At 39.6% G+C, this 576,716-nt stretch overlaps 1 protein-coding gene and 2 long non-coding RNA genes across 5 annotated transcripts; 1 reads left to right on the plus strand and 2 right to left on the minus strand.

Moving 5' to 3' along the window:
- Positions 1-20,861: 20,861 nt before the first annotated feature.
- On the minus strand, positions 20,862-326,877 carry ADARB2 (adenosine deaminase RNA specific B2 (inactive)). Its single transcript, XM_071428638.1, has 10 exons — positions 326,347-326,877; positions 129,366-129,452; positions 120,666-121,570; positions 79,820-79,934; positions 64,460-64,628; positions 57,441-57,592; positions 42,494-42,662; positions 31,072-31,253; positions 25,851-26,029; positions 20,862-24,225 (listed from the first exon to the last, which is right to left on the minus strand). Exons 1-10 carry the CDS (start codon positions 326,444-326,446, stop codon positions 24,049-24,051), a joined length of 2,235 nt encoding a protein of 744 aa, XP_071284739.1. The 5' UTR covers positions 326,447-326,877; the 3' UTR covers positions 20,862-24,048.
- Positions 326,878-327,140: 263 nt separating this feature from the next.
- LOC139590838 (uncharacterized) lies at positions 327,141-347,263 on the plus strand. Its single transcript, XR_011679449.1, has 3 exons — positions 327,141-327,251; positions 328,874-329,067; positions 345,442-347,263. It is a non-coding gene; the product is annotated as an uncharacterized lncRNA (long non-coding RNA).
- Positions 347,264-511,182: 163,919 nt separating this feature from the next.
- Positions 511,183-559,629, minus strand: LOC139591366 (uncharacterized). 3 transcript variants are annotated; one of them, XR_011679621.1, is made up of 5 exons: positions 559,509-559,629; positions 529,607-529,947; positions 528,007-528,091; positions 520,976-521,108; positions 511,183-511,327 (listed from the first exon to the last, which is right to left on the minus strand). It is a non-coding gene; the product is annotated as an uncharacterized lncRNA (long non-coding RNA). The 3 variants fall into 3 exon arrangements; XR_011679619.1 differs by lacking the exon at positions 559,509-559,629 and adding an exon at positions 530,094-530,263; XR_011679620.1 differs by lacking the exons at positions 511,183-511,327; positions 559,509-559,629 and adding exons at positions 514,256-514,357; positions 530,094-530,263.
- Between the last annotated feature and the right edge of the window lie 17,087 nt (positions 559,630-576,716).

A 576,716-nucleotide genomic window follows, 5' to 3' on the forward strand; every position in this document is an offset into this window, starting at 1 on the left:
GTCTCAAAGTGACTTGAGGGGGGCAGAGAAAGGTAAAGCCAAATGCACAAACAAAGATTTTTCCTCATCAGGCTTTTTCCTAAGCAGCTTCTGTGATGCCACAACCAAGCTGCTCAGTCAATAGCCTTTTTATTTGTTTTCCCATAATGAAGGCCAAAGATTAATTTATCTGGACATCCATTCCACCTTGCAACACAGCCTTGTGTTATACTTGATAACATGTAGAGCTATTTTAATACAGCTTAATTTGATTGTGATCTTTAGTTAATATCCTTTTGATTTTTTCTTCTAACCTGTGTTCCTGAAATTTACAAGTATAAAATCGTAGGAGAAATGGTATCTGACTTCTGATCCACTTTGTTAATAAGCTGATTACAAGTATTTAAAGTTATCTCCTCTTCTCCAGATGCAACAGAACAAATGACCTCTAAACACCATTAGTCTTGCCAACAAGTTTCAGAGCTCTTGCTGGAAATAAGCAATGTCAAAATGCAGATGGAGACCTTGATCCTGCAAGTTGAACGATTGTGCAATTCCAGCTGAGCTCGGTGGAGCCCTATCAAGGCAAAGATTTCCAGTCCTGTAATTCCATCAAATGTGCAAGCTTTCACTTGGAGAAACTGCCAATAATGTGGGGAATTTGCAGGAAATATCTGGTTTACAATTTTTCTGTGAGTACCATGGGTAGGTTGTTCCCCCTGCTGGGTTTAGAGGCAGCACAGCCCAGTGCTCAGCCCAAGGACAACAAAGGTGCTGCTGCTGCCCATCCTTGCCTCTTCCCTCTGTTCCCTCACACCTTTATCCTTATTTTTTATGTCCTGAGCTTTTGCACAGGACCAGCCTCATTGTGTGTTTGTGTGAGGCTGGTGAGCAGCAGCTCCCTATGCAGGCACTTTGTGGGAGCAGGGCTGTGCTTGTCTGTGCTCCCAGGCAGGGAAGAGGGGATCTCTCCTGGAGGTGACCTCCAGCAGCCAGTGCAAATGTGGGTCAGATCTGGGGATGTGGGACATGGAGACCTGGTTGGGATCCTCCTCTGAGGACCTCTGGAGTCACAGTTAGAAGATGAATGAGAATGTGGGGGAGTCCAGGGAGGGAGGAAGGGAGGGAGGGAGGGAGGGAGGGAAGGGACTTTTCCATTCATTTTTAGGTCCACAAGTTATCAGTGAATTGCCAGACTTGTAGGTGAGCTCTGGCTACCAGGGAGCTGCAGGCACTGGGACAGTGTTATGTGGTTGCTGAGTGATTGTCCCTTGGAAATGTGGTGGGAATAACTCTTGTCCAAGGGCTTTCTGCAGCAAATGTGCTCTGTGCCAAGAGTGCTGCTCCAGGCCTGCACCATTTTTCCCTGCAAGGGAGCTCACCTCTTCCCTGGGACTGATTTTATACTGATGTTCCTCTATTAACAACAACTGCTTTGCATGGGGCATCTGAGAGCACAGACAGATTCTTTTTCTTTTTGGGAAGAAAAGAAATCTTTTCTGCTCCATTAGTAATGTCTCTGCATGGACTTTCTGTTTGCGTGGTTCCAGGCCCTTTCAATGTAAAAATTCAGGAGTCAACACACACTTAAAAGACATTAAGTAAGGACATCTCTGGGACTGCCCCTAGAGCTCCATAATTCAACAAATAATGTACCAGAATGAATTCTTCATTTTTCTTATTTGTGTTCCATTTCTTTCCAATTTAACTGATTTTCAAAGTATAAATCAGCACCAAGCTCTGTAAAAACTTGTGGCGAGAATGAAAGAAATGTTCTGGCTGTTTAAGGACAGCAGGGATGTTCTGGATTTGTACCAGAACATGGTGTTTGCCAGTGGCTGCCAAACCACGGCCAAACCCGTGTCAAAGCCTTGCTGCCAACCCATTGGGTGGGCACGTTTGGGACGGGCACTTTTGGGACCACCAGCCACCCCTCCCACGCTTCCTGGAGCCTCTGTCTTAGGAGAACAATTTCAGTGTTCACAGGGCAGGTGCTCTCACCTCGCAGCTCTACACGGGTCCTGCTCTATTGCTAATGCTCCTGCCTTTATTTTCCTCTTTTTCTGTCAGAAATTTCGTATCGTGTGTGTTTACCAAAAACTGTCCCTGAGTGAGCAGAACTGCTGGCCCCAGGTATTTCCCGGGGAGGAAGGTTTGGACACACGAGGATGTGTTGTTAGGAATAAATGCCAGCAGAGGGCACACCAAGATATGCAGACAGGAAAAAAATAAAATTGGGTCTCTTGGTTTTGTCTGAGGAGTTAAGCGAAACTCTGTTGGTTCATCATTCATGTGCCTGTAGGACATTGTAAAGGAATATAATTGATCTTTTAGGGCAGTGGTGGTACTTTGCTTTGCAAAAGCAATCAGCAAAATATCTTAAAACATCTATGAATGTAACATGATTTCAGATGTGCTGATGGAAAGAAAAGAGGCTCCTTCCCCTGGCTCACCCAGTCCCCTTCCATTAACCTTTCCCCCACCACATTTAGAGGCAATAATGCAGGCACAATTTTGCTGTTTTAAAGCCTCAAAAGCGTTTTTGATTTTTAATAATTACATCTCTTTTATTTTTGCTATTATTTTAATTTCTTGCTTCTGTTGCATTTCAGGGCTAGATTTGTACTGCTTTGTGGTGGGCATTGTTTTAGAGTGCTTGTCTGGGTGGGACTGTGCTATGGAAATCTCCCAAATGTGAATCCTCCTGGGGAACAGAACATCCTCAGGCCTTTGTCCAACAGCAGATGCCAGCAGCTATCCAGCACCAATAAATGCAAAGGAAATATTGATGCCATCCATTGGAACTCTGCCTTAGGAACCCCATGGAAAGTCAGTGAGTCCAGGCTGTCCCTGCCCTCTCACTCCAGGGGCTCTAGGCTGGTGTTTGCTGGGGACACAAGGGGTGGTGATGGGAGCAGGGGCTGGTGGTGTGAGCTGCTAAGATCTCTCCATGGCCCAGATCAACCCAGGTGCAAGGCAGCTGATGAGGGTGGAGAGAGAATAAAAAGCCTGCAGCACTTCAAAAAGAAAACTGGAAGCTTATTTTCTCAAGTTTTTAAAGGTAATAAAGTATTTTAGTAAATCAGGTAAATTTAATCAAAGTCTCCTACACTTTTGTTGCTCATAAACCATAAACCCTCCATTTGGAGCCACAGAAATGTGGTTTATTTGGCAGGTGGACACAGGGAGGTTGGTTGTGACTTGCAGCAAGCTGACACCAGTCTGGAGATGCTGCATTGCCTGGGGCCATGCTGCAAACCCAGGGGAGGGTCGGGCTTGGAGCTCCCTGCTCAGTCCCTGCTCACCAGGGTGGGTCAGGGTGGCAGGGCCAGTCCTGCTGACAGCAGGGTCAGCACTCCCTGCCAGAGTGCACAGGGATTGCTGCTGCAGCTGCCCTGAGGTGCCCAAATGCAGGAAGCTGAGCCCACCAGGGGATGGGCAGGGGCAGCCCCATGCCAGCCCCCCTGTCTGGTGGGGTGGGGTTCACTGAGGGCTTTCCTAAGGGCAATCCTCTCTCCAGAGAGAACAAATCATGTAAAAAAACAAAAATTCAAATTCTCTCAAGGAGTGAGATCCCTCCACCAGAAAAGCCAGGTGTGCTCAGATGGACACCTGGAATCAGCTGGAGGCAGCTGGTCCAGCCCCAAAGCTCCTTTTGGGGGGTGGTAGCTCCAAAACTTCTCCTGGCTCTTTTTGGCTGCCATGGGCTTGAATTGAGCATTTTACTGCAGGAATAACTAGGCAAAGCAGCCTGTGTGTAGCACCCACCTAAGCATGGTGGTGATTCAAAATACACTGACTTTGGTTTTTCAGGGATTTTTTAAATTGTCAGGAGGGAGGTTACTGGCACAAGCCCATGGGTGAAAGCAGCTCAAGGTATTTGTCATTATCCATTTAGGATTTCCTTCAAGACCAGTGTAAAGTCTTTGCTGTCTTTTTAGGTAATATTTCTTTGAGAAATACTTTGCCACCCAAAACTACCTGTTGTAGTTAAGGTTGACCAACATAGTTTGCAAATACATCAAGTAATTTCTACCCTTGCAAAGTTGCACTGCTTTGAAGTGATGTGTTTTTTCAAAGTAATTAATCAGCTTTTGGTTCTTTTACCTAAGCAGCAAAAAGATTCCCAAATAAAACAAGTTTGAAGTTAACCAAAACATATTTTTCAATCCAGTCAATTTTTTTTTCCCTTTCAGAAGGGAAGTAACCTGACAGATCTATTTGGATAGTTTAAACTGCCTGTAAAAGGAATGCATAGGTGAAAGGCATCATGCACTTTATGAGATGATTTCTTCAGATACAATAATATTTCCAATACTGCCTTTGGTGTCTGATCAATCTCCCAATATTAGCCTTCTGCTGAATTACAAGAAGTACAGAAAATCCTCAAAAAGCTTGCTTTGTTTGGCCAAAACATGTATAAACTCTGCTAGAGAGCTGGTGGAGCAATAAATAAACATGTTTAACACCTAAGGCACTGGTACTCTCTGTGGACTCCAAGAGTTCATTAAACCCTGCCCTGTAAACTTATGGACCAATTTTGTCTCATGCTGTCTGCTCTGCCAAGTTTTTGCTCTGTAATTCCCTAAACAGGATAAACTCCTAAACATTCAGCCAGCAGCCAGAAGAGCAGCAGCTGAGTGTAACCAGCAGTCCCCACCACCTCCATCGCTACTGTGCCTGCAGCCTGCTTCCATCCCTGCTTTCCAGCTCCCTTCCATCCCTGCTTTCCAGCTCCCTTCCATCCCTGCTTTCCAGCCTGCTTCCATCCCTGCTTTCCAGCCTGCTTCCATCCCTGCTTTCCAGCTCCCTTCCATCCCTGCTTTCCAGCTCCCTTCCACCCCTGCTTTCCAGCTCCCTTCCATCCCTGCTTTCCATCCTGCTTCCATCCCTGCTTTCCAGCTCCCTTCCATCCCTGCTTTCCAGCTCCCTTCCATCCCTGCTTTCCAGCCTGCTTCCATCCCTGCTTTCCAGCCTGCTTCCATCCTTGCTTTCCAGCTCCCTTCCACCCCTGCTTTCCAGTTCCCTTCCATCTCTGCTTTCCAGTTCCCTTCCATCCCTGCTTTCCAGCTCCCTTCCACCCCTGCTTTCCATGATCCCTGCTGTGACCCTGTTCACAGGGGTCTTAGGTTGAGGGAGGAGATGAGGATTTGACTCCATGTTTCAGAAGGCTTGATTTATTATTTTATGATATATATTACCTTAAAACGATACTAAAAGAATAGAAGAAAGGATTTCATCAGAAGGCTAGCTAAGAATAGAAAAGGAAAGAATGATAACAAAAGCTTCTGTCTTGGACTCTCTGTCAGAGCCAGCTGGGCTGTGATTGGCCATTAATTAGAAACAATCAACATGGGCCAATCCCAGATCCACCTGTTGCATTCCACAGCAGCAGATAACCATTGGTTACATTTTGTTCCTGAGGCCTCTCAGCTTCTCAGGAGGAAAAATCCTAAGGAAAGGATTTTTCATAGAAGATGTCTGTGACATCCTGCTGTCTCTGGAGCACGGGGGGAGCAGCCTGTGCTGCTGCCTGAGCTTGCTGCCAGGCACTCCCTGTGTGCCCCAGGCCATCCCTGCTGCCAGCCTGCTCTGCCCTGGCTCTGGGCACCTGGGATCTTGCTTGGAATGAGGGGCTGTGCCTGTGCTGTGCTGACAGAAAATTCCTCTCAGCTCTCTCCCTCCAAAAAGAAGGTGTGATAGCAATAGGTGCCTACACCAAATGTGGGGCTTGTGGATGGCAAATGCCACAGGGGATAAATTCCCACTTACACTCCAGAGATATGTATGTGAAGGTTGAAGTTGGAATGTTGTTCCTAACCAGTGAGGAAGGGAGGGCTTTATGAGACATTTGCAAAATAACAAGGTTTAATTAAAAAGCCTGTTGTATTCTTATGTCTCTTTCCATTATAGCAAAAAATCCAAAAAAGTGGCAATTTTGAAGTGTAGGAGGTTGCTGTGGTTATTCCAGCATAAGAGAAAGGTTAAAGAAGCAAAATATCTACCTATAATTGTTCTCTCCCTTCTCTTTTATTTTTTTTTCATCCTTCATATACTTCTCTGTGAGCTGGATCTGTGTTTATCACAACGTAGTCCCAGACTAAGTGGAATCCACAACATGCTATTAACCTAAGATATCCCATACCTAAGATATCCCATACTCTTTACAAATTACAGATCCCTGAAAACAGACCTTAGGAAACTCGGAATACAATTATTAGTCCTATTTTATGCACCTATGGCTGTCAAATTGTGCAAGATCCTAGAAAGAGAAAAACAGAAGCTAGTTGTTCATAAGCAGACACTTGTAAATAGCTTTTCAGCCCTCAAAAGGTCACACTTTCAAGTCCCAGGGGGCTGGGCTCCCAAGGGGGAGGTATGAGGGGTTGTTCTAGAATGTAACCTGCATTCCTGCCTGCCCTGGACACCAGGTGGGTGAGGGTTTAAATGGAGACACAGCTGGTGCTAGAAAGGCCTGAGCTGAGCAGGACCCAGCCATTCCCCTTTCAGGTTTCAGGCAGAGAAGAGGGGATGGGTAATTCTTTGTGCTGAGGGTGGGCAATGATTTGATGTTTTGTTTTTACAAGGATGATGCTGTTTGAAACAGTCCAAGTTTGCTGCTGGCTGCAGGGAGGTGGGCACCACATAGTGCTGTCAGGGCCTGGGGAGGGTGGCCAGAGGCACAGGGTGTGTGTCCTTCCTTGGCTGCCCATCTCTAGATCCTTTCTGGTCATTGGTCTATGATAAAAAAGTGGCTGCACCTCTTCTGCTCCCTCTACTGTGTTTGCAAACGTGGTGCTCACTGCAGCCCTTCTGGTGGCTGTAAAAGAGGGGAGCAGCCTGGTCCTGCCACCCCTGGCTGATCAGGTTTTGTGCCAAGAGCTGGGGCTGAATCAAGGTTATTTGGGGTTTGAATGCTTCCTATTGCAACCAGCACCAGGCTCCAGGTAATGTCAGTAACAAAAGCTGCACAAAATGTAGAAATATTTGTGTTTGTCACAAGGTGGGAATGGAGCACCTGACTGTGCTCTGGATGTTGTGTGCTGTTCAGAATATCACAGTAGTTACTTTTGAGCTGACACACATTTTCAGTAAATTTCAAATAGCTGGAATAAATATATCTGCAATTCTAGTAAATGGTTAATACAAATGATATGTTCCTACAGAGAAAGAATGATAACAAGTACAATAATTATGACTGACAAACTGCATGGGCACAGTAGAATTGCAGTCATGAATTTTGCGTTTGATTGATACCAAGAACACATGGTGGTTAGAAATTAATAATAATAGCACTGAAATATGCATCATCCCAAGCAGTAATATAACTTTGTGTACTTGTGTGTCAAATTTAAGTGTCTGTCTTGAAGTATGTAATTATTAGAGAAGTATAAACTTTGGTCTGCAGAGATCAAGCATGAATATTGGGTATATTTTGAAAAAGTGTGCAGCAATCTAGTTCAAACTGGACACCTTCTATAGTTAAATTAATAAATAGAAATGAATTATTTTTTCAAATCACTTCTCCAAAGTGTTCTTTCCCCAGTTTTTGAGTTTCAAAACTTCTGGTGCAGCATTTTATACAAACAGTGATAACATGATGGCAAGGAGACCCTCTCAGAGCCCAGAGCCAGACCATGATGAAGGTCACACCATGGCTTTTCCCTGTGTGCTGTCCAGGAGCTGGTGCAGGGCCAGCACACTCTGCCCACCCATGGCCATCACCCATGGCCTGTCAGGGTGACAGGCCCTGCCTCAGCTTCCCCTGTTCTCCATCTCAAGCCAGTGGTCCCATAGAGGGAAGGTTTAGACCACTGCTCCTGAGAGCTTTCTCTGGACAGGCAGCCTGGTTTCGGTCCCTAAATATTTCTGGGTTTGTGCTTTCTCCACTCCTGCCTTGAGTGAACTGGGTGTTCCCTTCTTTTAGTCCTTCTGAGTGCAATCCCCATTTCCACAGGTGTTTTCCATCCCAGGGTCAATGGGCAGGTGGAGTGATTTGTTGGCCCAGCACATTTTGGAACTGATTTTGTACCATGTCTTTGTTTCAAGGCTATTTTGGAGAAGTTGCTGCTGCTAATTGATCTTGTGGAGGGCCAAGCTCACTCTTGTTCCTTAATGGTCAATAGCATTTGATCAATTTTGTACTGATTAGTGTTGGTCATTCCTGGCTTAAAAAGGGCAACTTCTGTCTGAATCACTAATGTGTTTGGGCTGTAAAATCTCTTTTAGCACATTAGCACTGTTTTGTAGTGTGATATTTGGTGGATGAATGTGTGTGTTGTCTATAACCTATTTTCTCCAAGCTCAGCCCAGAAAAGCAGAGTGTTCTACTCTCCCTGGGAATATTGCAGCATACCTTCATTTTCAGTCATAACCACATTTAGACATAGTGCTGCTGTTTTAAATTGGGGTAATGAAATCTTGACAAGTGGTTTGGACAAACACAACACAAGCAATAACAGAAGCTTTAATAAAATGAAAGGATTTCCAGGGAATACCTTCATTTCTTCCATCTTCCAATTTAATTCTTTTTGAGAATAGTCAGACCATAACATAAGACTAAATTCAAGAGATGAAGTTCAGCTGGAGAGGAAATAATGTCCATAAAATGTTTTCAAAGGTTGTTCATTTATTTGAAATGAGTTCTGTGAGTCGAATTGATGTGCCTTAAATACTTTATAAGCAAAAATACGTTGCATTTGATGTACATTTTCACCTGGGGATATCAGGGCATTTTACAGGAAGGGGGAAGAATAACTGATGTTACTGCCTGTTGCCAGCTAAGAGCAGATGGCTGAGTCTTTCCAGGCAGCTCCTCCAGACCTGATTCCAGTGGGGATGAATTTGGGATGTCCATCCCATGAGCTGGTGTATGCACCCGATGGACACATCTGCCTTCTGTGCCCTCCTCCCCACTGTGAGCTCTCACTGCGGCTTGGATCCATGACAAGGGAAAAGTACAAAGGTTTTGTGCTGTGTTTTAGGGCATTTGCTGGAGAATCAGAGGGGCTGTGTCAAAATAACAGCTGGGTTATTAAGGAAATCTCAGTCAGAGTGAGCTCCAGCTCAGATGATCCAAGTAACCTCCATGCAGGTCCAGAGAAACTCCAGATGTCTCCCTTCCTACACTGGGGCAGGGTGAATTGATGGCAGCTGCTCTGCATCTCCACACTGCTGTCAAACTCTGCTCTGAGGGCATGTGCTCCTCACCTGCCTTTGTCTCTGGCAGCCCTGGTGAGAGCCACAGGAGCATGTCTGTGTCACATCTATTCAGCAGAGTGGGTGTGTGTAGCCATGATATTTTGTGGAAAATCCTTTCCTTAGGATTTTTTCTCCTGAGAAGCCGAGAGGCCTCAGGAACAAAATGTAACCAATGGTTATCTGCTGCTGTGGGATGCAACAGGTGGAGCTGTGCTTGGTCTCATGTGGTTGTTTCTAATTAATGGCCAATCACAGTCAGTTGGCTCAGACTCTTTGTCTGAGCCACAAGCCTTTGTTATCATTCCTTCTTTCTCTATTCTGAGCTAGCCTTCTGATGAAATCCTTTCTTCTATTCTTTTAGTATAGTTTTAATGTAATATATATCATAAAATAATAAATCAAGCCTTCTGAAACACGGAGCCAGATCCTCATCTCTTCCCTCATCCCTGGACCCCTGTGAACAGGGTCACAGGTGTGTGGTGTGACACCAGCAAAAACCCCCAAAGATGCAGTGATAACAGCTTGGCCCATGGAGAACAAGTACAGAGAAAAGAAATCCAGCTTTCTCCTGCTGCTGGGGGATCTTGAGCATCAGTGCAACATAAGGGAGTGATGGCTGGGAGGGACTGGGGGCATTGTGCACCACCTGCTAATGTGGGAAAGAGCTGAGGATTATTCCATATTTCCTTCTGGCCATTGGCCCACAGGGTGCTGGCAGTTCTGCCTGGCTGAATGGCCAGTTTTGAGTCAGCCCCAGGGAGGACATTGCACTCCCAGGTGGGAGGTGAATCCCTCTGCTGGGTGTCTGTGTACCCCACAGTTTCTCCTGGGCACCACTTTAGGCAGAGGCTTAACAAAAGTCAGTCAGGGATGATGATTCTGTGAGCTTCATTAGCACCTTTTGTGTTTCATTGGACAGTGGGGCAATTAACACAGGGCTCATTACACAAGGATTTTGATCATTGTCTCTGCTTATTCATCATAGTATTTCCTCTGAGAATAGCAGAGACTGTGATTAAGTGCAGGAATAATTCATGTAGTTACTTCTTTGAGATTTTGATCACCTTTTTGGGGTATAATTGTTTTACAGCCTTCATTCCTGAGGTACTTATGGCAGATCTGCATAGAGCCCTGCACATAAACTGTGCTCTTCAGCTTCTGGCTGAGTTTATTTTTTGCTTCCAACACAGACCAGTAGCTCCACTTGGAGACACCTCTGAGCTACAGCCTCAAGGTCAAGCAAGGTCTAATAAAACATGAGAACCACAAATCAAATCAGAGTAAGCCCAAGGGGATACCTGCTTTTGCCCTGATCCTTAAAATTAATGTAAAAACATTATAGGATGTCTTTATTAGGCTAAGACCCATCCAATTACCCTGGTGTTTGTTACTGACAGCAGAATATGGATGCCCTTACAGAAGAGAGTAGGAAGAGGACAAGCAGGCAGTGATGTCTCTCAGCTATACCATCCCAGGCTCCAGCAGCAGGACCTTCCTGAGATGTACAACATCTTTATATTTCATAGCTTTGGGTGGAATTCTCCTACACTAATACATGCCTCATGAGAGGAGTAATGCACAGCTCTTTCTGAGGCCAGGAGAGGGATATGTAATCAATTCCACAAGGAAAAATAGGATGTTCTGCCCACAATCCCAGCCTGCAGGCTGGGAGATGTGGGCCCATTTCCATCACTGTACTGGGTGGATTGGTGTGGATCACTGCCCTGCCTGTCCTGGGGCTGCTGTTTGCCTTTGTCCCCATCTTCCTCTCCCATCAGTTTCCACTTGACTGCAAAATCCCACTCTTCAGAAGCTAGACCTACTCTGCTGGGAATTTTGGACATGGAGACATAGGTTGCCTCTGTCCAAGATGTGCCTAAGGAATGCTCTAAATTCAACAAAAGCGGACACACCCAGAAGAGAAAAGGACATTAGAAAGCTTTAATTTTTGGGCAACTAGCTCCCCTGGGCCTCTCTTTCCTGTGCCTGTAAAATCCTCTCATTTTGGTGTAGATGGATGCTGTTGCTAACCCCCTGCCAATTGTCATACACCACACAGGACTATGACTCTGCAAAGGGTGGTTTTGAAAATCTGAAGAGGGAAATTGCATAGGAAAATTGTAAATGCTTCTCTGTTGGAAAGCTGGCTTTTAAGATATAGGTACTCTGTAGGATTTTAAAATCTGAGGAAATGGAAAGACTTTTATTTCCAAATGGTAGTATAATATCAGACACAAAATATTGTGTTCATTAAAATATGGGGAAGGAAATTTTGAGAGCAGTTTTCAACAGCTTTGACCAAAAATCAGTCTTGGGCTCCTAAGTCACTTAATCTTTACCTCTATTTCAAAGTATTGACAGCTGTTATTGTGTAGCTGCAGGTCTGCACTGAAGAGATATGGGTCATTCCTGCTAAAATCCATGCAATTATTGAAGTTTTCAAACATTCAGAATAAATTAAATGAGTAACTGCTGAATATTCACACAGAGAATCCTTTATTTTTTAGGAAACTGGGAATGCATTTTGTCCACTTTTTAATGACTATGTTAACAAATCAGGTTTCCCATTATTTGATTAACATGGGCACTAATAGATTCTGCCTGTGAAGCTGATGCAAAGAGGAATGCTGAGCCCAGCCAGTTCAGCACTGGAAGAAGCAAAGATTTAATTTCCTTTTCCTGCTCAGCACCAAGCTGATAGAAAGGCCTCTCAGTGAGAAAAATAATTGTGCTTAGGGCTTGGCATATGGAGGCACAGGGTGTGGAGTGTGCAAACATCCCAGCTGGTGGGAGCTGTTAGTGCCTGGAGAGGATCCAGCTTCCAGCCTTGTCCCTGCTGAGAGCAGCCACCACCACCCTGCCTGCAGAGCTCTGCTTCACCACCCTCCTGCACCTGGCAGAACCACAGGAACAGCACCAAGGCCCCTCTCTGGCTCAGCAGGGAGGGACCAGCACTGCCCTGGGGTGGCACCATCTCCTCAGCCCCACAGGAGCAGGAGTGGGCTCCCAGGGGACACCAGAACCCCACTGTGCACGTTCAGCAGCCCAGGCAAGGCCCTACAATGATGCTCTCTGCTCTAGGGCAGACCTCTGCTTGTGTCTCCCCCTGTGAGCTCTGCCCTGGTGATATTTGCTCTCCTCAAGCCAGGTCTTATGAGCTCTTGGAGATCCATATCACACCCAAGATAGCTCAGCTGCCTTAGAAGGAATAAAATCAGCAGGATGGCTGCTGTGGTAGTGTTGGAAACAGGAAAGTTTTAATAAAAGGCAAAATAACAAAACTCTTTACAGAGAAAACCTGAGCCAGGTGCAAGAGGTTCTTGCTCCTGGTAAAACACCCCCCCAAAAAGGGATTAGTTTCTTTGTTCTCTTCTTTTTCTAGTGAATTGCTCAGGTGGGACTTCTTGGCTCTTGTCCAATTGGCTATCCTTAAATTTGAGGTGAAGTCCCCAAGGTCCTATGAGGTGTCTTTTTACCTAATTGAGGAAAGAAACTTCTGGGCTTTTTCCTTTTTAAGGAGATAAAAGATAGTTTGGTCACTCCATCGAAAGGGGGCACATTCCTACACCCTGGACCTGTGTGTGTGGTGTGGATACTCCTGGGAGTATTCAGATCCTGATGAACCAGCAGTTTCTAATTTGAAAAATATTCGTTTCAGTAAATGTTTCCTGGCTGGTGCTGCTGGAGTATTTCTGTCTGTGCTAACAGTATCATATTGCTGGGAGGGAAAGCTCATTCCACCTAATTGTACTAAGTGTGTGGTGATGGAGATGGGAACCTAATTATCTTCATCAAATTGATTTCATTTTGGTTACCACATGGCTATTAGAGGAATGACAATAAATTTTGGTCTCTTTGATCAGGACTGGAGTTTAACCAACATTTCTAAAGTCATTAATGTGTTATGCCTCCCCCAGGCTAATGATTTGATTACCATGTAAATGTACTGAAGCCAAACACTTCAGCTATACATTATGGATGATGGATAGAAAGTTTTGAGAAAATACATGTTGTACTAAATATACTGGAAACACAGAGGATGTCAGAGAGCTACTGGCAGGCAGGGAGAGACAGAGAATCTGTCTTCTATGATTCTACAATCTTCTATGATTGTAGACTCATAGAAGATCTCCAGTTGGAATGGTCCCATAAGGATCACAAAGAAGCTCCCTGCTTCTTGCAGGGCTGCCTAAAACTAAACCATATGAATGAGAACATCATCCAAAATATTGATGAAAAACTGCACAGGTGCCTCTTTGGAACTTTTCTCATGACTAAATCCTTGCACTGTAGGGCTGCTGATCCCCCTGTGAGATCAGAGCAAGCTGTCTCAGCCCCTCAGGCCACAGTGGTGCTGTTAGCAGATGTAGGAGCCAAATACAACCAGAAGCTTTATTTTAGATCAGTCCTGAGCCTACAAGTGTTGAGGAACCACTGAGAGTCAAGTCCAGCTCCCACCACCTGGGATGTTTCCCCCTGGCTTGCCTGTGTGATGGGAATGAAGTGCTGAGCTGCTACTGGGCAGAAAATGGAACGTGCCTGTCTCAGCTTTTCATCTCATGCACCTACATGTGCAGTTATATAGTGCCAAGAAACTCAGGGGGATTTTATCTTTGTGGAGTTTTAGTATCTTTTTTCTGATATGCCAAAAAATATATCATGATATGTCAATATTTGTGCCTATTATAAGATATGTGTACATATCATATGTTGATAATATGATTGCTACTAGTGTGCTGTAGCTATCACATAACATAATGCAATATGACAAATTGATAGATCTTACAGTTCAATATTCCACAATGTATTTTAATATGTTTTACCTTAAACCTTTCTGGCTTGCTGCCATCCTTTCTTTTTTTCCCAGGTCAATTTGTATTGAAAGGAAGTACTTTAGTGCTTTAGCTCAGGAAACTGAGGCCAGCAGTTCAAATGATCCAATGTGTTCTTGCCACCAGGCTGAGTCAGACATTGTGCTCCTCATAGGATTTTGTCTAAAATGCTGCAAAACCAGGATCCCTCCGCCTTCCCAGGCAATTGATTCCTCAGGGCAATTAAAGGAATGGTGGTCCTTGAGCTGACCCAGAGCATTGCTCACCATCTGTGGCTCACCAGGGCAGAGATTTTCTCCCCACCAGGTTCCACACTGGTGGTTCAGGAAGGATTATGGAGGAGGAAGGTGTTTGCCCCAAGGGTGCATGGCCTGTCAGGCACTCCTCACCTGCAGGGCTTTGCTGTGGCCACCTTGGCACTCTGTGCCTCAGTTTCCCATCAGGAAGGGACCAGCACCTGTACTGTTCACTGCTGTGGTAAGGACATTGGGTGTACTACAGCTAAAATGGGCCTGTTTGGAACAACAAACATGTGAATTATTCCAGTGTTATTTATTAGGGTTTTTCAGTTCTGTGTGTTCACAGGGAGGTTTGGTGGATGGTTTGAGTGTAGACAGAAGGGGAAGGGGACCTGTGTTGGCAGTGCCACTATCACTGCACAGAGTGGACCCTTTGCCTTCCTTCCTTTCAGCCCTCCCCACCCTGTTGTCTACTCTGAGAGCCAATCCCAGGATAAAAGAGAAGCAAAAGGGCACCAGGTGTTCAGCAGGATCAACTTTCCTGCTCTGCTTCACTGGGCACCTGCCTGGACTCCACTGCCAGGGATTTGGGGGTATACATATACATTTTCCAGAGGCAATCCTGGCTTAAATGGAAGTAAAACTACTGCTTAAACATCAGGACATGCAGTCCTGTATCCCCTTTTCTGGGCCAGCTGATGGGCCACTGAGCACCCATGTTCTAGTTCAGCACATAGAGTGAAGCACTTCAGCAAAAGGACATAAATATAGGTTTATAAATATGCACATATAAACTTACATACATGCCAAAGCTACCAGCCCATGGGCAGCAGAAGCTCCTTGGAGACAATGAGGGCTTTTCCCTTTGGAAGGCAAACCACAGGCTTGCCAAGCTGGAGGCAGCTGGTCTGTTAGCTCACTTTTCCTGGGCAGCTCCTGCCATTTCCCCAGCTCAGGCTGCTGCTGCCAATGCTTGGGGAGAAGGATGTGAAGGACTGAAGAGCTCTCCTCTGCTAATTTATATGAAGGAATATAAATTAATGCAGTTTTCTTTTCTCTGGCTTGCATTAAAGGCCACTATGACTCATAAGCACAATCTCTCCTGTCACTGGTGGCAGTAACCCTTTGATCAGCTCTGGTGGAGGCTCCCCTTGCAGGGTGAGGAGGAGCTGGCACTCAGGGCTGGGTGGAGGCAGAGGACCCTGCCCAGCTCTACAGCTGCTGCAGGCATGAGACAGCAGCATGTGGCAACCCAAGTAATTTCCAGACCCAGCACCTCTGCAGCAACCTGTGCCTGTGTGGCTTAGACCCCTCTAGCAGTAAAAAAGTCAGGTTAGGGGACAGGAAATGTCAAACTATGCAACCAGTAATAAGAGTAACAGCTGAACTATTGCCAACCTCCCTGTAAAAGGTGCAGAGAAGTGCTCTGTTTAAGGTGTATTTTTAGCTTGGTTAAATGTTTCTGCATGTGTTGTTCTACATTTATCTATATTAGCAGCAGGCACTTGGCAGTGCTAGCAGGGAACACAAAAGCACCTGACCTCAGTGGCACCATGGCTCTGAAAACAGTTGATTTGGGACATCATTGAGCCTCTTTCTGCCAGGTAAATTTGTAATGAGAGCTGGCAAGGAGAAAGACTCAGCAGCAAAAAACTGGGCATGTTTATGGAAAATTAAGTTGATTTTATGGACCTGTCCTGGGACAGAGCTGCTGCACTGCTCTGATGGGGGGGGAACCACTCTGAATTTTCCTTTCTGTCTTCCCAGGAAACTTTGTCTAATCTTACCTGCAGTGACTGAATAGAGCTTTTTTTCCCATGAAAACTGTGGGAAGAATGACAAAGGAGGGGAGAAATTAGCAGCAGGACTATAATATGGCACTCCCTGGCCAATCCCATAACCACTAAAATGCTTCACCAGTTTAATGTCATTTCACAGGGTAATCTTCAGGGCAGCCTTGTCTGGAGACACTCTCAGGCTGATTCGGTGCCCAGTGGTGCAAATCATTGAGCTGCTCTTGAAAGCACAAGGAGAGGGAGTGATGAAATATTTTCATGTACCTTTATCCTGTGACCTTAACCCCCAAGTCTCTTCATAAACTGAATACTACTCAGTTGCAGCACTCTAAGTCCTTTGAAATCCTTTGCATTTAGCTGGCAGATGAACAATCCCATAGTGTAGTGAGCCAAAATAGGTTTTTTTGCATTTCACCGATATTTTTGGGATAATCTCCACATCCCTCCTTGACTGAGAAATGGGTTATTTTCAGAATGATTCAGTCTTCACTTTGGCCACAGTTCTTCAAGAAAGACCAGCAGGTGATGAGACAAATAGATGTACAATTTAGCTACTTGTGATCTCTGCCTCACCCCTTAAGTAACTGCAAAAGAAGATAAAAGAATATTTTAGGAAAGCTGCACACAGAAAACAGAGCTGAACTTGTACAGCAAATGTTCTAAATAATGAGAAAGGTTCTTCAAATGTATTTTCCCTTGTTAGAGGGTCAAAGAGGTATTGGGTCAGATGAAAAAAATATATCTGGGAAATGCTGAGCCACCACAAGGAAACTCTGCTGCAAAGGCTCAGATGGCAGTGATGGATGGTTTTCGTTTTCCAGTGTGTACAGAAGTGTCAGGGCTAGGAATGAAGATTTGGAACAAACACAAAATTCACATGGCCTTAATACTCTTAGCTCTCAGGTAGAAACATGAATTTGGTATTTACCTATCTCTTGTTGCCAGTAAGGACCCTTTCAATGTTTTCAATGGCAGCAAAGTTATGTTAAGAATAAACTCCTTCACCAAACCTCTAAGTAGGTGCAGTATATGTTAATTTAATTTAGTCAGGCACAAAAACTTATTGCTGGAACAGCCTTTTTCCAGAATTTGAAAATGTTCACATTAACACTAAAACCAGGTCAGTCTGTTGCATATACATATATATATATATATATATATATATATATATATATATATATATATATGTGCGTGTGTGTGTGTGCGTGTGAGTGTGGCATTCACATTCTCTGAAAAAAACCCCTTCACCCAGGATTTTTCTCCTGGGAAGCTGAGAGGCCTCAGAGAAAAGGAAAACAATTCTTATTTCATTTGCTTCTCCTGTGTTGTGCCTGCCTGGAATTGTGTTTGGAGATTGTTTACCCACAGTTGATTGTTTCATTGGATTCTGGTGTGAGTTGTTTGGACCCTTTGGCCAATTGGGGCCAAGCTGTGTCAGGACTCTGGAAAGAGTCATGAGTTTTCATTATTATCTTTTTAGCATTCAGTAAGTATCCTTTCTGTATTCTTTAGTATAGTACATTGTTCTTTAATATAATATAGTATCATAAAGTAATAAATTAGCCTTCTGAGAACATGGAGTCAGATGCATCATTTCTCCCTGCCACAGGAGTCCCTGCAAATACAATATATATATCTATCTGTACTGTATACTTTGCTTAAAGCCTGGTAGTATTAATATTCAAAAGACATCTTTCTGTGACAAGGAAAGGTTTTTACAATGGAGAAGCACAAGGTCCTGTGGCTTGCAGACACTTTGGAGTCACCTGCCCATGCACAGACCTCTCAGTGCAGGAGCCTGGATTCCCTTTCACCAGTGGGGAGAGGCCAGACCCTTGAGCAGGAAAGTTCTCCACATCTCTTTGACACAGTTTTAAGTCACAAAAATCATCTTAAGGAGAGACTTTTCTCTGTGTAGGGAATTTAGGAAATGGATGCAAGCTAAACACCTATCCTCTGGGTGGATGAAGTGGTTAAGGTGAAAATGATCCTGGAACAAAGGAGGTTTTTCTTGTGCTGTGAACTCATTGCCCGGAGGGAAAATGCTCCCTCCTCTGGGGATCTTCACTTGTTCATCTCTTTCTCAAATCTGAGGGTAAAATCTAGACAAGTACCTAAGTCTGCTCTGTTCCCAGATGAGCATCCCCAAACCAAAACCAGCTATATTATCAAGTCTTTTTAGTTCTCTCTCATGCCAAAAGGTTATTAAATTATAATCACAAATCATTTAGCTTTTTCTGTATATTGTGAAATGTTATAAACATGAGACACATCCTCTGCACACAACTGGCTAATTTTCTTGCCTGTCCCTTTTGCCAGCAGCCTGAGGGGTTTATCTGTTGATAATCTCCCACTGAAACCTAAGATTTAGGAGTGAGTTCCACTGTTCTGTGTCATGGTCAGGATTTTAGGAGCCTGTGGTGTCAAAGGGATGCTGTTGTTATTCCTGAAAATACTTTCCTTTACCACTGAGACCAGGACATGAACAAGCCATTTATTTGCTTTAGAAAAAAACAATTCACTTTAGAACCCACAGTAGAAACGTGTTGTCTTATAGATCTAGAGTTAGCACTCCTAATTGAGCAAAACCCCTGAATTTGCTTGTTAAAATAAAATGGAGTAAAAGCAATAAGCAGCAAACAGTGTGCCATGGAAGGGAGGGCTGGGTGTAGTTGGGCTGGTGATGCTGGGGAGGAAGGGAACTCCACCTTCCTTCAGGGGGTGTCAAACACAGACTGTGCCAACAGCTGAGCTTGGCTTTGAGGTTGTAAGAGATGGAGGGCACCAGTCTGTCAGAAGAGCAGTCAAACCTGCATGTACCATTCTTCACATTGCTATTTCTCTTTGTGGGAGGTATTTTTTGGTAACACTGTGTGCAAAGGAAGGAGCTGTTCTCCTCTTGGCTTGGATCATTTAATGGCATTATAGGCTGTAAAGGCACCTGTTCAGGGCTGGAGGAGAATGAACAGGACCTTTCCATTTCTGTGGCAGAACAAGGCTTTAATGGTCTGGTGGAAGTAATTCTGTATTGCAAAGGAAGTTGATAAAATAGAACATAAACTTCTCTAATAGAGGATTTAATTACCAGGAAAGCCAGGTTGAATAAAGCATTTGAGCAGAACTATTTCATTGCTGAAAAGGCAATAATTGTTAATCCTCCTTTTCCAAGCCATGTCATTTATTCAGGAGGCCTTGGAGTAGTAACAAGCCATGTGTCTATATGTCTGCATTTATGTCTGCATTTGCTTGTATGTCTTTGAGTTGTTTGATTTTTCTTTTTTTTTTTTCCATCCAAGCAGACTGTCACTATCCTTTAAAAAATCTCAGACTTTATCAGATTTCCAGCTATCCACAAGATCAAGCTGAAACCAGTCAAACTAATCAGGTCTCAGGGCTGGGCAATAGGCACAATGGTAATGAATCAAAAAGCTTTAAAAACTCTTAGGGAGCTGTTTCATTCTTCAACACAGGAGCATGGCTATCAAGGTGTAACTGCAGCAGAAGGACTTATTTATTTTATTTCAGAAGAAGGCACTTCTGTGAAGCCCTCTATTAGTCAATATATCAGCTTGTTCATGTTTTATTCTGTTGTTTTTCCAATATACAGTTGAAAAAGAAATAACTGTGCCTGCTGATGCTGAGGTGTACACTGTAAAGTTTTAAATGAAGTTCAGGTATTTACCTTTAAACTTAATGAGATTAAACATGAAATCCATCCCTACAGTTTGCCCTAATGACTGCTTTGTAGTTTGTGCCATGGTTTGTGCCATGGTCAAGCAGTAGCAGCTACAGCTCAAGGCAAAATTCCACCATGGCTGTGATGGAACTGGGTCAGCTCACAGTGACTTTTTTTCCACACAGGCAACTTCACCTTGCCAATGCTTTCTTCTCCCTGCTTCCCTTTATCCTGCCCCAATACCTAATGACATAGATCCAAGCTGAGGAAATGAAACTGCAGCAAAGTCCTAGCTTGAAAATAAAGCAATGAACAGCACCTGCTGGGAAGGAAACCCATGGGGTGGTCTGTGAGGGTCTGGACTGACTTCAGCATGAGCAAGCAAAGACCTGTGGGGCCAGTGAGCTGGTGGGGCTCCATGTGAGCTGTCAGGCTCAATTTCGTCTTGGAACCACATCTTCACAGGGAGATGGACAGGGAAATCTCTTTCTTGAAAATTTTTGCTGTTGGTGTATTCATATTTTCACAGTGGCTGCTGAAAAGTTTTGGATGTTTTGGTAACAACAGTGATCTCTATAAGGGCTGGCAAAGGGAAATCACCTCAAGGTTAAATATTTGTGGGGAAGGTGTTGTTTGGGCTCAGTGTGAGTTTAGTCTGCTGTGGCTGAATACTGATTGCTGTGGCTGAATACTGATTGTTCAAAGCAAGAACAATCCAGAGCCACTCCATCAATGAAGCAGAAATCTGCAGAGATGTTGTGACCTTTTGTTCATCACTTCGGTTTTCTCAAGCAGCTTTGTGCAGCAAGTCCCATGCAATGTGGATCTGAAAAAATGTATTAAATTTTATTGAGAAAGATCTTTGAGAGTAACCTGGAAGGATCAAATTAGAGATGTATCCAGTCCACTCTTCTTCCAGGAAAATACTGTGTCCTTTATGGCTTTGCCTTCACCTGCCTATGAGCAGCCACATCCCTCTCTCAACACAAATGTGTGGTTCCTACAATGCATCACATCCAAACTGAACAAGAAGGTATCTGTAGATCTACAGTAGGTGTGAAAATACATACTAGCATTCTGGAGCACATTCCAATTTATTGCTAAGTCATAGTGAAAAATGGTCAATAAACAGTGAAAGAACAATTTTACTTGGCATTTTATTCACTTAACAGAAACATTCACTTATCAGGTATCACTGAAGTGCAATTTACAGAACTTAGCAGCAAATTCACATATGTAAATTCAGATTTATTTTCTTTTGTCATCTTTTTTGTTTCTTTTTTTTACAAATATTACAAATGTACATCCATTAGTACAGTATTGCCATTCACTCATGCATGTTATGTACAGAATCTTCACTAAAGAATTACTACTGAGCAATTTTTCCTTTGCTTCAGGAGATGCTGTGTGTAGGTCATGTGTGCTCCTGGGATGGGGTCCCATCACACTCTTGTTGCCCATAATGAGAAGAAGTAGATATTTAAGGTCATACTCAACCCTAGTGCCAGCAGGTGCAACTCCACTGAGATCAGCTGATGCCCACTTGCAGTGGGGACTCAGTTTGGTCCCCACTACTAAACTCATTTTGGCAGCTGAATCCAGAGTTGCATTTGTGTATTTCCTGCAACAAAGGATCGTTTCATCCTGCCACACTTTTTTTCTATGTCCTTAAAAATAACCAGGCATGGTGCTTTGTTGTCACAGTAGCTGCAACACCAGCCTGGTGGAATTACAATGCATTAGCTGGGTTGAAATCATGCCATGGCTGGAGGAGGATGGGTGAGGGCAGGGAGCTGTAAGGAAGAGCCATTGAGGTCTCATGTGTGCTAAACAAGGACTAACTCAGAGAGGAAAAGCAGAGGACATGCTCCCCCCTGCCCTGTGGATCTCTGCATCAGAAATCTCTTCCTCTCTGGCTGCCCTGTGGTTTCTCTTCCTCAGTGGGAGCAGCCAGAGCCTGGGGGGCCACCACTGCCACTGTGCCCTGCAGCCTCTCCCACACCTCCAGCCCTGGGCTGGCCCCTGCCCGCTGCCCCTCGAGCCCATCTGCTGCCCAAATCACACTGGAGGCCTGCAGCAACAGCTGTGTCAGAGGACAGGACCATGTGCAGGTACCTGGAAGCTCCAGAAGGTGCCAAAAGTATTCAAATGTTAATCAGAAGAGCTGTCAAAGTGGTCAAAGTATTGACAAAGTGGTTACCACAAAGTGTTTCCATTATTGAAAAGACTCAGTTTTTGGTTGCCTTTTTTTTTTTTTTAAGCTATTTCTACTCTAAGAATATTTTTTAAAATATTTTTGGTAGTTAATATGGAATGTATTATTTTGTTGAAAAGGTTTCTGGAAGGGGAGAGCTTTGTTTTACCTAATTTAAAAATTCTAGTTTATCACAATTGTTTTTATACAAGACACTATAGATACATCTTGTAGTTTATAATCTAAAAATAAAATCTCATCAAAATACTGTAGCTATTCTATTGTGGGCATCAATAAACAATGTATTTACTGTATATGGCTCTCCAAACATGATAAACCCTATACAAAGAGCATCTATCTTTATTGATAGGAACAGTTTCCCGTGTAAAGGAAATTACATGGAAAAATATGAGCCTTGTGTTGTTTGAAAAGTAACTCAGCTTGACAGTTCTGAGAAAATACCAAGACAATTATCACAAATCAGTAGCAGCATGTTATATACAGATTTAAAGACAATCACAGGAATAAAAAGAAAACAGTAGTTATATACCCGCAAATCCTGTCATCTAAAAACCCAGGAACTTAGAGAAATGTGCAGGGCATCTGAAGGTTGGTTTTGCAGTGGGACTATCAAAGCTCAGTTCTCCCATGACTGTATCTTCTGCATTCTGATGAGGTTTGGGATGGTTCAAAGATGAGATTGTATCAGACCCAGCCCAGTTATGAAGAAAATATTTAAATGTTGGGTGATACTTGTCTCCTAAGTGAAAAACCCCATCTGCTTTTCAGGCTGCAGATGAGCATGAAGAGTAATAATAACACTTGGCATTTACACAGAGCTAGAATCTGAAAGCTCATGCATTGAGTAAGACCTTACCCAAACCTGTGGTTGCCTCTGCTGTGCTTATGTCAATTGGATTGTGTGGAGAGGTAAAACTCACTGCAAGAGTGACAAAATCTTTCTTACACTGTTCCATATGACCAGAGCATTTTGATCCTGCCAAGTTCCTTAGATGAGAAGCAGTTATTGTTATCCCCATTTGACAGGTGGAGAAACTGAGGCAGGGAAGAAACTTGGCAGGGAAGAGCCAAGCAACCAATGTTTGGCTCTTGTTTGGGGATGTCTTACTTGTGGGCACCCAACCTGGTGATTGCTCATTGCATGGAGCATCCTGAGCTCACACCCACTTAATTCAGAGCTCTGGGTCATCAGGGGATTGGAGATCTGAGGCTCTGGGTCCTGCTGCAGCCTGCCTGACTTTAGGCAGCTTCCTGAAGATCCAGAGCCAGGAGCATGGGCACACTGCTCCTCCCTGGCAGCCCCTGCAGAGCTGGGCACCCCTGCAGGCAGCACAGGGGTGATTTGCCCCCTTGACAAGGATCTGCACCCTGGCTGGTCTCTGAAAGGCATGTGAGATTAACTGGGCCAGACAAGTAAAATTTGCAGCATGCAAATTGTGACTAGAGTTGAAGATTTGTTGTGAAGTGGTTTGTCCAAGGTGTCAGAGGGAATAAGTGTAAAAACCGAGGGCATCTTGATGCCTGGCTTTGTGCTGAGAGCCAGCAGTGGAAAAATCAGTTTAAAAATGCTGCATTTCTTTGATGTCCAAATTTTTTGTCACAGATTTAGACAGTTTACAGGAAGATATTTGCATAGAGGTTAGGAACCTTATTTTGTGGATGATTATGGATGCTCTGAGACCTGCTGTCATGCTGTGTGCCTGGGGTACTTCCATCTCTGCTCACTATTTTCCATTATTCAGTGATGACTTTTGCACTGATCATGTGAGGAAAACAAAGGTCTATTTTGGATCAGACAGGTGGCCCACTAACACCTCAAATCAGTAATAACCAACAGCAATAAACAATAAAAAGCAGAATCTTGGTGGGGGTGGCATTTTAATTTGGGCAGGTACATTCTTAGGAAGGGATCATGAAAAAGCAGTTTTCTAAAGTTGAGTTCAGTGCATCAGACACATTTCTACTGATGTATTTCCAATACAGGATTAAAAGCAAATATTCCCATGGAGGTTGCTATTAAAACTTAAACTGCTTCAATTCTCTCATTCATCCTGCCTCGCCTTCTCTCCAGTTGGTTTGATCCAGTCGTGTAGAAAAGGTGTGGAGTGACTCACACAGTTAGTAGGAACTGATCTTGCTCTGGGGGTTTCTTCACCCAGGTGCCCAGGCCAGCTTTCTGAAATGCTTTAAACAGCTGCTGCTTAACAGACTGGTACGTCTGAGCCACCAGCTTTGCCTCGCTGTACACTGATGGCACCTCTCCATGGCTTGGTACTCGTGTGCTCAGCTGCAGAACAAAAATCAGGGAAGGGAAAAAAAAATAGAAAACCCAACCTGTGAGCCAAAAGAAACAGGAGGCTTCAGTAGCTGTATAATCTTCCTGTCTACATTTCATAAGCAATCACTGTGCTTTGTGTGTTTGCTTTTGGTTTAACGACCAGAAAGCCAGGGAAGCAATAAATGCTGGTGACACAGTTTTGAGGCATTGTGAGCAGGAAAGGGGTGAACAGCTCTGCCTTGGAGTGGGCATAGGCAGTAGCGAGTGTTGGTCTTGGTCTGTTCTACAAAGGCAGAATGCTACTTCTCAATTAAGATGATTTTTACCAACAAAACTGAAAGAAATCCTTTCTGGAGGTCTTTAAAGCACGTACTCCTTTAAAGAAAGTTTAACCTGGGAAGTGGAGCAGCTCAGGGCTTCCATGTAATCCCCAGACACAGAAAAAGAAGGGTTGTCTTCCACACTCTCCCATTTCCCCTCTGTAGTCTGTTATTGCTGGGAATGCTCTGAAACCTGTCCAGGGCAGGGCAGAAATCAGGCATCAGGGTTTGTGCTGGTGTGGGAAAACTGTTGGAACACTGGAGCTACCCACAGCAATATCACATGTGCAGTGCCCCTGGAAGGACATGCAGGAGGGATCCCCCTTTGCTCTGCAGAAGGACTAAACAAACTCCTCTGACCTGCCCAAGTCTCTACCATGCCAAACCTGTGGGGAAAGGACCTTCAAGGCAAGCCTGATGAGCAAACAGCTCTTGTCCTTGTCTCTGTACTGGAGAGATGCTGAGAGGCAGATTAAAGGGGAAGGTGAACATGCAGCCTGCAATGAGCTGCTCCTGTCTGTGTGCCTGCACTCCATGGGGCTGTACTGGCTGGAGATGTACTGGCCCAGTCAGCAAGGGAGGGTGACATTGCCAGCCTGGGTGCCAGTGGGCCACAAGCTGGCCTGGCAGCAGTGGCTTCTCTCTGGCTGCCTCTTTGTTCCCTTTGCTCCCTAGGGGCAGAGAGTGATGACTTTATAAAATCCTTGCTTCGTCAAGGGCAAAGTGCCCTGCTCAGCCACAAGTTCCTCTCTCCTGCTCACTCCAACCTCATCTCTGGTGTGAACCAGAAGCAATCCAGCTCTCCCAGCCATAGCTCCAGCTGTGGCCCCAGTTTTGTTCCTGTGAGGACCCCTCTGTTCTGGGGGTGGCAGGAGTGCTTCTTGCCTCTCTTCCTACCTGCTGTGCAGGAGAGAGGCTGGGACTTGTGTCACCACACTGTGGCCAAGCCCTGGGCACAGAGACCAGTTGGTCCCTTCTGCTCCCCACAAGGCTCAGGGTTGCTGCTAGGACAGACCCTGCCACTGCCTGGAATGTGTTGAGTGCCACCAGGCTCCTTCCCCTGGGGTGTCCTGCAGAGCAGAACAATCCCTTTGGGCTTGTGCTCAAACCTGCCCACCCTGAAGGCTCCTTTGCCTTCTCTAATGAATTTGTTGATGGAATTGTCTCCAACTTCCCTCCCCACCATCACCCTGCCGTGTTTGTTTCCACTCGTTTCCCAACAGGAAAGAGGTTTTAGCATTTAATAAAACAATTCTTTCCTTGTCTTCATCTCTCCCTGTCCATGTGACAGGGCTCTCAGTGCCCCAGACCCACCTTGCCATGCAGCTTGGCCCAGCGAGTGAAGAACATGTGCTTGCAGAGGCGCGAGGGGCCCCCGCAGCTGCGCTTGCCCGTGGTGGCGTTGATCACCTCCAGCTCTGCGCTGCCCAGGACCCAGTTCACGCTGAATGCCGGCGACTTCCCGGGCTGCCGAGCGCCGGCGTGGCTCACCCCTGCAGGAGAGGGACACCAGTGACTCCAGTGCTCAGGAGAGCGAGTGCCCAGAGTGCCCAAGAGAGGCTCCAGTGCTCACTCGGAGGCTGCTCCGGGGTTGTGGTGGCACAGGAGACACCGCCAGTGAACCGCTGGCATCGTGCACTGCCCGTGCTCTCGTCACCCTTGGTTAAACCAGACCAAGTGCTTTGGACAGACATAACTTAGCAATTCCTATAGATTTTTTCCACCTTGCAGGCAAACCTTCCATTAGCCTAAGGAATGCCTTTGGATCAGAGTGTGAGCTGTTGACAGCAGTGTGATGGTTGCTGAGTGAAAACTCTCACAAAGGCTTTAATGGGATAACAGGTTTTTACAAGGAACTAAGCATTACAGTGCTTTGGCCATCTTTTGGCCATCTTTTGGCTATTTCTTTCAGGTGAGCTTCCCACAGTCCTGCATATTTATCTGCTATTAATCCTGGGGTCTTTGCTGTGAGGGGATGTCTAGGCCTCAGGGGATAAGAAAATGCAAAACAATGCACTTCATCATCACAGAGAGAGAGATTGTTAGATCCAAGTTAATAATGACCTTGTAGACATCACAGACCTGCACAGAACACTCTTGGTCCCAACCTTGTTTCTGCCTGCCAGATTCCAACCCTGTACTGGAGCACAAATTTCTTCAACTGCTAGGTTGTGTCCTAATGGTGATATCTGGGACATCTTTAAGTTGAATGCATCCTGTGTAATTTTAGACAGCTGCAATAATGATGTTTACAGTCACCTGGGATGACTGCATAACCTTAGAGTCATTCACATGTCCAATTTTGGACATCTGAGTCCAACACTGAGCCAATGCCTTCATGGGTGAGATCTCCTTGGCTCTGAATGCAGACCAGGGCTACAAGGTCAGGTATGGGTGTGTACATGAACTACTTTTAATCAGGTAAATTTTTGTCTCTTTTTAACTATTTAGTCCAGCTCAGCCTTTCCATGACTCCTGTTGCCTTTTCATTTCTTGTACCTGAAACCAGGGAAGGATTAGTCTTTACAAGAAATAAGAGGAATAAAGAAAGTGGTTGGCTTATTTTCCAGCACAGTACAAATGCAAACAAGTGAGCTCTGCCTTGCCCTGCTCATTAGTGCTTTTGCAGCAAAGAATCAACAGTGGGAGCTTCCAAAGCTGGAAAACTCAGAGTGACCTGAAGCACTTTGAATATTTTTGAAAACATGGACCTTGGATAATGTGTCTGGATCCAGTTGTTGTGCCCCTCTCTGCTAATTTGCTGTGTGGGCCATTAGCCTGCAGACCTGGACCACAAAAGCCACCGTGGGGAGCAGCAGGTGGGGACAGTGCTGCTGGGCAGGAGCTGCCTGGCACAGCCACCCCAGCAGAGGCCAGTGCCAGGACTGGGTCTGTGATTCCAAATGGCAGCTCCTGCCTGCAGCAGCTCCAGCAAGAGCTCATGGTTTGCACTGCTTCCATTGCTGCTGGGTGGAGGGCAGCAGAGAGAGGTCCCTGCATTTTCTGCTGAGAGGGTTTTAAAGAACTTTTGTAGAGAGTGAGAAGTGCCAATATGGGCTGTTCAGAGAGAAGAAGATTAAAGAAAAAAGATCAAAGCCCCTCCTTTCCAAAGTGCCCTTCTTGCCCAGGATCTCATTTTACAAACAGATGCACACCACGAGCATCTGCTGGTCTGAGGCAGAATGGGAGGAGATGGGAGCTGGTGGGAATGCTGCACCCACCACTGAATGTGTTGAGCTTGGAAAGCTCCTGAAAGACACCTTGGGAGAAGTGGAGGGCTGGGCAGGGTCTGTCTGGCCGGGATGCTGCCTCTGCAGGCAGCTGCTGCATCCTGCCTGGAGCCTCTCAGCATCATGAGAAGCAGTGCCACTGAGGGACATGCCCCTTCTCTCCCCTGTCCCCTCTGCCCTGGGAGGGAGCTTCTAGAGCCAAATGGAACTTAGCACACACAGAGAGAGAAAGGTGGCCTTTGAAAGGAAAAAAAAATTATATGGCAAACTCACTTTGTATCAATGACAAAGCTGGAAATGCAGAAATCATCTCAGTCACTGGGACTGAACTCGCTACCGTGTGTAGAGGAGAATTACAGCTAAGTCATAACCTCACCCAGGATTTGTAAACACATTCATGTCATATTAATACCTCTTTCAATTTTTTCCCCCCAGAGATAACAGATCAGTCTGCATCTAAAACTCCAGTTCACCTAGGCAACAGGATTTAAACTGAGAGCTTGAAAATCAGATAGCTCTGCAGCGCTGCTCGAGCATCTCTACGCAGAACAAGATGCAAACAGATCAAAATCAGCTGTTTGACACTATGCACCACTCTCTGTCAAGACAGCACCCAAAAGCTTAGAGGATTGGAGTGCCAAAAAGCATGATAGCAAACATCCTGCCATGCAAAGTTGCCACAGGACACTAAATAAATGAAAATGTTGTGAAATCCCTGACTAGAGGAGAGCAGGAAAGGCTGCACAGAGGGGAGAGCAGGTTGTGGGTGCCCTTCAGATGGGGGCTGGGAGAGCAGCCCAGGCTGGTCCCAGTGCCTGGAAACCCCTCTGGGCTCCTTTGGCTTTCATGCTTTCTCTTCCCAGCTATCATATGTAAGTAGATGAATTTAGGTAAATAGAAGATATTTTCACATCCTTTTCTGAATGCAAAAGAAGAAGTTTTAAAGAAAAAAACACGAGAGTCATAACAGACAAATATAGAGCACGGATATATTCTCTGTTGATATTTTATAATTTAAAAAAAAATTCCTCTGTATTTTTCTTTTGAGAAATAATTGGTTTGATTTATTTAGATAGTAACATGAATAATCTAGGTTACTTTCTCTCCTCTATGTAAAACATCCTTCTTAAAACCCACAAAGCAAAGAGTACAACAGAAGACAGTCAGATTTGAAAGAAAAAGTCTTTGCACAAATAATAGGAATTTGAGTACTGTGGGATGTGAACTGAAATCTGTCCTCTTTCTCCTTTCTCTCCCAGCAAAACCTCATAACCCATCAGGATACCCTTTGAAACAGCCTCACTCTTAAGAGGACAGGATATAAAAAAGGCATTTCTTCTAAAAATTACACCCAAGAGTAATCTCAGTGGAAGAGTGTAGTTCCATCTGGCTGGGACTGATAGAAAACTGAGCAGAAAACCTCACTGATTATTTTTCAGTGGAGCCAAGGAGTTAATCTCAGTATACCTCATCACACACCATGACTCTCCTCTCCATTGGAACACTTGTACTGCTATGAGCAAGTGGCAAAATAATTGACACACTTGTAATTTAAGGACTCCTGCAGTCCTGGGCTGGTCTGATGTCCAAGACAAGAAGAGTTGCCTGGGAGGTGGAGTTGCCTGGCTGAGACTGTGTAGGTCTGGTCTCTAATGCATTTGGAGAAGCTTTTTCCAGGTGCCCATCCCACTGGATATATGCTGGCAGGGTTTCCCAGGAAAAAGAATTGCAGCATAAGCCTCAGCAGTGTAAGTTTTAATCAGCATTGCCTCCCTGGGATTTGTGGGGGGAGGAAAGATTACAAATAATGGTGTGAGAGACAAAAACAATGCAGAGAGAGAGAGAGAGAGAGAGAGAGACAGATTCCTCCCACTGCTTCTCCTGGGCTGAGGAAAACTGACAAATACAGCCAAAGAGAGAAAGAAATGCTTCTCCAAACAGAAGCCTCTGGAAAAGAGGAACACAGCACAGAAACATGCAGATATTTAAAGAGACACAAGTCTCCCTCTGATGCACTTCTTATTCCCTTGAGATCTCTGGCAGTGACTCTTGGACATACATACACACACACTCTGGCCAAGTATGACCCCTTGCTTTTATTCTGCAAGGCCAACCCAGCTGTTCTGTGGTGGAAACTCTTATCAAATCCCTTTTTGTGTTTTCAGTCCTTCAACAGTTGAAGTGAGTTTCCATGTACATCCTGCTGACACTGTGACATTGTGTGTGCCTTTGATTTTAATCTATGGGTGCACTTACAGTGTGTTAGGGCTGGCACAGGATGAGATCTGCTTTCCCAGTGGGAGATGCAGTGGCTTTGGCAGATGGAGCAGTGTTGTCAAAACAACAGCCAGATTTGGGAAATGGGGCCATATCTCCTGGCCAGCTGTGAGTTCTTTCCTCCCTACCACAATGTCATGTGGGAAGGAAGAGGAGGCTGAGCCATGCCCATGTGGACCAGGGCAGGAGGGACAGGTGGGGACATAAACTGGAGGGAGAGTGTGGATCACAGCTTCCTACTCACTTGGTTGCAGTCTTTGTGCAGCTGCACTGAAGAGTTAAAAAATGGAGATAAGCTGTTCAGAAAAGGATAAGCCTTTTGACCTGTTCACCTCCCAACACATACATGCACATTACACTTGCCAGATGTACTAAACCACACAGAACCTGAGAATTTCCCCAGTGGCTAAACTATCACTTCTGCCTTGTTAAAAAATTTGTTCAGCCAAACAAATTTTGTCACAAGGACATATTGAAAAAAAAAAAAAGCCCGTGAAATAGATAAGGCACAAACCAGAACCCTCCTTACTGAGGAACCTAGAGGACTTTGAAAGATAATGGGGTACTCCACTAAAATGTCCTAACCTCCCAGCTCTGTGACACTGACGTCGTATTAATGTCTTACAGAATAATCCCAAAGAACAATTATCAAAGATTAAAATAAGGATTTAATCTGGTGCAGAACTGGTGTCTCAGCATTCACATGCCTCATGAGGACCTGAAGACAGTTAAACCTAAAATTTACTGAAAGCTTCCTTCTGTTTTTTAGAAATGTTTTACTTAGTCATACTTTTTTTTTTCCACTCTGAGTGTTCAGTGTACAGTGGTTGTTTTCCTAGTCAGCTTTTATCCATTAATGATCCTTTTTTGTGTCCTGCTAATGAAAGAGGACTTAAACACATTGGTTTCTTCATTCTACAAATTCGTATTCTTCAGGAAAAAAATGCAAACAAGAAGCACTCCTGTTGGTCAGCACATGACCAGAGAGGTGAGGGGGATTATTTGTGCTGCAGGAGGTGTTTGCTCACCACTGAGAAGCAGCTGGTTGCGGCGGTAGGAAGCTGGCAGCTGACCAATGTCCTCTATCCTGTGGCTCATCACCCGGGACAGGTGGCCAGTGTGGTACAGGCTCCCCACAACGATGCTGTGCAGGTACAGGGGTTCAATGAAGGAGCTGAGCAGAGCGCCTTGCAGCCCAAGGATGTTCCACCTGAAAAAAAAAATTCAGGAGCAATAATAAGACACATGGGTGGAGAAATGGCCCATACTGGAGCTACCCTGGGAAAATCAGCAAATGCCAGCACACGGGTTAGAGGGATGAGGGATGAAACTATTCCTGTCCCTGTCCTGTGATACAGAAAGCACTGTTGGGTTATTATATGCCAATGGGCTGATTGCTCCTCCAGGACTATTTGAGATTACTGTGGTGCTATTCACTTAAGGGATGTATTTCCATGCAAACAGAGGCTTCTTATCAAAAGGTTTTCTTTCTAAAAGCATTTTGTGTTTGAGGGATGTTCATTTAGCATGTCTCTAGCAGAATTTTATTTTTTTTCCTGCATCTATAGCATTTCACTTGCAATGGCAGAGTTACAATGAGAGTTCTTATTATTCTACCTTTATTTGCTACGTAAGTGCCATCTGCATGCCATACAGCAAAGCTAACACATGACTTAGGTGGCCAAAATTCCCCCAAAATCTGTGAATGTCTCATAGGCTGACATTTCATTGTACAAATGACCATGAAGATATGAAGACATCCATGAGAATTATATCCTGGTCCTAAATAGGAAAAATAAGAGAAGACTTGAGCTTTTAGGAAATTTATTCGTAATTTGATACAAACAGCTCAACCTTCTCTGAAGTGCCCAGAGTGAGGGATACATCTCACCCTGATGCTGCCTTAAAGGTGCAGCAGAGTGATGGTGGGAACCTTGGGACCTTCCACCTGTTGATGACTGAGACCTCTGTGCTGCTGCTGGTGGAGTAGCTGCCAGAACGGCTCTGCATTTTAATAGCTTATGAATTTTTACATCAAGCCAGGCACAAATATGACAGCCTGCTTGCCTCTAAATTCTTCAGGGGACAGCTAATTGGTTAATGAGTGGAAAAATTAAGAAGGGGAAAGAAGTCATGATGCAGTTATCGTCTTGGCAGACCTATTTAGCTCAGCTCATCTAAGAAGTTGTTTCCCACCCCACAAATGCTAACAGGCTCTCATACACTTGGATAATATTTTTACATAAGTTGAACACTGTCAGTCTGTCTGAGTAGTTTTGAGTTCAGGAGTTCAAGCTGAAAATGCTTAGAAAATGGAGTTTGGAGAGTATATTTTGGCTCATTAAAACCCAAAACACCGGCAATATTTGGAGCTCGGTAGCTGCCCAAGGAAAGGCTATGAGGTGTCTGCTATATAAGGCATCATCCAGTGGCTGCCATGCTAAATAATGTGTTTAAAGCAGAACTTCCATCAGCAGCAAGCATTATGGTGCTAATTTCTTACATCATTGTTCTTTTCATTAATTAACATTTCTCACCCGTTAGTGCAATTATTGCAGTGCCTCTGTACTGTATGTCTCTTTTCATGATTAATAAGGAGTCATTATATTTCCCTTTCCTGAAGCAGTCAATTAACATGGAATACTTTCCATTAATTACTGAATGTTTAAAACCAGCATGCTGTACCTGGAGAGCAATCTGCTCTAGGAACCTGTGACACCAATTGCTTTTAAAAGTTCTCTTTAAATTTTATTCCAAAAACACAAGCAATTTAGCTGGCTGTATTAATTTGCCTCCGAAGCAGGGCTGTGAATGAGAAACATCTTTTAATCTCATGCAAGAAAAGGCAGCCATCTGGCTGCTGAGGATTTCAGAGTCAGACTCTCCCTGTCTCCCTCTGTAAATGCAGGCCATTAAAGTAATATGTTCATCTACATAAAACTCAAATGAAATATAAAAGGTAATATTTATATACAAACAATTTAGTCCCACAATTTAAACAGTCATTGGTTTTATGACACATTTACTTTAGTCGATCAGATTTGCATAACTTCATTTGGGGAAAAAAAACGTGTGGTCATTTCTGCAAATCACATCAGTTTTAAAGGAAAGAACTAGCTGCCTCTTTAAATAAATAACTTTTCATGATGCAAAATTAATAATGCAAGCTTAAGAAACAGAGATGAATTGAGCTAACAGTATTATGCCTTCAACCAGCATCTAAGGTAAGCAGAAAATTTACACAGATATCTTTGTCCAGATGGAAACTTGTAAGATATCAGTGCTGTTTTCAGCATTTAAAATTTTCCTAAAAAAGCCTTACATATTTGATTGAAGGAGAGAAGAAAAGCAGCTAAACTGAAAACAACATATGTTCAACAATATTGGGATTTCAGCAATATGCACATCACAAGAAATCATCTGAGTTTTATTTACCAAAATAAGGGATTGTGCTCAGGTCATAAATTACAAGGTAATTTAAATTCATCACAAGGGATCTGCCTTTTCTTTAGACATATTTCTCTATAAAATTCTGGACATATTAATGTAAAAAGGGTTTTGAATTTCAATGGAATTACACTATTGGAAATCACAATATAAGCATGATCAGGTCACCCACTATGTACTGAAAGCATTCCATAAACATGAATTAATCCTTGCAGTACTCCAGTACTCCCATTTTTGCACCCTGGGGAATCAGGGCAGAAAGGGAATAAGATTTGCTGAAATCTGTAAGAGTTTCTGGCTTCTGGATGCAATAGTTGTCCCTTGAGAGAACCCTGTTTTCCCACTCCAAAAGAAAGCACACAAAGGTGTAGGGGTGCTGAAGCTTCTGTATCAGCCATGGTGGGCTTTGACCCCAGGGGGTAGGTTTGACTTCAAGACAAATTGGACAGAGAAACCAGATTAAAACCAACCAAACAAACAAACAAAAAAAAAAACCAGGGAAGAAGAAACTTATCAGAGAATACCAGCAAGTCCTGCCTGATGTGTACAATGTGGTGCACAAAGAGAGTGTCCCAGAACCAGAGAGCATCCTAATGTAAGCAAGGACTGAGAAGCCAGGAAAGGCACCAAGAAGGCAATATTTGGTGGAGAACACTTGCTGGCTGTTTTTGAGCTGGTGTCCCCCAGGTGGTGTGAAAAGGGATGAGGGTGATGGCACTGCCACCTGTACAGTGGCTCCTTCTGGCTCAGCACTGGTTGAGCAGCATCTGGTGAGAGAAATGGGAAGAAGCAAAGAAGGAGCTTTGCTTTCCAACCTAGCCCAGGTTTGTCAGAATGTTTAGGCAGTTGTTTCTCTCTGGAATGCAGTCCTGATCATGTGTGTGAGTCCCACCAACTCAGCACAAGTCCTAGGAAAAGAGGGGTTCTGAGCTGGCCAAAATCAGACCCTTGCTCTGCTGCTGTTCTTCAGAGCACAGGAAAAACACTTTAATGCTGGGGAAAATTTTCAGTTCCTCATGCTGGTGCTGCTCTGGGGATGAAAAGGCCTGCCTTGGAGGGCAGCCAGTGCAGTATTGTGTAGAAACATTAGATTTTACTGACAAATATTTGGGGAAAGTCTTTTATCCTGTGTATTTTTCATCCCTTGACCAACACACATGGCTAATGTACTGACCTGATCCTTTGATATATGAACATCTATGGAATTATTTGTAGGTAGATGGTAGGGAAAGACCTATCTGAGCAACAGTGAAACTATCAATAAGGGTGTTAATTTTGAAGGAGCTATTTCTCTGTAGCCTAATTTAGGTCCATGAAAGTAGCTGTGTTCCCATCTGTAACAAAGAGCTCTCTTCAAATGTGGCTTTTCAAAATAAAATTATTATTCAAAGCAATACAGTGTTACATTTTGGCTTCTCAATATATCAAAGTGACTTTTCTTGCTATGAGGAAATATGCTGGATCATTCTGAATTTTCCTAATTGTACAAGATTTTAAGGGCTGTTTTCAAGGACATGCATCTCTCTAATAACTCATATGCTATGTGCTCTGTAATAACCCTTCCAATAAAATGAAAATCAACCTACTGCTCCCTTAGTCACAGATCTTATTTAAAAAAATCCCCAAATCTTCAGCAGGCAGGATAAACAAAACAGAATGTCTCCCCTTTTCACTCAAATATGGGAGCTTTTGTAGCTTTAAATGGAAGGAAAGTATACCCTTCCTTTTGTTCAAACAGCAGATATTACTGCACTGTTTACAAAGACAAAATCCTGCGTCCAGTTTTCAATATAGATAATCCTTAAACAAATATATTTTTGCCTGTTTGTCAATCACAGAAATGCCAGTGACAAGCTGGGAGGCATCCCAGAGCAGGCAGCCTTTCTTTAGTGAAATGCTGTGCTGCCCCAGTCCTGGACAAGCAGAGGGCAGGGTGTGACCCCCCTGCAGAGCCCCCCCAGTTCCCAGGCTCCTGACAGCTCAGGACACAGTGAGGTGTGCAGGGAAATGTGTCCCCACATCATGACCACAGCCTCCATGTGCTGGAGCAGCACCTCAGCACATGAATTGTCTGTGGCCCCTGCCTAGGAGCAACAGAAAAAGGGATGATGAGAACTCTGAGGAAGGGGTTTGGAGGCAAACCCAAGGGGGTGCAGGGGGCTGCAGCCTTGCTCAGGTTAGTGCAAGGCTCCCTGCCCATTGCTGAGATGTGCAGGGACAACTGGAGCCCCTCTGCTGGTGTTTCCAGCATTGATTTGGACCTGGTTAGACCTGAAGGCCAACATTTGAATCCCTTTGTAACTGGGATGTGGAGAAATTCACCTGATGCATCAAAACATCTCAGGGAACTGTGTCCACCTGCCATGGATGCTCAGAGACTGAAGTGTCTCCTTGGGACCTTTGGAAACCTTGCCCCTTAAAAAGCATTGCTGAGGAATTTCAAATCTTATTTTGATAAGGCTTTTTGTAAAAGACTTTGTTTTTTTATTAAGAGCTTTAAGTCTTATCCACTCAGTGTGTTGTTAACCTCCTGTACCACAGTTTCTATTACCAATATTTCCAGCTATGCTTCACACAACATAAATTGTTATTCAGGGTGGCATGTGCTCAAAAGGACACCTGTGGTGTTCCTATTTATATGACCATTTAGCTATTATTGGTTTGGAAACTGGAACTAGTGCATTAGTTTTTGATCTGTATTTTAACAGTGGGTGGTTTATATATGTTTTCTGGAACATACCTTGTGGTGAAAGATTGAAATTGAACTCTCAGTCACACAGAAAGGGGTTAAGAGAGAGCATTACAAACCGTGTGCACAAATCATCTCTAATTGAAGATCTAGCTGTGTTAATTGATTTTCATTTGCATTAATATGTAGCCTTTGAAGTAGCTTTTCTTAAGAGTTACCTTGTCAGACTCAGCCTTCTGTTAACAATGGCTCTGGTCGACAGGCTAACACTAAAATAGATCTAAGAATGCCAATTTCCAACACTGACTTTTAGTCTTGCATTTTTATATGCTACATTTAAATACAGCTTAATGTGCTCAACTCATCCTCTAAAATGCTACTTCAGACTCCCACTGATAAATCCTGAAAAAGTGCCTTAAGGCTACACTACCTTGCAGTACTCTGATCATATTCTCAATAAAGATTTCTTCCTATTCTCTAGCTTGTGGGGCCCAAATATTCCACAAATCTTAGCCATAGGACATGGGTAGAGTGTTCATGATGTAGTGCAAAGTTTGGAAGTCCTTTGTTTCTGTTTGTGTTTTTTTTTTTTTTTTTTTTTGTAGGTGAGGTAATTTAGATACTCAAGGTCTTTTTTTACTTCTGGGCTAAATGTCACTTTTTTGGTGAAGTTTGAGGAAGTAGATGACCATTAACCTGGTGGCAAGAAAATACACAGTCTTTTAAAGGTGACCTTTTGAGAAGTGGTACTAAGAAAACAATTTTAAGGCCAGAGCTTATAAAACAAACACTGAATTCTGGCTTTTATGTGCTGTTTAAAGACAGTGTTTATGAGGATTGCTCCCTGCAAATCCAGCACAATGCAAAGTACATTCCTCAGCCTGGATCCTGCAAGGGGACTCTGAAAGAGGAAAGTGCCACTCCTCATCCATTTACAAATAAGTTTATACAATCTTTGTGTGTTTAGATGCAAATTTGCTGCAGAGAACGCTGGCATCTCTCCAAATAACTACATCAGCTCAACATCTAATGAGCCACAATGTGCTCTGCCCTGGCCAGAGTGTGAGGTCTCCAGTGCCCTGGCCAAGGGCTGTCAAGGAAGAGGGTTTGGGGAAGAGTAGTGCAGTGCAGAACTCTCTCCTGGGACACCAAGATAAGAACTAATTTTTGGAATGAACCCTAGTGTTGAATGCTTGCACCAAGAACTTAAAATGACTTGCACACATCATGGTGAGGTGGTGACCCAGGATCTGGGAATGCCTGCTCATGCCATGGGTCTGCTGAGCTCTGGGGAGCCGTGGTGTTCCCCTCCCTGTGCTCCCAGCTCCTCTGCCATGCTCTGCCAAACCAACCATGCCATGCTCTGCCAAACCATGCCATGCTCTGCCAAACCAACCATGCCATGTTCTGCCAAACCATGCCATGCTCTGCCAAACCACTGCCATGCTCTGCCATACCACTGCCATGCTCTGCCAAACCAACCATGCCATGCTCTACCAAACCATGCCATGCTCTGCCAAACCATGCCATGCTCTGCCAAACCAACCATGCCATGCTCTGTCAAACCATGCCATGCTCTGCCAAACCAAACCATGCCATACTCTGCCAAACCATGCCATGTTCTGCCATACCACTGCCATGCTCTGCCAAACCAACCATGCCATGTTCTGCCAAACCATGCCATGCTCTGCCAAACCAATCATGCCATGTTCTGCCATACCATGCCATGCTCTGCCAAACCAAACCATGCCATGCTCTGCCAAACCAACCATGCCATGCTCTGCCAAACCATGCCATGCTCTGCTAAACCATGCCATGCTCTGCCAAACCAACCATGCCATGCTCTGCCAAACCATGCCATGCTCTGCCAAACCAAACCATGCCATGCTCTGCCAAACCAACCATGCCATGCTCTGCCAAACCATGCCATGCTCTGCTAAACCATGCCATGCTCTGCCAAACCAACCATGCCATGCTCTGCCAAACCATGCCATGCTCTGCCATACCACTGCCATGCTCTGCCAAACCATGCCATGCTCTGCCAAACCATGCCATGCTCTGCCAAACCAAACCATGCCATGCTCTGCCAAACCATGCCATGCTCTGCCATACCACTGCCATGCTCTGCCAAACCACTGGCAACGGCAAGCACCAAACCTCTCTGTGCAGCTGCACAGGGCAGAGCAGCCTGCTATTTCAGAAGGGCTGGCACTGGGGGAAGTGATTTCTCTAGTTTTCTGCATGGAAGAAGAAGGAACCCAGGTGCTGGTGATGAGATAAATAAACTTGACGAGCTCAGAGCATGGAACAGGAAACTTTATACAGAAGGGAGGTGTGCATGCTGATAAATCTGAGTTATGGTGAGCCTAGAGGATGAGCCATGGTGGAAGAGACTGGCCTGAAGCTCAGGCAGGGCTTCCATGAGTCAGAGGACAAAGTGTGTCAAAGGAAGGTGGTTTCTCTCCTCTGTGACAGACTCTGAATTTCCCTCATAAGTCTGTCCAGAGGGGTGATGGACTAAAGAGAAGCACATAAATCTTTGATATTTTGCCCAGACTTTCATATTTCTTCAGCTGTAGGAATAAGAAGTAGAGACATTTGGAAATGCTGATTTTATATATGCAGCCATGTGGACTGTTACCTGCAAATCAGGCACAGACATACACACTGTGTGCTGAGGGAAGCCAGCAGGGAGGAGGTGCTCAGTGCTGGGCTGGCTTTGTGCACTTGGAGCCATGTCACTGAGGGGACACAGAGAGCCAGTGTCACTGAGGCCCTGGGGCACCAAGGGGGTGATGTCAATCCCACCCCTGCAGCTGGCACGTGTCAGCTGAGCACATGTCAGTCCTGACCATTTCTGAGGGTCAGACACAGAATGTAGTGCTGAGCCTCCCTAAGGTTTGGTTACTGTGTTTAGAGCCTCAAAGTAGAGCTGAGTTCTAGGGATACCCCTGTTTCTTTCCCTAAAAATGTGTGTTTGTGTGTGTGTGTGTATGCATGTAACAATTTTCCTTCAAACATTTGTCTGCTCCCAAACAGCCACTGCAGAGACTTCCATTAGCAGCAGCATTAACCTTGCACTGACCTTGTAATAAGCAAGGTATGAGCTAGTCCTGCATCCAGCCTTAGTGTGAGACAGGGAGATGAAAAGAGGTTTAATTTGGCCCATTGTATGAATTTTGCTGTCACAAAAAGCTGAAATTCTCTCAGGGCTGTAATGTCTCTGTCAACATAAAGGTTTTAATATAGGTTATGATTAGCATCAAGAAAACATGAAATGACATAATTTTTTCCCAAAACAGATGATTATTTTCGAAATGATTTTTCCCATGTTATTGCTGCTTTTTTGTAAATGTATAAAATGTACATTACAGAGGAGAATGAAGGTCAAAAGGTGTTAGTGTAATTAATAAACTGTGGGCTAAAAAATGTGGTTTAATCCTAAATCCTACGACACTGAGAGCCTGAAGTCACTCCAGCTGCACTGTGAGGCTCACAGGAGTCATGTGTGTAAAGCTGACACTCTCTTAGGGTGGTTTATTTGGGGATTCACAGACCCTGAACTTTAAATTCACACATATAAATGCATAGGTTTTAAAGCCAGAAGGAGCAACCAAGATCTAGGGTGACCTTCTTTATAACCAAGTTGCAGAATTTCACCTCACAATTCCCTGCCTGAGCCAAGTAAAATGACTATTCATACCATAGAGCTTGTGCTTTAATTCAGTGAGGGAACAGGTATGATACCAGGGTGTTTATCCTGAGATATCAACAAAGCCACAGAGCCCAAATAATGCATACCAAGCATCAAATTCTCTCAAACTTGTGGTGATAGTAATAAAAATGGCTAAATGTCTTTGAATAACAAATAAATCTGATTAAACCACTCTCTGCTTATAGCTTTCCTGTGAGCAAGAAAGAGCATAAATCGTTAGATACATGATTTATAGATTATTATTCGCTTTTCTCAGTAACTCTGTGCATTCTTGGGTCTTTGATATTCTGATAGCAGTGCCCTTTGCAAATAATGCAAAATGATGTATATTTTAGCAGCTACTGGCTAGATTCTCAAGAGGAAACATTCTCTAATAGCACAGTGCTCCTGAGGGACTTTTACAAGCAATAAAATCCAAAGCATACAGGCAAGATTTTTTTGTCAAATCTTGCTTATACAAACATGAATTTCAGCTTCAGAGATATCTCTTTTCTTCTTGCTGCAAGACAAGCTCAGATAATGTGGAATCAGATTCCTGCATCCTGCAGACATTTAAAGAGTCAGCTGCCTATGTGGTAGGGCAAATATTTGCAGTTTGAAATGATGTATGGGCACCACCCACTGATCTCTCCAGTGGGGCAGGGGTGGGAAAGGCCCTCATAGAGAAATCTCCTTTTCCACTGAACTCCTTTCCTGCCTCTGCTCTCTATGACCAGGGGAGAAGGCAGAAGACAGTCCTACAAGTGCTGAGACAAAGGACAGGTGAAGAAACATTTGATTTCTCCCCCTGACACATGGGGATAGTAATGATTAAAAATTCTTGTAGATGGCATTTAATTTGGTAAACTGAAATTTGGGATAAACTATAATGCAGATTTTCTCAGCCTCTTTTTTAACTGCAACATATGCTGTTGAAAGCAGGGAATGATTGCTGGTTTTTTTTAACCTATAAAAATCCCAAGCTCATTTGAATTACATTGAAAATAAATAATAAAAATAAAATAATAAAAAGTGCAGTTTTTCTTACAATATTGAAATAATACTGTCAATTATGAGACTGCAAAACCTTTTTAACTTGGAAAAACTTTGTGGTAGATTCTTCTTTTCTTCAAAGACTTCAATGCTGTTTAGATGTATGTCAACAATGAAAGGATTCACTCAAAGTTCTCAGCAGATGTGCTTGGAGAAAACCCAACTCCTGAGACTGCATTACTGTCAACATCCCCATCAACAGGAAATATAATAGTGTGTGCAAAGCTGATATTCAATTCACTGGCTAATGACATTAAAAACCACAGAGAGTGCAATATTTCTATTCTTGGACTTTAAATTGTTCAGTTTTTTGAGTCCATATGAGTCTGAATTTGGAAACCCCAAATTTACACACAGTGTAAACACTGCATTTACACGCAGTGGAGGAGATCCACCGAACACACTTTGGGTTTTCTGTTATCTCCTTATGAGTAAATGAAAACATTACAGCAGAAGTTGCTCTTTATCCTTCATGCAAGCACAACAGTTGTGATGATTACTCTTAGCAGAGGGTGGATTTTGTGAGTCTGGTAGTATTTCCATTTGCTAGTTCACTTCTACATTTTTGTGACAAAATGGCAGGCTTTGCTAATTAGACTAATTTAGCTTTGGTAGGTCATCCAGTTAAAGCTAAGAGCAGAATTTATGCATTTGGATTAAAAAAAATTTCTATGATTTTTTGGGAAAGATTATGTCTATGTTGGCCTTTAATAATTAGGCCAAATTTTGACTGATATAATTTAACTGAGTTCTTAGGTATGATGTTCTAGCAGAGAATTTGATCATAGCATTTATGATTTTATAGCTATAATGTGATTTATTTTATATGTAGAATGTATCTATATATAATGTACATTATATTTATATATATGTATAAATTATGAAGATAAATATAAATACATGTATAGATATGAACTAATAATGCAATAACCAAGCACACACATTTTGATTTTGATTGTGTTAGCCATTACTTGTTATTACTTAACACCCTAAAATGAGAATGGTGAATGTGTTTGCATTTTATTTGTCACCAGGGAATAATTATTAAATATTTATCACATGGAAATTATTCTACATAAATATATGTTGTATTTACAGGGCATAGCAGAAACCCACAGAGGGGGCTGTGACATGAGAGCTCTCCAATGACATTCAAAATAGTAGAAATATCCCTGGTGGCTTTTAGGGCTTTTTATTCAATTTGGTGCAGACGAGCTAAATTTATCTGTAAGAAAGTTGGTTTGCAAGTTTTGGGGTAAATGATCCAAGAACAACGAAGTGGATGTATTTTATTTGCACAGTGAAATTCTATTGGCAAAAAAACCTGCAAAGACAGTTTATTTTTTTGTCACACTGTAATAAGCATCTAACGACCCACAGAGAATTTGGGAAAACGTCCTGTTTACATTCCCTCCTATTTAAATGTTCTGCTTTTGCATACAAAGGAGGTCTTTGTTCCTGCAGGGCTGGTCAGCACCTGCTGGCTGCTTCCCACTGGACACCATAATCCTCTGTGGCATTGAGCTTCCACGTACAAAGGCTTTTGCCCCGTGTATCCATCACATACCTGGCGATTTTGTCAGTGCAGGACATGGTGATGAGCTGCTCTCCCAGCAGGACCCCGTCCCACGTCTGCGCCGCGTTGTGGCACCGCACGGGAATGGTCCCTTCGCCAGACTCGATCTTCGTCCGCAGGTGCCCTCGGTATTTCCTCACTATGTGCTTGCTGCTGTTCACTGGGCAAAACAAACACAAGAATGGCAGGAATTGAGTGGTTTTTGAAAGGATCTGAGAGGCTGTTTTGATGCCATAGCTTGCATTTACAGAACCACCTTTGAAGGTCCTTTAAACTGGATGCAAAATTAGGTGAGATAACAGCCCAAGAAAGCAGCTCAGTGCAGAAAGGAAGGAGCTTCTAGCATGGTTTTCTTTTTGCATCCATCAAAGCTTACACAAAGCACACACTGAGCTCATGTTCCCCTTCTATTTCCCTTCTATATTTAAAAAGAAGAGAGGTGCTCTGTCTTTTTAAGAACCAGTACAATTTTTCATTTTAGAATTGAGTTGTGATGGATGAATATTTGAAAAAGCTTGGTTCAATGAGTGTCATCAAAGACTCGGCTGCATGATGCAGACCAGTCCAATGCTTTACTGTTATATTCAGTGACATTTCCTGAATAATTTCAGAAGTGAGGTTTTGATTTGCTATCATAAAATTTCACTGAAAAATTGTGAAAAGCTAAAGGTTTGTACTCTGGATCAAAGGCAAATCAAAATTTGCTAATTTTTCATTACTGGCTGAAACTATTACAGTCTCCCTGAAGTGAGGTACTTTCCTGCCTTGTGTTGTACCCAGATCTTTTATCACTTCTGTAATATTACATACTTGAGTGCAAGGCAGCAGCCCCTGGGGTGGCACAGGGCAAGCAGCTAAAGCACTTGTCCTGGACCATGATGAACTGAGTCCTGCAGATATGCAGTAAATACAGAAGATAATGACATTTCAAAAGAACTTCACCTTCATTATTATGAAAAGAGGAAAACTGAAGTTCATTATCAAAATCACTCTTACACTCTTTACACTGCTACTTTACCCCTGGGTATTTTGGCTGTAAAAGAACAAGAAGGATCAGCAAGAAAATCCTCAGGGTCTGCTCACCCTCAGAGGGTCTCACTGGGGGTCACCTTATCCCTGAAGCAGAAGGTTCCCTGTGGAACCTTCCACAGTTTCCCTCTAGCCCAAAGGAATGTCTCAGATTCCTCTGTTCTCAAATTTTCTGGTTGTGCCAACACTGTCAGGAAAGCATTTCCATGACCATGTGTGCTGATCCCTTGCACATCTCTCTTGTCTGGGATGCTAAGTGCAGTGTCATTCAGAGGGTGCTCTTTGGACTGTACTAGCCATCTGGGAACTGGCCCATATTTTTCTGAGGACTCTGTTAGGAAACATTTTTTAAAAACATGAAACAGTGGTGAGCAGCATTTTTCATAATTAAACCACAGAGTCATGGGAAAGGTACTCTGACATTTGGACAACAAAAGTAGAAAGCGATCACTTCTACTTAGCAAACAGATCTAGCTGAACAACAGTGAGAAATGTCTACTAAAACCACTTTGCCTTTGTCTGCACATACTGAGAACTGATGGCACAGCAGAGCAAGATCTCTGCCAAGGAAGCAGTGAAGAGTGACTCAAGAGGCTATTGCTGTTTCAGCTGGTGGAAAGAGTAACTTTAAGCAAACCAGTTCTCTTTTCCTAAGCTTTCCCACAAGTATAATGAAGATAATGATGCTTCCTTCTTATGCAAATTCATTTAAAGGTACTGCTTAACAACTATTTATGAAAAACAGATGCTATTCTTCCAGGAAAGATTTGCCACAGGAGTCCACCTACTGGAAATCCCTCAAGACAAAATGTTTTTTTACTGTTTCTTTCTCCAACTTTTAAGAAAAATATTTTTTCTTGTTACACTTATTTCCCATCTCTGTAGATTCTCCTCTTTCTCAGCTCCTGCTCTGAGCCTCTCCTGTGGGTGCCTTGATCTCCTAGATTACTCTCTTATTCAATTCACTGTGTTGATACACCTCCATTTCCCATACATGCAAAGACACATGTAACTGCCAGGGAATTTTAGTGACTGCAGGATAAGATGAGCAGCCCATCATTTATGTGGCTTTGATTTCAGTACATAAATGTTACCTCAGTGAGGGGCAAAGCATCCCACAATATGCTGACAGAGATAAGGAGTGAGCTCAGGGGGAAAAAGAGCAGCAGGATTGCAAACAGCTGTTGAGCAGCTGGAGAATTTAAAATATAGCCCAAAATTTTTTGGGGAGAGGGATATGAAAGACTTCTGTGAGTTTGGGGGGTCTGTTTATTTAATTTGTCATTTGTCTATCTGATCTTCCCAGGACTAAAGGCCAAAGCACTCTACAGCTGGTTGTTCTCACAGCATCTCAACCCTGGACTGCAAGTGCCAGAGACTGAACAATAAAGTTTCTAAGAAGCACTTGAGGTGTGCAAGTGCACTGATAGTCTCAGTTTCTGAGTGCTCATATTGGCTCAGCCATGTGTCCAGCTTGTGCCCTGCCCAGGCTGCAGCTGAGCAGCCGGTGCTGGCTGATAGGATTCAGGATTTGTGGCCAGGGTACACTCACCCCAGGACACACTCTCACAGCTCTGATAAGGGGTTTTAGCTGCTCAACTGCTATTAAATTCAATGAATAGGGTGTGACTCAAACCTCGAGCTGTGCTGCCTGTCTCAGGCTGCTCACATTGCTGGGGTGGTTGGAACATGCTCCAAAGGATCATCTGTGGCATTTCTATAAAATACTAATAACCCAAAGCTCTGAATGCTTTCAGATTGCCAATGGTTAAATAAATCAAAATCTGCAACTGGAACACACTGAGTTCTTTTTTAGCATGTCATTAAGCAGCACAGGAAGATATAACCAAAGGAAGAGACGAGGATCTGTGAGTTTTGCACTGAAGCTGCAGACAGACTCCAGCACTAAGCTGCTTGTTAGCAGTAAAATACATGGTCCACTTGCTGGCACAGCCTGCTAAGGATCATTTTAATGCAGTCACAGAAATATATTTATTCATGCATCTTAAAGTCACCAACTACAGCCTACTGCTGTTCAGTATGATCAAAACACCAGTAACTATAAGCATTTCTGATCTTCCCTGTGCTGGTTCTCCAACTGCTTAATCTCAGCTAATTGCAGGGGAGAAGGCGTCTGTGGATGCCACTTCAACCAGAACAAAATGTCAATTCAAACCAGAATTGGAAAGGACAAATTAAAAAATCATTTGGAGTGGATTTATGATGTATGCTCCACTCAGATGTGGAAATTACTCCTGAGAGTTCCTAAGATAAAAAGGTGCTGGATTAATTATTGGATTAGAAATGTACACAGACAGGTGCCTCGTAGTTAAAATCACTGAAACCCTCTGATTTCAAGCCTCACCCCTTATTTCCATATTTGCTCCAGGACCAATTCTAGCTCATATAGTAATGAAAAAAGCCACTCCATATTTATTATTTAGTTAAAGAGTGAAGAGGAAATGGACGGTGATTAAACAGAATCACACGAGTAAGGATCTGTCTGAAATTTTGCATGACTGCCTCAGAGGTTCATTTTCTGTTTCCCTGCTTCAGTGGAGGCTGCTCTCTCTTCAGAAAAGAAATAGAAGAGCCTGTCTTGCATTTTTTCAGTGCTGGACTCTCCCCTCCTCAGCATGGTTTATAAAGCTTCCTTAGAGCAGTGGGAAACAAAGGGGTGGAAAGAAGAGTGTTAACATTTGACTGCCTTTGTATTTTGATGGTTATTAGAGATGCACTTTCCTCAACCAGATCCTGACTAAATGTACAACATCACTATTTCTGGAAGTGTTGAAGTGAGAATCACAGCACAGTGACCACTTTGGCTGTGCCTGCTCTGGGCACAGTGGCTGATCAGATAAATCCCTGCTGCACTGGGCTTTGGTGACCTGCACAGAGCCAGGCTGAAATGCCATGGGCCAGCTTTGGAAAACAAGAAACTTTAGGACTATTCTGAAATAAGTCTGAATTTGTGAAAAGGATGGTCTACAGAGCTACCCCTGCAGTGACTTCAGGGATGTATCATTCCCAGAAGGGAACACAAGACCCTGTCTTGTACAGGTTAAACAGGATAAAAGCATATTGAGATGAATCTAAAAGTCAAGACATGACTTTTAAATATAGACCATGAAGGACATTGCATATGAAGGCAGTCCCAGGAGAGATTTGCTTGCTCCTAGAGCCATGTAGCAGATTTCAGTTCAGAGCTATGGTCTGGACAGTATCATTAAGCCCTATATACAAATAAAAATATGAATATGTAATTTATACGGTAATGTTACAAACCTGGGACACCTGTAGTTTTTGGAACTGAGATTAACATTGGAGATTGAACTTCTTTACCTTTTCCCTTCTTCCTTCCTCTTTCTTGGCTGAAATACTGTCTTTGGACTGTAGTCCCTAATCTGACAGAATCCATGACCTGATAAATGATGCTCTCTTTTGCATATTAGTATTTCTTCTTTTCACTAACCTTCAAATAACAATTTTCACTCTTTCTACTTCCACAATTTTTCATCTGCCAATTATTTCTAGTGATATACTGACAAGGTGTGATAGCAAAGTCAGTTTGCCTATCCATAGATTATCAATATGTGGCATTTAATCTAGAAGAAGCAGTGAAGAGAAAACTTGAAGTTTGAATCCAGAAGAACAGAAAGGAAATGACTGAATTATTTTTCTTTATCTGCTTTAAGTAGCTATTAATTTATTATTCTTTGATTGAATTGTAATGTTAGAGACAGTAACTGTAGGAAGGGTGTGAGAATGGTTTTCCAGCATATTAAAGTTTATCAGTGAATGTTTTAATGAATACTTTTCATTTTGGTCCATCAAAATGCCTCCACATATGGTTACTGAGGGAAATAATTTAATATGTTCAGATAACATAGCACTTTTAAAATGAGTTTTTATTATTTTTGTAGGTTAATATGAAATGTATTGAAAGCTCATCCTAGGGAGAAGTGCCAAAATACCTTCATTGAACCTATGCTAGAGCAGAGTATGAAACTCTAACACATGAAATCCATTTTACCATCAGACTAACTTCTAAGTGAGCCTGGACTCTCAGCAGGCTTTAATACCCTGAGAGGAAAAAAATCTGAGAGAAATAGCTCAAAGCCTACAAACAAGTTTTCTCTAATGTCTCTCTTCGAGGAATGCCTGGGATCAAAATATGAGTAACTAGTTAAAATTCACTTTAAAACAATTTGCTGGCAGCAACGTCATGCACAGCTTCCTCTGAGAGTTATAAATGACTGTTCCAGGCAAGGAGGAATGAGCAGTACTGGGTCAGGTGTCAGGGAAATTCTTTGTGCCACCTACAAACCCAGGCTGTGGACTCCAGCCTGCTCTGGAGTAGGAGAGCATTAGTATGTTGAAGCCAAAAGTACAAGATTTATCAGAGGGATTGAGATTCTGTGCATGTGGCAATCAAGGAAAATACAACTCAAACACTTCAAGATTATTATTTTTAATTACTAATTGCTCCTCTTGTCTAAAATCAGACATGTCCCGCCGTGGCTTTGAAAGTGCAGCTGCTCCCACAGAGCAAAGTCTAGAGATCTGGCAGAGGAGGAACTCCTCCTCCTCTGTGGAGAGGAGAGAGAGAATGTGAACTCTCTGAGGAGGACTTCTGCCCCTGAAGCCTCCACCAAGCAGAGAGGGACACAGGAGGGTCTCCAGCAAGGCACAGCTCAGCTTTGGCAGTGGGCAGAGATGCTGCTTGTGCCCAGCCCAGCAGCTGATCAAAGCCAGTGCAGGGTGAGATCAGGGGGAAGCAGCTATTCAGCCATGTCCTAAGCTGTGCATCATTGTATCTTTCACTTTTTTGTTAATGAGAAATGTTTTCTCTTAAAGTTAGGCTTTATCTTTTAAATATACTTTATGCGAAAAATGTATCAACATCACTGGAATTGCCTATTTGGTGACAATTCTCTCTCCTGACATATTTTAATCAAGAAGTTTACACAAACATAAAGAGAATGTGTTATTCATCATAACCCTCTTTCTTTTATCAACAAAACATGCTGTTAGTCATATGGCTTTGGGATTCTGTTGCAGTTTGGAAATTGAAATCTTCAAGGATGATTTAAGGAAAATGTTGTGGGAGAAGTCAGCAAAATATGAAAACAGAAAATGAACCCCATGAGGCAGAAACAAGAACAATCTGTTGATATGGTGACAGATTTTCAACCACACTGTGGTTGGTAAAATTCTAGAGAGGCTGTGGTTCCTGATGCACCACCAGATATATTCCAATTCAGCTTCTGGAGCTCTGGAGTCCTGTGGTCTTTGGATGAAGAAATTAATTCTTGATCACCAGAAAGTTCCTGTCGGCCTTAAAAATCCATGGATTAAAGTTGTTAAATTACTCTGAATAATTTTACAGCAGTGCACAGAACATGCAATGTTTTCCATTTTAGTATTCTACTCTCAGCACTAACTACCCTTTCTCAGAGCTGTGATTGCTGGATCCCTTTTATTCCAATTTTACAAGTACAGAAACAGAAATTACCAGAGCGAGGTGATTTGCCCCAGTCTGGCTAGAGAAGGCAGCTTGCAGGACCATGGTAAGAATTTAATTGTTTGCTACTCACATAGAATTCTTCAGATTTCTCTACTGACTCTAAGAAACTCCCAGAAGTCTAAGGATGTCCAGAAGTCCCACAAAGATCTTAACTGGACCTGGAGCTGCCTGATAAGCTTTCTAAAACTCAGCTTTAGAGTCTGTAATTGCCACTCAGTGGAAGGGCAAATTAGACTAAATTAAACCTGAGTGGGTGTAGTTTTCACCCACAGAGATTTTTCCCAACTATGGTTTGATATTTTCCACTCAAAAAATCTGTGCCTCACTTAGGTGCATATGTGCAGTAGGCTATGGGGTGTTGGGGTGGAATGGGGGATGTCCAGGAGCACGTGGTCTCTTCTTCCTGCTGCAGAGGGCTTTGGAGACACCACCATTCCTTGGGCTGGACAAATCTGGGCACAAGGAGCTTTCCTTGGTGGAATTTTCTACTGCTGGTCTGAAAACTTCTCAGGCATGGTCTTTTGCTGATTAACGTAGCCTTTTTATCACATCTGAACATTGCATCCAAATGCAGTGTTTTACAAAGCAGCAAAAGCCATAACAAAGCAGAATCAATAAATACAGTGCAATGCCCTCTGGCAATTCCAGCATTCTGTTAAAATTAGAATCTGATTATAGCTGGAAACCTGTTTTCCTGAATCTTAACAAACACATTTTGCTGTACATGAAAGCTTTTCAAAGCTGTGGCCAATGCTGGCTCTGAGCAATCCATAGTTTTCAGCATATTCTGTCTCTTTTCCTGGATAGACACACACTGCACTGACACATACTTCTAAAAATCTTATTTTCTACTTTAAACTCCCCCTGAAACAACAAAACTCAAATAAGCAAAAGCAGCCAAGAATATCACAAGGAGAAGGAATTGGGACATTTTCAATGCATTGTCAAAGGCAAAGAGTTTTCTCATGATGTGTCAGTTCTGACAAAGTTTTAAAACAGAGAGTTTAAAAAGGGAGCTGTCTAGCTCAGCTGAGAGGGAATTCACTGATCCAGGACTTGAGAGACACAGATTCAAGTTTTTATTTGATTCTAGGTGGCCTTGAGTGAAAAAGCTTACCCTGAACTGAGCATGGGAGGAAATGAAATAGGGTTTTCCTACCTCTTGTTACTGATGACCAGGAGATATGAAAAGTATAAGATGTGGTCATAGTTTCACACAATTATTTTCTTTTAAGTTTTGCCTGAAAGGTTTAGATTTTTTTTTTTCCAGCCAGTCAGTTCTTTGAGACCTAAAATCTGCCCATGAATTGAAGCTGTAATTCACCAGTCAGCTTTAGCAAAACTCCACTAAGAACCTAACTACCCAGCCTGGTGGAGATTAATAATGGAATATAAAGCAACAGCAAACTTGTACAGCTTGATTAATTGTACTGAAAGCTTCAGGACTTCAGTGTAGTGAAATGAAAGCCTCTTTCCAAAGTGCATTCTTGGCTCCAGCATGAAAATACCAACAATAAAACTATGAGTGCTTTCACAGCTCTCCTAAGCCTGGACACCACTAGTTTCTCTGGCAGGTTTAGGGGCTAGAACTGACCTCTGGGATTGGCAAAAGGTTTAGCATGACAGCTCATGTAAGGCATCAGACCTCTCCTCTGGGTCACCAAAAGTGATGGGATTTCCAGAACATGTGAACCATGTATTTGCAGACCCTCTGGCACTGATGCTCTGTCTGAGCAATGGGCCCATCTGAGCATCAAGATGCAACAGCTACTGCTGCTGCTGCTTCAGCTTTTTCCTCAGGTGGCTTCAGAAGGGCTCAGGGTTCACAGCAAAGGGCTTGGGCCAGTCACTGTCTCCATTCTAATACCCCTTACAGGAGTCTTTCCACCCTTTTCCATTCTTTTCCTCCTCTGAAGCCTTGGATGAGCAGAGAGTGAGTAGGCGAGGCTGGGGGAGGAAAAGCTTCTTGCAGCACTGGAGATGGCTCCAGCCAGTGCCTGCAGGTCCTGTGTGGGTGCTGAGCATTGGAAGAGGCAGAGGGGCTTCACTCATCCTGAGAGTTTCCCCACCCCTCCCAGGCTTTATGCTGCTGTCTCTCGCCCACTTCCCCATCACAGCTGAACATCACAGACCCACTCTCTCTCAAACTTTCCCATCCTGTCCCAGGGTCCCACTGATTCCTCTCAGCCACACTTTCTTCTCCTGAAATCCCTTTGCCCACCTTCCCCAGAAGATGAAAGCTCCCCCACAGTGCCAGCATGGATTTATTTTAGATGCTGGAAAGAAATCTTTGAACTACACACAGCACCACTTCCACACCTGAAGAGCCCTGAGCTAAATCAGACCTGCAGTACTTGTGGGGACACAGGACCACCACAGCTGGGTGGGCTCTGCTGTCATCCTGCCCATCCTGACCAGGAGCACACTCCACCTCTGCTCCAGCCATGGCTGAGGTGTGTCAGTGAAGGAGAGAATTAACCAGAGGGAACTGTCCTGTGGCCATGCTGTCCCTGCCAAGCTAATTTGAGTGAAAGCAGTCACACTGAAACAGCATTTCAGCAGCCTGGGAAGCTCAAGTTAGAAAACAGGCAATTATATATAAACCTAGTGCCTGCTAACAGTTCTGAGCAGGGACACAAGCTCCTTGACAGCCCAGCTCTAGTCAGCTGTAGAAAGTTGCTGCATTTCTTCTATTTACTTTGGTAAATTGAGGCTGGGTCAGTGGCACAAGCAGGAGGGGCCATTGCTTCCATGGAATGTGACCTCAAAGGAGCCTGACAAAGGGTGCTGTGCTCACACCTGAACCCAAACCTTTTGGATAAGACCCAGTCCAGTCTTAATGAAGTGAAAGGACAATTTCCTTCCACCTTCTTTAATGCTAATTCCCTAGCCTGTAAAGTAATGCAAGAGCCTCTTGCTGTATCTGCAATTTCTGCAGCATCCTTTATATGACAAAGCAATCTGGGCTGACCACAATAATTCCTCCAGTGCTGGGATTATTTCTCCTGAGGCAGTATTCAGCACTACAGCCTACAGTGGTGTGTGCATTTTTTTAGTTTCCTGTTACTTCTGGGCATGGTTCTCTATGATAATTTTTTTCTGAGATCCCCCCAAGGTATTGTTCTGCTCAGTCATATGAAAAATAGGAAAATAATGCACCTTCATCCCAGTTCCACAGATGGGCCATTCATCAGCATAAAATCAACTTTACAACCCAGGAGGAAGCTGCTCCATGCACCAAATAGCTAGGAATTTCCAAGATGGTTTCCCAAGCTGCATCAGGCCAGCAGCTGTGACAGACAGATGTGATACCTGGGAGCATTTGTGTAATGGAAACAAAAAATAGTGCCCAAGTCCAGGGGGTGACCTATGGTTATCCTCAACTTTTGTAATGGGCAAGTTTATCACTTTGTTAGAACCTGAATTTTCTTGTAGTTCCAGATGTCTGATTTCTTTTCAGATCACTGAGTTACTTAGATGGTCCTTCTTGAAGTGTTTTCCCCTTTTACCATCTATTTACAAGAACAGAATTTGTTCATTTAACCAAACATGGGATTGGCAAAAGGAAGGCAGAGATTTCTTCCCCCCTTGCCCATCCAGAAATGTTCACCAAACCCAATGGTTTGGGGAGTGGCTCTAGCCCAGTGACTGCCATAAGCATCCTCATTGTATTTCCATCCTATAACTCCTGAAGGACACTGAATATTGACTTCTGGGACTGGGACTCTCATGACAGTTTTAGGAGATCATCAGACTCCTTAGAGGGTCTCTGTGTGAATCTGGCCTCCTCCAGCCAGCCTGCTCAGGATATGACTTTCAGGGGTCTGGTTTGGGGATGACAAAACCTGGGTCAGCCCCATCTGACCAGGGAATGCTGAGTTACTGCAGTGAGCAGGGCACCCTTCACAGCAGCCCTGGACCTGGGGGTGAACAGAGCATTTTTTTCTGAGAATGGAATGCAAAATCCAGCAGCCAGAATCACAAGCAGGGAAAGCACAGGTCTGCCCAGTGAAAGCACACTTGAGTAGAGAGCACAAATGTGTCTTCCTGGGTACTCTTCAGTTCCCCAACTCTCTGAAAACTGCAGTGCACATCTTCTCCTCATCACATCACCTACCAAGGCAATGATGTGGCTCACGTGGTCACAAACGGGTCCTGCTTAGATGAGAGTTCTGTCAAATGTGTGTGCATGAGAGCTTCAGCACAGCTGTAGGTTAATAGACAAGCAGGAGAAAAACCCCATGTGGAGCAGATGCAATGGTGTGTTTCAGACCTAAAGGAAGTGTGGGATAAAACAGGAGCTGGGCTATCAGGGAGTCAATGGCACAAGGCAATACAGCATGTTAGCAAGAGATAGAAAAGCAGCCCAGGGGAGAGGAACTGAGACAAGCCCTGGGGCAGATTCTGTTTGTCTCTTTGGTGATCCATGTAGTGAAAAACATAGAGAGCACATCTCTTGAAAAAAGATGGACAATGAAGTAAAATACTGCCAGGGAAGGAGGAGTGGGGGAAGTAGAGAATTCTTTTTAGCTCAAATTTTCAAGCAATTAATTTTGCTTTTCAAGAGATTAAAAAAAAAAAAAGCCAATGAGTCAAGAAGCACTAAATTAGCTAGGATGGTTCTGTAGCAAATCAAGGGCTTGATCATTCTGTGGTTTGCCCTACATTTAGGAGAAAGTGCAAAATCTGCAACAAATGCTACAGGGTGAGCTGCCCCCAGGGCTCCACTCATGAGCAGGAGTGTGTGTGCCATAATGGAAAGAGCAGCTGCCTTAGGCCCCTCAGGAAACCCACGGTGACTGATGCTGTGGTACTGCCATTGGGAGAGCTCAGAAATGCAGGCACACCTGGCTGAGATGCACATGAAGGGAGGAGGCACCAGAAAGGGAGAAGTCCCAGGCTCCCTGACCTGCAGCACTGAACTGAAGGAGGGGAAGAAGCTGCATATGTGAAGGAGCAATGAAAGTTGTGAGGACACCAGGAACATGCTGCCTTTTTGTCATAGAGCTGTGCTACAACCTTGAGGCTGACCTTGGAAAATGATGGAAAGGGTCTTGAGAAGGATACTGGAGAGAATGAACCAGGACAAACCCATAAAAAGCATCTGAAACCCCTGTGGCATTTCCCAGTCTCAAATTCCTGCAACACCACTGACCCTGGCTGGTCTCCTGTCCTGCTCTCAGCCTCTTCCCCTGCTCTCTCAGACTGTACCTTCTCCCAAAGCTCTGACTTCATTTCCTGTAAGCTCATCCAACCTCCTGACCTACAGGCACCAAAAAAGGGTTAGAAAACCCCTCCCTGCTCAAACCAGCCTGGTCCAACTGATTTAGTCTCTCTTTTAGAGCTGCCTGAGGATGTTATCAACAAACAAGTCAGCTTACCTCTGATTCAAGAAGGGCATTTCTTCAAATTAAAGTATGGTTTTATGTCCTTGTCCCTAACCTCACTTTCCTGCCTGAGGCTGGCATGGGTGTGTGCTGCCTGCGCCTCTCCTCTGCATTGCAGCTCTCAGACTTCCACACATGCCACAAACTTGGTACTCTGCTCTATCCACTAAGAAGTAAACTGGGTTTCAAAGCATGCCAGCTTACGTCCTCCCTTACCAGAACAAAGCTCATAAGAAGGAAATGTGAGGCCTCCCTGAGGGTGCTGGAAAGACACGGTGGATAATAGGAAATTTTTGGAAGGAGATTTGAGAAGTGGATTTTACTCACTCCCTATATTGATAAAGGCTTATCATATTCCTTCTCAAAACCAGGAACCACATGGTGAGACAACGTTTTTAAATGTTAATGCATCTTTAGAGAATAATCAGTAATGTTTGATGGCTTGTGCTAGCTCTAGGAGAGGTCTCTTTGTTGTTTAAGAAATTAAACAACATTCATCTGGAGTTTCTTGTCATTACAGGATGAAAGAAAGGTTATTTCTTTAGAAAAAAAAAAGAAGAAAGAGAAGATGTGAATGATAAACATTATAAAATACTTATCTTCCCAGATGTCTCTGGGATAATGAGAGCTGAGCAGAAATGCTTATCTCTCTGAAGGACAGCTTTTGGCAACTTGGCTTTCTACACAGTGCTAAATTATTTTAAGAGCACAGGACAAAGGTAGAGGGATCTGTTTAAAGGAGTGAATTATGAGCCGGGTGTAGCATCTCTTCAGGTCCTGCTACTGAGTCACTGTGTAACCTTGGCTAAACCACACAGACCTTTCTGCCTCAGCTCCTGCTTGGAAAAATAATTGGTGTAATAGCCAACAGGAAAATTATTTTCATGATTATCTACAAATTTACTGTCTGTGTCATGCACTGTGTGATTATATGTTTTTAAACACAGCTCCTTGTGTATCTTGTTATCTACAGAAGCATTCCCTCATTAGCTGGGAGATTTATCTGGTCTGTGAAGAAATCCATGAGCCAAGCAGGGTTCACCTCCAGGGCTGGGTTCAGCTGCATATAATCAGGCAGCATGGGCTGTCAGCTGCCCAAAGCACTGACTTCCTCATGCCAACAAGAGCAGAATCCAGCCTGGACAGCCCCTGGTTGCTCTTGACAATGGACCACATTTTAAAAATAGTTACAGATTTTGGTGCTTCCAATTGTGGTGTCAGCTAAGGGGTGCCCCAGGAAACCTGCATTCTGGAAAATATGTGTGCCTTTAACCAAACATAAAACCTTTTAAAATATCTCTTGATACAGCTATACAGTGGGAGGCCAAAGATCACTATTGTTTTCTGATATTCATAAGCACTCCCTTTTTATTTTTAATTTTGATTTAAGATGATGCTATGTCTTTTCATTTTGTTAATTCATCAGGAACTGGTTGATTTGATTTTGAGTTTTAAGCATTTACTTGCTTTTGTTCATTTTATGAACCCTGCTGACACAATGCAGAAATCACATCAGGCAAGGACCACATTTCTTTCCTGAATAGGTGCATTCTGCTTTCTTGCCCCAGCAAGCTGCTCTTTCACATGTGAAAAGAAATTCTAGTCTGGGCAGAATAATACCCAATCATTGATAAATAACTTATACAAATAAGAAATCACAAAGGAAGGCAACTACCATCTGATGGATTTGCCTGTGAGGAAGTGAGGTCGTTGTGTGACCCTGGGTGATTAATTTTACATTTCCATGTCTATGATTCCTCCTCCATCCATTCTTTTGTCTTGCCTGCCTCACATTCAAGGTAGTCAAGGCAAGGACCATTTCTCACTATGTGCACATTTGGCAGCCAGCACTATGGGCTTTGCAGCACTGTAAAACACAGGTATGAGGAGCAGTAGCTGGGCAGAGATAAGAGAGTGCCCTGTGCATTGGATCATGGGGTGACAGGCATGTGATGACAAGCCACAGATCTCTGGGGTCCCCTGTCCCTGGCTGGGGGCATTCCATGTGGCTAGGCAGGGACAAAGCTGGTGCAAGGAGAAAGCAACAAGGACATGCCCCTGCCATGGCAGGGACAGGCATGTTTGGGAGTGGTAAGGTGAGAGTGCAGGGTCATGGTGGAGTTGGGATTTGTCATCATGGACAACAAGCTCTGCAGGCCTGTTGGTGGCACACACTGGCTCAAGACCTGATTTGTTAATCTCATTTTCAGGTTCACATCTAGAGAAGAAATCCCTGGAAAATCATGTGTTTGCTTGAATGCCATAGGTATGGTTGCAGGGATTCTAAGGCTGACCTGGTGGACTCCAACAAACCCACCTGCCATGCAGTGACCATGCAGTGTATTTGATATAGGCAGGATGGCTTTGGAAGGATCTCTTACATGAGGGTCTTGCCATTATTTGCTGCAAGTGCAGGCGATATTTGGAGAGAGTCTGATGAACAATCAACACTACAGATGTGCTGTATCAAATATTGTATCATATCAGTGCTCTACTTCAGACTCAAGCTGCTGCAGCCTGTGAAAATGCAACCCCTCAATCTCTATATGTATGGGCTGTGAACCCTGAGAAGAGTCTGTGCATCTCCAGTTAGAGCCTTGATCCTCTGGTCCAGCCTCTGGCTGTGGCTTCAAGGATCTTTTTGATCATGGGGGTGCTTTCCAAAACACCATTTACTTTCAGGGTTGTTTGTATCAAGCATGAAATGCAGGGATGTATTCCCCAGCAGAGCCAGAGAACCCCAGGTGTGCAGAGCTGCCTTGTCCAGCTCTGATTTTCCCCCAGCACACAGGACCGAGCACCAGTTGCACAGACAGACAGACAGACACTCTCTAAAGCCTGTAGTGTTTTCGCTCTCAAGCGAAACACTTTCTGCCAGCAAAGAAAGAGAGCAAGAAGGATCTTTAAAAAAAAAAAAAAAAAAGAACAACAAGAAAAAAAAAGAAGACAGAAGGCACAGAAAGGAGGAAAAGGAGAGGGAAGATTGTTCTCTTACAGTCGGTTGTGATTTCGTAGGGGGAGTTAAGGCGCGCGTCTCCGCAGGGCGAAGTGCTGACGTACAGGTGGAACAGGATGTTCTCCCGCAGCCTGTAGCCTCCCTCTTTTAACCGCACGAAGATTGATTGCTCCCAGTCTTCTCGCCGTTTGCTATGATCACAAAAGAGGTTCCAGGTCATTTGTTACATGCCAAATCAGAAACATTTCTGTGCTCTCTCTCTCTCTCCTTTTCTCCCTCTGCTTGTTTGTTTGTTTTTATTAGCACCCGGCATCATATATTTTGCCTAGTGACAGCAAAAGAAAAACAGTGAGCTTCTCCAGGTGAAGAAATGTGTGAAGGAGGTCAAAGCTGCCAAAGGGCTTTTGGCTTGCTTACCTAAGATATGTTCTAATGATAAAATGTGGATTTTTGAAGGGTAACTCTCCTTCCTTACATGCACAGATGCACAAAAACGCTGATTTTAAAGTGGTTCTGGTGCGTGAAAAAATGAGTTCTCTTGGGCTCTCATGTGAACACATCAGCTCTGCTGATCACAATTCCTAGACACATGTTTGAATCCCATTAACATCAATCACCACAGCTATGTGTTCATATGCTCCACTGAAAAGGGCCTCTAACAAAGCACCCACCACTGCCAGTCGCCCCTGCTCCCCAGGTGTTGCTCTTCTCCCCCATTCAACCACAGCCACCTACAAGTGTTCCACATAGGTCAGCAGGGGCCTCTTGGTCACTTGGCACTTTTGGAAATCAGAAGCCATCTTAAGAAGGATGGACAAAAGTTGTACAGGCTTTTCTCAGCTGAGTTGAAAAAGATACTTATTGAGATGAAGCTTTTATCTTTGCAGTGGTTCAGCAGCTAGATGGGGATGCAGTGCACATATTCCATTAGCAACAGCTGCCCGGGAGGCCAAACCCTCCCAGTGCTGCCATTTGCAGCAACAGCACAGCATTAAGGCTCTGCTGCTGTGTAGCTCCTCCCAGGAGTTACATTTGGGAAGATATGGGTGATTTCTCTGACAGACAGCTGCCTCTAACACGTGTGTTTGGGCGATGGTCACGATTATAATTTTGAAGGTGAAAATGTGATTGCTGAAATTATGATGAGAGTCCTTTCCCTCTGATGGCCTGGTCCTTCCTTCAAAAACTCAAGGGTCTTTTTGGAGGAGTATCTCTGAACAGAACAGCACCTGCAGGTAATGATTTTTCCTGGGATGCTGTTTATAAGGCAGAATCCCACCCGTTTAATTCACTACAGGACAGCCCATTAACCAAGGCGATTTCTGCCTGTCTCTCTGCCTCCTGATAGTGCAAACAGGAGCGCTTTTTACTCAGCCTTTGAGCGAGTCCTTGGCTTTCATCCAAGCTGCCTCTGCCTGTTTTCTCCCAGAGCAGCCTCTGTGCTATTGAAGCTGTTTGGCTGTCACTCTTCCATGGTTTGGGTGTTTTGTCATTTCTTGATGCCAGGATGCGTTTGCTGTCAGGAGGAATTTACAGGCACATTAGCTCGCCTGTCAGGGACAGGGAGTCACACTGGCTGCCGAGCTGGGGCTGCCACATGCTGCTCCTTCATTTTCTGCTGGCTGTGGTGGAACTTCCCAACTGCACTAATTATATTATCGCCCTGATACAAGCCTCTGAAATAATAAAATCTCTGCAAGTCCTGCTGCTTGGACTTCAGAGCAATTGCAGGTAGTTCTAAATAATTCACTGCAAAATCAGCTGGGAGAATACAAAGCTGTGCAGTCCAAATGCCTGCTATTATTACATTAAATCTCACTAGAGTGTGAGGGGGGGGCAGCTTACAGTACTTGGAGACAGTTGCTATGTAGGGTTGGAGCAGTCATGCTTTGGGCTGGATTTCAGGAGTTCAGCTTCCATCCTGTTTTCACTGGTCATTGTTTTCCAATGATTAACCTTGCTCTCTTACCTCTTCATGAGCACCAACAAGGGTCTGTGGCCAGTGTGGCTGCCAGGTTGGATGATAGACAGCTGCTCTAAAAATAGTTGGCAGGGCTGGAGGGCAAGGCAGCTTGATTCTCTCCTCCAGCAGGCTGAGGTTCTTCATATCACATAGGGTCCTGACCTGCCTTTGGGATGGTTTTTTAGGAACTGAACTCAAACATGAGGTTCATTCCTGCATTGTGGCTGAACAGGATTCATAACAAAACTCAGAGAGTACTGTTGGGAAAGAGTCTGGGTTACAACATCATCTGCCATGGCTTAGTAAAGATTATTGTGCATGGGATGTTTGGTGTATCTCAAAACCCAGGGGGACCCAGGGATCTGCTAAAAGTGGTCCAGGTAAATCATGAGATGCACCTCTGCAAAGTCACCTCTACTCCAGCAGCAGTACCGTGTGCCTTGTCTCTGGGACAGGTGAACTGTGAGAGGGAAGATGACTTTGCAGCAGCAGCTCTTCTTTACAACATCCTTTGCACAGCCATACACAACCTGTACAAATCAATGGAGAGAGGAGTCCACAGTGAGCCTGCAGATCCCATTCATTCAGGGGGTGGCATTAAAGTGTCATTTCTGTGTACTGGCAGTGGCTAAAAGAGCAGAATTCATCCCTAAAACTTTGCCTGTTACACATTTCTGTGGGAGTTAGGATTTGAGTGTCATTCAAGTGGAACATTTAAGAACGTGCTAAATTCTAATCATTTGCTTAAGTTCATTATTCAGCACAACACATGCCCATGTTTTGAGCTGACTTGAAGAAGATACTTTAGCACATGCTTATGGTTTAATATATATGAAGCATTTTGGTGAAACAAAGCCTGACAAGCAGAGGAGCAGTTTTTTAGCCTGTAAATGTATTTACAGGAAATTTCTAGTACTACATACTACAAAAGAGCACCCTAGAGAAACAACCAGCAGGCTTAGTAGATGTGTTACAAGCAGCTGATTTTCCTTGAAAAAGTAACTTGACTGGACTGGATTAAGACTATTTCTTGCTTTTATGTATAAAATAAGCAGTGGTTTTCATCTGATTTCCTGAAAGAGCTTACCTTCTGGTAAAATCATCTCCCTAGCATCTGAAGGGTGCACTAAAGCAGCAAGCCTACTAAGGTGTTGATTTATTTTAAGGATACTCTATTAATTTTGTTTTTCTTTAAAAAAGAATAATTGTATTTTCTTGTCTTCCCTATTGGCCAGTTGATATAAATAATACCACTGAAAAAGATTTTCCTATCACCATTGCAAGAGAATCAGACTATCGAATTTGTGTGCTTTTTGATGGTGATTCTTAGAAAAAGCTTCTCAAAAGGTCTTTCTTGTCCTTCTTTTGTACATCAGAAAATTTTCGTCTTCCTTCTCATCTTTTTCGTGAAAGTCTGGAGAACTGGAGGATTATGGTTGTCATAAAAATGAAATCTGGGAGGGCTAAGGGTTTTAATCACACTGGTTAGAAGCTGACAGGTTTTAGTTGTGCTTTTAGCTTTTATTTAACTCAAGCTCTAGACAATGAATTGTTGAAAGAAAGTTTCCTTTTGAAGTATTTGTCACTCTTGCTTCTTAGAGAGGATAAAGTTCCATTTCTGGAACTCTTTTCCAAGAAAAGTCAGGAAAGTTGCACCTCTAACATTTAGCAAAAAGAAGAGAAGGGGAAAAGAACTAATTTCCATATTGCTGCAGCATTGGCTTGTGGATGGAATTGTCCTGCAGCTTAAATTTGTGAAGAAGTTGCTGTATTCTCTTTTTAGAGAAATGGAAAATAAATTGCCCCAGTAGGTGGCAGTTCATCTCACCCCCAAGAGACACATGAACAGGTCTGCTGAGCTCCACCTCAGAGGTGCCCATCTCTCTGCACTGGTGATCAAAGAGCCTTGGGGACCTGGGCAACATTTGACTGCCAAGAGGTAAATTCAGTTCAGTGAATCTCTGTCTCCTGGTCTTTAATTTTATATCCTGGCTCTTGCTTTCTCCAACCTGCTTGCCCTTGCTCTTAGAAGCCTTCATGCTACACTCAGCCAAGTGTGTGTTTTGCTTTCACTGAGGTCAGTGGTAGTATTTGTAAATTCTGGACAAGGGTTTCCTTTTCAAAGACAGCATCATACAGAAAAATATTTCTTGCACTGAAAGTTCCTGAAGTTTGCAATCCAGCTGCAGTGACCACACTCAGCATGTAGTCTTGGTGGGAGGAAGGTATGTGGAAAATAGGAAATACTCTCTACAGAACAAACTTGCCTCTTCCATACTGAATGATGGAAAATTTAAGTTCTTTGAGTCAAGAATGATGGTCTCAAAAGAAAACCATCTTTTTGGTTTCAGTTCATTTATTACTTTGTACAACAGTTTCCTGGCCTAGGAGAGGAGTTTAATTTGGGCTAGGTTAATGCAAATGCATGACAATAGCTTTGTGTTTCTCCCAAGCCTGAGGAGATGGTGTCCATGTATTCACAGTGGAGCTGAGTTACCATGTCAGTCCTAAAAGCTCTGTCCTTATAGTATGTGGCAGCATCATGTGTTTTCTCTGTAAAAAGATCTCTCTTTTTCTAGAGAAAAAGGAGTAAATATGATTTCAATGTGCAGAAAATGCATTTTTTATTTAATTTTGAACCCTCCAATTTTCTCACCACAGGACAAAGCTCCTGATGATGGCAGAAAACTGTGAGTAGCAATAAATATTAAAATTGGAGAATATATCACAACACACAGTTTTGCTTCTCCATGGACTTTAAGGAAGCAGAATCTGATTTGACAGTAACTCCAGCTCTGTCATTCAAAGGTGCTTAGCCTTGACAATTTTGGTTGAGATTTTTATGGTGTGTGCTGGTCAGGCAAGCGGGGGTGCCTGGTCTTGGCTGAACTGAGAGTGATTTGAAGTTACTGTGAACAGAGCTTGTGCTTCACTGAGGATTCTGTTAACAAAAGGCTGTTAACATTGATCCAAATAAAGTAATAATATGACTGAACATGTTAGGGAGGTGGATCAATACAATAGTTTAAGATACAGTGTTAGCACTTGTTTCCCAAGAGACCATAGCACAAAGCAAGTACCAGGGCTGCTACACTGCTGAAAACATAATAATTTAATGTAAACTTGAAAGCAGTTCAGAATGAAATTGAGAGAATATTGTTTTTGATTAAACCCTTCAATGCTCTTGTCCCCCTTTGTTAGCCAAACCCATGTACTCAATATACTCTCTTGTCTTCAGCTCCAGCCTGAAGTTAAAATAGCCATTATTCTGTTATTGATGCTTAGGTGCAACAGTATCACAGGTGCTTACAAGACCACACAATCCTGCTTAGATTAACCCTTGCGTCTGTGACATGATACAAAACCTTCTGAAGTCAAAGGAAGTTTTTGCACTGAGTTTAATGGCCTTCAGAAAAAGTCATATGAATATGCACTCAAGAATGGAGGGCAGAAGAATGACCTATAAAGTAAGAGGTTTTTGTTTGTTTTCCTTAATTTCTTGGTTCCTTCCATATAATAAATGTCACCTCAGCCTCACTTCTGCTTAGTTTTCACATCATAGGATAATTCAGGCTGGTAAGGACCTTAAATCTCTATCCCAACCTCCTTCTCAAAGTTGTTTGACAGATTGCTCAAGGTTCTATGCACCCAGATTTTGAAAATGTCTCAGACAGGAGAGAGACTGCACAACCCTTCTGAGTGATCTGTCCCACTGCTAGCCTATCCCCATGGGGAAAATCAGTCCTGATACTCAGACTGAGCTTCTATTGTTTCAGCATGTGCCTCTTGTCTGCCACCTTCCCTGTGCACACCTGGGTAAAGGTGTCAGCCCCACTGTGCTGCTGGCTTGCTTTGCTGGCTCTGCCATCCCACCTGCAGGCTGACCAGGTCTACATCTGTCAGCACCTCCACACAGCCCAGGTGCTCTGGCCCCTGAGACTCTGGGCAGGCGCTGCTGAATCTGTGTCAGATGATTGGTGTCCTTCCTTTGGGGCACCCAAAACTGCACATAGCACTGTAGATGGGCTGTAATGAGTGCTGATTAGTGGTGGATGCTCACATCCCTTGGCAGACTCTTCATACGTCCCAGGATCCTGCTGACCTCCCTGCTGTTAGGCACACCACTGGCTAATGTCCTGGTTCCTGTCTGTCTACAAGCCCTGTCCCTTTTCAGCAGAGCTGCTCTCCAGCCTGGATTTCTTTCGTCTTGATGGAAAGGAGGAAGTTCATTCTTTCCTCCTTGGTGTGGGACTTGGCATTTGTCCTTGCTAAGTTTTCTGTCAAACTTCCTGCTGGTCCAGCCCTCCAGCCTGCTGGGATGACAGACCAGCCCTCAAGCATAGTCACTGGTCCTTCCCACATTTTGGTGTCTTCTGCAAAGCTTATAACCAAGCACTACATAACCTCTTCCAGATTGTTGATAGACAGGATCAGAGAAAAGACAGAATTCTGAGGTGAGGTATCCCACATATTACCATCCTCCAGGCAGTGTATGACCCATTAGCCATTTAAATGGTAACAAGGTGGATTTGGCTGAAGACAAGAACAGTAATTCCACTGTAATGATTCTACATGCTATAACATTTTAAAACATCATAAAGAAGGAGTAAGTGATAAGCATCTTACACTTTGGCACAAAGTTTGCTGTGCTGTTAACACTCATTGGTTCTCTAGTGAGTCAATGAAGACATTAATGATCAATAAATCACTTCTTTGAGATCTTTCAGCAGCAGCAAGGAAGACAGGAAAATGGCTGCATTAAGCAAAACGACTCCCTTTGAGTCTCTGGTCAGTGAATGATGCTAATAAGCCTGCACGTAAAGATTTGTACCAAATCATCAGGCTTCATAAAGCCCAGCTTTATGAGTCATATCTAATCGCTGCTGAAAGAGAATCAGCTGAAGTAAAGCAGCTCATGACCCAACACTTTAGACTACCTAACTCTCAAGTTTTTGTGTGCAGTGTATTGTTCCTTCATCACCTAAACACTCAGAAAAAATGACATAAAGAAACAAATAGATCAGTTGTCTGGAAGATAGATCTGTCCCACTGAAGGCCGTATAACAGCCCCCAAAAATCAACAGAATTCAGTTACCTTAAGTGTAGCTCCAGCTGTGAGTAGAGGAAGTGAACAAATGCCCTTCTTGCCACAATTTCTGCATGGCAGTCGTTGACCGCAAGCCCTTGGTCATTTATGTATTCCCCATTTATACATTTGGTACCCGATGACAGCACAATAACCTGAGCTTGCCTGATGTCCAAACCTGTAGGAAGAAAAACAAAAGTGCTGTGAAATTGCTGGGGGTGAGTATGATACCATGATTGTTAAAGTCCTCTCAGCACACACTTTGATGTGGCAGCCAGATAGCCCTAATGGGATGCTTGTTAAGGTGATGATATGGCCTTTGGAATATGCAGGAATCTCACATCTCTGTGTTATTAGAATAATAGGGTCTACATTTCAGTCTTGCTGCTAATTCCAAGATAAAAGCTCACCATGAAGTTTACTTGTTAAATCAATAACTACATCATAGCAGAGCATATGCTGTAGGGAGGTAATAAAGATCTCCTGCAGTGCTGATAAATGGCCAGGTTTTTATGAGCTGTTGAAGAATTTTCTGGTGGGAGCACATACTCCCTGTAATGTTAGGTTTCATTGCTGTTGCATTTTAAGTAGTAAAAAAATGGAAGTGATGCTTCTGGGGCCGCTCTTTAAAAATCATGAAGAAAATACCCTGACAGATTTGACTTTTAGTTCCGTTTCCTTTTAGCTTCTCCAGGAGCAACTACATCAGTGCTCTTTTCAGTCTGGTCTCTGGGATGGAGCATTTAATCATTGAGACCAGCTTTGTTCATCTGTTGCCTCTCTACATAATGGTGATGGCAATTGAAAGATGTCCCTTACATGATCCAGATAGACACTTTCTAGGAATAAATCCTAATTTATTTGAAGACAGTTGCAAAATGCTTAGAGACTTCAGCAGGACCTGGGTTTTACTCTAAAACATAGCTCATTCAGCCCTGTGGACAATTTCAAAGTAGAATTTAGAATTAACTGAGCCCAAAATGATCTCTTGAGAAACACATCTCTGGACTCATCTCACTGAATACCAAAGAACAAGGGAGCAGCTCTTGGGAAAAAGAACTTTTTGCCTGATAGGTGCTTCCTCTAGAAGGGACAAAGTAGCCTCTGAGTGTAGGGCTGTGTTTGACACAATGGCTGTGTGTGGGCAAACACCTGCACAGGACAGCACAGCAGCTCAGAGTGCTGGTGTTGGTGTGGCTGTGCCCAGGTAGTGTCACCTGAGATGCCCTTGATGTCCTGCCTAACATCTGGCTGCAGTCTGGGAAGCCCAGGAGGTTCTGCACACTCCCCATGCATCTCACACAGAAAAAAGAGGCACAGTGAAAACACACACCCATGTTTAGGTAACTGAATCAAGACCTCAAAATGTGACAAGTCAAATGAAGACAGGTCTGAGACTGCAAATACCCATAGGAGGAATGGAAACAATCTTCCTGTGGGCTATGATAATGCTGAATCTATGGTATTACTTTAGCTTTAGGAAAGCTTTAGGAGTAGCTTTATAGAGTCAGCAAAAATATTTTTTTTTCCTCTTATGAGGTCTATTGAATAGCAGAAAAATTGAAAAACTGCAGAGATTTTATTGGCATGGCACGTTTGGGGCCCTGTTCCCTTATAAAATCTATTGGTGTTAAATGACAAAAGAGTTGAATGGAGAAGGAAATAATATTTTAAACAAAGGATTGGTGCTGCCAATGATTTCCCAGTCAGTAAATGCCATTAACAACTTTCATAATCTCCACACAGCACTGGGACTAGTAGTGGATCATATGCTGTAGCACTGTAGCTATGCTTAATGAATATAATTGCAAATGATATCAAAATTATTTCATGCCTATATCGATATAAAAGCTACATCAGTAATCCAAAAAGTTTAGTAGTAATGTGGCATTGCAGCATTGTGGCATTTGTAGGAGAGAGGTAAATATTGTGAAAATTCAGTTAATCCCATCTGAGCCCCTGGCTGTGAGAGTTTCATAGAGAAGTTGTTACAGGTACTAGTGACAAAGTACACATCACTGTATGCCTGTGCTGAGAGCTTAATCTCTATTTGTTACTGTAGATGTGGCCCTAAAAAAGTGTTTTAGAGTATTTATTAAGGAGAAAAAAAAAAGAGCTGGAAATCTTGAAAACCCAAGAAGTGAAGATGGAGACACATGGGAGAAATGGAGAGGGGAAAAAGCCTTTGTGTTTATTCCAAGTTTATTACTAGGTAAAAAGTAATAATGAGGTGGAAAAATTACTCATTCCCTACAAAGAAATGTGCTTATAGTCTGTACATTAAATCTGCTTTGCTTTAGGGTCACTGCTTTCATGAGAAAAATAATAGGTATCTTAGATTGTGACATGTCCATCTAGTTAACAGTGTCTTTCACATGGACTAACATCAAATACTTCATGGTCCACTGCCAGCCACTGAGGTGTTTGAGTCCCACTCAGCATCTCAAAAAGCAGTGTATATTTCCCTCAACAGTATGTAATATTTTCCTTGGTTGGAAGGCCCATGAAGAGAATCAGTTATTTTTCTGTTCTATTTTATTTGTTTACTACCATAGATAGTGCCTTATTTACCTCAGCACAGCAGGAGCACACCAGGAGGCAATTCCCTCCTACAGAAACCTGTGAGCCTCTCTGTCTGCCCCTGAGGACCTCTGCCAATGCTCCTTCTCAGGGCAGAGAGACCAACTGCTTCCTTCTCCTAACATTAGCAAAGCCCTGGTGTGCCTCCTCCTCTCCCCCTTCACCTCATAGCCAAAGCACCAGGCTCTGAAAATACAGAGCAGACCCCCTGGGTAAGCCCTCCTGCTCTCTGGGATCTACACCTTCCTCACCCCCCAGTCAGCCCAGTGCACAGTGTGATGTCTTTTATTTCTTCAATCATTTTATCCACAAATAAACTTAACTCTTTTTTTCCTCTCAGATGAGGATAAGCTGATGAATTCACTCAGGATTTTCTGTAAGGTCTGGATTTATTCACAAATGAAACAGAAAGGTATCCAACACCTATCAGATGCAGCAATAATGTGAATCTCTCTGATGTTTGCTATCACAATGTCCACCTGCACAGCAATAGCCAGTGTGCTTGGGGTGTTCATCTTTGGGTGAATTAACTCCATATGTTGGCTTCCAGTGGTATGGGGCCCCAGTGGGTACCATGTGTGGACACAGCCTGGGGTGTTTGCCAGTCCTGGCAAGGTGCAGGTGTTTGCAGAACATCACTTAGATGCTGCCTGGGGCTGGGAGGCAATGGCTTCCAAGAATTTGCAGAACCACTCTGAGTGTTAAACATTAAAGATCTCCATGTATTTTCCATTTGCAGTGTCAGAAAATAATCCATGCTCCTCTATGTTCAGAAATCCCCAAGAGTTATGTCTCGCTGCTGTGGCACTTGGAAACCCAGGTGTACATGACTTATGCATTAGCTCTGAAATATTTACACCTCACTGGGGAGCCAAATGGAGAAAGTGATCTGTGACCAATGTAGCACTGTTCAATGCTGCCTGTGAGGGCACCCAGCATGATGAGAAATCCTTCCAACAACCTGACAGTTGTCCGCTGTGTTCAGGAGCATACATGCTAACAGATTGTCCCCTTGCATGCCTTGTTTGGTACACACACAGAGCTGGAGGTTTATCCCCTGTGGAATGTTTGATATTATTGCCAGTGAACATGGGAGGAATTTTTCTCTGAGAACAAGACGTGATGCTTAGCTGATGAAGGCAGATTTTAGCATTGACTAATCACACTGGCATTTTAGGCAGCATTTTCAGCTCTGGAGCCTAGATACTTGCTTCAGTGATTCAGAATTAATAGGCACTTCTGTACATTTGTCTATTTTATATTAAAACCAGTAATTACTAACTCTTGTTATTTATGTTTACTTCCTATTTTATTTTGCTTGCAGAATACTTCAAGTTTCTCAAGCAATTTCTGTTTATGAAAGTCGAGCTCCCTCATAAGCATTGATTAATTTAACCTCAGACATGCAGCAGATGCAGACTGTGCACATCCTCAAGCCATGCCTGGGAAAGCTGTGGCTTTGTGAGTGGCAGAATCCTACATGAACAGTAACTGGCACCACCAGCCTTATGGCACCTACCCTGCTCAGGGTTATACAAAGATTGCTCCCCACAAGACTCATGTTCTTACTGAGGAGAGTCAATCTCAGGTGAAAGATCCAGGGATGTAATTGCATCCAGGTTATTTGACAAACAAGGAGAAATGGGCTACATTATTATGACCTTAACTCCTGACCCACTGATTGTCAGAATTCATGAGGCATTTCCTACCCTCGTTGCCTTGTGCAAAGTAATGTTTGAAGAGACATTAGGTTAAAAGTAACTAGTGAACAATTTATAACAGGCACCTGCATTAGGTTTCTATTATTTGCCTAAAGACTTCTAATAGTTTTCAATTTGAAAAGGAAATGGAGCAGGGGAAAGGAAATTGGGAAGCTGTGTCAGCATAGTGGCTGGGTCCTGGCTCATACCCTGATGTTGAGGACAGCTGAGAGAGCAGGGAGGGAATTCACTACATTTTATCTTTACAAATTCTGTCAATTAATTACTTGCATTATAAAACAAAAATGTCCACATAAATAGCACATTGCCTTTGACCACATATCCAGTCTATGATTCAGTGAGGTAACAATCCTTTCTGGAGCTCTGCTGGAAGCCTGAGCCCACCCTGGGTCTAGAGGCAGGAACTCCTCTCACAGCCAGGCAGGGGGAACCTCAAACCCCCGATGTTCATTTTTTGTCTGTCAGTGATTGTGCAGATTTTCATGTCACAGCTGAGCTGTTGAAAAGAAACTGGGTTTTATTATGAGCCATTTCCAGTTTGCTGACACCAGCAGGGAGATTCATTTCAGCTGTTCTGGATAACTAGAGTTTAGATGTCCATAGCTGAGCTAATTGCTGTAGACTCTGTAGTCAAAGGAGAGGAATTTCCTAGGAGGTGATTCATCTGGCCTAGTTTAGATATTTGCTTTTTGATGGTCTACATTACATCTCAGTATTGCCAGCTTCTCTTCATGAACTCTGGAGATCTATAGACAGCCAGAAGAACAAAGCTTTCTACACTGTGGAGAGATGCTCTCAGTGAGATTTCTCTTCCAAGCAGCAAAATACAGATCAAAACTCCCCAAATCATAAGAGGGCAAGCAGAACAAATCTTTCCTTTACATTATTTTCCCTTATGTTTAAACTTCATGAGATTTTTTCTCCCACAACAATTAAGGATAATTATATCAATGTTAGTATATTCAAGGATGCTCATTTTGCCTTGAGCTGAACTATTACACACAGAAAGAAAACAGGGCTGTCTTCCCTATGTGACCTCCCAAAACAGCAGGCCTGCAGCAACAGAGCTTGTAACAGAAATGGTTCAGAAAAATGTTGACAGAAGAGAGAGTCAGCAAACAAAAATATGAAGGTTTGCTCAGCAGACAAGCTGGATGTGGAGAACTGGCTGACATCTTATGGACTGTGGTTGTGAACTGGGTGTTTAAGTCAGTTGTGGCCATAAACAGAAAATGCCAACACCCATCTGCTTGGAGACACAGCTCTACCAATAAAACAAGTGAGTTTTGGCTAGTCTAGTCAATGCTTCCACTGATTTTAAAAGAGTTACTCTTCTAGTGGGCTATGATAATTAGGACCTTCCATAAGAATGAGTTTGTAGCCTTGCATATTTTTGTGTTGGAAAAGGAAAATGAAAATCCTGAGGAAATCACAGGAGGTGTAGACTGGTACCTGCAATCGGAAATCACACAGGCTGTGCATCAGAGAGCTGAGAAATTCAGTGAGCCCAACTCACACAGAACAGGATGGAGTTTACAACTGCTAATGCCAGGATACAACTGGGATCACACTTTGGTTTCTCAGCAGCTGGCACGACACGTAGAGAAGCACCAGTCAGTATGCAAGTGACTATTGCACTGCATGTTTTAGACCCTGCTAGTGGTAGTGAAATCCATCTTCTTTTTCAGCTTGACACTGTGAAGACAGCTCACTGCTCGAAATATATTCATTTTAAATTAGAAAAAAAAAATCAGAAAAATCAGGTTTGATTAATTAAGAAAACCCACACTTCTTTTATTGGGTGCGTGACAACTTACACAAAATGCAATGCAGTAAAAAGGAAAGCCAGAAATAATGATAGTGTAACATCAGCCCTTCTGAATAATTCATGGGATACAATTTCATGTTATTTTAAATGGTGCTGCTTCTCTCTCTGATAAGCAATAATTTTATGCTCTTTCTTTACCTTTTTTAGCAAATCAGTCAAAGGGATTGTCTATTGTTATCTGAAAAAAGTGTATTTGGAATAATTTTCAAGGTAGCTTAATTGAGCTCTGATCACAGAGGAGGGTGGGTTTTTTTTTTTTTTTAATACCCTCTACTCACAGCTGAATAAGTTCAGGTTTCCATTTCAGGTTTGTTTAGGAAAGGGAAATTTTTTGATATTACATAGCACTGACAAGTCCTGCATTATTTTCTCTTATCTTCTTCCCTGGCAGCCCTATCACATTCTTAGAATGGCTTTAATTTTGTAATAAGAGATAGTCAAGACATGAAAGGGCAGTGATGCTGGAAAAGCTGTCTGCAGGGATGTGCTGTGGGCACAGTCCTGCACCCACCCCACTGTCCCAAGGCAGATCCCTGAACCACAGAGCTCTGCTGTCCCCAGTTCTGCATGGGGAACAAAACCAAACTCATGACTAAAAAAAAATTTAAAAATGTATAGCCATAAGAGAAGAACTGTGTACAGCAGGGAGGATTAATAGTATGCATATATCAATGCACAGGATGCATTTATTTACCAGCCATAAAGACTGCTGCAGCTCATTTTTTTCTCTCCATTTTCTATTGTACCTGTGGTAGTGATTGTGATAATTCCAGTGACAAAAAGGAACCTGTGACTTCAGTGAGCACTCTGGCTGTAACCCACACAGGATATCCCAAAGAGCTGTAGCTCACACTGGATGTCCCAAAGAACACCCCTGAGGTGGATGGGAGCAGCTGATGTGAAGCTGCTGACTAAAATATGGGAAGAAAGAAGCATGTTGAGGGCTTAGGAAATGGAATAGCAGAAGTCTGAACAAAAGGCTGATACACAGCTGGCAAATAATAGGAACAAAGAAGTGGCTAGCAGTGAGGTTACAGATATTTAGGGGTATAAAGGGAACAGTCTTTGAAACACTGGAGTTACACAGGGATTTCCTTTCCTTACATCAAAATGTGGGTTATGTGTAACTGAATATATTGTATTTCTGTGGAAAGAAAGGGTGTAGAGGGGGCCTCTGTGAGCCTCATATTTTCTTCCCTTATTAATGTGTTAAGTAGTCCTCCCTCTGACTGTGCTGCCTAGGGAAAGCTATTCTTTGCAGAGCTCTTCATCTTCATCAGTGAAGGAGCAGGGACAGAGTCACAGTCCTCTCTGCCCTGATCTCTGCCCCCTCTGGGCTGGAAGCAAGAGCCAGGGTATGGTCTGACAGTGGCCATGGCTCTCCTTTCACAGTCAGCCACAGTAAATTTTGCCCAAACCCACGGGGGAGTGCACTTGTAAATAAGTTCCAAATTCGGTTCCTCTGAAACAAAAATCCCTTTCTGACACAAGCTCATTTCGTGCTGTTTGATCACACCGTGGGATGCCTGAGAAAGGATTCTTGTGCTAATCCATTTTGCAAGAAATTTTGTGCAGGCCTTTCCTTTAAAACTCATTCAAAAGGTGGATTTCCAGCGTGGAAAAGAATGGTGAGGAGGTTGCCCGAGTGGAAGGGAATCAGAAAACAAAGGCAAGGCTGCTGGGGGCTGCAGAGAAGAGTGACCCAGCAGGAGAGAGTACAAAAATTGAATATGGAAACTATGAACATTGATGTGCGTGTTTCTGAGTATCTGAAAGGTACAAACCCCAAGGAGAGAAGTGGGCACTAAATTTAGAGCAGCAGAACTGAGGTCCTGAGATGACATCAAAGAAAATAAAAGTCAGGCTGAATAACTGGGGAAAATTATTAACAATGAGATCCATTAGGCTAGAATGGTCTCCCAAGGTACTGTTGAAAGCCCCATTGTTAATTGATTAATTTAAATCTAGACTGGAAAGAGCACTTGGGAACAATCTTATGCTTGCAGGGAAATGGACTGGATGACTTAGTGGTCTCTCCCAGTTCTAATTTCTATGGTCCATTTCTTCCCTCCCCTCAGTGGACCAAAAGGATGAAATCCCATCAGCTTTGCTTCTGAGGAGTGTGGAAGGAGAGTGCTGTCTTTGTGAGCACCAGTGCCCTTTACCTTCCCTTCCTTTCCTCAACATGGGCTTTGGAAATCCTGAGAGGGATTCACCTCTTCACCTCCCTTGAGGATTTAAAAAAAAAATAAATCTAAATTTGTAGTGGCAATATCAAGGTTTTTTTGAGGGTTTTTTCCTTTCATGTGACTTTGAATACTCTCCTCAAGAAGAGAGCTTGCACATAATTCTTAATTTTAAAGCAGGACTGAATTGCACTTTCCTGCCATGTCCTGACTGCAGATATCTGTGTTTCTCTAATAAATGTTGTGCCACTGATATCTGAGCATTAAGTAAATTGACAGTTTTAGATGTAGTAAGATTCTAAATTACAGTGAGAAAGAATGAAATCCTGACTATGAATTTTGGCACTTAAACACAGGAGGAACTTAATTTTATGTAAGATTTTTTAAAAATTGTATTTATTTTAAAATTCTTTGGTGTGCTTGCATCTAAAAACATCTTCCTACGTGTTTTACTAGGTTGGTAAAGTGAAAGCAATGGTTTCCAAGCCTTTATTCACCAAAGAAATTTCTTTTTTTAGGGTGAGATGCACTCCTGGTATTGACATTGGGACAGCTTCCAGTTTGCCTTATCACAGAGCAGAATGAAAGTCTGACCTTGCCAACTCCTTGCTTGACACACTTAGGAAACAGAAGTGCCTATTTTTAATTTCCATGTTTTATGCTAATTATTACACCCATCCTTGTGCCCAATGCAATTACATGTGACACAGAGCCAAGGCCTTGTCTGCATCCAGGTTTTGAGAGGTGTTTCAATCAGAAAAGTACTTTGAACAGCAGGAATGGAAAACTAAATCCAGAGTCAGTAAATGTTCAGAGAGGTAAAAAGGCTCAGTGTCTGAGAAGAGATGGGAACCAGAGCAACCTGTGGGCACAGTGGGGAGCTGAAGCTGCCCAGAGGTCAGCAGTGCCATGTGCTGGAGACACCCACAGCTGCTTCAGCTGCTGAGAAATGAGGGACTCAGCTCCCTTCCCATTTTCCTGTGGAAGTGCCTAAAACTGCTGATATGAGAGGGGTGTTTTGTCCTGTTCCTTCTGAACCTGTGCCACCAAAGAGCTAAGAGGATGGAATTAGGTTAGACAATAACAGCAATGAGAGGCTGGGTGTGTGCATGTTGGGGTGCTCATCTCCAAAAGTGAAGCTCTGGTTCTGTACCTACTCCCAGCTGGTGCCTGCATTTCTCCCTGTTTTTCTTTTTTTTTTTTTTTTTAATGCAAAACCTATAACAACCTGGCCTGGAGAGTTGTCCCTGAAGCTGTTTTTCTCCTTCTCTATGCAAGGCTGCAGGATTGTGTCCCATTTCATATTTTCCATTTCTAAGTAATCTGTCTTCAACTACTTTCTGTTCATTAGCCCTTGTTTGACAGAAATGATGAAGAAACACTCAGAGTTGCTCTTGTAGTGGGAGTCCTCACGATGCCTAAACCCACATTTTAATAGAAGTGAGGGCTCTGGTGGGGCCAGAGTTTTAGCTACAAAACCTCAAATGTCCTTTGAGCTGGAACTTGGAAACCTAAGTCTCTTGAGCTGCAGGAATAGGAGATTATGCCCATTATAGGTGTACATTACAAAATCCAGGGATAGAGTTGCAGCTGTAGAAAAGGGATAGTTTTATGGGCTTCAAAACTATTTAGAGAGAATCTGAACATTAATGGTTTAGAGTTTATAAGCAGAGAAAACCAGATTTTTGAGAAAGAGTGACATATATGGTTCCTAACTACATATCTATTTACCTAGTTTAAATTATTTTGAGAAAAACTGTCATCTACTGGTGAAGTGTCAACCTTGGCATGTGTAAGAAGTCAATAATGTTTACAAGAGTGTCAAAGGACTTTGTGCCATGTCCTTGAGAGCATCAGACAACAGTAGGTGAAGAGACCTTCTGAGATCTACAAAGGGATGTCAGCAGTTTGTGCACTCAATTTTGATTTCAGGAGTTTCAATTCTCATGGAAAACCTTGATTCCCACTGGGACCAGGTTTTAGCATTCATCCAACTATGCAAATGGGATCTGGGAGCCCAAATTCCTCCTGTACCTCTCTTCCTGAAGGAATCTGCTCTGGACACTAACCTGTAAATCGTTCACATTTTCTCTAACTGGTTTGGCTACTCGAGTGCAGCATGGGATAGAGCAGATTGGGACTCTACACATGGCCTGGCTGTTCTACTGCATTCTACTGCTTTGCAAATTTCCTACTCATACTGAGGATTAGAAATCAATTGGACAGTAGTATTTCTCATTGTACTTAAAAGCCAGGCTTTGTGAATCTTAATGTGTCTGGAAAGATCCATGGAGACATATTGTCAACTTTACTTTTTTCTGTTATTCCACTTAGCAATGATTAAGATCCATTCCATGAGATACAGATGATAATTTCCCATCTTTTATCACAGCATGAAATTTCTATTTAGGGCTCTTTTGTCCAGTTCATCTTTATTTCACACAAGATAACTGAGAAGACCTCCTAATTTGCTTTTAACATCAAAATGATTGTCAGCCTTAAAAAAATATATGTAGAAGAGAGAAAATTGAAGCGAAGAATCAACTCATAATCTTTTTCTATGAATGTTACAGTGCCGTGAAAAGGACTGAACTTTCTTAATGCTTCATTTTTAACAGAAAGCATGACAAAAAGTTCCTATCAGTATTTAAGCTGCTAAGATTTGTCAAACACAAATGGGAAAATTGTGTTTAAATAGCAGTTTCATTTTGTCCCTAATGATTATGGCAGGGGTTTTTTTTTTGCAAAGAGGACCTCAGCAATAATAGATCATCTCTTTACTGAGTGACAGGAATCCTTTACTTTGCCTGGTGATTTCAGGTAGAGCAAAAGCCAAACTGTCTCTTTGATGCCAATAAACAGTGTGAATGCCACCAGTCTTTAGATCACAGCACTCAGTGTGAGGCTCCCACCCTGCTCTGCCCTGCCCTGGGACTTCCTCCCTCCCAGCTCTGGGGGACAGGCAGCACTGCCACACTGTCCCCTCAATGCTCTGTGTGTTGCCCTGCCTGGTGACCCATGGTGGGGCCACAGGGGCTCCTCCTGTCACCCCACAGTCTGTGACTCTGGGCATCAGGCCCAGAGGTATGTGAGAGTGCTCTGGTTTTGCATTTGTTGCCTCGTGTTAGAAAATAATAGCTTGCTTGCCCTTCATTTTTTCAAATGTATCAGCTGACATAACAACAATATTGAAAACTGCTTGTCTCTAAAAACTTTTCAATAGAAAAATACAGCAGAGCAGTGAGTCAAAATAAGATGTCCAAATTGCACCTGAGAGACAGAAGGATGGGGAGCTGGTGGGTCATCTTTCCCTGACAACCAGAAACATCAAGAAACAGCTGCTGTTGAAATGAAATATTGGTTGATCCTGGCCAAGAGCCAAACACCCACACAGCCTCTTGCTCATTCCACTCTCCTGTAGGACTGGGAAGAAACAGAAGGAAGGCAAGACTAATGCATTGATATAATGATAGTTCATGGTTGCTTGGCAAGACAAATGCCATAAAACCATTTATCTCCCCCTTCCCCTCTCCCCAGATTTTTACTGCTGAGCACAGTGTCCTATGGCAAGAAATACTCCCTCCATCAGCTGAGGACACCTGTCCTGGCTTTGCCCCCTCTCAGCCTCTTGCTCATCTCCAGTTTACTTGTTGGGGATAGGAGAGAGAGATAGTCTTGGCAATTTGCAAGCACATACCCAAAATGTCGTGTTATCAATTGTGTTTTAGCCACTAATGCCAAACATGATGAAGGAAGTTAACTTGCATCATATAATGCAAGTTCTGAGCTGATGGCTTGTGTCTGACATGGTGTGGTCCAGAATATCTTTTCCACAGGTGAGATGATGTTCTTAATTTACCATGTGTGACTTCATCATATCTTCAGAGAAATCAGCAGATCTGCTGTGGAGAGTCAATGTGCAGTAAAGCATAGGTCTTCATATAAATATTATGCTTCAGTAATAAGTATACTTATTGTTCTACTTGAAGATAGTCTTGGATTATAGCTTGCTGTATGAGGAAGATTTGAATGCACTCACTTGTTAAACAATTTTTCTTAGAATCGATCAAACAATTTTTGAGAGAACAATCTCCTCTGAGTGTGTTTCAACAAAATTAGAATATGTTAGAGGACTGGCAGATTTCAAATACATTATGAAATTATACATTATAACTATTAAATAATTGATTTAAACTCTTCAATCTTTTGTAACGTTTAGTTCAAGATCAGTTATGTGAGTTTTTTTAGTTATTATTATATTCAATTATTGTATTACAACAGATAAGATCACATCAGCTGTTATCTAGTGTGGTAAATTGCTCCTGCCTAGGCCAATACTTTTAAGATTATCTTGATGTCTGCTAAACAACTAAACTTACTTTTACAAAAAAGCATGGAGATTTTAATTGTCATCACAATTCAGAGCAAAGCATTTCTAAATGCTTTGGACTGCCTGTTTCACTGACTAGCAATTTATTACTGTAGAACATTCTCAGTCCATCAATAACATAATTTTCCACATTTTTTTTCTTTCTTACACATTGGAATTTGCCCCGGGTGCTACAGCATAAGTCAATTACAGTGGCCAAACGTAATTCTCTTTGGTTTCCCTGGGAAATTGAAATGACAGAAAAAATGTCAGAGTTCAGAAAAAGAAAACCAATCTAGCACACTTCTTTTTTTGTCTGTAGAGATCTTGCATTATCTTAACAGCAGTTATCACAGAATCCCATTGTGCTTTTTACCAGCTTTGCCTGGAAACTGTACAAGCACAGATAAATCTGCTTCTAGTCAGGATGACAGTAAATTGAAATGAAGGTAAAAACAAATCAGTTTTTGTCACTTATAGTACGGAATGCAACAAGACATTTCCAGATTTGTTTTTGTTGATGTCATTAGTAAATTGTTTACAGAGATCTAAGACAGCTTCTGCCATTTTTTTTGTTAAAAACACAGGGAATTGGTACTCATTTGAGTGCTTGATGTGGAAAATCTGCCTATGCCATCTTTGAAAAGTGTGTGCTGAGGTCCTTGCTACTTCTGGGAATGATGGTGAAGAAGAGACCACAAATCTACAACCTTAGTACAGAAAATAATGACACAAATGACAGATGATTCATCTTGCCTTGGTTGGCTGAGATTCTTGTGCTGGAAAGAACTCAAACCTTCCTGGAGAATATACTAAGATAAGGCTGTTGCTAGATTTGCATCTTTTGTGAATCACCTTATATCTGCAAGTTTCTTTTCTGAGTTCCACAAAACCAGTGAGATATTGACAAATTGGATGGCTGACAGATTGAAGAAATTCATGAGAGGGAATTCAGAATTAAAAAAGAAGCCTAGAGGGAAATAGTTTGTGAACATAAGTAAAATTCCACTTTGTCCTAATGCTGACTAAGATGAAATATGAAACACAAATTTGTAAACTCTCGCTAAGGGCATGGGACCCACCAAAAGAAACAAACAGCATTAAGGACACTTTTAGCCCTTCCCTAAAGAAGAGACACAGACAGCCCCCAACATCCCAGAAAGGCTAAGAAAGTTTGGCAGTGCCCTTTTCTTCCCCTAGCACTGCATGCACTCAGCAGCCATAACTTTGGGAATTATGACTCCTTCCAGTCACAGTTCTTCTCATATATTGTGAGTCTTTAATGTGCTTCTTTGGACATGTAGAAATAAGGCTGCAGTGGCTCAACCATGCTTTATAAAGCTGGTCTATATAAGAATGTAGGAGTAGGTCTTTATAAAGCTGGTCTATAAAGAATGTAGGAGTAGCTCCTTGTCAAAGAAGAATGGGATGAAATTCCTACAGGCATTTCTTACAATTCTTACAGTAAGTGCAAGCTCCCCTGTGCTCTCCCCCTACATGTGGTTAAAGCAACAGTTCTTGGCTCCTGTAGCTTAGTTTCTTATAAAAAGTATATATAAACATTCTCCCTTGTGCTTCTGCTTGGAAAGAGCTTATCTAAATAAACTATAGCACTTTGTTTAAATCTGATGAGAGCCACAGTCAAGAAATCTGACAATGACAAGGCAGTTGGTATGCTGTATCTAGAGTGCATCTTTCACATCCCAAAATCAATCACACTTCCTTTTTATTTTCCTTCATACTGAATATGGTTACTTATTCTCTTCACATCAGAAAGGAGATGCTCAGCACAGAAATCTTATCTGCATTTAGGCTCTGTGGCTGGAAAAGATCCATCAGAAAATCCTGTTTCCATACTGCTGTCTTGCAATATTCACAAGTGTCCCTACTGAACCTAGCTAATGTAATTGTTGAAAGGAAGGAGTGAGACAAGCCTGGATGAATTATATATGCCTTTCCCCTCCAAGCTTATCTTCTCATTTCTCTACTGGGCCCACTGCTCCATGTGTCAGAGAGAGAATGAAGTTTATGGAAGCATCTCCACTGCTGATGTCCTCATAAATACTGAGGTGCCCCACCTGAGGGGTGCTTGCAGAGAAGGACCATCCATGCAACTGCTTCATCAAAGCACTGAAAATTCCCACACAGTATGTGTCAATCAATCAAGTCTTAACAGGAGTGAATACCAAATTTTGGCCCTGCTGCTGGTAAGTGTAAGTATTTCCCATGGCTAGAGAAGAGCAGAACTAAAATTACACATACTCTGGGTTTGGTTTTTTTGACTGGAAAGCACATTTGTTTCTGTTGCCAGTCTAAAATAAAGTTTATGTTGTATAACAAGAACTTGGTGTATTCAGACCTAAGAAAGTAATTAATAAATAATACTACTTTTATTGATAACTCTCTCCCCCATCTGTAAGGAAATGAAAAATCAGAAAGGGCTGCATTTTGTCCTGTAAACAAAGAAATGTAGCAACACATTTATGAATAAATCTTCAACTCTGTTGCCAATATTTTTTGTGCGAACTTACTTGAGGTGTAAATATTTAATGCTTCTTTTCACTGCATTACTATTCATTTTTCTGTGTGGGAGTAAAGTCATCCTTCAGTATTGTGAACCAGGTAAATAATGTATTACTTAGTCATGAAAAATGTCAGAAGAAAATAAATGAGAGAATATCTTACCTTTGGTCATCACAATGCCTGCAAGAGTTTTGTGGCGTGCATGCATGGAAGTGAAATTGTCTGTCAGCTCCTGGAACTTCTGTGCAACCATTTGGTATACAGAGTCAGCAAAATCCTGAAAGAGACAGTCAGAAAGAATTGTTTCACTTCTTTGACTGAGGAACCTGGGCATTTCTGCAGATTAGTCACCCGATGTCAGCTGCTGAGAGGTACAGTTTAGAATTAAACACCACCTATCTGAGCAAAGACAAAATGAGTATCCCTCCTTCAACTTCCTACATCATCCTCAGAAATGGCAAAATTAACTGCATGAAAGCCAAGAGACCCATATTGACTAGGACCAGGGGTAAAGGGAGAAGATTTAGAGAATGAACCTTTTCCTAATCTCTTAAGACATTGGTCCAGCACCAGTTCACAGGAATTTAAAGCACTTTATTATAGTAAGCTAAAGAGGTGGACCTGTGTCCTACAGAACCACGTATTTCTGTGAGCCCACAGAAAATTTCCATTAGCCCACTGAAGACTGAGAACTGAGTTGAGGCCTGGTTTATCAGTAAAAACCACCTATTTCTGCATTCAAAATGAGTTTTTAATGACTCACAGCTATTAAGGCAAAGCAATAAGCTCAGGAATCTGCCAGAGGAGCACCATGATCTGTCCTGCTTCTGTCTTGGAAGGATGATGGGGAATCTTTGCTTGCATATCCTGCCAAAGATGTTGCTTGCAGTTCATGGGTGTGCAGTGGCCTGGGAGGGACTGGTCTGCCATGTCTCTTTCTGAGCATGGCATCTTTTTTGAAAGGTCAAATTTTCCCATAGGCTGGGCACTGAGTCCAATCACCAGGGAGAGCCTTGGGAACCTGGTTACTAAAACAGAACAGATTAAAAGGGTCTAAAAAGTGAATTCTGCAGACTCTGCATGAATGAGCATGAACATAAACCAGCTCTGGTGCTCCTGAGAACACCATGACTTGGAATGATTCCCTGCTGGAATGTTTGATATCTTTTCATTTACTTAATCTCTGAATTTTGTTTTGCACTGAGCCTCTCAAGCATACGTTAGAGATAAGTCAGTGGAACACTCCTTGTGAGCATGAGTTGTTCTTAAAGTGCTTTGCAAGTCTGAACATAAAAAAGTAACATCCAAAGGATTTTTTTAAAGATATATGACTTGTAGGGAACCAAGCTAAAACTACAAATCCTTCTTGAAGCGGTTCCTGGGAGCTGGAATTTACTTTGGGGTGCTGACAGAGACCTCCTGGCACCCTGAAATCTGGTTAGCCCCAAGTGATTGTGCCTTTGTTAGGAAAAGGGGCTCAAGGAAGAAACAATTCCATTTTTTTCTTCTGGTGTAGTGATATGCTACCTGGGGGTGATCCTGGTAAAACAGGCCCCCTTTAATCCACTTGGTTTCATTAAGTGTGTTCATGACACACATGGAGGAGACCCTGAGTCTGACACACAACTTCCCTCACCCTGAAATATCAACAGCTACGTGGAAATAAGGAAATGTGTATTTAGGAAGATCACATTCATTCTTTTCCTCCCCAAACACAACCAAAAAGGTTGGTGTTAAACAGTGTTTTAAACTGGGAGAACACACAGCTACTTCTCAGAGGAAAGCAGGTTCTAACTCACAAATATGAGTAATGCTACTGCCATTAAGTGCCTCTGCAGGCTGTACACCATATGTTTCTACAGTTTGTTGTGGGAATTCAACTTAATTTTAAAACATTATTATGGTAAGTATAAAAAAAAAAATCTAATTAAATAAAACATAACAACACTTAAGCAAACCCCTTTTCATAAAACCTGGAATATTTTTTCTGTGTACAATCCTCATAAGTTATTGCAATTTGCTCAAATACATAGAGGATAGGATTTCTTTGACACAATAATTTTTCTTTCTTTCTCTAAACCTAGCTTTCCAAGGTACTGTTCTGGGAACAAACCATTTGCCCAAAACACAGTTTAATATAACACGAATAAAATATGCTGTCTTGTTGCAGAAGAAGAAAAGAGGCATATAAAGCCTTTCTGGGAGATGCATGCAAAACTCCACACTAGAATTAGACAAAAACTAAGAAAAATTATCAAGAACAGTTTGACAGTTCCTAAATGGAATTTCACTTTCACTGCATTTATACCTCTTCTAATCTAATTGTCCACAATTACCATGTGAGCGAGGTACTGCTCATACAGTGCTTCTGAAGGATGAATTTTGGGTCAATTCTCATTTGCCAAGCATCAAGGCACCCTTGTGATATAAACGCAATTACGGCCACTTTACAGATGAATGAGTGAAAGCACTAAAAGGGTGAGGGACTGGTCCAGGGGAATAGCACAGAGCTGGGCACAGCCAGGTGTTCTGATTTCCTGATGCTCTGGTTAAGTGCTCAGTGCTGGAACACTGCCTGTCTTTCATAATATGAAAGTTTGTTTCTCAACTTGTTTTCCCTGCTGAAGAGTGACTTCATCCATAATGAAAAACTAAAGTGTATTTGCAGAACTGATATAACTGGGCCCCATATGGTGGACTGAAAATCTGATCAGCTTTATTTAGACTAGAAAGATGGGGTGGGGGGAGGGGGGATGGGGGGGGAAGAGTATCTCAATAAAAATATCTGCACCATCATTTAAAAAAGAATCAAATCATAAATGTCATCTGCTGCAGTGCTGTAGTCCAATCCATGTCTGCATTTCTACTGTACCGTCCAAATCTGCATCCCAGGGCATTTTGCGCTCATTAAGAGTTAATTAGCTCAGAGGCACATACAATTCCTAAAAGAATAATTTTAAAAATGCTAAACAGAACAAATAACTTTTAACTTTGGATTTAGAAATTCCCCATAGTCAGAGCTTTCTTTACTTCATTTGGCAGTGGGTTCCAAAGCCAGAGAGCAAAGAGACTCACTAAAGGCGAAATAACGACATGACTTCAGATAACATATAAGGGTGATAAGAAATTCAGCATTTGCTGATCTCAGGGAGTGACCTGGGACATTAAAGAACAGCAAATCCATTAAATATGAAGCCTCTTAGCTAAAATAAGTCAGGCGAACATTTTTTTGTCTTGATTCCATTGCCTAAAAGGATGCCAGTGAAACTCATGGAAGCAAAGGAATAACCAAGATGAATACATGTGGAATGCTGGAAAAACAACCAGGAAGAGTGTTTAATCTGAGAGAGGTCATTTCCAGGACATCATATTGCCCTAAATTTCCAAATGGATATTCCAAAGTAAAATGAAAAGGAAGAAAAGAAGCAGTTTATTTTTTTCAGATGGAGAAAAATAAGGAAGAAGTGCATGGCTCAGCCCCACAAGAGATTTAATACTCTGAAGATTGCTCCTCCTTGTGCAGCATTAATTTCAGACCTTTGAGTACTCTGGTCCTGTAAGTTGGCCCAGTGGCAGAGCTGGGTGTGGCACTGGGTTCCTCAGCTACACCCATCCCTGCAGCACCCTGCCTTCCCTCTAGCACACACCAGAGCAGCTATTTGGCTCGACCTCGTTCTGTGAAATGAAATCAGTGACAGCATTTCTGCCTATTTAGAACCTTAAGACTGGTTCTCAGTGCTTCTTAGGAAACTTAACTAGTTACAGACATATCTAATGCACACAGGACAGATATGGTGGAGATAAGAGTGGCTGCATTTATCCCTGCTCAGTGGAGAACCACAGATTTCATTCCAGATATTTTCTAGCTTTACTTTTAAACAATAATCCTAGACTACTAAAGGATACATATCCAGATGGTTATTCCTGAGGGGATATAAACCAGAAAAATCCAACTATTTATGGCTATTGTGAGTGTTGTTGAACTTTAAGGATCCAGGCTAGACTATATTATCTGCCATCAGAAGTAACTTATAAACCATCTGCAAAAGGAATGGTTCTTTTCTTCTATCAAAACAATCTCAGAGAAAAGTTGTGTTTGGTGATACCACAGTTCCTACTGCCAGATATGAGTGAAAATAAAAGTCTCCATCTGGAGTAAATACAAGAGCCAAATACATCTTGGCAGCTTCTGAACAGCTATCAGGTTGGTAAAAGAAAAAGGGAAAGTTTCTGAAGATGAAGGAAAAATAAGAGTAGAAACTTACCTTGTGAAAGAGAATTCAGTGCAATTAATAGAGATGCATGCAATTGCTCTGATCATGTAATGGCAGAGAATTTGCAGCTCAGGGCAGGGGGACAGGGGTGAAAAAAATAGAAAGATATGGACAGTCAGAAATTTGACTTTTTTTTCCAATATACATAGAAGAATAAATGCTGAAATGCTTCTTGAGTGCTGAACCTAGGAGGGATTTATGCCCAGAGGTTTAATCCCCTTGGAACACTGGGGTCTGGGTACAGATCACCACTGAAGCCAGTGGAAGGATTCCTGACTCTTGCATGTTCCAGACAAGGCTCAAGTGGCAGGGATGGGAGCTCAGGCATGCCCATACCCTGGCCAGGCAGGGTGAGCTCCATCACTCTGGCTTTGGGTGGATGTTGGGAGTAAAAAACAGGAGTCAGGGGAAGAATTGACCTTCAAGGTGCTGAGTTTTTTTTTTAAATCCACTGCTTTGATTTGCCTGCTATCAAAATCTTTTCATAGGTTCTCACATAAATTCTTCTGTACAAAAAATAATTGTCTCAGAGAGACAAGGTCAGTCTTGTGAATACAGTGAGTGATACAAGTAAGGCAAAGAAGACTGCTTGACCCCCATCCAAGGGCAAATCTGCCCTAGGTAGCACTCAAACCTTGAACACTGTCTAAATGCCCTCTGCCTCTGATGGAAACAAGTTTCTGGCTCAGGCTGCTGGCAGAAGAAAGAAAACATAATGCTAAATTGTTCACTGACAAATCCTACAGTACTTAATGAGCTGTATTTTAACATATACAAGGAGTCTGGAAAGATGAAAAATAGATGTCATTACTATTATAACTGCATTGTGATGTCTGAAGTATTCATCTGTCCTTGATTAGTATATCAAATTACTTCTGTTATCCACAAAAGAAAATCAAACTTTAGATCACACCATTACAGAACCAAAAACTTTTAGGGATTTCTCAGCACTAATATTTCAAATGGTATAAATAATTAAATGTGTTCAAGTTTGCAATGGGAGTCTTCAGGGTAAAACTGACATTCAGCAGGAGTAGTAAGGATATTAAAATCAATAGATTATAAAGGAGAAAGCCTTTAGTAAACATTTTCTATTGAAATCCTGTCTTAGGGTTTATAGGGTAGAAATATCAAAAAGGTTAGATTTGCATATGGATGGGAAGAAATATTCTACTATACAGATATCACTAAGGGCTCTGTTTTTGCTGTCTCCCAAGTACTTTATTTCCAGAATCTCACTGACATTTGGGGGCTAGATGTTGAACACGATGAATGGGGATGAGGTTGAATTAAGTTTACAACTCTCTTCAGATAAAAGGAGATGCACACCCAGTTCTTTTCACTGTCCAAGAGGGAAACACACACTCATTGACAGTGGGAGTTTGTATGTTTTTCCTGCAGGGAACTCTCACTGTCTAAATGGGAGGGGAGGAAAACACAGCACAGAGATCAATCCTGAAGAGCTGCTCCTGGTCAGGCTGTATAGCAAATTGCTACACATTTTTTTTTCCCAGGCTTGTAAATAAGTTTGCTGTAGTTAGTTGGAGATTCATTGATAAGTGATTGTACCCTCAAGTCAATGAATTAGTCAGGCTCTTCCCAGGTATTACATCATCTTCAAGATGCAGCCTTGAGCAGAGAAATAGCTGAGGTTCATGGCTTGCCCTCCATCATCCGTCTTCTGAAATCAATTTAGTGCCAGGGGCTCCCCCAGCACAGTGGAGAGGAAGGAAGGAAGGAAGGAAGGAAGGAAGGAAGGAAGGAAGCTGGTCACGGGCAGGGGGCTGGAGGTTGGGCTCAGTCTTTGCCCTCCTTCCTTGGCCTCAGTGAAACCACTTGCTTTGCCACGAGCCCCCTTTATCCAGAGGTAAAAGGGGACAATTTTCACCCACATTTCAGGGAAACTGGGACACAAATGGCACTGTCAGTGATGAGACTCTCCAAGCAGAGTCACACAAGGGCTTCTGCAGCCAGACTGGGGGCTGCAGTCCACAGCCTATCATAACTCAGCCTTCCTTCAGCCTGTGCAGGCATTTACAGATTATTACTCAAAGAACAAGGCTCTGCCAGGGAATTCATTGTGGCTCTTTCCTTGAGATGTACAGGAATTATTTCTCACTGATCATAACTCCTAGAGTATTGATCATTATGTCTGGCTCTGGCTTACTCCTGAGGGTCACTGTTTATGGGCTTTGTTTTATCTTAGATGGCTGTGGTTTTATTTTGTCTGGCTGTGTGTTTCATTTCAGCTGAACTGTGCTGATATATCCTGTGTACGTCCTGACTCAGAGAGGTCTTCTCAGTTGTGCTATTTAGAGGGGGATGGGGCTTGTGCTGCACAGGCTGCATGTGGCAGCAGCTGGGTACACATTTCCACATGGAGCTTTTAATGAAAACTCCAATAAAGCACTCCTGACACTAAGTATCCTCACAGTTTTCTTATCAAGATTGATGAGGAAGATCAACTGGTCCTATTGATTCAGTCAAAGAATCACTTTCACCACCCTCCCCCATCTGTTCATAGTCCTATTACAAATGTTTTAGCTGCATATGATGCTGAGCTACCTCAATGAATTCCTGATTTCTGTGATCATCAAATGTCCCAAATTTGCTCTGCATTTATGAGGGCTCCTTAGTGGCTTAGCTGACCTGGGCTGGCTTGGCCAGCTTGTGCAGACTGTAAGATAGGCTCCTGGGCTCAGAGTGATTATTTGCTGCCTACTTCCCTCTCCTCCCTCACCCTGGCTGGAGGCTGATTGCTCTGCTAATTTCCCAGGCCCCACAAAACATATTTGCCTCCACGCTGTTGCTTCTGTCATTAGTGATCATTTACTAAATATCAGCACTGTGCTGGCTGCTGTGTGAAGCAGATTTGAACATAGTCCCTGTGTGGCAGACAGAAGAATGATGAAATGCTCCAAAAGATCCAACAATGGGATTAAAAAAAAGAGAATTCCCTCTCTCACCCATTTTTATTTTGTGCCTCACAGTAAACTTAGGGCTTTATGAAAACCATAGCACTGCCTGTGCTGGAGTTGGGAGGATACAGCATACATGGAAAAATTAAGATTAGAAAAAGGTGGAATGGGAGGATTGGTTAAGGTCCCTCTTTGGCAAAACTTGGCTTTAGGTTTCCCAATGATCTCTTTAGGTTTTAGATTTGACTCTATTTTAGTGAATGGGAGGTCTGCTAAAAAACATATAACAAGATTTTGCTGAATTGTTCATACACCCAGCATATGCTCCAGCAATGCTTAAAGGCTGTGGTAGGTTTCTCACTTATTCTGTTTCTTGAGTGGCTAAATGCCATCTGAATGACCTCCACTGCAGCTGAACCTCTTTTACTAGGGACCACAAAAGTCTCCTGATAAAATTTGTTTTAAATATTTTCAGTGAAATTTTTAGTCATAACTGGCAAAGAGGAACTGTTTGGAAGTTCACAGTTTTTGTCTTAAAATATTGAATTTTTATACACAAATCTCAAGTTTAAAATGGGGGAAACACACCCCAAGTTTTACTGGGGCATTTGGGGGTAACGGGAAAGGACAAATTTAGAAACCAAAAGCTGTGATAAAATTTCTTCCATAATGAAAAAGTTTCTGAATTTGTACCTGAGTACCACTATAGGATCCTGTAAATGAGATTAATCAGTGTTAAATATCTCAAAAGAAATGTGTAGCCACAGTAGGAAGCAGAAAGATCAAAGTGAAATTTATTCTACAAGCTCAGTGAAAAAAATTGGTCTGTTTTCTCAATATATGCCTTGACTACAGGGAATCAATCAAACAATATAATGTATCTTTTTATTTGTTTCAGAAACCCCTGGAGTGACTGAAAGAAAATAGAACACATAAAATAAGCATACTATTGAAAAAGGAAATGCTGTCAAATCCAAATGCCTCAGCTCCTCCAAAAAGTAAAGTTTTCTATTTAGTAGGAAAACATTTTGCATAAAGGTTTAATTAGAATCTTTAAATTTACATTAGTGTGCTAATGTTAGGATGCTAATGTATGGGCCCCCTCTATCTGAGGTTGATTCACTGCTGTCTGCATTCATCTTGCTCTAAAGAGATGCTACCAATAGGTAGCATTTCAATGAATTTAGAGGAAACAAGCTTTTCCACTGACATGAGCAGTTGTTCCCTGAAGGAGGCCATGCTAGGTTGCCAGCTTTGCTCCTTCTGCATACAGCTCTGATAATGAAGAATGTCCACAGCAATTTTGCAGAATCATTCCTGAAGTCAATACTGCACCTGCTAACAAACACCAGAAAGGAATGGTTGGTTGTTTGCCTTTTTACTTTTCTTTTACTGATCCAAAAGCCTTCTTCCTAGAGAGGCACACATAAGGTTGCCTGCAAGTGCTGAATAATTCAAAAAATGAAGTAGTGTTCGCTTTGCAGCCTTGTTCCTGCTTTAGGACAAGCCTCAGGTGTCAAGCTGTTGTACACTACAGATATTAAATTAGCACCAATGGGTTTTCTTTAACTAGATAAAAGCTCTGTAAAGCCAGCAGTGTCTAGGAACGGCTAACTCCGTAAAAACACTTTTATGGTCTCTATAAAAAACCTACATTTTAGATTAATATTATGAATTGCCTCTCTTTAATAAAATCAATCCTTTATCTGAGAAATGTCTTTTCAGTTTTCAGTTTCCTTGCTTTATCTTGCTTAGGTGCATTAAAATGAACATCATTTGGAAACTGAGGGTGGCAAAGCCCTTGTCACATACAATTCTCCCGGCTGTTCGAGGACCACTCTCTTCCCAAAGCTTGACCAGTTAGCAGCTCCTGGGAAAGTGCTGAAAGAGGGGAGAGAACAGTGCTTGCTCAAATCCCTTGACCATCATTTTGAAAATCTATGCCTGTGTGTTTATGGTTCTCATTAATGGTCTGTGCTATTAAGCGCCTTGCCCGTCACACATGTGCTTTGTTAGATAAAGCAGGGAGCAGCCAGTGTCCAAAACAAATTTAATCTCTTCTGAACTGCTGATCCCAGCAAGGCACAGCACGACTCAACTTTCTGAACCACTGCAGAGCAAGGCATATAATACTTTGTGTGGCAATTACTATACAGACACTGGATTTCTTCCTTTCTTCTTGTTAAAGATCTTGCTGTCACTTGCTGTAATGATTCTCAAATTTGGCTGTAACCTTGCTAATAAACTTCCCCTTGGCTGAGAGGGGTGGTCAGGGAAACTGCATTTCATGTTACCTCACCCTTCTCTGGGCTTCTTCTCAAATGTGTGCTTAGCAGGGGTAGTTCTCATCATCCAGGGTGGCTTTGTGCTAGGAGAGGCAGAACCATGATTTCCCCTGAATCCCAATTGCCACTCAGGCACCCTCTGAGCCATTTGGGACTGGTGTGTGCCTGGCACCAGAGTTACAACAGCCCTTCCCTGATTTGCTGTCCCTTACTGGATAAACACAAGTAATTAACGTAACAATGCTGAAATAAAGAGTTAGCTTTTTGGTTTTTTTTAATACCTGTCAAGAGCATGCATGTGAAGCCAAAAAATCAATTTTACTTTTAGCCCATGTTCTAAAACCCAAACATTGCTGTCTCATCACTTTCCCCTCCACTCAAGAAACTCCTAACCAATGTTCACACCTAAAACCTGAGAATGCAATTTTAAAACCTTGTGACAATACTCTTGGGCAAAACCTGTTGCCTCAGCAGACTTGCCTTTAAACAAGAACTCAGGAGCACGAGGCCATGAGGCACTGTGTGGGCTGTCCTCCACAGGCTGACCTTCCCTTGTGACCATTCCTGTGAGAAAGGTGTGAATCTGCTGCAGTTAAGTGCAATGTCAGAGTTTTCAGTTAGAGCTCAGATTTCTTACAGCAAATAAAATCTTTTTGAAGAATTCCTCATCATGGGAAGGTTGTTTTAAGTGAGCAGTAAAATAAGAGCTCTTTGTGAAGAAAAAAAGGAATAAATGGATACAACCAGTAATTAAGTTAAAAATTATTATTTCTATTTATTTATGTACTTCCAGAAAAATATCAAAGCAATATACCTACAAATTGACCATACCCTGTAAAATTTATATAAGATATGTAAATATATTTATTCCCATAAATTGATTGTTAAATTGAGAGAAAATCTGCTCCAATTTTGCTTAGGTAAGTCAGTGTCAAAAAATGTACAATTCTTCTTTTACAGAGAAAAATATAAAGGCTAATACAAATATAAATATGTTTCTTTTTACCAGCACACTGTACTTGAGGAAGGACACCTCAAAGTATTTCTAAGGGGTCTGGCATTACACATCTGGTCTCCTTTTTACAGCTGTGGCGTAAGAAAAAATCTCCTGAAATTCAGACAGCAATTTTGGTGAGAAAAGAGGAATACCCAGCTCTATACCCAGCTCTCAGAATATATAAAACTGTCTCACCAATCTGTGTTTCTAAGGTAATCACTGGTTGTTAGCTCACTTGTTAAGCTGCACATAACCTAAAGGGCACTCCAATAAATTACTTTCAGCATGTTTCTCTCTCCTGCTCTGCTCACAGGGATCCTCAGCCAGGAGGAGCTGGCACACAAGCCTTGTGCTACCCTTTTCAGTCCATGAAATTGTCCTGCCAAAACCTGGGCAAGGAGGGGGGTGTAGAACACAAGGGATACACAAAATTCTTGGACTCAAGAACTGATTAATATGGACAGCAAGGTAAAACGTTCTGCTTTATTTCTGAAAATAATACAAGCAAAAAAAATGAAGGATTTCAAGGCTGTCTGCCATTGCACCTTTGTCTTCCTGTCTTTCTTCTTCCTTTCTCCTCATTTAATTGTTGTTTAACCATTTTCTTCACTTCTTCTGTTGAGTGAATCTGTACTTTGCCTCACAGAGGCATTGCATAGGTGGTCTGGAAACCCAGACAAACTATTATACAAATTGAAGGCTGTCCAGTTTCTGATAACACCAAAACTAATTTATTTTTTGTTTATACTCCACTACCTTTGACAAAGCTTCCTCTAGAGATTTATATCTCCATCCTTACTGCCTTCCAACTGTTTGTCATTTTTTTTTGCTTTGCAACTGACAAAAGAAAAAAAAAAACCCACCCTGACATCAACCTTGGAAGAGGTACTGAGTACAGAAGGTTTTTTTTTCAGATGTGATAAAATCTTGCCTGAAACCATGTCCAACCTTTTCAGTAGAAAGTCCAGATGGCTTTGCAGCCTGTACAACAGACTTTATTCACTGATGCTTCTCTAAGTGTCAGCAGGGTGTTGTCTTCCAGAACTAGTAAATGTGCAATGAAAGGCAGCTCTGAGGGGAGAAATAAACACAAACAAAAAACCCTCTCACTTAAATCCCCCTGCCTCCTCCCAAAAATCAAATTAAGCTGAGAATTTCTACACACATCTGACTGAAAGCCCCCTCTGGGTGGAGAAAGGCTTTGCAAACAAGAGGAGGTGTAAGGGATGAGGTCACAGCTCAGGCAGCTCTGGGGTGAGCAGTGATTTACACTCTCACTGCTGGCCTGCTCACCCTTGCCTGCATTGCAAGTATTTCATCTATAGGATCAGGACCCTTCCTGAGTCTGTATAGGCTTCAGACTGCAGCACCTCATAATGCTCTTTTTGCTGTGGTCAAATTAGCACAAAGAAGCATTTATGAGTGTGAATGGCAAGCAGGGAATGGGGAGGGTGAAGGCTCAAGGATGTGGGGTGAGTTTCTGCCCCTCTGCCTGAATCCTCTGCAGCCTGATGGTGCCAGGCATGCCACCAGCCCTTGCCTCAATTCCCAGTCTGTAAAATGGGAACACTCAAGAAGTCATGCATCTGACTTCTTTGACACAGGTGAGGGTCAAAGTATTGGAAAGGAGACTCAGAGGTGACTTTATCCCTCTCTACAACTTCATGAAAGGTGTTTGTGGTTAGGTGGGGGTTGGTCTTTTTCTCCAGGCAGCACTGACAGAACCAGAGGACACAGTCTCAAGCTGCACCAATGGAAGTTTAGGTTGGATATTAGGAAAAAGTTTTTTTATGGAAAGAGTGATAAAGTTCTGGAATAGTCTGCCTGAGGAGTGGTAGAGTCACCATCCCTGGATGTGTTTTAGAAAAGACTGGATGTGGCACTCAATGCCAGGGTTTAGCTGAAATGTTTGGGCTGGGTTGGACTTGATGATCTTGAAGGTCTCTTCCAACCCAGTCATTCTGTGATTCTGTGAAACTGTTTTACTTCAGTTTATGGCCCAGCTCTGTCCTGCTCACCCCTCCACTCTGCACAGCACCTAGCTTTAGATGTGGGCAGTAGAGGGTGACAAGCAGAAAAGCCACAGCCAGCACTGGCTGTGTGGCCAGTGAGAGCAGTTGGATCCTGCACCCAGGAACACGAGCAGGGAAGGTGCCTACACCAGGAGTAAAACTGCTCATTCTTGGTACCACTTCTGAGTCCTGAGAGGGAACCAGGAAGAATAAAAAGTTCCAACCACTAGTTCATGCAGCTATTGTCATTTTAACCACCACCTGTGTGATATGGTTAACACCGCAGCCATTTCACTGGTATTCCTGATTCTTTAGAATTGTGTGGCTTTGTGGTTGGCAGCAATCTTGCTCCATGCTGTGCAGAGTTTATCCCAAGGCAGGCATGTTCCAATGCACTTTGGTATGACAGCAAGGCAAAAATAAGTGTTAGTAATAGTGGGGAAATTCTCAGAAGTAAAAAGCAAAAAAAAAAAAGAAAAAACCTGGTGTACAAAAAGCCTTTCCAGCATGTCTCCAGTTTTGCTTCTCGTTGACACACTATTCTTGTTCTGAGCTGACAGCTGCAGTCCAGCCTTTGTCAGGTAATTAATCTGGGTAGTTCACTTCCACAGGTGAGTAGCAGGTTGGCACAGTCTCCTCTAGCAGTGGTTTGTGGGCTTGTTTTTTTTTTTCCTCTTTTCAGAGCAGTGTGGGTGTGAAAGCGTGCTGGTCTGTGTGTATGAATATGGCACACAACACACTGACCTGGCCAGTCATTTGCTCCTTTCTCACTGCAGAGTTGTATGCTGCAGGTCTAACTCCTGTGCTTTGCAAGGTGAATGGAAGGAAACCTCAGACAGGAATTTAAAAGCATCAGACTTGCTTTCATTGATTACAACTGACAAAACATCAAAAACCCCTGGGTTTCTCTGCAAGCTTGAGCACTGCTGGTCTGATTCACACAACAATGTCTGTGTATGTTTAGAAATGAAAGTGATTAAAAACAAGGAAAAGAGACCATGAGACACAGAGAGAAAAGTCATATCTCTTGGCAGGGAAATGGTGGGTGATCTACTGCATTTTAACATTTAGTTAATTGTGAAGTAATGCAGTAATAATAACATGTGAGCACATTTTCTTTTATGCAATCCAGACAGCGCACTGCAAGGTCACTGAGCTGGGAAATGATTCTGTGGGTCTAGTGTCAGTACCAAGATATCCTTTCACCAAAGACACACACCTTCAAGCTCTCCCTGAGCCACTTTGCTCTTTTTGATGGTTTCTCACCACTCCCACATTGTGCCCCAAAATATCTGTCTTGACAAATGGTTGGGTAATACATGGCTGGACAACACAATTGTACCTCAGTCTCTCTGTCCCCCATGGCCAACACAGGCTTTCTTTATGCCTTCTTTCCTAAATTCCTTCTCCTTTAGATTTCTTCCTCCTTGTTCTTATAATCCAGCATGTTCTTAAAACCTAACCTGCATATTAGACTGTTTTAGCTGAGTCCTAGGGTACCACACCCCTCTGTTGCTATGGGCAATCAAGAGATGGTTCAGTTCAGATTGTGCTGTGAGAGGATGCAATTTATGTCACAAATGTTTGTCTCCTTGATTAGTAATACAAACAGTGTGGTGAACTGTAACATGTCTCTGTCAAAGACAGCAAGCTTTAGTCTGGAGGGGCAGAGTGCCCAGATGGAAAAGCAGTGCTATGATCCCTAGGGAGAAGGCTGTCCTGGGACAAACTTGTTGGAAGAGGTGGATTTAGAAAACCGAGCATTCTACACCTTTTCTTGAATGTTTGGGGTTGTTATTTTGAGGTGTGCATTTATGACCTACCCTCATTTCCAGTGGTCAGTCCATAGAGTCATGCAAGACCCCTGAGTGATGGCCATATTTTGGTCATCTCTTCCCATAAGAGATTATTTTCCCCACTGACTGCAGGAAGGGTCGTGATCTACTGGTTCAGCAGCAGATTAAATTGGTTGTCTACCCCTTCAATTTGAGTGCTGCAGTAATATTGAATAGGTACCAGTAGTAAGAGATCAGAATAAAGTGATCTCCTTACACCTGGAAATGGAATAAAATTCCCTCACCTACACAGCATTTATCTCTACATTCATCACATTGCCATCTTTTGTAGTGAAATGTTCAGATCCTATTGCAATGTCCTAGATATTAATTTTCATTGCCAGTAACAGGAGTCCTGTGCACTTAACACTGTCCTTGGAACACAGTAAAAATATGTTTCAGCAGCTAATGAAATTATCACAGACCCTTTGACCTGAAAAACAAACAGCAAGGCTTACCCTTTCTGGCTAAAATGATGTGGTGCAGCTGTATTTTGTCACATACTCTATATATGTGAGTGTATATATATATATATATATATATATATATATATGCATATGTCATGCCAAATTGTAGATTGCCATTTTATATATATTAAGGTGGTTAAGGAGGCTTTTTATAGATGACATTTCCATCACATCTCAGCAAATGTTTTGCTAAAATCTATACTGTGTATCATGTATTTTATAGTTTCTTTAGCACATATAGGGTTTAACTGTTGGCAGACTAACATCAGCTTCTAACAGAGATGTAGCAGTGTTACCATTTTTCTCTAACCAAACTTTCACATCTCAGACTTTACTATTTGTTTCTTGTCCTTAATATTTTTTGTCTAGCTAGATCTGAAAAAAACCTTTAAAAAGAACTCTAATCAAAGAGGTACAGAGAAGTTTTTCAAGGCAAGGATGATGGCAGACCTCTCATGGGACAACTGGGAGACTTGAGGGAAATTATTGTCATTACAAAATATATTGCTATACCACAGAAAAGGACAAAACATGAGCTTCCCTTGTGTTTTTTAAACATCAAGCTTGCAAAGGGAGATAGTTGGAGGTCTTTGAAGAGCTCATTCTCACTGCAGGCACAAATGAGATGTAAGATTCTCCTTTTATGTTATGAGATACCAAGGATGTTAAGCATCTAATGCTTTTTGTTATAGGCATGACGAACTAGGACAGGAGCTGCAATCACTTTGTTGAAACAGCTATGGAAATTCTGTGCCTCAGTTTCTCTACCTGCATTCCTCTGCCTGCAGCTCCCCAAGGATCACCTCTCTCATGGCCTCAGTAAGTGATCTCTGGGGCAAAGCAAAGCATTGCAATTACAGTACTGGCATGACAGCAACATGGGCCAGGTCATCAAAGAGACAAAACAAACATTTATTTCCTTTGCAGGTGTAATTAAGCTATGAAACCAGAAATACATATTCAGGATCAATGGGAGATGACACCCCAAACATGTCCTTCTATCTGTGTCCTCCAGGGTTATAATAAATGGGCTATGGTGCTAATTTTGCCTTCTTGGTTGCCCTACAAGGAAAGCAGAGGCCTGCATGGGCTGTAAACACCTTACAGGAGAGGGGACAACCCCTTTTCACTATGTAGCTCCAGCAGCAGCCACTGGCTTTGTGTACTGGTGGATAGAAAATCATCATCCATGAGCTCTGCAGGGAGTTCCACAGCTGTCCTACCAGAGATACAGCAGACTTTGACCAGATGTCACTGGTCAGAGACAGGCCCTCGGCAGCAGATTTTGGGCATGGGGCTCCATCACAGCCAGCAACACCACTGCCATTGAGAACTTCTTGTTTTAAGGAGAAAATGGCTTTCTTGGCCTTAAGGAGACTGTGGGCTGGTTTGTGTTCTGGTTTAGTGCCTGACAAGAGTGTTTTTGCAGCTTGCAGCAGCTTCACAGGCGTACAAGGAAGTGTCAAAGGCCAGGTTGGATGGGGCCTGATTTGTGGGTGGCATCCCTGCTTATGACAAGGGGGTTGGAACTGGGTGAACTTTAAGGTCTCTTCCAACCCAAACTATTCTATGCTTCTATGATTCTACATTATGCAGAATACAGGAAGAGCCCTCTTTGCTGCTGATCTTGTTTTTTTCCCCTGGAAAGTCGAGGATCCAGGAACATTCATAGCACAAAGTTTTTAAACAATCTCTTAAGAGATTAGCAAAGCCAAGAAACACAACACAATCTATGCTGAGAATTTTAGTTTAGAAACCTCAAATGTAAAACCCAGCTCAAAAGGCATGGACTAGCATTATGTGAAGAAGAAATAAACTCTTATTAAGGACTGGTATGTGTTTGTGCCACATTTGGCAAAGGAACTGCAGCTGCTGACATCCTCAGTTAGTAAGAATAGTAAGAATCCATTTGCATGTAGCAAGCCCAGTTGTATGTGGCCAAGACTGCCATCCAACGTACTTCAATTTCAGTGGAGAAAGCACTTATAAAACCAACTCCTAAATCCACCACCACCAATAATTTCAGAAAGTTCTTCTTTCCCCCTCCCTCAAAGCTTTTCTGCTAGAGTGCAGTCATGTTACTAAGGAAAGAATTCAGAATCTGAGCCAAACCTTGGCTCAGAAATCTATTGAGGCTTTTACCTTTACTTAAGCAGGCTTTGGTTTAGACTTCCCGTGTCTTTAAAAATGGAACACTTCTGCTATTTTATGCGTTCAGCTTTTTATGCAAAGCTTTTAAAATTTTTTCTTGTGCATTTTATTTCATTTTACAGTGGTAGAAATTTGGAATAGCTTGTGGCTATCAGTGATGCCTACCAATACATTTTTTTCAGACCAACTAGAATTGATAAATACCTGTAGCATGTCCTTTGCTAACTAATACTATTTCTAAAAATCTCAATGACTAAAAATCAGTGACTCAGAACTTACTGCAGGGGATTGCAAATAGCAGCTCTCAATTACAGATTGCAGAGAGACTATAAACCACCATATGAAACAAGGGGTGAGGTATTGAAACAGACTCACTCAAGAAGAAAAGACTTCACAAATGTCTCTTGAAAAAAGCAAGAGGAGATGACAGCCAATAATCCTTGTCCCCTACCTTTCCTTACAGATTTTTCCCTTCTTCCTTATGCACATGCTTGTTTACAATTCTTTTTCCTCTACAGATTTTTACTACTTCTTCTGAGTAACACTGATGCTCCTTACAAAGGTTTATCTTGTTACCACACACAAACTCCTTCCCCTCTTACCCTCCAGATGAGTTTCTTTTTTTTCCTCCTTCTACCATTTCTAGTCTGCTTGGAGTAGAGGAGGATCTTGAGCATTACAGATACATGGGAAAGAGGGGAATACTGTGATGCTGGATCTGTGTGGTACAACTTGGTGCTGGACAGAGACAGAGCCTGCCACATATGGAGCCGAGTATGATGCTCAGAGCACACACTGGAGAATGTGATCATCCCTGTTATCAGGCACAAGACAGTTCCAAACAGATTGATATAATGGGTATAGCTGGTCCTCAGAGGAGGTCTGCCTGTTAGCCCTGGTTTTGGATCAGGTATTGGATGAGGAGGGACAGCATGTAACAGGAATTAAGCTCATTTCCTTCAATGACTTTTCAGCTTTACCCCAATTTCAGAGCCTGCTCACAGTTCCTCACCATCACCCATTGGTGAGCAGAAAAATAGACCAGCAGCAGGGAAGTCCTTGGCTCCCTTTTTATTATTAATTTTTTTAATGCTAGATAAAACTGGCTAGAAACCAGGAAATCACTGTAGTTGGCTCTGTAGTTTACAAAAATTGAAAAATTCTGTCCTAAATCCTCCCTATCGTGCTTTTTGTGGGACACAAGGAAAAACTTTCAATCATATTTGAAAATTAATAACAGAGAAGAGTTCCTGAAGTCCAAGATAAGTGATGTGTATGTGGGTTAGATAGATGGATGGAGACAAAGGGGCTTTGCTGAGATGTGCTGCAAAAAACCAGGTATCTAAGCCTGCACAACTTTACCAATTTTACTTTGTTTTCAGCTCCCTAAGCCCCTTCTTTTGCTTTGCCCTGAGGAGTGCTTAGCTGAGGAGCAGAAGGGGCTGCTGTACCAACTGCAGAGTGAATCAAGACGCTCAGAGTCCCAGTATGGACATTCCAATTGCACGGGCAGATGGGTGCACATGTGCAAATACCACGAGTTTGGCAGCAGCTGGGAAAAGGCCCTGCTCTGCTGCATGGATCCTCTTGGATCTACAGGCACATCCCACCCCATGGGCACTGCTCTCCTACCCCTTCCCACCTCCTGGGCACGCACCATGGCTGGCTGAGAGCCACACAGCTGGGTGTCACCTCCGCCAGGGCCAGCGTTCCCAGCGCCTCCCAGCAAGCCATACATCATCAAACATTGACACAGCTCCACTAGACTGCCACTGCTGACATTTAATGTATAGCTTTAGGTGCTCTTGCTTTAATTTTAAAGGGTCAATGAGGGATCGAAGGAAATGCATTTGTCCTGTCAATGTGCTCGAAACAGCCAGGGGGGAACGACAGGGCTGCCAAATTCCCATCAGCTCTTTCCTTGGCATTGCCCAGTTAAGAGGATGGAAGCCAGGATTTTAGTCAGCAAGTGAATACTGCTGCCTGCCCTCCAACATTTCAAATATTTATCATGTTAAATATCAACTTGGAGAATATTGCGTTCATTTAAACTTTTCACGTTCCAATGATTTTTTATTATTTCTATGGACCAAAATAAATGAAGAAAATGTTTCAGACTATACATGAAAGCATGTAAAAATCAGTAACTGGATTTTAAAAGATCTAGACTGTCTTGAATACATTCATTTTTCAAACATTTTTCTCTGATCTTTAAATAGCTTTTCTTGGAGCATAACATTTTTTTTTTGAAAAGTCAAATAGAGAGCATTAAGGGTATAATTACCATTTTAATTATAACTCAATCATCCTATCTACTTTGCATAGAAATTACAGCTTTTATGTCAGGATTTTGGGTACTCACAAACATTCAGGAGTAATTAATGCTCCTGAAAGAGATTTTCACTGTGTATGAACTTTACTTTGTAGCACATATTTCCATAGGCTTCATTCAGAATGTGTAAATATACTAAATTTTATATTCATGATTTTCAAGAAAAAATCTTTCTACATAAATATCTGTAAAGCTAAGACAAAAAAAAATTAAAAACTTGACAATCTTGAAAACCAAATGTATGTCTCCCTCTTCAAATTTGATCCATTCATGTAAATATGGCCACATGAAATTCAAGTGGCAGCAATGAAAAAATTCCCTCCAATCACTCTCTGACTAGACTCAAGGAACATTTCTGATAATTTTACAAATATTTCTGGATGGTTTTTCAAATTAAAAATTTTATTTTCAGACAGCTCTAAGATCTATTTTTCCTGTTTGAGATTTTATTAAAAAAACTTGTTTTAAAAGATTTATTTTAGAAAATGAGTTTACCTCACCAATTTGCTGGCTGTATCCTTCTGCATTTACAAGCATATGTATGGGTGTGGGTGTACATGTGAAATTGAGCAAAATCAATTACAACAAAGCTGCTTTTCATATGGTTAACACCACAATATCAGAATTAAGCTACTTCTCCCTTTCAGTGCCAAAACAGAAAGTAACATGGAAATAAAATGATCCTCCATTTACAATTGGGCACTGTTTCTTCCTTTACTGACTTTTTGTCCATTCCACATGTCACAAAAGACTATTCCATGCTTTTGTATCATCCTCCACATGTTTTTTCTGCAGTGTGCTGGAGTAGCAGATGCCTTTTTTCTTTCCTTTAAAAGCATGATAAAGCTATACAAATTTTACAGAGGAGTCTCACAGAACATGTCCTCTGTCTTTGTTTGGACATTAACGTTATCATAACTTTCTAACATTTCTGGCTCAAATATTTTAGGGGAGAAAAGACTATTCTCACAGGAACAAAGCTCTGGCTCAAGCTGCAGTGCTTCACCCCCCAGAAGTCACTGTCTGTGTAGTGCAGTGGGCTCTTCTGCACGAGGAATTGCTTTTGCCTTCAGTGAAAGCTTTGCATGAAAGCCCAGAACAAATCAAACCCGTTGTCTGGGAAGTGCTGCGGGATCTGGAGAGAAGATTCATGATGCTTATTATCAGCTGGCACTTAAGACAGATGCCTCACACTCAGTTGTGCAGCTACAAGTAGGTTACACCTGAAATTCATGTGATTAAAGCATTTATGCCAAATCACATTGGGCATTCTGCATATATATATATGTGTAAATAGCTCAAAATTTTTTGATGGATGAATGAAAAATATTTTATTATACCCGTCAATGGTATAAAGTGAAGGTGAATAGCTTTCACACTTGGGCTGTTCCGTGTTCTTTACAGTTTTGCAAACAGCCCTCTCAATCTCTCTCTCTGTCCCTAATCTTTGCCAGATAAAACTAGGATCCTGAAGTAATTTTAATGCTGGTATCTGAAAATAAAATAAAAAGAAAGGAGATGTGAAATGGGAGGCAGAAAACTGATTTTATCAGAATCATCCAGCTGGCCTGACTCGGTGTTGACCTGCACATTGTATAGTCACTTACCCCAGGGCTACAGAATTTCATACTGCCTGGCGCCAGGGAAGAATTCAGAAATGTCTAAACCCATTGATTTCCTATCAACTTGAGTCTTGTCCACACAGAAAACTTGCACCTGCTGAATTTAAATCAGCTGTTAGTTTCTGTATGAAGCTAAACTAGTGTATGCCTGTGTGTGGCTGTGTTATTGTCATGTACTTACAAACCAGTGGGGAGACAGGAGTGGGAGCTCTCTTCTCCCCTCCCCTTCTCATTTTGTAAGTAAGAGTCAATCATAATTTCCCCTTCAGGCTCTGGAAAGCAGAAATTGGGCTGACAAGGCACAGTTATCCTAGAGGATGACTCCAGTTATGCTGCTGGGCAGGTTTCTGTGTGTTTGAGCATTAGAGTGAGAGGTGAAGCAGAGCTCACTGCCCAGTGGGAGCTCTCCCAGTGCACAGGGACTGGGCAAAACTGCTTCCTGTTCCTTTCCTGTCCCTGCATACAGACACTGCTGATCCAGCACTCCATGGGCAACAGGAATGAGCTAGACTAAATCCACATGGCTTACACCATCCAGCAGAGCCTTAGCTAGGGCATTCTGCTCTGCAAGACAGAGGCACAGACTAAGCCAGGGCCCTGCCAAAGCCTTTCCAACCTGTATTCCTGTCCTGGTGGGAGAGGGCTGGGCTGGAGCCTGGTTTAGCTGGTGTTTGTGGTAGGAGCCTGCTCCTGTCTGCTGCCAGGGCCTCCACACACACTTCCATGGTGGCATTCAGCCAGGACCTGCTGGGCACAGGGACACAGAGGGGACTGCAGCCCCTCTCAGCTGCCCCAGAGCTGCTGGGCAAATGCTGGACTCTGTTGGAAATAGGCTGAAATAGGCTTAAAGCACATTTTTCCTCCCTAGAGCTGTGGTGTGGGCCATAAGATGAGCTGGAGTGATGGTCAGGCCTCCTCTACCAGAGCCAGCCATGCTGGCTGGAGATGTCCCCAGCAGCTCCCCAGCAGCGCCAGCTCTGCTGGCAGCAGGACCAGTCCCTGTCCACAGCACAGGCTGCAGTCACCTCCACTGTGGGCACTTAGTGCACTCCTGCTGTGGGTCTCAGCAGGAGCAAGATGTGCTTGCTTTTCTCCTCTTTGAGTGGTCACTGTTTTGTTAATCTATTATGTCCTACTGGGTTTAAAGTAGATAGATCTGCTCTGTGCATTACAAGTCTGCTGCTGATCTCCTAATGAAACAAAACACCATGCCGTGAGTATCTGGAGTACCAGGGGTACCTGAGTTTTTGTATTGTATTTATAAAGTTTCTGAATATTCATGGCTTATCAAAAAATAGGTCCTTTTCTAGATGTATTAAGATGTTCATCTTAATGGGTTGACTGTGATCATTCAAACATATAGTAGTTCCCCATTTAGGAACGTCCCCAATTTAGGAAAGTCTCAGCTTCAAACTGAGCTCTAGGTTCTTTGCTACAGGAATGAAAGAGCAATTCTAGAAAATGTTTGAAATAATTAATTTTTGTTTTTATGTAATTTGAAAATTTTAAAAGGTCCTTGCTAAGCCCTCAAAGTACATTAAAAAAATTTTCCCTGAAACAAGTATGGACTGCAAATGAACCCTGGTCTCAAGAGTCATGTGGAAAACAGGATTTATAGTGAAAATACTAGGTCAGCATAAACAATAATGGTACTGTAATGATGCTGAGGGCTGGATTGGTTCTTCCAGTTTGTTTCTAATAGAAAGAAAAAAAAGAAGCTTATATTCTTACCTAGAGAAAAATGACCATAGAACAAGCAATAATTCTTGCATTCTGTTTTGGTAATACCTTCAATTTAACAACTGTCTGTGAGAAGGAGTTTCTCACAATGAGTTATTTAGTCACTGTGCCATCTAGGGTATAACTGTCATTCTGAAGGGAACATCCATGCTATGATTTGCTGTCAGTCTGTTGTACACTGTAAGTCCATTCATTTTTCCCCCTAACAGGTGAAGATAATGATATGATACACAGTAAAAGATAGATGATAAAAACAATTCTTTAAGGGAAAAAAACCAGACAGAAGGGGTTTGGCAGGAAAATATAAAATGTTCCATTCTTCCTTTTAAAGTACTATAATAAAACATGTCTGAAGTGAAGTACAGATAACAAAACAGCAGAGCATGGGTCTGCAATCCCAGCATGATATCGCATAAGGAGCAATCATGAAGCATTCCCATCACAGTTGCCTGTCACACATTATTAACAAGAGTGTTTAGGACTACTGAATAACCATGCTAAAGGGACATGATCCACTTACAAAAAAGGCGCTGTATTTTTATCAGTTGCATTTGACTTGACAGTATTATGAGTAATTTCAAACCCAAAGATTTTAAAGTCAGAGAGGGCTGTTTTGATCTCCTCATCCAGCTTCCAGCATAGCACTGACCATGGAAGTCTTGTCATGTTGAAAGTAGCTCAGTAACATGCTGCTGAGAGGAAAACCAAATCAAAAATACCCTGCTCTATCCTGCTCCTGCTCATGGCAACTGAGAGAGCTTCCTGAAGACTAGAGAAGAACAAATGTCACTCCTGTCTTCAAGAAGGACAAGAAGGAACAACCTGGGAATTGCAAGCCTTGCAGTCTCACATCAACCCCCAAGAAGATGGTGGTGGACAAAATCGTCCTCCAAAGTTTCTCCAAACACGAAGGACAAGAAGGAGACTGAGGATCAGTATACATTGATTCGTGAAAGGGAAATTGAGCTTGAGAGACCCTGATAACCTTCTATTATGAAGTGACTGGCTTGGTGGATGAGGGGAGAGTAGTGGGTGTTGCTTGCCTTGGCTTAATTAAAGCCTTTGACACCATCTCTCACAGCACCATAATGGACAAGCTGACAATGTATTGGTTAGATGGTTAATGGGCAGTGAATTTGACTGAAAATTGGCTGAAAGCCTGAGACCAGAGGGGCAGGAACAGTGCCACAAAGGCCACTTGTAGGCACGTCATTAATGGTGTACCTAAGGGTCAACACAGGCCTAGTGCTATTAACATCTTCATGAGTCAGCTGGATGATGGGGCAGTGTCCCCTCAGCAAGTCTGCTGGTGATGCAACTTTGGGAGGAGTGGCTGATGCATCAGAGGGCCATGCTGCCATCCAGAGGGATGGAGGCTCAACAGGCTGGAGAACTGGGCTGACAAGGACCTCATGAATTTCTCAAAGAGCTCTGCCAAGTCCTGCATGTGTGGAACAACAGCCCCAGGTACCCAGATGGACTGGGGGCTGACCAGATGAAGAGCAGATTTGCTGAGAAGAACCTTGGGGTCCTGGTGGATAACAAGCTGCCCATGAGCCAGCAGTGTGACTTCATGACAAAGAAGGCAAACAGCCTCCTGAGCTGCATGAGAAAGAGCACTGCCAGCAGTGCAGGGAGATGATCCTTTCCTCTGCTCAGCACTGGTGAGGCACACTGGGAGTGCTGGGGCTGGTGCTGGGCCTCCCAGAAAGGAGAGAGATGGACATACTGAACTGAGTCCCCTTGACAAAGGGCCATGGTCAAGAGACTGGAGCATCTCTCATAGGAGGAGAGGCTGCAAGAGATGGATTGTCCAGTCTGGAGAAGAGAAGGCTCAGTGGGATATCATAATGTACAGAAATACCTGATGGGAGGGAATGAAGGGCCAGATTCTTCTTGGTAGTGCACAGAGAAGTTGTGGAGTCTCCATCTCCATCTCTTGTCATACTCAAAACCACAAGTGGACATGAGCCTGGACAATTGCTGTACCTGGTCCTGCTTGGGCAGGGACTGGACTAGATGATCTCCAGAGATCTCAGCTCATTTGTGATCCCATTTATCAAAACCTTTTATAACCCACTTCCCACTTTCAACAAATTCCATAATTAGTGATCATATTTCCTTTAAAAAAATAAAAATTGATTCTTCTAATGGCAATCAGGGAGAAAAGAAAGCTAAAATTAATAAAACAATCCCAGGCTGCATCACCAAGATGCAAAGTGCTATATTTAGACTTATACTAAACTCTGTGCCTAGGTTTCCTGTTGACAATATCCCTTTCAGTTAAAAAAAGCAAAACTAGCTGGTGACACAGCCAGTTACTTTTTTTGTCACCCTCTCTTTAGGCTACTCAGAGATATCTGCATTGACATTAAAAAGCCATTATAAGCAATTTAAACTCTGAATTGATCCTGACACATACATTCAGGTCTTCCTCCTATGTTCTTTCAATAGTTCTCAATTCAAACTGAGAACAAGCGTGACCCTATAAACAGAGGAGATAATTATGCTTTATTGATTAGCCCCTCAAGGTTTGAATGGAAACCAGGCAGCTTTCTAAGAACAGCCATCAATGTGGATTTTAAGTTACACTATCTCAGCATTTTCTTGTACAAATATTCCCTAAGTGTGGTTTTTAACATGGAACCTGTACCAAACAAATTTTTTCCACTAGCGTCAGTGAAAGCCAGCATGTCAATGCAGATTCATAAATGGTGACTTTATATACCTCCCACAGGTGTGTCCCTGTGCTACTGCTATGGGTTTACCCTGGCAGGCAGCTCAGTCACACACAGCTGCCTCCTTCCTCTTCCTCCCAGTTGGATATGGAAGAGAATCAGAAGGGTAAAAGTGAGAAAATTCACGGCTTGACTTGAAGACAGTTTATTTGGTCTAATATTAACGTCTTAACTCTTGAGTTTTGTCCCTTCCTCCTTCTTCCCCAGGCTGCTATTGATGAGTATGATGCTACACAGTGTGGGATACCCCTTTGGTCAGTTGGGGTCAGCTGTCCTGGCTGTGTCCCCTTCCAATTCCTTGTGCACTCCCAGAATTTTTGCTGGTAGGGTGGGGTGAGAAGCAGAGAAGCCTTATGCTATGTAAGTCCTGCCCAGCCACAGGTAAACCATTGGTGTTTTATCAACATTGTTTTGTTCACAAATTCACAACACAGCAACATAAAAGCTGCTATGAAGAAAATTAAGCCTATCCCAGCCAAAAGCAGACACTCACTCAGTTTTCTCCTAACACTGGCTCATTCATCTCATGATACATGGCTCATAACCCCATGTATCATGAGATAACCTCATAACCCCACAGATGCATTGTGGACTTCCCCCTTTCCCTAACAAACCGCAACCCCCTTCACAGCTGCCAAATGCAACAAGTACTCCTGTTTAATCCAGTGTCAACATTGATGGGCTTCAATTTTGCTAAATAAGGATTTTAACACCTGCTCCATCTATCCTATAACAAATGTACCACAGCAGATGCATCAATGGACATCTGACTAAGGATATTTCCAGTTTACAGCTGAACCTCTAATCAACCATTTCTCAACCTTTCTGCCTCTTGCTAATAAAGCCTGTCAGCAATCAAAACTAGGTATGTTACAAAAAAAGGAGAATGCAACCATTCTATGTCTGAGTTTATTTTACTGTCTGAGAAAAGGAGAAATAGCTTTGTTATGATTACTGACAGTCTTTTGAACTGGCAACATCCTGCATTGAGAAACAATGAAATTGTTCACAGCTGTTACTACAATACATTTAAACTCCGATGATCACTTTTGGGTTACCCAGACAGGTACAAATAAAAGAAGCACTGGCTTTTTTTTTCTTGCCTGCTCCCTTGGCCCCACCAAGCAAGCACTGAGATGACTGCCCTCATATTTGCACATTCAGGTTTTTTCCTGGACCAACATATGGGCTCAGCCTCTCCATCCACCAGGAACCCATCACCCTCTGTGGATCTTCAGGCTCAAATTAAATCATACCTCTAAAAAAGAGAGTGCATAGGCCCCCTGCACTAAGAAGAGAAGAAATAAGACAAAATGGAGACACCATAATGTCTCTGTATATCTTGCCACCATGCTGCCTGGCTTGCTTGCTGCTGCCTTGGGGGTGACTGCATTGTCCCCTGTGCAGGACAAGTTTGGGTTGCACTTGCTCCTTCAAAGTCCCTATTTTTAAACTGCATAGATGAAAAAATGCCTTGAGATATCTTAAGCTATCAAATATTGTTGAACAGTCTCAAGGATTGCTAAGAGCAGTAGAAAGCTGATCACAGAAAACTAATTTGGAAAGCAGCCTGAAAACATGCACTGAAATCTCTTTTTCAGAGTATTCACATCACATGAGTGGCTGCTATCATGAAGGGAGATAAAAGGATGGGCAAACTTCTCTGACTGCTTCATTGACCCTTCTAGATTCTGCACTGCAGTCACTGCAAAAAATGTATGGAAAAATGTGCAAAAATATTTAGCTGATAGCTCCATACCCTAAACAAACCTCAGAGTTCTCATGTACTTCATTAAACTCACATAAAGAAGCCTAACTTTGGACTTGCATAGCAAATGGTCCCTCTGCAATTGTTTTTAGTTGTTTTAAAAGCTTTCTGTTCATGTAATACAAGATTAAAAAAAAGAGAACATTTTGTTGTACCTAGAATTATCCCACTAACTAAATGTATGAAAAAGCTGTGATATACAGGACACATTTTCCCCAGTGATAAAATAAGAATGACCTCTGTGACTTCATTTAGGTTCCACCTCCCCTGAGTTATGAGGCACTCCTCACTTATAAGGTATATCCCATATCTCACTCAAACCCTCAGTGGACCACAAAACTCCCTTCCAGAAAAAAATTATGCTTCCCTCAGTCTGTGGAGGATTACCCATGTCAGGCAAAGTTATATTATTGTTTTTAGTGCTGCTAGGAATTACTTGCAGGATGTTTCAGCTCATTACCTCAAGTTTTCATCAGCTGTTTTCCGAGCGTGGTAACCTTTGTGATGCAGGTACTGTATATATCTACAGTATTGATTCTGCTTTCCTGCTACAGTACATGCAATACATGTAAACAGAAGAGTGTTTCACTACCAGCTGGTAAGGTGCAAAATGGTAGCTGATCTTGCAGCTACAAAACACAGATAAAACCTTGAAGTAATCAGCTGAACTGTCATGGAACTAATTCCATGATATAGTGGAAGCAATTATTTGCACTTATGTGTCTTATTGGAAAATACAATCAGTGCTAAACCAATCCTGTTAGTGTTGTCAAGGACACATTTAGCTCCAAATGCTCCCCTTTTAATCAGTAACCGGTTATTAATTAATTAGGCAGTGATCATGATGCTTTTCATACATGTGTATTATTATTGCACTTGATATTGTGCCTCTGCACCGATCGCTGTTAATTTGCAGCAAGTGCAATTGTGTTAATGTGCTCTAATGCCAGCTATTATCACAAGGATGGGGCAGCTGACATTTAACCTAAAATCACACTGAATTGTTCTCACAGCTGCCTTCTTGCAGCTCCAGCCTGCTGCTGCCTGGCTGGGGTGTGCTGGGAGAGAGGAGATCTCTCCTGATAAAGGGAGTGTCAGAAAATGGGAACCAGCAGAGCTGGGAAGGGAAATAAGGCTGAGCACTTTGGGAGACACCTGTGAGCCTGTGCCCTGGCAGGGACAGAGCTGCCCACTCCCTGCCTGCAGCCTGATTGCTGCCTGACACCAGCAGGGAGAGAGGCAGCTCTGAAGCAGAATATGCAGCAAGTGGAGGGTGTCTGACAGCTCCTGCTTGTCAGCTGTGCTTCAGGGAAAGATGAGTCCCTCTTTGGCCGCAGCTCTGCAAAATCATCAATTTTAATGGCAGGGGTGAGGCTGCCCATGGAGAGCAATTTGTTCACAGCTAATACAGAAGAAATCCTTTGTCTTCCTAGTATTAGTGGTCCTTAGTTATGCTTACTAAATAATGTATTTTTTCAGATTTTTTTTCCAATCTGAAAGCTTTAAGCAGGACCTGGTACCATCTGTGTCAAGAGAGAAACAAATACTAGTAGAAGCCAGAATTTATCTGAATTGCATTTAATAGAGGCCAGAAGCAGTAAGCTAAGGATATTCAGCTGAAGCAGTTCAGTCAGAGATAGCTCAACTTTTTAGTGTGCTTATTTAAATAGAGAGGCCTGAACTGGAGATTAGCTATTTATCAGCTGCAGGATGGAATGAGAAACAGCTGCAACATATTTCAGTATAAGTTTTATTTGCTATAAATCCACAGGTTCAAATTCTGGTCTGGTTTATGCCTGTGGGAATATGGAATAAAGGTATTATCTGCCCACATTGTTTTGTGGCTTCATGCCTATGTATTTCAGAGAAAATGTAGTTTATGTTGCTTCAGTTACTCACCATAATCTCCCAACCTCAAAAAGGACTTTTAATATTTGCTATGGTAGCAGGTATATGTGCAGAAAATAAGCTCCCAGAATACAATACATGGCATAGGTAGCAAAACACAGCTCAAATTACTGTCAAAGGATTTCCCTATGCATGCCTTTGCAAGGATTTAACTTCAAGACTGTGCTGTAACTCCAACAGTTTCCTTCCCACACTTGTGGTTTTTGCTTGATTTTCACCAAGGGGCTAAATTCCACCCCTCACTCCATAAAAACTGTTCCCAGGTCCTCAAGGGAGTAATTTCTGTATTATAAGCTTCTATTCCTGACTCCAGCAAGTGCCCTCATAGCTGCAGCTGGGAGCAGCCCTGCTCCTGCACAGTGAATAACACAGCCTGGGAGAGGCAAGCAGCCTGTGCTGATCCCCTGTTGGCATCTGGTGGTTTGAAAGGGAGGAGAAAAACCCAACTGCTGCTAACTACTACAGTAGGAGTGTTTAGTTTGTTTGGATCAATTTCTGTCAAAGGCAGCCTGGAAGATTTTCTTTTTTTCCTTCCCCCCTCCAGCTTGTCTTTGCAAAGTTTCTTTCTCTCCCCCTGCTCAGTTCAGCCTCATTGGCTGGTTTATCTGGTGACCTCTTGTTATCAAGGGCTCCCCAACAGATCCCTTGGATTTGCACAAGTTGCTCCTGGTCTGCCACAGGGCAGCTTTGCTTAGGTATCTGCCAGATTTTAGCTCTGTTACATGGCAAGGATGTTAGTCTGCCTGTAAAGACTATCTAGTTTGGCTTGCTTAATTGATTTTTGTTATATAAAGGAAAATGTTGTTTTTTAAACTTTTTTTCTTTTGGAGAGAGGAGGGCTTAAGATCTCTCTAAGTTCACGAATGTCCAAGAAGAGATGCAGGCAAAGATATAAATTTAGGCTCCTGCCTATTCATAAGGGGAAAAATTTCAAAATCTATATCAAAGACTAGCAAATTTGAAAGTCATGTTACTTTTTTTTTCATGAATCTAGGATTTAAAAGAAAAGTCTATGCACTGTAGCTTGTCAGTGTTTTGGGGAATGCTATTAATTTCTTCCCATCAGTGTTCTCCAGAGGATGGTGACAGCAGCAGCTTATCCCTCTTGTACTTTTATCTCTCTCAAAGTCAAAATATAAAATATGCAGCTGCAGCCTTTTGCCCTGCAAAAGCAGAGGGCATCTCCTATCAATAGTATTATGATTGTGACCAAAAATATCATACATTTAAATAAAGAAAAAAAAAAAAAAGGAAGGGAAAGATAATCTTTCCATGACAGTTCATATGGCAGTACTTTGTGGCTTTGCTTTTAGATTTTTTTTGGTGAATTTGAGTAAAATAGCTTATTTAGCAAAAAAATAAATTTTAAGATACCATGGTCTCTTCTCTAATTAATAGTCAGCACCAGGTGGAAGGGAAATACAGTCCACAGACTCCTCCAGACATGCTGAGATACTTGCCAGAATAAATGTTGATAGTTTAGGGTATGTCCAAACCATCAGAGAGCCATGATTTATGATCAGCAGGAATTTGCTGCAGCACTGAAGGTGCATTTTTGAAGAAGTCAAGCACAGAACAGATGGAGATATCTTTGTGTCAGCAACTCATGGCCCTGTTCTGGTAATGTCCATGTAAATCCATACAGGAAAAAGTCCTGATTGGATTTAATTGAGCACTGAAGGGAGAATATGTAGTGCCACAAAAGGCAGCAAAATATGACAGTGTTTTAATGTGTTGTCATTCCTTTCTGGAAGTAGCCAAACCCTTGGGCAGAGTTGCAAGCTCAGTAATCCATAGGATCCATAGGAATCAATGTGCCATGGCTTTTTTAGGTTTTCATTGGTAAGAGCTGATGACTGCCCTTAGCACCTGTGAAGGTGTTTTCTAGACTGGTGATCCTCATGGATAATTCCTCTTCTCTCCATGTGATTGTGTTATGAGCTGCTCTAAACATTATTATTGGACACTCTTTTCATGCTGCTTTCCAAGCAGTGCCTGCTAACTTTTGGCTCAGACAACAGTTTTAACAGCTATGTGATATGTTTCTTTTTTTGTGCAAATTGCTGATACTCAGGCACAAAAACTTCAGTGTGTCTCTGATTTGTAGCTTTAGTGTGCACCAATCAGCACATCTACCCCTCATTGCTGCCATAACCATGAGCCTTCAAAAAACTTGACTTCTGTCTCACCAACCACTGCTCCCTGCTTTTTTTCTAGCTTGCTTTTGTCTGCTCCATGTTGATGGCCACTGGCTTGGTTTGCAGAAGGTTTCTGTGTAGCTGGGTCAGGATTAAACAAGCATTTCTACTCCCCTCTTGGACACTGCTTCTCTGCAAAGAGCAGGACAACCAAGGCCTAGCAGTATCTTTGTGATGCTGTTCTGAGCTGTTCTCCATAGGATGGTACTCAAGAGTCATTAGGCACTGGGAGTTAGAATTACTTGTGTGCATTTCAAGGAGAGTAGAAGAAAAGAGGGGTCTCATTCAGGAGTAATGAGTTTATTCTCCAATATCCCTGTGAGGATTATTCCTTAAAAGTACAGGGCAGAGTTGATTTGGATAAGAACTAATTATCAAACAAGAAACTAAGGCAGTGTAGCTGTCTCCACCCTCCCCACCAGACCTTGGGGACACACATTGTTCCTTGTGTTTAACCTATTAAAGCAATGACCCACATAAGAGGGAAAGGAGTTGATTATAATTATTTCTGTGAGCATGAGTGCCCAGTTCATAGAAGATGGCCCAAAAATAGGAACTCAAAAGAAGAGTACTCAACAGGAACAGAAAACTTAGAGATTATGGGATGCTTAAATTATTTTTCTGAACAAACCAAACTGCAGTCATTTTGTTAATTGACTGTGTTTGCTCAGAGAATGTACTCTTTCCACCTTTAGTTTTTAAAGATGAACTGGATAAAAAGAGCACAAAGAGACAGCACAAAAGGAATTGCAAATTAGCATGGCTTCAGTAGCATGGGCTCATTTGGATGACATCTCATTGTAGCACTGATTTTAAGGTACCATTGTGTGAATTCAGGTCTGATTATGGGGCTGGTGTCTGCAGCAGACATGATGACAAGTAGGTTAAGAGCAATCATGCTTAGGTATTTTCATATCAATTCCTACCCTGGTTCAGAAGACAAATAGGAAATAACTGTTCACTTGGAAGTAGACTCTGACATGTCAATTAGAAAACTAGAAGGCTGAAAAAGGAACATGAACTTGTTTAGACAAAATAATATTGCAGCATGAAAGGTAGGGGAGAAAAGTTTAATGGATGCATTAATATTTTATATGTCTTAGAATACAGTCTAAGAAGCTGATGGATATCATGAGACATAGACAATGGTAACTGCTTTCACTGAATAAAATGTGATGAGTGGAGATAGATAATTTACCCACTTTTCCAGTGATTACAGATATTTATCTCCCCTTTCTATTTCTCATAAATTTGTAAAAATATTTTATCTTAACAAAAGTTCACATCATGCATCATTCATGTGCAAAAAGAAAAAAACAACACCCTTGCTCTCAAATTTTGCTCCCATTAAAAATCCAGACTCACTAGTAAGATGTTCGTATTAAGGGGGCACTATGTGAACAAAAAAGGATTTTACTACCTCAAAGAACTTCAGCCACTTCTCTCTGGTTGTATAAATGTCTAAACACATTAATCATATTTTACATCCAGTATAACAAGTCCAAAGTCTGTTCTGTCCATTATTTCTCAGCAGTCCTAAGATTAAGCCCTAAATACTTTCCCCTTACTGAATTTTATGACCTGCATACTATTTTGTGTGTGTGTGTGTGCTTAATCATTTCACATAGCACTATGTCTGGACATTTTAGCTGAGAAAAATGGGCAGGAGAAATGTTGGTTTTCTCCATGACTACGACACAAATTCACTATTTAAAGGCTAGCATTTGAGAGAAAAATAAAATGGACAAAGATGTTCCCTTTTCAGTGGTAGGGAGTGGTCCCTCTGCTACGTGTGGCACTGGGATTCTCAGCAGCATCTCTGGGGGCTTTGAGCCACAGCCCTGCCCGGGTGCACAAGCATTTTGTGTTGTTAGTTTTCCCCTCACACAACGGTGGATCTGCCTGCCTGCCACAGGGCTGGCACAAGGACCACAAGAGGGAGGTAGTCATCATAAAATAAATGCTAGGAGCTTGCCTCTGGTACTCTACATAGAAGGAAAATTCTGCTTGAATAATTAAGGCTTCCTAGATGTGAATACAGATAAAAATAGATAAAGAAGTGGTTTTGGCATGACTTTAACACTCCAGCTCAAACAGAAAAGGCTTTTCATGGAAGTCAACCAAAGAAAAATTCACTCTGGGCACTTGTATTACAGCTCTATTTAGTGGAGCAGAATGATCATGGCTGTATTTAGTAGGTAATAATGAAGCATCATAAACAAAGTCAGGATGCAAGTCCAAGATTAAGTGGCAGCTTTAACAAGTCCAGCTTGCTGGGAGCTTTTTGAAGTGTCCCTAGCTCACTTACAAAGCCAGAAAACAACAGAAGCAACTCTGACAGCTGCGAGAGTGTCTGGTTTAGAAGAAGGTTTTATGTCTGGATGACACCAGACTGGGATTCAGCTTTCATGTACTAACTAGGTCTGCTGGTTGCTGGAGCCCTAATCATTCTGCACAAACTGTCTCACCCTAATGAGCTGCACAAATAGTAATTCTTCACAAATCAGATCCACACCATCAGCTTCATGGATAGACAAGGCTGGTTTATTAAGGTAAACAGCACAAGTCAGCAGAATCCACGCTGGGTCTCACTAGACATGTTTAATATGCAATCTAGAATCTGAAGGGAAGAAATCAAATGCTGTTTCTGTGGATGCATGGGTGGTATGAAGTATTTTCAACAACTAAAAAGCTAAAGGAGCACCCAGCAGCTAAGTTAGATGGTTAAATCTGATTTACCCTACTCTGAATGCACTGTAATCACCATGGACCCTTACACTCTTTATAAGGGAAAATTAGATAATTTTGAGTTTCCTTTCTTTTAAGAGGAAGAAAAGGTTTGGATTGCTTGTAAAATTAAATTACATAGAAAAATACCTTTCAGCCTTATAGATTTTCTTCCTTGAAGATATAACAATTATTTTTTCACTTCTGTAAATTTAGATTGGCCATTCATTAACTAATTACCACAATTATTGCAGTTCTTCTAAGTATTATTAATTAGGTGAGTGGTACATTTAGAATTTAACATCTCATTTAGGAGAGTTTTGTTTAGCATACCTAATGCTCTGAAAGCCCTGAGCATGCTCTACATGACACAGGACTTAAAGATGAGTGCAGGGGAATCTTTTGGGGATTGGAGCTATCCATGGCTGGGAGTTACACAGAACAGCAACGCAGGAGCAAAAGAGAGAGGCAGGGAGTGTGGAGATGCATATACCAACTTCCTTTCTGCAGCAAAGAACTGCAGGACTATTGGAGCCCAGCTGATGCAAAGTTATGTGTTGTTTTGCAGTGATGACTGGTTTTTATGTGCAACCCCTTCATGTGTCTACATATATGTGCTGATGCTGTGAGAGCAAGCCACCAAAGTCCTTCCTACCCTGTTAATTTATTTCCTGTAAGTCCATGTAGGTAGCCATTCTGCATCTCTGTTTGATCTTGCATGGATTATATACATTAAACCAAAGTAATTTCTTCATCTGAGACTCAAGCTGTAATCTCTCTGGGCATTAAATATCTTTTATATTGCTCTTGTATGAAAGGTGAGGAGGTAGTCCTTGTTACTCAGCTGTGAGCCCAGAAGTGACTACAATCCAATTAGCAGCCAAGATAATAACAGTATCCACTAAACTAATGCTGTGCCTCTAAATTGGTTCTTTTGCCATTGTTTTGCTTAAGAAACTCTAATCCTATAAATTTCTTGATTGCCTGTAGCTCTGATTATAAAAGCGACTTTCCCCACCTACAGAGTAAGAAATAGATGGCTGAAAATCAAATGTTGTTTGCATTGCAAAGGCATCTCTCTGGTCCCCACCATTTCTCTTTCTAGCATTCTCCTGTCAGGAACTACACACACACCCCTGTCAGCTGTTTCTCTTTGCGTAAGAGGAAACAGAGAAGTTAATAAAACTATGTAGCTGCTCAGTTAACCGGACAAAGCTCTTCACAGAAACCTGTTGCAGGCTTCTCAATGCCTGCTCCATGTGCTGCTGCTCTTCACACTGGAGTCAAATATATCACTGCCAACCTCGGTCCTGGCCTAACCGTGACACGGGTGAGAGGCCACAGTAGTCAGGAAGTTGGTGAAGGAGGAAAGTGAGAGAAATAAAGTTAAGGAAGCAGGAACAACATACACTGTATGAAAATGAACCAGCTTTGCAACACAGGGAAACAGGTGTCTTGGAGGGGGGTGGGTGAGAACTGTGGGGTATGTGGCTTTCCCTGACATGGTGGTTGTTCTTCCCATGATGATGCCACCTTCTCACCAAGGTTAACTGGTGGGAATCCTTGACTTTCTCAAAGTAAAGAATCACTGCAATATGGGATTCGAGGTTGCTTTAGCCTGCAGATGAAGCTTTTGGCAAATAGGGGATTTAACTGGAACCAAAAGGTTAGCTGTATTTGCCAAAGAGAGAAATCCTGCTTCTTTTTGAGGATACACACACAAAACACAATGAGCTTTGTTAAAATAAATAGACAACCACTGCTCTGGAGAGGCTGGATGTGAACAAGCAACAGCAGTGCTAAGCCATTTCAAAGCAGAATGAATGTGATTTTCACACCTATTCTTTTCTAATTTAGGTTCATTTGAAATCCAGGCTCCCCTCTTTTACTAATTTGTTATGACAGTATTAATTAATGGTATGGCTCTGCAACAGTAAGAATGCCATTTAGACCAAGACAGGTTAGAAGGACTAAAAGATCAGAAAAAGAATTGCAAGTTGGTCAGATACAGCTGGGGGCCACCTTGATCTCCTGAACTGCGCACACCTCACTTGGAAAGCCTGGGAGTGTGTGGATGAATTTCTACCAGAGCAGACTCATTAGGGCTGGTTAGGTCAGCGCCCTCTGATGCTGCCTCCTTTATTAGAATGTGAGAACATGAGCTTCCAAAGTGGGAGAAACAATTGTCAGACTTCCATGAAAGCTTATAATTGAAGAAATTGCATTTTATTTGATGGAGAATATGAGTTCAGACCAACTATGCCAGAAAACAAGGAGTAATATTTAGTGACTAATCCAAGGTACAGTGAAGATTTGTAATTTCCATTCTCCTGATTCTCTTTATGTCTGCCATGAGTTTAGCAGATCTCCAGGCTCCTATCTTAGCTACTCCAATCAACATGGTGTGCCCAGTCTCTGACCATCAATAGTATTTATCTTGCACTTCAGTGCCTAGCACAGATCAAACATCTGGTTGAAGAACTGGCAGGTTGATGGGCAAATCTTGTGACCATTTCAGGTGGTTCTTGGGTTATCTCAGCTACCTTCTCTTCATCCTATACATGGGTAAGTGCACATGTCTCCCAGTCACTATTGTACCTGTATGAGACTTACAGAAGTGGATTGATGCACTGCTGATGGCAGTAAAGAAGGCATGATCTCAATTATCTTGGTTTTAGAGTTTGAAATTAAATGTTTTTTCTGGTGTAAATTGTAATATGCCTTTGTTTACCTTCTGTGTATAATTTTGCAGTTAGCCCAAACACATTGTGCAGCAGTCACAGGAAAGAAAGTCAGAGTCACAGAAATGTTCTTTTAAGAAAACAGTAGTATTGTAAAGTGCTCAGAATTTCATGGTGTGTTTTCAGTAAGTGTTTTCATGGTGAGAGGCAGCTGAAGAAGCAAGCTGGATTGCAGATGACCCAGGGAGTTTATCTACTTCTGGCTTTGCTATTCTTGTAGCCCTTTGTTTCATGTGAATCAGAAGAGATCAAGGTGACAGGGTTTTACATCCATGCTGTGCATTTCCTGGTGATTCAGGAAGCCTCCTGTGTAGACAGCACCTCTCAGGACAAACTGGACAATACAGAATCACAGAGTCACAGAATCATTAAGGTTGGAAAAGATTTCCAAGATCCTCAAGTCCAACCTTTGACTGACCACCACCATGCCAACAAAACCACATTACTAAGTGCCATGTCCAAGTGTTTCTGGAACACTTCCAGGGTTGGTGACTTCACCACCTCCCTCAGCAGCCCATTCCAATGCTTAACCACCCTGTCAGGGAAGGAATTCTTCCTGATGTCCAACTGGAACCACCCTGGAACAGCTTCAGACCACGTCCTCTTGTCCTGTCACTGGTTGCCTGGGGGAAGAGGCCAACCCCCACCTGGCTATGCCCTTCTTTAGGTAGTTCCTCTTATTGTGCCTCTTTGGACATTTTACATAGAATCTCCCTTAGTCAGCAGAAAAGTGTCTGTCTGTCCTCTGGCACACCCAAGGTCCAGGCTGAGGAACACCAGGTCCCCTGGGAGCCCTGAGGAGCAAGGCAGAAATGCCAATGGTTTGGATGCCCAGTTCATAAGGACATCTGATTTGTTTTGAAACTTGTACGCTGTGAAATCCAAAATTTCAGGACAACTGGACTACAGGTGTTATATGACTTCTGGCTATTTCCTGTTTCCAGTCAGGCTGTAACCACAAAAAGCCAAATGGTGGCCTTCTAATGCCACTGATAACAGCAAGGCAAACAGGAGCAGAGACACGCAAAATTGGAATACTCTCTGAAAGGATAAACACAGAGAAAAACACACTTCTGGATTTTACAAAATATTCAAAATATGCTGAAACTCTTACAGCTGATCTTGTTTGCCTCTTCTCACTACCAATGAGTTAGCTGTTTGATATTCTAACAAATAAAATGAAGCACATAAAAAGAGTGAATGGTTGCATGGGACAATAGTTGCTCCTTATTCTGTGAAGAAATTAATCCCTCCTAATATTTCAAATTCTACTCCTAAACTCTTTGGGTTTCAGGGTGCTCTCCTGCTTTTAAACACTTATAGACATAAATCAAGACTTCTAAATGGGAATAGTTTTGAAAACTTGGCTTGAAGCATGTATTTGAAAATGTGGTTCCCACAAGATCAAGGGGACAAGAAGGAGCTAAAACAACACTTGGAGCAGCCGGCTCTGACCACAGCTATTGAAAGCTGCACTCTCCCCTGTATGGTTACACCACCTCAGCTGACCAAAGACCAGATGGGCTGACTGAGGCAGTGAGCAAAGGCAGTCACTTGATGAGGTACTGCATAACACACTGAGAACAGGAAAAGATGCTTCTGGATTTAATGCTTAAGCTGAAGTCAGTGGAAATAAATCTGTCGGTTTCTGTGGAATTTGAATTATGATTTAGCGAGTAACACAAACTCAGGTTTTGTGTCACAGCTGCTGTATCTGTTGATGAGAGCAGGTTGTAAGGAGGTCAGCAGAAATCAGTGTTAAGGCTTATCTCTCAATTAATGTGCTGAATGCTGGCATTAAAAGTAATCTTTCAGTTGGACAATACATAACCACTCAAGAAATACTGATGGAGAAAGTTCAGTGACACCTTTTCACTGACATTTACACTTCCAGAACAGTGAAGAGAAGGAGATAAGGAGGGCAGCAGTCCACAGAAAGGAGAAAAGGCCATAAAAAAGGGAACATACACTGGAGAATATGTCACTTAATGAACAGTTGGAGACTGAAGTAAAATGTGATATTCAGGCAGAAGGTGACTGTGAAGCCAAGAAACCAGGGAATATTTCAGAAAGCTCAGAAACTGAGGCAATGATCCTTGTGGCATTGTTTCAGAACATGACAAACCAGAGGTCAAAAAATACATGGTATTTACCTGCTGACACACCCAGCAAAGTTCACTGGGGGCAGCAAAGCAACCACCAGAATGGGATTACTTATAGCCAGAATTCATTTGGGTAGGAAACACTAGAGGTATCTCATTTAAAGCTGTGTGTACTTTGAAGGAGCACTGGAAAGGTGAAACTGTCGTGTTGGCTAAGGTTTCCAAAATGCCTGCAAAGCACTCTGTTAGAAGATCACTGTTATTATTGAACTATGTTATTATCCCACTGGTTCATGGAGTTTGCAGTCTGGAATGAAAAGAAAAGTGGAGGATTATGGTGCATTTTAGAATTTTTCACATTTAACATGTTTTCTTTTTGGAAACATAGAAAGGAAACTTCTGGGTCACCAACTATAATTCCTGGGTCCTGCAGGCAGTCATGTTACCTAGAGGATTAATCTCCTATCAAACTCCTTGAACATATAATGACCATTTTTACTAATGTTAATGAGAATTGCTACTCATAATTTGCATTTACACACTAGTTAAGGATCTTGAAGTGTTCTTTTATATAATATGCTCATTTTTATTACAGGCATATTGAATTTAAATGACTTGCCTAGGGTCTCACAGCAAGCCAACAGCAGAATGACTCTTAGTGCTCCTAGTGCTTTGCACTAAATCCTGGACATTAACAGCTCCCTTCATAAAGGGAGCTTTGTAGCTGTAGATCACCTCCTGGTGCTGATGAATCAAACCTTTTGTGGTAGTGCAAACAAATCCATAAATTACTTGAACCCATGTAATGCTTCCCAGTGTCTGCAAATCCTGACTTCCTGAGAACTTTGAAAATTGACACAAGTCTGAGTAATGCTTAAATAGCCTTTGGTGTATGACCAACTACAAAATTTTCATGTGCTAAGTATGCACCTCAAATCTATATTTTCTATGTGAATACAGCAGTAATCTCTACATTTATTCCAGGAAAGTTTCAAAACTTTCAGTATACCTTGGGCTGTTGGAGGCATAGGTGAAAACAAAAAACAAAACAAAAACACCCAAGCCCTGAAATCAAATCAACTAAACAAAAAAATAACCCCCAACAGTAGGACTGTATTAAACAAAATTTCTTAACTTTTCCAGTGGCAGAATTTCTCTGAAACAGGCATATTCCTCATCAGTGATGTCTCCTCTGAATAGCACGGTCCTCATCAAAAATTAACTCAAAAAGGAGGAAATGGAGCATCCCTTTATATATGGGCTCCTCTCTGTTAAGAAAAACGCAGTACCACAGAATTACCTGAGTTTTCTGCATGTGTCACTATTATTGTCTCTAGCAAAGTGAAATGTTGGTGTTTCCTGTTATATTTTGCCCTCTCCTCTATGCCTCCCATGGAATGAGCTTTAAATTGTACCCAATGATTTCAGGATACTATTTCCAAGCTTTTGCCTGTGGGTCTTTGTCCTAGGTTACAATATAAAGATATATTCTATTCCCATCCTCAAGAGCTGTTGAAACCAGGAGGGGCATTGTTTTTCCTTATCTCCTGTTAATGGGCCCATCAACGTCTTGCCCCATGACTCAGAGATAGCTCCCTCCAGGAGCCATTTCTGTTTAGTGGGCAATCAAGGACCCACCACATGACTCATTAGAATGATATGAGCTCTGCCCAGGGGGGAGGAGCTGAGCATCCCACCTGGATATAATCTGGGTTTTGAGATAGAGCAGTCAGACTTTCCACTGGATTTCCAGAGGAACTGCCATCTTTTCCACTGGATCTTCAGAGGAAGACTACACCCTTTCTACAGGACCACTGCTGCAACACAACTGCATTTGCCACTCCAGGAGGACTGCAGCCACCAATCCAACTGGACTGCTACCAACACCCAGATCAGCAGGGTGTCAGGTTGTATTCTGACTTTGTCAGTTTTTTTTTTTTTTTTTTTATTATTGCATGTATTTTGGTTTTCCTTTTCCCTTTTCCTAATAAATTGTATTTCTGACTTGGAGTCTCTCACTGGTTTTGCTTTCAAACCAGACCAGTCTTTCTATGGGAAAGGGTTGTTTTGTGGCATGACACTTGCTGTAACATGAGAGGAACCATCGGGCAGACCAACAACAGCTACAGCAATACCAAAGCCACCCATCAAAAGAGTTCCTCCAACGTGGTGGCAGCACCTAGGAGCTCTCACCTGTGGCAAATGGTGACATTTACTCCTGCTGGGAATGTGGCTGGGCAGACGGATGTTAAAGAGGGCCTGCAAGGCCGCCTGCGCCGCTTGCCCCTTGGCCAGCTTCTTGCTGCGTCCTGAGCCTTCAAACGTTCTCCCGTCCACTCTCACAGCCATCACGAAGCTCTTGATGTGCTGCTTCTCCACGGTCTCCGAGAGGCAGACGTAGCGCAGGCCGGAGCGCAGCTCGTTGAGCAGCACCACCGGGTTCTTCTCGCTCTCGGCCTTGGCCGCGCGGTGCTTGCCCGGCTTGGCGGGGCCCACCAGGTCCAGCGTGTGGCACAGCAGGCGCCCGCGCCGGTAGGCGGTGGAGAGCAGCTCGTTGTTGACGGGGTTGTAGACCGAGAAGTCCTGGCTGTGTGTGGAGGGTTCGAACTCCTTGAACAGAGTGTCTGGGAAGTCGGCCTGGTCGGAAGTGAAGTCCGTGGATGGGCTGATGCAGTTTCCCATGGCAAGGTGGGCTTGGCAGGCGTTGGGGAATTGAACGAATGACTTCAGAGCTAGCTCTGCGGCGCGCATTTTGGCTTTCTTTTTTGTGGGGCCTGTGCCTTCAAATGTAAGTCCATTTACTTCCACAGCAACAGCAAAGACTGGAGCATGCACCGGACCTGTCTGGGACACCATTTTATATTGTAATCCTGGTTTGAGTTCATGTAGCTGAACCAGAGCGTTCTTTGGCGTCACTGACCATGAAACTTTCTTCCAGATAAGCTGAAGTTTGCAGAAATGGCCATTATTGCCTTCCTCTAAGGGTCTTTTCCTCTTACTGCTAGTTGTTCCCCCTCTTGCCCTATCAGTAGATGCTATTGGATGATCCTCCAGGTTGCCAATGTTTCGATTTTCCTTTACTTCTGCACTGCTGGTACCTGTCAGTAAAAAAAGGAAATGACTCGCATTACAATTGTCATCATCGTAGATGACATTACGCCTAGGGCTGTCAGAATAGCCAAAAAAGAAAAAAAAAGAAATAGTTGCTAAGCCCTTTTTAGGAGCTTTCCCTAAATATCTGTGTAATGGTTGGTTTATTATTTCTAGCACAGTTTTTTCGCATGTTCTGAATGTTTACTTGTCCCTAAAGGTCTGCTTCTATTAGTCATTAGCCTTCTGTTTTAAGAAAAGATTACATCATTCAAAGATGAAGCATAATGGATGCCATGTGACTTAAATGAACTGCTTGATAATTGCTAGTAAAATGTAAATAGTTTGCAAAATTCCCTTAGGAAGACAATTGTTCTATAATCCATGTGGGTGAATGCTTATGAACACATTATTAGAAATCAGAAATGATTCACAAACAGAAAAATGGGCCAATGCATTGAAAAATCTATTTGCAATGAATACATTGACTGTCTCTGCTCACACCATAGCCTCTTGCATTGTAAACCTAATGAATCCAGACTAGGAAATGATCTGACAGACCTTCATAGCATTTGAAACAATTATTTGGTCTGGACTCAAATCCCAGTTTAGTAAATGAGTGCCTTTCTGTCAAACTCAATTGCAGATACTCTTAGTTTCTGCATCAGCAACAACTAATATTGCAAAAGTTGTAGATAAATCCCAATGAGACCAGGAGAAGCCAGAACATCATGATGGGACCAATTACTGATGTAAAGGATGATCTGTGTCAAAGAAAAGCAATAGGAGAGAGAGAGTGACTGCCAGGAGTGCCAGGAAGGGAATGAAATGCCAGTGGGGAGCCGTGGAAGGGGGAGCACTGTTGTTGAGCCAATGAATCCCCCCTGCCCTGGCCCACGCCTGTGCAATGTGCTGCAAGGCTGTGAGTGCTCTGTGCCACAGCAGAGGCATGGCTGAGCATGGAGAGTCTTCCCACTGATGTCCTGAATGAGACACAAGATGTACTGCTGGCTAAATAACCATCCTATAAAATTTCTTTAAGTTCTGATGAGTTTGTTTAAATGTCTTGTATGTCTAACACATCCTCTAGTCCTCCTGTGCATTTCTTGGGACAGAGATAAATGGAGGAAGAAAATATGGGTATAACCAACCTACAAGGAAACCCATCCCAGGAGCGATGCACCTGATCCCTTTCCAAGCAGAGCACTGTGCAGCTGCCTGCTTTACTCCAGACAATGCTGGGCATGGTGCCTTTCCCAGGTTTTGGTTTGTTATTGCAGACACTATCATGCCACCTGCACAGGCTGTGTCAGTCCCACGCACAGAGAAGGTCCCTGTGGTCCTTAGGGGACAGAGAATGGTTCTCCCACTTTCTGTAAGGGCATGGCCACGTTCGGTTTTCTCTCTACTCTGATAATATAAGTTGGTAAGGATGTAAGGGGTGAGCTGCTGGCTAAGCTTTGAGACACTCCTGCTGGAGCACTGCGTCTGTGCTGTATCCCAGTGTTAGGCTGGGCCAACAGATGCACAGGAGCCTGTGGAGATCATGTGGAACCAGCCATCATGATTAAAAACTTCTTTTATATCCTGAAATTTTACATTTGTATTTAATATCAAAAGACTTTTTCCCATCAGAGCACTAAGTCTGCACTCATGCAAGTTGTTCCAGAGAAAGAGGGCCACTGCTTAGACAGGAGTAATGATCATGGCACAAATGCCATGTGTGGGGGCCCATTTGCAGAACTGAGTCTTTAGGCTCCTTCTCCTGAAAACCCTGCTCACACACTGAGCTTCCAGCCTGGGTCTGTGTCTCACCAGAGTTATCACCAAAGAACTCTCTTCTGCAGTGCTTTGCTGAGGCAGAACATGACAAATTAAGGTTTTAGTGGCTAGTTAATTTTTACTTTCTGAAGCTAAGGGGACAGAATGAAGACAACTGAGGAAGGAAAGTACAGCAAAAGACCTACATAATAGAAAAAAAAAAGTTTCATCATAGGGAATTCAGCTGTGTAAAATATGACATCTTTAAACCAACCTCTCTGGAAATAAGACACTTAAAATATCATGATAACTAAGGCACATAGATAATGTGCTGTTTTCTCATTGAGTTCACAACTCTATTTATAGAGACTCTGCACTGAAGAGAAAGGGAATATCAGCTTCAACTTCCTCTATCCAGTTTGGCAGTGTCTCTGGCCATTTTCTCTCATGACCCTTTCTCATGTTTTCATCCCACTCAGAAGATATCTCTTTAGTTGTGTGTATTTTGTAATGTAAAGGCAAAATATTTTGACGCAGACATATTATTTTAGCAGGAAACAGGTTTGGTTCTGCATTTCACACCTCCTCTCTCATCTTAACCTAATAGGTTTTTACAGAGCCAATTATGGTACATAATGATACTGTAGTCAAGAAGCATGAAAAGAAAGATAGCTCCTGCTTCACACAATATTCAGCTTTGAAAAGAATTTGTATTGATTATGCACCACTGAATAGGAAAACTCAAGAAGTTATTTGTGTTTATCATTCATATTGTCTTATTCCATCTGGTTTTTCTTTCATGGTCAGAGAACTGCAGATTTGTGAACATGAATATGTGACCTTAATGTCTTACCTTAACCACCCTCAATAAAACAAAGATAAACTAAAACCACAAAATAAACATTACTTCTTTGTCTTAAATTGTGTCTATAAAATTGTCTAGTACATGTTTTGGCCAACAGAGAGTTTGCCTTGATGAAGTGAAAAAAGGTGCAGAGATGCAAGTGTAAAACTTCCAGAGATCAAGCACAAAGGATGTGTGGACAAAGTTGGGCATGCATGGTGATGATATGCCTGTACTTATGATGTGTTTTAGCCTTGTCACAATGAAGAAAATCTGTGCAAGTATCCCTACAGCCAACCAGATTTTAGAGCACCCTGTCCTGAAACATCAAGAAACAGCTCAGTTCTGCCCAGATCTCAGCAGGAGCTGCAGCAGCCAAGAGTCATCATGGCCTGCAAAGCAGAGGCAGCCTAAACTCAGCGAGTGCCTCAGAAAGTCTGTGAGCCTGATGGACTTGTGTGATCCCTGGCAGCTGCCAGAAATGTGAAATTACTTTATACTTTCAGGTATCTTTGAAATAGGAAGTCTTTGAAATATGTCTTTTATGAGACCTCTGTGTAGCAGACATAAGATTACCTCTCTAATGGTGGCACATGTACTTCTATTGTGAAAATCAGACAAAGCAGGCAAATGACACCAAACTACACAAGATAAATACTGTAAGCAGCTGCAATAGAACAATCACAAGCAATTTTAGAAATGAAGAGCACTAAAAGAAAAGGGGTAAGTCAGAGGATACACACAGGGAAAATGCAAAACTGTGGATCATTTTCAGTCTTGTTATTTCTCATAATGTCTTTGTTCTTGACTCTCCCAAATACATTCTTTACATTTGGGAAAAAAAAAAAAAAAGATAATAAATTATGGCTCTCCCATGATGAAAGGTTGGAGAATAATAACATTGAAAGGGGATGGAGTTTAAAAAAAAGGAGGAAGGAAAATATAGGTTTTGGGCAATAGTTTTTAATTTATTTAGTAAGGTTTCTAAAAAAGTCCTGCAGCTTTGCTCTGTAATATCTCCCCAGGTAACTTGATTAATTGATTTTTGCAGCTTCACAGGCAACAGGAGACATTGTGATCTTGTATTTGCTTCAGTAATTGAATGGGAGAAAGGAAAGCAGTTAGTGAAATACATTTATTTATGCACTACTCCTCAATATTCTTACTGTTCTTTCATGTTTTTCTCCTTTTGGTCATTATGCACAGTAGAGTTAACCTAGAGAGTTTGCATCATCAAGAGCATTTCAGAGCTATAATGCATCACTAATAATGACACTGACTATGTCTCTGGGTCTAAAGGGCTCTGCAGAGCTAACCATCCGATCCTCCACGCTACATTTGAAGAGATAATATTGTTCCTGTTGAAGGTTATTCTGCTGCCAAGCCAACTTCTAGGGAGGATGAGAAAGGAAAGGTGGTTGATGCCATCTTCATTTCCACTGGCATCTTTACTATTGAATCACAATGAACACTACATTATTGAAAAGTTGTGATATTAAAATTAAGAATTTGCAATATCTGCGTCATAGCCAACTCCTGATTCAACTGATAGCTCTGAGACAGGCAGTTACTGTCTTTAGAAGTGTTTAGTAAATGCTGGATTGTTTATCTAGAGTACATTTTTGCTGTTCATCTATATCACATTGATGGCAGATGTTAGAAGGATTGACTTCCATAACTCCTGGAATACTTGGAAGCAAAAAATCTTGAATCAGGAGCAGTAGGTATGAACTCAGGAGCCAGAGCCAGGGTACCCCTGTCCAAGGACAGCTCTGACATCAAATGCAATGTAGGGCAGTCTCCTCTTGCAAGCAAGATGGCATTTCCATACACTTATTGATCCCCCAACCAAGAATTGGGAATGTTTCTGCTGGGATTTTTAGGTTGATGTTCTTGACTTTGGAATAATAAACTTGAAGCCAACAAGGGAAATCACTCTTTTCTCTCTCACATGAAAACACACTTATGTATTTTTAAATCTTCATGCAAAAATTCTAGGTAAGCCATGATTTCTCTATTGCTGGTGAACAGACCCTGGCAGCCCACAGGGTTCAGGTGGTTAAAACCAGTGCCATTAGATTTTGTTGGTGTGTAACACCATACTGCAGATAGAAGCATTACCAGTGAAAAAAGTACAGGACTTTGCTTAAAAGGGAAGATGAAAAGTTTGTGAAAGATGACTGCTATTGTCTTTAGCTGTTCCAGAATGAGCATACTCTACTTTGTCCCCCTATCTGAAATAACTGTGAACAGATCTTACCAATGAGGGAAATTACTCAAATGATCTAATGACCTGACTTAGATTGATACTAAAATTCTGGTTCTCTCTGCACAAGTTAGCAAAGAATGGCATGTAGCAGAAAATGTGGGCAGCCCATGGCAGAGACAGACCTAAGGACATACCTACCTGAACCAGAGCCAGAACATTTTAGGCCCTGCAGAAATCCAAATGATAGCAATAGACAGTTTTCAAAACAAAAAAAAAGGAAATAGTTTTGGTGAGGGATTGCTTGGAGCTCTGCCTCCTGAAATGAGATATTCACTTTTTTCTTAGAGACAGGGCTGTCTGTCTCACACTGTGAGGCTGTATTTCACACTGGAAACAAAAGCTCTGGGGCCTCATGCTGTCTGAAGAGGAATTTGACCAACATGCTCATAACTGAACATGCCTCAGTACATTGAATCTGAGTCTGGAACGTGTCCTTCAAGGCTGCTGCAGTGGTTGAAATCAGTGTGTTGGGGACCATCTGCAGACCCTGGGGAGGTGTGTGCTGCCCTGAGCCTGTGCCTGTGGCAGCACTCCATAATGAGATCCCCAGGAATCATGTGCTCCTGCTACAGGTACAACCTGGATTCAAAATTACCTGTGGCTGGTGATAATCTGCCTTGATCCCATGGCAAAGTGGGGATGGCACATTTAAAGATAAGGGACAGGCATTGGCTTGTAACATCATGAAAGGCAGACAGGTTTAAGCAGTGAACAGGGAATGATTATTCACTGTTTCAGGCAATCCCAGCACTAGAGACAGCAGGTTTGAAGCAATAAAAGGGTGCACTTTTTGACAGCACTCTACATCACTCCTTGTTCCTGGCTGTTGTTGAGATCAGAAGTATCAGTGGGCTCTGGAGAGGACAAGACAGTTCTGTTGATGCCTAAGAAATATGATGATTCAGGTGCAAGCTCTAGCAGAGTAAATTTTTGCTAGGGCTGGAGGATATACCAAGGGGAAGATCCCTATTTAAATGTCCTTTTTTAAAAAGCATCATTAACAAGTGCTGAAGACCATGTATAGAGCTAGGCTTCCTATTTCTAATCCTCTGTGATATTTCTTACATTCTTAGGTACAATTTCTTACATTCTTAGGCAGTGCCTTCTGGGGATGAATAGGGTGGTTCTTTCCTTGCATGTTCAAGATTAGACCTTCATCAGAGACAGATGATTACTTTACCCACAACTCCATTCCAAAGGTGCATAGTGCCTTTGATAAGTTTTTCTAGTATTAGTTCATTGATCACAAACCACAAAAATAATGTCTGTATGCTAACAATCACCCGTTGAAAATGCAGGTATATTTAAACTGCATGGCTCCCTTTGTAAAGAAGGCCTAAGGGAACGTGAAACAGGATTTGTATCCATTTCAGCTGGTGGAACTCTGCCTATTGATACAGCACAGTTGGGAAGCAGTGCTCCCACAGGATGCTCAGTGAGCAGAAAACTACAGGGATAAGCAACCCACTTTTCTACCTTGCCAGCATTCTCCTGGGCTCCTGTTAAATTGTTAACACAGGAGAAGATTTTTCCACTTGTTCAGAGCAAATCTCTGAAGCTCTTTAAAATATGGAATTACTCCAGAGGTACATGTGTGCTATAGGCTTTAGTGGGATTTAGACCACTATACTGCAAGTGAACACAGAAATATGGATGAATTTAAATTAGTTCATATTTTAAAAAAATATTTAAAGATTCGAATAGTAACACCTAAAACATTTTCTGTGTACCAAGAAATAAATAGCTGCCTTTTCACTGGAGCATATGTTTGACCAAAGGGAGAACTGGGTAGGATGACCCTGAAAACAGTGACATTTTCTGTTTCTCTTTCAGAAAACGTAGCTTACCCTGTCCATGTGAGCTGTTTTACAACCCACGTAGGCATGAAGCTGTCTTGGTGTTACAGTAGCAATAAGAAAATGGTGTTACAGTGTTTTTCTTGTACAAACTTCCTACATTACCTAAAAATAACTAAGTAGCACATTTGGGGACTATTACGCAGGAGGTGCCTGCACAAGCTCATCGTGTGCATAATATGTTTCCTCTGTGTGTGTGTATGCTTCTCACATGTCTTCCTGAAAATACAGCCTTCCTGGGAGCTATTCTGAAGGGTTTTCAGGATTTTTTTTGCCTTTGCTAAGATCTGTAATTGCCTGCCTTCACTGTGCAGCAGAATAGTGTGATGCCCATGTGATGCTCAGCAGCAGAAAATAGCAGCTGTGCTTCTTCACTCCTCCAGCAGCTCTTCCCCTTGGTGGTGCACCACAACCAAACCAAGGCAGATCAGGAACAACAAGGGAAAAACACCAAATTCCTCCCACTGAGTGGCTCTAATAGGGCAACATGGCAGCATGTGTCTGGCTGGGAAACAAACCAATCTGGTAGGTGATACTAAAACATTGCTCATTTGGTTCAGAAAGTTTCCCTCCCTTTTTTTTTCTTAAAGATTCAAGTTGTGCTACAATAAGCAGGCAGGATAACACACAGTAATTGCTCCTAGGTGACAAATGGAAGGGCTTACTGAGGGTTATTAATTCCTAACTGCCACTCTTGGGCTTCCTGGTGTTTGGAAAACTTCTCAACTCCTTCAAACCCAGCAGGACTTTCCTCCAGCTGTACAGTCATGGGCTCAGAGAGTTGGTTGAGGTGTAAGGGCCCAAGAGAATACTAATTAGCCAAGAGTGGTTAATTTTTAGGTTATAACTGGTTTATTTAAGCCTGGTTAATCAATTCTCAATTTGATGGCTCTGTGCAGGGCTAGGAATTAGACCTGATGATCCTTGTGGGTCCCTTCCAGCTCCCTTCTGTGATTTCGCATGAGGACTTGCCAATAGTTGCAAAACCACCTCCTTTCCACAATTGCTCCTCCACTGTAGATATTTTATTTTTGAACTTTATTGTTTATCTATAGAGAAAAGGGACTGCTTACTTAAATTGTCTTCATCCTCCATGGTGGTTGGGCCAGGACTCAGGTACTTGAAGGGTGCTATGAAGGTTGACAGTATGCTGAGTTTTTCTAGAAGAAAACAGAAAAAAAGATACACATAAAATAGGTGCTCAGTCAATGTATTCACATCTACTTCATACTTTTTCTCAGGGCAAAACATCTTGGTAGGTCTGTTTGGTTTTAGGACCTGAAGGAATCACCTGAAGTTGTGTCAGTGAAAGTTTAGGTTGGATATTAGAAAAAGGTTCTTCCCTCAGAGGGTATTTGGGCACTGACCCAGGGCAGTGGTCACAGCACCAGCCTGACAGAGTTCCAGAAGTGTTTGGACAGTGCTCTCTGGCACTTGATGTGACTCTTGGGGATGATGCTGTGCAGGGCTGGCGGTTGGACTCCATGATCCTTACGGATCCCTTCCAGCTCAGCACATTCTGTGATTCTGTGACTCTACAGCACCACCACAGTTTACTGAACCTCGATGCATTTTTTACAGCTGGCACATGCAAACACCAAACACACATTCCTCCTGGTTTCTGCCCCCATGTAGTGTTTATTGACTGTGCTTCCCAGCAGTGGTGCCTGAGCACTGCAGAGCAGGGGATGCTTGACCTGGTCCAGCTGGGAATGGGGTAGGCAGTCAGCCCTGAGAGAAGGGACATGAGCACTGCTCTAATGGACGAGATCATGTACTTCACTTGTTTCCTTTCCACAATGGAGACTGAACCAGAATTCTTAAGAGAAAACTCAGTGATGGATGGCACAAAAGACTACCATGGTTTGTAATTCTACCAGTTTTTGATACAATTTTTGGAAAAACCTTATGGTGTGCCCAGAAAGCTATTGTTCACTCAATAAGAGCACTCTTGAAATCCCTCTTGTGTGTTCATATTAAGTGCTTTTAACTGCAGTTTCTGTTTAGCCTGCAGATAGTGTATGGCAGAGACATTTAATTCCAATGCCACGATCAGACTCTGCATTAGAGGCCAGGGCAGCAAAATGAGAACTCATACTGACTTATACTAGGTTAATATTTGGCTCAGGACTTATCTACAGGGAAAAGCTGAAGTTAATACAAACACTAGAAACAGATATATACTTAAGTGTTTTATTTCCTTTGATAACTAGTTTGTTTAGCTGAACGTTTATTTTTTTTAAGGCTGAATTCCTTCTGACACACTATGGAGACTTTATTAAGGACCAACAATAGCAGAGTGTCTACTTGTCAGAAGAAAGAGAAACACATCTAACAAAGGTGATCCACAGCTTTAAAGAACTTTGTTGCTATTCTAAAGTCTTTCTCTGTTTAGAAAGCTCCAGCTATGGAGGAAATAGGCAGCTGAGACTCACCTATTTCCTCAGTGAAAATGCTCTGCATCCTGCACATTGTGAACAATGTTGGCCTCTCATCCTGTGGCAGAAGCATCAATGTATTCTTTCAAGTGACACAAGAAATAATATGTCCATGGGAAATTTCCTTATCATTGACAAAATATTTATCTGATTTTCCTCAAACTACCTGCCTGCTAAAGTACCACTGGTCTAGAAGGTATTCCAGCTGAAGAGCTCTTTAAACTTTTTCAGCAGTCCATCAGTTAGCTTTTTGGCCTGGTTCTTCCTACATTTGCAAACAATCCTTGTTTTTGTTAAAGACTGTTATCAGAACCCATCAAAAATGACTGCATATATTTGCCCTTGGCTGGGAAACATTACAGCTCAACTCCATTATGGGAATTCACTGTAAAAGCTGACTGCTCTTTGTTAAGTAAATACAATAAGCAGAATAAAAGATTGCCTGAAGAAAATCTTTTTCCGTCCAGAAACCTTTCAGCCCAGACTAATATATAATTAGAGCACAAATTAGCCTCCTTCAGTTGCAATTTCATTATGGGATTTCAGTGATGTCAGAACCAAAAGAATGAAGCTATTTATGAATGCTATAGCCAGAAGATTTTTCTAAGTGAATTCTTTGACACTTTTTTGCTAAGGCATCGCTCACTGAGAAATGTGGTGTCTCTGTACGACGTCTCGCTGTGTGTGAGACTTTGGGTTGTGATCCTGATAAAGGCTGGTATTCACTCCTGACTTCCTCAGCTGGTTTCTTTGATTGAAGTGAAAAGAGCGTAGGCTTTTGGGACTGAATCCAAAGGCTGCATTTGGTAAGGGAAATGCTTCAGATGATAGACACAGGATCAGGGCAGCCCTTGGCTGTAGTAGCAGCAGTGACTGTTGTGTCTGGGTACTGAGATCCTAAAGTGTGTGTACTGCACCTGTGCCTCACTGCTGACAGCCTTCAGACCTTCAGGATTAACCCTCAGGACACTGATGCCACACACAAACATAAATCTTTGCTGAGAAAATATTCTCACTTCTCATAGGGAGTTAGCCCATTAACCAAGCACTATGGAAGTGCTTTCTTGCTGCAGTGGCTAATGCTTACTCCTGCCACCAATCAAAATGCAAATCCATTTAGTTTTATACTAGGTAAAGGGATATTTTATGATTTAATTCCGTGTAATTGATAGGTGAAATTTACAACGTGGATTTAAAATTCATCAATTTAATTTTTATTTTGTCTTAAGGGATCCTTCAACCATCTTAAGTTTTTGTTGGTACTGTTTTCCACTTGTTCCCAGAGCCCATGCTGGTGACTTCACTTTTTGTGTGGCAGAGAAACAGGATGTGAAATTTGCTGCATGCTTAGAGCAGCAATGGATGGGATTGTGTCAACCAAACAAAGGCAGGTCCTAATAACAGAATATACTTCTATCAATACCAGTGATAAAGATTATAATTCAATATGTCAATCCATTGGCTAAGCAAGGGAACATTTAGTATGTGTCTAAATGGGAGGAGGAGGAGGGAAGGATTTTGAGTAAGCTCTGTAAAAAGAGAAAAGCTGCAGTATACACACTGACTGCACAGATGAATTATTGACCCAGAGAAGGAGGAAAATATAAATGACAGAATAATTATTGAAGGTATTTACAGGGAAATAGTCAGGTTAGGTTTAAAATTATTGCTATTATTGTGCACTTCCATCTTTTGCACATTATTGCCTACTGCTGTACAGACCATGAGGTCCTTCAGCTTTATTACCAATGGTGAAATTCAGGGTTAATTGTCAAGATTAGGAGACTTGTATAGTCATACTTTATGGTCCCTGGGTAGGCTAATGCCGATCATAATTAGCCTTGTTTCCAGCAATTTGATGAAATCTTATGAATAAGAATAAAGGATGAGGTTGGATTTGAAAAAATCATAGAGAAAAATTCCATGAAAGCCTCCTTCTCTCATTCTCTTTTCCTGCCATGACTTCGCTCTTTTTTTCCCCAAAAAGAAGCAATAACAGGTAGCCCAAAACTAGAGCAGCTATTTTTACTTTATAATTGTAAATGATCTCTGTATTTGTCTGAGGAAGTTGTTTTTTAAGGTTAGGAGAGAGGGTTTAAGCAGAAAAAAAAAAAGACATTTCAAAAACTCTTTTCTACAGAAACGCAGACTATATGACCCTCCATTTATTAGAAGTAATACATGAAGGTATTATTGCTGGCATTAGAATTGTACCCAAAGTCTCTGATGCCATGAAGAAGAGGTTTCATAAGGGCCTACATGGACACAAGGAAAGCTTTATTTACAATGGAAATTGAGAGACAAAGAGCAGGTATAGTAGAATTTGTCTTAGCTGCCCTGGAACACTATTGCAAGATGATAGCATCATATTTTGTAGTGCATTCACTATAAAAACAGTCTTCCAAGTGGAAATCTGCTCCAGTACTGTAAGCACAAAAATCATAATTTCTTCTGAAGAGAAGCCTGTTACAGGAAGGAAACCTCACTCTGCTGTTTTGGGGTGGAAAAGGATTTCAGTTCCCTCTTCCAAGGATATATTTTCCAGCAACAGTAAATAGTTAACATAGAATCATGAACAGTGTTTTTACAGTAGCCATAAGAATAATTAAAATAAAAAAAAAAAAACCCATGGAGCAAGATATGTATTGCATGAAATACAGAATGAAATACAGAAAATGCTTTAGTACAAATGATTCAGCAAAGCCTGGCACAAAAGGCAGGCAAGTTTCCATTAAAACCTGCTTTTTTTGTGAAGTTGCTCTTGCCCTGGGGATGCAGTCAGAAGGCTGGTCACAGGTCCTGTAAATACACTTTTATTGTGAAGACAAGAATGCACATATACAGCTATAAACACCTTTGTGCCCTTCATACCTATCAGTATTTGAAGGGCACCAGACAATACTGCTTGATCATCAACTCTAGGAAGTTCTTTCACTCTCAATCACCAGGAATAAAAGCAACAGGAACAGCAGGAGCTCAACACTTTTAAAAATCAGCCCTTATACATGTTGGACAAATTGTTTAGCTCTGAGAAGAGCAGACTGAGTGGGGTCATAACAGCAGCCTGCAAGCACATAAAGAGCTGCTGCATGGAAGAACAGGGTAAGCTGTGTTCCATGTGCATTAACAAACCAGAAGTAATGGACTTAAATTGCACCAAGGAAAATTCACTTTAGACATTAAAAAACCCTTCCTAACAGTAGGGATAGTGCAGTGCTGGAATAGCTTGTCTGGTGGGGAGGTGCTGAAGGGCTGTAGGGAGACAGCTGGACTCTGCAGGGGGTTGCACTTCCTTTATAGAAAGGGCCCGTCCTTTATACTCTCCCATCTCTACAGACTCCAGCAGAAAAACTTGCCCTGACCATGAGATCCTGCAGCAGGTTCTAGCTCAAACTTGGAAAAGTGAGCAGTGTTTGCTGGTATTTGCAGAAGTTTGTGGCATGCTCTTTTGCTTGGCAGCTAATGAGCACTATTAATAGTTGCTTTTCAAAAATGCAACTTTCAAACACAAGAAGGATTAGACAGATGGATACCAGTGGTTTGCCAGATCAGAGTTAACAATGTTTTACTGAATTAGTTTCATTCTCATATTTGAATTAATTACCATAAACTACTTTACTTTTCAGAGGTCCCTTCAGTAGTATTCTTTTAAAAACACAATGCAGACATTATAGACCAGTCCGAGCTAATTAATTTGGTTTGTATGGAGTATGAAATTACTCAGAAAGGGACAAATATGATGCAATAGTGTAAACTCAGCTGCAAAATCTCTTGGAAAAAACCTTATTTTTTATTTCTCTAAAGCAGTATTTGAAGCTACTTGAATAGTTACATTTTTAAAGTTGTGTTTCACCCTTAAGGAGGGGGAATACAGGGAAAAGAGAGCCTGCACATCAGGAGATGATTCTTTATCTTCCTTCCTATATCTTAGTCAGTTCAGGCTTGGGCTGACATTGACTGACAGGATGAAGAGGTTCTTAATGCAAAAGAAAAATATGGCAGATTTGTGGAAAAAAAAAAAAAAGTTATTAAACCACAGCACTTATAGGGAAGGCTCACAGCCTTCTAAATTATGGCTTGTATGGCCACCATGCTGTATCATTTAATTTAAGCAACTGGTTTTTAGATAGGGATTTACTTACATGGTGTCAGAATCAGCCCTTACAGCTCAGTTTGAGAACCAGCTGTTGAAGCAGAAGTTTCTGAGTGTGCAGGGCTTAGTAGCATTGCCCAAGTGTTTTTTGCTTCACAGGCAAGCAGGCGGCCTCTGTGTGATGCTTTTATATGCACACTGACAAAGCTGTCCCCATGAATTACCACCACAGTTCCACTGGGGCTGGGAGGGTCTCTGTCCATCCCCCCCAGCCATGTTCAAGTTGGAAATGTGGCTGCCCTAAACCCCTTCAGAGGGCTGATGTTTGTATGGACAGAGCAGCAGCTTTGGCTGCTGCAGGAGCTCCAGTTTGGTGCCTTGCCTGGGATAAGCTCAAGCCTGACTATATTTGCAAGGGGCTATTGGCACATACCCATTTCTGTTTGGTTTGACTTTTCCTCTCTCAGCCCTGCTCTGTGTGGTCCTAAATCAGAGCTCTGCTGACATCATGGACCCTTGAGAGCCATCAGTCAATGCAACTGGAACAGCAAACCTGGCTGAGCAGTCCATGGGGGGAAAAAGAGCCTTTGAACTGGAGAATACGAAAGGGTTAAAATATCTGTGACTGTTCCTGTCCGTAGCTGTGATGCTTGGCACCCCTGAGAGCATGACTTTTGAGGTGGGCAGTCACTAAAGGTCTGCTTTTTATAATTGGTTTTGAATCCAGAGCATTTGCTGTGATTTCCCACCCTGGCCCACGTGGGAACTGTTAAGGAAAGCTTTCCTTGGAGGTAGCAGAGAAATATGCAGAGAGAAAAACCTTCTGGTTGAATATGATTTTTGACTGGAACAATTTTCTCAAAAACAGGGACAAAAGGGACTATTCAGATTAAGGAATTTAGGTTTTTAAAAGTAAAAAAAAAAAAATTCATCATTACTTTATTTGTTCTCTGCTTCAGCAAGGACCTGAAACAAAGATGTAAAATATCAGAGCACATTGTTTTTAGTCTGATAACTAAAGGGAAGACAAAACCAGGGAGCATTTTGGTAGTCAGAATTTAGGAGAAGGTTTTCAGCTGCTCAAAGCAGGTTGTGCCTCGAGTTAGAAGTCAGAGGTGTGAACCTGGAGCCATGAAATCTTCCTCTGAAACAGGGCAGCAAGCTGTTCAGTACCATGCAGTGCCCAAGCACCTGCTTCTCTGCCTTGCCTGGAAGTGGAACAAGGCCTGCCAAGTGCAGGGGTCTTCTGTAACTAGATCTACTTGCTGCCTGTATAATTTTTTTTTAAGTAGTTCTTGGAGCAGAGAATATCTTTTTTCTCTACTCTTGTTCAGTGCTTAGCAAAATGGGTTCTGTGTCCAAGAGGAGAGCTCTGAAATGCAATTACATTAAGTAGCAAGAACAGTTTATGCTATTGTGATACTGCAGAGAACATTGAATGTGAAACATCAGTTAGCTCAGGGGCCTGGCAGCTGGACTAATCCTCTGTGCATCCTGTCCCAGCTGTCTGCTGACCCAGAACTGCTACCTTGGAATGCTATTGGGGAAGCTGTGTGAAATGTTTTACCAGGGCCAATCCAACACCTAACAGGCAGTGGCAGGCCCATGCCCTGGGCTCTGGCCCCTCTGCATCCCACCAGTGCCTCCACACAGGGCTGCACCCATTTATCTGAGGCCAAAGTAACTTCTGCCTTATCACTTAGGAAGCAGAAAGGACCAGCAAAAGCCCCGTGCATGTGATTTGCATGGATTCATTCAATATGGTCTGAGGTACACAAGGATATGTTTAATTGATCACATCATGCATTAGGACATAATTTCTTTCTACAGTGGCATGTCCTGCAGCTCTCCTGCATTTCTGGAATGGAGACAGTGGGGTTTAGCTGCAGATTTATCATGAATTCAAATGGGCACTTGTATAGACAAATCTCAGGGGCTGTACTTTGGTGTTCTGTACCAGCCCACTCCAAGCTCCTTCACTATGGAAGACTCTATGGAATGAAATGTGTTGTGTTGTGAAATATTAGTTTCTTATTACTTCCAGTAAAGAGCAAAGTAAGTAAAAACACAAGGTGGTAGATGGATTTTTAATAAGAAAGGCAATGTGTCTGTGTTTTGTTCTCTGTTAGATTCCTTGGAAATCAATTTGAAATCTAGTTCAGCCTAGTAAAATTAGATCTAAAACTATTTAATTTTGTTGCTAGAGTGTTTCTCTCTCCTGATGCCTTGCTTGAGGACACACAGAGATAAAAACTCTTGAGTTATTATCAGTTTATGTGAATCTGTCTGCCTGTGGAGTGTACTATATTATGTATTTCTAAGTGATCTGGCTGTGGCTTGGAAATTGCAGTTTAAAATCCACTTCTTAGCAAGCTCCGTATGCTATTTGAACATTCATTTTGGAAATATTTTTATTTTGCTCTCTACAAACTATGACATGCTTTTATTTCCTCTTCTTTTTTTATCCCTATTTTTTTGGGATGTCATGACTTTAGAAAACAGGAGAAACACAGAGAAAATAATAGCATGAAACCCACCTGTTCCCAATGTGGGCTGACTAGAGATGCAAGAAGACCACAAAAACAGCCAGTGGATTTATTAAGCATACAATAAATCAGTGTGATTAACTATGACTATTTGATTGTATGCCAAACAGGATTACCAAAGAGAAAAGTCTTCAGTCATATGGGTAACTAGTTTGGCCAGTACCAGGGTGAGTGGGTTAGTTTCTCATCAGCCTGTGTCTACGTTGAAATCTGCACTACTTAAGGAGACTTTGCTAAGCTGGAACAGAAAACTGTATGAAAGTCCTTGATTTGGGTTAAGGGAGGTTTGCCTATCACTAATTTAAACCTGTCAACTAAATTATGATTATGTGAAACATGAGTGGTCTAACCCAGAGTAGCACAGTTAGTAAAGGTATTTAAAAGGATGCCTGGAGCCAGTGGAGCTGAGGGCTGGGGAGAAAAGCAGCTGCCTTTGCAGGCAGGAGTACAGACTAAGGCTCAGCACTGTCCATGCACAAGGACAAGGAGGATACAAAGCTTTGTGCTGCACTACCTGATTTTGAAGGGTTTTGCCACCTTCTGAAACCAGCAGTCCACTCAGGTAGACAAATTCTAAGGTGGGTCTGAGCTGCTAACACCAAGTCTCAGTTTTCCAAACTCCGTCTCCAAGTTCAGCCATTATCTGCTGTAAGAAAGGCTGAACAACCCCAGGAGGGACTGATCTCATTGGCATGGACATGTACAAATAAATGCCAATGGGATAAATGCAATAAAGCCCTCCCAGCAGGTGCCTATTGATTTTATCTGGGACATGGATTTAGGCTAAAAGACTAACTAGTGGATGTCCAAATTCAGGAGACATGATTTCTACACTACCTTCCTGGGAAATCCTCACCTGTGTTATCACTGCCTGTGGCTGCATTACAAGGTGCAGAAGGGGATGTCCTGCTTCCCTGAGCATTGCAGCCCCTGCAAGAATGCTCTTCTATTAACAGGATTTCTTTCTTCCTTCTTCTTCTTCAAGGTATTTTCAGTCCTTGATCTGTGCATAGGTTTGGGTAATGAAATGAATGGTATGTTACTGAGAGGGGGTTAAAACTCCTTTATGGTCACAGAACTCCCACTTAAGGCACTCAAAGATCTGCAAACACCATGAGTTACTACATGGAGAAGTAAAGATATTTGTGTAGGTGCAATATGGATGGACAGCTAAGGATGTATTTTATACCCTGGAAAATGATAGCTTCACTGTAGAGTGAGTCACCCAACATGGGCATAGCAATGGGCTTCACCTCAACACAACACAGCTCTTTCAGTTCTTTTAAGGTTTCACTTGCAGTTCAGGTTTCATCTGCAGTTAAGCCCACAAATGCAGATGCAGAGCTGTCCACCTCCTTTCCAAAAGTGGCTGTGGGACTGATGTGGAACAGCCCCAGCTGAGTGTAGACACTGCCTGTGAGCACTCCTCTGTGATCTGTAACCCCCTCCCTCCCAAAATGAATATCTGCTAAACGTTGGGAAGTGAATGGCCTGCATCAGAAAGCTCCAGCTGGCAATTAGTGCTGAAAGGCTTCTTAAAATCTCTTTGTTCATCTGCTGTAAGCAGCCAAGTATGACCTCTCCCTTTTGTACTTCCATAATAATAATGCAAATTTAACCTGATTCCTGCCCAGATTTATCCTTGGTAACATGAGGCAGTGTTGTGTTAACTACTCTGTCTATGGGCAGAAAGTTAAAGGCATTACCATTACAGTTTAGGGTGATATAAGAGGGTTGAGACTTGTAGGGCTTTCTCAGGAAAGATGCTACTGAGAGAAGTCAGGTCTGCTAATTGAGCCAGTTATTTAACTATTTAGGCATTTAAATTCTCATTTGACCCCTTGGGAGCTGAGACAGCTAGAAGGGGTTAGGGGCTGTCCTGGGTCTGTCCTGGGTGCTGCTGGTATTACAGTGCCTTTCACTGAAAAGCAGCTCCTTCAGTTTCACCTGTTAAGGCATGACCCTTCAATATTTATTAAACTTTCCATCACTGCTTGTAGAGAGTCTTAACATCTCAGGTTCATCACTGATACTTTGTTAGTATTTTCTTTTTTACTTTTTCAGTCTTTATTCAATCCTAGGACAAATGGCTTCAAATCTTTTTCTCAATTAAGAGTGGTGACAAAGGAAAAGTTTGCTAGAGCTTTACAAAGAAGGCCAAGTTTTCAGAGTGATGCAAAGGGAGCTTGACACCTGACTCCCATCAACAATAATAATGGGGGTTGTGCATCTAACTCTTTCTGCATTGTGCTGACATTGTACCCTTGAATGTTAGTACAGTTCAATAATTCTCCAAAGATGAGGCAGCTTATTTTCTCTGCCATTGCTGCTTTGCTGGCATTTTTATGGCATTCCCAGAAGTACTACCTGTCAGAGTTAGTACTTCCAAGGCTGGCATTGCTTTGGGGTGATTGAGGATTGATGTAATTAAAGAGAAGGCAGTCTACTGCTTGCCCGTGGGTATTTTATATTAAACATTTCACTGCACAGCTACGATTGATGATTTAAATGATGACAAAGTTGGGCTGCTCTGTATGGGCAACAGTGATTCAAACCATGAATTCAGGGATGTGCAGCCTCTATTTTATGCTCAAAATTCTGAGAGTGCTGCAGAAACAGAGCTTTCTAGGAAAACTGCAACTTCCTCAAGAGGCATTTAGGAACAAAGGTGTGCCTGCCCATGGCAGGGAGCTTGGAACAAGGTGGCTTTTAGGGACCCTGCCCAACCCAAACCATTGTATGGATAACACCACTGAAAACTTGCAGAAACATGCCACAGGAAGGAATAGGCCCACTTACATCTAGGGTTGAGTAAGACCATTATTTGGGAACAATTTGGAAAAGAATAAGAAAAAAAAATAATATTACATCATTAAATAAATCCCCTGGTGCAGTTGTTGTTGTCTTAAGTGGGATTATCTGATTAAATCTACACATGCTTTTGTGCATATCAACATCTGGAGCAGACACTGTAGGTTTTCTTTAATAGTCAGTGAATAGTCAATATAGCCTATGACATTAAAAAGCATTGATTTTTTCCTAAGGTAAGTATGTGTTAGCTCTGCTCTGTACCTTGAACATATTAAAAACACACACAAAATATCAGACATATTATTATCTCAGTGTTTACCCCTTAACAAAATGATGAAGTGTTAAAATCCAACAGGAAGGCTGCTCTTTAACACTGCAGACAGAGTTTGTTAAGGAGAGTCTGGAAACATAAACCAGCTCTTTGTGCAGAAAGAAGAGGAATCTCTTTCCTCTCTTCCCTGCTATAATGTCCATAAACTCCAATTACATTTATAACTTTGCATTAAATTAAATATGTTATTTTACACAAGCACTTAAAAAGTCCACTAAATATCCAATAACAGTTTTCTTTATTCCCTTGTTAGCAGCTGCCATGGCAGCAGGACTCGCACAAGAATGAAAGTGATTTAGTGCATTGATTTGCAGTTGGCACGGCCCTCTGTTCTCAAACAGAACTGATTAGCTTAGCAGGAAAGTGCCATTTACTTTTATCGTGTTTCTTTCCTTCTCATCTCCCTTCAGTGGCTGCCAAGAGGAACAGAAGAGCTGTAACCTCCTGAGCAGGTTGCTTGCTTTCTTCAGCTCCAAATTCTGCAATTCTGAGGACTCATTTGACTGGATAGTGCTGTAGCATCAATACAGATGCCAGGGTTACTGCTTCGGTGTACTGAAAACTGGTCCCACTGAGCTCTTTCAGGCTCTTCCTACACAAAATTAACCCTGACTAGGAGAATCCCCTATGTGTCCAAAAGTGCCATCTAAACCAGGATTTTAGATGTTTTTTCACCATTTACTGGTAGAGCAAATTAGGACAGCAAGGGAAAATATCTAGCTGGGAAGGTTTCTCTTGAGTATCTGACTTTTGCTTCATAAACTGACTGTAGGGCTTGCCTTCTAATACATAACATTTGAAGGACTGTGTACACACTTCTGCACCTCTGATCTTCCATGTACTGAAGATGCTGGGGAAACTCTTGATTCACCAGTTAAAAGTAAAGATTTTCTGCAGTGCAGAATGGCCAACAGCTGCAATAAAACAGTGGGAGTCATTGAATTAGCAATTATTTTCCCTGGAAGACCAATTCATGACAAAAAGTTCAGTTTGCTTTGGCTAAGACTCCATCACTTCAGGGGTCAGATCCTCAGCTGGAGTGAGTTTCTGTGGCTTTATTGAACTCCATGAACATACACAGAGTCATGCCAGCTGAGGTCAGTGGAATAACACTCTTTCAAACCAGTTAAGGCTCTGATCCCATAAACTTGTCATGACTGTTCAGTCTCATTAGTCCTTTTCAGTTCTCTCTCAAACTTGTCAAAAATTCAACCATGCCTAATCTTCTTAGGGGTGTTACATATGTCCAAGTCTGTCTCTACTAAGAAATAATAAGGAAGAAAACCCAAAAGGAAAGGGTGAGAGGCTGAAAACCTGGTTCAGAGTTATTTCTGGAAACAAAGATTAAAAGATGAAGAGGGGAGAGAGAATCTCCTTCCTACTTTCTAGCTGAAATTCACTCAATAATATTAATCCTTTTGGACTCTTTACAGTTAGTGGAGATGAAGAAGCTAATCTCTGTCTCTTCTACACTGGAGGCTCCATTAGTTCTACTAAATAGCTGGTGCAGCAACAGAGAAAGGAGTACATACCATTTACCTCCCTTCTCCTTTGATCTCAGCAAGAGATTATAAAACAGCTCCCATATTCTGTTCTTTCATTTTAAAATGCAAAGCAATCTGTAACTTTCTTCCCTCTGGCACAGGAAATCCTGGTGAGGAGAAGGGCCCTTTACTAGAAAATGTATAGCTCACACTTTTCAAATGTATCTAACTCCATTAGTCATGTGAATTCAGTCTCCTTTATTCCCTTGTATGAACCATCTTTCCTCCTTCCACAACAACAAAGAAAATCCTCTCTTCTGGTAAAGCAGGAGTTATTTGAACTTCACTGATTCAAAAGACTGCAGTATCTGCCATAGCTAATGAACTCCAGGCAAACCAGGGGTGTGCTGGCAGGGCAACATGACCACAGTCCTCTCCTAAAACACCAGAAAATAAAAAAGTTACCTCTTTGCAGGGCTGAAAGTACTGCAGATGTGGGTGTACTCCCTGTCAGCAAAACCTTGCTCTCTTGGTGCTCTATACCATTTGTTTTGCCACTAGTGGCAAACTTTAATAATCATCAGTTGAATTTTAGGATAAAATGACTCATGCCTTAAACTCCATTGATTGCAAAGGGATGTGTGCCTGGCTCAGATACAGAAGTAAACGTTTGGTAAGATAAAACCAACATCATATGTCTGGTCATCCACAGCTCTCTCACAGTTACATCTGTGAAATGTTCTCCTTGGCTGTATTCTGGGTTTTCTTCCTGTGAAAACTCAGACACAAGGTGATATAAGAAGGGAAAATGGCACCAGGGTGTAGACAAAATCTGGTGTCAGAATGTGGCTGAGGGTCCTACCCACAGCTGGATGGTAGAGAAATATAGATAGAGGTACACTGTTGTGGCCTCCAAAGTGGATCCTGTAACCCTGTATCAAAGCCTAAAAGAATTAGGTTTGGAGACCATCTAGCATCAGATGCCTCAAAAAGGGACACACAGTGACAGCCTTCTTAGTGTGGTTATCATGAAAGTATTCACTTTCATGAAAGTAATAAATACTGAAGATTAGAGTGTATCCAAAGTCTATTTCCCTTCAGGGCTTGGGGAACTTTTTTGTGGATACTAGGAGGGACCCCTTCAGTTTGGTAATTTTTCCTGAGGACTGATGTCCAAGCCTGGCTTTTCAAACTGGTGGGAAATGGGAACAAGAATCAGCTACTTTAAAATGGGGTAGCTGTGGGTGACAGTGAGGGTAGACCCTTGTACCCAGGTGACACAGTCACTGCATTATCCAGAGCAGGACTTTGGACTGATGCCCTGGGAGGGCTGTGGGCAGGGTGGGGGAGCCATCCCTGCCCTCAGGGAGCACACAGTCAGCACAATGTCAGCACAGTCTGGCTACCTGCACATGCAGTTCCACTTGCATGTATGTTTTAATGCTGTTCTACACACATACTAACTTTTAAATTTGACCAGCAGGTTTTCAATATAGGAAGAAACAATAAGAGATATTTACCAGTAATCCTGCTCTTCCCTACTGCCACTGGAAGGCACTAATCTACCCAAAATACCAGTCCTTGCACCAAACACACTTAAGGACCATGCTCAACGAGGCCTTGCTTGGCTTCCAAGGCTTTTGATTAAAATATGCCAGGTTCTGATCCACAGCAGAGACTCCGGGAACTGCCACCACGTGGCTTCCCCCATGAGCACCTTGCAGCAGAGCTGGAGGCACAGGAACAGCCACCTCCATGGGCACTGGATCCCTGTCCTGAGCACAGCCCTTGGCTGATGGTGGCAGGGAATGGCCCTTGGGAACCCCCAAGGAGCTGGAACATTTCTGCTGGCAGCCAGTGCCAGAACAGGGAAGGGCTCAGGCTGCCATGGGGCTCATCTGAGAAACCCTGATGGGCCAGTCTGTGGCCTCATGTCCTGCAGGTGGCTGGTTCTTTGTTGTGCAGCTGAATGTGAATGCTAGGCCAGTGTAGCAAAACAATACTTCTAACCTCAGTCTTCACTATTGCAAATAGACTGTGCTCTGATTTCTTCAGTTTTGTAGTGTTGTTCAAATGGAACAAGTTCAAGTTGTTCAAATGTGGAATCTGGGACAGTGGGATGTACTGGGGGGTAACACCTGTAGTGCCATGGCTAAAGACCAAGATATTACAACCATATATATATGTTAACTTTTCCAAGGCATTTGATTGCCCAAGACTATTCAGAATGTCCAGGAGCATTTGTGCTAAGAAAATTGAAGCACTTTGGCCTTAGCTGAGCTTCAACAGATAGATTTGCTTCTTATTTGTTAACAAGAGTTACGACGATAGAGAGAGGGAGAAAGAAAAGGCGACAAATTTGTCTCCAGAAGAAGCCATACAGTAAATCTCCAGTGAAGAGTTTTATGGGAAAAGGTCGATTTCCACTATTCTGCTTCCAGACCTTATAGATGGTTATCAGGACAAAGGTAATTATTTAACACTGGTGATTTAAATACAAACAACGCAATCATTCATTTCCTTGGCTCTGAGTGACAAAACTTCAGAGCGCAATGTGACCTCTGCCACTTCCACAAATGACTTACTAGCAAGAAACGAACTTCTTCAATTCAAAAAGAAATGGAGAAAAACAAATCCATATCTTCCCTCCCTAAAGGGACAACAAGATCACAAAGTCATGCTCCATATGGCCCTGACACTGTCAGGTGGTTTAGGCAGAAGATTGAGGTCTGTGTCATTGATATGTGTAGACCTCAAGATCTGTCGAGCTTATGTCTACTGCTGAGAGAACGATTTGTATCTAATTTGTTCAGTAGCTTTTTTGTTTGTATCAGACTTTGATTTTTCCAAATATACTTGTCAGTAGAATTTACTCAAGTGCACTTTGCAAACATATTTTAGCCTATGCAAACTATTTGTTTTGACTGTTCACTACTCATGCTGTGTAACCAGCCACCTAAGGCAAACTGCAGTTTTCCACTGGTTTTGCAGATGACTGATCCCTGAAGTGCCCTGAACTCCTTTTGCAAATCTCTGCTGTAATCTGTCTCCAGTCACTCAATAAGGTTACCAAAAGCTATTTTTCAGTCGCATAACAAGTGCCACTGTCTCTTGTCTCAACAGATATGCTTAGTGTCCTGACAGAAATGAAAACAGTGATGGAAGTGATTAGCACACACACAAAGTGAGTTGGAAAAGGAACATTTTCATGATTCTTTTTAACCCAGACATATTTAAAATGTAAAACTTATTTCCAAATCTCTTCATAAGTGCAAATGCTTGCTTGTAGAATTCTTAATTGAAAATAAGCCCAATAAAACTTCTAACATGGATGCATCTTTGCTTGGCATAGCACTTACCAGGCTGCTGCTGAAGAGACCTGGAGGTCTGGACTGCACAACTACACCCACAGTTTGAATCCATTGGGTATGTTATAGCAATATCCCATTTTTTACTCTGCAAAATGAGATGTGATTGTTGTTCCTGATGAACAGCAGCGGACATACTTTCCTAGAGAATGAAACCAGAGAGCCTCACAAGACTAAATCACAATCTGTTGACTGCCCCAGAGCCTTTCATCCGGTCAGCTTGATGCTTAGCTCAGTAATGGCTGAGGTTAGATGAGATGAACCCCACTCTGTTTTGATTTGAAACAACTCCCAGTGCCAGGCTGATAAAAGCCTCGTGCATTAGTACAGAGGTGACACTGCCTTTTTTTCAGACACCCCATGGAACAAGCATGTTGTTTTTATGGTTAGTTAGCAGGGATTTAAGGAATGAACTGCAGAGGAAATCTGACTGCTAATGACACATCTGTGGGCAAAGGTGCCACAGCCTTCAGAGTGCAGCAGAACAGAGTTCCCAAACGTGTGTCACTCGTGACAGCCTCATCAGCTCACTGACGTCCCAGGCAACCCCTGGGGCCGTGTTTATTTCTGACAACCTGGTTAAAAACGTATGTTATGAATCAGAGAATTTTTCATTTATTTATGGCCAGGCTGGGGTCACACGCAAAGGCTTCCACCCTCTTGCAAATGTCAAAATCTGACTCAGACTGGACATAACCCAAAACACCTTGTCATGACTCCTTGTGGGGACACCATTACATGTGGCAAAAATTAAAATGAAAATAAAGATATCTGACCTAAAATAGGTAGCATGTATTTTTGTAGAGGAAGGTCATTCGTTGCCGTTATTTTGAGTACTCTGCTGACAGAGGCTTTTCAGTATCATTCTAATTTCAATGCTTCTATCTATAGCTCTTTGTGTAGATTTGTCCTTTCAATGTGCACTGTTGTCAATGGAAAGATACTGTAAATCGGTTTCAAGGTGTGACTCAGAAAAAGCTGGCAAAAAGACACTCTGAAATGTTCAAAGCCATGTTGTGCATATCTGCAGTCTGAATGGATACACATGCAATCCTCTACAGTTTGGCAAATCTCATCCATAAACTGCCTCCCACCTTCAAAACAGAGTCAATGTCATCCAAAAGGGTTCTAGCACATGACAACAATGATTCCCAGCTCTTGAGGACAGCCTTGCATCTCTGCTATGGCTGCTGTCTATGAGAGAATGTACATATACATCAAGTTTGCACACATACAGACATACATTTACAGGAACCTTTGTGATTTTCCAAACACAGGCACCGAGTTTGTCAGTCAGAGCCTCCAAGCACCTAAACACATACAGGAGCCACCCACACCTCAGAGTTCTTGGCATCCATCGAGGACACTCATGATTGAAACAAGGTTCCCTATGTCCAAGAGAAAATCTACATATAAGGCTTAGAAGACTCACAGGTTTTTAAAGCCATTATGGTGAAGCTTGTAGAAAAGAAATCAAGGACAGAGATTTGGAGGGAGGTAGATCTAGATGAACAGTGCCTTTGTAAGGAATATATTTTTAGAAAGAAATCCCATTATGACTTAAGATGCACAATTACCCCAGATATTGCCTATAAGCCCATAGAAGAATAGGATTTCCTGGCTCACAAGGATGATTTTCTTTTTGCAGGTCTGCTCTACACTATTACTGAAAGAGCAAAAAAAAATATCATAGCTTCTCCCAAAACAATTTAGAGCCAGGAAAAGGAAGGCTTCCTTCCATTCTTCCCTATTTCTTGCTGCTGCCCTGTTCTGACAGGCTGCTCAGGAGGACGATGGGGATTTACTGCTTGCTCTGTGGCACACAAAAAAGCATTAAAATAAAAAAATCCTCATGTAAATAATTGCATCAATTTTGCAATCAACCAGAAAACAAACAAACAAAATCCGGTGAGGCCAACACTGAATGTGCTAATCTTGCCAATGCTCTGTATAATTAAAACAATTTCACCTTGAAATCTGGCATTCATTATAATATGGAGCACCTCCAGGCTTTAGCATTTATTTGTTTTTATGGACTTAGCTAGAACAGAGGTTTGTACATGAAATATATTCTAGTCTTTTTGCTTCTGATCCATTTAGGCATTATTTTATGCCATCTATTTGTTAGGTATTAGCTGTCTCTTGTTTCTGTTGCTTCACCTGTATGACTTAGGAAACACCTCAGTGCATCTCACTTGGCAGAAAATTCATCACAAAGGCACTGATATCAACATACTAACAAAACCCAAGTAAATCCCAAATTTGTGTTTGCATTCAATGGACACAGCACTGAAGAGATTCGCTGCTGTTGTCCTCTAGGCAGTGATAGAACAAAATTTTAAAAACAGTTCTCAATCTCAACACTAGCATTGCAGATTTCCCACCTCATACAGGGACTCAGTTTACAGGAGGTGTCTGACAATATCCTGAAAAATTCTTGATATCTTTCTGGAAATTGATTTACATAAATTAAAAGGGAAGCACCCAAACTGACATGCAAACTCCTCATCTTTGCCCTTAGCTTTAACATGAGAAATGGATCTCAACTCCAAACTTTAGGAAAATGCAGACCTTATTTCAAACTTTAGATCTTACACCTGCATACTTCAGGCTTCTTAGTCCAAATCTAGTCTGGTCCTAGTACCAGTCTGATTCCTCACTTAAATTAAGGTCTTGCCACTTGGGCCTAGTTTTAATTTAAATACTGAAGGTTTATTCAGGTGCCTTCCTTCTTCTAGCATCAAGCAGTTTCAGCTAAAGAGATTTGCACTTGAAAGGCACCCGTTCAGCATTGGTGCTGTTAATTTAGTGGTGATATATATGTGTTTGTGGGCACAGTGACCTTTATTAGCTCCTCATTATGTTTGAAAATAGTTCTTGTTATCCGACTGAATGAATTATGATGAGCATTGTTATGGCTCAGATAACCTATGGAAACTAGTTATTTTTCAGGGTATGTTAAATGTTAAAACTAACAAGCAGTTAGTTAAGCATTACACTGGAGACTATCATCGTGTCTTACAACTTGGAACATGCACTTTTAAGACTGTTCAGATTAAAGATGAATCAAAGCACTTCAGCTTCAGGGATAGAACTGGAGGTGTACATCCCTCCAGACAGAACTGGAGTGTAAAATCCAACACAAATTGCTTTTAAAATTTAATAATTCACAAAATCTATGGTTAAGCACAGCCTGGCTGGGATAGATAAGTAAAATAAATACCGCAAAGTCAATTTTTAATAATCTGTGGCATGAAATTTAAGCACAAGAGAAAACATTTCACAATCAAGTCTGAAGCTTTTTGTAAATGATCAAATGAGAATTTTATACCCCCTCACCTACCAATGCAAAATGCATCCAGTTTATCCTTTAGTCCTCACAGCACACTCCTAGATTCCTTTGTCTGAATGCCTTTTAATTCTAAGAGAGCCTTTATTGTAACCCCTTTTTAGAACTGGAATTATTTACAACCACCTCAGAAAAAGATAGATTCTGGAGCCTCTTCTTTGCTGGTGAATTGGTGCCTCAAACGCAGTCACAGGAAATAATGTAATTAGTTCCTGTGCTAGTCTGGTAACAAGTGGTCTGGTATATTTATCTAATTATTGAGACAACACATTTACAACTGAAGGGATTTTGTTATAAGAGGTTTATAATACTCTGATTCTGATTTAGGCTGATCTTCAGTCTCTTAATGCCAAGTAAAAACTGGCCTTCAAGCAACATTTTTGTATGATAAAGAATAAAATCCCAGATGGATTATGACAAGTCTGTGTTGTCCTAAAAGAAAAATCAAAATGAAAAGCTGGGAAAATTAAATGGCAAGGATAATATATATACACAAACTCATCTGGGGGAGAGAGAAAATGTGAAGATTTGTACGTATTTTATGCATCTGGAATCAGTATGCTAACATGCTGTTTATGCTAAGAGGTGTACCATCTGTAAGGAATAAAAAAAGGGAGAGATTATACTATATTATGGGGAAATCATATTTTGACTTTATTATTATGGCTGCTGCTATTTTATGAAAAGGAGGTGGATTAATAATTGTCTAACCAACCAAAAAGGAAGGAGAAAGCAAAATGGATTTTTCAGAGAATATTTCACATGCAATAATAAGGGGCTTGTGCAACAGAGCAGAAGGAGGAAGGGAGGGCAGTGACAGGAGAGGGAGACTGAGCCTGATGGTAGGAGAGAGGTGAGAGCTTGGGTGCCTGCAGAGCTGAGCATGGCTGCAGAGAGGAGGTGAGCATGCATCAGCAGCCTCAGGAAACATAACCAGAGAGAGAAGAGGGCCTCTGGTGTCCTGGACTCGGGCAAAGAGGATGACAAAGAGCCACACGACTTGGCTGCATGTCCCCTGAGCACAGCTGCCTCCTGGGGAGCCTGGGCATGGGCAGAGGAGAAGCAGAACAAGGGTTTGCTGCAATGCAACCCTCAGTGCTGAGAGGGCCAAGCCCTCATCTGGGATGGGATGGGGGCCAGGGTTGCTGCATTCTCTCACATCTCCACGTAAGGCCCAGGGGACCAGGGCTGGTCATGACACAGGATGATGACACTGGCAGTGAAAAGCGGGTCCCTGAGTAGTAAGCTGTTAGGAAATTATTTTCTAGTAGAAAACTGTAGGGGAAACACACAGCCTTTCAATCTAAGGTAAAGGAGCTAAAAGCTGGTAAAGCTCAGCCCTACACTGAGGATCTGGACCAGACCTCCTGCTCCTTTTATTTACACTCTCTCATTATAGATATTTGGCACATGCTGTTGCACTTCTTCCCCCGCCGCCCTGCTCCTACTCTGGGCCAGAGGCTTTTTGCTCTGAATGGAAGGACAACCCTCACAAAGGGCCTTTTTCCTGAGAGATATTGGTTTCATTTACAGTGAGCTAGAAATGCATGTGCTGCCATGCCCTGGGCCTTTCAATCACCCGCCAAGAGCACTCACTTTTCATTGTTTCCATTTTAACGCTGCTCTTGCAGCTGCAATTGCAGCCACTTTGAATTAAATCTGGGTTAACAGTCTGAGGACAGATAAGCCCCAAGAGAGGAAATGATGTAAATCCAAATGGCAATTCTTTAACCTATTGCTTATTATGACAGGCTGGAAGCCCTGCGTGCGATCGGAAGCAAAGTGCATTTTTGCAGTCTATTCTCATTTGCATAAACCTTTCTCTTGGAATTTGCATAATTTTTCAATTAATCACCAGGACAATACTCTAACTCCTGAACATCCCTCTCCCAGGCATTTAAGGTATTCTTGCTAATATAAAAGCTTCAGACAACAATGATGAGGCCAAGACCTGGCGTTTTCTATTTATTTCACACGTAAAACCCCGTCCAAATGTTTACTGTACCTTATACTCCACAACAAGTGCATCACTGATTACTGAAAAAGCACAGATGGGACGTAGACAGTTTTTCATTCCTTGTTCCATATGATAGAACTCAACACATCTGGTATGCTATGAAAAGCATCTTTGCACTAATTTGTTTGTCAGTATCTATTGAAAGGACTATCTGTCATCCTGTCGCATTTTGGTTGCCCTGAGATGGCTGAAGACAAGACTAGTCACAAATTGAGACTGCTGGCCACTGGGGAATAACTGGTAGAAACCACCAGCTGTTCCAAAGATTGTCAGTGGTGGATTTGTTGTTTTGATTTTGTTTTTTCTTTTTTGCATTTTATGAGTGGAAATTTCAGTGCAATCTCTCCTCAGACATTTTGTGTTTGCAAGAAGAAACCAAATCACTTGAGCAACCAACAGTTTGTTTGCCCTCGCTGTCCGTGTGCACATTTCCAATCTGTTTCTGCAGCTGGCTGTATTTTCTTTGACTGGACAGGAGTGATGCAGGGGGCTGGAAAAGTGCATGCTGCTGGTGTACATGGGGTGATCTAAACAACCAACCACCTTTGGATGCTACATCTTTTATGTCAGGAACTTGACCATAAATAGATTGGTTTGTCAGGGAAAAGTAAAGTTCCTAAAAGAACCTTGGTGTTTATATGGGTTAATCAATAAAGGTTGAGAATGTTTTTTCCCATAGTTCTTCATGCTGATCATCTTCTTGAAAGACAGCCCTGTGATTTATGATTTGTTATGTTTATTTTACCTCATCTCCTTGCCATTGAATCAAAATGTTGGATGTCATTTCTCTTCCAGCCTTATTGTTGTACATTCTTATTGTAAATGCTTTATTGCATTAAATTCTGATTGTGTGGCTAATTTAAACCATTTTTCATCAGTCAAGAGCTGTTCTGCCATGAGAGTGCAGATCTGATTGAAGGTGTGAATTTCAGATTCTATTAATGGCTAAGTGATACACATAAAGAACTTCCAGAAATATAAGAAAGACTATGAAACACAGTGGAAAGATTCTCATGGCCATTCAGTGGGCATATAACTTCCAGAAATACTGGATTGAACTGCTTGTTGCTAATTAAGTATTCATGCATTCTTATAATTAATCTGAGTGATCTGCAATATAGCAGCATAACTTACACTTAATGCCAGCCATTTCAAAATAATGGAAATATTTTTCTACTTAATGACATATAATCCTTTGAAACTGCTGATCTGAGTAACAAGCCTTACCTTGTTTCTCCAGTACTACAAAAGGAAAAACCAGCACCTTATCTGTATGGGAACAATAATAAAATCAGGTGTGTTTCCCAGCTCTTCACAATGCTCTGAGTGCCTAAGTTGAGCTCCTAAGCTTTGGACATGAGTTCCACATGAGTTCTGCCTAAAATTAATACTGTGTTGTGATCCAGAGTACTCTGTAATTGCCCTTACTCTTTCTCTCTGCTAATTATTGAATTACATATGAAAGACTTAAACCAAAATCAGGAGGGTATTGAGTGACAGCTAACAAAACTAAAGATGCCTCATAATCCTGACTGTGCCTATTTGCAAGAAGGTCCCCCCACTGTGGCTGAACACTGAACATATTGGGGCCAGAACTGGCATTTGGATGTGATGGATGTTCCTCACCCCTGCCAACACCTAGATTACAGCATGTGAGAATACTGCCAGTGTGTCTTGTGTTCTTAAATCCATTTCATGTCTCTAGTGGGATAAACCTTGCTAAAGTTGGGCATGCCAGACATTTAGCTTGCTATGGAAAAAAACCCATAAATCAAGCAGGCTTGTAAACCAGAATAGATATGCTGAGGGAATCCTTAAAAATTAAGACAGCCTTTCATGACTGCAAAGCACATTTTGAGCTGAATAATTTGAGGACTAAACAGCCCATAATGTAGCTGGTTTCACATAAAGTATAATTTGATAATGAAGTGTTCTCACACAATTTAGGCTTTTCAGATGGCTGCTTAAACACAGAGGTGTGGCGTGCACTAAATGAGATTATGTTCTAAAAAATGGCTGCAATGAACACGTAGTTGCTGTGGAGAGCAGCAGTATGGTGATGCACCTTGCATTCATATAAAAATTAATTTCTTGTAACACTCAAAACAAACCAACTGCTTTGCCTATTTCCTCTTCCACCCTGACATTAAAACTGAGTGTCTTGCTTTTTAGTCCTGGCTTGAAAATCAGCTTTGTAGCTGTAGGATTCACTACAGATTGGATGAGGCTGATGGGAAGCTCTGGTGGCTGTACAGATCAGCTCCCCTGTTCAGGCAGGGGCAGGCACAGAAAGCTGCCCAGGACTGTGACCAGTTGGGTTTTGGATATGTCCATGGGGAGAGGCTCCAAAACTAAAGCTGGTTCAAGCAGCAGCAGAATGTGCCCAGAAAAAGCATGGTGGGTGTGAGGCAGAGGTTTTGGCACAGAGGTAATAGAGAAGAACTGCACAAGGCCATAAGATGTGCAGAATATTTTTCCTTGGCTCTCTGATTTCTATCCACCAATTTAAGAGAGATCTTCACATAGGAAGATTAAATTTCCTCAGGTTTTCAGCAGGGACATACACCAGAAATAAATTTTTATCTCATCTGAGAACCCCAGTGGAGCAGCTGGAACCCCAGGAACTCAGAAACTTCACTTTTCTCCTTTGCCCTTTACTCTGAAGGTCTTTCTATTACAAATCCCATTTCTGTACAACTGTAAAGACTTGGAGGAAATCTGATGAGAAGAGCTTTTACCAGGAGACTTTTTGTATATTTCACATTCAGTGAAAGAGAAAATCAGAATAAATTTAGAGAGAATTTGACTGATTCTGCTTATAATCAAAGCCAAAGCTAGACAGCACAAGCCAGTATCTGAAAGGTAACCAAATTTTAGCATCATTTGATTTAAACTTCATAGGACATTGCAAATCTGGGCAGATTTTTTCCCCTGTGTCATACACTGACTTCATCAGGGTCAAACAAATAAAATTTTATTTGAAAATTCCTTACTTGTCTGCTTCTGTTTGCCTTAGTGTAAAATTGATGTGACAGAGATTTCTGAAAACCCTTTCTTCCTGCAGGGATTAATTCTGGTGTTACTGTGTGTGTTAGGGTTTTTTATAATCTCTGCTGGCTGTGAAAAAGGACTATAACACCTATGGAAATGACTATGCCCTTTGCTTCTGTCAGTTTTCAGTCAATATACAAAGTCAAAAGTAGCACAGACTGAAACAGGTGCATTATGGGAGAACTCAATGTTGGATTTTTATTTTCTTTTCAAAATTGCCACATTTCTGCAGTTTCCTACTTCACTGCCACCTTCATTCTTTTAGGTCAAGCAAGAGATGGGAGACTTGGGAGATGAGTGGAGAGTGTACAATAACAAGAATCAATCCATAACTCTTGAGCCTGACCTCCGAAGGGATTCTATCCTGAAGCCACTCCCAATTTTACCCTGAAGTGGTGTTTGAATGCTTGTTGTGAGAAGCAGCCCTACATCTCAACAAGAAGGGATGCAGAGGCTGGCTCTGCCTGCCTCTACTGCCATGGCCATCCAGAAAGTGGCTGGTGGGTTTTCATTCTGCTTATGGGCTCCTTTCTTGACTGGGTGCATGTGTCCTGTTGACCAAATCAATGCCAGCTGTATTGGCTGCAGGGATTTATCAACCATGGAAAGCCAGGGAGAAATGTTAAGTTCACTGCACCAATCAGAATCTCTTTTGACCTAACATCAGTTTATGGCAGATATAAACCCTGAAAAACTCTCAGCATCTTTTATGAATGGAATGGATACTTTTATGTAAATATGAGTTGTTCTGCTGAAGTCACTTTAATGAAACACCCATAAATTTCCGGAAGGTTGGCAGCACCAGGACACAACAACAAACCACCACTTTTATAATAATGATCTCTATTTTTGAGACAAGAGTGAGATCTATTTTGGAAGAAGCTTTATGTGTTCCTATAGTTTAAGATTTTTCTTCCTGCTTCAGAGATCACCTATGAGCTACCTAGGGCTGGTATTTGAAATCCCATTTACCATCTGATAAAGGCAGGTGAAAAATAAGCCAGAGTAGGTAACACTTGGACTCTTCTATTAACAGGTACCACATGGATGACAGTCTTCAGAGGAAGGTACATGTTGATACCACATTTCCTAAGTTGTGTCTCTGAACCTGGGAGCTGATCCTGTGATTTCTTACAGGGAATGTAACACACAGGCACTTAAACTTATTCTGCTCCTATGACCCCCATGTGCTTCTTTGGGACTGCCACGTCCCTTCCTGGGCAATTTTGCTATGGTCTTTATGGAAATGGTTAAATTGTTGAGGTTTAAGGTTCTTATGAGAGCAGCCACAAGAGAACATTGTCCATACCAGAGCTGACATGAAATTTGTTATTGACAACAGTGTGGACAGGTTTTTACCATCTCTCAAGCCAGGTATGCTGGTGGGAAGTAACACTTCATTTGCAACTTCCAAGACTGTATATCTTAAATTGCAATGGCTTTGAGGGGGTCAAAAATCAGTGCTGGGACTCTTAATGCATCCAGGTACATCTAAATTTCCCCTGGGGGTGGGATGACTTAACTGTCATTTCAAGTTTTATATTCTTCCTTTAAATCAGCTATTTCATTTAAATTAAAAGGTTCTATATTCTGGGATGGAAATGCAGCTGCTTCAAGTAGCCCTGCAGCATGTTGATTTATTACTGACTATATAGTCCTTCAAGGAGAAGATTCCTTAAGAAGACATTCCACATCCAGCTCCATATTTCTTGCTACATAACACTTTATATTAATCTCACCATACCTGCATCCATGAAATTCGAGAAAAAAATGGAAAATAAGGTAATTACAGATTTGGATAAATACATTTGCAGGATTTAATGCTCTGTATTCACATGAATAAACTACTCAGCTGTCTGCTATTAGAGATGTTTAAAAGTAAAGTTTTATATCTGAAAAGGATCTTTTCTGCATAAACTGAGAAATGAAAAGTCTCCACTTCTACTTTTATGAAACTCTATCTAAGTGTCAGTAAAACTAGGCTTAGGATGTACCTTAAAAAACCCCCAACAAATTCTGAAGAGAAAACAATTTTTGCAGAGAGTATTTATTTACATTTGCTTTTTATGTGGAGAAAAAAACATTCCCAGCTGCACTTTTTCTGTTAAATTAAAACTTGAAGGCCATAATGTTATGTACCTTTGTATGATCATAGATTCCAAAGGGCTATTATGCAGTAAAATTGGATGAATTCTCCCAAGGATGGCTCACATAGCTTTTCACCAAGTTTGTCCACACACAAACCCCACTTTGTAAACTCCAACAAACAGAAACACACACAGAGCAAAATCTGGCTTTGTATGGAATGAGTGCAAGTCCCATACCTGGAGCTCACATCAATTTTTAAGGAAGTGTCTGTCCTGACAGTTCCACTGTTGCTAATGTGCAGTGAAAATCTTATTGAGCTGAGCTCCAACAGTAAAGCAGAGATGGATACTGCTGCTGGAGTATGGCTCTCTGAAGAGAAGGAAGGAGGAGAAAGTTTTCTAAGACTACATACTGACAAAATCAATGTTGCTGTGATGGATACAAGGCGGATGCTTTTTTATCTCAAATCATAAATACATTTTGCTCAAAAAGATCCAGCTATGCTGAAGAAAAGGTTGCACAGACTCATAAACTTTTACATGGCTTGGGCATCAGGGAAGGACCATGAGCCACAGGATCTGGAATATAAGTTAGATATGGACTGTTGGGAGCAACAGACATCTAAATAAATACCTGAACCTGAACTATGTTAATACTCCCTAATGCCTAAAGTTGTTCCACAACAGAATGCACTACCAAAACTCAAGGCACAGGCTGGGGTTCTAACCATCTGAATCCTGCTTTGTGCAGGATGGTGCCATTGTGCCTCCTAGTACTGCTCAGGACCAGGAGACAGAGGCTGAATTAGAAGGAAAATCCACTAGTTCTTCTTGGACACCACTTCTCTCCTTTCTTGTTTCAAAGGAAACACTTTGTGCGAAAGAATTGAGCAGGGATGGCTGACAGCTGAGTGTGACGTCTCACACTGGGCAGGCACAGGATTCATTGCTGGATCCCATTTTTCCCCTGGGAGGAGAATTCATGCAGTTAAACAAATGACCTGAGGTCTTTTCTGCAGCGGGGCAGTTTGAAATTCATGAAATTCATGCTCATATATAATAAGAAAAGCTAAAATGGGATACAGGCCGTTAATAGCATCATCAGCTTGGTGAAATCAGGGGGCCATCCTCACTGCTGCACATGAGCACAGCGTGGTCTGCTTCCAACAGCAACCTCAGAGAACAGCCCTGCTTTAAATAAATAGCAAGATTTTGTCAGTATTATCAAGCTGCTGGGTTTTGAATATGTCTGTACAACATAATGGTCTGGGATTGTTATTGCAGGATCAATATTATAAAAGAACTCCTTCCCCGCTCACAGCAAAGTCTATTTTGGCTTAAAAGCAGCTGAATGGTGGGAAAGAAACATAACTTAAACAAGCCTAGATTCCTAGCTGCCATTTTAAATTAACAATCTAATTTGAACTAAATCACTCTTTTCACTTTCACCTGGAGACCTGAATTTAAAATCTTAATATCTCCCTGTAAAAGCTAGTTGTTGGAATAAGGCCAGGCTCTTTCTAAGATAAAATGTTGTTATACTAGTGTGCTAAGATGCAATTTTCTCCTTTTATTGCTTGAACAAAAAAAATTAAAAAAGATAAATGAGATACAAATTCCAAACAAAATGTGTCTTTAATAGGATATTTCTCTAACAAGATGTATTCTAGCCCAGCATATATTGAACCATGGTATTTTAGGGTCAATATTCGACATATTTTATGCATAGTGTTAACAAAATATGATGCACTGAAATAAAAAAGGTTTTTTACTGCTGTGAACACAGGCCAAATACTACAAAATGCTGAATAGGGCAGACATTACAAATGCTCCATCTCTACGGAGCTTTAAAGAATAAAACTCTCTACATGGTGTGACAGCCTGGTTTTTGAGATTACTTGGTGGTGTCAGTAGAATCACTGCTACACACAAACTGTCAAGTCTGGCAGACAAGCACGAGTCTGTATCCCTGTTACCTGGTTCCATTTGTTATAGACCAGTTAACAATATCAATCCCATACATCACTTTTCCCAAATGTGCAGGGGAGGGACTCCCTGTGTTTACAGAAATTCAGAAGGATGTAAAATGACATCCCTCCCTTTCTGTGCACAGTTTATAATATTTGCTTTTCCTAGTATGAATCCTATTATATCCCTTACAATAAACTGCTTTAATGGGTGGGGTTTTTTTCCCAGTTACTTAAAAGGGCACATGTAAACAAGTTAGTACTTCTGTAAAATGAGATGGGTAATTTTAGGAAAGGCTTCTGCTTGTAATTTACTGTTATTATACAATTCTTATTTGTATAAGACATGTCAGATAATAAATCCTCTTTTACATTCATATCCTCTGTCTCTGAATTTGAAGAAGTATCTTAACCTAAACAGCAGTTGAGGTGATGATGATGAGTGTCGGTCTTGGACTTCTGTCTCACCTAGTTCTCATCACTGTAATTTTGCCACAGCTGAGGAAAGTGCCTTTACTTCCCTCCCATCACTGAGGAAAGTGCCTTGCCTTCCCTTCCTTTGCTAAGTAGGGCAAATGGCAGGAGGTGCTCATCATGTTACAGGTCAGAAGTCATCTGGGTCACTAGCAGGACATTTTGAGGCACTCTGGCAAACTCTATGGAGCAGAAACTCCAGTAGGAAGGCTTCCAGGTGCCCTAGATTGCAAAGTGATTTGGCTCATTTTCAAAAACCACTACATAATTAAGAAAAGAAATGTGCATTACAAATTGTGGAGGACTTGGATCTCAGAGATGTGGGCAGTGAAAATTTAATTTGCCTTCCAAGTGCAGCAGGGAGAATCATTATTTGTATGATTAAGAAGCTGGAGGGGTTGTCAATTAACTAGATATATCTCTAACCAGACCTTACATGGTAGCATCATATGGAGCAGTGACAGAACCTCTCAGAGCCCTGCACACTATGTCCTGTAAGTTCATTCTTTTTTCATTTGATTTCTGTGGGTGTTTCCTTCCATGGAGAAAAACACAAGAAATCTTGAAATGACTTAGTGGTCCAACTTAATATCAGAGCAATTCTTTTTATGCAGGACACCATTATCTCTGTTTGCCTTCAGAGGAAATACTGGACCATGTCCTCCTGACAAGGAGCAGCAGCTCCTCCAGACATGGCACTGACACAAGCTGTGCCCAAAGAGATGGTCCTGCTGATTTCACAGACATCTCCCATCCACAGCCTTCTGTCCCATCTGGGCCTGGATATTTATTGTATCATTGCCAGAACCCTGATAGACAGAGGAGCAGTTCCACTGACACAGCAGATGAGAAGATCCTCCTGAAATGTTTTAGCAGAACTTCTCATGTCAAAAAGAGCCAGAAATGGTGCATGTACTTTTCTGAATACAAACACATTTTCTGACAGACTAAGGGTGCCTTGCTGGACAGGTTGCAAAAAAATGCTCATGCTGAAGCAACACCTCTCCAGCAGCTGCCACAAATCCTTAACTGCAGACAGAGGGAAGAACATACTGCTGAATATAATCACACAAGGCACAAAGGAGGGCTGGTAGCAGTCTGAATGGTCAGAGTAAAAAATTGGGGTAAGATGATGTACCACTGTTCAGCTTTTGACATGGAAAAACTGCAAAATGTAGGTAGCATGAACTCAGCATCGCCTGTGTGCAGTTTTTGTAAAGTTCAGAGGCCATTAGCTGAAGCAGTGTTCCCTGCCAGGGCCAGCCAGGCCATGTAGGGTATGTGAGACTCATCCTAACCTGCTGTGCCCAAATTCTGAGCCAGGCCTGGAGGGCACCTACAGAATCACAGAATCACTGGGTTGGAAGAGACCTTCAAGATCATTGAGTCCAACCCAGTCCTAGCACCTCAACTGAACCTTGTCACTGACTGCCACATCCACTTTTTTAAAACACATCCAGGGATGGTGACTCCACCACTCCCCAGGCAGACCATTCCAGTACTTTATCACTCTTTCCATATAAAATTTTTTTCCTAATATCCAACCACTATTCCTCTTGGCACAGCTTGAGACTGTGTCCTCTGGTTCTGTCAATTGCTGCCTGGAGAAAGAGCCCAACCCCACCTGACTGCAAACACCTTTCAGGAGCTGTAGAGTGATGAGGTCACCTCTGAGTCTTCTTTCTCCAGGCTGAACACCCCCAGCTCCCTCAGTCCTTCCTCAAAGGGTTTTTGTTCCCAGCCCCTCTCCAGCCTCCTCTGGGCTCATTCAAGCATCTCAACGTCCTTCCCAAACTGAGGGCCCAGAGCTGGACACAGCACTCAGGGTGTGGCCTCACCAGTGCCAAGTACAGGGGAAGGATGACCCCCCTGCTCCTGCTGGCCACACCATTGCTGATCCAGGCCAGGATGGCCTTCTTGGCCACCAGGGCACACTGCTGGCTGGTGTTCAGCTGGCTGTCACCAGCACCCCCAGGCCCTTTCTGCCTGGGCACTGTCCAGACACACCAGACCCAGCCTACAGCACTGCAGGGGCTATTGTGGCCAAAATGCAGGACCTGGCACTTGGACTTGTTAAACTGAATCCTATTGGACTCTGCCCATCCATCCAACCATTTCAGTCTCTCTGCAGAGCCCTCCTACTCTCCAACAGATGGACACACGCTCCCAGCTTAGTGTCTTGCTCAAATTTACTAATTAAAGGCTCAGTCCCCTCATCAATGTCATCAATAAAGATATTGAACAGAGCTGGCCCCAGCACAGACCCCCAAGGGACACCACTGGTGCTTGGCTGCCAGCTGGATGCAGCACCATTCACCACCACTCCTGGGCCCGGCCATCCAGCCAGTTCCTAACCCAGCAAAGAGTGAGAAACTTATTCTGGCATGAAACTGAGTAGCTGGTAATCTCCCAGTTGGACACAGAAGTAATCTGTAGCAGACAAAAGATTGAAGGAGTTGTGAATTCCTTCAAAAGAGTTGAAATGACATGTGCTGATTCTTATTTCATCTTCTGGAACACTGGGGGAATAAAAACTGGCTACATCAAGAGCACTCTTGCAAATCATTAACCAGGAAATCTTCTTAAAGGAAAGTCTACTGATTTTCCATGGGGTAAACTCCTAATAGTAATATGAAACTCAAAAACCACTTTGTTCCTCTGCTCATGTCTTTCCAAGTCTTACTCAGACAGGCACCTTTAAAAACAGGAATATAAATCATTATAATCAAAGTAGGGAATAATATTATATTTTAACAGTAAAATAATATCAAGACTGTAATAAATTATATAAAAACAGCATTAGAAAGCCTATCTAAGATTTTGAATTATTATCTGAGGTGAAGTGTAGAGTTATAAATTCATAAATAATAATGAAGCTTCTGTTGGTAACATAAGTAATGTTTAAACTGTAGGGTTTAAACTCTGTTTTTACTGAGCTTCAAAGGCTTAAAAAGAGGAAGGGCAGAGTGAAGAGGGCACAGCCTCAGATAATGCAGCTTTTTTCATCCACAGGCTGTGTGGGGAATGGCAGAGGACCCCACAATTGAAATAACAATTAAGATAACAACGAGCAAGTGGCGCATACCCTGAGCCATTGATAATACTATCTCTAAACAAATCAACCCAGGAAGCCTCTGGATTCTGGAATAGTTGGTAAAACAAAAACCAAAGTGAACTTGCATTGGAAAACAAGCTCCCACTTCACTTTGCAAATGACCCCAAAGAATCTGACCTGCCACGGATGTGGCAATTCACACTCGCTAAGGTACAAATGGCACCTCCTCGAAGTGACTGATGAAAATTTAATGTTACCTCTGAAGTCCTAACCATGAGAAAAGGCCAAGCATGACTCAAGTGTTGCACTCCTGTAAGATGATGTTGCTGGGTCAAAAGAGTGTGTGCTGCAAATACCAGCTGGTCCCTGCAGGATCCTGCTCCACCTGAGAGGATGATCCATCACCTTGCTTGCTCTCTAATGCTGAAACACCAGGGGGAGAACCCTGCCAGTGCAGGACTGAGGCTGGCAAGGCCACGTTGAACTTGTGGGGCTTTACCTGAAGTTTGTTTCCATCTGTCTCGAGGGACTCTGCAAAGTGCCACAGCAAAGGATGAAGCCTTCCCTGCTCCACCCTCACATGCCACCAAAGGATGGCTCTCCTCTCCTGCCTCCTGCTCAGCTCTGATGACTGAGACTGGGAGAGCTAAAAAAAATCCTGCAAAGCCTTATCAGGGTGTTAGCACTGTGTTTTGCTAATAAGCTTCAGATAAACTATGCCTATAGCTTGCTAGGCTGCTTGATAAGTGATTGCAAATGAGTATCTGAATGGAAAATATACTGTACTACTGAACACAGATCTGTTTCTAATTAAAAAACCCCAAAAACCACCAACAACAAAAAAAACCCCAAAAAAACCCAAAAAAACCCCCCAAAAAACACCAAAACCACCCCCCTCCAAAAAAAACCAAACCAAACCAACCAACCAAACAAAAAACAAAACAAAACAAAACAAAACAAAAACCTGAAAAAAATACAAAGGAGAACTGAGATAAAGGAAAAAGGCTTCCCCTGGCTGGAGAATGGAGACTTGGCTCAGATTGGTCCCTCCACAAAACAGCAAATGTCATTTCTATAAAGACTTTTGCTACTTCATTTCCACAGTGGTTTTAACAAGGTGTTTCAAAAGATGGATGATTATGTTAGCCTGCTCAACCAATGGCAAAACTGCCTTGGTCCCCATGTTTTCCCCAAGAAGTTACATGATGCTCTTCGTGTGTGTGTACATTTGTCTATTGATCTATATCTATATAAAACATTGTTTAATACAAGAGAATAAAGTCCTGTCCTGCCCTGTGTAAGCAACTAGGATTAAACCCACAGTAATTATAGCCCATGTAAGCCTGAAAGAATTTATATGTCCTGTTGAAGGCTGCCCTTCCCACTTTTGGTAGAAAACAGCTTGAAATGGATGATGGAACTTGTCTAAGGGTCATCAGTCTATCAAAACCTCCTCTAAATCTCCATCATTATCTACCTGAATTTTGAATATTCAACCATGACACCATGGATGCAGACTAGAAAAGTTTCTATTCTGAAAGCAAAAACCTACACTTTCTAGCTTCTCAAACTCAGTTGATTTTCCCCCTAAAAGGGAAAAAATTTTAAGTAATCTTTGGTTTAGGATAGCTCTAGAAAAGGCTGGACAGATTTTGACTCAGATTGTGAGAAGTTAGTGACCTTGATCTGTGCCCTCAGATGTTCTGAAAGAGGAGAGAGAGAGAGTTCATCTCCTGATAAGCGGTCTTTTTAAAAATAAACACTCAGCAATGAGGAAGTTACTGTTGCATTTAAATTACCTATTTATTTAAAGTAACCTTCAAGACCCGATATTTACTTTTGCCTGAATATAATTTATCATGAGAAAGAAAGTTGCATGGTTAGTGAGAATACATGGACATTTAGCTATTTTTCCTATTTATTAGTGTAAATATTTTTATTATCATCTGTTTTGTTGACTAGCAGCTTACCATGAAGGAAGAAGCCACAGAGTACTTCATTATGCAAGAAACCAAGAAAGCTTACACTGGATTTCTGACTTCAAATCTGTCTTTTCACAATATCCCAGACAGCATTTTATCTTCGCAGAGGTGATCATTATCTGCTGAAAGGCTCCTTAAATAAAATAAAAACTGAATATAACTGTTTTTCCCTCAGCTAGCCACGAACTTTTGCAACATTCCTTGCAACTAATGATGATACCACTCAGCAGTGACTCACAGGGATTGCTTCAGTATTTATGATGGGATTGTATTTTCATAAGTTGCAGTGGAAGTGTTCTGTGCCTAGGCAGAAAGCTTCCCTCTGGAGCACCACCAGGTGCTGGAAACCTGATGTCTTGCTTTTTAATCACAATTTCACTAATAGGGTGTCTGGAGTGAGGGCACAAAAATGAGATGGGCTGCAGGAGGCAGAGGGCAGTGCCAGGACGGAAGAGGGGCACCAGCCACAGGGAGAGCACAGCCAGATTTTCCCAGTCCTTTATCACACTTGGAAATTACTAGGGAATCTTTCTGTGCTCCAGCTACTTTTTTTCTCTTCTGTTCTGTTCTTGTTTTATCCATGTTCTCCACGGCACAGGTTTTGTTAGTTCAACAGCCTGATACCATCTCTCCTGCCCAAGCTCAGGATGTGAGTGGTTTGGCAGCCCTGAGACTGATGGAATCACTGAAAAAATCCAACATTTGTTCCAGAGCTGGGCCTGCTCCCTGTGGGGTTTGAGGAGGAGGCTTCCCCAAGCAGGCTGATGCCAGTGGTGCCTGACTGCATGTTGGCATTTGGGATGAGGGAGAACAGGGAGAGTTTACATGATGTCAGTGTGGTTTCAGACAACCTGTATCAGGAGCCCCTACTTTTTATTCTCATGGTGATTCCCTAGATGAACACATTTGCAGTTGATGTTCCTCAGATTTTGGCTGGGTAAAGAAAAGCAGGAAGGACTTGAATCTCTCCTCCTGTGGATACTAAGTTGCTGGGTTCTCTTCAGCATTCAGGCCTTCCTAAACCACAAATAATGCCTTTGGAGCCAGTGAGCACATCCTTGTTCCAGTCATGTCTTCCATCCACTCAAAATGTACAAAAGTCTGGGGCCTCAGGGCAGCATCCAAGCCAGTTTCTAGGATACATTTGATTCCCCAGCTAATTTAGCAGCCAGCAGCAGAAGGCAAAGAGCACTCAGGGCTGTCTCTCATCAGAAGCTGTCAGGAGAGGGAGAGGAGAAGGTTGGTGACTACACTGGCACTGGAAGCAGATGGTCTGGGCTGGGGCCACAATAACTTTTTAACAGGAACTAGTGTTTAAACATGGAACCTTGGATAATTTCTGGAAAATTTCTAATCTGTTTAGAAGTCAGATTTTTTAGATCTTAAAATTTGCAGTCTGGAATAAGCTTTGAGATGGTCTGCAGGAGGGACCAAATCCATTTTTCTCTACCTAAGGTTTTTTGCTTTTGCAATGATTAGAAACACGGCCATTTTTACATCATTAACTTCTGCCTAAACAGCATTTAGATCCCCTTAAAATAACCTGTGTTATCTGTGTTTTCCCTTTTCCCCTTTTTTCTAAATTCTCCAATGGCCTCTGTTTTTTTTTTTTAACATAAATGGTGTTCACTTATTAGAAAGGCTGTAGAAGTTCTAGGTTAGCATGACTTTAGTCTATATCCAAGTTGAAACACTTCTTGAAATAATTTCCTGAAGGGGTCCTTCCCCTTCTTTTTTATCCTGTAGAGGGAAGAGCTGCACCACATGATTTTCACAGGTACAATTTATTTACAAGCAAATCCACGTCCTGCTTATCCATACAGCCAGCTGACAGATGCTTGTTAGCAGGTGAGAAGAAGGCTACTTGTTAAACTGCAGCTGATTCCATATTTTTTTGCCAGCTGCATATCAGACACCACCTGGCAGGAATTTATTCATTAGATATTACTTTAGAAACCAGCAATGAAATGCATTTAAAATGTTAATTTGGAATGTTTTAAGGACTAGGTCATTGATGAGGAAATACAATGCTGGTTTGCTGTGACTGGTATTGCTAGTGGCTATAATATTTGATTACTCTTCTAGGTTTGCAAATGAAAAAGCCATTGTCATTCTGAAACAATAAAATAGCAACAATCCTTTCCCATATTTGTTAGTAAATAAAAGACATGGTGGATTCTAGGTCACAGAGATCCAGCTAAACTCAGTCTTTTGACAAAAAGTTAAGCTCCTGAATATAGCTGGAGAAAACCCCTATATTCATTGTATTAACCTTTTATCTCACTATAATGGGACAATCTGAAGATCTCTTAAGGGAATTACTCACAATGCTTTCATTTTACCCTCCTGGGGTTGTATTTTTTAATGAGGCTACTTGTCCTTCCTCAGTTTATTGTAAGTAAAAAAAGATATTGCAGCATAAGAAAATTCCATCCAAGTTATAAAACCCAATCATGGAGAATTATTCAAAACAGAATATTTGAGTTTAAGTGAAGCATTTCACAGATAAGGTACTCAAACTGGAATAAAGGAACACACTTCATTAATGGTTTAGCTTCTCCTTTCCTTTACCTCTTAAAAATATAACAATCCTCTCTTCCAGAGGGCTGATCTGAATCCATATATCAGTAACAGTGAAAAAATAGAATTTCAGGAAAAGAGTTCATTTATAAGACTGGGACTCAGCTCCCAAAGAATATAATTCAGTTCTGATTATTATATTACTAGATCTCTTCCTGGATAATTAATAGATGGGATATTCTGTAATACATAATTACAAGAAGACCAAAGAGTTTCAATCTAATTTATTGACTTAGTATTTTATGAAATGGAAGTTCATTATGAAAAGGAGGAAGTATTTTTTGGTTTGACCTTCTCTTTATTTAATTGATACTCCACAGAAACCTTCATGTCCATTTATTTCCTAACGATGTCATATGTGCTCTGTGAAAGTGGGTAAAGTCACACAGACTTTCTGTTATCACTTATTTACAGTAGCAGTGTAGCTCCAGGGCTTCAATCCATGAGAAGTTTTAAATATATTGATCCTGTCTCCTTTCTCTTTATTCTGACCCCTGAAGGTGAAACAACACCTCCTGTAAGTTAGAGAGATGTGGCTTTAGAAGTGCTCTTGGAGCAAGCAGGCAGCTGGGTAAGATGTAAAGTCAAGGGAAAAAACTTGAGGGAGAGTGAAAAGAAAAGGCTTGCCTGAGGTTTTCAAGAGACACTGAACCATCCTCTGTTAAATCTTTCCTTATACAAGAGAAAATACCATCTTAGTTTCGCCACAGAGAGGATAAGGCAGCACGTCTTGCAGGCTTCGTGAACACGTGCCACAATAAAAGGCACGGTGTTGGATTTCCATGTATGATATTTTCCTGGAAATCATAGATTTTCCTTTCAAAATTCTCATAGTCCTTATGTATCCTGAAAAAACTACTAATAAAAAATTGATATAAATAAAAATAATAAAAAATCTTATATCCACAGGAAAAGTGAAGTCAGGCTAAGGTTTCTGATGCTGCTGGATGGCTCAATATTCTCAAAACTGAGGTGGCCCATTTGGGCACTACTGACACAGATACCTGTAATGGCAAAGCAGAACCCAGAGCATTTCTAAAGCAGTAGCCAGGAACATGTTCAGATTAACATGGATTTTTAAGGTTTTTTCCCTTTTCTTTCCTTCACATGCTACCATTACAAAACACCCTAGCTAGCCATAGGTTGGAAGACACAGTGAGATATCAGTGCCTTTTGAGATTCACTGTTATGTCCTCAGTAGACTCCTGTGACTCTTTGCAACACTCCATAACAACAGCAGAGTGCATCTACACTCAAGATTTCATATAAATAAGTCCCATGGGCAAAGCAAGCACTTTGTTCCCATTTGCTGCTAGGCATAAACCACCTAACAGCCATAAAATGTTAAGGATGCAAGTGAAAATTCCACTGAAGATTACAGCTTCACATAGTGTCATGTCTCCTTTTCCCTAATTTCACTTTTTTTCAAGAGAAATGGTTGGGTTTTTTAAGTTTTAAGGTATTTTCTGTGAAGTGCACCATTATATTTTTGATTGCTATACATAAATGGTTAAGGAATGAATGCCTACCATTCTCCTCATAAAATGTGAACACTTAGTTACACTTAATTTTATTTCAATTTAGATTTTTTTTCCCCACTATTTTTTCCAAATATTTTTCCCCAATATTTTTTTCCCCCATTATTTATTCCAAATGCCCTTTTATAATGGCCACTTCTCTGCATTTAAAGGGTTTGTTTCTGCTACCACCAAAGTCATTGGTAAGAACAAATCAGTAGAAAAAGCAGGAATGGTCCTCATAAGGACTAATAGATGAAATCAACTGCATAGTAAATTAGTTACTGGGGGGTATTTCTTTCCACTATTTGGAACTGGAACAGTGTAAGAGAAACTTTGGTGGTTTCTGACAAAATTAAAGGCATTTTCTTTCTGTATGTTCATTCAAATATTCCAATGCTCATTCTGCATGCTGCTTAATTACAGAGATCTAATTAACCAAACTGAAAGAGATGTTCAGAACTGAAGAGTGATAATGGAAGATTAACCTAATTTCTCAAAAATTAGAGAATCTGGATTAAAAGTAATGTTATTTTTTCCCCTCCCATTTTTTTGCCTAAAGTTGAAAAATGAACTAATAAATGTTAAGCTAAAGGTCATAAAAAAAAGAAAAAAAGAAAAAAAAGAGAGCAGAGAAAGGTTATGATATATTTTTGGATTAGTTGTTTCAGCATCTTATCAGCCTTAGCTGCTCATAGGACAGTTTGTGTGGGTATGAAACAGATAATATCTTATCAGATTGTGCTGCTGGTGCATCCAGGGAAGCTGTACAGGAGCTCTTCAGCACAACAACTATTTATCTTCACATTCAGCAATGTGACATAGCAATCTTTTAAACCCAAACATGCTTAGAAAGCTGTCTGTATGTGCACCTATGTATCTGCACACACGTGCACATTTACATTTAAGAGATGTAAAGATTCTACAGGAATAAAAGAAATAGATTCTTGTTTTCCTCAGGGAAAGGAACACATTAGCCATGTGAAGAGATGGAGAGATACAGGAATTTGAAGTATGTTATTCATTCAGCCAGTTAAGACAAATGGCTTATAAAGACATGAACTGGATCCTGAAAATATTAATTTCTCTCTACCAACTGCAAATGGAATTCAGGACATTTGTTGATGGCTGCAGTTGTTCTGATGAAGTTGCTCAAATGTAACATGGAGAAACAAGGAACTCTGCTAACAGGATAGGGGATTCTGTCCTAAGAAACACTGAGTCAGGAAAACTTTAGGTGTAAGCCATTGGTATGCTGATGTTTCTAACTAGTAAGGGTTAAAGAATTACCAGGGATAATTCACAAGCACTGAATAGGAGGGTTGCAGTGCATGGTGTTTGATATGGTATAACCAGTGCCAGGGAACTTCAGTAAAATCTGGTGTAACGTGGCTGATATTTCAAGCAGGTTCAGAGAATAATGAAAATGATTGCAAGGCTGGAAGGAATGCTGTATTACACATTATTTAAGGGATGAAAAGTATTTGGTTAAGTAAAGAGAAGAGGGAATTATGGACAGCAAAGATTGTAAGTTACAGCATTTCTGACCCCATATAAAGAGAAAAACAAAACAGAACCACGGTGGAAACATTGTCACTGGAGATTTTCAGAACTTGACAGGACAAGGCTCTGAGCAACATAAGCAGGAGCTTGCACAAGATGACCTCCAGAAGTCCCTTCAAATCTAAATTATTCTCTGCTGAGATTCCATTAATTTGGGGTGTGTGTTTTAAATACAAAGTCAAGCTTAGCCATATGGAGTGATTACCTCATGCTCTTTATCATCAAAGGTAGGTATTTTTAATACATAAAATGTCATTCATCTTGTGGGTAGATGTCATTATTTTCATCTCACTCACCTACTCCATAAGACATGCTGCAATAAAGTGGATATTTTCCTTGTATTAGTAACAAAATAAAATACTCAGCTGTTTCCTTCCTTTCCCCAGCAAGCTCTTGCCTATAAATTCAAAGCAAATTCAAAATCACTGGCCTCAGAAACAGCATTAGCCCTGTTACCTTAACAGTAAGAATTCTTTTGCCCAGCTTGAAAATGTGCATATTGAAATCCCAACAGCCTGGAATACAATCAAATAATTGTTTGCACTTTCAGAATGATGTGGAATAACTATAGGTTTCCCATCTTCCTTCTATTTTTACACACATCCTGATCTAGAGAAAAAATGCTTTTTTTCCTTGCAAATGTAGTTTTTCTATATAGAAAGGCAGCAGCTTTTGCTCTGCTTCTTCCAACAAAGCCAGATTAACAGAACAATGAGGTTAGGAGCACACTGCAAAAAACAATTCAATCTAAGAGCAAAAGAAATAAGCTCCCAAGCCTATTTTAATACGTTTAAAGCCAATATGTATTTATTTTAAAAGGATTAGGGTTTATTCCAAACTTAACTTTTTATAGGCAAAAAGACGTGTTTCAAACTGCAAGCAGCCACCTACATCTACAATAATGTTGTGATCCTTTGACTTTGACAGACAAATATCAAAAGACCTTTCCTGTGAAAGGTTATCCAGATGAACAATATTGCTTCATTTCCACACACCACAGAAAATGCTTGCATAAAAAGAAAAGAGCCAACCTTCTCCATCAAAGCAATTGGAAATTAACTCACCAAGCCCTGTTTGAAAACAGGAAGCTGTATGAAAACAGGAACCTTGGTCATACATGTCCTGATTGTTATCTTTCTCAGTGTGGCATTTGTCCACAAGCATCTGAATGGGAAGACTAAAGAAAAAAAATTCTGTGTTTATTGGCATGGATGTTTTTGACACAGCTGCCCATCTGGTCTCAGCTGTGGAGAGAAGAGTGTACAGCATACACTACAAGGTTATTTTTCACAGGATCTGAACTGATGCTTAGCTTCTTCATGGCTGAAATGATCTCATGACAGACTGGCCATTTTCATCTTCCAATTTTCCTGCTCAAATAAGTTTCCCTCTTATTCCTGTTGAAAGGCATCATCCCACAAATTTAAAATTCTATCTAAAACCTCTTCAGCTTTACAACTGAGTTTTTCATCTTTTTAGGTTATGTTTTGCATTAACCCTACAGTCATATATATATATATATATATATATATATATATATATATATATTATAATTCTGGTGAAAGATTCAAGATATTGACTGACTTTAGTAACTACTGGTTCTTGTACATAAGCTTCATATTACTACAAGAAAGTGAAAAATACCAGGCATGCTGATAAATATTTGTTCTTAGCTGAGCTTCCATCTAATCTTATCTGGTAGATTTTTTCATAAAACAGATGTCTGACCACTTAAGTCTTGGTATATTGGCCAAAAATTCCCAAGGAACTTTCTCTTTTCATAGGCAAGCTCCACAGGCACTTGGGTTTTCCTGTGTCTTTTAAGAATTTTTGAATATGTTTTCTCATAGCACTGCACAAATGTCATGTCAGCACCAACTTAGCTGTTCTTGAACCAGCTCATCTCATTGCCCAGTTAATTCTTTACCTTTCTGCTGAGAGAAAATCATGATTAAAACAAGGTGGAAATGCTTCTTTTCCCAGGAAACACATCCAGAGCCCATTTGCCTTCCATGATAATTTCAAGCCTGTGTAACCTGAAGGCGGAAGAGCACAGGCTTGGTTTGGTGACCACCTTTCCAAGAGCTACAGACAGAGCACCCAGTGGTGACAGGGTCACCTTACCCTCATCCTCTGCCATTCACATAATGCTGATCTCATATTCACCCTCATGTGAAAATCCAGGATTTTCAGTGGGAAGTTGCCCATTGAATGTACTCAGTTATATATTAGGTAGTGTATTAGGTGTCTTACATATTAAAAGAGCACATTTTTGTATCAGTGCACAAATCTTGAGTAGACACAGTACAAACAGGACTTTTTTCAGTGTGTAGTTACTTTATTGTCAGACATTGCCTTAGACAACGGCAAAAGGATTTCAGTCAGACAGCTTTAAAAAGGTGAAATTAACTTCTGGGCCTAATACCTGGCTTTATTTTGTTTCAGAAACAATCCTAAGAAGACAGTATTTTATTAGAAGAGTAGACTTGTGAGAATGAGAATTCACTGCAACATTTCCTGGGAAGGGGGGAATGGGGCTGTGCTTATTAGGATTCCTACTGACAGGATCACACTTTGAATCAAATGTCCATCAACAGGTTCAAAAGGCCCAAGGTGTTACCTTCTCAAAAGAGTTAAACCCATTACTGATACAGCATCCAGTGAAACTAACAAAAACAATCTATTATCTGGCATGTTTTGTTCCTGGAGATGTAGAAAATGAAAATCAATACCAACAATGTGAACATTTTGAGGCAACACAGGTGCTGCTTGTTTTTGAAAATAAGAATTCTTGCTTATGTCGGTACATTGTAAAATGTTCCAGCATTTCCTTTAGTTCACTTACTAGTTTTAAACAGAAGACAATAAGCTCACTGGGAAATCTGCCTCTGACACAACACTGAATTTCTCTTTATGAACTGAAAGCAATCTGTCTGACTAGGACATTGAGGACCAGCAATTTACAACCTCAGCTGTAATTTTAAGTGCTCACCCAATGCAGGGATTGAAGCTTTCATTCTGTAATTATAGAGGAATCAAAGAGTAGCACACTAATGTATTGAGCTACAATGCCAGCTATTTATAACTATCACTTCTCAGGCAATATGTTTTTAACATGTTAGGATGGTATGGTTGTCAAAAACAATCCTTTCTCTTTCTTTTTTTTTTTTTCTAAAATAGACTCCCTAAAATGGCTGAAAAGTGCAAATTATTTTTAAAGCTTACATTTAGTAAGTATAGTACTTTTAAAGAAAAGATCCTGTGAAATTTACCAGGATTAGAAAGGATTAGTTTTGGTCCTTCCTCTGTAATAAGGTACAAGGAACATCAGTATAAGATATTTATGTGAAAAGACCCAAATCACCATGACATGTAATGAAACTAAGACAGTAGGTTTAGGTTCAAGGTCAGTGTGCCAAGCCAAGGCACTTCACACCATTCTGTTAGCCCAGTCACCTCTCTGAAAATGTCTTTTTAAATTCTCTTCTTCAAATATAATTCTTTGGCTACACTTCTACAGTAGTAACCTGAGTCTCAGGGATGGGTTTGTTTTTTTTCTGATCTGATCACCCACCAGCTACCCAGATCACTGGCCTTTTCTCTCTCTAGATGAAATATGTGTTACAGATGACATTTGTTAGGCAGTTTGCTCTAGGCTCTAGAGAAAGCCATGTTTACTTCTGTTTTTTCAAAGTTTAGCTGTAAGACAGTATCATGTGCTTAAAACCATCACCTGGGTAAAATCAAAGCTTTCTGTGGGAAAAAATGAAATTAGGTCACACTAAACTTTCCTTCAGGGATGTTTTCTTGGGTTCAGCGCAGTTTATGAACAAGGAGAGAAAAAAAAGATATGGAAGAAAAGGAAGATATCACTAGTAACTGTAATGTTTCTGTTGCAAAATATCTGCCTTATTTTGCATTCCAACCTTCTAGTCTGTCCCGAGCCTTGCACCCACACCTGACAGCTTTGGGATCCCATGTCCCCCCTTTTACCAAAGGCTGCCTTCTGCCCTCATGGCAGTGTCATGTTGTCCTGACCCTCTTTTTGGTATTTCTGGGCAGCTTGGAAAGGCCTATGGTTGCTCTGGAATTAGGGTTGGGACCCTTCACTCTCAGGCAGTTCTACAGTGAAATCCTGTTATGGATAGAGAGTCTTTCCAGGTAATGCAGATCAATTCATTCAGCCCACTAAAAAGACTTATCAGCTTGCCCCTTATTATGTTGTTTGTAGAGTGTCCAGCACAATAAAACTTTACATTTATTAGGGCTTTTGATGTCATATTATTGTACAAATAATTATTAATAATGGAAAACCAGGTTGAAATTATTCATGAATAACCTGTTATGAAGTTGATTTAGCGTCTGGAAAACCCTGACTTGCATACCCAATTAATGAATACAGCAGCTCAACATTCAAGTGATGCAGTTTCCAGCACAAGCTCTCTGCACTGCTCCCCTGGCCTGGCTCTGGCTGAGCCTCATGCTCATTCAGCAGGCAAGAGGGTTTGCTGTGCTTTTCCAGCTCACTGATCTGAGGACACTCACCTTAACTAGTTTCTTGTATCCAAGATTGACTCAGCTGAACATTTTCAGGGAGGAAGCTGGAACACGGGGAGGGGTCTCCAGGGCAGCCTGCCAAGCCGTGCTGGCAGTCCATCACACTTACCCAGAGACAGTGAGGATGGCTTATCCTCACCCACAGCCAGCTAATGGACACTTACAGACTCTGACCCCCTCCTGTTTGCTGTGACTGGCTCCATTTATCCCTGGATCTATAAAGGACACAGAGGAAGCCTCTTGTGTGCTCACACACTCAGCTCTGCAGAGGTGAACCATTTACCTGGTGGAATAGATGGGTCCAGCACTATTTGTCTCTCTTGCCTCACACCAGCTGGATCCCAGACACGTGAAAACACCCACAGCCTCTATCCTCTCCCTCAAAAATTTTATCCAAATGTCCATTCCTTGGCTGGGTACAAATTTAAGGAACCCACATGGGTTCAACAGTCAACCTCTTTCATTCATTTCTCTTACCTTGTTCCCTTGATCCAATCTCTGATATCAGTGACTGATGTGGGATTGTCTGCACATACAGTGCTGACAGCCAGGTTACTTTTTGACACCCAGGAGGGATTTAATTGCTTTTTTATACACTGACTGCAGTGTAGAGTGTGCCCTTGATAGCAATATGAGTTTCAGGATAAAATAAAAAGCCAAGGCATAAAAATTCCTGCCAACCAGCATGAAAGCAGAGAAAAAAACTTTCTTTTTTTCTCCCTCAAAAAAAACCAGTTGATATTTTTTAATGAAAAAGATATTTTGCTGTGTTATTCAGGAAAGAGGAATATTTTGTATGGATAGATTGTAAAAATACTTTTATTTTTTTCATAAAAGGATATGAGAAGGATAAATATGAAATGCAGCTAATGTGAGACATTACATTTGTGAAGGCCAGTTTTCATATTTAGCATTGGTTCCAATACACATATATTTGTAAGAAGGATTTTTTCAGTGTACATGCCATCTCTATCCATTTCTTTTCTGTAATGCTCAGTGTCTATTTTTGAAATGCTACCCTACTGTTTTATCTAGCCTTATCCACCTAAAAGGTCAGTGTTTAAGCTAATTGCCTTGAATACCTCTGGCTCAGGACAGGGCTGACTCCCTCTGGAAGTGTCTGTCTCCCTTATCAATTCACTGCAGAAAGAACTTCTTCAGACCCCATGCCTGGCATTAGCTGAGGCAGCGCTCATCACAAACACATAAAATTTCATACACTATCAGCTCTAGTAATTTATTTCTTGTGGTGACAAGTTTTCCAGTCTATTTTCCAGTGGTGACATGGGCCACTTTCTCAATGCCATATCCTCAAACTGTTGAGTAGCAGGTAGAATTTATTTTTCTCTGGCCCCTTAGAAATATGCCTTTTTTTTCTATGGAAGGAAGGAATGAAGGAAGAATGACCAAAAGTTGAACTTAACTGATGCTGCAGCTGGGAAGTGATCCTGACACCTGCCCTGGGTGGTGCAACGACCCTGGTCTGGAGTAATTATTTTACTTCCAATGTCAGAGGAATTTGTCTCTGCTGCTGAGCAGTCAAAACTACAGCATTCTTATGACTTGGTGCTGCTCATGTTGCATTGAATCACATTGTGCTTCTAAAGCTGAAGACAGATATGTAAGCAAGAGAAAACTCAACCTGAAGTTCAGTTAAGGTTCCCTCTGTTAAATGACATGTAAACTATGGTATGTGTGTGTCTCTGTACACCCACATGGACGTGGTGCTGCATCAATCACAGATAGGAATAGGACAAGTTTACTTTCTCTTCTGTGAAAACTGGACAGCAGAAAGATGAAAATAAGGTGAGGTTTTAAAGTAATTAAGGAAAAAATATCCCCCTAAACCTTTCTCCCATAATCTGACCTTGGTTTCCATGGAAACAGGATCAGACACTTCAGTAGCAGGAAAAACTCATTTAAAGGTGTCACCTACAGAGAGGAACTACTACCCAACACTGACACACACCCCAGCATAAACACTCTGAGAGATCAAAGTGTCAATACAGACCCTCTGTCAGTGGTTTGAAGCAAAATATTCAGCTTTCAAAGGAAAAAGAGGAGAACCAGACCCTCTGCCCTTGCGTTACTTTTGGTTCCATGGCTGTGTGTGTGTATATATATATATATGTCTATATATACATATGTCTATATGTCTATATATACATATATATATATATGATATATATCCACATACACACACACATATATAAAATACATTTATATACACACATACGCACACACAAAAATTACACCAAAAGGACAAGGTCTGCTTTTGTAAGGGGGAGAGGCTTTAATTGCATGCTGCCAAGCCCCCTTGCTGCTGGATTAGCTTTCAGAATCCTAGGAAGGCTCCTGCACAGGGGCAGGTGGTGGCTATGGAAACATCTCAGCCAGCTGCAGGAGTGAGTAAGTCTGAGGTCCCATCAATAGTATGTTCCACAAGTATAGGAAATCTTAGAGATGGACCATAAATAACTTGCAAAACCACAGTCTTCTTTGTTTCATTATTAAACAAGAATGAGGAGAGTCGGCGTTGGCATCAGGGTTATTGACAATACAGATACACATCAAGTCTATTATAGAACCTGACATTCCAGTTTATTGTCCCTTTTGATTTTTTTAACACCCTATGTTTCTTGTTTAACAAATTTTTCTCAATATGACGTATTCACAATAAGCACATAAGCACAAACTGAAACACAATTTCCTGCTAGCTTCAGTGGAAGTACATTAATCCACTCGATACTTCCCAGGACAATATTATCTCTCATGTGCAGGCTATATTTCTCTCACTCTGCTGCAAAGGGGAGAAAAAATCCTTGAAAATCTGCTTGAGAAGTGACATGCAAGAAAGTCATAGGTAAACTGCCTCTTTCTCATGTGAAGACTTTCCTATCTATCTATTTATCTATCTATCTATCTATCTATCTATCTATCTATCTATCTATATCTATCTATCATCTATCATTCATCTTTGTGGCAGCATGACATTTACTAAAACCCTCCCTCAACATGACAGTGAAGTTAAATAATGAAAGAAAGACAAGAAGGTAGTTAGGCTGCTGCTCTCCTGACTGCTTTGAAATGCTACTGTCATCTGTTTCTAACTGCTTTGTATCACAGGGGCATTTTGTATATCAGGAAAGGAAGAATACTGTCTGCTTCTGTTAGAGACAGGCCTCTTTTAAATACCCACTGCTGTTTTTCACACTCACATTCTCAAGGCCACCTATGCTGCCATACCCTAAAAAGATGCAATATTAAACGCTACCATGACTCTGGGAGTGGTTGATTACTGGCCTCTTATGATGCACAAGGCTAAAACACTAAATTATTCCTCACTGACTTGACAGCTGGTAAAGAGAAATGCCTTCCTGCAATAGAAATAACAAGGGAAAACATTAGAACAATTTCCAGTTTTAAAGACTTAGAAGATATTTTTCCCTTTTCCTTTTCCTTTCTAGTGCAGGGTAAGCAGTAATTTCTCTGCAATTCAGAGAAGTGATAAGCTCTTATTTGGGATATAGCCCCATTCAGTGACAGTCCCTATGAACCCACTTTCCTCCTTACATTTCCAAACATTTTGAAAATTTCAGATGTTTTGGAAGATGTGCTGCTGAGCTCCTAACCAATTCAGTGTGTGCTGCCCTTCCAGAGCATTGCGCTCCTGGTGCACACTGGGCCAAGTCTGGCAACTCGTGACCCCAGGTCTTCCCAGGAAAGGTGTGATCTGTGGGAGATGGGTGCCTATCCCCAAAACACTGCCATGCATTTTCTAGAGGCATTCTGAGGACATGACCCAGGGATGTGCTTGCAAGAGCCACCTCCTTGTAACTGCAGCTGTTATAGTGACAACAAAGCCCAAAACGCTGCAGCCATGCAGTAGAGGATAGAGGAAGGACAGAGAGCTGGGAAATGCTAATCTTTGGGCAGAAGTATTACTTCTACTCATGAGACGCTTTAAAAGAAAATTATTACTCAGGGATATTTCTGGCTATGAAAGAAAATCTGCAAGAGTATTCTTTCATTTTTTTTCCTTAGTTCTTAGTAATTTCTGCTTTGGGATGGGGCGGGGCATCAGCAGTGCTGAGGACAAACATGAGAGAGTGGAGGGAAACATCACAGATACTGAGGCTTTGATTTCACTCCTCCTCCCCCTCGAAAGCTGCCAGTTTCAAAGTGGGGAGACAGAAATCCTCCTGTCTTGTTGACAGCTAATTCCATCAGAAAACCAGCTCCATGATCAACCTGCCACAGGGGCTTGGTTTGAATCTGCCTTGTAGTTTGTGTGGGGGAAAGAGGATCAGTAGTTGTATGATTTTTTCTAGTCCCCTGCCCCTAATTCAAGCATTCCCAATAAGTCAATCTTTCACACTTGAGAGCAATGCCTGGGTTTGGTTCATGTTTAATTACATCACTCACCCTTTCCACGAACAAGCACCTGTGTCTTCCTCCCTCCTGGCAATAGGATTGAGGTTTCACAGGTACCATCATTAAAAACAAGTGACTACTTACATTTTCCCAGCTTATAAGCATTCCTAAATACATCTGAACAGATAATAATTTATTCTTGGGAAGTAAGAACCATCCAAAATAGTTTCCTTTTCACTATGAAGATAGCTTATCTAGGCAGAAACTAAAATATTTATTTGGATAATGGTGCATGGACAGAAGCAAAAATTGAAGATCTTTTGCTGAATAGAAATGGAAGTTTGAAAACTTGAAAGGGGTGTCTGTTATGGTGTCTGATTATGGAATCAGAGAATTGTTGAGGTGGAAAAGATCTCTAAGATCATCGAATCCAAAAGTTAATTTAGCACTGCTGTATGTCACCACTAAACCATGCCCCCAGATGCCACATCCACATGATTTTTGAACATTAGCAGGGGTGGTGATTCCAGCACTTCCCTTGGGTAGCCCTTTCCAGTGTCTAACCACTCTTTCTGTGAAGATTCTTTTTCTAATATCCCCCAATGAAACTTGAGGCCAGTTCCTCTCATTCTGTTACCTGGAAAGAAAGACCAACCTCCACCTTGCTACAACCTTGTTTTGAGGCAGCTGTAGAAAGGAAATGATCTTGCTGCTGAATCTGAGGAAGGAGCTTTTGTGTCTCTGTGCAACCTCTGGAGTGCATAGGGGCTCTCCCATAATGAGCTGTGGGGGAAGTTTTCAGTGGGAATGGAAGGGGTTAAAGAGATGGACTTGGGAATGTGGTGCTGAGTCTTTTGCCTTTGAATATAGGCAGAGCTTTGGGTGGTTTGGAAAAGAAGGGCTCAAAAGTTCTGAATTGGAAATGCATCCACACTGAACTTTCAGGCAGGCAGAGAGGATTTGTCCTTGGTTTGGGAAGGATAGCCCTTGGAGCTCCAGAGGGAAAGAGCAGAAAAACAGATGGAAGGAAATTAATTCAATAAAAATAAATTAGACCTTTTAAACAGTACTGTTTTTAATATTTATGATGCAAAGAAGATTTGCATTTTTCTTTCACTAAAATATATGTCTCCATTTGACCTTCACTGCCTGACAGAAATGCTTTATTTAGCCTGAATGCAGACATTTTTCTATCTTTTCATGGACATTTCAAGAAAACCTAGATTCTGCTAATTTTTTTATTCACATTGTAAAATGATCCTTGATGATAAGAAAATGGTAATATTTGCTCATACCATGTGACTGGATCAAGGTAGCCAATGATCTGTATCTGGGTTGCTACAGCGTGATGTATTATACTTCATACAATTTGCTGCAGGCAGAAATCTTAATTAAGGCCTTTCCTAAAGAGTGACCTTCAGGGACTGCATTTTTTAAAATGGTGTAAAAATAGACAAATGCCCTAAAAGCATTAGGGGAGTTGTTGAAAAGTGTTAAATGCACATTTCCCCATCTCCTCTTCACAAACAATGATTATTTGCTGCTTTTATCGAATGAGTTGTGAGGCGTTTTCAGCAAACAATCAGCCTTAATGTGTACAGAAGGAGATTTCCACTTGATGTGCAGAGCTCAGTTACTCAGTTTCTCCTCCAGTTCCAATACAAGCTGCATGTTTGATTTGAGAATTTACTCCCCTGGGCTCTATTCATCGAAATTTTACCACGCTCATGGATATTCACTGTTTTGGGATCCCTCTAATTAGCTTGCCACATGTGATGTCTTGCTCAGCTTTCATCAATAATCCTCTGTACCCAGCACACATTGGCATCTGGGTGGGTTTGGCTGGGAAAGGAAGGGATTGCAGGCAGCATTTAGAAAGCAAACTAACCCTTTTCACAATAAAGGGCTTGTAGCAGCAGGTACAGCCATGCAGGATGCAGTGAGATGTGTACAAGTGTCTCCAGGCTGTTTCACTATGAATTCTCAGATGAAACACCCTTATGATGCCAGACATGGATTTTCTTATTTCTCCCACCCAAACCAAATTGCCAAACCTCCTTTGTGGCAGTTTGTGCTCTATTAGACAGGGTCTGAGATAAGCCCACCACCCTCACCCTCTGCTGTAGGTCCAGGCTCTATTTGATCTCCAGGGACAACAGGAGAAGGCAAGCAGTGACAGCACCCCTGCACCCTCCACAGGGCTGTGCCATGTCATGGCACACACATTCTCAGCAGTGTTGGCTCTTCTGCTGTCCCCAAACTGCTGCCTCAGCTCAATTTTGATGACTTGCTGAGGGACACCCTGCATCAATCTAAGGAAAGCTGATTCCAGTTACCACAAGTGGGATAAGCCACTTAAACTTTAAGATGAAGTATGCTTTCAAAGTAACTTTTAAAAAGCTTTTGACACGAGTTATCCCCACCCTGCTCTACAATACAGCTTTTTTCATGGGCAAAGTTGAAATGAAACAGCTGCTGAAGCTTATGGAGAGCTCTTGTCAGAGATGGAGCTTTTGTCTGCTTTTTTTGACAAGCAGAAAAACTCTGGCTTTTTAAAGCTAAAGCCCATTGTGAGAGGTACAAACCAGACTCCTGGCTAGACTGACACAGACTATTTCCACTTAAATAAGACTGCACTATCAGTTTACACAGGCTGAAGGACTGGCTGGACTGAGGATGATGATGATGATGATGATGATGATGATGATGATGATGATGATGATGATGATGGTGTTTTCAGGGAATGCCAGGGTCCAGGAGGTGAGGGCATGGCACAGGCAGAGAGCCTGAGCTGACCCATGCTCCAGTCCCCGTGGGGATGTGCTGGGCAGTGTGACACTGGTGGCACCAGCCCGTGGGTGGCCCTCAATGTGCTCATGGTGCACTCTGAGCACCAGCTCCAGTCTAAGAAATTTGCATGAAATGCTTCTGATGTCCTGTCCTCACAGTTCTTGCCACCATGCTTTCCCTTAAATAAAGATTCACCTGTAGGTCTCCAGCCTGGTGGAGGGCTCACTGCTGGGGTGGCTGGGATTTCTGTGTTAGGTGAGACTAAAACCAAGTGGGGTTTCTCTTTTTATTCCCAGTTCTGCTACAGCTCTTCAGACATGACCTGAGGAAAATAACCTCATCTCCCTGTTATAGTTTCCTAATCTACAAAGCAGAGATAATTGTGCTTATCTGCAGGAAGCAGGGAAAGGCCTAATCCTTGCCAAAGAGCTTAAACTTGCTCAGATGCAAGATGCAGTAGATGATCAGGATCACCACAGCCAAGATTCTCTCTGAAACACTGGACTCCAGAGCCTGCTAATGGCCCCAGTAAAAGCCTTGGCAGAGAAACACAGAGGGCAAACCATCCACCCTTCCCAGTGGGGTGTCCTGTGGCATCCCTGACCTCTTCCACCGCAGGGGCAGAAGGTGAGAGCTCCAGCATGAGTGGAGACCCTGGCAGCGCTGTGATCTCACACTGCTTTCTCCACCAAAGCAGCTCCTCAGCTCTGCTCCAGGCTGCTTGACTGGCAGAGCCTGGAGCTAAGGAAAAATAAATAATGAAGCAGGCAGACAGCTCAGTGGCAGCCTCACACGTCGCTGAGGAGATAACAGGCCAATGCCTATAATGATCTGCACTGAATCATTTGCCACGTTGGTATCAGAAGCTCTCAGCTTCACTCAAGGGCTCTCTCATCCAGGCTGCATCCCAGATGACAGTGTTAATACATCAACAGGGCTGTAATGAAATCTGTCAGTGTTGCCCCTGCACCAAACACTACTTGAAAAAGCAGATGTGTAGCTCAGATTCAGTTTATTACTGTCTGAGCCTTCCTCACTTACAAAACCAAAGAGTGATTAAGAGGGGAAAAAAATCCCTGCCTGTGGAAAGTTGTAGTGGCTACTGCATGCAGCTTGGAGCAAAGCAGAAAGACTTTCTGGACTCTGTTATTATTATTATTATTATTATTATTATTATTATTATTATTATTATTATTTCAAAGAGCCCCCTAAATATTTCAAGATGTTTAAAAGAAACCCCATAAATCAAGATAGCTGAGCTTTTCTACTATTACACTGTTTGGACAGTCACAGATCACAGAAGTCACAGATCACAGAATATTCTGAGTTGAAAGGGACCCTCAAGGATCATCAAATCAAACTCTGAAGTGAGTAGCCCATAGAGGGGTTGAACCCACAACCTTGGTGTTATTAGCACCATGCTCTAACCAATTTTGCTGGCCTCAGGGTCAGTGTGGTTCCCCTTGGAGAACAAAGCCACTGTTTAAGCAGTGTGCTATGGCTCACAGCTCTGCCTGTTTTACCATTTGCCCAATGCAAGTCACCTTAGGTAATATTTTTATAAGTATGTAGTACCTTTCAGAACATAAATCCTACTGACTATTAATAAAAAATAGGCTTATATGTGCTTAATACCTATCTGAAAATGAGACAAAGTCTCCTAGAAAATGTTGACAGTTCAAAAATGGATGAACTCATCTGAGCTTTCTGTTCTGTCTTTACTGTTACTGGACAGAAATGGGGCCTAAATATAAACACAATGCATCTGTGTTCCCTGAGATTGCTCTTTGCATCCTCTCTTGAAGGAGAAAGAATCATCTTAGTCACTACAAGTGCCAGATTCTTCTCATTGACTCTAGACAGCTCCAGTGGTGAAGTCTGCACTGCAGACATCTAATATTAGGTTAAATGCAGCTATGCACTTTGTGTCCTGCTGTGCAACAAAGATAAAACACTTCTCATCTTCTCAGCATCCCTTCTTCTCTGCTTATGCCTGTCCAGCCCTGTAAGTTTGCACCCTGTGTGCTCCACTCTTGTTTCAGGTTCTCCAGGGTACAACACTCAAAAGCAGCATGAACAAGTCCTGTCAGACAGTAAGGACAAGGATTTTGCCATCCCAACCTACACTCTATCACTGTTTCTGGGGAAGAGGCAAAACTGCAAGCAAAGGAAATTCTCTTTTCCTTTCTCCTGTCCTTACAAGGCAAAACAAAGTCTCCAGCAGCTCCTCTGTGCTGCTGAATATGGAGAGAAGCATCTTGGTGGGGCATCTGCCTGTCCCCTGCAGTGTGTGAGGAAATCCTTGCTCTCCACCCTGAAAGAAAGGGATGAGCAGAAAGATAGAAGAGATTTTCTCCTCACACCTTGTGTATTCTGGTAATTAAAGCAAGTCAAATGAATGCAAGTAGAGGGTTATTTTGGTAATTGCCTATCTCTAAGGTATAAAACAGTATATTATGTACCATCTACAAATTAGGATTCAAAAGCAAAAACATGTGTTTAATTTTGATTTTAATTGACTTTTTACTTCAAACATCTATTTTTCTCCCTGGTGCAAACAGACCTGAGGAATCTTGCAGAGATCAACAAAATCTTCCACAAATGCCAGGCATTTCTCTCGTGGTGGTGCTTGGCCCTGTGAGCATTTAATCTGCTAACTTTGACAGAAAGAGCAGTCTAATTTCTACAGCCTGCTTATTTTCAAAACAACAAATATTTACTGCATACTGCACTCTAAAGGATCCAATTATTAGTGTACCTCTGTTTGATTATCAATGACACAGTAATAATACCAGCAGCTGCTGAATTGTAAGTGAAAATAACCCTTTGTTCTCATTTTTCTTATCTGTAGACTATAACAGCACTCATGGGGACAATAACCTATGAAATAGATTAAAAGCCTGTTAAATGCTATTTTCAGCTTGGCAGATCACCAAACCCTAGCTTACCCTTAAGCTCTGTTTCCTTTTAAATATTCCTTTTGGTATCACCATGTGACAACAGTAGTGTGCTGTTTCACAGTGATTAAGTAACTGCACAAACAAGAGGTTGTAGGTTTATAAACAGGAGCTGGTCTCACAGGTGAACAGGACTGTGCTCCACCAAAGACACCAAGGCTTCTGGCAGAGGCTGTAGTGATTTTCCACCTGGAAAAATCTGTTCTAGTGACTTTAAACTAAATAGGAGGACATTGTTGGTTTTCCATTTTTGGTAAGTGTTGAACCCTCTTTTTTGACTCCAACTCCTGTTTACAACACTGGATTCTGATTAGGAGGGAAATAATTAATATTTGTTCACTGAATGATTCTGAGCTATGAGCTAATAATTCAAATGCTATGAGCTAGAGTGAGAATGATGCAGACCAGACCTTTCCTTGGTGTGCCAATCTCCTTTTCCAAACCTTTGATGACTTGGGTCTACTTTATCTGTCTGAACAGAGGAACAGGAGAAAAGGGAAAAAAAACCCCAAATTAGAAGGAATAAAAGAACCAGTAATGACAAAGAGTTAACAACACTGGTTTTTGTAGGAAACAGGTAGGGAAGACAGGGAAAGACAGGTCTAGGGTAAATGGGACCAGGAGCTTTAGTACCAGTGAGGGAAGATGGGAGAAGGACCCAGTGCCTGCACTGCTCTGCTGAAGCAAATACCACCACAGGGTAGATTGTGCTTCTATTCAGACATGGGACAAACCTGTCAAGTGCAGCACAGCAGGATTTGTATCTTCTGCGTTCTGTACTCATTTATCACATTTTGTTTTGACCAGAACCTCCCCCCTGGAGCTCAGAAGCTGTTCCTGTAGAAAGCTTTAACTTGCTTTACATCTTTTAGCATCAAAACAAGCCTGTAGATAAAATCCCAACTATTTCTGAATTCAGCTCGTGGGAGAAAACATAGATAAAATTATCCCAGCTCCTGCCACTTTCTAAATAGTTAGAAACAAAACTAAAAGTTGTGTTTGTGTTTATGGACATATTTTGGATGTTTCTTTTAAAATTTAAATTGGAAATTATCATCTGACTTCCATAGTAAAAAGGAAAAGCCTTTCCTCTTTTTGATATATAAAGTTTCATCAACCTCTCACTGCAGGGACAATAAGAGCACATGAAATTTTAAGCTGTAAGAAAAAACACTCCTCTATTTGAATTTCAGCTTGCTAAAGGCACAGAGACCTCTCACACACCTGAACATTTCAAAAAACAGGAATGTACCCAAGACTAAGAAATCTTCCTGTTTATTCAGGCAAAAGTCTGCTGCCTTGAGAAAACCAAAATGTGGGAAGAGGACCAAGATCTAAGAGCCTTTAAGACACTTTTTCCTGCTCAGCAGCAGCCCACCTCACAGCTCCTTAGCCCCAAGTCATTCCTGGGGGTGGCTCCTCCGGATCCTGAGCTGGAACAGGATCTTCTTGCTGTTAGAACTAGGCCATTATGTTCTTTAACCCAACACACATAAAACATTATTCTTCAAATCTCTTTGTATTCTTTGCTTGCTGCTGAACTGCGATACTCCTCCACAGACTTTTTTCTCCCTTCCTTTTATCTCTGCATCCATATTCAATGTGATATGAATTTTAGCATGGTGCTGGATGTCATGCTCAAATACTCTTTCACTGTCACCAGTATCATGATACAGCCAAAAAAAAAAGAAAATTCCTTTATGCCTATATATCATTTGTATTGCTACTGGAAGACATGAGGGGATGACAGGTATTTTAGCATTTATCTCATTTCCTTCTCCAATTTCAATGTACATAAGACAGAACTGCAGGAGGAAAGGAAGGAGTCAGTCCTGCAGCCTCATGGAGACCCAGTACTGGACAGGATGCTTAAGGCTGGAATTTCAAAGAAGTCTTTGAAGGTCAAGCTGCAAAACTCCATTGTAGCTTTAAAACAGATTGTGCCTTAAGGCCCCAACTGGAATATTTCTGCATGTGACATTTTAATGCACATCTTCAGGTTTTTGCTCATTTTCCCAAATCCTAAAATTTCACTTTGAGCTGTGGGTTGAAATGAACTGGAAATATAAAGTGAAACTCAAATGAAAGCTCTAACTTTTACCTACTTTCAGGAGAAAACTTCAAATCCCTCTAGATCCTTCTGTGAAGAATGTTTTTGAAGCAAAAGCTTAGTTCTCTTTCTCTGGTGTATGCTATTATCTTTGTGCCTTAATTTCACCCACTTGCTTGTATCCCATAAGGAAGAACATGTTTCTATACATTCAGATGACCTGGTTAGGGAGACAGTGTTTGCAGTTAAAGCAACAATACCACAACTCTGAAAATTAATCCCATTTTAAATACATTCCTATTACTTTGGGAGTAAATTGAAGAGAATCTTTGATTTTTCTGTTATTTTTGGTACCAGCACTCTGGATTTGTGCTGGGCAGGGTGCTGGGAAGTCACTGATGATTGCAGAATACACCAAGGTTCTCAAAGGAGTCAGAAACAACTTGTGAGGGTTCATCAAAAGTGATGACCTGGGTACTGGTGCAGGAACATAAGACATAACAGCTACATTCTGAGCATGAATTCTGCTTTTCTGATTCACTATAATTTTTTATTCAGAGCCTCATGAGATTTCTCAAGAAAAAAATGGAGGAGCCTTAACTCTGAACTCTAACTATTGTATAATCACAGAGCAGGAGGAATGGACCACGAGAGGTCACCTAATGCATTTCTCTGCCACCTACTATTGCACAGTAAATTGTATTTTTCTCAAATTATTTTTAAAAGACTGATCCAAAAAAGCCAGAGCACATTGCCTGTGTAGGATTTCCTCATACTGCCACAGAGATCATAACAGCACTTCAGTACCTGCATGATGCTGATGGCTGGAATATGAACATTGTAGTCAAACTGTGAACATTTATAATTTGATCCAAAACAGTGGGTTATCTAGCCACTCATTCTTAAAAATATAAACCAGCAAGGAAACCCCAGCCCCAGATGATTTGGATCAGTTTGCAGCTTGCTTTCCTGCAGAAAGATAAGCTTTCCTTGCCTGAAATGGGACAGATGGAGCCCTATGGGCTGCCACTCCACAGTGCTCCAAGCACAGCTCTCTGTGCTGGAGCTGTTGTTACAGCAGCATATGCTTGGGAGATGCAAGCTGCTTTCCCTGAATTTAGCACTCTAACACCGCATGCTGGGCATCCAAGATTCATTGCTTGCCTCCCAAACCTCTCCATGTTTCCTCTTTATTCTCCTTTAAAGTGAACTTTTGTTTACCAGAGATAGAAAAACACAAATTTGTGTGCACCAGATAGATGTGTTCCTATTCTTTTTATATTCTGTAATATGTGTAGTTGTGTGGAGAATTTTGCAGGTGATGTTCTCAATTTCAAGTCCCCACAAAATGAAATGGAATCACAATTATTAGGCTCTGATAGCAGTGTTGGAAATCCATGATCATCAGAGAGGCCACTGCAACACCAGAGAGTACACCAGAGAGTACCCTCCTGTTCATTGCTGTGAGAATAAGAGCAGATCTCTGACTAGCTGCTTGGCCAGGAGGATAGTTTTGTCTCCCAGAGGGAGATCAGTGTCCCAGCCTTGGGTGCCCAGTGTCACTGTGGGCACTGAAGTATCTCCTGCCTCATTCCCAGCACAATCCCATGCAGATGAATTGAGCTCAACTGGCTCAGTCACCAGTCAATATATGCAAACCAGAGCTGGGAATGATTTGTCTCCTCTCAAAGAAGTCAGTTAAAGGAGACAAGATGAATTCTGCATGGAAGGTGCCTATTCCTTTTCACTGACCACAGAGGGGGCTGTGGGTGAGCTGTCCCCCAAAACTAAGGGGACACTATCTCTTGAGATTCCTGATGTGGGTATCTAAAGTTAGGCAACACATTAAAGTGTTCATTGCTATGCAATTGCACACGGATAACAGCCCAGATTTCTCCTGGCTATCCAGAATGGTTTTTACCCAATGTTTTCTCAAATGTTATCTTGGAGTGACCACTGGGACCTACCTTCACTGACTGTGACCAGAACAAGCATTTCTGAGATGTTCCTCAGGACTTACAGTGCTGGGTTTAGTGCTGGGTTTAGTACAGGTGACACTTGCTAACACATCCCCTGAGAAAATCAAGTCTAGAAAGAAATATTCCATTGTCTCAGCCAGTCTGAGCCATAAAATGCTGAAATACTGTACTCCCCTGCAACCATGAGTCTCCCCAGTGCTAACCTCTGGCAGTGTGACAGCAAAGTTAAGGCCCAGCACCTTTAGCTGACAGATGACCTTTAGCTGACCAAAGCTCTGGTACTTTTATTCCTGAGCCCCAGAAAACAAAACCGGGCTTATAAAGATTTGCAAAGGCCATGAACATCCTGTTCCTGTAGGTTTTCTTGAGCGGGGTTCTTTTTTTGCTCACAAATGGTAGCAGAAGCTATTCTGGTAATACCCTGTGAAAAACAGGGCATTAAATTGGTGTCATTTTAGTGGATTAGTACTGTCACATCAGCTGCCACAGCTTTCTGCCTATGTCATCAACTGTGCTGCTGCCATTCTCTGCCCCCATCACACTGCAGACTTCACAGCAAAAGATGGAGTCAAAGGCAAGACATGTTCTAAATAGAACTGGATGAATAAAGAGGGAACTGCTACTATTACAAGCACAAAAAGGAGGGCTGGCCTGCTAAACTCATGGGCTTTGGGTGGTATCAAGGGTACTGAGCGTTAGAACATTTTTTCCTAAATGCATTTATTTGCATCAAAACAAAGTGGATTCTGTAACCCCTGTTTTTTAATTATGAGACTAATTTAGCTTTCTTGAAACCACAAGAAGGATGAGGTCTAATGCTTTCTAGGTAGGAGAATATGAAGCATTTTCTATAGCATAAATGACTAATATCTCCTAAACTGTGTCCTGTATCCTACCAGGGGACTCGTTGTGCAGCCCTGGGCATGCTTTTTATGCGTCAACTGTCAAAAATGTCAATGACTCATGGGGGAGTTTCAGGTCCTCAGAAGGGCTAATTATCCAACTGAAATTCTTCCAGTGTGTTTTGACTCTCCTAGTATCAGCAAAAGAGCCTTTCTTATCTATCTTTTAAGATCCCAGAGTACTGGGAATAAATGAGTGCAAAGTATTATTTCTATAGCATGATAAAATTCAGGGCAATTATATATAAGAGATATATTTTATATATATAATCACATATTTATGGTACCTTAAAATAAGAAAATAATTTTTGGACTTCACATTTGAGCAAAATATATAATCTATAACCTAAATGGAGTAGGAATTCTCCTTGGGCTAGAAGGAAAATTCCTCTTGCAGACTGAATGCAAGCCCTTCAGCTGTGCAGTGAGCTGGAATAGAGAGCTGGCTGTTGCCAGAACAAGTCTTTAGCGTGGTGGGAGAAGAATGGAGGTGGGAATATCTCATTTCACATAGGGCTTGGAAACTTGTTGAAATGACAACTCTTTCTACAGAGTATTTTTCAAGCAAACTGTTATGATATGAAAACAAGAGCTTGGCTGGAACACTGCCATTTATTTTGATGAAGATTTTATTTAGATACAACTTATACTTCTCAGGAACTTTTTTGACTATGTTTCAGGACAAACTGATAAAAAGGAGTGAATTTTTGACAGGATGAGAGGAAATGGCCTCAAATTGTGCTGGGGGAGGTTTACATTAGATATTAGCAAAAATTTCTTCATAGGAATGTTTTTCAAGAATTGAAACATACAATCCAGGGATGTGGTGCAGCCATGATCCTTGGAATTATTTAAAAAATATTTAAAAATTATTTTAAAATTATTAAAAAAATATTTTAAAATTGTGTGGCTATGGCACTTGAAGACATGATTTAATGGTGAGCATGGTGGTGGTGCTGGGTTGACTTGATCTTTTGAAAGGTCTTTTCCAATCTTAATAATTCTGTGATCCCATGATTGCATTTTGACATCCCAGCCTTGAGGTCAGGAGAGTGGGAGTTCTTGGCTTCCAGACCATTGAAACAAACAGCACCACTGTTTCCAGGAAAGCACAGCAGAGACCTGTAATGCTGGGAAAGGTGGATTGCAAATGGGTTCAAAAGCTCTCCTCAGTCTCATTCAGCCACTCAGTACTGTCATACCAGTATTCCTCAACCTAACAGCAAAAAATACCAATTCTTTGTTAATCATGATGTTCACTTTGTCTTAATGAGTATGATAAAGTTAATTTCTACCTCATGGAACTTGAATTAGTACCCCAATTTGATTTAATCAAAATTAAGTTTTAACATTTAAAATTGAATTTTTAACATTTAAACTAGTTTTCTTTTTCATGAACCTTCAAGAGCAGTCCTCATTCCCTTTCACTCAAACCTGTCCCCTATTCCTATATTTTTGTTTATTTTTTTTTGCTGCTCACATTTCCCAGAGGACAAGTCTGGATGTTTAGTTCCCTGCTGAGCCCAGCCCACATGACTTAATGTGTTATTACCCTGTGCAGTCCATCTGAGACACAAGATTAAGTGACTTGCCACAGTCCCAGATAAACACATACTTAGAAAGTGTTTAATTTGTTTCACAATCACAAATTCCATAGCATGCAAAGGCCCTAAAAATTATGTTGAATTTGGATATATAACCCCTTGTATTGCTCTCCTCCTAGTATTTGTTTATTTTTTTTCTTATTTCTCACAAACCCTAACCATAGCAGTCACTTCCAGTTAAATAGAGGAAATAACTTTCTGTAATTTCTGGTCATCTTTTTCTGAGGTATGGGGTGAGGAAAGAATTTAAGATCTGATTTACTGAGTTACATTAATCCTTAAACAGCTTTGCCCTTATCTTGTCTCTCGTTGGTTTCTTCTGATTGAAGAAGTCTTATCAAAATGATCACTTTACTTTTCGGTTCTGATGCAATTTTGTGTGTGTTTTTGTTTTTAACCAGGAAGGCATTCAGCTCCAGGAAGTTCTCACCACACAGACCTAGGAACACTGACCTCTGTCTTGCAGACAATGTGATGAATTCAGAGAAATCTGCAGGACAAAGACGGGCATTCATCTCCTCTGCCTGGAACTGTAGCCAGCTACGGATCTGTGTTCCAGTACCTGAACACAGCAAGGCCAATATTGTTGTTGGACAGGCAGTTAATGAAGCTCTTGAATGCATTGTGAAAATTGTCTTTGGTAATGACACTTGTCTGAGCCAACAACCTCTTGAAGTGCAAATGATGAAATGCTTTCCACAGCACAACACTGGGCTGCAGCAATAAAGTGTTAAAGCAAAAGCCCCATGACAATATTTGGGAAACTTCTACTTAAAAACCCCTTTACATCTTATGTTTTCTATATTTTCTAATCCTCTTTATTAAGATATAGAAAGGAAATTCTCCACTACACAGACACTCTTACACAGATTTTCACCTCTTGAGCTTTAAGACTGATAATATTAGAAGGCAGCAGATTCTCCTATGTTCCTCTAAAAAACTTTTTTTTTTTTTCCCCTGGGAACAACTTTGGCTTTGTGCACCTATTTTTCAATAATATTCAGTTTTCTTCTCTCATTTCCTTCCAGACTGTGAGTTTTGGAAGCAAATATTCAAGCAAATATCTTGAAACAAATATTTTATATGCTTCTATACCTAATTCTAGATCTCCTTGGGAGCAAGGCTGATTTGATGTTCAGCCTTAACTCAGGTTCAAGGTCCATTTAGAAGGTCCTGTCATCTTTGTTGAAGTCTTATTCTGGTGTCTGTCAGCTGTTGCACAGAACTTCTTGCCATAGATGATTATTGCCACAGGTAATCAGCACAGTCAAAAATGGGGTCAAGGAAAGAGTGAAGATCCAGACAGTGGAAACCCACGAAAATAAAGATCTTAATAATAAAACACTGTACTGAACAAGAAGACAAGGGTGATCAGCTCTTATAAATCTGTGCTGCTGATGTGACAGGTCACCATGTGCTGAACCATCTGGATCCTCTTCATCTTGTTCTCCACCAAACCCTCTTACAGTAATTTTCAGTAATTTAGTGCAAAGGTGACAAACAGGGCGTTGGTTGATCTTTCTGCCTCTTGGTAGGAAAAGACACAGTCTCTGGGTTAGCTAGAACAAGGCCTTTCTACCTTAGGCATGAGCACTCAGAGGCAGCAAAGTACATGGGACCTGGCTGAGATGGGAAAAACATCAAGGAAAACTCTTGTCTTAATCAGTCCTTTAAAGTTTTTGCTTCTCCTCACCTGCATTTATGTGGTTCATATTTTAGATCTTATTTATTTCAGCCAAGCAATGATTCAGCTGGACCTTAATGCAGAAATAGGGATGACACAGGGGTGAGTAACCAAGAACTGTGATTATTTTGACATTTAATACCATCAGTAAGCTAAGAGAAAGAAAGGCATTTTTCTTTAAATACACCCCAAATCCCAAAGGTATCCCTTGAGACCTGACTCCTCCCTAGTCCTTCCAAGCTCTGGCAGCCACATCATCCTGTCCTGCTCCCAGTGCCCATCCACACACCATGGTGCTCCAAGGACAGCCTCCCTGAGCCCAATCCTCTCCCTGTCCTGCCTGCAGCTTGGCCTGCCCACCTCCCCTGCTCACCCCTGTAGCCATGATATTTTCTGAAAAATCCCTTTGCCAGGATTTTTCTCTTGGGAAGCTGAGAGGCCTCAGGAACAAAATGTAAACAATAATTATCTGCTGCTGTGGAATGCAACAGGTGGATCTGTGATTGGTCAAATGTGGCTGTTTCTAATTAATGGCCAATCACAGTCCAGCTGTCTGGAGTCACAAGATTTTATTATCATTCCATTCCTTTCTATTCCTTGCTAGCCTTCTGATGAAATCCTTTCTTCTATTCTTTTAATATAGTTTTAATATAATATAATATATATATAATAAAATAATAAATCAGCCTTCTGAAACATGGAGTCAGATCCTCGTCTCTTCCCTTGTCCTCGGGCCCCTGTGAACACCACCACACACCCCCCTCCACATGTCCACATGGAAGGGATGACAATTTCTCCATCAGGGAAGAGGAAGACTCAAGGAAATCAAGGAAGAGTACTCTATGGCACTAACAGATCCACTTGGCTAATTATTGAGCAATTACAATTTGTGAAAACTACATTGGGGAAACACACTTACATTAAGACCCCTCTCTTGCAGCCATGCCAATCATGGCTGGTTAATGGGGACAGGACAGAAAAGGAACTGGGAAAACACAAAATATTTTGGTTGTGTTCAGAGGCACTGTGACACACTCCAGGTGATGTTTGACTTCTATATTTAGATGGGAGATGAACTGAGGGCTAAAAGTGGTTCTGAAATACATAAATTTGGTTTTCCTTCTTTTTACAGAAAATGTAAATGGGAGTAAATGAGAGCATGGCAGTTTCTAAACAAGTAGCACACTGGTCCATCATTTGAGAGGTGAGTTATTAAATAGAAAGAATGCAATTTGAACTGTCATGTATGCAAAACAAAATTTGCCATTTTCACCCAAATAATAAATGAAGAAACTGGAGAAAGCAGTAGAAATACAGAAGCTGGAGTGACAGATTAAAAAATACTTATAAATGAGAAAAACTGCAGCAAATCAGAAGGATTCCCCAAGATGATGCAACTGCAGGAAACAATGTGTGTCACCGGGGCCTGGGATTTTGAAGAGTGTGAACACATAGAGTATATCCCAAATATCACACCTGAAAACCCAACAGTGACTGCTACTGGAAAGATTGCCCAGCACGGTCTCATGGCACTAGAAGAGAGATTCTTTCTGGGCCTTGTTATGATCTTGGGAGAGTCTCTCCCTTAACTGTTCTCCCTTCTATTCTCATCTTCTTGTCACTCTTGCCCACTGCAAACACTTCTGGGAGAAATGACACCTGTGTGGAGACCAGCACAACACCTGGAGCCTCAGCTACGACCTTTGGCTCTCTTACATAGTGCTGGCAGCACTGCTGGTACAACAAGGGAGTTGTGAGCAGGAAAGATTTTTCCTCAAAAAGCTGAGCAGGACTTGATAATTGCACCCCCTTTCATACATTTCCTGCTTGTCATGCATTAGCCCATCAGTATGCTTCTGTGACTAGCAGCAAGAGTGCATCGAAGGGAAATGCCACCATCCAGAGAGAATGATCAATCTCGTTGACTTTGCCTGCAAACATGTTTCATCAGGGGGTCACTAATATGCTTTTATTGCCTCACTGTCAGAGATGATGCCATTACCAAGCCTGATAAAGTATTCTGTAGAGGGTTCCTTTTAATTTTATTTTTTATGCGATCATGAGAGACAGTAACCGATAAATTTAGTTCAACGCTTTCTCACTATTAACTAATTCTGAGTAAATCCATTGGGGCAGACTGGATACAAACACTTCAAAGAATTTTTACAGGATATTGAAAATGATATTCACTGTGGGACAGAGGTTTAAGTACTGAGCTGCTAGTGTTTTCTTTACCATTAAAGCTACAACACTGTTAAATGTCATTTAGTCAAAACACTGTATTCAGAAGGATTTGTAGCACAAGATGACTATTTGCTTTTAATAAACTTATTGCATCAGGGTGGTTATGTTAGCTTATTTCTGGGGGAAAGGGAGTTTGAGAAAAGATGATACTTCTTCCCTCAGTTTCTTTCTTGGGGTCCAATCCAGCTCCCACCTAAGGCAATGAGATTTTTGCTGTTGCCTACAGCAGGAACAGTCCCATAATCTCTCAGGGCTTTGAAGTGTTCAAATTCAAATTAAAATACAGGGTTTGTTTTTTTTTCAGAGAAAGGGAAGAAAAAAGAAAAATCAACCCAAAATCCAATCAAACCAAAACCCCCAGCTCTAGCAGAAACAAAACAAATAGGGAACTGAAAAAAAGGTTTTTCTCATGGAGGTTTTTTTTTTTTCCAAGCTGCTTTCATATCCTATATAGCACCCTAAAAACTGGAACACAGGATGTGAAACCATGGAAACAGCTGGATGCGACAGGATTTTTGAACTACTTTTGTCAAGGTTTAGACTTTGGGGATTTTATTTTTTTCTTAAAGTTTAATTGATTTTTTCCCTGTACTGAAATCCGTAATATGTTGAGCTTGTTAAACTATGTTAGAGGTCACAGACTAAATTTAATTGGTAGTATTTCTTTTGAGCCTAATTTAAAGGTTGATTTGGCTTTATGGACAGGCTCTTAGTTGTAGTAAATCAGTTCAGCTGTAATGGGACTCTGCTTTCATCAGTAGAAAATATGATCATTGGAGACTCAGATCCAATACAAAATCTCAGGAAGAACATGCAAAAAAAAATAAAAGAGGACGTTCCTTTTTTGAAAGACTGTTTTAATGAAAATTTATGTAAAACTCGAATATTTTGGAAAGAGGTTAAAATGCATCCATAGTTCTATTTTCATATAACCCAAGAAGATAGGGCTGTCCTGAAGATATGGTTATATCTGTATATATCTGGTTATGGGGACTAACAGGAAGCAAGGGGTTTATTGGCAAATGCAACTTCAGTAAAATGTATTCAGAAACCACAGTCTCTCTATGCAAATGTGGAGGTGCATGGTCAGTGAAACCTGACAGAAAAATGAGTGTGAAATCCAGCAAGACTTGTTTTAGATGAGGTCAGTTGAGGTTATTTTTCCTCAACCCAGATGTTCTGGAAGGAAGCACTAGGAAACCAGGTAAAACACTATAACAAATGCTAGTTCATCAGCTGTTCTAATTTTTAATTTAGAAATTGTTTTTTTTTCTTTCTTTTTCCAAGCAGCTCAGTAGATGCAAAAGGTACTGATAAGCTTTTGACTGAAAGAAATGAAACTCCCAATCTTTAGGGATTCTCTCCTCACCAGTAAATGTGCAAGGTATTGGAAAAGTCCATGATGTAAATGTTGAAATCATTCATTAGTACCCAGTATTGACAAAAACTGTAATCTCAGTAGAGTGAAATATAACAGAGCCTCAAACTGAGTACAGTGGCTGAAATAAGGGAGCCTGTGCAGCTCTGAGATCTATGATCTGTGCATGAGCACCACATCTTCAATCTACTCCAGTATTTACATGGATCCTAAACAGCAGTGCAATAAATCTTTCACTGGTGATATGGCACTTATGTCCATTTTTCCTTACTTCTATTAACTGAAAAAGTAATTTCTGTATACATCATGCTTCAGTTAACTCATCTTGACAGCAATAATATGAAGTGATGATCTCCTAAATAAAATCCAAACTTCCCACCTCTGGAATATGTACTGGAAACACTCTCTCCTCATTATACTTTACTAAACACAAATTTTGACAACGTGAGCCATAGTATTGTGGTGACACAAAAGGCACCATAATGTTCTAGAAGTGCAAATCAACAATAAAACTTGTCCTTGAAACACTGCTTATTGCTAGAGGAATTGACTTGGAATAGGATTTTCTGCTGAAAGGAAGTATTAGGAAGACCATCATTCAGGCAGGTCTTGAAAATAAAAGAGGAAGATATGTGGAGATACTCCCAAAGATGACAATTCTAGAAAGGATGAGCCTCATCAAAATGGAATGCAACAAAATTATCCTGTGGCATTTTTCCTCATGAGGAATTCTGATCTCTGAGGAGGAATTGAAGCCTTCACAGTGACTTAAAAGGACTTTGGTTATGTCCTACCAAAAACAAAAGCAGCAACAAATGTGTCATGAAGATAGAGCTTTATCTATGCTACAGATGGGAAATACCATCCTATGGGCTACTTTCTCATTAAAGCAGACATTAGACACACACGAGCTGGAGCTGAAAGATCTGAATAAAAAATTTGGGCTTATAGCACACAAGGAGAAATTTTCTCCACTGTGGCTGTGACCTTCTGCCCAAACACAGGCAAAAAATATTTCCTTTGCCATAGAAAGTTACAATGCCTTTATAGAGAAGAAAATGCCTGAGGGCTGAAATTTGGTTCTTAAAGAAAGTCCTCACTGAAGAAATGAAAATTTGGTGAGAGCTGGTGCAGAGTGAGTGACCTGTGACCAGCTGAAAATTGCCATTACACATTTGCTTAGTACTTGTACAGCTCACAATGTTTGCAGCCAAGGCCAGATGCTCTGAAGAGGCCAAAACCTCAAGTGACAAAACTCATGAATTTAAGTGAAAATCATTTGCTGAAATGGAAAGACCACAGTCTTTCTGCAACAAATACAAATACTGCAACAAATTACATTATGCTGCAGCCCTACTCTTCTGTCAGCTCTGACTGCAGCACTCTGTGTGTGCATGAGCTGAGCCACAGCTACACCTTTGCATAATTGATACTGAAATCTCATTATACAGTGCCTGCATGTCATACTTCAAGAAACCTTTTTAAGATACTTCTTCAGGTGTCCATCTGAATATTTTCTAAAATTTTAGACAGGTGTTTTTAATTTTAAATGGTTGTAAAATAAGTGGACGAGGAAGTCTTCTTCTCTTCAAACTTTAAGAGTTTGAATGAGTTGCAAAGTGTGTGTGTGAAATCCTCTCACAGCTTTGGGTGACCAAATAGATAAAATAAACCACAGGCTAACTCTCAAAATATAAAGCAGATTTGTTACCAAAATTAATGATTTTCACTAAGGAAAACTGAACTTGGGTGAAACATATAACTGTATTCCTTTTCTGCTCCTTGCATATCTAGTTGTTTTCATTCTACAAAATGTCTTTGCTCACATCTGATTTCAACCAATTATTTCACAAACCCTGTGAAGAGCAATGGGAAGTATAATATTTAAAGGACAAGGACAAATACTGTACATGTTTGCCTAAGGTCCAAAATTCAATTAAAGTCAGCAGAAATGACACTCAGATAAATTGCAATTGTACCAGAGTGAACAACTATGACAGTGCATTTGCCTGATCTTTTGCTTAGTCTTAGTACATCTTGGAAATCTCCTTCCCAAGTGTCCCAGCAGCATCATCTCATGTGTTTCACTTCTGAGCTGGTGATGTTCCCCTGCTGTGGAAACCCAGGGCACCAGGAATATTTCTCTGTCTGCTCTGGGGTGCCCTGACCCCCAGGGGAGCTCTGACTTTGACCCTCATTCATGGAGAAAGTTTCCTACACTTCAAGATAGACTGGAATCCACAAAAGTGTGAAATAGATTATAGAGAGTAGTGTAGGTGTATCACTTGGTGAGGAATTCAGGTTTTGGGATTTTTAGTATGTTGTGGATGGAAGCAAGATGGAGGGCACAGGGTTTTTTCTTCATGCTTCTTCTTCCTTCTTCTTCTTGTGTTTGGTTGGCATTTTGTAATTGGGCAGAAGAGTCCACCTTACAGGCATTTGGGATCAGTTACTGGGTTAAAAGTGAAAATAATCCAGGTGTCAGTTCTTAATTGGATAGTTTAGTCTTAAAAGACCTTGTAACAAGAGATTGTTGGCCATTTTGTGCCTTCTAATGAAAAGCTGCCCAACCCACAGTAATGAGACTGTTTTACTGAAAAGAAATAATAAACACCTGAGTCCAAACATGAATTACTGTCTCAAGTGCCTTCAATCCAGACCCAGAGAAACCTATCACTGGTACCCCCATACCCTGCAATCCCTTCTTGTTCTCAGAGCTGATTTCTGGTGGGTTCATGACTTGTGCTGACAATGGTAAGTTTGGGATCTGGGGCTACACAACCACCAACCCTCTGTCATTTCAGGCAGTGGCAGATCTCCCACCAGAGAACCCTTGGTTGCTCTGCCTGTTGCTGCTGCCAGGACAACAGGACAGCTCTCCCCATCCCTGCCACTCTCTCCTGCTTACAGGCAGTGAATTGGCACCTGTTTCCTGACACCACAGCAGGAAATTAGAAGGGAAACAGAAACCTGAAATGATTTCTCTTGCTGAAGTGCTCCTAGGACAGTGTAGCTACATGCTGTCTCTTAGAGAATTGGTGTTTGATGTGGTTTAATTTTGAACAAGTCTCTATGGATGTGTGAAAAGCCCATTTAGGGAGCAGAACATCTGTCCAGATGGTGTTGGCATAGCTGAATGTGCCTTTAGGAAATGAGATGGACTGGGCGACCTTTCGAGGTCCCTTCCACTTTTTGTTTTCTCTGACTTGTTTTTAACAATGGAAACTAAAGTGCTTTAACACTATTCACAAGTGAGCACAACTGCCAAGAAAAATACACACTGGAGGGAAAAATCCTCTTTGACTGCTCAATTTTTTTTAACCTAATGTACAGCTAGATCTTCTCCCAGAAAGAGTCTAATTTTTTACTGTTTCTTGTGAGTACTGGCTATTTTTACTACTTTTAAATCTCTTGTAAAGGCATTTCTTTCAGACAGAATACTCTTAGCCCTGTTAAGTATTTGATCCTCTTTTTTCAAAGCAGACATCACATTCTAACCTTAACGCTTTGTATTGCGATTTTGCCTTTTTTCCTTTTTTTCCTCTTTTTTTATTTTGTTGGAAGTCTCTGTAATCTAAATATGTCTTTATTTCCAAGAGGATGACTGTTTCCTAGGGGATGACACTGCTTCTGGCCGAGACAAAAGGTGTTCCACCCAAGGAAAACTTCTGAAGTGCTAAACACAAGGATGTACTTTTCATTTCATCCTCAGTGCAGGTAGCTTTTCTCACCCACAGGAAGGCCTCAGCTGCTGTTACCAGGTCTTTATCTGTATAGCTTCATTTGTTATTTGCATCCTTCTCAGTTCTGCTTTGGTAGTGATTTAGCAAAGGGTTCAAGATGTAAAAGCAAATGTGGAATTTGAAAATACGTGCCCTGAACACGAGTGCAGAAACCTCTGAAGTGAGTCATGGAGCTGGTCAAGCATGGAGCTGGTCAGTCATGGAGCTGTGTCTGGAGGTAGCTGATTCCCTTCCATGGAGGGGAGGATCTGTTACTGCACATACAGTGGAGCAAGAAATTATCTCTTGACCAAAGTGGTTCCTGTAAATCAGACAGAGCAGGTGAAACTTTGCTGGTGTGATGGGAGCTGTAGATGTACTTGGGTTGCAGCTTTGGGGGCTGGAACTAGATGATCTCTACGGTCCCTTCCAACCCAAACCACTCTAGGATGATGGCCTTGAAGATGGCAGGATCCAGACCCAGAAGAGCAGCAATGGCCCTGGCAAAACTGAGGAAAGGAAGAGCTTTCTTGGAGTCGGTGCACTGGGCTGAACTCTCCTATTGACCTGTTTCTGGGAGGCTGGTGGCAACTTGTCTGGGCTTTGACCAGTGCTGAATGGATTGAGATTATTTCCTCCCACTCTGCAGAGTCTAGAAAGGTGATGTAGGTGGTGATGTAGGAATGGTATTCCCCAATTTAATATCCCCAGTAAAAAGCAAAGCAGAACCACAAGCCCCCACCCAGCAGTGGGAAATGAAAGGCAGAAGTCTTGGGTTGAGATAAGAACAATAGCTGGAATCAGCAATGAGATAAGAAAAGGAACAGTAACAGCAAAAATACTAATAACAGAAATGAACAGAGACAGAGTGATTTACATGCAAAATTGCTCACTGAAGAGCTTGACCTGACACAACATTATGCGACTGCAGCCAGTGGCACCACATCCTGACAGCTCTGTCCACCACGCTTGGTCCCAACTGGAAACCATGGAAATGTGAGAAAGTCCCAGTCCATCCCTTCCCTTCATCTCTGGCCATGATGTAAGATGGTGTCCAGTAACACAATGGCTTGGCCATGCCCACACAGCTCCAGGCCCAGCCTCCTCACAGTTACTGCAAAATATTAACTCTGTCCTCAGAGGAAACTGGGACAGGTCCAACACCCCTTTCCAGAGCCTGGCAATGGAGCACCAAGTCTTGTGCTGGGTGTTGAGTAATTTGAGTTAAGTAATTTGAGTTCACACTCAACTCTGACCTGGGCTTAATATGAAATAACAGAGCAACTGAAGCCATTTTCAAAGAACCAATATCAACAGGAATAGAGGTGAAAACTGTTTTCAGATAGGGAATGACTGTTTAAAAGAAAAAAATCAAACACATAAAAATACCAGCTGCTTGTGTTGGCTGGAAACTGAGGAGAGGGAAATATCTATGTAAGGAGATGCAGGACCAACAGCCATAGTGCTGTACATTTTATTTGCACTTGACTGAAAACCACACCTTTCAACAGGGACAGAAAATCCCAGGTGAACAGGTTCACAAAACTGTATTTTCTGTCAGTAGAGCAATTTATGATAGAGAATAACAGGACAAAATAATTACAGCAGGGGAAATTTTGGCAGGCCAAAAGAGAAGATTCCTTGTAGCAATCCTGATTTCTGGAAGAGCCCAGTTAGTCCTTTGGAAACATCCAGGCTGTTCAGTGCTACCCAAGTGGTTATTAGTCCTTGATGACCACAAAGGTCTGATGAAATAGAGTATAATGAGTAACCCTGAAGTGTTTTAGCCATCTTAATTGCCAGAGAGGGATTCACTGTGGGAAGTATCATCATAAACTCCCCTAACTCTTTACTGCACTCAGGAGAGAAGGCGTTCATTTTGCCATCAAGATAAACACAATGTTTTTTAAAACTTAGGGAAGGAAAAGGTTTAAAAATGTGAAGAATTTGAGTTTGTTTCAAAGATTTTGTCTGTGGAAACCCTTCAAAGGTACTTCAGAGTACTGAATTTATCTCTTTCTGAGTGATAAAAGGGTGAAAAGAACCCAGCTGGGATTTAAACCTGGAGTCTATATGTTTCATATCAGTTGCATAAACCACTAAATCATCCCATAAATTACAATACTTATGTTCTCTCTTTTTAATTTCTGTTAACCAAAACTTGTGAGCTTCGTGGGGTTTTGTGGCTCTGTCTGAAATGATTAGCTCAGCAAACAGCACAGTTCAGTGCTGGCAATGCACAGCCCTGCCATATATTCCAAGGATGGTTTTATACATCATTTACAACTTGCTTCAGCAATTCCACAAAGTTAATAAATAGGTCTACTAAACTCACAGAAGGGTTAAAAAAAAAAGCTTTTCTGTTTCCTCTTCCATCTTGTGTCTTTGGAGAGGGCACATGTCAGCACATACCTGTGCACATTTCCCTGAATGTCTATAGCTCAGCACAGGTCCAACCACACCCTTGTCATTCATTTCATGCCATTTTCTTCTGCCCCAACTGGGAAGACAAAGTAGGGAAGTGTTTTGTTGCATGTTTAAGTCTTTTTCTTCCAAACTGAATCAGCAAACCTCTGTGGCTGTGTGGGCCTGGCTGACTGTTCTCACATGGGTCTGGCACATTACTGTGCTGCCCCAGCAGTGGTTACAGACCCCACAGCACACATCTCTTTGCATCCCCATCCATTAGTGTAAACTGATGAAAGAGCATTAGTTCTAGCTCTGCAAGAATCAGTACATAGGATGAGAGACACATAGATTATCCATTAGTCCTATTTATACAAATTTTGATGGGTGCAAGCCTATTTGGGTTTGAAGCTGATTGAGGAAGAGATTTTTTTTATCTCATTCTTCCTGAGATTTCAGAACTCCTCCTCTTTTCCAGCAAGATGAAGCCAAGTTCTGCTGGAGGCGTTTCACAGAAGCCAGGGATCCTGACCCTTGTATATCAGCCAGCCTGACACACACAGGGGAGTGGGGGACCCTGGTCCAATGTGCCGCTCTGTTTAATTCACTAATGAGATACTAATAGGGCCAGAGAGCAGAAGTGATTGCCTTGATAGCTCAGTGATTTGGTCACTCATCTAAAACGTTGGAGAACCAGGGTCATGGCCCCTGATCTAAATCAAGCAAGGCAAGTAGCTAAATGTGTGTCTCCAGTGCTCTGGCTGAAGCTCTCACCACCAGATCAATGTCGTATAACCCTTCCTCTTCATGAAAAAGTTCTCTCTGGAACTGAGAAACCACAACACAGGAAATAATTTAGTTGAAAATGCTTCAAAAGAGCTTTGGCTGTCAGACTGCGGTGTGGGGGAAGGAGACAAAAAGGGGCAGCTGGGGAATGCCCAGGGCTGCAGGCTGCACACAGCCTGTTCCTGAGCTGTGATTTGGGACTCGGGAGCAGCAATCCTTCCCTCCAGCCTGCTCAGCTGCAGCACGGGGTACAGGCACTCACTTCTGGGGGTAGCACTGCTTCCTTCCTCTGCAGAACAACTGCAGGATTTTAGAAACATGGAAATCTTTTGCTGGAAGCACAATGCAAATTAATTGCAAATTCTCTATTCTTCCATAGTCTATGCAAACAATGAATTATATACCTATAGTAATTAATGGTTGGAATTGGGACTTTCTTGGGGAAAAAAAGCCTTGTTTAGCGAATGCTTTTCATTTGTCCACTTTAGTTCTTTCGATATTTATTGATCAGGTATGTAATGAAGACAGCTGGGTCATGCAGTTAGGAAGAACTAATGTGTTCCTGAGAGAACAGAGAATATCCTGTTCAGTGAGAACCCGTATAGACTGTGACACCAGGTAATGGGGAACAAAGCAGAAATGTTGTGTGCGAGACATATAAATGTGCATGTGATAGATACAAAATGAGGAACAGAAAGAGCAAATCCCACATGGAACCTGATCACTTGTCTTTCTAGTCTGGGCTTGTTTCAACATAAAATACTTGAGAGTAATGAGCTAAAAACTTCCCACAGAAACCCTACAATTGAGAATTTTTTCTTAAGATTTCTTTCTAACCTTGATTAATTAGACACTCTCTTGTAGCCCAAAGCAGAAGGATTTGTATTAATTCTAAAATCTTCTAATATTGCTGGATATTTGCCTTAGCTGTATAAATATCAAATATATATATATATATATACATAAAAGATGTATAATATAGGTATACTATATCTATAATATAGATATAGTACAGATAAAATTATATACATGAAATTTATAATATATATTTTAAAAAATATATACAGTATTTTTCAATCCTGATATATTCTTGACCAAAATGATACAATGACAGTGAGTCTTACAGACTAACCTGTTATAGCTTGAACACAGTATTTATCCTCTTTTTTTTTTTACTTTATGAAATATGCAATTTTAAAAAAAATTATGATATAGGATTGTAAAGAAAAGTAGCCAAAGTATTGCATTATATGAGTACCTTAGTGATTCAGGAGTAAAAGTTATACAGCAGCCATATCTTGCAAATGTAATCCTAAAACTTTATTTTTTTCCGAACGCTTAAAAATACTCCATTCAGTCAGTTATAACAATTTACATGGACAGATTAATAAAACATACTTCTAACTTCTTCAATTAAGGAGGTTCCTATTCCTTACTGAAGACTAACAGCCATGTAAAATGTATGGAAATCATTCAGTTCCAAGTGCTCTTGCTTCAGGCAAGCATTTAGCTAAGTACTGAGACGGTTTCGGCTTGCTCTGCATCAGCGTCCTGTGAGGTAATGGCATTTACACCGGTGGGCAAAACACTACAGTCATGGCTCTTAAGAGGTCCTGACTTCATGAAAGCAGTAGGATCAAATGTATTTTTAGAAGAGTTCTTCCTTGCCTTTTTAGGTACTTCTGTGGTTAAGCACTGAGCCTGTATATAGGATGTACCTTGCACGCACCTCTCCTGTATTGCTGTACCTATTTCACAAATGAGGAACTGGGAATCAGTGATTTGCCTGGAGTCACTCAGTAGGTTCTTGATTAACATCTATCTCCTCATCAGCACTGTGACTTCCTTTTAAATGAGCCTCTCTCCTGCTTTAGTCAGAACCCCTCTTCATTTCAAAACAAAATCCTGTTTCTGATGTTCTGCCTATCCCTTTTCCACCGCAATCACAAACTCTTAGCCTGCCATTACAAATCACTTGGGTTTTCTCTACTTTTACAATCTTTTCTAAATCCTCCTAAACTTTTTGCAGCTTCTGGACCTAAAATACATTGCCTTGTCACCAGACCACTGGGATTCAGATTCCCAGAGCAATTTTTCATTTTCCAGAAATGGAGAAGACTCTGCAGTGCAATGACAAGGCAGAACCCTTGCCTGTCCTGTTATGGGGTAAAGCTGTGACAGTGACATGGTTTGGGAGTATTTTCCTTAGTAAAACTAGGTCCTCTTTAGAAGACAGATATTACTGTAGCTATGCCCAGGCGCCTGCATACGATCAAGTAAACACTGTTGTTCAGAGAGCTGTTGTAAATAAAATAAGCTGTCATAACCAACTGGGGCAGGCACCAAGACAATGGCAAGCGTGAAGTAAAACATGTCAGACTAAACCACTCTCACAGTATTGTAACAGCAGCTCCACGTAGAGAGTCTGAACATGCCATTTCCAGCCCTTGAATGTTTTCAGTTGCAGGGCTGAATTGAAAAACAAAGGTCTGAGCTGCTTCCTCTATTAACTTACCCACTGCAATAGCATCATCTAAATGGCCACCTGAAACTTGACAGGTATGTGCAATGGAGATGTAGGACATTCAAATGCTTCTTTTTTATTGCAATGTACTGAGGTATGCTTCTCAAAATAAGGCAATATACCACAAAGTAGATTATATTGTTTAGCTGTCAGGAGGATGTATGGAAATAGAAAACTTATGAATGCTCTCCAGTGTCTCCTCATCCTTTGTTACACCACAGCACCAAGCAGCTATGTGGTTATATTACACAGGGTAAAGCATCACTGTCTGCACTGGTTGGCTGTTAAGCTGAGTTTTACTCATAACAGATATTCTGTTATATGATACAACCATTGGGTTATTGTACTGTTTTTCAATCCAGCCCACTGAATGAGGAAAGGCTAACAAGGTTGCTAGAAAATTATATCTACCATCTCTCCAAGGACAAGTGCAAATAGAGGCATCTAATTTACCTCCTAATTAGCATTTCTCTGCTGGGTTATGTGAACAATAGTGAGTCAGATGTAAAAGGAGCCATTTCAGCCTTTTACTTTGCAGAAGCTCTGCAATCCCAGCATCACTGTGTGGTTCAGAAAAGGACAGGAAGTTATGAAGCCTGTCAGTACTCTGTAGTAATGGATCCAAGACAATTTTCTGATTTGCCTATGGCTAGCTCGGCACAGTCCATTTTCAAGAAAAAAAGAGCATTCTTCACAGTTTCCTTCCACACTCCAGTGGACAAGGTGCAGGCTCATTACAAGAGTGCTCTTACCACAGTTAGATGACAGGAGGTAATTAGTAGAAGGTAAGGACACTGTGATTATAGGAGCCTGTCCACCTCACTTTAAACATCAGGCTTCATTACATTTTAGGTATCTAATGAAACAGCCTACATACAGTGAGTTTCTAATATAACCAATGGAGAGAAACAGATTACTGTGTTTACCCTAGAAGGATCCAAGGGGCACAACCTGCCTGCCTACCCAGAACTGGTGGAAAGGAGCTCCTTGTGGAGGCCCATGGGGCACCTCATTATCTGTGTTGCACATATGGGGAATGTGAGCACTTATGCAGCTGCTCCATTAAACTGGTGAAAGCTAAGCATGAGTCAGATCTACAAATTAGGTATGTATCCCTCATTTTTCCAAGGAAACTAAAAGTTGGGGTGACAGGTCTAGGTGAATGACCCTTGTGCCAGCAAGCTCCAGCACATTTGTTCCTCATGGGCCATCCCAGTTACACTGACAGTGAATACAGGAACACCAAGTTTCTACACCACCTTTCCAATACATTATGGAAAACCACACTCCACCATTTTTTTTTTCTTGCAAACAGCTCCTACATTCAGCATCCCACAAAGATCAGTTCTTGCACCACCTTGACATGACAAGGAACTTATTTTGGCAGCTACACACTAAAGATGGGGTACTGTCCATTCTATTTTATATCCTTGATATCCTTGTCAATAGCTGCAATTTGGATGGAAATTTACCAAATCAAATGTAGCCCAGAAATGGTTTGAAGACTAAAGAAGAATGAATGACTCACAAGCTGTAAAATTAGGATCAGAATGTGAAACACTGCAAGAACACTGGGAGATTTGTGTGATTTGTTACAAATCACACAAATCTGCTTTGTTCCTGCTTTGGGAGAACAGAAAAGCACTAAACTCCCTTGTCAGATGGTGATGAAGAAGGAGAAGGAGAAGGAGAAGGAGAAGGAGGAGGAGAAGAAGGAAAAAGAAAAAAAAAAGAAAAAGAAAAAAAAAAGAAAAAGAAAAAGAAAAAGAAAAAGAAAAAGAAAAAGAAAAAGAAAAAGAAAAAGAAAAAGAAAAAGAAAAAGAAAAAGATTCTGTGAAATTTCTGTTCTACACAGGTCTTCTGTGGAGGTGCAGACAACCATGGCAAATCTGTCTCAGGGATCCCAGAGAATATTTTCTGATTTTGATGAAGTGTGAGGCATCCATTCATAGGAGACAGAAGTAGCTGTATGGTGAAACTGAACTATTTAAACCTTGAAATAAAGCCATGCAGATGAATTTATGTCTACACCATAATAGCAAGACTCTTCAGAGTTCATGGATCTGCAAAATCAGTTATAATCATATGCAATGCTGTTTGGTCCACGCTTAAATGTTAAATAATTCTAAGTATTAGCAAGCTACTGAATATATTTCTTTGGCACAATATAATTTAACATCCTGAAGTCTCAAATGTATTTGGCTGACCTAAGGTATTGGGCTCAACTCAGAGCTAACTGGAAGAAATTTAACATCCTGTGATATATAGGATATCAGACTAGATGATCCTTTCTGGCCTGAGCTTCATAAATCTATGAAAAGTGAGGCTTTGCCATAAGTTTCTCACAAAGGGCTGTCACAGACAGGACACATTGTCCTATTGGCCTTCTTTCACTGATATATGAGGCCTGGATTTAGCCAGTTCCTGGGCTTGCTGAGTTGCAGCTGTGAACCCTCTAGGCTTTCCAGCTATCCTTTGCTTTGATTATTTTTCTTGGGATGTTGGCTCTCTATGTAATTGTGCTAAATCATTTTGGCTCCATGCATCTTTCATTATAGGAGGCTTAGTCCTCAGGAACTCAGAAATATGAGGTGTAATTATTTATCTTCCACCACAATTCCTATTGAGAATCTGTACTTCTGTATTTGACTACTTTTTTGCTTAGGTTGATACTGTAAATTTAACCCCTACACACCTTTGGTAGTACATCCACATCTTTGCTACAGAGGGAAGGACTGAAAATACACACAATAAATTTTCTTTGACTGAACAGGACAGCAATGGAGAACTGTGAGTGATGAATTTTTCTGTTGCCCTCTATTAATTTTATGCAAGTGTCTTTTATTTCACAGTACAAAACTCAGAACAATGAAGGAATTGTGGAATACATTTTAAGTGGATGTTTTGGGAATTATTTATCCCACTCAAAATTAGACATCTGTGGTCTTTATCTGAGCTAGTTGCCTTCTTTTGTAGCATTATATAAATCCAAGTTTTCACCATTTTTCCTTTTCCATTTACAAAGAATCCAGAGATAAAATGGCTAGCACTGAAAGTGTCTGTTGTTTTTGCAGACTAGAAGGAGACTCTATGATGACTAGCAGAAAAGTTGCTGCAGAGATTTCTAATATTAGATGGAATAAAATCCCACCATTTGAAAACTCTTAGGAACACCTGGCTCCTTAGGAATAAGATAATGACTTTGGGAGGGTGGTAGGCAGCAAGATGATTACACTTCTAGAGGAGTAATCCACATTTCATGAATCTGTTGTGTTTATTCCTAAAGGTTAAAGCAGTTTCAGGAGTTTATATGTCTCCCACAATGACGTGCAGCAGCTTTTGCAGCAGAACAGGAAGTTCTCACCTTTCCAGCTCATTCCGTGGCCAGCTGCAGGAATTCAGAGGCCGAGTTACCCCAAAATGCATTCACTGCCACCACCCATGGTGACAGCACTGCCCCAAGCCCTGTCACAGACCCTGTCCCTGTATCAGGACATGGGCTCTGCTCTGAGTTTGCAGGCTCAGGAGGGGCTTCTCAGGCTGGCTCTGTGTGAACTTCTAACCTGCCCACAGCTTTGTTTGCCCTGCCCACGGCTGCAGTGGCTCTAATTGATCAGGTGTCTATTGCTAATTTGTTTCACTTATGTTTATCTCTGCACTGGACAGCCATAGTTTTTTGTCAATACCACAAATAAACAATTATTCTGTGCAGGATGGGATTTTTATGACTATTACAATGATGGTGTCAAGAGATTTAGTAGAGTCTTAGTATGATATCAGAGGCCTTGAGAGATGGAAACACAGAGCAGGGCACACAAGAGGGCAGGCACAGGATGATCACACAGAGCACAGGCTGGCACTTGGGATCTCACAGCAGCAAAAACTCACCTGTACTCTCTGATCCAGTTCCTTGGGAACTGTAAAAAACTGATTTTGGGCATAGAAAAGATAGCAAAGAAACAGTTTCTAACATATACAGAGAATAGCATATCTAGCAATTTGGATGCAACTGGGAGCTGCAGAAAAATGAGGAGAGTGTAGGATGCAAAGGCCTGTTATAAACCATGTAAAAATATAATTTCACCTGGCAACTGCTAATACTCTGAGTCTATGGATACACGAAGTTACATTTGGTATGGCACCTTAAAGAATACTAAATTGACTTTAGAAATAGACTATGTTCCTTTTCCTTACATGCTCCCCCAGAATTCACACTGTTATTTGCTCCAGAGCAGGATCCCTGATCAAGATTTACACTTCAGCCTCACCTCCCAAATACATAAAAGACCTATTTTTTATCATTGACTTATATATCAATGTCCTCTCAATGTCCCCTTCTCAAGGATGATACTGTATTGAGTAGAGAATAGATCTGCTCCTTCATCCTTCATTCCACTGCTTTCATGGATTTTAAATAGTGCCAGGCAAACAATGCTGCTGCTTAATGTATTTTGCAATTTAGATTGATTATTGAAAGATACTGTGTTCAGGCAAAGAGTCTATGAATTATTCTGAGATGGAATATCTTATTATTCACAACGTCCCAAGAAGCAGCAGTGAAAGTGAATGAACAAATCCATACTGCATTAGCTGCATATAATGAGCATTTTGCTAATTGGAAGGTTTGCTGGATTGGAGAAGGATCTGCCAGCGGAAGTTTTGAAGTCTGACCTTTGGGGACAGTAAAAGCACATGATAAAACAGTAAGCAATAAGCCCTGCAGGACAAACAGACACACTGACTCACAAGAGATTATTCACTGTATGGTACACACTCTCATGATAAGTGTTGCACTAAGAAAACGAAGTGAAAAGTCAAGGATGCACTGGAGCAGTCCTCTGAAATGGTGCTTGTGTTTCTGCAGTCAGAGTTCTCAAAGCCAAAATACACTTCTTGGAGTTCAGACATGGCAATTCTGCTCTTTACAGAACTCATGTGGACAGACAGCACACAGAGAGAAGCAGGGGATTCCCAAGGAAAACGAACACTAATGAAGTTCAGGTTCCCAGCCATTTTCAGAGCAGAATATGCTCTTTATTATCACACCAATGAGAGAACATGTTCAGAATGGCTCTACAATTGCTAGGTACTGAACTAGCAGTAAATTAAATTATGGTGAAATTGAGTTTGTCCCTAGAGCACAGGAAAGCTGAGCAGGACTCTCTTTCACCCTTTGCCTTCTCCCCAGCCAGGACTGGTGGGAACAGGTGAGCAATGGGATGTCCACCACCAGATCTGGGAACTGAGCCATAGCCCCCCTGCTCCTCCTTTCCCTTTCAAAGACTGGGCAGCCATCCTTCCCCTGGGGCACAGGGACTTTCTGCTGATGAGAGAGCTCTCCCAGCAGACAAACTCTCCAGGTTCTGTCTTTGAACCAAGAAAAGGCATCTGGAAGGCTGGGATATCCCTTTTTCTCTCTTCAATTTCCTTCACAAAGGCTGGAATTGGCTCAAAAATGTCTTAAAGAGAATTCAATTTTTTTTGGAGAAGTGCTGTTGAAAGAAGGGTGGAATAGAAGAGGAGAAAACCCAAGGATTTCCAGCTCTCAAGAAGACAATGAGAAAGAGGTGCAGCAGATATATAAACACAAGGAAACTTATTTTTCATGCAGAAGGCAATAAGAAAGAGATGCAGCAGATATATAAACACAAAGAAACTTATTTTTCATGCTGCAAATGTCTATCACTTGTTCTAATTTTCATTGTGGTGAGTTGTTCTAGGTCAAGGGGCTGTGGTCAATTCTCTAAATGTCTCTAAGTGTGCACAAATTAGAGGGGATGGATAAGTGTCATTGCTTCAACCCCAGACACTTGGAAGCTGCAACAGGTCACGGTGTGAACCTGAACAGCTCCAGATCCTCTCTGGGCTAAATGCACATCGTCACAAATGGATACCAAACCATGAAATCAGGACTACTCTTGCTTTTAAGGTCACAGGAAAAAATAATCCCTATTGTCTATTATCAAGGGGGTAGCTGGAACTAGAAGATCTTTAAGGTCCCTTCCAACCCTAGCCATTCTACTAACCAGAGCTGCCAGAGCACAACAAAGATGGTCCCAATTGTCTCACCACAGGAGATGTGGGCACAGACAGTGTGTGTGCTTATTCATGTTCATACAGTGGCACAACAGAAAAAGGAGAAAAAAAATCCAGCTGTCATTCTAGGCTTTTGCTTAATCCTGCAGATCATTCCTACTCCAAAAATTATAGAAATGTTTTAAGAATAATAAGGCCTAAGAAATAACACTGCACACTGCCCTGGGGTAAATTACAGCTTGCTGTGGTGAGAATTGGTAAGAGAAGCAGAGCATATGGTGGCACAGGAACACATAAATGCAAAAAGATCAGGAGATCACTAATCAGGTGACTGAGTCACTGAAACGATGCCCCTGCAAGCAAGACCAGCAGGAGCTGGTAAAGCAGCAGACACCAAGCAGCAACACTTCACAACACGTTCTCACCCCGGCTGCTCCGGAAAGCGCTGGCAGCAGCTCATGTACTTCTCCCCAGTCTCTCTTGCAGCTCCCTCTTCCCCTTGTTGACATTGCCCGTGAACCATTTCCATGCCTGAAGCAGCTTTACAAGGTCTCACAACAGCTTGCAGGAAGTGATACAACTGCAAGGACTTTGTTGTTGTTGTTGTTGTTGTTAAAATACTGAAGACGTCAAGAGCAAAAAAAACCCCACAGAGACAACCGGAGAGTTAAAGGTTATGTGAGCCCTGGGGGGGGGCAGAGAGGAGGGCATGGCAGGGGAGCAGTTTGCACAGCAGTGTGCTGGCTGGTGGCACTTAGAAAAAGTGGCATTTTCTGCTGGAGAAAGGCATTGCTGCCCTTATCACCTTCCATTAATGGCTGTGCAGCACCTCGGGGTGCCCCAGCCAGCGATTACATCTCCCTCCTGTCGCACAGAGAAATGTCCAGCCACTTTCCTTGGGGAGCACTCACGGCAAAATGGATTGAAAGGTTTTCAGGATTGTTTTGGTAAGACTTGAAGGTCAGTCCAGAGGCAAAACAGGGAGGAAATTTAGACAAACACACTTAATGTTTCCATTCCTCTTTGAGTCTCTCTCAGTCCGAGTTTGCACCAGGAGAACTGCAAATCTCCATCCCACCCTGCCCACATCCACTGGCCGAGGCACAGCCAGGCTCCAGCCCTCCCATCTCCTCTGCTAAACTCTTTTTTTTTTCCCCTGAAAGTAACTAATCTGCCGTGCAAACCCTAGCTGCTCTTCACCAGCCCATTTCTGTGTGTCCTGTTGCTAGCAGAGTCTGCAGGTGCTGGGGGCACTTACAGACCTTCCCTGCTCCTCTCAGCCCTCAGCACTGTGCTGGGGGCTAGGTGCTTACTGACCATCACTCAGGCAGTCTAGACCCAGCTGTAGAAAACCAGATGTGACTTCTGTCCTCCTGGCTCCTTGGTGTTTAGTTGAGCAGATGTTTCTGTGCTCACAGTATGTTTTGTGTGTGTGAGTGCCTTCTTAATTTTCCTTCCAGTTTGTCTTGGTTTGAAAGACAGGTGGTTGTTAAGGAAGGCAGGAGCCTCCCCTGGAATGGAGAATGTAAACCCCCTCCCTCTGAATTATTATAACTTTGAAATTAAGGGGCTCTCAGGCAAAGATATGAGGATAGGGATAAGAGTTCTTTACTAGTATGTATAACAAGGCAAACAAAACAACAATAACTATGGCATTAACAGCAAACAGAACCAGGGACCCAGTAAAAGCCTTTTTAGCCGCTGGCACTTTCCCCTTTGGTGCAGTTACTGTCACAGCCGGCAGGAATCAGCAAAAATCCCGGGGGGCTGGAGGAGATGTATCAGAAGTTCTGTGGTGGTAGCTGGAACTCTGGGTTGGTGCTGGCTACAGCATGGAGAAACCCAGAGCAGCACTGAGGAAACAGCAAGGGCGGGACAGTGGTGGCCCAGCTCTGAGCAGGGATGGGAGACTGAGGTTCGGGATTCCCAGGGCACACGAGGTTCAGGATTCCCAGGGAACACGAGGTTCGGGATTCCTGGGGCACACGAGGTTTGGGATTTCTGGGGCACACGAGGTTCGGGATTCCTGGGGCACACGAAGTTCAGGATACCCAGGACACATGAACAAATGGTATCGATCCCTCAGGGCTGAGCTCCAGAGGTGCGGGTGAATTCTCACCGCAGTAAGGGACAGCCTGGCCGCCCTCCTCCAATGCCAAACAGAGAGAGAGAGAGAGAGAGAGAGTCCCCAGCTCCCAGCCCTCATCTTTTACCTGCCTCTATTCTCACAGTATGGGTGTCTCTGTCCCCCATGAGAGAAAACTCCCTAAAACCAGAGGAGTTCCCTCTCGCTGCCATCTCAGGCACTCAGTCATCAGTGCTTCTTAGCAACTCAACGGGAAAAAATTCCACAAGTAACAAGGAAAGAAGAGGAAAGAAAAAACCTAATCCCCAACACAGTTCTAGTCATTAGAGTAGTAAATCAGTGTTGACCAGTGAAATGCTGAACTGCTTATTTCCTTCTATACTGAATAGCTACAGGAAACAGTCCTGAACCTCTCCTGTGTTAAACTCTGCCTCATGATGGAACTCAGGCATTTATTTTTCTACAGTGCTTTTTAACTTCCTTTCCTCTAAACAGAGACAGTGGGTCATTATAAAAGGTGTGAAAAATATCTAGGAGCACTTTTGGAAGTGGAGCAGAAGCTACCTGTGCAGTCAGACTGAAGGAGCTTTCCCATACTATTTATACATCATTTCAGCAGGAAAAAGGATACTCTTCCCTTTTGCTCAAGTGGTTTTTATTCTGTCTAAAGCAGGCTTGCAGGCCCACTGCAAGCCCCTGAGCATTGGCAAAGACATGCCAGTTGGTGCATCCCTGACACACAAGCATTTTAGAAACGTACCTCACTTTTCATGGGTAGCAGCCACTCAGCTCCTCTTTTAAGAAACAAAATGAGAACACAACGTTAACACAAACATGAAAACAAATCTTCCATTATCATGGTTATGTATTAGATGCACTGACAAGTGCAGAGCTCAGAAAATTAGCAACAAAGGTGCAACTTGTGCAGGCAATCACTGCAGGCAGAGTGCAGTGTTAGATCTAATGACATTGCGAAAGGCTGAAACAAACTTAACCCCATCCAAAGGACAGCAGGAATAGGGAAAGGCAGCAGTAAAACCTTTCTTCTTAAAGCATACTGGAGTTACTCTCATTTTGACAAGCCCAAAACACCTGCCAGTTCCTTCCAGAACAGCGAGCTGACATATTGAGAGCTCCGGCTAAGAGCGTGTTTTAAGGAGAGTGATCCAGTTTCCTCACATATGAATGACTGACTTTGCAGGCTGTGAGATTTTCATACCATCACACTGCATCACCAAGGTTTGATTTATTCAGTAGCAACTGCAACACCAAAATGTGTTTCATCTCTCTCCTGATAACACCCGAATGCGGAATGGGTGAACATATCATCAGCTACTCACTGATATAAAAACACTGGGATTTATGGAAGCAAAATGCCAGGCCTTTGGGGAGGGTTATCTATGTAAGTGCCAAATCAGCATTTAGACCTATGTATCTCTTTTTCTGATGTTAAAAAAAGGAATTCATGCTATGCCATCGTTCTTTCCCCTGGGAAATAAAAATATTGTTACTAAAGTGTATATTGTTAATAAAGTGTATATTGTTAATAAAGTATATATTGTTAAAAAGGACTTTGCACTCTGAAGATCATTTTACTCATGGACTACTGAAATAATTTTACAGGAAGAGTGAGGAAAGCTGGCAATGTCCTCCTTTTACTTGTGGGTAAATCATGGTGCAGACAGGTTAAGCAACTCAGCCCCAAAAGGCAATGATCAGCAAATTTGTCTTCAGCTTTTACACTTTGAACACTCACATTCCTTTCCATGTGTCACCTCAAATGGTGTTTGTTATAGAGGAGACAAAATCAATGACCTAGACTGTGCCCATGTAAATATCGCAAGGCAACAACTTCAGCTCTGGTTTTTTCCAACAGTTTGTCTTCAAAATGTCTTTTCAGCCTGTGCTGTCATCAACGAAGGGAGAAAAAAAGTACTAAGATGCAGCTTTTGGAAGTAATGCTTGTGATCTGGACACTTCCAAAAGGAACACTACACTGGGGGGGTTTATTAATTTAAGAGCTGCTAAACAGAAGCAACTGTGAAGGGGCATCATGAACATGTAGCAATGCACTGTCCCTCTCTGGAATCCCACTTGAAACCCCACAAAATCTTTGTTGTCAACAATGAGCATGGTATAATTTTTTTTTTTTGAGGACATAGTAAGCGTTTCTGCTTTTTGACAGAGAAAGTACAAAATTAAAAAAAAATATCTACTTCATTAGGGTTTTTATAAAGTAGTTTTTTGTTTTAAAGGTTAAAATAAAATGAGCAACCTGCAATACCATGGTATCATTGCAGCTAAATTCTTGGTAAACACAGTATATACTGAGATGATATCTGCTTCTTCAGATTAAATAGATCTCGTCCTCAGATTTATACTGGCAGTTTATGGGTTCTGCAAATGACTGTCTCAGCACTGCAAAGTAATTCCACCCTGTCATATTTGTCTTTGGAAATTGTAACAAATTATGGTGATTTATAACATCAAACTCAACTCTTCCATTTTTTCCCCAGATGGGAACGTCGCTGATGGCGAGATGCTGGGCCATCCATTTGGGCTGTGTGGAGGGTGACAGTGAAACATGTTTCATCTCTCTTGCCTGACACTCTCTTTCCCTTTGAGGGGAGGCTGTCAGCATAACTCAAACTGTCAGGGCACCTTTGTAAGGGGCCTGAAACAAATCTAAAGCTCTGCTACCTGCATGCCTGCTAATGAGGTGTGACTGCCCAGCCCTGCCTGGCCTCAGTGGAGCTCAGTGCCTCTGACCCCTTCCCAGTCAATGGAACTGGAACCTTCACTTGTCTTGGAGTGAGGGCAGGCAGCATCAGAGCAGAGGAAACTTTGGGGAAACTCCGTGTGTACTCCTGCCTTGCTGTGCTTTGTCCAGGAAAATTACATCTCGTGGCAGCACTGTGAGAGCTGAAAGAAAGCCCACCTGGGGGTTAAACCAACCTTGAAATACTCTCTTAACCACTTGCCTAAGGCAAGTATGTTCTTTTTGGCAAGTCAAGCACTGAGATTTTTTGCAGTAAAGTATTTCTCCTATAAAAAAAGATGACTAATAGATTATGTCCTTTAACTGGAAATTTTCTTGGTAGCTTTTTCAAGCAGTAATTTTCTGGTAGCTTTTTAAAGCAGATTAATCCAGAATGCTGGATTAATCTCAAAATAAATAAATTACTGTTTCTAACATCAGAAAGGGAGAGTAAGACCTGGCTTAAGCAGTGTGAGATGGGTGTAACTTTATTTTTGCAAATTAACCCATGGAAGTTTTCCACTGGGAGCAGGAGGATGCTGCTTGCCTTTTGCCATGTCCAGAATCTTAAGAAATGCCATTATATTTTGAAAGTCTCCATTTTGGTCAAAGAAAGCAATTCCCAGGAATCCTTGCCTGCAGGGTCCTATGGAATGGCAGAAGCAATATATGACACAAATAGGCTAAACTAGAGCCAGCTCTCAGCTCACCTTGGGAAGATGAATTGCTCTCAAGTTAGGAGCTCAGCAAAAATTGGTATTTATTTGCCACCAATGATGGTGTTACAGATCCCAGCTTATGGCAGAGATTACTCACAGGCCTGTATGGAGGGAAAAGCCAGGGAGGGGAAGGGGGGGTGTTTAACACCCTCCTTCAGAAATATTTCCTGAGCTGCCTCTGCTTCGGTGAAATAGATTTCACATGATGTGAATGGAGAAACGGAAAGCTGAGGAACTGAAACTTCCAAAATCTGCCAGCCAGCTTGGATGTAAGTGTGTCATGTGTTTTATCATAGCAGTAGCAGTGCTTCAGTCATTCCAGCTGTACAAGAGAGTGTTTCCTGCAGGGGCTGGGAGGGTGTGTTCAGTGACTGCCAGCACCACACACCAGCAAAGGGGAAACAAATTGATCAAGGATATCCTAGACACTTGCACCCTCCAAGATTAAGTAAGCAAGTAAATAAATACATAGAACAACTGTCAAATGCAATCAGTCCTGAGATTATTCTTGAAAAAGTGGTTTTATTTCTCACCTCACCATGGTTGCAGAGAATTATCATCTGACAATTTTTGCTTATTTTTACAGCAGCTTGATAAAATGTGTGCAGGCAAGTCTGTATCTGTGTATTTATTTTTAACATGCTAAGTCTAACATGCCACACGTAACATGGCAACAAAGGAAATAATTTCACCAAAATAACATAATGTAAAACAAATAGTTGGAGTACCTACATTAAATAAAATTTGCATGCAACATCACATTATACAATTGCTGACATGCTGCAGAGAGGTATTAGGTTTAAAGTAACTATGTTTAGAAAGCAATTTGCAGAATTTCTGCTCTTTTTGCCAGTTTGAAAAGCAGTGATAATATGTTTTTTTCAGCTGACAAGTGAACAAAAAACAATAATTGAATGGTACCATTTTACCCACAAGGCAAGCTGATAATTAGAGGTTTAACAGACAGATTGGATTTAATCTGAGCAGTGGCAGCTACTCCTTTTGATTTTTTCTTGTTGTTGTTTAGGGACCAAATAAAGCTCTGAGTTTTGTTTTCCTGTTCCTCCCCTTCCCCCCATCGCCACCCTTCCCCCCCATTCCTTTTAAGAACGGTGGGAAAACCAAGATATTTTATCCTGGCTCATGTCTGACACTGTCCCCCCCCAGAGTGCAAACATAGAGAATGGTCATGCACTAGGGCAAGGACTGCAGAATGTGCCTGTGAAAGAAAAGTCAGGAAAAAAAGGGGAAACAAATCTTGGGCAGGGCACTGGCAGCCATGCCAGGGCAGACCTTCCTGGGGCACAGGAAAGGGGGCACAGCCCAGGGAGGTGAGTGGCAGCACTCTGGGGGCACTTGTGCTGCCTCAGCATGGGGCTGGCACAGCAGGATAAGGGGACACATCTGTGGGGTGCATGCTGTCAAAATCCCCAAAATCCTGCCAGGCAGAGGGAGGAACAGACTGACAGCAAATGCTCACCCAGGCAGGGGCAGGGCACGGCTGGCAAGTGCCCCAGGTCACACCCTTCAGGTGGATTGCCAGCCCATCTCAAGTCAAACATGAAACCTGGGCCAAAAATGAGGATGCATTTTTCAGGTCAAAAGGTGCAAGATGATGCCCCAGCTATTTCACAGTCTCCTCTTCCAAGAGGAATAGCTGTTCTTTCGGTCCAATGAGCCTTTTTGCAACAGCAGGTTTTACTTATGCTGATCCATGGCTGAATTTTAAGGAGTTATATTACTGATCTCAACAGTAAAATAAAACCATTGCTGAAAAATACAGTCTATTAAACACTAATGAGTATATAAACCTATTTTATAAAACCACAGAGACTTCCTGGAGGGCTAGTCAGACCAGACAAAGAGTGAAGACTATGCAGGCCACTCCCTTTTGAGCAATTTCCAATTGATTTTATATCATGTTCAGAAGCAGAATTCTGGTTTTGCTTTTGGCTTTTAATAGTTTATTGTGCCTGAAAGGGAGATCTATTAAAGCATCCTCAGAAATCTGAGGCTTAATTGGAGGCCAATTAAGAACTTCAGCAATATACAGATGATAATACTCATTCTTAAACATGTTTATTCCCCAAAGAATTTACATTGAATAAAAGTGTTCTCATTGCTTTTACTCTGGTTTACATTTGGGGATGTAAGCTGGGGACTACAAAACTTCATAGCTTATTGCTCACCTTACACATGATTTATTTTATTTTAAAAGATTTGTGAACTAGGCAGGACGGGTGAAGTTTGAAGTATCAATTATTTTTCTTGAAATAAAATTAGGAAAAAACCACCTTTTTCATTTGAAGATTATATTAATACCTAATGCATAAGTCGTTATTAATATTACTGTAATGAGTGCCAAGTGAATTAATGACGGCTGACTGCTTATTTTAAAATTATTCACATTTTTTATGTTTATTCTCAGCTCAGCCATTATGCCCTTTTTATAGGACATGTGCTTAGAGAGCAGTTGAATTCAACCTGTAATAGAAGCACAAGAAAAAGTCATTGGGAAAAATAGTTCACATGGGAATAATTAGCTGGCAATATTCCCCACTATTTCACCCCTTGCTTTAAATGTGTATGTCAGAGTGGACATTTTCCATTCCTCTGTTAATTGACAGAAATAGTGGCTCGTGTGCTTTCAGAGGCTGCCTGCTCAGACTCCAGAGCACTCCTTTCTCTGGAGATGAAAGAAAAGAAAATCAAATGTGATTCTTCCAAATAAGAATGCAGTGTATTACCACTCAGTTATTAGGGAAGAAAAGTACTCCTCTGAATGCCCAACATCAAGGTCTAATTCCTAGACCTACCACAGTAATGAAAGTAATGAAAGACCCACCTGAGTAATGAAAGTCACTGACAAAGTCACTTAATCTCCCCATGCCTCAGTATCCAAAGTCACACAAATGAGTCTCAAGGCTAGAGGGAACTCAAACTATGCCTCATGCAAAATATAATAATAGATTTGACATCAAATCTGCAGTCTGATTTTCTGAGACTGTGGCAGGACTTCTGGGTGAGTGGTACATGCTGAAATTCAAGCCATTGCTTCAGGTTTTAAAAACACATTGAGAAGACAGACTTTGGGAACAGCTGCATGAAGGTTTTTGCTAAGTTTCCAGTAAAACCAGGCTACAGGGTGTCTTGTCTGGGCCACATGTAGCCTTGATTTGTTCTCCACATCTTGGAGTTCACATGGCCACTTTCACATCCACCATGCATCCCCACATGTACAATTTTATGCTGTCCATCATTGTGGAAAAGAAATCTCTTGACTGAGGTCTTCAGAGACATCAGGGTCATTCTCAGCCCCTCTGGAGCCCATAGGAATATCTAATCAGGCAAATGTTCTGGCATGTGTTGCCGACTGGAAGCACCCAGTTTTGGTGAGCAATACCAAAAAGCACCCAGTTTGGCTGGCAACAGGAGCACTGTGATCTCTGATGAACCACATCCACACTGGTTTCCTTATGTCAGCAACCCAGAATTGACCATGGAGCTTCTGCAGCCCCTGCAACTGCAGTCAACAACTCCAGAAATAACAAACTACACGTGAGAGTTATTTAAAAACCCCAGAACCAACAATGCATTTTATTATGGGGAACTGGTGCACAGCTTCTTTTACATTCAATTTGTGATGGCAAGAGGTTTAGTAGCATGTTGCCTACAGTCACAACCCAGAATAGACTTGCCATTTTCTCACAAGTCCTTTTCTGGAAAAGAAATTACCACGTGGGATATTATGTATGGAAGCAAAAGGATCTATAATGTATTATGTATGTAATTTTTTGTGTATAAGGCTATGTATAAAATATTCACTTCACACTTCTGTTGCTTGAGGGATGGCAATATGAGAGATGCAATTCAAGGGGAAAAAAGAGTAGAAATAGGGCAATGCTGTAGTATTTTGTCAGTTGTTCATATCAATTTTTTGGTCTTAAGCAGCATGCTGGACCCCCTGGGGACTACCAAGCCCTGACTTTTCTCAGCAGTTTGAATCTCCTTTTTTAGTAACTTATTACCCAGCCAGATTGTCTGACAGCACCCACAGCAACAAGTAGTTAATACTTCTCCTGCAGTCTTAATTCAGCCCATTGTGTTTGGGATTGCAGGGATGGAAATGATCACACAGGGAAGTGCTGCAAAATGCAATCTCTCTAGACACAATGGGGTTGAGCTAAAGGACACGAGGCACTTAACTCTGAAACCCCTTGCTTTCATCCAAACACTCTTACTTTAAGAGCATGTTTTTGTGGTTTAGTTTCTTTTGGTTTTATTTTATGACATAGAAAAAGTTACATGCTTATTTGATGCACAAAAAAGTTCCTACATGCCTTCACTTCCAGGCTGGGATGGGTTTCTATATGAATAAAAAAACATATATCATAAAAAAGAAAATGGGAAAAAGGAAGCTGGATTTAGTAACCTTCCCTTTTGCATGTCACTTTGGGCCCTCAGAGATGTGGTCAGACAATGGGAATGAGGTGGTTCTAGATTAAAGTCCTGGCAGAACACATTAGTGAAAGCTGATTTACTTGTTAATAACTTGCAGCAGTGATTTTCCTTTCCTAAGTGTGTTAATTTCCCTCCTCATCCCTCAGCACAGTTTTTAAGATGCTATGAGGATTGGTGTTATGAGCCCTCCCAGGATGGGCAGATAACAGGTTTTTCTCTCTGTGACTGTCAGATTACAGTGAAACTGGCTTTTCTGTTAACAATACAGGCATGTTTATATGAAGTCAGGTCCCATACAGAATACTCCCTCAAAACAGAACAAATCATTCTTAGCTTCTATATCTATCCTTTAAGGTCAGGGCACATGGCCTCAGGATGCAGAACTGTGAATGTATTGTACAGCATATGGAAATATGCTCTACATGTTGACATAGAAATAGGCAACACTCATGATAAAACAGCAACAGAAAATCATTTTCTTATGCATATGTTCTGTGCCATGTCCCAAGCCATGTCCTGCCCCCAAACAGACAACTACAGCAGGCAGCACCTGTATGTCCTTGGTGTGTCCTTTTCTACAGAAAAATGTTCCAGCTTGCTTCAAACACTTCTTGCACCCATGGCCAGATTTCATTTTCTGCAGAAAGGATTTTCCAATTCCCAGCCTCCCAGGGGCTCCCCAAGGCAGGCACCTTTGCTGCATGTTAACCCACAGCAACCCTTTAGGGACATAATGTAGCCCTACATAATGGTGGATGGCTTGAAGGAATGCCTGTTCTAATCATTCATTACATAATAAATGTCAATTCAGTAATATAACTGAAGCACTGATTTATGTTATAAATTGGCATCTGCATTTCATAAATAGTTTCATTTTAATGACTTATAATTGCTACATATCTGCAAGTTATACAGTGCAAAAACATGCTGGACTGCATTCAAAATATGTTGGCATGCATGCAATTACTGAAAATGGGGAGAAAACCCAGAGCAAATATTTGATTTAGTATTTGCAGCACTGTAGTGTTATCAGCCTGCACAAATGCTATAATTGTCATCTGTAAAAAGACCAAAGCAAAGTGTTCTGGAAATAGAAAATATGTCTCACATGTCATGGCCTCATCCATCAGTCACTGTATTCATGTAATCTTTGCCCAGCTGAAGTCAATGGTGTTAGTTATCAAACTGGGCTGACAGGGCTGAATGGAAGTGATAAAAAATGAAAACCTTTTAATGAGAATTATTTAGTCCCTGGGCCTGATCCTGCCAGTGTTTTCTTTTGGACATGCTGCTTACTCCTGTGAGCAGCTGAGTTTGCTCTCATTCTGCCCGTTTGGAAGTGCTGGGAACACAAACTCTGCTTTAACAAAACCCAACTGTGACAACCCAAAGCTCAGCAGCCCTGCCTGTGACACACAGCAGCCCAGCCTCCTGCAGTCACTCCTCACCCCAATCCCCTCTCCCTTCCTGAGGACATGTCCAGCTGGAGGTGAGCCTGGCAGGTTTCCTTTGGAGCTGGGGTGCCTGCTGCAGGGGGGATGCTGCTGGGGGAGCAGCACTGCCCTGTCCCACCCAAAGCTCTCCCTGATACAGCAGTGCTGCACCCCTCAAAGGATTCTGGTCTGGCTGGGAGCCTTGCTGTTCATCTAATCTACTGGAACTGTTAAACAGAAACACTTTTATGTCAAGGCAGAAATCACTTGGTGCTTACAGTTTCTTTTAGCAGCTTTTCAAAGGGTGAGAGTGCCAGGGATGAGCCCAGTTGATGCCTTCTGTGGATGCTCTCCATGCTCACCTCTCCCTGAAGCAGGGCTCCCTGTCCCTACCTCATGCTGCCGTTCCCACAGCAGAGTCTGCTCTAATTGAGTTAAATACAACCTCTCTCCTTCCCTGGTGGTGTGTTTCTAACCTGGACCATGTTAATGATTCAGATTACAGGACAGCCACTCTGCCAGATGGCTGGCATGGCAGATCCAGGGTTCAGGCTGTGGTGGGAGCAGAAAGGAGCAGGCAGGGCTGGCCATGTTTTGTCATCTCAGAGTGATGCTATCATGGTTTCCTTAAAGTTTTCACAACAGGGTGAATCAATGGGAATAACTTCAGCAATGTTTTTCTCATTGGGCTTTTAAAATCTCATCTCTTTTTCTTCTAAACTTATGGAGTAGGAAAATTCCTCCATGTTATATACAGAGGAGAAGAAGGAGGTACTGAGAATATGTAACCCCACTGATTTTGTTTGATCCCTGAAGGATCCTGTTGCCCTGGTGGACACTGTAGGTCCTCCCCACTGTAAACTGCAGCATTTGGGTTCATGTGGGCTTCTCTCCCAGCTGTTTGGGGGCTGAGTACCCTCTCCATGTCACTTGTTTGGACAGCAAATATGCTGATGAAAAAAGATTAAAATATGAGTGCACTTGGGAAGAAAAACTATGGAAGTTTTCCATAGGGGAGAGGTATCACTTCTTGTGAGATGTATTTTAAGAGCATCCACAGGAGTATTTTTTGAAAGCCATATGTTACTTATTCACATGCCTATGACAGAACTCATATATGAGGAGTGATACAGAACACAAACGTAGGTGTTGCACATTTCATATGTGCATATGTTCATAGCCTATTCCCAAATTCAGCTTCTGAAATGCTTCATTACATGTACACCATTTTCAGGTTCAGTATTTGGTTACCTTTGGCTTAAGAAAAATGCATTGTTTATTATTAACTTGTTTAAAAATATGTGGAATCTAAAGCTTTCTTACTGGCAGAATTAAAGTAGTTGCTCTTATAAGAAAATGAAGTCAAAGTAGGACTAAATCTTCAAGATTATTTAATTAATCTTTGTATGAGTTGGGGCACCACCAGATTGGAACACCATAAAACAGCACAAGCTCACCCTCTTTCATCTCCCTTGTGCTTCATTTCCTTTCCCTGGTGATCACAACTCATGAATCCCAGGAAACACTGCAGTTTGTGTGCTAGTTGATAGGATTTACTTTTAATTAGCAAAAAAAAACTGACCCTCATCCTACCAGGACTAAAGCAGAGTGTGAATCATTTCTATGATGTGACTTACTGAAACTCCCAATACATTTATAGCAATCTCTGGGAATGCAAGGGATGAGGCTGCTGCAGCAGGAGTGAAGTGGCAGCCCACGTTGAGCAGCCAGAGCAGAGGTGTCCTGGCCGCAGACCTGCAGCAGAGCAGATCCTCAGCCCTGTGGGCAGCAGGTGATGCTCAGCCAGGGCAGCCACTCCCCCACTCCTCTGCTGCTGCTCTCCAAAACGCCTCCCAAGGGCTTGCTTGGGAAAAGTTACTGACAGGAACAGCAAGTGCTCCAGCCAATTGTCGTTTGGGTGGTGCTCACGATATTGCCCAGAGAGCAGCAGCAATCAGCCAAGATAAGTGGGGGACTGCCATGAGAGGACACATTTTTTCTTAATTCACAACTTCCCCATGTGTAGCTATTTTTGACCACACTTAGACTGTAATTATTGTAACCATTTAGTTACAGATTTCAGCTTTTAAATTGTCAGCCCTCAGAAAAGCTTAGTGAGCTACAGAAAGACATAAACTCTGTGCTTTTCCACTGGTGAAGCAAAGCAGAAGGTAGACAAATCAATGGTTTGAGCATCTCTGCAATTATACTACTTAGCACATGAAGACAGACCTCTGTCCTCCAGAAGTTGTCTGTCTAGCATTACAATTTGAAGAAAATTTTAATCCTCCATGGAATTTCATCATGGTGCTTTGCAGGATCTTGCTCTACCTCTGGTCAAAGGCCCAGTACTCTCAACTCCATGGAAAATATTTAGCATGTATTTGAATGCTACATTAGATGGAAAGACAACAGAAATTGCTCTTACAATCATAAGTAGAAAATAAAGTCACTGTACTAAGGAAGGTGGTTTAAAATAAACAACGTATTTTTCCAGATGAAATATTATTAACCCTTAATTGATTATCAATTACATAATGGCATCCTCTGTTCCCTATAGAGAAAACACAGGTAGATTTTTTGTGGTGAAAAACAATGCAAACATAGTTTGAAGGCAGTTACTGAATGTAAAATACAGTAAATAAGTAATGCACCACATAAAATGAAAAGAAAAATGTCTGGAACAAGTTGTCAGAGAAGAAAAATAAGGAGTAGTCCTTCATGCCAATACAGATGTGAGTTAGAAAGAGAATAGCTGATAGGAGCACTTCATCACAAAAGAAGTAAGAACAAAAGAGAACAAATCTTTAAACAATTTTTAACTTTCCTCCTTCATTCCAAGCAAGAATTATACCTAAGAACAATCTTAGTATGAGCATTACTTGTCTGTATTTATAATGTTAAGGTACCCTTCATAGATCAGTTAAACCAGCATTGCTTGCACATGGAATGGCTCTGGATAGCAAAGGGTCTCCATCATGAATCTGTTACTGAGATGTTCATTTAATTCAAATAGGAAAGGCAAGAGGAAAAGCCTGGCTGACAGATTTATTGATTACATTTCACCAATGACCAGCAAAAGGCAAGCACTCTGAAAATCCCCAAAGGTGATCATTAGTACTGAGTAACTGTCACTAAACATTAGCACCATCAGCAGACTGGAACTAAAAGAAAGTGTGATGCTTCAAATGTGAGGCCCAAGAGGAATTGCCTGTGGTCCAAAGAAAAAATGGGACATCTTACATCATGGTGCCTGTGTTTGAGACAAATGAAATGCTTTATATATATATAAAATACATGGAATACATATATAGATTGATGTGCATATAGAGAGACATAAAATTGGTCTAGCATAGTCAGGCAAATTGGGCAGGTCTCCCTACTATAAAACAAAAAATTAATGTGTCAAGCTAATTTCGCGGTCCACTTGCCTGGAGCTGATTAGGACCAAATTAAACTTGGTCCTAATCAGCCTGAGTGCTTTGCAGGTAATACAGAAATCCATGGGATATGCTTATTACTGTAAAAGCACGTGCACATTATCTGCAAAAGCAGTGTAAGAACAGGTTTATCCAAATAATACGTGGTTTCACACTTTCTAATGCATTGTTAGCTCACCTGTTTTTGGTGGATTTTTATTTGAAAGTCCCATGTTTCCACTGCACAGCAGAATCAGACATCAAACAAATGATTATTTATTTTTCATACTTGAATTTGATCGTATGATCACTGACTTGGCCAAAGGAGCACTTTCTGTATCTGAAGCAATGAATTTAGGTTTTACAGGAAGAGAAAGTAAATGAAGGGTTTTGCCACTTCCCATTAGCTACCTCCTCCTTCCTTTTTTTGTAACATCCTGTGATTCCCCTATGTGTGCTTTTGTTCCATGGGAAACAGCAGGGACAATACCTTTTGTACTGCTGGCAGACGGCTGCTTCTGATACAGACACACTGCTGCCTTTTGTGCACTTGAGGCATCACCTCCTCCAGGAAAAAGAGCCCATTTGAATTCCACCCTCTTGGTCAGTCTGAAGCCCCGCTCCAAACACAACACCCCAACAGAGGAAGTTATTTCCTGCAGTGACCCAGCACCAGCCCCTTTATCTTGGGGCCACAACAACAAAAGCATGATGCTGTTAAAGGTCCTTCCTCCCTCAGTGGTACCTGGCAGTCACAGCAGGAAACAGGAGACATGGGAATGGGCTCTGGGAAGGCACTTTCACCAAGAGCATCTAATCACTGTGACCTTGATCTAATCATCTAAACCTTGTGACTGTGCATGAACAGGAGCAGAGCCACTCCATCATGCTGCACAGAAGGCTGCCTGCAGTGTGGAATCCAGTCAGCATTAAGGGTGAGAATTTCACCACCTTGCAGGACTCACATCTCATGAAGTAAATCTTAACACTAAAACTTGAAATTAGGTGTGTGGCCTTTACACAGGTATCTTCCACAGTGTCTGAAGCAACAAAAGGAAGATGAGCCTTGTGAAGGTTCAAATTCCATGGTACAATGAAGAAAGAAATCCAGCAGTGTGGTTTCTGCAGCATGGGATACTGCATCAGGGGATGAGGATTCAGATTTGCTGGTGTTTACTGAGGTCACTTGAGTCACTTCAGGGCCTTCTGCCTCCCTTGTCCCACTTCCTGCCATAAAGGCAGTGTCTGGTCCTCCCTGACCTGCATGACAAGGTCTGGATGAGAGACTCCTGCCTGAGTGGACACTCCTGCAATCTTTCTGGTAAACTTTATGGACAGTTTCCACATCAAAAAGGACTCTGTTAGAAATCAATTCTTTAAAATCAAGATGACAGTGAAGATAAGATTAGGTTCACGAAGATGCAGTGATTTGCACTGGGACTGGGAGCAGCTCTGCACGATCCAGCTCAGTTGTTTCCAGCTGCCTTATATTCCATTTTCCAATTCCAAATTGTATTTCTAGGCTTCCATCCCTAGAGAGATGGATGAGAAGCAGCTTTACAAAATGCTTACTTATATGACAGAACCTGGTGTTTCATCTTCAGAACCTATTAATTTTGTATCTGTTTCAATGCGTTAAGGTTGAAAAAAGGACCACTGTCTCAAAAAAAGCCCAACAGAGGTATCTCCATTTGATCATTTTTATTTCAATATGTCTGACAGCACCTCATCTCAGCATTTAGGCAATGTTCTTAAACTGTGACATTTTCACTCAATTTTAGAAGCACATTATTTCTTAATAATGAACTCATGTTTATAATTGGTGTAACCTTAAAGAAAAAAAGGCAACTTTTCAACACTTTTCCACGTTTTCTCCCCATATTTCCATATTCCACGACAATATTGGCAATTATTATTTAAGTCAAAAGGGAAAAGCAAAATAATTTACATCATCCATCACAGCTCCCTTGCATGAATAAATTACAAGACACCATGGCAAATCAATCGTGGAGGAAAGAACAATCTGCATCAAACACTGTATTTGTGTGCATATTCTTTTTAATATTTCCTGACCTCGTATATCAAACCAGCAGATGGAATTCTGTGAACTTTAAGTAATACAAACTGTTTATCCCAAAGTCCTATGGGGAAGCTCTAACCAAATCAGTTAAATTCAGGACACAGCCACAGGAATAAAGAGAACAGACCTAACTCAGCAAAAGTTACAAAACCTGTTTGCCATTCAAGTTAGTTTGCAGAGTCAGTAAGGTTTTAATACAAGAATAGTCACCTAAGGTTGTATGGATGACTCTGTATGCAAGAGGACCTGGTTACTCATTCTCCAACAGTGGTGCCTAAGGATTTGTCATTAGAGATTTGCCAAGAGACCTTTTGTTCATAGAATATTCATAGAACATTCACAGTTGGATCCACAAGGATCATTGAGTCCAGCTTTTAAGACAATGGCCCATACAGGGTTCAAACCCACAAGCTTGGTATTATTTGCACCATGCTCTGACCAGCTGAGTTAATCTCAGGGTCACTTTTGCCTTCTTTAGGAAAAAAATTAAGCAGCCCATCTGCTTTTCCCTTTTGGAAGAAATATTTTTACCTTATTGTTAGTCACAGCTAACAGGACAAGGAGAAGCTGTCCAGGATGAAACCCTTGCCTTTTTGCTTTTACAGGCTGCCAGTGCTCCAAGGCAGGAAGGCATGGGATGGGAGAAAGGATATGGATGAACTTGTCTTCAAAAAGATAAACCCCAAGTATTCAGTCTGAATTGACAAAGGGAAACACATTTCCTGTTTGTGAGGAACACCTATATGAAGAATGTACGTGTAAATCTGAATTACTGGAGTTCGCTTCAGGGCTTCCAGAAAGCTTAGTGGTGCAAAAGCCTCCACAGCAGAGGTCTCTCCATCATGCAGAAAGTTTGTGTGCCAAGACAGGCTTGCTCTCCTGCATAAGTAGAAGCTGCACTCATCTACTCTCTGCAAATGTGTCATTCTCTAGGGAACAGATCTGAGATGGTAAAACTTCAGCAGGACTCTTGGCTGCCTTTCCTAAGGGATGCAGCATATGCCTACGCCTGCCCTCCTGCTGAACAATCACTGTGTGTCTTCTAACATCTACATATTCACTCTTCTTTTTTCCCACAGTTAATTCCTCCCTTATAACCTCCTGCCTCAGGGTCACAGCTCTAAAGAGGTATTAAGGGGATTCAAGCAGGCAGACTGAAAAAGAAATAGACCTCAGAGTTAATTTTGATAGGTTCTGCACATATCCATAGTCTATCCATGCTTCAGAATGTTCCTGAGTGATGGCAATAAATGGAGACCTAAAAGAAAAATGACCTACTCCCGTTTCACAGATGAAGGAGTAGAAGACTGTAAGTGGTAACTACTGACTGACTTGCTCAAAATCCTAAAGAAATCCTTGAGCACATAAAAATTTCAACTCAGACCACTCACACTTAGGGTAAAATATTTTGGTTTAGGGCTTTGGTGGATTTCCAGGGGTAGAAGAATACCCGATTTTTCTTTCTCCCTGGGGAAAAAAAAGAATTTATAAAACTCATGAAGTCTTAGCAGTAGACACAGAATTGCCTTTTGTGGAAAGAGTCACAGCATTACCATTTATTCAAAAATTTTTACCTCTTTTTCATCTAATTTCTTTACTGTTTCTGCAAGCATGTTGAACGCACATTATAAATGTTATACCCCTGACTCACTTCCCTGCTTGATTTTCCTTCCTCTCATATGAACTGAGTGTCCTAAATTTAATTTACCCCCTTACAAATTGGCTGCCCTTTCATGTCAGGAGCGAAAACGCCCACTCAGCACCGCTTGAAAAGAACCTGTCTGCGGCTGGGAGGGAGAAGTCGAGGTGCAGCTTTAACTAACTAAATTAAATACAACTGGAGCTCAGAGCAGCTGGCAGGTTTGATTTGGATGTAGGATGCTGTGAGATAGCGATAAGTGAGTGCTCAGGACCAAAGGGAATTAAAAGGCTGTACTTGGGTTTAATGGAGTCACTCTCTCTCTGTGGCGCATCCATTAAGGATGCCGTGCTGGCACGCGGTGCTGCCTGTGCCACTCACACTGCAAAAGGACAGCTTCAAATGAGCCCTGGGCTCCTCAGGACATGAGCAAGTGCCTCTGGAGGGAGGCAGGAGAGAGACCCTTTGCTCAGAGCCTTTTAAACTAAGGGGCAGCTCCTCCCAGTTCTGAGGTTTGGATCCTTCCACATGGGAAGTATCTACCAAAGCACCCAAGAGGTGGTTCAGAGAGCACAAAAAAAATCACCTTAGCCTGAATGAGAAATTTGTCTCTCTATAATAAAGCACTCCTTAAAACTTGTAATGAGAAAAATTACAGAAAACATTTTTTTCCCCACCCATCTTTTCAGGTTATTTAATAGTGCATTAGACAGCAGTTTGCATGTAGCCTGTATTGCCTTGCTCTCTTCTGGTATTAGCATTTCTCTTTTCACATAAGCTCTTCCCTGAGGAACAATGAAGATGGGCAAACATTTTTAAAGATTATGATTCAACTGTAAAACCTCTATTTGTCAGTGTCACCAATAGGCAGGTGTAATGCCTGAAAGTGTCTTTCAACTCTGCTTTCTAATGGGACTAAAAATGTAAATGAAACATTGATTTCATAATTAGTACCACAGATTTGACACTTGTCTGCCTCTGGTAACGATGAGAACTTTCCTTACGTTTGCAAAATACTGTGAAACCTCCTCAAGGTAGATGTGGCAGAAGTAAAAAGCTGTGACTGGATGCTGTAATATGCTATGTTTCAAATTAGCTACTCAGCAAGACACCTCTGCAGGCAGAACAGGCTAAATATTCAACTTTAAGGCTTTTTATTATTTTTCTTTTAAATTTATGAATTATTCTTTCTCTGAAGAATTTAAATTTTAAGTGCTGTATCATGGAAGAATTGGTCACTAGATGATGACAGTGTTTATTAACATAAGCAATCCCTCTGAATGTCACAATTTTGAACCAATAGTTAGAACACTGAACACTAGAGTAATTATCATGACTATGAATCTGACAACCCCATTTCCAAAAAACAGTCATTACACAATCCTTGGTCTTTTGCTCAGTTCAAAGCTAATCTTTCATTTTCTTTTCTCTTGTGTATATTATGGCAATCTAACTTATGTGGTAAAACAACTCAAGAACATGTAAATATGTTTGTTTTCTCATGCACAGAGATGCATATGTATAAATAATTTTCAGTAAATTATGTGCCAAGGAAAAAGGAGAAATTGTTTTGAATAATATTTACTGATTATGAACAGAGAAAAAATATATTGGTTTAAGGATAAGTGTCACATAATTTGACTGATTATTGATTTCAAAAGGAAAAGCACCAAGTCACATGAGAGTCACATGTAGTACAGGCAAAACCAAGAGAGATTGACAATAAAGAAAAGAAAGAAAATATCCCTCCAAAGATGATGACTTTCCAAGCAAATTCAGACCTCTTCTTCACCTTTAATTTATTTTATCTGATAGTTTTTCATTTGTCCTTTCTTGGAGGTGAGGTCATTACTACTCTGCATTACAACAGCAGCCAGTAATCACAGATGTAATCAAGATCCCATTGTGTCAAAAACTATTGTGGAAAGGGACACTTTCACCAAAAATATCTTGGAAAATGTCAGCTGTGTGACTAGGAACTAAATGCTTTAGTTGGTATACTTGCCTAGGTGAACAGTGCAAAAATACAGGCTGCATTTATACAATTAAAGATTGCAGTTATGCTGTGAAAACCATGATTTCAGCAAAACTTCTCCTTGCTTTAAATTGCCAGGATTATGCCCACAGCTGCACTCAAATTGGTACATATGAGAGACAAAAGTATTGGGAAGCTGTGATAGTTATCCCTTTGGATGCAATTATTTTAGTCAATAACAAAGATATTTTGTTATATATCTGCAGGAAGTTCTTAATGAAGTTTTTACACATCAGTTTTAGAAAATGGTCTTGTTAGATATTTTATCTGTTGCACTTTGATATAAAGATATTTCTGGCTACCTGTGTCATACTATGCTCTAAAACAATGAAATTAGAGTGATTTAAGTATCTTCGCCATAGATCTATATCAAAAAGCAGGAAGAAATAAAAGGCTACCTGGAATTTTGTACTTTATCAGGCTTTTAAATGGCCATTATTTTCCCAATTAACTTCCCATTACAAGTGTCAAGACTTTCCAAGATAGAAAACATGCAATTTTGCTCTACTTCCTGTAATCATGACAAAATAAATATCCAAGGAACCTGTGTTGGGAGGGGAAAATGAATGCAGTTGAACCTGACACTGTTCATCCAGAAATTATTTTCAAAACCTGGATACAACACCCTGACACATAAAACTAAACACTGCCTGCAAAATAAGTGACTTTGGCTCTAACTAATTTAGTAGGAGCTGGTGGTACTTGGGACACATCCAAAACTGCTCACATCTTTTGAAGCCTGAGGATCTCAAATTAATGTATAAGAATTTGAAAATCTGGGCATTAAGAGAGCATATTTTAATAAAAAATAAATTTGAGAGCTGATGCAGCAAAGGATGTTTTCAGAAGGCTGGATCTAAACCAACTCTGCATCTTTAGATGCTGTGTATTAATGGCCCTGATGGTAAATTTTTAGCTGTATTAACTGTAATTTAAGAAAACTGCTCACTCATGTCCTCTCAGGAGGTTCCCAACCCCTTTGCCAGAGCAGAAGGGAGCAGGCACTGGTATCCTCACCATGACAGGCACAGCCATCACAACTCTGTGACCATCTGCTACCAAGCCAGAGAACACTGCAATCCTTCTTCTATGACCAAATTAAAGCCCTTGAAACCAAGACTGCAGGGAGTGGGTCCTTAGGGAATGCACAAATGTGCCTGGGGCTATGGCTTTGGAAGGGAATCACTTCCCACAGCAATCATGGGGGTCAGGTTCACCCCTTACCCTGCAGAGCACATCCATTCAGTGCTTTGAGAGGTCACCTTTTCTCACAGAACATGGCCTGTGATGGGCAACTTCCAACTTCTGTTTTCACACCAACACTGAAGGGGGGATCCTGGGACAGCTACCACAGCCTGTCTTTTTGGTTCAGAACTGCTGTTAAGCCTAATTGGCCAACTCAGTGACATAATTACAGATATACTGGTTAAACCTGTGTAACAACGCTTGGGGGTCTCTTATTCCACTGTAAAATTGCTTTGTCTCATTATTTTTATGTTATTTAGCTTATGAGGTACAAACTCTGAAGAATTCCCTAAGAATTTCTGGAATTATTTCCTTTTTTTTAAAACCAAATGCTGTCTCACCATAGCCCTAAATGACAACCAGCAGTGCTCCTTTTCTACACATTTTCACAGAGCTCCCACAGCAACATAGATGTGCAGGGAAGAATGATAAATCTATAGAACTAATATAGTCCACAAAGTGAAATTCATTTAATAAAGCAATATCCAGGAATAGTCCACTGTAAAACCAACCTTGTTTTCCATAAGAAATAGAACTACAATTTTACCTCCACAACTACCATAACTTCCTTATATTGGATTAAATTTGATCACAGAAAAAGCAAGCAAATATAGTTAGACTTGAAATAGAAATTTCCTTTATGGTGGCATTTCTTTAATTTCTGCTGAATTATTCACTGTTCCTTTTGGATAGTGTAAAAGTTCCACTGAATCTTGCTGTTATTGGTGCTCTTAATATGCTTGTACAACAACAACAGATTTTCTGCACAGTCTAAACATTATTGTCAGGAGCACTTATACACCAGGTGAAAACATGTTGACTTTTGGTTAAGAATTGAAAAACTTTCTAAGCATCTGTTTGTGGTATTGAGCAGTTATTCAGCTATCAGAAGTAGTTTTATAACACATAGCAATTTATATGGAATAATCTATTTCTTTTGTTCATTCTGGAACTGTTTCACTCCCTCCACTGGCTAAGGTTTTCTGGTGGTATCTTTACAATCAATTCTTACCTGCCATTACTCCTTCAGAAGAACAGTGATACATGTTCTCACTGCAGAAATAATCAGCAGTAACAATGCAATATAAAGTTGCTACCTCTTCAATGAGCCAAGAAACATAACCATTCATTTATTGTACTTTCTTATGTCACAAGAAAAAAACATCCATTTTTATTTTAATAAAGTCAAAGCCATTGAAACTACCTGTAAAACACACTAATAAACACTTGATTGAATTTATTAACATTGATGAACTACAGAACATGAAGCCCAGAACAGTTTTATAATTCTTAAAAATTACTTTAAGAAAATATCAAATCATAATGCCCCAATTAGAGAATTACCTGCAATTTTCCTGTTGTTTAATTATACCAATGAAAAAATATCAGGAGTGCCTAGGTAGACAAAAAATATGAAGGCTGAAATTCTTAGAAGTTTAGAGGTGTTGAAGTTTTACAATACAGATGTAAAATACCGAAGGCCAGATTTTTAAAAGGCATTTTGGTGTCTAAAGGTGCACAACTGTGTCTTGTTCAGTTATGCCCCTGTAGTTCAGGCTATGTTGAACACACAGTTCTGGAAACATGTCTATGCCATCCGTCTCTTTAGTACCCAATATTTAGTACCCTATAACAGCATTATGCTTTGAAACTAAAGCCCTAATGCACCATTTCCATCCTTTTTCCTCTTCCTTTGCTTCAGCTGCTATTTTACATTTTCACACGAGCTGTACAAGTCCCCTGTGTGCTCAGCTGGCCCCAGCTGCCCAGATGTGCCCTACCAGCAGCACAGGCAGGATACTGCCCACCTGGAGGGCGGCAGCTCAGCCTGCCCGTGGAATTGCACACCATCACCAGGACACTGCCAGCCTCACAGGTGCCCATCAGCAGGCACACAGATGTGCAGAGGTTTTCTCAGCAGACACCAAACACTCAGAGGTCAGGTATGAGCGAGGGGCCCTGCCCCACGGGCACGGCTGCAAGCAGCAGGAGCAGCCAAGGCCACCCTTCCTTCCAAGCCTTCCCTCCTGCTGCCTCCCAGCATGACAGTGGGAGGGAAAATGCACAGCTCAGAGGAGTCTAAATTTGAACAGCTGAGCTCAAATGAGAGATTTTTACCTCCTTGGGGGTGCTTTATAAACTATTTGTCTTTTTTTTTGTTGAAGACGAGCAAAGCAAGAGTGGAAAACATCAGAAACATTTCAAATTAAAAACAATACTTAAATAATATTGTATCAAATTTTTCCTACTGTTCCTTTGCTCTGAGACAATTGCTTTTTCATCAGAGATTTAGGAATGCCTGAGAAGAAAAGTATATAGAAATACTGACAGAGTAGCATTATTACCAAGTTATTTACCTTTTTATATCAACCCTGGTGAACAGCTGCTTTATATTTTATATATGTTTAACAGGCTTCTTATTTGTTCTGATTAATTCCTGATTACAGTCCATCAGTTTTTTTCTATGTATCTTCTGTAAATAGAATGGGAAGTATGTTTGGAATCTGAAGTCCATGCATATTTACTTTAGTCAAGCCAAAAATACTTGCTTGCCTTAGCAGTCTCATAGCCTCTCAGGGAAACATGCCACATTCATTTACACAATGATGAGATGGGAAAATGGATTAAGTAGTGGCTGATCGCTTTGGGACAGTGAGAAAATGATGGAACCTCCAGACCCCTGAACACTTTAGGTGCAAAGGGACTGACCCAGTTCCTCTGCTGTCTATTCAGGAGGTTTTCTTGAATATTCACCTCCACCCTGCTCCTAGTTTGTACCCCATAAAAGTTCATACAGACCTTGGCAGATGGGACTATCTCTCCCAGAAGGGGTTTTACTCATGAAGTCCCACTTTTCCTGCAAACCAATCAGACTAATACCAGAAAGCTGTATTAGTGCAGGACACCTACTTGTTTCTTCCTGACCACAAATATTTTGGAGAAATAATCTAATTTTGGAGAAATAATCATGAGTGAATTTATGCACACAGTAGTGTGACTTCTGCCTCAGCAGCCACTCTAAATGAAATTACTGATTTTTTTCTTTTACTTTCTCAGTCACAGTGACCACACAGTCCTGGTGGAACAGAGGAACATGATGTAACCCTTTGAAACACCTACACACCAGCTCACTAATTATCCCAAACCAGCCTTTTTCTTCTGGGACAGCAGGAATCCCATTACTATGCATTAAAGGAGGAAAGAGAAGTTGCCCTGAATTGGCCATAATTTTTGTCCTGTTTGTGCCCAAGTTGGAGAAATGTCCTACCTGAGGTCTGAAAACTCCTGGGTGGCCTTCAGTGTCTACTGTTTAGACACCTTTACCACCTGAAAGCTCATTTGGTTCAAACAGATGAGTTCACAGAGCTGGCAAAAAATTTCTATCATCCTGGGAAACATAAGTACTTCCATGCACGAGAGGCAAAAAAGTAGCTGATGTGTGAGGTGACATTCAAAGCACTGCTGCCTCTGCAGAACAGAATTATTATTTTCTGCTGCTGTTCTCTGCATGTGGGTTGAGGCCCTGAGCCAGGCTGCTGTCTATGGCAGGGAAACAGAAAGAAACATGAACATGTTTTCATGCCTTATAGCTGAATACTGCAAGGCATGGCACATCTCTTTGGAGGTCATGAGCCTCCCCAGCTAGGTCAGATCAAACACCTCTGTGGTTTGCACCCCTGAGGAGAAAATATGGTTTTTTATGATATAAATGTCAAAAGAGCTAGGGCCTGTTGAAATGTGTTAGTGCCTTGTGGGTTATTTTACACTGACTTTAATTATGCTCCATCTTCATTTGAAAGCCTGATTAGTGCACGGTTCAGTTGAAGCCACATTGCCTGCCCAGCTGTGTGCACACCCATGTGTGGGGAGATTGCAGGGACGTGCCAGAGACAGCAGATACTGAACTACACCAGGGTATCTCACACCTGTAACAATTTAGTGCCCAGAACAAAATCTAATAGCCTCCTCTGCTCTTTCAGATCCTGAGATATCTTGACAAACCCAGCTTAGATGCTAGAAATCCCATTCTGATTTAAAACTACGCAATTATGGCAAATTTCTCATTTCTGTTGCCTTATTAAAGGTAAGAGACTTTTATCAACAGAACTGTGTCATTTCATGCATAATGAAGACTAACACAGGAATTTAAAGCTGTGGCAGATATATGGTGGTGTGCTAGGAACAAAAATATGCAACTGTTTGTCATTAAGGTTTAGTTGTCTTATGCCAAGGTAGAGTACATTTTTGTTCATTAATACTGAACAAACATTTGTTTCACCTGACTTTACTCCCAGCTAGTGTAACACTGAAGCAGAACAGAACTCTAGATCACCTTCAACTAAACCAGCTTCTTAATATTTATGTTTTTTAATGTTCAGGGCAGAATATGCCAGGATGGCTCAAAAAGAACTAAAAGTAAAACAAAATAATACAGTTCCACCTTGCTGTGACGCAAAATTTTTGTTAGTCATTGTGCACTAGGACTAGCATGACATCCATGTAGTTTCTTATTCCTCACCCCAGAATGCACTCAGGTTATTTTTAAATGCCTGGTAACATGTTTTTGAAGCATTGCTCATTTTTCACAGGTCTGCAGCTCCACGCATCCAAGTTTTCTTACAAGATGACTTCTGCATATGTTAGATACTACTTCTGTGCTGAGTTACCCCCAAACCCACTTCTTTCCTTCTCCATGTCTGCATTTCATTAACTGCCCACTTCTGAGCTGTCTATAACCACGGGGGCTCAGTGTTCACCTGTGCCCTGTCTCTTACCACCCCAGGCCTGAATGTATCTCTGCCCATCCTGTTTCCATCTCTAAAGGCATCTGCTATCATTCCAAGTCTGCATTTTTCTGTATGACACTGCTCTGTTAGAACCATACATACCTTATTCTACACTGCTATATACAACTGCTACTTCTTATTCTATACTTCTACTATAACTGCTTGTTACTGATATCTCTCTAAGGCTGTAGGTTGTACCACACAAAGAGAAACAATTTTTTAAAAAAAATTAGCCAAAGGTCCCATTAAAGAATTTGCTGTCACAGATAAAACAGGGAAATAATAGCTGCAGGCAAGTCAGCAGAAGTTCAGATGCAGTAAAACTATCACGCCTCATGCCTTAAAAACTCAATACAGAACCTGTGGTGTGTTTTAGCCATGGCAACACCTGTTACAGGGCTACATGGACAGTGTCATTAACTGTGCTGGGCCAAAGGTGGCTCTGAATGGAGAATGGGGCAACACCACAAGGAGATTAGGAGAGCTGGACCCCGATGGGATGTTTGCTTTGAGAGCATGAAGCAGAAACATGTTCTGATCAAGTGAGATGTTCTGCTTGTTGAGTTTATACAATACTGATTTTTTAAGGCTATTTTTAGCAAGAGTGGATATTTTTCTTAAGGAAAAATATTTTTTCTGAAGTATACATGGTATATAATAGAGTGAGCAACTTGCATCTAGTCAGTGTTAGAGAGGAGGATGTGACTGAAGGTACTTCAGTCACCTGGCATGTTGAGTCACTCAGGCAAATACAAATCCCCTTGGTAAAAATATTTCTTGAATAACAGTCAAGTTATGACAGCATGAAAATTTAACATGTGATCTTAACTTTCCCCCAGGTGACATCTAGTATTACTGAACTGGAATATCACACATATATTTTTAAAAATAAGCTAACATTTGAAAATTGCTTTTAGGCTAGGGTTTAGACATTTTGGACCTAGCTGGATCCTAAAAATGCAAATTTGCTTTCTCCTTTCATGCTGTCAAGTCTCCCCTCCTCTATTCCAACCTATATTTCTTTTGAATGTGCTTGAGTCCCTAATCTAAGGCTTGGCTCCCTATTTCTTCCCTCTCCCATCCCTTATCTCACATCCCAAGTTCCTGCCTCTCACAGCTGCCACCACATGTCTCAAACTAAGGGCAAAGGTCTTAGCTTAGTCTCCACTTTAAAAGAAGAGCAACCCCACCACTCTGCAGCTGTTACCTCTTTGGTCACCCTTTGCACCTGCAGAGGAGAGTTATCCCCCCCTAGGGATATGAACAGGTAAATTGGGTATATGGTCAGGCACCACACAATAATCTGGTCAGGAAAATGGTCCTGATGGACTGAAAAGGTCTGCAGGGTGCTAAACAATCCCTTGTTCGTTGTTTGTTTTTTTTTTTTAATCTAAGACTGGCTGTGTCAGTGTACTTGGCTATTTATAAACAGAATCTATCAATCTTGTACATAGTAAGTATGAATTAAATAGCACTGCACAACTTCTCACACACACTATATAGCAGAATAACAGTGCATAATACACTATCTTATCTATGCACTCTCATATTACCTGCTTATCTTGTGCCTATCAGCATAGTCATCTAAGCCCTTACATGTGTATCAATATGAGCAGCAAAGTCCCTCGTGGAGCATCACTGATGTTTCCTTCACAGCACCTTACTCCTCAGTAAAAGAAATACTCTCATTATAGGAGAATTTCAGCTGGAGAAAGGACACTTCTAACTTTTAGGTCCAAAACCTCATATCAACACCACGTCCAGAAAACAATCCTGCCATGACTAAACCATGTGTAAATTCTAAATGCCAGACTGATCTCCACTGGTGCAGGTTTTTGGGAAAAGAGGGGACCTGTGTGCAATACCAGTATGTCAACATTTTATTTCTCTTGAAAAATTCTAAAATAAACTTAAAACTTCTGCAGAGCATCAGACCTGGCAGAGTTTTTTCAATTAGCTATGAGTCAGGATGTCATGGAGAATGCTGCTGCTCCAACTCTAACCCATCCAGGCAAACCATTTTTTAGGAGGGGGAACCCTTGCAGTAAAGTAAGCATCTGCACATGATGGATGATCTAAAGCCTTAGGTCGTTCCATTTCACAGGCACCATCAAAATGCCATCAGTCATGGCAGTTTTCAGTCATGACATCAATCAAAGCCATACTTTAGTAAATTTTAGCAGAAACAATTTGCATCTTGAATTATCAGATCTCTGCTTCTCAGTACTTATGATACTGTCACATTTTTCACTGAATTGCTTTGGAAAGAGCAAATGTAAAAGTTCCTGGAAGTGAAATGAAATTGTGATGGCTTCTGCTTAGACAGTAACTTCCAGCAACACTCTGCAAGAATTTATGGCTGAAACTTATGTTTCTATCTGGTTAAAACAGTAACTAGCAAACAATTTTCAGTTAAGAGTGAATGTCCTAAGCCCTCATTCAGATGGGAAGAAAGGCTGGATTTCAGCCTTTTTTGGAAATAAGAAAATCAACCTAAGCAATTCTGCAAGTTTTATGGAGTTCAGAAAAAAGAAGATTTTCATGCAAAGAGCGAAACTAAATGGAAGAAGCATTGCAGAAGGCAAGTTTTGGAAAATTTGCTTTTCCTATGTCCTGCAGACAGGATAAGCAGGGACACAAAAGACATAAAGATGAGGATTTCATGCTGACAGTCCCTAGAAAAAACTGCCTTGTGCCTTAGGCAGGACAGGAAGTTTCAGACCCTGCCCAGAAACTGCACAGCCTCAAATGTTTCTCATTTAAGAAGGTGAAGTTTGTCTTTGTTCCTAAGCACCACAGAGGTTCAGTAGGTATTATGATCATGTGATGAGGTATCAGTTGGTCTGACCAAACTGCCAGCTACCCCCACCTCTGAATTTTGGGGCCAATTAATTATATCTACTTTTCTAACTCATGTACTCCTATGCAAAAGGCCATGTCATAGCTGAAGTGCTGGCACAGAGCTGCTTGGCTACTGTTATGGACTAAAGAATTTGTTTGAAACTTCTATTCTTGGGGATGGAAATGTTAATTCATACCCAAAAGTAATAAGGAAAATAAAAAAAATGGAAATAAGCGCCCACAAATCCAATAGCATATTCTTCAATCTAACATCATTATGAATGCCTTTGGCTGCATGTTCTTTCTGGTTTATAACTTAAAAATTAACAACCTTTAAAGACAAAGGAACACAAATGCAGAGCTTTAAATAATTTGGTATGCTGCACTCCATTTTTGTAGATTTCTTTTAATAGTTCTTTGCAATGTATTCTATAGCATATCATTACAAAAATTCCTAATTGAATGTAATTTCTGAATCAAAGTCTTTTTTTAAAGTTAAAATTGATATCATATTTTCTTGAAAGCTGTCATCTTAAAAATATAGTGGTGTTTCAATTTAGCTGAGATATATTGAAAAAAGGAAGAGCCCTGTGCTCAATCTTAATGCGTTTTTCAAGGTCTACTGATGTTTTCTATATTTGTTTTTAGCTTGTAAAAGGAAAATGAGATAGAAAAAGAAAGTTGAACTGGGTGAGCGATTCATAAAATTAGTTTGAACTTGCCTAAACAGAAATTCTATGCATCCCAAAACTCATTTTTCTACTAAATGTTCAAGTCTGACTTTCAGCTACACTACTCCTCTTTGTCTTACCCTGTCACTATAAAATATTGTTATTCTTTGTGTGATTACAGAGAATAAAATATTTCCTTATTAATGCAGCAATTTTTCTTTCACATTACTTGAAAGGAAAGTCAACAGAACAACAATGATCTGAAAGAGAGAGACCAGGCTTGCTCGCCTCTTGGTAGCTAAAACTACAGAATGGATGGCTGCAGATGGCAAAGGGAGCACTGATAGCCTCAGTTCTGTTCCTCCTCCACAGTTTCCAAAGGAGCTACACTCTCCTGGTACTCAACTACCTTAAAAGCTCAGGAGTCCTTTTTGAGTTCAACTCACCGCATTCCAGAATCCTCTCTTGACAAAGCAGTGCCACAAGCAACATGAGCTGGCAGTTTGACTACAGAAACCACGAGAAGCTGCCTGTGGAGATCACCCCCACAGGAGTAATCCCTGCAGATCTGCATGGAGATGTGACTCTGCCTGCACTGTTTGGCCAACATTGTCCACTTCCCACAACTCTTCATTGGTCCTTCTATCAGAGCTAACATTCACTTTTTTTTTTTTTTTAAGATGTTTACCAAACATATAAAATTCCTCAAATATTTATATTCAAGGAATTGCAGATGCCTTGCTAGATTTCATGAGGAAGATGGCTGGACAAGGGATACTGTTTTCAGACTGAAATAATGTCGATTTAGACTAGATATAGGAAAAAAAATTATGATCAGAGTGGAGAAACAGGTGTCCCTGAGAGGTGGTGGGTGCCTCATCCCTGGAGGTGCTCAGTCAGGTTGGATGGGGCACTGAGCAATCTGGTCTTGTTGAAGATGCCTCTGTTCATTGAGGGGAGTTGGAACTAGATGATTTTTATGGCTCCTTCTAAAACAAACTGTTCTATGATTCTGTGATTTGAGTGAAAACCTTTCTTATAAGTGCTGCACCTGAGACAGCAGAGAAAATGCTTATCATCATTATTTTTAGACAGAGAGAAATAAGAAAACACTATTAGATAAAAGAGGATTAATAAAATTAAGCAGAAAATTAATTCACTAAATTAGTGTTCTGTAAATAAGGATAGCTGTTCAAGTGTTAAAATAAAACCTACATAAATAGAAGGTGGCTAAGAAATCTTTTGCTCTGATTCAAATGCAAGAAAAGATTCCTTTGATGCTGATGAAGGAAAATGTTTCAAAGATATGGTGAGGGATATATAATATTCTCCTACTGTCCAGCAGACTCTGGACAAAGATGGGATATTTGGATAAAGTGGTTTATGAGAGCATGAAGGATACTGAGGCACTCAGAATGTACAGCAAAATTATGGTGGTGTTTTCTTCCACTGTTGATTGAACTTGCCAGTAATTTCTAAAATAATTCTGAAAATCTAAAATAATGCCAGCAGCAGGCATCAGGACTGCCCAAAACAAAGCCAAGGACCCAAATCAAAGCTTTTGGCAGCTCACTGGACACTTCAGCCTTACTTTGGATAGCTTGAAGACAACCATTTCTGATGAAAACCTTATCATAGTAACTTGTCTCTCCTGATATTTTGATATATAAGGATGAAATTTCAGACTTAGTGGAAGGGAAGCGTTCCAGGCTTTCCAGCACTGTTTGTTAAAAACAGAAGAATCCACACTTTGATTGAATCCTGAGGCTGGGACTAGAAATGTTTACTAAACTGTCTCAGATGAGAATTTTATCCTAACTAGTTTGCAAGTTTTGCATCAAAGAACATCTGCTAAAGGCAGCATAAAGCATTCATGGCATGATCAGGGAGAATGACAAGCACACTGGTAATTCATCACTGACAGAGTGGTCACGGCTCTAGTCCTACACTCTCACCACATTTCCAAAAGGAAGCAGGTGGATGTAAACCACCAAGGAGTCTGCAAATAAATCCCAGGAGGGATCACATGCATTGACTGTCCAGCCCTCAAGCTACCAAATTACCCAGGATAACATCATGGCAATGGTTCTGCAGGAGGACTTGAGCCAACTTTAAACAACGATGGATAAGTCCACCTGCTGACTCTCCAAGAGACTCCCACCACATATGCAACCTGCCAGCAGATTTAACAATCTAAAAGTAAACCTGACTCGTGGCTATGGTGTTGGTGAAAGCACCAAGGCAGTCCATCCCTTTGCTGTCATCAGCAAACACTGAGACACAAAAGAAGAAATGCTACGTGACTGTGCAGGCCCTTCAGGATGGTGTTTTTGCTCTCCAAAACCCTTAGGAAAAGACAATCATCTGACATGCAAGCACTCAACACTTCACATTAAGAACCTACCTACAAAATTATTTTAGTCAAAGGTGATTTTTGCCCTTTTCCCTACTGGTAAAATGTCAAGCATGCCTGCTCTGCTCCCAGAAAGTGATGAGCAGGAGTGTGTAAAAGAGAAAGAGAGAATGAGAGAAAGAGAGATCCAGAAAAGATTGGGCAACTTAATTTGTTCTCATTAGCTGAGGAAGATGTAGGCTCCCCTGGGGCATTACTGGGAAAATGGTAACCTCAGAGGCAGCAAGAACATCTCAGGTCTCCTGTGACTAACAATGGGCACCTGGCCAAGCTGCCATCTCTTGTCCAAGCCCGGATCGATCTGCGTATCCATGCCCTGAGGAGAAGCTGAACTCCACCTGCATTCCTGAAGAGAACTCTGATTATGCAAGCCCTTTGTTTCTTTATAAAGTACAAAGAAAAGATGAGCTTGAATCTTGCCGTGGCTGAAGACTGCTGACTATAAGCACAGGGGAAAGAACACGCATGGTGTCTTCCTCCAGCCTTGTGTTTGCTCCAGTCTGGTCTGTGTACGTCCCTTTCTGAATTATGGCACTTCAGAACAAATATACTGAATATTCACTGAATATGCACAGGAGTTGACATGAAGTTATTCAGATAATTAGTTGCCAGATCACTTTCTTAGCACAGGGTGAATATTAACATACACAGTCTGTAGAAATTTGAAGTAAAACCCTCCAGTTTGCTAGCAGTAAAGCTTTTGACAAATTCCAGTGCTTTTTCTTAAACACTAATAATGTTTCACTGAAGCTTTTTGGTACCTGGATGGACCAGAAAGGAATTTCTTTAAAATAGAAGAAAATTATGATACTTATTAGCTGGCAAGGCTCTAAAAAATCAATCCTGTTCTCTCAAAGTCATGACTTCTTGATATAAAAAATGGAACCTTTTAAATAATATTGATTGCTATTGTTAAACTGTGAAAGAACAGATTATCTACTCATGCAAATAAGGAGGAAAATAATGTCCAAATCCAGAAGAGTTATACAAAGAACAATTCTGCCCTACTGTAAGAGGTTACAATGAATATCTCATTTATATGTTTTTTTCATTATGCCTTCTGCAAAAAGAAATCAAGCTACGTGCTGCATCATGAAGACTGTATGACAGCAACTTCTTTGTTAAAAATATTCCAGGGACTGCTGTGGGGCTTAGATTGCCTGATATTTTCCTCTAGAACTCAGACAGAATTGCGTATTTGCAAATGATTCTAGATTAGGGCGACTGACTTGTCCTCCAGCAGATAAAGGCTGAAGAAACCAGACTTTGGGACACTTTGGGACACCTGGGGAATGTCATAGGGTTCAGGGAGTGAAATGCTCTGTACAAGGCAGGATTAACCACTGGGAGGTGACTGGTGAGTAACAGCCCTGCTGGAGAGGACTTAGCACAGTGATGGACATTGAGTTGCAAATAATTTGCAAACAAAGCAAAATGCGCTCAAGGCTTCCAAGAGAGGAATTTGGGGAACTGGGGCCTTAGGCCAGGATCAGTTGTTACTGCCCACCTCCGCTTGGTGCTGGTGGAGCTAAACAAGGGAACTCTGTGCCCAGGTTTCTGCCCCCCTGCTCAGGAGCGATCCCGGAGAGAGCCCAGCTCAAGGCCAAGATGGTCCAGGAGCCAGAGCATGGGGCACTGAGACCTCAGCCTGCCTGGTCTGGGAAGGCTCAGGGCTGATCTCCAAGCATCCTGTGACTACCTGAAGGGGATTTACAAAGGTGACAGAGCCAAATTCTCCATGATAGGAAGATAAGACAGGACAAGGCTGTGGCGATGATGTCCTTGGCTACACATCCATGCTGACCGAGTCCTGTGCTGGCCACAAGCTTGTTTTGACTGTGGGTTGGACTGAAGGCCTCATGAGCCTTGTTTCAACCACATTTTCTTCAATTTTCCTAAAACAACATCCTAATATAGTAATTTTCTAATATATGCAGAAGAATGGTAAAGTGAGAACCCTCTATCATAGTCAGAGGCAGCTTCATCATTAAGGAAGCTCCTTAATGTTGACTAACTTGACTTTTTTATTTGGGAATGGTTAAGCATGATTTATTCTGGCTTATTAACTCTGTTCAATGAAGAAAATTGAGAATGTTTTCCACACAAATGTTAGGCCATCATTTTAAAAATTCTTATGTGAAATGTTATCAAGAAATCCTGAAATAATCACATTCTTTTTAGAAACAAAGTTCAGTTGCACTGGATATCCCCCATATCTCTTCCAAATTATGGCAAAGATAGATAATATCAGGAATTCTAATAGCTCTAGTGTGAAGCCAAATGTGAGCATTAAAAACTGAAGGAAGGATTATAAGAATAGCTGTTAGTGTGGACCACAAGATTTTCATGAGACTAATTAATTTTAAACAGAAAATATTCAGAACTATTAAATTCAAGTATCAGAAATTCTTTCTTTCTCAACCACATGACATATACTCATCCTATTGGATCCTTGCCTCCTTGCTCCTGAGCTCTCAGCTATGGAGAACAGCAGAAATTCTTTTGCTGATACATGAAATTCAGAACTCCACTGACTACTTAGCTGCATTTTTCCTATTTTGAATTTGGATTTCCTGAGACACACTTAGATTTTTTTTTAAATCAGCTGCATTTTAGAGGAGTAATTAATAATCAAATAAAATTATTTGGTTAAATTAGAGTAGTTTTGGTTGGAGACGAGAATAATAGGGGAACCAATCTGGCTTTGACTTTCCCATATTTCTTAGACCATCAATCTAGGGAAAAAGATAACATTTTGTGAGGTGAAAAATTATTCTGCTAATTAAAAGAATATGATTGTGGAGTACTCAGTCTTCGAGCAAATGCCCCCAAAAATGGAGTTTGTGAATTTTCTATAAATTTAAATTCTGTTAGCACAACATTTCTGATGAATTTGAAAAATATGCCTTTATACTTAAAGGAGCATCACTTCACTGTAACTTGCAAATGTTTGCCTTCCAAATTTAAATTAATATGCAATAAAGAAAGCAATGATTTTTCCTAGCAGAGCAGGAGGGGATTTCAGGTTTCCCAAACTAGTGGTTCATTGTGATTTGCTATGAAAACTCCACCATTTTCCTGTCAGCCAGAATTCTTCTTAAGACCGTTGTCATTTACATCACAGACATGAAAGTCAGTCAGTTCTTTTTGGAAACAAATTGTGCTGATATGCATACACCAAAGATGGTACTGACTGGTCAGTAAGACACAGCCCTCTGCATAGGAAACTTTTGGAAACTAAAGATGAATTAATTATTACCTCAGAAAATATCTCTTTCAGTATGAAAGCTTTCAGGGTCAGCTTTTAGGTCTTCTGTCTCTGGGAAAGCTCCATGCCCTGCTCCTGCTCTTTGTGCCATTTCCCCTGCACAGATGACTTTGCTCTGTTCTTTCTGAGTGCTCAGCCCTCACTGCCCTGTTAGGGGTTAAGCGGCCCTGCTCACGAGGATGTTAATAAGATAAGAGATACATTTTTATCCCAGTGTTTCAGTGTGTGTCTGAAGACACACAGAGTAGAAGTTGTCCAGCTCTGTCCTGACAAGTGGGTATTTTAAATGGATTTTTCAGTGCAACTAACCAATTAAATCAGAAAAACCCAAGAACAAAACCCTAAATTGATAATCCAGTAGAGTAACTCACACAATGGCAAAGAGTTCTGGAGAAGTACCAAGGACATCTAAAATGATGAGTCTAAACCCCAGAAGGAGAGGAGCTTGTCAGTTATCCCAACTGGTGCATTTCCCACAGTGCTGCAATGTCTGCAGTGAAATGCTAGATGGAGGATCAAAAAAACCCTTAACTGATGGATCTTTGATGAAGTAAAGTCTTTCAGATTTTGATGATGAGGGAGCAGAGAGCAAGACAAGGGAGACAAATGCCAGTGCCATTGCTCTGTAACATATAATCCAGCTCATGGAGCAAAACTGGGAAAGACTTTCCTGTCAGTCCTGTTACTAGAAACAGGGATGTTAAAGCTGGTTTCAGGAGAGAAGAGATAAAATGGAACAGCAAAAACAGTAGCAAAATAAATAATTTAGCTCAGTGGCAATTTTTTTTTAATATCACATTTCTGATTTTTGAACTATTTTGGCAATACCTTCTTTGGCTTATGTGTTACTTGTCAGATAGAGAAGAACTGATCTCCATGGAAACACATTATATTAAATGTAAAGAGCCGAAACTATCTATCTATCTATCTATCTATCTATCATCTATCTATCTATCTATCTATCTATCTCAGCATCTAATTTTATTTAATCTCAATAAATGGTAAATCATAGTAAGAGAGGAATAGAGACCTGTACTGAAGCATTTGTTTAAGGAAAATAAAATACACTAGTAGATACCAATTGAAAATGGAATATTACCTACATTTAAGAGGCAGAAAACAGTATCCAGAAAGATTTTAAAATAGGAACAGCTTTCTAGGTAAGTGAACATCTGCAGGTCTGATCACTGCTTCAAAAGTAATGTGTAATGTAAAGGAATGAGATGCTGAGACACTTTGGGTCTCTCAGGAGGTAGGACAGGAGGAAAAGAACAGAAGTTTTCTGAAACTGAATCCAAGCAAAGGGATGAAACTTACATTGAATAATAAAAAAATAGTGATCACAGGGAGCGAGATTAGCAGCTAAAGACTTCTGATGGTGGGTGACTTTGACTCAGACTCAATTAACAATGACTGAAGGACATTTAGCACTTACAGGAATGGGCACATAAATCAGGCGAAACCTGGGAAAGCTACACCAAGGCAGCTCTAGAAAGAAAAGCTCATATACAGTAAATTAAAAGCACTCTGAAATCGATGGGCTCTGGTTTTATGCTATCATACAAAATAGTCTTCAGCTGGACAATTTCTGTACACTAATCAAGTCATTTACCCAGTGCCCCTTACTTCCCTGTTATTCCTGCAGTGGAAATCACCATGTGGAGCTCAAGAAATGCTTCAGCTGTGGGTGAGTGGCTGATGAGAGACTGTTCAGAGCAGCAGTGCTCTGCCCTCATGCCCATTGTCAAAGACACAGGACTGAGCTCCACACACCTCTGCTAGGAGCCACGCAGCCACTCCTGGTTTTTCACAGTAAAAACAGTACTCACAAACCTCAGTCTCTTTTCATTTCCTTTACAAGACCAACATTTCTCATGTATAAATCCCCTTTTATACTATAAAGAAGCATCACTGGAGTTTTCCTCTGTGCTGTGTACATCAAAAGACCAGTTCAAATGTTACTATGACAAACTGCTTGCTAACAGTCGTGTACCTGAGGTTAAAGACATTCTTCTTCTATTGAGTATTCCCCATTCAGATGAGCATTTGTGGCTTGTGCTTGGTGAGCCAAAATCCAGCCTCTTATGTTGCTCTCAGCTCCCAGGTGTGAGCTGTGTGTGCTACAGAGGCTGCTAAATACTCAAGTCCAATACTTTGACTTCCAAGTTCATTCAGTTAGCATTTGGTACAAGGTTAAAATGAGCTCTTAATCTGCCAAACTCTTTTGCACAACCACAATACCCCAGAAACATGAAAATTAGTTAATAACTTTCTCTGTCCACCTGGTTCATTTTCATATGCTTCATTAATGAAATATCTTTAGGCTTCCTGTCCACAGTGAGCATCAGGAGATAAATGAAAATACTAAAATGAATGAACAGGGGCTTGTTCAAAAGAGTTCACTCTTGTTAAAAGTTAACTGAGAAGAAAAGCAAAGAGAATAAATGGAAAAAAGGCCTGATAAAAAGTGAAGCATACTTTGTCTGTTTTTGCACCTTACAAATTGGTGGTGGGATTTCAATCACAGGGAAAAACTTATTTATATTAGTCCCCTAGAGAGATTCATTACATTGTTGGGTGGGATACACAGAATGGAAACATAAAGCACAACAGGAATGAACAGGTGAGGTACTTGAGTGATTTTTAGTCACCTGAAAGCTGACCCACTCTGGTTTGGGTAAAACAATTTTGAAGACAGCAACCTTGGAGCTCAGTTACAGTCCTGTTCCAGGAGCTGCTGAGTTCCCCCAAAGCTGAGCTGTGCTTGCCCCTGTTGGTGGCCAACAGCAGCAGCAGCTCTGAGATGGGTCGTCCCTGGTGTGTTTTTTACCAGGTGGACTCTGATGGTGAAAGATGCAGCTCAAACAGTGCCTGAGTGATTTCCTGTCACTCACACATGTTTTAATGTTTGTGCATTCCTCTGGTACAGGGATACATGTTTGGGAGCATCTCTCACCTCTCAGACTCTGCTGCCCAGGACTCACAGTGGCTATGAAAAGGTAGACTGAAGTCAGAGTGAACCAATTATGCCAGAATAATTTTCAGGAATAAGGAGAACGTTCAGTGCTGTAGTGATAACTCCAATTAATAATGGCTGCAACAGAAAACCTACTCATCAGATTAAATCAGTACTATCTTAAGATCCTTTTGGTCCTTAAATGCAGGCAGCATTACATAATATGTCCCTCCATAGACACAATTCTATTCAGGAAAAATATGACCTTTCTTTCCTTTAAATCAAAATAATCATGCAATCACTTTGCCAAAGCTCAGTCTTATTAGACAGAAGCAACACAAGAGTTACAGCTACTATATTTTCTCTGTCTGTCTATAACAGTTGCATGAAATTCATCTGTCTGAACAAGAAAATTTTGACATTGAGGTCTCAGAAAGATAAGTCATTGTCAGATACTACAGTCATCTTTTCAGCATCATTGTAATTTATTTAGGAATCTTTACATGACCATATAAATACTTACAGTAGTCTGCAGACTGCTGGAACAACATTGCTTTTCTCAGCTTTTCATAGGTGTTTCTCTATGGTATAAGCCAAAACAGTCAGAAGACAGTGTATCCCTGAAAGATCTTGCCTAAAGGACAGCATTCTGATGGAGCAGGGAGGCGAGACAAGACACTTTTTTTTTTTCTATTGTCTTCTTTTAGCTTCTAATTCATTAAAGGAAAAATGCCAATATTCTTCAAAAGTTCCAAGGTAATTTCCTCCTATTTTAAAACCAGCTATATGACACTTCAAAGGAGTTCTCTAAAGCTGATAACCTGCAGGAAATGACAGCAGAGGACTAATGAGATGCACTTTTTTTTTTTTTTAAGGAGGTAGAATTTACCATTGTTTGGGGATTTTTGCAACAGTTCAGTCCCATCTCATCAGACAGTCTAATTCTTTTTCCTCACTACCCATCAAAGCAGAACAAAATGCCAATTTTTTTAAGCATGTCCGTAACTGCAGTTCAGGTGCAGCTGGTCAGCAGAACAGGGAACAGAGAAAAGGTTATTTGAATCTAATGCACTCCTCTAATAATGAGATCCTAAAAAAACAATAAAATAAAAACACAGCTAATAATAACCACCTTAAAACAGTGCTAGGTTGCATACAACTCCAGTAATCAAATGTAAGGATGTGACCTTCTGGATGACCATGCCAACCTATGACCTGTGTGGTTCTTTAAGAGCATCATGCTCTAAAAACAATGATGCATAAACATGGAAATCTCAGAGAATTCAAATAAGAACCCAGAAAGACTTTGCCTGGAAAATATCCATTTTTATGTTGCTCTTATGTAACACATATATCCATTTTGGTGTTGCTGCTATGTAACACACACTAACCTGCACAACAGGTGCTGTGCAGCCAGTGTAACAGTGCAGCTATTTTGGCACACACAGACCACTTATGTTTGCACAGAAGACAACATTGCAGGGATAAGTACAGGCATGGACACCTGTGAGGGTTCACTTAATGTATTTTCAGGGTGAGGTACCAGAGTAAATATCTTAGCTATGCAGGAATGCCTAGCTCTAAATACTAAATATCCATAACATGTTCTATGGCAGGGTGATTTGCAGAGCTATAAAGAAAATTAAGGAGATGCTATATATATGGACTACAGATTTAAAAAAAAAATATGTATATGGGTAAATACTCTTTATTCTCCAAAGTGCTTTTACCTTAATATTTTCCAAATAATATTTCTTCATTGACCCAGGAAAACATTTTGGAATATTTTTGTATTCCATAAATAAAAACTGAAACTTGTTCACCTTATTTCTAAAAAGCTTTATTTTCAACCAAGGTTTTTCCATGAGAAATCATGTGAGTTTATAATTCTCTTTTTTCAAAAAACCCCTAATCATACATCTTGGCATTTGGTTGGTTTGTTGGTTGTTTTTTTAAGACACATTTGCAATTCAAAAATTGACTGTGGTCCTAACTTTTTCCTAGAATAGATTTTCAGGAGAGAAGTCCAAATATTTTCCATAGAAACACAGATTCATTAAGGTTGGAAAAGACCTTTAAGATCATCAAGTCCATGAACATAAAGGACAGAAATCAGCCATAAAAAACACTTTGTGCTTTTAAAAAATATCCAGCTGTAGTGGAATGTATCCCTGCCTGTGACAGGGGGCTTGGAACTGGATAATCTTTAAGGTACCTTCCAACCCAAACCATTCTATGATTCTATGACAAAAATACTCTACAGATAGTGATATTGCCATTACACCACATAATTAAATATCATCATACAACCATTAGAAAGACAGTTGCAGTATTCTTAAAAGTATTTATCCACATAAAGAAGGCTTGACACTTGGATACATTAGCTATTGATTAATCTAAACTGGTTTTTTGAGGAACAGCACATGAACATTGCCACCACACCAACAGAGAGCAGTACATATCAGAAGATAAGAAGAACATGTAAGTATTGTGTTTCTCTCCTTTCAAAAAAAAAAAAAAAAGTAAATTGGTAAGTTTAATGGAAAACAGTGTGTTAATTTCTGCAAAATAATTCCACTAGTACCCTAAGAAAAACCACTGCTTTGGGTCCCTGTTCACAGGGCAGCAAAGTCAAAATCCTTCATCATAACAGACACAGAAATGGGGCTCCCTGAGATGTGGGAAGAAAAGCAGGCAGAACTGAGAAGTTTCCTCAGCCAACACTCACTCTTCCACAGCTCTGCAGCAGAGAAGGTCCAACACCTCTGGCTCAGGCAGGGTGACAGGAAATGTCCTGTGGAATCAGCATGGGATCAGCTCACTCCTGAGCAGTTCTGCCCCTCTGCAGTGCCCACCCTGCCAGACCCTCCTCCCTCTTGGCAGCACAGGTCCTGCTCCTTTCCTTCTCCCAGTTCGGTTGCTGGGAGGCATCCGAAGCTGGCACCACTGCCCTGCCACCTTTGGGCAGGGTGGCTCAGGTGTCCCTCAGGATGGTGGGCAAGGACATCACTTGTCACCTTGCATGGCCCTAGCCAGATCCAAAATGAGCATCAAGAGCATCCAGCCCGTCACTGTGGCTTGGATGGTGCTTGGTGCTGCCTGTGCTGTCAATCATGGACCATGGGGAGGGGAAAGCATGGAAAAAGATTCTGTTCAGAGTCCTACACAAAGCAGCACAACCTCTTTCTTTAACAAATGTGTTACACTTCCAGAAAAATTACTAGTTTTCTCCAGTCAAACTAGATTAATTTTTCTTTAAACCTATTTTATTTTGCTCAAGGCACCTTAAGCATCCTTTGTAAATGAATTAGAAATGACAGTTTCTACAGTAAGGGCATAGGTGACCATGTTCCTTTCTTGTACAGTGCATACTTTGTGAGAACAAAGAATAAAAGCCAGCATGTTATCTGTATGCATGTTATTTAAATGGCTCTCTCCCTTGCTTTGTGAGAGGTTAACATTGCCAGTGATGTGTGGAGAAAGACTTTGAAACATAAAAATGAGGGTACAGACAACATAAAATTACTTCTCAGCAACAAATGCACATGTCTGCCGGTCTATAGATGTGCTAAGTAAAGTACAGTGGAATTTTGCAAACAAATTTACAGCATGTCAAAAGCTTCAGTGAGAAAGCAGATTGAGCAATGCTCTGTAATAATGGTACCTGTCCAAGGGTGTTCTGCCTGTGTTGCAGGACATCTACTGCTGCACAAGGACACAAATCTTAACACCTTAAATCAGACAGAAAGTTATCTGTTCAACAAAATTTTCCTGGTTATCATATTCTCATAATTCTATGACCTTTTTTATGCTTCGGAGAGAGATCCAGCAATTAAACCAGACTTAAGAAGTTCCAACAGGTTCGATCATTTTCTCTAGGTAAAGGAGATTTTTGCTTACTGTAGAACATTAAATAAATACTTAGTCTTAATTCCAAATTCATTTAAGTTTGGACTGCATGGGATAAAGCATCCCCTGTGTCTCCTCTTCTGAAACACAATAAAATGCATGATAGGCTCTCTTTCAGCATCTACAAGACAAGCTAATAACATGGCCAGATATCCTGGACTGATGGGCATCCCCCAGGACCAGGGCATGCAAGAAGGAGCACACAAGGCAATGACAGGAGAATTGTTGCAGAGTGCTGTGAGGCTGAGATGTGAATCAAGTTATCAGACAGGCTCTGGGCTGGCAAAGCAGGCTGGGAAACAATTTTCAATTTTGCTCCTTTCAAACCAAGTGAAGGAGAACAGCTTCTGCTAAGAGCTAAACAAACTTCTGGAAAGTATTTATATGCCCGGTTTGAGGTTTACCAGGCCCTGTTCTAATCAAGGGATTTGGGTTTCATGTGGCTGATGCTTTAGTTATGGAGTTACTCATTGCAGAAAGCCGTTGCCTTGGTAGCTGGGTGACCCAGGGGGTTAATAAAGCGAATTTCCACCCCAGAGATCTGTGATTTATGCTTGGCTTAACAGACAGCAGTAAATGAGTTTGGTGGTCTCAAACTAGCCCACAGACTCACTGTAAAATCCCAGCATCATTTTAAGGGAATTTATCATAGCTGGGATTTTCTATTCATAAGAGAGCTAAGACTGGAATAATAGGGTTATGTTTCAGGGCAGGATGAGAGGCCATTAAGTAATCCTAGTATATTATTAAGTAATGTAAGTTTAAATACATGTGCATAAAATGTCTGGAATTAAATAAAAAAATAAATTAATTCCATTATGAGTTTAACTTTTTGACCAAATAGTTGCAAGGAAAAAGTGAAATAAAAGCCTTTCCCACAGAGTGTTGAAGATAGTGCTATTCCACTACGTATGCAGGGAAAGCTACAACTCTTCAGGAACAATAATCACTCCTTGTGGAAATGCAGTCCTTTAGAAGTATTTGAAACAGTTGTTTTTAGATTTATTTAGTCTTATAAAGATAATTAACTCGTTCATGATGAGAGAATATTGAATATTTCTGTCAATGATAGTTCTTAAATGCTTGTCTCCTCAAGAGGCTAAAGGTTTAAAACTCACTGTGGAGTGTTATTATTGTCCCATGGATTTACCACCTTCTGAGGACAATGTGTACTTGAGTCTCATGTTCCTTAGGCCACTTAACATTGTGCATCATGCCAGAAGCAAAAATTCTAGAAAAGCTTTTCACAGAGAGCTTTGAGACAATTCCAGAACAAAGTCAATATCCTGACAGAAACAGTGCTTTTGCCTCTTTTGGGGGAAGTACGTCTCATACACTTCACACTTGGTTTTCTGCCCTCCAAAGGGGCAGAAAGAAGGCTGGACTATGTTTTGCCTCTGCCCACAGCTCTGGCTAGATCCTCTGCCCACAGCTCTGGCTAGATCACAAACTGATTTAAATCAGCTTTTCTGCTGTGGTCTTTACCTTCCAGATGAGGATCTGAATCTTTACTTACTCCCTCACACAGTGAGAAGTGAAGTCCAGAGCTGTCAGAGGGCCATCACTGGGCAGGTTTATCAAAAAATCCAACAGACTGTACTACATTTTCTCTTTATAAAGTATAAACAGCCCACATGTTTATGGATGACAGTGGTACTGGGAAGGAGGTGAGAGGGAGAGATGTGGAGAGTGACAAATAGACTGTAAATTAAAATTAACTGCATCAGAAACTTGAAGGAAAGATACAAGTTGGGTGCTGTGCGTAGAAAATATCTTATTGCAGTCAAGCCTGACCCCGTTCCTTGAAAAGCATTTCTCTGATTTGTTCAGGTCACAAGTGGGATGGAAATGAGCCTCCGTACTGCTTCTTCACACATCCGGATTTAATAGACTTTTTTCCACTGATAAAAGACCACTAATGAGTTCATTTTCAAGCTATTAAATTGGCTAGAATAGCTAGTTCTGCTGATGATTGCACAGAGACCTGACGGTCACAGTGGGTTTTGTCTTTGGCTGTTAACCATTTGCTGTCTCCCTGTTGCAACACAAATGTTTAAGTAGAACAGGAAGGGAAACCAAGCAAAAGAAACCTTGCCCTGTCCCTTGCTCCCCACCCACCTCTTTGTTCTACCTTTCCATTTTGTGACTCACTGTGTTTCTCAGATGCCTTTAAACACAAATACTTCCCAGATAGCTGTTGTACCAGCAACACCTTGCGACCCAAACAATTAGAAGCACATTCATAACATTAGACTTGGGTTTTGGATGAGAGCACAATTAATATTTTCCTTTGCTCATTGAAATGTTTTAATTCAGAGTATGGCAGCTCCTTCACTGGATATCACACTCATTTTTTGACTGGTCTGAAGCCTGTGCGCTCAAAAAATGCCTACAGGGGCTGCCCAAAGTTACATACCACAGCCTGAAGTCTTAAGGGAACAACTTATTTCTTTAGCCATACAAATGATTGCAATTAAGGTAATGTTAAGTGATTTCTCTTTTGGTTTGGATACATATCACTGCAGTATCATGCAGTCCATCAGACTTTTAGAGGCAAACAATTACCTGCACAGCTGCTTGGTGCTGTAACCTTTGCTCCCAGTGCTTGGCAGCAGGAACAGGTTTGCCTGACACTTGACAGCACCATCTCTTAATGTTCAGGGAAACTGTTAATGTAATTGATATATATTAGAAATGGATTTATCCTCAGTGTTTAATATGTATGTATCTCCAGTCCAAGGAGAAGAGAAATAGAAGCCAAAGGGGGAAAGGCAGTGACACCATGCAACATTTTGGTACATGGGCCAGTAAGGAACAGAACCACAGACACCTTTGGAGAGAAACAGTAAAACATATGAAAATGTAAGGTATCCCACCACTGTCTTCACAGAAGGATGGGTGTATCAAGTGTTAATCATTCTGTCAGAGTTTAACCAGTAAGTCCCAGTCTACACTTCTTAAAACAGGAAATGTTTTAAGCTATTTTTTTTTTTTAATTGCCTGGCTGCAGTCACACTGTGTCTATCACAGCATTCCTTGGAAGGGGACTGCAATCAATCACCTGATCCAGAATGGAGCTGCCACACGAGTGATGTGTCAGTGTCACAGGCTGTTTGTTTGACTGTACACAACCACGCTGCCCGCAGAGCAGGCACAGCCTGGAGCCTTCCCCACAAAACAGAGGAAGTATTTAAAATCAGCCTTTTGTCAATTAAAGTCTTCACTCAGAGATTGAATTCATTCTGTTAAAAGCATCAGAAGGCAACTTACCCTTAATGGAAATATTACTTACCTCTTCAAAGATTTCAGTCTAGTATCTCTTGTTGGAACAGAGTTGTGCATGTTTAAATTTATCTACAGGCAAAAAAAAATCTTGTCTTGTAAATATTTGTAACTGCATCTCAGGAGAATGATTTTTGAAGCTCAATACCTTGTCAGCACCAAAATGATGGTGATCTTATTATGAACATGGCAACAAGAAGTCACAGAACTTTGAATGTAATCACGTTCATGACTCCATTTTATATGTGTTAAATTTTTGTGATGCCTCATTTCAAATATCAAGAATCTGCTGACATTTCTGTTCAGTTAAATTCTGTTCTCTATGTGATCATGCAAGTTAATTGTGGATAATTAGCTGAAAATAAAATATAGATTAGAATAAGTTGACACAGGAAGAATTTATTTAATTTCAAAGAAAAGGAAAAACACCTCTGAACCAAAAGCATTATTTTTACAAAGCTTCAGTAGACAAGAAAAAATGTTGGTTGGAGAAAAAGATGGCTACAAACTGGAGAGTTAAGAAATAGGAATAAAAATCAAACTGCACTGCTTTTTCCTCATTCCTCAGTGCACAACTGAAGACCCTACATCTGAAGAACCTTTGTCAAAGATTGGAGCATCCATTGATGATGATGATGATTTTCTAAGTTATGCAGGCTCACCTCACAAAAGCCACTTCTTCTGTGACCTATTTACTGAAAATGCAAAGCAGGGCCCCCTGGTCACTGCTCTCAGAGCTGACGGACTCTGCTGGGAACGAGCAGGCTGGGTTTGGCTTCCCTGCTTTGGGAAAATCCAGGAGAGAACAAATCACTCTGGAGCAGACAGCAATGTCTCATTGTGAGGTGAGTCCCGAGTACTACAGTATTTTACTGTGAATCTCAGTCACGAGGCAAGCACTGCCCAACAGAGGTAAAATATGCAGCTGCTTCTCCAAAGTCATTAAAAAACAGGTTTGGGACAGCAAGGCTTTTTATCAGAGAACCTGCTCTAGACAGAGAACAGTCTGAGCAATACTCAGGTAAGGTACTCTGGAAGAGATTTTACAGTGTACTGACCAATTAAAATGCATTGCAATTCTATATGGACGTTTCCAAAGAGAATTAAGCTAAATCCAGTGAAGAACTCTTTCACTTTGAATAAGAGTCAGCATCATGTGGTTTAACAATGCAGTTTAAATTAACACTTTTAGGCAATTTGAATTCAAATTTTATAGTGAATAGTATATAGGCAAAACACAAATTGCAGTTTTAGCAGTGCACTGTAGCAATGAAATCTGTTACAGGTAAGCAAGATTTTCGTCTCCATGACAATATTGCTTAGGTTTTCTGAATAAATCCTAAATGGTATTTAGTACTATTTTTAGCAATTCAATGCAAGAGATACTATTTAAAGTAATGGTTAGGACTGGAGTCTTGCCTTACTCTAGAGGTCAAGAAACGTGGCCAAATGTTCTACACTTCAACTTCTGACTACCAAACTGAAGGCAAGGTAAAATTCAGGAAAGAAACTGGAAAAGGTTGATGAAAGCACTGACCAAGGAAGGCATCATTACCAAAGCAGTGTGGCTATTGCAACCAGCCTCAGCTATTCTGAGACAGACAAAAAGCTCTCCCTCCATCGAGGAGCCATCAATAGCCATTGCACTAACAGTCCTGTCTGGCAGCCTCAGTTCCCAGCCCTTGTGTTACAGGTTAATAATTCATCTCCTCTCACCAGTCAGATTGTACCTTGACTCTAAGCCAATTCATAACAAACACTATCATAAAATCACAAAAACCTCAGGTTAATCTAATGTTTAAGAAGATAGATAACTGAGTGCTGATGCAAAGGTTTCTCTTTTCCTCTGGACTTTTCAAGGATTCACAGCTTTCACTGGTCTTTTTTTTTGACATACAGATGTTGCTGAGCAATAACTGAGCTGATTATTCTTGATGCACAACAGGGCATGATTATTTTTAAAAATAAATACAAGGAAACCTTAGAAATTTCATTTACATGTAATCAGTATCCATTTCCCACAAATGCAATGCCCAGTCAACTGGAAGAAAAATGACTTTTAAAAGCAGGTGTTCTTTCTAATTATTGCTGATTCAAGCAAGTTATTAACACTTACATGCTCCCAGGTTTACACTAATGAAATCTTTCTTGCCTGTCAGCTGATTCCTGATAAAGAGTACCTTCTGGTTTAGTCCCCAAAACTGGAGTTTAGCAACAAATAGTTCAAATCAGCCAGCCCTGCTCTTGTATGAATAGGAGGTTATACCTTACCATACAAAGCTAATACAGGAGGGAGCCATACAGGCAGAACAGCAATGGTTAAATGTGCACAGAGAACTCTGAAATATTCAAGTTGTTTATTTCTCCAGGCTTACAAATTTGATTACCGTGGAGCACAAAGCTATTAAAAATATGACCTTTTATACTGTACGGCTTGGCAAAAAGCCAAATAATAACTTTGTTTGATTTGGGTAGTATGACAGAGTGCCTATTCAGCTGGAAATAAAATTACTTTTCTTTACAGGAAATTATACCTGGAAGACTAAATGTCCATCATGAAACCAACACACATATGGAGTCATTAATTCAGGCTCATGGCAGCCACTCTGAGAGAAGTAAAAGGAAAATGGTTTTAGGTATGGCAGAAAAAGATGCAGAATTCTAAAGCTTGTCTGGCATTTGCTTTGTGATGGGGACAAGTGAAATAAGTGCTGATAATAAGTGATAAGACAGAAAAAAACCCAGTTGTATAACTGGTATGACACTGATACTTCACAACTCCTTTTCTTGAACAAGCAGTTCTATTCTTATGCTTCTTGATATGCAAACAAAGGGAAAATATGAATCCCATGCTCACGTTAAATAGATAGACATTTGATCTGAAAAAATCTCTCATTAGTGCTTCCACTAATACCAATGACAAAATTAATAGATTTCAGTTCAGTAAAGAGTAAAATCAAGAAGATATGCATAGAAGAAAAAATGTTTGGATGTTTTTAAGAGTGCCACAGTGAATTCCATGAAAAAAAAATCTGAAGAAGACAGAAAATGACAGGTGATAGGAAGGAAAATGATCATTTCACCTTACAGGTATCTTTGGCATTAAAGATGTCTTCTACTTTAATTAGACTAGAATGACACATGACAAATACCATCCTTGAAAAAAACCCCAAACTTGCATAATTAAATTTTCCCTTTACTCAAAACACCTTAATTAATTATTTGGCTGACTTTTATTAGCTCTGCTGCTTATTTATTTATTTATTTATTTATGGGGGCACAGGGGATTTTCAAAATACTATTTTTCTGTGAAAACAGTATTTCAATAGACTGAAATTTCAGTCTTCTCTACTGGTTGTTTTTTATTTTGCTTGTTTATTGTCATATGGTACTTTCCCAACAAATTACTTCCTTTGTTTCATGTTTGCCAAAAAAGACTATTCTATTCAGAAAGATGTTATTGAAAGAAACTCACTGGGATATGCAGGACTACTGAAAAATCATGAATACAAGATGATTAAGAAATTGGAATAAGGGCTTTCTACTTCTGTGGAAAGTTATGTTGACTCTGTAATTACCACCCATGCTCTGAAGTTTTATGTCTTGTCTGAAAATTGAATTTCCAGTGAGTTGCATTTTTCTATTTAGCTGTGAAAATCAGGCACAAGGGAATCACATTTCACTTAAAGCAAGGCATTAGGAGAGCAATGGCTATCTATCACTCTCCAAAGCACTATGGAGGAATGGCTTGAAAGAGAAATGACAATAAAAAAAAAACAACAAAACCAAGCATTCTTTGGAAAGAAATATTGTAAATCTTATTTCTTGCTTTGCTTTCTCGACTTTTCTTATGAAATTGCTTTGGGATGTAGGAGGTACCTCAGAAAGTTAGACAAAAGTTGCATATTTTATAATATCCTACTGAAAACAGCTGTTCATATCATATGCTCCAGTTTTGAGGAAATTCAACTGAGGAATTCTGGCCACATGGGAGTTTTCCTTTCCATTCCCTCAGTTTAATACTGTTTTTTGCCTAAACCCCAGAAATCTACATATTTTTCAGTTTAAGTACACCCATTTCACGTGCTCCAAAATAAATAAATTAATACATAAAATCCTCCACACTTCAGTGCAGGTTTTCACTTTTTGCTGCAGTATCAGGTCAGGAATGGAACCCACTTAAGCCTTCACCTTAGGCAACTTTTCATGCTCATGCTCCACAGGCTTGCTGTGAACTCTAAAAAAGAGGTAGAGGCAGCAATAAGAAAGGGCTCTGACTGTAGCTGCGTGTTCATCACCAAAGGAGTTCTGAGAGTCCAGCTTCAAAGCCAGTCTTGAAAAACCCTTCCATCCATGTCAGCAATCATTACTCAGCTTTTTGACCTATTATTTTCTTTGCATGCAATTTTGAAGTTAAAGCAGACTTTTGCATACAGGAGATATGGGTGGTCTAGGAATGCATATCTAGCACCCTGCAGTTTATAAGTTTTAAAAGTCACTATTTCTTCTGTTACCTTTCTTGGTTAGAAAGACTGTGAGTTGTGTTTGAACTGATTTTGAAGAGATACAGTTGGAAATATTGAGATCCTTTTTACTCATCCATGAAGAGTTTCGGGATCATCCATGAAGAGTTTTGGTCTTAAAGCGTGCTGCAACATGACAAACTCTTGTGTCTTTTCACTTGCTCTGAACTCACTTCAGGGTTAAGAGACTGAAGTGACTGAAGTCACTTCTCAAGTGCCAAACAGACATTAGTGTGGACTGATCAAGTGGAGCATGATGGCAGAAAAGACATAGAAGGACAAGAACGGATTTTATACAAATTATAAAGTCACTGCTATGCATACTGCCCTGATCATTGCTCAACCCAAGCAAAACTGTACAGAGAAAGGTCGTTTTTAAGTGGTGTAAAGGTATCCTGTATCTTACACTGGCACTCACTTGCCAATTTGGGACCACAAATATATTGCAGGTTGTCTTGTCTGCTGGGAAGATTAGAGAGATGAACTGCTCCTGCTCCTCTATGATACTGCCATCCTCAGAGAATAGCAGCCCTCACTGCACAACAGAGTGATAGCACACACACATTAAGCAATGCAAGTCTCAAAGCATTCCTTCTGCTTTCTTCTGCTTATGTGAAGAGTTACTCTTAATACATACATTGTGAAAGATTGAGAGGAGACCCCATCAATGCTTTGTAATAGCTGAGTATAAATCCAAAGCTCCATGGGTAGTATCAATGATTAATTGCATTCAGTCGACATTAGACTCTGTCATTATCAGCTTCTTGCTGCTCAGCACTTGCTATGCTGTTAATTATTGTTGTGTGGCTCTAAGGGATGTTTTCAAAACATTTCAAATTTTGCTACTGTAACAGCAGAGGAAAGAAATCAATAAGTAGCTTTTTAGCAGAGGAGAGACAAACAGATACTTTTATTAATGTTTTGAATTGTTTTGCTTTATTTGAGACTGGATAAGCTATTACTGATCACAACTATGCTTCCAAGGCAGCCACTGGCATTTGGCATTCTATCTAGACTTCACTAAAACTTTTTTGTTTTTCATCAACCCACACATAGAGCAATACCTTCTGGAACATAAGGAAAGTGAGAAGAGTAAAAGGGTTGCATTCACATTCCCAGTTTTTTGAAGTGGATATTTTAATAAAATTTTTGCTAGCATATCCCTTGTGACTTGGAAAAACCCCAGCCCACCCCATCTGACATTATTTTTTATTATTATTATGGTGATGGACATGGAACTCATGATCTTTTTATAGGACAGAAAATACTACAGTACCAAACTAGAAAAAAATTGATATTAGGTGTGCCACTTGCTCTATATTAGGCTATTACTTCAAAGCTAACATTATCAAAAAACACACAACATATTTTTTTCCTGCTGATGTTCTTATGTTTGTAATGGTCAGCCTTAAAAGTTTAATCCACGGTGCAGTCAAGTGGAAAGCAGGCAGGATTGCAGTGCTATGTGCAGTAACAGTAATAGGCTGCTATGCCCTGTAGTAATCTGTATCAGTAATTATCTCTGATAATTAAAAGAAAGATTAAATTTAGGTAACAGTGCTAATAATAGAAAGAATCTAAAATGAGAAAAATATATTTTTAACACCTTTAAATCTGCTTCTCCTGAAATTTTCCAAAATAGGATTTTCCTTTAATTCTGATCTGCACAAACATTGAAATATGCTCTCCTCTGACCAGAATTTAAGAAATTTCTGACATGCCAACATTTCCAGAGTTAGGACCTTTATTTAAACCAAGTGGAACAGATCCAATAGCTGAAAGAAATAAGACTCCACACTGAGACTGCTGAAAGACATACATTAGGTGTGGGAGAGCTGGAAGAACCAATGCTGGAATAGGAAGGATGCACACAATCTGACTTTCTGGTACTTGCTTATTCTGGTATGAGTCTATCTCTCAATAGATCCTTCTGACCACAAACTGCACCCTGGACCAGGATATCTGTCATGATCAAATTTACAGCACCACTGGCCTCTCTCCAGAAAAAGACTTTAGAGACTTTCTGTCAGTTTGGATTTTTCAGGTGTATGGGAAAGCACTGAGTACCATTAATTACTAAATTACTGTCCAAACTGATGAACCTTGTGTTTCATTTTTATTCCTTGGATTCTGAACTATAAAACTTCAGCCAGCTCCATATGGGAAGAGCTGCAACAAGACCTAAACTGCAAACATTAAAAAATAAATAAAGTGCATAAATGATCCACTTAATGAAAACATCAAGAGACCTTGTAAATCAACTGCTATCAGCTAATGCTATTATCTAAAGGAGATGCAGTGCCTGACAGCATCTGCATATGCATCCCTATGCCTGCACAATGAGATTACACATACAAGAGATGTGTACCTACATGCAGAGGAGCCTAAAGCAATCCAGAGGCACCAGTTTTACAAGCCCACATTTGTGGAACAGAGATCTGGATTATGCATGTCTGAGCCACCAGCGATACAGAGAAATTGCATCTCGATTACCGTCCTGTTGAGCAATGGGAGAAGGAGCTGGGGAGAGACCAAAAGCAGAGTGTGCCAGAGGCCAAATGATTAATATATTTTCTCACTATTAGCATCAACAATGTGCTGCCTCAGAGGAAGTCACGGTTAAAGAGTATCCACTAACTTGATGCAAAGCTCAATAGAATATTAGAATAAATAGGATAAAAAATTACCTTCATCTCATGCAGGAAGACTTCTTGATCTAACGTGTCTCTTATTGCTTTGCTGGGCTAATTTCAGCCTTACTTTATGATATTCATGAAAAATCAATTATGTGACAGAAAGAGTGAGAGACCTAAGAGGCATCCACCTCTGTGCTGAGCACCACCACTGCCTGGAAATTGATGGCAGACAAGTTCTAATTAGGAATAAAGCACAATTTGCAACAGTGAGCCTGACTAACCACTGGAAAAATTGTTAAAGGAAGTGGTGGAGTTTCTGTCTTTGTGCCACTTCCAAGGAACCATAGGGGCCTTGCTGCATTGGCTGAGCACACATTACAGAGCTCTACAGAGTCAGTGGGATCTAGTTCATAATAGTTTGGTCAGACTGGACAAAACAATTCTCCCCCTGCCATTAATTTTCATGCACCTGCTAGCACGAGGAAGCTACCAACTCTGTCAGGAAGATGCAGAAGAAAAAATTTGAGACTGCAACTGTGTAAAGTGTTTGGCAGATTTACCCATAAACAAATCTGAGAGAAATGTAAAAAGTTGTGAAAATGAGCATATTTGCCTTACACCTAAAGCATAAATTCCTGTTAGCAATCTATTAAAGATATTGGAAAATGCAGCAGCCTAAAAGGAGATTGTAGTTGGGCAGCCTGTTACTATTTTAGCTCTTTTAGCCTCTATACATTTCATAAAATATTAATAAAAAGTAGACATTTACTCTCCTAGGAAATAGTGAAGAGTTAGTGAAGAAACTGAGTACTGTGAGGTATTAGTGACAGATCTTCAACCACATCCTGAGCTGCAGCAAAAGCATTGTGGGCAGCAGATCAAAGGGGCTGATCCTGTCCTTCTGCTCTGCTCTGGTGACATCCCACCTGGAGCCCAGTGTCCAGCTCTGAGGTGCCAGCACAGTGAGCACAGGGCCCTGTTGGCACGAGTCTGGAGGAGGCCACTGAGATGATCAGAGGGATGGAGCACCTCTCCTACAAGGAGAGGCTGGGAGAATTGGGATTGTTCATCCTGGAACAGCTTTCTCTTCAGAAGGCTTTGGGGTGACCTAATTATGGCCTTCCAGTGCCTGAAGGGAGTCTGTGAAAAAGCTGGAGAGGGACTCCTTATAGAGTGACAGGACAAGGGGGAATGGTTTCAGAGCAGGTTTAGATTAGATATTAGGAAAAAATTTATTACTGAGAGGGTGGTGAGCACTGGAACAGGTTGCCCAGAGAAGTTGTGGATGCCCCATCCCTGAAGTGTCCAAGGCTAGGTTGGAGTGGGGGAGCTCTGACCAACCAGTGAAAAGTGCCCCTGTCCATAGTGCTCTGGTCCAGTGAAAAGTGCCCCTGTCCATAGCAGGGGAGTTGGAATGAGATGATTTTTAAGGTCCTTCCTAACCCAAGTAATTTTGTGATTCTCTGTTTCTATGATATAATACAGTAAAGCTTAAAGCAAAGTCTGTCTGGTGAGAGCAACTATGTTTTGGAACTAAACCAGTTCCCAAGGGTTTGAGTGTTTTTCTTTCCCAGAGATGAACAGTTTTAAGCAAGACACCAATCATTACACATCCCTACCTGTAAACAAGACAGCTCTTATGTTTTCAAAGCCTGTTATACTGTCTTTCAAGCAAATAGCTCTCATTTCTCTTCCTCCATTTAGATCTGAGAGATTAATTAAGCTCATCAACAGTTGATTAATGCAGGTAGGAAGCCTGTGGCTTCCTCCAATTACATTTCAAAGATGTGGTACTCCTAGATATATTTATTCGGCTTTTAAGAAATATATCTGTAAGAATGATCTAGGCAATTGTTGTGTCAGATTAAAATACATTATAAAATCATTAGTGAAAAAAAACAGCAGCACATTCTGTGTAGCCATCTGGAAAAGATGCTACAGAACAGACCAACATTTCTTCTGGTGTGTGAAGGAACCCTGGTTCAAATGTATTTGCACTTCACTAATATCTGCTCAGATATTTTATTACAGTGGAAGCAAGGAGTTGCTAAGCTATGGAAAAGAGATGTGGCAGCAGAAGAATGTTTATTACAAAGCACAACCTATGACCTACTCCTTACCTGGGGTAAAATTGCAGACTTATGCCATGCATAAGAGGACTAGAGAAAACTATTGCTCCTAACTTTGCATCTCTGACAGTTTCATCTCCTGATGAATAAATACACTGGCCTCAATGGGTAAAATCCCAGCACAGGAAGTAAGCTAAAAATATGAGTAGATAAATCAGGTTTTGGGCTTGGTTTTAGTTTGTTTGGTTTTGTTTTGGTTTTCGTTTTTTTTTTTTTTTTTTTGTTTGTTTGTTTTTGGGTTTTTTTTGCTGAGGGGTGGAGGAAATGGTTTTAAACATAAGAAAATGCACTTTAGAACTCCACTAAGACAAGACAGAGACCTCTCAAAGTAAGAATGTCTTCATCATAAACAAATTATCCCACACATGGAAATCAAAACAAAACAGGAATGTTCCTCAGCTTGAGAAAAATGCATTCGTTTTATTTTCCTTTGTTAATTACAAATCCCATTGCAAAAACTCCACCAAACTGAGAATTGGGATTGGAAGCTTCTGATTAGTGGAGTGCTCCAGAATTATGGAGCTGAGTTTGGAGGACGAGAACAAATGTATTTAATCACGTTTCCCACCAGTTTTTTGAGGTATCTACATGTACAGATGAACATGGGATTTCCTGAATTTGAGAGCACAATTCCCAAAAGTCTGTGTACTGCCTGGACTTTACCTTGAGCTCCTTGGTGTGCCCAAGGAAACACAGCACAGGCAGTGACAGAATGCCACCTGTTTGCTCAGAGCTCTCCTCAGTGTGGCCTTGCCTCAGTCACAGCTGTGGCTGCTCCAGGAAAAGGACAAAGTGCAGCAAGGTCACAGAAGATCAGCTCTTCTCTGTATTAAATCTCTGTAAGATACTTCAGTTATGTCTCTATTGTCACACAGAAATCCACTTCCTAATGCGCTGCAAGCTATGCACAGGTTTAAAACTACATAAAAGAAACAAGATAATTATATGACAAAATATTACATGAACATGCCTTGCTGTATAATTCTGATCTTCCCTAATGTCTTTCTTGATTTTTTTTTTGTTTGGGTGGTTTGTTTTTTTTTTTTTTTTTTGCATGATCTCAGACTTCTAAATTCTTGCATCTTCTGGCTGGATTTGTTAAAGAACAGTTACACATCTATTAACAGTTACAGCCATGTTCGACTACAATGTTTAATTGCTGCTCACAGTTATATGATATAGTAGAAACACACACAAAGTGTACATCCAAGATTTATCCTCACTTCATTTATATTCAATCCTGTACCTGGGATTAATTCTGTGCTTATTTTATCAATTTCAATGGGATTATTCTTTTTGCATCAAAGACTTAGGTGTTACCATTACTGTTGCCAGTTTAATTTTTTCTAATTGATATGGTTTTGCTGAACCCATTTAATTGAATTTGTTTCATTAACAGTGGAACTGATACTGATATATGGAAATAATATGGTTTAAATAAATGAGCAAATATTCACCACTTTTATTCAACCTGATATGGCTTTTCACTGAAATCAGTAGTCACTTCTCAAAACAAATGCATTTTAATTCCTTACAATTTATTTCTCCTTCTATTTACTACTTCTTTGTCACAGTCGGATGCATTTAAGAAAACCAATTGGTATTTATAGGAGCCAATTTTCATTTAAATCCTTGAAAGATAGTTTAAACATTTCTTTAGCACCCACTGCTCATTAACTGAAACGAACACATTTCTGAAATGCAGCAGACTTGTTATTGATACCACTACAGGATCTTATTTTAATGGCACTCTCATTTTTCTCTTTCTCACAGTAATTTAAGCAGACCAATTTTGTAAACAGAATAGATTGGCCTTAAGGTTTATATGCAAACTTTAACCTCCACATACGCTCCCTGACATTTTGACCAAGCTGGTGCTTCCATTTCTCTGATGCTTGTGGCCTCCGTTGGTCCAGGAATCTCCAGCAGAGCAGCCAGAGCTTAGGGACACTAAAATGATCCTCAGTGATGATGTGGATGTAGACAGCAATTCTATGTGAAATTAACTTGGGAAGTTTGCATCCAGCAACACTTGGGTTTTGATTTATAGTGTCAACAGAACAGCAACTTCAGGAGTTCAGGATTTAAGCCAGGGGTAGAGGCACTTTCCTATGAGGTGACACACCAGCACAGGACACACCCTGTACTCCTGCACAAGTGCTAAAATGCAATGCTTAGGTAACAAATGTTTGCTTTTAAAACCCAAAAACCACAAAGCTGTCATGAAAATCTGAACTGAAGACAACAATCCCTTACAGCATGCAGTGCTGCCCTGATCTTGTGGTGCAGTTTGGGTGCAGTACATCTGAGTGCCAAACTGTCTGTTCAGGACAGCTCAGCTGTCCCAGTGAGGAGATCCAATATTGCAGCCTAAAGATTTGGGCTTCCTTTGAAAGCAACTTCTCATAAGTTACTGGCAACTGTAAAAGCTGACTGTGGAAATCTCTGTATGATTTCCAAGTGATGCACAGGTTTTCATGCAGAGTTTGGTGTGTAGTCAGGGCAGGACTACAGTGTCCTGATATCCCAGTTTATTTCAAAGCATGCTAAGTGCATTCTTTATATTTCAGTTTTACCTGGCCATCTCTTACTGCTTTTTAACATTGCTTTATTACCAAAAGTTGCATACCAATGCCACACACACAAAGGTAGCTACTGTTCTGTGATGTTTCTACTGAAATTTGTTTCATAATCTCTTTGCACAGCAGGAATACATAAATTAATGAAATTTACTGACAAATATTTGAAACTGGTTATCAAGGATTCCAGAATTCACCTCACTTTCATGGATCAGTTGTAGAATTTTTCTGCTTGCAGCACTAGGCACTTAATAACATTTTTGGTACAGATTAACAATGTCCCTTCCTTCTATTTAGTAATTTTGAAGTCAGTCCCATCTCTTCTAAGATTTCATGAAGAAACAATCTTCCTTGAAGTGTATGTACAGCTGCTATTAATAGTAGACTTGAGTATGATAAAGAAAGAGGACATTCAGTAGTGCTTCGCTAATGCTCAAGGTGATCTGAAATTGAAGTCCAAATCCATAGAGATGCCTTTTTCCTCTGACTTTCACAATGACAGAAAAGTTCCCTGGTTTCCTGACACTTATTTACTCTCTGAAGCCATCAAGAAGTGAGTCAAAGTTATACACTGATTTTGCTGCATTGCCTGGAAGGTGATTTCTGTATGGATTCCACCTATATAAAGGCCTGTGTGCCTTTATTCAGGTGAAAGAGAAGCCCAAGAGAACAGTAACAGAATCTGTGAGGATTCCTTCCTTAATTTTCACATTGTTTTGTTGAAGTTTCCTCTTCCCTTTTGACTTAACAGATTAAATTAGAAATCCAGAAACTGGCAAACTATTTCCCTCTTATTGAACCCAAGCTGTTGTCATCTTTTCTAACCTCCTTGCCAGATGGTTCATCCCTGGGCATGGGTGACTTTCTGACTCCCTCAGGCATTGGATGGATTTTGCTGGGGTAATGTCAGAATTGTACATGTTCCTTAAAAAAAGTACAGTTAATCTATACCACAGTCTTTCTCAATTTTTTTTCCTACTGATGAAAAATTCCTGTATTTCCTGACACCAAGCCATCATCAAGAACCATGTTCTAGGTGTACTTGGCCACTGTTGACCCACAGGAGCAAGGGAGAGCACAGCAGAGAACACAACATTATCCAAGAGAAACAGCTCCAAGCAGACAGAACCAGCATTGTGCCCATCATAACTGAGAAGCAGGGAAGGGCAGACAGATTAAACTCACAGGGAAGGCTCAGTTTATAAAAAAAGCACAGGGTCATAAAATATTTCCCTGTGTCCTTCCACAAAGAAATTATTTCAGATATCAAATTCCCTTGCAGCTTGTAAAAGCTTTACAAGCAGTCCAACCCCCCTGCAGGCAGGTTGTGAGTGATGTGCCCATCTATCAGGTGCCAAGGTCAGCAGATGAAGGAACTGGGCTGGAGGACACCTGTAGAGCAAATTGACCCCACAGCTGAGATTCTGCTCTTCTGACTCCAGGACAGGAGGAGCCAAACCTGCCACCTCACAAACAACCTGAGCATTGTCATGTACTTTCATAAATGCATCAAATTTCCACATTTCTGCTTCTTAATGAGACACTTCACTAAAATGCCAAGTTAATGATTAATTAGTTTAAATAATTTATTTTATGACTGAATTAATTTGCCAGCCATGTTGCACACTTTATAAGGGGAGCAATTCCTTTCAAAGTGCCTCAGTAATCTAATTAGCATGTTCATTTTCTTTATGCCATGTTTCAACACTTACTACGTATGCCTGGACCTCAAAGCATCTCTGCCTTTGGTTAGATGAGGAGAAAATGGTTAATTTGGGTGTGTGAGAAAGGGAAGCTGTTTAGGAATCATCTCTGTGTCCTGCTTTGATAAAAAGCTAGGCAAAGGTTTCAAATGAACACACATGACTGGAGCTGGTTTTCAAGCTGACAGCTTCAAAGAAGATGCAGGATTGTACAGTAATAATGGCCATTAAATTACCTGCTCTCCAACAGTGTGGATCATTTGGAGTCAGGTCATAAATAGAATAAAGGAATCTTAGCTTTCCACTCCTTGCTATATGGGCACTTTGAGCCACCAGAAGACTCTCTTCACAAGTCTCATTAGCTGGCATTACCATCCTCAAAGGACTATGTTAAACTTGAAATTAAATGTAAAAAATGTACAGATTTCTAAAAAAATTTATGCAAGAATGATGCACTCTATTGCAACTGAGGAAAGCAGCTTAAAGTATCAATTTTACTTAGAAAATAACAAAAAGTCCAACATTTTGGAAAATTCTCTAATTTTCTAAGTATTCATGTTGGCAAAGCATTCATGTAAAACCAGTAATGCTGTTTAGATATATCCAAATTAACAAGAAAATGTAATAGTGGTCTACACACAAGCTGTAATAAAATACAGCTCAGGGTCCTGTACTCATCTCACAACTTCTCCTTGCATTTAAAATCTGAGTGCAGACAGATGCCAGCTACCTTTTAAAATTTTATTTTATTTTAATTTCTTAATTAAAAATACCTGTAATTTTATTTAATAAAACAAGTGTGTTTTATTAAAACCATGTGAATTGGTGAGTTTTGTCTGTGACACTTTAAGCAGACATTTAAAACCTTGTTGAACCAACTTGTGGCATTCCAAACCTCACTAGGATGATCTCTGGTGAATGTGACAGGAAATATTGCAAGGTTACTGATTTGTAATTTAAATTTTAGTAGCATCTAGGGGTCCTGTAAAAGATTGCAGCTGGCCAAACTAAGCACTGACAATATATATGCCATAAGACAGTACACAAAACTTACAGTTTAAATATTTAGGGCAATATTTTAGGGAAACTGGAAATGCTGAGGAATGACATAAACTTCAGGGAATTTTTCAGTTTTCCTGAGACCCAGGTCAATAATTTAACTTTGGCCATCTTTCATTTCTCTTTAATAAAAGATTTGTGTGGTATACTGTGCACATATGTTGTAACTTTGTGTTGTTGTATGGTTATTGCTATTTCTTAAGCCTCCACAACACACAGAGCCTTTAAATATACAGAAAATAAAGTCCTTACACTGAATGGATAGTCCTCTAATAAGGAAACAAATGAAAGACTTAGAAAATCAGAGGAACTAATTCCTGCATGTACATAAATTGGACTACTTTTGTTCTCTCTAATGTTTGAAGCAGCCACTTTGTGTAGTCCTCCCTGTGCAATTTTATGCAAATTTAATGATCCGTGTTATATGTTATTAGTAATCTGCTATGGCCATAACCTTACCCTGGATGCAGCAACAATCAAAAGTTCTACTTCTGATGACAGAAATGATGCAGAACATGTCACAGGCTGCCCTCAAATTATTCTGGAAGATGGGGGAAAAGACGCAGATAGCTCTTGTGGCTGCAGCCGCAAAATAAAATAAATAAAAAGCAAAGGGCTGGTTCTGTGCCTCTTTCTCCCTATAGCAGCATCTCAGCATCCTCTCCCTGAGCCTCTTAGTTGTCCCTGCAAGGACACATCAGAAATGAGGCAGATGAGCAGGGGGAGAGGATGACCCAGCTGCCTCATCACTGGGCACCAGAGCCGCCTCTAGCAGCCAAAGATGATCACTCGTGACCTCTCCTCAGCTCCCTCACATCAGAGGGAATTGAGACGAGGCACAGAGCAGGAGCAGGCTGGCAGGTGTGTGCCTGGCAGCCTTCACCCATCCTGAGAATGGATCTGAGGAAGGACACAGCACTGGGGAACTGCCACCAGCACAGCTGCCAATGCAGCCGGGGCAGGGAGAGTGACTCTCTCGACAGACCAATGTCACCAAACAAAAACATTAACATAAGAACTGGAGGCACCACTGGAAATGTCCCACTGTAGACAAAGCAGGCTGTTGGAGGGGTATCAGTCAGACTGGCAGGACCTTGCTGTTAAGAACTAAAGAGCAGCTGAGAGCTCAGCACCGTGCAGGCCATCAGGTGTCACCCAGCCCTGGCACCGTCCGTGTGAGAGGCACCACATTCCATGGCAGGGGCAGAGGTGGGAACTGCTGCTCCCAGCTCACAGCAGCTCAGCTCACTAGCACAGGACATGGCTCTCTTTAACAGCTATCTGGGAGCTATCCCTATCACCAATCTGCTGCCAGGGGATCACAGGTCTTCTGCTTTGAGTCCAACGTGTGCGCAGCAGGGCCAACCATTGGATGGTGAACTCTGCCAGCTGATTAAGTTGGTTTCCATATCTGGTTGCCAGTGTCAGGCATGAGAGAAAATTAGCTAATTTCCAGGGCTTCTAGCAAGTGACTAATGCTTGGAAAAAGAGCAATGTGAGGTTAATTTATCATCTGATTTTAAAAAGGTGCAAGTTTAAATACTAATAATGTGGAACAGGAAATCTGACATAAAAACCCAGCAAATCAGCAATGTGTAAGTAAAGGAAATGCAGCCATTACAGGCAGTGAGACATCTTTGAATAGGCTGGAAACACAGACAAATGGTGTTCAAAGAAACACCCCAGAAGATGCTGAGTTTGGCAAAGGCAATGACAAGGTTTGAATGAAGTGCAACCAAATGCAGATGGTATAATTGCAATTTCATCTCAACTAATGATGTGAACAACCTAATACTAGTCCTTGCAGTGGTACCAGGTCTTTAGTTCACTAAAGCACATTTAAATTGAGAAATGGAGGGAAGGGAGATTTGTCTTAACTATTTGCATAATGAGGAGAGTGTGGCTATAGACTGCATTCATTATCCAGAGGAAAGGATCTAAGCATCCTCCAAAATCTGGTTTTCTTGCAATGCTGGGATAAACAAACAGGCTGAGTAGAAGATTTTTCTCTCTTAGATAATATTGGTACAGTAGGGATGCAATTCACACCCCATTACTCTTACAATTAATAACACAGAGCCCAGGAGGGACAAGACACCCTGTTCTGTGCTGCCTCTTTGCCCCCCATGAGCAGCATCACTGCCATCACCCCTCAGATAGCAGGAGCTTCCCAGCTGCTCCCTCCATGGTCCCCAGTGTGGCAAGCCTGGTGAGGATACATGAAATGGGACATGAAATGCTCCATCTAGCAGTAGGAACGAGAGGCAAAGAAATAGGAAGCTATAAAAGTTTTAAAAGTATTTCAAGCTCCCCAGGGAAACAATTCTATTCCTTATTTAGCACTAAATACTTCTTGTAAAACTCAGCCTCCCCCACTTTCCAATTAGGAAGGCACCTGCTTTATTTCAGTCACATCTTCCTGGAGTCTAAGTAGACTTTCTGAGGCAACTCCATTATGAGGTTGACTTGATAAAAATACTCCACTGCTGAAGGATCTGGCTAGTAGCAAATCACTTAAGCTCTTGCACTGCTCTGGAGTCAAATCTGTCCTGCCCAGGAGGTCAACAGGAATTTTGCAATTTAACTTCAAAAGATCAGGATTTCATTTCAGATCTCTGAAATGAAAACTCTTCCTAGCAATAGCCAGTATGACATTAGAACATTAAATAATAATAATAATAGGATTTATATTCATCAGTCTCAAAACATAAATCTTTATAGAGGATTTCCTACTTGTCGAAAAATCATAGCACAAGCCTGTACAAAAGAACTGTCCCATCTGCTGTAATTGTATCAAATAACTTCCTAAATAAGTACTGGTGGTATGAGAGACACAAACAGGAAAAGCCTGAACAGCTGATGATAGTCTCTTCCTAGATTCTGTCTAGCACTCACTGTAATTTTTAACCTTCCATGCCTGAAGACAACTACACTTGTGCAGAGATATATAAGCTAGAAGCAGAGAATCTGAAAATCCAGGAAACAGAAGCTGCAACAAGTAATATAACAAAAACTCTTACTTGTTACTGCAGGGTTCCCATGCTGTGAGGATAAATTATCAAACTCCTGGGATAAAACAAGTGTTTCTCAAGCATAATTTTTAAATGCAGGAAGAGTTTCCCCAGGGCTTTTCTCTGGCTGCAGCAGCATTGGCAAATGTGCCAAGTAGCCTGCTACTGATTTAGTGGGCTGGAAGCTGCACTCCATCATTGCACCTCACCTGCCATTACCATCAGGTTTTTGCTATCCTTGGCACCTGCTTACAGCAAAAAATTATTCACTTGCTAGTATGGTGCAGAAAACCCACACTATTTTTAGCCACCTGCATCTATCACAGCAAGTTTACATCAAGACTTCAGGGATGAGGGAAAGAGTGGAGGAAAAAGAAGCCCCATTTCCTTTCTCACACTCCTGTGCCTGCCCACTCCCAGAGGTCAGCCGGAGCAGTGACACAGAAAGGCACAGGATGCTCCTGGTGCTGTCACTCCAGCTTTGTCTTTTCCTGGAGAGCACTGTGCTGAATGGACAGATGATGATCACAGTGGTATGAATGCAATTTTTCTTGTCTTCGGTGTCTTGACTCAATGGGATTTTGCAGACACAGTCATGGCCTCTATTTTTCACAATGACTCAGAAGCATTTTAAATTATTTTCCTCATGAAAGTGAGCCTTTTGTTGGCAGCTGGAAATCTCTGCCACAGACATTTTACATTTTTAGAATCTAACTTTCTGACAGGAAGAGATCTAATATGCCATATGATGAAAAGTGCATTCAAGGCCCTTACTAACAGCACTGTGCAAATATAATCTCAAGCTATGCCCTGAGAAAAACTTCCTGGCTCATTTCTTACCCCCTTTCCCAATTCTCCACTGCCCCAGCACCCCCACTCCCCTTGCCAGCCTGATGATGTTCAAGTCCAGAACGACTTTTGAGTACATAAAAAGTATCCTCAGATAGTTGCAGTCAATATTGAAATATCTAATCTAGTGCATTCAGGTCACCCTCTTAGTTGGAGGAAGATTAGCAGATCCTTACATCCAAAAGAGCCATTAGATCATCAGCCTACTGGACAGGTCATGAAAGGGAACCCTTCAGATTACTTTCATTTAAAAACAGCTATCAAAAAGCAGTTTTCCCTCCAGTCCACCAAAAGTCATGATACACTGAAGTAGCACACCTGAAAATTGAAAAACCCTGCCTCGATACAGAAAGCCCAGCACAGACAATAATACTGAAAGTTTCCATGTGCTGTATGACAAGCCCACTGCTGAAATAAATGAACCATGTAGGTAGGAGTTTTGTTCAACTTCCGCTGGAGACTTTCTAAGCCTTAACAGAGCCAGTACAGATAAAATCTTAGACAACAGAATCGTTAGTACATTAATATTCTATGGAAAAATGCCAGTGGTGTCTGTTTCCCCATCAATACTCTCTATGGACAGGGGCCTAGAAGGAGATTGCAGAGAGAATGGAAAACTCTAAATGAAAATAAACCCCAATCCAAAATGTTAGTTGATATATTTGGTTGATATAATGATGACTCAGAACAGAGTCTTTCATTTATTCAGAAGTCCTCACTCTGCTTCAGCTGGGTCAGTAAGGATCCTCCTGCCAACCAAACACCTTCTGTTGCACCTTCTGGTGATGGATCCTTGTGATGTTCTGGATTCTGGCCTCCTTTGATGCTAAGGACATGGAACTACTGGGCAAGGAGTGCTGGATTCCAAAGGATTCCAACCACAAAGGCATGTCAAATACACACTGACAGTGTTTAGATGCTAAAAATCTGTATTAAATTCAGGGTTTGCTTCAGCCCTGTCTTTAGGGGAGGGAAAGGAAGAGGGACAGGCCATGAATGACTCATGGGGCTACAGCAGACTGTGCTCAGACGGTAAGAGTCTGTCAGCCAGGCTCTCTGTATTTGTGCTCTGTAGTTTAATTTGGATAGTTCAAATCATTCCTGACACTAAGAATATTTCTAAATATAATGCCATGGTGGCCTTGGGTTTGACAGCTCTTTTTTGGAGCTGATAGCTCTGAGAAGTTAAAGTGTGTGCAAATTGTAATAGCTACATCCTACATGTGCAGAAGGGAGTTTGTGATTCAGTAAGCCATAATGTTCTTGATAAAAACACAGAATCATACATTGAAAATACAGGGAAAAATGAACCCTCAAACAACTTCTCTGTATTAGAAGTTCTGCAAATATTTCTGCTGTGAAAGCTTATGTTGCTTTATTCTATAAGGATACATTAGGCAAAATACACCATCTCTAATTTTCAAATTATATAACTAATGATTATTTCTTTCTGTTGGGATTTTTTTTATGCTCTTCAAAAATAACAAATCAGAACTATGGCTATTGCAAAGACATTGGAGGGGCATATTGGCATTTTTCTTTGTCATTGTCTTTATTATTTTTTTAAAAGGGTTGAAAATTTATTTCAGAGACCTGACATTACATTTAGTAAAATGTATTATAACTGACTACTACTGGATTGGAAAGTGTAGACGTAAATCACAACCCAGTCTTATCTTTCTAGTTGCGACATCAAATCTGTTAACAATTGAGAAGCCATTAAAATGCTAATGAGTGTGAAGGATGATGTATGTTTCACACTCCAACTTCTATTTTTACAAAGGCAAAACATACATGAAAATCCCAACAGTTCTCTCCCGCTGAAAGAAATATGAAAGACTGTTTGGCTTTTGAAATTATGACATTGCTGTTAGACTTGTCTGTAAGATAAATTGTTACATTACTGCCAGTATGATTACAAAAAAGCTTTAGGGCCCAAGTTATACAAGAAAAAATCTTAACTAATTCCCTTTAATTTGCTTTCAAATACTAAACAACACTAAAGAGCAGTGAATTTGACTGCCCAAGCTGTGTCAAACATTAAGAAAGATGTAAACCTTCAGACAGATGCCATTCCCCTGACCTTCTGGAAAGCAAATCTCTTCGTAAGAGTCCTAAGGGAAAACGCCTCAAAGGAAGCTCTGTAAAAGTTATTATTTCTGAAAATGTTTTCACGTGTGGAAAATTTGGACCAACACAAATGCTGAAGCTCATATGCCTTTCCTAGATGGCATCTTTAGAGTTAAAAGTGGAAAAGATCCTTCAAAGTTACCTGAATTCTTTTAAAAGAAGTATCAGTGCCTGCCCAATCATCTTCATGCAGGAATTTTATGTTTTGTGGTTTTGGTTTTTTTGTTGTTGGCCTTTTTTTTGTTGTTGTTGTTTTGTTTGTTTTTTTCTTTTCTTCACTAGTACACACATGCTACTAAACTCTGCTCAGGCTTTGGTGAAAGGGCCTCATTTTTAGATGTGCTCAGGTGCAACTGTGTGTGTGTATTTGGCACTAAATTTGGGAGCTTGCTGGTCCCTGGGTAGCAGCACATGCATCATACTAATGTAATCCTGCCATCTCCTGTATCCCCTTAATCAGCAAGCAGCTGTGTTTCACTTGCTTCCAGAAATATCACCATCTTCAATACCTCAAACATGGAAAACCCCACACTTTTATGGAGGTTAAAACGAAGAGGGTGAGGAGAACACGTTACAAGCAGCTCTCTGTGCTGTTCCTTTTATTGTTGCCTAATGTTATCTATTGCAGTGCCATCTTTCTTTTGAAGCATAATTAAAAAAGATAAATAACCATACAGTTTCCAACAAAGATAAATTGATAGCTTGAGCCTTTTCCAGTTGGATTGCCTTTTTCTAACATAAAAGAGTGAAGAAACCTTTGATACCTTTATTCTCATTCTTCATAAGAAAAATATCCTTTTAATGAACTTTGGGGTTCCCTGAAGTAATCCAGTACTTTGCTCTGGGTCACAGCAAAGCAATCTATTGTCCTGCTGCCATTTTTGCCTTTCATTGCCTGGTTTGGGCAGTTGCTTTATTCCCCACTTTTTTGGGCAGCCAGGCTGTTCTGTGTTTTGGGTGTCTGCCCTGCTTGCCTCTTCTTTCACTCAGGGGTGCAGTTCCTGTGGAAAACCCCTCCTTGGAAAGCCACTCTTGCACCATCCAAGCCAGATGTGGCTGTTGTGGCTCATGGAGCTCCATGCCACAGCTTCAGACTGCTTCTCACTTTCCTGGCCTCCTTTCTTTGTGTCATCTTTACCAGTGAAAAAATCATGGCTGGCCAATTCTGTTCCAAGTTCTGCAAACAACATGAGGCACTCCTGTGCTTTTTCAGTAGCAAAAAGGCTGAGCAATTTTAGTAGCATTTTATTTATTATGAAGTATTTTTATCATAAAAGTACCAAAACGAATTCAAATCTAGACACTTGAGCTCAAATACAAGGAACAAGAACAAGACTGTCACTTGTTCCACATGGCGTTGACAAGTGAGACAGACGAGCGAGGAGAAATCTGATCAGCAGGAGTCAAAAATACCACTTAATACTAGTCAAGTGCAGATAAAACCTGAAAAATATTTCCACTTTACCCACTGCCTCCTCCACTTTTGTAAACATAGCAGAATTCACAATGCAGCCAGAAACACGACAAGCTTTCAGAAGAGATTTGGCTGAAGGCAGCAGATGATCACAAAGCTCTTACATTGCAGAACATTTTTGTTACTATGCTTTTAGCTTGCTCAATATACATGTTCAGAATTATGTCTGGAAGAGACAACCTGGATTAGTGACTTTGTTTTAAGACTAGATAATCTCTTGGTAAATATTTGCACTGTGTGAGTTAGCTTTGCTGGCAAAATTGTCTTGACAGTTTATCAGGCTGAGCACAAAACTGACTTGCTGATTCTTTAGAGATGTTGCTAAAAATGATACAAACTAATGATGCTTGCACTTGCATATGAAGCAAAATTAATTAAAGGGGCAACTAGACTGGCAGAATTTTTGTGAACTGCATTAATTCCTAGGTTTGAAACTGCAGACTGAGACTCCGAACTCGCATGTGTGAATTTTAAATCATGTGTCTATTCATTGTAAGAATTATACACAGAAATTAGCCTCCATGAACTATGAATCCATGTCTGTGCATCTGAAATGGCATGTATATCCAGACAAGGTGAGAAGTGCAGCAAAATCCAGTTTCACAGAATCACAGAATGGTTTGGGTGGGAAGGGACCTTCCAAGATCATCTAGTCCAGCCTCTTGCCATGGGCAGGGACACCTTTCTCTAGATCAGGTTGCTCAAGCTCAATTTATGCTATTCAAACACAGCACTTTGGCTCTGCAAAGTTTATCCCATGTTAAAATCATACCATAAAAAAAACCCCTTACACTGAGAAAATGATGGTGTATACCACCAGACACAGAAAAGTAATTTAAAAGATACTAATAGTTAATATTAGGAAATCACAATTGCCTGTTTGCCCATGAGATTACTTTGAACAATCTCTTCAGCTGCTTTCAGTTCTTAAATAGTTCCTTTCAATCTCTGTATTGTCACAATTTTTTGCTTCTTAAGGTACAGATAAATACCTGATATACACAAAGCATGGGGATTTACTGACATACAGATTTTTTAAAGCCTTGATGCCTCCTCTGAGTCTACTCAGATTCAAGTGTTATTGACTCTGCAAGTGTCAAGACCTGTCATATCAGGAGAGATGCTGGAGCTGAGTAATGAGGCTGGATCTACCCCCTGTGCAACAATTAGCACAACTAAGAAAAGGCAGGTGGTGACTGTGGTAGGCAGCTCCCTTCTGAGGGGTACAGAGGCACCCATCTGCTGCCCTGACAGGCTCTCTAGAGAGGTACATTCCTCACCTGGGGTTTGTACCAGGAGTGCCACCCTGAGACTGCCAAGCCTCACACCATCCACTGGCTGTCACCCACTGCAGGTGTTTTATGTGGGCTGATACAGCCAGCAGCAGTCTGGGGAGTATTAAGAGCCTATGGAGCAATAGTAAGGGCCTCTGGAGCCCAGGTAAGTTTTCATGAATCCTCCTAGTCACAGGGAAAGGGTTTGAAAGGGCCAGTCCATTCTGGTGCCACAGCCAGGGGTTTGGCTCCTGAGACCACGGGACTCACTTTGAGAAACCTAGGAAGTGCTGAGGGGAAAAGCATCTCAGGTGGTGGGCAGGCCCAGGTGGTCAAAAGATCTTTAAACTCAGGTTTCTGGGGAGGGGAACCACAGTCTACCCCACTCCTACCAGTGCCAGCCATAGATACCCAGAGCTTGGATAGGGATCACAGCTCAGCAGGAGAGCACCTGATATGAGCCTGTAAAAAAAAAACAGCTGGTAAAATATGTCACATATTAAGTGCTTTTTGGGGTTTTGGAACGGGTTGTAATAGATTATCCACATAAATACTAGTGGATAGGCACAGAGAGATACAGCTTTTGTTGGCATCTTTTCCCATGCTTTCTCATATATTACTCTTGAAGTGGTGGTTTTAACACCTTATAATGCTAATACTAACAGTAACACTAGACTGAGAAGAAAATATTGATTTCAGCTTTTAAGGCAGTTACTGTTAGCATTCTGAATTCTTTTCCTTTTCTAGCTGAATTAACCCATAGTTCTATCAACTCACCTTACAGACTGGTTACAGTTGTACATAGTCTCTGCAGTGCTTTTCTTTATTTGCAGCTCCATCACTGGATAGCATTTTGTAGAACTAGGATTTCTTAAAAATGGCCAGTTCCTCCTATTCAAAAGGGAAATTATCTTGTTTCTTGACATACTAGAAGTGCAATTTGTATCTGAAGTATACAAGCTCCTAAACAGAAAGCATTCTTACCCTACTGTTTTATTAGGATGACATAGAAAAGTGGATGTTGAGAAAAAAAAAAAAAAAGGAAAAATTTGTTCCTTGTATTTGTGTTGGCTGACAATGGCAAGATTGACTTGGCTTTCAGGGGCTCTGCCTGCATTTCTCTGCTGAGGTTATCTGAAGGATACTGTGCAATAGTTTCATTTCTCCTCTCTGTGCCAAGGTGAACCACACAAATGCCTCCAATAGCTCTCAGCTATTCTCATGTGAGACAGATTGCTGAGCTTCTGTTTGGCTTTAGAGATGTTCACGTGCCAGTCACTGGGCCACGGGATGACAAATTACCTCTCTGCCAATATGAGAGCTGGGACAGTTCTCTCCACAGCCTCCACCAGATGGGCCTAATTAAACTATTAGCCAATGAGTGAGGTCTGATGGCTCCATTAGGAATCCTCCTGTGCTTAAACAAACAGCTCAAAATAAATAGTTTTCTCAATTACAGCTTTTATCACGTCTTTTTCTGGCATATTCATTAACAGAGTGCCTCCTTTGTCTACTTTTTCCTAATGGGACAGGGTCTTCTTGACACCACGAAAGGGTTTTAAAACGTTATAATGGCATCAACCAGTTTGCTTTGAGGAGTTAAACCCCTTCCCACACCTCTCCCAGAGGATCATTTTACTGAACTTAACAGCAAAGATTTTTTTCTCCCTAAGGATGTGTAGCTTCACCCTGTGGGGTTTGCTGCCCTGATGGGCTGGAGCCTGTCAGTGACTCAGCACCACCCTGCAGCACCCCACAATGCCTCCAGATCTCCTCAAATACAGATCTCATGCTGGCACAGAGGGAAAACCTCTTCTCTTTTTTTGTAATTACTTCCTAGAACTTATTTCTACCACCTTGGTAAGTACCCTTCACCTTTATCCTTCTCCCCCTCTACTTTTTCCTGAAATTACTTTTTTTCCTCTTGACTCACTTGTGACCTGATGTATCTTATCTAGAAATCTTTACTCGAGGTTTTAAACTAATTCTTCCCCTCTCTTCTTCCATTTCAAAAATTTCCCTGTGAAAGGCCCTGCCTATTCATTTCTTGAATTCTCCTTGATTCTTAGTTTCCCAAGGACACCTTCACAATCCAGAACTTTCTCTTGTTCCCTGCCCAATCAGTGTAGGGAAGATGAGCTCTGCAGTGAATGCTAGTTGTGATTAAATACTTTTTTTGAGTCATTCTCAGAGGAGAATTGCTGCTTTGGGGCTGGGTGTTGGTACCACAGGAAACAAATTGGATCCTTCACCCATTAATAGCACTCCTTGGCAGCAGTGTTTGACTGTTTGAAATGAGCAACCAGGATTTTACATCAAGTGAGTATCAGACACACTCCTCATATACCTCATCTCAAGCATTGTATTATTCATGTAACTAATTAGGACTGTTTGAGCTCAAAAATAGTGAGATGCTAACACCACAGCTTCACATATTTAATTATAACTCATTTGGTTAAGACACTGTCTAATTGCTGCAGAAAGAATCCAGTATTTACACTTATAAATTTTAAAACATATTGGGTTGTGAACCTAAAACTGTGTCTATTTAGTCACTGAAAGGAAATGAAAAATTCAGTCATTAACTGTGTGAGAAAACAGGATATTTCAGAGGTAGATCCTGTGACAACCTGCACCAGCCAAGGACCTGTTCTTTGTGACTTCATGAAACACTCCTAGGTAGTAAAATTCTTCACCATTTAAATGAAATGATTGCAATACCATGTCACCATCAACTCCTGAGACTTTTACTGAGATCACCCCTTAAACTGGCCGTTTTCTTTACATTAGTATTGCAATGGAGTCAATTCTGAGTAAGTCCCTCACCTTATTCATCCTCTTGCACCTCTTAGGAAAGCAGATGAGTTCAGAAAGTGACTAAAATCACAGATATGTAGAAGTATCACTAGAATGAAAGATTTCAATAACTTTGTGTCTAGATTTTCTTTTGAGCTCCTGGGGGAATTCAGCAGGGTGTGACTATTTTGGAGAGGGGTGCACATTCTGTTTCCTCCTGGTACTTCACCAAGTTAGGGATGTGTCTTGCCACCATTACAAGTGAGCACCTCAGAGAAGAAAGGCTTACATGGAAAAGGGGTGTGTTTGGATGGGGATTAAAGAATGGAGATTTTAAAAAGGTATGCAAGAGCTTGCACTTTTTTCTTTCTTTTTATTGTTACTGTGTTGTAAAGGGCTCCTGGTTCTTCCACCAGATGAGCCATCAGTGGAAAGAATGAGACAATTCAGAAACAGAACACAAAGGAAGCAAGTATCTGATGAAAGTACATGACTTGATGAAAAAAAGCCCCCGTGAAATAAAACCAAGAAAATGCCTATGTTAGAGAAAGAAATACTCATGTTCTTTGAGGCAGGGAGCTTTCTCAGTCAAAATCAGGTCCATTTGCATTTAAAAGCTGGCCTTGTTTCCTTTACAAAGTGCATATGATTAAATATCTTCACAGAAATTACCTAAGAACACATCCTTTTAACCCAAATCAGGCTGCCCCACTGAGTTATCTTCACCCTGGTGTTGTCAGGCGACTTCTTAGCAGCTGTCTCTTTCCACAGCCAAGCCCCTTTTCTCTTGCTGAGCACTCCAACCCATCCCTGCCTTGCATCCACCCACCCTTCTCTGTGCCGGGAGTGGCAGTGACATTCCGTGGGTAACACACAGGAAATTCAGTCACAAAGGAGGCCATTTGGTACAACCTGTGAGGAAGGTCAGATTACTGGAAAGAGTCAGGAAACTCCCACCTGCTTCAGCAGGACCTCTGTAATACTTTGAGTCACATGCTACCCCCCTTTGTATATGGAGAATGCTACTGGAAAAGCTACACAGATTTCATCAATGTCCACACAGACACTAGAGTGAAGCATTTTCTTTTTTCTTTGTTCATCTCAAAGAGATAAGGTTGTGTTCTGGGCTGAGGCTGTGCTGATTGGAGCTGTACAGTTATTGGTTTTCTTTTGGTCCTAGTCCTTAAAAAATAAAACTTAAAGCCTAACAACAGCAAAAGAGCCCAGACCATGCATGTGTTTGGCACATCACATTTAATTGCATCTCTGAGCTAACATGGGCACGTTGTTTAAACTTCAAGTATTGGAATTGTCAAATTGTAAAATTTCATTGAAGTCCCACTTCTGTGCCTGAAGTGCCATAATGTTACCCAAGTGGGGAAAAGGGTTCTTCTGAGATTGATTTTTCAGACACCGTAGTTCTGTTCAATTGAATTCACTCAAGTAGTGGTTAACATAAACACTGTGGAGAGTATGACATGTCAAATTAGCAGCTTTGCAAATCTCCTGTTAATTGTCAGCCTAATTAAAAAATTGCTAATTATAATGTTTATAACTTCAAATAACTGCTCAGCTATAAAGCATTGGCTGTCAGGTGTAAACAGGGGGACTGAAGGAAAAAAAATCAATCGACATCTGTTAATTTATCAGAGGCAGTGCACTAAATTGAAAAATGGATTGCCTAATGCACTGTAAATCTGCATTACGATAAAAGACCAATTCATTTCAACACCTGTTTAATAAATGATAATGGCCATCTTTAGTGGCTAGCCCTAGGGTTTCTTCTGCCAATCAGACTTAGAATCCTGCCTTTACTAGCATCAGACAAGAAGCTGATTGAACCATGTTAAGATGTATTTAATATCTCCTCCCTTCTTTATGATGATTAAAATGAATAGTCTTTACAGATAATTATTTTAAAAATTTTCCTGTATTTTCTCACACTGTAGAGAGAAAATCTTCCTCATCCTTCTAAGGCTATTTTAGACAGACTTAAATGCACTGATCAACTAGAAGAAAAATCAAGGACCAAGTCCAATTATTCCTATCTATTGACTTCCTTTGGTACGAGCTATGGAGCTGAAAGTCAGTTAGATTTTTTTTTTTCCTCAAATATTTACATTGAGCAGACACATGATGAACTTCTGTGGTTTACAGCCTAGTAAATATTACTAACAAACATCAGTGTTTCCAAACTGCTGTCTTCCAGAACACCATTTAGCTCAAAGAATTGCAAAGCTTTAGAGAGTGGCTGCTCAATTCCTCAAAGTCAGATGGCATTAAAGGTTGTGATTTTACATTTGTATATGTTACAGGGAAGTGCAGACTACTTCTAATGGCTAAGAACTGGGGTTTTTTTTGTTTTTGTTTTGGTTTGGTTTGGTTTTTTTTTTTGGATAAGCAGGAGAATCTAGGTAACTGGTTGTCATTTCCTCTGTGAAAACATTGAATACTCTCGACAAAGCTTGGATGAAGATACACATCTCAGGAAAGGACTCAGCACTCAGCAGCTTCTCCAGAGTTTGAGAAATACATCCTCTGAGAATCCCGTTGCTGTCTGCAGGATCCTCAGATCCATAATATAAATTGCTGCCTCCTGGCTAACTGTAATACTCCTTCCTGTTCATCATTTCACACCTGTGTGCTTTTCCTGAACTCAGGAACTCCCTTTAAACATCATCCTTGGCAGTGTGGCTGCAGTTGCCCCAAACCTGTGTTGTGATGTTCTGCTAATGGTTCTCATTTCTGGTGACATCTCCAGCATGCAACACTGCTTCCCTTCCTGTTTAAGCACATTTGAAGGATTTGGCACTTTATGGATTATATGATAGAATTCATCAGCAGGTCTCTTATGTGTTTCTGAGACTGAAAAGCTCTCATAGCATGTTATCAAGTTGCAGCTAAGTTAATATTAAGACTGTTTTTAACTTGCTGGTGGTGATGAATGGGTCAGGTATAAATGAAGATGAAATTCTATCACTCTGATCAGGTTTTGCTTCCTGAAATTCTTATTCCCCTTTCCACTCCAACATTAAAACATGTTTTCGTTTCCCATTAAGTTTTATAAGGCATTTTTTATCATTTTACAATTATGGCTTCATCTAAGAGCTTCAGACAGAGTCAGGACAAGTAAAAAGACAAAAAAGAAAAGCTAGTAATTTACTCATGCATGTAATGGTAAAATCAGGGTAGACTCAAGGAGAGAAGGACAAAAAGAAAAAAAAAAATTCGAAACCAGTCTACAACCAAACCAGAATGAGTGTAAATCAGATCCTGACTTACATGTCTGTACATCAGATTATGCTGTCCATTTCAAAACTCAGCACATTTTCACAAGTATTATATTATGGCAATGATTCTGGTAGTTGTGCTTTTCCTCAAAAAGAGACTCCTCCTCATAAAATAAAATGGAAAATCAAAGGCTTTACAGTACAGAGCTGGGGAGAGCTGGTACAGGAGAAACAGATGCCCACAGAAACTGCTGCTTCATAACTCACACACACATTCAAATCTTGTTGTCATGAATCTCAGGCTGGACAAAGGTGTCCAGGCCTTTTTTTATATGTTCAGTGTGCTCTACCTGTAATCCTGTTGTAAATAGGAAGCAGTAGTGGCCTGCATTCCATATTTTTTGTGGTTAGAGTTCAGCTATAGTTTTTATTTTAGTTTTGTAAAGAAAGTCATTTGACTTTCATGTCAAAGAGAAGTACAAACTTTGGTTATTTATGGAATCAGAATTAGTAATTCCTTACTGTGTAAGCAGTAAAAATACATACTTAATAACCTTATCCACTCTGGAATAAGCAAAACCAATTTTTTATGTCATGTCTTAAATTTCCATTTTAAACCATGCACCATATACATGTATTGCCAGAAACTTCCTTCATTGACTTGCAAGGATGCAGCCATTGTCTTGAGTCAGTTATTAACTAACTTAGTGTTAGAATCTATAAGGAAAGTTGCTTTGGAAGATTCTGCTTCTTACAAAAAAGATGGCTCCCATAATAACACAGATTTTTTACAGCCCCACATGCCTTAAAAACCACTTTCTTGTGCCTGGCAGATTTTCATTAGTCTTTCTGCCTTCTCCTCTTACCCTGCCTCCTTCCTCCCCATCCTGCCTTCCCTCTCATTGTGGGGGTTAAGAGGAGAAGTTTTGGCTGGGGTAGAGTTAATCTTACAGGAACTGGTGTGGGGCTGTGTTTTGGATTTGTGCTGAACATGGGTTGGTAACACAGAGATGTTTTTGTTATTGCTGAGCTGGGCTCACACTGAGCCAAGGCCTTCTCTGCTTTTCATTCCCCCACAGGGGCCAGGAGGCTGGGGGGGCCTGGCAGGGGGAGAGGAGACAGAGCCAGGACAGGGGACCCCAACCCACCAAAGGGACATTCCAGACATACAGACATGTGTGACACAGTGGGGGAGAAGGAGGAGAGGGGGGAGGTTTGCAGTGATGGGGTTTGCATTCCCCAGCCACTGCTATGTGTGATGGGGCCCTGCTCTCCTGGGAATGGCTGAACACCTCCCTGCACATGGGAAGCACGGAATGAATTCCTGTTTTGCTTTGCTTGTGTGTGGCTTTTGCTCTCCCCATTAAACTGTCTCAACCCAAGAGTTTTCCAGCCTTTGCCCCTCTGATTCTCTCCCTGATCCCACTGGTGGGGGGGTGAGTGGCTGTGTGGGGCTTGGCTGCTAGCTGGGGTTAAACCACAACACCCCAGCAGTAAAATATTATTCTTTCCCCACAGCACAGAAATGTTTGCTCTTTGGCACACCTAAACACACACCTTTTAAGGCAAACCCATTAAAATTAATGTAACAGCATGTAGATCCATCTGGTGTACATAAGTCAGCCAGAAGCAAGTCCTTTGATGGATTTAGTCTGCTTTGAACATCTTATGAATTCAAATAGTTAAAAATGTTGCGACCTTCATGCCCAGTATTGTGCATAATTTTCAAGATGATAGAAATGCAAGTTATCTATTTTTCTGAATTTATATTGGAAGCATAGCCTAGCAAGCAAACTTGAAAAGCATTTTTGTAAACCACTATTTTAATCCATTAAGAAGTGAAGGAGAATTTAATTTAATATCACAGATGACACTGTTATGATCTAAAATTCCACACTAAATAGCCCCCCAAAATTACATTAAAAGCACAAACAACAGAAGACCAAGGTAATATACAATTTATTTCCTGGCTTAAATAAACTAAACTCTGATGCTTGAAATGAAATCACTGAATGTGTTGTGTAGCTACTTCTAAAAATAGATATTATAGGGAAATGTGTCTTAAGTTTTTCCCAGAATGTCTATATTTTAAGGTAGCAGCAGCACAGTCATATACTTTTGGAAACAAATTAATTCAGTTGACAATAATAGTGACAAGAAAAGTAATTTTACATTTGGATAATGAAGACCCAGCAATTTTTTTACCTACAGAGATAAACAGCAAGTTCCAGAACTAAATTTCAAAGAAAATATTACAAGTATTGTGGGATATCTGACACCTAAAACATCCCTCAGAATAATAACAAGAAATAACCATTGCAGGCACATTAGACAAATAAGAAATAAGATGCAGGTCACACTATATGAATAATGCTATGCTGTGTTTTAACCATTTTTGCAGATGCTAATCATGATTTCTGAAACTTTGGCTCATTTAGGAAATAAAATGAAGAAAGTGATTTCATTTTCAGTAGGACCTAAAAGGATAAATCACCATGATATTTTAATTTAATTTCAACTGGAATGAAAATAAAGCTTGGAAAAATACCAAATACAGTAGACATCGTTATTTTAGAGTAAAAATTGAAAATGTAGTTTTGTATGAAACAAGGGACAGCATTGATGAAGGCAAACCACTACATAATATGACTGAACGTAAATAAGGTTATTAAATATTTAAAAAGTGTAAGAAAAAGATTATGTTTAGATTTTCAACTGGTAAGATCGGTGCATCTTTCCTGACTGATCTATCTCTGATAATGTCCCTTATAGCTGCATCTCTCTTTTTGGCTTTTTATTTATTTATTTAAACATTGTCCTCATAAGTCTTAAAGATGAGCAGGAGTTTCTCTGTCATTGTGACATACAATCAACTTTTTTCTTAATGTGCTGAGGCCCTCTGGTAGAATCTTTTATTTTCATATATATATATATAAAATATATATCTACTAAAACAGCATATAGATGTTATAAACATATGTCTCTCTATACACACATGCATATTGCTGTGAGGATATATTCCACATATAAGAATATATGTGTACACATAAATATAGTTAATTACATCATGAAAATTTAGTCTGTTATTGATTAAAAAGATTAAATGTAAAGAGGCACATTTATTCTTATAACTTTTTTTGTTTTTTCATCTTAATGTTAAAGGAGCGTTGAATACATCAGCTAGGGACATTATCCTGTTAGTCACCACATTTAGATAATTCATTTGCAATATCCAATTATCCACTGTGTTAATGCCACACATCTGTGTGCAAACCCTGCCAATGAGATCACATTCACATTCAAAAAACACACTAGACTTGTACTACTGCAAAATAAATCCCCATCAATTCACCCAGTATTTTCAGTCACTTGGTCTTTACACAGGAAGAGCACAAACATCACAAAGTCAGGCTTATTCACTTGAAGCATAAAATAAAACCCCCTGCAATTATTTTTGCCAATTTCCTGAATCCTCTGCATGGAAAGCAGAATAAAACATTTTGTATTCATTCTTCACCTTCCTATTTGATGTTCTGTACAAAACCTGGAGGTTGGAATTTTAAAAGATAAATGTTACTAACCTGTGTACATCATCATTTAGAGGTCAAAATAATTTTCATGAATAAACTAGAAAAAGCAGTAGTGAGGAGCATATGGGGAAAGATAAAATCTTTCTGTTGTTAGTCTGTTAATAATAAGAGAAAGAAGTGATTTCTTTGAGAACATTATAAAATAAAAAGAGCAGACATTACAGTAATTCTTACATAACTGAATAGTCCTACTGCTAAATTTCCTCTTTTTGCAATCAATTGCATGCTTAACTTTAAGCAGGCACTTTGCACATCAGTTTCATTGAAATTAAAGTGAAAGTAGCAGTGAATTTAAAGGGACTAGAAAGATGCATGAAATCAGGTATTTGTGTTTGATTGTATGCATCCAGGGAGTAAAATACTACCTTGAATTTTGGACTGGGGATAAGAATCAAGTAATAGACTGAAATCAAAAGCTAAGAAAAAGGCTCCCAGTGAAACAGTGAGGATCAGTAAACATAAAATACCACATAAATCAGAAAATATGAACAAAGAACACAAGAGAGTAAGAAGCAGAATACAGATGAATGAAGTTAAAAGCCCAGGTGAGGCACTCCTTGCCCAGCCAGGAAAAGGAGAGCAGTCTGTATGTCCTGCTGCAGGTCACCCCTCCAGTGTTACACAGCCTGATGAGTCTCCTGCTGCTCCACAACAAGGCTTTCCCAGGGCTTCAGGGTCAGCATCTTAGAATTAGGACAGATAATAAACCTTGCTCTTAGTTGTGCACTTTATTCTATCAACCTCAAACCACCACAAGTCACGAGATAGGACAGTGCTCAACCCAATCTCAAGTCACTTCAAGAGCTGCCAAGACCATGAATGCTGATGGACCTCACCAGATGTTTGCTGGTTGGAGCTCACAGCTTATCTACAGTGAACTAAATGCAGATATTTGAGTACATAACAATTAGAAAGGCTACCTGAGGTCTCCATTCCCTCCTCATGGAGTTTTCTAGTTCATGTCTTCTCTTCCACCCGAATGCAAAAGAGATGACATGCTGGGACCCACAAGATTCTGTGTAAAACTGTGCTAAGTTCCATGATGGGTTTAGTTGATAAGAAGAAAAAATACTCACAATGGGGCTTTTTGTGTGTCCTTTTTACAGAAAAGAGAAACATTATTTTTTTTTTTAAAAATTGGTTTGCTGAAGAAAGAACACAACCATGAATACAGTAAAACATGTCACCCAGTATGGGAAGAAAAGTTTAGTACAAATATAGGTTCTTCTGCAAAACAAGGAAATGTTTTTCAGAAGACAAAACAATATACTGATTTTTTTCAGGGGAGTAATCATTCACAATAATCCACTTAGCTATTTTAAAATTCCTTTCTTTCCCTTCTTTGCTCATCCTTTACCTTTTTTCCCCACCTAACTCACAGAGTTATCATAGATTGCTAAGTATTTTGGAGGGTTCAAGCCACATTTTTGCATTACTTATTTATTTAATAGCTTTTTGAGCAGATCCTTTGCAGATCCCTGATAAGTAAAATGTTTATCAAAGCAGGATGCTCTCCATCATGAAATACGTAGGAAGCTGTTTGCCTGACCTTTTAGAGGAGCATTCAGTCTGGTCCCACAAAACATTTTCAAGAGACCTAAGTACTTCAATAAAAATAGTCACAAAAATTCATTTTCAGCTCCTGTGGAATGCCATGTTACTAACTGAAAGTTGATTTTACCAGTGTTTACTTTATATCAGAGGAGTCTTGGCTTATGACTGTTGAGATCAGGAAAGGCAAAGGGCAAAATTATTTGGCAAATCAGCACAGATCCTCTGCCACCATTACTGCCAGTGGAATCAAGGGTTGCTTTCTCCATCACATCAACATATCCACAGACATCAAATCCCCCAAAGCTGTTTCTGTGAAGTCCACGTACATTGTTTTCACCTGAGAGCAGAACAAACTGCAGTATGGGAAATGTAGAAGAATAAAGATTAACAACTTGAGATATAAGGACAGGCATTGTATTCTTATAAGTATCAAGTAAAACCTGGACATGAGCCAAGTGATGAGGGATAATTCATAGGTAAAAGTACATTTCATCTCTCTTTCCAAGTAAAAAGAAATGTTATCTGAGCTCAGTCTGTGTACCTGATAGAAAATGCTGTGAATGAAAGCTGTGTAAAACTGAAGGGGTTTGATGTGCAAGGAGAACCAGGAGGTTTTGAATATTGTGAGCTTTAAATAACCTACAACCAGGTCTATCAGTGAAATAGGCACTTTTCACATCCAGGTACAGACATACTGTTTGTTCTGACTGCCATAAGAAACAACAGCATCTCCATCATATGGTTTGCAACCTGCTTCCTTAAGCCCTATGAGGTGAACTGCTGTGGGTTAAGGGGTGAATAATCATGTGGGCCATTGAGTAGCAATGCAAAAGAAAAAAAAAGGAATTGCACAAAGGAGATTACTGCTGAAACATAATTACAGAATTATTAAAATGCAAGTTCCAGATGGAAATTGCCGTAGCCGTTATTTTACTGATGCTTTCAGAGCACACTCAGAGGAATCAGAGCATTGACACGACAGGCTGGAAGGCTCCTTATTATGCAAAAGGTCAAAGTTTCCCTTAGATTATGTCTACTCTGTGAGTCATTGACTTTTATAGACTGAGGTGTTTAGAAAAAAGTCTCATGAAATTTATGGCAGCATAATGTTCTGGTTATAGTCAGTAACCTTATTTTAAAAGAAAATATAGCTCATTAAGTATAATATTCAGGCTATATCATATATTATTGTTTTTCATTTAAATGGTACCATAAATGTGCACTGGGCTTTAGAGCCTGGTTTGAAAAATTGCCATGAAAAATTTACACCTTAAGGACTTGCTCCTTGAAATACCTACTCAAGTGACTAACACAACTGGAAGTCTGACAGATATCAAAGGACTTCTCATACAAGGAAGGGCTTTAAGGCAAACAACCTACATCTTCAAGAGTTGCTGAGGGACAACATGGAGTGGAAAAGGTTTTTTTTTTTAATTTTGGCTGTGTTTTTTCCTTGTTGCTGCCTTTGGACCTGCAGGTTACATGATCCTGCCTTCCCAGAGCTTTCCCAGATTTCTGCTCTTAAACCCTTCTTGTCCAGCTCATTCATTTCTTCTCCAAGGATCATACTCTCAGGATCTTATCTCCATTTTCTTCATATTCTTTTCTGGATATTCTATGATTTATTCCGTTTCTTTATATTTACTATATCTTTATTTCTGGGCTCATTCCATCTATACAACTCAGCTTCTCATTTTACTTCTCTGAAATCTCCAACTGAAGGTCTCACTGCTTAAATTTGGCATGCTTAGCCTGGAAATCTTCTGAAATATTTGGAATACAAAGAAAATTTCATAAAAAATAAGCATTAACCATGTAGTGAATATTTTTGCCACACAGCACAGAAAAAATTGTTTGGTTTTATGACTAAAGCTGAATACCATCGATCAAAAAATAAAATAATGAAATAGAAGTTCCTTATCTGGCACTTAGCACATCAGTTTCCAAAAATAAAAAAAAAAAAAAAAGTTTTTTCAGATGTCTGAGGCTGAGTCTGTGCCCTTCAGGGTAGATTTATAGGGGATTCTAAGTATGCATCAGACTCAGCCACTATAGTGCAAATGATTTAGCTGGATTTTCACAACTGATTTTTCTAGTATTAAAGTGCTAAAGCAGTTTAAGTACATTTGTGCAAATGAGTCTTGGCAGTTATTCTGGGTAACTTAATGTACTGAAAATTAAATGATTTGCAATCCTGTGTGGTTGCAGTTAGGACAGATTCTCCCTTCTCCTCCCTGCCCCTCACCCCTCTTTTCTTTTAATAAGCAAATAATATAATGCTTTGGTACTGGAAGCAGGAAAAGAGAACTCACACTAAATTATACTTTTTAGGAGAGTGAACACAGCCTATATCTTATTGGTCTCTACTCCAAGAGTAACTTTTCCTTCTTATTTAATGTGCTACTGACAGCAAAGAGCTAAGGATGTAATTTTACACATTTTTTTTTCTTTATTATTACTTTCAAAACTCAATGGACAATTATATGTTCGCATAATTCCATTACAGTTAAAAAAAAAATCTGCTTGGCAAGACACCTACCTGCCCCTTAAAACTAAAAAATTATGTGCCAAGCAACTCCAATCCCCACTGATTAACAATAGCATATTCCAAATTTATAGGGTCTATTACAAGCCATCTGAAGAGCAGCCACTGTGCCAAATCTCCCTCACTCCCTCTCCAGGGAATCCTTTCTCAGATGCTCTTTTCACATCAAGTAAACAACACTTTATGTCTTTGGCACGGATAGCAGATAATTACCATATGGTTAGAAACATGCTTGCTTCATTCACTTTCCCACTGTAAACTTCCTTCATTATGACAGCTAAGGAGCATCTAGGGAGGTAAACTCTATAATTTAGCCTTCTATAGGCTTAGGGGATTAAAAGGTCAGTGTTCATTACAATAAAGTTAGCAGCAAGTGTAAGCGACTTTGCAGGAAATAATTTTTTATTCCAGCAGGACCAAGGGGAGTAACTGGTGCAGGAATGAGAGTCAGTATATTTTCTTATTGCAGCCAGTACAATTACAAATACCTGCTCAGGAACAGGGCAGCAGTGCAGAACAACTAGGAAAGATCTGGGAAGGCAAGAAGCTACAAGTGGACTCTTTGTTGGTTCCCTGGCTGGTTTCCTGCCTTGCTGGTCACTGCACAGTTTGGGGCTACCCCTGGGAAAAGGAAACTAGACCAAGCCTTTGTGTGGGTAACTACACAAGAATGTGACCCTTCAAACCCTGCCTGACAGCACCCTGGATTCACAGATCTCGTGCTTGTAATGCAGTAGACAAAAGTTGAATCTCAAAAGAACAAGTAAACGAGATTCCAAGAGATCAGTCAGGGTCTCAGGGAGGCTCAGAAGCTGCATTCCTTGGAGCTGCTTTACAGGAAAGCTAATTATGATTTCTCCCAAGCTGAATGATCAATTTCAGCAGGCTCCCTCTCTATTGTGGTTGCTTAATCTGTGCTCCACACTGAAAGGCTGATTGGCAAATGCTTGGGAACTTGTGCCCTCTCCAAGATTAATTCTTTGTGGCCTGGCTATTTACTCAAGAGTGCAGGCAACAGACAAACCCAAAGAGAGAAGGAGCTTCAAGCATGTTGCATCCTTTTGGTACAACTTCTATTGCTTCTTTCACATTTCCTGGAACACAAAAGCCTCAAGGACGAGGAGGGGAGAAGAGGATCCTGATTTCTGTTGAGTTTTAGGCTCTGAGCTTTCTAAGAACCATTTTTTGCCATCATCATCAATATTTCTTTGGAATGCAATTTCATTTCACCTTTAATTTTTTGTATGTTTATTATATCTTTAGTATTGGTTGAGGTGGTTTTCATGTACACTTGAAGTTCTAAGTACTAAACTTTAAGGAACCTGACATTACTAAATACCTGATCCCAGTCATTCCCACTTTATGAGAGTCTAGAGTATTATATATTGCATGCCTTTTATATAAGCCAAGTGAAACCAGTGAAGACAGCTGATGATTTTGAATGCTTTCACTTCAGATATCTGGATGATCACTTTTTTACCACATCTGTTTAGCTTCTTTTCTTTTCCTTCCTTATTGATTACCATTTCATACTGTAAAAAATCAAAGAGCCCTCTAGGAAGAAACAGACAACCACATCAAGGGTGATAAAGGGATTCTCAGCATCTAACATGAAGGGCCAGAAGATTCAGAATTTGGGTTTCAGCTCCCTCACAGTCTGGACGCACTCAATATACAGAGTGGATTCAGGCTACCCAAAAATGCCTGGATAAATTGAAATATGTTAAATTAAACAAGAACAAAAGTGGTAGAAGTGAGAGAAGAAGCCAGAGGATTAGAATAGCATAATTTATACCAATAAGGGGGAGGCCAAGGCAGGTCAATGTCCATAAAGTCAAATGCTGGGGAAGCAAAAGGGCAAAGACAGTGACAAAGTGGAGCAGCCAGAGCAGTGCAGCTGCTGCAAAGGCAAGTCCAGTGATAACACTGACTAATAGTTACTAATGTATTTCAAAGACAGAAGTGAGAATGATGATCCACCTGTTATAGACATATCATCCATCAGTGGAAATTTCCCTCTGCAATGGACATTCTGTCAGCATTTCATCTGCCCCTATTGCTTAGCTTGGGGAGTGGGCAAGAAAGAGCAAGAAAGGGGCAAGAAAGAGAAAGATTCAGTAGTCTAGAAATGAAAACGAACAGTTTTTTGAGAAAAACTAAAATTTGGTATCTGTCTGTATGACCCATAAGACTAAAGTAGCACAATACCTAACTGAGAGTGAACTTCCCAGGATATCCCTGTATGTCTTCAAAGTCCCAACATTTAAAAATTCCTATTGCAAAACTTCTCCTTTTGCACTTGCTTGGTCCATTGTGTTCTCCACGAAGCTAGAAGGGCTTTCCAGAACTCTTACATGGGTCACAGGATAAGAACAGAGGACATTTAGGGGCTTATGCCTCACACAAAATGTGAGTAACGCCCAGATACATTCCTGGGCCCTTTAGAGTCTCCTGTTTCATCTATACCTTCATCACCTGAAACCCCAAATGAGCACTTTCCTAATAGCAGGACCCATGTTTGTGGTGTTTGATGAAAAATACTCTGTTTATCCTATTCAGTAATTTGAACAATTTTTTTCCTAAGCAGAACATCTATTGTGCACCTAAATGAACTTATGCTGCCATTTAGAGACTTAAAAAGGAAGGATTTTCTCCTGGAAACACAAAGCTCACTATTTGAACAGCATTAGAGAGCAATCTGGGCAGCTGGTGCCCATCTTATTTGTTTTATAGATAAGTCACCTTTCATATGAAAAAAAGAGCACCTGTGGTTTTATCTACACAGAACAAGTTAAACAAATAGCAGTATAGTATTAGAACTGACTGCTTGCTGATTTACTTAGGAAATAATCTTCATACTTTATTATTATCATTTCTATTGTATTCTAATGCAAGAAATCTGTCTTGATAGGCATTAAATAATACAAAACAGAAAAGCAAGGCCTGTGTTCGAGGTATTCTGCAGTCAGACCATGGCTCATGGACTTGTTAGAGAACTAAGAAACTCACACCTGGAAAACTTCTTCCCCAACAAAGGTAAGAATGGTGTAAGAACAAGATTAACTTCTAAATGCAGGACAATTTTGCTGTATACCCCATCAGAAAGCTAGAGTGGAAAAATCCCTCACTTTCAAACTTATCTGTCCATTAATCATGTTCAATAGGACAGATTCAATATAAAAACATCCTTCATATTATTTAATGAAAGACCTCTAGATGAGACAAAAGCAGAGGGACTGTTGCAATTAAGTACAAGTCTGCTGCTGTAACAGAAAAAGCAGAAGTGAAACAGACACATTTACTCTGATGCAGAAGAAACTGAACATTCTTTTCTTTAGCCTTTTACTACATGCCTAATAGAAATAGAGATGTCAAAAGGGTGTGGGCACAACCACTTGACATGTTAGGTTGGCAATGCTGGGTTAACAGCTGAACTCAGTGATGTTCAAGAGTGCTTTCCAAGCAGAATCCATGATTCCATGATATGGGCTGTTACACCATTGTTGGCCTGTGCTAACTTCCAGAAGAGTCTCAGTGTTTCCTTTAGGCAGAAGAAGCCTGGTGAACTATACAAGTATCACAAGGGCATATTTATTTTGGCAACAAATCCGTTTCTGACTGCCCAGCTCCCCCATTCCCAGTGCCCCCCACCACAGGCAACTCAATCCTTCCATTCCATGCAGAGGGCTCTGCCTCTTGGCAGTGACTCTTTCTCAGCATCTCAGATGAGGATCTTCATGCTCCCCCATAGATGCTGCTGGTCGAGTTGCTCTGAGACTCAGATTTGTTGGTAGGATAAAATAAATAGATAGAAAACCACTGTGCCCTTTAGGGAACAGCCAGGTACCAACAGGTTTGATGGATGATGGAGGTGTAACACACAACCTGGTGAATCTGGAGAAGAATCATACCAGAAGGTGTGGTCTTACGTAAAACTGTTTGTGTGGTTGATGGGCAATAGGAACAGAAAAGAGTAAGTAGGAAAGAAGAAAAAGAGTTCTCTCAGCCATATACTAGTTAGTGATGACCAGTACGACAGGTTTTGTAAGACTGAATTAATTTGAATTAAGTGTGCAGAAAACTGACTCACATTTCATTCCCAAATGAAAAAGACAAGTTTTTTCATCTGCTGAGTGCATGCATCCAGAATGCATCAGACCTAAGAGAAAAACTTCACAATAACTGACAATTGCTGTAGTCACAAATGCCAGCTCTAAATTCTTCAAGCCTTAATTTTTATTTATTTATTTATTTATTTACTGCTCTCTGAGCTTTTCACAAGCTAGCTTAAATAAAATTCTAAATCAGTGAAAAAAACAATGGCATGTTGTTGTGTCACTACACTTTGGTAGGTATAAAACCTACACTTTGTAGGTTTTATACCTACCAAAATATTTTTTACTGGATACTTGCTGCCTGTGAGGACATTATAAATTATTGAGGCTTAACAGAGTTCTTTAAATAATTGATTTAAGGGTGTATTAGACACAGCTAGGACCAAAAGATGCAAACATGTGAAAAAATACATGAGGACTTTGACAACAGTGAAATTAAATTAATAGCAAAATTGGAGTTAATCAATTGAGCAAAATGATAGGAAGGTTGCATAAGAGAGTGGAATTGAAGCACTTTCTCAGCAATCTGTTTCTGCAGTGCAGCTGCCACACGTTTGTGTAATAACAGAGCTGACGAGCAGCTCATTTGTATGAAACTGAAAGCAAGTTAATGTTGTTTGGGTTATGACGGTAGTCTGCAGCTAAAGCACAAAGTGCCTCCACTGCTTCACTGCAACATACTGGAACTTCTCACAGCTATTAATGATGGTTTTGGCAAGATAATGGGAAGCTCAAAGGCCACATTTCCTTTCTCCAACCTTGTGCTTTTCCTACAGCTTCTCTGGAAAGAGCAGGATAAGGTGAGGATGCAACACTGTGTTAAACCTCTCTCACTTTCCTCCATCACCTGGGGCAGCCACGCTGCCCCTGGCAGTGCAGGAATTGCTGAGTTAACTCAGCAATTGAGAGGTGCCATCACTTGTTTTAGTTTAGTCTGATGTTGCTTTTCCAGGGCTTCATGCAGCACTACCTGCAGCACAAAGGCCAGCTAGGTGCTAAGGAAACAATCTGTGTTTTTATTGCCTGTGGCCATTAGGAGTGTTTGCACTCACCTCAGTCCAACACATTATTAGAAATGTACATATTTTAGATTCACAGTGTACCATTTATTTTAACAGGTCTATGAATGTAGTCAGGCAAGAATAAAGCACATTATGGCACCTATGGATGCATGTATGCAGCTGGTTATAGTCAACTCTCTGCATCCGAGCTAAGATTTTTGGCAATAACAAAACATTTATTCCAGTCCAACAGATTTTAAAAAATAGTTTCAAGGTAAGGAGAATTTGTAATCAGCAATGGAAACACTAAGCAGCCAGGTTACAAGATTAATTGGATACAGGGTCATGTACAGGAGACCAGGTCCCCTGACACTGTGAGCTGCAGACTCTGAGCTGCTAGTGCTCTATGGGAAAATGACTTCTTTGGGCCTTGCCAGCTGGATGGATTGTAAAACTCTGGAGCTGATATAAAAAAGAGAAATAGATGTATTATTTTTCTTCACTCACTATGTTGTGGTATTAAATAACAGCAATCATGAGAGCAGTAACTTCCAGAGTAAATAGGATTGTGCCTATGGATATATGCAAACTTACTACACAGTAGCATAATAGTAAATAATAGCAAAATGTGATAAAATAGTAAGGTAAGAAAAAAAATGTTTAAATCTCTTAATGGTAAAACTAGAGTTAGAGCTTCTTTTGAAAAATTGAGGAATTTTGGGCACCGCAGCACCGACATAAATCAATGCAATCCACTGACCCCACTGGGGTTACTTTTCCTCTGTGACCCCATTGATTCCTCACCTAAATCCTCGTGGCCCCAAGAACAATGGAAGAGAAGCAGGTGTCTTCCCTGCCCATGAGACCCATCCAAGACTGGGGCTGTCCCTGGGGCAGAGGGACAGAGCTGCTGCAGCGTGGGGCATCCTGCAGTTCCCAGTGCTGGTGCCCCTCGCCCTCCACCTGGGTCACTGTGCTGGCATCTGGGGCCCACATGGGGGAACAGAGATTCCCCCCCCTCAGGGCCATGATGGAAGGTCAAGGAGAGTGAATATCCCAGACCAAACCTGAACAGCCCCCACGTGCTGGCTTCAGCTTGCAGGCAAAGGAGAGGGGTTCAGAGTGTGATCTCTACTGCTTTGTGCCACACATGCAGAATTTGGGGTGTGCTTTGCTGGTAAATAAAGAACTGAACAGTTAATTATAGATGTTAATCATCATTATACCTTTATCAAAGGTACTTTATAGGAAAATCATAATGGCAGGTCCCCAATGTGTTTCAGTGGACACATTGGCTTAAGCAAGGCTGTGTATATATTAAATTATACATGTTCCAAAGGATTGAACTGATTTGTGCCCACCAGTGGTCCCCGAACACAGCTGCTCAGTGTAACTTCTGGTTCTGGCATTCCCATAACCTTCCTACTTTAAACACACAGGAAGGGAAGATTTCCTGCCTACCCTCTACACTGTTTAAATTCTGGCCCTCAGATCTGAGCTAACACAGCAAGTATTACTCTAGACTGAAGAATCTAAATCCTAGTCCTAAAATCAATGGTCAAGGAATGAGAAAAAAAAAAAATAAATTGAGATTTCATAGGGAAAAGTGTTGGTGATCCTGAAATTCCTAACTTCCACCAATTTGAACAACACAGACCCACAGTGACATCTGCATAAGAAACTTCTCATATTGAAAGCTCAGAATTTTGAGCCCAAATTAAATGAGTTTTATTTGTTTCTTGCATCATCTCTAGCCAATTATGAACATTTCTTGCAAGGTGCCAGGCAGTAATGATCACTGGGTAATACAGAAACTATAGACAGGTAGGCATATAGTCTCAATAATCCAAGATCTGTATCCACATAAAAATGTCCTTGCTCGAATTCAGCCTCAAGGCTTATACATTCCCTTGAACTAAAATATCTACTCTGTTATTTACTGCATTACTTAAATAAACTGCTTCCCTATATTTAGAGAGCCTCATAAATGGCATACTTTGTTGTGCAGTGTACAGGCTTGTGTGCTGGATCATACATCACTCTGCTTTACTAGATGTCAGAATTTAAAGCAGATCACAGCTCTTTCCTCTCTGGGAGACAGAAGGAAAACTGGCAGCTCATGCCACAGCAAGCTGAACTACTATTTGTTCTGATTCATTTCACTGTGACTGCATCAACCTGTTGGTTATAAAACCTCAATATAATTATCTAGGCTGACATCTTTTGGGTTTTGATCCTGTCTCTCAAGCTTTTTAAAAATTATTATTTCTAAAACTGAGGCTTTATTGTCCCCTGTTCTTTAAAGAGGATACAACAAATCTAGAAGTTCAAAACACATAATGTCTCACACAAATCCATCTGGGGTCAGTGGGAGTTAAAGAGAAATGCTATGTTTAAAAGTTAAGTATGCAAGAACAACTCATCTCTGTGATGCCACCAGATCCTTTGCATGACCACAGATGTCTGGGGGAAAGGCAGGGGCAAGCAAAGGATTGACTGCTGAAGAAATTGATTTTATCATTAACTTTTTTAAAGGGATCAGGATAAATACACATTTAAAATACTGCTGACTAACGTTAGGTATGTGCAATTTGGGAGTTGTGCTGTGCAGGCACAAGTGCATCAATGCCTTAGATGGTTCCCACGGTGCTGCAGAAACCGAAGCTACACGTGTGGCCTTCGGGCTAGAATTCCTCAGGGAGCTGCCAGCCTGGAGCAAGGTGCAATGCTGGTGTACAGCTTTGGGCATCCTTCAAGATATGTGAGAGATACACTGAATGGCAGAATGAAAGAGTGAATCATAGAATCATAGGATGGCTTGGGTTGGAAGGGACATGATGATGATCTCATTCCAATCCCCCTGCCGTGGGTGGGGGCACCTTCCACTATCCCAGGCTGCTCAAAGACCCACCCAACCTGGCCTTGAACGCTGCAGGGATGGGGCAGCCACAGCTTCTCTGGGCAAACTGTTCCACTGCCTCACCACTCTCACAGTGAAGAATATCTCCCTCATATTTAAACTGAATCCACTCAGTTTAAAACTGTTATCCCTCATCCTGTCACTATTTTCCCTGATAAAGAATCCCCACCTGTCTCTTCTGTAGGCTCCCTCTAAGGACTGGAAGGTGCTAGAAGGTCTCTTCAGAGCCTTCTCTTCTCCAGGCTGAAAAACCCCAATTCTCTCAGCCTGTCCTTACACAGGAGGTGCTCCAGCTCCCTGATCATGTTCATGACCCTCTTCTGGATTTGCTTGAGCACATCCACATCTTACTTTTGCTGTTCCAGAGCTGAACATAGAACTACTGGTGGAATCTCATGAAAGCAGAGTAGGAAGTCACCTTCCTTGACCTGCTTGCCATGCTTCTTTTGATGCAGACCAGGCTGTGGTTGGGCACCTCCTTGAAATCATGAATGAATACTGTTATTTCAGGAATGGCTCACTTACTAAACTGAGAGACTGGATTAAAAGAACTCTACTGATTTCTCTGTTTCTTTTGACAAACACCAAATTGAAAATATGCTCTATGTGAGTGTAAAATAAAACAATTCCTTCAGAAGTGAGGGCAAAAGCTTGGGACTTCTCATCAAAACTGAATTCAAAGAATTTTTAGAACAGAATGGCATACTGAGGGGTAAAACTAAAATGATTGATTTCACTGATTGTCAAATAAATTCAAATGCCTTCTACAGTGCCACTAATAGGGTCTAATACCACTTGTACTCCTCCAGAGACTGCCTTTTCCCATTTTATAAAAGAATCTAGTCAGCTTCTAGTTAATGCAAAATTTTGCCATCTCCAAACAAGTCAAACATAATTTCTGCTTTCCATGGTACCTCAGATAAAGTACATGTGCTACCTTGAACCCTGTCTTAGGTCAGCCACTGATGACTTCTACCTAGGGACTGGTCTTATTCTACAACAAAGCTGCCCTGTAGGAAATTATGCCTCTTGTTCTTTTTGACATCTGCCTGTGGCTTTCTGTGTTTCATAGCAAATGACAGACTAAGAGAAGTGTTCTCATTGGTCTCCTGACCACTCACAGCCTAGAGCACCTGAACTGAATTTAGCACTGTGTGAGATGCACAGAGGACCTTGTCTTTTTCCACTTTACTAGACTATGACCTTCTGAAATAACTAATTTCTCCCACTTTCTGTTAATTATAAGGCTTCCAGTTGCTACTACAGTATTTTCCTTGGGGACAGAGAAGAGATATCCTTAGCTCAGCAAGCAATGGGGAATTTGACTTTGTTAAATGTAAAATGGGATTTTTTTTTCCTCTTAGTTTAGTAAAAAATAGCAAAGCCTAAGGTATGTCATGTCTGTATGGATCCAAACTGATTCTAAGGCATGTCTTGAAACAATGTTTAGAGGTCAAGTGTTTAAAATACCTTAAATCTTCTTATGCTAACCTGTTATGTTAGTTGATTTTGTTACTGCTGATGTGCTTTTTAATAAAATTTTTATTTTTAAGCCTAGGGTGGTTTATGAAAGGAGGACATTGAAGGGACAAAGAAGACACCAAAAGGCTTCCCACATCTTGCAGCAATTCCAGACTATAAGCCAAACAGAACTTGTGATCTGAGACTGGGACTGCTCACAAGACCCTGTAAAGAATTTTAAAAAAATGCACTAAAAAATAATGGTTCCTCAAATGCTGTAATGATAGATGCAGAATTTTAACTTGAAATAGTTTTAGGTACACATAAAAATGGTCTCTTTCAAGTATTATTAGGAAATGGCTACGAAAAAATGAGTGACTTAAGGTGCAGTATATGAAGGAAATCTGTGTGCTTTTTTTGTGTGAAGCTGAACAACTTTTTCGCCCTTTCTGAAGGGTTTTGAAAGCTTTTTACTCTTTCAGGAAAGATATGAAAGGATAGTCTGTGCCTTAAATAAAAGCTGAAAAGCAAATAAAAAGAATCCTCATTCCTTCTCTTCTCACTTACCACTTTCCAAGGCTCTTTATGAGAAATACTAAAATAATTGTTTCTTAACTACATGAAAAATTGCAATAGTATTAAAAAACTGTAAAAGGCAAATTAAAGAAATGCAATGGGATTTATGTGTGTGCACATGTGTATGCATGTTTACATACTTTGATCTGCTTCAATAAACAGCCCTATGCTGGTAGCAGCAGATAAAATAACATTCTCCCTGTCTTTATCTTATACTCACCTTCCAGCCTTCCTCATGCCACTAATGATCCCCCCTCAGGCAGGGACCTGGCCATGGAAATTAATAGGAACCAAACCAGCAAGTCACAGTTCAAGCAGAACTGCAGAGGCCAGAGCAGATCATGGCATACTCAATTCTCTGATGAACACTTCCAGAGTTAAATGGGAATCATGACAGGACTGCATGAAGCCCACTGTCAGCATCTCCTGAGTGTTTAATAGTTGATCTGAAGCTAAACAAGTACACAAGATGTATTTTTTCTCATGTTCCAGTTCATTTGAACTTTAATCATTTAGAAATGGGAGTTTCACAACCAGGGTGTGAGTTATTTAACACATTTTATAGGAACATCCCCATGACGTAGGGCTTTACTTTCTGTAATGTTTCTTTACCCATTTTCCTTTTTCTAATTTCTCTTCTGATATCCTCTTCCAGTAATGCTCAACCAGCCATTCACTTTTATTGGTAAAGCTGAAATGAATGACACTAATGTGAACATCATAAAACCTACATTGACCTACTTTTATTAAAGAAGGAGAATAGGCCTGATAGATTGTCCATTTTACTCTTCCTTTGAAAGTTACTGGTATTTCTTGCCATGATCTATATATACAGGTTATGCTTAACTCTGTTTGAAAGCAACACAAATATAGTACACAATATGTTCTTATTCATTCCCTGTTCTGAATTACCAGCAATTCAAGAAATAGCCAAAATAGGTGGTTCCAAAAACTGGAAAGGGAAAGAAAAAAATGGAACAAGGCAGCAGATCACCAGCTTGACACAATTAAATGCCACCTATGAAGTCAGTATAACCCAATGGCATTTTTTAAGAGAATGAAATACCCTCAGGCATTTTTCTGCTCAGGTAGGTTTTGCTTGTTTCTCTTCCTCATGTGTCCAATTTTAAAGGTCCAATCCTGACTGAACTGCTGAGCATTCCTCTCTAGCACTGGTTTTAGCAGAATAGAAATGCCCTTTAACCACCTCACTGAGGTTTGCCAAGAATCCCAGAGTTAGACCCAACAATTAATTGCTGTCTGACAAGACCTAATGTCACAGAGTAGCCTTTGGATGTTCACCTGCAGGCTGCACGCTCACCTTCTGCAATGCCTAAAAGTAACACTTAATGCCACAGGAATATTGCTATTTCTTTCACAACAGCAACCAGGAGATCCCAAATCAGATCAGGATCACATCATCCAGGCATAATTTAATGGTCCCTAAAGGGTCAGAGCACTTAAGAGATTAAAAATAACAGTGATGACATAAAAATAACAGCGATGACAGTTACTCTGTGTGTCCTGGCAGACCCAGTGCAGAGGGGAGGTGAGCAGATTGCCACAGCCACACAAACAGCAGCAGAGTCAGATATCAAACTCAGGGTTCCTGTATTTAACAAAGTCATCTTTCTAATGAGCTTTGCAAGCAAACAAGACACATGTGCAATTACCCAGCTGGTTCTACTGCAGTTTGTAAGATGAAATTTAGGAGCAAAATAGAAAAGAAAAAATTCTGTTCTGAAAAAAATCTGCCCTAAAAAATCCAGCCTGAGGTACCAAGAAAAATCAACATTCACTACCTACAGCTACATGCTTTGGGGGAAAAAAAAGTCAAGCTAGTGTTCACAGATTATTATTTTTTAATAGTTCTGGCCTCAAAGCAGTAGCTTACATTCCCAATATTATAGGGAAGGAGGAAAGCAGAAACATATCAATCACTCCACAAAGAGGCTCGTCAGGGAGTGGGTATTTTTCTTTTGTAGCATTTTCTTCTCAGCAGCTGCCCACGTACAGTCTATCAGGAGATATCTCAGGTGTCCATCAGAATATTCTTCTGCATTCTCTCCACTGCTGGTGCTTGAGCTTAATTTATTTGTCAAGTGCTCCTTTGGGAGCAGGACTGGTTGGGGGGAACAGGGAGGAATGTGTTCGTTTCATCATGATACTGGCCCATCTCCCTGCTTTCTGTCAGCCTGCAAATATTTACATCAGACCTGCTGGATTACTGCATCTTTTAGGATTTTTTTGCAATTAATTCAGTCTCAATATTCTCCTCATTTCCATACTTTTCAAATGTCATTTCATCTCTTTTGATCTGCTTCCATTTCTTTTCTCCCTTCTCCCTCTTTGCTTTCATGCTCTTTCTGTATTTTGAAATGGATTTTGTTGGTTGATGGAGGCATTTGAATTACTTTCAGAGACTGGGCCTTGGAAACATAGTATAGCAGCTTGCTTAATCACATTTCTCACCTAGAGCCTGTATAAAAAGGGTGACACATAGGGTGTGAGGTTGCAAAGCTACTAGTGAAGACGAGCTAATGGACCCTGGCCAGCCTTAATTAGAGTCTCTAAGCCAAACCCTTTCCTCCTCTGACCATGAGCGTGTCAGCCTATCAGTTTTATAACAGCTGTCAACCTCCTCTGACTAGTTTGTCTTCATCTTTCCTATTTTATGTGTTGACACAGTACCAAAAGAGTAATTTCCCTGCAGCCAAGGGGTCCTTCACTCTGCAGACAGAACAAAAAGTGCTTCTTCTAGAGGGCACCTGACTCTACCCCAGGAGGCATGAACCACTGCAAGCCTTGACACCCTGCACCTCTGCGATATGGCAATCTGGCACTTCCAAATATACATGCTTTTATATGTCCATACACATAAATATATACACACACACATATATATAGAGATATATACACCCACCCCACTCCCCAAAAAATAAACCAACATTAAAAAAACCAAAAATCCTCAAAAAGACCCCAAACTCCCCTGAAAAAAAAACAGGCCAAAATATGAACCTACACTAAAAACAAAGCTCCCCAAACCATCACCATAATAAATCCACTGCTGAAGTGTTGGCACGCAACATGAATTGCCAAAGAGGGCAGAGTGAAACAACTTCTTTTTCTATTTCAAACTAGTTGAGGAAGGCTTAGCAATTGTGTATGTGTTTCCTAGTGGAAAGCTTCCAACCAGCTGTGCAACATGTAAATCAAAATGTGCCTACTTAATAACAAAGGCTTGTTTCCATCGGGATGGACGGATAAATTGCTTTCTGCCTGAGGATAAAGAGGACTGGGCTTTAGGTGTGTAAAAAAATGGTAAATACTTCTCTTCTGCTTTTGTTCTTTCCCAGCCAAAAGCATCTTAAGAGAGCCATCTGTTTCATTGCCACAGAAAGAAAAAAAAATTAGGGTTACCAGGCTGCCTGTGCTTATTCATCCAATTTTACCTTGAGTTAAATGTTGGAAAACTGTCCCCATTCGAAAGGTTTTAGTTCTGCCACTGGCTACGATAAAGGCTGCTTTTCTATCCACTGCTTGGCTTGTCTGTCTCTGGGTTTTTTATTTCAGCTAGAATTGCAAAAGAAATTACACTATTCTAGTGTAAAATGAATGGGGTTTGCTCATTTTAGTTTATTATCTTCATCTGTTTCTCTCCACTAAAGAAGAGAGAAAAGTCCCACTCATGCTCCTGCCCTCCCCTCACCCCCCAGAGAAAGTGGCAATTGTACCATTAAGCCTGGAGTGCTTTACATATGCAAACACAAACACAGTGCTTACAGCAAAGATCTTTCCTATCCATATGTTCATCTCCTTTCCTTTACCTAAACCAGACGATTACCTCAGCAACTCAGCTGTGTTACTGAGACATTTCAGCGTGAAATTTGTTTTTCCTCACTGAACTTTAAGCGGAATTTCAAGTGCCAAGTCTCCAAAGCCAAGTGGGGCTATTAAGAGATAATTACTAATTATGCTAATTTGAGAAGTTGTGCTATTTCTTTCCCTGGTCATTTTATCTGCAGCTCTCCTGAGAGAACAGTCCCCATTCAATGTTAATAACCTTTCCAGCTAAGCATTCAATGGAGGACAGTGTGTCCTAAACCCAGGAATATTTTACAGTTAATCTAGATATGTGCCTGTAAATTAGAAAGAGAAGCAAGTTGCACTAATGCTAATGACTTACGTTATTAATTTTTTCAGGAGCAGAAATATCTGATTCCTCTCCATTCATATATTGATATAGCTGATGGTTTTATTTTAAACTGAGTCCTCAGTGACTTGAAATATTCAGTACCTCAACAATATTTCTCAGTGATCATTTTCTAATCCTACCTATTGCAAGCTCCCATAATAATAGATAAAAAACAAAGATGAGATTTGATTTGCATTTTCTAAATGTCGCATTTATTTTTGCCTTATTTATGTAATAGTATGAAACGGATCTTTTCCAAACTCTATATATTTTTTTTTCTTTTCAAGACAGACTTGATTACATCTGCAGAGTATGCTGAGAGAGTAAGAGACTTTATTATTTCTTTAAAGAAAATAATGACTTTAAGTTTTATGTGATGTATAATTCCATCCCTGTTTGGCGGCAAGACAAATACAAATATTTGGTGGCAATACAAATATTTTACACTTTTTATAATTTGTGGAGTGGCAGTAATCAGAGTCTTTTGGACTTGGTTGCCTTCCCAGCACAGAGCTGCTGGGACAGCCCTCGGGAAGGGCTGGTAAACTCCTGTTTCTCTGCTCCTTGGAATGGATCTGCCTGGTAAGAACACATGGTGACAGACAATGTCCAAGATCAGAGCACTCTCCACCAAGAGCCTGTGGCTGCTCTGATGTGGCCTTGAGGGCCCATCCCTGTAACACCTGGGCTCAGACACTCCTTTGGATGGGAGGCATGCACACCTAAGGGCAGCTCCTGGTTGAGGCTGCAAAGCCACCCTCTGTCTGCCAGCACAGCATGAACCCCAGAAACACTCAGGACAGGCCACCAACACCTGGAAGCAGACACAAAACACACCACACTGGAGAGGGCAGAGCAGGGCACCAGCAGGCAGGGGAAGACTGTCCCCTGCCCTTGAGCCAGCCCTAATGGGAACAGGGGCCATGTTTCCACAGTAAATGAACTCCATTCCTCACTGGAGTTCATCATCCTGCTGGACAGTTTCCTAAGTGGCATTGGCAGGGTTTTCAGTGAGCACAGTTCCTCTGAACTCCTCGTCCACAACCACTGGAGCTGACCCAGCTGTCCTTGCCGGTGTCCCCAGGGATGCTGGCAGGGGGTCACACAGCAGGACAGGACCTTTGGCCTTGCAGGCAGGGGGACATCTCAGGGCAGGGGCTCCAGCACCACAGGCAGCTGCAGCTCCTTCCCAATGCTTGCCAGCTTGCTCAGCCATCTCTGCACCCCGGCTGTGGCCAGGTCAAATGTCTCCAAAATCCCTTCACTGCCACCTGATGGCACCAGCTGGAACCTCCTCTGAAGGCCAGGCCCTGCCCTTGCTGCACATCAGGGCTCCCAGGAGAACATTTCAGCAGAGATGAGCTCTGTGAACACCAGCTGCAGATGCTCTGATAGGAGGGCAATGCTGGTGTGCTGCTGGACCAGGGCTCACACCAGCAGCTGGGCTTAGAGGCTCCAGAGTGCCAAAGGAGAGGGCAGAACACAGGAGACATCCAAAATATCTTTGTAGGAATTGAGCTTATATTCTGTGGGGTTTTTTTGCATTTTGCAGCATCTAGACACAAACTAAGGTAAGTTCTCCTTCCTGCAACCAAAATAAAAATAGGATGGAGTGACAAAAACCAAAGGTTAGCAGCTTCTACTTCAGTTTTTCACTATTTTAAACTCGTATATGCACCTAAAATCAGTAAGTGCATGTTTTTAAAAGGCAGAGAATGTAAATATTCAAAATCTTGGGTTGCACCTATTTCTGGAAAATGTAATGCACAGCCTGCAGACTCCAGTTCAGTACTCCCAACGTGGGAGTGGGAGGACTGCGTTCACATGAGACATGAATTAGGGCCTAAAAATATGTCCTAGTAATAAAAGAGAAGCTAATTTTAACTTTCAGCATTGCCAGTTTCAGAACAGAGCTTCATTTAGAGGAAATCCAGTTTGCAAGTGTGGGAACCTGCCCCCAAAGCTCAGAATATCATCAGGTAAGACACAGGTGTGCCCTGCTGATAGGGCTGGGGGGACCAACAGCCCATGGCACTCCTACCATTCCACCAGGAGACGTGGAAGAGCCATGGCTGTGTAACTGCAGCTCTCACAGGGCTGTGTGAGCACATCCAGCAGAGCTGGAGCTGCTCAGACCATCCTGACCCCAAGCCTTTAACAGCTCTCTAGGATATGTCAGACTGAAGGCCCTGACTTGCACCTGGACAGACACACACATTTCATAGACTTCTTCACAAAACAGAGTTTTCTGGCCATGGAAAGCACGTGCAGAAGGTGACACAGGTGTGGGTCTCAGGTGCAAGTATGACATCAGCTCTCCTGCCAGAGCACAGGCTGTTGTAGGTGAGGTCTTGCATCTCCTCTAAGTCCTACCAACTCTTGAGCCATCTTCTGAAGAAATACTTGACCCAAAATTCAGCCTCCCTGCTCCTTGCTGATACACTACTGTTCAAAGACACCAGCTAAGGGCAAGAGCCAGATTGCATCTGTGTGAGAAGAGAGCAATGCATCTGAGCAATGCAAAGTTTTAAGTGAAAAAACACCTGCAAAAGAGATCTCTAAAAACAGAGGCAGTCGGAACAGGAACATGCCATTTCTCCTGAAAGGCTACTTTTAAAAAGCAGTTCTTCATGGGAAAAGAAATGAGTCCTAGAGACTATTTCAAAATGCAACAGGGCTCTGTGGTCTCAGCCACACTTGCTCTGTGCTCCATGGGAACTGGCAGACTGGAGCCACAGCCCCAGAAAGGTGCTTCACATTGCTACTTCTATCTAAAATGCAGCTTTCTGCACATGTTATTTCTTATTCATGTTTGAAATTACTTTTTAATCAAATACCTACAAAGAACACAGAGAGTTCTGAAAGAAATAAAAAAATCAGTTCAAAAAGTAACGGACATGAGCTGTTTTCTTTCCTCCTATAATTCCAGAATGAAAATATTTTAAACTATATATTATTACAGCATCATTCCAAAACCTGCACTACCACTATTGCAAAGTGTTTGGAGCTGCTGCAGATTTTGGAAGGCTTAGATAGCATGAATAACAGAAAAGTGTATTTGCAAGAGACATCAGCAGCTGGGTGGCACCATCTAATTAATATAAGAAATGATGTGTGGGAGAGCCCAAATACACCCCATGGCCCAGTTCAGGCCAAAAACAACAGGGTCCTTTGCATGGACATGGCACAGGGGTACCAGCTGCAGCAGAAAGGAGAAGCAAACTCAATTCTGCATAAATTATGTGACACTTGGAGACAGATAGTTCCTTTTGGAGAAAAAAAAAACCCTCTGTGTGATGCTACCTGGTGTTTGAGATTGTGACTACGACAGTAGGAGGGATGAGCAAAGAAATTATTTTATTCACCACTCTTCTACCTGTGCTGACAAATGTACAATGTGTTGGGAAAATTTCCACTATCTCTTCATGCTGTGAGTCAGTGAGGGGGAAGGGAAAGCTTGCCATCCCAAGATTTCCAGCTGGAAATAGGTAATGACAAAGAGGTACTTGATCCCTCAAAATCTTAACCCCAACTATATAAAAAAAACATGCAAGCAAGTGCAGTAGGGAAAATTATTTCCTGCAGAAGGTATGAACAAGCATTCACATGGAAAGGCTACACTTCTTGACAAGGAGCTGAGGGAAGCTCAGACCTGAGTTTCTGAAGGAGGATGGTCCTTTCACTGTCACCAGCAGCTGGTACAGCTGCAGGTCCCTTAATGGGATTTTCTGAAAAGCAGAGATCTTGGCATCTGAGAACTGAATGAAAATGTTGGATTTGTTTACTTACTGCAAATATACAAATATGTGTATATTTCTATCCCACATCTTTGCAAAGAAAATTGTGAAAATATAAACTGATGGAAGCTCTGCAAAAGAAACAATTCATCATTGCCTTTTTCCATCCAAAGTTTCTTTAACTTGATTCTTAAAAAAAATTGACACCTCAGGTCTAAAATTCTATAAAAAACCACAAGTTGTGGACTCCTTGATTTCTGTATTTCCCCCTGGCCCATCTGCATGGATTTATTTTCAGGCTAAGAGCCCAGATAATGCAGAATGTAACATTTCACCCTTAAACCCCCCAGTTATAATAAAGAATAAACAATAATCATGGCGAGTACAAGATGCAAAGAGATTAAATACAAGGCAGATGTTCAATCTTGTCTTTTCAACTGAGATTATAAATGGTCTGAGCCTAAGAGAAAAATTCAGAGCCTGAAAGTGAAGGTTTGCTAATTAATCAGTTATAATGGTATAGGGGATTACAGAGCACAATTAAAACACACTGAAAACAAGAATGACAAAGGAGGATGGAGAAGGGAGTATGGAAGCAGCTCTGTCAACAGACAAACATCGCTACACAAGCAGCTAAAAATGATGCAGCTCATTAAAAACTTGTGCTTAAGAATTAAAATCCAACTACAACAACAAAAAGACAATGTTATAAACTAAATTAATTCCTGGAAATTTCTTCCAATTTTTATTAAAAAAAAAAAACATGGTTGGATCCAAGCTTCTTATGAAGCTGAGGACAAAACTTCCATTCAGTCCAGCCCTTTACAGAAATATGAATGTACATTAATACAGGCATTGCTGGAGCACATATTGGCACATTAATATGCATAGTACAAGAGTCTGTGCTTAAGTACATAAATAGAAATTGAATATAAACATATGCATTCATAGCTTTGAAGTTCCATTCGTAACAAAACAGCGTAGAGAAATTATTAGCATTTTTACAAGATGATTTCTGCCTAAGTCAGATACTGAAGTGCTACTGATACTTACAAGGCAGATGGGGAGTCTAGACTGACAACTTCTGTGCTAGCAAGTGTACTTTTAAACCTCCTTTAACATTAAATTCTGATGCTGCCCTGTTGGGATGAATTAAGGTCCCTTCCTGAGTGTGCAGTTTTAACTTCCTTGTTTACTATATGAAACCAATTTGGCAATGACCCACTCCTGATAGTGCCAGTTAGCATGATCCCAATCCCTATAAAAATTATCACCAAGACCAATGTGTGCTGAAGACAGTGGCACCTCCCAAATGAGAATGTCCTATGAGTTTCAGGTCCCATAAGCTCTAGGGCCTGGTGCTCCTCAAAAGCACAGATTCCCACGTAATAGGGTAGGATTAGGCTCCTATATTCTTCCTCTTGATTCTGCTCTCAAACTTTCTCTTTTTTCTAGTGGAAACAAAAAGGGAAATTGTGCTTTAGTTTTCAACTTCTCAACAACATTGATGAATGCATATTTGCTGTAATATTATCAACTCCCCTGAAATTATAGATAACTTTAATGGATGAAAGTGGATATGATACAAGTGAGGATAGAAAAAGAATAATTTCTAGCTCTTTTCTAGTTTTGGAAAATGAATGCAATAAAGTGATATCCTGTTAGAAATACCTTTGCTTACCATTTATGCAATTTTAAGCTGTATTATGAAGGTACCATTTATTTGTGTGGTTTATTGCTTGCCCTGAGAGACTTGCATTTGTTCAAAGTATGAACTTACTCTAGATTTAAAATTTTAAGAGCAAACTAATGTAAAAACATAATGAAATCACCTTCAAATCTGCTTACGTTCTCACTTCCCATACAAAATTATTTTCATCACAAAAATAATCCCCCAAATTTGTCTGAGATTATTCCAGCAAATCCCACGGCCAACAAATCCTAAAACATGCTCCACCTGTTAGTGAAACTATCATAGTAATTGTCTGGGCTTTTATCTAATGAATATGCATTACAGCAGTCAAAACAAATTCTATCTTAATCTATATTACTGGGGAAAGTTTCTGAAACAAGCTGTTGCAGAGAAATTTATATAATATGTTGTCAACATTCAGCAAAGACAAGCTGTCTGCCAGAAAGGGCTGCTGGAAACAGTTTCCTACATTTGGTCAGGGAGATGTTTTTGTGCTCCCCTTAAGCCATGCTTTTGTCCCAAGGTGTGCTGAGAGCATCCCATGCCCTGGTCCCTTTAGCGTGCCTGCTCACCTGTACTGCACCTCCCTGCAAAGCCTGAGCTGATCATGACCAAGTGAAGTCTCTTTTTACCACGTGGTTTTCTGTGAGTCATCATCTCCTCTACAACGTGCAAACTCACTGACACCTGTTGGGGAAATGACTGATGGAAATTCAGGTGTCTGCCTGCACGAGGGCTGTGCGTGACTGCACCTGCACCAGGGGTGTGCCTGACACCAGCAGTGCAACAGGAGGTATGGGGCAAACCAGCAACAGGAAAGGTACTGGAAACCAAGATTAACAACCTTTGTAAAATTAACCAAGATTAACAAGATTTGGAAAATTAACCAAGGTTAACAAGATTTGTAAAATTAACCAAGGTTAACAAGCCACTCTTCCTAATCAACTGCCCGCCTATGATGCACACATTGCTTTTGCTATAATGGCCATTAAGAATAGTCTCAGCCTCTTATCTTGACTTTTTGCTGTCTCCCTTTTCTGCCTGGAGAGCACAGGAGGTAACTCTACATGCCAGCAACAGAGAAACATCTACTCAGCTCAGGAACTGGTAGCAAGATCAGTTGAGATATGCTAAAACAGAACAAGCCCTAAGAAATATATGCTGTAAGAAGGTGCATTATGAATTTTTTTGTATATAGAAAATCTTTAGCAATAGTAACTTCTTACCCAGTTTCTGATTCCACAAAAAGAGCTGAGCACCAGCACATTTGTATGCAGATCTTGTTACTTATTATTTACTGCTTTTCTGAGCAGCAATGGAATGACTGAAGAAGTGATTTTGCTGAACCAAGGCCATATGTTACCCCAAAGACCTTTGATGATATATTGGTCCTCTCCAGGCACCAATCTCATATATACTTTCCTTTTCATAATTTGTATGAATAGCAGCTGCTTCAGTAGGTGAGGATACAAACAAGGGAAGTAAGATGGTAAAAAGAAGGGGAGGAAAGAGATGGGTGTTTTGGTAAATAAGAAAAAAATTGAGGAAGTGCAAATACGTGGATTTTCAGGGTTACATACACTTTTATTTTAGGAGTGATTTTTTGGAACATTTGTGGTTATCTTTATTGAGATGGCTTCTGTCGTGCTTAATTCATTCTCCTGTTAAAACAGCACTCTGCAAGACCCAAACCAGTGTAATTTGTTGCTGCTTGGTTTCAGTTAATTTTAGAGACAATTTCTTTGAGGCAAAATTAAGATAATTATACATGAGGAATAGAATTTTAATTTTTTTTTAAACTTTATAAATTACTTTCTTGGACTCAGAAATGAGCCTTAGCTCTTTTTTCATCTTAAGATGTATCTGCCACACTTTAGTAAAAAATTATTGTTAAAGACTAGATTGAATTTAGAGTGGTTTTAGCTAAAGTGGAATAGTCTTTTGGTCTTCTGAAGAGCTTGTGCATAAATGAAACTGATGAACTACAGTCAGGGTAGAAATGTAGGGACTGTTACTATGATTTTAAAGGAAACGGAATTAATGAAATTTAGAAATTAGTATTTAATCCTTGTGAAATTAAGTGATTCATCCAAAAGGGTAAATCTTATTTTTAAAAAAAGTAATCTGTAACAGTTTCAATGAATTCCATAAGCAAATTTCAGCATCTGAGAGAAGTAACATATATTACAATATTGGAGTTATTGTGGTTATTCTGCAGACTTGTCCACAATGTGCTGCATAATACTGAAAAAAGAGTTGCCTTTTAAATGCAAACTTTGCTACCTAGAAACCTCACCCTCAGCACCAACAACAAACCATTCTGGGAGAAACAGAAGCTGAAGAGCAAATGTGATTTAACACCACAGAAGAACCAGATCCCACGCCTTTGTCAAATACAAAAGAGATAAGTAAACACGGAGCCGTCTTCTCTCCACCAGCAGCAGGCAGAACCACTCTGCCATGCCCAGGGATCGCCCTCTCCTGCCTGGCAGCCCCGGTGCCCTGCCAGCCTGCAGCCTGGCACACGGCTCACCTTGGCACCAGCAGCTCTGGGGACCGCTGTGGCACAGGGGCAGTGACAGAGCCCGGCAGTGACAGAGCCCGACAGTGGCACATGGGCAGTGACAGAGCCCGGCAGTGACAGAGCCCAGCAGTGCCACATGGGCAGTGACAGAGCCCGGCAGTGCCACATGGGCAGTGACAGAGCCCGGCAATGGCACATGGGCAGTGACAGAGCCCAGCAGTGCCACATGGGCAGTGACAGAGCCCAGCAGTGACAGAGCCCAGCAGTGGCACATGGGCAGTGACAGAGCCCGGCAGTGACATCCAGCTCCAGCTGTGACACAGCCACGGCAAGGACTCCTACAAACCAGGTCCCTTGGACACTTGAAAGTGCAGCCACAGACTCCTGCATTCCCACTTCTAATTAATTCTGCAACAGATGAACTGCTCTGACTCAGTTTCCCTCCCGTAAACCGGGTGAATTTGACCTGTCTGCCTGTCAGAGTTAATAACTTTCCATAAGTTGTTTGAGAACGTACCTGGCATGATTACATGGATGCATTTTTATTAACTCTGGGCAATAAGAATCCTTGCTGTCTGAAGAGAAGGATGATCTTACAGTTGTTAGGGAAAAATAGTCCAATGTGCCTTACATCATAAAAGCACAAATTTAATAAGGAATTCGGTGTTAGCTTTCAGGAAAATCTGACAAAACATCTTTGTCTATGGCTTCTTACCACATTTAACCAGAATGTATCACTTGCTTAAAAATGTGCCTGGGTTAACCAATCTATAAAGCAGTGCTCTGTTAAACTACTTCTGTTACAAACCAGACTTCTAACTGCAAAAGACTATTTCATTTCTGACTATTAAAAAACTGTATATATTTTTAAATTCCCAGGTTCTTTTGACACCTAATAACCATCTCCTGGTAACTGGTCCTGTTAGTAACTTACTGCCCATTTTCACCTTGCAGTTTACACTTTGTGGTGTAGCATGAAAAGATTTCAAAGTTCTCTCTCTCTTTTTTTTCTTTAACAAAATTAATGCAGAGATAAAGTCTTCTTTTAAAAGAACATAAGAGGGTACAAGTCAACCTAGAAAGATAACTTTTGACTTGTTCTGGCAGAACTGAAATGCTTCACATTTATTCTTGAACACTCTTGTGTATTGCCTCTTCTTGTGTAGAAAATTTAAAGAATTTGCATAGTCAAACAGTTTTATTAAAAAAAAACCCAAAAACCCAAAAACCAAAACACAACCAAAAAACCACAGCATCAAATGTCTTGTGCTTATGGATTCCAGTTAAAGGCACAAAAAGTCCTCTTTGTGGGCACAACACCAGTTAAAGCAATTCTCTGTTACACAACTGTAAAAACTGATCATTATAAACATGAATTGCAAACAAGTCAAGTATCTTGATTTTAGAAACAACAGATTTTACAACAGACATGCATCAGATGCTTTAGTATAAATAAATTATAAACACAGGTCAATCAATAATCTTTGAAGCAGTTGCAAGTGGAAGAAACCTGCTGTCAGTGGTATTAAAGAACATTCTCTTTTTGTACTGTTTCTTTTAAACTCCTAAATCCACAAGCAGCAAGAGCTGAGCTCCACTTTAATTACTGCGCTGCTCAACAATGAGGCACTGCCGACCACTGCAGCCTGCTTCCCAAAATCCCCATTTATATGGACATGTAAATAGCAATTCATGATTGACAAGAAGGAGGGAAATTACAACCTGGAAATCAGCTAATGAAAGTTAATTTTGGGTAAGTTTTGTTCAGGAAGCCCTGGGCATTTTGTCTGGTGGTTTGCAGCAGGGCTGCTGGCATGGATGCAATGTAGAGCATGAGCTCAAAGTTGGCTTCTGCTCTCTTAGTCCTGCCGTAGGATTCAGCCGGAGAAAGATCAGCACACAAAGAAACTTGACAACAAATCCACCTTTTTGGTAAAGGTTTGGGGTTTCCTGACATGAGTGTTATGGGTTCCTGCATACACACCTGACTTCACCATGTTGAATTACTTAGCTACTCAAAAAACATACCTACGCAAACGAAACACAGAAATATTCCAAAAAGTCTGGCTTATAAGAAGTGTCTTTCACTTCTTTATTTCTCACTCTAAAAACAACAACAACAACAAAAACATAATCCTTCTGCAGTTGTGCCTTTGTGATTTGTCTATAAGACGACTGTTACTGCATAGAGAAAGACCACACACAAATACTTTTTTATACATACATTTTTAATTTTTATACATACATTTTTAAAATTACTAACTCATACAGTGTGGATGGATGAATGCAAATAAACACAAATTATATAAGAGTATTTTATTTTTACATCACTAAACAAAATACTTCAATGGAATATAAAAATTCTTAATATAATTTGAACTCTACAGGCTTTAAGACCCTTTGTCTCATATAACCTGGAGTTTATTACAGTCATTCACTTCATACAGCTACACAACTATATTTCACACAAAAATGTATATATGTAGTTATATATTAAGGCACAAACACATATGTACATAGAAACACAGTTCTGCAACCCTGACTGATACTGAGAAGTTTCAATTTCAATTTTACTCTGAATAGGGACAGCAGAATTAGGCCTTATACAAAGGTAACACATTATTACAGTTGGCTTGAAAGCCATCATTTTACATTTGTTAAATCCCACTATTTAAGGAATAAATAGCCATTTCACAGTCTCTGAGAAGTGGCAAGAAGCAAGCAATTGCATAAAATCAGTTGTGTGCAAATCCCTAAGAAGATGGAGATAAAATATCTGTCAAATTCTACTTATTTCTTCCCACACTTCCCAGCAGCTTTGACTCTTCACGCTGATGTTTCATTAGCATTTGGAGAAAGGTGATTTTATTAATAATTCTGAGCACCATTTCTCTTGCAAGGAACAAAAAATGGGGAAAAAAAGTCACACTTTATAAAGTATTTTGCTGAGATCTACTTATTGCTCGTTCCTCATTCCAGACTCGCACAAAAAATGCCACCAGCACACAGTGCAGGTTTCAGAAACAGCACTCACAAGTGGCACGGCTCCAAAATCAGACTCAGTAGTTGGTTTAGCACTGAGACCAAATCCGAACCCAGCACAAAAGCACTTTCAAAAACAAAGATTAGCTTGCAGGGGTAATATATGACACAATATTCCTCTGATGACGATGCACTGGCAGTCATGACAGTACCTGTGGAGTTTTTCTGCTTAACAAATCATCTTGTGTTTGTAAAATTTGTTTTCACCCCCTTTTATTTCACCCTTTCGTTTCTTTTTTTCAAGAGAATAAGAAATGGGTGGGGCGAATTAATTTTATTGTAATCATCCTAACCTCAGTACAGAATCAAAGTAAGAGACTAGGACTCAGCCTCAATTTCGGTCTATTTTTACATACACCACAAAGGCCGTTGAGTGGGAACAGAGAGGAAGGCGACTTAAAAAGCTGTCAGGAAAATTCCGGGGAAATGTGCCTGCCTCCCTCCCAGCTGTGCTGCTGGCTCTGGGAGCACAGGGCAGAGGGATGTGCATCGCCACCGCCGCGGAGCCGAGCAGAAAGGCGCCTCCTGAACCGCTGCCACGCCACAGCCTCCGCTGGGGAAACGCCAGAGTGCAAAAAGCCTCACAGTGAGCAGCAGCGATTAAACTGCCTACAAATCACCTTTCCACCTAATCCAAGCAAGTCAGGAGTCAGATAATTTCCTGGAAAAGAGGATTCATATCTCATATTAAAAAAAAATGAAATCCTTCTTAATGTATCCTACCCAAAGCCAAAGCCTACAGTCACTGAATTGAGCATCAAACTTAGTAGCGCAAGTCTCAGCTGAGCTAATCAAATACCTCAAACTCCCTACAAATAAGTTTTGTTTTTCCATACCTTGAATGAACAAAATTCCCAGGCCAGCTACATACAGTCTCAACAGAAAAAGTCCTTCTACTCCTATTAAAAATGCTGAAATTTTCCTTCCTTAAAGGCCTCTGTCTCAGTAAATAAAAAAAATCAGGAATAAATTAGAGTAGCCTGTTTACCTTCTTTATAATCTTTCTTCTTTAATATGATTTTACTGTATATTTTCTTATGTTTATCTCTGAAGTGAACAACATAAATCTTATCAATTTTCTTCTACCAAAATTTTACACACCTCTAATCCCTTTTGCCATATGTCTCTGAAACCTCACTATTTCTAGTACACGTTTGGGAGTTAGAACAGCCAGAACAAAAGAGAATATACCTAGTGAAAATACACCTTCCATTTATTAATGTCACGGTAATATCTTCAATATTAGCCGTCCTGCTCTTTACGCACTGTGCCCTGCTCCGTGCTTCCCTTGTTATCACGCTTTGCTTAGCAGAGATTTTCATTAAACCAGCCATGGCAATGTCCAGTCCTTAGTCTGGAGTGTGTATTGTTAATTCAGGGTCCAAAAATACATCCTCATATTTCAAATCTGCTGTAAGAAGCAAGAAATTTGAGACTGATTGAACGACAATAACTCCATCCATTTAATGCTTTCTGTTAAGGCATTAAATTTGGCTATTTTATGACTCAGGGAGGGTTGCCTGTTAGTATGGGTTGACAAGCTGCTTCCGCCAGTTAACAAAGCAGTCTTTTTAATATGTTATATATCATAATATGCTGTTAAAACTCCTCCGGGTTGGCTGCTTCGTTTCAAATTCATACAGCGGGGAAAAAGGTCAGCCACAGCAGAAAGGTAAGCGCTTCGTTTTACTATTGAAACTTGCATAATTTGCAGGCAAAACAAGCTGGTTTATACAGCAGACGTCAAGTTCTTCACAGATGCCTTGAGAATGATCTATCTGCTGATGCATATCAGCCTTTTTTGTCTGGATAACTAATCACTTACATGGAAAAAACGGTAAACTGCCTGAAAGGTTGTAGAGATAGTTAGCTGTAAACACGGGATCAATTCACGTTCATTACTACTCACAAAACCTATACAATATTGGCCAGCAGTAATTCAAAAGTAGTACAATTAACAGAGATCAGACAGATATCCTCATGTTCACTTTTTTGAGACTAACCTATAAGGCATTAAAGGAGCCTAAGAATACTGTTTGCACAGACCTTTAGTAACTTGGTACTTCACAAGGCAATTTCATCTAACCTTTAATTTTTAGTGCAGCATTTTCCATTTTAGGTTATCACTTCAGAAAGGGCTGCCTTTAAGTATTTTTCAAAACTCCATTAATACCACTTAAAGTGGAACTTGTACGCAAAGCTCTCACCTTATGGGAGAATTTTCCTACGCAACTCACCAAGGAGAACCTACAAAATTTTAAGCAATATGACGTGATTTCCAACAGTAGGATTCCTTGCCACTAGCTTTATATGCCTGTGTATTGCCACTGAGGAAAGCAAAACCTCTGAAAATATCTGTGGTCAGAAAGGTAAAAATTACAATATACGTTATTGCTCATGTAAGACGTGGTCAATATTCATACCAGTGCTTTTTCCACTTACATAATTAATACTTCAAGATAAAGTTGAAGTATTTTGTTCTCTTTGAAAGTAAAATACACCATTCTATTGTCCTCACAATTACATGCTGTTCTCTTTGAAAGTAAAATACACCATTCTATTGTCCTCACAATTACATGCTGTTGCTAGGAAGTTACAACTGTGCTATAACCTAATCGTCTGCTATTTAGATATGGACTCATGGATCCCATATTTTTATTCTAAATTTAAGTTCAGTCATCGTAGCTAATGTCCTTGATGCTATCTCAAATTGCTGTCATTACACGGATCACTAGAAATTGGAGGTAATAGTAAAAAAGAAAAGAAAAAAGAAAGCTACCAAATTAGATGATGGATAAAGGTTTAATCAATTTAATTTTATCACCAAATCCATTCCCTTCCTCTCGAGCTGTCAGGGCACGAGATAAGCAGAACACGTCGTGAAGCACAACACAATCCTTTTGTGGGGAAGGAGTTGTGTCCCTGAACCTCGCCGAGATGAAACACGCTCATTTATTACTTTGGCATTGCAGGATGATGAAGAACCAAGCTGGTTTCCTCCCTTCATCTTCAGCACAATCTTTCTATTTCATTAATTTTTCATGGAATTTCATTTCACAATCATTTTGCCTCTCTCACCCACTTGCTGCCCTTATTTAGTTTATTCTGTCAACTTTTATTTCATGCCCCATTGTATCAGCAGCAACTCTGGCCACGGCTTTCTACCACATCAGGGATACCTGATGCCCTCCTGCTTCCAGTAATTAACTTCACTCAGTAGCCCTATAAATAGCATTGCAAATAAGGGGTCTTAATTGTTGTCTTACACTGGAAAATAACTCAGAAGGGTTATCTATCCAATCCCCTATTTCATACTCACTTTCTGTGTGTTGATTGCTAGGAAGTTGCTGGAGGCTGCTGAAGTGTGGCCTTCTTAGTATTATCAGTAAATGGCAACTCTCCTTTTGTTTGGTCTACGTGTAATGACTTATCTGGGAAAACAAGCCTTCTTTTCAAAATCTATACCACAGGCTATGAGATGGGCACAAGCTGTGCTGAGTTCTGCCAGTACTCTGCCACATTCCAGGGGCCTGAGAAAACACAAGAACCCGCAAACACGGTAACCGCATATAAACCCCAAAACATTTTAAATGGGTTTCTCTAAATCAATTGGCATAATTTTCTCTCCTCTGGTTATTTTATACACACCAATTAAAAAAAACCCATAACAACTCAAAACCAAGCAAATAGAGAGAAATATAAAATATCTACTACTGCTGCCACATGAAATTAGTATGCAGAAAATCTGTCAAGCATCCATATTTATTTTTAATTAGATCTTCGAAAAATTAAGATATTTACTTCCTGCTGAGAGTTATCATACTGTTTTAAATGACAATGAAAATATTTCTACCTATCCTAATTTAACAAATAGGTCTAAGTACCCACATTTTAACTTTCTAACACACATTCTGCACAGAGTGTAAAACTGAATAAAACCACTCTAAGTCTAGGTTTGCAATATGATATTTACTTCATAGACATTTATTGTTAAGGCAGGATCTTCTTACTGAAAGGGTTGCTGGATTTCATAAGCACGAAAATAAGATGCATGCAAATTACTTACTGGACGATAATATTGTACACAGGAATAATTTTCAGTGTCCTACACTTTTCAGTGCTTGATTTGCATATATGGATATTCGCTCTCTGACTCTTAATGTGTTTTTTATTTTATTTATTTTCTTTTTTAGGCCAAATGCACATGGAAATTCAGATATTCAGAGAATGCAGTTTTCTCTCCTTGCTTGAACTTGCTTTCTGCCCCCAGGAAACTCCTAAAACAGAGCATCCAGGTATGAAGTGCTCTACCCACCCACACCAATTTTTATAATTCACACTAACCAGAGCAAAAAGATGACTGAAAACATGGAAAGTAAAACAGAGGAGATAAGCACCACTGCTAAATAGAGAATAATAACTGTTTCTGCTGCTGTATATTCCTAGATACTCTATTAGGCAATGCCTCAACCTGGTTTTAAGCACAATTCTATGTAACATGTGTAATGAAAGCTAGTAAGTTGTATAAATAATTTGTTGAGTCCATTTCCTTAAGGACTGGGGATGTGACAGATAAATTCACCTTCTTACTTTGTCTCATACTCAATTTAAATTTAGGACTATAGTGAATTTTTTTTGCCTCCTCGCGTTCACAGGTATCCCAGTGTATGGATGTGTAAACATATGTGTGCAGTTACACACTTTAAAGTGGCTACTAAAAGCATTCCTGCTATAAACAACAAGATAGGTGCTGGAGAATAGTTCAAAGCAAGTGTCTTTGGTCTAACTCTCTGCAAAGACTTTCTCACAATCTATTAAACAAATCAAACCTGCAAAACAGTGGAGCTGACAATAATTTTCATTAAAAAAAATAGTAGTTTAATAGCCTAATAAATATTTTCTGGACTATTTTCCTGAATAGTCTGTTTGTAAAGCAACACCTCCTTATGAGATACCATAAAAATAAAAGAAAAAAAGATGGTCACTAAATAAAAATAAAATACCATAATAGTAAAACCCAAACAGCATCTTATACAGGGCAGGCTTTAAGTTACAGGAATTTTTTGGCCAGCATGATTTTATAGAATGTGTATTTTTTTGAATGTATACTGTGATTACAAAGAAAGGAAAACCAAAATCATACAGACACAAATCTGTAATTAGTATACTAACCACCTACATTATCTGAAAAGTGGTTACAAATAGCACATTTGAAAGCATAAAAATTAACACTTCAAGTGCACATCCTATTGATGTTGGCCAGTTAAGCACTTTCTAGAATGCGATCCACCTCCAGCTGTGCATTCTGCAAATAGCTGGCAGCTACCAAGTTATTGTTGAGCAAATTTTCATGTTTGTTTATTTTAACACGTTCAACTTTCACCTTGATTTGGCAAAACAAAGCAAAAAAGGACGCATCAGAAAAGTCTTATTGAAAGACCCTAACTTTCGCCTGCTCTTGAAAACAAAATTAAACCAAGTACCTTTTCTCCACTGCCTAGATTAATGGTTTACTCTTTTCTCCTGGCCAGGTACAGGTCACTAAAGCTAGGCTAAGTTTGCAATTCCGTAGAAAAACAGTTTTTCTAGAACAAATCAGCATAAAAGAGTCCACAGAGCACAACTTGATTACAGGAAAATGTAAAGGGTACTGAGTATGCAGGCGCTCCTTTCTGAGAGTTTTAAAATTTATCCTGTAATGCCAAGTAAAAGGCAGCCTTTCTCACCAGGTTATAACCTGCTAAAAACCGAGAGTAGTAAGTTGAGGTTGCACACCTACTAGAAGTCCTGATATATCCGCACATCTGTTGTTTCTATTTGTGGGCAGGTCACTATTTGTTACTATGATTTTGAATATAGATAGTCAACAGATGAAAGTAAAAACAGTGACAAATGACAATCAAATGACACAGCCTTGCATTCAGCATTTGGCCTGGTTTTAACAGGTACTATGCAAAAGCTGCTTTCGACATCTTCCTAAAAAGTTATCAAATACTGCACTTACGAACTTCAACATAATCAATAATTAAGAGACACTTAGCTAATGGCACCTACAAATTAGGTTTTCTAGAATCTGAAGGAGAAACAGTATATCCAAAGCATCAGCTTGAGTGCTAGCTGAGTAAAACTTGTGTGAGTACCACATAGAGATCATAATTACATGTTAGATTATATTTACTGCTTGGATAAACACTCGGACTTCGCATCTCTGCAGTTGAATGCCTTGCAGCTGGGCATCTCTGGCACTCTGCTCCTCGTCTCAGTTTATTTTACTTTAAAGTGCTCACAGCCGGTTAACTTCGTCTTTTTCAGGCAAAACATCAAAAATCAAGCGGTAGTGTGTCATCCCCTCTACAGGAGAAAGCAAGACAGCCTTGCAAAGAGCTGTTATCTAGGGCATATTCCCTGTTCGCAATGACATCCTGTAGCTTCACTTTTCCTGCTTACGGCAGTTAGCGCCTTCCTAACCAGGGCTCGCTTACCGGGGAACAGCACCAAGACAGAAAAACTTGGTGGACCGCGTCTAGAAACGGAGAGAAGCGGTAGTTTGGAGGGCGCGACAGCACCGGGGGGCTCCGCGCCGCGCTCCGCCCGGGCAGCGGCACCTGCTGCCCGCGGGCTCGGGCGGGCTCCGGGCCGCGGCGGGCACCGCGCCCGGCCGGGGCAGGCCGGAGCCCCGGGACGGCCCCGCCGCACCAGCCCTGCACTGCCCCGGACGGGGCCTGCCGAGCCCCCCCCCGCCGCACCCCCGTGGGTTCAGCCCCGGGCCGGCACAAGGCAGGGACGGCGGTGAGCTGTGCCCGGCCGCGCGGCCGGGGTGGCCGCTGCCGTCCCCGGCTGGCCCCGAGCACGGCACCGCCCGGCCCGCCGCGGCCGTCGGGGCAGCGCAGGGCCGGTGCCGGCGAGCGCTGACAATAGAGCTGCGAGCAGCCGGGGCCGTGCAGATGGCAGGCGGACAGAGCGGGAAAAGAAAACAACAAGAAAATTACATCTTTCTTACCTTTCCTCTTTGATCTCCTCCTCCTCCTCCTCTTGGACTTGCATCTCAGCTGCCCGCTCGGCCCTCCCGACGCTCTGCCGCTGCCCAGGACGGATGTCATGCCGGTACCTCAGCGAGCAACACCGCGCCAGCGTGTTCTCCTCCCGCGGAGTTTCTCCTCGCTCTGGAGGCGGCTTTTATAGGGCGGTGGGTCGGGCCGGCGGGGCTGTGCCGGGGCTGTGCCCGGGCTCCGCTCGGCGCTGCCGCCGCGCAGGGGTCGCGCCTCACGCCCCGACGTGCCGGGCCCGGCCGGGGCGATGCCCGGGGGCGCCGCCGCGGCTCTGCCGGCCCCGCGCCCACTTTTTGCACCTCTGCGAGTTGCCGGGCACCGGCCGCTTTGAAGCCGATGGTGCGGGGGTGGGGGGGGCGAGGGGGGCGGATTTGCTGCTGCAAAGTCTCCCGCAGCCCAATCGCTCCCGCCGCCCGGCGCTGACATCAGCTCCGCCAGCCCTCGCCCCCAAACTCCGCTCCCCCGGGGCTGCCGGCTGTGCCCGGCTCCTGGGAGAGAGCGAGGGAGAATGGCCCCGTAGGGAATAAAAACATCCTGCCGCCTCGTCTTGGAGAAGCCGGAGGGGCAGCTCGCAAGAAGGGAGGCTGCAGGGAGGATTTCAAGCCTTTTTTTTTTTTTTTTTTTTTTTTTTTTGTCTGCTTTAGACCATGTGGACACTGAACACTCCGCTTCTACATACACAGAAATGCCTCTGCTGTCCTCCCCAACCACGCAGTTATTAACTAGTTCACTAATTGCGATGCTTATTATTCCCAGTGAAAGAATATGAGTTACTGTTGAAGGATCCCTGTGTCAACAAACCTTATGCAAGAGGATAAGTGTAGCGATTCCCCTTGAATCTCCAGTTATTTTTAAGGTACGTGCTCTGCTACATTCACGATCAAGGGCAAAAGCTCTGTGAAAAGAGGAGTGTGTTGTCGCTCAGACTCACACATTAACACTCTGCAGTGCCTCATTTCGGCAACTGTGCAATTAAAGTGTCGGGAGCAGAGGGGCTTTTACAGAGAGGAAAGATGACAACAGCAATCCTCTGAAAAGCTTGACTACAAAGCATTACATGTTCGTTACAAAAAGCCAGGGTACACAACAGATAAGATACTGCTTTAAGTTACGAGAGACCTACTGCTTCTATGCTCTATTGTCCTTACATATAATCTCGTTTAAAAACACGTATCTGGAAACCTTAGGTGGTGACTGGAAAATGGAAGAATATCAAGAAAAATTATGTTAAATAATGAATGTCATCATTAGTGCCTACTGCATTTGCAGTTGGCTGAAGGAGCACAGCAAACCCTTGTTTATCAGAACTCCTTTAAATCTAAAACTTCCTCTTGTTGGAATGTAGGTTACCTGGCTCCTGCTGCTAACCACTTCCACTGCAACCCTCCCAGCTATTAGAAACCCTCTGTGTTTGGCTGGTATATAGGCCTCTCTCTGTAATTTTTGGATAAGGCAGAGCTACACGTTACAGATTTTCAAATAAAATAAACAAAACCACTTCCATAAAAGTCCCTAAAGGTGCTCACTTAAACCTGGATATGGATAACTCAGGTGTGCCAAGGTGATGTCACCCATTGGACCCTCTGTGCTCCACGAAGCAGGTCACATATGGTAAGAAGGCCCTATGTGCCCTCACTTTCAGCTGTGTGGCTCAGGGGGAACTGCCCTCCCATCTCAAATGCTAAAGAAAGAGAGCCTGAGAATCCAGACCTGCATTGCTTGAATGTCAGATATAGTTCAGGAAGCTCTGCATGAAAGTAGGTTCTTACTTGCCTAGTTTTTACAGGTTACTGGCAGAATTTTTTACAATATACACATCACCCAAACTGCTACATAGCTTAAGTAAACATCTCTTTAAAGTGCTTCTGTCTGTTTCAGGGATAAAAACTTGTCTGCAGGGAAACAGAGAGGCAATCTGTGTTTTTTTTATTTTCAGTTTCAGCCTTTAACCTTCCTCCCCTTTTCCTTCTGATTTCTGTTGTTCTGACCACAGCTGACTCTCATCTATTAGTGTGGCAAGAGCTTGTAGTTGTATGTGAAATAGTGACTGCTGCAGCAAAACACAACTTCATGTTCAACTGTACATCAAAGTTCTGACCAGTCTGGTATTAAAGTCACTTAGTTTAGAAGCCAGGTTTAGAAAAGTGTCTTCTGTATTTCAGTACCAATCTGTGTTCTCTCCATCATGGATCTAAAAAGGAAGCCAGATCCAATTAAAAGGAAAATGAGCATCCTGGGACATTAATTCATTTTTAGGAGTGGCTTCAGGCTCAGCTCATTAGATTTTCTGAAGGCTTTATTTCTGATAATATTTTGTTAGCATACTCTCAAAATTACTGGAATCTAACATGTTAAGAAGACAGACTGGCATTGCCAGTCCCTAGTGAAGTCATGCTACCAAGGCAAGGTGAAAAGCCACCAATTCTCAGAAACTGTTACTCAGTGCTAGCAGATTCACAAACTGCTTTTCATTTCTAGGCACAGTTCTAAGAAAGTATCAGCAAGGCAACATTAGCAATGACAGATCTGTACTGGTGGTATAGCTCCCTCCTAGGCTGCTTTCAGGACTGGACAAGGCATGAAGACAGCTGAAGTCATGCTGGTGAAAGGTTTCCCTTTGGCCTCAAGAAAGTGTGAAAGGCAGTAATTTTTTTATACTGTCCAGCCACAAGGTCAGTAAAATTCCTTAAATGTGCTGTGCTTATTCCTCTTGTTCCCCACAATGGAAGGAGTTGGCTTTTCCACCCAGTGAAGTGCCCGGTTTCAACAGCCTTTTTAAACTTGAATGCAAGATTACCAATCCCACTTGACTGGGTCTGTGTCTCTGCTCAGAAAAACATGTACATGTTTTCAAGCACTTTGGTAAAGTGACATAAACTCAAACTAGGAAATACAAAACCTGTATCAATGAGGTGGGAAAAAGCGAAATTATAAAATAACACCATTTCTCTCAGTTCTCTCAGTTAACCAATGCACTTGACAGTTTTATCATGCCACAGAAGTTATGGCTGTTCCTCAGTGCCCTGGTAATGATTGTTAGTGGTGTTCCATGCTCCTTTTTGTTGAGTAAAGCATCTCAGGATTTTTTCATCTCCATGGGCCAACAACCTGTGGAGGTTACAATGATTACCTTCAAAATGAAGTAATTCAGACTGTTCTTTGTTATCTTCAAACTGAAGTAATTCAGATTGTTTTAAAGGCATAACTTCACACACCTTGACTTACAGCCTGTGAAGAAATGCACATCATACCAATGCACAGTCACCCATCCAGGCCTAGGTGAGTCAGCCAGGGAGGAGAGTTTAAGGTGCATGTCCTGATGTAAATGCCTCTTCCCTGTGCTGTCTGGGAGCTGTGACTTCTCTCATGAACCCATTGATCCCAGCCAGCACATCAAAAACCCCTGTCCTGTTCTTGTGAGATAGACAGGTCCCTCTCAGTGCTTGAGGTACCCAAGCAAGAAGTCCAAGCTTTGCAGGATTTGTGACAATTCACTTCACTCAGGTTCTCTCAAAAGAGTAGAGCTGAAGGGCAGTCCAAATAGTTTATTAACTGGGAGACTGATAGTGACCATGAGAGTATGACAGGGAAAGAGTGTGTGAAACTGGATGGCAGGTTGCTCACCTTAATTATGCATTACCATTTAAATTTCCATGCCTAAGCAATATAGTGTAGAGTTAGTAATCATCAGAAAAGGAAAAAAATTAAAATGGATGAAGGGGAAAAGCAGTCCATCCTCATTTCAGCTAAGGACTTCAAATGAGCAACTTTAGGGAAAAAATATTTGAGAAAGTTCTACAAATCTGAATACTGTGTCCATGTGTATTATGAGTGGCCAGTACTTTTTCTGTACAAACAAATTTAGATGAAGTAGAATAACTATGAGATCAACTTTTTTCATTATCCCTCTGTTTTTTAAAATTTAGAGTAGCTTGATTTTCAGTGACATAATACAAAAATTGCAGGTGAAACAATTTAAATACTATATTGAACATACAAAAATGCAAATATGTAAAATGATGCTGAGCATCTAAGGTGTCTCAGGGAATGCCCTGCACAAGTGTTGCAGCATTTGCAGGGGGAGCTTCTCTCAGAGCAAAATGGTCCTGCTGAACAGCACAGCAAGTGGGAGGGGCATGCTCCAGACTCTGCACTTCCCAGAATATGCACAAACCCTTGAAGAAGAGGCCATCTGGTTGCCTTATTCCACAGTTTGCAGCTGCACTGTCCCTTTCCTAAGGAGCTATGTACACTGCAAGCAGCAGGCCGTGGTAGAAATGTTTGCAATTTACTGCTTGGGAGAAGACACGCCCTGTAGGCTCCTGAGAGGGGACAGGGATGCAGTAGCCACCATCTATTTTTTTCCCTCCTCTCCATCTCGTTTTTGTTTGATTTTGCTTCCTCCTGCCTGTGTAGGTAGAGGAAAAAAAAAAGCCCTTAGAATTTGGAAGATAAAAGATGCTCAAGGGCGTTAAAGCAGGACATGAATGCAATCGTGTGGCTGTGCAGGTGAGACTCCAGAGCCTTCTGCTGCAAAATGCCTGCACTAATCCACTCTTGCCCTACTTACAAGGAGCTGTCAGTGTGGTTATTTGCAGCAAAAAACCACTTTAGCTTTGGGGCCAAACATCACAGGGTGGTGATGAAGCAATGAGGGTAGGGATCCATATTCAGTGTATCAAGTTTGTCAGAAAAATACCTCACTGCAGACAGGTCCTCCTGTCTGCTTTGCATATTCTTGCACATGAAATATCCCAGGCTGGGTAGCACTGTGGTATTGCATAGCTGGAGGTTAAGGCAGTGCTAAAGGGATTTGCACCCTCACTAAACTGCAACAGAACTGAAGGGATCTGGGATTCTGTGTTTTCTGCTGTGGGAAAGCCACAGCAGCCAAGTTTCATCTCCCACAGGAGAAGCTTCCCCTATCCCCCTCCTTTCTCCAAACCCCATCTCTAGTCTGATGGGGCTTTAGTGCAACATGCCAACAATAGGTGACATTCAACTCCCTGACGAGCATGAGCTAAACATCTCAAAGCTGCTTAGAAAATAGTCTCTTTAATGGGGAAAATACCTTGGTGCCAAAGACTGTAAAATGTTGTAATTAGTTAGCCTGTATATGCCACACAAACCAGCAGCAGTCACTGGAGATAAAGCAAAACTTTCTGAAAGATGCTTCTATGGGCATACTAGAACATAATTCAGCAGCTCTGACTCTTCAGGGGAGTAGAGGTACAGCTCATCACCAGAAACAGTTTTGGTTTTAATAGTGTTTCCTGTGTTTGTAACAAACTGAACCAAAATGTGGAATGAAAATGTCCCAAAAGCAGAGATGTCTGAAACCTCATTCTGTCATCAGATGTTTTAATCCCAGCCCAGACTGGTCATAGACAGTTTGTTCATATGAGACTAACTTGTTCACAGGCCTTCTGTGAGGCCCCCATTGTACAGTTTGCTTTCTGTGCCCAGTATCCCAATCCACTTTCTTCAACCACTTGGAAATGCATCAAGTTGTAACAGATTATTGTTAATTTTTTATTACCAGTAATTTATTATTATTAATTTATTATAATTCTTATTACTGTTATTCTTTTGCAACAGTAATTCTCTGATATTGAACTACTGAAAACACATTTTTGTCTTCTACATCCTTTGAATAAGACCTTTAAGACAAAGGCTGCTTGGGGAAAGCCCCCCATGCTGCAGTGGGGCTGTGCAGAACACCCTGGGACAGAGCAGAGGGACACCTCATCAGCCCTTGGTGGGGCAGGGGTGCAGTGTCACTGGTGGGTCCCAGCCCAGCCAATGCCTTGGCTGCAAGGAATTCCCAAGAGGTTGAACCACAGCATCACCCTCATCATGCAGTTGCCTCAGGCTGGGAAATTGGGCACCTGAGAAGAGAATTGCCCAAAAAGTTCATTTCTCTCTGCTGACAGCTTTTTCATCAGTAAAATACAGATGCAAATACTTATGTCAGGGGATTAAGGAAAGCTGAAATGACCGTGGGCTGCTTGCACACAATATAAGTTTCACCCTAATCTTTTCAGTTTGGAAAAGTTCCAAAAATTAAATGATGAATAAATTCTCCCCATAGCAGCCATGTGGATCACAAAGACTTGCAGAATTTTTGATGAAAGGCTACCATCTTCTAAAATGAATGCTGCAAGCCTATGTCATGAGAAACCTTAACCAACTTCTCTGGGACTCTAAAAATGTTTTATAGAGTAATCTTGTGGTAGCTGCCTTGTAGAGAATTAAGGCAGTACTGAAAAATGCTACAACATAGTTATTGCTATTATTTCAGTAATGTAGTGTGCTACAGTTTAAAGAAGTTATTATGGAAGTATAATTTGACTAAAGTTTACATTTGCAGGCTGACATATGTTTAGTGGTACAGCCTTTTCCTGGAGACCTCCAGCAGCAGTCACTGACCTTGTTACAGAGAGTGGCTGAGGATAAGGTGTAATAATAGTGAATAAAGGAAAAGTCTATTGAATTGCATTTACCTCTGGCTAACAGGTTAATCCCCTATCAGATTCATCAAGTTTCTGTGATATCCAATCACTTTTCAAAAGGAGTTTCACTGCAATTTTCTGTCAACTTATTTTTAAACATACTTTTCAAAAGGCATTGAGATTTATGTGATATATAATTACTGTAAGGCTGAACACGACAGTTCAGAATGTAAATGCAGAAAAGTGTGTGGAAATACAAGAAGGCTGCTGTAGAGGCATCTGTTTTCCAACAGCTGGCCAGCAGTAGCAACAGACAGCTACAAATTTCTGATATTTGTAAGGCCCTACAGCCCCTGCTGAGCACCCTACAACAGACAGCAGAGTAAGGTAATTGAGAAAATAAAGAAAATATTATTTTGGAAAGAACTAAGTTATAAACTCTATAGAGAAGTTAATAAAAATATTATTTATCCTTGGATAACCCTCTCATAAACATCTGATACAATGGTTTTCCTGGGGAAGGTTGTTTGCTGAGTGCAGTTTGGCCATTTAGGAATCACAGAGGATACATACTGCAGGTAGAGAAAAGCAAATAACATGAAAGTGGCTTCATATTTCTTAAAAAAACTTTTTTGCATTTTATTTCCTATATGATAACAAATTAATGTAGAGTGGTTTAAATCTAGCTTTAAGTTCTGACTCTGGTTTCTCCTGATGGTTGCACCCAGCAGCTTGGTCCTTTTTCATCCTGCAGATGGTTCTAAACCATAATGCGTAACTGGTAAATGCAGATGGACATCCCTTGGTGACTGCTCATGTAGACTTTCCTGCTCTACCAGACTATCTTATGGAATAAGTACAGGGTCTGGATGCTGTTGGTCTGATGCCAGGCCTTAACTCACACAGAAAGGTCTGGCCTAAGTACTTAAGTTGGTCAAGATGACAGGAAGCCATATTTCTCCCCAGAAGTTTTGTTTTCATTGGTTGTCAGTGAACTATTGAGGTAAATACTGTCTTTGTCTTGTGTCTGGATGCAGCTCCTACAAATATAGATCCCCAACTCTTGCTTGGGGTGTCTAGGTGATATTATAATGTAGATAAGGAAATCTCATGGAGCTATGATTGCCATCACAGATCTAAATAAATACCCACCAGCACCACTGAAAAAACAATAGCAGTTACTGAATTAAAAAATAAACTCCTTCAATTATCATGAGAGAGGGAAAGGTAGAATGCAATGCAGTCAATACTATTACAAGTTTATCCTCTACCTCCCACATCAATTTCCCCTTATTTTTTTTTCTCCTGAATTACAACTGATTTTCCTTCCTTGTCCTCAGATAGGCATCAGGAAAGTAGCAGTGCTGAAGCCTCTATCTGCAGAAAAGAGAGATACCTAGAGGTGCTTGCATGTAGGTCCTCTACAGCAACTGAGTTCCTGGAAGACAATGGTGTCCACAGCTCAGAAAAACTTGTGCAGCAACAAAGACAGGTGACAGATCCAAAATATGCATCAGGAGAAGCAGGGGTATGAAGAAACAGAGAGAGCAGTAATTAACCTCTGTGTCTTCCTTACCCTAGAAGTCCCAAAGAGCCACCTGATATCTCTGGATGCTTCATATGACCAAAAGTTTCAAGCCTGTCATACAGATGCAAGTCAAAGACATTATTTTAAGATCTTGGGTAAACCTGTTAAAGCCCAATGTGTCCATCTCAGTGGTGAATCCTGAGCCCTTCCTTTAGATAAGAAATAGATAAAGTCATTGTACATAATAACAATTTCCTTCAGAGTGACTTGGTGACTCTGCACTTACCATGTTAATTAGTAGTAGCTATGGAGCCCTTCAGATTTGTCTCTGTCCCTTGTCCCAATCCTTCTTCCCTTAGTTTTGCTCACTAAATCTACATTCAGGCATTAATTTCTGTGTATCATAGCAGTGAAAATCAGCTTTTCAGGATGACAATGACAGGCAGCCACTGAAGCACAGGTGCTGTATCAAATAAAACCTTAGCCAAACTGACAAGAATTATTTTAAAATAATGAACTTCTCTTTACTGCTGGACAGTTTTGGAATAAAATTTGCAGATGTGAACTCTGCCATGCTTAGTGGTAGGGAAAGATTCAGTGGGAATACAGTTTTAAATCTGTCATTTAACCATAAGACTGGAGACCTAAGCCTGGATTGTTCCCACTTATTCTTTACATTTGAGTCAGTTGAAGGCCTAAGTGAAGAGTCTTGTCACCCTGCACTTCTTGGCACACAGCTTGAGATAGACAGGCCTTCAGACATTGGCATCAACTTTATTTTGGAAACTGCTTTCTTATTTAAACACAAGCAAATTGGATAGCTTCACTGAGTGAAGCTATGGCAACGTGGGATTTTTCAGTGTTTCTCTGAATCTAAAACTAGCCAAAATTGGGAAAAGTAGACCTTCCCTTAAAAAAGAGGTAAAATTTTATGGCTGTGACTTTTTTCTCCCTAGATTTTTTTAGTGGGACAAAGGAGAGTAGGATTGAAATGACACCAATATAAAGTACAAAGTATTCTCCTGAATCCTAGGGCTTAAAATATACATTTCCATTTATAGAATCAGTTTAATAAACATCCTTTTCAAATGCTCAATTCCCATTATATCTTATCAAAGGGGAAACAGTTAAAGAAAATTATACATCAGTGCTTGACTGTTTCTTTTTTTTTTTCCAGAAAGAAGTATTAGGATCATATGTAAGATGCCTTATTTAGAATCTGAAAATTTATTTTATGTTTTTCTGTTGACAACCAGAAGCACTGGATAGGAAAAAAATAGCAGAACAAAGAGCTCCCTAGAGATATTTCACGTTTGCTGACTTACTACATCATCATATATGACATTGAATTATTAGTTCAGCAAATACTGAAATAGCAGAAGAAAGCTTTCTTGCTCTTTTATCTTCACCATTGTTCTTGGATTTAAACAAGTCACATAAAAAGTTCTGGGAAAAAAAACTAAAAATATTGAAAAATCATAATTTAGAGTGGTGTTTGTTGTACAGGATGCCTCCTTAATCATACTGAGGTAGAAAGCTGGGAGTGTAGTTTCCTTGAGCTCAGAGGACAATTTGGATAGAAAACATGGCCCATCAGGTCTTTAGGAAGTTTTGCAGGATTCTTCCTTTTTCTCTCTTTATCTGTGGAAGTGACTCTGCCCATGCAGAAAGGTGGAAATGGTGCCCTGGTTTGTATCAGACTGAACCCTGCTGTTGTCAGAGAAGCCCACACACACTACAGCACATTTTCCAATCATGTCACAAGTTAGCTATTTTCAGATTCCTTTTAAAAATACAAATATCAGTGACTATCAAAATTCAGGCCACCATGTACAGCATGGTCTGTGTGGGGTCTCAAAGCAGAGGTGAGCAGCTTGTCCTGCCTCTGCCACCTGCACTTTGTGGTCCTGCCGACACAGGGATGACCTCTCCTCACCAACCCCTGCCTGTGTGGGCTTGTTTGATTCCTGTGGCCTTGACCTCAGCTGTAAATTTTTAAAGTGACACAGTGTTCTTTCCTGCAGGAATGGTGAAAGGTAAATGTCTGGGTGTGTTATGATTCTCATGACCTTCTGACTGGGAATAGAAGTACAGTACTTCACCAAAAAATCCAACCATAACAACAACTCCAGACTCAGCTGTGTGTAGGAAGCTGTAGTTTAATATCATCTATTTTGATGCAATAATAAATAAAATTATAATGCTTTGCATTACCATAGATACTGAAAATTTCTGAACTGAGAGTTGTTATTTATTAATGTTGAAAGTTTGAAATCATTAACCCCAAGCTGAGGCATGATTGCCTTTTTTCAGAACTAATTCTCAAAAATTGCTGTGATAATTCTTGTTCTTTAGAAATGGAAACTTGCTTTTTCTCACCCAGAAAACAAAGAAAAAATTCTCATTTACAAATATTTTAGTAGGATCAGATTGTTTTCCTGCAAGCTATGACTTTCATATGCACTGGTGTAGTTTCTTTAAAATGCTGTGTGTGACAGCAAGAGAAAAGAAGAAGACAAAAATGAAGCAAATGGATCAGTACATTAAACAATGTCATAAACTGAAAGGAAAGGATAGAGAATGATCAGGAATATATATGTTACAATTTAAAATAAGAAAAATTAGGATGGATTTATTTTAAATTCATGGTACAATTTACTGTGCTCATCTCAGACACTCCCTTCCCTTTCTTTTCTTCCCATACCCATTGAAAGATTTAAACACCTTACTTGTAAGTAATAAGCATTGATTCAGCATCCCTCATGAAATGATGCATGATTTTACTCCATCACAGATAATTTCAGAAACATTTTGCTGCCTGCTTTTATCTGCACTCTACTTGTGGAGAGGATTTGAAAAGGTTTGCGTAGTTGCCTGCTCTGCAGTAATGTGAGGATTTTGTTATCCCGCTGAGCTACCACCATTCAGGTAGCTTGGACTCCTTCCTTCTGCAGCCAAAATCTCACAAAACCTCTCCCTGAAACACAAAGGTGCAGAAGAGAAAGGGCAAATGATTCACCAAACCTTTTAGGAGACTATTTATATTCCTCCTGGAACACAATTAGTGCTTTTCTTAGCCCCATCTGATCACCTTGTTGTCTTCTGCTTGTGCAACCACTTAAACAGTTTTAGACAGAAATCTTCAGCTACTTCTGATATCAGATCCAGTCCTGCCTCCAGCCATAGACATCAGACCTCTCCTACTGACTTAAAGACAAATGGGATTAAGTATTGTATCTCATTAGTCCCAGCTAAATACTGACATCTCAGTCGGGTTTGCACATCTACAGACCCGGTCAGAGCACAGCATCCCAATTTCAGGTCAAGTTCACAACTCCCCAGCTGTGGGATGCTCTGTTCCTTGCATGTGCCGGCTGTGATTGCTGGCATACCAGCTTGCATCTGCAGGAGACACCCTCAGACTCACAGACACACTTGCACCCTCTGATAGTCTCATTCAGTATGACAGGGAAATAAAAAATCCTAGTGCAGTACAGACAACACTGGCATTCATCTAATACAATTTTCCTTTCTTGTTCCCTGTATCTCAGTCTTTCCTCAAGTCTCTGTGCTAAAACGCCTGCCCAATAATTGTGGAAATTAATGCCAAATAGTTGGCAGAGGGATTTGGGTGCCCAGTTCCTTGTGGCTATGCATGAGGCAATGACTGGAACCCAAGCATGGAGCCTGTTGCAGAGCCAGCACAGTCTCTCTCGGATGCTCATGCATCGGGCTCCCATGGGGGTGTCCAGATCCTTCCTGGGGCAGGATCCTGATCCTTCCTGCCAGACCCTGTGGGGTGCTGCCCCCTCGAAAGGGACATCATTCCCTGGCAGAGTCCTGGCAGAGTCCCTGCCAGGGGTACCAGTGCCTCTGAGAAGCACCAATGCCTGTCAGGGCATCGGTGCCTCTCAGGAGCATCGCTGCCAGCAGGAATGCCAGTCACCGCAAGGGTGTCACACATTCCAAGTCATTCCAAGGGTGGTGCACTTCAGCAGTGGTACCAGCCTTGACAGGAGCAGCGTGCTCTACAGGGGACACCGATCCCTACGGGTGGGATCAGCCCGTTTGAGGTGCCGGTCCCTAGATGAGGTCTCAGTCCCTGGCAGGGATATCAGTCCCAGGGGATGTCGGTCCCTGGCAGGGATATCGGTGCCTGCGGTGTCGGTCCCTGGCAGGGATGTCGGTCCCAGGCAGGGATGCCGGTCCCTGTAGTGTCAGTCCTAGGCAGGGATATCGGTCCCAGGCGGGGATGTCGGTCCCAGGCAGGGATGCCGGTCCCTGTAGTGTCGGTCCCAGGCAGGGATGTCGGTCCCAGGCAGGGATGTCGGTCCCAGGCAGGGATGCCGGTCCCAGGTAGGGATGCCGGTCCCTGTAGTGTCAGTCCCAGGCAGGGATGTCGGTCCCAGGCAGGGATGTCGGTCCCAGGCAGGGATGCCGGTCCCTGTAGTGTCAGTCCTAGGCAGGGATATCGGTCCCAGGCGGGGATGTCGGTCCCAGGCAGGGATGCCGGTCCCAGGCACGGTGTCGGTGTGGCTGAGGACAATCCCGAGTGATCCATGCAAATTGCAGCCCCGGTGCAATCAATAGATGTGACAAGCAGCCGGCAGCCGGGGACATAATGAAGGTGTGAGTGTGTAAGCGGCGAACAGATAACAATGCTGTAGGAAATTATAGGGCAGCGCTGTATTGAATAAGTGCAGTGCGAAATGAGCTGCGGCTCGCAGGTCATGCTTCCCCGCTGCTGGAGTGTCTCCTGCTCTTGTCCTTTGTAATTGTAAGTGGCAGCAGTGGCGGCTGAATGCGAGGAGGGCACGTATCCAGCCCTCATTTGTTCTGCATTACAATGCAGCCCTCGCCGCCAGCAGCTGATCCCCAGTGTCAGTGCCCACCTCCCAAGTGGACCAAGAAAACAGTGAAAACTCAATTTACTTGAGAATGAGGAAGGCTGTCGTTAAAACAAGGCTGTCCTTGGAGCCACGCGGAAGAGCAGAGAGTGTCCTGTAGGAAATAGGGTGAAACTTCTCTCTTTTCTTTAAAAAAAGTGTGTTGCTTTTGCCTCAAAGAAACACAGAGGCAAAAAGCCTTTTCTTTCTGGAAACAAAAAAATCGTACATAGAAAGTAGAAAATCCTCTAATTTTCTTATTTTCATGTTAAAAGATACTTATAATATAATATATGAAATATTTTTTTTTTACCTTGCAAGAAAGCTTTTGACCACATAGAGTCTTAATACGGACAATTCTCCAGATGCTACTATTCCTCTTACCTGCTTGTTAATATTCAAGGGGAGAAGAATGTCTAAAAAGTGTTCATTGATTTTTAATTTCATTTCCAAGTCCAATATGAAGTCCTTCTCTGCATTTTGTTCTGACATTTGGATCAAATCAGCAGTTGTTTTCTGAAACCTCAGGTCTTCAAGACTCTTGGCTCAGAATCCCATTTAAAGGTTTACAGATTAAGTTTAACATTTGAACCTAATCAAAGACAAGGAGGTAACTCAAAGTGCTCTGCACAGTTCACTGGTATTTCACCATCACTGATCGATACTTTCAGCTATTTATGAACACTCCATACATCCCTTCCCCCTCTTCATAATACCAGGCAATTTTATTTATGTTTTTCTTCACCTTAGCCCTGAAATGTACATTTTTATGGTTGAAGAAAAAGCTATACTTAACACAACAGTTGCTCAATGTATTTATTAATACACTGCAAATGTAGATCAGTATTTATTCTGTAACCTTGTCTTTAATCACTCAGTATGGATGCTTGCTTACATTGTTATATAGAATCAGTTTGGTTCTTGTAAATGAACCTACCTACAAATGAAAATAATTCAAGGCAAAAAAATTCAAGCTCTTGTTTTGTTTTTTTTTTTCCCCAATAGAGTGAACCAACCCTGTCTTTTTTTCTTCTGGTTTATTTAGGCTAGACGGCCTCCAGGTGAATCAGGGTGGGTGTATTTCCCAAACTCTGTGGAGTCCACAGTGGGGTTTGCATCCTCAAATAGTGAGCAAAATACCACCAAAATCTCAGTTTTGACAGGTGACCACAATTCCTGACACAGGAAGGTGTTGCAGGATTTAAGCTTGCAAGGTATGGTGGATTTAGTGTCTGTGGAATCTTTTATTTTTCCCTTGTTTCCCTTGATTATGTAGGAGAAATCTTGCAGGACACAGATGGATTGCCCATCTTCTGCAAAGGCAGCACTGAAAAGACACACAGCAGCCTCTGACACCCCAGCACTGGGTGGGAAAGAGAGAAATTTTGGGAGCTCAGACTGGCAGCACTCTTCACACAAAGGGGCGCGTGGGACATGACCTCCACTGGGAACAAAATCCAGGGCCTGCCATAGTTAATCCTAGGCTTTATTATCTCTCCTTCACATCACTGTGCTTCCTGGTTAGCCCTGCACTGCTGCTGCTCTGCAGAAGTGTGTAAAGAGAGATGCTATCTTCTGCTATCTGCCCAAGCCAGAAACAGGCAATACCAGAAAAGCCTGTCTTGTCCAATTTCCAGTTCAGCTTTGCAGACTCAAGAAGTGCAGATAGTTTGGACATACTTTAGATAAGGACCTGAATATCTGGGGTTTTCCTGAGCATTGAATGCCATGCTTCATACAGTTTACTAAATTGTGTCACTAAATTTTTACCTTTCCTGGTAATAGACTTTTTTTTTGCTTCCACCTACCTTCCAGCAGTAGTGCTGCTAAATGGACAAATATATATGTACAACCATCAGAGTACACTCTCTAGTAGTAATAGTAATAAAATGTGCATATTTGCTCAGTGCACTTGGGTTCTTGAGAAGCAAATGTGTGAAGCCAAGAGCAAGCTGCTTGCCCCATGCCTGCAGTGAGAGTTCACTTTTAAATGTATGATGAAAAAACAGACCTTGCCTTCCTGTCTTTGTAGAAAAATCCTGTGTACGTGTGTAGTACAAATGCACTTAGATGCAAAGATGAAAGTGGGTATTTTGCTTCTTTCACACACAGCCACAAAGGGAACCCTGTACCTTTGCAGAGCTGTAATTGCCAGGTGCCTCTTTTAGAGGCAGGATAGATAGCTGGTTTGGCATTGGGATAATCTTTTGGAAATGTAGGAAGGAGTAAAAAAGGACTGATTACAGATTGCTTTGCTCCATAAACCTCTCTCCCACACAGTCTGAAAATAAATGTTCACGCTCATTGTTATGTCTTTCCACACAACATATTTAACCAAAGGTCAAGAGGTAGGCATTTTTTTTCTCCAGGGACAACGAGTGGACAATCTCTTAATTAGAGTGTTTTAGCTGTCCCAGCTTTAAAACCAAGCACATCACTGACAGCACACTGAAGGCATGGGAGGTTTGTTGCAAGGTAGAGTTAGGTGAGCTCAACTTTGGGCAAGGTAGGAAATGAAGGGCGCAGACATCTGAACTCCAGCAAGCATTTTTCAGTAAGTATTGCAAAGACTTTTTGTCTCCATCACATGTTGCAGTTAGATGATTATCTCCTTTGTTATCTTGCTGTAGAACCACTTCTGTATCAGTAGACAGAGCCTCAGTCACTGCTGGGTTTTACAGAAAACAAAGATGAAGGAAGCAGAGGCAAAGACAGGGATCAGAATGGGGATGAGGACAAGCAGGGACAGGCATGGGGTGAGGTGGGAGAAGCAAACAGATCTGAAGTGATGCCTGCCACACAGGCTCAGCGCAGTTAGTGCTTGACTCCACTAGCATGTGCAATGTCACCAGTATGGCAACATAGTTTCTGTGTGAATAAGCATAAGACAAATGCTTCTCAAAAGATGAAAGTGCTTGTTTTCCACCTTGTTTCCCTTGTTCTCACATTTGCTGCCCTGAAGAAGTGCATGCCTTTACTGTGTAACAGTGAACTCTTGGGACCAGCAGCATCCCAGCACAGAGAAAATTCTCAAATGCACTGCAGGAAAATCTTGCAAAGGCTGGGATTCCTGTAATTTAGGCACATTCTGGTTTTATATTTTTCATGGAGATCACAGTAGATGCTGAAGTGTCAAATTATGGTCTTGTGAAATAGCTGTTTTCTAACAGACGACTTTTTGATCGAAAAATGATGCTTTTCTTGCCCCAGTCTTTATCAACCTCAGCTGACAGCATATTCAAAATAGTGTATTCAGCATTAAGCAACAGAAGTGGGAAGAAAAGATTTGTGTGGTTGATGTTTTGTATGGGTAAAGACTAGGGAGTACACTTAAAGTAATCTCAAGGAGAATTTGTTTGTTGCTGTTTATTTCAACATTAGACAGTTTTATGTGCAGAGTCTAGAAATATACCAAAAGGAATAATGTTATTAAATTGAATTATGAGAAATATTTCCTTTCTTTTCATATGCCAGTTCTTCTTTCTGGTCTGGAAGTCTGATTTCCCCCTCAGATATGGAGTACTGCCTCGTGCCATAAATGTCTCTTTCTCTTAAGCTTTTTCAATCAAAACACTCAGAGATGACAGACAAAAGACTCAGGGTCTAGGACCGAAGCAAAATTTTAACTAACAACTGCTTACAACGTGAGGAGCTTAGACATTGTAGCTGCTGACCTTGCCACCAGCTTCTCCATGATGCCAAAGAGGAGCATCTACACACATTTTATTTCCATGTCAGATTATATCCTTGCTTTGTACAAATCACATGCTGACACAAAATGTCTATGAGTCAGTCTTTTCCTTCATGTATTACTCATGTAAGATCTGCAACAAAATCCTCTATTTTTTGCACACAGCAAAGCCTTCTTAGATTCATCACACTGCAAATTGGAAGGAAGAATGATGGCATTTCTCTTTAGAAGAATAAAAACTTTTGACATTTAAATAGTATATTTACCAAAGCACTTTGAGCTATACTGTCATCTATTCTCTGTCTATTAAAAAATGTTACAGTGTAAAAACTGTTTTTATCTCTGTCTCCACAAAAGCATGGCAAAAATTGATTCTATTTAACATTTTATCAACTGAACTAGAGAAGAGATATTACCTCTTTGAGCATCAGCCAAAGGTCTTGTAGCTAATGCTGACCTCTGTCAAATCTAGCACATTGTATAGGAAGGATTGACAATTATTGTTCTACTGTATTTTGCAAGACACCAAGGGTCAGAGCAATGGAATTGTTACATTGCAGCAGAACAATAATTCAAAGCTTGTTTGCCTGTGCTGGGGAAAGCTACTAAGGTCAAAAATCATCATCGTATTAGTGTAAAGACAAAATGCTAAGAAATTTGTAAATAGGTTTGCAATTTTTCCAATTGTTTTAACTGTTTGCAGGGATTTCCTTTGTGCTTGACAGGTATTCCAAATCAACCCACTGTCCCCCTATGACAGTATGATTATTCTTTTTAGAAAATGATAAATCAGCCTTTTAATCACAAATATTCAGATTGCATTGAAGCTTAATCTAGCCTGCTGGAAAGAAGAGCTGAAAATCCAAATAGAAAGGGAAATGCTTTGGAACATATATACAGCAATGAGATAATATTTACAAATTCATAGAAGGCACTTTGAGTTAACTTGCTTAAGTTTTAAGGGTATGTAAAATAAAAAGTGTTCCAAGAACACTTGGTCTGTCTGTGAAAGCCTTGGTTGCATCTCCCTGTGGTACACGGCGTTTTTTTACACTGCTAATTTCTATTGACAGCATTCTGCTTAGTTGAAAGAGCATCAACTTTTATTTTTGGCATTGAAAGTACTGAGTCTGATGTCTTCTTATCTTTTATGAATGGATCTATGGTTCATTGCAAATAGACTATAAAAAGAAAAGTATAACTGAGTGCCTCTATATAATCAACAGAAATGACAAACCCATTCCCATTGATGTTGAAGCCAATAAGGGTTTAATGCAAAACTTTAATACGAACAAGATTAGATCAAATACTGAATATAGTTACAGTTCATATATATGAATGAATATGTATTCATCATACAGGGGAAAAATATGACGAATATCAATGAGCTTGTCTAGGTCATCTCTTTTGCCTACTGCAGGATCATTTTCTGGGGTTGTGTTTGCAGCATTTTGGCTCAATCAGCCTGTGTTTGTCAGCAACATCAGTCTGCTGCAAAACTAGCAAATACTGTATTGAACTATCTAAACAGGAGTACCATCTACTGGGCTCAGAAAGCAATCCTTCTGCCCTGCTTAGCACTGCTAAGTCCTCAGGTAGTGTGTGTGATTCTGTGCACTGCACATTTGGAAAACTGTGGACCAGGGACAGAAAAAGACTATCTAATTGAAGAGAGATGTAGGGAATGCCTGAGAAAATGGATGGTTTTTATGAGGGAAGACATGGACTGGAGCTGTAGGATAGAATGGGAATAGCCTCAACAACTGCTACTGGATTGTAAAGTCAAGTGCTATTCAGGACAAGAATAGACATTGGTGAGTGCATTAAGGATTATCAAGAATTTGGCTAACTGTCAGAAATTTAGTCAGACCATTTTATTGTTGTTTTCATGCTGTGGACGTTTATTCATCTGTAATGAACAGAACTCACAAGGCAAATTGAGAGTCAGGATCTAGTTCTGTTGCCACAGAATCCACTACAAATCATGACTCATTTTCACTAGGCATTGCCATTACCTTCTGAAAAAGAGCACCCACTATGAATGGACTAATCTCTACATTAATGAATGAAATCAGACAGATATCTGGGCTGGCTATTGAGAGGAACAAATCAGCAGTGGATATTTTCTTTCTTTATAAAACAGGTGCTATGGCAGGCAGTCCCCTGCACATACTCCAAGGAAGGGAAGAATCTACCGCATGAGAAAGAAGCCAGCAGTGTTCAGCAACAGACCATATGAAGTAAAATAAATCATGATTTTAAGGATTTAAAAAGAGGAGGGATTAATGAAAGGGAAAAAAAAAACATCTAACCCAAACCCCAGTCTTAGAACAGGATGACTTTTCATGAAATTCCAAGACCTCCAAACGACTGCATCAGGACTCAGTGTACTTCTCATTATTTGATCCCTCTTCTTGTACAAACAGGAAAGTTGCAGAGAGATGACAAATGTTACAGTTCAGTATAAAAGCATTGTTTTTTCCCTGCAGGTGACAGTATGGAAGGAAGGCAAGGCACAATCTGAGCATGTAGATTATGCCTCATTCTCGTTTCCTCTGGGCTGCATAAGTCAAATATTCCCTGGACCATGTATTGCTTATGTGTGGGAGTTATTCAACCTGCTGAGAGTGAATTTGAGTCTTCAAATCAGCCACTAGAAGGTATTTGTAGCTATACTGCTCCTGCCCAAGGAATATATGTGAAAACACTTCAATAAAATTATTTTCTATTAAAATAAATCACAAAAATCTGTGTGCAGTACAAAAACATTATGGCAAAACTGTTCAAGAAGAGAAAAATCTTTATCAAAGCTTAATTTGTCTTCTGAAGTAAACAAACCAATAAGCCAAGGTTGAGGAGGATTTGGGTAAGCCATCTCTATGCATATGTCTTGCAGGTGATCTCTTTCTGTGTAAATTATGGCACTCATAGTTTTTTTAGAGATGTTGCTTTGGTCAGTTCTTAAAATCATCTCCTGCTATGTGAAGGAAAATATTTCCTCTAAGCTCCCTCTAATTGTCACTGGAGAAAAAAAAGTTGCAGTGAGATTGACTGAGGAAGAAAGTCGAACTAACAGAAATAGTTTGTGTGATGAAAGCAATGCAATTGTTGCTGTGACAGAAATCAAACTCCCAAGTTTGAGTGAGCCTTGGGTGGGATTCACTCAACACCAAATCTGGCCCCGTGGTTGTTGCAATATCCCAGAGTTTTGCTGGAGTGTGGATATGATCCTTCTTGTCATAAGTCTCAGAGAATCAGCAGAGGAGCAGGAACACCAGCCTTGACCCAGAATCCAGTGAAATGCCCTTCAAATCCTTGATTCTAAAGGTTCAGTTTGGATTTAATTCTAGTGTGCACTTGGAGGAGGCAAGGCTTAAAGGATGGTCAGTGTCCAGAGCAGATGGGAGCTATCACCCTCTCTAGTGATGACCTAAATGGGACTATCTAATGTTACTACTTAAAACCCTCAAAATCATTGAGTTTGTCATTGAAATGACATAAAATTAAGCAAATTAAAGTCTAGAAGCCTGAAAAAACCCCCCTTAATTATTGCTTTTAGCTTTCTTTTTCATCAAAAACAATTGATGAAAATGCCATACCTATGACTCTGGGCTTCTCCTGAATTAATTTACTTGGGGTATCTCTGATAATATGAAGAAAGCGTTTTCTAAATTTTTGCAGAAAACTATTTTCTCTTTCATGTGCAAGTTCAAAATCATGATTGCTTTGTGATATCAATACATTTTAATTAAGATTAATTTTATTTTCATCAGTCACATGCTAATAGAGATGGGGAGGATCATTCTTTCTTTTTTACAGCTTACCATTTAGAAAATATGAATGTTTGTTGATGAACTAATAGAATGTGTGATGAAATGGTTCTAGTGTTAAGCTGTTAAACATTGACCAACAAATTAATGTTATAAAATATGTACAAAGTACAGTGTGATTTGTGCTTATTGAACCGTGTATGTCCTTGCCAGATAAGTTGTCAGTAAATATTTTATCAGATACATGTGTTTAAATTAATGCAATTAAAGTGAAAAGCAGTTCATCAAAGCATTGTTACATCTGAGTAGAAAACAAAACCAACAGTAATTACCATTGTTAGATATAGCATGCAGTATATGACATTACACCAAATAGAATCCAAATCAGAAAAAAAAAAAATTGTGTGTGGGGGTTTCTTAGGCAAGTGAATAAAAACAAAAGCCTTATTAATTAAAGCTAGCCTGGCAAAATTCCTGCTACATAATGATTTCATATATTTTACTTTTTTCCATGTACTTCTCTCATCTTCTCTGTTTATAAGGTCTTTGGAGCAAAAAACTTTTATTTTGGGCCCATGAATGCAACTGATAAACTTCTAGTCAGTATCAATTACATTTTTCATTGTCAGACACCTAATATATGGGTTTAGCTGGTGATTCCCAGTATTTCTTACTTCCCATTAAATGTCAGGTGTACTCAACTCAAGAGTACAGATTTTCCTCCGATGCAGCATCCCAGTTAACAAGTCCTGCATGCTGTAGGTGTGTGCAGAAAATAAGTGCAGCAAAAAATGTCTGAGGTAGCACATGTGAATTGGACTTCGTCCTTCACGCCTGTCGATACATTAAAAACTTCAAAAAACTTGGAAAAAAAGCCATGTTCTTCCACCAGCCTGGCACTCTGGAACAGCCAGGGTGAACTGTGATCCTCCATCCAAGCCAGCCACATCCTGAGCAGCAATTCTCTCGTTTTCCCACTACTCTCACATGGAGACAAGTGGGGCTTTCCATGGTCTGGGATGGATGGGCTTTTGGCCCAAACCACATCAATTCTTCTGGCTGCCTGCTTGTCCCAGGTGGGGAGGTCCCAGTTTCCAGAGGAGTTCAATGAAATATGAATCCAGGGAGAGATTTTAATTCGTGCTTTTAGATCCATGATGAGATGCCTTAGCTATTGTGCCCTATTCAAAAGATAGTTACTGAATAAATCTGAATAATGAGTGAATGAAAGAGACTGTTATCTGGTCTGCACGCACAAAGAGGCTAAGTTTGTCAAATTAATTATTCACTGTGAATTATTCACTTAGCTCCAACAACCTCTTCATAATCCATCTTCTTCTGTCCTTTCCAAGTGCTATGAACATGGTCTATGCCTAGTTCATATTTTAGCCTCATTCTTTGAGTTGTGCGTGATGTAGATTACTAAAACAGACTCACAATAGCACTGGGGAAAGATAATATTATTTTACTTAATATTATTTTTATAATTTAAAATTTTATTTGCTCAAAAACCAACCAACCAACCAACCAACAAACAAACAAACAAGCCCTAAGTACCAATAGCTGTGAAAAAGTGGAGAGCACAGTGGACAGTCTCTCAAACTTGTGGGCATGTGCTTTCCAAGGAGCAGCCTTGACAAGATCAGTGGGAGTAGGGTTGGTGTCAGAGTTAAACAGATATTTATAAAAGGAGAAATCAAAACATCTTATGGATTAAAACCTGAAAGCACTTACAGAGTTCTGGTTGAAACAGAGCATTAATAAAAGTGAGTCTTTTGTAGTTAAAGCTGTAGTTTCACTATGTTCATTCCTATTTCATATCAGGACCATTTAACAGTTTTGCATTGCTAAATCTTAACAGGTTAACTGATTTAAAATATTCAGATTTTGCTCCTGCTGGTAGTGCTGAGCAGTATCTTAAAATTCTATTTTGCAGAGGAAGGATGACACAGTCAAAATTTTTTGCAATGCCCTAATGTAACATATGAAATGTGGAGAATGTGGCCTATAAGAACTGAACTCAATTGATAGCTCAGAAACCCTGCTGCAGTTCACCTAGTTTGGAGAATGTGTGAATCCCAGAAAACAAAATATTTTTAAGATTAAGGGTACAAATGTAGGCTTTATTTTTATCAGGCATGTTTAAAGAGATATTTAAAGCTAATACTTCACTTTCTTTATGGCATACTTTGTTTCATGCTAAGCAGAATCCAAAAAGGCCCTATTAATGAAGATGGTTTAATGCCTGTGCATTATTATAATGCACTCCTTTGTTCTACACTTTCTCTGTGTGTCATAGACTAAGTCATTAATCAATGGGTGCTGAAAAATAATTGTCTAGTTCTTAACAATCTTCTATTGTTGAAACATTTGGAATTTTAAGATAAAGATGTACTGGCTGCTCTGAAAAAAAATGTGGTTTAAGATTACCCTTCATGGAAGTATGGGCTTATTGTTAGAAATGCAAAGCAGATGACCTGGTTTTAATGTGTTTTAGTGCACTTTTGTTCAATTGCCTATTCAAATTGTGCTCAAAAAGTAGACTTCATTAATGTCACAAAATAATGATTTTGTGTGTTATTTTATTGTACTGGCACATTAATTAAATGGAGAAGCATCATAGAATTACACAGGGTTTAAAAATAGAAGTACAAAATCTTTTTGGTAATAATAATAATAATAATAATAATAATAATAATAACTCTTAGTCCATTTAATACAATTTAAGAATTAAATTCTTTTTGTACTTCTATCCTTGATGCCAGATATGCATAAAAGGCACATAAAGATTACAAGTCACCTGGGCGTATGTATCTATAACAATCTATTTCAGTGACTCACCTAGGAGATCTGCCTGACAACCTTCATATAGGCTGGGAAATTTTGTGGAAAATCTTCTAAATCTTCAGTTTCCCAAACAACACAGAATAGTTCTTTTTCTTCTGAGAGGAATACTGCAGAAATAGACATCATTTAACTTCTACCAGCTGTTCCAGCTCTGCCAGCACACTGGTTGGGTTGGGAAGGCCACAGAAGTTGCCTGAAACAGCAAAACATCTGAATGGCCTCTTGTCCACCTTAGGCTGTTTAATGACTCCTAAAATCTAAATAAAATCAGGAACAGCTCTTCAATCTCAGCTCTTCCCAGAAAGCCCAGTGACAGGTACAGCTCTTCAAGATGCTGGGACACACAAATAAATCATGAAGGGGGAAAAAAAATAGAGGAGACCTAGGAGTTTGTGCGAGGTGATGTTCCTTATGTACACAACATCATGTGATAGTGACTAATCCTTGGGAGAAATAGGTGTTGTAGAAGTCCCCAGGAGGAGAGCTTAGAACGAGAACAGAGGGCTTAAGCACACAGAGCCAAGAAGGTAACAGAGGTCTGCAGAGTCTTAACACAAGTGGTCAATACTTGATCAGTGTAGGAGCTGTAGTTTTAGGGAATAAATAAGTAAAACCATTTATGGCAAGAAGGCAAAGGAACAAACAGAAACACACAAAAGACATTAACAGCTTCCTTAAGGATGGGATGAAAAGAGGAAGAATGGGAAGGATTACTCCTACACCACTTCACTCGGTTAACCCCACAGATTATGCACAGTAATATCTCCTTCATTGCCTTTTGATTTACTACTCATCATTGCAAACTCAGCAGTTATATGTAAACTATTATCCTTTATTGGATAACTTTGTTAAACGGATGAGAATTTCCAAGGCCAGTGCATGTGTGTATTTTCTCCCCCAGCCTTCCCACACACCAGGGTGAGAGGCAGTACAACACCAGGTCAGAGAAAATCAGGATGGAACTGTCCTGTGCTACTTCAACAGCCAGTCCACACACCAGTGCTAGAGAGATGTCTTGTATAATTCAAATTGATGAAGGTCTGACAGTTTTGGCCTAAGGTGTTGTAGCCAGCTCATATACCAACTTATTAACAGGGAACCTAAGAGCTGCAGGCATGATTTTAGTTATTATTAACCACCTTCCTCAGTATGACAACCACTGTGGGAGATTATTGAGTTAGAAATGGCATGTGAAAAGAAACAACAGGAACCAAAGTAGGTGGAGGAAATACACAGATATTAACAGTAATTTTTAAAATACTCTCAGCTTGGTGGTAGTTTTTTCAGAGGGTGGGTAGATTATTTAATCTTATCATATTTTTGCTTTTTGGTTTCCTGTATTTTTATTCAATTAGAATTTTGAGGTGATATATTAGTCCTTTTCAAGTAAGTGATGAATGTTCACTGACCTCTATATCAAGAGAAACAGACACTCAATTTCCCCACTTCTTTTATTCATACTGAATACACCTTTACTAAAACCCTGAAGCCAGGGACTCCAAAGATGATTGCAAAATTTAAAGAACAATGAACTTCAAATTACATACACATGAAAAAAAGAGCAGAGGGTTTTGTCAACATTCTCAAATATTTACTGCTTTTCTTCTTCCTGCTGGCTGTTTATTTTCCCCTGATTAAATACTGAGCTCCTTGGGACAAGCAAAGTGCTTATTTCAATGCCTGGAAATCACATATCACATTGTGCAGGTTAAGGAAAATAAATACTAAAGCCCATTATGGGAAGATGAGTCCTGCCATTGCACTTTGTCTTCCTGTTATAGCTACTTGAGGAATGTGTGTCCTTTATTTTCATCTTCTGCATTTGCTTATACAAATGCTGGAGAACTCAACCATATGCATGTCCACACCAAGGACCAAACATGCAATAAAGTCAATAAGCTCATTTTCTAGTGTAATGGAAACAATGAAATAAATTCTGTGCCTAGTAAAAAAGAAGGAAGGCAGCGAGCTGCCAACTTAAATGTACTCCTCCTCTTTAGCACCTTGAACTCTTGAGAAAAGGTCTTTCTCTGTGCCATAAATCATTGAAAGATGAAGAATAATTGTCTAGTCCTTAATCATCATCTATTGTTGAAACATTTGGAATTTTAAGATAAAGATGTACAGCTTGCACTGAAAAAACGTTGTTTAAGATTATCCTTTCTGAAAATGTGAGCTTATTGTTATAAATGCAAAGCAGATGACCTAATGTTAATGTATTTTAGTGCTATTTTAGTGCAGCCTATTCAAACTATGCTAGAAAATAGACTTCATTAATGTCACAAAATAATGATTTTGTGCATTATTTTATTAAACTTAAACATTAATTAAATTTAAAAATACTCTGGATCTATAAAACATTTGAAAACAGAATTCTACCACATTGCTGTAAGTATAGAAGGGAACAGTTCTGAGGCTGTTGAAAGCTCATTCTCTTTTTACTTTTTCCTACTGTGTGCCTAAACAAAAGAATATGCTGCAAGTGGTTACAGCCCAGCTAGAAATACACAGGTCTGTGCAAATCTAGTTGTAGTAAGGCAAAGAGAATAGCTTAAAAGAGTTCAGTTTTATTTTTCCTTCAACTTCAGTAGCATGACAGAACTTGAAACACAGAATTGCAACACAAGCTATTGATGCCAGAGAAAACTCTACTTCCAAACTAGTCAAGACTATTTATGAAAAAATAATGTGTTATATAACAGAAAGATCTCCTCTTTCAAGAAAGCCTTAATGGGTTACTGCAAAAATATAGAGAAATGGCATCCTGCTTTGCAGAATAAATGACATTGATAACAGAATCTCTGGCAATTAGAGTCATGATAAAGCAAACCTTGGGTAAATTAAACATTTCCTCTGTCCTCCAAGTGTATTATTTGCATTTATATATTGCATTTATACCACCCACATTGTGTAGAGTACAGTAATTTTTCTACGTGTAGCTCTGGTATGAAGAACAACTAGTTAAAACAAAATGGGTACCTGATGGAGGGGATTCTGGTAACAGAAAAACATTGTCTGCAAAGCCTATAACCAGTCATATATAATTCTTGATCTGCTCCTATTGCAAAGGGGGAGAAAAACCCCTACAGCTTTAATATGATAAAAACTGCAACTATGAGAATGTAGAGCTCATTAATCAATCTGCACTAGCCCTTAGGGCTGGTGGTAGGGAACAGGAAAGAAAAGTTGACTGTTGGGAAAGAAAATACTAACTCTCAGTCTCACTGATCTGCAATATAATATATATATATATATCTGAAAATTTGGGGAATTCAAATGCATCCCTGTGGTCTTGCAAGGAATATGACCTAGTGGGATAGAGATGCAAATTCTAGAGGAGTAGGCCTTTAGTGTCTTCAGTTGTAGTCTATTTTGTCTCCCAAAAAGTTGTGGAAACAGGGTGGGCATTATTCACCTAATTATCTTAATTTAAATAGGATTTGTTCAAGTTTTATTTGTCAGCTTGGGTCAAAAACAAATTGGAGAGGTTGCAATTATGTGTGGCTATTTTCTATACTATGTTGGGGGAAGAAACAGTGATGCTTCTCCAGTAGCTCTCTAGAACCTGTCAAGCAGTGGCAGAGCCACTGTAGGTAAAGTTAAGATAATTTTGGACTTAAACTCTTGACAAAGCACTTCTCTTTCATGCTGCCAATGAGAGTGCCAAATTATATACAACCTTCCTCTTTTTGTGTGCTGCATATACAAGGAAATGAAAGAGATAGATACATGTAAAATCCAGACTACGTCCACACAATCGGTGCTTCTCAATATAAAATAATTCCCAGATTTCTTCTTAAAATTCTTTGGGGCTTACTTGGTGTCATAACAAGTAAAACCAATATTTTGTGTGCATTTTCCTCCCACATATAATATCACCAGTTTTAGATCTACCAGGTAGATATACCTGTGATTATATTTTTCCATTGTTCCATTCATATTCAATTTCATAAGAAAGAGGATTTTTTGCTATATTTATAATTTTAAGCATCGTAACCGGCCAATAACATTTAGGTAATATTCTGTTTAAATTTAACCATCTTCCCTGTTGCAAGCACCATTCCTGACCTTAACATCATACAATATTATGTGCTCAGCAAATTGCACCAATTGTATTTTTTAGCACGTAAGCTTATCAGGAAAAGTCAGAAAGAGAAAAATTCACAGTTCTTTGGAAAAGAATTTAAATGAATAAAACAAAGATATTATTAGCAAGTCTAAATTCCAATACAGTTATAGAAGCAGCAGAAACCAGAGTTGCTGCTTAGTCCTTTAAACAGTGTCTTATTAAAAGAATGAGCTGGTGAAAGAACTAGAGCACACATCTTATGAGGAGCAGCTGAGGGAGCTGGAGGTGTTTAGCCTGGAGAAAAGGAGGCTCAGGTGGGACTTTATCACTCTCTACAGGAGAGGAAGGAGGTTGGAGCCAGGAGGGGCTCAGCTTTTTCTCCCAGGGAACAAGCCACAGGACAAGAGTTGCACCAGGAGGTTTAGACTGGACATCAAGAAAAATTTATTCACTGAAAGGGTGGTCAGATATTGGAACATGATGCAGGCAAATAGTGGAGTCAACATCCCTAAAAGAGTTCAAAAAACATGTAGGTGTGGCACCTGGGGACCTGCTTTAGTGGTGGACTTGACAGTGCTGGGTTAGTGTTTGTACTTGATGTTAGGTGTCTTTTCCAACCTAAATAATTCTCTGTTTCTATATGTGTCACTCAGAGGCATAAAGTTGTCATGCACAGGGGAAAACTGATGCTGCTGACATTCATAACATTAAGGAAACAAAATTTTTCTCCCCTGCAAGGGGTACCTGCCTCAGCACTACCTTACATAAATTACTGCCTGATACAGAGCACTAGCTGAGTATCGAGTAGAAAAGTAAGTGCCACATATATTTTTATAATATTTTCTCATTCTGAGGAAAAGAATCAAAATATTGCTATGGATTGTCTTATTTGAGAAAGTCCCTCATGCAAAGATATTTTATGATGGTATGTGAGGCTTTGATGCTTACTAAAATGGGAAAAGTCAACAAGTTCTGAGTTCAACCATCCACCAGGTTCTTGAGTTGATCCTGAATGGAAAAAACAGCAAACCAGAACCTTGTTTCATTACTGTGGGGTGTAATCCCAAAACAGGGATAAATTGATTCTGTTAGCACCTAGTACTCACTTTGCAATTGTCCTTGTCAGCTGTAACTTACTGTGAAGAATAAGTCCCTTGGAAAAAATGGTGAAGATGGATAAAATTGCAGATTGAGCATGTGGAAATTGGAGAAATGGAGGCCATATGACTGAAGTTCATAACTACAGGACTTGGAAGTGTAACACAGTTGCATGTGACTGTCAAAGCTTATGTCAGATCATACCTAACCCCGATTTAGTTTAGTTCAAGTACTGAATTTGCACAACTGACAGCAGGATACTCAGGGCAGACTGAGCAGCACAGAACTTCCAGAACAGTCTTCTGCCAAGGAGGAGGAAAGGATCTGCCTGGATGATTTTTCACATGGATTCATTTGTAATGCTCCTTCAGTCCCAGGTGGAAAGCATCACACCACCACTTCAACCTGGAAAAGTACTTTTGGTTTCCCAGCTGTCAGATGCTCTGCAGACGTCTGCCCCAAGAGAAGCCATAGATTTTGGAAAGCTTGACTGGCAGAAAGAGCTGGCCCACAGGAGTGAGACTGGGTCTATATATAGAGCATCTTTTCTGAAGTACTCTTTGTTATTTTATACCTTCTAGATGTAACTATCTTTTGACATCAGTAAGTCCTTGGCAGGGAATAGCTATTTGGCTTTAGGATACTAGAGCCAGGAGTATAATTTCCTTGAGGGGCACAACCTGCAGAAAGGAGAATGGAAAATCAGGGCTGAAGGAGTGTTAGTCTGTGTGAACTCACATGGAGATGGAAGCAAGAAAAAATATTGCTGAATCAACACAATGTGCCTTTCCATCCCATGCTGCTGTCTCCAGCAGCTCCCTCATTAAGGTGCACATTTTAAGCCTGGAAGTCTGAGTTTTCAGTGCTTTAATAGTCAGCCTCCTCCCCAGACTGAGTGATCTGGCTAGTCTGTGAACACAGTGCAAAATACAAATTATTTTCCATAGAAAAATGAATAACATTCTGCAGAAACAATTACTGAATATGTGAAATATACACATAAACACACATAGAGTTAGGTGTAGCTATTGGTAAATTTGGACTTTTTAATAGGTGACCTTTGTAATCCACACAGAAGATCTGTCCTGGATATGAAATTCATACTGCACCTGATTTCACCCAGAGTGCCAATTCCATAGTTCAATATTTTTCATTTATTTCAGGTTTCCATGGTTTGTTTATACAATGCTGAAAAGCCATTTAAGTTATTCTTCATGCTACACTTCTCATTTTGGTATTCATGAAAAACTTCTTTTCCAAACAGACAGCAAACCCCCAAAATCCTAATCTGCTTTTTGCCCCTCCAGGGTGTGAAGAAGAACTCTAAAAAGCATTTCCAACTCAGAAAAGCCCACATCTGTAGAAGCATATAAACTGAAGGGGAAAAATATCTTTTGTTAAGTCAGGGCAGGTCTATTTTGTATTCTAGCTATTTACATAGAACAGGATTATACTTCAGCACTAAATAAGTGGTAAAGTAATGCTTGGTAAAGCATATATTATCTTCTTAAACATAATCTCATAATCAGATGTAGCAGCATCTTAAACAAATACATTTCTCAATAGGTGATGTTATACCATGCAAAGTAGGGGAATCATTTCACAGGAATTTGATACACTGTTAGTGCTTTTATCTTGTTCCTAAGATGTGGCATTGTTTGGGCATTAAAAGAATATTAAGTCCAAAGTTGCAAAATTCAGTTTTCAGCCTATTTCAGTGTTGCTTGTTATGTTTTTCATATTTGGCTTACAATCCCTTGTGATAGATTAAAAAAAAAAAAGAATTAATGCAATCCTAATGACAGAGGACAGTTTACACTTCTCCATATTAATCTACTACACATTTGCTTCTATTAAAGGGAACAAATTTTTCCAGGCTTAAGGCTAAGCATGAAAAAAGAAAGGTAGACCACTGGTAACCAGATGCATGTAAAGAAATCATATTTTATGAAAAAAAATCTGAGGGACACTGTTGAGGCAATTTTTTAGGATCTGAAATACTTTTGCAGTCCATTAAAGTGTATAAGAAACATGTTATGCCATTGCAGCTGTCTTTGACTCCTCAGCACCAAGGCTACATTTCCTGAGAAAAATTAGGCATGTAAAGTGTCTTCAATAAATTTGTCATGAAACACTGAATAACTGGTTCACAGCAATGATACTTCATCAGTATCTACTCATTTGCCAAATGTTCTTTATTCAACTGACACCTTACACAAATCTATCTCTTCTCATTAAGCACAAAGCAAACTTCAGCACTGACATGTCTTGTACATTTTCTGTTAGTGCAAAAGATATATCTCAACTGATCAAATAAGGAAACTTGAACATTTGAAGCTTTTTAAAATAAAATACACTGCATGAAAATATGGATCTCATCTCAGGAGCCTTGGCTGCTATGTATGGCACACAGTGACCATGGCTCTGTGGTCTAAAGTAGGAGGAGGTGGTCTACAGTGAGGGGGCATCAAAGTACCTGGAAAAGGTTGCCCAGAGAAGCTGTGGATACCCCATTCCTGGCAGTTTTCAAGGCCAGGTTGGAAGGGGCCCTGAGCAACCTGGTCTACTGGAAGGTGTCCATGGGAAGAGTGATGGACCTCGAGGATTTTTAAGCTATGTTCCAACCCAAACCATTCTATGATTCTCTGATATCTTAAATATGGTGAATTTGAGGTTATCTCTGGAAATTAGGTCTATGATATATAAGAAACAGAAATGAAAACAAAATGAGCACAGCAATGACAATATCGCAAAACTGCAGCAATCCTTTCTCCATATACAGAGATGTGTAACTCACAAAGTGCTCATTAAATCCCTCCTTCCTGTTTACTCCACAGCCTGGAGAACACTGATTGCTCCTTAACAAATCTCTCCAGGAGTAAGGGAAAGATGGTTTCTGCAGTTTACATTATTATTTTTTTATTCCCTGTATAAAATCCACACAGTTCTTTCTCACCAGTGATCTCAGAGTAAATTGGCCACCTTTGTATTTTCTCTGCTTGCACAAAAAAAAAAAAAAGCCGACAACAAAAAACTCCCCAAAATCCAAAAAAACCTGAGCAAGGTAGGTGCAGGTCACTGATTGCTGTTGGTTCTTTGTAAAAAGTCTGGAATACTCAGCATGACATTCATGGGACAGCACCAAAAATATTTTTTAAATTTTGAAGATAAATATTCTTAGTGGGTGATGTTAACCATCTTGCTGGTAGTGGTCATCACATCAAGAAGCTGCAGAATGCCCTGGGTTTTGGATCTACTGTGGTGACAATGAGTGTCCTGTGACAGACAATGACAATTACAGACAGCTTTTGGCAATTATAACATCTGAAACTGAAGGAACAGCATGAGAAAAGGCATGGAGTTTAAAAACAGTGTAACATATTAATATAAATGAACAACAAATCATAGTGTTGTTATTCTGCATTGGATTCTGGGATTACTCCCAGAACACTGTGTTTTTTAAAATCTGAGTATTATCATAACAAGACAGAAATTTGTTAAGCAATACATGGTTCATTTATTTCACTTATTATAAATTATTGAAACACATCTTTCCCCTCTGCCCCAGTATAGAAGATCCTTGTTCTGTTCTATCTTATTTCATGTACATTTTTACTTTAGAACAGTGTTTTCTTCAGATATTATTTTCTTCATATAGGGAAATATTGTTGCAGGTAAATATGAAATCCAATGCTGTAGAAGCTAGACAACAATGCAGGCTTTATATAGAGAAATATTAAAAGCTCTATTTTGCTAACACAACCTGGTTTAATTTTAAACATACAGTTCTCCCACCAATTCTTCTATCATTACTCTCATGCCTAAAGATATGCAGATGCTCAAATGTTTGCAGGGTTGGCTATTTAGTTATTAGCTAGCAGTTAATTAATTCCACCAACTAATTAATAAAGGAGGCACCATTGCATTTCCTATTTCAGAATCCAGTGATGAAGGTTATTCTGTTAAAAGGATTCATGAGAACTGTACTGGAAATTCTTCATGCTTATCCTTGTTCCAGTGCAATATTTTTTTCCCAAAAGGAACTACATCTTAGAGGTAAGAATAATTTTAGATTCACAAAATTTGGGAATGGAAAGGTGTGGATGTGGAGAAGACAGAAAGCCTTACTTTTATTTTTCTCCAGACTAGAAAGAATCTTTTTTAATTTCAGGAAAAAGTGATTTCTGTAGAATAAGAGTCAATAGGAAGATAAACAAGAGATAAATAAAGGTTTGTAAAGAATTGCAGCCATTGCAAGACTACCCTGACTGCAGAGGATCTCTGCACAGAGCATCTGCAGTTTGGACTAAGTATCTAATTCTTTATCAAACAGCACTAACTTGTTTCCCTGTCAGTATCTTATGGCTGCAAATTCTACAGCTTATAGCTGTGTTCATTTCTCAGCCACTTTAAATTTGCAGAGGATTAATTTAATTGACTGTTTCATTAGCCTTATGATACAGGAAAGGATAAAAAGTAATCCCTAGCTGCCAAAAGATCATTGCTATATAAAATGCATTTGCATTTAAATAAATATATATTATAAACACATGGGTATATTCATGATGTTAAGGAGAGATTTAGTATCAAGACCCCTGTTCACACAGAATTTAGTATCTCCCTGTTATTCCCTGTGGTTCAGCCACCTTTACTGATGAATGGCAAAGGACTGCAGTGCTTGGTTGAGATATTCCAGACTGCAGAGCAGGGGTTGGTGAGCATCTGCTCTCTTGCTTTGCAGGGGAATGTAGAAGCTGACTTGACTTCCTGTGTAACGTTCTCATTTGCAGATGTTCATATCTCAAAAGCTAGAAGAGCCAATTATTAAAATATTAAGCAGTACTTCCATGAGTCAGTCAGTAGCTTCAGAAGTTTCTGAAATATGTTCATTTTTCAGGACTACATCAAAGTCATAAACCCATTTTTTTAAAAGACTGATGTGTGTGACAATTGCATATCATTCCTCAGATTCTCTTTGCAGATTGAAAATTGCTCAGTAGTTCAAAAGAAAGATTTTAAAAAGCAACTGAAGTATAAGGGGATAAATTAAGATTCTGTGTAAAGATTCCCACTGCATTTAGTGGGTTTTGAAGAAGCATACATTTCAAATGACTTGCTAAACCTTCTGTCTGCCAAAAGTAATAAAATAATAATTTACACTGGCGAAATATCTTTCATCAAAGAACTACACAATATGCTGTAAGGCTGGCAGTACACTTATTTTGACTTGGAAGAAATTAAGATACAAAGAGGTTTAGACCCAAATATCTGTTGCTGTTATAGATATGATGCTATTCTCTGACAGGATGCAAGAGGCAGACGCTCTTTACACTGTCAGGAAATGACAGGATTTTCCTTCTTTATGATGGTATGGGTGGACAGGACATCCTGTCCTCTTGGTGTGCTGATCTGCTCTGGCAGGTTTAGCTCCCTCTGAGCAGCACCACAAACTTCTTCTTGGCTATGGTGCCTTGTGAAGGCTGACCTAGAAGAGAGACTAGACAGAGTTAAAGAATAAAGTAGGGATTTATTAGAAGGCCTCAGTGGATCCACCTTGGGCAGCACAAGAGCCCAGCCAGGGCTACACCCAAGATGAACCAAAATGGTCACAAAATGCACAACCAGTAACGGGGTTTCTCACTTTTATACGTTCTGCTCCATTAGCACATGGGAGTCAATTGTCCAATTACAGCTTTAGCTTATGAAATCCCATCCTTCTTGTTTTTCCTCTTCAGTCCATGTTGTTTGTGCTCTTGGGCCTGAGATTTGGATCAGTTGTCCTTGGTCCCCAGCTAGAGAAGGAATTGCTTTGTCTACATACTCCATGAAGAGATCTCCATGAAGATCCCTTAATATGAAGCTCAGAACTACACACTAAAGCAGCACAGAATCTGGAAAATATAAAAGCTAAAACCTGAGGCATCAGCCATACCCAGGCACAAGACATGGGCCTCCAGCCAGTTGCCACAAAGCCCCTGGGAAACAAAGGAAAAACTGCTGCTCACGTGCAAGATGCACAGTGTCACTAAGGGAACCTACAGATGGGAGTTAAAACTCAAAACCATAACATTTACTCCTTTGATACCTTGGGTTTTAAGTTTTTATGTTCTGTTTTGGTGTGTAGCTTTTAGATTTATATTAAGTGTTACTAAGATCTTTTCACAGGATGGTGAAGACACAACAATCCTATTCTAGCTGGGGACTCAGGGACAATCTCTTCAAACTTCAGGCCCAAAGCACAAACAACCTGAGAAGAGGAGGGCAGACAAGCAAACAAGGAGGATGAAACTTCATAGTTCGAAGCTAATAATTGGACAGCTAACTCCTCTATGCAAATGGACTAAAACTTGTAAAAATGTGAGATCTCATGACCAAGCCCTCTTTTGCTTCCATCTTGGAGCTATCTGGGCAGAGCCACAACTGTGGCTCTGGTACTGCCAGGGTAGGGCCTTTGAAAGCACTTCAATAAATATGCATTTTATTCCTCTTAACTCAGTTTAGTCTCTCTTCCAGCTCCTTAAGGCATCACCTTGATGCATTAGCAGCACTCTTGGGCATGGGCGAGAGCTCCCACCCCATTGGGGCAGCACAGGACACGATCCCAGGAGCGTTCCTGTAGCAAGGCCCAGCAATCAGGAAGGCTCTGGGGATCCAGCTCCTCTTGTGTCACGTGAAATGACCCCTCACCAAGTCTTTCAAAGCAGAGAAAAAGGAAAACTTTGGCTTTTACTTAAAAAAGGGATTTCTTTTGGTGAACCCTAGCTTGAAACAAATCCTAAATCTGCCTGGCTTTTGCAACATTCCTGAATGTACCTACCTGTGTCAGAGTGGTTTAACATAAGAGGTGGGGAGATGTTCAGGAGTTTGTTTACAAGGAGGGGAGGAACCAGCAACCCTGTGCAGTGAAACTTAATGTCAAAGCAACACTAAACTCCAATTAACTACAGCTTCAAGGTCTAAAATTAGGAGTAAGTCCTCATGTTTAGGAAACTCAGTTTAATTTTTTGAGAAAAACAAATTTACTTCAAGCTGTGAATATGAAGGATGTCTGAAACTCAAGCCTTTGCTGCTGTCAAAATATACCAGTGCTTTTCTATAAAGCTCTGAGCTTATGAATTAAGAGCAGAAAATGCAACACACACACACACACACACAGAGACACACAGTCTCAGATACATACACAGACACACAGACACACAGACATACAGACACAGACACAAACACACACACACTTGCAGAACCCAGAACCTCAACTCTGGCCTTGATTGAAATACCTTTATCTAATTTTTATAGCACCTGAGTATTCCGGATAAAGATGGCTTTACAATTTTACTGGCATTATAGTATCTTCCCCCCTGCCCCCCATATTTTGTCTATTCAGTTCAAAATTCATTTATTTGCAAATGCTGGCCTAACATGCTTCTTAAATAATGCGAATCTTATAAATAAACTGAAAACATAATTGGAGGCATTACAGGAATAAAACACGAATACAACTAGCTGTCTGAATTTCCCTGTGCAGAATTAGCAAGGCATAATCTATTTAAATTTTGCTTCCAGGCCTGGTTTTTTTTTTCTGCTTGTTATTGTTATTTTTCAACTACTTTTTTGCAAGTCATGAGAATACTGGATTTTTTTTTACCCAGTTGTCCAAAAACTGATGCATTACCCATATGGGAATCCTGGTGGTGCTTTGTAATGGAAGGGAAAACAAGAATCAGGAAGAGAAAAATCAATTTAGCCACCAAACATAAGGGTCACAGCCAAATTAGTTTCAGCACTGATGGCAAGATATTATGATTTGAAAGGGAAGCCAAATAAAGTAAGAAAAAGGTAAAAGTCAGCAATGTTTTAAAGCATGTGGAAATAACATGGGCCATGACACAGCACCAGTGCATTGCATGAGCACTACAGACACTCTTTCTATCACAGCTTCACATTCCTTTTCAGAAAATAGACTGAATGTTTAAAGGCCTAAGTGCAAGGGAAATATGTCACACAGCAAGACATCTGCCAACTTTGTGTTTCTTAGCATTACCAGGGTAGAGGACATGATTTGTGATACAGCAGAACGAGAGAAGAGGCCAAAAAGAACATGACCACAGCAATGAGACATCATTTATTCATACTTTTACTGCCAGAGGTAAATAAAGTTATGCTTGTAATTATTGCAGCATATGTGGAACTAGGAGGAAAACTGCTGAAGCTTTATTGCCCAGATAGCGCTGAAAGGTAGTTAATTTATACACAGACACACGGAAGAAACAGTACCCATTATCACTGCCGTCCACTCTAACACATTCCATCTTCAGCCAGATTTAATTTAACAAGAATTGCTTCAATCTGCCACTGCTGCAGTCTCTCCCTCCTGCACTTCACAGCCTCTTTTATGTGTCTGGAGAGAGAAGGAGGCGCTGTAATTAGCTGCTGATATTAACAGGCTTTCTTTTACGTTATGAAGTTGGAAATAAATGGTCACATTACTGAGCAGGCTGCTGGATACTCATCATAATTTTTTTGGAGTTACTTAAACTGGGCCTGAGCACTCTTGTTTCTGAGCTGCTTTCTTGCCTTTGTGCAATGGAGCTTTTCGTCCTGTATCAAAGTGAATTGGGGTCCCAGTTCTGTTTATGTGAGCAGCATGGCTTCATCCAGTGAGATTGCAATCTCTAACATGAGAACATGAAGAGAAGCAGACAGCACAGCAGCACACTGATGTGTACAGGTACTTCCTTCAGCAATTTACAAATCTGTGTCTTAAACAGTTAGGGGTTTTTGCCTATTATTATGTCTAATACAAAATCAGATATAGCTTCCTAGAAAGCAGGACTTTCTCAGAAATATGTTGCAGCAGTTTCATAAAAGTGTCATATTGCCATTGCTTTTCACAGTACTTGTGGGAACTTAATTTTCTTCAGCTACAATCTCCAAGTTGTCTGAAACTGTCCAGAGGGCTAAAAAATTATTGGACAGGTCAGGAATACAGGGAAAGGTGGAAGGTGAGCAGAGGAATGAGTTTAATGGTAGAGAGCTCCCTTTGATCCTCAAAACAGTTCAGAAAGCAGCATACTTGACTGAGTTTCAAAAGTCTCAGCAGCCAGAGTGTCACATCATGGGCAGATTTTTGTCAAATGTATGTAACAGTCAAAGGAGAAGCTCCACCAAAGATAAAATTTCTCCTTTACCCTACAATATGATTTTTTCTTGAAGTTTCATGAAACACTTGCCACTGCTCTCCTCCTAACAATTGTCCCATTTTTCATCAAGGATTTTTTTTTTATTTTTTCCTTCTTCACATTTTTTATTTAGAGAGTGAGAAAACTGTTATGATTTAAACCACAAGGAATGTTTCAGTAGCATTAAATGAAACCCAAATCTTAGAATTATAGAATCATAAAATGATTTGGGCTGGAAGGGACCCTGGAGATAATCTCTTTCCAGCTCCCCTGCCATGGGCAGAGACACCTTCCACTAGACCAGGCTGCTCAGAGCCCCATCCAGCCTGGCCTTGAACACTGCCAGGGACAGGGCAGCTTCTATGGCCAATCTGTGCCAGTGCCTCAACTCCCTCACAGAAAAAAATTTCTTTCTAAAATCTTATTTAAACCTACCCTTTCAGTTTAAAACACATCTGCCCTTCACGTATTACTGCTTGCCCTTGTCTTGTAGCTTCCTTTAGTACCTGAAGGCTCTATAAGTTCTCCCCAGAGCCTTCTCTCCTCCAGGCTGAGCAGCCACAGCTGTCCCAGCCTGTCTTCACAGGAGAGGTGTTGCAGCCCTCTCTGGACTCACTCCTGTTGAATATTCTTCTTATGCTGGGGTTCTCCAGGTCTGTACACAGAACTGAGGTGGGATCTCACCAGAGTAAAAGGAGTAAATCCCCTTCCTCATCCTGCTGCCCACGGTGCTTTGGACATAGTCCAGGACACATTTGGCTTTCCAGCTGCAAGTGCACAAGGCTTGTTGAGCCTTCAATTCAAAAATTGCTCATCAATTCCCCCAAATCCTTCTCTTCTGAGGGAAGACTGCTCTCAATCCATTCTCTACCCAGCTTGTATTTTCTCTTGGGATCCCCCCAACACAGGTATAGGACCTTGCACTTGGCTGTGTTGAACTCCAAGAGGTTCACATGTGCCCACCTCTCCAGCCTGTCCAGGTCCCTCTGGATGGCATTCCTTCCATCCAGAGTGCTGACTGCACCTCTCAGCTTGGTGTCCTTGCCAAACTTGCTGAGCTTAAAGTTAATCCCACTGTCCATGTTGTTGACAAAGATGTTAAACAGCACCAGTCTCACCAGAGACTGGGACAAAGACATAAGCACTCAGTCTAAAGCATATCTTGATGCTCATATTTGATTATGGTAAGTATCTGGGGAAGCTTCTTTCCAATTCTGTTGAATGATAAGCACTGTAATCTTTCAGGCTGAGTCTCAGTAGTGACAACCTTAAGGACAGCATTAACTGACTTAATGGATCCTTGCATTTGTTTCAGCATGTATGCTCTTCTAATCCACTTTCACTCTTGTCTAAATTAAACTCAAACTCTCTTGTTCATATTGCAAGTATTTTATCTGGATATCTGATCATCTTAAGACCTCCATAAGTAATACCTGATGGAGCAGCTTCCCCTGCAAACTGTTCATGAAGCTGCAGACTGTCAGGGCAGTTCTGCTTCCGTTTGCCAGCCAATCAGTGGAATCTCTCCACATTTCAGCTTGTTCCTGGTTTAGAGATGTGGGAGTGGCAGCAAAAACTTGAGTTCGCTACAAGCATAGAATAACACTATCTACAGAAATTTTTAATAGACTGAGTCCCTGTACATCCCTGCTTTTTCAATAAATGATAGACATCTTTTCAAACCCCAATTTTTATCCTTAGTTATACAGCAGTACTCGAATTGATGATATCATCTACCCTTTCTTAGAGCATATTTTCTGTGCTAGAATGAAGAGTAAGTTTAAAATTGAAGATCCTTATTTTGCATAATTATATGTAAAGGCAGGAAATGTATTTCTATCATTTATTGAAGCTTTTTACAAGAATTCATCCCTGAATTCTGAACGAAAGTACATTTTATATGTATAGAAAATACCAGCAGTAGCAGTCAAGAATAGCTATGGTAACAAGTCTAAGAGATTTTGACTCATATCATAGTCAGTGAATAAAATCTCTTTATATGAAATATCCCCGAAGACTTTTTCTGAGCAAAATTATACAACTGTTTTTCCCAGAGTGTGATGGTGTATCACACAGATGACAAGACCCAGAAAACTGGTACACTGCTGAGGGCTCTTTTCACAACACATGCTTATGTGGATGCACACAGGGTCTAAATTCACTCCATGTCTAACAAAAGGTGTTGCTTTATTTAAAGGAAATTCATTTTCTAAGTAATCTTCCTTTAGAAGTTTTAGAAGAAATCCTGAAAAAGAAATTAAAAAAAAAGCTGCAGAAGGTGCCACCAAAGAGTTCCTTTAAAACTGGGATCAAAATATTGAACAGCATGTTTATTTTACATGCATGGCCAAGAGTAAATGTTAAGGAAAGTGTCCTGTCTGACCATCTGGGAGCAGCTCTGACAGTCACACTCTCACCCCCTCGAGCTAAGACTGAGGTTCCTTTGCAGCCATATCCTCACTTTCTTGCAGTTTGACAAGGTTTTCTTACTGGCTCAACTCCAGGTTTCCCATAGCAGAGTTTTAGCTGTCTAGATCCTTAAAATGGTGCATCAACTGAGTAACAGCTTGAGCTGGTGCTTCTGAAGAGGAAACTGAGCAAAGGAACCCCTGGGGTTTTATACCCTTACAGTCTAAATATGTGAAAGTCTGGGCTTCTCAGCTCCTGCTGCATCTCTGGGTGTCCCTCACCTGGCTGGCCATGGGTCCCTTTGTTGTGCCTTTATTGTGTAAGGGACAGCAGCTCATGGCCTCTTGCCTTGGCTCTGCCACCCAGAGCTCAACCTGCAGCTCCAGAGCAGCTGCACACTGGGGTACCTGCACTGAGTGCATTCCTCAACACACAGATCCTCAGCACTGCAGCATCAGCGCACTTCAGCAGGATGGGTCATGTTCTCAAATAATTGCTGTAATTCAGAATGGTGAGGAAAAAAATTGTGACATTATTATTGACAGTTTGCACTCCAAGGTCATCTGTTCCAGGGTTCAACAGGGACATAACTCATTGTTGAAATGTCTATGGAAATTATTGTTCAGTAAGCTAATGAGGAATTTTATGACAATAAGGTGGTTATAGTTTTTTATCATGAGACTTTGTGAAAAGAGTTTAATCAGAAGTTAAAGAAAATAATCGCTACATTCAGATAATGTTTCAAAGAGTGAAAAATCTGCACTTTCACTGACAGGCATACTTGTGCTTTATTGGCAACTTAAACACTACCATGTTTGTAATCAGGTTGCTTTGACTTCTGATAAATCTCAAACTAATGATAAAGTTAATGGCAGCCTTCAAATATAGCTGTGCCTCTGTACACTCGACATTCTCCTGACTCATTTCTTTGGGGATTTTCAACTTCAACCACTCAAGTCTCTGCAATAGATTTGTCTTAAAAAGAAGTAAACATCACATACTCCTCTTTCCATCCAATGTCAGAAAATGAGAACTTTCTAGGAACAATCATTTTAACCCAAGGCTTGCTTTTAGTAGGAGATGTAGCAACACTGTGGCTGTCATAAGCCCCATTTAGGGAGCCCTAATGTGTGTTGGATGTTCCCATGATTTGTGCTGTGATATGAGTAGCCCAAGAGGCAACTAGTCAGATGCATTCTGAGTTTTTCTCTTGCTTAGAAGAGGAACTGTCCTAGTGTGCCACCTGCAAAATACACCTCTGTGCCCTGTTTCTGACCATGACTGGCAAAGGATTCTCTTCTGTGGAAGAGAAGCCTTCATTTGCTCCTGGCTCCCACTCCAACAGAGATCACTCTAATATGATCCCATAAGGTCACATGAGCAATTAGCAGAGACAGTAACACTGTCCAGCCAGATGACTCCAGACTGAATTTGAATGCATTTTGATGACTTCAGACTGCATTTTGAATGCAATCATTCACACTTAATTTCCAGAGCTTTGTCCCCCATGTAAACATCAAAAAGCAAGGTATCTTATCACCAAAAATTATCAAAAAAGTCCTTCTTGGATAGATTTCATTCTGTTTTAATTGTAAAGTCTTCCACTGGAAAATGTTCCCATGGGTCAGGGTAAATTCATTGCACTTTTCTGCTCCATCTTGTAGCAAGAGAAAAGTTTACTTACTTAGGTTCCCTCCACCAGACTTCAGCCCTTTTCCATTTCTCTGGATGGAAATTTTCTGATATTCTGGATGAATTTATTCCTGCAGCTTTCTGCTTAGAGATTCTTCCAGAAAAGCAAAGGACTTCTCTCTTTTATCTCCTTCCATCTGTAGCCATGCAGAGGGAACTTAATAGGGAGGTTTCAGTCTAATTCTGGTCCTCAATGATATCACAGCTCTTTGCATAGCTCTGTTGGGTGGCACCCACAGGATCCTCAGATGCTCTCAGGGAGTGCTGTCTAGCCAGGGATACTCTGTTGATTCCTTCTTTTGAACATCCCTTCTGTCCTTTCCTTCATTTGTTGCTGTGCATTTTTGTAACAATTCTTAGTTCTGACCCCCACTTCCTTTTCAAGGGCTCTTCGTTATTCAATATGGATTTCCTCCAACTCTTTTTATAAATTCTTTAATAAAGATACTTAGAAGAAGAATATCAGAACTGGGCAGGCACACAGCAACACCTTCTCAATGCTGCTCCCACCAGACTGAGTCTTGGTTAGATCCTGAGCCAATATTATATTTCCTATTCTTCCATCTCAGTTACAAAAATGAACAGTACACAATCTGCCTTTTAATTCCAGGAGAAAAAAACCCAAGCAAGCAAACAAACAAACACAAAAAACTCAGCCACGTGGTGAATTTAAGATGCTTTGATGTATCACCACATAGATACTTCTACATTTCTTTAAAACTCAACAGCACATGATAGTCCTCAATTTCTGTTACTGACCTTATTAAAATTTATGGGAATCAAATTCTCTTAAAAAGATGTCTGGGAAATTCTGTCCTTGAAGCTAAAACTTATCCCTTTTCTCCAAATTGTCTGCTGCATTACACAATTATTTGCTTTGCTTATGTATAGACCCAGCCACATCTCCAGATCAGCCATGGTAGGGTTTTATCTCCATACAGACAGAACCACACCAAGGCAGATACATTCTGCTAAATCAAAAGGTCTGAAAGGACAAGCTAAAAATATGTCAGAGCTCAGACACAGGAACTGCAATTGTCTCATATTTGGGCAGTATAAGAAGATATTTCCCTTTCCTTTATCTTCTGAAAACAAGAACAGAAAGAGTTTATTCTTATTTTCTAGCTTCCAGTTACATGTTACTTTCAGTGAAGCATTGATGAGTTTTGCCAGAAAGCAACATTTAGTATGTTGTAGGAGAGGCTGACTGGCTTACATGACATAAAAGTAACCTGTGACACATATTTCAGTTTCATCCTGTTTTCTAATTTCTGCATCCAATGCAAGGGCAAGAAGAATGTGTGACTAGCAGAGAGTGGATCAGCAGCCCCTTTTGGCAGCAGTATGCCTCAGAGGTGAAATTTACACACTAAATTTCAGTGAGCATTTCAGTGAGCAGAGCTGTGTTTGAGTAATAGATGGCAGCATTTGGTATTAGCTCCTCACATGCATCACACAGTGAAAATCATGTTCCATTTTTTTTTCTTTTGTGTAACAGATAGAGTATAAAGCCTCCTATTCAAAACACTGATCAAATTATAACCATAAATAAAACTATGAGTTCAAAGTAAAGAGGAATTTGTGCCAGTGATGGATTTTGTCTGGGAGATAGATTTATCACATAGAATTTGATTGTGCCAAATCCATAACAGTAAAATAAGTAGTTCAGACTTATCACTCAGTATTAAAAAAATAATCTGGATTTCACTACTCTACATGTGCAAGTTTTCTTTGCTTCTATGGAGCTACATGTTTGAGTTAAATGTCAGTGAAAATCACCAGTACAAATATAAAATGTGTCAGCGTGAATCATATCACTAAATTTATGTAGTAATTGACACTGGCACAAACTTCATCTCGTTCTTGTATGACCCAGTCTATTTTGAGCAGACATTTCTTCCACCCAGTTTCCTGAGAATTATGTATGTATTTACTCCTTTAACTGTCACCTTTAAAACTTCTGGGATTCTTTGGCCAATTTCAGCCGAACTTAATAGGCAGAAGTTTCAAAGATATTCTATACCTACATATTTTGTGGAAAAGGTGGCCACTACTACCCAAAGACTTTACTACTGTGCCAGCAAGCAAAAGGGCAGCAATATGAGCCTTTTATTGCACAGCAGAGTATATTTTTGACCATGAGTCACAGACCCAGAGGAAATCAAATTTTTGCTATGTTTGATGTTTGCACAGTGCATTAAAACCAACAAGGATTACCTGTGTCACACGGTGGGCTCCGATATTGAAGTTCCACCATTGCACTTCAATTTTCCATGTCTTTATTGGTGCTTGTTGTAGAATCTTCATTTATAATTATCACATAAAAAAGGTTAGATGCTTGTGTTATAACACTACTTTTATTCTTTAATAAAATCTGATTATCTTGTTAAATGCCTATTCATGCATTCAGTTGAAAATGATAATATTGAATGCTTGTTTTTGAAATGCCTTTTCATTAATACAACCAATCCAATACAATTTGTTCTGCTGCTTACAGACTTATTTCTGTATGTGTCTTTCTCAACCAATTTTAAGTGTATGTAAGATATGTGTGTTTAAGTGTATGTTTAAGATAATGTATGGTAGGGCAGGAAAGATAAAGGCCAGGTTCTGATTTTAGGGAAACACATAAAATTTTTTCTAAGGAAAAGGATTTATGCAAATTGTCTTGTTTTTAAGGCAACATTGTAAACCCTATGTATTGGGTTGTTTATAAAATCCATTGCTTTTAGGGATCAGTTCATTGGAGTCTGTGATATCCAAAATCAAATTGAATGCATTTAACTGATTTTGGCAGTGTGCATGATTACAGGTTTGTGTTGTCCTCACATTCAGATGTCCAGAGTTTAGGAAGAAATCATTCTTATTTGTGGCCCATGCAATTTTATTCTAGAGAGAAAATTCGCCCAATTGGAAAAAAGAGATCAATCAATACAGTAGTCAAAGAATGTCATGATATAAGGAATCACTTTGTTAATTCCACTCATGGCTCCCCATGAGTTTTCTGCCTTTTTCATGGTTGTGCAACCCTAAAGACTTCTTGGTGAGTGGTTTTAAGTCTTCTGTAGCCATCTTATTGTTTGGAGATGGGATTACTACATCATATAGCTCTATTTCTAAAAATACATATTTCCTGACATTGAAAGAATGGAAGTATTAGCAGTGATTCAATGAAGATAAAGAACTGTGAAGCATCTGACATCAGATCTAGATCCTATTATATAATCTAACATTTGAAGTATTTCCAGTTACATTTCAATGGACAAAACTTCTATTGAAGGAGCAGGCTGAGAGAAGAGCAGTAAATGCATCTTTTCTACCAGTTAATACTTCAGCATTAGAGATCTGTCTCAGGGGGAAGGAGATAAGTGAGAGGCTTAATATTTTGAGATTTTTTTAACAAGACCAGTTCTGGAGCTCAAGGTGGTTCATTTACAACAAAAGCACAATCCTGAATCGCAGTCCACTGAAGGCCCCTTACTTCCCCTAGTATTTGATTAGGCTAAGATCATATATGGAACAATATTTACTGATGGGCTGTTGCTCCTGTCTTAAGGGATACAGAAAGGGGAATTCATGTAGGAGACATGGGAATTCACACAGCTCATCCGTTGGAGCCTCGTGGCTCAATGTGTGAGCTCTCTTGTGCCCTGTGTGCAGAAGTGGAGTCAGGGTTTCATCTTGTGCCTGCTGCTGAGTGCTTTAAAGGCACAGAAGGGAGCAGGCTTTGTCCAGGACTGATGGGAATTGGGCAGTCACTTGGACCCAACAGGGACTGAACAGGCAGAAGCTTGTTGCATGTAACATGGGATCATCACCTGAGTCACATCCAGCTACAGACATAAATAACATTATCTGCATTTATGCACAAGCACATACCTTTGCAGAAGGGCTTGTTCCTACATTACAGGATTTGAGGCATCATTTTCCACAGGAACAAGTGCAATAGTTCTGCAAGAATCCAGTCCTTTAAAATATACTCTATATAATAAAGATTAAGGATCCCAGTCCTTTGATATATATTTTAATATATAAGAAACCTTTCTGACCTCAGAAGGTTCTTTGAACCAAAACATACAGGCAAATAGGAGTACATGCAAACTGGGATTCCAAATTAGTAGAAGCTGGCTCTTTCATTGAAACATAGCAATAATCTCAAGATGCTGTTGATAAGGAAGACTGTCATTTGCTGCATGATTACATACACATCTATTTCCATGCGACCTATATATTTATTTAGATTCCCTCCATTAATGTCAGAGATTGCTTAGTAAGGCACAACCGTGCCATCCTGTTGGACAAGTAACAATATTTATGGCAGCAGCGAAGAGAGGAAATGGCACATAATTAGGTGTCATAACTGCTTTAAAAAAAAAGCAAAGAGGAAAACCCTAGATTAATTAGTCAGCTATGTGTGCTGTGTAAGCATCATGGTCCAAATCCAGTAAGCACTACATAGTTCATGTTCTGGGTCTCTATAATTAAATTTTTCTATTACATTTAATTGTTCTATATATTTATTGCTGGCAATTGTGGATTCTCAAGTTACAATCACAGCAGACTGCACTAAGAAACTACCATAATCTTTAAAAATCCCCTAGTTATCTATTCTTATTTCCAAATGCAGGAGATAATACTGAAAATTATAACATTGAACACTTAGAGTGTTTTTTCCTTAAGTAAACAAAGAAACCTTGTCTGCATTTTATCACTAAACTATAAATTAAACTACTTATTCCTCAAAGTTGTTTCTCTAGTGTGGGAATGGACTTAATCCAAGAAGAAGCTCTTCAGTTTGGTATTCTAGCTGAGAGGAATCTTTCATAATGTAGCAGCTCAACATCAGTGAGATCTCCCCCACTGCTGAGTTAGTACCCCACATGCCCTATTACAAAACAGCTGGGATTACTACAGCTAACAGAGCAACATTCAATAAAAACAGGAGAAAAATTAAATCATAGAAAGTTAATGTCATTTGTGTTTAGAGATTGGAAAGAAATGTATTTGGCTTCTAGAATCCCTGTACTGTGCTATAGAGCTCCATTTGTGACATTCTCTAAAAATTTGGGAAGAAGAGTTTTCCTTGAAGAACTAAGGGATATAAACAGATTTTTCAGCTTAAAAACAAGACAACAAACAAATATACTAAGAAACAAATCCATATACCAGATCCTCTTGTCTGCAACACCCCCAGCAGTTCTAGAGAGCAAAAAATCCCTATGGCATTACTATTTATTTACTTTACAACATATTTTGATTTTGTTTTGGAACAGCATCCTGTAAAGTTGTTTTTTTTTTTTTTTCTATGCTGCCTAACCCAAGCACTCTCTTTCCAGTGAAAATTCTCTTAATAATAATAAAAGATATTTTCCCAAGTTGCACTCAGCCTCCCTTGGACCAAACTCTATTCTGCTCTCAGGTCTGTGGGGAATAATCAAGCATCATTAACTGTCTGAAATCAGATGTATGACATCCTGACTCTGGACTTGCCTTTTTTTTTTTCCTTCCCAAGGAACAAAACCATTTCTAAACTCCTCACATGGTGTACAAGCTAGCAATTTCTTTATTAAAAAAAACCATGACCATTGGTGATTTGCTTAGGGAAACTGCATTCAGATATAAAAGAAAGAAATGAAACTATAAATTATTCACCATTGCATTTACTAAGTATATTGTGCTACATAGAGATATTAATCTGAGGGCAGAGTATGATCTACTTTTTTAACAGAAGTGCATTCAGAGTTTTATTCAGTTAGCCCACTTCAAATCCAAATCTGCAGATATTATGACTTTTGCTTTGTAGGATATCACCCTAGGTCCAAACCTCATTTCACCCTTGAAAGTTCCCTTTTTGTCCCTTCATTAATACTGCCTTTCCTTACTCAGAATTTTTCCACTTATATTTCATGATTTGACTCTTGGCTCACTCACTCATCCTGTCCAACTCTCAGTATCACTTCAGGAATTTCCCCTGATTTCTCAGGACTTGTTAACACAGCTCCTTATTGGCTTCAATTTTATTCCTGGCTGGGTTCATGTTAGAGGCCACTTTACTTTCAGCATCCACTGAGTTGAAAGCCTTTGCTCTTCCATCTTTAGCAGTGAAATGGATTTTTTATTTTTTGAAGAACATCTTCCCTTCTTTTTCCAACTTCATACCAATTTCACAACAGAGTGAAATTATTATTTTATCATTTGATCAGCAGAACATTAAATGATGGGAAACCTTTCTCTTTTTGACAACCTTTACCTTCAATGACTCTATTAGAAGGCAGTGATCATTGCAGCAGAATTGCTATCACATATATTCATATCTTATGCTGACTTCCAACTTTCCCTCTTCCCCTAAACTTGAGTTTAAGTGCTAAACATGAATTACTTTATGGCAATCTGTAACTAAATGAGGGTAAATAGACAGGTCTTGTTTTAAATCATTACCTTCCCTGTGTAAAGGAATTTCACATAGATTTCAATCAGAGTTACTTCTGGAGATGAGATTTTAATGTAGATGTTCTATATAGAATTTCATTAGATTTTTTTTTAAATTACCCAATTGATTGGGTAATTGATTGGGGTTGATTAGAACTTAATATTGGTAGGACCAACCTGGGCAAACATAGGATGTAGGCATGCTATTACATAGTTTAGAGTGAAACTGTCCTTATCTAGAGATGTTTGGAAGGTCATGCATATTTATGGCTTTAGGGTAGAACACAAACTGGACAACAAGTCTGATTTTCCCTGATTTTACTAGTCTGCAATAGTTGTACTGACAGTATTTGAATCACAAGTAGGATGGAAAATTTTAACTTAATTTCAAGCTTGGATCTGGGATTTAAGAGAATAGAACAATATAATATTATAGTTAATTCAAGGGAGACAGAAATGGATAATAAGAATGTGAACAAACTTATCCAGGCTTTTCAAAATGCCGAAAGGAAAAATCAATTATTTTAATTTTCAAAAGCAATGCCTCTTTTCACTTTGGAGATTACTTCCAGATATGAAGCAACTGACAAGGATTTTTTTTTTTTCAAAAGCAAAACTAAAATAATAAGTGAAATTAAAAGCTTTTGCAGTTCCTTATGTTCTTATTAGATATATGTTCCCTTCTATATAGTATGCACGTATGACATTAAATATTTCAGCAGAGGTTTAATATCACTGGTAACTCCTGGATTTTCAGTTCTGTTGTGTCATCATTCATGAAGTAGAGGATGCGATTAACACCAGTCTTTTTTCTGCCATCCTCTTCAGGGAGTCTCCTGGTGTCATCTCCTCTCTACACTCTCTGCCTTTGTCTCCATGGTCCTGAGGAAGGAAGACCTCATCCTCTCTTACACCTGGGACACCATGTGGGGAGAGGAAATGCCACTTGTCTCTGCCTGTCACCATCATATTTTCTGAAAAATCCCCTTGCCCAGGATTCTTCTCCTGGGAAGTTGAGAAGCCTCAGAGAAAAAGGAAAACAGTATGATCTAATTTGCTTCTCCTGTGTTTTGCTGCTTTGGAATGCGGTTTGGAGATAATTTATCCAACAGGTGGTTGTTTGATTGATTTAATGTGAATTGTTTTAACTTAATGACCAATCACGGTCTGGCTGTGTCGGGATTCTGGAAGGAGTTTCTCATTATTATCCTTTAGTCTTCTGTCTGTATCCTTTCTCTATTCTTTAGTATAGTTTTAGTATAGTATTCTTTAATATAATGTAGTAACATAAAATAATAAATTCTGAGTACATGGAGTCAGATTCATAATTTTGTTCTGGCCATGGGGGACCCCAAAAATACTACATCTGCCTTTAGTCCCAGTGGAAGTTTTGTTCTCCCTTGCAGAGCTCCTTGCAGGGAACTGGATGAAAGAAATTTTGCATTTCAGAGGGACAGTCTTCCTTTCAATTTTGGAAGGAAACACAGAATCATAGATAATTCAGGGTGGGAAGGGATCCTTAAAAGTTATCTAATCCAATCTTCCTTCAATGAGCACAGAAAATGGAAGGAAGGAAAGATGTACTGATCTAAAATTTGCACTCCAAATGGACAGACATTATAAAAACTACAAGTTTCTCACAGTCCCACTATAAATATAGAAGTACTGTTGGACTATGTCGTTCAACCATCAAGTTCATTAAGTTGCCTTTGATAACACTAAGCCACAGTCCACTCTCAGGAGCAGGTGATGTAGCAACTGTGCTCTAACCAGAGTTGCCACTTGTTCATGGAGATAGGGGAAAGAGGGCTCCTGAATAGTTTGCATTTTATTTTACAATTTTAAATGTTACCTGGTCAGTAACATTTAAAATTCCAAAATAAAATGCAAACTATTCCATTCAGAAGTTATTCTGCACAGCAAAGAGGATGTTAGTTCATAGTTTATCAATGCTTTAGGTGAAGAGAAAATGGAGACAGTGTTTATATGTAGACACTAACTGCTAGAACTATTAGGCTTTTTTAAGATTTGCAAAACTTGTCTAATTCACCCAACATTACCTAGAGAAAGTAAAATCCTGAGTCTTTAAATGATACAACATTTATGGTGGCACTGCATGCAGTGTTCCTGTAGTAAAGAAAATCTGGTTGTGACAAAATGTACTGTCAAGCCTGAATTCCACAATATTTACTCAAAATAATTAGTTAAGCCTACAGGATGGATTGGTGTTTGTTTCTTGCTTTGTTTTGTTGCTTTCTTTTTTCTTTAATTTTAGAAAAACTTCATAATTTGCTGGCTAGAAAAAAATGTGTAAAATAAAAGAAAAATCAATGGTTCTTTGGTTTAACCAAAGTGTTAAAGTTTTTTGAAAATTTTTTAGAATTTTTAGAAGCTTTCTATTCCATAATGAAAAATTGAAAATAGGGTATCCCTTAGCTCTGAATTGTATTCATACTGTAAATTTTTAAGGAAATGCTCAATTTAAAAAATGAAATAAATATTACTTGAATTTCTACTAGGCAGAAGCCACCCTCTGTGATTAGGATTCTATTCACTGTTGCCTTTCTTCAGGCATCCTTTCTTCTTTCCTATATTGTAATTATAACTTGCAAACTGAGAGCACAAGATAATCATTATCTGCACATGTTTACATATTAGAGAAAATGCTGAAATATATTTTACCACTCCTCACTGATAGTGTGAATGTTCTCAAATGTGTATTTGCCACTGTACTATAGTGATACTTGCTGAGGCTGCACAGCCTCCCATCCAAACCTATTCTTGCGCAATTTCTTGAAAAATCAGATGATACTCCCAAATATGCAGGTGAGGAAAAGCCATGCTATGGATTGTTAGAAGTTTTTCAACATACAGTTCTGTTCGGTTTTAAAGCAGAGGCAAATTTTTACAGTTCTAGCTGGTGTTTTCAAATGCACATAATTTGAAGCATGGCTCTGTTTAACACACAGCAGTTGAAAGAAAAAAGGGGTCTCTAGAAATGCCATCCAGTTGCCCATGTCCCTGTTACTGTTTGCTGAGAAAATCCTGAAACACCTCATATGTTTGAGCCTATACAATGCTTCAGAATCCCTAAGGAAAATGTAATTTTCCTAATCATTGGCGGATGGAGGGGGAGGAGTGGGGGCAAAGAAAGTGTTTTCTTTTGCTTTGTTTTGCTTTAGAGCAGGCTTTTCCAAAAGTGGCCCCTAGTTCTCATATTTGTTGAATACCTGTTCTGTGATAAACCCAGTCAGGAACACAACTAGGTAATTCTTTCCTTCTCACCCTTGCCCCTTCCAAAAAGCAAGGAAGCCTTTATCCTCCAAAACAGAACATCTGTGTGAGAAGTAGCAGTCAGTAGTGTCAAAACACGTTTAGACCTCTGATTTTAATGGCATAAAATGACAACTCCAGTGGCTGCTCATCCATCACTGCTCCCCACGCTCAAACAGCGAGCCACCAGCACATTTTCTCAGCTGCAGAACCATCTATTTTATGGAGGGATGTGTTTATGTGTGTGGTGATTTCTTTTTCAGAGGCACATGAACACATGTCTGCTTAAATCAACCCCAGGGATGATTTGCTCTGCGGTTCTGTTTATCTCACCTGCCCGCTTACGCAGGGGCTGCGTTCCACAATGAGCTGAGGCAACAGGGGCACATTCACCTCAAGGAGATTTGCTGTTCTCAAAAGTGAAGATCGAGTCAATCCAAGGTAAGTAAAACTTCATTGTAGTGCTTGGCTGATAGAGTTGGAAACTGGCAGATTTTGAACACCTCTGAGGGTGTTACAAATGTGCAGCCAAGTGGGGCTGTTGCTATTTTTGTGGACCTTTTGTGAAGACCTTTACAGATAGCTTTTGGAAATGAAGGTACTTAGACTACTAGAATAGCAGGTTTAATGGCTTGGGAAACACTTTTAACTAATGTTCCCACTGGCAAATTGACTATCCATTTCTTCTCTAAGATGTCTAAGGTGTAAATGGTCTTTTTTCCTGAGTGTGGAGGTTGTGTGTTGAAACCTGCTGTTCAACAATCCCAGCTGCATGCATGTTATTATCCCAGCACTGATTACAAGATTCCATTGACCACAAGCTGCCTGTTTGCCTGTCTAGATGTTGTGATTAGTGTACAATCAATCTTTAATCCAATCAGAAATCTCTCTGCCTGCAGCTGATAAAGGTCTCGGCAGGGCACTGATGAGGCTGGAACCCTGGTATCTCTAAGGGGACACCTGCAGCATGTGAGGTGCAGAAGCTAAGCAGGCTGATCTAAGAGAAAGGAATTAAGGTGGCCTGCAAAAAATCTGATAAACAGCATTCAAACAGAACAAACCAGGCAGCTTAAGTGTGGGGCTCATCAGCCTCACTGACCCTGGGGTGCTGCTGTTCTAAATCCTAGCACATGGAGAAGATCATCTTTTAGCTCAGGAAGACCATTCAACACAGAAGATTTAGTTTCTGGTCATTAAAAAAGAAGCCAACAAATAATTTGTCTCATTGTACGATTTTCTCCAGTGCATGAATTCCTCTGTACTACTTCAGCTTTGTACTTCATTGTCTGCTTTTCCTCACAGGAGGAATGAAATGGAATATAGCTGTGACTTTCCAAATTGTAGTGCAAAGAAATAATTGCCTGTTCTTGCTTCTTCTTTTTTGATTCCTGACCCAACTTTAATTTATTTTCTATCTTTATCTGAGTAGTCTCTCCTAATTCTGCAGATGGGATACTTATAATTACAGATCATATTAAAGCTGTTAAAAAGTAGTACATTATTGTGTGATTAACCTGCGTGCTTTATATTAATCCTTGTTGATCTGCTTCAGGGCAAACAGTTTCTCATAACTTCCTTTCTATGATATGACCTATTCTTATTACATTAACATTCAAAATTAGAGAGAATGACAACTAACTGCCTTATTGAAACTGCCTTTTGTAACATTAAAACTGCTTAAATGGAAACCATTGCTTTTATTTGTTGTGCGATTATTTTAAACACATTTCTATGAATTATCTTTGTTTCTAGAAATACAGATTATTTCCACTAACCCCATAGATCTGATACTCTTTGTGACTCCTGGGTGAGCTATACTCCCACTTTCAAGCTTTTCAGGGCATCTGACACCCATCTGAAACACCTGCAGCAAAGCTTACATTTATCTATATTCACAATATACCTAAGATCAAAAGAAATGTAATTTTCTGTCTGTGAAGTCTTTTTTTCCTACATGACCATTTCAGATTTAATAATTTCTCTGATTTCAAAGTCTCTAATCAGTAAACAATGAACAGCATCACAGTGAAATAATCTAATTGTCACAGCTCTGACTTTCAGGAAAAGCTTTCAAGACTGCTTTAAACTTGACAATTTTGGCAAAATCTATTGTTACAATGTTAAATGGCCACAGTGCATGCAAAAAGAGCAACAATAGAGTACATACAGGTATTTGAAACACACTTCAAAGTCAGCATGGTCTAGTGTAAACAGTCATATCATGTTCAGGGCACAGTTAAAGATTCACTGTGAACTAAACCAGCTTATACACAATGATTATGCCTTTAAAGATATATGAAAAATATCTGCTCTTTGTAGAATATGACCTTCATAACTCAATTTATGGGTCATTCCCTCACTTGTGGGATATTTTCAATATCATAATTGTAAAAAGAGAAGGAAAGGAAGGAAAAATGTTCAGTTATTCCTTTTACAGGGCCTTTTTATTAAAAGCAGAAATAACATTAGATGAAAATCATTTCACTGATAATTTTAATGAAATATGAAGTGCTTTGAATATATTTTATTGCAGGCAATATAGAAAAAAGGCATTGGCTGCTTAATGTGTCATTTAATGAATGGATTCCACATTGCCTTACTTTACCACATTTGGAAGTGAAGGCCATGCAAAGATGATAGCAAGTGCTTTCAAAAAGGGACTTCTTCCCACATTTTTAAATTACACTTCACCTAATGGAAAGTGCAAAGTATAATGCAGCAGAAATGAAGCTGAACCAAAACATTGGAGCTACATACCTTAACAAATCTCACTGAATTTTATCCTGTAAGCGCATCTCTAATATGGAAAAAAACCTGATGTTAATAATGTCCTAGCATGCTGAAGGTCAGGTTGATACAAGAAGGATCCCAAAGAGCCAGAAATCTGGGCTAATTTGCAATAAGCTCAGCATGGCTTAGCCAGCTGAGTGTGAGGAACCAGGGTGGAAGCTCTGCCCACAGGGATGCAAAGGTCATTGCAGAGAAGGCTGGTAGGTGTCATTTGTTTACACCTTCTCCAGCTCAGAGAAAACCAAATGCAATTGCCAGTGCTGCAGAAATACACCCTAATCTGTTCAATTTCTTTTTCTAGCAGAGACCCATTAATGGGTCTGACTCAGCAAGTTTCCAGTTATTAACCCTAAACTGCCTTTGGCTTTCTCTGGTAGCAGCTACCATTTGTCCCCTCAGGCTTTTTTCTAGTAAGATTCAGCTTCATTAGTTGTGTCTAAAATGAACAAAGCATAAATTATAGCCATGCACTGGCCCTGAGGCTGGCTGGCCCTGGGTGGCTGGGTCTGCCTCTGTGTCCATCCCTTCAGAGCCCAGGGTCCTGTGTTCATGCAGTCCTCCCAACTGCTTAGGAGTGGACAGCCAAGCTCCAGCTCAGAAATGCTAACACTGACCCAGTTAGTGATCTGGGATGCAGAGCTCAGGCTTATTATCTGGCACTTTTATTTAGCAGTGCAGGCATACTGTACCTATTGGTCCACTGAAAGCAGCCTTCCACAGCCACAAGCACTGGCTTTTAAACTAGCAAAGAAAAATTGTAGGAATCCATCAGAAAACCATGCAGCAGGAAATTTTATCATGTCATTACAAGTAGGTATCTTGCTTCCTGGGCATAATACCCCATTAGGTTAGAGATTAGACTTTATATGGGAAAAAATATGTAAAGAAGGTCTGAAGCTGGCATTAAAAATGAAGGCTGTTCTTCACACACCAGAGAAACTTCCTTATGGAGCATGAGGAGGAGTCCACATGTATTTTTTGGTCATTTTGGAAAAAGCCCTGCAGCAGAGAGGAGGTATATCTGCTCTGTTGCACAGGACAGCATGAAATGGATGAATGGCAGGAAATCCAGAAGAGAAAGAAAGGTATCTCTGGCCTATGAATGTAAGAAGCAGAGACAGAGAGCAAACTTTCACCTTGTGACATTTTCCACATTTACATTTCTAATGTCCAAGCTCCATTGCCAAATTACTGGCTCCCCATTAAAATCAGTGAATGATGCAAATAGGAAAGTCTGTATGTAACAGACACTGCTTGTTAACAGGAAGAACACCTTTCTTTCAAGGCATGGTAATGAGAAGGAGAAAAACCTAATGTAGTAATATAATAAACCTTTTAAAATTGTTTTAAAATAGCTTTTTCTGAACACAAGACCTGCAAGTTTAACACCATATGGTCTTAGAACCTAAGTCAGTTACATGGAAGTGTCAACTATTGTTACAGATCACATTATCATACAGATCCATAAACAAGCAGCTGCATAATTTCTCAAATGATTATCGCTCTTGCACACCTGGTGTGTGTTATATATAAAAAATTAACAAACAAAAGTGAGAATTTTACTACACCGCCGTGCTGTCATGGCAAATTGCACCATCAAAATCCAATTGCACAACCCAGCTTCAGGCATCAGTATGACAAGAGAACTGCAGTATATAACTGTAGAGACAGGGCTCCATTAAATAAGATGTGAAACAGGGCAGCTTGGAGCCTGGAAAACCCAGGAGGTGCTGAAGGCAATGTAATAGGGCCCCATCATCAACAGCATCAAAGGCTGCTGATAAATCAAGACAATGAAAGAAGGAGCTTCTCAGTTAGCTTGAAGCAACAGATCCTCATAACAAACTCTCTCAAGAGCAGTTCCAGCACAGTAGCAATATCTGAAACAAGACTGAAATTTATTAGAAGGATTTTTGTGCATTAAAGCCAGCCTGTAATGTCAGAACAGCACTTCTGAATGAAAGGAAATCAAGGGGCAAATAAGGTAAGCTGGTTTCCAGTAATGACACTTTATAATCTAGTACAATTGAGAAAGATTTTGTTTTGACAGTGTTTCACTCCTCAAAACTGTTTTCTTCTGGCTATCCAGTTTCTGTTTGGTCTGAGCTTCAAAACATAAATTGGCATAGAGGAAAAAATAAGCACCATCTCCAAAATGCCGAAATATTCTGGAGCAGTGTGATATAGACTGATCAGGTGGTATTTCCTGCATCTGGCCTCTTGATCTCAAAGTTCCCTCAACATCTATGTTTTTTGTTTGGGACCTACAAGCTTACACCCAAGTGATGGGCTCTGGATGTCTCTGTTCCTCAAAAGGATGCAGATAGGAAGTGTGAAGGGACATCCATGTTTCAGGCTCAGTCTGTCACATGCTAGCAGAGTCAGACCTCATCATAACTGCTGTAGAAAAGGCAGCTGGAAGACAGAAGTATAGACCTACAAGATAAGGCTCTTCACCAAAAGAGAGGAGGTACACAGGACTCCAAAGACTGAGTTACACAATCTATATCATGGACAGAGGGTTTTACCAAAGAGAAAACAGTGCTGGACACAAAAAACCCAAGCCCATAACTCCCTCAGAACTACCTTATCTGCTGGGATGTAGATTTCCTTTCCTTTTGAGGGTTCTTCCTGAATTTTCCACTGCATCTTTGCTTCAATAGGGCAGGTCAGAATAAACAGTAAAGGCAGTTTTCTTGGCAGTGAAAGAGATGGATTTGAAAATCCACAGGGTCCAGGTCCCAGCCGTCCATCTTCCATGACAATCACAAAAATACCCTGTTGAGTTCTCATCCCAAGAAGACAACCTCATTTTCATGTATCAAATGCAAAATGAAATCAAAACCTAAGTGGGACAGTATAATGGAAGGAAAATAAGTGGAATTGGAAGACCCCAGAACCACTCTTTTTTCTACCCTCCATCTTTCTATGGGGCACTATTCCAAATTGGAAATCTCTGAAGATGACAAAGGCACTTCTGGAGCACTGGAACTTAAATTCCAAACCCTTTAGGGCTTCACAAAAGTATGACATGAAAAAAAGTGTCATAAATCTGTACCATAAAATACAAAGTGTTGCTAGTGTGAGATCTGACTTGACAGATATATTCATAACTACACATAATAATACATAACACACATAATAAGAACAAAACATTCACACAGTTTCCTGTATTAGGGCAAGTCTGAAGTTTAACTTTGACAACACATTTTTTAATTTAGGGTATAAAATTTTTAAATGGCCATTGTAAGAAGTTTTGAACTCTTAAATGCAGATCACCTCTCTGAAGCTTAGTCTAATTTTTCCATAGGAATTTATAGCAATTTAATATAAAAAATTAAAGCTAAGTCTTTGCAATGAATCTGACTGAAATGTATGGTAAGGATGAGTTATAAACCCACATGACAGGGAAATACAAAGTAATAGACTAAAGTCAAATCCTCTGCTATCCTGAGTGACTTACTGATAATGTTCATATGGGGATCCCTTGTTCCTGCACTTAGTTTGGAGCAAAATCTTGCATTGCAAAGGCTTCACACAAGCTGCTAAACATCCTCACCCTCACTGTATACAAATATGAGCCTGATGGTAATAATTTACTTTCTTTGAGAGTGGTCTTTAACATGAAGGATTAGTGTCAAACTCCCACAGGCATGCATTTCCAAGGATTTGTGAATTTGTCCTAAGCATTATGTAATAAATATAAACTAAAGGCAACAGAGAAATTATACCATAGATATTCTTTTGAACATGTCTCTCACTCTAAAGCTTGAAATGGTTCAGAATTTAGCAAGCAGGAAATAAAATCCCATTTCAATTGTACTCAACTAAAAGCTATTGCCAAAAACACTTCGTTCAAAATATCTCGATACCACATATGTTTTAATGGGTTGGGATCTACTCAATTTATAAATGAATCTGAAGAAATGTTACTATACTTTTATTTGATGTCATACCAATGCAGACAGATATTTGCTCCAGCATATTTTGTATATTCTAAAATCACGTTCTGTAATCAGCTATTCTGTTATTTGGCTTTGTCAGCCCTAGTGAAATTATTTCACCTGGTACAGCAGCCTAAAATGCCCCTCTTCATGCCTGTCTAGCCTTAGGAAAAAAACTCTCCAACATTCCAACATATAATAATATCAAAACAACCTCTCTGGCATTATAAACATACAAAGTTTACATATGTCTTTGGAAGTGGAATAGTAAATTATCCACAGTAAGCCAGATCTCACAACCATCACTCAGTTTTTACTCACTGCCCATAGAAATTCATGAAAATATTTTCCTAATTAGGAGTCTTGTAAAAACTTGTCGAGCACATTGAAAAAGAAAATATTTAGAAGAGTTGAATAATAGCAGTTCTATGCTCTTAACAGAAGATGGATGCAATGCACCTTTCTGTTCCCCTCATCATACAGGAGCAGTTTATTGTAAACTGCAGTTTATTGTAAACTAATCTATGTGTCCAGATTGTGGCACACAAAGGGATACCCTCACAAAGGCTCTGCTGATTGGAGACCACTGAAGAGCACTACTGTTCTCTGTTGTGAGATGTTCTTCTCTGCTGGGGACTGCATGAACTAAGTCATTTTTCTGAATATAAGCAAGAAATCAGCTTTTATCTATGCATTACTTAACCAAGGCAAAGAGAAATACACTGAAAGCTAGAGCATGTGACCAGAAGCTTACTTTTTAAACAACAGCAGAAAGAGGACAAGAACCAAGCCCCCCTTTATTTATCCTTAAAAACAAATTAAAGTGACATGACCCTATGCTCTGACATGTCATTCATCAAAAGTTGGCAACATTTTTTGAAGTAATAATGATTGAACCTGCTGTGACATCTGCCTTGCCTCTAGAATGCCAGAAATTCTGTTGCTTTCCTAAATTGCCAATCATATAACTATTTAGAAACTCCCCAGGGAGGTCAGCATTAAAACAGGTTGGAAGGAGCCAAAGTAACATATTCTTGAATTGAAAAATCTGTTCGAACTTGTGACTGCATAAAATAGTTATTTTTCATGTGTAAAAGCAATCATCCTTAGCAATAGTGCATTAATAGTGTTACTCAGTTGGTCAGCTAGGAGTGTGCTCAGTAGGGGAAGGATATGAACCCACATATCCTCCTGTGTTTTAAGTACAGTACTTAACACTCAGGTTCCAGCTGTTTGTTAACTTGTAGTGATCCTCTGAAACTCAGAAGTTTGCTACTCAGTGGAAACAGTTAATTCTTAGGAACCCTTGGAACATCGTAGAAATACATAGAAAAATATATATATTTCATTCACCAGGACTCAAAATTTCTCAAAGAGAAACAGCCTGGTAGGTAGATATAAACACCATTGTAAGGACAATAATCTAGTTTGAAATCCTCAGACCACTTATCTTGATAATATGCCAGTATTCACATACAAATAAAATTTTTTTGTTCCATAAAAGTTTTAAGTATCAGTGCAAGAGACCATTCTTTTGAAAATTACTTTCATATTTTTATAGGTGAAACCTTGGAAAATACAATGATCAACATCTTTTATTGCACAGTTATTGTATTTGAACTGCAGCTTTTTATAGTCCAAAGTTAATTGAAGGTGATTTTTCTGTGAATCCCACCTGTTTTGTCATTTTGCCATCTTTATTTTAAAGTGGAAGTAGTGTTAAATATACACAATTCTGAAGCAAAGAAATGTGTTTACCACAGCCCATCTCTGTATGAGCCAGTCGAGGTCTTTTGTATAACATTATGATTTTCTCTTTAATTTTGGTGGATCAAGATCAAGATCAAATATTTTTTCCTGACACTATCCAGACAGAGGAGTCTCTCAAGGTACTAACAGCAAAACATGTACATTTGCTTTCTCTGCTAGAGAATTCAAGAGGAAACTTCAGTATAGAATTGTTCTGAAGAGCAGTAGCTGATGCCTTCCAAAGGCTGGAACAGGTAAAAATGCTATCATATGGAATAGCTGCATTGCTGTAGTTATCTGTGACACCAGAAAAAACAGTCATATATCTAATCAGATTTTCTGTACTTCTATGGCATAATTTTCTATGCTTAGACAGATGTATCAGAACAAAAGAGACAGGCAGCAACTGTAAAGTAATATTCAGGTTCTTCTCATACCAGTGCCCAACTGACTGCTACACACTGGCTTATCAGAGGAACCAGAGAAAGATGTGTCACATGTGTACATCCCATTCTGAGCAGCAGTCAGTTAGTTGTGATAGATAAACAGAAATGAAACATCACCAGACAGAGCTGAGGTAAACCTGGCACTTAAATTAATAGGATTATGCCGTGCTGTTGTTACATGCTAAACTTGGAAAGGCCAGCTGTGAGATTCTCAGAATGTCATAAATATCAGTCAGCACAAGTGAATGATGGTTGTGCTCCATCCATAAAGCTCTGTTTGAAAGGCTCTCTTGGTGTGACTTTGGCACAGCCCTCTGTGCTGTAGTCTGGGGAAAAGTTTCACTACCCCCTGCTACAGCCCAGGGATCTGCAACCAGCAGCAGCTTCATTATAACTTCCTAGCAGGAGGGATTACCTTCAGCTTGCTCTTTGGCAAAAAATAAAAGGCTTGGTTAAGTTGGAGACCAAGAACAGCAAAGAAAAGGATTGGGGAGGGAAGTGGGGAGGAGAAGCCTGGGATTCAGGCAGAAATGCAAGGAGTGGAAAAAAGAAGGGGGGAAAATGGGCACTTGCATGGGAGGGAGGAAGGGGCTGGGAGGAGAGCAAAACAGGGCACAGTCAGAGGGCAGGAGTGGGAGCAGGGTGCAGGTAAATGTGGGCTAAGGATGGCTCTCTCACAGGACTGTGAGCTGTGCATCAGCTATGGGGGAAGTATGGACTGTGAACTATGACTGGGTGTGTTAGCAGAGAATTAGAGCAGTAGCAAATGGGAGAGGGGAGGTAAAACACTGGTGTGAAGTGAGAAAGGTTTGGGATAGAACACATAGAAATTTCTGTGTTGAGGGGGACAAGATCAATGTTATGGGACAGGAAGGCACAGAAATCATGTCAAAATCATCATAGGAAGGTGAGGATTAGAGAGAATGAAGTGCAAGAAGTTGCAGTGTGTGATGTTCCCAGGCCTACAGGAGCTACAAAATGTGTCATATTCCCACAAAACCCAGTGTGTCTGATTTTTCTTTGCCCAGACAGCTCCAATCTGCTATCTTGCACACACGACTCACTTCAAACTCACAGCATCTCCAGAAGTGCAGATGGTCCTATAAGTGAGGATCCCTACAGAGTGAATGCTAGTGGAAAAATACCCCACTTTTATCCTTTATCTTGAAGATGCAAGGTATTCTTTACCACCTAATCCTGCATTCAGTCTGTTACTTACAGTAATATTGCAGTAAAACATATAAGATTGGAAACCAGCTGACTGTCAGGTTGTATTTAACATGTTTAATCAAAATTTAATGTTCCTACAATTGATTTTTTCTAAGTGGCACTGAATTACTTATGAATAACCTCATCACTACTTAAACAAAACATGCTTCTCTAATGAGGTACGGCTAAATGAAGATCAAAATGATCCATAATGCAGCATGTAGTTGGCAACACTCTGAATTAAGATCCTTTATATTTTTGGGGACAAAAAAACTCTAGAAGAGATGGGTAAGAGAGAAGGAAGATGAAAATGGCTTTCATCCTTGAGAGTGGAAAAGGTGAGTGGATGGGCTCGAAATGAAAGCCACAGCAAGTGGTCATGCTGGAATGGGGACCTTGTGCTTCCTCCTTCTCCTTCCTTCTCTTCCACCTCCATTTTCTTTTCTCCAGCATCCTTGATCTGTCCCTTAATTTTTTTTTTCCCTGAATAATCACAGATTGAATGAGTCAAAACATTGGGCCCGCTGCTGTGGAAAAAATGTGCAGTACAATGGATCTATTTAATGGGGTAGAAAGGAGATCCACCAAATGTGTATCAAAGGATTGGGTATCCTGATTTGCACTGATAAATACCTTGTGTTCTCAGCCCTTCACAGGCAAAAGGGGGAAAAGCCCCCACCTTTTCTAAGGGGTTTGAATTCTCCTGGTGACAAGGCTTCTACATCAAGGAGTTTGGAGGCACCAAGGACAATTTGGTATTGACTCCATTAAAGTTGCTTCCTACACATGATTTCTATTAGATAAATGACTTAATCTAAGGATATATAACAATGAAAAATTAAATTGCTCTTTGAATCTTCCCTGAGGCTGTTGATTCCCACACTGGGAGCTCCTGCCACATCCTTGCTGTACTGCATGCCCATGGGAGGATCAGTCCATGCCAGTATTAGAGAGTGTGCCAGAGAGATGCCAATTGGTTGAAGTACTAAAAATGAAGGTTTACTTTAAGGCAGGTTATTGGGAAACACCAATCTGAAAACCAAACACAAAGATGGAACAAAAAGTAGAAATAGTGAATTTACAGTAAAAAATAAGACAAAGCTAAGTCAATCAGACAATAAGTGTCATTAGAGCAGAAATTAATATGCACACAGAGTGCTTTGAGAGAGCTGTTTACATTTTTCATAATGAGCCAGGTTCAGAACATGAAGCAGGACTTTCATGGCTGGATTAATTAGGGCTCACTTTACACAGGGATGCAAAAGCCAGCAGTCAGTGTAATACACCCAGGAACTGGCAATCACTGAGCAAATTCCTCCCCTGTGACAACCCATTCCCCGTCAGTGTCGCTGATCACTCATGATGCACAAAGCAGCACAACTGTGCCAGACACTTCAGAAGTGGCTCAAATAGCTCAGGTTTTGGTCAAGTACTCACTTGGGCATCAACTAATGAAAAAAGGGAATAGGGTTGAAGAATAAAAAAAAAAAAAAAAAAAAAAAAGACAAATTTCTTACAAAAATTGTCTTTCCGATGTAGAGCAGAACGGAACTGCATCATATTTTTTCAGAACCATCAACCTTAAATTCTGGTATGTGAAGGTAAATTCTGGTATGTATCTGATCTGTGATTTCTGCACCATTGAATATCAATACATTGTATATTGACTAATTAAACTTCCTCACACGTGTCCTTCTGACAAGCTTATTAAACAATAATTTCCCGAAGAGTGATGCTTTAGTGATTATCAGAGATAAAACCATCTCTTTAAAGTATTGTTCTTACAGTAGATTACTGAAACAGAAAACAAGGAGATAGGAAGTCCATTGAAGAAGAAAAAGTCAGAGTGTTTTCCAGGACAGCTATGCTGACATTTTAATATATCCATACACATTTTACAGTATACAATAACTTTGCAAAATACAACAATTTAACATTAAAATTATAGTTATAAAATTGATTCAAATTTTTACTATAAAATTTATCCTACTAACTCAGATAACATGTATGATGGAATGCAAAATAAGAAAAAAATAACGAAGTGATCTTTTTAAAATATATCTATGAAAACACATTTTATTACAAAATGCCTATGTCTATGACAAAACTGTTAGAGTAATTGCAGCAAAAATCTTTACTGCAAATTCAACATATCTGTGATACTATGTCTGTGGCACCAGTATTCACACATCAGTTCAGAATGTAATCTCCAAAAACACAAAACTTCAATAGTAGTTTAGTGTAAGAAATGTATTTGCATAGTCAATCAGGGACACAATGATTTCTTACTGGAGAGTGGGAACTGCAACCCAGGAAGCATCTCCAACATAAAGGCACTATACATTAAGTTCAGATATTTGAACTGATACTCTGGTCTGAACAATAGGTAAGAAACAAAAACTTTATTGAGGCAGTATTATTCCATGGACAACTGTTTGGGCAAAGGCAACCATTGCTGTCAAAATCAGTAAAAAACTGCTACCTGTGATTTCAAGTAATCAGTAATTTTTAACAGAAAATCTCTATTGAAGAAGTGAAAAGTGAATTTTTATGCCAAATTAAAACACTGCACTATTTCTAATACTAACCCAAACTCTGTTAAACCAAATCTGATTTTCTCTTTGTATAACATCTCAGGGACAAGTAGTCTTTCTCCCTGATGAACATCTTTCAGTCCTCAAATGTAAAACAGAGTAGTGTTATATATTTATTTCAGTTTATGTATATGTTTCAGCCCTCTGAAACACAAACATTCATTGGTATAAGGAATTAAACACAACAACAAAGGAATAAGGACAAGTTTCCCACACAAATATCTTAGTAGGCTTAACTCATTCTATCTATAGCCTAATTATTATTACTTTAACCAAAGGAAATTAAATGCATACCATGTGAAGTTTTCATCAGATAAAGTACAGGATCAGAATTTTAATGCTCCAGTGAAGGATGAGGAACTTCAAAGCTTGTTCATTGAGTCATAGCTACAAAACCAGAAATTTAGTAAATTTTGGCTATTCAAAAATCACAAAATCATAGAGTGAGCTGAGTTGGAAGCAACCCACAAGGATCATCAAGTCCAGCTCCTGGCCCTGCTCAGCACCATCCTCAAGAGTCACACCATGGTCCTGAGAGCATTGTCCAAACACTTCTGAAATCAGGCTGGTGCTGGGACCACTTCCCACTCCTCATGTGCCTTCCCCTCAAGGCCCTCCACCATCTTTGTTCTTTGCTTGGGACACTCTCTCACATTTTAATGTTTTATATTGTGGCACCCAAAACTGCCCCCAGCACTTGAGGTGAGGCTGCCCCAGCCCAGAGCAGAGTGGGACAATCCCTCCCTTGCCATGTTGTGCCTGATGGCCCCAGGACAGGGCTGGCCCTCCTGGATGCCAGAGCAAGGCTGATTCATATTCAGCTTGCCACCAACCAGGAGCCCCAAGTCCATTTCCATGGTGCTGCTTCCCAGCCTCTCATTCCCTGGTCTGTCCATACATCCAGGGTAGCCCCACCTCAGCTGCAGAACCCATCACTTTCCCTTGTTGAACTTCATATAGCTGCTGATTGCCCAGCCCTCCAATTTTTTGAAGTAGTAGGCCACAGATGTGTCTTCCATGAGCAATGAGAGATCTGTGCACCAATATATTTCAAAACTACATGAATGAAATATGCAAAAAGAAAAAAAGATTGTTTTTTGTTAGCATAAAAAATATGGGATGGATTAGATTGATCAGCTTTGACTTCTGTTTTAGAATGCTGTCTTCACAATAAGCATTGACAAGAATCACAAAGAGATGTTGGAGAAAATGATCAAAGCTGTTTAATTTTGTGAAAGAGTAGTTGCCAGAACAGAATCTAGAAAAGATTAGACATTCTTCAAAACTTTGACAGAAAGTAAGAATTTTGTTATGGACAGTTCTGAAGGCAGTCACACATGCGTGGGAGACTGTCACCAACTGTACTTTTCACCACATCTCTTCTATAGTAGCAGGAAGGAACAGTAATTTTCTTTAATTAGACACTTAAAGGTTTTAGGCAGACTTTTGCCACATTTCAAGAAAACCAATAGGAACATCCTGTGCTGTTCACTGACTGTAACCAACTCATCTTTATACACATATACAACTCTCTATATTAGAAACCAGTAAGAAAACTGTGTTAATTCAGGAGTTCTACGTGCAGAAGCTAAAACTAAAACATCAGGGTAAGCAATTTCTCTTTCTTACAGCATAGAACAGAAAGGCATCAACCACTTTTTCCTTGTAAGGAACTAAGAATCATGCAAAGTATGTAAGCCTTTCTCCTGATCATAGAGTGGTAAGGCTAAACAGATCTGTTTTGGTATTTTTTGAGTGGAAAGGTCATTTTCACTTCATGGGCAAAACTTTTCATCCAGATGCCAGAATGAAAACACTCCTGCTTCACATGCAAATTGGATAATCCTAGACACCAGATTAACAAGGCCACAGTGTTAAGTCAAGCAGGAAATGGATTTATAGTTCTGAGGTTGTTGTTTGAATGAAAGATTTCCCCAATGCAAGTAGAAAAGAAATTTTGGGATGAGCGTGTGTTGTACAATGATGTCCCAACACACAGCACCAGGTATTGCTGAGAGCTACAGCTTGTAGAAACAGCAACAGCCTGCAGTTGCATTCTCTGTGAACATCTTCCATGTGTACACAGCACTGCTCTTTCCATTAATGTGATGTGCAAACATCAACAATTTGACAAACAAAGCTCTTAATTATGAAAAATCAGAGCATTTGATATCATAAACAGAACCACAGAATTCCTCTTCATATGATAAAAACAGAAATTAAGCAAACATTATGGAATAAATGGTACTTACTCAGTGCAAATTTCATTTAATAAGAAGTGTTTTAAAGTTGAATGCTTGGAAATTTTCATTTTGGACTGAGTGATGCAGTGCAGTCTTGTTTTCCTCTGTAAATACAGCATGGGAATCATCTTGCAAAGGGATGAGGGACAAAAGGATAAATTACACAGTGTTAGACCAAAGAATGGATGGACCAGCAGCCATCACGTTTTCAACAAGTAACCCTTGTTATGCACCTGGTTTTCTTCTTCCATTCATTCTTCTTCTTAATTAATACTTGAAAACAGGTCACTTTCCTGTAAGGTTTAATTCTTATAATGTTAGAAGCAGAGTAAATAATTGAAAAACATAGAGCAGGGACAGTTGAAGGACTCACCTTTCAGGTTATACATTCTGCCAGCACTTGTGCCTGCTGCCACTGCCCTGCATATGCTCTGCAGTTTGCAGTCAGTTTACAAAATGGCTGGTCAGAATTACAGAATTACAGCTGGTCAGAATTACAGAATTACAGCTCTGCAAACAGTCTGAGCCAGTCCTGAGATCTCTGAGGTCTGCAGGTGGTCAGGTACTCATGGGATGGAAATGCTAAACTGCTTTTCTAGTTCTTGGGACACAGAAATGAGACACCAAATCACTGTTCTGCTCCCCTCCTTACAGCACCCCTTCTCAAATCTCCTGTTGTCTTCATTCTGTGCTGTCAAGAAAACTTTGCTGCTATGTTTCAAAAGCACTACCTTTTTATTTTGGGTATGTCTCCTCAATTTTTGTTGTATGTATCAATAGACTCACCAAAAGAACAGCATCACTTTTGCTCCCAATGCCTGGCAAGGGTGGACTGAGGGACTACAAAAGGAACGGTGAAAAACCTTGGTCTTCCTTCACAGTTTAGGAAGCTGTCAAATGCTCAGGCTGCCCCAGTGGAACAGAAGTACATCACATGCTAGCTGAAACATGTAATGCAAAAGAAAATTGGGAAATTTTACCAGTCCATTCATCAATGAGGATGAAAAGACACAAGGGAGAGAGTTGTTTCAGAATTAATGCAGAGGTTGTTCACATTTTACAGCAAGTATTCACTAAGACTCCTACTAAGCCTCAAGTTAGAATTATAATGTGAAACCAGACACAAAACCCATCTTTTTCCCTTTTGTCTTTACGTTACAATACAAGAAGTCTTTTGCTACAGTCAGTGAGATTGTTTTCTTTGGACACAAAGGACATTCTCCATATCCTCCACTTCAGAAGCATTTTGTTATGGAGAGTGAAAGGGACCAGAAATGACAGGCAGGACTTGTAAGCAGACCTTTGTGCTGGAAACAATGTTAAGACTGGATTTTACAGCCTAGCACTTCACCTTTTATTAAAAGTGTCCCAGTGCTGCTGGCCCTGGCAGTGAAGAGGCAGTTTCTTCCCTTGGTGAGCACAACTCATTTGTAGCCTTGAGTGTCCTTGCAGCTTTGGGCAGTCATGTTCCATCTGGTTGGCAGAGTCTGAGGTGTCATGAGTTTCATAAAATAATAAAGATTGTAGGTGTGAAAGGGTACCAAACTAGCATTGCCTGGACTGGCAGTCCTGGTCTTCCTGTCCCACCTGTCCCAGGTTCTTTCTCTCTTGGGAAAGAAACAGAGTTCAGAAACTCAGCAGTGAAAATCCTTGATGGAAACATCAGTCCTGAGTAAAAAATGCAGTGAAGTCGAACCGAAAGAAAATCAGTGGAGAAAACATCCTATGAAGAAGAAATAATGGAAAACAATCTCCAGGGAGTGATATCAAGCTGAAGAGAAGGGAAGACATGCAGACTCTTCAGGAGTCAGTCCAAGATAACCCTGGGGGGTGTACAGCAGGCTGCGATGGGAAATCCAACTGATACCTCTTCATGTGATGCCCCTGTAATGACAATGATGGTAGATTTGCAGACTCACTTATGATAATTATCACCAATCAAAAAGAGTCTGTCTGTCTTTGGCCTGACAGGACAAACATACAAATCTGGGCTATATGACTGATATGTTCAAATTGTTACAGACAGTATGGGTCTTGCATTTTAATGGCTGAAGCTCCAAATTACATTTGGCAAGAAGCATTATTACATGACCAGGGATGAAGAGAGATGGTAGAAAATCAGAGATGATAAAGTTGTCTGATTTCATGTGGTTGAAACCAGAATTATTTAAAACACAGGTTGGGAGATCTCTATCACCTCTCACTTTCAGGTCACTTCCTCCAGTAGAAGAAGAGGTCATATGTTCTCCAGAAAGAGCTTTTTTACAGAAAATCAGCAAGGAAGGGTGAGTGGGGACCAGGACCAATCAATGTGTGTTGATCCTGAATATGACTGGTTTCTAGGATCTAGAACTTCCTCATGGGCCACCTGTTTTTGTCCAGGTTTTGAGGTCAGCTGCAAAATGCAGTATCTCTGATGCAGGAGTGACTTCACCTTACCTCTCTATGAAATCGCAGCTGCATGAAGTTATTTCAGCAGAGGAAATCTTGACCCCAAACCTCCCTAGATATGGCATTACAAATCTGACCCTGAGATTTTTTTGCAGGGGGCCAAAACCAGAATTTTTTTCATAATTTAACAAGGGACAGGTTTTCACAGATTCACAGAATATTCTGAGTTGGAAGAGACCCATAAGGATCATAGAATCCAACTCTTAAATGGCCCATACAGGCGTTGTGTGTCCACAGTCTTGGTGTTAGCACCATCTACAATCTTGGTGCTATTAGCACCATCCTCTAACCAAGTGAGCTAATCTCAGGGTTGTTATCTGTTTCCAAATTCTACTGACAAAAGAACTGCAGTCACAGGATGTGTCTTCTTTTTTTGAGAGTGTTGAATCATATATATTTTAAGTAGGTATTGCAAAGTGAATAATTTTTCATTTGCAAATTTCTAAGTGTTTGCTGGTATTTGCTAATTAGGCCTGCTACTTTGTCAATCACACCAGGAATTTCTGAGCTGCCTGATTTGCTTCAGTCAGTCCTGTATACAGAAATTGTAACAGAAGTGTTTTCTGGAATAAAACAGGGGAAAGACAAACTGACAATATGCCACATAATCCTTCCCAAATGATACCTGTCTCACCTGCCTGAATCCCATGCCAGCAAATCCCCTGGGACTCCTCTGTGTCCCAAATGACACTTCTCCAGCAGAGCGGGAAGGACAGAGGGAAACTGGATGTGCTTCTGAGTTGAATTTTAGGCTGTGGTGACAACAAGCTCACAACCCTTGGCACAAACCACACTTGTAATGCAAATGCACCAGATGCTTAAAAAATGAGAGCCTCCTGCTGTATATTCAAAACCCAAAACTGAAATTGAAAAATGCTGTTAAGATGCCTGTACATAAATATGGGGAATATGTTCAAATAAAAATTGCTCAAATTCCAGAGAGGTTTCTATTTCATCAATAATTCATGAATTTGTAAATTCATGAATTTGTAATACTTAAATGCTTCCTTGAAACTAAGTAGCTTTCATGTCTCTAGTTAAATATAGTGAGTGCAGGTTAAAGCAGAGCTCTCTGGGAGTCTATATTGACCCTTATTTCTTTATAATTGCTGCATATTTATAGAAGAGCAGCTGAACTACATCTTTCAATGTCGATTTGAAGCTTTGGAACCACAGCATAGCTTTTGGATTTAAATCCTCAGATGATGCCCATAATACAGCGGGTGAAATGTCAGGGGGGAAATGAAAAACTTATGACAGAATAAAGGATTTGCTAAACAATTGGAGAAGATAAAATGTGCAACATTGTTAAGAATGAGGCCCTTGTCTGCCGTGAATTGAAGCTGGCTGGAGAAAGGCAATTAATTATAGAGCAAATTGGCATCTTTTAAGCAATGCCTAACTTGCCTCTGAATTACACCAGAAAAAGGAAGAGCAGTCCCAGGAATCTATCTGGCATCAGATGGTGCTGCTCACTGTGAAAGTCTGAAAGCTTTATGAGACTTTTGGTGATGTGACAACACTAGAAATATCCTTCTAGTCATTTTTATACAGACTGTGGTTTTGCCTTTCTGTCAGCTGCCATGACCTGTTTGATTTTGTTCTTACCTTTATTTTTGCATCTCAAATAGAAAAAAGGATCAATCTTGAAGGCACTTTAGTGGGAATCTTGAAAAATAATAGAGAAAAAAGCAAGCTTAAAGCTAAGCAAGCATGATGTAAGCCTGGGCTGGCACAAAATCAAATACTAAAACACCTGATGGGGTTGGCTCCATGGAGTAGAGCCCACATGGCACCCAAACCTTCTGTGGTAACAGGGCTTGTGTCAGACTCAACTGCTTCCAACTTCCCTGTTACTTTCACCATGTCATCTGACATAAGGTCAGATCTTTAGCTGGTAAAAGTTTCTTCATCTCCAATGAAGTTCACAGAACTACTGATTATGGATTTGGTTACTGTCCTCAACTGGACAGAAGAAGAAACACAAACACATGAAATTTCCATTTTTTATATTTTCCACTGAAGATTTCAGTGAAATGCAATCTTACAGTAACTATGGGATGGGATCTTAAGAGCTTGCTAAGCCTGCAGATATACTACAAAACACTTGCAGTGGAAAACTAGCATTAAGTTATTCTCATAAAATCTTACAATTCTGCTTCTGCATCTTAGTCCATCCAAATTTCTGTTCTTTAGAAAATGGAGATGCAATTTGGACAGGTTCAGATACTTTGAGTTGCACTAATGACACTGAACACTGATGTAGTCCTGCAGGTTTCACAAGGCATTGGGCATGTGAGCAGATATTCTTCATTCTGGGAAAGTACTTCTTGTTGAGCTGGTTTCAATACATCTTCTCTGTACTCAAAAAATTTATCAGAAGTCAAGAGGTGTCTTCCATATTTCTGGATCAGCTTTGCTGTGTTATACTTACAAAAAGAGAAAATTAAAAATGTAAACCATTTTATGACTAAAAATTAACAACAGGTGATATTTCAGTGTCTTTGCCTGTCTGAATTTTTGTCAGATCAAGACTGATGTTAGTGACTGTGGTAAGTCTTCACAGTGGCAGAGTCACTCAGTTTTATCTCATGGTTTTCAAGCTTTAAGAAATTTTAATCTGACAAGACACACTGAAGCTCATCTGAAGAGTTAGAAGAGATTTTTGAAAATCCAGAGGACTTTAATCTGTCACTTTGATTTTTGGAAGCAATCAAACAATATATGCAATAAAAAGCCCTAAAACAAGCCGTGTAGCAAATTTACTATGGAGGAATTTGTGGAAGTCTCATTGCTCTAATTTTTCTCAGTTGTTATTTGTAGTGCACTACTTTCAGCTTTTGAACATTTACAGTAACATATGTATTGTCTTATAGAATGGGCAGGAGATTTGTTTGTTGTGTGTACATGTATGCATAATTAATTTCCCAAGAAACTGGGAAATGTGTTGTCCACTCATCATTCGCAGCATTCTAATTGTTATCTTAGACTGCTGGTAAAATATTTCAAACAGAAACTAGGTATTTTTTTTACAAGATTAAAAATGGTCATGACATCAAGCATTATTACTTTTTAGAAAATATTTTACTTTGGATACAGAAAATCCATAGACATTTCATATCAGTTGCACTAAACAGAAAAACAATATATTAAACAAAATAATGAAATAATTATTGGTGGTTACATAAGAAGAAGTCTTATGACACTTTTTTTATACTTGCTTTTCTATATCAATTTTCTCATATTTAATAAGAATTGCAATCTTATTGCAGGCTTTCAAGCATTGAAGGTCTCTCTTTTCTCTCTCTGATTTCAGAGAGATTTTAGGAACTTCACTGACATTTGCATAACATTCAATTATATTTGTGTAAAAAATATGGGAAGAAAGAACAAACAAACTGTCAACACAAATAGTCCTTATTCTTCCAGAAGCCATGCTAAAACCAAAATCAGTCAAACAGGAAATCCAGAGGCAAAACTGTAACACAAAATCAAAGTTGCAGAATCTACACAACAGAAATAAAGGGGTAAATTACAGGAGTAATTTACAGCCTAACAAATGAAACTTTATTCCAAAAGTGGTTTTGTCTTTGTTACTCCCTCAATATTATTTGATCTTTGTATAGACTAATTTTACTAATTCTCCAGCGAGACCACATTTGACATTTTTTCAGTAATATCTTTCTTTCTGAGAGGGAAGACAAGCACATTAGAACTATCAAGGAAGGAATACATCCTAAACTCTAGCCCAGGACTGCCAGCATTTCAGATTTCTGCCTGAATGCAAAATGGAGTGGCATTCTTAGAGTGCTTAATTCTTTGACAACTTTCCCTCTTGCTTCAGTGGCTTTCTTTCTTTCTTTCTTTCTTTCTTTCTTTCTTTCTTTCTTTCTTTCTTTCTTTCTTTCTTTCTTTCTTTCTTTCTTTCTTTCTTTCTTTCTTTCTTTCTTTCTTTCTTTCTTTCTTTCTTTCTTTCTTTCTTTCTTTCTTTCTTTCTTTCTTTTTCTTTCTTTCTCTTGTCTCTTGTTTATTTTGATTGGAAAAGATGGACTTTTTGAATGCACTTCAGTATACTTTGCAGCCCAGAATACATGATGCAGAGTATTGGCTTCATTTTACTCCTGGATGTGCTCCAACTCAGCTGATCACCTAAATGCCCTTATGGTCACTGAAGATCTGCTCATTACAGTTAGAGGAAGGTTAGGGTTATTCACCCTCTGCTAAAGTAGGCCAGATGATTAATATCTTAAAAGTGCATCTCTTTCGTGACAATAACATTTGTTGGTGATTTATAAAGTCTGCATCTTTAATGGAATTATCTAAAGTTATGTGAGAGGAATTCTACCATCTTAGGCAACTCTAAGAATATCTTGAATGGGTTAGGTTAATCCATTTCCATGATGTATTAATCCAGAAAACATAATTCTTAGCATGAATTATGTATTTCAACACAGATGAGGAATTTTTGTCAAAATGCAAAATTTAGCACTTTCTCTGTGATATTCCTAATGGTGATAAACAGTTAGAGTAACCTCACCACAGATATGTAATTTGCCTATTAAATCTAGGATTTTGGAGCCCTGGCAGGCAATGACATAATGTTGTAAAACTGGGTGATCCAAAGTCTTAAAATTATATATATATATATATATATATATATATATATATATATATATATATATATACATATGGTTTCTCATGATTGGATTATATATAAAATCCTATCCAAAAATGCCTTTCAGCTATTATATAGGATGGCCCTAATGGAAGGAATCTGTACTTTTCAGTAGTGCCATCTTCACAGTCACAAGGGAGACTGACAGGTTATCTTTATGCCAACTTGGAAGCCACAAATAGATTTTCTATGAAGAGAAAGTTTGGAAAAACCTTGACATACATGTTTGTCTCTCAAGATATATTTCCTACAGTCTTCTCAACTTGCTCCTATCCCCCAAGCAGAGGACATAGTGGGTGTAGAGGGCACAAACAGGTTTTTTTTTAATGTTATCAAAATGTGTGTTTTATGAGAACAGATTGGTTGAAAGGAATTTGTCTGCTTATGTTACTGAGTAAATGCAAAAAATGTAACAAAATGGCAGATGAAATCCTGTGTTCATTAATGCAAAGTAGTACATGTGGAGAAAAAAACTCTCAGCATTATAAATAAACTCAGTTTCTATATTGCAGATTGCAATGTGGGAAAAAAATGTCAGTGAAGTAGTTGACAGTTTTATGAAAATAACAGCTCCATACTGAACAGCCAGTCAAAAGAGCAAAACAAATGTTACAAATTGTTAAGAGGCAACAAACAAACATGACCACCACACCAGCCGTAAAACATTATTATGTCACATGCAGCTCAATGATTTTCCCACTCTGTGGGTATCTGAGCACAGTTCTGGTGTGCCTTATCACTAAAAACATATAGGAAACTCTATGGGGTAGATGAAAAAGTAGATGGAAAGGCGACTGATGAGATCAAAGGTAAAGAATGGCTTGTGTTGATTAGAGCTCTTTGTATAGGAAAAAGATGGTTAAGACAGAGATCAATAAAGTCATGAATTATTCATAAGTTCTGTGAACAGGAAATATTCATTGCTTCAGGAAAGATCTAAAGGAGGTTCAAGTGAAATGAGCAGGTAGCAATCTTAAAGCAAACAAAAATTATTTTACCATGCACTTTTTCACTGTGCATGGTAAAATAATGGAATCATTGCCACAGAAATGCCAGAGAAATGCCATATCATTGCCATATCATACAACCAGCCAGGTTGAAGGGACCTCAAAAGAACACTGGGAAAGAGAGACTATGTGAGATTATCTGGCACCCTCTCCAATTGCCCACTGAAAACCTCTGGTTATGGGGACTCTGCCATATCCTGGGGGAGGTTCCAGGGAATGATTGTTCTCACTGAAGAAAAAAAAATCTTTCTTATTTTGAGTTGAAACCCCTCCTGGTGTAACTTGTCTTCTCCCTGTGGGTACTTGTGGAGAGAGAGCCTCCATCCTCTTTGTAGCCACCCTTCAAGTACTGGAAAACTTTGATGAGGTGCCCATAAGCCTTCTTTTCTGCAGGGAGAAAAAAATCTGTCTCCTTCAGTCTTGCCTTGTAGAACAGATTCTTTGGACTTCTGCTAATGATTGTGACTCTGTTTCCCTGAGAGTCTGTCCATGCTTTCCTTGATGTCTGGGGACTGGAACTGCACACATCACTCCAGGTGTTGCCTGACTGGAATGATGACAGCTCTGTCTCTGTTATTAATACCCCTGTGGCTGCAGCTCAGGTTCTGATTGATTTGTTGATGTATTAAATACTAAAGCAAAAAATAGGTTAAAAAAGTGGATATTGGGCTGTGTGTCCAGGATTCAGTAGCAGGGGACTACGAAGGTGTCTTCTTTGAGAAGTTACCAGAAGCTCCCTCCATGTCCAACAGGGCCAATGCCAGCCAGCTCCAAGGTGGACCAGCTGCTGGTCAAGGCTGAACCCATCAATGACAGTGGTAGAAACTCTGGGATGACATTTTTAAACAGAGGGAAAAATATCCCTGTGCAGATGCAGTTGTGCCTTAGGTTTTAGCTTTTATATTATTCAGATTCTGAAAAGTACTGCTTTAGTTTGTTGTTCTGAGCTTCGTATTAAGGGATGGTAAGCTCTCTTCACAGAGTAGTTAGACAAGACAGTTCCTTTCCTAGCTTGGGACTCAGGACAACCACCCAAATCTCAGGCCCGAGAGAATAAACAATGGACTGGAGAGAGAAAAACAAGAAGGATGGGACTTCATAAGCTAATGAAGCGTAATTGGACAATTAGCTCCAATATGCTAATGGACCAGAACTTATAAAAGTGTGACACCCCATGACTGGTTGTACATTTTGTGACCATTTTGGGTTCATCTTGGGTGTAGCCCTGGCCATAGTCTTGTACTGGTGGAGCTTTTGAGGCCTTCTAATAAATCCTTATTTTATTCTTTAACTCTGTTCTAAGTCAGCCTTCTCAAGGCATCAGTTTCTGTCAACCATGAAGGGACAGAAGGCATCTGGAAAACCCCTGGACCAAAGGAAATACTAAATAATGAGCACCAGGGTCAGTGCAGAAGGAGGGACAGGGCATGCTCCAGGTGACAGCTGAAATTTCCTTTCAATACATGGTGAAGAAAGGGAATTTCTTCACCATGTGAAGTGCCCCTGCAGCCCATGGAGGTCCATGGTGGGTACCTGGTGTCCAGCCATGGTCAACCCACCACACCCTCCTTCATCCATACATTATGATTACTTATGTAGGGACATCACTTGACAGAGTGATGTAAATGATTGGAGCTTTCCAGAACTTGCTCATTAAAATCTTGGCAACTTCAGAATTTCATGAGCACTGTAGTTCTTGGATGGCTGTTCACTGCTCCGCACTCAGTATTTTGGTATTCCCAGTACCATTCCTGAATTACAAGTAACAAAAGACAGAAGATCAGCATTATAAAGTGTCACAAGTGAAGATAAACTTTATATTTATATTAGAACAGCAGAAAAGAAAAATACTGAAAAACTTTCTGTTTTGCCTCAAGCAATCATCTCTCTTTCAGTCAAAAGTAAAAGACATTGAAAAGAAGTGCCAAAAAATCAAAGAAGTCATGAGGAACATGAAAACCATGCAGGGGTTAAGTGCTCAAGAGCATATGCGCTCCTGTATTGATTTCTAAAAGGTACTGAATCCTTGAGTGATGAATCAACTCAAATTGTAAAAAAAGGCCTTAGTTGTTGGGAATAAATCCCCAGACTCGCAGACATTGAGAAATAACAATCTCTCAGGCAGGAATGGAAAGAGTCCACAGCAGATGATTCCCATTTCTGTTCCTTGAAGGCAGATTGTCTGACTTTAATTACCAAGAATTACTCCATCTCAGCACATTCTCCAATGCAAAGACTCCATTTTGCTGTCCTGAATCCTTGGAATCCCACTTTTATTATGCTTTTTGCGGAACAAAAAGGATTTGGACCTGCTCTTGTTATTACTTCCGGGAAGCACAAGCCCAAGAGAGTTTTTCTGCCATGCCAGCAGCAGAAAACTCTTGCCTGGGACAGTGGAAGGGTTGCTAAGTGAAAGGTGAGATGTCTTTGCCTTCAAAGAGAAAAGACAGAGGTTTGCCAAACCCTGGGACCATTTCAGTGCCTCAGCTCTCTGGAGCTGGGTAAAAGCTTTTTCCTTCATATCAAATAACAAGGTTGGACATTTTCATTGTCCAGCCTTACAACACAAGCAATACCTCTCTCACAAGAATTCAATATGCCATCCACATGAATTGTTTCTTGCTGCAGGACTAAGTTACTACAGTTACTATTACACATGGCTTAAATAATTTATGATCATATAGAGCTGAATGAACTTGATTTTCTTAAAATATCCTGCAGCACTGAACACAACAATGAAGACCTTCACCTTGAAGGGCTTGTACCATTAAACCAAACCTAGTAATGAAGAGCTGTGCTCTGGGGATTAGAGCTAAGATGCTCAGGGGGTACATGATATTACTCCTTCCTCTCAGTCTCTCTTTCCAAAGTAATGAAATTGGCAGCTGGAAATAGCACTTACATGGGAAAGCTGTTGGTCTTCAGGGAGAACATGATACAGATGCAGAGTTTCATATCTAGTTATGTGATCTTCTCAAGGTTTTAAAAAATTGTCAAGAGGCCTTCTGTGTGAAAGGGATCACTGTGAAAGATGCCACAGTCCCTCAGACCAAGTTCAGATACTCTCTGTCCAAGTAAAAAAAAAAAAAAAAAAGAAAAAAAATCAATTGCATAATATCAATTGCATAATATTTTCTGGTGAAAGTTGAAAAATAACTGTTACCCCACATTCCAAAGGCTTTCAGTTTTCATCTATTTTGCCTATACAGCTTCCATGGTCTGGTTGTGCTCAGTTCAAGTCTTTTTGGTTTAGCTGATTAAAACCAGAGAGTTTTTCATGTTTTAGAGATTTTCTAACTAGTTATCACAGCTAGAAATGCTCAATAAATTAAGATTTTATTATAGCTATTTTCAACTAAACAGTTTCAAATGTCCTTTCTGAGAATGACGGGGGATAATTTCTCTAACAAAAGTATCTCAGTACTTGTCCTTCTTTCACTCTAGTCAGGAAATTGCTGCCAAGAGTAAAAGCAGAGAAGCCTACACTGGTCTCACTTCTTATGCAGAAAAACAGGTCCTTCAGCTTTAACTTAGCTGAAAGCAGTATTTTTAATACTAGTAGATCTTATAATAAAGGGAAACTGAAAATTATACTGGTAAGATAAGACAATAATTTCTTTTAACATATCAGTATTAGGTGTGCAGTTTTGAATTACTCCAGGCTTCATATAGCTATGGTTTGTTTGAAGAAGCACGACTGCAAAAATATTTAGCCTTATGTTTATTTATTATAATCTTGTTTTCTTAGCACTCTTTATACTACTTCATTGTGTGTGAGCATTAGAATTGCCATGGAATCAGTATTGCATAGCTGTAAGGAAAGGAAATTCATGAAGGAAATTGCAGTCTAATGTACCAATGTACAATAGAAAATATCTGAGAGCCATTTGTCAAAGAAAATTAGTAATGCTCTTATCACCCTACATTAGCCACCTTTACTGGTAAGCCCTAATAAACATCATAAACAAAAGCTCCATGCTCTGTGTCAGACAAAGAGCTCTTTTCCAGCCAAATATATAATTTCACATTAAACACTAGCATTGGAACCGTGATGCAGTTTTTTTGTCCTTGGGCACTTATCTGGAGTTTGCAGCCAGACTGACCATTTTTAACAGCATCCTTGCAGTTCCAAGAAATGTTTGCTTCCTTTATCTAAACTTGTAGAAGTCCAGCTAATACCGAGACACCTTTTCATTCATCTATTTTTTTTAGACAGTACCTTAAATTTGGTTTATTTATTTATTTACAAAGAGGTTACATTTGTAAAATATGTCCACTGAACTTAAAAATGCCTTTTACCCCCCCATGAGGGGTGCCATTGCAGAGGTCAATAGCAGTGTTAATCATAACCCCTGACCTGAGCACAGCAATGCAGAAAACAGCAGTGCAGAAAACAGCTTCCTAAGCTCACAGGCATCACTCTCATCTTATAGAGGAAGCAAAATAAAGGTGCAAACCACATTTAGATTTACAAATCTACAGCTTCCAGCCATTTCCGCTGCTCTCTGGAGGCCTATCCAAAAGTGCAGACTGCCCCACTCTCTGCTCCTGTAGAGAGAAAGTGACATTCAAAATGCAGTATATAAATAACTACAGAGTTCTGAACTATTGAAATCTTGACTGCTAACTTCAAGAAAGGTCCAGTCTTTACTGCCAGATCCTACTTCTACCATTAATTTTATTATATTATGAATAACTCCAATGTGTCCTTTAGCATAATGTCCTCTTAAAACAGTCTTTAAATGTGATGAAGGCCAGCACTTTTTTTTTCTTTTTAAACCCTATGAAAGCTTTTTTTTCCCTCTGAATACTTCTGCCTATGTTTCTTCATTTTATTTTTATTGTAGCTTGCCATTTCACAAATAGAGCCATGGCAGATAATTGGGATTCCCTCGAATTTGATCCTCTGCTTTTACAAGCTGGCAGAGCTCTGTTCATCCTTTCTGAGCTGGTGACATTGGATCAGGTTTTGTCCTTCCTTTCAAATCATCCCACTCTGAGGACAACAGCTTTTACATCCAGGGAACTGCCTCCCATCTTCTAGATGAATGTGGTGTACTCTGGGAGGACAGTGCTAAGACTGAATTCCCTAATAACTATGACAGAACATCTGCACTCTGTTGCAGAAGGTGACCACATCATACTTTTCTTCTATCCATTTCTTTTTTTCCTGTACATTTTCTGAGCACAATTTTTACAGGCAGGTTCATACATAGCACTAAGACAATTGTTTGTGTCAGTAAGCGTGCTTTTGAGCATAAAAATTGTTATGTCACCTGTGCAAACAGTATTACTGCTAGAGATAAGTAAAGGTAAGTATCTCCCACTGTGCTTCTACTGATAGGAAGTATTATAATGGAATGCTCCATTATAGCAGCATATATGAAATATTTACTTTGATAGTGTTTAAGTCAAGGGTGTAAAAGGAAAGTTTCTTTCCTTTTACACCCTTGATTTAAACACTATCAAAGTAAATATTTCATATATGCTGCTTTTAAAGACATGGTGCTGCACTCAGTATCTTTTACTAATTACTGTCTATCTTATTTCAACAGTAGAGGAAAACCATAAAGACTTATATAAAAAATGTTTAAAATATTTTTTCTTAGTTTATCAGGACAAAGTTGTAGAAGAGCTATTTTACATAAATAAGGGGCTGCAGGCCTAACTTGTTATATTTCTCTCCTTCCATTTTATATTATTGATGGCATAATTTTTCATTATGCCTTTTCCTACACTTCATAGGGATTCATAAAACATTTCTTATCTGAAAGAAACAATATGTTCTTCATACTACTCCCACTTACATTTTTTTTCTCTCAATCTACCTAACTAAATGCTGAGTAAACCTGTTGAAAATATGTCCTCAATCCTAAGTCAATTTACCAAACTATTCAGGGATGTCTAGCATTAAGACCCTAAATAACCCTAAATTAGAAGAATAAATTGAAATAGTTGCTCTTCATTTGCTTGGGTTTCTGATCTGCAAGGTAAGAGTGAGTGGACAGCACAGATTCCAGCACAATATGAAGGTTTAGGATAATCCTGCCTCTTTCACACTCCCTCTAGGACCCACACATGGAGCTCTGTTTAGCATTTGCTTGGTATTTTTTGGTAACCAAAGTATGCACTTACCTGCTGTAACTTCATTATTTTTCAGTGCTAAACATAATGTAATTTTTAAAATTTCTTTTTTGGAAAAAAGAAATTAAATTTCTTCAACAGGAAAAAGGAAGCTTTGCATGAAGGCTTTGCATCTTTTCCTATACTTTCATCAACTAGTTATGATTTAGCCCTGGAATCTTTAGCTGCCTATATTTTCTGCATTATTTGTAGAAAGAACGTACCATAGATATGGGGACCTGACTTAACTAGTCACAGAGTAAGAGAATATACTGAGTTGGAAGGGACCCAGGAGGATTATCAAGTCTAACTCCTGGCTCTGCACAGGACAACCCCAGGAATCAAACCACAGGCCTGAGAGCATTGTCCAAAAATTTCTGGAACTCTGTCAGGCTGGTGCTGTGACCACTTCCCTGGGGAGCTGGGGCCTGTTCCAGGGCCCAACCACCCTCTGGGGGAAAACCCTTTTTCTAATATCCAACCTAAACCTCTCCTGACACAACTTCAGGCCATTCCCTCGGATTCTGTCACTGTCCCCACAGAGCAGAGAGCAGTGCCTGCCCCTCCTCTTCCCCTCACAAGAAGCTGTGACTGCAGTGAGGGCTCCCCTCAGTCTCCTCCAGGCTGAACAGACCAAGTGCCCTCAGCCACTCCTCACACAGCTTCTCCTCAAGGCCTTCACCATCTTTGTTGCCCTCCTTGGGACACTCTCTCACAGTTTAATGGCTTTTTTACATTGTGGCACCCCAAACTGCCCTCAGCACTTGAGGTGAGACCTCCCCAGCCCAGAGCAAGTGGGACAATCCCTTCTCTTTCCTGGCTTTCCTTGATGCCCCCAGGACAGGGCTGCCCCTCCTGGCTGCCAGGGCACTGCTGGCTCAGGTTCAACTTGGCATCAAGCAGGAGCCCCAGGTCCATTTCCATGGTGCTGCTTTCCAGCCTCTCATTCCCTGGTCTGTCCATACACCCAGGGTAGCCCCACCTCAGCTGCAGAACCCATCACTTTCCCTTGTTGAATTTCATATGGCTGCTGATTGCCCAGCCCTCCAATTTGTTCATGTCTCTCTTCAGGCCTCCCTGCCTTCAAGGGAATCATCTGATGGTTCACTGGCTAGTCCAAGCTAATCTTGATGAGAGGTCAGAATTAACTCAGAAGAGCAATTCAGCCCCCAGGCCTTGCAGGCCTATCTCCAGGTGGGATATATGGTCCTGTGGAGATGTCTGCATGAATTCAGAAAACTAGATAGTAGGGAAGGTAGAACACATTCTGGGATGGCTAATGTCCTTACACCCTTCACCTTTGTTAAAAAAATGCAGCTAGGGCAGAGGGCATAAATTTTCCACATGATCCTTGATGGATTGTTTTACCCTTTGTGAATAACATAGAAAAATTATGTGATAACATAGAAAAATTTTAAAGACTTGAGATTGGCCTAGTCATGAATGTGCTTCTTGATGCAACACAAACTTACAATGAGATGAGATTCTGAAACTTGATTTAAAATCAAGGCTGGAGACATACTTTTTTTCAAAAGTATTCCTAATTTAGGGAAACCTTGCAATGATTTTACTTTTAAGAAATAAATATTAAAAGTGGTTGCATACATATTATTTTCTTTGGCACTTTTGGAGTTTTATTCCAGTTTCAGCCCTCTCCTGGTATATTTGGACTCCTTGGGCTAATCCATATGATTACTCAATTTTTCATTCCTTGAACCTGAGATGGAAATTGTCCTCTGTTATCAACATACCACCACCTCTGAAAGAATTTCTAGCTTCGAAATCCTTATTTTCCATGGTATTATCTCACAGGCATCACTTACCCTTTTAATGTACCCTAGTTCAGGTAAATTTACCCATTTACCCTAGTTCAGATATGTGATACTCTAAAAAGAGTAAATGCATCTGGTGTTGGACTAAAGTGAGAGAGAGAACAAAAATAACTCATTTTTACAGCACAAATCAGATATTGAAGGCCACTGTAAGAAGTCATTTGGTCTCAGTGCATGAGCAAAGACTCCACATGGCCCCTGTGGAACTTGAGCTATGTCCAGGCTTTGCCTGCTCATCAATAATTGAGCATTTGGGCAGCTTGTCACCACACTTGGCCCCACTGTGGGCCTGTAGCACATTTAAAATATATTGCTGAAAACCAGAGGTGCAAATTTCAGTCTTGTTTAGGGCATGTGTATGGACACGTGCTCAGGACACATGGCTGTCAAATGTGGTTCACTGCTCTCTGTGGAGCTGCCAGTCATTTAAATCATAACAGCTTAACTTCAGTTGTCTAACCTAAATTTGAAGTATATGGACAAAGCCTTCGTTAGATTTTGGGGTTCTTTAAGTCTCTGGATATTTGTCTTTGCTAAGAAGGGTTCTGTGGTGCAGGAGTTGGAGTAGGAGGCAGGTATGGAAGAAGTTCTCTCTGCTTAAAAATAAAAAGCCATAAAACTCTGGACTACTTTAATACTGTAGGTTTTACTTTCATTGCTGGTATGACTGCAATTTCCATTCAAAGACTTTAATTTCTTGAAGAGTTATTTCTTAGACTCAATGCAGTTTTGTCTCTTAAAAGCCTACCTAGCAATTTCTCTAAACATTTTGAGCTGCCAAAAGAGTTTTTGAGTCTCTCTGTTGTTGTGCTTGTCCTCTTCTCAGTCCTTATTTATGTCATTTTACTTTTAAAATATAGTGCCCAGACATGGAAGCCTGTGGTCACATTGTGCTGTTTGAAGAATTTCTTCACATTTATATTTGTGTTTGACATCTCTGTGTGCATACAGAAATTTTATTTTCCTGCATAAATGGCCATTAGCTACTCTGGCAGAGGGCTTTCAGCTATAGCTACTCTCATTCAGTCACTATTTTCTTGATCAATGCTTTGTGTCTTTTGCACTTTCAAAGTGCATTTCTTTTTCATTATTATTTTTTTCTCTTATCTTCCTTCCTAGGTATGTCTGAACTTTGAACTGCTGCTACAATTTTGCTTAATAATAGAAATGAGCCATGAAAATAGCACTGTGTGACCAAGTCTAGTACCTTGTCTATTCAAGTTACTCTGAACAACTCATGCATTCTGCACAGATGAAATATTTTGATACATTGTGAAGAAAACTAGTATGTTTTCAGTGGAGAAAATCACTATCCTGTAGATATCAGAATGTGATGCCTAATGTTAAAAGAGTTGTATTTTCCCAGGTGCTGCATCCCTGGACTGCACATCAGAACAGAAATAAAATCTAAAATAAGTTACAAAATGTTTGTATTTATATGCACAAAATTTGCCAGGAGGTGTGATCTCTGCCTCACCGCTTTTACTGAGAAGGGATGTTCATAAAACTAATCTTAGATTATGAAACTAAATAGATTGTGCCTGTCTCAAATACATATAAAGGTAAAACCAGAGGGGCTGTCACATATATAATCTCTCATAAAACATGCTCCTAAACTAAAAAAGCATATACTAATAATTAACCCCCTGTTTCTTCATATTTGCATATAGAACCAAAAGCAAAATCAGAGGGCAGTACCACTGAAATGTCATAAGTCTATCTTAGGACACCTATAGATAATGACAGTGCTATTCTTTGTAGTGCCAACATTTGCTGCTAATATTTCAAAGAGGTGTGATTAAGCTTTGTCTTCTAAGACATAGAAATATCTTTTATTTAGAAACATAACTCTTGTTTTTACCAGGGCTCTGCTCTGGTGCAAACCAAATTGTCATCTCAGTAGTAAATCCCATGCACACACCAGAAATGCGCTGGGGGCTAGATCCTAAATACATTTTTGATGCTCTGTGGATTATCCTGATGATGCTTTCTGTGATCTTCATGCACTGTAAGTGTGACTTGTACTTCTTATGGCCCCTATTTTTCATCAGTATAGCTGTAAACTTATTCATACTACCTTGCTTGTGAATTTATGTTTCTTTTCAGTGTTGACTAAAAAAAAATATCCTGTAACCAAAGACAACAGAACAAAAGTCATCTGTTTGGATGCACTTTGAAAGCACTGTTTGGATAATCTAACAGTCATCGAAGTTCCAATTAATTTCAATAAAACCTAAATAATAAACTAAAAATACCTACAATGTGTATTCTAGATCTGGCTTTGTTGTTGATGGAGCATAGACAATTCTTGGGTGTTATACATGTTATAAATGTTACAGTTGAGACATATTTTAGATACCAATTTTAGAATAAAATGAATTGAAACCTAGCAGTGCCTATTTTTGCCCACTCAGCATACTAGGAAAAGATGCAGCTACCTCAGCTACAGATCTCAAACGTTAGTCCTACACATTATTTGCATAATGTTGTTAGACTTCATATATTCAAAGTAAGTCAAAGTGCTGAATCAATTCCTTATAGACAAACTACAAAAGAACCCCTGTGCAGTCCCTCTATCTCCCATATATGATGCCAATCTGTTCATGTGCCTGTACCAGTGTGCCACTGAGACAGCCTGGAGGAACAAACCATGGCATGCCACCCTGGTTTCTGGGGTGATGCAGTATGTAAATCTGCTTTTGAAAATGATGAGATCTTCTCTACAAACATTAATAATACAGTAAAATTATGCAATAGGCTTTGGCTTTTTTTTTAATGTAATAAATTTAAGCTACTTCCTGCTGGTATTCTGCTTCAGTATTTTTCTTGCATTGTTTGCATTTTAGGCTTTTTTAGACGGAGGGTAAGTGTTGATAACTGACAATTTGCTAGAAATACAGGCAATCTAGCTGTAAGGTTCTTAAAACTCTCATTTTGAACAGGATAAGGGTTAATTAAGTTCAGATATACCTATCAGGCATTCATTAGATAGTAGTTTATATATCACCTTGATGTGAATGTACTGATGTCCTGTATCTTTATTAACTTAATTGACTATCCACACTCATCATTCAGATGGATTGTGAAACTGAAAGGCTTCACTCCTGATGCTCAGCAATCCAAAGGACCAAGCTATATTACCTGTTTTTTTCCCTACTACTGAAGTTTATAGTAAAATTTGCTTTCAGTGGAAGCCTAGAACATCTCCAGATATGTTCTTTAGGCTAACACTGGAGAGATGCCCCTCCCAAGGACTTTCTGTCCTTGCTGATGCCTCGCATGTTCTTTCAAATAAAAAAACTGCCCTGTGAACAGTACATTTATTCTATTAGTGTGATTATTCCATCTTTCAGTGAGTTTCCTTGTAATGGATACAGGGTTGTTCGGAGACTGATAAGTGGATATTAATCTGTTACAACATTATGTAATAGTAAATTATAAATTCATCTAGAATAAATACCACTATATAAAACTTCAATTATTTAATTAACATACCTAATCTTTCCACTAACATGCTGAAAGCTTGAAGTGCAGTCTGTTCAGAGTTAGGAGGCTGCAAACTGTATGCATTTTGTATTACGTGTAAAGAATTGCAGATTCTTCTTTTGAAATGTCCTTTCTGAAGGTCACCTTGATAAAATGATGGTTTCTATTATTGCCTTTTTATATTGTTTTAATAAATCCTGTAAATGGGGATGAAGACTTAGTAGCACCCTTTGCCTCAAGGTGTTTGTCTTTTTAAAGACATTTTTGCCATCATAGCACATGGACTGACTCTGCTGGAGTCGTAAGAAATAGAACAGTTCCTTCAGAGTGTCTTCAGTTTAGATTAAGCTATATTGTATTTAAAAATAATGAATCTCATCAGATTTTTGATAAGTATAATCCCTCAGAGATTGATGCTTTTTGTGAGGGACAGACCAAGAGGCCATGATTTTGCAAATTCTTTTAGCTTGTGTCTAACCCTGTTTGCAACCTCCCAGCTCACAAATATTTTGAAGAGCCAGCATTGGCTCTTCAAGTTTTCAAGTTTGTTGGTCTATAACACACCCCTGTTTTTATCAGGAGCAAGGATTTATTCAAGAAAACTTAGACTTCTCCTGTCTTCCTTATTCCAATAAGAAGAGTAAATGCAGTTTTTCATTCCAATTTAAAACTCAGAAGACACACAGACAAAACAACCCCAATGCCCCTGGGGTGTGTTACTCTCCTATCTTGAGGTGGAAATCACTTTGTCATTACACTACCAAGAATGATGTTCTATAAAAGATATTTGTAGATTGGGCTTACTTGCAAATGGAAAATTCCTGTTATTAATTGTTATGAGGATCATGAATATTTTAAATCTAATTTTCTGTTGAACCCTGTTTGGTACCTAGTGTCAGTCTTTATTTTTTTTCCTGAACACTTCTCTTTGAATCAGCACAGTGCCCTTGAAGAAGCAGCTTTCTTTTTGATGGGATGAATATGGTATCTCATATAAAACCTAGGGAATTTGAAATACCAGGGTTTCTAAGACTGAGGTGCATTGGAAGTTTTACAGTGATTTACGTTGCTGGAGATTATTCAGCGCTCTAGACAGGGCACAGCACTGAGGAAAGGGTGATTAATCAAATGCAGGAAAACTGATCCACAAAGATATTTCCTGTGCTGAAGGACTTATTGTAATAACTAAAGATTATTGTGACAGTTATTATGATGGCCATGGAGAGAATTAATTTATCCAAGCTTTAGACATAAAACCCCTGATGTCTGGGCCAAGGCTCTTCACAGGCTTTCCCAATAGTCAATAAAGAGAGACAGAAACCTTCAGGAATATTTGTTTCAGGATAGCTGTCCTTTGCCAGTCCTCACCACAGATAATGGAGAAGCTTAGCCTTTACATAGCTAAAGCTGAGTAAGATAAAACCCACCTCAAAATGCCATTTCTACCTGACTGAGAATTTTCCATTTCCAGGATGTCAGATATTACCTTTTCCTTCTCACAGACAGTTTGGTGAAAGGTTACTGATTTTAGGATTTGTAGGATCAAGTGAAGAACTGAGTGACAAAAAACCCTTGATGCCTTCTCTGATGAAACTACTACCTGGATGGAAGAGGTGAAAGCAGTGGGTATTGTTGACCTTGATTTCTGCAATGCTTTTGACATTATTTCTCACAAGATCCTTATAGAAAAGCTCAGGAAGTGTAGACTGGATGAGTGGACAGTGAGGTGCATTAAGAGGGCATGGCACAGGGTCTAGTTGGAGCTCTGTCACTAGTGGTGTCCCCCAAAATTTAATATTTGGTCCAGTGTTGTGTAACATTTTCATCCATGACTTGGATGATGGGGCAGGTGTCTCCTCAGCAGGTTCACTTATGACACAAAGCTGGAATTGGTCCCCTGGAGTGCTGGGCAGCCCTTCTGAAAGACCTCAACAGGTCAAGAGATGGGTAGAAAAGAACAGAATAATCTGAAGCTCAACAAAAGCAAATGCAGGGTCTTGGGGAAGAATAATCCCAGTACAGGTTGGGGGCTGACCTACAGGAAAGCAGCTCTGTGGACTGGGGGCCCTGGTAGGTGATGAATTGTCCATGAGTCAGCAGTGCCCTGGGGCCAAAGAGGCCAATGGAATCCTGGGGTGTATTGGGAAGAGGTTGAGGGAGGTGATCCTACCCCTTTCCTTTTCCCTGGTGAGGCCACTCTGGAGTGCTGTGTCCAATTCTGGACTCCTCAGTACAGGAGAGACATGGAGCTCCTGGAACAGGTCCAGTAGAGGGCTATGATGGTGATTATGGGACTGGAGCATCTCTTGTATGAGGAAAGGCTGACAGAGCTGGGCCTGGTTTGACACCTAGTTCTGTTGATAGTTTTGGACTACATTGGAATAAAGCTTTTTATATATTTTACTTAAAATAATAACAACATACTGAAACACAATAGTTTCCCAGAAATTCAGTCTGCTCTGCATTCAGGCAAATAGCAGGAGGGAGTAACAGGCCAACCAGTGTCCAAGGCAGAAATTACATTTTGCTCGCACGTATTCAGAAAATATTTAGGTATAATTATGTGATCGGTACTGTCCCTGATTTAAATTGCTGAACTGCCCCTTTAAAATGTGTGCAGTGGGAACATATGGGTGAACTGCTGTCTCTTCTCACCTTGGGTGATTGAAACTTTGAAGAACATTTCAGTCTCGCAGCCTGTCACTGGCTGCCATTCTGCAAAAGGGTCTCTGCTGGGCTTGGATCGCGCCACCAGCGCTTTGCAAATGAAGACGTTTTGGTTCCTGTTCTTGATAGGGCAGGATAAGTGAGGTTATCTCATTTGCACTTAAGATCTAGCATCAGGAGGAATGATTGACATTGGCATAAGTCTTCAAGCTGTCATTTGTGGGGAGTGTTAGTTATTGAAACAGCTGTTCTGTTATCCACATTTACTGCAGGAGGTTTTCTGCGAGGGTCAGAATTATTCTGATTTCAATAGGTATCTTTATCCTCCTTGGCAATCTTTTTTTAGTCATGACATATTTTCTGGCACTTTCATACTTCCAGTGGCATATTATATAACATAAAATGCAGACATTCAGTCCTGTCCTGTCCTGTGCTGTCTTGTCCTGTCCTCACCCATCCTGTCTGAAATATTATAGAATCATCTATAAATTTTAGACATAATTTTGTACATTAGTTAATTTTACTCCCCTTACTTAAATAAAAGCATCAGAATTTCTAGTTTAAATCCACTGAATACTGGTAAAATTTTATGCCATTTTCCTTTCATACCAGTGGTTAATACTTTTGCTTTCTAGTGGTTTTGTTTTTCAGCTTCTTGCTGTATGTACAAAGTGAAAATAATGTAATGGCTATCATAGATAAACTTTAAAACTGCTTCTCAGTTCATCTGCATTTGTACTACTGTCCTAAATGAAGATCCCTTCAGAGCCAGAGAACAGGGACAAACAGTGTGATTTACTGCTAGAACAACCAGTGTTAATTTTGAAAGAATTCCCAATGCCTTTGCCGGTCAAAACTGCAGCTTTTTGACAAAAGATGATTTCACTCTGCCTTTCAGGGTAATGGAAACAATTTAAAAGCCAGAACTCTCTATTCCAAAACAAAATCCACATACAAACTACATTTTCAGGAGCTTTTTAGAGTATAATTTCACTTCAAAGAGCAGGATACTGAGCTTCTTCATAGTGATGTAATGGCCCTATCAAAGGATAAATGATAAAAGGTAGATACATTCTTCTATTCCTATAAAAATTATCTCAGACAACTCGTCCTCCATCTCACCTTTTCCTTTGCACTAAGCTTTTCTGCAAAAATTTGCACTAAAACCTTACTCCAATTCCCTCAGCACTGACTAATTCCATTGCCATAGGACATTGCCATGGGTGAGGGAAAGGAGAGTGAAGAAAGACAAGTTGAGGTGTTAATGAACTGGTGAGCAACACGAAGCCAGTTCATATTTGACTGGTTCCCCTTACCAGTGATATCTGCAAATGTTTCTTGTTTTTCTGTAACCTTCTGAAAAAAACACACTTCTGTAGCCAAATAACCTTACATCTCCTTTTATAATTAGTGCTATTACACAGAACCTAAGCTTACACAAATGTCCCTAGTGACATGATTAACTTCAGAGATACTAGTCAGCAGGAGTCAGTCACAAAGCATAAACTAATTAATGTTTGAGGACAAGGATAGGACGAAAGAGGTCACTCATCTGATGTGCTTTTGAGCATTGCCAACTAAAAATGGAAAGGAAGCACAGCACAACATCTTCAGGGAGTTATTTCAGCAGTTACTAGAAAATCTGTGGTTGCTTTCCTTAGTCCTTCTCTCTTTTTCATTTTCTCTTGATCATATATTATGTGTGGCAAAAAAAGGGAGGCAGGGAAATACAGATTGGAAAAGTAACTGAAATCTCTATATGAACAATTTTAGCTGACCAAGAAATGCATCTAAGAAAATAAATTTATGGAAGGTAACAAATTTACAGAAGTGCACTGAAGTTAGATGTTGTATCTGATAAGCTGGTGTTGTGTAAAAAAAGAATGAATCTGATATTTTTATCTCTTCAAATTTCTTTTACTTTTTGTGCAGCAGAGTGGTTTTATTCTTAGGCCCAGATGCTCCATCCTAATTCTATTATCATAAGCATTTAAATATGCTTTTATATGCTGACCTCTTTGAGAATTAAAGTAAAACATCTGCTTAATACTTTGCTGAACAAATATAGATGATTAATATATGCTTAAGTGCCCTGATGAAATGGAGGCTGTGTTAGCAATGTTCTCATTTCATACACAAGGATGGGGAGTCTGCAAATATAAAATAATGGAATTATGCTGATTTTTATTAACTGAAGATCCTGTCTAGTCTACTTGGTTTCACCTCTGCCTCTACTAAAGAACTTCTCTTTTGCATTCCTCTGTATTAATATCCTGCAGGCACCTCTGATTCACTATGCTGGACTAATTTGGTGCTCAGGTCTGGGCAGGAACCTGGCAGCCCCTGGTGCCCAGCAGCAAGTCACTTACTCTGGTTCCCAGTCAGCAGTGAAAGTAGGGTAGAGAATGGAAATGGAGACAATGTGGTCAGAGGGGAGAGCAAGAGGTGTGAATGGGCTGGGAGAAGAGCTGTGAAACAACAGCTGCTCCATGGGAAGGATGCTGGTGAGATGAGGATGCAAAACCTGGATAAGGAGTGGCAGTGCTGGAGACCCCATGGATGCATGGGCAGGCTGCAATCAGGGCTGCTTTGAGGCAGATTCAGGCTCTAAGTCTGGCAAGATATTAGAGAGGAGTAAGATAAATGGGAAGTGCAAAAAGGTGAAATTAATTCTTTCAGTGACATCTTTGAGAATTTATCAGTTTGCTACCTTGCACTCAAATAGGATATCCCTGTGAGAGCTCCTGTCTTCTGAGCATGGACTGAGGTAGAGAGCAGCAGAGGTGAGACCATGCAAGGAGAGAGGGAAGTTGTAAGCTGTGAGGGGAACAGATCCAGCACAGAGAGAGGGGAAGTGAATGAGCCAGGAGAGGGACAAGTGATCTGTGACCCAGATCTGCCTGGAGCTGGGGCAGATGTGCACCCAAGTATCCGGATTTCTTTCTGTAACTTTGAGACTAAAACAGACTAAAGAAGTAGTTCATTAAGAAGACAACTGATGTTATCTATTCTTCCAGTGGCTTACATGACTGATGGTAGTAAATTTAAGAATTGGATCACTTTTGGTTCATATCATCTTAAATATTTCACATATAGATTTTTTTGGGTGAAAAATTAGAAGAATTTCCCATTCACCTATAAACAAGTATGGATCAATAAAGAACAATTAAATTGCTCAGTCAATATTTGGGAAGATCTAAAAAAAAAAAAAGACTTGAGTTTCTTAGGCCATTTTAATTTGATCTCAGTGTACATACATACATGTGTGCAAACAGTAGTTTTTTCCAGAATCACAATTTGTACAGAGAAGCACCAACTGTTTTTCTTTTCCTTTTATGTCTCCTCTCTGAGTTGTTTTGTGGAACAAAAAGAATTCTTTATAGTGTTGTTTTGGCATTCAGTCTATATCTTCCTTTCCTCTGTAGTCTCTCTGCTGTAAGAAAATAACTATAGGCAGGCTGAAATCTTTGACACAGATTATGCTCTAAGCAAATATGACCTTATAACTCTGTGGCTCCACTGGCTTCTGTATTTCCAAAAATAAGTAATTGGCAGGATGTTTACAAAATTCTACCCATAAGATGGAATTGTTCTACCTTTTCTGAGGGTAAACAGAAAAACTTTGGTCTAACAGAAAAACTAATAAATGCCCATTTAGTAAGAGAAAGCCAATGAATTCAAAGGATATTCAAAGCATTAACTCCTGACTAAAGTTGTACTCCAGGTACAAAATTTGGTCTGTTTGGCAGTGTCTAAAGAGAAGAGAAATTAATATTGGATAAAGTTGTTGAAAGGTTAGTGAGCTGCAGATTTTTTTGACAGCCATACAAGTATTTCTCCTAATTGAATTAAAAACTAAATCAGACAACAGCCTGATTTTGGGAAAGAATGAGTCCTTTTCGTCTTAAAGTAACAGTACAGAGGAAGTCTGAGAATTCAGAGGAGCCAGTAGGATTTCATCCTAATCCTACTTCCTTAGTACTCACCTGCTTTTTTTCTAAAGGCATAGAAAGAGGCAAAAATTGATGCTACACTAGAGTGCTCTTGAGTGTATAATTTATTGACCAAAATTACCTCACTTTAACAGCAAGAATTGCCATTATTTTTTGTTGTAATAAATAGAATAGGGTGAGGCTTTTGTCTTTCACATCTTGTTAAAACATTATGTATAGTGCACTGCCTCATTATTGAAGCCCAAACCTCTCTACATGAGAGCAGCTGCTGGAAGACACACTCCCTGGGACAGATCGTTAGAGAAGCTTTAATCCTTTAGAACAATTTTTCAATACTGTTTACACCAGGGATTTCCTTGTACAAATCCTCTTTACACAAGACAAGAATAACACAGGAAGAAACTATTTGTCTCTGATCTCTGAAAAGGAGGAGAGCAAGTTTAAGTCCTCAGGGGGCTTTCTATCACTTAAACTAACCAGGAGGGGATTAATCAAAGCTATCTTTGCTGCGTGATGTACAGCCAGCTTCAAAGGTGCAATCACATTGATCAGCGTACTACAGAGCAGCACTCACAGCATCTTGTGTTTTAAGCTGAGGTAGAGCAGAGACTGAAATGCCCAGTTTGTTTCATCACTCCTTCTTTCCCATCAAAACAACCACAGGCTACTGTGATGTGCTGGAATCCAAAGCACACGGGTCAGGTGTTTGCATGGAACTCAGCCCTGCACTGTGATGAAGAGCGAGCACTGCACCCTCTGTAGTGATTCTGTGTGCCAATTCCTTGCAACCAAATCTAATCTTCTTTCACATGGCCCTTTAAAAATGTTTTGTATGCAAACAAGTTTCCTCCATTTATGGAAGCTTGATTTTTCCTGCATAACTCCATTTTTTTTCCCAATGCCTACCTATGTTATTTCCATCCAACCATGTCAGCAGACAACTGAAATACTGTGGTGGTGAAGTAATTCTATTGCCATCAATGAGAAAAACTAGCAAACTTTCAAATAAAAGTCCTGTACACGTTGTAAATAGAATAAGAAAGGGAAAGATTATCAATAAACTTCAAGAAATATTTATCAGTGAAATATTGCAAATACTTTTTTTATAATTCTCAATTTAAAAAAATAAATCAATTTTACTAAAATATTTTGTTTTCTAATTTTGTTGAACGTGATTAACTTCTCTTATATTTACATTTGAAGAAAATATATGCATTGCAAAAATGTTCCTCTCATTAATCACTTGTCCACTTTCATCAGTTACCTGCACATAAATCCTAGCTTTTTCCAAAACTGGTCACAAATTTTTAAATTAGGAGCCTTGCCATTAAAATCTCTAGAGAAAAAAAATGTCTTCAAAATATTCTAGTGTCTTCTAGGTGATGTGTATGATTTTTTTGGCATCAGGGAAGCATTTTTGGGGACACAAAAAGTGTGACCTTCATTACAGGACAACAATATGCCGGTCACTACAAGATATATTTGGATTTTATGGGCAGATAAAATCTCTGATCTATATAACTAAGAAAAGAGGCTTTTCCATTAGTGTCTTATAGCCCAGCCATGGCACTTTGTATCAGGCCATAGATAGCAAATTCACCCTTTTGTAATGCAGTGAATGTTTAGTTATTTATACAGAGAGAAACATATAAAGAGATGCAAGGAGAGTTCCTATCCCTACTAAGTGACCTAGTTAGCTGGACTGTTGGCTGTATTCCACTCTTTGCTTCTTTTATTTTTTTTTTCCTTCATTGAAAACTTAGAATATTCTGGTTTTATGCCAATAACATACAAAACCAAATGTTAAGAAGAAAAAAAATTTCAGTTCAGTGGAGTTGTTTTTATATAGATAATGAAGCTATTTCTAAACTCTCAGAAGACTAAAAAGGTGAAGCTGAGAATAGCATCACCAACTTATTGTTATACTTTTTCTAAAAATGATACCATTTCCTCTCTTTGAGATGTGTCCATTTCCTCTAATGTTTGTCGGTAAGGTGGCAGAACAAACCTGAATAGAGCAACAGTTCCAGCTCAGGTTGCCAGTTTCCTTGAGATACCATTGATCTTTTCTGCCTCAAAGAATATTAATTGCCCAAGCAGCTAGGAAGACACAAGAGGAAGAACACAAAAGCAAGGGCAGTGCTTGCTATTTAGGCTCATCAGGGTCTGATTCTCTTTGTAATAAATCTGACATTTCTCAATAGGCCATATTAATTTTGGGTTCTCCACAGAGTTTCTCATCCCATCTTCTCTATATTCTGTCTCTTGCTACCCCTTCACTTCTTGGGAAACTCCCCCTTTAATCTGTGTTTGTCTGTGACAATAGGAAGAAAATGACTAGTTGTGAAGGATGGATAATTTAATTTTTTCTGCCTTTTAAGAATGCCTTTGTGAAGTGGAGCTGTTCTCTGCCATCTCCCTGTTCTCTGTGGCTGCTGAGCCAAACAGTGGAACAGGAATAAAATCAACAGAGCTATGTCTGAATAGAAGAAAGGAGCTGTTCAAGACCCCAGCAGAGTTAAACCCTTTGGAAAACGTGGAGAACAACTGGAGGAAGTTTAAAAGGAACTACAAGGAATGGGCAGCAACTAAAAAGGAAGACAGAAGGCAGCCTGGTTTCTGACAGTAGGTGGTTTTGAACTACTTGATTTTTAAATGGTTTTTAGTAACTCAAGCAGAGAGGCCAACTCTGAAAGTGAAGTAAAAAATTCAAGGAGTACTTCACACTTCACATAAAAATGAATCATCAGAACAATTGTTAGACAGACAGAAAAAAGAGGTTTGCAAGAATTGTGGAGGAATTTGTACGATTTCAAGCTATACCAAGATATCTTTCAGTTTAGGATTCAACTTGGTCCTTAGCATCTGACTAAATTATGAGACCATCTAGGGCAAAGCACTCAGAAAGAAGCTACTAAAAGATTCAGAGCTCACCATTGACAAAAGAATTTTTTCCAGGCCATAGAAATTCTCTGTAAAGCCCCTGAATGACGGTGTTTGCACATGTTTGAGTTGATGGAAGATGTGAAGCACTGCAAGGATGGATACCTCAGGCATGAAGATACGTGGAGTAGTTCACAATTAAGAGCACAATGATAGCTCACAGGAGATGGAAGACTCCAGAAACTGCTCTGGTGAATTATCTCAGTATGTAAGAGTTTTTAAGTGACAACAGGAGCTTAAACAAAGAAGATAATGGTAAAGATTGTCAGTTCTGAAGAACCTTTCCAACAAAAATCAACACTGGCACAAAGTGAGGTAAATGCACTGTAAATTTAAATTAATATGGAAAATATATAGATTTAGATTCTAACAGAACTTTGCAAGTCAAAGCAATGAAAAGAACAGTCATACCAAGCATTTGAAGGCAAATGGATGGAGTTCAGTTTTTAGTACTGAATTAGTCTAAATTTAGACAAATAATCAAAGTCAAAGTGGAGTACAGATGTCTTCTCTCTGTAAAAAGCTTTCCTAATCTGTAGACTCATGCAAAGTCAGATCTCGAGAATCTCCTGCTCTGCCTTACTTCCTCTGACTGTGAATGGAGCTTTAGGTGGTTAGAAATTTACACAGATCTTTCTTTGAAGTTTTGGAAGTGGAATCACATGGAATTAATCTGGGTACAAAAAAATGTGGAAAACAATAGATTGAAAAAGATATATTTACTTTCTTCTTCACTATTAAGAAAAGAAAATCCAGTTCAGGTGAGAGAAAGGCAAGGTTCAGTCAGATGGAAATCCCAAATCTTTAAGAAGACTACAAGATGCCCTAAAAGATGGTTGTAGAAAAACTGTCAACAGAACTTCAGAAACTATCCATCTTCTGAATTTGAATCTTGAATGGATATATTTTTCTGAAGATTGCAGAATAATTATAACTGGAATGAAGAAAACCACATTGGTCAGTAAAGGTGGCGCATTACTTCTTAAGCAGAACTTTAGGGCTAAATTACACAAAATGGGAATGATCTTCACTATAAAGGGACAGAAGTTTTTTGAGTTATGGTTGATGCCAGACCATTTTTCTATGCTTCATATATCTGCTGCCATCCAAGATTAATGAGGCTGTATGCTAGTCAGGAAAATGGTGATTTCTGTGCTTCAAAACTATCTAAAAAAGACTATAGAGCTTTAATTTTACTGCTAAAAATCCCTGTGCATTTCACAAACACACAGGGATTACTTTTACGCTCACAGTAAATGTTTTCCTAATTGAAGACAAAACAGACAGATTTTTTTTTTTTAAATTCAGGCTCTGTATCATTTGGCTACAGCATGCTGCAGTCAGTTCAAGAGCTGAAGTATCTACCTGCCTTCTCAAGATAGAAAATGTTCACTTTTCTAAGCTGAATTGAAATGGCTGAAGACAACATTTTACACAAAGAATAGATCTACTAACACAGTATTGCTGGGACAAGATGTTTCAAGGCCATATTTTCAGTCTGAATTGTATTTAACTATTTAAATGACTTTTAAAAAAGTAATTCCAAAGGGATATGTACAAGTCATTCCAAAGGGATTAACAGGAAAACTATACACATTGTGTAAGAATTGCAAAATGTAAGGAAAGCACAGAAATGTTTTATACTGATCTCATGTGAATAACAGCATTGAAGGCAAAGTTAAACCTCATTGTTTGGCAAAACACATTGGTCAAATTAAGCAAAAATACAAGGCCAGAAAAATAGAAGTGACTTGTCTCAGAATACAACAAGCAGACCTGCTTGCATTGCACTTGAGAAAATACACTAACAAACAAACCTTTGCCTGTTGTTCTCTCTTCCCCAGGACTGTCTTCCTGGAAATTAAACTGCTGTGTTCATGCAAATCAACATTATTTGACAGATGTGATAATCTGGCACAGCAATGTCAGTGAAATTGCAAACATGAAGCAGCTTGTAAGAAAATTATGGGTTCAGATATTTCATCCCATGTCTTTGTTGTCCACAACCTTAGAAAGTGGTTACAGAGCAGTGAGGACATAGTCATAACTTTTTATTAAAAAGCAGTTAGGTCACACTCTGACCTGTCAATTTACAAAACAGCAGGGGGGTATTATGGGCTGCCCTAAAAATCCTAGGAAATTACGAGTCTTAAAAGAATGCATTCCCTCAAATTGACCTGTTTGTGTCCTTGCCTATTTTAATCATTGGAATACCAGTAAAACCTCTGTTAGAAATTAGTTTGTTACAATTTTCAGGTTTTGAAGGCCATGTCATCCAGACCATGCAGAGGAATAGACCAAATGCTATGGGGAATATGGGGAATATGGGCAATGGGAAGTAGCTTCATTTTTTGTGATATCAATTGCCATGAATTTTAGTGAATTTTGTCAGAAATATGGTCAATTATTTTATATTTATATTTTACTGGGACATGTCTCGAAACAGATGACAACACAGCCTAGTTTATTAGGAAAAAAACAAAGTTATTAATACAATTCTCATCCATTTTAAGTAAAAATTCCCAGTTTGTCACATGGCAAAAGCAGACTTTATTCTACTTGGCTGGTTGTCCTGATAGTGATGTGTGCCATGTGTACCTATACATATTTAGAACTTTAGAATAAGCTTATTCACTCCATTTCATCTGACTGAGTAGAAGTTCTGTCATAAAATATGGTAATACATAAACTATATGTCCTTGTGTGTTGTATGCGGTTTTCATATTAAAAAGATGTGAAAGAAAAAGTATTTCCTATACACATGTCTGAAAAAATAAAAGGTAAAAAAGCAACATCCCAAAACTGGAGAGTTGTGCTTCAAAATTGCCCTGGAGATCAAGGATGGCCCTCAGGCTGAGAGCAGTAAATGACAGCAGACTGGAGTGTGATCCACAGCCCACAAGCTGGATTTGATTTGAGCTTCTGAGTTTGCAACTATATAACTAACTACCCTGCTAACAACCCACAGAGACCAGATGGACCTGTAATTAACTGCAAATCCCTGTCTTTGTGCTTTTCCAAGGTGTGATTGATAATACAAATCTATATTGTGTACAAGTACCTATCTAGATGTATACAAACAATAATGATGTTTATTAGAAGATGGGGCCTTTTCTGAAGTTTCATGGAGTGTTTATAAAAATATATTTCTCTCATGATTTCTTGTTCCCTCCTTGAGAAACCATATGGAGTATTAATTAGACAAAAGAAGTGGCACACAAGGAACATGAGTTTTGTTTCATGTGCTTCTGGGGTGAATTTGCACAACTCTGAGCTAGTTGTGTATTTGCATACGTAGGCAGGGGGGGATAGCAATGGCTTTCAGCACAGCTAGGTCTGGATGTGGGCATCTGCTCAAAAAAGTGTGAGGGAGCAACATGGATGTGCGTCCTCAACCTTACTTATAGGAGAAGAAACCAATTAAATCACTTGTAAGACACTGAAAACACCTCCAGGGAGCCACGCTGCTGCCTCGTGGGCCATGCCCCTTCTGTGCAGCTGCTGAATTCAGACAGCTGATCCTCACACTGATCAGTTATAGGGAATTATAGGGAGTGAATAATTCCCTGTAGTGTTTGTATTTTTAGACAAACCAAAGGGAAAATTCAGGGAGATTGTGCTCCTGGCTTAAGGCCTTTTGGTAGGTGTTACTGGGTAGGGTGAGTATGGGCTCAAATTAATTTAGTAAAATAAAGAACTCATTCAGCTCTCACTTATTCCCCTGCAATTTGGCCACTGGCTGAATTTTAAGAAATGCTTCTGCAACTTTTTATCCTTATGAAAACCTATACGAAAGACTAGAGTGAAAGAGCTCATTTCTAGTACACTAGTTCTAGTGATTTTTGAAATGAAAGACTATATAATGAATTTTATAGTAGGCTGAGTTTGTATAAGAGCATATGCATTGCAATGAATGACAGGTGCTGCTTGGCACCTAAGACTACATTTAGCCTACAATCTAAGCTGTAAAGGTTTTATATTGGAAAAGAAAAAAAAAGGAAGGCAATAGGAGAAAACCTCATTTTACCTTTTCCTCTAGCTGGCCACAGTGTGTCTTGGCAAAGCTCCATGCTAGGCCTTGATAGAAAGAGCATTCCATGTATTTGTCATAATGGAATGATGCCACAAAGACTGATTAGAGAAGAAATGAAAGAACTTTTCTTCTTAATGCTGCATTCCAGCATGAATATACTCACTGTGGCTTTGTTTCTCCAGACAAGCAAGCACATATCTGTCCCACTCAAGTGTAGAGCCTCATGCAATGGGCAAGGCTCACCACATCCATACTGCTTGGGCAATGCAACTTCCTGACCAAGAATCTCTTATGGCTCCTTTTGCTGAGAACGTGGTTTGTAACACACATTCAGTGCAGATGACTTGGAGATTGGTGTCACCGAGTGAAAGAGGTGCTGAACCCATCTGACAGTATAGATGCACACTGTGAAATCAGTGAGGTTTTGTTACATTTCTTTTTCCAAATATAAACTCCACAGATTTTCATTTTCAGAAGTGTTCATTTTTTTCATAGCTGTAATAGCAGCAGTATGAATCTGTGCATTCATTACCTACATAGAGCAGCTTGACTTTTTTACAGTGACTCATTGGAGCCTGAGGTCACTGAGTGGGAAGGTTTCAAAGACCTGGTAAGGAAGCACAGTCCCTGTCAGGAATTTTTGATATAGGTTATCTCTACCTTGTGCAGCTGAGCTACTGACAAAGTGATTTCACAGGAGATCTTTATATATATTTAAAAGGTGATTCACTCAGCCTTGGAGACAACAGACATTGAAGGCAGTTGACTGCAGCACTGGAAAAATCACTTTATGGACTAAATACTTTTTTGTAACTGACAGAATCATTATTTTTAGTGCACTGTAGTTCCTTTGTGCCATATAAGCACTCATTATCCTATACTTACTAAGGTTAAAATCTCTGCTGGATAACACAGGGGAGCTTGAGCAGCAGGGTAACAATTAGCAGACCTCAAAAGGTTTTGCAGTTTCATCTGGATAAATGCAGATGGATTTGAAGGTGGTTCAGCTAAAATGTCTCTCCCTCTTCAACCCCTCATGTTTTTTCTTTCTCCCATTCTCATTTTTTTTTTTCTGTAAGTCAAAATGATTTGGTTTTAGAATCAGGCAGCAGATCTAACAATTCCAGATTTTTACGTGCTGTGTTGCCAACTTTTTAACTTCAATTTAATAGTTCACTGGTAGAACCCACATGTCTTGATGTTTTATTTCTGTTTCATATCCAGATAGGTTCATTTTTCCTGAGCTATAATAGAAGCAGTATGAATCATTACCTGCCTACCAGCAACCTGACTTTGGAAGGTTTTCACTTTTAGTTCATACCTGCTTTGAAATCAATGAATGATCCAAACTGCTTCTCTCTCTCTCTCTCTTTTATTTTTTTTATTTTTTTTTTAAGGACATCAATGACTTGGAGACTCGAGACAAAGATATTAAGGAAATTTCACTGACAGTGCTTTTACTGAAGGACTGTAATTAATGAGTTCCAGCAGTGTATGAAACACTAAATGGTGACCATGGTGATATTTTAGTATTGTTGAATCTCTGGGTGTCATTAGGCATTGTTCTTGCTGAACTCTACTGGTGTTGTGGGTTCCATTTGTAATGTTTGTTTTTTTGCAAAATTGTATAATCCAGTTTTACCAATCTTCCAGATGGAAAAAGATGCAACTTTCAAATTGTCAGGCTCAGGTCTTCTGCAAACACTTGACAAAAAATGTCAGGTGTTTGGGCTGTCACTTCTCTGTCATATTGAGTCAGAAATCATGGGCATAGACATTTCTAAATTTCTATGTTTGGAGTTCAGCTGCTTACCCTGAACCTCTAGGTCTGGATTTGCCTTTTTTTCATTAAAAATGTGGCAGAGGTTTCTTCAAAATCAAGTGAAACTAAATACCAATTTTGCAAATCCTTGTATGCTGTATTGACCTTCTCTTCATAACATTTATTTAAACAAACAATATAAATCTTAACTGAAAGTCTAATCTAATCTTAACTTCAGCTAATCCAGTGATGGAAAAACAATACAGATTACCTTCAAATGAGTTATGATTACATTTATTAAGAAAACACTTTTTGTTATACAGATATTTTTGTCTAGGAAGATGGATATTCTATAATAGCATAAGACACCTTTATAGTAAACATGAAAATCTAATGGGAAACAGTTTTGCATGGTACTTATACTGGCACAACTATTTAAAATCCTTCTTCTCAGATAGCTTTCCAAGCTCCCGTTGACAAACTAAATCACGTTCCCCCAAGCAGATACTGCTATTTGATAAGAGTTATTTTATTTCCATATAAAACTGGCCCCTAAAAGTTGGATGGTGCAATGCTAACTTGGCCTATTTGTCAGAGCATAGAAATACATACATGGTCTATACTGGACAAACTGTTAAAAAGGCAGAGGACTCCACAACAAGAGCAATATCTTTAGTGCTAAAATTTGGAACAGTGTGATAAAATGTGCTTATTCCACATGCAGTTGTTAAAGTTTGTTCACCTTCCAGCTTGGTTTCCCCCTTCTCACTATCACAATGCCACACAGCAGTGCTATGGCAAGGTGCTGCAAGGGACTCAGGTTAATGGTGTGTCTGAGCACTCTGTTTCTTGTGCTGGAAAGAATCAAGTCAAGGTTTGAAGTGTGGTCATTGTTAAGCTTAAAATAAAAAATCTGTTAATGATGTTGGAAGATTCAAGAATCCCAGTTCAAGAGTGGCATTTCTTTTAAATGTCATGGGAACTTTCCCAAAGAGCTCTTCTAACTGAGTGGCCATTACTTGGATTCCTGTTTCTGACATTATGTGTGAAATATTCATGAATTCATAAATCTGCATGTGAGATGGCTTCTTCCTCTGAGCAACTCTTGTGACATTTATGGTTAATCTGTGCTGCTTTTTGAGAGAAGGCCAACACCAGATGTGATGGTTAAGTTCAAATATTCACCAGGTCATGAGGATTGTTGGTCTCTCTGGTGTGGTTATGGAGCAGTAAAGGTGCTATATGCCTTGTACACCTTTGTGTAGTGTCTGTCTGAATAACCTCTCCAGTCTTCTTGCTTTATGAGGGCTACAGTGGGATGTAAACAGTGTTAAAACAGATTTTTTAATAATAAATGAACATTGGAATTGCACGCATGGCATATAGAATTTGTCACCATTTGTTCCCTACCTGAAAGTAAGAGTTGGCTGTTTCTGTCATGGCTGAGGAGCTTAATTCCTTCTGGCTGTAGTTTTAGTTGAAGGGTTCACACAGAGCCTTTTCATTTGAGAGTGACATAACCCTCAGTTCATCATTACTGTGTGGATGTACTGGCAGAGCTGTGTTGCTTCCACACCTTGGAAAAGCAAGGATTACCTTGACCTGTCTGAGGATTGTCTGTGTTGGGTTCCCCAGCAGCAGCTTCACTCTCAGGGTTGTGCCTTAAGACACTGCAATTTGTTGAAGCTGTTATAAAAATGAATGAACTCAATTTTTGGACAGCTGACTGAGCTCACTGAGGTGGTTCACTAACACCTGCCATGAGGTGCCTGTACCTCTCTCTGCCCAAAGCAACAAGGATGGTAAAATAAATCTCAGCAGGAGATCTAATTTATTCAACAGCAGAATCTAACTCACTACAAGAAGAGCTGAGGTAGAAGGGCTACAGGAACAAAAAAAAAAAAACTCCGCTGCTTTCCAAAAGGTGCTACAACCTCTGAGAGCAGGGGAGAATCGGGTCTGGAAAGATGATCCGGAAATTGAGACACAGCATGCCCAGTTACATCTGTTATCAGTTTTGTCCATCTACAGTGATAAAACATCCTTGCAGAGGTAAAAAACCCAAACCCTTATGCAAAGCTTCAAAAGCATGAGGACAAATGTGGAGGACAATCTAGAATTTAGATTTTCCCTGGATTATTTTATAAGTATGTAATAAATAAACTGTCCATCATATCAATCCACAGACTATATAGGTGTAGAAGGAATTGATGCATTTTATTGATGATCATTTTGTCCCATATATCTTCATATCTTGAAAGAATGGGAATATAACCGAAGATTCAAGATGTTATGTAGATTAACACACTTCTGATTTGAACAGCAGAGAACTCACCTATATTTCACATCCCAAACCAAAAATAAAATGAGTGAGTTTGCCCACTATTTCCCTCATTTTCACCATTAAAATTAAAAGCAGGGTTTGAGTATTTGACTTGAAGGCTGTCTTCCTGTCATGTGCTAGTCTATGTTTGCTATGTTTCAGCAAACTAAAATCCTGATTATCTAATGGTGATTCTGAGGTTGCCAAGAGAAGCTATGGATGCCCCATTCCTGTCAGCCTTCAAGGTCAGGTGGGATGGGGCTTGGAACAAGCTGGTCTAGAGAAAAGTGTCGTTATACACTGCAGGGGAACTCAGACAAGATGATCTTTAAAGTTCCTTCCAACCCAAACCATTCTATAGTTCAATGACTCCATGATTTTATGGTTCTACATATGCTTGAAACAGTAAACAGAAATCAAGCACTAGTGACTAAAACATAAATATTCAGACAGAATTAATGAGAGAGATGGTAACAGTTTTGATTATGCTATTAATTAGTGATTAAGAAGATGATGAAGGCATATTCTGTTTGTGTAGTAAGCCAGTTATTCTAAGATACAAAGCAGGTAATGGACTAATATCCATCTTAAATCACTTTCAGTGAAATAAATTTAATCAATTTTTGCTTGGGGGGGATGGGGCAAAAGACAGCCCCCCTAAACAAAACCCTGTATGTTTTTCTTTTCTACTAACATGCTATTGTTGTATTGGAAGAAAAAATATTTGGCAAAGTTTTATTTTAATTAATGCAATTATTTTTATTTGCTCTAGAATAGGAAAGACAGTGTTAATAATTCCTCACTTTATAGAGTGAAAATTCATTTTACTCCCATGAAATGTGATATATCCATGTTAACCAGTAGAGTTGCTGATATTCACAATTAAATCTTGACTGTTTTGTTTTGGTATGATTCGTGACAATTTAGAATTTAGTTTTGTGGGGTTTTTTTTGTTTTGTTTGTATTTGTTGGTTGGTTTTACTTCCTGGGGGGTCAAGAATAAAGAGATAACAGAGAATTACATTCATCACTGTTCTAACATCTTGAAGGGTCATGGCAACTTAGCCAAAATGGAATACCATAGGGAATAGCTCATGGTTTCCTAAAAAAAATCATTATTTTAAAGAATTTGATCTGCAGTGCGTTAATTCTTGGTGTAATGACCTGGGTAATGCTGTCAGGAAAACTACAGGGAGAGAAGTGCCCTCCTACCTGGTACTCCCACCAAAAACCTATTCCTGCCTTCTTTGAGAAGATTCATGCTCCCTGACAGGACGCCCTTTTAGGGGTGTGTCCTCCTTTCTCTAAAGCCCTACCAAGGCAAACTGTGGGGAATAGTCTCACCCTTGAGGAGATGGAGATGCAAAGACATGAGTTGCTGTTTCTTTGGTAGCTATTTGGGTTTGGCTTCAAGAACCTTTCATGATACCCAAGGGTGACCACATGACAGAATCTGTCCCAAAAGAGAACTTTTCAAATTCTCATTTTATTAAGAATTCCTGTCTGGAGTTCCTCTGCACTTTTTCATACTGGAGTCCTCTCAGATTTCTTCTGACCTAGTTTCAGTTTATGAATTACTTGCAAATCCCTTTGAAATTAATTATTTATCTTCAAGGACCTTAGGTTTGTCTGTTACCTGATATTTTCTTTCAACCGATATGTTTTCACCAAAAAAAAAGCTTTATTTGCAATGACAGAAGCAGAGTTTTACAGAATTCACCGTATTGCCATGGGAACGAATGAGTTCCTTCTGAATCATCATGGCCAAACTAACTCAGATGAAATAGGAACAAGCCCTAACCTTTGCCCATTCTTCAAACATACGTCAAAACTGATACGGTCTGAATGTTCAAAAAATTGAGAAGGTCCCTGGGATACATAGGTGGATTTCTAAAGCTATTTATATTATTGGAAAAGCAAAGAGGCACCTGCTGATTTATCTGTACCCTTTCACACTTAAACACTTGAAAAATATGTGACTTTCAGGTCGCAAAGAATAATTAACAACTTACTGAAAAAGCTGTGAAGAAAGGATGTTCTTTTAGAAAATTGTTCTAAATTTCCTTTCATACTTCTTTCCTTTTTAGTTTTCCAATACTTTTTTATAGTTCTAATTTTAAAAAAAGAATTTTGATCACTATCACAAAAAAGCATTTTCCTCATTATCTGTAGCTCCATTAGAATCTGAGATGTCTGGAAATTTTTTTGTGCTTATTTTTACCATTTAGATTTTAGCAAAAGAGAAAAATGTTGAGAAGTTTCTATGGAAGACAGTATAAAGAAAAAAGGAGGGGAATCAATTAAATGTATTTAATTTTGTTTATGACTTAAAGAAGAAAAATTAAAATAAAAATGGTCCAATTTTTGAAAACAAAACCAAAATTAACCAAATATATTTTCCTTTATGTTTCTTGACATTGTCTTCAAAAGTAAAAATGTTAATCTCTAGTGTTTTGAAATTAAAAATTTGTTATTTTATGACCAAACATATTTTTCACTACAAAGATTTGGTATGCCTTCTCTATGACAGATTTTTTTCCCTAATTTTATTGAGTTTTGTTCCTTACCTGAAAGGATTCATTCTCCATCAATCAGCAAAGTGACTCTATAATCAAACCTACAGTAAATTATAGTCTTAATTTCTGTATTCACTAATAGAGAGTTTGAGAGTGTTCACTTCAACACAGATAACAGGAAATCTGAAGATTTCTGGCCTGCACAAGCAGGTTTGGGGGCTTGAAGGAATCTGGTTCCACAGTGGGCGTGTGGATGAAGTGGGGTCTGGAATGAAGCACAGCTAGGTTCTGCCCCCATGCAGTTACTTCATGAATTCTTCATGGGGGTAGGAATTCAGTCTAGAGGAAATTTAAACATTTGAATCTTTTTGTTGGTGCTGTAATAGACTTTGTCTTGGAGAAAAATGTTAGGAAACTAACCTTAATATTTCTATGGCCTTTTTAGCAATGCACATACATTGAAATAAAAAAAGTAAAATTCACTACAATTAACACACACTTGCAAAGGATTGCTTGGTCATATAATTAAAAGAAACGTATAATAATAAATATTTCTGTAATAAGGGTGGTGGAATACCCTGAGTTTAGTCCCCTAATCTCAGAAATGTTTTTCAATTTGGTCAATGTAATTTATTATTAAATTAATTCAGCACACTGTGGAAACCAGTAATTCCCCCTTATGATGTAAGGTACAGAAACTATACAGAAACTGGGCTCTGTTGCCTGAACTTATAACAGTGTTTGTGAGAAATCCAATCCTATATGGATTTGTTAGGCATGTGCAGGTTAAACTCTGGCTGTGGATTTAAGGGAGAGGTGTCTTGCTTCTGAGATCCAGGATCATGTGCAAGGAGGAAATTCCTTTAGCCCAGGACACATCTGAACCTGCTCAGAAGGGAAATGATTGGTGCATAAGGAATATTATGATCATGAAAGGAGAGCAAATTTAGGTGGCAGTCAAGGTCTTTCCTCCTTCCTTCCTTCCTTCCTTCCTTCCTTCCTTCCTTCCTTCCTTCCTTCCTTCCTTCCTTCCTTCCTTCCTTCCTTCCTTCCTTCCTTCCTTCCTTCCTTCCTTCCTTCCTTCCTTCCTTCCTTCCTTCCTTTCCTCCACTTCCTTCCTTCCTTCCGCCACTTCCTTCCTTCCTTCCTTCCTTCCTTCCGCCACTTCCTTCCGCCACTTCCTTCCTTCCGCCACTTCCTTCCTTCCGCCACTTCCTTCCTTCCTTCCTTCCTTCCTTCCTTCCTTCCTTCCTTCCTTCCTTCCGCCACTTCCGCCACTTCCGCCACTTCCGCCACTTCCGCCACTTCCGCCACTTCCTTCCGCCACTTCCTTCCTTCCTTCCGCCACTTCCTTCCGCCACTTCCTTCCGCCACTTCCTTCTGCCACTTCCTTCCGCCACTTCCTTCCACCACTTCCTTCCTTCCTTCCGCCACTTCCTTCCTTCCTTCCTTCTTCCCTTGATCATATTTGTGGATCTTTGCTGGACTCTCTTCAAGATGTCTATGCCTCTCCCCCAGAACTGAACACAATACTCAAGGTGAGGCATCACTAGTCCAGAATAGAGGAAATGGATCATCTCACTCAACCTGCTGGCAATATTTTGTGTAATTTAACCCAGGATATGTTTTACCTTTTTTGTGGGGAGTGTGCATTGCTACATTGCTGTCTTATGTTCAGCCTGGTGTCCACAGGGACCCCCAGGTTCTGGTAATTTTACGTCTAACTGCAGTCAGCCTCTTGGTTTGGAATTGCCAGATCCTGGAGCACCACATTTTTCCTGTGTTGTTTTTTCTATGGTATTTTGTATTTTACTGTGTTCTGATTTTTCAGACTTCTCTCAGCCATGCTTCTCATTTGCATAATAAGCATGGCTAATCAAGCAAGCAACAGCCAGGTGCTCTGCAGGTCAGTTAAGAACATGGACGCGAACAAATCCAACACATACTAAACAGTTGGAGCAGCACTATACACTATTTACTGCAACTGGGGTACCCAAGTTATTAATGAAAGTATCTACAAAAAGGAATGAACACGGCTTTGTCAAACAGAGATTATTTGTAAATATGCCAGAGTGTAACCCTCATCCCCCCACTACACTACATCTCAGGGTGCATTGAGTGTGTCCATGTCACAACTGCCTTTAGGAGCAAAGGATGACTAGGAAAAGGATCAAAAGGATCATTTATCTCTTTTCTGCTTCTCAGTCTATACATTCACTCAGTGATCCAATTTAAAGAGAGAATATCATCCACTTCCTATTGCAGCCACTTCTGAGGTAGTTCTTTTGGGCTGGGACCTGAACTGGGTCACGTTTCCATGAAGAAAATGACTAGCCAAAACATTTAGATATTGATATTTACCTCAGAAGAAAGACACTTGCCATTACTGTGTTCTCAGAGAATTGAAGCAAAACTTAAATACTCATCTCTTCTGGCAGAGTAAGAAATGGTGGTGCATGGACTCTAAAGGGGAACCTTGAAGACCTGCCTGCAGGAAGCATGAATTCTTTACCCAGAGCTGGAATATTCTAGGTGTTGTCTAGTGGGCTGTGGTGAGCGAAAGCTTTTCATTTTAAGGTGATCAGGAGCCTGGCCAGGTGGAGAAGAAGGTAAGCAGGAGAACTGGCTTTAATGAGTTTCTATCACAGAGTTAATTTCTTCACTTTGATTGATCTTTTTCCCCTTACATCATAAAAATGTAATTATATATGAAGTCCGTTATGAAACAAGGTATTCAGAAATAATTCAGCTTGGGTCAATACAAGAGGATTTTTTATAAAATAGAAGTAGTTTGATTTTGGCAATTGTTATAGTTTGTTCTTTTTTAATTTATAAAGGAATGAAAAATAAAGAGTTTTAAATGAAATTTTGCAAACTTCAATGTTATTCTAAATGGTTTATATTTTTTCTATATGCTTGATTCAATAACATTCCTTTGGCTTACTTAGATTTCACTGAACCAGTAATAGAAAATTTCCCCTTTAAAAAATTATTGAGCCCATTATCAAAAAATGGGCATATTTTCATCTTTGATCTCTGATATATTTCAGCAATTAGCTGTCTTAAGACCTCACAGAAAGAAATATAAATTTATGAAGACCCTCTTAATTCATAATCTGATACATATTTTAAGATTTGTTTTCTCCAGTGTGGAGAAGAGGAGATTGAGGGGAGACCTCACTGTGCTCTTCAACATCCCAAGAGGGGATGTTGAGGGACAGGCACTGATCTCTTCACTCGCATGACCTGCGACAAAATTCAAGGAAATGGCATGAAACTGAGTCAGGGAGGCTTAGGCTGGATAGCAGGAAAAGGTTCTTCCCCCAGGAGGTTGCTGGGCAGTGGAACAGGCTGTCCAGGGAGGTGGTCACAGCCCCGGGCCTGACAGAGTGGGATTTGGACAATGCTCTCAGGGGCATGTTGTGACTATGGGCTGTCCTGCACAGGGCCAGGAGCTGGACTTGATGATCCTGATGGGTTCTTTCCTTTCTCTCAGCATAATCTGTGATTTCTTGATTCTAATATGTCAGGTTTTATCTAGATAGAACCTATTATTCTATCGCATTCAAATAATTTCCACTTCATAAGGACCCATTTAAGCAGACCAAATCACATTTATTTGTTTCTTGCTTAACATAAACCCTGACAGACACAGCTGCTCCCTCCAAAGCTGTTTCAACTGCAGGAGAGCTGATAAAATATAGAAAATTGTTTGAAGAGATCTTTTCCCTTCTTTTATATTTGCAACATCTGAAATTAGAAATTAAGAACTTAGGGTTTAGAAAATTAGAAAAGCAGGGAGTTTGCAACATGCTACTTTTTCTTGCTTGGAATTGTTAGACTCGCTATCATCTTTCTGTGCTCTTGCTGAAAAGTTGTTTTTTAATTCTCACAATAGATTGTATTGATTACTTCTAAATTATAGAAGAATATTCCAGAGACCTTGTCAATTGTGAGATTCTTAGCTCAGCTGTCATCTATAATGAGCCTTATTTTGGCTTAAGTACTCAAACTGAACAGGTGTCTTAATTTAAACCACTTCTTCCATGTGAAAAATACTTAAAGGAAAACTCTATTGAGTGCTTCTGTATGACACAAAGCTCAAAGGTCAAGTCCTTATTCAAACCCATAGTAAACAAAATATCTTTCAAATTTAGTGCTCTGGAAATGATCAAATATAAAAATATATACATGTTTTCAAAAGTCTTCAAAATAATGTTTAAACACAGAATCATGTACTGACATTGAATGACATTAAGATTAAATCTCCTTAGTCTGTATCACTCTTAGTTATGCTTTCTCCTAATTTGTACATTGATTTGCCTTTGACACATCTCTTCTATTCAGCTATCATTGTGATCTTTCAGCAATATTTTCTTTCATTCTACCCCTTCCCTATGATGCCCATGTTTCAGTTTTCCTTCCTGTGTGTTGATCTCAGCACCAATGCTGATGGTCTGTAGATGCAAAAATCTTGTATTTCATTTTCTGAGTTCTTTTGTCTTGATTTATTGATTCATCTTCACCAGTCACTGAAAGACATGTTCACTCTATTTGTTTTTTAGTGTGCACTGTAACACAGTTAGATATATTTGTTATGAGTAATCTCTGAAATGCCACTATATACCCCTGAAACTAAGTGTGCAAATGGAGTGCTGGAATGCTGAAAATGGGACTGCTAAATATCTGGACACACCCTAACAAGTTGGGCGTCTGCAATCCTCCACAGGTCAATGAAAGTCTGGAGCTGGGTGGTTTTACTTTATGATGTAAATGTGTGTATTACAAAATGCCTTAGAGGTAATCTGGTATATAGCAATGATTTAATTTAATGACTTAAAAAAAAAAAATCCACCTTGTTTATGTTTATGGTTGTTTATGTTTATGATTTTAGCGTATGGTTAAAGGCACAGTAGACTGCTGATGACTAAAAGGCAGATAATGGCTAATAACAGAACTGATTTAAGATTGAAGGTTGGTATCTTTCAGGGACCCTGGAACTGGGCTGCTGAATGTATTGATTCAATTTAGAGTCCAGTAAAGATTTTTTTTTGTCTGATCCTTACTGAAATTTGGAATAAAGGAACCTTAAGCTGCAAACCTGATCTTTAGATAAACCAGTATTTAAAAAAGAGCTGAAATATTTGGGACATGCTGTTAATGGGAGAAACAGGGTCTGAAGTAGTCTGCCTGGCTGGGAGAATGCTAGTCTGCAAAAAGCTGAGTGGTTTTTGAGATGTCAGTTTTCACAGCAGGAGAGACAAATAGCAGCTGGCCTTGAAGAAACCAATAATACTTGGTTACTTATCTGATTATTATATCTTCTCGTACTGCACCACTCTTTAATTCCTCACTTAAACAGAACTATTTTAGAAGTAAAATGCTAAGTCTAGTCTCTACAAGCTGTGAAACCTCGAGTGCCTTCAGGGTATAAATCTGTCTTTGGAGATGCCCACCTAGAGAGAGCCATTCTTTTGTGATAAAGTGATTTAGATTTGGCAAATAATTTTGAGATATCTAAATAAGGTGAGATAAATTTTATGTGCCATATTTATGTGGTTTCCAGTGTACCACAAGCGATGGTGTCTCATTCACACTTTTTGCTCTCTGACACTGGAGGCCTTTATTGCAGTCACCTTGAATTTCTCTGAGGAGTTACTCTTCTGTTTGATTCTGTGTAATGAAAACCTTTTTTTAGAGTTTTCTTCCTCCAATATCCCACTCCTGAAAAAATCAATTATGCTTATTAAAGTTGACTATAATCTTGGTCTAAAATTACATTCTCCTTTGTCTTCTGTGACTGTTTTTGATTTGTGTCTCTTTCATCACACATTAAGAATGCCTTTGAGAGGATCCTTCTTATTCACATCTCTGTGCATGCTTAGGTTATTCCTCTTCAAAGTCATATTTTTAGTGCCTTTAAGGGAGAAAACTGGGACTCTAAAGACTGTATATTGTGATAAAGCACATATTCAAGGTCCAGAATTTCATTGTCATTTCCTCCTTGATTTTGTTACTGAATTGAGGATTGTAAGGTTGTATTAAACCATTTACTTGCAGAGGTTTTTTTGACTGGGTTTAATACAGCTGTTGTTGATGAACATAGAACAATATTAAATCTGTGTTGATGGAAATATCATTTTGAAACAAATAAATCCTTGTGAGCAATTTTCTAGTTATATTCAAGCTTTCATATAAACCACAAATAAACCCAAGAACCAGGTTTTGGTTAAAGAACAGTTATAAAGAACTTGAATTCTCATACAAAAAGTCCATTAATATAGTGGTGAATTAGTTTTGTTGATATATAGGTACAACTAGAATTGTTTATAAATTCATTTTTGAACCTACCAGAGTATATGAAAATGTATCGATCTCTTAACACTGGGGTCTTTGGAAAATATGTTAAAATTCACATTTTTCTATTAAAGAATAACTGTCACAGAAGATAAGGACAGCATTTTAAGTCCCACAAAATGTCAGTATCCTTTCTCCAGCAGTGCATGGCTCTGTGTGTGCCAGAAATGATTGTGTGCAGGGAAAGAATGTAAAATCTGTGGAAATGTGGTTTGGCCTTTCTCAGTTCTGTAGCAGCTTTTCCAGAAGTTGTCTCTGCATCATCCCAAACTAAAAGAATGGTCTAAGAGCACCTCCAGCTTCTTTGAAAATTCCTCGGACTATTTTTGAAAGTAACACTATGAATCTTTTCCATGTAAATAGAGTATAAGAGGCTCTTGATAACTAATTTCAGTTTCTTGACTGTTCAATGGACATGCAGGGTTAAAATATGATGATGGTGATGATGATGATGATGAAGATGAAAAAATTGACAAATAAAATTCCATTTGGTTTCAATTAAATCACAGTAATAATACAATTACCACTAATTATGATCAAGGAGAAGTTTTTATTACATATCAGACTGGACAATTTTATGTCTTCTCTCCTTGATTTTCTCATGCTTTAAGAGAAGCACAGGGACTTTAATTCAGGGCTATATTTCTGTTTGTGTAAAGTGAGTTGTCCATATTATGGTGTAATTAGTCTTCATATTTCCTATCCCAAACAGAATATAAATATTTCCAACTGAAATTAGAAAACTCAGAAGCTAGTTTTCACTGGTTTTTTTCATATACTCTTTATCCTTTTACTTGAGCATGTTCTTTCTCTTGCTAATAGAACCCAGCATTTATTTTAAAGGATACTAGCAGATGTGCAGATTATTCTTCAAAACTTCCTGTTCCTGTGAGTTGACAGATTTTTGTTATCAATTTGAATATTGGCACACTTTATTTATGAAAATAACTTTCCTATCTGTGTCAGTACCAACAGAGAAGCAGCTCTGTTTTATCCTTTCTGCAAAAGATATTATGATAGTCACAAAGCTCTGAAACATTTACAAGTGCAGTTTGCATTTTACTGATGCCTCACTGTATTAGGAAGACCAACTAATAAAATTTAGTAACATATGTGAAGAGAACTGGCTCTCATATGCGTTCAGAAATTATTGTAAAAGATCAGTCAGATAGTGTTCACAGAGTTTTTTAAACATCTTTCTTTTCAGATCACTTTTGATCCCTTTCTTGGCTATAGACAGGATGAGAGTTGATTTTATGGTGGTTTTTTACTTGTTTGGTTTTTTTTTAACCTGTTCACATATGTAGCATAATGTCTTTCCCCTTCTTATTTTAAACCAGGATGGCTTGATGTTAAGTATCAAGCAAATGGGAAAACTGATTAATTCAGTTGAATAAATCACAGCAAGTTCCCATCAATGCAGATATTGTACATTAGTAAGTAAATGGACAAAATTCAGGGTATTACTGTGCATTTTGGCAGTGTATGAATGCAGAGTGGCTCAATGTTCTCACTCACACCAGAAGTTACATCAGTGGGTGCAGTTATCATGCAGTGTATTGAAAGGAAAATGTACTTTTATATTTTTTAAATAAACATTATTCAATGTCAAAACCAGCACTGAGCAATAGTTAAAGCTACACAAGGACTTGCCAAAAGTATTAATTCTCCCATCTTCAAAAACCTTCCTATGTGGCACACAACTGTCTTGTAACAGTGACTTTTTTTCTGAAAAAAATTACTTTCCTTAAGAAAATAGTTCTCCTTTGTGGTGCTACATATGTCTAATAAGATAAAGCATCTTTGAGGAGATATTTAATTTTATCAAGTTTTAAACATTCTGCCTGCTTCTTTTCTTGTTCCTTGGCAAAGGAATAGATAAAAGGCCTTGATGAAAAGCTAAAGAATACTTGAAGAATATGCTAAATAATACTTATATAGGTTGCCTGAAAAAAACCCCCTAAACTTGTAGAACAAACACTATTTTTACCAGAAAGTTGGTGAAGTGAAATACTAGACTATTTATCTTTAGATTTCTATTATGCTTTGACTTGTTTTTCTTTGTTTTAAATTTTACTGCTATGCTATTTATGATAAAGGATAAATAAGATAGGAATAGATATAAGGAAGATTTGAAATCACACTTGTTTAGCAAAAATGTGTGACATTACTGAAAGTACTGATCTTTAGTAACTCAGTACTGATCTCAAACCATTAGTTGAGATTAGAAGATTAATCTAGGAAAAATAAATTAATGCAATATATCATCAGGAAGTAATCAATGAAAGAAAATACTAATTTTTCATGAAATATTCACTATCTGATTTTATAAAAAATAACTATTTATATGTGTGTGAAGGAATAGGGAAAAAAACCTTTGGTTGATAGGCACATATCATAACATTCCACCAAATTTATCAGTCATGATAGGCACTAGTACTTAATTAATTAAAAAGTATAAACCAAGATGAATTTATTTATCTCTCTCCATTACCTTGAGTTCCAGAATAAAGTTTATTCTAGACAGCTACTGGGTATTTACTGAAAATCTAAAATGAAGACAGATATCTGTGGCCCTGTCAGACAGAGTAGAAACTGTCATGCCTTTGTTTGTTGAAGTTCTTGAGAAATTTTAAGAGGGTTCTCCATAAATTTGTGTATAAGTTTGCACACAGCACAAAAGAGGCTTATGAGAACCCCTGTATACATAACAAGAACAGTATAATTTATTAGCTATTAGGATAGTACTAAAAAAAAAAAGTCTTTAGTTATTTGACATTCCCCCAAAATGGCAATCACCTTGTAAAGTTAAAATAAGCACAAAGAGCCTGCCCTATATTGCACAGTTACATCTCGTACTGAAAATTGTTTCTGATGTACTGTGAAAGTCTTAGAACCACAGATAGAAAAAGTATTTGAGAACATTGGGAGCATCCAGATTGACAAGTAGATAAGTATGTTTTATTACTTCTTATATAATTTTTCAGTATAACATCCAAAACTGATATAAAAATGATGTTTTTACCACTTATCTCAAATCTATCATGAGAATTTTGGCGTTTTCTTTTTTTTTCCCCCTGATCTAATCAATCTTACTCACAATTATTTAAAACATTTGTTTTTGCAGTATATATAGTACAATTATGTAAATGCTGCTATGTTCATGGTGTTGGCTGGAGCTGTGAGCAAGGATAAGCAGAGCTATTGCAGGCATCATGTAAGCATTTAGAAAACTGATTTTGAGCTAGGGAATAGGAAGGAATGGGATGGTGGAAGGAAGACGTTAAGAAAGACAAATTTAACACCAAGGAGAGCTGAGAAATCAGAAGTAGGTGGATGAACTCAGAAAAGCTTGTTGAGGTCTTTATGGAATTTTCCTTACATCACTGGAAAAGTACTGTGATGACAGCACTCTGTGCAGAGCACAGTTGCAGCTGATTCCTGTTGCCAGAGGTTATGGGTCTTGCTAAAAAATGCAGTGGGTCAGGATGAAGCATGAGCTTGAGTAAGCAGGTTGCTGGCTGGTTTACAGTGAGGGGATAATGCAAGGCAGCAGGAGCAAAAACAAAGGACTAGCTTGAATTCCCAGGAATTTATTACCTTGCTTGGTGTACATTGGTCAGGAAAGCTGGTTCTTATTGTCTGTAAATGTTTAAATGTAATTTAAACATTTTATGTTACCTTTATGGCTGCTGTTGACAGTGAAGGGATGTTCTAAACCTCTGGATAACTAGAGCTGCATAAGAATGTTTGGACTCCTCTGCTGAGCTACCTGCCTGGACTTAGCTGTAGATATTAATATTGCATAAATCTGCCCGTGTTTTCGGAGATAAGAGAATAATTCTATCAGTCACTGTTACTGTAATAAAAACCAAATCATATAAAAACCAGCAACACAGCTCATTCCCTCATCCGGAATCTGCTGCATAACAAATTAATGGCAGTGTGCATGAATAATGAGAAATGCTCCAGACCTGGAGATTCATTTGTTTGGACAAACGTTGCTGACTGCACTGAAGTAGATTGCAACTCTGGCATTATATTTGAGTCACTAAACCCAAATTAGCCACTGCCACTGCTGTTGCTGCTGCTACAACAGCAGATGAGCAGAGGTCAGTGATAGGCAAAGGACAAGTCCTACTATGAAAAATTTTAAATCTATATAGATATGACAGTGAAGATTTTTTGCTGGAAAAAAAAATCAGGAAATTGAATTTCTCAGTATCAGGAGGACAGGAGAAGAACTAGCAATGAAACACCAACTTATTTACTGGTAAACCAGAAAAACTCTCAAGAAAACTAGACTTTATTTTTTTCTGTCATCTCCTTTTGAAAATAATGTACTAAAAAGAGAACTTTGTTGTAAACTGTTTTGCTTCTAAACCTGGATAGTAATCACTTCATTATAGTCAGTAATTTGAAATTATAGCTAGTGGGTATTGATAGTTATTTCCTTTAAAGTTGTATGTTTCAAGTTGAACTTCACTCACATCTGATATAAGAAAAGCATGATGCTACTTTTGCAAGGTTACAAAAAAAATAGAAGTCTCCCAATCTAATTAAAACCTACCCTATATGTGGGATCTATATATATGAGATAATTCAAAGCCACTTTTTTTTTATACTCCTATTCTATGACTACTACAGTTTCCTGAATGTATATTTGTATGTTTAAATATTCCTTACAATTTAAAAAGCATACTTTAAAATGAAAAATATTTGCTCTGATTTTTTCAGTCTCCCATTCACAAACATGGGACATTGCATGCCATTGTAAGAAACTATGACCCTGATTTTTATCTCATTTATATATATAGAAATAGGTAATAGTACCTAAGTTTAGTCAACTGATTTAGACTTCTATAAAAATCTCTAAGTGATAGGAGGGTGCATGAATATTTTTTGGAGGTCTGTTTCAACAGGAAGAAAATGAATACATCTTTGCACATAGACATGGCTGGTTTTTACCTTTATTATTAAGAACATGAAGAAAGAGTGAGAAGTAAAAGAAAAGGGAGTAAGAATCTCAGTTCTTTGAAATCAAACTTTCTTATGCTTGAATTGCAGTTTGTGAAAATTGTTTCCCCCTATGAAGTATGAATGTCAACTTTGCTAGGAGTTCAACAGGGCAGAAGAATTCAGTTCTCAATCTTTTCTAAATATTGACATTAATTATAATATCACATTTTTTTACATTTTGGTCCTGTCTACTGTTGGGCCTATAAGTGGGAGTATTCCTTGATGTAGTTCTTGATCATAACCCTGCATTGGGTGCTCAGCTTCACAGAAACCAGTTTCTGTTCCTGGAAGTGAACAGTTCTTGGCCATCTTGGCCACAGCTTCTGTTGTGCACATCAGTCCTTAAATCAAGGTTAGCAGATTACAAATGTACTGAAGAAGACAAAGCAACATTTTGCCTCTGACACATCATAAGAACATTCTGCTGAAATCAACATCATTAGTCCTAAGACGCTTATCAATGAAAGGTTGAAAGGTAATTTGGTTATCAAATATTCATGGCAATCCAGTCATATACTTTTTTCATGCTCTTTTTTTCTTTTTGTCTCCAGCCACCTTCCCTTTTTGCCCCCAACTTTGTCTTTAAGCAGTGTTTAGATCTGAAATATTGCAATTCATCCCAAGCTAGAACAGAACAGAACAGATCAGACCAGACTGGCCCTGGGTCTTTCCTCACACTCTTGCTGCAGATGGGAATAACACTGGCTGGCCTCCAGCCAGAAGGAACCTCCCCAGCCTCCCAAGATGGTAGCAAGGGATCCTGTCATAACATCTGCTATCTTCTTCAGAATTTCAGAAGAGCTCATCCAGGATGATGCATAGAGGAAATGCCAGTCTGTGATCCCACAGCAGGACTGTTGTCAGTGTACAAGTTCCGAGTCTTTACACACTTTGAGAGTTTCCTTTGTCTCCTCATCTCTAAAGGGAAGATGTGCAAGTAGATGGGTATGGAAAGACAGGAACTTTTCTGGCTATGCATGTAATTGGGCAAATATAAGTCAAATAACCTCTGGAGATTCAGTGTGAAGTACTGGCCATAATATCCTGATTTTTAGAAGTCTATACTTTTTAAAAGTAATTTAGACACAACATGATTGAAGAGAATTGACTTTTGAAACATATTTAGAATTCCAAATAAATCTATTTTATTTTTAGCTGATCAAGGGGTAGGTGGGGTCTTCTTAATTCCTTCTTAATTTTATTCTACTATGAAATACAAATTATTGACAGAGCCTGTCTTTTGAGATTTAAGAGGAAGAGTTCAAGTGAAAGAAGACTTTCTCTAAATATTCGCCTCCATGTCAGGTACTTTTAAACTTCTGTATTCAATTTTTTTAGCATTTAGATCAGCATTTTTCATGCTTCCCTTTACAATTAAACAAGGAAAACTAACAGGCAGCAAGACTGAAACTGATGAAACAAAATCCTCATAAAAATAATACACTGTTAAGACTTGCTCCTCTGGTTCAAGAGGAAATAAGCTACTTAAACACCTACTATTTAAACTATATGTTTAAATAATCCACTGACCTATATTCAAAAAGAATAATTGCAATTGGAAGTGTGCAGACTCTCAGTCTTGTGAAGACCTACCATGCTGGACTTTTAAAATCCTTTAAAAATATTTCTCATTGTAGCAATCCATTTGAAAAAAAGATGTTAAAAGTGATCTCCTGGGAGATGTGTACTGAAGTGAGCAGACTTGTCACAGTAATGTGTTCACTTAAATTTTGATTTGATCACTTCTTCCTACTAGACTATTCAAACATTTAAATTCTGTTTTGGAAAATTTGTTGCTATGTTGCTTTCTCCCTTAATTTGCAGCTGAAAAAATATACTGAATTCTGAAGGGGGGGTTAGTTTTTCTGCAGAGTTAATAACTAGGGAGCCATAATTTACATCATTGTTCATGAATGTTAAAAATGTAATAGCTATTCCAGACTGGCAAGTTGATTGCTATAACTGTAATGCATTACAGTAGTTCCAATTATCAATATTAGTAGCACTGTGATTTTTTTTTGTTGCAGAACATGAATTAATTTGTTCACTTTCACTTCTCTTTTTTTTAATATACAACATTATTGAAGGGTTTAATCTAAAACAATTCCTATCAAATCAAAATTCATTCTATGAAAGCTTGCAGTGACTTTCAAAGAACTGTGAAATAATATACAATCTTCTGCTCTTGAGTCTATAAATTAAGTTGATTAAAATAGTCTAGATATCAGGATATGGAGAGATAAGTTCTTTCTCATTGTGGTCTTTAAATTATTACTAACTAGGAGTACTAATAAACAAGAATAATAAGTACTCATTTTTAAAATGATATCTGGGTGGGTGGGTATTAATGAAATGTGTACAGGTATTCTCAACTTCAAAGTAATCAAAAGTTTAAAATGACAGGAAGCAGAAAGTGTATGGAGTAGTATTAAGACCAATAAATCCCAGAGGAATATATTGATTAAAGTTAATTTTAGGGAACAAATTAATATCTTAGAAGGCAGGCATAATCACCTTTCATGTGACACCTGTGGAAAGAAATTGCTTGGTCATAGCAGAATTTGATCCAGGAGAGGAGATGTTGATCCCAGGTCACTGATAATTTTAGGATTTTGTTGGTTTGGGTTTTCTTATTTGTTAGCAAAAAAAAAAATATCTTCCTAATCAATGACATTAAAAACTTTCTAAAAGAAAAGCCGGTGAAACAAGTTCAGAGTAATTCTACAGCAGATCTACGAGCAGGAATTGATCCTTGCTCGAAAGTCTCGTGGTTCTTATGGACTTATTTCGCTATTGTTAAACAAAACACTACTTCTGGCCAGTAATACTGATAGTTTGTTCTTTTGAATGGTCAGTTCTACGAAATGAAAAGAATAAGCACAGTCTGAAAAGACAAATAATGAGATATACTCTTGTCAATACTAATTGGGCATTGCATGCAATAGATGATAAACCTTTGCCCCAGAGCATAATGCAGCAATCACAAAAGCTATTTTTTGCTAAAGAAATCAAGCCTGACAAAAAAGGGGAAAAAAACATTTGAATTGCTTTTAGAATGAGAATAGAGAATTTGTGAAGACAATGGAATAAATCAGTATGTTAGAATGCAGACCATGGATGAGCATAGGTAACATTCAGCATGAAAGCCTCAGGATGTAAATGGATAAGGATATGATCTGATGGAGAAGCAGAGGGAGAAGCAGCAGCATGCTCAGGGCTCATAAAAACAAGGTGCTATCTGCTGATTTTAAGGCCTTTATCTTTAAATATTCTGAGGGTTTTCTACCCTTACACCCTTCTCACTGACTTCTTCACAAATACAGTGAGAAAGAATGTTTAAATATATCAAGAGATATATTTAATGAGATGTCTTATACAGGTGTGAGCCCAAGAAAAAGATGTTAACTTATGTGTCACAGTAGAAGACAGTCTCAAATATTCATCAGTTACTTCCCTACAGCATTTTTTTTAGAGAAAACAAGGTAAGATACCTACTGGAAAAATGTAGAAATGCCCCGATAAAATACTTATATGCCTTATATTTAACAGACTCACATTGATATCTGACAAGTGATGCTAATGCAACATTTAATTTTTTTTATTGCTAGTGGTTAGAATAATATCAGGCCAAAACTGTCATATTTAGAGGTATTCTCAGGATGAAACAACTTGTGCCTAAATTCTTTTGAAAAGAGCAGTGGAGTTGTTAAAGTCTGGACATCAATTTGTGACAAATATTAAAAGACAGAATATTCCAAGACAAAAAAAAAAAAAAACAGAACTACTTATCAGTAATTGAAAAATATAGAAAATGGGATTTCTGGGGAAGTGTTAAAATGGTCAGCATAAAATTATCATTTAAAAAATCATAAAGGAGTTGACATTGATATGATTAATAAAAAATTGAAGGAGGTTAATACATTTAACACCAAGGAATATAGTTTTAATGAAACTAACTATTTTTGAATAAATTTGGTTTGCTTTTGATGAGATTACATGTAGAGCTGATTAAAGTAACCATATTGACATAGTGAATTTACTGTTGTAAAATATTTGGTTTAATTAAACATGATGAAAATTAGTGCTGTACCAAATCAGTGTATTCCATATTGAAGGGATTAAAGAGTGGCAAACTGATAAACCCCACAGAAAACTGTAACATAATGTTAGAGGAGAAGCTCTAGTAAAAAATCTGCAGAGATCCTGTTTGTGGCTGAATCCTATTCCTCATTTCAATTGTGTGGGCACCACTGTGAAATAATTACACTTGGACAAATACACAGGTTTGCAAGCCCACCTTTTTGATATTCACTTTGGACTCTAGCCAGTGTTTCTGAGCATTCAGGACACGATCCACTTTTGTGTTGTGTCTGAAACCTACTCAGAACTAAAGCAAAAAGGAGCATCACCATTGCTGGCATTTGGAGCAGTATCCTGGCTTCTGTTGTGAGTGTCCCTGCAGGGACTCTGATTGCTCCTGGCTCCTATGACACGACACAGCAGCTCCCCAAGTTGGCCACTTGAGACTTCTGAAGTAATTGTCCAAATAAAAGGAAGCATGTCATACCCATTGCAGGTGCAAGGGGACAGAGGAGAGAACAGAAGAACAAAAAGGGAGAAAGCTTGTAGGTAAAGATAAGCCAGTTCAATAGGCCAAGAAAAGAGCAAAAAAAACCAGCTGACACAAAGAAATCTCTCCCCACCTGCCTCATGAGTACTGACGTCAAGCCAGACTGAGTAATGGCCACCCTGAAAGCCAAAGTTCCCTGTTTCTTCTTTCTCTAATTCAGTCTTTTATTTCTGATGTCATAAGGTATGGGACACCTCTCTGCACAGTTTTTATCAGCTGTCCCTGCTCTGTATCCTCATAACTCCTTGCCCTCCCCCAGTTTACTTGCTAAGAGACAGAGTGGGAAAAAAGAGAATCTCCCCTTGTTCCCTACATCTGCCCACCAACTGATCCAAGCACAGCAACAACATGAGTAAGTCTGTAAGACACCATGGTGCAGTGAAGGCAAGGCATCAACATCAGCTCACCTAAACTGTTACATTACTTACCATATGGTCTGCAAAATCCTTAACGTGTTTATGCCAAAACAGTGATTTAGGTATGCTCCATCTGCCACGATAAATTTGGTTACCTTTCCCACATCATCCCACAAATGCTAAATACTGAGGGTGGGAAGTTTATTTACTGTTCCATCTTGACACAAAGTCACTGCAGGTCAATGACCCCCTGCTCCTCTTACATCTTCTGCTGCAAGACCCTCTTGTGCAAGGTGGTGTACCAGATAACAGTGATACTTCTCTCTTGCTGGCTGCAACAGAAAGAGAAGTTGAGCATTTTTCTGGGAATACTAAAGCTAAAAAATCAGTGGAAATATCACGACTTGAAGAGCAAACCATTACTTTTCCTCTTTCACAAGCTGCAGTGTATGAGGTAAGTAGTGATCAGGACTCTAATACTGCATCATATCCTCCTCCACTCAGACTTAATAAACAGAAATAAATAAACAGCTGGAGGACAGTGAAGAGAACCACAGGCAGCTAGAAGCTGATGTGTCTCACCAGAGATGCAATGAAATGCATGTTATGATTATTTAATTTACTCTCGCAAACATATGAAATGATGACCCACATTTCTTATTATTTTATTGTAAATCCTTCTTTCTGCACTACTTCATGTGCTTCAATGCAGAGCTAAGTCCTCATAGTTACCATCTTGATTGACCAGAAAAGATCAAGTCAAATGATGCAAAGGATGGGAGCTATCTTGCCTTATTTTAGATCTGTTCAGTCTGAGTTTCGACAGCTGCTCTACGCTCCCTTGAGAGCTGATAAAGAAATATGTTCATGGTGCAGATCACCTGATCTATTTTAGACACCAGTTTTTATTAAATTAAGAACTGAACTTATGAAACTTGGAAACTTAAACTGGGAACTCAGAGTGATACCATAACCATATCACCTGGTATATTGCACCTTTGCAACGCTCTACAAGATATTATAGAGTGTTGCAAAAAATTCACAACTAGTATCAACCGATATTTATTAAGAGTTATCAAATATCATTTTTTTGTAATAATATGTTTTTGGATAACCATTCTATTTTGGATATATTTAGAAAACACAAAAGGGCTTAATGTAAGGAAGTGACTTCATCCTGCTGCAATATGGTCTTACATATGCTATGTAGAATCTGATGATATACTGCATCCAAATCTATACCCTATTGTGTACGGGAGGTTTTGCTAGATGTTTCTAATTAAATATTTTTCTTTATTTTTTTTTTAATCAAACCTGGCATCTGTAGTAACCAGAAATCTTTAAATACCTATGGATTTCAAATTATCCTATTTTAGAGCATATTGCAGTTGCATAATATTGATGCACTATACTGGACATGGTAATGCTGAGGTTATTAAGGAATCTTAGTGGTCATTAATTAAGCAAGATGAAAATAGACTACATGCAAGCTTCTTACAGCACCTTAATCTCAGAAGCAAATAAACATGCACATAATTTATTGTTTATATTAAAAAGCTACTGCAGCATCATTTACTCTTATGGGACAGATTGTGGCTTTGGGAAAGCAGAGAGAGGCAGAGAGAGGAAAAACAGATATTGGGTACTACAGTGCAGTTGAGGCAGATCAATATTATATGAACATTCGAGAATCCATGGAATTTCTTCAGGTTATGAAAATAGGTTGCAATGTTGAGATGGTTAGACAGGTGGCAAACTGAGACTACAGTTTTATACCAAAAATATATCTAGTTTCACAGTTAGTTCTGCTACTGTCTAGTTACTAGCATACTTTCTGCTCTTCTCTTCAGGGTATCCATGTACAAGCATTGTTTTTGGCCAGTGAGTGTTCCTTGATGCATGTTTGTTCAGCCACTACTGTGAAGCAATATTAATCTCTGCAGGGGTGCTCACATTTTAATAAGTGCTAATATTATACCAATAATAAGAATAACGAATTTAAAAAAATTGCCATAGGTTAAATTTCAATTGTTTGTATATCAACAGATTTTCTCTCTTTCTTCTTAAAATGGATGAAGTCATAGAAAGTCTCTAAAATGAATTTGTCTTCTCAGATATAAAGTGCCCGTTAGGCATTTTATAGAGCTGACAGAGTTTTAAAAAGCTTCAGAAGCAAGTCAGCTTGCTCATATTTATTTTGAAAATGCACTCCACACTCACAGACTTAGAGGGAGCTTAATTACAATCAATGGAATAATTAAGTTGAGGCAAATGTGCAATGGAGAACAGAAATGAATAGAAAACATATTCACAAGTGTACCTTTGGGCAAATGCATTATAGGCACAATATTGTCATTATGTCTCTAAAATCACATCATTATTTGCTCTGCTGTATGTGTGGGAAGCAGCCTGGATTGTACGTGGTTGTAACATTCATACTCTGATCCATATTTAAACATTTTACAAATGATGCACTGTAGTAACACCAGCCCCCACTTAGCATAAGAGTAATTTGGTGTGCAGCTGAACTTTCACAATGCATTCCTAAACCTGAAAAAGCACTGATATCAAAAATGCTCTGATTCTCTCCTTCCCTCTCACAGTTCACCTATTTGAGGAGTACTTATAACTGTTTGTTCACCAGAGTTTGACTCACAGGGAACAGCTCTTTGCAGATGTATTATTTGCTGGTTCCAGTCTAGTTGCAGTAGCCAATTGCCACTGTTTCAGTGACCACAGCTCTCTGATAAATAAAATGCACACCCAGAAAAGGTCTCCTAGAACAGGTAGTTTCAGAGAGTGAAATGGTCTTAGGGAGCCTTATCATGCTCTTTTTAAATTCTGAATTCTTATCTCTTGGTGCACCTTGCAGTCCCAAAGCCATAAGTCCTATAATGGGAAACCTGCTTTTATCTCTTTTCCTAGCGTTTGCCATGATAGACATTGAAGAGGGAGAGAGGAAAAGGAAACAACAATGACAAAAAATCTGAACCACATTTTCAGGTTACAATTAGAGATTCCCAAATGCTTTAAAGTGGTCACCAACATGCACAGGATTCTATCTTTGAAAGGTTAATACTGTGATTTGGACGAATACTTACAAATAAATGTTTCATATCTTTGCATTCAACAGCAGAAATTCCTGTATTAAGGAGGAAAGTTCCTTCAATATCACCAAATTGATTTCAGAAAATTTAATCCAGAACATTTTGGCCCAAGGATTCTGCCAAACTTTTAAATTGCCTTTTCAATATGATAGAAAATTCATTCTAGATGCTATGTGTAATAATATAACATATAATAACATAAAGGAGATTAAAATCTTGAAATGATTCATATTGATTTTTTAAATTCTAACAATTAACTACAGCAAAGTGTGAGGTATGCTAACTAATCTTTAATCATTAATGGGGCAACATGTTAATGAATGGGTTTTTCATTGCAAAAATTCAATATGCTTTGTATTACTCTGCCTGAGTTCAAGAATAAAAAAGATTTGGGTTCTGAAGTGAAGGTAGTGTAAATGATCATCTATTTTTCATGGTAAAGATGATCAAAAAGTAACATATAAAAAACCACTATATATGTTAATAGCTACCTGAAATGTAGACATAATTTTTCTCACAAACCAAATGTTCATGTTGAACTCTGAGGCATCAAACACGGCACAAAAAATAGCATAGATATGAAAAAAAAAAAGTAAGGAATTTGGATGAATAAAGGAAAAACAGAACTTATTTTAGATTTCCCTTCAAATTTAATACCAAATTTTGCTGGAGTGGAACTTAACCACAATTCAAATCAGCCTTTAGAGATTGCTAATAATGCCCAGGTAGCAAGGTGGATGGAACCTGTGGGGAGGAACCTGGGCTTCCTGCAGCCTCAAGAGAAGGTTTAGAAATTTCTATTGCTCATTTTATCTCTGATCACCAGAGAACACACTTGGTTTCATTCCCTCTCCTACTTGAACCTTCCCATTCTGCCACATCCTTTACTCAGAAGCAGCAAAAATGGTTCCTGTATGGGTATGGACACTGTCTGAATATGTGTCATATGCGCCTATATGGGGATTTATGACCTTCAGTATGAGTATGATTTATGGCCAAAAGCTGCAAAAATCCCAGTAAGCAAACAAGGAATGTGAAAACAAACAATGGAAAACAATATAGACACGGGGACAAAAAAACCCAACCAAACAACCCAAAAACTCAAAGCAACAAAAGAACAAAACAAAACAAAAAAACCCCAACAACAACAACACCACCAACAACAAAATAAAACCCCCCAAAAAAGGGAATAAGAAGGCTGAACTTTGTTTCATTTTGGAGGAAGGAAATAGGAAACCTCATGTAAAAAATATTTAATGATAACAAGGAATTTAGAGAAGACAAACCATTAGTTTTTTGGTTTTTTTAATCCAAGCATGTAATCCATGGTTAGAAAGGCACACAATAAGCTTAGAAACAGTCAAAATCTAAGTGCCTGGATGGAAAAAATTGGTGTTTTTTCCCCACAAAGAGCAGTCTATTGATCTGATTCCTGCATGCTACTACTGACACTTTGGATTTTAGCTGAACTCTTAAATACATCTTTTCAATAGTGAACAAAATGACCAGGATCTACAATAGGAAGAACAGTAAACTTTAACAGAGGTTTCCATTGATTGCAATCTCACTTACTTCAAGGCATAAACCTGCCTTTAGACAGTGAGGGCTGCAATAAACTTACTCCAGTCATTTTAAAGACCCATTATTTTGGGACTGTCTTGTGCATGTCTTCTGAAACATCCAATGTCTTTTACCAAAAGGCAGGGCAATGGACTATGGGAGTACTGATCACAAAACTTCCTATATGTGCTTGTGTGAGACACCAAAACAGAGAGGAGCCTGGGGTTTATGCTTTTCCTAATTATCTCTGAAATTAGTATGGCAATGATTTGCACAGTCTCTCAGTACAGGTGTGATGCAAGCAAATGTGTTTGGAAGGCAGCATTAAAACCTCTCCCTGTGATAGGCTCTGGGAGAATTCCTAATCCATCAAAGCAGCTGGCTGAAAGTGTGTGCTCCCAGCTGCTCCTTGGAGTCTCTGTATTTTCCAGTGTCATGTGGGAGCAATCTGTCAGAGCAACCATGTCATAAAAACACCACAGAGCCAGAGTCTGCCAGTTTGATAAAAGCTGCAATAGGATTGACTAACATGCTGACATAACAAACTTAATATCACTTGAAGAGCTTAGGAAGAAGCAGAAAGTAGGGGAAGAAGCCAGACAAAATGTAACTTTACTGAAGAGGAAGAAAGTGTGTAACCCAGCCTCTAAAAAGTAACATCATTTTAGGCCATGTGCCCATATAAATTCCCAATTTATTTTTGTATCTGGAGTTAAACCCCATCTTTTGCTCTGTTGTGTTTCTACCTGGGCCTGCATTACAAACATTACTCCTGACTGCATGGTACCTGCAATGAACAATGCAGGTGGCCTTCAGGAATGCTCTGTTTTGTCAAGATCCTCAGCACATGGAAATGCTGGTGAGTATCATGAATGATTCTGGATCACTACGTGACACTTCAGTGTATTCTTCTCGTGAGTTCTGGAGAGGTAATGAGCTCTGCCACCCCAGAATGAACTGAAAAGCAGGAATGACTTACTGGAAGGAAAACAGATTGGGGTAAGGAGAGTGAAATGAAATAGAGCAAAGTGAGTGACCTTTGAAAATTGATGTGCTGGTTTGAAATTTCCCAGGTAAAAGATACAGTCAAATTACTAAACCTTGTTCTCACAGGAAGCAGGATGGTCAATTTGTTTGGTCAAATTTAATAAATGTTAGAATCTTATAAAGCTTCTGGGCAAAAGGATGGGAGATGACATCAAATCTGGTAATAAAGTTACCCAGGGTACAATCAGTGGCAATTTAGCAATTACCTCTGTCAGCAGCTCTGCAAGATCTGCAGCAAATAATAAGTTTTTAGTTAGCCAATGTAATAAAAGTATTTAACACTGAAGGGAAAGTAACAGAGGTGATAAATGTGTTTAAGCATAGAATATTGCCTTCTTATGACAATTACAGGATCTGGAAAAAAAAGTATATTATCATGTATGATATTTTTAATGAGACAGAAAATTAATATTCTGTCAGGTTAAGGAATATTTGTCTTTTGACTTTCCTCAAATCTCATAGATCATAACACTGTTGGCTTTAGGTTGGGAATGAAGAAGTTATTATGCAAATTGAACAAACATCAGACTGAGTGGAAATAAAAACAATTACTGTAGGCTGATAAATACAGCAGAAGCATGGAGAACAGAGATAAAGCGATAGGGAAGGGCAATTCACAAGAAATAAGTCCCAGCCCTTTGCTGTAAAAGGACAATTTAGGTGAGAAAGTCTGAAAAGAAAGGAGGTGAGCTTGGTAATTACCACCCTGTAAGCCCAAATTTGTCAAGCAGTATGATATATAGCATAGCCAGCAGAGATCTAAGATAGTGAAGTCACAAATAGGGTATTCACAATTCAAACTGCATGAACCTGGCTGAAACACTGAAAGGAACCACCTAAACACCTCACACAGTTCATGGAAAGAGCAGCAATCTGAAGCACTCGAGTCAGGGGGCTACTTCTGCCATCATTGGCTGTACAGACCAGCTCAAGTGAGATGTGTGAATGCCTCCTGAAGTGCCTTATTACAGCATATCCAGGAATTCACCTGGGTGCAAGGTAAGGGCATTGCAGGGCGCCAATTATGTACTTTAACAGCACATGCACCTCATCCTACAAAGTGGTATTTATATGTAATAGTCACTGATTGCTCTCAGACTACCCTGAGGTTATGCACAGCTGTAATGGAAAGGTGGTTAGATTCCATAAAAAGTCAGGTCAAGATTCTCAGGTTAAGCTTTTTGGGACAACATCCATTCAGTACAGAAGATGAGGTTATGGCAGAAGAGAAGGGGGAATCTCCATCTTTTGAGATCTCTAAAAATGGATTGGCCTACAGTGAAGGAAAATCTTGTGCTGGGTAGAGGCTGAGAGGATTGCATGATCCATGTCCAGCTCTGACTTGCACAGTTACAGATGTATCCCACTGTTTTTTCAGGAAAGGTCTTGAGTTTTTACTTCTGCAATGCATTACTTGCCCTTTGAAAGACTTACAAAACAGCAATTATGAAAAAGAGATGGAATATATAGAAAAGGATTAATATATAGGAGAAGGATTAAGAGGAAGAAATAATTGAAGCAGCACTTACCAATATTGTAAAGCTCACTACAAGTAATACCTGCTGTGGCAGACTTATCCAACACAAAAATAATCAGCAGCATCATTTAACTGGTAAAGTGGCACTGTTTGCTCACATCATTCTCTCTCCCCCCTTCTCCAGTCAATCTAGATCAGTTCAGCAGCAAAACCCATAGAAATTTCCACTGTGTTTTAAATCACTGAAGTGGTAAATAATAGATATCTAAGAACTCAAATTGTTACAAAATAATTTGATGTAGCTCTTACCAGTGAGCCTGAAGTGATGGCTTTAGCAGTCTCATGAGATCTAAACAGCACAACCACATAAGCACTTAGGAGTGAGCAATTGCTTGCCTACTCTGACTTGATTTGAAGCTGATCTAAAAGTGTAAGTAGCACAATTGGCATTGAGTGCATGCAGGAATGTCCATCAGTCTCTTTGCTCCTTGAAGGGTTAATTCCGACAGCAGAGATGCACTAAAAAAGAAATAAAACTTTTTTTTTCAGGTACTTGAATTCATAGAAAAATATCAATGGAAAAAAATTCTGTCTGAATGTAGTCTAAACTATGAAAATTCCTTCCTTCCTTCCTTCCTTCCTTCCTTCCTTCCTTCCTTCCTTCCTTCCTTCCTTCCTTCCTTCCTTCCTTCCTTCCTTCCTTCCTTCCTTCCTTCCTTCCTTCCTTCCCTTTTATTCAGGTTTAATCTTTCAGGAATTTTCTCTTTTTCAATATGCAGTAATATGAAGGTTTCTTTGTTAATATTGTATTTTGAGGATTCAGGATATAGTAGTGAATGATTTTACCTTTGGACAGAGAAACCTTGTGGGAAATGAGATTGCCATATCCAAGTTCAATGACGGCTTATTTTCCCTGCTAAATGCAACACATATGACTTGTTTTAATGGTTTACTTCTTATTTTTCCCTTAAAAAGAAAATGAAAAGTGTCTGTGAGAGTGCTTAAGTGCTTGACACTGCCTATCAATGACTGCAGGTTAATTGTTTATTCTGTTTTAAATTACTTTCTGGTGAAGGTGCTCAGTACTCAGCCCTTTCAGACTCGAGGTTCTATCCCAATTAGACATTTTTGCTACATTCCATATGTAGTCTTAAAATCCACTTGCAGTGCTATTCACCAGGCTTACCCCTTAACCCAGCATGGCTGGGATGCAGGGCTCTGTGGCAGGCAGTGAGGATTTGGTTCTTTGCTTATTTTCATCCTAGAGAGGATGGGTGCGTCGCTGGCTGGGAACGTTCATCAAGCATTGGCTGTGCTTTGGTTTGCTGAGTGAGGTCCACAGACAGGCTCACCTGGAATCTTCTCTTCAATTACCCCAGGCTGGTGGGATGTCCAACAAGGCAGTGTGCCCTCTCCTCACTTTCATTCTCAACAAGCTGCTGTGCTGTGATCCCAACTAGAGCTGTTATAATTGAAAAAAAATTCTCAAAAACCCCCACAAAACATGGCTGCTGGGACACAGCATCAGTAGTAAAATGTTGGTTTGTACAAAAGGGTCACAGTGTCGCTCATGTTGGTGCCACAGGGAACAGGATCCTGGCCTAGGAGGTGTAGTAGCTTAAAAAGTGCCATATAATGCTCCAGGGCACCTGAAACTGACTGTCCCCATTAAATATTAGCCTGGTGTTGGTGTGATTTTTGTTCCATCTAATGGCCCTTCTCCCACACAGCCCCCCTCCTGTGTGCTCAGGCTGCATCATGCCCTGCTCAAAACCACTGGCAAAAAAAGAATTTCCCTACACAGCAACACTGCAGCACCACCTCTGGCATGTCATCATTGTATGATGATTGGCACCTCAGCCTGATAGCAGACAAAAGGATTTCTGAGCAGGAAGAGGAGCAACCTTCTGATCCTTTATAATTATCTCTGAGAATATTTGACAAAAGAGAAGTTTCACAAGCAAATGACTGTATTTTTGTCTAGTACTACTCATGCATCCACATCCTTGTGGAGCCCAGTGCTTCCAGTACCCTCCCTCCAATGCAGCAAGATACTTTAAATCCACATGAGGCAGATGGGGATAAAGGCCCTCCCTGTCTTCTTCTTTTCTATTTTTCTAGGTGAGATGAAAAGGGAATAGCAGAAATCAGGGAAGTAGTAAGACTGCTAGGGAGAAGAAACTACCAGGGAACAGAGGCAGAGCCGACTGTGGGAACCAGCTCTGCAAATTTGGGCTAAATATTAATAAGGAGAATCTAACTGATTGTCCTTATTAATATTTAGCCCAAATTTTCAGGAAAAAAATTTTAGATAACCCTTTGGTCAACTATATGAGAACTCTATACTTTAAGCAAGGTATGTGTACACAAAAATGGCTTTAAAAGGCTACTTAACCAGAGTGTGTTTCAATATATGTACCAAAGTGCCAGCAGTGAGAGACCCTAAGCTGGTGTAAATCACAAGTGTCACTTGTACCAGCCAACCCTGTTATTTTATTATTTCTGAATTCTAACAATGTTCATCTCTTCTTTCACACAGTGCTTCTGTGCAGTACAGCCTTTATGATTTGGCATCTCTGAAGGCATTATACTCTTTGGGGAATGTGAATCAAACAACAAATTCTATTTGTGCACATTCATTTCTCATGCTTTTATTTTAGCTCATTCCTATCAGAACAAAGCCTAAGAAAGGATGTCTGGAAAGGGCAATTTCCCAGCAGTGATTAAAGTATGGGAAAATTTCTCTCATTGTAAGGCTGCCTGGAAAATTTTGAAGGTTGTTTCTGCTAGGAATAACACCTATATTCTCCATAAATGCTTAGACATGGCTCTATGGACTTCTCAACAAATAACAAAAAAAAAAAAATCCCTCCACCCCACTGTATCTTAGTGAAATATCAAATATAGAGTATTGTCAGCTAAGCCTTAATAATAACTATCTTGTAATCATTATGTTACTCTATAAATATGCAGTATTCTCTTAAAACAAAATTGCTTTATGTCATGGTTCCAAAAACTAATAGCCTGAAGGGTGTTTTCCTGTTTATTTATTATAGGTCATACTTGAGTATTGATATATTTGTCTCATTTATAAGCATTACAATTATTTTGCTAGGGCAGAGTTATTCTTATAAGCCACTGTATTCAATTTCCATTTCCTCCATCTTATTCTTGGGTTTATTGTGAGATGGTTAGTTTATTGCAGATCTTTTTAGAAGTTCTATTAAATGTTTATTTCTCTATGTGACTTCTCCTTCATTTCATGAATATGGATGCAGAGTAAAAAGTTTGTTGGGAATTTTATATAAGTTTCTTCTTAACAATGCTAAGTCATTGGGTCATTCCAGTTGTTGGGTCATTTAATGACATCATGGGGACAGCAGGTTTTCTTATTTTCTCTGGCAATCCTGTAAAATCTTTGCACCCCTTTGGATGTGCACAGATGAAGGAAAGCAAGTTCTAGACTGTTTCTGTCCCTTTCCATGGGATGGCAGTGGATGGGCACCAAGGGCTCCCAGAAGGGACCAGGAAGAACCCCTCTTGCTGAAATTTGGCAAGCCTAAAGTTAGTTGCCTCCTTTAACTTTCCCAAACCAAGGGGCTAAACTTGATGTTCACACCTCAAACTTTCACTGGCCCATAAGAACAGAGACAAGATATGACAAGCTCATTTGGTGGCAGATTTTTTTTTTTTTAATCACTCTTTTGGGATTAAAAATAAATGAACAAATATTTTCCAGTAAATTTTCTTCCCCAAACCAGTAGAGATGGAAGAGTGAATGATAGATTTGTTCAGTATTTAGACTATAAAAAAAGACCTTCCATGCAATGTCTGGGGTCCTGCTGCCCAGCTCCTCCAGGCTGGGGCAGCCAGCTGCCAGCGCCCAGCAGCCCTGCCTGGATGTAAGGCAGAGGACATCTTCAGATGCACCATCTGATGCAAACGTGGCCAGCCCAAGGTCACTGGCCCTTTGCCAGTGTAAGCCTGAGCTGGGGAAATCTTGGGCTTCCCTGCTGTGGTTGCAATTAAAGAGCAGCACTGGGTCCAGATCTCTCCTGTTTAACAAGTGTGAGGGTGTGAGATCTGCTCTGTCAGAGGCTTTTGCATTCTACTCCCTTATACCCTGGACTTTCTTCAATGAGGGTGAGAAACATCATATTGGAATTTTATTTTGAGTGACACAATGTGATCCACGTATATATTAATTGTGCCAGAGACTGAAGGCTTTATGTCCAAGTGAACAGTTCTTTAAAGCATTTGGCAGCAATAACAAGTACCTCAAGGTTATGCCCTCTCTCTTTCTTCTCTTTATGTCATCTGTTACAACTGTGGACTCTGACATTTAGTTAATTAAATTTGCCCACACTATCTGACTTGGTTGTGCAATCCCTCTTGAGAACGTAATTTTTGAAGGTAGTAAGCAAGAAGGATGGTTAACCTTGATGAGTCTTTTTGCCATAGTAGTGTGTTATTCAAGCAAAAGTTTAGGATCTTTCATCTATTGCATAAATAATTAATCTCAAGACAGTACACAGACATGAAATATTTAAAGAATAGCATAACATCTTTGAGGACAGATACCAGAACAAAATGAAATTATCACACAACTGCTGTTCTATACCTACAAGTCTCTACCTACTGTAAATTTCTTATGGTAAGTGGTGTTTCTCAGCTAACTGTAGTTAAGATGATTCCCATAAAATCTATCTGAAATGGCTTTTACTGTCTCTGATGCTTTATATTTCAATGTGGTTATGAAAAATTGCTTTTGAAATTTTATTCTGATATGGTATTAGTGTTACATTTTCAGTATTGGCATGGTGCAGCGCTGGATCCACATCTCTACGTAATTGACCCTTATGTCTTATTTTGATAGCATCCCATGGAGGTAGTCCTATTTTGGTCTAACCTTTATTGTAGCCTTTGATTCCCAGAGCTGCCATGCAGAATTCCTGCAGACACCCTCTAGTCTGTCTCTGGGCATCCCTGGACATCAGGCTTGGTCTGCTGCCTGAGCTGTGGTGGGTGTATGGGGCACTGAAGATGAGCCTCCAGCTGGGCTCCCAAGCTCATAGTCTTTGTGGTGAGACTGATCTGATTTAAGCCTTGGAGTCAATCTGACAGACAAAACAGAAAAGGTTTTGAAATTATTTTTGTTTTACCTCAACATATACTTTGTCTCGTTACCTGAGGTTTTACAGATTCCTTTTTTACATAAATTAGTAATATAATTATATAATAAACATAAACATAATAATAATAATAATAATAGATCCCATAAATCACACTAGTTATTTCTCATAAAATGGCAATCTTAGCAATTAATTTCAGGGAGGAGAAATTCTGAATCATTTAAGCCTCCAGAATATCCCTGACTAAAACTTCTGGTGTACAGAATGAAGTCAGTCATGGCACTAGCAGTTAGTGGTAGGTAATTTTCACTTGTTGTGAAAATTACTCTTACCACTCTCGAAGAACCATGGTTTGATATTCAGAGCTTCACCTCCTGGGAAGGCAGAGATGACATGGCACAGCTGGCAATTTATCAATATCTTTATGGACAGAGAGTGAAACACAGGGCCAGATTTGCCCCAGCCTAACATGAAGTGCAGCACATCTGAATGCACTGGGAAGTGATTGTAAATCAGATAATATTTGGCCCCTGAAAGCTGGCTGTAAAATCAGATTCAGATGAGGAGATGTAAGTCACACCAATTGTAAATTTAAAGCCAACCTAGGAGAATTTTCCTCTAATCAGTGGGTGCCAGCTGAATGTATGCAGGCAAGCAGTCATTCTAAGTCTGAGATTAGGCAGATTGATACCAGCTGTCTGACAAATCTCTAGCACTAGATAAGACTGGAGGTGGAGGGGAGAGAATTATAAATTGCATGCACCCATTAATGCACTCATTTAAACATGCAATTTAAATGCTAATTGATGTTAATTCAGCCCAGCAGTAGTGTTCAGCTGTTAGTCATGTACTGTAACCTGGCTGAAGGAATAGCAGTAGAGACTTGGCAGGGTAGTATAGATAAACTCAGGGATCAATTCAATGTATGGTATGTTGGTTTTGCTTCATTTATTATTACATGTGTAATTACAACTAGCTGAACACAGGCAAGAAAATGAATTGTGATCATTCTGCCACTGCATGCTGACCACTGATTTAATGAATGACATTTTCCATCTTTTACATTGCCTGAAATCATTCTGTGTCTCAAAAGATCTTGACATTCTTTATGAAAATGCTTGGGCTTAATGACAGAAACAGCTAAGAAGTCCCAAGGAAAGTGAAATCTTTTCCTTTGATCTTTATGGAATGCTCTTTAAAATTTTAGCTTATTTTATTTTTGTCTTTCAGGTGAGGAAAAAAAGATCAGTTCATAAATATTGTTATGTAGAAAAAATATGTGTTAGTTATGGTACTGAAAACCAGTTGTTTATTAAGATGTCTATATTTAACTAAACTCCTTGCTTTAACTTAGAGTGAAAATTTCACTCTGTGATTATATTTTTCAAGTGCATCTGCAATCACATGGTAAATTTAATAAATACTCTAGATGTTTAGTGAAGTGTTGTCACCCTGCCACTGTTCAGTTCCTGCTCCTCAAAAAGCCATTAATAGTGAAAAAAGGTTACAAAATGCAAATGCTTGTGGTTGATAAGTAGTAAATTTTCTAGGCTTACTTGTTCTTAGTGATCAGTTTGGCCTGCTTTCTTGTTAATATAAGAGGTTAAATGCAATGATGGAGGTGGTAGGGTTTTTATTAAGCAGCCCAGAGTGCAGATTTGGCTCATGGTGTGTGTTAATATAATCTCCATATGCCATAAACCTGCTGGGTCAAATTCTGGGCTTTCTGCCAGGTGTTGTGCTCAGTTACACTGCTGTGAACCTGTGGCAGGGATGTAGTTTCAGGGTGAAACAAGGGGCAAAATGTTGCTCGGTTTGCTGAAGCCTTATAAAAACTGGAAGTGATGGAAGGCCCAATTCTTTGCTGTTTGCACCTAGGAAAAGTAAGTGTAAAGTGCTAACAGATTGACTGCTGCAGTTTGGCCATTTGGAACAGTGATGTAGAGCTGCTGTCTCTACACAGGGATGCAGGTGCTGCAGTGTGTAACTCCCCATGAAGGGCTTGATTTGAGACCATCCCGTGCACAGACTCTGAGCCTCGCAAGTGACTTTTGAAAAGGACATAATTCTTGTAAAGCTGAAGATTTAAAAAAATGACAAAGCAGCTTCCTAGAGAACTTTGTGCGGGAATGATTCTGAGATGTAGGGATTACTATATAGGGCCCATTGCAGAGGAAATTGGAGAGGGGAACTGTGAGTCAGAAGAAAGAGACAACACACCAGAATGGCATAACTATGTATTTATCCAAAATTATGTCTTTAATTCTTCATCTGAAGAATATAATTAAAAAATTAATCTGCATTTGAAAGATTGTTGTCTCTGCAACTTGTTTGCAATGATACAGGATGTTATAGATCTGGTGTCTCAGTAGCTGTTTTACTACTGAAAGACAGTAAAATTTCAAATGGTTTTTTAAGTTGCATTGTTGAGTTCATTTTTTTATTTTATTTTTTTCCCTCCAGGAAGGTTGAGAGGAATGGTAAGTTGGGGAGGATTTGTTCGAAGGTGAAGGGGATATGAGATTTTAAATTGCTTGGCTTATTGGTAGTGGTTTATCTTAAATTGTGCTGCTGCACTGTATTTTTAAATTATGTCAAGGGCACCTAGACCATATGGAATAAAAGGAAAATAATGATTTAAGAGTGTATCTATCTATTTCAAGAACATTCACACAATGTGTCAGCAGAACCACATGGTCTACAGTATCCAAGAGAGATGATAGGTCTAAAATAACCAGTTTGAAGTGATGGTTAAAGCTGTCACATGTGTCTACAGTTGGGCACCTAAATCCAGCCCCAAAAGCTCATGAAGGGAATGTCTAGTTCTTGCTGCTTTGTCACTACTACTGCTATTCTGATATTAAAAAAAGGACTTCAGTAATAGTGAAGGTTTTGCCAGGAAGTAAAACTTTTGGCTTTGTAATACATCTAAAAATATATGTGCTCCAGCCTCAAGATATTAGTTGTAATACTCTTGTAAGTTTTTCTCAACAATAGGAGTTTACAAAAATTCGATAACTATTAACATTACCTATATAAAAAGAAAATGCTTCAAAAAAGCTTTCATAATTGATTATGGAGAATATGAATCTGTATTGGATGCTATAATAGGTGTCTTCACTTGTTTTAATTTATGCATGAGTCTGAGAGAGTAGTTCTGCAGTACTCACTGGCTCTCTTGGTAGCAAGCTGGTACGTAAAATGGCTCCTGCTACTTTCCCCCCTTAAACCAGCAGCTTTTTCAGATGCATTTTTTTTACACAGGTTAATAGAAAATGTTTTCTGAAATCTGTATAGAATTAAGTGCCTTGCTCTATCTGGGCTCACTCTTTCAGTGAGGTATATCTATATATATATACACACACTCAAGGAACTCGACTGAATGTGCCTCACAGCAGTAGTGAAATGGCTCTCTGTGTCACAGCTCCCACAGAGAGGAGCTCCACGGAAGTCATTAGTAGTACAGGAAACATCAAAGGTGGCAACTGAGACCTGAGCCTTCCCTGCAAGAGGAAATCAAAGCCCAGTGGCTCTACCACTGCTGGCTATTCCAACAAAAAGCAGGCAGCTTTAAAAATGATCAGTAGTCATTGAAATGGTGGGATAAGTGGTAGTGAACCAGCTATGTAGAAGATATAATTTCTGACCCAGGAGTCAGGCAATGAGTTTGACCTGTATGGGAACGTGGTTTTCTCCAGTCAATTTTTTTTCCTGTGATTTTCTTAGTATTTTAACTGTAGGAAAATAGCAAGGGTAATGCAAATAAAACTGAAATCTCAGATGCAGATGGGTGTGGACAGAGCCGTAGGTGCAGAGTGGTGAAATTACCTGCTGTGAAACAAAAAAAAAACCTGCTTTCCTTGGCAACTTGTGCATCAGTAATCTTCCATTCCTAACCCTGTCTGGAAGACACACTATCAGCTGCAGACTCTTCTTCCTAAGCAAGTTCTTTGCTACTATCAATAGCTGCTGGACTCAGCAGGTGAAAGCTGACATACTCTGTGGAACTTAATACACCTACATCTGTCTCCTTCTTGTAGAACTTTGCTAAAACCTTCTAGATTTCTGTGGGGAGTCTGCATACTATTTATAATACTGAAAACTGCAGTGAAAAACCAAACAAAGGCTAAAAAACGTTCTAAGAAGAAGCTGATAGAGATTGAAGGTGGTCTCTTTAATGAGTCAGGGGAATAACAGGACTGATTTGTTTTCCAGGAGAAGGGCTGAGATTTTAGATAGAGGGAAGTGGTTCTCTTGTTGGCTCTTGACTGTCGTCAGACAACAGATTTTTTAGTGCTGCAAAATAAATAGTTTTAATTTCCTGGAGACAATTTCAAGTTCTCTTGTGGCAGGAGATACTATTAAGTTCTTCTCTGAGGGAAATGTCCTTAACCCTGCAGGCCTATCACCAATACAGAGCTCTAGTCAGTCAGCTACAAAAGCTTTCAGCTAAACAGAAAGTACAGTCAGTAAGTGGAAGGGAAAACAGAAAGCTGAGTTTTGAAAGCAGGAAGAGACAAGTGTTCTCACAAAACAGGAGTGAAATGGAGAGCAAATTGTCTAGAATTGTACTTTGGATATACTCACCTCCAAGAAAAATGTGGGGAAGCAAAAGGCTTTTAGCACTCCAGGGGGAGATCACATCACAGCTTACACAGCACATTTCCTACGATTTATGTTATGATGGGATCTGGAGCAGGAATAGATTTTTTTTGTTGTTGTTGTTTGGTGCCACAGGCTGGTACATTTTACATGGTGTAAGGCTGGGTTAGCCCAGAGCTGGGGGACACAAGCTCTTGTGAAAGACCAGGCAGACAGAGGCTTTTTCCTCAAGGTCCAAGTTCAGCAGGAGTGTGACATGGCTGCTCAGCACAGGCTTGCTTCTTCTCAGAGCCTGTGTTTCTTTGCTCCTAATGAACTCCTTCCAACAGGCTCAGGTTCTTATATCTGAGAAAGAAAGAGAGCCTTAAATGCCACCTGGAAATAGTAATAGTTTGCTGGTTGCCATAAAACATCAGGTAAACTGCCATAGGGGAAATTGGGCATCTAATCCTCAGTGAACAACATTAGTGCCCTCAGCACAATGATCAACTCACATGTCACTCAAAATGGACCCTGGAAAACCACACAGAAAGAAAAAAGGCCAAGAACTACCAAGTAAGCAGGTGCTCAGCTGCCAAGGAATTTAAAGACTTACCAAAGATTTTATAAATGTCTCACTCCTATGTCAAAATGAGATCCCAGCTTTCAAGCCCTAAATTGAGGCATTAAGTCCAGCTCCATGTATTGGTAATGCTCCTTGGTGGAATATGCACAGATTTCTCTTAAGCTGAACTTTTAAACAAAGCTTTTCTCACAGCCTTCCACAGGTTCCATATTTTTTTAGTGAAAATATTAAGTAAGATAAAACAAAAAGTCAACTTTCTTACCAACTGGTGTGTTTCAGAAATTATTATGAGAGGACACTGAATAGTTCCTAAAATGTACTTTTCTCCTACCTGAAAACCAAAGCTAATAGCAGATAATAAGAGCCCAATATGTCTTATTGTTATCTGTGTCAGTAAAAGCTGTTCCATTTGCCCTCCAATCATTTTTTTAATCAAACTTTGGAGAAAATTGCACATATCTGGATTCATTGAAACAGGCTGTAATCTTTTGCTAATTGTGTCACATAAAACACAGCAGGCCAATTTTTTGAAAGGAAGAACAGGTGGGTAATCACTCTGTCTGAATTCTGCTAAATAAATGTAATCCCTAAATTTTAGCAGCTTGCATGGGGGTTAAGACTCTTTTTGGACCACACTCTCTTCTGTGCTATTCACCAGGATAAAAGAAACAAATATATTCTTCCTTTCTTGCTATGCACTTTATTTTCAGGGAGAACAACTTCCTACCAGCACTGAACAACATTTTATACAATACAAAACTTTTTTTCATGCTATAGATTATTGAAAATGTCCATACCACTTGTGCATGCTCAAGAAACTCAAAAATACAAATCTACAATTCAATGCCATTTGTGTTTTAGAACATAAGCAATACCTGAGGTAATACTCATGGTAAATTCAAATTTAGAAAGGCAGAAAATTGGGATGCTGGTCCTGAACTGCCTGGCTTTTTGTCTTTGTGTCTGTGAGTGGAGCCAGGGCACTGGACTTAGTTAAGGAGGGTCTGCCAGCAGAGCTCCACTCATTGCAGCCTGGCCCTGCCTTTACTCTTCAATAAAAACCTGGCTTCCCTTAAGCAAGCCTGACAAGCACCTTTCTGCCACCATATTGGCTTTGGTGGATTTTTCCTCAGTATGCTTGTCCTCACAAAAGACAGTTCTCCTCTTTGTTTGCTTCTCCTGCTCTGTTTCCCAGCTCCTTGCATTGCTAAGTTACCGGGGTGCATCCTGGCTGCAGAGAAAGGCAATGATGTCCCACTTCATTTGCTGGCCAGAAGCTGCTTGAGCAGCTCTTGCTGACACCAGCAGTTAAAATCGCACATCTGGTGGCTCACACTGCTCTGCCACCCAGCTGAGAGGACAGTCTTTGGGAAATAAACAGCCTGTGAAGTGCTAGCAAGTTTGCATTTCTGTCTCTTCTCAGCTGTTTCCCTCCCACCCCTCCCCACCACAGCTCCCTTCCCATCTTGCTTCTGGCTCTATCCATAAGCCTTAATCCAAGAAGGATCAGAACAGTATTGAAGTTTCTTAGTTTCTCTTAAAATTGCATTATCAGTCTGCTGAAGGGGATGTGGTAAAACAGCAAGGGACTGAAGAATATGTGGTGGAGAGTTTAAGTGGGGAATCAGGGGATTAGCAGTGAATAGGAACAAAGGAGTTTGAAAAGGAGAAAAATGCTGGGAAAGCGCTTAAGGGGAAAGAAATCAGCCAGAGGAATGCTGTGTTGTGAGGGAAGATGCCATTAGCCAGAGGATATAAACTTAGGAAAAAAATGTATGAAAATAAAGAAGATCAAAGCAGTTTGATAGGAAATAGAAATATGGTAAAAGGAAATGTATAGTTGTAGCAGGAATAATTTTGTGAATAGTTCAGATATCCAAATCAAAACAAAGACACATAGTTCAAAAAGATTACACAGGTAATAAATATTTAATATCACTATACAGTGAGGCAGGCAGTTTATATATGGATACATCACAGGGAATGTAAGGGAAAAAGAATGGTGTTGCAAAAGAGGAAGGAAAAAAAGGAACAGATAAAGCATTTATCTTTAGAGGAGGCATACTACAAAACTTGATTTTACACACTATTGCATATTTAAATAACCTTTGACACTGGAAAAAAGGCAACAGTAACTTGTAGGTCTTACAAATAAAATTCAACATATAGCAAATGCTGAAATACTGCAGTGAAGATTCATGATAGAAAATAATTTTTAAATGTAAAGAGGAGATGTTGAGCAGAACTTTCCCTCCTGAGTCTGCCTCTGCACAGGGTATTTAGAAAGAAGCATAGACAGCTTTAAAACTAATTTTTATGTCTCTTTTGACATTTAATTGAAGCAATTTCTTATGTAAAAGTTTGATTTCTCCATCATACAATCCTTATTAAAGTTTAAGCAGAGCAATTTGAAATGTCAGGATAATAAACCATGAAAAATAGAAGTAAATATGCAGCATCTCAGGTTTTATTACAGACTTCCATGACTGTACACATTAGAAAAAGTAGTATGAATAGCTGTTGAGAGAAAGATGTGGAGGCAGGTAATCAGATCTAGAGCAGCTTGCTGATTTGAAAGTGAGATAAATGTCTAAGCACTACTAGAAAGCATTAACCAAAAACTGACTATGTTCTGAACATTTCACTAATGAGTTTAAGTAGGTTGTATGTGAACAGAGATGCTCCAACTGGCTGGAGAGCATTTCACAGTGTGTGAGGGAGTAGGTGAGTACAGAGAGTATGGAGAGTGCAGCTCCTCAAGAAGGGGGGTGTTGGCTGCAATCAGCTAGAAACTACTAATTTTTTAGCCTTTAAATTCACTAAGGATCCAAAGAAAATACATTTCTATTCTCAATGTTATCCAACTACAACTTCTATAAACTTAACCATGCCCTCAAAACCATGTGAGAAATTAAAAGTGTTATTTCCTTGTTTGGATTCTACCTTATGTAACTCAGATGGTGGTGTTACTTTTGACTTAAATTACTACTGAAAAAGGATAAAAAGAAAAGCTTGAAAAATTGTTATCTTTTAAATTGCATACCAAATTTACTCACAGTATGCTGATACCTTTCTCATTTCAGCTCTTGTAATCAAAAGACACACCCTGTATTTCCCAGAAGTGTTCCACCCACCTGTCGAAATTCTGCTCTGCTTTCCACATGGCTCCAAGAACAATTAAAACCTATTTGGTTCCAGAGCCACTGGATCTTCTCCCATTCCATATGTATACCTATGCTATGACAGTTTCTTGGAAAGAGATACACAGCATTTTTGGTTGAAGGCAATGTATTATAGAAAAGCTGGAGCTTCCTGACTTGCTTTCATCCCTTAGGGTGCTTGCTTGTATCACTGTGGCCTGTCTAAGCCCTTCAAAGGGGAAAGTACCCTCTCCTGAAAAGGCAGTGTAATTAAGCTTATAACCAGAAAACTAATTTGCCATTAGTAAAATTCAGAGTAGATATGTAATTAAGAAAATAGGGCTAAGCTTATAAATTTCTCGTCTGCTTGACTTTTGGTAGCACATAGAGGTTGGTCCAAATCACACAGAGTCACATTGAATTAGAAGTATTAGAAGAAGCTCTGTGCTTAAGATTAGGCATCTGTCTGTCAGCTCATATATAGAGATCAGGAAATACAGATTAGAAAGCAATTAGCTTATCCTGAAATTTGTGCTTTTATCTGCTTACTGAATAACTCTCTCAATTCTGTTTGTGCTGACCAGAGCCTTGTAGCTCCCTGGTGCCACGTGAGTTGCATTTCATGTCACGCCACAGAAATCTGCAGTGGTACCTCCCATCCCCACCTCCCTCAGGCACTGTAGATGCCACTGACCATCTATGTCTACTCAGCATCTGAATCAAGGAACTGAGACACTGCACAATTAAATTTGTGTCGTTGCAACCTGAGTCTGCACTTTAGTCACTAATGAGACCCATCTCTGTTTATCCCTGCACTGCCACTGCAGAAGCAGCTGTCCAGTGCATTCAGTGATTTCCAGTTATATTTTGTGTTCTTGGAAATAAATTCAGTGTATTTATCAAGGACAGTTCTTCTGGATCAGAAGGCATTAATTTCATAGCAAAAGAGAACAAAAAGCAAAAACAATTAGAATTCTCCCAGGAGGAGAAGCGAGGATTTGAAGCAACAGAGAGTGTAGCAGAAGAACAAATGGGTGTTAATTGGCTGATTTTAATATTAGCTTGAAAATAAAAAGCTTTGTTATTGCAAAGTCAGGAAGGCCTGGAAAAACCTAATTGAAATTCTGGGAACATAGTGAGATTTAAGGTGGCCCTTGATATATTTAGGGAAGACATTCTCTGGGATCAGCAATCCTGTATCTGGAGTCTAGACCACCTCCTTGAAAGCTTTGCTTGTGGGCATTTCCTTGCAGCTGTACTAGCAACAAGCCTGGGAGCTTCCTGTCAGATATGAAGATGTTAAAGAACAAACCAAAGAACAAACCATTCAGACAATTCCCATTGTCCCCAAACAGTTGTTATTTATCCCAGCTGATTCCAGGGCTGATTCCAGTGAAGTGGGTGAGCACTCAGATCAGACAGCTGGTAAGCTGGGTAAAGAAGACACATGTTAAAGCATGAGGTGTGAAAGCTACTACAAGCAGTAAATAAGTAAAAGAGGCATTTTTTGTGGGTAATGTTTACTGTAGATGACAGGATTGTCAGTGTGTCACAACACAAGGATTTCATTGTCACTCTACTTTTGTTTACCAAGTAAAATAATTAGTCTACTATGACCCAAATGGGTAAAGACTATGATGTTATAATAAAAACAGATTCATATTTTCAGTATTAAACAGAATATTAAACAGAACAAAATTTGTTGAATTTTACATGAAATTTCTATTGGTAAAATCAGCTGAGCCGTAGGCCTGAGTCTATGTGATATTAATGTCACATGGTAACATCCCCTGTCTCAAGAAACTGTGAAATGATGCAGGTCAATATGGCAATTTGTGCACTCAATTAAATGAATCATATGGAATAGGATATGTGAAAAGAAATAAAACAGTGCAAGAACATCTACTTCTTCCATCCAGAGACAAAAAATAAACATTAGGAGCCTAATTCTTCTAAATCTCAATTTCAGCTCTTCATGTGCTCACTATTAAAGGGCTCCCTGACTATGGTACAATCTGTCCATAGTCATTTACAATGCTTGAAATCCTCCCATGTTTAATCCATTTTTTTACAGCCACTCAAATATGCAGTATCATTACCTAATAAAGATGATGTGGAAGTAATTTATCCTATTTCCCTGGCACTCTCTTTACTTTATGCCCACTATTTGCTTTGAGTATTTTTTATGAGTTTGTAGAGGTGTTAAGAAATTTTTTTGTTCCATAATTAAGGGAAGGACGAGAAAAAAAGAAACCCACTGGTTAAAATTTTAAAAATTGTTTTTTGCATTTAAGGATGAAATCCTTGAAGCAGATGTTCTGCCTAGATGGAAATGGTTAAAATTAAATTGTTGCATGATAATAATTAGTAATCTATAGAATAAAAATAACATCGATAATTAGCATTCAATTAACATTTATCTTTCAGTTTAATCTTTCCTATGGCTCTTCAGTTTATATGTCACTGGCTTATTACAAGAAACTTCAAACTTTTTTCTAGGATGACTAAAACCCTTGATGAGCTGATTATTGGTATGCTGAAGTCGTTATCATTTAATATTATCTCATTTTCTCCCTGTTCTCTACCTGAGGCAATCTGATAAACAAGTAAAAGAAAGTCCTTTATTACACAGTCTTTCATTAAACTATGAAATGTTTTGCTATGGAAATTGTGGAAACCATATTTTTGCCTGAATTGAGAAAGACATAACCTCGTAACCGTGGGGTTATTAAGCACAATGGATTGTGACATCTAATCAAATGACATCTGAGCCAATCATCTTAACACCCGCCGCAACTGATGGAGAGAAATAGGCCAGTGAGGGCTCAATTCATCTCATCCTAAAATAAATGTCTAAATAGGTCAGGAGAAATGCAGTGTGCAAAGACAACCTGGGGTGGGTACCTCAGGTAAGTAACTCTGTGAAGGGCTGAGGTTGATCTTACCCTGCTCACCGGGGTCAGTGCCAAATGGATGAATATCCTGGTGAAACATGGACATGTACCTGCATCCTTTTCATATTCCTCTCTCAGCATCCATTTTTTGGACACTGTGGAGTGCAGAATAATGGAACACAGTCTCTCTGGACAGAAAGTGCAATTGCAATGCCCCTTACAGTCTGCATGCCAAAGATGGTTAATGTCTGGCTCTAGAGGTGCCCAAATATGACAGTCATACCACATGAATGGCAGCAGTGCCTGTATTTTGGGTAACACCCACCTCTTGCTGAGGCTGGCGTTAGTAGCTAGAGGTGCCCCTTCCCAGAGCTTCCTGCAGTGGAGGGATATGGCTCTGTAAGTGCTGGCCTTTCTGTGGCTCTCCTGGCTCCCTCTGCTCCCAAACAGTTTGTGCCTCAGGGCTTTTTGCACTTTGAGTTACATGTTATGCTGTTGGTAAAGAAGGCTGGCTAGTCCTGGCCTTCTGTGCCTCATCTTCTGCTGGGATGGTGGGTGTTCTGGGGCTGGAAATATCCTGTTTCACCTGTGCACACAGTTCTGTGTCCCATTAACACATCAGAAATACGTGTTCCTCAGCAGCAACATGTGAAGCAGGCCATTGTGTGCTGGTTCTGCCCAAGCAGAAACAGCAGTTCCATGAAACCATGAGGATAGCAGAAGAATGTGCTGTGGGCTGAGCTAGAAACAGAGCAGACCTTTGGTTATGAGATCTCCACCTCTAGTTTGAAAGAACTTACCTGCCTCGTAAAAACTTCAGAAAGAAGTTTTAAATACTGTGAAACAGTTTCAGTTGATGTTCAGGATGATATTATTATAAAATTAAAGCAAATCCAGTTTTACAGACACTTATCTATTGAAGTGAAATCATAACAAGCCACATGTTTGAATTTCAAATGGGCTTAGTTAAGTCAGATACAACAGGATACACAAGTTTGAGTTTGTGTCTCATGTACTTTTAAAGAACTTTGAGTGAAATGCAAATTAAGTGAATCTGTAGGGTTTTTGTCCTACAGATATCTTAACTGCATAGGATATTCCTTAGGATTTTTTTCAATAAGTACCATTGATGATCGTGCAAGCATATTTTTTAAAACACTGGCTTTTTCGAATTCCTACACACTGAAAGTTTTTTGCCTGTTGCAGTCAAAATACAGGGTAGGCTTAGAAGTAAATGCAAAACTACAGAATTGATGAAAGCTATTTTATGTGAGCATGAGAGGCAGGCTTTGACAGTGGGAGAATATTTTAAGTTAGATGATTGGAAAAAATGCATGTTTCTGTGTATGAGGGTGTGAGAACTGTGAGAAGAGATGTAGGGAACTTGGAATTGTGTTTATTTTGGAAAAAATATTTTAGACAAGTTATCTAGTTTGAGACAATCAAAAGACCAGTAGTTAAAGCAGTAACTAGAAAAGAAACCTCATAAAAAGGTGAACAAGCAAACTGAGTGGCAAAATTCCAGGAGCTCTCACACACATGGGTTCTCCAGTGGCTTCTTCTGAGTTTGACCTTTTGGTTGGTCTTGCTTGAGACGTTGTTTAAAGTAGAAAGATTAGTTCAGTTTTGGTTTGGATAAGGTACTAGCTACATTTGGAAGGCCCTCAGAAGTCACTCCATGTGGTGCATCTTGTGCCAATTCACTCAGGAGACAGCATCATTGTGAAAGCTGTGAATTGATCTCTACCCGTCTTGCATGAGAAAATATATTTACTTTCCCCACAACAACTGCCCATTCACTGTTCTGTGCTCACATTGAGAAGTTTTGGATCTTTAGCTTGACTACTTTTAATAGCTCAACTAGCAGGATATGGCCTGAAAAAGTGAAAATAAATTGCACCAAGTATTTTAACTCGTGTTATAATCTCAGAGAATGAGATTAAAATTAAGTCGTATTGTCATTATAGGATTACAATTGCTCTTTTTCTTTCTTAAAACCCTAGAACTCTGCCCATATAACCAGATGATATTTTGGTCCTGAAATCTCTCCTATTGTTTTCCACAGCTTGTTTGGTGTACGCTTCTTGTGTCTGGAATAAAAAAAAATATAGAAAAGGAGTGGGCACACTTCTCCTGATGCTGCAGGAGGAGCAGGACATGGATCATCTCTTGAAAGTTATTTTTTTCCAAAGTCCTAGTGTTCTGTGCATTTCCAACTCTCTTTTGCTTCCCGTTTTCAAGGTGGAAAGAAAAATCATTGTATATACTCAGCTATTACATTACTTGAGAAAGTATAATTTATAAAATATTTTTTCATAAATTAATTTCTGCAGAAATCTTTGGAACCTGTTCTACCCTTCATTTTGTATTGCTGGAGGGTTTTCTTGAAAATAACTAGCTTTCATCTCCTTTTCCCTTGTATCAGTATTTCTAATTACTGTAAAATACTCTGAAGTTATCTTTTTGATGAATAAAATCATGCAAGCATCCAAAGTTTAAAATATCAAGTCTAAATATGCCATTTATCATGGTAGATTTTATTGTCATTTTTAGAGATAAACAGAAATCAATTTCTGTTGTCTGATATTCAGATATTCACTTGCTGTTCTCAAAAACTTAGAAGATGAATATAATAACGGTATGAATAATAGTAACAAATAACAGTGAGCAAGTCAATTTTAGTCTCAAAATTACATCAAATCTCTAGTTAATTATATGGAGAAGATGCAATAATGGCTATGGGCAAAACTTACTCTTTTTATTTATGGATAGGTAACATAAAGACTGTAAAAAGATGATACTTGTTCCGGTATCTATTTTTATTTTTTCCCTAAAATATTAAAGGCTAGCTAGGAATTACTTGGTGCTTGATGACAGTTTTATAAAATTAAATATGTAATATGATAGCTAGGAAAGAGAAAGATAAATGTGTGGATAGGTATGCATGCTATACATAGAGAATATATTTCTGCATAAAACTAAAATAATAGGTTAAGTACAATGATCTTTATGCTCAATAGTTGTGTTTTTATGCATTTCAGTTAAATCTTTTGAATTATTTCAAAAGCTAGAAATGTCTCCCACATCCTTCTGCACAAGGATGACAATAGCCCAAATCTATCTTCACTTGCTGTTGTAAATCAAGCTTTTCCAAACTACACATTACTTTAGACAAATTCTCAGGCTTCTCTACTTTCTCTGTTTACCAAGGACACCTTCTACATTTTGTCTCATAAGTATGAGTCACAGAAATAACTTACTGCAGTCAGAATGAAGAGATTTTGAAATGTGGCACACGGTGGCTTTGGTCCCTTGTCCACCTCAGACATGAGGTAAAATGTGTGTGTATGTGGTGCAAGGCAAGGACCTTGCTGTAGAAATTTGCTTTAAATGTAGAGTGGTAGTGAAACTCCAGCTCCTTGCTGAACATACAAAGTCTAGGTAATGGATCCACTCCTTCCCCTTCCATATTTCCTATAGCAATGCTAATATCTGGGGCCAGAAACAAACTTCAAGTCATAACGTGGATTCTGTGCCTTCATCTTAGCAAGTCTTCCTATCTGAGGAAAAAACCAAGGTTAATAGGAGCTTTAACTGCTCTGAGGAACAGTTGAAAGTCACAAAGTATATAAACATACAGCAGTTCTGCTGTGAAGTAGAAGAGTATGTAATTAAGATATTGCTGTATATTGTATTCCTGCATTCCCCACTGATTTCAGGAGGAAGGTCACAGTGCCCGAGTCTCTGGACATGGTCTCACTTGGGCCAGACTGAGAGCTACTTTCCTTATGCAGAAGGCTAAATCAGCACTTCTACTCCTTTGGCACAGCCAGAAGTGTACAAACCTACAGCCTAAACTCTTATCTTTGTGTAGGAGACCAGTCCTGAAAATAAACTGAAAGTCAGAAAATCCTCTCTGTATTTATAGATAGCTGCTGTCATGCTACTTCTGTTTGGCTCCAGCCTCCAGGCAGAGATCTCACCTTCACCTGGCATCTGCAGGACTTGTCCTCTAGAATGGTGCTTGTGATGCCCTTTGCTGGACAAACAAACAGTGACCTCAGATTCAGTGGTGAAATTTGGCATGGTCAGGTAAGCAGGGAGCATGATATTTTCTTGATGTCATGTTGGGATGCTGATGTTTGGCTGTTTAAACTGTTCCTCTTTACTCACTGAAGATATTTTTTATTGTGGCAAACAAGCTGCCCAGCTCTGCATCAAACAACTCTAAGGTAAAGGCTACTGAATAGAGAGGGGATTTCCTTGTAATTCTGCCTTTCCCCAGGAAATTGGCATCAATCACAAAAAATAGGAAAGTTATCTTGCTTCTGCTCTTGATGCTGTCCTGGCTCCCGCCAAGAGAGAAGTGAAAAACTTTCAACAAGTACAAATAATTTCCTGCACTGCTAGAAGCAGAGTAATACAAAACCCAGGAATACTTAGTATTCAGACAAGTAATGAAAGGCTAGATGTCTCAAACTACTTCCTCCAGTTTCTCACTGAAGTTCTTGATGAATGGTTAGCTTTCTTCTGAGTTCCAGCTGTTCCACTGAGCCTTGGGAAGATATGACAACACCACTTGATATTTTATTTTCATGTAACCATTAAAAGGCTCCCTTTCCCCCTCAGACTGAGAAATACACTTCTTCTGTTCAAAATATGGAACATCTGTCTGAAAAGAAGTGTCATACTTGCTGTCACAAAAGATGCCTCAGATCTGATTGCAAGGGCACTTGTGTATGAATAAAATCACTCAAGTACAAAAGTATTAACCAAATTCTTGTATACCATTTAAATGACTGATTGACGGTGATGACTGATGATTGCTGTGCATTAATGCCTGAAGCTCTATCAGGCATAAAAGCAGTATTCTGTCTGGTAGATAAGGAACAGATTTTTCAGTCTATAGGCCAGTTCCACTGAGAGCATGTGAAGTCCTTCCAGTGTCTTTAGCTTATATTTTGTCCTGGGACTGAAGTGGAATCTGTTTGCTTTGCACTACTGTCACAGACATCTTTTATGAAAAATCCTTTCCTTAGGATTTTTCCTCCTGAGAAGCTGAGAGGCCTCAGGAACAAAATGTAACCAATGGTTATCTGCTGCTGTGGAATGCAACAGGTGGAGCTGTGACTGGTCTCATGTGGTTGTTTCTAATTAATGGCCAATCACAGTCAGCTGGCTTGGACTCTCTGTCCGAGCCACAAGCCTTTGTTATCATTCTTTCCTATTTTATTCTTAGCTAGCCTTCTGATGAAATCCTATCTTCTATTCTTTTAGTATAGTTTTAATATAGTATATATCATAAAACAATAAATCAATCCTTCTGAAACATGGAGCCAGATCCTCATCTCCTCCCTCATCCTCAGACCCCTGTGAACAGGGTCACACACTACCCCCAGCATCACAGTGGGTGTGACTCCCAGCAAGCAGAGCAGGGTGTCCCATGACCATTTCTCCACATGATGAACTGCATTTTTTTTCTCTTTTCCACGTTGTTCTGAGGAGGCAACATGTCTGTGGTTGCAGTAATGTGCTGGTATGAAAGCTATTAAATAATAACAGCCCCAGAAAACAGGTCTGAGATAACCCATACATAAAGCCAAATTCATTTTCTCAGACATTAAATATATAATTGGCATTGGTGAGATAGTTTAACTGTATTTATTAAACTTATCTGTACTGTTAATATGCAAACTGAAGAGAAGCTTGGGTGACTTCCATTTTCTAAAGTTAGGCTGGGGGATGTTACAGTAATGTCGATCTAATAATTTTCATTTCATTGTTGGTGCAGTCTTAGCACTAAAGTGGAAAGATGTTGTATTTGTGAGCTTCCCAGATGAAGGAAGGAATGATAAATCTGACTTCATGTTCTTAGAAGGCTAATTTATTATTTTATGATCTATATTATATTAAAGAATGCTATACTAAAACTATACTAAACTATATTAAAGGATACAGAAAAGATACAGACACAAGGCTAAAAGATACTAATGAAAAACTCGTGATTCTCTCCAGAGCCTCGACACAGCTTGACCCTGATTGGTCATTAAGTTAAACCAATTCACATGAAACCAATGAAACAACCACCTGTTGGTAAACAATGTCCAAACACACTCCAAAGCAGCAAAACGCAGGAGAAGAGAATCAGATAATTATTTTTTCATTTTTCTCTGAGGCTTCTCAGGAGAAAATCCTGGTGAAGGGATTTTTCAGAAATATGACAGTGACAGAAAGATCCTGGGAGGATTGAAATAAATACCTGGCATTTATCACTTTGTGGTGGGCTGACCCTAGCTGGATGCCAGGTTCCCACCAAAGCCCCTTTATCAGTCTCCTCCTCAGACAGACAGGGGAGAGAAAATAATGAAAGACAAGATAAGGACAGGGAAAAATCACTCACCAATTACCATCATAGGTAAACCAGACAACTTGGGAGGAAATAGTTTAGCTCATATCAATCAAAGCAAAGTAGGATAATGAAAAATAAACACAAATCTTAAAACACCTTCCCCTCACTCCTCCCTTCTTCCCAGGCTCAACTTCACTCATGATTTTCTCTGCCTCTTCCCCCACAGAGGCACACAGGGACAGGGATTGTGGTCAGTCCATCACACATTGTCTCTGCCATTCCTTCTGCCTAAGGGGAAAGAATTCTCACACTTTTCTCTGCTCCACTGTGGGGTTCCTCCCACTGCAGAGAGTCCTTCATGAACTTCTCCACCCTGAGCCTCACCATGATCTACACCATGGGCTGCAGGGGAACTCTGCTCCAATGCCTGGGGTACTCCTCCCCCTCCTTCCACACTGACCCCTGGGTCTGCAGGATTGTTTCTGTTTCCTGCTTTCCTACTCACTCCTGAATTTTATACCACAGGCACATCAGCTGGTTTTAAGCTAGAATCTTAGATCCTTTTTTATTGAAAGTGTTCTACACATGTTTGTGGTTAAAATTGTCATCCAAAGGAACTACAATTTTTTTTTTGAGTTTTGATGGATACAAATAATAAACCAGCAGTCTTTAATCTATGTAGATACTTCATGTAGAAATTCTTCTTTCTCTGGTGCAGTGAATTGCATTTAGTATGATGTAAAACATGAAGTCTTCTTCCTTAAAATAAATCTGTAGGGTAAAAAGCTGTTTTCCCCATGTATTTGAATTAAGTTGTCCCTCTAATCACTCTATATCTCCGTGAAGTCCCTTGACTGGGTGTTTTATTTCCCTTATAAAGGCTAAAATGCCATGTTCTTTAATTCAGTGGGTTCTCTGAAAAAATGTGGTTTGAATTGATGAGATGTTGCAAAGCTGCTTAGTTCAAAATACAGACTAGATGGAAACCTCTTATGGTAAATGTAGTAACAAATTCTTTGAGTGAAATAAATGTTTCCCTTTGGAAAACTCAGTTAAGTTCTAATAACTACTGCCTACTGCTCTGCCAGCATGGCAGTATATTCAAATGGAAGGGGACAGTTGATGATAAATTACTGAGTGAACCCTTTATAAGGGAAAAAGTTCATTCTCTTTATCAATGATTAAGTGTTGGAGCTGTATTTTATTTATATTTTGCAATGTTAGTGAAACTTACCTTATTAAATTGAGGGTGCTGTTAAGAGCTAATTCACCTGACCTAGACAAAGATTTGGGAAAAGATTAAAAAAAAGGAGATACATGTTTGATAAATGCTCACCTCCTGTTTCAGGCCTCTGTCTGTTGCTTATTGTGATTGGCTGAACAAAACTGTTCCCTCAGAAGATAAACAGATGTGAGGGTTGACTTTTTCTTTTCTACAGAATCCACGGAAGAATGAGTGAATGACTGGACCAATCCCACAAGATACAAATGGCTACTCACTGCACTGGGATGTAAAAACCTGGGATCAGGAATTTGCCTCTCTTGTTCAGCCTCTTCTGTTGCAGCTGCCTCATTTCCACCGTGTTTGCTGCATGTCACAGGAGAGTCAGGGAGAGTCAGAGCAGACACAGCATTTGGGAGCTTCTTTTTCTCTCTCTAAAGCTCACTTTGGGCATGCAAACACTTTGGTGCATCACTTATTTCAATAGAAATGACAAAGGATGATCACCTTTGGCTTTGCTTTATCATTTGGTTCTTATCTCTGCTCCCAGTATTTTCTTGTGCTTTCCTCTTTCCTGGCTCCTATTTTATTTTTTCTTTTTTCAAACTGGTATTTAGCCTAATTCTGCCCTGATCTTCTCTACTTCTCCACCTGTATCTGTAGAAGTTCTTCATCTGGTGTTCATCAGTACCATGACTGTCTAAGTAAGGGAGGCAGGTATTATCCAATGTTTTGAGAGCAAGCTATTTAAAGTTCCTGACGTGCCTTTGATGTCTCTAAGCTTTCTGTCAGAATACAAACTAGGTAATCAGGTGTCCTTTACCATGCTTGAAATTCTTGAATTTTTGTCACAAAATTAAGCTCTAAAATCTCATGTATGTTTGATCAGAACTGCTCTTGTTGTAAATTGCTTGTGGATGTATCAAACCCAGAACTTGGCACATCAGTCTGTCTAAATCCTGTAGGTAACCTTGCTCTGCAAAAAATGTACCAAAATAAATATTTGGTGTGTTAAGGAACAAAGAAAGATAGGAAATTTAGAATTGGCTAAGCACTGTAAAAGAAATGGAGTGATCTGAAATTTATTTAGACCCAGGGCTTTAATGGAGGTGTATATAATCATAATAATAACAAAATAATAATAATAATAGCACTGTATCATGTCATTGAAATGGATTGATTTAATGATGTATTGAGTGGTAGCAGGTAATTAATGACTTGCTGCTACTTTGTTATTGAGAAGATATTAATGTTATAATTCACACTTTAAAATAATTTGAAGATGAAATCAATAAAAAAAAGCAAGTGTGCATTTTTATCCCTTTGGATTATCACATAATTTAAAAGAAAGTGGCACATGAAGAGAGTAATCAGCAGAGCCAACATATTGTTTTAAAGCAGTCATGCACTTATAAATGAATAGAGAAGTTAATTCTGAAGGCCCTTCTGATGAAATAAAACCCAGATGTCTGAGGTTTCTTTAATGGGAGATGTTTATGTTCTGTGGGCATTGATACTGTTAACTTCAATAGTGGGAAATCTCTTGAAAGACAAGTGGCTGTCAAACCCTGCTGTGAATCCCACAGTGACTTTTCTCAGAAAATTGTTTACTGTTAGTGGGATCCAAAACACAGAGATTTTCATGAAGACTGACAGATACTATCATTTTTTGGTCACTGCTAAAACAGCAAGACCAATTCATTTCAGTAAAGAGAGTCAGGGGAGACATTTCCTTAGAAAATTATAATCTCCCCATAGAGGAGCAAGTTCACATACAGAGATATGGCTGGAGGCTGCTGTAAAACCCATGGCTGTTGTATTGGTATTTCAATTATTTATGAGAATGGAAATGTTAATTTTTTATGTAAATAAAAGAGATGAGAAGTACTTACAAAGCAAATGATGTTAATACTCCTGCTCTTCACCCATCACTTTTACTCTCAGAATGACTTTGTCAGTCTTTTGAATCAATGAGAGTTTTGCCAATAACATTAGCAGTGGTTGGTTCAGATCTATAGCCTTTATAGTATATTAATTACACAGTATATGAGATACAAAAAACATATTGAAACAGTTTTATTGTTTCTTTAGGAACAAATAAAAGCTTTCTTTAGAAACAAATCAAACCCAAAACTTTTGAAATTGTTCACATCTCTCTCTGAGGTTCACTGGCAGGTAGAGACCCCAAAATACATGATTTATGTTCACAGTTAGATACTTAGTTATTTAAATAAATGTGCACACAGCTTACCAGAACTTTGAAATATGCATATATGATTTGGATAGCTCTAAAATGAACTGGCAAAGCAGGATGTAACCCTTCCTTACTATGGTCTTTGCAGCATGTGATTTATTCATTTACAGAAGAGTTGCAATAGGCAATTAATATTGTTGGACCTGGAGATAAAATAAAGCTCCTCAAAAGTGGTGGATGTAACATTTTAGTCCTCTAAGGCTGAATGAAAGAGTGAATAACTGATCCTCCCTTTTTGAAGTAGATGAAACAACACAACAGTGTCTTAAGCCATGAACCTGCTCAGGAGCCCTGACTTGTGCCAGCTCTGCTGTGCTGTGAGTGCAAGAAAGGTGCCAAAGGGCTGGTTTTAGACTGCTGTGAGTATGCTGTAAGCAAGGAAACATGCATGAAAACCAGAAAATTCAACCACATCCTGAGATGATTTTTGGTCTGAACCTGATAAGAAAAAGGTAATTAAGAGAGATATTAGTTTGGATGCTGATGGAAATTGGGTTTACATTCACGAGTAAAACAATGTTTCTCTCTTCTTTTAATTATGGGGTTTTTTTCCCCTAAGAAAAGCCTGATGTGGAGAAAATTTTGATCTTAACAGCAATGCTTCCTCTTTACAGACACATTCCATAAAACTTACACTTCATTTTTTTGGTTCTCATATGCTAAAAAATTGGTGTTAATTATGTCCTCAGAATGTGTCTGCCAAATCACCACAAAAATGAGAAGAGTCTGATTCTGGTCTTATGTTGTCTGTTGTGCTTTATCCCTAATAATGTAAGTACTCAATTTATCATTCCACTAATAGAGGGGAATATCTGCTATCACAATTTACTTGCCAGGAAAAAAACATCAGTTCACTTACTGATCCAATGGAAACCAGTTATTTGATAAGGAAGAATCTCCTACAAGGCTAAGAAGCACTTTTCTCTGCCAATGCCAGCTTGAGAAAGACCAGGGTTTTCTCCTCGTTACCTCAGACAATTCTTAGACCCTAAACTGCATCAGCCTTTGGTGTGGTGCATGTGATTGTGTGGCTGTGTGGTTGGAGTTATAGTAAGAATCTTACTGATGAAAATTCCCCCATTTTTGTTTTCTTAGCAGTTTTGCTGCTCATTAGGTTCTACTAGCACACAATTTTTAGGCTGACCTGAGCAGCTCTTCAGCAGCAAGTGGCAATTAGAGCCCATGGTGAAGCACTGAATTCACTGGAACAGCTCCTGGGCTGGGCAGTTGCACCAGGGGTAGAAGGGATCCACTAAACAAAATTCTCTGCAGTGAGCAATGTATTTTGGGTTGTGGGTAACTTAGGAAGAGTAACTGCTTTGAAAATCACTTTGGAAAGGATCTTTTTTTTCAGTCAGAATGCTGTCTGTTTTGCAAAGATACAGCTCTGCAGTGTGGCTCATCATACCTCACTGTGTGCAAGGCTCCTCTGACTGCTTTGAAAAGTGAAGGCAAGTAATTTTTCTCTGTGCTTGTCCATTAACCTACACATGTGCCATAATCCAGAGACCTTGTATAGTAGGCTTTGTAAATTTAGTGTCTGATTTGTGTCCTTTACTGTGAAACATGTGACTGTTTCATATTGCAGCCTCAAATTCAGATAGAGTTGGCCATCAATTATTCATGGAAAGGTTAGCTCAGTTGCAGATGAACTTGGACTGTTGATGCAGAGAACCTCCATCTGCCTTCCTGTAGCATTTCTGAATTTCATGTGTCACCCAGCCTGATTCAGAGACATTCTATCTGCTTGTGGGAGATGCTGCACTTCAGTTAGGAAGCTCAGGTACAGAATTTATAAACCTGGGTGTAATTTTCTTGGATGCAGGTTTGTTACTTCTTTACCTCAGTAGATCCAACCACAGTGTTTTGTTCTGGATCAGGCAGACAGAATAATCTCTGTTAAAATCACATCTGCTCTGAGGGCAGAAGTTCCCCCAACTCTCTTACCTTTCTTTTCTTCACTACAATAATACTTTATAACTGAATTTTCATTTTCTCTGTGTTTTTGCATTTTTAACACGTCCTTGCTACCTCAGTCCCCAATATAAACTGCATGAATTCTTCTCTCTTGATTGAAAAATAAGGGAAGACAAGGATGTTTCTGATATCTTGATTTCCATTCACACAGTTCACATTAAAATATGGTCTATAAAGACCAGAGTATTTTTGGAGCACAGGTTTAGGTAGCTGCCTTCATATCATTGATGGTCCTCTGTTTATTCAATTCCCAAATGCATTTTAGAAAGAAAAAGAGGAAAGGAAAAGCAAAAGAAAACCCCAAAATTCATTATGTGTGTTATACACATCCCTAAGAAAAGAAATAATATTTCTACATATGATACTAAGATAAGGAGTTGTCTTTTCAGGCTTAACTATTTTAATTACCCTGGATAAAACTGTATATTTGTTTCATCAATACATCTGTCTAAAATCTCTTTATAAAAAGCAGAACTTATTTATTATTTTGATATAAAGCCCTTATCAATTAAGAAAGCAGAGACACAAAACATTTCTTGGAAAAATACAACTTGTCATCAATTTTTTTATGGTATCCCAAAAGCTCAGGGCTATGCTCTGTGCCATCTTCCTTTCCTAGGTTCAACAAAATAAGTGTCAAGGAACATTTTAAGGCAGTAAATACCAAGACAGTTAGGATATAACAGCAGTTTCATTTATTAAATAAGTGATCCAAACAATTTATTCTTTAGGAAAAAAAGTGTTTTGAAACCCAATTTCTGAAGCCTGAGTCTGAAAGAGTAGAAATTGAGGCTTTCTTTTTGTATTTTCTTTAAAACCATTCTGCTTCCAGGAGACCAGATTTGCCCCTCTGTCTGCAGATCCATCCCTCATCTGTGGGGTCAGGAGGGCAAGGCCACCACAGCTCAAACCAATTTTACCTGAGCTGGGAAAATTACTTCTCTGCAAGGAAATGTGCTCCCTTACACTACAAGGAAGAGCCATGGACTGCCCATTGGTTCATATTTCTCCTATCTGTGTGAACTACACAATCATAATCAAACATTTCTGTCTTTAAAACTCTGGACATCACTCTGTATAATGAAAACCTGAAGGGGGACAAGAGGGTTAATGCAAACCCAGTCTGCCAGAACTGGATGCATAATTTATTCTTTGAATTTTCCTCACTTTTCTTTCTGCAAATTGCCTCCAAACAGTTTACTCTTTTCTTTCATTTAGTATTATTCAAAATTATTTGCTGAATAACTTCTGCAGTTAATTCCTGATCTCCATATCCTTCATGAGCAGTTCAATAGCAATTCCTGTTAAACATTCAGGCTGCCTCAGCTAATTACTGTGGGATATGCAAGCACCCTCTACCATGAGCCGAGCTGATCAAGTGTTACTCAACATACTTTAAGACTGTTCCTCCTGGATGATAAAGACTTCCTAGCACACGAAGAACATTAATTTATTTAGATATTGAAATAAAATCCAGACTAGAAGCTTTAGAGAGAAAATGTGGTAAAAGGATGAAAGGTAAAATTTTCTTTTGAACTATGGGCAGATTGAATGATGGACATAAAGCATTAGTATTCAATGGCCACCTCTAGGATAAAATCCATGGACCTAAACTTCTCCTTCAGTCCTGTTTTCCTGTGTTTAAACTGTCCTCTGACAAATCCTGAGAATGTCTTGCCCTTGAGTCCCATTTGTTTTGTTAAGTATAGGCCTTGCTATCCATAGCTAGGACTCCCTTCAGGATTTTCTCTCTCACATACTTTGTTGGTCTCTGTGGACAGCAGGGTCATCCTGATGGCCACTCCCAAGTATTTCACTTGCAGCACCTCCTGGCTTGTTTAATTTCCCATTTTCTGTCTCAAACTTGTCAATTCCTACTTCATCACTTGTGAAGTAAGGCCTGCAGTAAATCCTAACAGTCGTCTTTTATCCTCTCCTATCTCGCTATAAATCCTTTTTCTCTTGGGATTAACAAATTTGGACATTCCTGGTAATACCAATTCAGAGTTTTGCTGTGATCATTGCTCCTGTAGCCTGTCCCATTTCCTCCTTCCACTGGCTTTGCTGTCTGGCTCATTAAACACAAGTAATGGTCCTTCATGGCCTGCTTCTACTCCACCTATCATTTCTCAGTCATTTGGATGGACTGTGGTGCCTGCCTCCTTCAACAATTCTGATAAATCTTTGAAACAATGTTCTTCATCTTCTTGTGTTGTTTAATGCTGCTTTCTCCTAAATCTAGGGAGGATTTGCCCTTTATCACCTAAAAAACTGAGTCTTCATCATCCTGCAGAACCATTCTTTACAGATATGTTATGATTATTACCAATAATTTGAATATTTTTCCATCCTCATTCTTTTTTCTCTTATCAATACTCACTTTCTTTGTCTTATATTAAGATAGAAAACTGTGGGGGCCAGAGTCAACTTAGTTCTCTATTCAATCACCATTCACATATTTCAAGCCCAAGACTACTTGCTTGGAGTCAGAGAAGTGGGAAAAAAGTGGTTTTACTTACACAGAAAGCAAGCTGTTATTTAATTTAATTTTCAATGATCTCTGAGAAGATATTGTGAAATCTTAATTGATACTACTTTGTCAGTTATGTAGGTTCAAGAGGCTTCTAGACCCCACAAAAGTAAAGTGGAAAATTGAGTGATTCAGCCAGCAGGTGACAATACAAAAAAAATCATTTTAGAAGTGATGGCACACCTGTCTGGACTTCTCACAGTTGATTTCTGAATGAAATAAAACTAGCCTGGAAAAGGATTCAGGTTTCCAAACAAGAGCTGATTAGCAGTCTGATCTGGTACTGAAATCCCCAGTTTCCTGTGTGTAATTGCCTTTCAAATGTTCAAATGCTGAAGGTTGAAAAGTAGCATGCTGTGCTCATAGAGATCAGTGTTTGCAATGAATACACAGATATCTCAAATAACTTGGTTTATTGCCATTTCACCCACATACAAAATTCATAATGAGAGCAAGACATAGGTTATTAAGTGTGACAGAACAATGTATATATTAATATTAATGAGAATATATTTGCCTTGACCTCGCAGCCTTACAGCATTAATTGTATTTCAGATTCTTTGGTTTTCTCATATATACGTATATAAGAAAGCTATGGGTGGTCACACTTTTACCACTCTTTAGATATTTATAGTCAAAATGTCCATAGCTGATTGAAAGAAATAAGAATTTTTTCCAATTATCATAGAACACTGATTTCAAACTTTTGAATAAAGGGACTCATGTTTGGTCTTGAATGAGTGTAAAGGGAACACAGACATTTACCTCTAAAGAAATTTTCCCCTCTATCCTGCCTCTGATTACCATATTGCCAAGTTTTGTAAAGTTCAATCTATTTCCTTTTATGAGCTTCCATGTTTTTAAGAGCTCTCTATTTGATACAATGCCCTAAGCATACAACTATCAAATATTGGCAATAAAAGGGTTCATTTTACAGAGTGAACAAAACTCTTCTCATCTCTTGAATGGACACAGGTGACCATCTTTTAGCCTATAAAATTCAGGGATTTTTTTCTCAAGAATCTCTGGTTTTACCTTGATTTTGTGCATTTTTTTTTGCTTCTGTGGAAAGCTCTGGCTGACTTTCATCACCTCCTATGGAGAGGATGTTATTGCTATGATTATTTGTTTTTCCATCAGTGGCTCAAACACCGTGTACACAGCAGTCCAAAGACAGAATGTGCCAAGCTAGAGTCTTTTATGACATTATATAGTCACCCAAGTTTGCTTATCTGCAGGATCATCAATTTAATAAAAATGAACCTAAATCTTGACTGTTCTTCTAGCTTTCTAGACTATCAGATAATCTGGTGCTTTATAAATTAATAAATAGGAAATATGAATGGTTTTGAATTTAAGTGATGTTCGGAACTCTTTAGTGTATTTCAAAGTTGATAATACCTTTTGAATATTTTTGTCCCTAAATTTGCACTGTAAGCTCACTTTGCTTTGAGATCTTCTATTCTGAGATGTGAGAAATTAAGCAGCTGTGGGTCAGACATAGAATTTTGGTCTCAGTCTTTGCTCAGTCTCATTCTGTATTGCATATTGCATCTCACATTTGAGGACCACAAAATTAGGTTCTCAAGCCAATTTCATAATAAATCAGAGTGCTTTAACTGATCTACATTATGGACATTCCAAACTGCTAAATTAGTGTCAGCAAGATATTTAATGATATCCAATATTAATATAAATCTTATGTTACTCAAAGAGATCATTTACTTTGAAAATCTCATACTGAACCTAGTTTTATTGAAAAACAATAATTCACCCCAAAAGTCAAATTTTTGTAATTTAGAATTTATCACTGAGTCCAGGAAAGCTGCTTAGAACAGGAAAAGAGCATTTCCAAGAAGGTGAGGAGTCTGAAACATCACATGACATGAAAAAAGGAGAGGAGGATTTGGATATCAGGTTGAAGTGGACTGAAGGAAACCCCAAAGGAACTGGGACAGGGTGCAGCCTGAAGTCAAAGAGCAGCAAACCAGCGTCTCAAACACAAATGAAGCTAAACACTTAGAAGTGCAAAACACTTAGAAGTGCAAAGCATAAGCCTTTTTCCTGCAACTGGTCTTTGACCCAAATTCTAAGCAGTCCCGAAGAGTTTTTGTGGATGAATATTTTGAAAATATAAAATACCTCTGTATAAGAGTTTGGCTGCTGATCTGAGATTCTCCAGGTAAGCAGGAGTTCATGCTACCTGTATGTGGTGTTGGATATCACACATGCCTTTCTCATGAGTACTCTTTAAGAACAAAATATAATTAACCATTTCATACCATTTAACAAAAAATATGCCATATCTTCCACTATTCCTTTTTTTTCCCCAGTCATCTGGCAGTCACAGATACTAGATTGCTTAAGTATTTCTAAATTATTACCTTTAGAGAGGTGATAATGGATAAATGGACAAGAATGGTTCTTCTATGCATGTTTGAGTGATTAAGCTATATGCCATGAGCCATCAGTCCAACTCTCCTTGTCACAATTTTTTCCTCTGCTACTACAGCAGTATTGACTATTACATTGCCCAGGAACATTTATAAGAGACTGCAGATTGTATAGAAATCTACAAGATTTCCATTTCACTTCCCAATATGCTAAGCATGGAAATGACTTGCAGTTTCTTTATGAGGTAAGAAACCAGGAAGTGAAAGAACTTCCCATCAAAAATAATCTTGTCTTCCCTGCTATTTGCTACAGCCTTGCATCAAAATCTGTATCCAGTTTCTGCTTGTTTTGTTCTTTTTTCCTGTTTTTGGAAATGTCATTTCTCCTTAGAACAGGAGTTCTTATCCTAGAGACATATTATTTATTTACATGGTGTCTAGTTATGGAAGCAAAATGTTAAGAAATGCTTAGTCTGTTTGACATGCTGCTTCATTTCACCACAGCAACAATCTTCTGTACCTAACCTATCTTTTTTCAAAAATAAAGCATTAGACTTCTAACCTCAAAATTGCATGTGGCCATCAATTGCCAGAAGGGGTTTTGAGGGAATCTGACAGTTACGAATGAGGTAAGGAAAGAAAACATTTGAAAACTTGTTAGTGAATCACTTGAGGGTAAAAGAGGCATTGTAGAGAATATAAAAGAATTATCCCATGTCCCAGTTCTGCATTGTGTAGAGGAACATCAGCTCACTGCCATGTCAGTTTGACTATGATTATAGTGAGATGGCTTTTCCCAGTCTGGACAAGTATGGAAGTGTGAAGGCTTTCTTGTGGTACTTGAGGTGAGTGATATGTTTTCTGCTCTTCAAATTATGGGGTTTTGTGTGTTTCAGAAGAAATAATAGGAACTGTTCCATAATTCTAGAATTTGCATCCAATAATTGAAATTTTGGAGACTTGTTTGTTTATTTTAACAGTACTGCCCCAAAATCAACCCAGAAGACAATGGGAGGAAGATTTCATTCATTTTGTTGGGGGTAGGCAAGGGTCAGTTTTTTCTGTCTTAAAGTGTCATGCATCCCTCACCGTTCTCTCCTTCCTATTAATTTGTATGGAAAATCACAGAATAAATGAAATCTTGTCTAGTCTGGGATTTATGTGCCATTTTTAGTTTGCAGATTTTCTTTTTGACCCAAAACCATGATTGTATGTATTTCTCCTTTTCCCACTACTAAGTAAGGAACAGTTCTCATGGGTGTTGAAATTTCTACAAATGATTGTGAGCTCCTTACAGCTGTAAGGAGCTGTAAGCCATGGTAATGCCTAAGGAGAAAGAGATGAAATATCAGTATTATTGCACTCTTTCCATTGATGTGATTGTCTACATTTATTTTGCAGGTTTCAAAGTAATTATCATAAGAATATTGCTTATTAGCTGTTTTCCAAAATAAGTCTATAGGCCAAATTATGTAGAAATTTAGATTATTGCAACATTTCATAGTACTTTCAGTTTAATGTTTCTGTTTTATGCATCTAATTTATTTCTTTCATAATTGATATGAGATGTGCATATCTTGTGAAGTGCTGTGCGATGTGGAACATGAAAGGTTCTGTACAAGAACAACTGTTTTTCTTATTAGAATGAACTGCAACACGACAGATTAAACATTCAATTAAACAGGAAATTTACCCATGTAAAAAGCTCACCGAAAGGAGTTTAACAATGTTCACTTTTATGAGGTACTAAAGTTTTTGGAATCCATTATTTTGAAGGTCCATCTACTTTGCTTGCAGGTAAAATAATAACTCAGTTGTTTCAGAAGAAGGGGCCAAGTATTATTTACATAAAGCTCCATTGTAAAAATCTGGGTACTATTTCTTTCCAAGTCTTAAAATACTTTGGTGAGAGAAATGAAAATACTCATAAAAGGCAACCACAGTATGTTATAAACCACCTTTATGGTTCATTATAGATTGGGTTTAATGCTGTTGGATTAACACTAAAGGTTAATGTCTGCATAAAATATGCATGATTAGTTTAATACTCTGGAACTGTGATCAGGTTCTCTAATGTTATGAAAAGGAGTGACATGATACATGGTTAAGGCTGACACAAATAGAAGTGTGATATATTTCCAACAAAACTGGTCAAGGGTATTTTCAAAATCCTCCCTTATGTGATAACACTTCAAAGCCAATCTGTACCAATGGGAGATTTTGTGTTCAGCTCTCATAATTAAACTGTTTTCTGGCTGCAGGAATTGCATGCATTTGTAATTTGCTGTGTAGGCAAAGTGCTTGGAGAATGATACGTTCAGATTTTCTTGCATGTTTTGAGCTTTAGGTATTATGTGGAGTGTTTTTGTTTTAAGCATTGATTATCTTTGTTATGCTTTATTGCCAGGAGAATGATAGTATTTCTTATGCATAGACTAACTGGCAGATTTCACTTATTGGTTGTGTAGAAATGTCTGCCTAAGCTCTTCCCTTACCAACAAATGATTTATAAATTTATGATTTATTTTTTCTATCTTGATCATGCCTCAGAGATAATTACAGTTAGGCATTTTTTCATGCTGCCAGGGAAGAACAGTGCATTTAGCATGTATTTGGATAGATATCAGCCATAAATCTCGGATAGGCCATGAACTTTTGCTGCTGTCAAGGGTCTGGAGAACAGATAATGACAAAAGCCTATGGGCTCTCATAAGGTAGGGAAACAACACAGTAATCATCAGGACATATGCACACAGCTACAAGGACATGCACATACTTATATGAACATATTTAAATGTACATTTCTTTATATGGGTATGTATTGCATAAGGCTCAGAGCAGGTTTTGTTTGGTACACCTGTGGGGTTGGATATTCAACAGAGAATTCTAGCAAGACTGTTGTACAAGCTCTAAAGGAATCCTGATTAATATCAAAACCTGTATTCACAATGATGAGTAGTGATTAAACAAAAAATTGCTACACTCCCCCCCTTATTTGTTTGTTTATTTTTGGAATTTTTTTGTTTGCTTGCTTGTTTTAACACAGATTATTTTAGACATCCAATTTGTACAACTGATAATGTGGCCACAAGAAGACATGGATGGAAAAAAGTGGCCGTTCATGGGAATAGGGCAGTTGAGAACTTCAAAGGCCAGTGTCCCTGCTGTCATTTGTGCAGTATGCCACTACAGCCTTTAGTAGGGTGGGTGGCTCCTTTCATGCTTAAAGGTGAAGAGTTTGGTGTAAATGGGACAGCAGAATCAGGAGTAGAACTCCTTCTTCAGTGTTTTTCAAACCTTTATGTGTAGACCTACTGTGGGCATGCCTCTTTAAGCATGGCATAAGCCTGCATACCCCTGTCATTATTGCCTGCCACAGGTCAGGATCCTGTTTCAGAGAACTGGACTACCCGGTGAAGTTATTTTGTATGACATTCTAGGACTGCCTGTCAAGGACAGAGCAGTGCCCTTCACCCAGCTTTGATCTAGCAAGGCAACAACTTCATGGCTGCTTCCAGGAACAAAGAAATCTTCATGAAGATAGCCTTCTATCACTTCACACTTGAAATTACAGCCTAGAAAACTGGCATTTGAATCAGCAAAAAGCAAAAAAAACCAGTCTAAAACTATGGACAGGTTTTAAATGGGCACTGCCGTTGGTCTTGTTTATTCATTATGTATTTATTATGTAGCCACAGTCTCTAGAGACCAAGAAATTTAAAGACTGAATTGAATATTCATGTCTCCTTTTTACCTAATCTTGGTTCTGTAAAATTTCAAAAGCACAAGTGCAAAGTCACTGAAAATTGATTTTATGGAGATCTTGTTTTAGATCTTTAAACTCATGTTTAGAATGAGTTCTTCAACCTAGAAATTGCTAATTTGTTTTGATTACCAAAATATGGAATACAGGAACCAAACATTTGTGCAACATTTATTAATGCCTGTAAAATGCAGACAGCTCATGGTATATCAGCAGTCATGCATTTTTGGGAGATGAGGTAACATTCCTTTGCTAAGTGATATCAATCTTAATGTAATTAGTTTTAACAGCATGCCCTTCATTATTTTTTTCTATTTTTACCACAGTTATCTTCATTTTCTCTACATTCAGCAATATCTCTTCATCTGCTAGACTGACAAGAACTTTCTCAAAGACAAACAATGCTAATGAACCAGAGACGTGTCTCAATCAATGTCTTTCTTTCCCCATCTTGATGGGAATCGTATGTAGCTGCTAATTTTGTATTAGGGTCCTTTTTGTTTTTTTCCTTCCTCTATTCTTGGCCTTGGAGACATGGAAGGAAAGTGGTTCCAGCACTTATCAAATACCTTTTTATCAGACTGACTGGGGGGCATTCAGTGACATGGTTGATCGCTCCCAGGAGACCGAGTTTCAGCCAGAACAAGCCGACAAAGGTCACTGAAAAACAATTCACTCAGATTATGTTGGAGCACAAAGTCATGTGGACCTAAATCACACGTCCATAAAAGCTGGGCTACCAAGTTTAACTCTCCGTGATCTTATGTTTAAATGTTGTTACAGTCTGAGAACAGCAGCTGGTACGAGTCATAGGTAGGCTGGAAAATTATTCTGCAAAGAGTCACTGAATTCACATAAATTGTATTTATATGAGAATTTCATGAGCTCAGCTGTTGTTGTTGCCTGACTGCAAAGTCTTAATTAACCAATGCATCACCTTACCTGAGACAGCAATGCAAAGTACCCTCCTATTATGTTCAGTATACACTATTTCACTATTTCACATAACAATGTCCCTATTGTTAAAAGGGACAAATGAAATATGCTGGACAAGATAAAGTTTTAGGTGCTGAATCTTCTGCTGTGGTTTTTTGACTTGGAAAAAGCTCCACATTTTGAAAAATCCTGTGTTTCTCTTCATGTTGTATTAGAAAGAAATAATTCATGGCAAGTTTTGTATATAAAATTAGAATATTTATTACATTGACATAACGCTAAAATTTGGGGCCTGCTTGACCTTAATTTTATTTTGTTGTTTGAAGATCTGTGGTGACTTGCAGAGGTTGTAAATCAAGTGTCATTTTCAAGTACAGCAACTCTTGTCCATGCTGAACATTTCATGGTGTAGTCTCTTCATTTGCTGAACCAATTCATTGCACCATGAACTGGAATAACCAGAAGGAGTCAGACCTGAGGTGAGGCTGCCCCAGAGTCTGGGAGAGGTGACATGATGGAACACAGACACTGGAAAGCATAAAAATTACCTCACAAGTCAATGGTAAAAGTCACATGAAATGGGAATGAAATCATGTTTACCAAGTGACCTTCAAACTATTGTTCTAACTTTTCTTTTAGTAGGGGAAGGCATTAAAATAAAACTTCAAAACTAAAAACAAACCCACAAGAAAAAAAAAATCTTAGTTGTGGTTGTATCTTAGGCCAAAAGGAAGGAATTTAGAAGACCTTCAAGAGGTAAATATGTCCTAGAAATAGGAATTATCCACTTCCAGATGGAAATGGAAGACCATTAGTAGCATAAAAAGAAGTATTGATGCTGTTTCTATTGTCTGTTTGCATGAAAGTAGAGCACATTACAGGAAGATTATGCATTCCTTTCTGCTCTATTAGTAAACAAAGGATATATGAATCAACATCTGCTAAGGACATAAATATTTTTTCAACCAACACAGTGATTCGCACTAAATAAAATCAAACCACAAAACACTAAAAGAGATAACTGAGGGGAACCTTAGTCTTCTCTCACTAATAATTCCTAAAGCCCTGAGAAAATTTGGAAAAATGAAATAATGTGAATTTTGTGCTAATATTACAAGCAATTAGAGATGTTGAGCTGAGAGTTTGGAACTGGGTTTTTTTGACCTAAATGTCACGACAAAAAAAAAGGGAAAAATTCATAGAAGATTTAGTAAGCAGTAGTAGAATGCTGATTTAATTACTGTAATTCAACATAGTTTTGTGAAAAAGGTCATGCTGAAAAAGCTTGTTGATAAACCTGTAAGACTTTTAATTAAGTTCTGTCTAATAAGCTGGTACAGCTATGTTAGTTCTATACAATAGCTAACAAAAATGTATGAAATGAAATAAATATTAATGTATAATGGTCTGGATATCTGATTGACTTCTTATGTAATTATGTCATGGAGAAAGCTCTTTTAATTTTTAAAATTATTATCTGGAGCTCTAATGAACATCTTTAATTTCAGTGTGGAAGAAATTAAACTATAGGTGATAAAATCTGGGGGTGAAAAATATTTTCAGGATAAACAAATGTAATGAAGAATGCAAGTAGTTTTACAGATGCTCATTTGACAGCTGAGCCTAAAGGATTGCAGAACAAGAAGGGCCTAAGGTCATCTGGAGTGGGATTCTAACTGTGTTTATAGGTGCTCACATGGGAATTCTGTGCTAGAGATGCTCCCTCCTGATTATAGCCAATGGAGTCAGCAAGGTCTAGGAAATGTTTCCTCAGTGTGACAGGAGATGAGAATCAATTTTCTTAGTAGAAGCACTTTTTGCTGCATAAAATATCCTGAGACATGATACATCTGCCTTGTATGGGCTTTAGCAATTGTTTAGCTCATGGTTATCTCAACAGAAAATTTTGGGGTAGACCTGTGGGCATGTGTGTATTTGTGCAGGTTTTTTTTTTTTTTCACATTTTTGAACAAGTCTAGGAATGAGGTTGATTAGAGCCTGGACTAGGTTTAGCACTAACCTTGATTAAGTCACTAGTGTCTTAACTTCCTAAGTGGGTAAGAAGGGGAAGGAAGTAAAATTAAAGATGAAAACAAAGCAGAAAGGCTCAAAACCCAGTCTAAGCTATTTGTTTTTTCACAAATGCTTGAGGACTGCTGAGAGTAAATGTTTGTGCAAGCCAGAAATGGAAACTCAGAGCTCTACAAGGCTGTGGCAGTTTCAAAAAGAGTGCAGTCTCCAGAGCTCAGTAATGGCTGTTCAGTAGCAGGAAACCAGAGCGATGCTCAATGATCTCCTGAGGGTGGCCAAGAAAACAGGCCTGCTGAGCAGACTGTAACATCTTCTCAAGTTTATGTAAAACAGACATATGTTTACACTGTTGGTTGTTTTGAAATGTCTTTTTTTCCAGCATATACTTTGTTCTCAGTGCTTAAATAAACAATGCTTTGGTTCAGAGAAGGCTCGTTTGTAGCTGAGTATCTCCAGTCGTCGACTCTCAAAGGAAAGAAGCCCTGGTGCCAACTCCAGCTACAGGTGATAAATAAACCAGGAGGCAAGAGAGTGTGACCCACCAGCAGGGGACCATGCAGCAGAAGAACACACAAACAAAAGGGAAAGCAAAAGAGGGAAGATGTTGATAATTTACTTAGCCCTGTAGTCAGGGTAACTTTTTTACAACATGCTTCAAAGACCGAGTGGAGAAATGGACATACATAACTTCTATATATGAATGTAGATGAATGTAGATGCAAATTACCTTATAATTGAGTATGTAGCAAGTGAGATAATTAATTTCAGCTTAAATAATATATGTTGTTAATGTTAGAAACCATTTTGGGGAAACTGGGTGTGTATTCAGATGTGGAACATCTAGATGCCGTTCTCCTGTAAGCAGTTTGAGCTGGTTTATATTAAATATGATTTCTAGGCCAAGGCCCCCAGAAATGCTATGGACTCATAGGATTGAATGGAACCAGTTCCTAAAGTACATCAGCTGTATTTTGTACCTTTATATCTTGTAACAGAAGTGGTGGACTTAACACCCCACATATGTTCCTAATTTGCTGAAGAAATTAATTAATGCATTACACTTGTGTAATAAGTTTTGATGTTTTGCAGTTGTACTAAATAATTAGTCTTCTTGATGAGAATTTTTTCCTGTTATGTCCTCTTTTTTTTCAATACTAATTTTGAATAAAGACGCCAGGGTCATGATGCTCAGAATGGCAGGTCAAAAGCAGGTTGAAATAAAAATGAGCTTTGGGGAGAAAACAGAAAAATTAATTAATTGGGGATGTTGCAGACTCCTTAGCATGCAAAAAGAGTGGAGTTGGTCAGTGAGGAAAAAAAAAAAAAATTGGTTTACATCATATGGACCAAAGATGCATTTAATTAGAGGAAGAGCATCCTCTCTCATCTCTTGGGCATGCTAGGTCAGAACTTTCATTATTCTTATGTTTCACACCTTTGTTGGTTTCTTTCAGAAACAACTGTGATCTGATTAAAAGGAATTATCACAAAATGCATTGAAGGAATAAAAAGTTGCTTTAAAAAAAAGTTGTAAAAAATATGTTAATATTTCTATTACAAAATTCGGATGATTTATTGACTTTAAAAAATAAGATAGAGGTTTTAAGGGTATTGCAGTAAACATTTCTTACTTTCAGGCAATCACATCAGGCTACGTAAACCAAAAATATATCAAGTACCATTTAACTTAGATGACTTTCTGATTAGTAACAACAGAATTTGCATTCCTAAGAAAAAGCATAAAACTACTGGAAGCTTCCATAATACTCCATTGCTAAACAGTAAAGTCTGTAAGTGATAAAATACCTCGTTTTCCCCATAAAATGTGGCTTACATTTCCCAACACAGCCACAATGGGGGTCAAAGATGATAAAATTGGGGTCAAAGATGATAAAATGTGATAAGTGGCAACAAGAAAGAAGATCACCTCTCAATCACAGGACAGATTTCAGGCAAACATATTTCTGAAAAAAAAAAATTCAAAACAGTGAAGGATGGCCCTGAAATATTTGTATGCAGTTGAATGACATCTTCAGCCATAATTCTTCAAGATGAAAAACAGAATAAACCAACCCTGACTACTGATCAAAGTGGAATTAAAGGAAAACACTTTTTTCATGGCTTAGATAACTGACAGCCATTTTCACTTTCAACACAGTTTTTAAGCATCATCAGACAACTTTGCAAAGCAGATACATGTTGCCTCTATTTTCCAGATGAACTGGTCAGGAAACAGAGATCATTTACAAAACAGGAAGGAGCCAATGAACCCACAGATGAACTGATCAATCAGAACTGATCACAAAGCTCATCTCTGCAAAGGTGACACGACTCCTGGTTCTGATTATCTTTGATAGTTATGCAGCCTTTGGGTTAGAGCAGCGTGTCAGTGAAGAATGTCTGTCTGGAATCAAATCCTGGCGTGGCAGTGACAAGCATGCAGAGGGTGTTTAGCCCTAATGAGGACTAATGCCTCCCACCCACACTTGTTTACTTTGTTTTCTAGTTTTGGAGCGTGGTTGCATACTCAGCTGTCATTATTTCATTTCTTCTCAAATATTTAAAATAATCATTTTGGCTGCCTAAGACGGCATGTTCCTAGGACATTGTGTTATATTAGTGTGTTCTCTCAGCTATCAGTGACAGCACAGAATACTGGGTCATGAAGACTGAACATTTCAGAAACAATTACCAATTCTTTTTTCACTCAGAAAACAGAGAAACTGCAATCATGAAAGCTTGATCTTGAGTTCCCTAGTTGGTGCTGAATCCAGCTCCATGGTTTGACTGTCTGCATTCCTGTGTGGCTCAGTCCTTGCTGTCTGCCTGTGGGATGGAGTGTTACAGGAGCCCAGGACAATGCTGCATTTGACATGGGGGAAACAGATGAACAGAGCAAATAAAACAAATGACAGTGTGAGAAGTGGGTCAAAGTTACAGAAAGTGCCAAGTACGAGAGGATGGATTTTGTAGGCAGTGGAGTTAGGTAAGAAATATTTACATTCCCTTCATCATAGGGCCTTTGGCAGCTTACTGTGCCTTGCCAGCTATGCCTGGGTGCCATTCCTGGCACAGGGCTACACTTGTCATGGACATCCTACAAGGCCCTGTTTAGCTTGGGGATGGTCCAGAAAGAGTTATTTGAGCATGGATGGAGCAAAAAACAATGGGGGAAAAGTACAGCAGGGAAGACTATTTTTTGGGAATGGATTGTGATCAAGAAAGAGATGTAGGTAGCCTATACCAAAGCAAGAGCCCAAGAAATGCCTGGTACATCATAAGGGGTGCCCAGCAGGTAAGCAGTGCTGTTGAGGAACACCTGTGGGGTAGTCCTGGGCTCACTCAGGGAGGTGGAGCAGGACAGTAGGCCTGACATGTTGTTCTGACCCTGCTGTGAGGGATAGACATGCTTCTGTGCTAAGGAAGGCCAGGGTAGGAGGTGCAAAATAATGGATTGGGCATCCTGTTCCACAAGAAACAGCAGCAGTAACGACCCAAGCAAGAAGTGACATGGGGTGTGCAGAACTAGCTTCAGAGGGGGGTCAGAGTTTGTAGATACAGCCCAAAAGTTAGGCATGAAAAAACCTCATGTCCTACAGTATAAGAAAAACTAAAGTATGTGCATGTGTGGTACAACTAGAAAACTTTTCTACAGATTCTTCTTCCTAGATAAACTCATTTCCATGAAACCCTTCCTCCTCCACAGAAGATCCTTGCAGCCTCTGATTCTGTTCAAGTTAACTCAAGGTGCAGATTTCATGTTTTGGGTTGCTAGGAGGTACGGGTTCTTGAAACATTTCTTTTCAAAGAAGAATGAGTTTAAAGGCATGAGGTGTTACTGGGATACAGAATAGTCCTGAGAAGTCAGAGTAATTTCATCATTCAACTTAATCCTAGAAAGTTAAATAAGCAAACACATTTACAATGTTTGCAAAATAATTAGTGTTCATACTATTTAAATATGATTCCAATGGCCTGTATCATGTGATTTGGAAGTTCCAGTCTGTTTTCAGGGTGATGTTAAAACAAATTAAGCACTATTAAAAAAAAAGATGGCTAATAAAATGCAAAGTAGAGGGGAATCTCACAGATACACAAATTTCAACAAATGGGCAAAATGATTGTTTTGATGAAGAATAAGACCAGTTGGTGAGGGGTATTTTATACAACTCTTTTTGCTCCACCAATTAATAGCAAGGATTTACATTGAAAATATTTCACCACATACACAAACTGGGCAAGTGTACAGGCAGACTCTGAAAACAGCAAAATATCCCTTGAAACTTTAGTAGCAATTCTGGAGGTGCTTGAGCCTCTGGGGCTACATTCTCCACAAGCTTAGATTCTGTGTGGGTTTTTTTGACCAGTCTAGCACTAATTAAAATATTTTCATGTACAACGCCAGGAAAAAGCAGAAGTATGGCTTTGATTTTCTCCTTTGTTTCTCTTAAATGACAGTTGAATTGCAATGAAAGTTTCCTTAAAAATTACATATATCCCAGTATTTAAAAATATTGCATGTCTAAAATAGTTTTTGACTAGTTTAACTCATGAAAATGTCTGACAGAATGAGTTATCTTGGGCAAGCTTGCTGTATATTTACTGGTTTTGAAGACATTTATGATATTTGTGGAATGTCTGTTTTTCCACACGATTTATGAAATGCTTTCCTATGCACAGAATAAAAACAGTCAAACTAGATGAAATCTTACTGTAAGCATTCAGCTGGCTTTTTAAACATCCAGCCAATGATTTAAAGTGTCTGTAAGCAGCTGTCACGTGCTGCATGTGGGTACAAGGTGGTGCAAAGGTGGCTCATAAAAGGGAGAAGGAGAACTGTGAAAGGCTGGACCTAATGACATGACTTTCACTGGTTTCCTGTGGCTTGGATTTCATTTTCATTATGTTCAGTCTGGTGTTTCTTAGAGTCATATATCCCACGTAGAATATCACCTTTCTGTTGCAGTCTATCAAAGAGGTTGTTAGAACCACAGAGGGCAGTGGTTGCAATGTTATTAAAATTTTGGAAATACATTCCTGGCTTTATGTCCAGAGTTTAGAGTTAAATGGCTATACTTTTAAAAAGCCCACAATTTTTAGATGCTGCTTTTCTAAAACACCTACTTTACTCATGAAGAATCTCTTCTACATGTAACATATTCCTGTCCCCTTAAAAGGACGTCTGTTGTTCTGCTGTTACAGGGTCCCAACAAAGGCTTCAAACTTCCTGTTCTTTCCTACACAGCTTTTGACTGTCAGGAGTACAAACTTTTATGTTTTCTCCATGCTAAAAAAATCTTAGTTACTGAAGGCAAGGTGTAGTTTTAGGTGGGTTGGTATTTTTCCTCTTCCACCATTTTTGATTCATTTTTTAAAATTTCGCAGATGTCATGGAAGGCATTGGGAGTGTAAGACCTGCCCATAGTCACTGGGCTATGGGCAGGAGAAGAAATCCCTTATCTGAGTACTTTGCCTCAGATAACACAGTCTGGGAGCTCCTTGCTGCTTCATGTTCTGCCTGGTGCTGGCATTGCCTGCAGAGGCTCCACAGCTGTGAAACCAAGGAATAATTCTATAAAGAGAATGGTTTGCAGACCTGTGGGTGGTACTGTCTGGAATGAGCCACTGCCCTCTCCCTGCCAGCAATCTCTGCTTTTCCCTCAAAAAGGAACCATCCAAGCTACAAGAAAAATTAGGGATTCTTCATCTGCTTCCCAAAATGCATGGCCATGAGTCTTCTAGCAATTTCTAGCATGTCTCTTGCAATTAAGAGCTCATATTGTGTCAATACATCAACAGACATAATAAATATAACTCCTTTTATTTGTGGTATGTCAGTATTTCACATTAAGGCCCTTCAACATCCAGATGATACATTTGAAAACCACAAGGAAATTTAGGGTTTTGTTGATTTGGGTTTCTTTTTCCCCATATAGCTGAGTATTACAAAGGAATAAAGTAATCAGAACCAATGTACTTGATATTTAGCATTGATTAGCCATTACTTCAGTTCCCCTTTAAGATACTCTCTAAAGCATGGAATTTTTCTAGCTGCAGCTCTAGGTAACAAGTGTCAGGGAGAGAAAGCTGAAAATAGATCTCTCTTTCTTATTATTAGAAATATGATTAATTTCTGCATGTAGTAAAATTCCTCTGTTGACTTGGGATTCTTACTGGCATCTTTCCATTTTTTGTCAACATCATGGCATAGAAAATTAGAAGTTCCCTTGGTCTGAATCTCCAGAAGTAACAGACACTTTATTATATCCTCTGAGTACTTCCAGTAGATGATGTTGTTGTAATGCTAATACCAGACACAGATCTAACAGGTTTTGATTTACATAGAGCACATTTTTTGAAAGATTACTTGCTGGTCTGCATGGACTTTGAGCTGATAGAATTTTCAGGGAGGTCAAATAGCTTTCACTGAACCATACATCATGTAATTACAGTAGCAATCCTATTCCTGTGATGAGAAGTAATTGCTGGCAAGAGAAACTGATGCCAATATGTGAAATATTGAAGAATTAGTAGAATCAGTTCTCACTACCTCTTTCAGTGATTTGAACTGTAAAATTTTGCTGAGCAAACCCCAAAGAAATTTGTGATAATAATGGACTCTGGTAGATTTTCTTCTTGAGACAGTTAGGCTGAAATTTTTACATTATCTTTCTGTTTCTTCCCCTCCCATCCCAGCTATTTCAGTGTTTGGGAAAGCACCAAGGAGTAAGAAATAGAAACTTAAGATTTTTAGGCAGGCATAAAGAATATATAAAGGCATACATAAAATAGAAACTTATTTCTAAATGTATTCTCCACATCCAGTATTTATAGTATAAATATATTATGCATTATAACTATTATGTTAAAAATGCTTTGCCTATCCATAGAAGATTGAATGAAAGTATCTTCCCTTACACTGACAAACAACATTTTCATGGTGTTATTTCTGTACATCAACCAACCAAACCTGGTGCTTATGCCTGCAGACAAGAAAAGGGAACTTTCTGCTGAAAATTAGCACAGCTAGGAGCGTTCTGAGGTCTAGACTCTGAAGCAGATGGACCTTTCAATTGGAAGATTTACAATTCATATCAATCTAAGCCTATACATGTTCACAGAATGAGTCTTCTTTATCCTCTTCCTAGATGGAATAGTTATGATTTCTTTCATTTCTCAGAGAAAAAAAAGGATTTGAGTTCATAATTACTCTTAACAAAGTCCTCTATGACCCTGTGTATTATAGTGCATGCACACAGAGATGGATGTGTATATAAACTTTTAAAGAGATAAAGAGCATTTACACCTAAAGATATGCATGGAAAGATAATGGCATATGCTAATCATCTGTACAATAATGAATGTTGCCTTTGGCATGATGGACCCTATTTCTGACATCACAATTTATTTTGATTCTAACAATTTCAGCTGGTTTTTCCTTGTATGCACAAATGATAAAGGAAAATAAAACCCCATATGTCCTTTGTGAGGTGTTGCACATTCTCCATGTTAAAGGGAAACTTCATTTTACCAGAAAATATTTCTCTTCTTATGCTTCTTCATTTTTGAAGTGCTAGTTATATTTTCTCCAATAGACATCAAATTTCACATCCAACTCAAAGAACTTTTTCTCCCCAGTTGGGAATAACCTACTTAGGGAAGAATTTGGGCCTACAAAAATGATACAATGTCAAAATAGAATGTGAACGAAAATAAACATCTTAGGTATCTATTCTCAGCTGAGCCCACTTAAATGTCAAAATGCAGACTCAGCAATGGCTGTGCATGTCACTGGGGATGACACCCACACTGTCAAATCTCAACAAAGCTTTGTTGAAGTGAGTCTGTGGAGACTGCATTAAGCTGTCAAATGAAACAGATGCCAGCACAGATTATATTGCCTCTGAAAGACAAATAATAAGAAATTAAACACAGAGACTCTGATCTTCAATCAAAGTTTACAAGTGCATAGAATGCCACCTGGCTTGATATTTTTAACTTCTTTTAAAAATCATTGCTCTGGGTTTTGAAGAGTTTGAAGCAGTGCTCCTTTTTCCTGTGATGTTTACTGTTTGGACTTTTAAAAAAGTTACTGAGGATTAAATATGCCTATTAAATGTCATTAATAATTGTTATCATTAATTATTAATAATAATTAATAATGCAAATAGTTCTTAGTACCATTGTTGGGTTTTTCTTGTTTCAGTGCAATATCTACCTTTTAGAAAGGTAGATGGCTATGCTCAATGGGCTATCCCAGCTGAGCACTGTCTGTTTAGTAATTGAAGTTATAAGCAATCAATGGCACAGAGTTACACATTACCATTCCCAAAGCAGCATGTTGGCTTCAGCTGTGCTATAGCATAACAATTATCAAAACATCAAAAGAGTTCACCTTCTGCCAGAGATTCACAGCAAAGCTAACCATTCTGGTAAAACAGTTCCTGTTCAAATCCACGAGGATTAGACAGGGAGAGTTTTTGTAATAGACATTCATAATAATACTTGAAATGAGTATTTTAGCATGTGGGTTAATGTAAGGACTTTTTGTAGATGTTTGCATTTTAAGATTTTGCTAGCTCATAATGAGGGAGCTTGGTTAAAGCTTTCATAGCATTTTGTGTCAGCTTTAAAGAAAGATCCCACAGCTCTCCTCGTTGGGCAAACAGCTTTCCATGACATGCCTGGCTTTGTCATCGTGCTGCACCGCAAAGTTTACTCCAGAGGAGTAACTTAGTTGTATGAGCTCTGCCACTGAAACCCTCAGACTTCCCAGTAGCAGTGACTGTTCCTGGTGGGCTTGACTCATGTCCTTACTGTCCCCAAGGCAGACAACCTTAAACGAAGCTGTGCTGCTGCCATCAGAATGGACTCCCCTCCTTGTAGTGATTTTAAGGATTTTCTGCCTGCTCTAGAAGGACACTGCAAATTCTCTGCCCTTCCTTCAAGACAAGGCCGACTGTCCCCACAAATTCTGTGCCACTCAGAAAGGTATCAAGTGTGTCATTTATGCTTTCTTTACATCCCAGAATCAGCTGTGAATTTAATTTGGCTGAGGTTTTGCAGAGGCATATATGTCTATGCCACAATCCTAAAACTTTTCTCAACCCTTATACTGAAAGTCTTAGTGAAAATGAAAACTATAATGTCAAATTCAACAAAGTTAATAATTGGTTTGGTTTGGCTTTTTTTCTTTGATTATGTAATCAATAATTCTCAAAAAAACAAAAACCCCATAATAATACTGTACTGAGAAAGTAATTTGGGCAAAAACAAATCTAGCAGGACTTGTTTGGATCTATTGTCACATGCCTGTTACAATTTTAGGTTCTGAACAGGCTCTGACTAACACAAGCAGCACAGGTTTTGCACAGTGCTAAAACACAGGAACCAATGTGTGTGCTTTAGTGGGCTCTGTGTTTTCCATAACAAAAAATACTTTTCTCCATTATTTTTCTTCCTCCACAGATGTTACCCACAACACAGGCTGTTTTCCTCTTCCCTGGTACAGTAAGCTCAGTTTGATCTCCCATTACTTCAGCAAATTGATATGGAAATTTTGTTCCTCTTATGCCTATTCAGTTAGTTTTCTTTTTTTTTTTCTTTTACCTCATAATTTGCCAAGTAACAGGAGGCTTCTTAAACACTTCCTAAGGGCTTTGCTACTTTACAAAGAGTATTTGCATTCACTGGGTTGTAATCATAATAAAACCTTTTTGACCATGCTGCAATTTTCATTTTCTGGCCAATTTGTTTCACATATGTTCTTAGACCTCTAGAATGTTAAATAATTGTTATCAGAAGCATCAGTAAAATTCAATTCAGTTGATCTCAGCTATGCTTTGCCCAATGGTAAGAAAATGGATTTTTATTATTGCTGTTGTTGTTGTTTGATTGACCTTAACAGTAAGCAGGTTTGGCTGACAGGTATTTTGATACCTCTAAAAACCAAACATTTCCACTGGTTCAGAATCCAGTACTTCTAAGATCTGGGTGATTCCCAATAACTTCTGATCCAACTGCCGCCCTCAGTCCCAAGAGAATTCAGCACCTGTTTCTCATCTCACTGCAAGTTCTTCTACTTTTAGAAATATTATCTCAAATATTTTGCTCTTGGCCGCTTAAGGTCCACATCACAAAATTTGAAATGTCTTCACTATTAAGACTTAAAAACTTTGATCTTCCCTTTGTCTTTTAAATTTTAACTTTATTAGAAAAGATAAAAAGTTTGAAGCTACTTTCAGTTCTGGTGTCAGTCAAGAGGTCCTTGCAAAAAAAAAAAAATCCACTTTTCAGGTTACAAGCTTTTTTTCTAAAGACCAAAAAAATTTCCCTTTTGAAATTCTGCACTATCTTCAGTCACAAATCTGACAGACAATATGCAAATTTTCCTTCATTGCAAAAATAAATTCTTATTCATAAAAATGTATCTACAGTCTTAATTCTAGACAAAGACAAAATCTTACTAACTAAACAGCAGTGTGTTAGGAGCTCACTTTCATAGTTTTCTCTATAACCCTAACCAGAAACCTTGTTAATCTGAGAGAGCTGCATGGTGAGATCTACTGTTGATTAAGTTCAGCAAAAATGTTTCTTCCTCATTAGACAATGTAATGATAACAGTATAAGTGGCCCATTGATGTTGCCACAACAGGACAACAGTGAAATCCACTGATAAATTTAATTTGTTCTGTCCTTAGCAAGTTAAAATTTAGGCTGGGAAAGTTGCTGCTGTAGTCATAGCCTACAAGATACCCTAATAATATAAATATGAATTGAAAATACCTGCAGAGTAGATGACATTAAAAGGAACTTTTCAGGAGAATCCAAAGAGGAACGACATGAAAATACACTCACACAAGACCTCTTGTTGTAAAAGATTGTCAGAAGGCAGAAAATACTTTCAGAAAACACATTTGTGATATTTGTAAAACTCTGATATTTAATTCTTAGAACAATCACACAGTCCTGTGTTCTTTCACTTTGGTGCCACACTTTATGTTCATGTGAGGCTGCTCCAGGTTAGAGCCTTTTCATCTTGCACCCTGCTCCTTATCTTATGGAGGGAGAAATGGACAGGAGGAAAGATGGGTTATATTTGCAATTCACAAGCTTTCTTTCTTCTAAAATATCATTATTATGAATAATGTGCTGTATGTGTGTTTCAACATGATTTCAATAAAATTATATATTTTAAACATTCCTATCAGTTCTTTCCTATTATTTATAGCTGCAGCACCCATCTTGCATAATTCATGTTCAAATCATTTGCTGAAATAGCAAAGACTTTCTCTTTATAGCAATTGTTTAAAAGAATAAAATGAGGGTATTTAAGTGGCTAATCATAGAGTTTGTCTGAGAAAATATGAGCATTTAAATGACATGCTGATAAACTGATCAGAAATGAGTCCTGGCAGCTACTAAAAATATAAAACAAAAGACAATGTCTCTGCATCTGTTGTGTTATTTAAATAATAATTGCATTTTAAACCACATTCTTTTATATTCCTTTATTAAAAAGGACCAATTATGGAAAGAATGGGCACCAAAATTCCTATAATAAAAACCACATCTTACAGTTTGAATGATAGAGCAATGGTTTTATACAAATGATTTAATCCAAGACTTTCCTGAAAGGAAGAAAAAATATAAAATATTTTTTAAAAGTGAGTGGAAAACTTACCTTTTCAATATGAATTGTATTCCCATGGTTAAAATAAAATCTGATAGCAAAGAACTTCTTCTAAATGGATCAAATAATACAAAGCCCCCTGTAAATCTAGGATCCATTGGCTGAATTCCTTTACTGCTTGTGTTTCTGAGAATTGAGAACTCACCTACAGGATTCTGCTTGAACACATTTACAGTACCTTAAATTGGGGTCTTCTCTGTTTCGACTACTTTTTAGAAATGACCTGATGAAAACATATCAGTTTTCTATGAAAAGCATACAAATTTTCACCAAGTTACATTCCACTATATTAAGAAAATAAATTGAAAGAAAGAAATCTTCTAAATGTCTATGACAGTGTATAATTATTTCTATGCTTTTCCAGGAGGTGCCATAGCTCTTGGGAAGTAACAATGTAAGGTTGTTTCTAGCCATGAACATGATCATTCCAAAGGAGATACTTCAAAATTTGACTGTATTGCTCAGTGAACGTCTCACCACTAACAGCTACAAAAAAATCAGGCCAGGTTTGCAACTGATTTGTAGCTTACAGAAAAGGGCTGAATTGGCAGTGCTTGTCTAACTTGGTTGTAGCAATCATTAAAGTCTAAATAATTCATAATGAATCTGTGGTCAAACCCCTAAGGCATGGAAAAAGGAGTTTGTCAGAAAATGTCCAAGCTCTTCTGAAAGACTTGCAGTATTTCATTCCCCCTGTTCAAATGTAAAAGGTTATTTTTAAAGAGGGATGACAGACCACAAAAATAAAAGTTTTGTTCATTAAAAATAGTTTCATTCTCATATAACTCTCAAAGAGTTGGCCACCTAACTTATTTGGTGTCTCACCTAACTAATAAGATTTGGCAAATTATTGATGTCTCTTTAGGTCTTCAGATGGAGACTAGAGAGCTTCCTGTTAGCCTCCATGCCTAGTCAAACCATGGATTTTCCTGTGGGGAAGATGTTGGTGAAGTGCTTCTGCTGCTGGTCATGCTTCAGCCTCTGCATGCTGAATCAATCCCCCCTTCAGGAAAGAAAGGATTTCAGGTTCCCAAAATGTTTTTGTTTATGATGGACTTTATTAAATGCCTTTCCAGTAACCATTAGAACTTACCATGGTGATTTAAAACCTGATTTTTTAAGGATTGGATCCTCTCTTTCATATATTTTACAGCTGTTTATTTTTCCTTTCTGTTTGAAATGGGTAGAGCACCTTTATCATTAACATGCTGCGTGTGTCTCCTTACTTGACTTTTACATTATTGCTCTAGCTATTACTATGCATGCATTATTTATATGGTTGGCTATCAAGGAAAAAAGGCAAGCAATTTACTTGTCAAAACATATTAGAATGCATGACTTTAAATCAAAGTTGCATGGGTCTGTAAAAAGCTATAATAAATGTTCTTTGGCTAATATGTTTGTGTCATGCAGTAGCCATGGCCAATGTATTGGGTAAGGAACCTGTAATCACTTTAAAGACTCAATGAATAGGAGAGAATTTTAGATTATTATGCTTCGTTTTTAATTGTATGACATTAAGACTTAATTTATGAAGATTATATTATTTCAGTGTAAGAAAATTCTAACCTGTGTTTTAATGTTACCATCAGATTTAAACATGTATTTGCTCAGTATGAAAAGTATAAACATGGAGCCTAATTATATAAATCTAACCTACACATGCATATCTTTGGACTTAAAATATATATCTTCTTTCCTGCAGAATGCATTCCTCTGAGTTAGAGAAAGTTCCTGCAGTGTTGATAATTCCATCCTGCAGGACACAGATTTTATGGCTCCCATGGCCTTGTGCTTCTGTGCTGTAGCACACAAACAATTGCAACTGAAATCACTGTATGCAATCCTTACACAACAGGTTCCCAAAAAATTGATGTGAGCCACCTGTTTCATGCACAAGGTGAGGTAGCTCCCTGTGAACTACATTTAGAAAGGATTCTGACAAAACCAGAATACTTTCCAGCTCCCTATTGCCCTTGCCACAAAGAGAAACACATACACCTCAAATGCAATTGGTGTTTAGCTAGCACTGTGAAAATTTACAAAATTTAAATTCACTGACCAAACTGAAAACAAGCAGAGCAAAATGCCAAATATTTAACCTCTCAGCAAATAAAACTTGGAAAACAACTGAGGGCCAAAAGTCTAAAAAAAAACTTTTAAAATTACGTCCTGGCAAATCTTACAAAATAAGATTTCAATTAGAAAACAAACTATAATTGTGAATAAATTTCAATAAGATAATAATTGCATTATATTTCTAACCTCATTTTATGAATATAGCTGTTTGTTGGGTTCAGAAGTGTCAGTGATATCTTTCCTCAACTTCAAATAGCATTTTGGGCCAAATAGATCCTTTTTGATCTATTCAAACTTTTGAACTACAGTCACAAAGGTCTAATGAATGTTTATCACACTTGCAGACATGCTTATAAATGCAGGCCCTAATTTTTAATCATTGTCCATCATACCAGAGAGTTTTTAATTTCTTTTTCCATATGTTTTCCCCAAATCATATTGAAATTAGGGAAATGAAAGGGATCTTAGGTGAATGTTGAAGTAATTATAAAAGTTACACGGATGTAATATCATAGAGTCTGGGGAAAATCCCAGTTACTGACACTTTTCATAAGAAGAAGGCAGAAATGTGCCATGGTAATGTCCAGTTTTATTAAGATACAGTGGCTTGTTCAAGGTGGCTGAAAAACATTATGGGTGAACAATTAATGGTATAATATTTTCCCTTCTGGTGTGGCAAATTACCCAAGAGTTCACCAAAGCAAGGTGGTTTTGTATCCTCAGAGTGGAGACAGGTCTATTCTGGATATACACCACCAGTGAATCCTGAATAAGTCATAGTTGAAAAAGTCTGACAGAAAATATAAGCTTACTTAAATCTAGATAAGAAACAGGCTGTGTCTTCATGTCAAGGAAAATTGACATTAACCAAGATTTGGTTGCATTGAGCACTGTCTGAGCAGTGGGAGGTCGCTGCCTTAAAGATCTTGCACTTGGGGTATTATGCAGTGGCCCATAGTGTATGACTTCCCAAAAGTTATGTTCTAGCTTGAGTTAGATTAATCAGATTTATACCTGAGGTGATAGCTGAAAATTTTTGACCTGTGTTATTACCTCACAGTGGGTTAGATTACCCTAATTTATGTACAGGCTGTGACCATAAGATAATTTTTTTTCATATGGTCAAATAGTCACCTTTTTTTTTTCCCTGTCCTCAGCTTCAATCTATTTCAAAATTTAAACAAGATGACCTTCAAATTTGTTGTGGGAAAAAAAAAAAATTAGTCTTTTTCACATTGTTATTTATAATTTCAGGGGAAGGAAAATCACATTTTCACCTGGGGAAAATATGCCATTTTTAGAAGGTCCATTTGTCAGATTGTAAAAGGTGTTAAAAGGGGAAGCAGTTATTAAGGTTCTGCAAGAGCAATAAGGAAAAATAATTTATATAATATTATTTGTCTAAGGTTGCTTTAAAAAAATATACAGATTTGCTAAAGCAAAACTATTTGTTATGTTCCCCATGTGAAAAGAGCAAGACAATACTGGGTTAGCTATTTAAAAAGGCTATAAAAAGATGGTGTTTGATATATTGAAATCATATTTGAAAGAGGAAAAAATGCTTACAGACAAAGAAGAAAATTGTGAGTTTTAACAGGGTTTTATTGTAACGAGATTGATGGACATTTTTGGGCATGCATAAATAGATTTAGTTAGTGCTTCACTGAAAATAACATTGGAGATGAGAAAAATGCCATATTTCTGCTCATGTGCAAGACTCATGAAGGCTGGTTGGATTTTCTGTCTTCAAAAACCTGATAAAGTAAAGAAATTATTCCAAACACGCTATAAGTAAATGCAAACCATATATTGTAAATGGATTATTATACTTTAAATTGACTGGGGAGATTGAGAAAGGAAAAAAAACACAACAAAAAACCAGTGCATAGCATACAGGGTTTGATAGGATGGTGTGTTGGGTGATAGACTCATTCAGAAGGGATCTCTGATCACTGCAATGTGGGCTCTCCTATCTAGCTCACACACAAGTAAATATTTATATAATAAATATATATAAGGATATATATAAAATCTATATAAGGATAAATAATCTATATAAGGATAAATATCTATATAAGGATAAATATCTATATAAGGCTGTAAAATCTATATTAGGAGGTCCATAGCTGCAGCTTTTCCAAGACACTGAGATCAAAAAACCAGCCCAGATGACAAATTTCCAAGTAACCCTATGTGTAGGGCAGCATGAACTGATAATTGCCAGAGGCTCAGAGAGACTCAGAAAAATTAATAGAGGGATGGTGTAGGACAAGCCAACATTGGGTTTTGCAGCTGGGTCCTGTCCTAGTGAATGCCAGTGACTTGATAGGATGGAATTCCATATTCCACCTAGCAGGGAGTGGCCATTATTGACTCAGAAGAGGGGCAGGGTGGTGCTGGTCTACACTGAGGTGAGGGAAGAGCCACCTGAGGTTTCTAACACACCTAGCTGGCCAGCAGTAGAGACACGAAATAGAACTAAATTCTCTTGCCTCCAAGACAGAGACTTTGCAAAAAATTCCAGTGTTTCTATTCTTCTGAACCTGCCCTTTAATTTTGCCCTCTATTTTGTAGCCTCCTTCTGGATTTTCTGTATTTACTTATTGCTATTTTTCAAGATCTTTTATCAATTTTTTTAAAGCTATATATAAAATTAAAAAAAAAAATCTTTCACTAATGCTGGAAAGATAGTATGATTATCTAATCTATGATTATTAGTATTATTATGAAAGGACAAAGTACATTCTGAGATTTCCCAGCCTCACCCTGTGAAATAAATAGATGATCATGTTTAATGAATCTGTTGACAATACAAGAAAAAATCTAGTCTGCCTGGAGCTTTATAAATATACTTTAGCTGGAAGGCTTAGTTATGTAGGATATGACAAACTTAAGCTCTATGATCTTAGCTGAGAAGAAATCTCTGTGGAAGCTGGTTATCTGTCATGGGGCTAACACCAAAAGAGTTCAGAGATTAGGGAAAAGCTTTGTGAAAACAATATGCATATGGGAGGGAGGAGTTCACTCACAGGATTTTTTTTTTAATAATTGAGTATGAGGTGATAAGACTAAGCTAGAGAGACAATAGGATATTTTACAGAATCAGGACTCCTCTAAATATTGCATCATGTCTTTCATCCTCTTAATGAAGCTTGAGAGAGCTTCAGAGAGATAGATATTGAACTGGAGGAGTTAAGAATCCTGTGTATTTTCAGTGATGTTGTCCTTGGCCTTTTTTATGCTTTCCTGAAGGTTAATTATCCATGGGTCTTTTGTCCTATTTATATCTTGGAGGTTTGAGTAAGCTAAATGATAAACAGCTTATGTACTACTTTCTTATTTCAGCATTTTAGACTGTTTTTTTTCTGTGTAAGTCACACAGAGAAAAGTATTCTGAAGGGGGATGTGTATACAGATGTGTGCTGATCTTTCAGAATGTCTGATAAGGAGAAATGTGAAGGAACAGCTTCCTGGCAGAGATAGAATTTAGCCCATTCTTAGCCCAAAGCAGGGTCATTTATACCAGAATTATTATTAACAGGCATTTGCATGTTTTTAAAAACTTATACGGCAGAGACTCTACAAATGCTTCTGGTGATATTTTCTGGTGCCTCTCTATCCTTACCACTAGTTAAGTTACAGATATTCTTCAATTTTCAAAAGACAGATGTGTGCTGGACTTTTACACTGGCAGTAGGTGGTAACTGTCTTCCACTGAACCATTCTCAAATCAAGAAAAGCCTTTAAAGATTACTCCAGGTGAAGGGTGACCAAAATACTGCTTCTTCCAGAAGGCTTGCTTGTAATTAGGGGATCAATGCGAAAGATAAAGATTTGCTTCAGTTTTTTTCTACTAGTGACTTCACCAGAGAAAATAAAGACAGGTATCACTTTAAAAGCTGGATTTATTAGGTCATAAACTAGAATATGTAAAACTGCCAGCAAATGGAAAAGACAGGAAAAAAAAAAAAATTGGTTATAAAGCAACTTCTTCTGACTAGCATGACCAATGGAGGTCTTTGTTTAGCAGCTTTAGTTTAGCTCAAAACAGAGGCCTCTGTGATGCACTCAATTCTAAATGGTGCCCTTGGAGGATTAGACTTTTTTTTTTTTTTTCCCTGACACCTCTGAGACACAACCCTGAGCTTCTGGAAAGATCTAGACTCAGGTTCTAGAGAAAACTCTCTGCTTTTCATTGCTTCCCTGCCATGGTTTTATGTCTCTAACTTTTTTTCTCTATTTTCGGTTTTACAGACCTCAGGAACAATATTAATTTTTGAAAAAAGACAAACGATTTTTTACTGAATGTCACCTCATTGAGTCTTTATCAAAGCTTAATTCTGCCACAGACCTTCTTGACCTCCAGCAGCTTGAAGGTAATCAGTTTCATGAGAATGAAGTTTATCTAAAATTGAGTTAGAAACTTACACAAATTTGTGGACTTAGCAATTGCCCTCCCTCTCTGGATGTTATTTTTTGTTATATATTCTGTGAGAGAAAATTGAATTTTTTCATTCTCAGACTTATACTTAAGACAAAACAATAAGTGTTAACTCTGCTGGAAATGCATTCAGTGATATCAGTATTAATCACAATCATTCTACTTCTCAGATCAAAGTGGAGCACATATGTCATAAGTCCTTTGTATTTTTAGCTGAGTCACATACATACACAGTAAAATCCACAAACCTGATTAACATCTCTTGTGTTGGATACTGAGCAGGAGACATTATCCCTGCACCATCTAAGGGTAAGATCCATCCAATCCAAGATCAACAATAAAGCTGGGAAAGAATGTGGCAATCAATTTATTCCACAAAAACAAATAGAATCTGATTTATTCTATATAAGCAAGTAGAGTCACAGATTATCCTGTGTTGCAAGGGACCCATAAAGATTATTGAAGTCCAACTCCTGGCACAGGACAGTCCCAAGAGTCCCACCATGTGTCTGACATATGGAAGTCTTTTCCTTGTTGGTCATCTCAGCTATGAATGTTTGAGGTTTTTAATAGCTTGTGGTATTGCCCTTGTGTTATTCAAATCATTAGTTTTTGGCATTGCTTTAATTAGGAGTAGAATTCCTTCAATGGAGCATTGGACAAGCTACATCTCTGATCTTTTCCTGAGTGCCTAACAGGAGGTAACCTTTATTATCTTCAATTTTTCATCAGCTTAAATTTGATTCTTTTTTCTAACTGACCTTTATAGATAATGATGAGGGAAGTCCTGATATCTTTCATTTTGAAAAGGTATTTAAAACAGAAATAGGAGAAATGTTTGCATTTCTCCCACTATTCTATTGCTATTGATTAATTCACTCAAATGCACTTTTCATTTCAAGAGACATTTAAAAAATGCATTTTAAGCAGCCTGCAGAATATTCATGTGACATCATTTTATGTGCAGTCTTATTGCAGAAGCCAAATTACAATTTAGCAATAAATTTGTGGCAGTGGGTATAATGAAAATACCCTTGTTATTTGGGATACAACTATATGACTGGAGGTATGTATATTATCTACTGAAAAGTAAATTTTTTTAGACTTCATGAGAAGTTATTATTGCCATGCTGGGATTCAGAAATTAAATATATTTTGGGCAGGCTGGTTCTAGATTAGGACTGTCATGTGTGAGGAGTATACAAATCTAAAATAAGGCAAAAAAGACAGTGGATTGTACTCCTACACCAATCACTGGAAAATGAAATCAGACATTCCATAATTTAAAGATATCTGCATGAAAGACAGGAGAAATGTGAAGGGGATAATGCCTCCGTGATAATTGCAGGGTTTTTTTCAGTTTAATGTTCCTTAGGGCAGGATTTTGTTTACACTATGCTACTTAACTTTTTGTTTCTCGCCTCTTACCAACTAGGTCATTCTGCAAAGTTCTGTGCCAAGAATTTTGAGAAAATATATTTCCCTCTGAGGATTTATAATATAATTCTGTCTCATTATGCCTGGTGTTTTTTTCCTCATGCTACGATATCCTCAAAGAGGAAAGAAATAAAACAGCTTGTCTTCTTGTCAGTAAGGCCCAAACAGACTGGAAAAATTAATTGCAGCAATTACACAATAGTATGATGCCAGCTCATGTGCACTTCTGAAATTATCCTAGAACAAAAGGGAACCACTTAAAGGGTGTGTGAGGTTCCCTGTGAGATGAAAGTTAAAAGAAAAATTATTGCAAATTCTAAGATATTTCAGCAATAATCAGCTGTGATCTTTTATCTGAAAAACAGAGATTCCTTATATCTCATTCCTGTCTGATAAGGGCAGGTGTTTGCTGACCTAATGTACTTACCTATTTTTACTAGAGAGGGAAAATACCCCGGAATTTACATTTAATTATGTTTATGAATTTCTATAACAGATGTTTGAATTTTAACTAAAAATGGACACAGCCATAGTGTACTTCCTGGACATTAGACCAACTATACAGCAAATCTGAACTCAATACCTCTGGATACTCTGCTCTTCTCACACAGCTGATGAATGGAGTTTTGGGGGAAGCTGTTCCTACTCTGGCCTGCAGGCCAACAGGACACACACTCCAGTGCCCTGCTCAGAGACCTGCTCAGGAACAGGAGGGGACAACAGGTCCCTAGGAAAACTCTGACATAGCTGGAAAGGCTGTGGTAACTTGTGGGTGGGGAGGGCTAACTGGAAAGGAGACCACACAGCAGATCTGTGTGAGAGAGGAAAATCTATAATGACGCATAAAAAGAAGAAAATCTGTGAGTCAGTGGGATATATGCATATTCAAGGCTGGCAGTGAGCTCTGATGTGCTGGACAGATAAAGACATAAAGAATATTGTCAGCGTGCATGAGGCAGAGCAAACCCAGAGGGCAATGGACATGAAGGTAGAATGTGCCTTGTTCTGTATATATAAATGAAGAGAAAGAACTGAATTACTCATCCAAGCCAAGATTTCAAGGATGAATTGTCATCACACATCTGAGGGGCTCCCAAAGCTGAAAAGCACATCACAGGCACAGACAGCATCACTATCACTAAATAAATCAATGAGAGATCCTGGGTTGAAGCAGATCCCTCTCTTTATACAATGGGATTTTCACTGATGTGGCACTGACAGGTACATGCCCCTAGCCTGCCTTTTCTCAGGTGGTGTTTACCAGCTGATTCCAAAATATGGGCCATCCTTCTGTTTGCCTTTGCAGATAAGTTATACCCTTATGTCCATCACAGTAAAAGAATAAAATTCTAAAGAAAGACAAAGTGGAAAAGGTAATTCAGCAATCTCTCAATCTGCACAAATGAAGTGAGGCTTGCAAAACAGTTGCCTCTAAAGTTGAGTCTCTTCAAAAGTACCTCAGCCTTCCTTTATCTCCTACCACTGGTAGTGTGTAATATCTTCCCATAAAAACTTTCTGGCTTTCCTCCTTCTTCAATCCATTTCAATCTGAACTATCCCCAAAACTCAGCTCTTCTGTGTAAAAAGAAAACTAATAAATAACTGTTTTAATTTGTTCTGTTCCCTGCTAAATGACAGTGAAATACTCCTGCTTTTATTTCTCTAGGTTCTGAGTTTTAAACATTGCCCTACCATTGATCTTTATTAAAGATACTTGGGTTCAAAAGTTCAGTTCCTTTTGCTGTTCCCTTATGGTAGCATCTGATTTCACTGTCAATCAGAATGTTTGACTTGTTAAAAAACTGATTTAATTTTTATTTCTTATGTTCAAAATCCCAAGGTATTCATCAGAGACAATAGGAAGACCCACAGGTTTAGATAGAAGTTTTCTACTGTCTATAAAGCAAAACAATTACAGTCCTCTAAAGGATTCTGTTGAGTGGATAACTTTGAGAGCACTTCTGTCACTTAAACCTGGCTGTAGTCCCTGAACTATGGCTCTGTGATCTCTATCAATCAGCTCAAGAATCACCTTCAGTATCCCAGCCAATCTCTTATCTCCTAACTGACTCTGAGCAGAGCAAACAGATGCTGTTTTATGCAGTGTTTCAGGGTGAATTGGCAAAAATTGACATTGTAGAGGTGACCTGGAGGTTCTTTAATATTGCTAAATATTTTGCTGATGTCATTTCAAGACCCTTTTGGAGGAATGCCAGTGAAGATGCTTAAGTCAAATTTTTGACTCAAATTGAGAAAATCTGGCTTAGGTTTACAAAACAAAAACAAAGTCAAATGAGATTCCCAAAAACCAGTTATGAAACCAAGAGGTGGTTTATATTTATTACATAGATCCAAATACTTCAAACTCTGCTCTTGAGATGACCAGGGACTTAATTTGTTGTGGAGTTAAACAATTCCACACATTTTGTTCTTGTTTCTTCCCCTTTGGACAGGACATTTGATCTGTCTTTTGCTGTATGTTCCTTGTCAGCTCTTAATCATCCTAGTACAATCATAGAATCATTTTTTAAGCATTGCTAAATAATTTAAGGAATATTAAAAAATGACTACTATTACAGTTTCATAGAAGAGAGAATTGGACTTTCAACAGATTGCAGACTGACATGACAGATTGCCCATGTGACTGCTTTGGATGGGCAGCTCCTGGCAAAAACCTTCTGGGTGAAATGTGGGCTGGACTAGCTTATATGTAAGGATTATTATTTTCTCAGTTTCTTCACTGCTGTGAATAAAATCTCTTCTTTCATTAGATACCAAAGATGAAGGACAGGCATGTTACTAACCAATACAGAAAAGGTAAAAGGATTTATACTGAGCCACTAAAATGGTGGTTGGGAAATCTTCTTTGTGTAAGAAGGAACACTTCCCTCTACTGCTAATGTATCTCTTGTGCAGTTCCATACTAACTGATGCATTTATATAGACCAAAAAGAGCTTATCCAAGATGGGAATGCAGGAAAATCATTGTCTGAAATATTAACTTAAGTGGACCCATGCACATCTGGGAATGAAATAAAGGAAGGATTAATTACTAAAGAAATATATTTAGCTTCATTATCTTCCAAAAACTTCTGAGGCTTAATTAATGTTTTTCTGCATTTTGAGATTACCAGATGGGCAGCATTATACAAATGTAAATAGTTTAATTTTATTGTAAAAAACCTTCAATTTTTGGATGAACATGAGCTCAGAGTATTGTGAAATAAGGTATAGTCAGGTGTTTGGACAAATAAGTGAGGTAGGTGCTGGCCAGCCTCTTTGGAAGTAAAAATGACTTTGTAAGAGTTCTGGTCCTAGTTAAAGAGGATGCCTCTGCAGACATAATCTGTGAGTTCAATATAACTTCCCTAAAAGTACTTCAATGACAAAATCAAGGGTTTGCTTGAAATAACATATTTGTTTAAAAGAAACATATTTTGACTTTGGATTTTTCAAAAATTCTTAAATTTTTTTTGTGCGCTTGTAAACCTCCTTCAGCCTCAGCTGTACTATAAACTACACAAACACAAAAATACATAATACATGCATATTTGTTTGTGTAAATATTCACAAGTGTCAAGACAGGAGTTGAATCCTGATTACCGGTGCAGGTCTGGATGTATTGGTCAAAGGAATATGCTAAAATGATCTTGTTATCATAGAATACTTTGGATTGGAAGGGATTTTTAAGGATCATCTAGTCCAACTCTGTCCCCAGCAATAAGCAGGAACATTTTCAACTAGATCAAGTTAGTCAGAGCCCTGTACAACTTGATCTTGAAAATTATCAGATGTGATAATTACCACTTTGCTGGGCAACTCATTTCAGTGTTTCACCACCCTCATTGCAAAAAAATTTCTTCCTTATATCTAGTTTAACTTCTCTTTGTTTAAGACCTGCTTTGCCCTATTGCAACAGGATCTGTAAAAAGTTTCTCTCCATCTTTCCTACAAGCCCCCTTTAAGTGCTGAAAGGCTGCAATAGGATCTCCCCAGAACTTTCTCTTCTGCAGGCTGAGAACTCCCAGTTCTCAGCCTGTGTTCATAAAGAGATGCTCCAGCCCACTGACCGTGAACATGGCCCTGCACTGAACCCACTCCAAGAGATCTACATCTGCTGAGGACCCCAGAACTGGAGGGAGTGATCCTAAAGGGGTGTCACAATAGCAGAGAAGAGGGTCAGGATCACCTCCCTTGACATGCTGGCCACTTCTTTACATAGAGGATAGCCCAGGACAGGGTTGGCTTTCTGGGCTGTAAGCATCTGTTACTGGCTCAGGGTCAATTTCTCATCTAAAGGTAAAGCCAAGTCCTTCTCCTGCAATCTCCTTCAATCCCTTCATCCCAACCCAGCTGCAGGACCTTGCACGTGGATACTTTATGATATTTTACAAATGAGAAATGAATAATGATATGACTGTACCATTTGCTTTTTAGGAGAAGAAATAGTATGATAGATATCCGTGAAATGAACACATCCTAGTGGACAGGAAGCAATACTCTATTCTCCAGGGTAGAGTATCAATTTCTTCCTCATTGTTCCAAGAGGTGACATAAAAGATAGGAGATAAAAGCAGGACTAATGAATGGGCAGTGAGGGATGGAATAGGTTATTAAGGTTACTTTTGAGACTATTCAAACATTGATATCAGAAAACCCTTCATCTTCTGGCTGAATCAGAAACCTTATGCTGGAGGGATACTGGGAATGTTCAAGGAATGCATAATACCATGTTAATGATACCTATTAGAAAATTTAGACTTTGACATATTAAATAGTCACCTTAATTAAGGTAATGAGTTGTTATGGTTGTTCAACTAATGGCCTTTGTCACTCACAAAGATAGGGCATGACTGTTAGAGAAATACAGTGAGAATTAAAGGCATTGATAGAGGCCAATTCAGAAAATGCAAATATACCCAAGCCCTCTCTTTCTTCCATGAAACATCATTCAGATAGAAAGATGACCATCCCTTTAGTCTGTTCCAAAATGCAGAAAACCCCCACAAACAGCTCAACGGTCCCAAGAAAACATTTCCCAAACCATAGGTTATTATTTCTCTGTAGGTTAATCTGACTCCAGGTTATGGAGTGAAGCAATAGAATGAAACGTTTATTCCAAATACCTCACCTTAAGAATTTCCTTCCCAGTCTCATAAAATTAACTTTCCTTTTTGCATTGGTTTGATTTGGAGTTATTTACCTAGAATTTGATAGGGATTATGAGAGCATTTTAACTTGATCTTCCAGGCTTGGGGGTTTTTTACTTATTTTCAGGGAGTTAAAAGTTTTGAGGGAAGAAAGATATTGAGACATCTGAAAATATTGTAATTGTAGTGTTCTCACAAGGAAAAAAAAAAACCCAGCAGCTTTATTGTATCACATCATGTGATGGGCACTTGCTTAGCTGAGAGACCCTTCTTTAGGCTGTACATCCCACATGTATACACAAATGATTCTCCTGTTTTCTATTATGCTGCTTCCCATTATACTAAAAGTAAGGGAAATGCAAATCCTCATTTACCTGCTCTGTGGCAGTTATGATTCCCATTCATGGCATCAATGTTAGCTGGAAAAATGTCCCACAGTCTGCTCCCATTGTGCATAAAACAAAGCTCCAGCTTGGTTCAGCCTCTTGCATCTCCAGGCATCTCCAGCTGTATAGAAAGAGGAAAATGAGTTACAGCACACAGGTAGACAAAATAAACATACAGCATAGATATGGGGAGAGTTATTAGATATTGCTACCTGGTTTATTAAGAAATAGGGAAAAATTCTTTTGCTAAAGTCAATGGAAATGACAAGTCAATGGAAGAATGTGAGAGATGGTGCAGACAGAAGGATAATATTCATGACCACTGAACTATATACAGCTCCCTTTGGCCTCAAAGAACCAGGACCTGACCCTGGGACCTTTTATTAACTCTGGTAAGAAGCAAATAACTCTGTTTCAGCCTGCAATATATATTAACATCCTTGTTGGTTATACATACATGAGACTTGAATGATTAAGATTTGTTTATTGCTCATATGGGAAGATGTGCTAATTTTTTTACTCACTTCTTGTTTTTCAACTTTTATAAATACTTTGTTGCAAATCCCCAGGCTCCTGGAAGCTTAAGATAATTAAGTTAATTTACACCAGATTTGTTTTGGGAGTGTTTCTGATTCAGCATTTGCTAGCAGCAGAAGTTTTCCAAGGGCACTGCTGAACGAGTATAGGTCATTAATAGACTGAGGCACTGTATGATCTGTGGGAAGGCACCATCCATGTAACAGTTGCCAAGTCTGTCCTGTATTGTATAAACATGTTAGTTTCTTTTCCAAGAACAGTTGGAGAAAGATGAATTCAAATGTTTTTGTATCTGTGTCAGATTCTTTCCCTGAGGCAATTAAAATGTGGAAGCAAAACATGCGCTGCTCATACTTTTCTCAGGAGAGAGAAAAGAGCATGAACACATGACAAATGTGAAAGTAAATAACACAATGGTGGGTGAAAGCTTTGAACTGGGGTGGATAGCCCTATATGGGATCCTAGCCATGAAAGAATAGCTGTACACTTAATAGCTAGTCCCACTATTAGCTATTTCTTCTTCCTTTCATGTGTAAGTAATTTGTAACACCAGGCATGCTATAAATCTCCCTTCTGTGTTTGGTTGCACTGATAACAGAGTACTGCAGTCTCTAACCACGAGTTTAGTTTTCATATATAATTATGGAACAAAGAACTCAGACAACGAGCTAAGAGTTTGGCATTTTGTTTGGTGATTATCTATAATACTTACAAATGAGCTATGATGAGGAAAGAAGGAACAAAAGACAATTCTGTGCTCAGACACTGAAATCGAGGCCCAGATAAATTTTTAACATTCTGGTATTAAAACAGCTCAAAAGGGTGTCAATACACCATGCTACACTCAAAGTTAAACTCTATATTTTAGGTTCCTACAGCACAGCATATTTTTTTTCATTCAAAAAAATGGAACAAGCATAGTGTTTTCCCAGGAAAGCTTAAAATACTCACCCTTCATCTTCACCCTGTCTTGTCCAGTACTAGGAGACAAATACAAGGAAATGTCCCTCATCCTGGAAGCCAGGAAGAGCATCCACTGTGCTAAATCACTCCCATAGTTCAAAAATTTCTTTTCAAAGTCCTGTTTTGGTTTAAGTCCTAGATGACAACTTTTTCTCCTATATCAAGGGATTGTAGAATAATTAAACAGAATACTGTGTGATGTCCTTCAGTGACTATAGAGACATTTCTCTTTGTTTGGAACTGGGAAACCATGTCAAAACTGCAAGATCTGGTTGATACTCTAACCCAGAGATTTTGAAAGCTCTGAGCACACTTAAATTTAATCCCAGAATTTTCTGCAGCATTTGCCTATGTATGAGCATGTTATTTTTTGTGCCTCGGTTTGATGTCTGTGAAACCAAAAGTGGACTCCTTGCTTACAGATCTTTTCTAAATATGTACTTGGAGATGCTCAAATGTTGGCTTAACTATTCCAGGCATGAAGACTTTGCTAAATGCATTTTTGTATGGTATACAATGAGAACTATGTAAACATACTTTTAAGCAATCAGTATTATTGTGGATTCCAATGTATGAAAAGATGGAGAAATTTGCAGAGGAGACTGGAGCAAAAAATTACATTTGTCACTGAAATTTAATTTGTTGAAATATGTTCATTATAGACTGCTAAATTACATCCACAATTAGAAACATGCATTCTGAACATGCTATATCCCTTAAAGGTCCTGTCTGTGGACACTATAAACTGGGATGAGCCCTAAGGACACCACAGTTATTCCAGTCATCAGCAAAAAGGGTATTGCAGCCCAGCACCAAGGAGGAAGGACACTGCTCCACTTCCCCACACAGATGAGGTCTCCTGGTCAAACTCCCAGCAGGAAAGAGAAAAGAAATGTTGACAAGACCCTTTCTGAGAGATATTCAACAAGCCAATTAGCCTATTTCACCTCTTCTCAAATAGACTTTTTTCCTCCCTGGATTTCCATGATTTATTATTATGGGCTCAGATGGGAATCCTAACACTTCCAACATCTAGCTGTCAGAGTAGTCCACTTGAGTTAAAAATACTGCAGTCTGAGAAATTCAGAGGACAGAAGTGGTAAACTTCTCCATTGAGGGTTTCTGGCTCTCTTTCAATGCATCACAAAAAATTTGTTTTAAAATGATCAGAGTGGACTGATTAAAAAAAATATATGTATATTTTTTAATATCAGACTTTCTTTTAATAGGAAAAAAGAAATCTGTTTCAAGTTGAGAGGAAAACGAATTTCAAAACTTCTGAATCTTTTGTAGAAGAGAAATTGCAATACTCTGTTCAGCTTTAATAAAATATCACCTTTTACATGACTTAAATTCACAGTAAAACTAATGAAAAAAACCCTGAGTTTCTCAAAGTTAATTTTGGCTATACTTCAGTCTTATTTCATAATTTTCTAATGTGTGTCAGTGACAGACAATGCACAGTAGTTTAATTATTATCTTCTGCTGTGTGAGCATGCTGTGAAAAAAAGATTGTGGGGAACAGAAGAAGGAAGAGATAAAATATCCTGACACAAATTAGTATTTAACATACATTTTGAAATCAATCTGCTGCTGCTGCCCCTGTTTCTTCAAATTTTTAGATACAGCATGCCAGAGAGCCCATCAATTTTATTTCCTTACCAGAATGTGGTGAGGAAACAACCGTTTTGTTTTGTTTGGGTTTTTTCCCATTTAACAGCGCATTTCCCAAAAAAGAACAGACATCTGAGGATGACTGCAAACATTCACTCCATCAGTTTGGGCTCTGTAAGAATCTGACTCTAAATGATTTAGGGAGAACCACTATTTGTCCACTTGTGATGAATATATTTTTCAACTTAGGGTACCAGGGCTTTCTGTCTAGCAGATGACAGCCACAATTTCATCAACCTGACAAAGTAAATAAGAATGTGTTCAATATTTAACACACAGCATGTAAATAGCCTGTCTGTGTTCATGTATCTCTTGGATTCTCAAGAAAATTACTGAGTGGATATGCTCAGTAATTTTGATATGTAAGAAAATATTAAAACATGAATACCTTTTAATAAACAAAAAAACTATAGAGTTTAGTTTTAATTAAAAAACTGATGGAAGCAGTTTTGGAATAATGGTTGCTCATTTCTGCCTCTGTAAATTTTTGAACAGCATTATTCACAAAAGGGTGGCAGAAATCACTGTACTTGGAAATGGCCAACCATAATTTCCCGTGAGGGCTTTGGAGAAGCTGATATAAGGAAAATATCTCTAATCTCCCTGGTGTGCTTTGTACAGAAGGGTAGTAAGATGAAGATATACAAAATAATCAATAGCATAGGTCATACAGTGTTGGGAATTGTGTGATGTTTTCTTATAATAATAAAAAAGAGCATGCATTGAAATAGAAATATGAGAACTGCGAGCTAATGAAACATAAATTCTACTTCACTCCACATTAATTTTTTCTTCGGCAACCCTTGGTTTGACAGATTTATCCAAACCAAGACCTTAGAAGGGTTCAGTTGAAGCTGGACATTCAAAAAGCAAAACAAAACAAGAGAAAAAACAATCAACCACATGGGATACAATACATTTTTTTTTTCAGATGTAATCTAAGTTGTAAGAAGAACATTAAATTATGAATCTATTTTTCTTCTGAACTATTGGTTGCTTTTACTCTCATTCAGATCTCAGATGAAGTGAGGAGGTGTACACATAACTTGTAGTGCAGTGAAGCAGAGTTTTCATGTCAAAATTCTGTGAATATAAAAGCAGGATCACCTTTCTGCAAAACTCTTCTGTTGACAATAGCATGCCAGCAAGGAATCAGTTGTTCTGACACAGCTCAAACAAATTTAACAAAAATACCACCAGTTCTTCTGCCAGTGCAAACAGATCAGGCCAAGCTTGCTGGAAAGTAGATCAACTGAGAAATCCAAGCTTGCCTTTGGAAAAAAGACCTTTACAGGTTAGCATCTTTGATTCAGATTTCTCTTTCTCTTAGTCAGAAGAATGCCCTTAATATAACAAAATAGTAAAAAGATAGAACATAAATTATATTTAATTATGGGATGCAGGTTAGTATTTTTTGGCTTGTTTTATTTTTTCAGGATTTTTGATTGTGCTCATCCTACCCTGGCTAATTTACCAAAGGAGTAAGTGTTTTCAGCTGCTATTGAAAGATAAAATAATGAAGAGCACCTAACTTCCCACTGAATCAATATTTCAGCTCTGCTTGAGGCCATTTTCAGTAATCATTGGGTTGAATTGTTCTCATTTTAATATTATTAACAAATGGTTTCATCGTACTGTTTAGGAGAGGTAATGTAAAGTTACCAACACCTTTCTTTGGAATATGTGTTTTTCCCTTATTAATATTTTAAGACAAAATCTTACCCCTGGTAAGACATTGAAGAGTTGCCTTTGAATACAAATGCAGAAGAATTATGAAACAGGGACACAGAATACAAGCAGTTTAGCCTGTTTACAAATTATATGTTAGACATTGGGGAATTGTTTTCCGTTTTCTTTTACCATCCCACCAAAAAGCAGGAAATATGTCTAGCAGCAGCAGAGCTCTTCCAAATAGGAATTTGAAGTTGAGTTCAATTCATTTTTCAAAATTTACACATTAGTATTTTTCAGCCAAGAGAGAAAGTATAGATTTTCCCCTCTCTTGAATGCCATGATTGTCAAAAAGGGGATTTTGGGGGAGGTGGCCTTTTGCCTTTACAAAATAAAGTCAACATGAAGTAAAGGACTGCAACAAACATGCATGGTTCAAATGAAATCCACTGCATTGAGTCTCACAAGAAATCAGGTCTCTACCCATGCCTGGAGGAATGATTCAGGAACAGAAACAGAAACTAGCCCTGGGACTGTGAAGCAGTGTGGGCTGTTCAGACATGAAGCTGTTATGATGGGAAGATTTTTTCAGACTATCCCTCTCCGAAGTAGTTTTTTCCCCAGCTCATCACTATTTGATACCTTAAAAGGTTCCCTCTGCCATATTCCCCTCAGACTGCTGCTGCACTCTCTTATTTTGTGGAGGGTATCAAATGAAACAGGCTGTCTTTTTAAATGATCTTAAAAAAAAGATCATTTTTTTAAGCAGTGCATTTTGAAAATGTAGTGATGTCCCTAGAACTTAGGTAATATGCAGGAAAAATAATTGCACTTCCTTAATTACTGCATGAGCTTCCCAACTTTGGGCTTGCACTGGTATTCAGTAGCTGAAGTTCTGCTCATTTGCTTTTTAATGTTCCCCATGCCATAGGTCAGTTCATTCCCTACTTTCCAAGTGTCTTTGTTTGTTAAGCTATTACTTTTCTTATTTTACATTTCCTTCAGCAAATATTTTGGGGCTGAGTGTTTCAACACTATTCTCATGGAAAAATACTTCCCTATGCAATGTTTACTTCCAGTGAGGCCTTTTGTTGTTGTCTTTGAGCTGTTGCTCTAACTCCTAGAGTCCCACAAGAACAAGAAATGCAGATGGATGCAAGGAATGAAAAAAAGCATACTTCTCTCCCACCTGTATAATGACACTTCTGCAAACACTAAATAAAACATTCCTGACAAAGATGTGTCTCGCTTTTGGTTTATTAGGCACTACGTTCTTCTCCATTGAAATCCCTGTACTTATGGCATAAATTGAAACCTAAACTGAAATTTTTGGGTTTTAAAGTAAGACAAAGCAAAGAAGATCAAACATCTTTTCTAGTTCTAAGAGGTAGAATCTCTATCAGAGTACATTATTTTGAAATGGCTTTATCCTTTGATCAAAAAGATGTTAGCTAAAGCAAATCTTTTTTTTGGGGGATATTTTAGGATGTGCCCAGTGAGACTTTACCACCTTATATAATTTACTTCAGGACAATGTTCCAACTCCCATTTTCATGGACAACTGTCCTATCTCTTTCTCATTTCATTTGTTATGACAAAGAACTCTTTAAGTCATGCACAACCTGCATGGCCAACCTGGACAGTAGACAAGAGTGCTTGAGAAAATCCAGAGGTTCTGGGCAAAAAAGAATGCCTTGTGCCCTCTTATTCTCACACTCCTTTCCCAGATGGCTCTGGAACCCATGCTGGAGAAGGGCAGAAAGACACTCAGGGTGTCAGTGGTGGTGTTTTTTTGGTTTTTTTGGGGGTTTTGTTGTTGTTGGTTGATTGTTTTTAGTAGGTTGTGGTGTTTTTCTTTTTTTTTACAAAAAGTAGCTTTTTTTCTCACACCTTCCTGTAACAAGCTTGAGATATTCCTTGCAATAATTAGACTTGTACAATTACAGCACAGGCATAGAAGCTCACAATTTGAGAGCAAAATTGCCAAATTATTGTGTTGTACTTACATGTATTCATCATAATGTAAATTGCACAACATAATACTAAGGGCCAAAACCAAACCTATTCCAAAATATATATTTTAGAAAATATCAGTTTGACTATTTCCAGACTTACATTTTCTAAAGATGAAAGACAAATGAAATACTTTAAATAATATACTAGAAATGTCTTACCACTCATTTCAAGTGAAAATATTTCACAGAAACACTTTCATTTCTGTTTTCATCTAAATTTTCCATTTTCTTTTCTATGGCAAACCTCAGGAAAAGAAAAGGAGAAATATTTTTCATTTATCGCATCATTGCCTTTTTCACAATGCCTAGAATTAATTCTCAAAATCCTTGTGCTAGATTCATACAAGTTTCTCCCATTCTGCCATTTGCAGCAAACACCTTTCCCAGTAAGAGGAAGAATTCTTATGTAAGTTCATCATGCACAACTTTGTAAGGCTATAAAAGAAAATGTGTTCTTTACTTTATGGCATAACAGAATCACTGAACTCAATATCTTCCCATGAGTCCTCTCTCCATTATTTGGCTTGATGAAGATTTCAGTTTTCTGTGACATGTGAAACACTAACAGCCTCCATTCAGCCTTTCACATTCTTTTAAAGTTTCAGAAGTTGTTAGCAAGTATCTAAGGAAGAATGTTTTTATTTCTTATTCTTGGTTTGTTTGTTTAAATAATCTAATTATTGAATTATTAATTCACATAATCAAACATGACTGAAACACCAGTGATTTCTTATCACTTTTTAAAGATATGACCTTGTAATGTTTGGAACTTAAGAACTGATTGACATCAGCTATGATGGGTTTGTTAAACCCTGTAATACAATATAATGATAACACAGTAATGGGCTAGTAACTGAGTCTTGATTCAGCAAAGCACTTACACATGGCCTTAAATTCTCATTTATTTTATATAGCCTGAAGGCTTGCTTTTCATATCACGATGGTGTAAAATAGGTTTAGCCAAATGAGAATACAAACAGGTTAAATTAGAATTGATTTTTAGCACAAATTGAGGTCTTGAAAACATATTATTTCTGTGTAAAAGCATTCACATTTATTTCAGATAGAAAAATAATTTTGAAAATACGTGTCATCAGATTCTCATACATGTTAACAGTTGTAAGGATGATGAAACAAAATCAAGAACAACTATGCTGTGATCAACAAAAGAAAAGCTATTAGAATGGATATAGCTAATTTTTAACAGAATTAGATGTTTCTTATAAGTGCAAACCCTATCTTCTCTTTCTGGAAAGAAGGTTAGCATTGGTCATGAGTCAAGTATATTGCCTATTTTATGGATTAAAGTTCTTCTACCACATCAGTTAAATCATAAATGTGTAAGAAAGGAGAATTCTTTTATAGATGAAAGATGAGATTCTAAATGGTTCTTGTCTTTGTCATAATAGATAGTGCAGTTAAAATCTCCCCCAAAAATCAGCACATTATGAGGAAGACAATTCAATAAAAGGCGACTTAAACAGTAATTCAAAAGAGCTCCTTTCTTTCTCTCAGTAGTGGAACAAATATTAATGAAGCAAGAACAGATTTGATCAAAGTTGTCCTGAAGTTTTAATAACACTTTAATTGCCCTAAACCAAAATAGGAATACCATAATGTGTATCTGAATCAGACTAAGATTTTTTTTATAAACACTGTTCAGTTTTTGGCAGCTGCACATATTTGTGCTGTGATATGAAGACTTTATCACAAAATGATGCATTTTATAATTATCCTGTGAAGGATTACTTTGTCTTACCTTTGGTAGCAGTTTAGAGAGTATTTACCAGGTTGAACAGCTGCTTCCAGAAATTGCCTTCAGGTGTAAGGAAAAGCTTAAGAAGCCGTGGTGAGGTCAGTGGGCAGAGCAGGGTGTCCAAGGCAGAAACGGGATGGAGATTTCCATGAGCTCCTCAAGGGGCAGCTGGCACAGTGCTGGCTCTCAGGGCATGTGGGATGATGGAAATCACATCAGCCAGGAAATCACAACTTCTTGGAAGGAAATAAAGATCTATTCCTTGTTTAGCCTCATGATATGGAGAGGATGTGCTGTCTGTGGCTGCATAGAAGGATTAAATTCCACATGAAGGAATTAAACTCCTGCAAGGAATAATTAATAGAATTATTTTTCGACAATGCTTGTACAGACTGGTTTCAATGGATTTAAGCTGGAAGTTGGAAAAAAATTCATTTCAATAGAAATAGTGAGCAAAATAAGGTAACTGCTTTTAAAAATACATCCTTACATCTCAAAATTCAAGGGTGTGTACTTCAGCAGAGCAGGTGAACTGAACAGACTAGTGAAAGATGTCCTCTGTCCTCTGTCCATGCCAGTTCTGGCTGTGCATCAGTTCCTGATGAAACCACCACGAATTGAGACAGGTTACAGGACTGCACTGTCTGGTGGGTGGTTAGGGAAAGCTTTCCTTTTAGATATTGGCCCTATAACTGGGCAAAATAAAAAGTCAGTCCAGGATGTGGGTGGCATAATGGCTCACATGACAGACATGTGCATGTATCAGATGAGCCATAGCAATTGCTGGTGCACCCTGCACCACATTTGTGCTATATGTACATATATATGCATTATCTACAGCACATGCCAGATAACGCACTGTGACTTAAATTGTAATTTTAAGACTAAACCAAGTAAAACAATTCAACACTGCCATAAGCTGAGAATACAAGAAAACACAGCTAATGCAGGCCAGGCAATATATAATAATTTCTTATTCTGTAGTATTATGAAAATGTGACAGAGCCCAGACTTATTATCTAAATTATTAGTGAAAAAAGGGTGAAGCATTGCAAACCCTTTCTGTCCTCTCTTTCTCAAGAGTATGAGTATATGAGTAACTTATAAATAACCAAGAGACCTTTCAAAGCATCTATAAAATGCATATATTTGTGTATATGAGCATCACAGAGCTAAACGGTTCCATCTGCTGAACTAGTAAAGAAAACCAGGCAGATGATAAAACATCTTGGGGTTGGCATGTCGTTCTTCATGGGTAGTGACAAGAAAGAAGTCCTAATATAGAGGAAAGAAATAGCATGTGATATTCCCATATTTTTCAAAAAAATAATGGAACAGTGCACCACTGACACACAGCACCTTTTTATTGAGAAACTCTTTCTAGAAGTGCTCAAAGAGAGTTTCTTCACACATTCTTTCTGCATCTCCACAAAAACAAACAAACAAACAAACAAACAAAAGTTACTTTTCCATCAGCCTCTGAAACATCCTTAACCAGGGAGGAGGCAAACGCGTATTTTTCTGCTTGCTGTTACACTGTATGTAATGCACAAGCCTTGTGCCACCTGTGTTAACCTGTGACTTGGTGACAATGCATACTTAGGCTGCTCTTTAGGAAAAATCATGATGCTTTGAAGTCTCTTAAAGCTTATTGGCAATAGCAGGAAATCCATGAGTTTTTGTATTATTCCTCAAAGTTGTGGCAGTGTTTAATATCATTACTCTCTAGGTAAGATGAAGTGATGGAGTATGGCAGGGACAGAAGTCATTGATTTATGCTACATAAATTCTATCAGATTTCACCTTACCTTTTATTTCAATAGGGTTTTGTATAATTGCAGCAAAAGCTAGATAACAAATAATTACTTATGTTCAGACTTTATCTAATGATGTTAGCCACTGGATAAATCTGATCTAAAAACCCCCTAATTAGACAATGGAGTATTGCCTTTTTGAAATAAAAATGAACAATCAAATAATAACAAAAACCACCACAAAACCACCTACAGAAGAAACTAACAACCTGAAATCAGAATGAAGCAGTGTTGACTCAATATGTAAGTTCTTTAAGGACAATAGATTATCATATTTTTTAGTTGATATCGTATATTTAACAAATCATGAAGTTCCTCAGGTTTGTTAGTTGCAGTGAGCCTGAAATGCACCTTGGAATGGAGCAGTTCCTTATATCTCACCCTAAGGACTCTGTAAGCCCATACTGAAGTTATCTGAACCTGCAGCTGCAGCCATTTGAAAGGAATTAATACCAACATATGAACATAAGCTGCCAAATAATTTTTCAAGACCTATAAAGTTATATTTTTTAGAGTAAGATTTGAAAAAGGAATAGGAATTACTTATACAGCTCTAGTTGTCCCAGACTACTTGAGTTCTGTGCAAACTTGCTGCCTAGCATTTTTTTTTTCCAGGAACAGAATTGCAAGGATTTAAGCACATTAAAAAAAAAAAAATGGGAGCAGCTAAAAGATCATTCTAGCTGAAGACAACCAGTTTCAGCCTTCCTTCTGTGGTTAAACACTTCCCTCCTCCTCATTCTCTCATCTCTGGAGCAGAAAGTAACAGAAAGAAGACCTCTGCATTCTTTACAATGTGTTCAGGAAAATGCACTTATTTTGATGGTGACATAGACTCAAAAATTAATTTTGACAGAATAAATGATCAAAGACAGTAGGAACACATTTTGATAAAAAAAAAAAAAAAAGAAATACATTTCCTTATAGTGAAATGTTTGTGACTCATCTTGACCTTAGTGATTCTTCTTGTGGCAAGCTCCTAATACTGCATAATGAGTTTATGAAATTTTTACATGAAGTGGGTTGCTTAATTAGTCTCACTGACTCCCCTTTCATAAGCAGAAATATTTTCAAGATTGAGATATATACTTTTCTATAGAAAAAAACCCAAACTGCTGGTTCACTGACCACAGTGAGCCAGTTCATCCCTGGAATAAATGGATTGATTAAGACTGAGCTGTAGGAGCAATGACTTTGGCTCATGCAGTCTACTTGTTTAACATATGTAAAAATTCCCGGGCTAAACAGGGCAAACATAAAAGCAGCCGAGACCCTTGGTATTAAAATTGTCTGCGGAAACAGATTGTGTAATGTAGGGTTTATTGAATCCCTGCAGCTTTCCAGCAAAGCTCACTGTGTGAGGTGCATGTACAATGTCCTGGCATAATTTAAATGAAAATGTTGACTAGCCCTAAAAGCTCCATTAGGTGGTCTAAACTGAATAGACAGCCATTTGCCATGTCCTCAACACCTGCTACTTAAAACAAGGAGTACTGTTACCATGGGTTACCAGAAGGTATTATGTATCAATGGTGTAATGATGAAATTATAGGAATTCATGTTTCTTGGGGGTGAAAATTACAAAACACACAGAAGAGCTTTTATTGGACAGTTAAAGTGAAAATGTCCAGCAGCACAAAGCCCCATTTTTCAGCAAAAAAAGGATTGTGAAAATGTAAATAAACATCAGCTCAAATCAGCACATTGCTCCTGAGTTATGCTTTGTACGTTTCTTATTGCAGTGCAGAAAACCATCCCACACCCACGAGCTCTAAAGTATCCAGGCTGGGAAAGCTGTGGCAGGCAGACAAGGCTGTCAAGCTCACCTTTTTTTCCATAAGAAATATGCTTCATGGACATGATCTGCCACTCTGCTGAGTGCCTTGATCTCCCATGAAACATGGAAGTGCTCATCACCTCACGGGAGCTCACTTACACGTGGTCTTAAAAGTTTCTTGTACTGGACAGCTGTCATCCAAACTCAACAGCTCATCTGTATTCAGCAAGGTATTTTTCTGGCATGTGCTGACGTCCTCCTGACAGTTTAACATATGCTGCTGTGTTTTGTTGAACATGGTTGGACTTCAGCATGTTGGACTTTTCCTTAATGCTTCACTGAACAGTTCTTATTGAAACGGATTGCTTTGCTAGGCTGGTGCCTAGAAAGCAAGAGGGGAATGCTTTAATATTTCCAGTTGCTTATGGATTCTAACTTTTTGATCATCAAAGGCCAGCCATACTACAGCAATTATGCTTCTGTGGCTTACTTTTGATGAAGTTACTTTTTAAAATTATGTCATTCTAAGTCCAATGCATCAAAATATTTTGCTATTGTCTTTCAGTCTAATGGACTTGATACAAAAACTCCCTTTTAGCCTTTGCCTTGATTTTTTTGATCAATGGATTTTCTTATTAATGTGTAAGTGATCTGAAAACTAATTTAAAAAATATTAACAGATATTGTGGGTTTCCTGGAAGGTATAAGGTATAAAAACCTTGCAGAACTTTTGGGAAGACATTAGAAACAAATTTCCCAAACATCCTCTGAATGTACTCTAAAGGATTTTTGAAAACCAGAACTTTGATTAAGGCTCACTACTTTTCACAATAATCTACTCACATAGAAAACAGTTAGGGGGGCAGGAGAGGACGGAGGGATTGGGGTTGAAACTTAGCTGATGTTAAATTCATATGTTTAACACTATCATGTATCATATCATATCATACATCATATCATTATCATATCATATATCATAAATCAGTGCATCACTGGAACAATGATAGCTTACATTATAGTCTTCTCTGAATTTTGTAACTTGAAATGTCAGGGAAACAGCCTTTCTAACAGGCTTGCCACAGAGAAGGTGTCCTGGCCTGCATTAGAAGGAGCATTGCCATCAGGTGAGAGGTGATCCTGTCCCCCTTCCCAGCACTGGTGAGGCCACACCTGGGGCTGTGCTCAGTTCTGGGCTCCCCCATACAAGAGAGAGACACAGAGAGAACTCCAGAGAACTGGAGAGCTCCAGCAGAGGGACTGCCACTGAGATGATCAATGCACTGGGGCATGTCTTCTGCAGGGAAAGGCTGTGACACCTGGCACTGTTTAGCCTGGAGAAGAGAATGTTTGTAAATACCTGCTGGGAGAGTACAGAGGAGGAGCCAGGCTCTGTTCGGTGGTGCCCAGTGGCAGGACCAGAGGCAATGGGCACAAACTGAAACAAGGGAGGTTTCCTTTGAGCAACAGGAGACGTTTTTTCACTGTGAGGGTGACTGAGCACTGGCAGAGGGTGCCCAGAGAGGTTGTGGAGTCTCTATCCTCAGGGATATTCACAAGCTGTCTGAACATGATTCTGAGCAACTGACTGTAGGTGTCCCTGCTGGAGCCCAGACCAGACAATTTCCAGCAGTCCCTTCCAACTTCAACCTTTCTAATTGTTGGATAGCAAATTTTTGAGCACAGCAGTGTAGTGAGTTGTAAACTTTGAAGGATGCTGCATGTCACAGGAGTGTTCACTGGGCCTTGTCATGGCAGAATTGCAGCATGCCAGATCTGGCATATTTTTAATGGCTGGATTCTTAGAAAAGAACTTGTCCTGTAGCAGTACTCTGGGTGAAAGCCCTACCCTTTTCATTCCCTCTACAAGTTACATGTTACTTTATTAAAAGAGGAAGCTAATTTTCAAGTTATCAAACTAATATATCTTAAAATCTTCAGGAAGATCCTATGTATAGAAAGAGGTATGAAATAGGTGTATGAATGGGAAAGACCTGCTAGGTTTAGGGGGAAAACATCTCACATGATGGAAATTCTCACACACCCTAGCTAAGTAGAGGCATTGTACTTAATTCACTAAGCTAACTTTGAAATACTTTAGAAAATCCTTAAAATCGATAAAAGGGATAAAAAGCAATGAAAAAATGTCCTTTAATCAAAAAAGACTTTCACAGCCAAAGGGTACTAAAATACTTAGACTGAATAAGTAATGCAACCATCACTTAAGGAAATGAAATTTCAGAATCTATCATGACAGGTTTGATGCTGCTGTAGCAATACACTGAAGCTTATTAAATGTTAAACATGTGCTATAAGTGCTTAGTCTTTTCTAAAGTGATTTCATTATTTAATAAGATTCAATCACGGGTATGGATTGCAGATTTTCCCAAAAATTCAAAGTGTAATCAAACATAGTCATCATTATTTTTTTCCTCTATTCTAGTTAGGTAGACTTTGAATTCAAATATCCACCTCTGTGAATCTAAAAGAGTTGTAGGGACACTGCAATCCAAGAAGAAACTGCTGCACTAAGTCTACAATTTTGTCACTACAAATTTTTTAAAAATCAAATATCCTTTATGACATGTTTAGTGTGGTAATGGACCAAGGTATTAGTTGATCATAATAAAACATTTTTTTTTACAAATGAAAACTCCTCTGTTGATCTAAAGTACAGAAATCAAATGCCTTCATTTCATTTGCTTTCATGACTTAGTGAGTCAAATTAGAATTGAGCTTTTCAAACTTACTGATTTAGGACATTTGTGTTGATAGGCCCTCTTGTGACTTTATTTTAAATATTATGTAATAGTTTTGGATAGCAATTTACAAATTAGAATGAAACCTAAGAGCAGTGCATTTCAACTAAATGCCAGATACAGCATTATTTCTGATTTTTGATTTGATTAGGGAAAGTTCTTGATGAGCAAGTGATTAAAAGAAACATACTTAACAGCTAGTGAATATCTGTGAGTATGAGATTGCAGAAATGCTACCAGCCAGCAATCTTCAGCATTACACTGCTCACAGGAAAGCCTGACCCCTTCCCTGCTCCTGGGTTCTGCCTGGTGGAGGATGGAGGGGATACAACTTTCAGCAGGACAGAGACTCCTGACATGTACATTGCCACCAACAAATCCCAAGGGATTCTGGCTAACTGGTACAAAAGTAATATTTCACTGTTTGGTTTCTCTTAGATATAAACTAAGACTTTGTTTCCCCTTATCTTTACTTGACATAGCAAACAATACTGGATTGCTCATCAAATCAATATTTTTGTTTCCAAAACAGGCAACACAACCTCAGGATTCCCAGAAAGATGTAAAATCCAGAAAGTACTTGCACACAATGACAAATAATCAAGCTAGCATTTCTTTAAACTTACTTTTTAATTCTATTATTTCACAGCTGGACAAACTGCAAAGCTATATGCAGTTAATTGCTTTGATTGGGTACTTTTACTTTTTAGGGGATAGCATGACTGTCTTTGAAAGCATATGTATTCAAACTTATGTTTTATGGTCTCAATGCCTGTTAAGAAGAAAATTTGAACATCATTTTGGTAAAGATGACAAGCTTAAAAGTGATCTTTCTAATTGTTAGGCTAATAATAATAAAAAAAAAAAAAAAAAAAAAAAAGAAACATTACTAGACCCTACTAGAGCATTTTTCAGAACAGGATAGACAAATATCCATCAGAGGTGGTCATGGAAACATCAGAGTAAGGCAATGAAATGGATTTCCTCCTGAAATATCTTCCACTTTTGTAGTCTAGGCTAATGTTTAACTCTTGGGTTGACCATCTGCAACAAGGAGCCCTGTACATGCTATGCATGGAAGATAATCATAGAATGACAGAACTGAGTTGGAAAAGACCTTTAAGGTCATTTAGTCCCACCACTAACCCAGCACTGCCCAGTCCACATTTACATGTCTTTTCAAAAGGTAAATTAATAAAGATATTAAACAGGACTGGCCCCAATACTGACCCTTGGGAGCTCACTTCTGACCAGTCACCAAGTGGATTTAACTCCTTTCACCACTCTCTGGGCTTGACCATCCAGGCCATTTTCTATCCAGAAAAAAATATACCCAGCCAGTTTCTGCAGGAGAATGCTTTGGGAAATGGCATCAAAGGCTTTACAAAGGTCCAGGTAGACACATCCACAGCCTTTCCCTCGCCCAAAAAGTGGATCAGACCCAAAGGAACAGGTGAGGTTGGTCTCAGGCAGGATCTGCCTTTCCTAAGCCCATGCCCACTGGGTCTGATTCCCATATTGTGCTGTTTGGGGCATGTGATGGCACTCAGGATGATCAGCTCCACGATCTCCCTGCACTGCCAGGTCTGTATTTCCTGGAAATTTTCTTCTGGTGCTACTTGCTGATGTGGATCACATTTGTCAGCTTCTAGTCACCCAGCTATCCAAGACTGCTGATATGTGAGTGTGGCCCAGTGAGAACTTCTGCCAGCTCCTTCAATATCATAGAGTAGCATTTCCAGCAGAATCAGAATTTCCAAATTCAGTGCTCTCTAACAAACCCCAAACTTCAGTATTCCACAGAAAATAACTTGAAGAGTTTTGTCTACTACAGAAATGACTAAGGTGTTCCCAGCTACTTTGCAGCAACCTTCCACAGACAAGCACAGTCAGTAAAGTTTACTTGAGAGGTTACTGAAAAACAAGATATCATAAAAAATTCATTATACTTAAGCCTCATAATAACTTGATGCCCATTCAAGCAACATCATAGTACTGAATAGGAACTGTCTAAATGGAATAGGAAAAAATATATTTAAAGAAGCAGCAGAAAGATATCTAGATAACAAAGCAAAAAGTGAAATTAATTTTTGAAAATGTTCTCTCGTAGATAGTTTCCACATGACTAGACACCTATTATTGAACTAATAAAAATAGCACTGTTTTGAGAAAGTGTGTATTTTATCTCATGTATGTAAAAATTTAATTCTGGTAGATTACTTACTTTATACTTATCCACAGCAAAATAACCAGCTTATTCCTCTTACCTTATATGCACTAGTGTGTGAAGAGTGTGCATATGCACAGAGTAATTCAAATAAGACATTTTCCATTGATTTTCTTGGCTTCTCTTAGTGAGAAGGGAAATATCCCAATTAAAAACAAAACAGAACAAAATAACAACAAAACCCCAAAACAAACAACCAAAGGCAAAAGATCCTAAACTCAGCCTCTTGTATAAAGTCTTGTTATCACAGAGTCCTCGTCACTGTGCTTAATCAAAAAAATTTGGGGATTAGTAGTTTTCCAACTGATTTTTGAGAGATTGCTGCCAGGCCAAAACTCAGATTTGAAATTGCCAAAACCCAGCTTCATACTTGAAAGACCTTCCCAGCCCTTTTCTTTAGATATTGATGGTAAAGAAAACATCCGTACCATTTCAGAAATGGGCTCTACTGATGCACCTTCTATCATGCACTTAAGCAGGTGTGAGAGAAATGATGACAGCCAGACCTGTGAGACTGACATGAATTAACAAGAATTGCTGCTATATGATGAAGATTTTATTTTCTTGCTCAGCTAATCAGTGAGGACACAGGCACTGAGGGAATGAGAGTGCATTGGAGCTGCTTGGCTGTAATCATCAGTGAAGAGTAGCAGTGACTGAGAGGGTCAGGAAAGCAGGAGTTTTGAACTGGAGATGGGCAGAGTATAAGAAGGATTCTGGGTGTTAGCTAAAAAGAAGAAGAAAAAAAGAAAAAAAAAAGAGAAAAATAAAAGAGAAAAAGAATAATTTGGATGGGTAGTGGAAAGTAGTCCAAACAATGAAATAAGGGTGCTGACAAAGTCCTAGAAGTGTATTGTGTACATTATTTGTTTATATGTATTATAGTGCCACTCAGGATTGAAGAAACTTTTCTATATTTTGAATTTATTTTTCATTGTCATATTTTTATCTTGTGGAGCATACCTTTAGTTTTGACTGGCTTCAGGTTTTCAGTTGATCCTACTGATGCTGTAAGGAAAAGCATCGAGAAACAAAGACTGAATTTCTGGGAGTTTTTCTATTAAATACATCAATTTGTGCAAAGAGTTATTAATTAATATGAAAATATACTTTGCTGATTAATTCTTTTGAAAAAAAATTAAGGCACAGTGTCTCATTCTTTACTATGGCTGTGAACAACCACTCTTTGGGATCCGGGTTGCTGATGTAGTAATATGGTTACATTGCTACTTTTTGTGCAGGTGGGAGCCTCTTAAAAAAACTTTTTCATTTCCCTTTTTCTCTGGTGAGAGTATATTCCCTTATACTACTCTCAAAGAAGTTGACTCCAATTTACTAAGGGCTTTGGCATCACACCCTGAGAGCTATGAACAAATCAATGTGTAGAATATTAACCTGTCACAATGCAGAAATGTGTTTTCTTGCACTGTCTTCGAAAGAGAGTTTTTATCAGGAGTCTCTCTCCATCTGTGAGCTATAAGTCAAACTCAACTGAAAAATGGCACACTCAGAGGTGTGAAAATTTCCTGTGAAATGGAGAAAAAGGCCCAACTGGCAGCCATTAGAATGTCAGAACTCAGTGAGAACTATTGTCCCTTTATGAGAGACCAAGGCAACTCTGCTGAGATAAATCTCTGCTGGGAACACTGGCAAATCTGGTGGGTGGCAGAAAGTGTTCATGGGAAAAAAAAAGTATTTTGAGCTCTGGTAGCTTTGATAGAAGCAACTGTGCTGTGATATAGTGTGTCTTCCCACAGAGTAGGTAAAACCCTTGCTAAGGAATGTTGAGAATGTCGTGTGAGAGATAGCAAGGCTAGACATTGTTTGCTACAGCTTTCATAAAAAATATTTAGTCTGTTTGCCTCAACAGTGCTGCTTTTTTTTCCCTCCAACATGAGAAATCATTATGCCCCTTGTGATAAACAAGGAAATAAAGGAGTCAGGGCAGCAGGGGAAGGGAGAAGAGTAATACTTCTTCTACACTTCTTACACTTGCCATCTGGAAAATCCACAGACAAAAAAAAAACCAAAACCAACCACTGATACTAAGATTGGTAACTCTCTCTCTAAAATTCAAGGGAGCATTATGTAATGCAAACTCTAACTATACCCCACTTCTCCCAAAGCACTTATATGTGCTTTGATGATGACTGGTTTTGAATAGATCCAAAAAGCCTCTTTCACCTCCAGGTGCCCTGTGGTGGTGAGTAAAAACCAGGGTGGATTCTTGCTGGGAAGTTGTTTACACTGCCTGGATCTCTAGGGGAAGATTTTGTGTTAACTTTTATTTATGTTACTGAACACAGCTGAAAATCATTATTTCCCTTGAAGGAAAATGTAGCAATAACAAATTTTTATTTTCCCAGTCGTCTTATACATGAGACTGGTAAATGAAGTTACTCTCTACATTGTTACAGAAATTGTATAATTGTAGAACAGAATGATTCATTTGCTTTTTGGGCTAACTGCACATATATCAGTCAGCAGCTAGAGACTACATAAGAATGATGTCACTATTGCTAGAAAAATGCTGTGGAGAGTGTAGATGAGAGGTGTCCCATAGCATAGTGTTCCACTGCATTTCAGGGCATTTTTGGCAAAACCAAATCAAAGAATCTTGTCAAAATCTTCCCAGCTATGCTCTTGTGGAAAGCATGTATATTCATATATTCATTCCTGGTGAAGGTCAGACCTGAATGAGAAGCCTATGAATTATTTCTGGAAAAACCTTGAATATAAGTGGTAAATGGAAATATGATCTATATTTTCCATGTGGATGTATGTGATGAAGATACCAAATGGACTAGCATTCCTACCAGTGAGCATCCTTAAGAGATGTGCTGACAGGGTGGGTAAAATGTGTGTGACTGCTTTTTCCATGGAAATGCTTCTCCAGCCTCTCAGCTCATTTTAGTGTGGATTTAACAATAGGAACATGTTCAAATGACCCTTGTTTGCCTTAAGAATGTATGAGCTGTCTGATGCTTGTGAAGCTATATTAAACACAGAGAGTTGTGCTTGGTAAGGTGCTATAAAACAAACCATTTATTTTATTGGTACCTATTTCAATAATACTTACGTGTACACCTAGTAATAAAGTAAATCTATAGCTACAAAAGATGGTAAAATTTCTTAGTTTCAGTAATTCAATTTATTATTTCAGAATTTAAGCAAAAAGTCCTATGTGTATCAGAAAAAAAAATTGAAGTATCAGTATAATAAGTGAAAGAATACAGTGAGGCTACTATTAAGCTTTGCCAACAGCAAATAATCTCAGTTACATAAGACTTGTGAAATTATCACTTTCAGTTGCAAATGTAATAAAACACAGTGATGCTAATAAGACTCTTCCCGCTTTATTGGGATGAATTGCACCTATTTGACTTTGAGCACATAGTAACCTGTTATGTAAGGGTTTTACTCAGCCTTATCCAATCCCTTTGATGAACACAGAGTGGCTACATCACTCTTTTGCTTCAGTCACTGATATCTGATTTACACGAGTGAAAAACAAATTCTTACACCAAGAGAGCAGTTATGAGTAATTATTTTGATAATTTTCAGGAAATAACTGATTAAGTGGAGAAAAGATACATTCCCTTATAGCTAGAAGTCCCAATAACCTATTCTATGAAATTATGTCCAGTATATAGCATCTAAGCTGGTTGGTTGAATTCTATTATAATAAGAGAAATATGTTAGAAATGGCACATAAAAATCTCTGGACTGTGTAACTATTCTGTCAAGGCAACAGAATATCTTTTGAAATCTAAGGTGACAGAGTTTGATACAATGAAGATTCATATTCATAAAAGATTCTTAGGGAAAATAGACAACAGGAATGGATCAGTATATTCTGTCAGAGTAAGGCAGACCAAGCAGATGTTGTTTTGACTTTTCCAGTGATTCTTAAAATTAACAAGTTAGTTACTTAACTTTTGCTGTCATTTCAGATAATGGCTGAGTCATGTGCAGTGCAACATTACTGTCAAAGATTGGTTGCTCTGTCTACTTGTTCTACAGCAAGTGAAAATCTGTTTGAAAATATATGGCCGAAAGGAGAGAGTGAAACAGAAGGACTGCATTTGTGTTGTAACACTATAGCATATGGTAAATATAAAACATTTCATATTTGCATTAGACGTAGAGTGAGCATCTCTCTTGGTTGGAAATATAAAGATATTTTATTTAAAGACAAATATAAGGAACTATTGGTGCTTAAATATGAATGCTTTACTACTTCTTAAAACTGGAAAATACTATACTTTGTAGCAGAAATAGTTATGATGTATATGAGACAGTGAAGAGCAATGTTGTGGAAAGAGACCCGTGGGTCCTGGTTGGTGGAAAGTTAAATAGGAGCCAGCAGTGCCCTGGGAGCCAGGAGGGCCAGCCCTGTCCTGGGGGCATCAGGCACAGCCAGGCCAGGGAGGGGATTGTCCCACTCTGCTCTGGGCTGGGGAGGCCTCACCTTGAATATTGTGCAGTCCTGGGCTCCATGGTGTAAAAAAGACATTAAACTATGAGAGACCATCCCAAGGAGGGCAGCAAAGAGGGTGAAGGCCTTGAGGAGAAGCTGTGTGAGGAGCGGCTGAGGGCACTTGGTCTGTTCAGCCTGGAGGGGACTGAGGGGAGCCCTCACTGCAGTCACAGCTTCTTGTGAGGGGAAGAGGAGGGGCAGGCACTGATCTCTGCTCTGTGGTGACAGTGACAGAATCCGAGGGAATGGCCTGGAGCTGTGTCAGGAGAGGTTTAGGTTGGATATTAGAAAAAAACTCTTCACCCAGAGGGTGGCTGGGCACTGAAGAGACTCTCCAGGGCAGTGGTCACAGTGCCTAACAGGGTTCTAGAAGCATTTGGACAACGGTCTTGGGCATTTGATGTGGTTTTTTATGAGTTTTCCTATGAAGGCCCAAGGTTGCACTCAGTGATTCTTGTGGGTCCTTTCTATGATTCTGTGATATATTCACTCTTTCATCAATGCCTTTTTTTCTGTAAGTGTTCTTCCTCATATGGCATTTCCCAGGTTGGAACAATGTATTAGCGCAGGCAAATCTAATATATAACTTTCAGCTTGCAAATTACAATTGAGCTTTGTGATTTTTTTATTAAAATACTAGATTTCTTCAGGCACAGTTATAGGCTTTAAACAGGCTTTGATTAATGGTAACTATGCTTAATTTCTTCTCAGTGGATTCAGAGGACCAGCATGCCTTTACTCATGAAACAAAAGACAGTGTCTTAAAATGAAAATGTGTCACCCTAATTATACCAATCTTATTCTATTCAGAAGTTATACAAATTGCAACAACTAAAGAATTTCAGCAGATAGTAAAATCAGATTCTTAATTTTAGTGTGAGTCATGAGGATTTAACATTTTACAGCTTTGGACCTGAAATAAGACATCTTAAATATCTTAGCAGTTTCACACATAAAGTGATTTACGTGCCACCTCCTACCCATCAACCTGGGGTTTCCTTTCACTTAATTAAATTTCCAGAAACACACTTCATATATGCTGTACTCTATTGCCTTCATAAACTGCATTCTTCTCTATATATCATATCCCATTTTGTATGTATAAATAATGAAGGGATTTCTGTCTCTCTTTGAAGTTTTAGAGAATATCATCATCTTGTCTTTGTTTTCTTTGGGTTTGTTTGGTAGTTGTCTATTTGATTGGGTTTTTTTTTATTTTTAACAGTATTTCTTATTATGCAAGCAGTTTCTCTATTAAATTTAAAAAAGAACTTAAAGTTGTGAGGGGCAGGGGGTTAAAAGAAACCAAATTTTTTGAGAAGGGCTGTTGTAATAACTCAGGGAGTGAGAAGGTAAGCTATCTTCAGCTGGAGACCCAGACCTCAGTAGAATAGGAAAACTGAAATAAACTTCCCACAAAATGCTATAGCAACATTCCTGAACATGAAGCCATATTCTACATTCAGTGAAAAGCAAAATATTTTCTACAGATAGCAAAAACTGGAATTTTTTAATCAAAATATTGAAACATACACACATATGGACTCAAAGATCAGCACTGAAAAACACTTCTGAAAGGGAATTTTTCAAGTTCCTTGGGCAGCACCTCCTGCAGGGTTATGGAGTTGATGGGTCTTCAGTAACCTCCTGTGTTTTCCCCTATAGAAAATTTCAGCTGCACTAAGATGTTCAAAACATCCTGAAAGCAATTTTGCAGAGAGCCCCATGGGGCTGACTGATGCAGCTCAGTCCAGACAGGTTATATGGTTATACTGGGATTTTCAAATGTTCAGTCATGAGTAGGACTCAAAAGATAATGGCAGAATTTACCCCTGGATTTTTGGAAAAAGGAAGTTTAGTGACTGTAAGATGCTTTTTGAAGGGGAAGGTTTTATTTTTTGTCTGTAGACTTAGAAATGCCAGCAGATACAGGAATACAGAAAATGAAAGTACTTTTATGTTAGAGTGATAACATCAAAGGTATTAGCCCCCTGTAGAAAGTTCTCATACAAAAAAAAATGTGATATCTGGAATTTTGTAAATAATAAGAATCAGCCTAAGACATGCTTTGGTTTTACCTGTATTATTTGAATCTGGTTTAATTTAACCAGGCTCTGAAAGAGCAAAATCTGTAATTTTCCTGCAACAAAACTCAACTCTTGCCTACAAAATGTTTTAGCAGTTCATTCTGCCCTAAGGCCTAAATACTAATGTTTATACCTTCCAAAATCATGAATGAGCTCCTGGTCCCACTGATGTAGTTCCCCTTTTCTTTGTAAGAAATTAAATATATTATAAATAATTATTAGTCATATGGAGACTGTAATCACTGACTACTTAAATTATTCAGAAAGCAGGACCTGCTGGCATCCATTCCCTGAAAACACCTGGCAGTGTAAAAATATACTACAAGACATGGCAATTACATGACAAGTCAGTTTTCTTACTGAAAAGAGTTTCCATAATCAGGAAGCCCCTTAGAAAATTTGTTTTTCATCTAAACCCTACTCAAGACAATCTGTTCAGGTGATATTTTATACTGAGATCTAGAAACTGCTCATAAAATGCATAATACTTTCTTCTGGTACAAAAACTGCTGACATAGAGAGTTGTACAAAGAAATTGTATAATGTTGTTGCAAGCTGAAAATGATCAGAAAATTCCAGTTGAAAAACATTAGGGAATAATTTTTAAGCTATATTTACTTAATAGTGGCTACCTTACAAGTTTTAAGCAGTGGTCAATAAGGGATTCTGATGTTTACTATACTCTTAGTGTTTTTCTCTGTTTACTCAGATTTTAAAATGTAAACTAAAATACAAATAGAGTGTGAATTTATGCCTCTCCATTTCAGGGAAACAAGGAGACAGCAGAATCAGGACTGGAACTTCAGCAACCGGGTCATTGGCTCTGTCTTTTGCTTCTGAAGCTGAAATCCTGACATCAGCTGAGTTTTCAAAGGTAGCTTTCAGCACACATTCCCTGCTTGTGGCTTTAAAATATGAAATATTTATCTGATTTTTTCCTGTTGCACATGAAAAAATAAGGAATAGATATTATACTGGACTGAATTTTTGAGCACTAAATTTATCATAATCCAGCAGTTTGCTTTGCAGTTACAGACAGGTAGAAGTTGTAGACAAACAAAAATGTCTCAAAGTACTTTCTGCACCTTTTGATGACCACCAGCAGTTTTAGAAATATACTGCTTATGCATTTTAATGCATTTTGGTGGCATATTTGATGTGGGAAGGTCCACACTGAAGGAGTTCAGGAAGGGCCATCTCCTGTGGGTGGCATCCCACACTGAACAGGGGAGCAGGGTGAGGAGGAAGGAGCATCAGAAACAATGCACGTTGAACAGGCTGCAATTCCCATTCTCCATGCCCCTGTGCTTCCCTTGGGGGAGGAGAGAGAGGAATTGGGAGTGAAGTTGAGCCTGAGAAGAGAGATGGGCTGGTTTTGTTTGGGGTTGGGACTGTTTTCTTCCTAGAAGCTCTTATGGTGCTGTATTTTGACAGCAGAGCAGTGTCTTACCTGCAGCTGAGCATCAAGGTATTCCTGCCTCCCACTCTGCCCCACTGGTGAGGAGCCTGGGGGTGCACAAGAGGCTGGCAGGTGACACAGTGGGGACAGCTGAGCCCAGCAGCCCCAAGGGGTGTCCCACACCATGTGTGTCCTACTCAGTGGATAAACCTGGGAGAGGGAGGAACGTTCAGTGGGATGACATTTACCTTCCATCACCAGTGTTACACAGACGGAGCCCTGCTTTCCTTGGGACAGGTGCTGCAACACAGAAGCAGTGAATGAATTCCTTTTTTCCCTCGTTTGTGTGCATGACTTCTGTTTTACCTATTAAACTGTCCTTTTCTGAAAGCCATGAATTTTCTCCCTCTTAGTCTTCGAATTCTTTTCCCAATCCCACTCAGGGAAGTGAGACTAGTAAGTGAATGGCTGTGTGGGTTTGAGATGATGGCTGGGGTTAAACCACAAAGGGTGGAATGATGGAGGGTGGTATTAGATCTGTTCTTATTTCTTATTGACCGTCTTTGTTTAATTGACAATAAATTTAATAAATTTCCCCAACTCAGGCCTGTTTTGCCCTGATGGTAATTCATAAGTGATCTCCCAGTCTTTATCTTGACCTATAAGGAGCTCTTAGTCTTATTTTCCTCCCCTTGTCCTGTTGAGATGGATAAGTGATTCCAGTGCTTTTTCCCAATTGTACAAATCTAACTCAAAGAGAACTGGGTTCACTGTTTTTGGTTTTTGTTTGTTTTGTTTCATTTTGTTTGGGTTTTTTTGGTTTGGTTTTTGGTTTTTTTTCTCTTAATTTTAAAATTCAGGCTATCACTTTTAGGTTATCTCTTCTCCACAGACCAATATTTATGTTAAACTATTCTTCTTTGAAATTCATAAAATAATGATTCAGTCATTTAGATTAATTTAACTAGAATGAAAGAAAATTAAAAATGCAAAGTAAAAAAAGTGATAGAAATTGCCTAGGTAGGTTTACCTCAAGCCAATAAAAACTTAAATGAAAGGTCCATGTTAAGGTGACATCAAAGAAAGTGTGTCCATTTTTGACAGGTGAAACTGTTATCAACTCCTTTTATTGATAATATCAGGATTGCTTTAGTTCCAGAATTTAGAGTTATCAGATAATTTCACAGCCTTCACATTCCCTAGGCTGTGTTCAGGTTGACTTTTTGTACCTTTCATCTCTCTAAGGCACATTTTATCATAGCTTCTTTTGCTATCTAAATGTGAAAGAAAGAAATTTTGAACAATACTGTTTGGTGCTGAAATAATGAAAAAAAAGACATTTCCTTATTGCCCTGCTGATTTGATACACTGACAACTCAGTTTGTTACCCAATAAATAAGGAAAAATGTAACATACAACTGAACAAACTCTAACATTTTTGGTTTTCAAAGGGAGATGTCACTGATGTGTCTATCTATACAGCTATTTTTTGAGAACTTTCTAAGATGATTAATCTGTAAAATATACCTTGGGAAAGCTGTGGCATTTCTTTTCCTTACTTCAGACTGCTCTGAAGCACAAGCTGAACTGCTCACTAGAAAATGCAAACTTTGAACAAAAGTATTATTCCTGGATGCACAGTTACATCCAAAGTGATCTCAGGCATCTGACCAAACTGAAAGTAATATTCCTTTTTTAATACTTAGAATAAAGTTTTATAGCTATATGAGTGTGCACAGATTTTTGTAACATTTTACATTATTTTTTCTTAAGAAGTAAGACATTGCAGTACAGATAAAAAAGAAATTACTTTGTTCCTAACAAGAGTACAAGAGACAATGTTAGGAATTTGCAATAGGCAGTGAGAGTTTGGTTTACTTGTGAACATGGCATATTTAGAGAAATAAACAGTCCTAGAAATTGTATTATTATGATATACTTGAACATTTTACAGATAGAATATGCAATATCATTACTGATACTGATATAAAAGCTTCTAGACTTCTCTACAAATCAAATGAAAAAGGATTTAAATTTTGTTCTCATAAGTATTAGAGAGATAAGAGAAAAGCCTAAATAAAAAACAACCCTGTAGCAGAAGATAATGGAGATTTAACAACAATAAAATAAAAAGCTAAACAAGAGAAAAACAAAACCAGCAACTGCAGGTTTACAAACGGTAGAATATGAGAAGGTCAGAGAAACCATTAGGGAAGCCAATGGGTCAGAATGCTTTCTTGAATTAAATATTAAATGAAGCTAGTGGGAGCTGACCTCACACAGAAGGTGGAAACACTTATAAGGAATACCTTTCAGGCCAGATTAATTTGATATTAATGTCTACACGGCAGTACAGAATCTCTTGCTACTAGGAGAAGGTAGAGAATCTGTTAAGTAGATACAACAAAAGCAGAATTGCAGAGAATACAATACTCTGGATACATAAAAGTTTAGAGAAATTACATTAGAAATGCCAAATTATAATAATGTTGAATTATAGAAAATTAGAGCCATATATAAATACAGAGAGATTAATACAGAGATAAAATAGAACAAAAATAGAAATCTAGGTAGGGCCCCCAAATAAATCTTTCATTTAGTTTTAAGTAAATAATGAAATCAGGGACAAGGCAAACAGTTGGGAATGAATACACAGAAAAGAATAGAAATAAGTTTGAATTGGAGGTCAAATGTATGGAATTTTGTACACTTTAATTGGGGAGCCTTAACACCGTGGGTTCTAGAGTTTGATACTTCAGTACAAAAAAATAAAACCAAAAAAAACCCCAAAAAAACAAATAACAAAAAGAATATGACTGGTGGAAAGATGTGAATGGGTGAATGGGAAGTCGAAGTTACTAGATCTCTTTGACTTCTAGTTCAACTAGAAAGAAAAATCAGCAGCTGTTGGAGAGTCTATTTAATTAATGAACATATTGATTATTCTTCTCCAAGTGAATAACTCTTATTTCTTTTGATATACATGAATTCAGCCTGATTTTCTTTATATTAACAGGGAAAGGAGAGAGGGAAGGGAAGGGAAGGGAAGGGAAGGGAAGGGAAGGGAAGGGAAGGGAAGGGAAGGGAAGGGAAGGGAAGGGAAGGGAAGGGAAGGGAAGGGAAGGGAAGGGAAAGGAGAGATGGAAGGGAAAGGAAGGGAAAGCTCAGAGCTGTTGAGATGAGACTTTTACTACTGTGAATTTCTGAGATCAGACACAAGACTCACACCACTGTGCATTACATTGTCAGCTTTCCCATCTTTTATAACAACCCATTTAGAGCAAAACCTGGGGGAGCTGTTGCTTCTCAGTGTGAAGCTCAGAACATCAAGCTAGATGTGCATTGCTCTTTATCCTTTTCCCTTCTCTTCTTCTTTTCTCCCTTTTAACTCTAGTATGCCTCTCATTAGGATTTCTGTTTCATGCCCTAGGAAAGGTTTATGCATTTATAAGAAGCAGATAATAGATGCATGCACTTCAGTGTTTGCCATCTTGGCTTCCCTTTAATGTAATTCATTATTCCACAAATATCCAGCACATAGTGCTGCCAAGTTAATTTGTATAATAATAATGAGCTATTAATTAACATCCAAGAACACATGTTTCTTCCAACAATTTGTGGTAATAAAGTAATTAATGAAATTCAAAATTTCATTCTAGACAGGAAGTCTAGAATGCTGTTTGGAACATTGCAAACCTTTGTGAGTGCAATCAATAAATTCCAGTGTTAATCTGCTAAAAAGGGTGGAAAAACAATATATACATAAAGACAGAATTTTTGTGTGGTGCTGTTCTTCTCAGAACAGTTACATTACTTTGCTGTTTTATATTTTAAAAATATTCAAAATGTGTTCCCATCAATAAACATTCACCTGAGAATAACACACTGCTCCCTAATGATTGATAAAAAATCCAATTTTTTCTCAACTAAACAAAAACCTTCTATTTTCTTAGTCCTCATACTGGTATGTAATAGTCTTCAAAGTCTTTGAAATCATAGAGACATAAATTGTGAAGAAAGTGCAATGCCTGAGAGCTGTACCCTTTGGGAAATCTATGGATCATGGTGTTGGCATGAATCTGAAAGTAAAAGTAACAGGATCTTCATTGCTCAACCTGACCTGAACATGAAGTGCCTCAACAGCATCAGTTGCTTTTCTAGTGATGAGAGTCTCAATAAAGAGGAGTGTGGTTTAAAGTGAGTATAATAAAAAATTCTTTAAAATTTTTGAGTACATGGAGCTTATAAAAAATTTGGTTCTAATTTCATGGAGAATTCCATTAAGTTCAGTGGAAATAGGGACCACTTTCTGGAAAGTTCCTCATGAACTTTGTAATGTTTGCCCTTTGCAGAATGTTTAGCACATTATTTTAAAAGCCAAAAAAATGCAGTTTCTATTACTCAACAAAGTACTTGAGCACAACTGTTTGTTGTTTATTATATATTTGGCAACTAATCCTTCTCAAATGAATCACAGCAATCTCCACTGAAATATTTATTAAATCAATCTTTAATCATTCACAGAGGATTTTTTCCAACATGGAAAATTATGAGGAAAATTGAGAAACACAGCCACATGACACTTGTAAAAACTTTTCCTTTTGGCAGATTTGGGACACACAAATTATTTACTGACTCTTTAGTCGTGCTTTTCAGTTTATCATGAACCATCAGAACAGAATGACACAACCATAGGATGGTTTGGGTTAGAAGGGACCTTAAAGGGGATTGTTGCAATCCCCTACCATGAGCAGGGACACCTCTCTTTAGATCAGGTTGCTCAAAGCCCCATCCAACCTGGCCTTGAACAGCTCCAGGGATGGGGCAGTCACAACTTCTCTGGGCAGCCTGGGCAGTGTCTCACTACCCTCACTGTAAAGAACAGTTTCTCCTTGAATTGCTTATGCAGTTTTTCTGAAGATATTTATGCAAAATACGTTACTTAAAAAAAAAAGCTTGAGTGAAGTTATGTTGAAAAGTATACATTCCGACTCCATTGCCAAACATCTTGCTTAGGAATTTTTTCAAAATCAAGAATCATATCTTTCTGAAAAGTCACAAAGCACATAATATAATTTCTGACAAGATTTGATAAGAAACATTCCTAAGAAGACAATAAAATACTTCTAATTCTAGGTTAATCCCAAACTGGAGATGTAATAAACACACAACAATCTTTGTGCATCACTCACATCTTCAAAGGTAACTTTCTTGCTGAGAGATATTCAGCCACTCTACTTTTAGCCTCTACTGAAAACAGTGGATGTAGATGTAGCCCAGAGCTCTTCTGAATGATAATGAGAGGATAATTATGTATTAGATGACATATAAATGTATAAATCATTCATATCTTGTCTGGCGGTGAACTTTGCCTTGTAGGTAGCCATGTTCATGAAGCCTTTCCTACAAGCAAATTTTGGTGCAGATGTTGTGGAGGTGGCTGTAGAGATAAACCAAGACTTACACATGGAGAGCAATGAGCAGCACAGCAGCAGTGACAGCCAGCACAGAACAGCAGTGACAACCACAGAGCCTCCTCTGTTTGTAATTCTGAGAGGCTCTGGTGGCTCATCTCACTGGTGACTATTCCAGAGCATCATAATATTTTAGGAGTGCTGCTCATGTATAAGCTGATGCAAAACGTGAGAAGAAACTCTTGAGGCAGCTGAGGAAACACAATAAATCAGTGTTTGAGAGCATGTCACAGACAGGCATGCAGAGCAGCTCTGTGGCTGTTTTCTCTAAAACAAGTCACTGCACAACTTGAACGCAGAAATGTCTCGGAACAAATGTATTTTAGGGACATTAAACTGGAAAGAGTGGTGAAGGTGATTTGTGAAGGCAGAGGAAACTTCCTACATCTGCTCTCAAATTCAAGGAAAAATGAAAGTAATTTCTAATTCTCCTTTTTTTTAACCACTGGCCTAATCTATTTTATCTGCAGACCCCATGTGAACTGTGTTTGAATAACGTTATAATGCATGATATGTTAATCCTGCATTTATTTTTAATTTAACTAATGATGGTTGATTGTTATTAAAAAGAGGAATTTTAGTTTGTAGGTGGTATTATTTGTTACCTTGGGAATGCAAGTCAGAGGTTTTCAATTTTTTTTTCTATTTGTGACCTTCCTTTTCTTTCAGTTTACAATATCATATATTGTGAGCTGCTTTTCTCAGTCAGCTTCTGTGGAGCTCTTAGAAGTGCACTGGCAACCTCCAGGAATGCTCAGAAGCAGGCTGGATACCTCTGGTCATATTTTATTTCTTTTAATCATTTAGTGTGGAGGTATCTCCTTTTCAGAGCAAACAAATAAAAACAAGGAAAAAGACTTGTGGCCTTTGTTATTTTTTTTTAAATTAACTCCAAGGCTTTAAAAGTTCATATACTGACACTGACAGAGATTTTCCTTCTGTTTCCAGAATGTTAATTTTGGAGACAAGTAACTCCTGGTGAAAATAGGCACAGAATTTCAGAATCTAGATATCTTAATATGTATTGATTTTTGAAGTCCTGGTGTTTATTTAAAGAAATTCAGTTCTGTTCAACATTGTAAAAATGTGAGCTGCTGCCCACAATGCACCCTGTTACCTGCCCTCAGTTATATACCTATAGTTACCTGCTCATTTATAAATGACCCCTGGCAAGGCAACAGCATAAATTATATTTTGAACAGGGGTTTCTGTTCTTCCTCCTGCAGTCATGGGATGGGATCCATCAGCTTTTGCATTAGACTCAGAAAATTGGGGATACATCTTAGCTGGTTTTAATAGGCTTTATAGATGAATACCAAGACAGTGATTTCACAATTTTTTTCTTTTGTTTTCTTATTTATGAGGGGATATAGAATGAATTAATTTAGATGTAGATATCATGTCTAGATTTAATGGATCCTCATCTATGATATTTTCTGCTGTCAAATCAGTGAGTTTAGGGGGCAAAAAGTTTCAGAAAAGCTCAAAAATTAAGTTGGGCATTAACTAAGGTAGAAATTGGTGTGCAAACAAACTGTCAATAAGTCTCAGCTTTTGTTCTTAGTTGAGTTTGAAAAAGTTAAATATTTTTCTCTGGGGAAAACTCTGTTCAACACTTCTAGTAATTATAACAGAATCTTTCAGTAGAAGATATAATAGCCAGTTCTTTGAAAAAATTTGCTCTTCTCTCTTCAAAATGTACACTTCGAAAGATGACAAACTGCTAAACCTTATTAAAATGTGAGATGTTGAACATTGCAGCAGACTTTCAGAAAGCAAGGAAGAAATTAAGAGTAGGGCGAGACAAAAGTTCCCCATAGTTATGTCTCAGTGCTGTCCTGCACTGCACATTGCTCTCACCTCTCCTCAAGTTTTACTGGAACCTCTGGAGGGGGCTTCATTCTGGATCACTTCCTTGTCACCTCTAATAAAATTTTTGCATCTTTAATGGAGACATAAACATTTCTGCAGCCACTGTCTTCTCTCTTTCTGTAAATTCAGTTCTAACCAATGGCATTGAAGACAGAATCATAGAATCACAGAATCATTAAGGTGGAAAAAACCTCTAAGGTCATCAAGTCAACATCAACCTAGTACCACCACAATCATGTTTGCCATCAATCCATGTCTTCAAATGCTGCATCCAGATTTTTTTTAATTCTTCCAGGACAAAAGACAGATTTATTTAATATTAATTTGAACTGATCTTACCCTTCTAAAAATACTGTAGTCTTCTCTAAATACAGTCCTGTTAATTCTTAACTGGGAGTCCAGCTCTGTGGAAAATGAAAAGACTATAACTGTGTTATGAACTGTGAAGACCATACTTTCTATCTTTAAAAATACTGTTTTGTCATATTACGGATGTTGAAAGCTAAAAGTTTTGTCATATTACAGAGTTGAGCAGCAAATAAATGTGCTGAAAATTAAAAAAGTTGTTAAGATGATATTATGCTAATGACCAAATATACACATAAGGTAGGCAGACACAAAACTTGAGACAAATGTTTATTACTCTGGGATAGTTGTTTTCCATAGAAAAACTAATGCTCACAATTTTAAAATTAACCTCTTAGCTGTGGCTGAAAAGATAATGATGATATGACCATATGATATTATTTTGTGAAATATTCCAGTTTTCCATTCATAAGAAATGTCATGCATTTTGATAGAATTACTTTGCTCCTCAAAAAGAGGTTTTTATAACATTCATTTTTGCTTTTAAAAAATTCACGGATCTCTAACAAGTTTCTTCTCAGCATTTGATTAGTTTACTTTTGTCCTTTTTTTTTCCCGTTCGTTCCTGTCACCCCATCTTATTTCCTCACTCTGCTGTTCTGAGGAGAGAGGAGGCAGGGGATCAAATGAGTGCATGAAGGTAACTCCTCACATGAACCAGAAATATGCCATAATTCAAAAAGGAAAACAGCTGAGAAAGAATAAATCTTGTTTTAATGTGCCTGAGCTTGTATTAAAAAATACAGATGTACTGTATGCATATGAAATTTTTGATTAAAATGTCTCTCACCAGTCTGTCTATTTAATTAAATAAAACCTGCTTGGTATTAATCAAAGCATAAAGAATTTATGCCCCAAATCCAGATTAATTAAAAGCCCAGAAGCTTGAAGAACAGACTGTGTATAAATACTAAAATAAATCAATCTAAAGATAATATTTATGTATTGGGGCTGTGTATTCCAAAAATATAAATAATTCCAGAAAGTGATTTATGGCAGATTCACTGTGGAAATACATTGCTTATTAGGATATATTTAAACGTGAAGTTAAGCAAACAGTTTGATTTACAAATTTTCTTTTAAAAATACTTAGTTTTTAATTATAGCCCTATTGGAACACTTTCTGATGAACAAATCATTAGAAATGTGCTCTTTAGTCTTCCACTTTAGTAAAAACAAAGGCTGAGAATAAAACTTCTGTGGCCCTGTGGATTTTACAATGTCATATTCAAAAAACAGTATTTATATTTCTAAGAACAATAGAACAGAAGTATCTTCAGTACTTCTGGTTCTATTAGTAAAAAATTATCTAGTTTTGGATGTAAAATATTTTGATTTATGCCCAGAACTGACGTCTAAGTCAGAAAATGTGCATAAAAATATTGTGAGAGCTCTTTGAAAGAAAGGAGGTGATACTGGGGCCCTTTTGTAAGGCACAGGAAGCCACTAATGAAAAAATGGAGGAGAAAGCAGAAAGTATTCAAGGGAGTTCCTAATCTCTGCTGGTTCCCAATCTGTCCCAGAATTGACTATAACTCTCTAAATAGGAAAAGTTTGCCTTGGCATTGGCATTACAACCCCTTTCCTTTATTCACAGCTGTGGATCTGATTTTCAGGACCTATCAAGTCTCAGGGTGGAGGTACAGAAATTCTCAGTTCCATGTGAAAATTCAGCTTTGAACCTTATACCAAAAAGCAGCAATCAGGAGACTGTTCTCTCCCAAGGTTGGACAGGAAGGTCACAGTGGATGTTCCAGTCTCATTCCATCATTAACTATAATAGCCTGAAGAGCTCATAACTCACCAAGCTGCAGAGATTATGTTCACACATTTACCTAATCCACTAAGTAACAAGTTGATGCAAAGTGCCAGTTTACAAGACAAATGGACTACTGTCTCCACTGATACAAAAGATATTGAATACTCTGCCCAAAGGGTTGACTGATGGCTGCAGTGACTGCACAATAGTAATTTCTGTGCAATTGCAAAATAATGCAAATTGTTCTTTCAATTGCCAGCACTTCTTATGGTAACAATGGCTGCCAGATACCACAGCTGTGAAGACAATGCTTGTCATTGCTATAGCTGTCAAATACCAGATTTAACACCTGTTTGCTAATTTTGAAAATGCACAACATGGACCACAACATAATGGCTTTACTTGGAATGGGATAGGAGTACAAACCTTTGAAACAGAAAGTTGTTATCTGTCTTGAAGACATGCACTTTCCTGCTGAGACCCTCTCTTTTTTATATATTTTTTCTTTTTTTGTGTGTCGCTTTCCTCCCTTTGTCCATAGTAGTCATACTGCAGGTTTTTTAAATGATATTTTTGTTGCAAAAAGCAGGTCTTCTTTTCAATGTGTTTTATATGAGGAGATTAAAACCTAACCCAAGATTTTGCAGGTTGTTTCTGGTTCAGGCAACCCACCTGAAAGTCCTAATTTTTGACATCTGCACAAAACAGCTGGTAATGAGTGTTTGGATTCTGCAAGTGTCTAGCTTTTAATCTTTTATATTAGACTTGTTAATAAGGATAGATGGAAAGCAGGTGTGACAGTAGTTGAGAGGGTTATTGGAAGACATAATTGCTTCATCTATAGTTTTAAATTTTCCTTTTTTTCTTTTTCCTTATTCCTGCACAGTTTGTCAGTTGTGGCAAAGTGGAGAGTCTTAAGCTTTTACATTTTCTTTATTATCTGCAAGTCTAAATGAATACATTGAGAAACCCCAGGATTAGTTTTTTTTTTGGTTTTTTTTTTTTTTTTTTTTTTTGTTTTTGTTTTTGCTTTTTAATTGGAAAATCAGAGCATTCAAATTGAAGCAACTGAGCTGAAATGTGTTAGCATGCACAGTTTAATCACTTAAGAGCTGTGATCTAATGGTATCTGGAAGCCAGGGCTGCTTGTATTTTGGTTCTAGCTCTAACACAGAATCAGAGAAAGGTTTGGGTTGGAAGGGACCTTAAAAATCATCTTGTTCTATGCTGCCTGCCATGGACAAGGACACCTACCCCCAGAGCAGGATAGTATGAAACACAGAGAGAAATTGTTCTGGATCTGCCTACACTGACACTTGAGCACAGAGAAGAGGATCCCAGCCACAGCTGAGTATTGGAAGTCACAGTGGTGTGGAGGGCTAGGTCACTCTGCAGAGATTGTGTGTATTCTGCATCAACTCATTTTTTAACACTGCACAGAAGAAACAATCATGTCTGACTGCCTGAGAACAGGCTAACAGCATGATTGTTAATGTCAGTACATAAAAGGGGTACATAAAGTATAAACCTATATTTGCTTCATTTTACTTGACATCTCAAACTTTCACAAAATCCATCCAGAACTAGAAATGAGTTAGCTAATCTGGGTTTGGTTATTAATGCATAGGTTAGAACCTGCTTTTCAATTAAAAAGATGAGGAAGGTTTCAAAAAGAAAAAATCATACCAAAGCTTTCTACAAGAGAAACAGAAACAATTATTCATTTGAGGCTGCTAGATAAATGTTTTGTTTTTTTCTGTAGAAGAGGGTTGGGATATCATAAGAGCAAATAAGGATTAAACACACTAAAAAGAAGAAAGCTCTTCTCACTAATGAATTAATGAAAAATTACACGAAATAGTAAATGTATGGGTTAGTTGGAAGTCCCAAGCTAAATAACAGGATACTATAACATGAAATGACATTATAAATATTAATAAGTCAGTGTTTTTGACCCAAATTTCTCATTTAATTTTATGTGAATTGTTTACATGAAGTATATTGAGCCATTTAACCAACATACTTAGTAAAAACCCTTACATATCTTGTCAGATTTTATTGAACAACATTCAGTCAAAGATATTTTAGCCCAGTATTTTGCTAGATTATTTGGAAGTTCTGAAGTGGATGACAAACCATTTTGTTTTCCAGATGGTCTTCTAGTACACAACTGCTGTGACTCAGGAACTTGATGGTACAGCCTTTCTTCTCAATAACCCACAGTGGACAGTATTGTGGATTTTACCATCACTTTTTAACACTTATCCTCCATGGCCAACTTCATATCTCAGCTAAACTCTCTTTAGTTTAGTCTTAGCCTACCACATTCTAACTCCATTTGACAGGCAGGGTCCTGATTAATATGATGCAAAAAAGGTTGTTTTTATCTTTGGTGTACTAATCAAATTATTTTAGCAAAACCCATAAAATCCCACTGATTTTGAAAGGACTGCTTAGGTAGCAGTGAGCAGAGTTTAGTTCAATATTTAGAGGAGCTGATACGGGAATGCCACAGGTACTGAAGTCTGAAGTATGAGTGATAGGGTGTAGATAGCACTTCAAATACTGCCTCACTGTCACAAATGGAGTTGTGATCTCCTCTTTGTCATTCTCTGAGACATTCTTAGCAAGGTTATGACTACTGCAGGTATCATGAGATACTTCTATTTATTCATTCTGAATATTTCTCTGCCAGAGGCCAAATTATGAATTTTCCTTATGTAGCTACACTGTGGGATAAAGGAAAAAGGTTTCCTAAGTGAAATTAATGACCATAATTTTTCTTTTCATTATATCTTCTTATATCTGGTTATACAGTGAGAGAATACATATCCTTTTTGCAAGGTAAAAAAATTAGAAAAGTAATGACAACCATATTCTTGATAGTGTTCCAAGTTATTATTTTACTTGAAAAGCAAGTTTTATCATTATTTTATTCTCTCTATTACTTCTTTAATTTGCTTCACTGTGATCAGTATAAAGCCAAGAGTAGATTGTATTCTTAGTCCATTAACAAAATTATCAAGTAATTGTTTCATTTTTATGAAACTGCTCTTAATATTTATTTTTCATATCCTTCTTCATTACAGACAATATTAACTGTCTGTATATATATTCATGTCTCACTTGTCATTATGGGATCATAATCCTATAGATGTGACAACATGTTATTCAAACATTACTCCAGCATCTTGTTTTGAGTTTGATGTGTGGGAATGAGAAGACATAACACCCTGAAGTTATCATAGTCCTTTGACAATGTCCATCACTTTGATGGGAGCCAACAATTCAATCTCAAATGAAGTGAATCTTTTTGGCAGGTCATTTTTGCAATAGCTCATCTATTTTACAGTTTTGCTGTCTAGAAAACTGTAACTTGCCTTCAGTCTGGAACATAACCACAACTATGGGACCATTCCAATTATAAACATTTACAAGTACTTTAAGCTGGCTGTGGTCTTATTTTCAGAGGAACAGAGCACTGACAGGTTCTGTTGAGAATTCATCAGTAAACCAAGCACAAAACCCCCAAGAACAGATGCCATCCCTTCCTCCCATTCTCTTATTCACCTACTTGCTGAATAAGAACCACAACTATGGGACCATTCCAATTATAAACATTTACAAACACTTTAAGCTGGCTGTGGTCTGATTTTCAGAGGAATAGAGCACTGACAGGTTCTGTTGGGAATTCATCAGTAAACCAAGCACAAAACCCCCAAGAACAGATGCCATCCCTTCCTCCCATCCTCTTATTTGCCTACTTCCTTCCTGTTCCTTTCAGGAAAGGGAAGCTGCTCTAAGCTCCTATGCTTCTTCTGGCCAAGCTAAGTGCCCAAGCTAACCCAGATCCAGTCACAGCAGGGTCCAAGGAGCTTCATTAACTTTGCCTACCTGGCAATAACAGTCCCATCAGGACTAAGTGGTGACAATGGTCCCAGCAGGTAGTGCAGCAAGGTCCCTGCAGCACTGGGTGCCAGGAGAGGAAGCACATTGCTATAGTGAAGAGCTGATTGTGGTACTATTGTTACCATAGATACATTCAGCTGACTGTAAAGAAAATACTTTGTGGAATGTTATATTTTTCTGAAAATCATTTGAACTGTTTAGGCTCCTAATTGCTCCTGAACAAAGTAAGAGGTGACAGACTGAATATTTGAGTACCTTGGTTAACAATATGCTATTGGTGCAATCCACATGTTATGGTTTAAAAGGGCTGGCTGATCAGTACTCCAGAACATGTCTCTGTATCTCAATACTTGTCTGGTATTCCAGAAATAGCTCCTTAAGCATAATATGAGGAATTCCAATGAGTTTATACTTCCTGATTAATGTGCTATTTTGTCAAGTTGTTGACTCTGTAGCATTAACTTTTTAACCTTAATTGGAAAAAGTATTTCTGTGTGGCACAGATAATCAAAGGCAAAATCAATCTTGCTTCTTATGAAGAGAATTATTCACCATTGTGAATAAGTGTTCGGTATTTTGCATTATTTAGAAGATACTTGTTTTTCCACAGCTATTTGATTCAATAAATGGCCTTTTAGAAGCCTGGGAAGTATATAGAACTTGAAAGCAGGAATTTTAATGGTGCACACCTAAACTCTCATGAGTCGATTCAAAGCATTCACTTTGCAAACTATTTCTTTGTATTACCTCTCTCAGAGAAAAGTGATATATTTAATTTGATGACATAAGTATCACAGTGCAACTGATTGTTTAAATGTTGGGGTTTTTCTCCTATTAGTCTAGCAGGAGTCACCAGACCCCACTCGAAAGACTGAAAACTCTTAAACTTGTTGTAGGTGGATGTTTTTTCTGAATGCAAGAGAGAAATAGCAGAGCAGACTTGAAGTCTTTTCCAGACTTCAAGTGCACACTGCAGACAAGGGAATGTCATCCTGATGCCTCTTCTATGGTACTGATTTTAACCATTTCCTTAGCTCTGAGCCTAACATATCACAAAATCTGTCTTTCTGCAGAACCTCCTGATAAGGCCTATGTTAAAATATATCAATAATAATTTGTTTTCAACTGAAAACCAGAAAAGAGAAACTAGACACTGTGAAATTTTATGTTTTGCCAAAAAATATTTTAAGAAGGTTTAAGTTAGGTCTATTGCACAGCGATATCTCTTAGCACACAAAATGACACATACATGTGGTTTTTCACTAATATTTATTGAGAGATCCACCTGAAGCCAGTGGAGGATCCCACACTGAAGCAGAGGGATGCCCTGGAATCTGTGACTCCTTGGGAAGGCTGCACTGGAGCAGGCTCCCAGCAAGACCAGCTGGGCTGGTAGAACTGGTGGCCCCCTGAAGGGACCCACGCAGGAGCAGGCTGTTCCTGAAGGACTGCCCTCCATGGAAGGGACCCACACTGGAGCCATTAATGAAGAACTGCAGCCTGTGGGAAGGACTCATGCTGGAGAAGTTAATGGAGAATCCTCTGTCATGGGAGGGAGCCCACTCCCTGTCCCCCAGTGCTGCTGGTGGGCAGGAGGGAGACAGAATTCAGGAGTCAGGGAGGAAGGAAGGAGTAGGGAGAAGGTCTTTAAAGTTTTGGGTTTGTTTCTCTTTACTTTATTTTGATTTGATTGGTAATAACTTAATTTTCCCCAAGTCAAGTCTGTTTTACCCATGATGGTAACTAGTAAGAGATCTCTTATCTCCACCCATGAGCATTTCACTAGATTCTCTCTCCCCTGTCAAGCTGAGGAGTGGACAGGTGGCTTTGCTGGGCACCTTGTGTGCAGCTACATTTAACTCAACACACATGGTGACAGTAACAAAAACTGGAACTTTTGATAAAATACATCTGATATTTCTGCAAGTTATGGACTTTTGTACAGCATTTAGGGGCTTGCTGTGGCTGAGAACAGACATCCCTAGGGCTTTTCAAGGTTTCTCTAAGTTTTTGCAGAGGATCTGTAGTGATAAATAGCTCTATGCAAATCAGGCTTGCTGTATTTCACTCCTAAAAAATACACCAACCCTATAAAAAGCACCTCTGAAAGGAGAGGAGAAAGCAAAGCTCGAGGGATTATATTGTACCTCTCCAGCATTTTCAGACTGTGATAAGCATCTTTATTCTTAATGCAGAGGGCTCCTCTTAACGCACTCCTTTGCTGGCACCCTTGAGTTTTGCCTTGCCTGGGATGGGTGGGCAGGGTTGGCCCAGGCCAGGCTGGCACAGGCTGGGCAGAGCTGTCACCAGGCTCTGCTGGCTCCAAGGATGTGGCTCTGGCTCTGTGTGTTTGCAGGCTTCTGAGGAGCAGAGCTTTGTCTGATGCTCCATGAAACTTAGCAGGGCTGGGGACAGGTCGTCATTAGGGACTTAAGTCATTGCTGTAGCCTGGGCCAATATAGGCCCCTGATAATTAAGTATGTGCCTAATTTTATGTATCATTTTCAATTTGATTTAACCATCTGCTCCCCTTGACTGTATTCATAATTTTTAACATGGTAAGAGACTTTGAAGAAAGAGTAGCAATATATTGCTCTTTGAAAAAAGAGTAACAATATATTTGTTCTCCAAATCCTTGTGCAATTTGGGTGTTTTATTCCATTTTGCTATTAGCATGAAATTTTATAATTATGTGTTGATACCAAACAATGCTGAGAGGAACCTTGTGAGGTTTCTGCTTTTCAGGACAGCTTTTCATCTTTAACTCCTAGAAAGCAACTACCTGCTTCACTGGTAATCCATGCACCTTTCAATCTCTGGTCCTTTTGCCCTCAAAGGTGTTGAGACACCTAAATCACATATAGATGCTCTCCCTAAATACCTTCCTCAGGATCAGATTAAAAGCATTTGAAGAGCAGAACCAGTCTTTTCTCATGCTATGACGGCAAGTCGATTAATTCTTTGTCTCTTAAATGGTAACTAGATCCAAAGATGTGGATCTGGAGTGATGGTTCAAGATAAGTCCTTCTTCAACTGAGATGTATTGCACAGTCTTTTCAAAGTGCTGCTGAGGTAATTATTTTCTTTTTTTTCTCTCCCTCAACAAAAGAGTTCAAAGCTTTTCTAATTGCAGATGACCTTGAAAGGTTCTCCCTAGACAAGGAAGGGACAAATTAAAATGCAGCTTTCATGGTATTTTCTTCTGAGTTGTTTTGTGTCCAGAATTCAAATACTTTAATTTATTTATGGATTTTTGCACTGTTTGTTATATTGAGGAAGAATAATAGCCTTGAGGTTGTTTTTTTGTTTGGTTGTTTTTTTTGTGGGTTTTTTTTTTTTAACTTTTGGGTTTGTTTTTTTTAATTTAGCAGCGAATAAAAACACTTACTTAAAGCCAGAGGAATCAGTTGGTAAAGGATAGGAACTGTCATTAAAAATATTTTAATTCAAATTTCAAAACTTTCTTCAAATTTTTTTTTTTCTTTAGTAATTCCTTTTCTTCTTAAAATCACTTAAGTTTTTTATTCTACCTAGAATTATTAGATATTAAAGATGTCAAATAAGAAGGCCCAAAATTGCCCTTATTATGCCCTGTTTTAGGTTCTTGTAATTATTACACTTTAATGCTTTTATTCAGAATACTTCAGTGCTAAATATCATCAGGTTTTGTCTGAAAAAATTGCATTAATTTTAGCAAAAATAGTACAGTCACTTCAGAGAACGGGTGGCAGAAATGCTCAGTGATTTTCCTGAGTAGATGGATACAAAATACCAGAGGAAATATCTGTGAGCTTTTTAATGAAAATTCTGTATTTGGATGAGTTATCAGCTTCAAAAAACAACAGTTTACAAGTACCCAACACAAAAAATGTTACATTTTCTTGTCATTTGTATAGGTCTCAAGTTGTGCCATGGATGTTTCAGTGTATATTAGGAAAAATACTTTTGATAAAAGGATTGTTATGCACTTGAACAGGCTGCCCAGGGAAGTGGTTGAGTTGCCATTCCTGGAGGTATTTAAAATATTTGTAGGTGTGGCTCTTAAGAACATGGCTTAGTGGTGGGTTTGTCAGTGCTGGGTTAACAGTTTGGGTGTTAGAGGTCTTTTCCAACCTGAAAAGATTCCATTATTCTATGATCCACAGTAATCAGCATGGCTAACCAGTTCTGAGTAAATCAGTTTATACCAACTATTCTTCTCACTGATCTCACTGTAACTATATGGTCACGGTGTTTTTAAATTTGCACTACAATTTAGGGCTACAATCCCTAATCAGACAATCAGTTTATTTATTCCCTTGATTTTATAGTTGTTTAAATCTTTTTACCTGGAAATCCAAGAACATTCCAGGTAATAGGAACCATGTGTACTACCTGGTCATCCATTTTACAGGTACAATTTTACTTGCCTGCTAGACAAGTTTTCCTAGGTTTTCTTTGACTGACTAACTTTGGTCACCTTTCCTGTGCCCTATGCTGTGTAATAATGTGGGAGGGCTCACTGTTTCTAAAGATGATCTGGCTCTTGAGACCAGGTATTTCTTTTGAAAAATGCTTTGATAGAATTGAGATATACACACAGGAACAGAATCTTTGGGTTCGCTGCAGAGATTCTCCCATCAAAGTCCAAGATTGATTAATAGGGCAAAATACTATAATAGGTGTAAATATTCTATAATAGGTTTCAAGGAGTAAATATTCTATTTTATCTTGCAATTTTTTTATAATTGATGCTCAAAAACAATATTTTGAGGGAGACGGTGTGTTTTCTTAATTCAGTGACAACTGATATTTTGGGTCAGGAAGGAAAAATGTTTGCTTACAAAGAACTCTGGAGAGAGCTGTGCTCTGGGTAGCAGGATATACCTATATCCTGTGAAAAGCAGCTGCTGATAGATCAGTGAATTGCACATATTTCTTCCCTCTGCAAGAGACTAAGTATATCATGTTAAGATCATACTTGGCCAACAAGGAGATCACCTATATTGTTCTGATGGCTGCTCCTGCTAAGTAGAAAAGTAACAGTATTTTTTTACTGCAATATATCAAGATGCTGTTACTGGAACCAGCAGTTCTTTCATTTTAATGCAATTTTCTCCAAAGCGAAGAGCAGTGCAGAAAGGACAGCTGAGAAATGAGAACATGTGTTGGCATTGTAATCCATGGAAGTTTCATTTATTTTCCTCTTATTGTTATCGAGTTCTCTTGTCTTTTCAGTTGCCTATTTAAGGAAGACAACAGACAATATCAGATTTTTTTGAGGCCAAACAAAATGTAATTCTGGTGTGGTTTCTCTATATGTAAAATCAAAATCTGTTGCACAGGGATTTCAGTATGACCTCAGTGCAGAGCCATGATTTTGTTTTTAACTTTGTTTGTCCTGTTAATGAATAATGTAAGCCCTGTTATTTGAAAATCAAATTCTGCAATATGTGAGTGTGTGCTGCTGACTCTAATGGGTCCTGGTTGTACTCAGGACATGCAGGTGCTCTAATAAGATACTTTACCAGTACAGCCTTTTCCTTATGTAAATTCTTTTGGAGAGCTAAGTGTAGACCACATATTATTTCACTGTAAATTATGGTAATGTAAATTATTGTAATTTTAATAATTTCTCTTATTCTAGAAAAAAAATTAGGTTGTAATATTATAATTCAGAACTCAGCTATTTATGGAGGTAAAAACCTGTTTTTAGTAATAAAAAATGGCTGTCAGCATGAAAACACATGTAAAAGGAAAGAAATACATCACCTACTATTAAAATCTATTTTGGCCAAAGATGTGTGATCTATGAATTTCTTTTAACAACTGCCAGAAAGGGAAACTGCAAACAAGAGGTTCTCATGTGACAGCATTCCTGAGCCTTGCAGCATGGTAGGGAGAAGCCAGTAGATTTTTGTTGGTAAAATACCAGTCAACAGAAGGAGTGTAAAGCTGTTACACACCTTGCAGCAAATAAAATGATCTTTAACTCTCAATATACAATTAATGATTCTTCTCAGCTCAGCTCTGCTCCCCCTTCTCTGTTTATTCCACTCATAGAAACAGTTTATTGGGGATTTTGTACTGTATTCTGAATTTTCATGCGACAGAAGGTCAGGAGTGAGGACTCTTGTTAATTAGGGGGACTGGTAGCAATGCCTGAAGTTAAGGCTGTGCAATTGATTGTTACTGTCTTCCAATTGTTTTGCAAACAGAAAATCTAGGCTGCGTTTTTGTGTGTTTGCTTCAGGGTGAAAGTGCTTGGAGAGCCTTGTCAGGAGATGTAGAGAATGATTTAGAAATTGTTCACAATGAGTTGCTGAAAACTTGTTTTTTTACACTTCTCTAAACTGCTTGCTAAAATAAAGGCCTAGAAAACACTAAAAACCTGTAATATTTTTGTATTAGTGATGCCTTTATAGGACACAGCCTCCAAAGCTGTGTCCTGTAAAATAGTCAGTCCAGGCAATTGCAAGCAAGGTTTGTAAGACTTTGGCATTTAAACCCTCAGCTGATTCCCTCTGTGCTGGGTCTGCTACAAGCCAGTTGGGAACTTGTATTCAGGGTTTTCCTGCTGCTCCAGCTCCTCAAAAAGGAGCAATTCCAGCTGCAATCCTTCTATAGTGAAGTACAATAGCATGTGCAGCAAAACTTGATGAGTTCTCAGAACCTGAGCTCATGTCAAATAGCACTAAATACATCCAGGGAGCTGCATTTTTCCCTTAAGATCAGACAGGTTGGTGAAACTTCTGTTTTATGTAAAAGTATTCAAATGACATATTTAGAAATGATGTATATAGCAGCACAAATAAATCCTCAAAATTTAGAGAAACTTAAATATACAGGTCAGGTTTAGCAAGATCACATATGTTAGGAAGAGAACAAAACAGCCTGGTGTGACTGATTTTATCAGTAAATCAGTGAAGTAAAGTTCAGGCATTGTAGGGAATAGATGTTATAAACTCCTGGGGGTTTACAGATGTTATTGATTCTCTGTAGTTTAAACTGTTTCCTTAATTTTGATTTAAAAGTGGACAATCAATTTAAAATTATTTCTAGTATTTTATAAAACTACTTATTCTGGTATTTTTATTTACACAGTCAATGAAGCAAACTTGCTTTTCCAAGAAAATTGATAAATTCTAAACAGAGTTGATTTGGCTAAAAACAAATCTCCCCTCAATCCCCCCAAAAACCCCAAATACAAAACAGGAAGAAGAAGAAAAGAGTAAAGGTAGACTATTCAGATTTAAAATAAAGTGAAAAATTGACAGTAATTTTAATTTGCAATCTCTATAAATGATGTAAATCTAGAATCAAGCTCTCTGAAAGACCAAGCCTTATAGGTAAAAATCCTAAGTTTTATAGAATTTAATATGAAAATAGCATGTTAAAGATGCCTCTTATTTGATGTTTACTGTCTAATCATTATTATGAGTGGAAATCAACAGAATCCACAAAAATTTCTAGGCAAATATTTCTAGACAAATTTCTAGACATAACAAGAGATTTTAATTCCAGCCTCTCTTAGAAGCATTTTTAAATCTCTCTCTCATATTCCTTTGGTCTCTATTTCTAGCAATTAAAATAATATTTTTTTGATATTTTTTTCTCCCCAATCCTGGATTTTGAAATTTTTTCTATGGTTGCTGATAAATTGTTCTTCCCAAAATCAGGCAAAATGTTTCTGTGGCTAAGCAGAACAGAACAGTTTCCCCCCATGCCTTCTGCTTCTGAGAGTGAGTTTCATCTTCCTTTGAGTACCTTATGTCATTCATTTATAAATAATCTGTTGTCAGTGGAAAGTCTCAGACTCTGCTTCTTTAATGATGCTTCAGTGACCACTCATTTTCCAAGGAGTAAGAAAGATATCCAGACCTCTGTCCTCTTGGGTGTTTCTGCACAGAACAGTGGCAGGACATCCATTTATGTGGCTACCAAGACCACTGGCTTCACCAGGATCTCCTCTAGCTGGGACCTAAAAACCAGGCTGACTTTTGTTGCACAACACCCACGATAACTCCCTGACTCCTTTTTTCAGGTCTGACCAGTGTAGGTTTTCACAGGGCTGTCCATCTTCTCTATATGACCATTTCTTAGCTGTGAGAATTAACACCCTATCAAGATGCTCAGCTGTGACTGTGCTGGTGAAGAAGGCACAGCAGGACAAGACAATTCTAAACAATGCTCCAGGGGTGCTGCCATGCCTCCTTGCCTCACATCTTGTGGAACAGGGCTGTGGTCAGCTGGGCTGATGTTCTTTTCCTCAGGGACCACATCTCCAAGCTCCCTGACACTCACCTTTACCCACAGTCACCTGTGCCTGCTCCAGGCTTGGACTGGAATAATCACCTGCTCCCAGGCTAAGCCTGCATCTGGAGCTTCTGGATGCTTATCTGAAATGGCATTTCCAGTTCATCCTCCAGCTTACTGGAGGAGCATTCAGCATGCTCTGCTGCATGGGCAGTGACACAGGGTGACACTTTGTGGGACACTGCCAGCCACAGCCACTGTGCTAATTTAGTGGTGGAAACATCCAGAAAGCCTGATAGGAGACTGATTTTTGGAGGCATAAAAGTTTAATGCATGAAGTTTGTGTGTGTGTGTGTATGTTTATGCAGAATGTGGTACTGCTTGCTCAGTTTGCAATATTTATAGTTTTGCTCCAAGAACGGGCTTAAAATAGATTAAAATAAACACAGTGTGGGTCACCAGTTGACAGAAAACATACACAGCTTCACTGGAGTTGTGTTAGTTTACAGCAAAGACCTGGTTCAGGCATTGCAGAAACTAGAATGTAGAAGTTTGTAAATAAATATGTCTAAAATGTATTTTGGATTCTCCAGGCCATTGAGATAAGAGAGCATGAGTAATTTTACTCAACAGTCATAATTAGGGCTAACTAAAAAAAAAAACAAAAACAGACCAAACTGATATTTTCAAAGTAAAATTAATTTAAAAAATCTCAAAATATTAGCTATTTTACAAGGAAATCTCAGTGACTCAAACTCTCCTGCAATTTGTAAATAGAAAAACAGGTTTTTAAAAATGATTCTTGATTATTCAAATAAATTCAAACACTTGTAATCTTAGCTTTTTATTCCTTCTTGAAAATACTTTTGTTAAGGCAAAATCCAATTGTCAACAAATAGTGAAGGAAAAACTTTCCTGCATCCCTTTACTGCTAAAAGCCTGCTAGGATGCAGTGAATTTCCATCTTTGTTGGAAGATCTGTTAGGCATTATGGGCACATAGACTTGCTGCAATTATCTTTTCATACATTTTAAAATCAGGTATGTATGTCTTGATTTTGACTTTTGGAGGTTTTTCATCTCGTAAAACTTTGTGGCCATTATGAATTTTTTCTCAATTCCAGACAACATTTTACAAAATCAAAAAGAATAAAACTACAGGCTGAATTTTTGAAGCTATCTCTAGCTTCAAAATGGTGAAAAGCATTTTAAATTTTGTAGTTAATGCTAAAATATCAGTCACCATAAGGAAAAGAGGACTTTAGAATCAGTTACTATGAATGTGAAAGATGTGAACAATCTCAAAGGGGCTTCTTGTAAACAGTAACACAAAATGTAAAAAAATACAAGGGCATGGGCAAAATCAACAGTTACAGGTATCTATTGCTCTGAATAATTGCATTTATACAAATCTTTAGAGGTAATAAGAACAACAATCTCCTTTTGAAAACTAAAGCTATCTTTTCTCAGAAAATGCCAGGGTGACCATCATTAAAATATATATAAACAATTTGTGCATTTAACTGATACTACCTCAGTGGGACACAATATCTACTAGGCAAGAATTTATCCCTTTCTTTGGATTGTCAATGTTTGGCAGCATATCACAACACCATACCCCACACTGGGACAAAAAACATTTTACGAAGCAGAACATGAGTAAAGACAATATTGAAGAGAGAGGCTGATGGATATTGGAAATATCCCCCACCTGCCTGCAAGAAAAACATGATCAGGGTGGTGTAATTAGTTTCCTTACCCACTAAAGGCTATGTCATCACAAGATCAGAATGATTACACTTAATTATTTTTTTATTTTGGGAAATTGCTTCCTGTCTGAAGATATATTTTTCAATAGGCAGAATTGGAACATTGAATAAAGGCATCCTGACAAGGTTTACTAATTTAGCTTAAATTAAACAAAATGTCAGAATAGTCTGTTCACCATCTCTGCTGAGACAAAGGGACACCTCTTCCAGACTCTCACAGCATTTGAGGAAATACCTGAGAAGCTGCAGCTGAGTAAGGATTCAGGTGTCTGTTTAAGGGCAGCTGCTGGACCATTTCAGCTCAGCATTTTAACAGAAGACCACCAGCAAACAAGATGAAAACTTCTCAAATTTGTGTTATTATAGGATATGTCATAAATGGGTTATATTTGATGTCTTCAGGAGAGCAGAAAGATGATAACATGGTATCTATTGATATCCTACATATCATGTATATATATATATGATATCCTACTGATATCATCCCTGCTCTCATGGCTATGTGAAACCTAACTTTGTTAATGCAAAAAACCCCAGAGTATTTTGAAAGCTGTTTAAAATTCCCTGAATTATTAATATTTTTTGTGGTTTAGATGTATCTTGACAGGATCTACATACAATTATTCTTTTTCATTACATTTACGTTTATAGATTTCAGAAACCTCTTTTCTTTTTTTGCTTCCAATTGGAATGCAAGTTAAAGTGATCACAATAGATCACAAATTTCTGCAACACTATACAAGCAAAATTTCTTAGTTAATTTTCAAATAGCATGAAAAATGATTTTTATTTGTATTTGGAATGAAATAGAGAAAGTGTACCTCTTGAGTATTTGCTATCATTTCAGATTCTAGTCTGCAAAAAACACTAATTGAAGCATTGGGTCATATCTTTCAGTGTGCAAGAGATCTGTGTTTTCTTTTTCTTGGAAACAATAACACCCTGTTGACTATTACTGAAGTATAAATCTCACAGTTCCAGGAAAGGGCAAGGCAACCACATACTGACAGGATTTTCACTTGTTCAGTTTTATGTGGAAGGCCTAAGGAAAATGAGCATCCCAGGGAACCAAGCCATTGTGCTGTGATGGAACTGAGACAAGTGCTTACAGCTCCTCCTGTAAGAACTGGGCTTTACATAAATGCATAGTGAGTTTCTAAATTGATTTACACTACTGAAAATGCACTCATATGGGTGGTATGTTTGCACAAGTGACATTGTAAACACAATGGGTAATATTCTAGGAGCTGCAGGATATCCATAAATGTCGGCAGCATTGCCTTAAAGCCATTTATGTTTAGTTTTCTCCAGAAGGAGAAGAAAAATATTCCAGTCTCCCAAACAAAAAAAAGTTCTGCTTACATAAAACAAAAAAACAACAACATCAAAAACACCAAAACCTCCCTGCCCAAGGGAAAAAAAAAATAAAACAAGAAACACCTTGTCCAAACTTTAAAGTAATAGAGTAATAAACAGTTGTGTCATTTCTTAAGCTGACAGAACTCTTGACTATGATCTCAAGGACAGTGGTTTGGCTTGCAGATGGGCAGGGTGGGGGGCTTTGACTCCTTTCCAATTCATCACCCTCCCCTGAATGCAGCCATGGACATCAGGACATCAGTCCTGCAGCCAAGGTGCATGGCTCTGCTCAGAAAAAGCTTGCCTAGCAGGTCAGACAGTTCAGCCAGCCCTCAGGAGCCCCATTTTCCTCCAAGACATCAGCTGCTAAGTACTTTCATTACTTGTCAGGAACATTTTCCTCTTAAAACTAGTGGTGCTGGCTTCCTGGCAGTGTTTGATGCTATGAGCCTTTAATTCCCCTTCAAGCTATTCTTCCTCATGAGGCAAGAAAAGCTCTGGATCTCATCAAACCACAGACAAGGACTATGGTTGTAGATTTGGGAAATAATTGTAAGGCAAACAAATAAAAACAGACTTCTGTAAGTTCAGTTTTGCATATGGCAGCAAACATGGTTTATGTTGTGAAGGGAAACTCTAAATCTTGTACTGACCAATGAAATAATAGAGGTAGTGCTTCAAACTTTGATACAGCTGTGTCCACTGTACACTCAAAGAGTCTGCTTTGAGAAAAGGTTAAGAAAGATACTGCTGAAGCATTTTCCTTTACGCCAAATGATTTTTTCTTCTTTTTATTTGTAGTATATCTCTTAGAAAGTTAAGAGTGGAATTTTGTATTTGTATGTGAATTTGGTAGATTGTCACGAAACCTGGGCCATAACAGCTCTTCCATTCTTCCTTGGAAGAGAAAAAATAAGCAGAAGAGGGATAAAAATTAAGGAAAATTTATTTTGAAGAAAAGTCTGAATTTAGAATGTTTAAATAAAGGGAACAAATATTGTGCTTGGAGGTCAGCAACCTTCAGAGTGCCCTTTATTTGTTAGACAAATGAGATATAAGTTTGGGTTTTTTTACTATTAAGTCTTTTTTTTTCTTGTGATGTTAATGAGTATTTGAATATCAGCGTGATCTCATTTTGAATGGTACTGTTGTTCTTTCTCTTGCTATAGACAGTTTTATTGATTTAAATAACACCTCTGCAGTCAGTCTAATTACGAGATTAAGGACTAAATGATGTGTAAATCTAAAATCCACTCTATAATTTCCCTAAGAATTTAGTATTCTGAATTTTTATGCCTTCAGATATCTTCCAGATCATGTGCTAATTCAGAGCCGAGGTCATTCTGAAATCATCCCAAATATATGCAAAATCCAAGGAGCTGTCAGCCCATTTCTGATCCATTTTATATGTTCTTACCCTAGTGGTACAGAAAAGATTGCAACATGATCTCAAAATGAGAAATGTAAATATGTGGCATACTTGGAATAAGGTGAGAAGTGTCTTTATAATTTACTGCCACTCTTCAAAGATATTGCCTTCCTGGCAGCTAAGGACTTGATTGGAAACTACACAGAAGTCAGGGAAAAAAGAGTATTATAGACTTTGATGATCTTTCTGTCAGGTAATTTTATTTCATGTGCCATGGAAGTATTTACACTATATATGAAAAATCTTGAAATGAGTAGATTGTGTCTTCCAGTTTTTATTTGAATCCCTTATAAGTATTAATAAAGAACTGATGTTAGCAGTTTTATCAATCCTTCTGATAGATTGAAAATTGTTTTCCATTAATCTCAAATTTCTTTTTTTTTTTTTTTCAAGGGGAAAAACAAGCCAAATTCCTTAAATTTTGCAATAAGGTTGCTAGTTGTAGACCCATTAATTCCTGAGTGAACTTCCTTTGCCAATTTTTTTGATATAAAATATAAGGGGAAAAAGAGCTCTGGAAAGAATTATGCAAAAGGATAATATTCATTCACATTCAGAAAGTAGTAGTGAGAATAGAAAATACTATTATAAGAAAATGTCACCTTTCACACCTCAGCATGAAAACCATTTTAAGCATAACACTCATTTGTAAACTCAGGGAATCAAGGCTGTAGCCATGAGATTATTTTCCTAAGTAATAATTGCGGCTATGAATGTGTTTGAAAAAATTACGAAACCTTAACATTATAATGTTACAAATATTAAATAGGGCAATCCAAATGCTCATTTTCACTCTGAGATGTTATACTCAACACAGAGTGTCATTGTTAATGGGAAAGACTTGGTTAATCAAAGTCTTTTCCTTACACAGAGTACAAGAGATGCAGTGAAGTGATTTAACCTTCAGAGCATCAGCTCCTGTAATTGAACCACACATTTTTATTCACTGGCAAACAAGGCAGACTTTTGGTGGTTTATTGAAACTGAAATAATAAAAAGGACAAGGTTTTAAGTTCAAAAAGAAAGAATATCATATTTTAGCATAGGCTTATGGAACTATCAGGCAGCTATTTAATATACCTGTAAGATCATGAATGCAAACAATGCTTTTCCAAGTGCAGAGAAGTAAAATATAGTCACTGTCATCAAAATAGAAACAATCAGGTGCAGGAGGACATCCTTTTATTGATCAATCATCAGGACAGTCAATGTATCAGGGAACTGTAAATAAAGCCTATCACAGTGGAAAATATAGGTTCTATACTAATAACACCTCAAGAAAAGCAGCTTATTTTCTTTTGGATGCAGTGCATGCTAGAAGGAAACCTTCTTCACAGGCAAGAATTAACTCTAATTGAATAAAAAAAAAATGTAATTAGCTGTAGATGCACCAGTGGGGACAACTCACTGCAGAAAGACTGTGAAAGGTAGGAGAGATCAAGAAGAGAGTACAGGAATAATCAAGAATCTGAAAACAGAACAAAATAAAAACAAAACAAAAAAAAAACCTACCATAAAAAAATTGTAAATCACAAACAAAACAAAAGAAGCATGAAATATCTTAAAAATAACATAAGCAAAGCAAAAAACTATATGAGAACTTGGGAACTTAGTGAGGGGTTACTTGCTGTTAGTTCTGTCATTTAAAACTGGCTTCTGGCTTCTGAGATGCTTTAAATCCTACAGATCATGAATCCTGGGTCTCACACCATCAATAATGTTGGATTTTTTTTTTTTTTAAATGTGACTATTTTCTAAAGGCATTGTCAAATTCATAATTTGAATCTGTCCATTGAGTGGATGAAGTCACTTGCCTTACTTAAATAGGTGGGCCCAGGGTCAGTCCCTGATTCCACAGCTCAGGCAGGCTGCAGATGTTGTACTGAGAGGTTTTTGCCACAGCCCTCAGTGATCAGTCACTGACCAGCCCCTGGACACGACCTTCCCTGGGCTCCAGCTCCTGTTACAAGGGGTCCAGCTTGGCCAGGAGGATGACAATTCCCAGCAGGAGCTTATCAAGCACCCACATCCTTGGATACACAGAAACAACTTAGAAAAGGAGGGGTTCTCTCTGACTCTGAAACAAATTGGTTCACTGATAACTGGGTAATACTTTACACGACTTTGAACTTTACACACATCTGTTCAATCTGAACACTTGGTTGGTATCTACGACCTCTCAGGAGATTGGCTAAACTGTAAAACAGCTAAAATGTGACTTTGTGCAGGAACATCTGCCCTACACCCACCTGAAGCAGGGCTGTGACCGTGTTCACAGGGGTTTTCAGGTGAGGGAAGAGACGAGAATGTTGACTCCATGTTCAGAAGGCTTGATTTATTATTTTATGATATACATTACACTAAAACTATACTAAAAAGAATCAAAGGAAAAGTTTCATCTCAGCAGGCTAGCTAAGCTAAGAATAGAAAGGAATGAATAACAAAGGTTTGTGTCTCGGACAGAGAGTCCAAGCTAACTGGGCTGTGGTTGGCCATTAATTGTAAACATCCAAGATGGGCCAATCACAGACACACCTGATGCATTCCACAGCAGCAGATAACCATTGTTTACATTTTGTTCCTGAAGCCTCTCAGCTTCTCAGGAAGAAAAATCCTAAGAAAGGATTTTTAATGAAAAGAGGTCTGCAACACAGGGCAAATGTGCAACCAGAAGACAGCACAAAGAAACCAAACCTGTCTCAAATCTGTGGCTCTGAACTCTGCTTCATTTTACAAGTAACATAAAAATGCAAAAAGTAGGGCAATAAGAAAGAAATTTATAGATGTTGCTTAATGGAAGCAGAAAAAATAAATAGTAAAATCAAAGCAGAAGTGGTATAACTTCTTTTCTTAAACCTCTTAGCAAGTTTCTTTATCTTTGTTAACACTTGTTCCTCTGTGAAGTATAATGTTAATAGGGTACTCAGAGTGATCATTGTTAATAAGGAAATGTTAAGTTCAAGGTAAGGCAAGGAATTACAGGCTCAGCAATATACAAGCAGCTTCTAGAATACTGGATCGGGGGAAGACTATAGACTGTGCTGAATGTAGGCTGAAGGGCTTTTTGATTGCCTCGTGCCTTGCCGAGATGCAAGATATGTGTTCTGATAGTTCCTATCAGTAAGATGTTCTAGGCCTACAAAGGTGTTGATGTGGATATGCTCTAAAGTGACAAATCTCTCTATAGCTACCTTTTAGGTATTAATCCCAAAGTCTTGAAGAATACACAATAGAAATACACAATAGAAAACACTTCTTTTCTTTATTTGTATGCATTTATGGGTAGACATGTAGGTAGTGAGGGTTGCTCAAAATAAATACATGCTTTCTCTCTTTTTTTAGATCAATAACCTTTGGGAGTGACTGATAATACATAAATTCATTGATTATTTGAATTTGAAATTTTGCATAGTGCTTACCTCTCTGTCTATATTTGTATAGTTGAAAACTTGTCCTACTTGGTGAGACTTCACCTGCCATGAGTAAAAGGGAAATAAATGTCTTTTGCAATTTTAACTGGAGGCTGAGAAAGATCAGGAAGGAACTGAAGTCAGGAAGGATGTCCATTTGTCCTAATAGGTATAAAAATAGTATAGACATACTTTCATGCTTTCATATGATAGGAAGGAACTTTTCATAGTTGGTGAGGTTGGAGAGGTGACAAGACAAAAACCCCTCATCTTTTGCTTCTCCTAGAGCCAAGCACTTACACATTTATGAATAAATCTGCTCTGGTACCATTCACAAGTAAAAATCCCAAGGAAAAAGAGCAAGAAAGAAAAACAACAGAACAATAAGTGTCAGAAACCTTGATAAAATTCTTCTCTCACAGAATTTGATTTTGCTTACATAAGAAATGTGGGTGGCACAGATAAGCCTTTTGCATTTTAGGTACTGAACCATATCCCTTTGCCCAAAACTTTTGCAGTATCCAATAGTTCCTGTCATTATAAGTGTAGCTTTAATATCAAATTTATAGAGCAGAGATTTTAAGGAGTTATTCTGACACTTCTATTTTTCTTTAAAAAATGCTGTTTCAGCAAAATATAAAGCTGATTTCAAAGAAAGTTTCAGCTCTAAGTATTTTTCTGAGCCAAAGAATTTATCTGAAAAAAGAAAAATTATGTTTAGCCTTTCATGTCAGAATAGCCAATATTTTGTCATAAGGATATCAATCTCCAGGATTGGGAATTTTCTTTAAATTTAAGCTCTGATTGGCTGGGGGAAAAACCTGATATTGAGCCCAGAGAAAGTCCCCATGCTGTTCTGACTTTGGTCTTCAGCTAATTCTTTGTTTATATGGATACAAAGAGACCCAACTGAACCCCCTTAGGGACGAAATGGTTGTGATTTGCTTTTACAGGAAAAATTATAAGGTGTAATGCTTCAGTGTTCAGAAAAG

Source organism: Agelaius tricolor, unplaced genomic scaffold (genome assembly GCF_023055355.1).
Source record: "Agelaius tricolor isolate 1412-34295 unplaced genomic scaffold, bAgeTri1.0.p SCAF_6, whole genome shotgun sequence".
Lineage (NCBI taxonomy): Eukaryota > Metazoa > Chordata > Aves > Passeriformes > Icteridae > Agelaius > Agelaius tricolor.

Coding starts and splice junctions, on each gene's coding strand:
- ADARB2 (XM_071428638.1), bottom strand. CDS start 326,446: ATGACATCCGTCCTGGGCAGCGGCAGAGCGTCGGGAGGGCCGAGCGGG. Junction 121,571..129,365: donor GGAGGATGAAGACAATTTAA/GTAAGCAGTCCC, acceptor TTTTACTGACAG/GTACCAGCAGTGCAGAAGTA. Junction 31,254..42,493: donor TGCACTGACAAAATCGCCAG/GTATGTGATGGA, acceptor TTTTTTTTTCAG/GTGGAACATCCTTGGGCTGC.